Source organism: Gopherus flavomarginatus, chromosome 2, assembly GCF_025201925.1.
Source record: "Gopherus flavomarginatus isolate rGopFla2 chromosome 2, rGopFla2.mat.asm, whole genome shotgun sequence".
NCBI lineage: Eukaryota > Metazoa > Chordata > Testudines > Testudinidae > Gopherus > Gopherus flavomarginatus.
In genome coordinates, this window is record NC_066618.1 from 232,671,357 (window position 1) to 233,171,968 (window position 500,612).

At 42.5% G+C, this 500,612-nt stretch overlaps 3 protein-coding genes across 10 annotated transcripts; 2 read left to right on the forward strand and 1 right to left on the reverse strand.

Moving 5' to 3' along the window:
• Positions 1–42,131: 42,131 nt before the first annotated feature.
• Positions 42,132–219,926, forward strand: FAM110B (family with sequence similarity 110 member B). 6 transcript variants are annotated; one of them, XM_050938911.1, is made up of 3 exons: positions 42,203–42,221; positions 178,870–178,927; positions 216,181–219,926. In XM_050938911.1, the coding sequence occupies exon 3, from the start codon at positions 216,481–216,483 to the stop codon at positions 217,591–217,593; it is 1,113 nt and encodes a 370-aa protein (XP_050794868.1). In that variant the 5' UTR covers positions 42,203–42,221; positions 178,870–178,927; positions 216,181–216,480; the 3' UTR covers positions 217,594–219,926. The 6 variants fall into 6 exon arrangements, with proteins under 6 accessions (XP_050794865.1, XP_050794868.1, XP_050794862.1 ...); XM_050938907.1 differs by lacking the exon at positions 42,203–42,221 and adding an exon at positions 92,980–92,997; XM_050938909.1 differs by lacking the exon at positions 42,203–42,221 and adding an exon at positions 122,206–122,286.
• UBXN2B (UBX domain protein 2B) lies at positions 92,985–417,795 on the forward strand. 3 transcript variants are annotated; one of them, XM_050938899.1, is made up of 11 exons: positions 92,985–92,997; positions 178,870–178,927; positions 330,212–330,307; positions 383,111–383,214; positions 385,388–385,459; positions 387,712–387,877; positions 388,228–388,314; positions 391,835–391,944; positions 398,020–398,157; positions 410,285–410,446; positions 416,083–417,795. In XM_050938899.1, exons 5-11 carry the CDS (start codon positions 385,434–385,436, stop codon positions 416,243–416,245), a joined length of 852 nt encoding a protein of 283 aa, XP_050794856.1. In that variant the 5' UTR covers positions 92,985–92,997; positions 178,870–178,927; positions 330,212–330,307; positions 383,111–383,214; positions 385,388–385,433; the 3' UTR covers positions 416,246–417,795. The 3 variants fall into 3 exon arrangements, with proteins under 3 accessions (XP_050794856.1, XP_050794857.1, XP_050794855.1); XM_050938900.1 differs by lacking the exons at positions 92,985–92,997; positions 178,870–178,927; positions 330,212–330,307 and adding an exon at positions 122,194–122,286; XM_050938898.1 differs by lacking the exons at positions 92,985–92,997; positions 178,870–178,927; positions 330,212–330,307 and adding an exon at positions 379,660–379,870.
• Positions 417,796–455,371: 37,576 nt separating this feature from the next.
• LOC127044276 (cytochrome P450 7A1) lies at positions 455,372–469,092 on the reverse strand. Its single transcript, XM_050938897.1, has 6 exons — positions 469,013–469,092; positions 465,735–465,975; positions 462,075–462,685; positions 460,729–460,859; positions 456,367–456,542; positions 455,372–455,671 (listed from the first exon to the last, which is right to left on the reverse strand). The coding sequence occupies exons 1-6, from the start codon at positions 469,090–469,092 to the stop codon at positions 455,372–455,374; spliced, it is 1,539 nt and encodes a 512-aa protein (XP_050794854.1).
• Positions 469,093–500,612: the final 31,520 nt, after the last annotated feature.

Sequence of the window (500,612 nt, forward strand, 5' to 3'; positions counted from 1 at the left end):
TTGCATATAGGTATTTGTATGAAAAACAAACACTCTTCAAACATTTTTGAACAAAAACTCATTGGTGTGGGTGTGCTCATGAACAGTGAATAAAAAGGGGGTATGAACATGGGCAAAGTGAACAGATGTTCGGAACTTGCACAAATGTTTGCAAATTCTGTTCGGCAGTATTCTTCTATCTCTGATTGAAACATGTTGGTATTTTTCTTGCAGCCGTGGTCTGCAGTTGTGTGGCTTAGTAAAATAAAGACAGATGGCAATGGCTTATCTCTAACACTTCATTAATTGCAGTACAGCCATTACATACTTTTCTAATGAACTCACTATGTCTTTGCCTAGCACAATTTCCTTTTCTCATTCACATGCCACCATTTAGTGAGTAGTGACCTAATAAGAAATCATGACTAATTAATTAAGAATGTCAGGCATACATCATAACACATTAGCAAACTATATTATTGAATACATTGTATTGTTTTTATGACTGGGAGAACTTTTTCAATGAAAAATAGGAAATAGCGCAGCAGCACCCTAACTCCAGATTCCTCATCAGGATTTGCTAATACAAACCCCTGTACGGGTGCCAGGAGATCATGGTACAAGGTCCAAAAGCAGAAGCCAGACATAAATCCTGAATAGAACCAAACTAGATGTTTTCAGCAGAGTTAGGTGGGATATGGTTTTCCCCTCGTGCAAAAGTTTTTGAGATTTTGACATTTTGTCCGGTCCTGAAAGAAAAAGTCAAAACCTTGACATTTTCACCAAACAATAATCTGGAAAAAATAGATTGGTCTAAATATTTTATTGGCATTTTAATCTTTATTTATTTATTTATTTATTTATTTATTTTTAGCCAAAGTCTGCCATTTCAAAACAAAGTCATTATGAATCAGAAAATGAAAATTTTTGTTTAGAAAATGTCCAAATGGGTTGTTAAGCCCCTAGGGCTTTTTGAAAATCCCACTACATCCCGTCTGCGAAGCTCATTGAAATTCAATAGAATTTAGGCTAAGTGCCTAAAGACTAGATTTTTAAATTGTAAATTCCGTCCACAGTTGATGTGATTTTGGTTCCTAAGTGCCTAAATGACTTTTGAAAATGAGATTTAAGCTCCTGAATCAGTTAAATGTTGTAACATTGAGCATAGCAACACTTGAATACCCTTACCAATCTGGGCCTTAGTCACTTTGGAAAATGTAGTTTAAGGTCCTAAGCCACTAAGACTCTCTTGAAATTTTTACCTCAAATCTGAAACTCAAACTTGGAGCTTGTCCTGTAAACACATATGCAAATATGTGTCCTTGTGACAGTTCATGCAGAAGTATTTGTTTACCTAGTCCGGAGCCCATTGAACTCAGCGGAGAGATTCCCAACTGACTTCAATAGACTTTGGATAAGGTCAACTTGAAATCTCTTTGATTTCTTTCCTTCTGTTTATAAAAAATTCAGTCATCTAGTCCTGTAACAGAAACAACAGTCAGTGATTTAGGTGACAAATCACATGCAACTGATAAGGAAAAATGAAAAGTCAAAGTGAATAGTTCTGAGATAACCCATAGGCTGAAATGTGTTAGCATAAAATGTCCATTGAACAATTCTGAATAACAAACACATTTTAAAAAATAAAGTCCATGTGTGGAAGACTTACAGACAAAGAAAAGGGTTACATTCATCTAATGCAAGGACTGCTCAATTCTGAAAGAGAGCAGTTAATATTGGCATTGTTTAAATATTCATTAAAATTATCAGTGTTGACTATTTTTTCTGCTTGAAAAAACCCCAGTATTAATTCATTTTGCCTTGTGAGCATACATCACAGGGATTTTGCAATACAGAAATTCATATTTTAATAGAGTTGGGAGAGCTTGGGAAACATGCCTGGCAAATAGCTCACTTTTTATAGCAAGAGTAATGAAAAAGACTTTTGCATCTAAAGAGAGGTTAATTGCAGTAACTGAAGAAATTAAAACTGTATGCTAAGTGGTGGGGGAAAATAGGATATCAGGGACAAAACAGAAACAAAAAAATAAAAGATTAAATTAGAATAATAAGCAAAAGATAACATAGGATCAGTATTGTAAGATGTTTCTTAATGGTAAGACTTTTTCACAATGTGAAATAATCTCCTAAGGAAAGTCCAGTTGCTTCAGTCAGTTAAAACACTGGACAAAACATTGCAGAACATACTCTCAGGAATGACTGTTCATTGGATTTTTAAGTGGGGGAACATCAAAAAAGAGTAGGGATGGGCATTACCTCTGTTATGGCATTAGTGAGACCAATATTGGAATACTATGACTATTTCTGGTATCCACACTTTCAAAAGGATGTTGAAAAATTGAAAAAGGTTCAGAAAAGAGTGACAAGAAATTATTAAAATCCTGGAAAATATGTCTTTATAGTGAGAGATTTAAGAAGCGCAAGTCAATCTATTTAGTTTACCCAAGAGAAAGTTAAGTGATAACCTGATCATGGTCTGTAAGTACTAATATTGAAAAAAGATAGCTGATTGTAGATGGCTTTTTAATTTTGCAGAAGAAGACATACCATATATACTCGTTAATTAGCCTGTTCGTTTATAAGCTGATCCCTCAAGATGGTTAGGTCAAAATAGCAAAAACTGCATGAATCTTTCATAAGCTGACCCTATATTTCAGGGGTTGGCAAACTTTGGCTCCTGGCCCATTAGGGTAAGCCACTAGTGGGCCTGGACGTTTTGTTTACCGGGATCATTCACAGGCTTGGAGCCCCTCAGCTCCCAGTGGCCACAGTTTGCTGTTGCCAGCCAATGGGAGCTGCAGGAAGTGACGCTGGGAACGGCAAACCGCAGCCACAGGGAGCTGAGGGGCTCCATCCCTGCAGACAGCCCATGTAAACAAAATTACAATGTATTAGATATTCGAGTCAATGATTCCATAGAGTTTAAAATCATCAAATTTTGGTGTAGACCCGTTTATAAGCTGACCCCTGCACTTTGATGCGTCACGTTTTTACCAAAAATATTTGACTTATGAAGGAGTATATACAGTAATTGTTTGGATGCTTCAGCTAGGCAAATTCAGACTAGACATAAGGTGCATATTTTTAACACTGGGGGTAACAACCATTGTAACAACTTACCTAGAGACATAGTAAATTCTCCATCACATAAAGTCTTTAAATCAAGACTGGATATTTTTTTCTAAAAGATCTGATGTATCTGAAAATAAGTTATGAGCTTCATGAAGAACTTGCTGAGAGTGTTTTTTTGGCCTGCATTATATAGGAGGCCATACCAGAGCAGTGGTTCTCAAACTGTGAGTTGGGACCCCAAAGTGGGTTTTAATGGGGTTTTCAAGGCTGGCTTAGACTTGCTAGGGCCCAGGGCCCAAGTTATAGGCCCCCTGCCTGCATCTGAAGCCCTTCGGCTTTGATCCCCCTGCCAAGGCCAGTGGGACTCGGGCTTTGACTCCCCCAGGGCGGCAGAGCTTGGACAGGCTCAGGCTTCAGTCCCCCCCTCCTGGAATTGTTTCATAATTTTTGTTGTTAGAAGGGGGTCGCAGTGCAATGAAATTGAGAACCCCTAGAGGAAAATAATGATCGATTCTGGTCTTAAAATCTATGAATTAATATATGGACTTGTCTTATCTAATATAGACTTTTCATTTTAGCTACATTGCACAGTTTCCAATAGCACTAGCATTTCTTGCAAAACTTAACAAAATCTACTTTACATCATTCCCAAGGAAAAGAGCTTATGGGATTTATGGTGGATTATTAATCATGAAATCCTATTATCAAAGTAATATTCCTCACTTTCCACAATAAATATCTTCCAAAAAAGTCCATGTGACAGAGTGTACCTGAAAAAGAAGTCCTTTTGAGGGAAAAGGTACACAAAGTTTTAGTCCTCTGGGAGCTGCCTAGACAGGCCAGCCAGGAACAGCTGTAGGTGGAACCAATCAGTATTGGTCCTCTGGTAGCTAGAGGGGCTGGGAGCAGGCAAAAGCCAATCAGGGCCTAGCAGGCAAAATAAAAAGGGCTGGCTGCTTCTTCCAGGGGCCAGTACTGAGTGATGTTGGGATGGGGAAAATGGATCTCCCCCATCTTAACCCAAGAAGCTTGGTCTGGTCAGGGCCTAACTTTGACTACACATTTTTGCTTGAGTCAATGAAAGACTATTTTGTTTGTTTATTTTGTGGAATGTAAAGTCCAGGTGGGCCATCCTGAGTTGAATATCAATTTGACTTCTGTAAGACGAGGCAAGCTCATGCCATCAGATGCGACAATCCAATTCAGTCAGAGACAAAACGGGATTTATTTTATTTTATTTTATGTTATGTTATTCTGTTTTTTTATTGATTTTCATACTGAAGGTAACTCTATACAAAGCAAATGGATAGGTACGGGTAGTACTGTTTTACTGTGCTGGAGGAATGGGCAACAGTGGTTCAGATAAAATAAACTTTGACCCAAAATTTTACCCAGCCGATGAACTTGTGTTCATTTTTGAGATTCATAAAATTCAGTGAAGTTATTATTATTATTTTTCATTCTGTATGCCTGATCATGTATTGGTTTCAATAAACAGGAGTCTCACAAGTGTAGAAATGGCATTAGAAAGATCACTTTCACAGTGTTTGCAGATTCACGGGAAGCAGGAAATGCTGGAAGTCTCATGGAAATGCCTGGTCTCTAGAGATTCCTTGCCCGGTACAATTTTCACAAATTTCAGCAAAATTTTGAACATATAGCCAAACCAAACCAGTGGCCCTTTTGAGGTTTGTCTACCACTACTGCGTAGGAAAATGCAGCAGTCATTCTGCAAAAATGTTGAAACTTTTCCAACATTTCAAATTAATGGAAACTGACCCTTTCCTGAAAAAAGTTTTAGTTTAGATAAACTGGCATTTTCCAATGAAAACATATTTAATCAAAATGTTCCTGATGAGCTCCAATTATAATAGCTTTTGAATTATAATAAAATGAACCCATTAGTGGTCACTTCTTCTAGAGAATATTATTCTCCAATACCAGACAGCCCCATATTTTGTATCATGATAAATAAATGAATTAAATCCCATCTATACATGCACATTTGCAACTTCAATTGACTTCAACATCAATATATTTATCTCTGTCTAGGCAGAATTTGGCCTTGTGAATCTCTCTTTAGATTTCTGTACCCTTTTGGAGATTTGTCTAAAAGAGGTAGATTAATAGAAGGACTGAATGCTGAATGTATGAACAAATTAGTTTAGTTTCTATAACAATAAGTTTTTCCTGTGTAACATTTGATTAAGATTGTTGATTCATTCTGATTGTCTCCTTCAAGGTCAAAAAACAGCTCTCTAATGTTTGTCTTAAACTTATATTTCTTATATTCTATTCTCTTCCTGATAACACTAGGTCACATAAGATGATTATTGAATGGAAATTAATGATTTTGATTATGATTATTGATTATGATTAATGGAAAATTTCCTGGTTTCTCATGACTGAATGTCTAGAGACCCTTTTATCACTTCATTGAAAGGAGGTCTGTAGGTCCCGTCATTAATGCCGAAGCATAATACACTTGTATGTCATGTCAATAAAGCATTTGTCAACCAGAAGGTCGGAGGTTTTTACAGCATTAATCTGCTTGATCTGGGAATAGCATTTACACATCATTTTTATTTATTATGCATAATGAGTGGGGTCCCGCAGGGATGGGTTCGGGGTTCGGTTCTGTTCAATATCTTCATCATGATTTAGATAATGGCATAGAGAGTACACTTATAAAGTTTGTGGATGATACCAAGCTGGGAGGGGTTGCAAGTACTTTGGAGGGTAGGATTAAAATTCAAAATGATCTGGACAAACTGGAGAAATGATCTGAAGTAAATAGGATGAATTTCAATAAGGACAAATGCAAAGTACTCCATTAGGAAGGAACAATCAGTTGCACACATACAAAATGGGAAATGACTGCCTAGGAAGGAGTACTGCGGAAAGGGATCTGGGGGTCATAGTGGATCACAAACTAAATATGAGTCAACAGTGTAACACTGTTACAAAAAAAGCAAACATCATTCTGGGATGTTGTAGCGGGGTGGTCCCCTGCTCCTGCCTGGGAGGGCTGCAGTGGTAAAAGCAGCCCTGGAGAGGGCTGTGGCTCTAAAAGCTGGGCTGATTGGGGAAGTGACCGCAGCTGGACCACATCCCAATCAGGCCCAGCTGGCCCCTATAAAAGGCTGTGAGCCAGAGGCCCAGGCAATCTCTCTCTGCATTTGAGGGAGAAGGGCCTGACTGCAGGGAGCTGGAGACAGAATACCTGGGGAAAGGCAGAGGAGCTGGGGAGTTCCAGCCTGGAAAGCTCCAGGCTGTGGCCTAGCATAGGGCTAATAGGTACTGGGGGTTGCAGAGAGCAGCCCACGGGTAGTCAGAGGCAGCCGGTCCAAACCCCTTTGCCTGTGATGAGTGGCTTATACTGCAGTCTGCCCTAGTGAATGGGGGCTAGATGGAGACTGGGCAGTAGCCAAGACTGAGGCAAAGTGGGGACAGCGGGTGGGAGTTCCCCTGGGAGGGGGAGACCCAGAACTGTGGGGTACTGCCAGGGGGTAGCACCCAGTTAAAGGGGCACCAGGGTCCAGGGAGGGATATGGGGGCCAGAGGACAGGCAGATCACTAGCCTGCAGAGGGCACTCTGGAGCTGGAATCAGCTAATTCCTGGAAGTCACCAGCAGGAGGCACTGCAGGGGTGAGTCTGCTCCTCTACAGAGGTATTAGCAGGAGTATTGTAAGTAAGACACAAGAAGTAATTCTTCTGCTCTACTCTGTGCTGATTAGGCCTCAACTGGAGTAGTGTCCAGTTCTGGGCACCCCATTTCAGGAAAGATGTGGACAAATTGGAGAAAGTCCAGAGAAGGGCAACAAAAATGATTAAAGGTCTAGAAAACATGACCTATGAGAGAAGATTGAAAAAATTGGCTTTGTTTAGTCTGGAGAAGAGAAGAGTGTGAGGGGACATGTTAACAGTTTTCAAGTACATAAACGGTTGTTACAAGGAGGAGGGAGAAAAATTGTTCTTCTTAACCTCTGAGGACAGGACAAGAAGCAATGGGCTTCACTTGCAACAAGGGCAGTTTAGGTTGGACTTTAGAAAAAACTTCCTAACTGTCAGAGTGGTTAAGCACTGGAATAAATTGCCTAAGGAGGTTGTGGAATCTCCATCATTGGTGATTTTTAAGAGCAGGTTGGACACCTCTCAGGGATGATCTAGATAATACTTAGTCCTGCCTTGAGTGCAGGGGACTGGACTAGATGCAGGTCCAGCTCCAGGCACCAGCGAAGGAAGCAGGTGCCTGGGGCAGCCAACAGAAAGGGGTGGCACTCCATCCATTGTTGAGGTGGCACGTCCAGGTCAGCAGCGGCACTTTGGTGGCAGCTTGATTGGCCCTCTTCAGTCTTTGGCAGCAATTCAGCAGTGGGCGCTTCACTCCCTGTCTGCCACTTCAGTGGTAGCTCAATCGGGTTTTTCTTTTTCTTTTTTTTTCTTTTTTGCCACTTGGGGTGGCATTCCTTGTACTCTTCTCCTGATGCATATTTAAGGGGCAGGTGCAAGTTAAAATAATGATGAGGCTTGGGAAAATCATCAGTGAAGCTGTAATGCACAGGCCAAGGTCACACTTTTTATATAAAACAAATAACAATAATTCATAATCATTGATTTCTTACTAGAGGGGAGAATCTCAGCCTGAATTTTAACTAGATGGAGCATGAGCTATCTTATAAGTAAATATTTCTTATTCGTTGCTCTTATTGCATTATAGCATTATTATTACAGTATATGAGGAATGCTGATTCTGGAGATGTTGCAAAATTTAATAGACCATGTTTAACCCCTAACTCCTCTGGAAGAATCTACTGAAAAATACATATTTCAGCGTAGCAGCTATGTTAGTCTGTATCCGCAAAAAGAACAGGGGTATTTGTGGCACCTTAGAGACCTAACAAATTTATTTGAGCATAAGCTTTCATGGGCTACAGCCCACTTCATCAGCTGCATAGAATGGAATATATAGTAAGAAATATATATACATACAGAGAACATGAAAAGGTGGAAGTAGCCATACCAACAGTAAGAGGCTAATTAATTAAGAGGAGACAAAAAACTTTTGTAGTGATAATCAAAATGGCCCATTTTAGTCAGTTGACAAGAAGGTGAGAGAATACTTAATGTGGGGAAATAGATTCAATATGTGGAATGACCCAGCCACTCCCCGTCTCTGTTCAAACCCAAGTTAATGGTATCTAGTTTGCATATTAATTCAAGCTCAGCAGTTTCTCGTTTGAGTTGCAAAATTGCTATTGCAAAATTGCCACCTTTAATTCTGTTACTGAGTGACCAGAGAGGACGAAGTGTTCTCCTACTGGTTTTTGAATGTTATGATTCCTGATGTCAGATTTGTGTCAATTTATTCTTTTGTATAGAGACTGTTGAGTTTGGTCAATGTACATGGCAGAGGGGTATTGCTGGCACATGATGTCATATATCACATTGGTAGATATGCAGGTAAGCGAGCCCCTGATGGAGTGGCTAATGTGATTATGTCCTATGATGGTGTCATTTGAATAAATATGTGGACTGAGTTGGCATCAGGCTTTGTTGCAAGGATAGGTTCCTGGGTTAGTGTTTTTGTTGTGTGGTGTGTGGTTGCTGGTGAGTATTTGCTTCAGGTTGGGGGGCAGTCTGTAAGTGAGGACAGGTCTGTTCCCAAGATCTGTGAGAGTGAGGGATCATCTTTCAGGATAGGTTGTAGATCCTTGATGATGTGCTGGAGAGGTTTTAGTTGGAGGCTGAAGGTGACAGCTAGTGGTGGTCTGTTATTTCTTTGTTGGACCTGTCCTGTAGTAGGTGACTTCTGGATATTCTTCTGGCTCTGTCAATCTGTTTTTTCACTTCAGCAGGTGGGTATTGTAGTTTTAAGAATGCTTGATAGAGATCTTGTAGGTGTTTGTCTCTGTCTGAGGGATTGGAGCAAATGTGGTTGTATCTTAGAGCTTGGCTGTAGACAATGGATTGTGTGATGTGTCCTGGATGGAAGCTGGAGGCATATAGGTAAGTATAGCAGTCAGTAGGTTTCCAGTATAGAGTGATGTTTATGTGACTATCACTTATTAGCACAGTAGTGTCCAGGAAATGAACCGCTTGTGTGGATTGGTCTAGGCTGAGGTTGATGGTGGGATGGAAATTGTTGAAATGTTGGAATTCCTCAAGGGCTGCTTTTCCATGGGTCCAGATCACAATGTCATCAATGTAGTGCAAGTAGAGTAGGCGTGTTAGGGGACGAGAGCTAAGGAAGCGTTGTTCTAAGTCAGCCATAAAAGTGTTGGCATACTGTGGGGCCATGCGGGTACACATAGCAGTGCCGCTGACTTGAAGGTATATATTGTCCCCATATTTAAAATAGTTGTGGGTGAGGACAAAGTCACAAAGATCAGCCACCAGGTTTACCATGACATTATCAGGGATACTGTTCCTGATAGCTTGTAGTCCATCTTTGTGTGGAATATTGAGTCTATTTCCCCATGTTAAGTGTCCTCACATTTTCTTGTCAACTGTCTAAAAGGGCCACATTGATTATCACTAAAAATAATTTTTTCTCCTGCTGATAATACCTCATCTTAATTAATTAGCTTCTTACAGTTGGCATGGCTACTTCCACCTTTTCATGTTCTCTGTATGTGTGTGTGTGTATATAATTATATATATTACTATATGTTCCATTCTATGCATCTGATGAAGTGGGCTGTAGCCCACGAAAGCTTATGCTCAAATAAATTTCTTAGTCTCTAAGGTGCCACAAGTACTCCTGTTTTAGAAAAATACAGTAGGTGAGGTAACACCTTCACATCTGGAAGAAGAGCCCTGTGTACCTTGAAAACTTGTCTCTTCCGCCAACAGAAGGTGGTCCAGTAAAAGATATTACCTCACCCACCTTGTCTCTATTATCCTGGGACCAACACAGCTACAACAACACAACAAATATACTAGAAAAATGAAATGCTCAGTTCTTCTGCTTTATTTATTTATTTTGGGCTTCTTCTGTAATGAAGATAATTTAAAAGTTTCCAGTAGGATTAAACAGAGATTAGATTATACCAGTGATCCTGACTGTAACTTCAGTTTCACATACACAACTCAACTGGCTTCAGTGAGGTTTTGCAAATGTAACAGAGGGCAGATTTTGGTCTTGTCCCAGTAATAAAAATTAAATAGAGATTAAACTAGAAAATTTCGCATGTTCTGTTATGTAATCTAATTTTCTGGTCCTTGTTGCTGCTTTATGTATCTTTGTGTGAGCTAAAACCACAGAGCTTTTGCTCAAATGTGCCCACTGAGGCTACCCTCTGTAAATTCTTAAATAGGAATAAAGTCCATTAATTCACACTAAATTACAACAAATTTCCTATGGAATTACATATTATATTAAGATAAATACCAAAAAGACTATCTCTCATTTAAAATGCTTTATTGTAATGGGTATCAGAAGAGATGATAATTCATTGAAACATTGTAAACTTTCATTTTGAGAGATTACGTTTTGAGTTGGATGTTAATGTACATCATCTTTATGAGAGAAACATTTTAGATCAATTTCTGCCCTGCTGAGATACAGGTTTAAGAGTCATCAGAAGAACTTTAATATTTAAATTGATGTCTAGTTCTGTTCTTCTGATATTAGGCCAATATTAAAGCCAACAAGTTACATTATTTTAAATTTTGCGACACAGTGGTGCTAACTAAAGCTCATTCCCCATATATAAACTTAAAAATTAACCTAGAAGGTTCTTTAATAATTAAAATGTGCAGTTTTCAGCCTTCTTGATACAAGTGCCCACACTAATCTCATAACCTCTAAATTGCTTCTTATATTAGTTTTCTTTAGGGACCAAAAACAAACAAGTGGGAATGGTGTATAGAATCTCATACAAGATTGGATGATTACTTGGAATTTGTCCTCGAAGATTCACATGTTTAAACAGAACTGATTTTAGCATTAAGCTTAAACATCTTTCCAGTCAGCTAATCCAGTTTTTAGACTTTCAAATTGTGGCCATTTGTCCTCAATTAACATAATAATTGATGATTTTAAGACTATGATTATCTTCTATTATTTTAAGTATCCAGTTCAACAGAATACATATTAAAAGATAGCAAGACTGACTATCCTCTCATTTAATGCAATATTAGACTATTGTAACTCCACTGGGTATGTTGCACCATAATATTTACTCCAGTTTAGTGTATTTTTAGTACAGTTAAAATGGCATAAAACTGGAATAACATAGTAATGAATCAGAATAAGGTCCATTGACTTTGGGGGATTACTCCAGACTTACACCCGATTAAATTAGATCAGAATCAGGCCTTTTCAATTACTGCATATGACTGTCTCAGGTAATGGCTTCATAGCCTACTCCCTGCTGTTAAGAGCTACCTCAGAAAACCTGAACAAAAGCAGGGAGTCAAAATTAAAGTTATGCTATCCAAAGATAGAGGGTGATTTTTTTGATTTTTTTTATTTTTAAATGAGAGCAGTGTTCTTGGTCCTGCAGGGCTGGCTGAAAAGACTGGAGTGAAGAGTAAGCGAGGAGTTGGTAACCACAGTAACAAGACTAATATAGGCTTCTTTGCTTGAAGATATTAAATCTCTCCAAACTATTAGGAATTTCTCTATAGTGGGAACAGAAGCAGAAATGGCAAAAGGGAGGTCAGGTATGAATGCACTGTGTGTCCAGGGCTGTCAGACGTAGACAGAAAGAGTGAAGATTTTGGAAGGTAATGTGACTGAGTTAGAAAGCTGTAGCAGAAGTCTAGGAAAAGAGGGAAGACCTAGAGAAGAGAATTTGCCTCATCAGCCCCTGGACTGTGGATCTGAAAGAAGATGCTGAGGAAGAAGGGAGTAATTAATGCCCTTATTAATCAAGATATATAAGCATATGAAGTCAATTGGTGACACTCATACATGTAAAGTAAAGCACATGCTTAAGTACCTTGCTGAATCAAAGTCTCAGTTCAGAAAATTAGGGCAGCAGATTTTTAAAGCTTGAATCTGACAGAGAACCACAAGTAGTATGGCCTCATAGAATACCATTTTCTGTCTATAACAGTAACAGCCCCACATCTCTTATCTTTAGGAATTTAAGATACCCAAAGGTGTTTCAAGATACAGTGATGAGCATCATAGCAATGCCTAAAAGTAAAATAAAATTCAGATAAAGAAACACATACTCATGCTTCCCTAAGTGATTTGGACAGAAAATTATCACAACAGACCCAGAGAAAGGTACAGCTCAAGATATTCAAAAATAAGAACCTAAAGTTAGGTTCCTAAATCGATATTTGGGTTTCTGTATAAGTGGTCTGACTTTCAAAAGTACTGAGCAGGGAAAGGGGGCTTAAAGTTAAGCATGTAAACAAGTGTTTTTTTGACCAGACAGGGGCGGCTAGTTTGTATAATTTTTGGTGGTGCCCAGAAGGAATCCAAGCATTCCCCCCCCCAAAAAAAGAGTAAGTGTTTAACAGTTTCCCTATATTTCACAACGTGGGGGGATGAGGGCTCTGGTGTGGGGATGAGGGGTTTGGGGTGTGGGAGGGAGCTCAGGGCTAGGGCAGAGGGTTGAGGTGCAGGGGGTGAGGGCTGCTGGGTGGGGCCAGGGATGAGGAGGTTCAGGGTGCAGGAGGGGGCTCAGGGCTGGGGCAGAGGGTTTGGTGCAGGGGGGTGAGGGCTCTGGCTGGAGGAGCAGGCTCTGGAGTGGGGCAGAGCTGGGCATGAGAAGTTTGGTACAGGCAGGCTGCCCTGGGGCTGAGGCCAAAGAGGAGGACTCCGCAGTCCCCTGCCCCAGGCCTCTCCCTGCCAGCAGCAGTGAGCCCCAGGGAGGGACCCCCTTTACCCACCTGGCAGCACACTCACCTGGCACCATCACTGCATGTGCTCCTAGGGTCCGGGCACCTCTCAGGTCCAGGAAGCCCCCTTGCCTCCTCTGTGGTGGGTGCCTGGGGAGGGGAGGACTGCCATCATGTGTGCGCCTCCTCAGGCAGCGCCAGTGCTGGCACTGCTCCCTTTTGTAGCTGGCAGCAGCTGGCAAGGGATCACAGCGTGGAGTGGTAGGGCATCTGCCCACTGCCCAGGGCACCAGCAGGGACGCTCCAGGGGAGTGCACAGGGGCAGCAGGCAGGGCCAGGGGACTCTCCGGGGAGGTGTGCAGTGCAGCAGGTGGGTCCAGGGGTGAGAGCCGGCCCCAAACATTGGTGGAGCCGGCCACCTGTGCCCTGAATTTGCTGGAGCATGGGCACCATGGGCCATATAACTCCCCACCCCTGGAATCAGAGCCTGCACCTTGAAGGACTGACCCTTTGAGGTTCAAATATTAGATTCTAATATAGCTGTCCTAATGAGAAATTTCATTATTTCAGGATTATTTGTTGAGCAATATTTAAATCCAGTTATGGGCTCCCTGAGAAGTTCTAAGCTTAAACTTAATGGTGCAATGTTCTGGTTGGCACAAGTTTCTTTTCCTTTTCTGTAACACAGAACAGCCTCTGAGAAATTATTGGGTCATAGTCAAAACTGGTTTGTCTGAGAATTCATACACACAATGCCTCTTTATCTGTTCTCTTTAATACTGATCAATAGAAATAATCCCTGGAATTTAAACCTAGGCTTGAAAGCTACAGCTGATGCTTTAGAAAGCGTAAATAAATTGCAATCCCGAGAAATTCAAAGATGAACAAACTGGTGTGTGGAAAACCTATATATATCTACATATATAATATGTAGCAGAAAATGCCTGGAAGAATGAAACTGGATAGATGCAGATACCCCAAAAGTGGAAATTCTTGGAGAGAGAGGATGATTGTGCGGCTAACATCCAAGATTGTGAGTCAGGCTAGTTGTGTTCTTTCATGGCTCTGCCATGAACTTTTTGTGTAACTATGAGCAAGTCACTGAACAACCTTGAGCCTTGGTTTCCCCATCTGTGAAACTGGGAAGGTGATACTTTGTCTAATGAAGTTGTGAGGCTTAATTCATTAATGTCTGAGATCCTTAGATGGAAGGTGTTACAGAAATTATGTTTTGCTCTTCTACGTTTAAGGAAAAGTTTTTCTCCTTTGTAAATCTAAACTGCATTATATATAGATATTTTTATTCTCATTTTCCAGTTGCTGCTCCTATGTTGTTAGATATTTCATGGATATTTTCATTTTTATGATTAAAATTTGATACAAAATGATAAAAAAAAATCTTCTCTCCTTGATTCTCCGCATTCAGTCTTTTTGAATCATCGGTGCACAAAGGGACACTGGTAATTAGATTTTACATTCTTTGCATTATTATTAATGCTATAATAACTTATGTATGTACCTTGAAAAGAACTTCGCTCATTTTTATGACACAAGTACTTATTTATTGTATGCTTTTATATTTATTTATGCACTTATCTTTATTGCTGTGGAAGTATGTATTTCTTAATGTAAGTAAACAAATTATCAACTTAAATGTGATGTTACATGAATGTTTTAGTCTACTCTAAATTAACTGCGCAGGGTATGTTTATTTTCCAGATACGTTGAAATACTTAGGTGTCAATATAAGGAGACTCTACTGGTAAGAAATTTTTATATTGTGTAGAACCTCCATAAAAGCCAGTAGACTAACATCTTAGTTGTGGGGGGAAAGGAGGAGACAAACTCTATTATTTTTGGCATCTTGCAAAATGTAAATTTCTTTAAATGATTTCTTTTATATCCTGAAAGCAAAACAAATTTAATAAACTTGTTTAAAGCCCCAATCCAGCAAAGCAATTAATTATATGCTTTACTTTAACACAAGCAGTCATGTTAATCGTGGGATTACTTGTGCTTGTGGATAAACATGCTTAAATGCTTTGCTGGATCAGGGCCTTAAGAAAGCAGGGGTGGCTCTAGGCATTTTGCCACCCCAAGCATGGCAGGCAGGCTGCCTTCAGCAGCTTGCCTGTGGAGGGTCCGCTGGTCTCACGGCTTTGGGGGACCTCCCGCAGGTGAAGCCGCCGGACCAGCGGACCCTTCGCAGGCAAGCCGCCGAAGGCAGCCTGCCTGCCGCCCTCGCTGCAACCGGCAGAGTGCCCCCAGTGGCTTGCCGCCCCAAGCACGTGCTTAGCATGCTAGTGCCTGGAGCTGCCCCTGTAAGAAAGTTGACTACATTTGCTGCAACAGGGGGAGTTAAAAGCTCAGTGACTGTGCATTGGTTTTGCTGTGGATACTGCAGCGTAGATAATATCATGTATGTAGTTTTAGAGGCATCATATTAAAGCAATAGAGGAGGGGAATAATAATATAGTTTATTAGTTCTGTAGCACACACAGTTGAATAATTAAAATTATGTTTGATTAATAGCCTCCCTTTCCTGGCTCACTTATGCAGATACTAAACATATCAAACAAAACTCAGAGACATGGCTCTGTCCATTTTGCTAATTATTATTCTTAGCTAAATAGCTCCATGTTTATTATCAGGCATCAATCACTGTAGTATCTAGGCTGAAGCATGTATGTAGCATCATAACTTTTCATGGTACATTATAGAGATTAAAAAGAATTTGCAACCTCAATTAGACAGACACAAAGGAAAGACATGGTTTAAAGCAAATAAAAACTATGAGTTGTATTGTATCCAAAGCACACAATACAAATGTAGATAGTTTTAAGCACCAACTGAATTGAGGCAAGAGAGGATGAATAGTTTGATGGAGCATGGAAGGCAGCAGCATAAAACAAGGCAAAAGAAGAAGGTATTGAGATGAAATTTAAAGAAAGGAGTGAGAGTGCTTGTATACATTTGAAGACAAACTGAGAGACAAGGTGGGGAGAGGGTGTGAGGGGAGAGGTGGGAGATTAAAGCTGAGCAGGCCAGTGCTTCCACTAGGTGACCCTAGGTGGTCACCCAGGGCAGCAGGATTTGGGGGGCAGCATTTTGCTACCCTCATTGGAAATTCAGCAGTGGGGGGTCCTTCCGCTCCATGTCTTTGGCGGAAATTCAGCGGCAGGCCCTTCACTAACTCCGGGACCCGCCGCCGAAGTGCCCCGAAGACACGGAGCAGAAGGACACCCGCCGCCGAATGCTCAGAGGAGGAGCACTGCCACCTAGGGCGGCAAAAACCATGGCGCCACTCCTGAAGCTGAGATGCAGCCAGGGGCAGAGCAGTGCAGAGTCTTAAACTGCAGTGTAGACATTCAGGCTCAGGATGCAATCCAAGCTCTCGTCTCTCCCACCTCACAGGGTCTTAGAGCCAAGACTCAAGCCCAAGCCTGAACATCTAAACTGCAATTAAACAGCCCCTTAGCCTCAGCCTGAGTCAGCTTCCATGGGCCAGCCGCTGGTTTTTAACTGCAGTGTAGACGTACCCAGTGAGGTCAGATGTTGTGAAAATAGAAGGATAAAAGTAGAGGGCCAAAAACAGCCCTCTGAAAGGAAGAGGGAGGAAGAAGAGGGTACACCAAGGGAATGCTGAAGAAGCAGTGAACAAGCTTGTACAAAACCTGGAAAGGACAATCTCAGAAGCTGAAGGAAAAGAGGATCTTGATGGGAAGTGAATGATCAGCAGTGTCAATTAACAGGTCAGAGATGAAAGAAGAAAAGGCAAGCTTAAAGTTGTGGAACCCAGTGAGGTTACAGGTCTCCAGAGGTGAAAGTAAGCTGATATGCCCCAGTATGGTGTATTGGCAAGAGCCAGTGCACTGTACCAGGGCGGATCAGCTTCCTCTGGCATCAGTTTAAAAGGCCTGGGGCTCCCAGCAGCGGCTGGAGCCCTGGGCCCTTTAAATTGCTGCCAGAGCCCTGGGAAAGCGGTGGTGGGGCTTGGGCAGTGATTTAAAGGATTTGAGGCTGCAGCAGCTACCACCCTGGGCCCTTTAAATTGTCCCCGGAGCCCTGGGGTAGCAGTGGCAGGGCTCCGGCGGCTATTTAAAGGATCCGGGGCTTCAGCAGCCACTACAGCCCTGGACTTTAAAATAGCTGCCAGAGCCCCGCAGCCCCCTCCCCAAGGCTCCGGCAGCAGGGCTCCAGGGATGATTTAAAGGGTCCAGGGCTCCGATAGGGCCGCTACCACACCGGGCCCTTGAAATCATCCCCAGAGCCTGCCGGAGCCCTGGGGTAGCAGTGGTGGGGCTCCGGTGGTGATTTAAAGGGCCATGGGCTCGGCCATGGCTACAGCCCCAGACCCTTTAGATTGTCATCAGAACATTACTGCCACTACCCCAGAGCTCCCCCAGGGCCCAGGGTGGTAGCGGCTGCTGGAGCCCCAGGCCCTTTAAATCACTGCCCAAGCCCCCGGCTGCTGCTGCTACCCTGGGGCTCTGACAGTGTGGTTCGGGTGCCTATTTAAAGGGCTCAGGGCTCCCACTCCTGCTACTTTCTGGGGCCCTTTAAATCGCCACCTGAGCCCCGCTGCTGGAGCCCTGGGGTAGCAGCAGCGGGTCTCTGGTGGTGATTTAAAAGGCCAGGCGTTCCTGGCTGCCACTAAAGGGCCTGGGGCTCTGCTGCCGTAAAACTCCACCATCGGCTGGGGCCCCCTCCAATGGTGATTTAAAGTGCCCAGGGCTCCCAGCTGCTGCTACTACGGCCCCTGCAGCCCCGGGCCCTTTAAATCCTGATTTAAAGCACCGGGTATTTAAAGGCCATGCCTCTTAAGGACTCCAGAGTACTGGTAAGTCCTTTAAGTTACGTTCACCCCTGCAGGTCTCTTTCCTGAGGTGCTCCCATAATGAGACCATGAGTGGAAATAAAAGACTTTGACTCTGGCCCAGATTCTGAGCAGCTCACTCCTGAGCCCACCAGCTACCCATGACCAAGCCCTGACAAACTGTTCAGACTACCCGCAAACTTCCCCATCTCCAGTCCCTTGACAGATGATGGAAGGGGCAGGTCCAGCTCCAAATGGAGAATCTTGCTTTGCAGGCCCAGTTAGTGCAAGGCACAGCTGAAGTGCTGGCACTGCACAAAGAGCTGGCTTAGTTACAGAGCCATTCCATGCAACTCATGTCTGAAGTACAAACCCTCTGAGAGCAACTGGCGCAGTCACAAAGAGAGGCAGCTGCCTTACGAGTTTGGGCACAGCACATCCCTTCTGATGAGGGCACCACAGTGCTTCTCCAGGAGCAATTTGATTGGGACCACCACAAACAGAGTTTTCCTAAACCAGTATCACCTGCTCTTCCTGCTATGTCCTCAAACTTACCCCATGAATCATGCAAAGGAGAGGGCTGGTGCTTAGCCTGCTCACAGAAGAACAAAACAGTCTGGAACTCTTGAGTTGTGGTGACTTCCTGCAAGAATTCTCACCCCTCTTTGACCCACACCAGGTTCACTCAGCAGAAATTATCCTCTGGAAGCTTAAGTAAAGTCATGGCTCAGCCACATCATATGTTGCCCATTTCCAACAGATGCTGGCAGATGTCAAGCGGAACGAGGCAACTGCAGCAGTTCTGATGGGATCTCAGCAAAGAGGTAAAAGATGAGCTACTTAGTGTAGAGAACCTTGCCCAACTCAACACTTTTATTGACCTCATCCTTTGTATTGACACCTACCTGTGGGGGGAGGAGGAGAGAAAAGGAGGACTAACATCGCCATGCCCACCCACTGTTACTAGGCCTGTGGAACCAAGCCCTGAATCAGTGCAGGTGTACTGGAATCACAAACATCTGATCCCAGAAGAAAAGGTTGTCATCTACTATGGAATGTCTGAACACTCATTTGCCTCCTGTCCATCTAGACCAAAATCAGGAAACAGCACAGGCCCAGTAGTGGGTACTGCTGGGCATCAACAGGTCACCAAGCCCTAAGCTAGTTTCCCCACCTTTGAAAAGAACTCAACCAAAACCCTTCAGGACCTACCCACACTTTCAGATATCACCGCAATTACATGTCCTAGGAGCATCAAGGTTGATTCCCCCTCAGGCAGCCATGATCGACTCCCGACTGCTGACATTTTTATAAATGCAAACATGGCCTAGACCCTAAAAACTCCGCTTCAGCCCAAACCTTCACAAGACTTGGTAGAAACAATCAGTGAGTCACCCCATCACCCAGTTCAGTAATCAGGAAAATATTCTCTTCAAGGCGAGAGTGGAAGACCACCATGAGTTATTACACTTTAATGTGATGCCCGCTCCACACATCCCACTATTACTTGGTATGCTGTGGTGGGTGCAGCATGACCCACAAATCTACTGGAGGAGGAAGAGTGTCAGATTTTCTTCCAATTATTGACAAAAAGTCTGTCTGCAACCCCCATGTGAGACAATCTCTGTTCCTCAGGAAGGGACATTACCACCTGAGGGGACACCCAGGGCAGTAGGCCAGCCAGAAAGAAAGCACCTTGAGCCTAGAACTCTATCTCCCTGAGAAATACCAGGAGTACACTGAAATTTTTGAGGGAAAAAATGCAGACGTACTGCCCCCACACTGGGATTGTCTCACAGATTTGAGATTTGCTCTGGGTGAATGTCCTATATGTCTGAACCCGAACTGGAAGCACTATATCCAAGAAAATCTTGAGAGCTTCATTTGTTAATCTACCTCTCCAGCAGAGACCTCTGTCCTTTTTTTACAGAAAAAGCACAGATCAATGTTCCTTTGCATAGACTGTTGAACCCTAAATCAAGTCACAATCTGCAACTGGCATCTTTGGCCTCTTATTCTGGAATTACTAGTTCCAGAAGTGCAAATGGCCAGGAACTTCACAAAGCTAGACCTTCAGGGAGCTTACAATTTAGCACATATAAGAGCCAGGGAATGGGTACCAAACTGCCTTTTGTACTCAGTAAGGGTCTTTTGAATATCTAATGTCATTCAGCCTCATCAGTGCCTCGGTAACTTTCCAATACTTTGTGAATGATGTGGTCAGCGATGTATTGGATCAAATGACATCATTTATCTCAACGATATCCTAGTATTTTCAGAGAACCAGGAATAACACTGTTGTCACATCAGATAGATTCCCCCAAATGACAGTAGTAATCTTTGATGGGGCAGATCCATGGAATCCCTGTGAATTACAATGCTTCCTGGCCTTTGCCAATTTTTACTGGTGGGTTATCGCTGACTTCTCAGGAAAAATCATTCCACTGACTTTGCTCCTACTTAAGACCATCAGGTTCATCTGGTTACCTGAAGCCCAGCATGCCTTCACCCAGCTCAAATCTGCCTTCATGATGGCTGCCATCCTGATCCTGAACCAATCTGCACATTCATAGAGGAGGCTGACACATCCAACATGACCCTAGGGATGAAACTCTCACAGAAGCTCAGACCCAGCAAAGTCTTGCACCCCTGAGCATTTTACTCTTGCAAGTTTTGCCCCAGTGGAAGGAAACTATGAAATCCTAGATAAGGAGCTACTCACAATTCAAAGTGTGTTTGTTTGAGGAGGGGCACTACCATCTTGAGGGGACTTGGCACCCTGTACAGCTCTTCATAAGACCATAAGAACCTTAAGTATCTCTGCAAAGACCAAGTATTAAACCAAAGGCAGCTACGGTGGCCCTGTTTTTCTCTTGGTCAAGTTCACACCATCTACTGACTTGGTCCCAAAATGGAAGCGCTGACATCTTATTGTGAAAAGGAGAATGCTATTAGGAGGGCAAGAAACCAACCGCCAAGCCACCATTCCTCCTGAAACCCAGTAATTTTCTCAGTGCGGAAGTTCATCAAGGTCTGATCTCTCTTATTCAGTACACCTCAAAGGAGGATCCTGTCACCCAGGAGCCACTTCCTGAGCACTCAAAGACATGGATACACTGCTCCAAACTCAATGGAGTAACATATTTCAATGGGTGCATGTAAGTTCATCCATGGGGAGCCCCCATGTCAAGGTACTACATCTTTGTCATGACACCCAACTGACAGGACATTTTGATCATCAAAAGACTTCTCACACAGCCACCTCTTTTTTTTTTTTTTCCTGGCCCTGCACGAGGGCTGAAATTCAAGCCTATGTAGATTTCTGCAAGCTTTGTGCCCATTCCAAGACACCTCAGACCAAGCCCTTTGGTATCCCTAGAAACAATCGTAGAGCCCTGAGCAGTGATCTCACCAGACTTCCTCGTGGAACTCCTCAACTCTACCGGTCACACTGTCAACTTGACAATCGTGGACTGTCTGACAAAATTAGCTCACTTCTTCCCCTGCATCCACCTATTTCCACTGAGGTTACCAGCCAACTCTTGATAAGACATGTTATTTGTCTTCATATGCTCCCAGGCCGCATTGTCTCAGATTGAAGCTCTCAATTCACCTTGCACTTCTGGCACAAAATTCTGTGACTATTGGACATCTGCACTTCTACCTCCACCGCTTACCACCCCTCAAGCAGATGGACAGACCTAGAGGGTGACCAAGTCCTGGAACAGCACCTCAGATGCCTCACTAACTATCACCAAGATAGCTGTTGCTTGCTGAGTTTTCCTACAATAATGCAGACCATGCCTCAACAGGACAGAGCCCCTTTTTCACAAATTAGGGATTCCACCCCCCCATTTCTGCCTGCCATGTCTACACTCCTAACCTGGTGAGAGAGTTTCATAAGGCTCATCTAGACAATCCTGGCCTTGACCTGAAATGAGGGATTGATGGAAGGAGCCACAGACCTAGAACCAGGGACTGCAGGGTCCGAGGCAAGCACTGCTTCCTCATCTTCACCAGGGGCCCAAGAAGGGTTGCCTCCAAGAATTACTTAAAAAGCTAAGCTCTGAAGGAAGTCCTGCCTTAAGGGGGATGAGCAACAGAATTCCATGATTCCCTGATTGGCTGGTGGTACTCATATAAACCAAGAAGCCAGTTCTGGGAGTTGCCTGAGCAATACAGACCTCCGGTGTGCTTCTGTCTTGGGCCCTGTGCACCCCTCCTTTCTACAACTCTCCTTGATCCCAGACACTTAATTCTCAGCCCCAGTCTGGCTCCTGACACTGATCTTGGTTTACAGTCTTTGGCTTAGGACCATTATTGACTCTGGTGCAAGATCGTGGCCTGGCCTGACCCAACCCTAATCAGAATGGCCCACTTCCAACAGTTGACAAGAAGGTGTGAGTAACAGCAGGGGGAAAATTAGCATGGGGAAATTTTTAAAACTATTTTTAAAAACTTCCCCATGCTAATTTTTCCCCTACTGTTACTCACACCTTGTCAATTGTTGGAAATGGGCTATCCTTATTATCACTAAAGGTTTTTTTCCTCCTGTTAATAGCCCACCTTAATTGATTAGTCTCATTAGAGTTGATATGGCAACACCCATTTTTCACGTTCTCTGTGTATATATAGCTTCCTACTGTATTTTCCACTGTATTAATTCAGTGAAGTGGGTTTTAGCCCATGAAAGCTTATGCTCAAATAAATTTGTTAGTCTCTAAAGTGCCACAAGTACTCCTCGTTCTTTTTGCTGATACAGACTAACACGGCTACCACTCTGAAAATTGCTATTCCTAATCACTGCTCAGAGAAATGGCAGCTGAAACACATATTCATTCTTTCATTCCTGTGTATCATTTAGGTAACACAGTGATCGGCTGTCTGGTTAAGCTGGCAATATGGCCCTTTTGTGCTGCTGGGGAGGTACAAGGAGGAGTAGCAAATCCCAAGGCTTTTCAAAAATAAACCATTAGGGTTGGGCTGGCTTTCTAGTTGCAAAAGGAGGCACTGCTTTGTAGTACTTTGCACCTACCGTGGAAAAGGTGGTAGGGTCTAAATTCATTGTAGAGAATCGAAACCAGCAAATGCAGGAAGCCCTAAGGAAGTCAGCATATTTAGCTCATAGGATAAGAGAAGTCCTTCCTGTTACATTTTACCAGTACCCTCTGAAAGTGGTGATGTCATAAAGAAGCTTTATCTAATCTCTTCTCTGATGGGGGACCTTTAAGAAAGAGGAGAGATACCAAAGAGGAAGCAGAGGGCTAGATTCTCAGTAGTCCAAGAAATCTCAGACATTATCTGGGAGAAAAAGAGGTTTACGTCCACACTGTGATTCTTATTCATTGCTTCTCAGGTCAAAATGTTGGTGCTCTGCACCTTATAGAATCTCTTCTTGGAATTAAGAATAAATGTGTCAATAATTGTTTATGGGCATCCTATAGGCAGAAGGCTTTATTTCTGATTAACTGTATTCCTTACAGGAAACCCAGTGAGCAGAGCTCTAAAGATTGTGTTTTTTGTTTTTTTTTAAAGAAAATAAAAGCTCACCTTATTATATTGGAAGTTACATAAAAGCTATATTATATTAACCATCAGTGTAGTAAAATGTATAATTTTTGGATCACTTAGGTCAAATGAGATGGATTTATTATCAAGCAAAATTTTTAACACTAAACTTAGCCCTATAAATTAAATGAAGATTCCTTTTTGCTGGGTATATTGTATCTCAAGCATTTTCAGATTTAGTAGCTTTTTTTAAATTATATACTTTAACTTAGGTGGAGACAGTTGCCATCAGTCTTCATTAATCAGCTAATTAGTGGCATATACTACATAAAATGCCTAAGATTTAATGTTAAAAATATGGATTATTTAAAGTCAGCAAATCTTCTTATGCAGCCAAATAGTACAAAATACTTTGAAGTTAAAAAACACTCCAAATGACAAGATTACCATATGGCTGGAATGTTGTGGGAATACTCAGAGGGAATTGATTCTTTCATATAAAGCTTTATGGTGCCTAGAAGGATAACTGTTTGTTTATACTATAAACTCTCTTATGAACAGTTTCAATTTCAACCATAGAGTCAGGACAGTGATGCAGAGCAAAGTAGTTCTTTCTTAGAGGGACTGTGACAGAAACATTCTATATTACCAGCAAAAACACACTTGACATTTCATGTGTTCTATGTTTATTACAAAATCGGTGGATAAAGAAATAACTAAAAAAACCCAACGCTTATTTTATCAAAGTAAGACTGTTTTCTTCTCACCAGCTTACCCATAAAATGGAACAACCTAACATTTTGTTCCATTATAAGTATCGAAGGGTGGCTAGTTCCCCAGCAGGAGGCACTTTCCATAACAAAATGTACTTTTCTATTTGCATTATTGTTGTTAACTTGCTTATACTATTACCTGCCTGAATCACTTCTGAACTGAGAAACTTCCCTTATGTTAGTTTTCAAAGCTGCTTTGGAGTCAGATTGGAGTATATGTCTTCCCCATGTTTGTGCTGAGACTTATCAGGATCTGGGCCTTACCTTTCAGTGGAATTTGGGCATACAACTTCCATAGATTCCTTTGAAAATCCCAACTGTAACGTTTTTATCTTGGGTAAGCACACTAGAGAGACATACTATATGGTGTCATCATTTCATCACTGTCTGCCTAGCCATATTCAAACATGGGGAAGACATATGCTCCAATCTGACTCCAAAGCAGCTTTGAAAACTAACATAATGTGATGTGGAAAATATTATGGCTATCTCTGAGTGTTATTGTGAGGAGAAAGAAGAGGGAATACAGGGAGCTCCTTCTTCCTCACCCCACAGAATATCCTTGAAGAAGGCAACCATAATGGAGCTGCTTATGCTCCATAATGTCCTGCCCTGTTGTTCCTAGTGGGGCATGTTTGGATTGGTTAGGGGTGTGGTCAGGGCTCCAATCCATTACGTACTGGCTAGCACTGGAGAAGTTATGAGTGTGATAAATGTATTTTCTGAGGCTGCTTCCCCAAATCCCTCTGCAATGCATTTATTCTCTATCAGTAGAAAATACACCAACCAAAACATCGCTGTCGTTCAGAGTCATAATTTAATGTACACTATTTGAAAAATATATGTATAAGAACCTATTTAAAACTGATTTAAAAACAAACCCAGGTTACCACATTTGGACCCAGATCAGGTTCCACACTTCTCTCAAGTTGAGGGATGTGTAAATCTAGGGTTTGATTTAGCCCTTTGTAGAGTAAGTGCACAGCTGTAACATTCAGATGCAGATCAGGCCTTGAGCAAAGTTTGCATCTGTAGTTTTGGTTTGAGCCCCTCACTAATCAGAACAAATATTTTTGCCAGCCCTCAAGATTTAATTGGGAGTCTCACTATATTTGGTGTTTTCCTGAAAGTGCCAGCTCCTGGAACCAAATAATTACATGAGAATCTCAGCTTTCATTTAGAAAGAAAAGTAGCCCCGATGGCTGCGGAGAAAAGCTTGAAAACAATACTTGAGTATAGCATAAAGGCTCAAAAACCAGAAGACAAATAAAAAGAACCCAAACATTATTATTAAAATTTCATCATTTTAAAATCAATCTCTTAGTTTTGGGGGGGCCTGAGTCATGGTTTTTGATTAAATCCAATGCCATCTATACTGATATGGGTATGACTAACTTTTGTTCACTTCTAATGGGCTGGAAACATGGAAAATATTGAAATAACTTGTGTAGCTGATATTTTCTTGCTTACACAGGATGATATCTGAGGGAGAAAATGCAGCTACCAGCCTTGATGTTCTGGATTGATGGAAATGGATGAAATGTCTATAACACAAGGAATATCAGTGAGGAGAATACACAGGTCCTAAAAAGTACTGTATTTTTATAAATATGTGATGTTAAAGCAAATCCAATATTTCCATATAAAGACTTTGTGAAAAAATGTAAGGAGTCAGAGACATTCAACCACTTTGGTACCGAGGTAAAATTGTTCAATTAAAGAATATGGCTAGGCAGACAGTGATGAAATGATGACACCATATAGTATGTCTCTCTAGTGTGCTTACCCAAGACAAAAACGTTACAGTTGGGATTTTCAAAGGAATCTATGGAAGTTGCATGCCCAAATTCCACTGAAAGGTAAGGCCCAGATCCTGATAAGTCTCAGCACATGCGCAAGCCTTAAATTTCAATGGAAATTGTATTGCCTGATCACTTTGGTTTCCTTTGAAATTCCTAGCCCTTCATCTCTAGTACGCTAAATTATAGGTTGTATGTATGCTTTCTAATTTGATCAGTGTGGAAGCAAGAGATCTAAACTGATACACCAGTTTCATCTGCATCAATGGGAATTTTGCCACTGACTTCAGTTGGGCCAGGATTGCACCCTAACTATCTAAACAGAAGAAGAGAGCACAGGAAAAATGAAATGTATTACTGACAAATAAAAAGAGACAATCAAAACCAAATGAAATATTAAGAAGTTAATATTTAGTCAGTAGTTAAAAATATCAGATAAAGGTATATCCATACTTTACAAGTGTATACCTCATTTCTGTTTGGCTGATAAATATTCTTTGAAAAACTGTTCACAATGACAGTTTTTCTTTCCTATTTTCTGACTTGCTAAGTTGATGTTTGTAATGGATAATTGTAGTTACTGATAACTATTTCTGGAAGAAGACTATGTAACTCAAGACCACTTTTACTCAAAATAAATTAAAAAATAGATATTTCTGGCCAGTTTCCACCATAGCAATATTGGAATGCTACCTCCTTTTCATTTAGGAAAGGGAATTATCAAATTGTCAACAAATCTTCTGGACGTGCTTATTGTGCATTTTAATATTATATGATTTAGGTTTCTCAAAACTCCACAAGAGACTAACCGCAATACACGTGGTAGTCATACTGAGTCTTTCCTGGCTGATGTACTTTAATTTACTTCAGAGAAAGAAAAATGAGTGTTGCTACAAGCCAAACTCCACTATTTTTTAAGAAAGACAAAAGGGAGTACATTATTCTGTGCATCCGCCTCTTGTATTTGTTACTTTTGTTCAAAATGATGGGTGTAGTTTGGCTGGGAGGTGAGGGCATTGCCCTCCCTAAACTTCAAGCCTGGGCAGATGTGGCATTTGCCCCTGAAGGTGTGGCCCTATTGGCCTGACTGTAGCTGCCCCTGCAAATATAGAAGTCTAACTACTCCCATGTTCAAAACCCAACTGGTTTAAGCAGGACTGAGGCGTTCTGTAGGAACACACATTATTCATGCTAATAAACTTTGCAGTTACAGAGCTCACATAAGCGAATCTCTCAAGAGAGACGAGATTTTTATAAATTTTAATAAGATATGCCAATTTTTGTGCTAAAGAACAGCTGTTTCATTTGGGGGCATTTATCATATCCATAAAGATTGGAGTTGCTGAGCCCAGGGGGATAAAATGTAGTGAAAAGTATATTCTGCAATATTAGAAATATGTATTAGAACAACACAGTAAAGATTTATTACTGAATCATGAGGATTAGCAATACAGTTTTGTCATTAATATGGTTTATTCATAAAAGAAATTAACACCTTTTGTGAAACACCAGGAAGGTACAGCATAATATTCTAAATCACATAATAAATAAATCAAAAACATTTCAAAACAATTTTAAATCTTATGTCCAAGAATGCCCAAATAAATGCATCCTTCAAAATTATTTTAGAGATCTAGGAAGAAGCTTATCCTGGTGCAGCCCTGAATTTCATTAATGCTTTTTATAGCTCTCGAAAATCTGCTTACCTTAACATTTAAAAAAAAATAGAACAGAATTCTGTTTATATTTTAATTAATAAAATTACATACACTTGTCCACAATTCAGGAAAGCACTTAAGCATATGCTTAAGTCCATTCCTATAAGCATATACTTAAAGTTTAGCATGTTGTAAGCACCCTTTCTGAACAGGGATGCCTTCCTCAATTGGAGGGTTGTTTAAGGTCTAGAATAAACATTTGTATAAATAGTAAATGTAAGTAAAGTCCTGTGTGCGATGTGATGACAACATGCTAGCAATTACACAATATAACACATTATACAGTATTTTTCGTCTAGCCATGTATTCTATTAGTGCTGTTATACCTACATGAACAACATAGGAACCATTCCTTCGTCCCCCGTGTGCCCAGAATCATTCATATCAGGTATAAAAACACTCCAGAGCCAATGGAATTTTGGGTGAATGAGAAAAGTGGGATCTGTCCCAATTTATGGTAACTTTAATAAAACATGTTCCACTTGGAAAAGTGGGAATCAGACACCTCATTCTTTCTCATGAGCAATTCCATTAACTACATAGAGCAAGAATAAGTAAACATTAATTCTCCTTCATTTCAAGCTTTTCTTCTATAACACATTTTTGGATACTATAAGGTTACCATAAAGCTAAATAGAGTAGTATAAGGCTATCACATCTTTGCACAGCATTTTCTCATTCAAGACACCTTATTAATTATAATCAGGGATCCTAGAAATCAGTTTGCTGCAGAAAAACGTGGAATTTGCATTTTTACAGAGAAACTTTAGTTTTTACATTTTGTGAAAAAATAAAAACATATGCAGTAGAATCCCATTTATCCAAGCCACCATTATCTGGCTCTCCATATTATGTTCAAACAATACCTATATCTATGTGGCTAGAGAAACTAAAGTTCAGTATTTCATTTTAATTGCGGAAAAATGCTGATTTTTATGTTTTTTTATTTTGGAGAATTTTGCGGGTTTTATCATGGAAAACTAGGATCCCTAATTATAATATACTTGCAATCTGAGGATTTTATTGGGAGAATACTGCATAACTACAAATAACTTCTATTCTGATGTGAAATCAAACACTTTTACTGTTATGCTTCTCCTTAATCTATGTGATTTCATAATATAAAAGTGATCATGAACAGTAGATTACTTATTAGTCAATCTTTTATACAATAATAATACTTTATACTTACACTGCACATCACCTTCTATCTAAGGATTCCATCATGATTTACAAACATTACTACAATAAGCCCTGCAGAAGCCCTGTAAATTAAGGGAATATTGATTTTGCTTCTTTTAAATATTGTAAACAGAGGCACAGAGAAGTTAAGGACCAAATTTTCAAACGCAGTCACTAATTTGCGGTGCCTCACTTATTGGGTGCTCGCATGGGTCTAATTTTCAAAGGTGCTTAGCAGCTGTATCACCCATTGACTTGAAGTGAAGCTGTAAGTGGTCAGTACCTCTGAGAACCAACCCTTAGGTGTTCCAAATTGGGGACCCCAAATTAGTGGCCATTTCTGGAAATGTAAGTATTGGAATATTCCCATGGTCTTAGAGCAAGTCTGTGGTGGAATCAGGGATAGAATACAGTTTCCTGACTCTCAGTTCTCCAGTTTAACATTAATCATCCTTTTCTCTATATCAAAGATTTGCCTCTTGGGTAGGCTGCAGATGAACAGAGAAGCCTTTCCATGAGTTACAATAATGGCAAACACGGTGGCTCAAGTATTTCTCATCTTGCTTTGTTGTTCAGTCCACAAACAGTGAAAATATGGTTTAACTAATCTAAAGAAGCTTATCTGATAACTAGTTTTCCTAAAAACTCGTGTTTAAATGTAATACTGTATCACATAAGCTGGTATTGTCTCAGTGCATGAACCTATCCATATGAGAAGTGCCCCATCTCTCTGCCATCTGGTTTTCTAAAGTAAGGATTCCAATTTCTGATGATATTGTAGCGTTTGTAGCCTGCTACGTTGTGTTTGTTCCTGATGATGGAGACATTAATTGACATAGTGAGAAGAACAACATTCTGTAAATACAAATGGCTTCAAAAGCTGCCTACACAGTTGCATATTTTGTTTTTGTCGTCAATAGATGGCTTCTTTAAAGGACTATTGCTAATCTTAGCAACATTGCCCAATGACAGACTTTGCTGCAGGGCTTCTTCAGTGACCCCAAATTAAAATAATTTTCCCTCCCACAGTCCCACACCTCAGAAATCATTGTACCAGGTCCCCTGGTGGTTCAGTCTTTGAAGGAATTCCTGGCAGAAGAGGAGTATGACTCACTTTTCCTCAATTGCTTCTGAGAAGAGGGGAAAGTGTCATTCTTTTTATGTGAACACACTCCTGCTGCTGCATTAGAGTTGAGTGTAATTTAAAGCACACTCTTTGACAGTTGTTGAGTAATAGGGAAGTATCTTTGAAATCAGTGGGACTTTCATAATATGTTAAGTTAAGCACACATACAAGCGTTTGCGGCAGCAGGTCTTTAGTTTGGAGGAGGGCTGTTGATTAATCACAGTTAACTCGTGATTAACTCAAAAAATTAATCGTGATTAATCGCAGTTTTAATTGCCATCTTAAACAACAGAATACCAATTGAACTTTATTACATATTTTTGGATATTTTTCTACATTTTCAGACGTATGGGTTTCAATTACAACACAGAATACAAAGTGTATGGTGCTCACTTTATATTACTTTTATTACAAATAGTTGCACTGTAAAAATGATAAAATAGTATTTTTAATTCACCTCATGCAAGTACTGTAGCACAGTCTCTTTATCATGAAAGTGTAACTTACAAACGTAGATTTTTTTTCTTACATAACTGCACTCGAAAACAAAACAATGTAAAACTTGAGAGCCTATAACCCCACTCAGTCCTACTTCTTGATCAGCCAATCGCTAAAACAAACAAGTTTACTTACTTTTACAGGAGATAAGGCTGCCCAGTTCTTATTTACAGTGTCACCAGAAAGTGAGAACAGGCATTCGCATGGCACGTTTGTAGCCAGCATTGCAAAGTATTTACATGCCAGATATGCTAAACATTTGTATGCCCCTTCATGCTTCGACCACCATTCCAGAGGACATGCCTCCATGCTGATGATGCTCATTTAAAAAAAAAAGTGTTAATTAAATTTGAAACTGAACTTCTTGGGGGCGAATTTATCTCCTGCTCTGTTTTACCTGCATTCTGCCATATATTTCTTGTTATAGCTGTCTAAGAAGATGCCCCAGTACATGTTGTTCATTTTAAGAGCACTTTCATTGCAGATTTGACAGAATGCAAAGAAGGTACCAATGTGAGATTTCTAAAGATAGCTACAGCACTCGACCCAAGGTTTAAGAATCTGAAGTGCCTTCCAAAATCTGAGAAGAACGAGGTGTGGAGCATGCTTTCAGAAGTCTTAAAAGAGCAACACTCTGATACAGAAAGTACAGAACCCAAAATATCAAAAAAGAAAATCAACCTTCTGCTGGTGGCATCTGACTCAGATAACGAAAATGAACATGCGTTGGTCTGCACTGCTTTGGACTGTTATTGAGCAGAACCTGTCATCAGCATGGATGCATGTCCTCTGGAATAGTTGAAGCATGAAGGGAATATGAATCTTTAGCACATCTGGCATGTAAATGTCTTCCAATGCCAGCTACAACAGTGCCATGCGAACCCCGGTTTTCATTTTCAGGTGACACTGTAAAGAAGAAGCAGGCAGCATTATCTCCTACAAATGTAAACAAACTTGTTTCTTTGAGCGATTGACTGAACAGGAAGTAGGACTGAGCAGACTTGTAGGCTCTAAAGTTTTACATTGTTTTATTTTTGAATGCAGTTATTTTTTGTACACAATTCTACATTTGTAAGTTTAACTTTCATGATAAAGAGATTGCATTACAGTACTTGCATTAGGTAAATTGAAAAATACTATTTCTTTTGTTTTTTACAGTGCAAATATTTGTAATAAAAATAAAATGAGCGCTGTACACTTTGTGTTCTGTTACAATTGAAATCAATATATTTGAAAATGTAGAAAACCTCCACAAATATTTAAATAAATTGTATTTTATTATTTTTTAACAGCACAATTAATTGTGCAATTTATCACGATTAATTTTTTTAATTGCTTGACAGCTCAAGTTTGGAGATATTTACAGACTCTTTGAATGCTCCCCGGTTACGTACAGTAATACAGAATAATTATACAAACATATTTGTTTCTCCTTAATTTTTCTCCCCATTTGTCATCATAGTTCTCGCTCATGCTCAATCTCTCTTGCTCTTTCACATAGTCTATCAGTTTGAATCCATTCTTATACTTACATTATTTTCCCCCTCTTTTCACTTTGTTAAATCTCTTTATTATCTTTTTCCTCACTCCTTTCTACTGCTATCATCGCTCCTCCATTTCTGTCATTCTTTCTGATCCTCCTTTCCTGCAAGATAACAGAGATGTGTATTTTTAAATGACATACCCAAATCATAATACAAATATTACTTATGCTTGATGTCCATTATTCATTGCATGTCAGTTCCAATGTATTCCTCCTGAGATAGCCAGTTGATACTCTTCCCCAAAATAATAAACTCTACCACTACATTTCAGAGAAGAATAACAAACCCCCCTCATGTATGAACTGCAAAAGAAGTTCACAGAGAATGTCACTAGGTAAACACGGACAAAGGAACACTGCTGTCACCCACGGAAGGAATAAAATGTTGATAGGTTACACACATTCCTCATGATAAGGCTGAACCATAACACTTATTGGCAGAAGCTGGTAAAATCAGCAGAAACCATACCTCAGCCCTGAGATCCTATCCAAATAATGCTGAGTGTTTAAATACTTCTTATTTGTTCCTACATGAATGGGTACTTGCAGCACTGCTCAGAATAGTGACACTGGAGGAAGTGTTTCTAGAAACAAAGCCTAAGTTCCAATGCAGCAGCATTTCAAGTGCGATACTTTTGAAAGAAATACTGGTAACTACACACAAAAATAAGATCCTTGGTTCCAGTTTAGCTGTGACTTGTGCAGGATCCAACATGGGGAAGTCAAAGTGGGTGTAAGTCACCTTTTCACTTCCCAATTCCCAAGGCTGCCAAGGGGACAGCAGCTTGATCCTTGCTGCAATATAGAGTAGCCTCTGGGCTGTTCTAAATTGTACTGGCTTTTAGCAGCCTTGAGGAGTCATTGCATCAATGTCCAGAGTACTCTGACCATGCCCCTGCCCATCCTGGCATGTCCCTACCCCAGCAAGATTAGGAACGGGAGGTGGAGAAGTACCTATTCTAGCTCTATCCCAGAAGGGGTGCCTCTCACACAAAGGAAATCAACAGCTGCCTAATTAGTGCAACTTTCTTCCTCCTTTTCACCATCAGAGTTGCACAAAGAAGGCAGGATCTGGCCCATGGCACGATCTCTTGTAGATAAATACTCTGAGAAGAGGATATTTATACTATGTATTAGTAACATAATGCATTAATTAAAATAATAAGAGCTAACAAGATCTGTCCATTCCAATAAACATTTTATGATCTTTCACTGCTGTAATCGTGAGGTTCTTATGTCCCATACCTCACCCTTTGCTTAGGGTCTTCACTTGCCATGTCACTTTTAGTTAGGTTGTAAGCATTTCAATATTATTGTTGTGGTTGTCTCTAAAGTGCCGTGCACATTTATAATACTGTACAAATAAGTACCATGTCATAACAAAACTTACTGATATTATTTTAATATATCCTTATTCTGATCTATCAGAGGGTTAATGTAGATGATTTTTTGCATATGTCCACACTGCAGTCTTCACACTCCTGTAAGTGTTCAATCTGGAGTATATATACCATCTTTTTTATGTTCCTCTTCATTTTTTTCCCCTGGAAGATTGTTTCTTTAATCAGTTATTCATTTCGTCCTAAAGTTGACATTCTTTTCTGGCAAGTTTTACAAATATATGCTAAAAAAATTAAACAAATGCATTCTTCTGAATTGGTTATAATAAATCATTCCAGAAAAGCAAATGCTGCTAGCTGGATTAAGGATATATCAATCCAAATGTTTTTTTTTTTTTTAATTCCTGGGAACTGTAAAGAGTTTTTCCACTCTGATTTTGATCTTCAATCTGATATTCTTTGTGGCCAAGATAATAAAAGCTCTTTGATTTCTTTACTCTGGCGTCTACTAATTCAGACACACAGTTCTGGCATCTACCAGTTCACATCTTGTGAAAATCTTTTGTCTTAAGGAATGTATTTTTTCATGATACGTCCTTACTGACCCTATATAAAAAAATACAATGTACAACATATTAAATAAAAACAGACTATATTTAATAACATTAAGAATTTTAATTGAATGCACAATAGAGAGGAAACACAAAACCCTGCTCTTGATTCACACTAAATATTTTAAAGAGTTGAGTTAACAGAAGGCCATATTCTGATTTTACTTACACCAATGTAACTACTGAGTAATTCAACTCGTTTTAATAGAGTTAAATGAAATATGAATCTGGACCAGAAGGTGTCAGTTTTTAATTTCCTACCTCTTGTTCATCGAAGGTAAACTTTCATTAGTTAATCATCATTTTTGTATTCTTCCTTGTGTGAGGTTTTCAGAAGAAAAACAGTCATGTTAGTTTATAAAGCTAGCATTGCAACATTTCCCTAGAGACTTTTCATATTGTCTGGTTCTGTGTAAATCTGTCCTATTATTATTCAGGTTCTGTAGTATTTATTGAAAGTAGATTTTTTAAATCTATATTCCCTACTTTAGGTATTAGAAAAACATTGCAAAAACTATTAATTTTGTGTGAAATTTGCCCCAGTGCAAAAGGCCTATGCGAGGCACCCCTTACTTCTTAACTCCCAAGAAGAAAACATTTTTTACCCGCATAAAGTCTGAATAATTGTGCTTCATGCAGGTGAAATGGGATAATTTTAGGAAAGCAGGAAACATGGATTAAGACTAAAGCACGTCTATGTCCTGTGCCTTTTCGCCTAGCCTATGCAGGGTCAATTTATGTGGGTATAAGAACAACTGTATCCTGTTGCCCCTCCCTGTCCAATCCAACCCTCATCTAGTGCTATCCTGCATGCTGGCCTGTTTGAATCTGGTACAAGACTCCTGCTATGATGATGCAAGGGTAGTATAGCATGGCTTGCAGTTCCATCACAGGACATAAGTGATGTGGAAGGTCTTATATGGCCCCTCTACACTGAGGTAAATTTTCACCTCTACAAATTAGTGCCATCAGGTTATCTTGGTGGTATTGGCTCTACTGTATATGCTATCACTTTGATTTGATCAAGACTCAGCTCTGTGTGTGTAGTAATGAGCCGAGTATTTACAGTGAGAACAAGATTCTCCCTCCTTCTGATGTAGCTGCAAAGGGCTGTATTGTGTTATTGGTTACTAAGTAGAACTCTCTGATGAAATGACACTATTTAGTTACAGATCAGTAAAATGTAATGTTAAAAATCAGTGTAGTGAATGGGTTGTTTATGAGGCTGAATTGAATGGGACTGTGTGTGTGTGTTGGGGGAGAATAAACAGGATTAGACCATACCGGGTATTTTAAAATGTGTTGTTATTGCAATAAATACTGATATAGATGCATTCCTTGTCCTTTAGGAAATCTAAAAATGGAACTTTTAATTTACTTTTTGTATATCTCAGTTCCTGTTGTTTTTGGGTCAAATAAATAAAATGACCCAGAGAATTAGACAAAGGAACCCAAAAGGGCAGCCTAAAATTACAATATTTAGTCTCATAAAGCACCTTATATATTGAAAGCGCTGTGCAGACATTGACTAATTTTGACTACACCTCTGTGAAGTAATATTATTACTTCCATTTTACAGATGGAGAACTTGAGAAAGAAACTGAAGTGATTTGCTCAAGGTCACACAGTACATAAATGGCAAAACTGAGATTAGAATTCAGGATTTCCCATCTAGTCTTAGTCCTTCAGAATACACGACTGCTCAAAAAACAACTGTTACTGCTGTTGTTAGAAAGCATACACATCTATAATTTATTCGTATGATATTGTTGGGAGGTGAAGTTTATATTTTCCATGAATACTTACATGTGGTGTGAAGAGGTTTGAGGGGGACTCAACCTTGTATCTAGTGTGAATGGAATCATATCTGAGAGCCAACAGAAGTAGTGAGCATAACCCACAGAGCTTACAATTGTCATTAACTACACATTTAGGTTCCTATTATCAGCTTGTATATCTGAAGGGCTCACAGCAGTTACAAACTCGACTGGTGGGTCAGGTGGGCTTGGACTCTAGTGGGCAGCCTAAGCCACTGCCAGTGTTACAATGTCCACACTGCTAGTTTTAGTGCACAGCTCAAGCTGAGCTAGTGTGAGACTGTCTAGTCATGCAGGAATCACAGCTCCCAGTTGCAGTATAGACATACCCATTGAGAATTGGAGTCCTGAGGGGATGTTTCCTGAGGAAATATTTATAATTTTTGCCGAAAAATATCAATTTTAAATATATGCTAGGGCATATTTTGATAATTTTGGATAAGTTTATACATGATCAAGCAGGACTAGTCCAAAGCCTAAACATCCAGCAACTCTACCTTAAAGGGAGCTGGAGCCCAGCTATCTATGCCAGGGGTGAGGAACCTACAGCCTGTGGGCCGGATCTGGCCTGTTCCTTTATTTCATCCAGCCTCGGTGCCCCCCTGTGGGGCTGGAGCCACGAGCACTGGCTCACACCACTGCCCCAAGCCTCTGCACCGCCCCCGGGCTGTGTGTGGCATGCAATTGATGTTTTCTGTGGGTCAATAGCCCGTGATAGAAAAAAGGTTCCCCACCCTTTATCTATGCTATACACTGCTACAGATGGCTGCTTCTTCTATTCCTATTCCCTGTCCCAAAGTAGAAAATCTAAGATTCTTGTTCCTGTAAAATATTGATAGGAAAAATCACCTGAGAAACAACCATAATGTTTTATTTTTACATTTTATATCTAAAACCAAGGTTTACATTCTTGGGCCTAGATTGTAATGAAGAAGGCTAGAGATTTAGTCCTAATCTCAAAAATATTTAAGCACATGTAATTTTTCTCATGTGAATAGTCCAAGTTAAAGGGACTAAATATCACAGCACATAATATTAAGTGCATGCACACGTCTTGTAAAGGTTGGCAATGGTTAGCCTCTGCCAGACTGGGGAAAGAGGCACCAATGTGCAAGTTGTTCCATGTAGGCACACCACACCTCCACTGACTTCACTGGGGTTCTGCGTAGACACGGAGGTCCATTCTTTTGGAACAACTTGCAAGATACAGGCCATCAGAAATTTAAAACTCATCAGCACCTGAATGAATACTTAAATTTTCAAAAATCCATAACCAATAACTTAAGCTGATTGGGGAAAAAAGCTGAAAACTTTCAAAAAAAATTTAAAACTTTTTCTGTTTTTTTTTTAATTAAAAATTTTTGATTTTGGAAAATTTTGATTAGTTCTATATGCAGTCAAAAAGATGGGGTAATTTTTTTTAAAATCTCATTTTTTTCAAATCTTGAAATTATGAATTTTGAAATGTCATTGAAATGTAGAAATCCTAAAATTATCGACAAACTTTATCAACAACTCAAAATGTTTGCACCCATCTTTATAAAAATTAAAAGATCTTTATGTAGATTTTTTGTACTAGATACCATCAGGAAATAAAAGAAATTTTGAATTTTTAGACCAACGGCCCGAGCCTGCAAACACTGATTCACATGTACAACTTTATTCATAGAAGTAATCCCATTAGAATCACAGGGACAACAGACTACTCACATATGTAAACAGACACCTGGGTAAGAGTTTGCACAATTAGCATCCAAACTATTTTGGAGATAGAACTTTCCTGTCACAAAATAATACAAAGCTTTTTCAGAAAAATTCACCTTGATCTTTTAACCTGAAATTTCCCACAAAACATCGTCTCTGAATAAAGACTACCCATATGCCATTTCTAAAAAGGAGATTTATTTTAAAGAAGTTGGGGTTGGAATCATCTCAGAGTCAAAACTCAATCTTAAATCAGTCAGTTATAAATTCAGCTTTAGAACTTTAATTCTCATCTCCTACTCATACAAGTCATTGCTACTCATGTGAGTGTGCCCAATTCCAGTCAATGAAATTACTTACCTGGATAAGAACTACTGGACTGACTAAAGTTTGCAGGATCAGTCCCTTAATTATAGTGTCACTACTGGATATGTCCATCTTGTAAGGAAAGTGTGTGTGTAACTAACTTCTGCCCTCTATTGGATAGAATCATTACCCTCTCCTGGGGACAATCAGAAATGTCCAACTGTGCTTTATACATTAACAGCTTACAAATTCTCCTTTAGCTCAAGTTAGAGGGAGGGGTCTGTATTTTGGAGGATAACACCAGTTCTAGCCTCACTGTTAATATAAAGTTAAAAAAGGGCTGTAGTGTGCACCATGATGAGCCACAGATTTGTGGCAGACAGGGCTTGTCATCACAAAACTATTAGGTTGTGTTAGAATATGACCTTGAGGCGGTGTGTTAATTAACCTGATGTTAAACATGATATAATCAGAAACAAGTTGTGTTTAATACTGAGTAAGCTGGTTGTCAGTAAACTGTACTGGAACCATACATTTAGAGGAATAAGTCTCATTGTTCTTATACTCAATTGCATTAATATGGATTTAGGCTATGTGTTTTGCACAGAAGAACTGTGAAAAGACTCTGATTAACAGCATTAGTTGGGTTTTAAACATTTCATATCTCAACCTCTTTTCAAAATATCAAAATACTACAAACCATAGATAAGCTAATCCATTTTGATAATTACTAATTTTTAGGTAAATGTAAACATTTCTGGACATAAGTAAATGAAAAGCCATTTTAAAATGATGAGTGTAAGAAAATGTACCGAGTGTATTTTCTTACACTCATCTTAATTAAATGGCTTTTCACTTACTTATGTACAGATTCTGCAAACACTTATGCATGTGCTTAACTTCATTCATGTACAGCAGTCCCACTCAGATCAGTGGGACTGCTCAGGTGCCTGAGGGCAGGTCTACACTAGAAACTTTTGCCAGTATGGCAATGTTGGTTAAGGGTGTGATTTATTATTTATTTAGCATCTGTATACTGGCAAAAGCCCTAGATAGAGTTATACTGGACAAAGGTACTTTTGCCTGGTATAGTTTGTTTTGCTTGCCAAAGCAGGATAAGCACCTGTTTGCCAGTAGAAGCTGTGTCTACACTAGGGAGGTTTGTCAGGATAGGTATAGCAGCAAACTTTTTCTATTGTCCTATAGACTTTGCCTAGAGTGAAGCATATGCATGTTTACAGGATTAAGGTCTTCCATTATATAATGTGTTTTCAAATACAATATTTGTGAATCAGTTACTGTTTATTTTCAATAAATAACATTTCAAGGTTAAAATATAAATTGCTAGAGTTTTGTTTTGGGGGTTGGTCTTTTACAAATACTTACAAAATAATTTGCTCTCAGACTGAGACCCTGCATGCCAAATGTCAGCTCTGAGGTAAATTTCATGGCCTAAATAAAACTCCCTGAATATACGGTACTTATATTTGAAAGGAAATAAATGAGACTCTAAAGCTGTTGAATCAAAAATGGCTACATTAAAATAAAGAAGGTGAGATATTAAATGTAGTATTCCAGTCTTGTTAGAAGCATAAGGTGGCAATTTAATTAAGCTATCCGTCATGTGAAGTTTGGGAGTAAAAATCTGTCAGTGAATAGTATAAGAAACAATTTGATGAACTGCTCTGTTTCATTATCAAGGACATGACAGCAGAGGCACAATACATGTTACTGAGCATTTAGAAAGATTTTAGCATACTTGGGTAGCATTTTGGAGCTTTGTAGGCCTCTTCATAGAGTGTTTAGTAGAGCTTACTTTCAAGGTCAGATTAAGGCAATCAAGGGCCCTCAGCACACCATGACATGTGGGCTCCCCTGTGGCTTCTCCCCTATAGCTGTGCTTCCTGGGCCTTCGCTCTGTACCCACTTGGAAGGGGATGGCAGGGGAGACCCACCCTTCCTAGAGAGGTAGTGGCTGTGACACTTTCCCCCTCAGAAGCACTGCAGCATCACAGCACTCCTCCCAAAGTCTGGACAGGCAGAAGGATGCCCTTGGTAGTCAGCCCAGCAGTCAGTGTATCTAGTTGGGTGGGTGGGCTGGGTACACTGTACTTTTCTCCCCCTGCCATAAAGTTCTATATAAGGGTGTTGTTGGCAAAGACCCCTAGAACAGTGGGTCTTGGAGTTAATACCCCATTGAGGTACATGGTGCTATTTAATTCTTGTTTCAGGCTCTCTGCTGAGTCAGACTCCTTGAATTTATTACATAAGTGTCACATTTTTATGCTTTTCTTCACAACAGTGAGGACTAGAAACCTCCTCTTTTTTTAAATGACAGCTTAGGCTCTGGTGTAATCAAATAGCTGCAGAAACTGGGTCTCTGGCATGAATTTATAGCCCCTAGGCCTTAATTCAACCCTGCTTACTTTTCAGGAATGACAATATTCATTCCTTGTCACATAAACCCTAAGTAATAGGGAGTTTTGATGTTGGGATATGGAATACATACAAATAACCTGTGAGCAGGTTGTTGATATGCAGCACTGATACTTCGTGGATAATAGTCAAATATATAAGCTGGAATAGTTGCTGTTGCTCCTATATTGGTTTTTGAGGCCACTGAATCCGCTTTCGGGGCTGCTGGTTCTAGACTCTCCCAGCCCTCTTCCTTTGTGCCAACCTATTCAGGTCTGCCTTCCTCCCCCACATGTAGTGTGTAGGAGGTGAAGAGGGCTCTATACAGAGCCATTCTGCTTGGGCTCTTCTCACGCAGATATCTAATGTCTGGCTTAGCTGTCCGAAAAAGCCTGGGTAATACACATCTGGATAAACTTCAATTCTAATGAATGAAATAGGTTGTGATAGCAAAAGGGTAAGAACCTGTGTCAGGGACAGTAAGTCCAACTCAACAAGGGAACTGGGTCAAGGACTCAGATTAGGACTGTGGAAAAGTGTGTATGAGCAGCCATATGGACACCTGGATGTGTAAATGAATAGACAAACGGAAGTAAGTAACTAAATGAGCAAGGAAGTGCATATGTGAATAGTGGAAGTATCAGTACATGTGTGCTGGCACAGACCAGAGGAAGAAGAGTTGTCTAAATGAGCTTTAACTTTTGTGTGTGTATCAGATTTGCATTTGCTACAGTTTTTGTATATTCCAAAGATAACTGCTGTGAATGCAAAAGAAATATTCCTTACCATCTCTGCTACTAAGATTGACAATTATGTAACAGAAAGCTTAGTCTAAATTAGGAGTCACTGGTCAGCTCCTTCAGGACAAAAATAGGCATTGAAGACAATGCTGCTATACTGACTTACAGCAGCTGAGGTTCTAGCCTACTGTGCCAAATGCTGCTCTCAGTCCTACATATAACCAATTGACTCCATTCACTTCAATGAAGTTCTTTTAGATTTTTCACTGGTGCACATCTGATTACAGTAGTTAAAGGATGCCACATAGACCAATTAACAATGATCAGAATAAATGAACATCTTCTGTAAGTGAATATCTCATTTCTTGTACAGAGGGAAAGTGAACATTGCTTTTACAGCTGTACAATTTTGGAAATTCTCCTATGCTGCCTGAAGGATCTCATCTTAATTTAATGGCATTTCATCAAAACCATATAGTTTTATGGTGAAGTAAGTTTTCTGGAGCCCACTTTCAAGGATCTATTGGATGAAATCCTGGCCCACCCCCTACTTTCAAAGATTTTCTGGGGGGAATCCTGGCCCCATTGACGCCAATAACACAACTCCTTTTGTAATGGGGCCAGGATATTATCTATTATTTTTATCACTGTAACTTTTACATAATGCAAATAATGTTAAAATAGATGCAGCCGTTCTCATATCATCGCAGGCTAGCACTGGCAACGGGCTGCTAATCAGCTTCCACTCCAGCATCACAAGAGCGTGCCTAACAGCAGCCCGGGAGTGAATATGTGTGTGTGTTTGTGTGTATATTTGCATGCAGAGTGTGTCTGCCGGTAGAGAAACCTCGCACCAGCCCTGACCCCAGCCTGGGCTGCCCAGCAGGGCTAGTGACCCTTTGCCCGTGTCTGGGTTGCAGAGCCCAGCCTTATCCGCAGGCTCGACTGAGACTCCCAGCCGCTCCAGCCCAGAGCCCGGCTCAGCCCATTGTGTGTGAAGCATCCCCTCCAGTCCCTCCCCATTTCAGCGTGGACCAAACCATTGCACTGGGCCGCCAGACGTGCGGAGGCGCCGTCTCCCGAGCGGTCGCTCACCCTAGGCAAAGGCCGGGAGGCGGGCGCAGCCGAGGGCGGGCGTGCGAGTGAGGCACTGGGAGGCGCGGAGCACGGGCGGGCCCGCAGCTCCGCTCCCCTCCGCGCGTGCAGGCAGTGGGAAGAACCCGGCTGCGCTCTGCCTCCCCCCGCCGCCAGCAGCAACAGCAGCGCCCGGGAGAGTTTCATTCAGTGCCGGGAGGAAGCGCTGCCTGCACGGGAGGCGCCTGGCAGCCGCGCGGCTCGCTGCTCTCCTCCTCCTTTCGGCGGCTGCTTCCCCGCCGGAGGCCGGCTGCCCCCTGCCTGCGCTGCGCGCAACCCCCCCGAGTACAGGCGCCCGCGAGAGGCCGGCAGGGAAGGTAAGGGCGCCGCGCCGTAGGCAGATCTGCGAGCCGGGAGCCGCGGGCAGGCAGCGCCGGGGCTGCACGCGCTTATTGTTGTCCCAAGCAGCTGCAGCTCCCGCTGCCTGCCCCCAGTGTAATAGCTTTGCACGGAGGCTGGGCTTCCCGGAGCTCGTTTCTGGGAGTAGCAGCATATTCTACACGATTCAGAACATCTGTGGGCCCCGGGGTGTTTCTCCGCCCCGCGCCCCATGTGTCCCCCTTTCCTCCTGTGATGTAGGCTCTGGTTCGGGCTCGCTGGGGCTGGAGTTGTGACAGCAGGAGGTGGAAGTTTCCCCAGCAGCTCGGGAAGCGGAACGCTGTTTTTAAAGGGAGGAGGGATTGGGTGGTTTTGTGTGTGTCTCGCTGGAGCCCGCAGCCTCGTAGCTGCAAAGAGAGAGGGGAAAGTTATGATGAAGAGGTTGGACGCACGAGGCTTTCGGAAGGATTTTCCTTGCAGGGTTAGATGTTTGATGCTGGAGGGGTTTGATAGCTGATACTAAACTTAACAGGGCAGAGGCACTCAGCAGGGTCCTGGTGCCTAGTTGGGAGGTTGCTGCTGGAAGTCTCGAACCCGTGAGCGCTGACAGTTTTTCTTCGTGCATTTGATTTTAATGCCACTATTGCCCTTTAAGGAATGTTTCAATATACTCACGTTCCTCAGTGTTTGCAGGATCAGTGCCTAAGCAGCAGTGGTGGGTTGCGGGCGGGGGGGAGTGACAAAGGGAAGTGAAAAGGTTGTGTGTCTCAGTAGTGCACAGTTCACTTCCCAGAATAAGATGCAATAATGTGGGATAGCCCTGCTGTTGGAAAGACCAGCTGCCTCTCTGCATAGACACAAATTGCAGTGCCAAATTTATATTAGTTCTTTTTACTTAAGACCAAGTTATTGTAGTTCTAGTAACAGGACAAGTCCCCCAACTCTTTTTTTTTTAATTTGCTTTCTTCAGCATAAAACTGCTCAGAAATAAAGTGGTTTGGTTGTTCCTAAATTCCTCATTAATGTCCAGGGAAAACACGTGGCCTAGGAGACAGAAACCGAGAGTAGCTGTTTAACCCTTCGGATGTGTTTTTCTGACTCAGAAATAAGTGTGGACTTCCTTCCTTCTCTAATTCTCTTTCTCTGTGATGCAGGGCAAAGTACAAGGCTTCTTCCTGTGGGTCAGGTTTGTGCCCTGTTCAGAATCTGGTACACATCTGTCACAACATTACATGAAATTAGGCCTGTCTTGTGGCTGGTTTTTTAAGGACCCCTGACAGGTTTTATTTCAAGAGAGGATTTGACTCTGAAGGAAACTTTAGGCGAGGGAAGAGAGAAGACTTATCCAAAATAAAATGCACTGGGGTATTTTTCTATATTCCCTTTCCTGCTGTTATTGTGATATAGATTATATTTCTCTTAGAAAATACTTGCTCAGAGCCATTGCTCAGAGTTCAGTGAAGTTAATTTGTTTTACATCGTTGAAAAGGTAGTGATGTGTCATATGACCTAATATGTGATCCCTTGTAGGGTGAGGAGATGATCTGTGAAGGAATGAAGTCTTTCAAAAACCTAGTCTAAGCAAATAGAATGTACAATAAGAAATTATGTTACAGAATCTGAAAAGTATATGCATTTAAGCACTTAACTTTGCAAGTTTTACTTAGCATGAAAATTCATGTAATTTGCATGTTGATCCCTGTTATCTCAGTGTTTAAGATAAAAAATTGATCACACTTATGTTAATTCAGACATACTGAAGCTGATAGCTGCTTTTGCTTCATTATATGCAATTATCCCTTGTACTTAAAATGACCGCGTTAATTTTCTTGCCTAAAAGACTTGACATACCTTTAAAAGATCTGGGAATGTAATTCTTTTTATAACTTAGTTATAGGTTTTAAAAATAGTTTGTATTCCTAACTCTTTCATAGATTTCCTGGGTGACCTTGGGAAAGTAATTTAAGTTTTGAGCCTCAGTTTCCTCATCTGTATAATGTCTATAACCTTACCTTTTCTAACATATTGTTGCTAAATGTTCATTTGTAGAATATGGCTGATAGGCAGGACCAGCACTAGGGGTTTGAGCACCCTAGGCGGACGGCAATTTTGCTGCCGCGCGCGCTGGTCCCGCGGCTCCCCTGGAGCTGCCGCAGTGGTGCCTGCGGAGGGTCCGGTGCTCCATGGCTCCGGTGGAGCTGCCGCAATGGTGCCTGTGGGAGGTCCACTGGAGCTGTGCGAGGAGCCGACCGTCCGCAGGCACGACTGCGGCAGCTCCACCGGAGCCGCGGACCAACGGACCCTCCGCAGGCACCACTGCGGCAGCTCCAGTGGAGCCGCCTGCCGCCCCCTCCGGCAAAACGGTGCCCACCAATTATTCTGGCACCATAGGCGATTGCCTAGCCTGCCTAAATAGTAGCGCCGGCCCTGCTGATAGGGCTGGTGCTATAAAGGTATAAATGTTAATTTGTTACAAAAATGTTATATCACTTCTTGTCCTACATACAAAATCTGTTGCATGTTCTTAGTAGTAGATGATGTAGGTGCACTGCTTTGTGCGTATGTAGACTTAGACTAAGTACCTCGCTTATTTTTAAATGCTCTAAAAAGATCAATTTAATCTATTCCTTAGTGCTAAACATTAGTATGCCCCGTCATGCTTTGACCACATTCCAGAGGTCATGCTTTCATGTGGATGTCAGGTTCTGCTCAATAATGATCCAAAGCAGTGTGGACTGATGCATGTTCATTTTCATCATCTGAATCAGATGCTATCTACAGAAGGTTGATTTTCTTTTTTGGTAGTTCGGATTCTGTAGTTTCCGAATTGGAGTGTTGCTCTTGGAAGACTTCTGACAGTATGTTCCACACCTCACCCCCCTCAGATTTTGGAAGGCATTTCAGATTCTTAAACGTTGGTAGCTGTTTTTAGAAATCTCATATTGGTATCTTCTTTGCATTTTGTCACATCTGCTGTGAAAGTGTTCTTAAAATGATCATGTGCTGGGTCATCATCTGAGACTGCTATAACATGAAATATACGGCAGAATGCAGGTAAAACAGAACAGGAGACATACAATTCTCCTCCAAGGAGTTCAGTCACACACTTAACTGACACATTCTTATTTAAACAAGCGTCATCAGCATGGAAGCACATCCTCTGGAATGGTGGTCAAATCATGAAGGAGCATACAAATGTTTAGACTATCTGGCACATAAATACCTTGGAAAGCCAGCTACAAAAGTGTCTTGTGAATGCCTGTTCTCGCTTTCAGGTGACCTTGTAAATAAGAAGTGGGCAGCATTATCTCCCCTAAGTGTAAACAAGCTTATTTGTCTTAGTTATTGACTGAATAAGAAGTAGGACTGAGTGAACTTGTAGGCTCTGAAGTTTTATATTGTTTTCTTTTAGAGTGCAGTTATCTATATAAAAAAAATCTACGTTTGTAAATTGAACTTTCAAGATAAAGAGATTGCACTACAGTACTTGTATGAGGTGAATTGAAAAATACTATTTCTTTTGTTTATCTTTTTTACAGGGCAAATATTTGTCATAAAAATGAGATGAAGTGAGCATTGTGCACTTCGTATTCTGTGTTGTAATTGAAATCAGTATATTTGAAAATGTAGAAAAAATCCACAAATATTTACAATGAATTTAAATTGGCATTCTATTATTGTTTAACAGTGCAATTAAAGCTGCGATTAATCACAATTAATTTCTTTAATTGAGTTAATTTGTTTTGAGTTAATTGCTTGAATTAACTGTGATTAATTGACAGCCCTATCCTAAATGTATTAAAATATGTTTGTGGAGTAAAGAACTAGTGTGTCATTTGCACTGTTAGACTAACTCTGTGGTGAATTGTTTTTTTCTGAAACTTGCAAAGTATCCGGCAACGTCCTCTGTTGCACAGAGTGATTAAAGCTTCGCTCCAATAAGCACTTAGGCATCTATTCATGGGACTACTGTAACTAAAGTTAAGCATCAGCATTGCATGATTCTGTCTTATCAGTGCAGAAAATGTGATATCTGGAAGGAGTGACAGAGATGTGGCTATGCAGCATTCTTAACAATTACTAACAGCCCTTTCTGAGGCAACAATTTTTGTCATATACCCGTGGTCATGAGAGCTGTGGCTGAGATTTAACTCAGAACAGCAACTCAGCATGGCATGATCCCAGTCAAAAAGGCCGTAAATTACATGGCAATTTGTCACAGATTATTGTTTTGTGTTTCAATGTTAACTTCTTCTTCAGGGTTTAACAGTCTTTGGAGGTAACAGGCAGGTACCACAGGAGGTTTCAGTGGCAACTGAGCTAACTGTGGTGGTGGTAATCATGGGGAAATGAAGGGACAGGCTCTCTAGAGTGGATGTCCTGAGATCCTCCTCTGTAGGGCTTTTACAGAGATGCTTTTATACCATGCACTTAAGCAACCATGCCCCCTGCCTCTTCCATGCAGCTGCTGATCCCTCTCCAGAGGGATCCGGTTTCCTATGTACTCAGCCATGTGGAATATTTGTAACTTTCTCCTCTGGTGGATTTTTTCACAAGAGTTGATAATGTGGTCCATGTTCATATGAAAGACCATACTTTTTCAGTATGACAAAATGATTGTAAGGCCTAGCCTACCTGTAACCTGATAACTTTTAGATGTGTGGGGTTTTGTTTTTGTTTTTATTGTTACCAAAATAGTTATACCACTAAAAATCCCGATGTGGGTATAGTTACACTGGTATAAAGATGACTTCCACTTTCTCTTATGGAATAGCTGCAGTGGATCAGTATAAACTGTGTCCAAACTGGGAAGGTTGTTCTGTTTTAACAATACCAGCATAGTTAAAGTGGTGCACATTTCTAATGTAGACGAACCCTAAGTACACCATAGTTATTTCCAATTCCATATGCAGATAATTCACCATACTTTACTGCCTTGTATCTTTTGATATTACTTTTTTCTTTCTTTCTTCTTTAGTTTTTAAAGTTAGTCTCAACATTTTCAGTGTCTGTCCTTGTGGACTCCTGACATGGTGGGAATGTGAAATCTCAGATTGTTATTGGAAACTTTCAATGTGAGAGCATTCGTAGGAGGAAAAAAAAAAAGTAATGTGACTCTTTTTCTGAAAGTATATTTTGGTATTCCACATTGGGGAGATGACTGAAGTCTCATTTAAAGTAATGAATAAACTGACAAAAAAAACCCAAGACAATTTCCAAGATAAAATAACTGTGTAAACTACAGTTAAGGTTGTAGGTATATATAGATTGCTTAATAATAATAATAATAAAAACCCCTTAAATATATGTTGTAATTTTCTTAAACACAAATTGGAAATTCAGAATTAAGATTACATGTAAATGTCTGAAAGTAAAGAAATGAACACTACAGATAAACCAAACAACTTTAACCCTGCTCCCCTAACACCACTCCTTGAACAACAGAAACAGGAAACAATTCTGTAGTAATGATGGGACACGTAGGCATGCTGGTAATTGAATGAACTCTCCCCCCCATTCATCCCCTCCCTCCCCCTTGTCTATTCTCTTGAAATGGGTTGGGGTTATAAAAAGTAATACTCCTGTCACGTGATGAGGGTGAGTAAGAGTGAGTATTTATTTACACTGATGGCTACTGTGTTGTTTTAGCTTTTCATATGGGGGAAAAGGAGAAATGTAACTAAAAACTAACCACAAATGAACACAGACAACTAAGAAAACACACAAATGGAGAAATATAGGATGGAGGTCAGAATGAATGACTTGCACCCCTTGATACATCAAAGGATTATTCTTCCTCTTTGTGAACATCTACCAACAGCTATTACCTCTTCCTAATCACATGCCACTTCTTATTCTAAGTGTCAGAGGGGTGTCCGTGTTAGTTGCTTTTCTTATTCTAAGAGTTCCTTTTGCAATGGTCTTGTTTGTCTGCGGAGTAGGATCTGCCACCTAGGGCCTGTTTGCTGCTCCCATGTCCCTTTAGGTATGAATAAGAAGCAAGTCATTTTGGAAGGGACCGGGGGAAGACATAGTGCAATGATGGAAGTTATAGGGGAAAGGCATTCATGTTTAGGGTCCTGGGCCGAAGCCTGTAGCAGAGAAAGGACATGCCTTCTCACCCCCTTGAGTGCAACCTAGAGTGGTAGTGTGGAAATCCATGTGACCCAGGATTTGTGAGCCTGGCAGTAAGGGGCCTAAGAAAAAAGATGTTCGTTGTTTTAGGGAGGGCTAAAGAGCTCTTTAGCCGGATGATGGGTGAAGGTTGGTAGTGAAGCCTTAAATTATAACAGGTGTGAATGCTGTAGTCCTAGGAAAACCACTGATGTATTTTAATTCTGTGCTTGGGACCTTTGTTATTCTGGAACGAGCAGACTTTTGCTTTGACTAGAGGGCCAAAGCACTAAAATTCACTCTGACCAAAGAAAGCAAGACCAGACAAACAATGGATGCATCCTGGCACCAGCCTGCTAAGCTGCTGTTACAGACAGACTTTAAGTGCAGCCAAGTGCTTCCTTCTTCTCCAAGAAGGATGACGACAAAATTACATATGGACCATTTAATAAAGCAATTTAGCAGATATATTTGAGTCTAAGGCCCCAGATGTGACCTAGTCAAATGAATTGTGCCTCTGTTTAGGCACCCACCTGGTACACCTTGCAGGGTTGGGCTTTAAGACTGTAAACTCGGCTTTTGAATTTCAAAGATGAATGTTTAAAACAGAAGGAAAATGGATGTCAATAATGTGGACAGATTTTTGGAAGAATCATTAAGAAAGTAAGACATTTTGGGTAATGTTTTATGTATCAGAGCAACATCAGTGCTCTTGAAATTGCTTTATGCCAGTTAAGGTTTTTAATTGATAAAGCATATGTATACTTTTCTTGGGAAGTAATGCCCTTGCAAAGCACCCAGGCATAGTTAATCTAAGATATGACAGTCCAGATTTTTAATGGTCACTTTAAGTGTATGCTTTCTTTCAAGAGGAGCTGTAGCAAACTTAAAATATCTGTGTTCCTTTTAGGAAAGAAGTGTAAAGAGACTGTGATAAGCAGTCAAGAGGATAATTTAAGAATCTCAAGAAAGTTGTAGTGGATGTCTTAGTAGCATTTAGTATTCATTTATTGTGTGTTTTCATTTACTCCCGTCTCTGCTTTATATGAGTATGTTGCTTATTGTTAAAATATTATCATTAAAAATTATGTGACTTTAGCGACTTTCATTTTAGAGTTCTAAAGTGTCAAATATTAATAGACAACACTTGTGTAAGGTAGGTAAGTATTGCTGAAGTATTAAAAATACTAGTTAAACCCAAACTCAAACAATATCTGTTGCAAAGCATAGTATGTAATGTAGATCTCACTCCTCATCCTGTCTTTTATCTACAATATCACTTTATTAATTTGCTTTTATAATTGGAGAGTTTGAAAAACTGCATTTATAACTGTGAGGACATTTTTAAGCTTGCCCTGGTCAGTGAATATATATCCAAAATCTTCTTAATCTCAGTTAAGAGAAAACAAGAGAGTCCTTGATATTGCAGTTTACAAACTAAGACATGGTCTCCACCTAAAATTAAGATCAAATGAACTGTATTGCTCAGGGGTGTGAAAAATTCACATTCCTGAGAGACATAGTTAAACCAAATTGAGCCCTGTGGAAGACAGTGTGAGGTTGACAGAAGAATCATTCCGTTGATCTAGCTACCACCCCCGAGGGGGAGTATTTATAAAAGCAACAGAAAACCCCCTTCCATGTCTACCCTACAGTGTTACAGTGGCAGCTGTGCCACTGTAGAACTTGTAGCATAGATATACTCTAAGGAAGAGTGTGTGTGCATGGTGAGAAGAATAAGGTTGGGATGTATAGTGAGTTTGAGTGCAGATAGAGGAGGAGTGAAGGAGAAGAGAAATAGAAGGAAATGAGAGAGACTGAAGAGAGGGGATAAGAATGAGGTGAAAGATGGAGAATGGGTGAAGGAGGGAAAACAAGAGAGTGAGAAGAAACATCTGAGGGTATGTCTGCGCAGTGATTTTTGGAGCAAGCCTCCCAGCCTAGGTTGACAGACTCGGACTAGTGTGGCTTGAACTAGTGCTTTCAAAATAGCTGTACAGACAGCACTCTGAAGTTGTGGCTTGTGCTGGAGCCTAGGCTTCAGAGTCTGAGCTTCAGCCCAAGCTGCAATTTCAAAGCACTGTCTGTACGGCTATTTTTAGAGCACTAGCTTGGGCCATGCTAGCTCTGGTCCAGTCTGGATGGCGCTCTCCAAAATCCTGTGTAGACTTGCCCTAAGAGGAATGTAAGAGGAGAGAAACATATGAGGATAGTTGATAGAATTAATAGTTAATTTGTGAATGGGACCATAAAGGGGTAGTGCTAACATTAATTAAACTTGTACATAAAAATGGGAGGAACGTTGGTATATATTAAAAAGTTCAAGTTGCATCCTAAGAGCAAGCTTTGAATAGATGTGAGCTGGAGATGGTAAAGGAAGAAGACATTGAATCATTATTTTTGTTGTTAAGTCACAGAGGGATTTTACAGATGCCCATAATGACAACTGTAAAATATTTTTTCCTTGATTTTCCTACTATGCACATATTATTTTCTTTAAAAGGGGAGGAGGAATTGGGGAATCTAAAGAGGGAAAGGAAGGGTTGTTTAATTCCATCTCTTGATGGCACCTAGTTGCGTGGAAACAAAGCAGACAAAAGCCAGGAATCCTTTCAGATATTTTTAAAGACATTTTTTAAATTATTTATTAATATTTTTTATTATAAATCCAACAATGGCTTCCAAAAAGGCAGTTAGGTGACTTTCTATTTTATCATTTAGTGTAAATGGTCCCTTTTCACATTTGTGTATATTCAGTAGCATGTTAAACATCATATACAGAATTTAAAGGTTATTTACTCTACTGGTTGATAAGGGTAGCTGCTGTTGTGGTTCTGAAGAGCCATTAACATGCCTTGGGATAAAAGTCACTGTATTGTTCTTGCCAGCAAGTTAAAGAAGTATGGGCTGGATGAATGGACTATAAGGTGGATAGAAATCTGGCTAGATTGTCGGGCTCAATGGATAGTGATCAATGGCTCCATGTCTAGTTGGCAGAAAGAGCTGTGTGGTGGCTTGTAACTGCTGCTACATGGTTCATATACCTTCAGAGACTGAGGAAACCACAGATGCTGGCCTATTTAGATAATCTGGATTTCTGGTCATATCACAACGTAAGCAGGGAACTGTGCAGCCTGGGAAAACCTTGGTCAGGAGGAAGAGAGATGTGGGTCTCTACCAAAAAGAGGAGGCAGCTGAAGAGCCAGGAGCCTAGAATGGATGACCTGGATGGACCATGGTGGGGGAATACAGATGCGTTTGTCATGAACTGTGGCAACAGTGTAAGGGTTATTGCAGAGGCATTCTTTTTGGACCCTATTATACAGTTGATAGACAGACATTGCACCGCCAATGTTACACTTGATTGATGTCCCCCCCCCCCAGTATGCATAAAAAAGTACAAAATAGAAAAGGCAGACCACAGATGCAGTCATTCATCTTTTTCCTGCGCTGCTTTTCCTGTTAGAATACACTGGGCCAAATTTTCAAAAGTGCACAATACTGAGCAGCCCCCATTGAGACACCTATGGCAAAATTTGCAAATGAGCTTAGTACCAGATGTGCTAAGCTTGTCTGAGATTTAGCCTATTGTGCTTGGAGTCACATAGAAACATTTTGCTTTGACCATGTCGCTAACACTATTCAGCTGGAGCATGCAGAGATCTACGCCTGTCATGTGCAAGCTTTTGAGGATTCTAGCATAGTCCCATCGAGAAGAGGGGTTGTCCAAGGTGAACAGTTTACAGATTGAAGGGAACCAAGTCTCTGTTTTGAATCAGAGTGATTTAAAAAAATAAGCATATAATTGTTTTGGAGTTGTCTCACTTTATAACAGCTGCTTATTTATGGTAGACATGAGATACAAGCATTGAACTACAGCTGAATGATAGTTATACTTTCAACCCATGATATATTGAGCTAATGATAAATTGGTATATTTACAAATGTTATGTAGTCTTATTTATGGAATAATTTTAAGGTTTTGTTTCCTTTTAATATTTGATTGCGTTTGCACCTGAATTAATATTGGGGCCATATGGCTTACCAACTTCCTTTTTGTAAAAAATCATTCTAACACATAGGTTGCCTAATATTATCCCCTAATTATAACTGCTCTGGACCTGAATGCCCTTTTTTTCTGCTTCTAGCAGATGCATAGAACTGCTTGTTTTAAGCTGAATTTCTAGTGATGAGAAACAAAACTTGTTCCTTAGACACTGAGATTAATTTTTGTGGAATACTTCATCCTATTCAGTGCAACGTCCTAGAAACATAATGCTTGAAAATCAGGTCAGCTCTCTTCCTTCGTTGAAAAGGCTGATGAATGCTAGCAAGCACAGTGCAGGTGGTGGTAATACAGTTCTTTGTCCTCGATGAAGTACAGTTTGTTAAAATAATATGCTAAATTGAAAGCAATTGAGTAGCTTTTTGTGATCTATTGTAAACAGTCTCCTTTTCTGGAGTTGCAATGATGGACTTCCGGTGGGTTCATTAAACATTTTCAGAATACATCTGCTTGGTGCATAATACCTTCTTTTGTAGAGAATATATATAGAAGAAGAAAAAATTTCAATAAGCTTTTTACAAAGTATAATCCTAATGATTGGAGTATTAGGATGGGAACTTCCTTTTGTTGTATAGAGCAAATGTATGACCAGGCATTACTTGTTTAAAATTGTTGCGTATATACAAAATGACCTGATTCTTTTATGCCAAGGTTGTAGGCTCTTCTTATCTGGCATAGTCAAGATCTGCACAGTCCCCTCATATCCTGTTATTAGCAAAGATTATAATCTCTAACAGTGATATATAAATTTGTGCATCATTTTAGTTTGTTTATCTTGTTATTGAGCCAGATATAGAACTTTTGTATAAATCACTTAATTCAAAAGGATACCTTGAAAGTAGTAGTAGTAATAAAAACCACAGGTTTTTGGGGAATTGTTAGTAGCAAATTATGCAGTCTACACTTGTGATAAACTAGTCATTAAAGGTTATGTTAGTGAGGATGCAAGAAACTTCATGAGATTCACATTGCAGAATTTCAAATGAAAACTCCCGTGGAATAAACGGTTTTGCTAGAGGAGTTTGAGAGAGTAATGTTCTGCTCAAAACAGCTGCTCCGACACACTCTGTACCACTGGAGACTCCTCAGAAATGCCACTAAGCCACCATCTAGACCCCTGTTTCAGGACACTTTCATGCCTCAGGTCTCTTTGGCAGCTTAAAGTATAGCATAGGGATCAGCAACCTTTGGCATGCGGCCCATCAGGGAAATCTGCTGGTGGGCCGGGATGGTTTGTTTACCTGCAGTGTCTGCAAGTTCGGGCGATCACAGCTCCCAGTGGCCACAGTTCGCCGTTCCAGGCCAATGGGGGCTGCGAGAAGCGGCGGCCAGCACATGCCTCAGCCCATGTCGCTTCCCACATATCAAATATGAACCAACTGAAATGAAGGCATCTGGTTTATTTTGTTGTTTGGTCATACAATATTGGTAGTTGGATAAAAGGAAAACTTACAAAGAAAACCTTCAGTGTAATTGGCTTTAGAAGTCTTTTTTTACCATGTCATGAACAGCAGCTTTATTACTTGTTAAATATTTTTAATCATTTCTTCAATCAGGATTTAAAATGTTCCCTTCTATGCCAGTGATCCTTAAGTAATTAACAATGTAACTTGCTATTAATACTGCATTTTAGTTGGGTAAGGTTGTACAGTAGCTTTACATACTAGATGCCAACATCTAGACACATAGATTCTAATTTGGCCTATAGATGCAAAAGTAGCGTGTTTTGTTTTTATTTGCTTTCCAGTTCATAAAAACTTGCTCTTGTTTCGTAGATTGTAGGTTCATTTATGAATTACAATAGATTTAAGGTCTGTATGTTGGTTAAAGTGGCCAGCAATTTAGACACCACAGTAATTGCACTCAAATGGAAAATAATAGAACTCCCTTCTGATCTGTCTACCTTAGTTAAAGACCTGAGTAAGCCGACGGGCCATACAATTCAAAACGTTGAGACTAGGTCAAATCAACAGAGGGAATGAGCCTCAGAGTTGGAGACCCTTCTCCAGAAAGACTTTGCATCCAGTCCCTACCATTAAAATATAAGGACTATCAACAGAAGACCCTTGCTGATTTCCTGTGGAGATGGCAGACAGGGAGAGAAGCAGCCAAGAACCAGACCATATAGGTCTTTGTATATCTCTTACAACATCTTATATTGTATCCAAAGCAAATTAGAGATCCATCCCTCTCAAAGTAAACAGAGAACCTGCAAAATGAGACACATTCTAGTGTCAGTGAATACTGTAGCAAAAAGCCATTGGCTTTATTTGGCAGGGGCAGCTCCAGGCACCAGCACGCCAAGTGCGTGCCTGGGGTGGCAAGCCATGGGGGGCTCTCTGCTGGTCGCCGCGAGGGCAGCAGGCAGGTTGTCTTCGGCGGCATGCCTGCAGAGGGTCTTCTGGTCCCGTGGCTTCAATGGACATCCCGCAGGTGTGCTGCCGAATCCACGGGACCGGGGACCTCCCGAAGGCAAGCTGCCGAAGGCAGCCTGCCTGCCGTGCTTGGGGCGGCAAAATACCTACATCCGCCCCTGTTATTTGGACTACGAATTGCTATGTGATTTGCGTCTCTGAGCAGCTGTGCTGCAGGCACCCCAAAACCCTTTGATAGCTCCAAGTCCAGTACATTGCGGTAGTGTAGGAGGTGACACAGACATGGATCACTATGGTGAAATCAGAGAAAAGAGTTACAAAAGTAAAGGGGGAAACAGTGTTACCCAGTGTTGCTACCTGAGCTAGTAGGAGTATCTTGGCCTACAAGTAACTCAACATTGCAAACCTCATTGACAGAGGATAGGCATATTCCTCATAAGGGGACGGGAACATCCCATATCAAATTGACTAGATGTTCCACATCCTTCTTCTCCCATTTGGGCTTCAGCCACCTCAATCTCATTCATGTTTTGGTCTGACTCTGGAAAAGCAGAAATGGTGCACTGTCTGTATTCAAGGAAGAAAAAGAGACGTGCAGCTGAGTATCATTAGCTACATTTGGAATGTAAATCTTTAGGGGCAGGACTCATACCTTCTGTTTTTTGGCACAGTGTTAAACACACTGATGGTAATTAATAAAGAAATAATAACACTTCATCCCAAAACAATTCATTCTCCCCCATGATTGGCTTTATATGTGCACTGAACAGGATGGATGACAAAACAGAACTCTGGAGGACTCCACATGAGATTATTTCCCAATAACACGTTGTAAATTCCTTGCAAATCTTTTAAAATACATCAAATGCTTTTAATTTACAGGTAAAGTATATACACCTGGTTGATTTGTCTGGCAATAATTCTCTCTCATAGAAATTTTGACCAGCAGTATAAGATGGCTTGCAAATTGATAGACATATGGAGAAGACAGAAAAGGAGCTCTATGGAGAAACAGAGGGAGATTTTTGTTTTCATATGGAGCACTATCAAAATGTGGGTAGTTGCAAACTACATATTTTCTTCAATATTTCATACTTTAAAAAAATGCTTCTAGATCACTCATTTTGACTCTCTCAGTTGGTCGGTCTTTGCTCAAAGCAGTGAGTGATTCTGAAAAGTTCATATCTGAGTTAGGAATAATAAAACCTGTTTTAGTAACTAGACGAAGCACTCAGTGTCCAAAATCATCTTTTGGTAAAGAAAATAATACCTGTATTCATTCTTCCTTCAGAGAGAATTCTTATATGACACTTTTGTTTGCTCTTACATCCCTAGAAGCAAGTGACACTGTTACACAGCTGGTGAATTGTATTTTGCCTGATAACTTCATACAGGATGAAACACTTTATAATAATACCAACAGTAATTTGGGTAACATGATTAACTACCAGATAATTAGTTTTACCTTTAATTTTTAAATAATATCAGCTGCTGGTAATTGCATCATTAGAAATGGTACATTATCTGCTTTTAAATATATGAATCCAAATAGTGAGATTCTGCATGTATGTGGCTAATAAATGGAGAACTGGTGCAGATTCTTTCTGTGCTTTAAAACTTTTTATTCCAGCAGTCCTCCCCCTCAGCCTCCTCCAAATAAATTAGGGAAAATATTGGCCATCTTAATGGAGTGAAATCGTTCAGACATGAAACTGAAATATTCTTTTTCTCTTAAGAGCCTGTTAGTAATGCTGTTTATTTAATTGTCACTATAGTAAGCCTCATGTTTAGGATCTTCTAATGATCATAAAAAGATTGTTCCCCATTGAAATGTGACACAATGTCAGATTGAGAGTGACTTTTAAAATAAATAACATTTAAGATAATAAAGAAGACCATAATTCTGTATATCCTTGCTCATATGAGTAATTAGTGGTTCACAGTCATGTTGGAAGGGCATAACGAGTGGGCTCCTGCAGGGATCAGTTCTGGGTCTGGTTCTATTCAATATCTTCATCAGTGATGTAGATAATGGCATAGAGAGTGCACTTACAAAGGGTATGGCTACACTTGGAGATGTGTAGCCCTGGGAGTTACAGCTGTGTTCGTACAGCTGTGTAGGGAAAGCGCTGCAGTGTGGCCACACTGACAGCTACCAGTGCTGCAGTGTGGCCACATTTGCAGCGCTGTTGGGAGTGGTGTATTGTGGGCAGCTATCCCAGCGTTCAAGTGGCTGCAACGTGCTTTTCAAAAGAGGGGAGTGGTGGTGGGGTGGAGTGTGACAGGGAGCGTGGGGGAGACAGAGAGAGTGGATTTTTGGAGCTGACACTGTTCTCAGCTCCCTGCCTTGCAAGTTCTAAGGACTGGAAGATACACCGTGCCTACCTTCAATCATTTTAAAAGTTTTGACCTTTCCCCCACCTGTCTCTTATTCACCCCTCTCTTACTAACTAAATGCAAATTATGCACTCCTAAATAGTCTTTAGACCATATAAGCAGCTGCTCAACACTACCCCTCCCCTCTCTCCTCAAGCAAACAACTGTGAACATTCCAAAGCAATTCCCCTGCCTCTGCTCGCTCGCTCGCTGGAGCAAAGAGCAGCTGTGTTTGTTTTTTAGCTAAGTCGCTACGGGGAGATCGGAGTTCAGCCATTCTTCCGGTTTGTTGTGGACAGGAATTCTGGGATACCTCCGAATACCCTGGAGGCCAATAACAGCGCTTTTGGTGGCTACACTTGATGACCAGTGCTGGAATCGCTACACCCCAAGCAAACCAGGTGTACAGCCTGCGCTGCAACTAGGGAGTTGCAGCGGTGGCTGTGCTTTGCAAGTGTGGACACAGAGTGAGTTGCAGCGCTGTAACCCCATCACCAGTGCTGCAACTCTCCAGTGTAGCCATGCCCAAAGTTTGCGGATGATACCAAGCTGGGAGGGGTTGCAAAGGCTTTGGAAGATAGGATTAAAATTCAAAATGATCTGGACAAACTGGAGAAATGGTCTGAAGTAAATAGGATGAAATTCAATAAGGACAAATGCAAAGTACTCCACTTAGGAAGGAACAATCAGTTGCACACATACAAAATGGGAAGTGACTGCCTAGGAAGGAGTACTGTGGAAAGGGATCTGGGGGTCATAGTGGATTACAAGCTAAATATGAGTCAACAGTGTAACACTGTTGCAAAAAAAGCAAATATCATTCTGGGATGTATTAGCCGGAGTATTGTAAGCAAGACACGAGAAGTAATTCTTCTGCTCTACTCCGTGCTGATGAGGCCTCAACTGGATTATTGTGTCCAGTTCTGGGCTCCACATTTCAGGAAAGATGTGGACAAATTGGAGAGAGTCCAGAGAAGAGTAATAAAAATGATTAAAGGTCTACAAAACATGACCTTTGAGCAGGGGCGGCTCTATGTTTTTTGCTGCCCCAAGCACGGAAGTCAGGCGGCCTTCGGTGGCACGCCTGCGGGCAATCCGCTGGTCATGTGGATTTGGCAGCATTTCTGCGGGTGATCTGCAGGTCCTGTGCCTTTTGCATACCCACTGTCAAATTGCTGCTGAAGCTGTGGGACCAGCAGATCACCTGCAGAACTGGCTGCCTGACTGCTGCCCTCACAGCGCGCTGCGCTGGTGCCTGGAGCTGCCCCTGCCTATGAGGGAAGATTGAAAAAATTGGGTTTGTTTAGTCTGGAGAAGAGAAGACTGAGGGGAGAGAGAACATTTTTGAAGTACATAAAAGGTTGTTACAAGGAGGAGGGAGAAAAATTGTTGTTCTTAACCTCTGAGGATAGGACAAGAAACAGTGGGCTTAAATTGCAGCAAGGGTGGTTTAGGTTGGACATTAGGAAAAACTTCCTAACTGTCAGGGTGGTTAAGCACTAGAATAAATTGTCTAGGGAGGTTGTGGAATCTCTATCATTGGGGATTTTTAAGAGCAGGTTGGACAAACACCCGTCAGGGATGAGATAATAGTTAGTCCTGCCTTGAGTGCCGGGGACTGGACTAGATGACCTCTTGAGGTCCCTTCCAGTTCTATAATTCTATGTGAAGCCCAGTATCTAATAAAAGAATTATCAGGTACATATCATACAGATATAGGAAACAAATCCTTCCATTGTGTGAACATTTAGAATGTTGGATTACAGCTGGTTCATTAGAAAACAGCAATACATAATGGAGAAAATATAAAGTGACATTAAACAATTCTAATAATAACATTTGATTTGTATTCTGTGTTGGTGAAAACTGCAGACTTTCACTCCTTTCAGTCTAGCTATATGAGAACTAAGTTGTGGTTTTGTTGTGAGTGGAAGTTTTACTGTTGACTTTAATGGGAGCAGGATTTGGCCAATATTTTATAGGTAAACCTAGTCAAAGAAATAAAAATTAAATTTTATATGCCTTCTTACGAGTGCTGGGAAAAAAAAAGTTAGCAGAATGACTTTTCCGTATTTTAAAATGAGCCTTTATGGAAAAGTCCTATAGAACTGAAGCCAGTAGCATTTGACAGAGGTTACTCAAAATGGGAATTAATAGAGACTGATATACTTCCCATAGACTTTATTTTTTTAAGCATTCCATACCAAGATTATAAGTACCAAATTTTCTGTAGAACTTCTCCGTATGAGCCTTCTTGCTCTGCTCTGAAAACAAAACAAAACAGCTCTAGGCTCTTAGGAGTTGCTGGAGTTCCATCTAACTGGCTAGAGTTCAAGACTGAATCCTGGATCCTCAGGCTATGAGGGATTAAAAATGAAGCAAGTTCCTTGTGTACCTGTTGAATGATCCCACACTTGGCTTGAGATGTGGAGCAGGATTTGCATGAGGGAGGGTTGCTGCTGTAACAGAGAGCTTAAAGGGGATGGATATCTTTAAAGATAAACCTTCCCTTTCCTCCTCCTCGCATAAATTTGAGCAGTACGGTTTTAGAGAACTCTTCTTCCATGCTTTTCCAGCTCCACGCACATAGTATCTGTCTTCCTCTGGTAGTTTTCTTATACAGTGGGACACTGGAGGATCCAAGACTTCAGTCTTGTAGCTACTTAACAAGCTGCATATTCTTTTATCATTTAAAAGTTTACAATTGAACATTTGTTTTGTCTTATAGAGGACAATACCCACCCTTTTAGTATGGTTACCACATCTGTTCTTTTAACTGGTACCTGTACTGCAATAGCAACTTTCATCTAAAGGTAGGAAACTTTCTGTCTGTAGCATGTTGTGTCGTACCAAGCAGTAACAATCAGGGTAGCATAACAAAGTATTCTTTAGAGTAGTGGTTCTCAGACTTTTGTACTGGTAACTCCTTTCACGTAGCAAACCTCTGAGTGCAACCTCCCTTATAAATTAAAAACACTGTTAAATATATTTAACACCATAATAAATGTTGGAGGTGAAGTGAGGTTTGGGGTGGAGGCTAATAGATCGTGGCCCCCCCCATGTAATAACCTTGAGACCGCCCTGAGGGTTCCTGACCCCCAGTTTGAGAACCCCTGCTTTAGAGCAATGCATCCACATACAAGGCTTGAACAATCTACTTACTAAATTTTCCCAGGTATATGTGTGGAGGAGTGGCTTACCCATCAAGTTTTTTAGAATTTCACTTTTAAAAATTATAATCTTAATGGTTACGAAGAAAACCTTCCAGATGTGAACAGATGCCATGCTCCATCTGTACTGCACTCGTCACTGTGCTAACTTTTTAAAGTGTTTGTAAGACACTCAAATACCAATGTCTAAAAGCAACTTGTGTGTCCTATCCTCTCCTATCCCTAAATATGCAGTAAAGAGATTCATTTTCTCCCAGCATCATCCGCTGAAATAACAAGTGAGCGTAACTTAGTGATGGGTCTTACATTTTGTCCTGATGCTGTTGAGATTTGTTGCCATTCTGACACTACGACAGAGTGTTCCATAGTGAAGGGTTTGCCGCAAAGAGTGCTCTGACCCTGCTCTAACATATCTTCCCATCCACTATTGAAATTCCATTGTTTGTGAAGGATTTCAGTTTTCCTGGTATGTTCTGATTGTGAAGAAAGAAGTGGTCCATGAGGTATCTTCATTGGATGCTTTGAAGATCAGTTCAGACTTTAAATTTAATGCAGAGTTCTATGGGAATCCAGTACAGTGTCTACAGCACTGTGGGGTAATGTGATTGTGTCAACTTGAATTGGTTAGCATGCAAACAGGCACATTCTTTAGCAGCTGGAATTTTTTCAAATGTCGTGTTCATTCTCAGGTATGGCAGTTGCAGTAATTGAGCCTGGATGTCATAATGCGTGGATTAGTTTTGTTTGACAAGATGGGGGCACTTTTTTGTGTTCGTGAAGACATATCCTCAATTTCTTTTGCTAAAGATGCTTTTCTCAGACACTCACTCGACAACATTTCACTTTAAGGCAGGTATTCTCTTGATCCCTCTTATGTATTGCAGATATACTATGCCTAAGATCACATGCTGTTTGGTGATCCTTGTGGACACGTGGGATTAGAATAGAATTTCAGTCCTAATCCTGCTGTGGATTAATTTCAGATCCACATTATTCCAAGTTAGATATCTGTAATTTGAAGTTGTATTTTTGATGTATAGTTGTATCCCTAAAATATTTTTGTATTATGTACACTAAATTTGAATCGGATTGTGGCAGAAGACACTATCATTTTATATTGTATTGGTGAAATATATTAAAAGTTATTCCTTGATCTCTCAGCAAACTCAGTATATAATATTGTTAGTAATTTAAACTAACTTTAGTGACTGATTTAGGGTGGGATTTTTCAAAAGCATCTAAATGATTTAGGCACACAGATCTGGTTAACTTTCAGTGAATCTTGTATTCCTCAATAACTTAGGCACTTCTGTAGGATAAAAGATTTAAATATATGTGGCCAGTTGGGCATACAGATATATTCTATATTTTTTAAAAAAATAGTAGTTTTAGCAGGGGCTTGGAGTCCTTTTCAGAATTGTATATGTAAATAATCAACCAATTTCACCTCTTCTTGTTTACTTAATGTTGTTTAGTTTCTCTCTGGACTTGTCTGTGGTACAGAATTTAAGTTTGAACATGGTTGTGACCAGGTCAAGTTGGATGAGACATTGATGGCCAAGTTGTGGTCAGCAGCATAAGCCAGTACAGATATGATGAACACAATTTGTTTGTAACATGTTTTAGTGTATGGAAAAGGTCTCTTTCATACACTGCTCCTTCCGTTTGTGTACTAAGCTCTGTCATATGCAGCCATTTTAAAGAAGGTGTAATAAAGATACGAGTAACATACAAGAAAGTTTAGCCAAAAACTCTGTGCTGGTCTAATTAAGAAGTCTAAAGGAATAGTTTTTAAAATGCCCAGGACTGGTTAATGATTGCATGTTTCTCAGACAACAAATTAACAGAAGCAAAGGATGTGGTATGTTGTCTTAATTTCTGTTGGGGCCTAAAATGTAAAGTGATATGAAATCCCAGATTCACCAATGAGTTCTGTGTTGGTGCTACCATATGCCTGCGCAGTGACTGACTGAAGTCACTGCGGGTCTGTGAAGATACACAAGTCCACTTCTGCAGAACAGCTTATGGGATTGAGGCCTTGGATTTCAAAAGCTTTTGAGACAGGAACTGTATTCATGTATGTTAATACAGCATCTCATATAATGGAGCCTCTGGGCACCATTGTATTGTAAATATTTAATAGTTCATATATGATAGTGCAGCTCACTGATGAGTCTGTTACAGGTCCCACCTCAATTTCAAAAAGAAATTTGAATGCTATTGTAGGAGCTTCAGATTGGAGAGTTACAAGATCCCAGGAAAACAGCTATGGCATAAAAATACCAATTTAATTGGATTGTCTTTCACTGCCAGTGGATTTTGAGGAAGTGTAGTGGACTTCACTTAGGGGCCAGCAGTCTAGTGATCAGGCAATGGCCAAACAGTCTCTCTGAGCCTTAAGGTGGTTCTTATGGGCAATCTGGGGGCCCAATGGCCAACCCAGAGTTCATCGCCTCCTCAGAATCCTCTGGCATCTCTCAGGAGGCCAGGGGAAGAGAGAAGGATAGCCAATCCCTGAGCCCATAGAGAGAGAGGCAAGGGGGCTCAGTCCTTTCTGACTGCCACTCCATCAGCTCCCCTGGCTGCTCCCTACCTTTCATGTTTTCCCATCTGTTTGGGGCATGGCCCCACCACTCCTTTTACCTTAGTGTGGGCCGTAAACCCCATCACACACCTTCCCCCTCAGGCCGAGTGCTGCGGGGCTGGTCAGCGTGGATGAAAGTCCCATGTAAAGAAGTTCATGTTCATTTGGTCACATCCTGCTCAATGCAATACTGCAAAATTGTATAGCTGTAGTGAGAGGTACCAGTGCATAATCCGCAGGTTATGGTCTTTTGTGGCATTCAGCCACCTGAGGGATGCATGATCCATCGTGGGATGGAATGATTGTCCCCATAAGCAAGAGAAGAATGCTGCAATGGCTCATTTTATTGCCAAGGACTCCTTCTTTGTTACTGAGTATGCCACTCCCGGGGGGGAACAATTTCTGGTTGAGGTAAAGGATTGGGTGTTCTTCTCCCTTTACCCCTTGGGGCAACACAGCCCCCAGATCAACATCTGAGGCATCTGTCTGCAGGATGAAGGGTTCGAAAAATTGGGTGGAACAGGACAGTCAGCTAATACACCTCTAGCCCAGTATAACGTGCGCCGATGTAACACAGGTTCACATACAACGTGGTAAAGCCCAGGGTCTAGGAGGCAGGAGCTGTGGAGGGGCAATTTTGGGGGCACTGCGTCCAAGAGTGGCCCAGGAGACTAGCGGAGGCCCAGAAGCAGCCCGCTCCACTACCCTTGCCCCAGCCCCAGCTGTGTCGCTTGGGGAAAGGGATCCCACTCGCACTCACCGGCAGCGGTGGAAGTGGAGTAGCCCGGCCCCAGCCCGCTCTACTCTGCCAGCTCCCAGTCGCAGCGCTCCGCTTCCCACCGCAGGTGAGTGTGGGACCTTTCCCCAACACCTCCCCACCCCCCTAGCGACACGGCTGGGCAAGGAAAGCAGAGCAGGCTGGGGCCATGTCTCTCTGCTTCCCACTGCAGGTGAGCGCGGGAGGAGTTCTTTCCCCAACCTCCCGGCACTCAACAGTGGCGGGAAGTGGAGTGCCATGGCTGGGAGGTGGCGGAGTGGGCTGGGGCCATATTGCTCTGCTTCCTGCTGCTGCCGGTGAGTGCCTGTCAGGGAGTGGGGTGTGTGGATAGGGGTCAGAGCAGTCAGGGGACAGGGAGCAGGAGGGTTGGGTAGGGAGTGGGGTTCTGAGGGTGATTTGGGTTGGGTCTCTGGAGGGGGCAGTCAGGGAACAATGAACGGGGGAGGCCAAAGCAAGTTCGATATAACATGGTCTCACCTATAACACAGTGAGATTTTTTGTCTCCCGTGGACCGCGTTGTATCAGGGCAGAGGTGTAGTTAAATTTCTTGAAGTCTGTGGCACAGTCCCGAGACAACTGGAGCTTCTTGGAGGTTGTGTCTTTCACCAGGTTTGTCAACAGGGCTGCAATCGTGGTGAGATCTGGAATAAATTATCTATAATAGTGTTTCAGTCCTAAGAAGCATTGTACTTGTCTCTTTGTGGTGGGTTCAGGGCATTCTGCTACAGCTTGGACCTTTCCTGCTAAGGGGCACAGATGCCCCCTCTCCAGTGTATACCCTAGGTACCTCATCTCTCTATTAGCTGGGTGGAACTTATCAGGATTAGCTGTAAGTTTAGTTCTTCTGAGGGCCTGCAAGATCACTGTGACATGTTTTAAATGCTCATTCCTGGACTTGCTATAGATGACTATGTCATCTATTTATGCAGTTGTGTTCTAATTGTGAGACCAATGAACCTTGCCCATCAGCCTTTGGAAGGTGACTGCCATGCCTTGTGTACCAAATGGCATCGTCTTAAATTGGTACAGACCAAACAACATGTAGAAAGTCATCTTTTCTCAGGATTCCAAAGTCCTAGGGATCTGTCAGAAGCCCGTGGTTAGGTTGAGGATGGTTATATACCTGGCAGCCCCCAATTTCTCTAACAGTTCATCAACTGTTGGCATCAGGTAGGTGTCAAATTTGGATACCACGCTCACCTGCTGGAAGTCTATGCAGATTCTGGTGGACCCACCCTATTTAGGTACCAACACTATAGGGTTTTGCCATTTTTATGGGACTCTCCAACCATCCCAAAGCCAAATACAGCTTGCAGTTCCTTCTGTACAGTTTCCCATTTGTGCCTCAACAATGATCAAAAGTTCTCTCACCTTTTCCCCTGTTTCTATCTGTATGTAAAGGAACAGTAGATGAGTCTGTCCTGAAACTGTAGAAAAGATCACCGAGAAGGACTAGGCCAGTTTTTGGACCTGATGTTTTTGCTCCATCTGTAGGTCTTCCACCATGACTTTGTTGGAGGTGGGAGCTACAGGAGCCTGGGGCTTTAGTTCCAGTTCTGGAGGAAATGACAATACCAGGAGCCCTTATTGATAAATTCAGGACTTTAGCAGGTTGACATGGTGCATAATTTACTGCCCCAATTCATCTGATTACTTCAGAGGGACCTTGTCATCTAGCAAATACTTTGGATTCCAGGGTAGGAAGCAGGAGTAACATCTAGTGCTCTGATTGGAACCACTGGACATCGGTTCCCTTGTTTTGTGCTTGCTCCTGTTGTGCCTTGGTTAGATTTTTCTCTCAAAAGCTTGTCCAAAGATCTTTAATTTCTCTCTCAGCCTCAGCACATACTGTACCAAGTTTGTGGGCTTGAAACTTTGTTCCTCCCACATCTCCCAAAGGAGGTCTAGTATTCCCCTTGTCTGTCTCCAGCATAGTAATTTGAATGGGGAGAATTCTGTTGATGCCTGAGAGACTTTGATGATGGTGAACAGGAGTGCTAGGAGTAATTGGTCCCAGTGGCGAGGTTCCAAGGCCATGAACTTCCACAGCATATTTTTCTAGGTCTTATTAAATCTCTCTACCAGCCTGTCAGATTGTGGATGATACATGGACTTCAGCAGGCTACACAGTTAACTCATAAGTTCGGACATGAAATTGGTGCCCTGATCTGTGATTATTTCCTGTGGGATGCCCACCTGGGCCAACACTTTCATGAGCTCTGAGGCAAGGGCTGTTGCCCTTGTGGAGTAAAGTGGCACGGTATTGCATGGTATAGTCTAATGGTGACTAGCATGCACTGGAATCCAGCTGCACTCTTGTCCAAGGGGTCTCAAATGGGGACCCTATCGTGGAAAGGGTGTTACAGGGTCTAGGGTACCTTCCCTTGACTTGCCCACTGTCATTATGGGCAGGAAGCACGCAGTACTCTTGTACCTCCTGGTGGATGCCTGGCCAGTAGAAATGAAGTGAAACTCAATCGAGAATTTTTTCATGACTCAGGTGTTCCCAACATGGTATGGTATGTGCAAGGCATAGTATTTCCCTGCAGTGGTGCTTTGGGACAATCAGTTGCATTTTAACATCCTCCTGCTTGGTGGTCCTTCTCTGTTCTATATATTGTCTCTCCCTCTAGCTTGAAGTGAAGCCATTTTTTCAGGAATCAAGTTTCTACCACCTCAGCATTGACCCAGATGAGCTGTATGGAGGCTTGTCCCAACGTTGAGTTATTTCATTGTATTTCAGCAAAATCCATGTTGTCTGAAAATACGTTGGTTACTGCAGGCTCGTGTAATTTCTCCTGTTGTTTGGCCCCCTTAGAGAGAGCCATCCTGCCCCAGTCGAGGCATCATTCATGGTGGACAATGTTCCTTCTCCTGGGTCTTCCTCCTCATCTTTGCCTACTAAGTCTTGCAGCTCTGCCATCTCTCTGTTTCTGGCATCGTTGTCTATCTCTCACTGTCTTCGGATCCCATCAGGTCTGTAGAAAACTTCCAGTCTCACCTGAATATCCCCAGATATGCCAGGTTTGGGGCTACCCCCTGACAGATTTCATCATTGTGTTCCTGCACCCTCTGCTGCATCTTCTTTGTAGGGCAAGGGCATGCATCCCCCATGGATGCATTGCAAAACAGATGGTGCCTGTGGGAACTGTTTCATGTCCCCTCATATTTGTCCTCATCAGCGTCTTGCAGCACCCAAGTCAATCAGTTCTTGTGCCGCCATACCATTGACCTGTACAGCCACTAATATTTTCATTGGCACTCTATTATGGGCCCTGGATTTTGCCAGCCATAGTTGGTTGTGGAGGCAGTCAACTACAGGTAGTCATGGTGGAAGTGTCCTGGCTGCCCCCATGCAGAACAAGCCCCTCTTGCCAAGGGGGTTCCCATTTGAGTCCTGCCACTCCTGCCAGCTTTGGGGAGGGGCTGCTCCCTGGTCTTCCACACTTCTTAATTCCTGGTCCTGGCAGAGGTGCATTCCCACCTGTCATGCTTGATCTGCATCCTATCTTTGCTGGGCCCAGGTAGCCCTGTCCTTTTGTGCCCCCTCTCACTCTCTCCCCCTTCCATTGCCTGGGTTGGTGAGGTGGCACTGGACTGGCCCAAGAGGTCTCCACTATGGGCCTTGTGGGGAGCTGGTAATTCTCTGCCAAGGTTATGGCCTCAGAGACAGTTTCAGGATGGTGATGCATCATCCACTTCCCTCCTCCCCCAAGGGAAAATCTGTATGAACTGTTTTAGGACAATTATTTCAGCTACTTAGGCTCTCAACTTTTTGTGGGTCTGGAGCCATTGCCAGCAATATTCCTTTAGGCATTGGGCTGCCACCTGCTGTCATGCTCCAGGTGTGAGCCTTTTCCCCCTGAAATTGCTGGCAGTATGTCTTTGTGGAAGTATCAAAAGCATTTAGGATGAGTGCCTTACTTCAAGAGTAGTCTTATTCAGCCATCATGTTGAGACCCCCGATACGCGGCCTGGGCGGCTCCTGTCAAGTAGGGCACTAGCAGAGTGGCCCAGCTCTCTTTGGGCCAGCGAGCTGCCTTAGCCACCTTTTCAAAGGTTACTAGGAACACCTTTGGGGCATCCCACAACCCCATATTTGTTAACTTCCGTGGAGGCCTTGGAACCACCTGCTGCCAAATTGCCCAGGGTACCCTGGGGGTGAGACCCTATGGCCATCTGCTGCACCAGTTGGTGCTGTTGGTCTGTTTGCTGAGCTGCTAGTTCCCTGATGAGTTGATGCTGCTTCTGGCAGGCTTGCTGCTGTTGCTGAGCAGCCAGGAGCAACTGGGTCTGATGCTGCCGTTGTTTCTGCTGGTCCATCTCCTTTTTCAACATCTTGCCCAAATCCATCTTTTGCTCACCACTCTTCTTTTTCATGTTGCCCACATTCTCTACCACTTTGTAGCGAGCTTGGGGGCCAGTCAGGCCAAACCGAAACAGTCTCACCGAGCCTGGAGACAGCTCTCCTGGGCCCTCTGGGGACTTGACAGCCAAGCCACAGTTTGTCATCCCCTTGCAGTCTTTCAGGATCTCATAGGAGGCCAAGGGAAGGATAGGAGGGGCACAGGCCCTCCCTCTCCACCAGGTCCCAGCCAGGGGGAGAGGTGGTGGGGATCTCAGTCCCTTCTGGCTGCTACTCCAGATTAAGCTCCCTTAGGCTGCCCCCCTGTTTTCCCTCTTTTTTTTTCCTTCTGTTTGTGGTGTGGCACTAGACTTTTGCTTACTCAGTCCCAGTAGTTCAGAGTTTTAGCTGGGGAGGTGGGAATGGGAGGGAGAGGGATGCTTCCTCTAACAATGCGAAAGTGCTTGCAAATGCTTTTCAGTCCTCATATTGTTTCCTGGAGAGAACTGTTTGGAAGGAACACTTTCAGGGTAACTGTCAAGCCCTGACGTTGAAGAAGCCATGTTGTAGGCAACCACAATAAAGCTGGAGTTTGTTCGTTAACCCTGTGTCAGAGTGAGCTCTTACATAACGGAAGATTTCAGTTGTTCCCCGCCATCACGCCTGCTTAGTCAGGGGAACAGTGGATCCTGGCTGAATAATACTCACAATCTTGGTATTTCCTTTGTAGATTGTTCAACCTCTGCTGCTACAACCTGTCTGCCTTGTTGCATGCCCCTTGCCCCCACTGCTAGTCTGCCAGATCTCTCTTTTAACTAGTCCCTTCTTAAAGAGTATGCCCAGCTCCCAGTACTTGGTCTAACGTTGTTCCACTACGCCTTTTATCTTAGCGTGGGGTCTGTAAACCCCCTCAAAGGCAGGATAACTTCATTTCTGGGATAGTGAATGCAATTCTAGGTGATAAATAAATAGCTTTTTTTCTCTTGCCCTTGAAAAGAAGCCTGGCTGTGAGCCCTGAGCACAGAACAAATTCTTTATATCCTGTGTGACTTAAGTATACAGGCGAGTCTCATTTTACGAAGGGGTTACATTCTGCTGTCAGCGCGTAAAGTGAAAATCACATATAGTCAAAATTGCATTGAGTGTAATGGCGGGCGGAATCGCCTGCACTACAGATACAGTATGTAAATTGTTATTTTTCTCTTTTTTTTTTGTTTTTTGCTAACTGTGCAAAGCTTAATTCGCGCATGTTAAATGTGCGTAAAATGAGACTCGCCTTGTATGTGTCTTTAAAATCTGTTTAACAAAGTACTGCAACAAATTAGGGATTAGTGACATGCTAGTTAGTTTTGTTAGGAGAGATTGGGGGTTGGGAAATGGGAAACTTCACATTTTTTATATTAGGCACGGCCCACTGACACAAAGCTTAGTTGTATTATACATTTCTTTTCAAACAGTTCCTGACCTCATGGGTGTAAGGAAGTTGTGATCCAGCTGTAAGAGTATAAAATTGGCAAAGGAAATAAGCAAGGATTTTGAGCAGATTTGTGTATTGGCAATAAAATAGTCTTCGCTCATCTGGTTTCCTTATACTGTTCAGAAAGCTTTAAAACCATACAGATCTAGTGCTGAAAAGTGTGTTGTTGGTATATACTATACTGAAATACAAAAGTGTTTCTTTTTAAAAACTTGTTAAAAATCTTGGACTGAATATCATATTATTTTATAGTGAGAACCTTTTACATTAGCTGGAATCAACATTGTTCCCACAGGCCTTCTTTAAGTTTCCTTCTCCAACAGTATTGAGGCACCTCAATCCTGATCTTCCATAGTCTTGCTGCTTCTTAAAAAAGAAAAAAACAAAAACAAAGTTGACTAATTGGGGCCAGAGTGCAGTTGGAATATGTGTTTGTAATTATTTTTTATTTGTTTGCACATACGGATAATTGCATGTATATACATGTCTGAGGTTGTATATTTATGTCAGAGGTGATATATTCTTATGGTATGAATTTTTTTAAAAAGGTCCCTGTGACACTGTATCTTAGGGGAACACCCTACACCTCCACATTCATCGTTATAATATGATTGTGTGGTATCCAATGCAAAGTTTGTCATGTTGGGTGTCTTCGAAAGGCTCATGATCCGCTGAGCATTGTTGTTGTAGTAATGTTATGGTTGTAATTTCGTGCATATAATTTTGAGACTGAAAATGTATCAATGGCACAAAACAAGCCTGGGCAAAACTCTCCAGGAACAGAGGGGCAGTTCACACCTCATCAGGGCATGTATAGGACAAATCCAGCCCAGCCTCACAGGAACAAAGGACACTGGCCTAGCCAGCAACAAAGGATCTGTTGGACTCTCGAGTGAGTCACCCCCCTTCCCTTGGTCAGTTTGGGACTACAGTGAGGTAATGCTCACCTGACTCTGAAGAAGGGTCGGGGGCAAAGCCAAGAGGGAAGAAAGAACTTGATAAAAGGGAAAGACATTTGCCATGCTCTTCCTCTCTCGCCAACCTCCTCCATCTGCAGCAGGGATGGGCAAACTTTTTGGCCTGAGGGCTACATTTGGGTTGCAAAATTGTATGGAGGGCCAGGAAAAGAAGGCTGTGCCTCCCCAAACAGCCTGGCCCCCACCCCCATCCACCCCCTCCCTCTTCCTGTCCTCTGACTGCCCCTCTCAGAACCCCTGACCCATTCAACTCCCCCTTCTCCTTGTTCCCTAACTGCCCCTGGGACTCCCCGCCCCTTGTCCAACCCCCTGGCCCCCTTACCATGCCTCTCAGAGCAGCATGTCTGGCAGCTGCGCTGCCTGGCTGGAGCTAGACACACTGCTGCTCTGCTCAGCAGGAGCGCACAGCTCAGCTGCCCAGAGCACTGCCCGTGGGGCTGCAGGGGAAGAAGGACAGCAGGGGAGGAGCTGGGGGCTAGCCTCCTGGGTCGGGAGCTCAAGGACCAGTCAGGGTGGTCCCACGGGCCAAATGTGGCCCGCGGGCAGTAATAAGCTCCCAAGATCCTAAGAACCGGTTTCCTAATGAGTCCTCCGCAGTTCAGCGGCGGGGGGGTCTTCACTCGCTTTGGGTTTTTGGTGGCAGGTCCTTCACCTGGAGTGAGTGAAGGACCCGCTGCCAAAGTGCTGCTGAAGACCTGGTAGGGAACCGTGTGGTGAGTACAAGCCCCACATGCCTGTCTCACCCCCGCCACCCACCCATCCGACCCTAACCCACGTCCTGCCCCCCACTGCCCCCCTGAGAACCTGCAACCCATCAACCCCCTTTGTCCCCTGACCACACCTTCCCAAGACCTCCCCCTAACTGCTCCCCAGAACCCCACCTCCCAACTTACCCTACTCCCTGTTGCCTGACTGTCCCAACCCCACCCACCACCACCCTGACAGAGCCCCAGGACTCCCATGCCTAACGAATCCTCCTGTTCCACGTCCCCTGACCACCCCCTATAACATCCGCTCCCTACACCTTATTCAACCCCTCCTCCCAGCCCTGGCTGGCCCTCTTACCATGCTGCTGTATAAGGATGCTATGCAGCTGCTGAAGCTTGCAGCCCCATCCCCTTACCTAGAGGTGAAAGTAAGCCGGTACGCCCCCATATGGTGTAGTGGCAAGAGCCGGTGCACCGTACCGGGGTGGCCCGGCTTCCCCAGGGGGCACTTTAAAGGGCCTGGGGCTCCCAGCAGGGTCTGGAGCCCCAGGCTCTTTAAATTGCCTCCAGAGCCCCACTGCTGGAGCCCGAGGGTAGCGGCAGCGGGGCTCTGGAGGCTATTTAAAAAGTCCAGGGCTCCTGTCTTTTCTACTGCCCAGCCCTTTAAATGGCTGTCGGAGCCCTGCCACCACAACTCCAGGGCTCCGGTGGCTATTTAAAGGGCTGGGGCGGTAGAAGCAGGGGAGTCTCATGTCCTTTAAATAGATCCCAGGGTCCTGGGGTAGCAGGGGGCTCCAGGGGCTATTTAAAGGGCTGGGGCTCCAGCTGCCCCTGGTGCCCCATCCTTTAAATAGCTGCTGGAGCCCCACTGCTTCCCCAGGGCTCCTGCGCCTATTTAAAGGACCGGGGTGGTAGAAGCAGGGGAGCCCTGGGCTCTTTAAATAGTCCCCAGAGCCCAGGGGTAGCGGGGCACTCCAAGGGCTATTTAAAGGGCTGGGGCTCCAGTTGCCTCTGCCGCCCCACTTCTTTAAATAGCCGCTGGAGCCCCGCCGCTTCCTCCAGGGCTCTGGTGGCTCTGCGTGGGGATGGGAGGAGCAGGGGAGGGGCCAGAAGAGCTTTGGCCTCCCCAGTTGAGAGCTCAGGCGGACCAGACAGGGCGGTCCCGCAGGCCGGATGTGGCCCGCTAACTGGAGTTTGCCCACCCGTCTGCCCCTTTAGGAATTGGTTCTACGCCGGCTTCTGTATTTAGTAACCGGTTCTTGCAAACTGGTTCCAGCTCACCACTGCCTGCGGGCCATAGTTTGCCCACCTCTGATCTGCAGACACCACCACCAAGCAACTGAAGCGCTGATCAAAGGGGAGAGCCTGGCTGAAGGGCAACCAGCCAGCCTGTGGTGAGAAGCATCGAAGTTTGTAAGGGCACTGAAAATGTTAAGATCAGCTTAGAATGCATGTTACTTTTATTTCATTTGACCAAATCTGACTTGTTGTGCTCTTACTTATAGTCACTTAAAATGTATCTTTAGTAGCTAATAAATTTGTTTGTTTATTCTACCTAAAGCAGTGTGTTTGGTTTGAAGCGTGTCAGAGACTCCCTTTAGGATGACAAGCCTGGTACATACAATTTCTTTGTTAAATTGACGAACTTATATAAGCTTGCAGCATCCAGTGAGCATAACTGGACACTGCAAAATGAAGGTTCCTAGCGTTGTGTCTGGGACCGGAGATATTGGCTAGTGTCATTCGGTTGCACAATCCAAGCCGCTTACATGCTAGAGGCTGTGTGTGAACAGACCAGGAGTTGGGGTTCTCACAGCAGAGCAGGGTAAGGCTGGCTCCCACAGTCTAGGATTGGAGTGACCTAGCAGATCCCCGGTCCAGATAACACTTGGGGAATGTTGTCACAGTCTCCTATTTTTTAAATTTCTGTTAGAATATGAAATAAGTTTAAAATATAGAGAAAACAAAGACTTCACCTTTCAACATCACTTTTAGCTTAATCTTTTGTGGTTAATATTTTAAAGTCAGAACTAGTATATATATTGTATTTATATTATATATGCGCACTAATGTAATATATTTTCCATTTGGGGATTAATTCTCTTTGAACCATATAAACACCACCTGTGCTAATTTTACTTCCTGTGTAGTTCTGATCAATTATCTCAGCAGGCTAAAAGAAAGTTAATCAAAATGAGAAGTGCTTTTGAAAAATAAATACATTTTACCTGGAGTTCAAGTTTCTATTTTAATAAAACATTATTATTTGTACTCATGTTCTCATGAAACAAAATTGGGTATTGGAGAACAGGATAAAAGCAGTTTTGTTATTATTTGTGAATATCTGTTTGTGTGTGGTAAGTATCATATGTTGGTATTCAAAAGGCAAGACTGTTACAGGGGGTGAGTGTGTGTGTGGTTGATGGGGGTTTTTAGCTATGAAAAAAACTAGGTCAAGAGGTTATCAGTCTTATTAATAACTTACTAATAACTGTACTTAACAGAAATTATTCTCTGTGATTGCAAAGCCTTCTGACTCAAGAAATATAGTTTTCAACCATAGTTGTAGGGGAGGAGGGAATCACTGCTCTGAAACACTGGCAATGGCTTTTCTATTTACGCAACATTCTGAAAAGTCACCTTCCTCTGATGTAATCTTGATAACCTCCATAAAAATTCATGTATGTACACTTTCCCACTATGCTTCAAGATGTGATAGGAACAATGAGAGTAATTAACCACTGGAACAATTTACCAAGGGTTGTGGTTGAGTCTCCATCATTGGTAATTATTAAATCAAGAGTGGATATTTTTCTAAAAGACATATTCCAACAGGAATCAATTCAGGGAAGTTCTATGGCCTTTGTTTTGCCTGTGGTCAGATTAGATGATTACAGAGGTCTTTTCTGGCTTTATAATCTATGAATCTATAATTTTGGAGGCAGCATGGCATAGCTGACAGAACACTGGACTGGGGCATAAGAGACCTGTGTTCTGTTCCCGGTGACTTTGGGAACAGCATTTCCTTGCTTTATTCTCTGTTTCCCCATCTAAAATGGGGATAATGATTCTGATTTCTTTTATAAAGCACTTTGAGATCTACTGATAGAAAAGTGCTATGTAAGAACGAGATGGTGATATTATGCATAGTGGAATTCATTTTAATTGGAAAGGCTTTTTGAGCCTCAATACGTTTTTAAGTCAATCTTATGATTTTTGTTTACTCTGGGTTGGCAAGGCAATATTTCTAAACCTCTGTGGTCCAGGTTCATTCATCCCACTACATCTTCCAGGATGCCTCACAGACTGTTCTTGTGAGGTATATAAACACAGCAAAAACTCTTTTCTTTGCTGTGTATACATACCCGTAGTGATGGGAACCTAGCCCATAGAGGAGAGTGGGACCATGATATACGTGAACTACAGTTCCCAAGAGCGACTGCATCAGCATTTCAGAATTAAAACACTTTTGATTTATGTGTATGTTTTCCTATTCCAACTCAGAGCATCAGTAGAGAGGCTGCATTATACCCCTGTGGACCTGTCCATGGGCTGGGTTTTATGTGAATTCCATCTGTTACAGTAGCATTGGGTGAGCTATTCATAACAATTTATTTTATGCATTTTGATCTCTTTTCATTTGCAAATTGTTTGTAAGCAGACTAGGTTTTTTTTTTAATATGAATTTGTTCCATAATAATTAGTAGCAAGTGTTCTAGGCAAACAAACTTCAGTTTTTGAATTCCTTGAAACTGTATTTATTGATGGTTTTAATGCTGTGTGAGCAGTTACCATAATCATATGTATTAATTTGTTTCATGGCCATCTGAATGTAATTCTAATAAAGAGAGAGACAGAAAGAGCTTGATATATGATTCTCTCAGATAGAGTGACAGAAGCAGTTGATAAAGTTAGAAAGAGCTAGGCTAGCAAGATTGAGGGTATGGCTACATCTGGAATTTCAAAGCGCTGCCCCAGCAGCGCTGCGGGAGCGCTGCCGCGGCAGCGCTTTGAAGTGTGAGTGTAGTCAGAGCAGCAGCGCTGGGAGAGAGCTCTCCCAGCGCTGCATGTAAACCACATCCCTTACGGGTGTAGCGTGCAGCGCTGGGAGCCGCGCTCCCAGCGCTGCTGCCCTGATTACACTGACGCTTTACAGCGCTGTATCTTGCAGCGCCCAGGGGGGTGTTTTTTCACACCCCAGTTGCAGCGCTGTAAAGTGTGAGTGTAGCCAAGGCCTTAAGTTATTTTTCCTTTCCAGGCAATGCAAATCAGGCCTTGGAGGTAGATCTCTGCTAGAAAAGTTAGCTATTATAGTACTGTGTGGTGGGGTAAGATTTTTGTTGGGAAGACAGATAAGCAGATCCTTTGGACTGTAATTTTCTGACTTCTTGACTGTCTGGAAAGTTTTCAGCATATAAAAGGCATTACTGTATACAAATAATAATTCTTCCATTGATCTCTCAGCCTTGGTTCCTAAATGCACAAAGCCATTTTCCTGATGTCACCAGTAATATTTGCCATTTAGAAATTACAAAACCAGGTGTGTTGAATTTTTGTGGTATACAGATGTCTCCTGATTTGGGGGTAGAAGATATGTAGGGATCAGGGTAAATTAAAGGGGCACCAAATAGTGATAACTGTCACAGAAAGACTTAGAAGTGGTTTGCTACATCTGCTCTGAGTTCCTCTGCCAATATTTGTACTGACTATAAAAGAAGTGCTGTCAAATACACAAAGTAAACTGAAAGAACAGAGAAATATTTTTTTTGGACGTTACTGTAAGAACAATAGATTAAAAATTTCAACACTCTGGTCATTATAAAATTGATAGTGTCCCTTTAAGGTTGTATGTTAGAAATAAGATGCAAATTTTTAGCAGTGAGGATAATTAACTACTGGAACAATATACCATGGACTGTGTTGGATTGTGAATCACTGGAAATTTGTAAATCAAGACTTGAGGTTTTTCTAAAAGTACTCTAGTTCAACAACTATTGGTCTTGAAGCAGGAATTAACTAAAGGAAGTCCTGTGGTCTGTGTTAGGCTCCAGGAGATCAGACTAGATGATCAAAATTGCCCCTTCTGGTCTTAAAATCTATGAATTAATATATATTTCTGTAGTTAACACTGGTTGAGGTTTTTCAAGTGGAAGTTCACATTTGAATTTTCAGGCTTCCTGTTTTTTCTTTCCTTGGCTACTGGTTTTTCTAATTTTACTTGCCCAGTTATGCATGGTAACACCCTCAGTTTACTTTCATATGGATCTTCCGCTGGTGTGTGGGAGGTGGATGGGGGAGCCTTCCCTTCTGCTGTGATAGAAGTTGCCTGTGATACAAATCTGACTTGTAAAATGTTGGTTTTAGGTCACATTTTAAAATATATGATAATCAAATTTGTCACTTTCAGATTTGTTTTTGTAACATGTGGGATTGCAGATCAAATACTTTCATAAGTAAGATGTACAAAAAGCCCTAAACAGAATGTAATAGTCCATATGACTAATGTAATTGGATCTTTTTTGCTAGCATAAATGTTGTAGATATGAAGCAAAACTTCTAAGTAGACCAGTTGACACCTACATAAGACTGAATTTATAACATCACTATGCAATGTAAGTGCTAAAGTACTGTCAACACAAAGAAAGCTTAGGCCAAACAATTCTGCGCATGTGCGCACACATGCATGCACACACTTTTAAAATCGTTAGTCTCCTAAATTAAAAAGTAATCTTCAAATAATCTGCGTTCATATATAAAATGAACAACCTTTTTCTCTTGCCCAAAAGTTATACAACTAAAAATGCAGACACACTTGAATAAATAGTAATATTGCAATAATCTGTCATGCTGTGACAGTTTGAAATAGTTTGCCCACACTTCCAACTGTGGACAAATTTAAATCCATGGAGAACTCTGGAGTTTTCTAATTATAGTAATAATTGAAATTTCTCTTTCCTGTTGCATTCCATTCTTACCTCACAAAAATATATATTTGTATCTATATGGGTAATTCTTTTCTACACTTGGTGGCTTTTTCTGTTAACATAGAGTAATAACCAAGTGGTGCTTCTTTTTTTTCTTTAAATGTGATCTATTTTGTCTGATTCTGGGTGGCTAGTCTGTACGAGAATGAGTTACATCCCATGCAGCCCTGATGACTTGTATAAGGCTATATGAGATGTACAACAGTGAAATTTATCTCATTGCATCTTCACACACCCATATAATGCAAAATTTACTATTTGAACAGATTGAAAAGTGTGGGAGAGGAAAAGATAACTCTGCAGGACAGATGAAGGCAGAAATTTCTTCACCTCCTGCTGCTTTTATGACACTTTTTCATATGTATTTCTTGACATTTAAATACACTTGCTTTTATGTTCCTTACATATGTATGTGCAGAGACACTTTCTTAGAATATTATTTATAATTAAGCATTTTGTCCATTTCTGTATTGGAAGAGGTCACTGTTTAACCCTAAAACAAATTTTGAAGAACTTTTAAACCTGAGTCTTAAGAGTTAGTTTTTAGGTAACTCTTAGGTACAGGTATTTATTACTACATACCTATGTGGTGGCCACGCCAACCTTTTAAGTTTATACAGAAGCAGAAAAGTAAGACATACCAAATGTTACCTTCCTTGAAAGATAGTATTTCTCTGATGATATCCGGGAAGTTGCTATGTTTCATATTTTATTTTGTAGTGCTGTTGATTTATACAAAATATTTAATATATATGTTTCGTCAGCAATCTGAACTAAAAATCACTGAGAACCCCAAATGTTGACTCTTTATTTGGGTAAAACGCACAAATTGTGGTACCTGAGCATCTTCACTTATGATATAGCTATCTCCAAAACAATGTATCTTTCTTTGTGAAGATATTTTTTATAGACTCAACCGGTTGACAAAACATACTTAACTGTGGAATCCTGAATTTAAAGTGGCAGTTGAAACCGTTCCTTAAAATTGCGGTGGTCCATCCCATTTGTAAAACAGATGTTGGCTAGATAATTGCCTCTCAAATACAAATGCAAAGTTAACACATTGATTCTAAACTTTCAGTGTAGGAGAGAATGCATGCTTGATGGAGCAATCAAGTGTGAATGTCAAATGCCAGTGGCTTTGGGCTTGTCAACAGTCTGCCCTGTTCCAACACCAGACTCTGCCTTAGCACCTTTTCTGCTTCCCTTCTGCTGTGACACAGATGTATTAAAGGCTTTTATAATACTATTTATATAATATGCCTAATATTAGTAATTAAATCTGTCCCTGGCATGAATCTCATTGCTGTTTTTATAAGTTTTTCATTAAAGTTGTATGATTGTTGCGTTGGACTGCAGTGCTGTAAAATGTGGATAAGATTTATCAAATGAAAACCAGACACATGGCATGTCACAGAAAAGCAATGTCAGCTAATTACTACTGTTCTGTGCTGTATATAGTGTTGACCAGTATAAATGGAGAAAAATCACAGGTGGTATTTTAATTTATATATTATTAAACTTAGTTTAAAAAGTGTAAGTTTAAGAGTTGTGAATTAATGTGTACATTAATACAGGAACTCTTTAATATCAGTGCTGATCTGATACTTTGAGAACGAAAGTGATGTAAGTCCAAGGTCAGAGAGAGGGATTGTGGCCATTGGCGCCATCATGCCTTTTTGTAACTTGACAGATCACTAATATTAAATGTTTATAATAGAAGCTGTAAGTGGCTTATGTCCTCCAAAGTGAAGTGTGAAATATTCTGATTCCATTTGATGATTTATACTGTTCTCAGCATTAATGGTTGGTTTGGCTGCTTGCCCCTCACAAGTTTGCCAGCTTCCAGTTTCTTTGAGAAATACAATCAGTTACTCAGATGTAGTTGCTATTGGCTACTGAACTACACAAGTATTAAACTGGAATTTTAGGTGGTGGTTCAGCTAGTATTGCAACCAAACTAAGATTTGAAACCCAGGGAAAACAGCTTGTCTTGGTTTCTTATATGCATTTGTGTCTTCTCTGAACTAAGGTGCTTCAACTAACCATTTTTTAAACCAGGGTTTGTTTTAGCATATATAGATGAACGTTCTCCTTGTGGGGTTGGTTCTCTTCTTAGAGTAATGGAGTATGGAATACGTGAATTATTATTGAATACCTCTGATAAAGTAGATCGCCCAGGTATGAATTGATTTGTTTTTTACATCTAATCACTGTATTGGGTTTGGAGGTGGAAATTACCAGTTACCTGCTGACTAGAGGTGGGCCCTCCAGTGAAGTCTAGAGACAAAGACCTGAGAGGATCCCAGCATCTACCCTTTCTCAGAAGCTAAGAGTTGCAGGAACTGAAAATCTCACTAAAGGCTCATTCAAGAATCCTGTTCAGGAGTAAATTTCTTCATATTCACCTATGACTTCACCTAGATGGCTGATCAACACAAAGCCTCTCTTCTGTGTTGCTGGTAGCCTTCTTTCTCTACCTCTGCCCCCATCACCACCCTACTGAAGGAGGAAAGGAAGATGTGACATGCCACAGGGAACTATCAGCTAGAGCTGGGCAAACAATGGATTTTTTAAAATTTGCTGACAATTCCAAAAACAAATCAAACCAAAATTAACTTTGAGTCGAACCAAAAACATTTTTCAAAAATTTTATGTGAATGGAAAATGAAAAAAACCTTGAATTGAAATAAAACCTCTTTGTCACTTATAGTGACCATTCATAGTCATTCATGAATATAATGAATAGCCACTGTGCCAGAGAGAGAAAGAGAATGACCCTTAGCCCAGTAGCTAGAGTGTACTTCCCTGTGGTGTGCAATACCTGTGTTCAAATCTCTCCCCCACATCAGGTGAAGGAAGGAATTGCACCCAGGTCTCTCTCACATCCTAGGTGAGTGCCCTAATTACTGGGCTAAAGCTAAAGGAGCTGCAGCGTCTTTGGCCGTTTTGTGATATAGTCTTCCTTTCAGTTCCTTTTGTCAAAATGCCTGAAAATCAAAGTGATCATTTTCAGGTTGAAATGTTTTGCTTCAGCACTACCAAACCAGTTTGACTTTCTTGGTTCAGTCAAAACTGTTAGGTGAACTTGACGTGAATTTATGAATAATTTCGGTTGACCTGAAATGCATTTTTTTTGCCAAATAAATTGCTCGGAAAAATTATGTCCAGCTCTATTGACAATATTGGTACATTACTAGATTGTCGTTATAACTTTTACAGAGGGGATACTTTATACCGCACATTTAACTTCTTAATATTCAGTCTCTCATGATCATTTACATTTTAAAAAAGTATTTTCCAGTATATAATCTTACTTTTTATTTGCTCTTTGTAATTCTTATCTCTCGGCATCAAAGTAAAGGTTCTTGACTTGTGCACAATCCTGGCTAATTTGCTCTGAGATGTGGCCAGAGTAATCGAGTATGGAATAAGTGAATTATTATTGAATAATAATAGCAGACAACTCTGTCCTCTTTAGCATTTGACATTTTTACCATACTTACCTAGTGATAGCTTGTTAATGTAAAGTTTAAATAAATAAAAGCTGCTAATGCATAAACACAGTCTGGCAAGAACACACTCAAACTACGAAATCTAATGTAGACTCAAGTGCCAGATTTTGGTAATGGTGCTCATGTAACATAGCACTATACTGCATGAGCAAACCTTCTGAAATACCATTATTCATCGTGAATGAAGATATCAGAATCTGGCCCCAAGTGAACATGCATCAAACTGAAGGATTTTATGTGTGTGAAGCATCTGCCCAAGCAAGTAAATGAACTGCAAACCTTTACATTGGAAAGTAGTTGAGCTACAATGTAGTTCCAACTACATTGGAAAGTAGTTGAGTTGAGCTGTCTCTCAAACTGGAGGAGGACCTGCTTTTTCAGACACTGGTAATACCCTTGGCCTTCTCTTTCCGACTTCCAGTCTCTGTCCTTGCAGTTGCAACTTTCTGTAGCTCCCATAAATTCTTCATCACTTATAGCTTGAGACCAAATGTGAGAAGCTACAGTCGAAAAAGAATACTTTTGTCTCAGTAAATGGAAAAATAAGCATTTTGAATGTCATCTGAACTTTTAACTGTAGAATCAATATTACAATGCTGTGTTTGAGATGTGGGACTGTATTCACTATAGCTAACACTGCTGTCCTGAGAGGAGGTCTTTTAAATTGAATTATGTTTATCAAAGTAAGAAAATGATAGTATATATTCAAATACTCGGTATTTTACTAATTGTTTTCTCCCTTACATGCCCACAGACAAGGATAAAAATTTTTTTACATTATATTTGGATATCTTCTGTCTACTGTTTCTTTTTCCTTGGTAAATACAATGTTTAGTGTGTGTTCCTGTGTAGTTTGTGAATGGCTTCTAGATCTTCTCCTTACTACATAAATGGTTATATATTACATATGATTGTCTTACATTCAATATAAGCAGAGCTATTAGGTGTTGCAACAGATTATCAAAGAGGACCCCTGTTAGGATATAGATATCCAGGCCTGTCTGCAAAGGCCTATACTTCAAGAATTTAGGTGTATTCTTATCACTTAGCTAGTTATAGAGGTATAAAAGAAAGAATCAAAAATCACTGTCTGTCTGTATAATGGCTTTCTCTTACTGTGACAGTCTGAGGCCTGGTTCTTCAGCTAAGCAGCCATAAACTGGAAAATGTATGGTCACATCCTCACATTCCAAACTAGTCATATTAAAATAAGGCAGTCTGGGGCTGTTAGGAAAGTGATTCGATCTATCACCTCCAGAGAAAGGGAAGAGCCTAAAACATGTAAAAGGAAATTTAGTTTGATAGTTTTCTGTCTGGTAAGAACTCACTTATCAATAGATGTAGTTGTAAAACCCTTATATCTGTATAGATGTAGTTGTAAAATCCTCACTTCTGTATTGTTTTGTATGTTTATTTGCATGGTCACTGTCTAGTTCTGTGATTGTTTCTGTCTGCTGTATAATTAATTTTGCTGGGTGTAAACTAATTAAGGTGGTGGGATATAATTGGTTAGCTAATCATGTTACAATATGTTAGGATTGGTTAGGTAAATTTTAGTAGAATGATTGATTCAGGTATAGCTAAGAATATTACTATATAAATTAGGGGCAAACAGGAAGTAAGTTGTGATTCGAAAATAAGGAAAAAAGGAACTTGAATTTAAGCTTGCTGGAAGTTCACCCCAATAAACATCGAATTGTTTGCACCTTCGGACTTCAGGTATGGTTGCTCTCTGTTCATGCGAGAAGGACCAGGGAAGTGTAAAAGTGAAAAAATAAGTTCTCTAACAACCCCCAAGTGGTAATGGCTAAGTAGAAGTTAAATAAAACAGAGATAAATGATAATATATTGGAGTGTCCTGTTTGATGCAGAGGTCTGACTACATAATCTGTGAAATTAGTCTTGCCAGCAATAATTCAGACTGCTTTCCTTCATCACGCAACACTGAGTTCCTGCTGGCCCATTGGTTTTATCGTTTGATAGAGCTATAACAGAAGCTAATACAAACAAATTCAGCTGGTTTCCAGGCCCCTCCTGTAGCAATGTGTAAATTCAGTGGAATTAAAAAAAATAAAAAGCATAACCCAATTATTGATAACATATAGCACAGTACAGCAAGTGAAGCAACCTTGTTCCCTTCTGCATGTTGTTTTCTTCCTTTTCCTTAATCTAAGTTCTCTGTAAGTAAACAATCTAAGATGTACATATACACATTCTTAAAAATAGATACAGAACAAGGAGTAATGGCTTCAAGTTGCAGTGGAGAAGGTTTAGGATGGATATTAGGGAAAAATTTTTCACTAGGAGGGTTGTGAAGCACTGGAATGGGTTACCTAGGGAGGTGGTGGAATCTCCATCCTTAGAAGTTTTTAAGGTCAAGCTTGACGAAGCCCTGGCTGGGATGATTTAGTTGGAGATTGGTCCTGCTTTGAGTAAGGGGTTGGACTAGATGATCTCCTGACGTCCCTTCAAACCCTGATATTCTATGATACAGTTCACATATATATGTAGTTGGATATGTAGAAAATGATTGCTACTGAAAAACTAGATTCATGCCAGCAGCAGTTAGTTTTTCAGTGGAAGTGTATTAAAAGAAACATATTCTGCATGTTTTTTGTTAAAATGTAACCTTACAATGGGTCCACTGTGCATTTCTGCTTGAGTAAGGACATGTACAATATTTTGCCCAATGTGCTTTTGTAAATAATTGTATGATCACTGTAAGTACTGTTTTTTTGACACACAGCACAGCAGTGACAGGGACACCCTGACTACAAAATGCTTACTTCCTAGATAACTGATTGGTTAATCTGTAACGGATACAAATGCAGAGCTAAATTCTTTATAAGTAAAACACAGTTTGGGGAGACCAAAAGAGAGAGAGTACTGAAAATGTGGGTGGGGACCTTACAAGCAATAACAGCCCTGAATCTGGAGTCTGGCGTGAAGTTTTTCCATAGAAAAGTCTTCTATAGGAAGTTTAAAACAAACAACCCCCACAGACGAAGTTCAGGCATAGCTGCAGATTTCAGTTAGAATACTTGATCTTTTAAAATCTTGAGTTATTTACTAAGGTAAGCTATATTTCCTTAGTAAATAAATGAAGGAAAACAAAATTAATTAGTTTTGTTTATAGCACTTTCATCGTGTGTGTGTGTGCGCGCGCGTATATGTATATATATATTTCAGATGAAGAAAAAGTGGAATGTTATTAAAGATTCATAATCCCCTTAATTTTCCCAAATTTTAATTTCAGATTCAAACTTTACTTAATAGAGCCATGCCTAATTGAGGGAGATGACACATTTTTTACAATAAGCATGATAAGTAAGACATATAATAGTAATAATGATAATAAATTGTTAGAATTTAGAAGAGATTGTTACCATGCTAATACCCTGAAGAGCAGTTTCACTCTATTTTTCCTGTTGTGATATGTATCCATTCAGAATAGTCACCAGTATATCTGTTTTCATCAGACTTCACTTTCTATGGAGAATTATAATATTATAGTAAACCCTTCATTTCAGTTGCTCATAGTTTTCTCAAACACTTATTTTAGGCTAAAATTTATCATTCCTGGTCTTTATCCAAAGGATTTTTGTTTGTTTGTTTGTTTTTTGCCATTCAGAAGTCATGAAATTCAGAAGTTAAGATTCCCACAACAACAGTAAACTCTGCCACACTAAAGATATATATTAAGCATAATATTGACAACACAGGCAGGTAAAATGCAACATACTGAATTGCTGAATTACATTTGTTGTGGGGAACCTAAGTTTTGCATTTCCTGACTTTTGTGTGTTTAATTTCTGAATCTTCTCATCGGTTTAATGTAGGGTGTGTATTTATGAAATAAATTGCCTAACCACAGATTGGAAGAGAAATTACTGGAATGAGGCAAAATAGCCCCTTAAATTATAAACCCCACCTTCAATGTTTTAAGAATGTCACACCCTTTATATTCACTGTGCCTTCTTAATTCAAAACTTGTGTTTTGGTTTTGCTGATTTGAGACTATAATGCTTTATGGATTTAGAAGAGCAGTTACTCACCTCTCCTGTCTGTAAAAATTTGGAGTACACATTCAGTAGACTGATTCTTTTTGGCATAATGTCCACTGGCAAATAGTACCTTATTTTCAGTTATTTGAAAGTCTGCGACCTCCTACACCTTATCTGCTTTGTTAAGTAACTTCTCTCCCTCCAAGGATAGCAAGGTATCTTAGTTTTCTTCAGTTGCAGAAGGCATTCAAATCTATCTTAGCATTGAGGGTTTGTCACATTTAACTGAATGTAGCTGAAGCCCTCAAGCTATGTAGTTACAGTTAAACAGTAGACTAATATTTCTTTTCTTTCCTTTCCTTCCATTTTCCTCTAGTGATAGTCAGCACAGATAGTATCCTATCCTGCTGCTATTAAGTGTCCAGATCAGCTTATCTCTTTAATAGCTACAATCCCTCAGCCTACACCCGGTGATGTTTGAAAGTTTAGTGAGGTACTTTTGGAATTGTTAGGATAAGGAATTATTTCAGTCATTCATAAATCCTTCAGAATTAGCCTGGGCATGTCTTTTTTTTTTTTTTTTTGGTGACCTTAGAGCTGCATTATCTTCACAAACACCAGCACTTCGATTTCATCCCATACTGGAGAGTGAAAGGAGGGCAGAAAATGTCAAACGAGGAAAACACCACATTTCTATTTGAAATGAATGTCCTGAGACTTCTCAATGACAAGTACTATAGAGGCTATTGGTATTTTCAAAGGGTTATATAGCTAGATGACGGTGGCTGTGCAGATTGTACACTGGGCTCTCCGGGGTGAAATCTAATATCCTATCTTTAAATAAGAACTAAATGTCGTGGTGGTTCCAAGTCATTAAAAGAAAGTGTGTCATTTTGACAGTTACAAATACATATATATTAAGGTTAATTTAGTCATCATAGTTTAACATACGGATCTGTTTCTCCTATACAAGTTGATGACGTCAGCAACAGCTAATACAGAAAAGGAGTTGCAGTGTGTACACTGCTTAGCCTCAGTAGCACCTCTCAGCTCTAACAGGAGAAATATAAGTCCCAGAGCTCTAATTTCAGTAGGCAAGTAAAGAAGGAAGTTATTCGTAAAGCTGGTCCAAAACTTTTGAAATATTGATGGCTTTATTCACAGATATTTTTTTGAAAATTTTTTAGGTAAAATTGTTGCCATTTTTTTTACCACTTTTACTGATTTGATGCCTGCTGTCTATGCTAGAAGTACTCACCAGACAGAACTTTTATGACTCTGGCTGAAGACACAGGTGAAGACACCTGTATATGAACTTCTTGCAGCTGCACAGCCAACGATGTATTAGGTTCAGTAGCTACATTTACAGGAGGCAATCTGTGCCCTTCTTGCCAACCATGGGTGGGCTTGCTGGGTGCTTGAACCAGCCAGTTTCTGCTGTCCTTCTCCAGTCAACCTGAGGGTCTGGAAAGAAGACATGTTTCCTTGCAGCAAATCCCTACAAAGTGGCTCCAGTTTTAAGATGGATGAGTTTTATGCTTTAGTGCATTATTTTAGTGAGATTTTCATTTAAAATGTGTTAATTTTGGTTAACAAAATAAATATTTGTATTGAATTGTAAAAGTGTATTTCTGTAAATCTTATTATTGCTGATGTTTATCTTCTGTTATCACACCAAACAGCAGAACTACAATACCACAGAACCACTATAGTTATAGTGAAATACCTACAGAACTATAATGGATAGCTCAGTGGTTTGAGCATTGGCCTCCTAACCCAGGGTTGTGAGCCCAATCCTTGGGGGAGCCACTTAGGGATCTGGGGCAAAATCAGTAATTGGTTCTGCTAGTGAAGGCAGGGGACGGGACTTGAAGACCCTTCAGTTCTAGGAGATAGGTATAATATAACCCTAAATAATAGCACTTATGTCATGCCTCATATTTATTTCTTATTATTTATAACCACATATAAAAAGGCAGCCATCTGCTATTCTTGGTATCTATGACGTCGTTTGAAATAACACAACAGAAACAAAACCACAACTTCCCAGAAAAACTCAAACTAAACTTGATCTCCAAAAGAACCCAATAAGTCGGACTTTTTCCATCAGTGTCTGACAATATCAACAATCTCCTTTCTCAAGACCCAGTCTCTTTGGCTGAGTTTATTAGCCAGAAGTGGGAGAATCTCAGTAAACAATTCATATCAGACAAATGTCTCTTATTTTGCTGTTTGCAAATTTTCCGAAGTGATTGTTTTTCTCAGATTTATTCACAATACACAGTTACTTCACAAATAATTTCCATAGATAGCTTGAAGTTTGTGAGATCTCAGTATTTGAAATTCAAACTGTTCTGGTTGGGTATACAAGTTTGTATCCTAACTGGATGATCGTAAGTCTTAGAATCAGGTTTCTAGAATTAATACTTATCATTACAAATTCAGAATTCTCCTTCTGAAAATATTCTGAAACACTTGCTTAAATGTAATTATTTTGGCACATGTTTTTGCTTATAAACTTGCTCATACATTTGCAGAAAACAACAAATATTTAAAAAAATGTGAATTCATCAATTTTAATATTGCACAGTATAAGCCCAACTCTAATCACAGTAGCTGATGTTAGAAATAAGGATGCTGTGCTGGCTATGGCTGGAGATGGAACATTGGAAGGGAAACACTGGAGTTCTGAAGTGGCATTGAGCATTCTCTCCCAGGTGTTTCGCTGGTTGGTTCTTTCCCACATCCCCAAGGTCTACCTGATTGCCATATACAGGGACTTTTTTCTCACGTCAGGTTGGCTGTGACCTTAGAGTGTTTTTGCTTTTCTGTGTGGTTTGTAGATTTGCCAGGGTTATCCAAGATTATCTGAGTATATCTTAATTAATCATTTAATTAATAATCATTTAATTAATATCTTAATCATTTCCCTGCCTTTGAGCATTGGTGTGCATTGGTCTTGCCTGTTCTCTGCCCATTGCACGTAATAGTCTAGTGTCTTTGGGCTATAATGCTTTGGTCTAATTTTGGTTGTTGGGTTTAATGTGCAGATATTGAGTGGTGTTGGTGGCCTGTGATGCGCAGGAGGTCAGACTAGATCAAGGATGGGAAAAACTATGGCCTGTGGGCCATATCCGGCCCCCCAGCCAGTTTAATCTGGCCCTCGAGCTTTCACTTGGGAGCAAAGTCGGGGGCTTGTCCTGATCCCATGCTCCAGCCAGGGAGCAGGGTTGGAGACCGCTCTGCACTCGAGATCCAAGGCTCCCGGAAGCAGCAGCATGTCCCCCTTCTGGCTCCTATGTTTAGGGGCAGCCATGGGGCTCCGTGTGCTGCCCCTGCCCCAGCCACCACCCCCACAGCTCCCATTGACCGGGAACTGCAGCTCATGGGAGCTGCAGAGGCGGTGCCTGCAGACAGGACAGTGTACATAACTACCTGGACACACCTTCGCATAGGAGCCGGAGGGGGGATATGCCGTTGCTTCCAGGAGCTGCTTGAGGTAAGTGCTGCCCAGAGCCTGCACCCCTGAATCTCTCCCGTGCCCCAACCCCCTACCCCAGCCCTGATCCTTCCCCCGTACCTCAACTCTGTGCTGCAGCATGGAACCCTCTCCTGTATCCTGAATTCCTAATTTATGGCACCACCCCAGAGCTCGCGCCTCCAGCCAGAACCCTCACCCTCTGCCCCAGCCCTGATCCGCCCTCTGCCCTCCGAACCCCTTGGTCCCAGCCTGGGCACCTTCCTACACCCCAAATCCCTCAGCTCCACCCCTGATCCCGCACCTCCAGCTGGAGCCCTTCCCCCTCCCACACTCTAACCTCCTTCCACACCCTGAACTCCACATTTCTGGCCCCAGCCCAGAGCCAGTGCCCCCAGGCAGAGCTCTGACCCCTCCTGCACCCCAACCTCAATTTCGTGAGCATTCATGTCCCACCATACAATTTCTGTACCGAGATGAGGCCCTCAGACCAAAAAGTTTGTCTACCCTTGGCCTAGGTGATCTGGTGGTCCCTTCTGTTCTTAATCTCTATGATTTAGGAATCTAGCGTTATGATTCAAGATGTAATGTAATGTAGTGTTTCAAGAGAGCTTGAAAATTAGGGTCCCTAAATTTCACTGTTACTTATTAAGATGAATAGGGTAGTTAACTGGGGGTGCTGAGTACAGTGCTTGTGAGGGGCCCAGCACCTTCAGTTCCCACTGAAATTAACAGGAATGAAAGTTGGTGAGCGCTTGGCAGGATTTTGGCTTTAGAGCTAATATTTCAGGCTATTTGTCTGAAAACTGAGAAAGACAGTGCTACACTGATTAACATGCCTAAGAATATCATCATACTCAGAAGAGCTAGAAACATTCTGCATCTGTACTTTAAATGAAAGCAGAAAATATTGGCTATACCAACAGTCTACCAAATATCTTACAACTTCCATGGTGTGTGTTTCTAGTGACCCTTGAGTCCGCCAACTGTAATTCTGGTTTTTGTAATCATGGCACGTGTCCATCATTAACCGATTTCTCATTGTGCTTAGGCAGTTGAAAGATTTTAACCAGATTCAGTCACTGTTGCGTTTGCCCTGTGACCTAGAGGAGAAAGGTTCTGTGCCCATTAACAATCTTCTGAACCAACCAATTTCAGTCTCCCAATTTATATTCATAGCAGTAATTCATTTCTTATGTACTGCATCACATGACATCACTAGGAAAGTAACTCATTGCCTTGTACAAAGAACACTCTGATTCAAGAGTAGGAGGGAGGATGAACAGAGATATACATTTAGAAATACTGACTAATTGCTCCCTTGAATGGAAATGCTGACTGCTGGAGAAAATTTAGACCAGCTTTTCATAAAAGGTTTTGACACACACAGCTTCATACTGAAAAGATGAAAGTGATGGAGTGCACACAAGAAGCATTTTTTAAATTAAGTACTTCATTTTTATGCCAAGTGAGTTAATGGAAAATGTTATGGGTAGACAGAGTCAAAGAAAGTTACTAAATTTTATACGCATTGTGTGTGTATGCGGTGTAATACGTAGCATGTGTATTGTTTGTTTGGTCCCTTTGTGCGTATGCTTTATGTTAGTATTCAATTACCTGACCACATACAACTTCTCAAATACTACACAAACAAAAATACATTAGAAGTACACTATTAATATTACAACTCAAGCACTTAAAAGTTAGGGAGTGCCAGAATGAGGAGCCTAGAGAGGGAGCAACCTTCAGTCAATCTCAGTCTTCACTACTGGGATAAGTCAGCCTAAGTTATGCTACTCCAGCTAGGTGAATAATGTAGCGGGAGTCGACGTAGCTTAGGTCGACTTAGCGCGGTGTCTTCACTGTGCTGCATTGATGGGAGGTGCTCTCCCTCCCACTTACCTTCATCTTCTCAGGGACCTGGAGTACCAGTATCAACTGGAGAGCGCGCTGCTGTCGATTTAGCGAGGCTTCACTAGACCCGCTGAATCAGGGGTGGGCAAACTACTGCCCAGGGGCCGGATCTGTCCGCTCAGGGCTTTGGATCCAGCCCGCGGGATTGCCCCCCGTGGTGCCATGGGGCCCACACTGCTCTCAGAAGTGGCCAGCACCACGTCCCTGTGGCACCCAGGTGGGAGGGCAGAGGACTCTGTGCATTTCCCTTGCCTCTAGGCACTGCCTCCCACAGCTCCCATTGGCCAGGAACAGGAAACCGTGGCCAATGGGTTCTTTAGGGGAGGTACCTGGAGGTGCGGCAAGAGCAGCGCACACGGAGCCCTCTGCCCCCTATGCCCCAGGGGCTGCAGGGCTTCCAGGAGCGGCGTGGGGCCAGGGTCAGGGCAGGGAGCCTGCCCTGGCACTGGTGTGCGCCACTGCCACCCCGGAGCCACTTTAGGTAAGTGGCACCGGGCTGGAGCCCAAACCCAAACCCCTCCTGCACCCCGCCCCCAACCCCCTGCCCGGAGCCTCCTGACGTACCCCACAACCTTCCTGCACCCCAACCCACTGACCTGAGCCCCCTCCCTCAGTCTGCATCCCTCCTGCACCCCTGCCCTGAGCCCCCTCCTGCACTCTGCACGTCTCCTGCACCCCAACCTCCTTCCCTGAGCCCTCTCATGTACCCTGCACCCCTCCTCTGCCCCAATCCCTTGCCCTGAGACCTTTCCTGCACACCGCACCCCCTCCCACACCCTGCACTCCAATCCCCTGCCCCAGCCCTGCATACAATTTCCCCACACAGATGTGGCCCTCGGTCCAAAAAGTTTGCCCACCCCTGTGCTAAATCAACCCCTGCTGCATTGATTGCAGCAGCATCACTCTCCCCGTAGTGAAGACCTCAGTTCTTCCCAAACCCCCAACCCATCCCCCCATCAGCTCCTTGTCCCCAATCTTTGCCCAGCCAGTCCCAATTCTGCCCCACACCTTGCCTACTCATTAGATCTATCTCACCACCTCCTTCCCTTCACCCCACTGGTTCCCAGTCCTCCTGCCCAGCCAGTTCAAGTTTTTCTCTCCTCCCCCGCCAGTAGTCCCAGTCTCCTCCCCTGTTCCCCTCTTCTGCCCAGATTAAGGGAGCATGGGGGCATGATAAGTTTCTTGAAAGGTTTCCAGAATTTTTAACATGGGCAAAATAACTTATATTTCCCTAGTCTTGATCTCCGCAATGGCTGAACTATTTTGGCTGAAATTTTCTAGAAAAGTTCAGACCAAGGCATACATCTGGCGTGGAAATTTTAGCCCAAATAGGTGAAGTTTGGAAAAGGTATAAGTAACTGAAATCAGGGTCTTATAGTGGGAAGTGTTGGGTATCCTTAACGATAGATGGTGCTACCAGCTTTGCCTGTAATAAGGAATTTTTAAAAACCTTTGGTGATAATCTACTCACAGTTGAAGAAAAGTGATCAATTTAACCTCAGAATAGTGTCTCTTCTTCTTAGGATCAAATTCTGAATGAGGTCCATAGGATTAAAGCTTCCACAATAGTAACAATTAGAAGAAATGTACAAGACTGTAATTTCATTAAGACATCAATGGGAATTCAGTGCCAAACTGCTCTTTTTGCCTTTTGTATGTTATGCACTATGAGTCCGTTGTGTCAGGTGGTAATGAAGGTCAAACTAAAATGTAAAGTAGAACTGCCTTTCTTGAGGTTAATTCATGCAACACCACCTTCAAATAACTAACTTTTATATATGTCTTGCTTTATAAAGGTAGCTGTTAATTCCACATTAGCCAGTATGGTTAGTAATCAATCTGCTTCTGCCACTTCCATCAGTTCTGATAGTAGTTTAATGGAGAGTCCTGCATTTCCTCTCCAAACAGAATTCTTGTTATTTCATAATAATCTAGGAGTAGCGTTTGGGACAATATTAGATGGAAAGGCAGTTATGTTCCTCATGAGACTACAGGCCTTAAGGAATTGTGATTCCTGGGGTGAAATTCTGGCCCTTCTGAAGTCAATGGCATAACTCCCATTGACTTCACTGGGGCTAAGATTTCACACCACTGCCCTCTCCGGTTCCCAAAGCATCTGTTAATATAATTTCCAAATGGGGCCAGTGTTTTAATAGGTATATTTATAACTTGAAAGTGTATTTTGTTTGCTAAGGATTAGGACCCTCAACTTTGACTAGCAGGACTAGTATACTGCAACTGATTTGATGGTTTGCCTAAACCAGCGGTTGGCAACCTCTAGCACGCAGCTCGCCAGGGTAAGCACCCTGGCAGGCCGGGTTGGTTTGTTTACCTGCCGTGTCGGCAGGTTCGGCCGACCGCGGCTCCCGCTGGCACATCCCTCTACCTGCGGTGCTTCCAGCCGCCCCTGTTGGCCTGGGATGGTGAACCGTGGCTAGTGGGAGCCGCGGTCCACCAAACCTGCCGACGCGGCAGATAAACAAACTGGCCCGACCCGGCAGGGTGCTTACCCTGGCAAGCCGCGTGCCAGAGGTTGCCAACCCCTGGCCTGAACCATTGACTACCTCCTCTCCCCTCATTTTCTACCCACTCTCCTCCAAAAGAGTATCTGTATATCTTTTGTTGTCTAACATCTGTTCTCTTTTTGTTTCACCCAATGGTAAAATATATCTATTTTCAATTCATATCTAAAAATGTGGTTTCTGAGACCTATATCCATCAAACTAAATATTCTTCACTTTTGCTGTGTTTCTAGGCATTGCAAGGAATCTTCTGGAATTCCTAGGTGAAGAGAGCTGCCTAAAATAGTGATATGAAAAGTCCCTTATTCCATTTAGAAACGTGAGCCTAAGACAAGAAACTCTATGTAGTTCAGAGTGTCATAGCTGAGGCTCGGAAATCTTATATCCAGGTAAGAAATTTATTTTTGACACTCTGTATTTTAATTTTGAGCTGGCAAAAATTCCTTTTAAAGCTGAAAGACACCACCTCAGTTTCATGTTCACAAATCTACCATCCACTGAGGAGTAGCCTGCTTGAGATCTCTGTAACGTGTTGTTTTTAAAGATGCATTGAGCTTTAATTGTAGCATTTGTAACTAGTTTCTCATGTGGCCAGAAAAATATAGGAAAATTATAGTATGTCACTAACAAAAGGGGAAGAGTGAAGTTTCCATGTAGAGAATATCTGTTTACCAGTACAATAATTATTTCTTAGTACCAAATTCATTTTGGCTACTTGCTTGTAAAGGCTAAAGGATGGTAAATAAATAAGAAGTATGAACAGCAGTCCTAGAAGTTGTTCTTGTTTGGGCCCTTCTGTACTACAGCTACAAACCTCTCGGGACTCAACTAAAACACAGTTTTATTGTGTAGCATAGACAGGACTTTCACCATATTTCTGTTCTATGTTAAACGAGAACTTCATGGTGGATGGGTGGAACATACTTACCTGTAGAAGTTGACTGAAAAGCTCTGGCAACACCTGATGTGGGAGATGAAGAAATCATCTGTGCAGAACATCGAGATTAAAGGGCTGCAAACTTCAAATTTTTAAAATGACTATTGTATGATGAAATAACTTTTCTGATGGTGCACCTTTTGAATAGGAAATCACCAACTGTTTTAAAAATTCCTTTTAGAAAAATTGCAAAGATATATTTCTGCTCAGTTGTAGTTTTATTAATATTTATCATTTATATTACAGTAGTGCCCAGAAGATCCTGACCAGGGCTCATTGTGCAGGGACTATATAAACACATTCAAAGACCTAGGGTGAAATCCTGGCTCCATGAAAGTCAGTGGAAAACTTCTATTGACTTCAGTACAGCTGGGAATTCATCCAAGATCCCTGCCCTGAAGACCCTGAAAGGGTCTTTTAGTCATACCTGAGAGCAACACCTTAAACATACTCCTGCCCTCTTTGCCTCACCCTACTTCTTTCCATTTCTCGCTGCCTGTTGCCCATTCAGAGTCAGTTTCAGCCTTGCAGCTGGTTACTGGTAAGCATCGATTTGGCCGGGTTCAGGGAAGAATGTACACCATGAACAAAATACAAAACTGATTCTTATATACAGTACTGTCAAATACAGGGAAAGTGAACAAACTGAAAAAATATTTTACCCTCTAGTATTTCAGTTATGGTTACCTTAGGGCAGTGGTTCCCAAACTGGGGTTCGTGAACCCCTGGGGGGGTCACGAAATGTTGCAGGGGGTTCTCAGGGAAAAATTCCCTAATGGCGGACAGAGCTTCTCTCGGAACCCTAGGCAGCAAAGGACTAGTAGCTAAGCAGATCAAAGCAAGCGTATCTATCACACTGAGGAAATTTAAACTTCAAGACTCTTTATAAGAAATGGAAAGGGAGGTGGATATTTTTTGCTGTTTTTAAAATTAAATAGGCAGCTAGTATTGTTTTTAAAATTATTATGAAGAACAAGTTTAAGCTTTGTTGTAACGTGCGTTGTTTGCCTGGATTGCTCAAGCCCTGAATACTTGTGTAGGAGGAACTCTTTGAGTTGGCTTCTTAAATATCTTCATGCTGTTTCACATCTGATATTCCTTGATGAAACATAGGAGCCTTGTCTTATAACAGGCTTATTCAAAGTGATACAAGAGTGAGAAGAATGTTGCCATTTTCATAACGTAATAAAAATACTGTAATGATAAATAATAATTAATAGTGTGTAATAAGCATGTCATAAAAACAAAATGTATATTTCCAAGATCACTGCTTTTATAATTTATACTCAGGTAAAAGAGAAAATATCTAGAAATATTTATTTTTAGGAGGGGGTTCGTGAGACTTAACATTTTATTGAAAGGGGTTCACAGGTTGTTAAAGTTTGGGAACCACTGCTTTAGGGAATTACTGGTACCTGTGGTAAGGACAAAATTTTGAGATGGAAATGTAACGTTTGAGTGGTGGTATCCCTTTTAAATAGTATTTTAAAAGTCAAATTTTACACTATAAGAATAATGAGCAAGTAAAGGCTTCATAAAAGGTATCAAATAATTCCATAGTGGTTAGTGGATATACTTACAAGAGGTTTTTATGATTCATGTACAAAGTTTAAGGTACCATAAGCTATCAATAATTCAGGGAGTGTGTGGGATTGAAACGTGGTCTTGAACGCTATTACTATTTCCAGCAAATCAATTTGTTCCTTTTTTTGGTGGGAAAAGGGAATGCTATTACTAACTAGAAACACATGGCATGAAACGGTTGCCAAATGTTCCAGTGAAAATCAAGGGCACACTTCATAATTATGAAGATTGTGTTTGCCCTAGTTTATTTTCCCTTCACTGATGCAACTGTAACTGTTGCTGTAAATTGTATGAATAATTGATCAAGGCAACTTCATGTGTTGCCTCAAGTGATATTATGCTTATTGCTTTTCAAAACCATACTTCATTCTTTGTACCACAGCTTTACTCATGTGCTTGTGATTTTTCTGATGTTTTTTTCCCCCCAAAGGCAGTGCTGGCTTTTGTTTCAATTTCCTCCATTATTTAACTGAAAAGTTCAAAAAATCAACAACATATTGAAAAAAATAGAAAAGCGTCCATGGTCCTGGGAACAGTGCAGTATACACATCTGTTTTCACATAAGCATGAATTGCAGGCTTTACAAATATTAAACATGTGGCTCTTGCCACATACTAGCTAAAGTGTTCCGTAACTTGAGACAGTATTTAAAATGAAAACAAAACTGTATAGTTTCTTTACCATACTAATGGAAAACATTTAATTTACCTTCTAAAGCCAACCAAAAGAATGACACAATGCTGTTGAAACAGATTTATGATACCTTTTCTCCCATAGAAATCTCAACACAGGCTGAAGGTGCTGTCATGGGATCTGGCTGACTGGCTGAGCTCCAGCTGTGTTCAAAAGTAAACTTCTGTACCACAAACCAAAACTGATGACTTTGATTTCTTTAGTCATCACTTTGTTTCTGAGATATTATGGGGTGGACTTTTATTCATTGCTTTTCGCTGCTTTGTTTCTACTAAGTATGTACTGAAATTTCAGCCTAGCAAATTTAAGCCTCTTTCTGATTAAAAAAAAAGAAAATATTTATGTGACTTCAGCATTTCATGAATCAGAAGTACTCAAAATATTTAGCCATGGTGGAGGAACTAAGGAAAGCAATCTCTATTTCCACCAATTGCACTTTGATGGAGCTTCACCTTAAAATACATTTATGCAGAGGAAAAATGCCTTTGTTTTTCATCTGAAATACCAAACCTCCAATCAAGAGGAGAGTTAAGGGTCAATATGTCCTCTCTGTTCTGCAGAGGTGGCTTTAGATATGGAGGAATAGGCCTTCCTACCCATCCTTTTTTTTTTCTTTTTTCCCCTCTGCTAAACAAGATAAAATGTGGCAGTGCAATTTTTGCTAAATGCAGTTGGCTCTTACAGTATTTATCCTGCAGAAGTAAATCTAACATACCAGGTTTTCATATTAAACCATATTTTATGTCATTGTTCTGAAGACAGTGTCCTCTTCAGTGGATTTTGTTTTTAATGGTTCAGACTGAACATCTGATTGTGGACTGTTGTAGCAGGTACTTCTCTTTTGTCTCAGCCTCTTCCATAATTGGACACCTTTCCTATTTAAGGAGTGCGGGAAGGGCAGATGTTCCAAGATGAAAACCACCCTTGTGATATGTTTGTATAGCACCCATTACATTGACCTCTGATCCTTCTGCATCCCTGGCTAAAGCCTCTGTTTCACCTTTGTTCCCTACACATACACATGCCCAGTCCATTGCACCTCCAGCCTTTTATGAATGCACAGCAATCAGGAGCGGTGCCAGGGTTTCTGATGCCCTAGGCGGACGGCCATTTTGCCGCCCCCTGGGGCCCCGGTGGACCTACCACAGTAATGCTGGCGGACGGTCCGCTGCTGGAAAGGCTCCAGTGGAGCTGCCGCAGTGATGCCGGCGGGCGGTCCACTGGTCTAAAGGCTCCGGTGGACCTGCCGCAGTGATGCCGGTGGGCGGTCCACTGGAGCCTTTAGACCAGTGCACCGTCTGCTGAAATGACTGCGGCAGCTCCACCGGAGCCTTTCCAGCAGCGGACCGTCCGCCGGCATAACTGCGGTAAGTCCACCGGACCCACGTGCCACCCCCCTCGGCAAAATAGCGCCCCCCCCAAATTCTGGCGCCCTAGGCCATTGCCTAGGTCGCCTAAATGGTAGCGCCGGCCCTGACAGCAATACAAATTGGAGAGAGTCCAGAGGAGAGAAACAAAAATGGTAAAAGGTCTAGAAAACCTGACCTATGAGGAAGAGTTAAAAAAACTGGACATGTTCAGTTCAGTCTTGAGAGAAGAAGACTGAGGGGGAACCTGATAACTATCTTCAAATATGTTAAGTGCTGAAATTAAGAGGATGGTCATCCATTGTTCTCCATGTCCACTTAAGGAAGGACAAGAAGTAATGGGCTTAATCTGCAACATGGGTGATTCAGGTTAGATATTAGAAAAAATGTTTCCAGCTATCAGGATAGTTAAGCTCTGGAATAGGCTTCCAAGAGAGATTGTGGAATCCCCATCATTGGAAGTTTTTAAGAAGAGGTTAGAAAAACATCTGTCAGGGACGGTGTAGGTATACTTTGTCCTGCCTCAGTACAAGAGTCTGGATTAGATGACCTACTGAGGTCCTTTCCAGACCTACCTTTCTATGATTCTGTGATACTAACATTCACCAGAAGGAGTCTAGGACCTAGTGTCTCTTGGACCAAGGCTTATCTCTGACAAGCTGTATTATGTGTTCCAAACTTAGAAATTGACTTTCTAGCAGAGCTACTAGCTCTACTTTCTAGGCTACTTTTGCTACAGGTTTCTTCCTTGTCCTAGCCTCTCAGTGTGACCCACCAATCATAAGGGACATGGAAGGGGTAAGGAGAGGGGGATGTTTATAGAAAGCGTTATCTGGGAAGTAGACTACTGGACAGAGAGAACTTTCCTCAGGCTATTAAATGTGACAAATTGGGTCTGGATGTGTCATATAGGGGGACGGTTGGTGTGCATATTGAGGGTTTGGGGGTGGCATGGAACAAGTTTAGGTGAATTCTGGATGGAGGTTATAGGTATGCAGAAGGGCTGAGTAGTCAGGAAGTGTCTGGACACCTAAAACAGAGAGATGGTCCGAGGGTTGATAAAAGAGACTAAGCCCTCGTCCAGACTAACCCGCGGCATCGGCGGGTTAAAATCGATTGCTCGGGGATCGATATATCGCGTCTAGTCTGGACGCGGTGTATCGATCCCCGAGCGCGCTTACATCGATTCCGGAACTCCATCAATCCGAACGGAGTTCCGGAATCGACACGGAGAGCCGCGGACATCGATGCAGCGCCGTCCAGACTGGTGAGTACCTCGATTTTAGAAATTCGACTTCAGCTACGTTATTCACGTAGCTGAAGTTGCGTATCTAAAATCGATTTTAATTTCTAGTCTGGACGTGGCCTAAGTGTGATGCTAGAGAGCAGCTGTTCCCTGGAGGATAAGAGTGAAGGAGTCTGAGGAAATATAGGGCCTTGGTTCCAGGACAGGTAGCAAAGTGCTATGCTTCAGCACCTCACTGCCTGGGTTATAGGCTGTTTTGACAACAAACCCATTATCTGTCTGTTTATTTTGATACACACAAAAATAATCATCATAAATATAGTTGTATTCAAACACAGAATGAGTATGCTAATTGTTGTATTACTTTTTTTGTTTGAAAACTAGCCTGTGTCAGGTTTGGTGTGGAACTATATGAACTGAAACTCTTAAGTCTTAAAACTAACTGTTCACTTGTCCAGAGGAAATAGAGGAAAACATTAGACGTTTGGGCTGGTATTTCAAAGCGTAATTTTAAAAAAAAATGTTTCTAAGTTATACAGATTTACTTCTTGATAATCCAGTCACTGCTCTAAGAGTAAGATAATGTAAATTTGGTGATAAGCTTCTTTTATACATGTTATCTATTTGAAGTTTTGGGGAGCCTACTGTAATAGTGAGATGATTATGATTAACGTAATAATGAAGATTTACAGCACAACGACTGCCAAGCGAGCAAGACATCACCTAATGGGATTTTAGTCACCACTAAATGGTAACTGCAAATCTCAGTATAAACTTAATGATCTTCTGGGGTGTGTCTATGATACAGATAAATTGCCTTCCCGCTGACAGCATCACCTATTCAGAATGACCGGTCAGGATTTGTAAAGTTCATACAATAACCATGGGTCTTGCCCCTCTGCCTACTCCTTTGCTAATTTTTGCAGGCATTCTGCAAGAATTTTAAATAATTTGCCAAACATTCTATAGTGACTCTAAATGCACAACCTAACAGTATATGAATTGTAAACACAATTTACAACTTTGGATACAAGAATCATTTTTGTCAACCCAATATATTTTGTTCCTTTTTCATAAGGTTGATATAATGCAACCACTTTTGAATTCAGCTATAATTCAGATTCAGTTTCTTAATACCACCTGACATCTGCTTTAATGATATCTTCTGTCAGATAGGTTTTTAGTCTTAGGTTGACAAGACTTTACAAGTGATAGTTGTGTAGTTACTTTTCCCTCTCTCTCCACTGTACATCTGTACTTCACCATGGATAACTAGTATTTCATAATGTGGTCCTGACTCTATTCTGATAGTAGTTTTCACTGGATCTCTGAATATACTTGCTTCGCTTATGTTACTTGCACTGCATTTCCATATAATCTGTGAATTTGAAGATTCTTTATACCAATACTGCAAGCATTTTTCTGTAGAACACAAGACAGGCTGCAGATTGAAGGACTGGTGCTTTGGGATGGGATGCAGAAATAAAGAAATAGAAGTGTTGCTCTGAGGCAAGCCAAATTTGGCAAGATATAATTGACGAGAAGAAAGGCAAGAATTATTATGTAGAGTATAATGTAAAATTAAGTGCTCTGGTTAAGGACTGTTCAGCAGTTCCTCAGCTGCAAGTGAACTGAAAATCAGGCTGGCAAAAAGTATACTCAACGTAAAATGGCTTTCTCTATAAGCTACTATATGTGAGTGTGTCTCACCATCATAGTGCTTGAAATGTAGTTATTCTCATAGATCAAATATGAATAGATTACCATTTTTTGTTGTTGTCATTGTCCTAACTGTACCAAGCATAGCTGTCACTGTTACATTATTTCCTAGCTTTGAAACTTGGGTTTTCACTAATCTAACCTTTAAGATTAATTTTTCCTTGGACTACTATATCTGTTTACAGATATCGGAATGCAGACTTGTTGTTACTCAAGTTGAGTAAAATAAGAATAATATATTCATGCTTCACCTGTAGGTATTAGTGTAGAACTCTCCTGTCTGAGTACTGACCTGTACAATTGGATAGGTGTGCGTTATTATTTTCACTTTTCTGTGAATAATTGATGAGGCTGGGCAAATTGACGTGCCCCAATCTGGTATTGTTGCCTCATTGTATGAGGCACCATACGCACACACGACAAAAAGAAAATCTCTGTCCTGTGTGTCCAAAGCAAGCTAATGGCATTTGATGTACTAGCATGGTATGGCAAATCCTAGATTTGATATAAATAAGGATTTACCTTAAAAATAAATAGAGTTTTTGGTTTAATTGTGATGATTTAAGGCTTGGAATTCCAGAAATCTGTGCTCAGCTAATTTTTATAACTTAATCATTTGCAACAGAAGGCCTCTGCATATGATAGGACTTGCCATGTTGGATCAAACCACTGTCCATCTAGCCCAGTATGCTGTCTGCAACAATGGCTTGTACTGAATGTTTCAGAACCAGGTGAAAGAACCACACAGTAGACTATGTGAAATAATCTGCCCCTCACAGAAGGTTTCATTCTTCTATATTTTTAACGTCCCACTTTTTATTTAATTGTCTGACCCAGTGGTCCCCAACCTTTTCCGGGTGGCGGATGCCGGACGACGAGCCACCGAGGACCATGGCCGGTGGACAAACATCTGCCGAAATACTGCTGAGAAGCAGCAATGCCAAGAGGCATCGCTGCCGAAATGCCGAAGTAGTGTCATCAAGAGGTGTCACCACCAAAATGCCGCTGAAAATCAGCAGCATTTTGGCGGTGGCGCCTCTTGGTGATGCTGTTTTTCGGCGACATTTCAGCGGATGTTTGTCCACCGGCCAGTATGCGGGCGCACATAGATGTCCCGATGAGCACCATTGCGCCTGTGTGCACCGCGTTGGGGACCACTGCTCTGACCTCTTATTTTGTGTTATGTTATAGATAGAACATAAGATCCGTGATGTACCTTCTGTACATCATTCATCATTTTTTGTATTTTTTATCATGTCCCCTCTATTTGCCTTCTTTCTAAGGTAGATAATCCCACTCATTTCAGTCTTTCTCAATGTGAAAGTTTTCCCATGCCTTTAATCATTCTAGCTACCCTTCTCTGAATCCCCTGTAGTTTTAAAAGTATTACTATAATTTGTTTTCCCCTGTAAACTAAAATGTACTTGTTTCAAAAAGACAGCAAAAGCTCATAGACCATCAAAAACAAACTTGCTAAATTTCAAGAGTATGGCTATTTTTTTTAATAATAGGGGACAGCCTTAATTTTCTTAAAACTTGTAATGTTAGCGAGGAAGTTATATTGGCATATATAGGTAGATGTTTAATTTTAAATAAATTTGTTTTGAAAACACAGAGTAGGCAAGTTGTAAAGACCCAATGACTTCTGCTTTTAAAAGAGTCCTTAGTATTGATATTAAAACTTCTTCCCTTGACGGACTCTGTAGAGCAAATAATTACCTATTTATTTTGACTTGGGGATCCAGCGTGCTCCAGAAGATAAGGCACTGAACTGTGAGTGGAAACCATTCCTGCCTCTGCCACAGTCTTGCCGTGTGCCCTTGGACAGATCAGTTAACCTTTCTCCCACAGTTTCACCATCTGTAAAATGTAGATATTTTCTACACAATTCTATAAAGTTACTTTTAGATCTTTAGCTGAAAAGTGCTTTATAAATGCCAAACTTGTGCTATTTATGAGTGGATATGACATAATTTACAGTAATTGTTACTTATAATTTTGGTGTTGCTTACATACAGGATGGATAAAAAAATCAATGATGTTTTTATTTAAATTAAATATAGGTTTGTTTTTTTTAAATTAACTTTGAAATGGATGACCTATATAAAGAGTGAAATGCATTATAATCTAGTCAAATAATTTAAGTTAAATCTATAACTTTAAATTTAAATACTATATATGATTATATATAGCATTTACATAGAGTACATGTTTGCTGCCAAGTTTTAAAGGAAGACATACTAATAAATGGTGGAAGACACTGGCTAAGCATCTGGAGTCATGGTTTGTTGATGTGCTAAACCAGCTTTTTAAAGCAGTAGCCTCTTCTGCAAGTGCAGAGAGACTATTTTTTCTTCATTTCAGTCTATTCAACTGACTAGTTCAGTTCAATGACTAGTTCAAAGTTAAGAAACCAACTGGGAGCTGAAAACAGGAAAGCCTGTTTTCCTTTTCCAATTTGTACATAAAAATTCGTTATGATGAAAGGATGAGCTCTACTAGTTCTAAAATCTTGAAGGACATTGTGACAAAAAAAAAATCAGTTCATTAACTACAGATAGTACTTCTTTTGTTTTACTAATGCAGTTACCTTTCATTGCAAAACTTGTTTCTTATGTATCTGGCACTTTTAAGGTAGTTTTATTTAAAAAAAATGCTATTTTGTGCATTTTAATTGAATTTAAATTTCTATCCAAATAGGCTGACACCAATGCTCAATAAAATATTAATCCTCTAGTAAATCAGAAATGCATTAGTCACAATTTTCTAATATATTAAAAATCTAAAATTTAAAAATCTGAATAAATGTAAATTGAGCTAATAATTGCTTAAATAAATTTGCATGAATATAGCGTGTCCTCCTGATTAGCAAGAAGATGCACCAAATTAAGTATAAAAGCTATATTTAGTTGCAAATAAACATTTTAATTGTTACCAACTAATGAGACTCAACCTTTGTTTAGAAAGTAACTAAAAATATGAATACAAAACACAATTAAAATTGATTATTTAAATCAAGGTTTCTTGCTTGCTGATTTAAATAATTAAGTCAAAATGATTTAAATCACCAATTTTAAAGTCCTGTTTATGTACTGACAGTAAAAATACACAAAAGCAAAATAAAACCACCTAATACAGGGTGAGGAGTTGTTGTAAAATAATTTTGAAGGGAGGAGGATACTGATGGTTGACTTTAATGGATACCAATCAAGAGCAAAAGTGCACAATGAATGGAGTACGATTGCTGAGATAGGACTAAGATTGTGAAGACAGAAGTGGTTAAAATGAAGGGGGGCAGAAAAGACTTGTCCCAAAATGAATATGTGACAGTTCTAGTTTGCCTGTGTCTTTTGCAAAAGATTTCCATTTGTGTTTTATCAAGTAAATTAATTTTTGAACAAAACTTGGATTTATTAACTCTTTCTAAGCATTTTAAACAAAGCACAATTTTGCTAACTTTGGGCTAACATTTTAACTAGTTAGCCAGGTGGGAGATCTTTTTGTTTTCTTAAGTACTGTAGGAAAATTAAGCAAATGTCCCATAAACCTAGCCAGTTGCTTTATACTCTATACTTGCATTTGTAAGTATGCCAGAACACACTCAACGAAAAGACATACCCTTTTTTTTTTTTTTTTTTTTTTTTGTATGAATGCTTTTATTTCCTGCCTTGGACTGGGAAAGAAGAGGAACAGAGAGGTTTTGTTAAATACAGCAAAATCTAATTACAGCTTGATTTAAAGCCACATTTACACAATGGCTGAGGGGTGAGTTCACTTCCACAAAAACAAACTCAGCTGGCTCCCTACTGTGCATCAGAGAACAGTAAGATGTGTTGCCTGGAGAGCAACTGCTTCCCTCTACTGGCACTGAATTTCTTCACATTTCTGTTGCGCTTTTACTACTTGATGCAAAACAAAAACAAAAAAGAATAAAAATCCCCACTCACCCACCCAAACACATGCACATGCACACTTACTTACTTATGTGTCAGTGTGAACAATATGAAATCTCCAGAGTGAAAATTTTCCAAGTGGCTGTGGGTGAGTGGTGGAAGCCATATTCTTAAGTACATGAATGCTGTATGTTTTTTTATTTTTTTTTAATAAAATGCAGTGTTTATATTGTGAGCAGTGAAATCTTAGTATTTCATGCCTGTAAGTGAATAGAAATTTTGTGCATTCTGTCCTTGAATAGCTATTTTTCCCATTAATTCAAAACAAAATTGATAGATATATTCAATTCTCACCTTTTACAAAATTATTTTTAATTAAATGTACAGTCCTCCAAAAGATGCAGGTTAAGATCTAAACTTCCTGCTGGTATAACTTTATTGAAGCCAATGAACTTAAATGCTTATTTTTCCCCCCTGATGCTTTTACCCTTATCTGTTACTATTTTGATATGCTGCTGCCTTTTCATTGCATCCTCTCAGGATAAAGGTCTCCAGCCCAGTAATAGGAACACAGAAGTGTGAACTCCTCTCTTCCAGGACTGTATTCACTGTAGGCATTTTTTGCACTGTGAGCTTGTCTACACTTAAAACACTACATTGGCACAGCTGCACTGCTCTAACACTTCTGTGTAGACAACCTATAGTCATGGGAGAGGTTCTCCTGTCGGCATAGATAATCAACCTCCATGAGAGGTGGTACCGAAGTCAAAGGAAGAATTCTTCCATCAACCTAGCGCTGTCTGTGTGGGGACTGAGGTCAGCTTAACATTGCTGCTTAGGGGGTGTGGATTTTTCACACCCCTGACCGACATAGTTAAGCCGACCTAATTTTTCAGGCTAGACCAGGACTGAGTGTTTACACTGATGTAGCTTCACTGGTGCAAACCCCCTAGTAAACTGTGACATGGCATGCCAGAGTGAACTGTGACTTTTAGGCTGTGTCTACACTGCACATCTTACAATAGCATGGCTGCAGCCCTGATGTTGTAAGGTGCACAGTGTAGCCGTTCTTTATCGCCAGGAGAGCTCTTTGCAGTTGACAAAATAAAACCACCTCCAATGAGAGGCTGTAGCTTCGTCCCCGGGAGCACAGCTCCTGCCAACAAAGCGCTGTCCACACCAGCGGTTTCCATCATTAAAACTTTTGTCAATCAGGGGTGTGTTTTTTCACACCCAAAAGCGACAAAGATTTTAATGTAAAAAGTGTCCGTGTAGACAAAGCCTTAGATTTGATGAAAGAAAACAGGAGGAATATGTAGAGGAGGGAGAGAGTGTGGCCATGGGATTTTCTCCTTAGTCATTCAGTGGCCTGAGAACAGGAGTAGAGGAGTAGGATGGTGTGGGTAAGCCAGGGTGAGTAAAAGGGGTAGAGAATTCAAGGGAGGAAAAACAGAACTTGACAAATGAATCAATGGATGAAAGAACAGGGAGAAGGTGATGCGAGCAACACAGAGAGCAGAGGTGTTGATGGCTTGGAGATCACCTCTGCCCTCCTCCCAGTCCTTCTGTGAAGTGTGTAGTGTTAAAGGAGATGAAGTGGTAGAAGGATCAGAAGATGTGGCTGAAGAAATGCCTATTGAGTACAAAAGTGGTTCTACATTTGAAAGTCAAACAAGGAAGTGAAGATGAGAGTCAGGACATCAATGGTAATATTGAAGTCACAGGGGATTAGGGGGTGGGAAACTGATTGGAGGAAAGAGAAGAGTTGGAGGTCAAGCAGATAAAATCAAGATGAGCCACTACGAGGGAGAAAGGAGTTAAGAATTCAAGTTACTTGAAGGAGGAAAAGGAATGGGAAAGAGGAGTTTGGAAATAACTGGTGCAGAAGAAGAGGAATCATACAACACCAATGTCTTATTTCCTGGAGGCCTCAACATGATGTGTGTCTGAGAAGGAGACACCATTGTGAGGGAAGTGTTGCTGGGGAAGCTAGGTTGGAGAGGGTAGCCAGGTCTTGGTGAGTGCAAGGAGGTAGAGCAAATGAGAGCTGAAGAGGTCAGAAATGGTAGACATGTGGGAGGCATTCCAAAAAGATCAGGAATAGGGGAAGTGGCATGAAAAGAGGTGGGGACAAATGTCGGATCAGCGAGAAGAGGTGGTGACACAGGAGGATGTGACAGGAAGTTCTAACAGGCTTAAGGGAGAGCCAGGATTGAGAGATATGTTGTACACTTGCGAGAGCAAAGGTGAAAAATAATGTAAAGTTGAAAGGAGGGACCCCAAGCTCTTAGGGTTAACATCTTCGTTTAAGCTCCAGCAGTGCACTTATCACTGTTCTTATTTTTTCCCGCTCTTGAAGGATTTGTTGGCCCATTTCGCTATGATATACTGGTCTGCTACAACTGAACACTACTGATGACAAAATGAGTGGCTAGTTCGAGAGGAAGCCTAAAGAGCTCTGTGGTTCATGACAGAATGTGAAGAGTATTGTAAAATTAAACATATCACCTAGAGTTGAAACTGTGAGGGAGGGCCAACATGTCCTGCAATCATACAGAAGGGGAGATGTGCCCAATCTGTTAGTGAGCCTGCATTCCAGATCACACCAGTCCCCTGCTGGAGCCTCCACATCCAATGATTCTTGTGTTCTCAAAGAGATCCTCAGGTGAATGCCACAGGAAAAAGACAAACATTCTCTTTTCCCTCTCTACTTCACATTTTCAGGCTACCTGAAATGATCCTTCAAATCTTGGTGAAAGCCTCAAGTTTTCAAGATGCCACCCTGTTATCTGAGCCAATTGAGTCCCACAGCACTAAAACCTCTGTCCTAGTAAAGCAAAGGAAGTTAGTTTTAAACAGGGGCAAAAGGCAGCTGAGTCTGGTCCATGATCGACCCTCTTCAAACTCAAGAAGAGGAGAAAGCAAAAATTCTCTTCTCTCCCTGAAGTGAATCCCCAGGAACAGGGATAATTGTCAGACTCCCAGTTGAAAAATTCAGTCAACGATCCCTAGGAAAGACTGTTCCTTCAGGAATCATTCAAACCTGTGCTAGGCTGAAAAAGTAGTCCTCTAAACTGAGACTTCATTATTTTTCTAAGAGCTTCATAATATGAGCTGTTTGTCCTCTTACATGTGGATGGAAAACCCCAGACTAGCTGTGTGGGAATTCCTAAGTAAAGGCAGGAGATTGAATAGACCAGCCATGATGTTTTAAAAATCCTTATGGTCCCTGTACTAGACAACACAGTCTCCTGTCTTGCTAAGGAGACTATTATCCCATTGGTAGGGTATTTCTCCCCTTAGGATTCTGCCTGGAAGATGTCACCTTATGTATGAACAGTCTTTTCTCTAGAGGAGACCTGTTCGGGGGAGTGATTTGAGGGAGAGTTTACCAAATAGACTCGTAGACTTAATGGTCAGAAGAGACCATTATGATCTTCTAGTCTGACCACCTGCACAATGCAAGCCACAGAATCTCACCAGCCCACTCCTGTAACAAACCCCTGACCTGTGTCTGAGCTATTGAAGTCCTCAAATTGTGGTTTGAAGACTTCAAGGTGCAGAGAATCCTCCAGTAAGTGACCCGTGCCCTACACTGCAAAGGAAGGCGAAAAACCCCCAGGGCCTCTACCAATCTGCCCCAGAGGACAATTCCTTCCAGACCCCAAATATGACGATCAGCTAAACCCTGAGCTTATGGGCAAGACTCACCAGCCAGGCCAGGAAAGAATTCTTTGTAGTAACTCATATCCCATCCTATTTAGTGTCACATCACAGGCCATTGGGCATATTTATCGTTAATAGTCAAAGATCAATTAATAGCCAAAATTAGGTTATCTCATCATACCATCCCTTCCATAAACTCATCAAGCTTAGTCTTGAAGCCAGATATGTCTTTTGCCTCCACTGATCCCTTTGGAAGGCTATTCCACAACTTCACCCTTCTAATGGTTAGAAACCTTCATCTAATTTAAAGTCTAAACTTCCTGATGGCCAGTTTATATCCATTTGTTCTTGTGTCCATGTTGGTACTGAGCTTAAATAATTCCTCTCCCTCCCTGGTATTCATCCCTCTGATATATTTATAGAGAGCAATTATATCTCCCCTCAGCCGTCTTTTGGTTAGGCTGAACAAGCCAAGCTCTTTGAGTCTCCTTTCAGAAGACAGGTTTTCCATTCCTCGGATCATTCTAGTAGCCCTTCTTTGTACCTGTTCCAGTTTGAATTCATCCTTCTTAAACATGGAAGACCAGAACTGCACACAATATTCCAGATGAGGTCTCCCCAGTGCCTTGTATAACGGTACTAACACCTCTTTATCTCTACTGGAAATACTTCGCCTGATGCATCCCAAGACCGCATTAGCTTTTTGCATGGCCATATCACATTGGTGGCTCATTGTCATCCTGTGATCAACCAATACTCCGAGGTCTTTCTCCTTCTCTGTTACTTCCAAGTGATGCGTCCACAGTTTATAACAAAAATTCTTGTTGTTAATCCCTAAATGCATGACCTTGCACTTTTCTCTATTAAATTTCATCCTATTACTATTACTCCAGTTTACAAGGTCAACCAGATCTTCCTGTAGGATATCCCGGTCCCTCTCTATATTGGCAATACCTCCCAGCTTTGTGTCATCCGCAAATAAAGCTTTTAAGTAAACTAAAAAATCCTGAAGCATTTTTTGTGGTGGATGCATTGAAGTTTTGCAGGAGATCAGTTGCCATTCATGCAGTAGCAAGATGCCAGCTCTAGCTATTCCTTGGATGGGCCATGCACCAAATAATCAAACGCTGGACTTTGTAAAAATTGCCAGAGGACAGCTTTTAATTAAAGTTGTAGAGAAGGATATCCCAAAACATTCAGTGAAGGAGGGACACTTTTGTCAGGTCAAATCCCTTCTAGGCCTCATTTCTGCACATTGTTTCACACATTCAGAACTTCATTAAGTCAGTGCACCTCTTCCTGGATGGAAACAATTTGCAGAATTAGGTCCTTAGATAATATAATCATTTTCTTCCCTTCCAACCAGAAGCAGTGCATGAAGGATTCAGGATAGCATAAGGTAATTAGCAATAAATCACAAGCATTCACAGCCCACTGTGGATTTTCCTACACCAAACTGGTTAGCTACTGACAAGGTTCCATGTGGCAATAGCCAGATGCTTCTTCGTGTGGGGGTGGGGAACTCTAGTGTTGGTAGTCTGGCACTGCAGCCTGTTGTGAGCTTGACAGACTTTCAGCAAAGTGGTATTCCTGAAGTTGTGTGGGTGCTGGGTGGTGTTGGTGACCTGTGATATACAGGAGGTCAGATGATCCAATGGTTCCTCAGACCTTAAACTCTATGATGACCTTGTAAACTGGAGTAATAGTAATAGGATGAAATCTAATAGTGAATAGTGCAAGGTCATGCACTTAGGGATTAATAATAAGAATTTTAGATATACATTGGGGACACATCAGTTGAAAGCAACAGAGGAGGAGAAGGACCTTGGAGTATTGGTTGATCACAGGATGACTATGAACCGCCAATGTGATATGGCCATTAAAAAGGCTAATGTGGTTTTAGGATGCATCAGATGAGGTATTTCCAGCAAAGATAAGGAGGTGTTAGTACTGTTACATAAGGCACTGGTGAGACCTCATCTGGAATACTGTGTGCAGTTCTGGTCTCCCATGTTTAAGAAGGATGAATTCAGACTGGAACAGGTTCAGAGACGGGCTACTAGGATGATCCGAGGAATGGAAAACCTGCCTTATGATAGGAGACTCAAAGAGCTTGGCTTATTTAGGCTAGCCAAAAGAAGGCTGAGGGGGGATATGCTTGCTCTCTATAAATATATCAGAGGGATTAATATTAGGGAGGGAGAGGAATTATTTAAGCTTAGTACCAGTGTAGGCACAAGAACAAATGGGTATAAACTGGACACTAGGAAGTTTAGACTTGAAATTAGATGAAGGTTTCTAACCATTAGAGGAGTGAAGTTCTGTAACAGCCTTCCAAGGGGAGTAGTGGGGGCAAAAGATATATCTGGCTTTAAGACTAAGCTTGATAAGTTTATGGAAGGGATGGTATGATGGGATAGCTTAATTTTGGCAATTGATCTTTGTTTATCAGCAGATAAGTATGCCCAGTGGTTTGTGATAGGATGTTGGATGGGATGGGATCTGAGTTACTGCAGAGAATTCTTTTCTGAATGCTGGCTGATGAGTCTTGCCCACATGCTCAGGGTTTAGCTGATCGCCATATTTGGGGTCGGGAAGGAATTTTCCACCGGGGCAGATTGGCAGAGGCTCTCGAGGTTTTTCGCCTTCCTCTGCAGCGTGGGGCATGGGTCACTTGCTGGTGGATTCTCTGCAGCTTGATGTCTTCAAACCACAATTTGAAGACTTCAGTTACTCGGACATAGGTTAGGTGTTTGTTATAGAAGTGGATGGGTAGGGTTCTGTGGCCTGCTTTGTGCAGGAGTTCAGACTAGATGATCATGTTGGTCCCTTCTGACTCTAAAGTCTATGAGTCTATGCTCTTAAGTTTTTCAGCCTCTGCTGGTCATCTCGGGTCTGCATCGTTATCTTATCCTACCAATCAGTGCTGATCAGGTGGGCCCAAATGTGGCACTCCACTGAGTGCCGCTACTCAAGGAAACTCTCCTCTTCCTTCTCTAAGGGTAGCTGTGTGAAATCATGCGAATTATGATCAGGATCATCTTGGTTGCATTGTTTCCTCCATGCTTCTTGGCAGCTCTTTGAAAATTATTCTGGCTAGTGAGAACACAAATGAGCTATAGAATACAGTAGATAGTGTCATGGGACTTGGACTTTGAGTCCCACAGTTTCACTTGGTTCTAGCAGGCATCCCATAATCTGCTGCAAATGTTACCCAACTACATAAAGCCTAGTAGCGGCATTTGGCACTATGGAATACCCACTCATATTGCAAGCCTTTAAAGCAATACTGTGCTACAATTTGCAGACACCACGTTTTGCAAGTGAAGTAGCTTAAATCAGTATATGATCAGCAATGCGGACTCTCAATTTCAGATTAGTTATATTGGTGCAACTTTTTCATATAGACGAGGGTTAACTCTACTTATTTGCATTCATGATACCAGTGTGTTTTTCTGAATCCTTTTCCTACTAGCAGAGATTGAGATGAAAAAAATTGTTCACTTTTAAAAAATGTCCGTAAATAAATACAAGGAGATAGGACCTTTCCTCCATTACTAAAAACTGTGTAGCAGAGCAGAATTGTGTCTTCCTATCCCCAGGATCCAAGGATGCTAGCTAGACAATATGTCCAGTGTATAAATCATACCACTGCCAGAGAGGCTGTTCCCTTCCATGAGATATTATCAGGAATTTGTTCCTATTACATGTGTGATATCCATACGAATTGGGGAAGTCAAAGTGCAGGATGGAAATTTCAGCCTTGATTGTCTAGGATAGGATAGGATTTGAACCATAGAAAGATGTGACTCTGCAGAGTTGACTAAATAGAAATACTATTTCACTACCTACAGAAGGAGATTATTGCAGCCAACATCAGTCAGTTGGATTCAGTTGCTCATTGAAGGCATAGTTCAGTTTAAGGCTCTTGGAACACAACAATTTTATGCTTGAGTTCCTTCAGAACTCTCGGATTAAAACCGTCTGGTTCTGGTGACTTACTACTCTTTAATTTATCAGTTTGTTCCCAAACGTCCTTTACTGACTCAATCTGGAACAGTTCCTCAGATTTGTCACCTGAAAAGAATGGCTTACATGTGGGGAATCTCCCTCCTCTGCAAGTGAAGACTGATGCCGAGAATTCTTCATTTCCTTCCCTGCAATCGCCATGTCTTCCTTGAGTTGTCTGCCTGTGATGTGATTGAATGGGACACTCTTTTTGGACTTTCTCTTCAGTTTCTACCTGTACTTTATCAACTTGCATCTCTTCATGAGGTATAAAGTAATATTAATAAATCCTCCTCTAAGGGATGTAAAATTAACCAATCCTCCCCTACAGGATGTCTCTATCTGAATCATGTGCTCTCTGCATCTGTCAGCTTTCCCCCAGTGCTAAGTTTAAAAACTCCTCTACAACCTTCTTAATTTTACATGCCAGCAATCTGGTTCCATTCTGGCTTAGCTGGAGCCCATCCTTGCTGTATAGGCTCCTCCTTTCCCAAAAGATTCCCTTGTTCCTAATAAACCCAAATCCCTCTTCTGAACCCCCATAATCTTATCCACACATTTTGATCCTGCAGTTCTGCTTCTCTGACAGGCGCTGGCATGAAACTGGAAGCATTTTAAAGAATGTTACCATGGTGATCCTCTACTTTAATCTCTTACCTAGTAGCCTAATTTTGGCCTCCAGGACCTCTCTCCTGTCTCTCCTTATGTTGTTGGTACCTACAAGTACCACGAGCACCAGCTTCTCTCCAGCACTGCACATAAGTCTATCTAGTAAAAGCAACAAAGAATCCTATGGCACCTTATAGACTAACAGACGTTTCGTCTATAAGGTGCTCCAAAACGTCTGTTAGTCTATAAGGTGCCACAGGATTCTTTGCTGCTTTTATAGATCCAGACTAACACGGCTACCCCTCTGATACTTGAAAGTCTATCTCGGTGTCTCGAGAGAGCCACAGTCTTTTCACCCTGGAGTCAATTCAACCATGTGATTCTTCACAAAACTATCTATTTCTAATAACTGAATCCCCCTATGCTATTATCTGTCGATTCGCAATAACAGGGATTCCTCCTTGAGTGGTATCCTCAGTGTGAGAGGATACCATGTCTTCATCTGGCAGGAGAGTCACAGGTATGGGGTCATTTCCCTCCACTCCAGCTTGATGTTCTCCTTCCCGGAAACTTTCACCCTCCTCAGAAGCACAGAGCCTGTCAGACCACGGGTAGGACTGCTCTACTGTGTCCCGGAAAATCTCATTTGTGTACCTCTCTGTCTCCCTTGGGTCCTCCATGAAGTTACAGAGATTATTTTTGCAGAGAAAAAGATAGCAGAGCTGGCACCAGGGATATCCTATCCTTGCAGTGGAAAAAGTCTCTCTACTGTACATTTTGTTCTAGACTCTCAAAGAGAATTGACTGAGAATGCACAATGGTTACCTGAATGGCTTCTCGCTAGCTTAGAAAGCCAAAGATGGAAACAGCAACTGGAGAAACACTTGTACTTCCTTAAAGATCAAAGATGGTTCCTAGGGACAGTCTGGCATCCGAACTCTTGGGCTTTGTCTCTGTGTGGCTTCCCATTCAAATATCCTATTACTTGTACATTATTCTGATATAGTGGTATCAGTCTTATGACATCTGTGGTCCAAAACAAATAGAATAATATGGAAAGAATTATGGTACAGAAGTGCAGAGAGAGAGAGAGTAGTAAACTTGTACTTACCACATGTACTGATTATCTTATATCATTTAGTTCAACAAAATTCACAGGCCATCTCCTCTTCCTGTTTTATCTTGCCATTAAACCATTACACTTAGTTTGTGACACCCTATTTATTTTCATGGCAAGTGACTGATATCATTAATAGAATTACTACCATGTCAGTCTTTGTTATTGTTTGAAAGTTATATTAATGAGGGCTATTGGCCCATTAGAGAGATTCAGTATAAGCTGTACGTAAAGGGATAGCAACCACAAGGGAGTGAAAAGGATTTGTTCACTTTGGCTTTCATTATGAAAGGTAGCGTATAATGAAAGTGACTCAGAAAATGTTGACTTCCCTTAACAAAACTTTCCTTTTTTTTATTTTGGAAGTCAGACTACAAGGTAATTTGTAGTTTAAAGTATTAGATCACATTTCTCTTGGCAAGGTTGCAATTATGCCATTGCAGGTAGGTCTTCCAAACACAGACAGTAATTTAAATTTCACTGTCTGGACAGACAGTACAAGTTGTCTTTTCACAAAGTCCTCAGTCACGCTCACACAAGAGCCCTTTAAGTTCAGGATTAAAACTTTTTCTAAATAATATCAAAAAGGTTCTATAATAGGAACAGATGTTTCAAAGTGACTGATTAGTATTTTTAAAAAAACACAGGGATCTTTTGGGGGATTCAGAGGTCAGCAGGAGATATGGTATGTGTTCAAGATATGTGCTTGTTAGATGCCTTCCATACTTTATATAATGCAATCGAGCAAAGTGAGAATTGTTATTTGCTTCTATTACTCTGGTGAATCATTGAGTTACACTAGTTATCTAAAATATTGGACATCTCTACTTGCATTTGCCACTGTGCTGCTTCCTTGTCCCTCGCTCTCTTTCCATTCCGTCTCAGGTAGTAGCAACACGCAGTTATGTTAATGTAATAAAACCAGAGGAGTTCTTCTTGGTACCCTGGCAGGCCATTCTAATGGGTTTTCTTTCTTTTGGTGATCAGTTCCTAGGGAATCTGGACTTGAAATCTTCTAACTCCTTTCATGATGTCTTTCACCAAACACTACTGAACCCCCCAACACAGTGGTAAGTAGGCTGAATAAGTACGTTCTGAATTGAAGGTGACTTGGTCGTTTGAAAGAACTAGGTATAAGGGCACCAGTTAGGTTCAAATACTTGAAATAATCTTTCTCTTTGCTGCTGCCTCAAACCAATCTCAGAAACACCCTTCTTCCCACTCCTGTTCACTTTAGCTGCCATCCCAGTGCTCTCCCTTACATCAGCTGTTCACCAGCTCATGTAGTTTGTTGTATTTGCTATCCAGTGGTTACTAAGGGAGGATAATCAGGAATTTGAGTTCAGAAAGGGTCCATCGTGTATTTAAGAAATGTGCATTATGGGAGTGTAAATGTAATGCCAAGGGAAAATTGAATGGGAGCATAAAATGGAAACTAATCATGTAGGTGCCTATTCTAGCTTATTGATAAGATAAGATATTTCCAAACCATGGCCTTGATTACCTTTTGTGTCTCATTGAGGAGCTACACTATACTACAGACTGTAATGGTAATCACAGGTTGAGATATCTGCCTTTTTAACTCATTGGTGAATTGAGCCACAGACTGTGTAAGCATTCAGACAAGAAATCAATACTATTTTTCCATCTGGTTGCCTTGAAGACTACGTAAATTAAATCTACTTATCCGTAAAAAGTACGTTCACACTGCTAGAAATATAGTTAGTAAGTACAAGTTGCCATTTGCACTCTTGTGGGAAAGAGACCTGCCTGGATAATTATTTTTAAAGCAGTTATGGTTAAGATCCCGAGAGATCTAAAACAGTAGTGTACAAATATACATCCAGCAGCAACATTGTGAAGGCAGATCCCAGAAAGTTTTAAAGCCTTACCCCCAGCAAAATTCCAGAACTTCTGTGGTGGGCCAGGAGATTCTACCACTTGCAAGTCCTGCTTTTTGTTCATAGGCTCCTCAGACCCTAAATACCTTTTGTCATTTGTTAGAGCTGTGCAGGCTGCACCAGTTCCTCCCTTTAAAAAAATGAAAAAAGAGAACATGCCTCTCTAAATGTGATAATGTTCCATCTCTACCACCTCCCCCTGCCCCCTATTTCTCTTTTCCTGCCTTGTCTTGAACTATCTCCGTGACTTGGGATTGATGGCCCTTTTTTTGAGAGAATCAATGAGCAAGTTTCATCAAGCACCAAGTTAGGCTTCAGCTGCAACCAAGACTAAAAGGGCCACCATAAAACAGGACAAGACACAAGATACTATAGAAAGCCAAGGCTCAGATCCAGAAAAGGACTTAGGCTGCTTTAGGTGCCTAACTCCAACATTTGGGTACCGCTGGCATCCTCAAAACCCCAGCTCAGCTTCTGCCTAACCCTGCAGGTTCTCAGGTCCCTCAGTACCTACATTTCTGCCATTAAATTGCCCAGTCCTGACAGCTGATGTCTATCCCATGCCTACCCCCACGTGGGATCCTCAAACTAGGCATACCTTCGCTTGTTAAGTGTTGGGGCCCGATCCATTAAGTGTTTTCAGAGCATACTTAAAGCGACGCAAAATGGCCAGGGCAAAGGCCACCCTTATAATCGCTAGCCTAGTAGTTAGGATATGTGAGACAGCCTGGTGGAATTCTCCCCTCTCCTGGATGTGCAGAAGAGATTTGAAGTTGCATATCCCATCTCTTAGGAGAATTTCCTAATTGCTAATGGGCTATGGGGTATTCTGGGGCAGTTGTTTCTTAGTCTGTCCTGTTGAAACTGTTTCACTGTGTCTAAATAATTAAATATGCATTGGGCCAGAGAGAGTGAGAATAACTCTTATTGTGTAGTGGTTAAGGCACTCTCCAAAGATGGGGAGTTGAGAGGTGCACCAACGTTTCTTGCAAGAAATAGCTCTCCAGTAGAGAGTTCATGGTTGTGAATCCTAAGTGGCAATAGACACTTCCATCCAGCCTGGACGTAGGCACCTCAGTACCTGAGGGGGAAGGGTTTAGGCCACACACCTCTCCTCAGCATCTGCTGTTGACTATTCTCTATGTGGATTTAGCCCTCGGTGGTTGCAATGGCATAATGCCCATCTCCTCACCCACCAATTCCTCAACTTTGTTAGTTTTGGGGGAGGGGGGAGGGAAGAAGGCAGAGGGAGGAAGGAAAAGTCCGGCATAGGCCCCAATAAATTTCCCCAAATATTTGGTGGAGATGAAAGACAAATTTTGATCTTAGAGAGACAAGATGGCTACAACTATACTGCATACAGATTTTTATCTTATTTATTCAGACATAGATATGAAGCAAAGATCTAATTATTTAAATTATATATTGGTAACTGTTTAAAAGATAGGAAACAAAGAGTAGGTATAAATGGTCAGTTTTCAGAATGGAGAGAAGTAAATCGTGGTGTCCCCCAGGGGTCTGTACTGAGACCAGTCCTATTCAACATATTCATAAATGATCTGGAAAAAGGGGTAAACAGTGAGGTGGGAAAATGTGCAAATGATACAAAACTACTCAAGATAGTTAAGTCCCAGGCAGACTGTGAAGAGCTGCAAAGCTACAAGAGTTACAAAGGGCTCTCTCAAAACTGGGTGACTGGGCAACAAAATGGCAGATTAAATTCAGTGTTAATAAATGTAAAGTAATGCACAGTGGAAAACATAATCCCAACTATACATATAAAATGATGGAATCTAAATTAGCTGTTACCACTCAAGAAAGAGATCTTGGTTCCATTGTGGATAGTTCTCTGAAAATATCCATTTAATATGCAGCGGCAGTCAAAAAAGTGAACAGAATGTTGGGAATTATTAAGAAAGGGACAGATAATAAGACAGAAAATATCATATTGCCTCTATTTAAATCCATGGTATGCCCACATCTTGAATACTACGTGCAGCTGTGGTTGCCCCATCTCAAAAAAGATATATTGGAATTGGAAGAGGTTCAGAAAAGGGCAACGAAAATGATTAAGGGTATGGAACGGTTTCTGTATGAGAAGAGATTAATAAAACTGGGACTTTTCATCTTGGAAAAGAGATGACTAAGGGAGATATGATTAAGGTCTATAAAATCATGACTGGTGTGGAGAGAGTAAATAAGAAAGTGTTATTTACTCCTTCTCATAACACAAGAACTAGGGGTTACCAAATGAAATTAATAGGCAGCAGCTTTAAAATAAACAAAAGGAAGTATTTCTTCACACAGCACACAGTCAGCTTGTGGAACTCTTTGACAGAGGATGTTGTGAAGGCCAAGACTATAACAGGGTTCAAAAAAGAACTAGATAAGTCATGGAGGTTACATCCATCGATGGCTATTAGCCAGGATGGGCAGGGATGGTGTCCCTAGCCTCTGTTTGGCAGAAGCTAGGAATGGGTGACAGGATGGATCACTGAATGATTACCTGTTCTGTTTATTCCCTCTGGGGCACCTTGCATTGGCCACTGTCCGAAGACAGGATACTGGGCTAGATGGACCTTTGGTCTGACGCAGTATGGCTGTTCTTATGTTCTTATCTATTAAATTATACCTGGAGAAAACAGGGATGCTTCTCAGTACTGGTTGGCTCTCCATCTTCAGTTTCAAATAAGAGGGTTTTTTGTTTTGTTTTTTTTTAAGTCACCTATTTTGTATCTTGTCTGCTTACTACTTGTCCTGCTAGATCAATACATTCAGATGCTAAATCATGAACAGAAGCCATTGCTTCCTGAAGTATTGTACTAATTTACCATGTTGGAAAGTGATGCTTCAGACCACCAAAGAGGGAAATGGGACTTGCATTCATTTAAACACCAACATTTCAGTATAAAAAGGAGGGTCTTGGGGGATGGCAGTTAAGTTGATAAAGTAGCTTATGTCGACCTGACTATGTAAGCGTATATGCTACAGTGTTCCTTCTGTTGCTGTAACTTGCCCCCTGACCTAGTAAATCCACACTGACAAGAGGTGTAAAGCTTAGGTCAACATAGTTCAGGTGACACAGTGTCAGTATAGACATCGTATTACTTGTATCTCCTGTTGGCTGTCAGGGTGTCTGCAATTGACAAGAATGCCAGTTTCACTGCTGCTAGGATCCCTATTTTGAAATTGAGAGGGCAGGGGCAAGGGTGTTTCAGCTGTGAGGCCCAGCAGTGCTGACAGCTGGAGCATTGCTGCCTGATGCTGAGAGCCTAGACTGTGGGCTCCCTGCAGAGCTCCCAGGCAGAGACAGCAGAGCCCAGGGTCTCTGCCCTCCACACTGCTCCTCTTAAATTGGTGCAAGCCCTCCTGATGAAGAGACACACCACCCACAAAAGGAAGGTAGTGTGGACATGAAAAACCGCAGTAATTACTGGAGTGGTTGTAAGTCAACCTAACAAAGGTTTACTTAATTGTGTAGTGTAGACATGACCTTAGTGGGTTACAGATTGTTTAAATGAGGCATGAAACCAGTGTGTCTGCTGAATCCATGATTTTGAATGTCTAGCAAAGTTATGAATTTAAGCTCTCAGCCTCCTCTTTTGAAGATATTGTGCAGGGTTCCCTTGAGGACAAGGACCACAAGGTCAGCTATGGAGTGATCATTTTGTGACAAGTATCAGAGAGGTAGCCGTGTTAGTCTGGATCTGTAAAAGCAGAAAAGAGTCCAGTGGCACTTTATAGTCTAACAGACGTTTTGGAGCATGAGCTTTCGTGAGTGAATACCCACTTCATCGGATGCAAGTGACAAGTGTTCACCCACAAGTGATAGGATGTTTTTGTCTTTTATCATTTTGTACGTGGAAAAAAACCTCCACATTCTGCATACCCCTACTTGTCACTGTGGCGCCCATGTGGGGTATTATCAAACAATTACAAATCATATTTGATGGGGACTACATCCTGAAATAAATCTTTCCTGAACCCCATCTTCTGGCCTTCAAACAACCCCTAACTTCACCAAGCTCATCATCAGAATCAAGCTCTCTACACAGCAGGAGACACCAATTCCAAACAACACCAGAACTGCCATAACAGATGCAAAACCTGCAGATATATCTCCACTGGTGCGATGATCATTGCCCTCCCAACACACCTTTCGCTGTCCATGGGTTCTACACATGCTCATCACAACATGTGGTGCACTTCATACAGAACATCAAATGCCCCAACCATTATGCGAATGAAACCAGACTATCACTGTGCTCTCAAATGAACTCACACAGAAAAATTATCAAAAAAAAAAAAAAAACACCGTATCACCCGGGGCAAACACTTTTCACAAAACGATCACTTCATATCTGACCTCTGGGTCCCCCTCCTCAAGGAAACCATGTGCAATACCTTCAAAAGAACAAGCCTGGGAGCTTAAATTCATAACGTTGAGAGACACTAAAAATCATGGACTCAATAGACACCCTAGTTTTATGTCTTATTACAGCAATCTGTAACTTGCTAACCCTCCTTTGTCCTATGACTATAGAGGTGATAATTGAAAACTTCATCTTGATGTGATGTTAGACAAGTTTGAGAGACTGATTTCCAAAGGTATTGAACACCTGTATCTCCAGTCAGCTTCTGTTGGAATAGTGGATCCTCAGCTATTCTCAAAATCTGGTTCCCTACCTCTTTATAACCCCCTTTCTCATCTTTAATATATAATCTACCTGCCTTAGAACAGAGTTGTGAAATTTCCTAATTTCTACTGTGCTTTGTTTACAGTACCTTAGACACAAAAGTAATAGGGATATTTTTATCTGAGAGGAAGAATATTTTTAATTAACATTTTAAGTACTAAGTTGAGGATATGCATACTTGTTTTTATACCTGATATTTATTCAAGTCATTTTTGTTTCTAGGACATGGTATTGGTTTCCCTTTTTGTTACAACATATTAAATGTTGCTGAACAAAAGTTGAATGAAAGAATGGAATGTTACGCTGCCTGCGTTCAGTTTTAATTCCTAGCCAGATACAGCTTTGAACATATTGTTTCTTTTAGAAATGGAGTCTAATACTTGTACAACATAGCAGGTTTTTATCAACTGTTTTCACTAACAGAGTGAAAAAAGCTATTTTTTAGTTATTTGCATGTTGTCCATAAATTTGGACTTCTTCTGATACTATATGAAAGTTAGCAACTTTTATGAAGTAACAAATTCAGTTTTTGCTACCCAGATAAGAATGATATAACAGAAACATATGAAAACCTTTAATACCATACAGTAGGAGAGTGATTAATACTGTGTGGTGTTAAGAATAAGAAAGTGAAGAGTTAAGGAGAAAAGTGCTGCTATTGGCACATAGCAGCTCACTTTGAGTAATATTGCAGTGAGTTTTAAGTCTGTGTGAGAGGAGTTTATTTATGTATTGTACATATGAATAGATGGGCCTAGGGGAACATTTTTAAACTTGATTGCCTAAGTTTACATACCTATTCTCTCTATTTGGCTATCTATATAAAAGTGCCTTTATCTTTAGTGCTGGACACCTAAAGAATCCACTTTGTTCCATGGGAGATGTGGATACTCAGCTCCTCTGAAGATCAAGCCATTTTAGTTAAATGCCTAACTATAGATTTAGATGCTTAATTTGGACATCCAAGTTTGAAAACTCTGACCACTGTAGACTTCTAATTACATAAAAGAATCATATGGGCTCTTAAAACTTCAGAAAACTACTTTCTTGTTGTGCTGGTCACAGAAATTACCTGACATACACTGTCAAGAGTAGTAAATGTCAGTTAGCCACACCTTTTTCTCGTTATTGTACATCTGATAAGTATGGAACCTGAAATAATGAATTACAGAACTTTTCAGCAATTTTAAAACTCAGTTACGTACATGATAGTCTCTGTATGTTCTGTTTCAGAATCGATAACATTAGTTATTTTATGGCGCTAGGCATACATTTATAACATGCATCTAAGATTTAGTGGATTAAATTCATCATACATGTGTGGAATATATTCATGATGAATATTTTCCAGATTGATTAGTAGTTTGTACAGTAGCAGCAATTTGCATGGCATTCAACTGTAGCCTGACAGAAGATTGATTACAGTTAGGTTTCCAAATGCACAAAGTTCCCCAGTTCGGTAAGGTATATAAGCACATGTGTAATTTAAAGCACATGAGTAATTCCCTTGACATGGTAGGATTACTCATGTACTGAATCACATATGCTTAAGTACCTGGCTGAATTGGGGTCTAAATTGTTATGCTAAACATTGTAAATAAAGCAGGTTGAGTTGTGTAATTTTGCAATATACTGGTAATCACACATACAGAATCAGAAATACAAAATAAACTGCTACATTGTAATAAATGTTTTCCTGCAATATATATAACTAATGGACTACAAGTCTGATTTTGAAAGTGCAGTACTAAATATTGCTCATTTTTTTCAGAGTTCAGAAAGAAACAAGGTTTTAAAGCAGTTCATTGTTTAAGGTGGACTTTTAACTTTAAGCATTTACATTTTCTTAAAAAATCCAAATTTGATTATTGTGGTTAAATGGTTTAATGTGTTGAAATTTAGTTTTGCTCATGTGCTATACTTCAGTAGCACTGTGCTAGCAAACAGCTATAATTAGATTAGCAGCCTGTTAAACAGTGGTGACAGTATCTGAGCCTCAGAGAGCATGTGCTGGATTCTGCATGTGCCTTTCTCTGATTGGCTGCAGACATTGCTGCTTGCCAGTTTGATAGGTTTCCACAGTAATCTTTATGCTGCATTACAGACATAGATACAGAGGTACTGTGTCCATGCAACGGTGGAGGTGCTCAGCTTGTAGCTTTAAAAGAAAGCACACAGATGAAAGGCATTGGTCTTTGTTATAAAACATCAGTACTTAAGGACTGCTAGCTGCAAGCAGAGGTCAGTGAAGGAGTTTCAATTCATGATAATTACTTTCAGGTCTTTATCTTTCCCATAAAACACAGTCATGCATGAAATGAATACTGTTAATCATGTCATCTATTTAATATGGTCTTGCTTCCATTAATATGTGTACTCCCGTGGGATAGCCACCAGATTACAAAACGTCATTACAGAGTGGATTTAGCAGGGAAATAGAATGTATTTTTACAGGAAAATTTGCTTTCATGTGAAACCTTGAGCCTGTGCATGTGAGCAATTTTATTAGTTCCCTTTTGTTATGGTAATAGCAATATTGCATTTATTTGGGTCTCGTTGCAGAACAATTGAATTAGAGTCATGTGGGACTTTCTTTATATGGAGATGAAAGTATTCTAAATAATGAACAGTTAAAAGGATAATTCTGAGAGATGTACTTTAATTATATCAGGCTGATAACTATCCTCGTGTTTTTTGCGAAGAGGTTGAGGAATGTGGAGTAATATGCTATTGTTTTTTCATCAGAGATGCTTGTAGCTTTAGTATTTGAGTGGATTCTTTGTTTTGTTTGTTGAATTCCCTATTAGGCGGCTGGGGGGGACCCCAAACTGGTATATTGCAGCATATTCTTAGCTGCACACACAAATATTGTTCCCAAAGGCCAGTTTTTATCCCAAAGCCTTGTTTGTTGTAGAAATTGCCTTTATCAGTGGAATGAAACAATGTGTATAAGACAATCTTTTCTTCTATGATTCTGAGGCTTCCAGAATATTTTCCATAATTTGAGCACCATTTTATTTAATCTCTTTTAGATTTGTGACCTACATATTAATTAATATGAACTTTTTCTTATAAAAACAATGCCAATATAGAGGATATGTTTCCCAGTTAAAACTATATTTGGAAAACAAGCACTAAGCAATATAGTCATACTTCTTATGAAGGTAGTTGACTACCTTAGCTGACTGTTAAAACTTAAAATTAATGATATTGTCTGTGTCAGTCTGTGGAGCCCACATAAACTTGTGTGTTAAGTCACCATTCATCCAGCTGGCTTTCTGCCACCATGCGTCTGAGGTAAAAGTAGATTGCCTCAGCTAATATCAGAAAGGTATAAGGAACTGTCGCTACTTTAATGTCGCTTTCTACTCCTTCCCGTCATCTCCCAATGAAGTATTGTGCTCGTGCTGTCCAAAATGTTGCAAAATAGTGTTGTAAACTTCTAAAATATTGAATTAAAATGGTGTAACTTTCTAAGTAAAGGCCCATAAAATTCCATCTTGGTCACTCGCTTGCTTAACTTTCTGTGTAAGTGGGTATTTATACAATGTATATGAGTGTTTCATAATGTGGGGTACTTCAAAAGCAAAGATATTTTGTCTGAATTAACTCAAAAATATTTGAACTACTATAAATTTCAAATGCATACTTAGGTTCCGATTTTAGTACAGGACAAAGCATTACCAACAAAAATGGTTATGAAATTATTATTGCTACCACAAAGGAAGCTCAGTTGCTGTCTGCTTGTATTGTCTGCATTTGTCTGTGCTTTATTGCCATAAGGTGGTTTTACTGGTGCAGACTTTGAAAATAACCTTCCTGCATAGCAACAGTTAGGTCTGGACAGTGATGAACGGGGAGAATGTGCAGGCACAATGTTCTTAGTGTATGGTAGTTTTTTCCAATATCCTCAGAATTGCCATCTAACTGTACTTAGATGGTCTGTAAATTAATGCATCTCATGTGCATGCTTTAAAGAAGAGATTTCCTGATATAATAATCTAGAATAATTTTTGACATGAGCCTCTCAAGCCGTGTCTGATGGAGATGCTGGTAGTGGTTAAGGGAAGTTGGTAGGTAGAAATCCCCAACTGAATAATGTATTTAACAAAGCTGGACTATTTTCATTCAAAATGAAGACAACATAATGTTACTTAAAGTGAAAATTAAGTATATGCAGTGAACTAATACTGTATATCTGTAAAATGATAATGACTTCTTACCTGAAAACGTTTCTTATGCTTATCTCAGATAGGTAACTTGGTTCGTATTTTAAAAGTGAGCATATTTTTTCTTGGTAATGTGTAAAACGTTAAAAGAAAATGTATACTGGAATTGCACATTATAGTTATTTATATGATGTTGTTTCACCAATAGTTATTTAGACATATATGTCTCTCCCTCTGTTAGGTATGACTGATTTTTTTTCTGGTGCAGCTAATACAGAAAAGCATGAAACTTGCATTGATTGTAATTTGCAGTAATATTGTTTTATTATCATGAAGAAATACATTGCTTTTTTAGAGGTGAAAGCTTTGTTTTCAGTATGGAATATGTTTTCCATTTGGGCAGGGGCAGCAAACAAATTCAATTTAAGCAGTAATTCACACAGATAAAATTTTAGACTTTATTCATTTCAGCTAAAACAAACTTTTAAAAAAACTTTTAAAATAGAATTTTACTACATTAAATCTAGCATGTGTTTCAGCTGGTTGTCAACAAATAGTAATCTGCAGGGGATTTACTTAAAATTAAAAAGTATTTTAAACTATTCAACGTTAGGAAATATATGCATTACACATGATAATTGTATTGTGACCTATACTAAGATAGCTATTTTACCTCTGAAATGTGGCTTTGTAGCATGCCTCAGTTTTCATCAAGTCTTATATAAACTTCCCTATTAAATCGCACTTTCTTGTGATATGAAAAATGAAAAGCTCCTTATGCCCAGGAACAAAGTAAGAATACAGAAGTGTGATATCCAGCGTAGGGTTTCAGCAATTAGAACATGTCAAATATTCAGTTGCCTAAGAATCATTTATTGTGTATTGTATTTAAAATAGATTTTTGTACAATTGAATGTGGTTTTATCATCTTTGCTGTTATAGTGAGTATTCCATTGTAATCCAGTGGTATCACAAAAGGGCTTTGCATACCAGTATTTTCAGGATCGGTAATGATTGCTGACTTTTGTGTGTGTGTGTGCATATTATTGATTGAGTTTACAAAAATTATATTCAGACTGCATTTGAGTATATACCAGGGGTGGGCAATAATTTTTGCAGGGAGGTCACTCCACGAATTTTGGTAAGTTGTCATGGGCCTCACATTTCTACTATATTAATGGAGGGGGTGCAGGGTCTGGGAGGTAGTTTGGTGCAGGAGGGGGCTCTGGGCAGTGGCAGGGGATTGGGGTGCAGGTGTGGGGTCTAGGAGGGAGTTTGGGTGCAAGAGAGAGCTCCGGGCTGGTGCAGAGTGTTGAGGTGCAGAGAGTGGGTGAGTAGTGTGGGCTCTGGGAGGACGTTTGGTGCAGGAGGGGGCTCCGGGCTGGGATAGAGGGTTGGGGTGCGGGAAGGCGTGCAGGTCTGAGAGTGAGTTTGGGTGCAGGAGGGGGTTCTGATGTGGGACAGGGGTTGGTGTGGGAGGGGGTGCAAAATGCAGGCTGTGGCTGGGAGGAGCTTACCACAGGCAGCTCCTGGCTGGCGGCGCAGCAGGGCTCAGGCAGGTTGCCTGCATGCCGTGGCCCCATGACGCGCTCAGAAGTGGCTATGGCTGGCTGCTGCTGGCAAGTCTCTGTGCGCCCCTTGGGAGTTGGGGCGGGCAGCAGGTCTCCGTGTGCTGACCACACCCGCAAGTACCGCCCCTGCCACTCCCAATGGGATCTGTGAGACCGGTGCTGTGGGCAGAGGCAGTGCGCATAGCTGCCCCCCCCCACTGCCCTCCACCAGGGGCACGCAGAGACGTGCCAGCAGCAGCCGATTGCTTCCAGGAGTGGTGTGAGGCCACAGCAGGCAGGCAGCCTACCTGAGCACTCTGCTGCACTGCAGGACTTTTAGCAGCCCGGAGATTGCAAGGGGGCAGCCAAAGAGCCTGGCGGGCCAGACAGAAATGTTAGACAGGCCGAATCCGGCCCATAGGCCGTATTTTGCCCACCCCTGGTATATACTGGCAGTCAGACTACTGTAACAAATAGTGTTACACTAGCTTAGATCTATTAAGGTATTATGTCTTTCTACTGTTAAATATTTAAGTGAATTTCGCTGTACTTAAAACCATGTCAAATCTAAAGAGGAAAGATTATTCTTAAGGTTAATGCATTTTTGTAGTCTTCTAGCAATAAGAGAGATGATATGAAAACTGTCATTGGGATTTAAGGTATTACTCAAGTGTTTGTCTGTGGGATTTGCACTTGGGTGCCTTGTGATTTGTAAAGATAAGCAAGAGCAAACAAGAATGCCAGAATATAAATTTCTAGAATTGTCCTAAAACAAGTAAAGTTGGATTTTGTGTCCTGAAGCATATTGTCACAGTTCAGGGCAGGTGCATCTGTATCTCCACTCCGTGATCCATGGCTGGCACCCACTTCTAGGCTTCCCTGCTCCTCAGCCATCCAGGGCCGGATTAACCTTTTGTGGGCCCGATGCCAAACATGGGCCCCTGTGGGGAAAATGAGGTATGATGTGGGTAGGTGGGGGATTTTAGGTACCTGGAGCGAGGGGCTGGCCCAGGGCAATGGGGCACGGTGTGGTAGGGGCAGCCACAGTCCACCCAGCGCAGCATGATGGCACTATTTACAAACCAGCAGCCACAGATACACACTGGCCTGCTCAGCCCTGCGCTGCCAGCGTGCCCCTTGGGAGCAGGCCTGCACCCCGCCCTAGCACACCCCCCCACTCCATCCCAAGGCCCCCAGACCTCCTGCTCAATGACCCCTGCATAGACCCCTATGCCCAGTGCTGTCCACCCAGAGATCCCCCACAACTGCACAGCACCCTGAACGCCACCAGCCACGGTGCCCCCACCCACAGAGCCCTGTGCCCAGCACCCCAACAGACTCCACTGCCCAGCTCCCCAACACACACAGACCTCTATCTCCCACTCCCCAGCATCCTCCATCACAGACCCTCCACTGCCCAGTGCCACAAAACGCTGAAACCTCCCCCACTGTTCAGCGCCGCCCCCAAGCCCTCCGGAGACCCACTCCCCTGTGCCCTGCCTCCTGGCCACATTCACTGGCCCTGCTGGGAGGTGACTGTGTCTCCTGGGCTGAGCTGGCTGCGTGGCCAGGAGCCAGTCCTGGATGAGGATACTCCAGCCCCTCGGGAGCTGTGAATCAGCCAGACTAAAGCAGGAGTGAGGCCTGCCCGGGCCAGCCAAGCCCAACACAGCGGAGCCCTGATTATAATCGGGGGCTCTGGGCACTACGGCAATACAACCAATTTAAGATAGTGGTAACGCTACCAAACTGTACCTAAATCTGCTGGGTGTGTGCCATAGGGGATGCAGGGAGGAAGACGGTTCCTATTCCCCTCACTGCCCTACTGTGCAGGGACCAAGCACAGTCACTCTTTCTCAAGGGGTGCAAGAACTCTGAATCTAGCCCCCACAGCATTTGAAAGGGGTTGAAATAAAGATAGAGTCCTGCTAGCTCTGCACTTCTCATCTCCCCCCATGCCAGCAAAACTGGCCCTGTGTGAAGGGCGCGCACACAGCAATCTCAGCAGCTATGTGCTCTAAGACGTGCTGTGTACTTATCTGAGGCATAGTGCCTCAACCTACTCCTACTTGGGATTGGAAACCTCTGCACCATCCCCTGCCATAGGTCTCTAGCTTCTAGGTGCAATTTAGCCCTTAGCCTAACAACTTGTAATCAGACACTTAAACAGAAATATACATAGATTTGGGGGTTCAGACGTTTCTGATATACAAAACAAGTTTGTGTTTTATGGGAAAAGGTCAACTGTGCCCTTTTCTTTCCATTAGGGCAATTATAAATCATTCCTTATCTGGCAGCTGTGAGAGAAATCATTTTCTGGTAGCAGAGACCATAACTGACAGCTGAGTAAGACGTCTTTAGAAATCTTTTTTGTGGCTAACCCCTGCAATGTGTGGGACATGTCTTGTAATAGTAATGTTAATTAACTGGAGATGGGCATGAATATCAGAGTTTGGATCAGTATATGAATGTTTCAGAAGTTCATGAGTATGTAGATCAAAGCCCCTATCTATAATTAATCATTTGAAGACCTGGGTATTTGCCCATTTTTGTCGGTGTGGGAGGAGTAGCGGTATTACAACAATGCAGGAGGCCCCAGTGTTCTACGTACTGTACAACCACATCATGAGTGACAGTACCTGTCCAAAAGAATGTACATTCTAAATGGACAACACAGGTAAGAAATGGATTTTACTTGCACCACTGAGTATAAGCTATTAGGGGCTGGGACCATCTCCTTTGTTCTGTGTTTGAATATTACATAGCACAATGGAGCCCTGGCCTTTAGGCACTACCGTAATAAAAATAATGACAATGACTGAACCCTTGCAAATTTAAAGGAATAAGTAGTTGTGTACTGCTTCTTCTTTGTAATTGTAACAACTTTTTATAAATAGTTATTAAAAATGAAAGTTGCTTTAAGAATCTCAGGCTTTTCTGTTATCTTCTTTACCTACCTGGCCCTTTTTCTTGTTTTTTTCTCTTTTTACTGTAATCATCATGGAGCATGTTTCTTTAAGAAAGTCTTTCCTGCAGAAGTGAGGCTCACAGTACAAACACTCCTTTCTATTTCTAAACACTTACCACCCCCACTCCCTGCAAAAAACAAAAACTCTACACCCAACAGAGTTTTTACCACCAAAAGTGCTAGACATACCATGAAATCCACTGGGGATTTTGCAGTTAATGATTTTGATGTGGGAGGTAGTTTACTAGAGTAATGGGCAGCAGTATAAAACTCCAAGACAGTATCTTATCCTTCACTGTGTTCACTGTCTATTGTTTCCTCTTTTCTTTCTCTTTGGCTCCTACATCATATGTTCAAGCTTTGCCTTTATATTTTTCTGGCTGCCCCACTTTTCCTCTTTTTATGTCTTTCTCTCTTTTCAGTCTATCCCTGTCTCTCCAACCTGAATCCATCCATCTATCCCACTCGTACACACCTTCACATCCTTCTGCCCCTCTGTACAGACCATTTGAAAAAAAAAGGCACCTGGCACATAATAGCCAGGGGCCTATAGTAGGGCTACATCCAGACTACCCGCCGTATCGGCGGGTTAAAATCGATTGCTCGGGGATCGATATATCGCGTCTCATCTAGACGCGATATATCGATCCCCGAGTGCGCTTATATCAATTCCGGAACTCCATCAACCCCAACGGAGTTGCGGAATCGACAGGGAGAGCCGCGAACATCGATCCCGCGCGGTGAGGACGGGTGAGTAATCCGATCTTAGATATTCAACTTCAGCTACGTTATTCACGTAGCTGAAGTTGCGTCTCTAAGATCGATTTCCCCCCGTAGTGTGGACCAGCCCTAAGATGAGAAGATCTCCTATCCAAGAGAATGCCCAAATGAAGAAGGCCTGATTAGCAGAGAGGCCGGTGCTGTTGCCAAGAGTCCCTGGGATTGTGGAGAGGGCTTGGGAAGAAAGATGAGGAGTTCAATTTGAGCCATGTTAAGTTTAAGCTGGTGTGAAACTTCCAGGAGTGAGAGAGACAGGCAGAGATGAGGTTGAAGGGAGAGTGGAGGCAAGTCAGAAGTGGAGATGCAAATTTGTTTTACGAACGTGCATCTCAGAACACGTTATAAGACCACAAAGCCACAATCCGTCTGTTGACACCTGACAACTGATCATTATGTTCTCTTTACTATAAGTACAGCAACATGCTACTGGTAAAGTTAGAACAAATAGTATTGTTTACTGCTGGAAATCTTTTGAGCAATTCATAATTAAAACAGAAATTGGAAGCTTGAAATTCCACATCTGTTCTCATATGATATTTCAAGAATATCTCCACACCTGTCTCTGTAGTTATATTGTGCTCTTCACCGAGTAGCAGAGGCCTCTCACAGGATGATTCTCATTACCTACAATAATAGTTATTAATTACATTAATAGATCCAGAAACCTTCTGTGACATGCGTTTCTACATGGAATTTAGATTTTATTTTAAAATCCATCATAGCACCATATTCTGTATGTTTTGAATGTGTAAAATGCATGTATAGTGCAGCGTTTATTACTCTATTCTGCCTTGTTCACAAGTTCTGATGATGTGTCACTGCTGTTTAGACAAGAATTATTTTGAGAAGATAGTATTTGCAAAAGAATGGGAAGTGTGTTTAAAAGATGAAAGAAAGCATTTTCTCTCTTATGAGTCCTTGCTTAGGCTCCATGCTTAATAAATCAACTTCTGACACATTCACTAAGAAGTTTTGGACTTCATTTTTATATTGATTTTTCAAAATTAAATTGTCAATTGGCCAGTCTTTTTTGTTTCTTTTTTACATTGGCAGGTTAGATATTTTACATTTGGTTAGATCAGGGCCAGCTCTAGGCCCCAGCATGCCAAGCGCGTGCTTGGGGCAGCATGCTGCAGGGGGGTGCTCTGCCGGTTCCCAGGAGGGAGGCAGGCGGCTCCAGTGGACCTCCCGCAGGCGTCCCTGTGGAGGTTCCGCTGGTCCCGCGGCTCTGGTAGAGCATCCGCAGGCAAGCCTGTGGGAGGTCCACCGGAGCCGTGGGACCAGCGAGCGGCTGAGCGCCCCCCCGCGGCTTGCCGCCGTGCTTGGGGCGGCGAAATGGCTAGAGCCCACCCTGGGTTAGATTACTGTTGTCTTTTGAAAATATCTTTTAAGGTGATCTTTAGGTATGGTGAAGATATTTCCAGCTTGTTAAACACCCCAATTAAAGAGAGTTCAGAAACACCTTTATATTTTTATCTAATTGTTGGGTTTTTTTGTTCTTTTGAAAGAGAATAAGTTTCCAAAATAATTCCTTGCTACTCCACCTCCATCTCTCTGATTTACAATGCAAACCCTCTTTGACTTCCAACTTCCATTTGGAGTGATATCCCAGAGTCCATCTGATGTTGCACCAACAGTTGGCTATCTATTTGTGGTAAGAAGAGTCTCATTGTCTCCAATATGCCATAATTTTAAAGTGTAATGCTTAAAATTCATGCACTGTTCATGATTAATATAATGTTAAAAATATAGAATATTGAGTTAAAAGTGGGAATTGACCAGAATGCAAGCTTCCAGCTTCCTGCACTGTTTGTTCAACTGTAGGTTTGATATCACTAGCAGAGTGCATACTGGGGAATAACCCAGAGTAGGAGCTGGCAGTTATCAGAATCCTGCATTCCTGACACCTGAATTATGATAAAAGTGACAAAATGAGCAGAAAATGCTCCTTTCGGTTTATACATCTTTTTATGTTAAAGTCAAATTTTATTTGTAAAGTTAAAATTTTTGGAAAATATTGGGAATCTCTTTTTAGGCCCCAAGCATAACTTTAAACACAGGCATAATGTTTTCAGATTTAATTTAGAGTACTATGTGTACAAAGAAAATACAGTAAGATTAAAATTTTATCAAGAAAGATATTTTGAGGAGCGATTTGAAAGAGGAGAAAAGATGGTGGCTTCACAACATGCGGGGGTGGCATGGGAGACAGCATGAAGGCTGATGCTGAAATGGGAAGCAGACAAGTGGGTAATCATAGCTGATTATTGACAACGAAGGTGGGGGTCACCACTGTAATTAAAAACTAGATTTGATATGTAGAACAGGCATAAATGTCCGAAGATAGGAAGTCAACTCAAGAATTTCTCCCTGAGGGATGTGTTTTGTTTTTATTATCATCATTTATTTGCAACATTTCTATGCCGACAAACTCCCCAGCGTAAACAGTTATAGTGGCATAAAAGTGCTTTTGCCAGTGTAACTTAGCATGATTTCTTTACTTAGAGTAAATACAGGCTATTTTTATGTAGTCATTCTTCAGGGTAGAAAAACGTTAAATTCTAAAGAAATTAGTAGCTTAGCCTCTGAACTCACCAGGGAAAGTTTCCTACTCTGCTCTATTGAGTGAGCAAGCAGATTTTCAAGCCTTTTATATCACAAAGCTGAGGATTGTGTATCCTAATTATGTATTCTGTGCAAAGATATTCCTTTAATCTTTCCAAAAAAAATTAATTTTTACTTTTATGTTCTATTGCTTTCACACATTATATCAGTTTTGAAAGACTGTTATCTCCTGTGCATAGGTTGGAAGCTGTGTTTGCATATGTCTAATTTTACTGGGCTGTGTATGGAGGTGTGCTCTGTATATCTCAAAAAAGGGAAAAACAGATTTGTTAAGAATATTACTCGATGAGACCTATTGGACATTCTGTACCCAGATGGACTTACACTTCTTTTTAAGGTCTTTAAGAAGCTTTCTTTTTAACTACTGTCTGAAATGTCCTAATATTTCTGATCAGTAAAGGTCACCTTCTTAATAGTGATTACACTAGCTAGAGGAGTAGGCCAACTGAGAGTCTTATATCTCAAGGAGCATTTCATGGTGTTCTTTTCAGACAAAGTAGCTCTTATACCAGCTCCAGAATTTCTCCCTGAAGTAAACTCTACCATCCACTCTAATCAGAAAGCATCTCTGCCTTCTTTTCACCTTAAACCAATTCATCCCTTTAAATAAAAACAAACAGCAACAAAAGCACTGCAGTCATATTTCATACACTTGAGCAGTCGTCATCAAATACTACTTTAGTAGGCTATAAACTCTCTAGAAGAGGGTTTTTTGATCATGTGGAAGAACATACACACACACACAGCCCAAAGGTTCAGTGTTTTCAGATGGGTCACATTTCTGTTAGAACTGATGTACATGTCTAAACATATGCCTCCTTTGGACATTGGAATCCTTTCAATCAGATATTTACCAGCTCTTGGACAGAGAAAAATAGTCTCATAATAAAATGAACAGGGCAGTGACTTTGATTCATGAAACACAGCAAAGTAGACATTTCATCTTTCACAGATACAGCCTTAGTTCAGTGTCTTATGGGATACAGTTCCCCATTTAAAGAAAAACACAAAACTCTTCAGATACTTGTGATTTTCACCCAGCCCTCTTGTTTGTTTTATTTCCAACTGGACTGGATACATATCTGTACTGGTTGGATTCATCTGTCAGAATAGAATAGTCTTATTTTTTACCTATAAATTGAGTCTCCTGTAATCTATATTAACTAGTCTGTAGGACCATCCCTCATTCTTTTAATTACCTGCTTTGTAATTCCTTGTTATATGAATGCTTGTGTAACCCTTCTTCGATAATGCATGTGTAAGGCCAAATGAGAAAATTTAAACTAAGGTATATTTGATCACTCCAAATACCAGTTTGTGATGTGAATTCCGGAAACTCCTTTGTTTGGTCCCTTTTTTTATGACAGAGTAATAATAATATATCTCACAAAAGGAATATCCGTAATAATGCTGTTAAGAGTTAAAAAGAATTGGAGTTATATGTCTACTGGGAAAGCTTTGCTGCATACGTCGGTTACGTAAAGGCATGTAACAGCACCAGAAACTTTAGCTAAATTGCCTTCATGTACTGCGATGGACAAGTCTAACCCAATAGTATCTCTAGATGGGTGGATGTATATGCTGTGAGATAAATTAGCAGTAAATGAATAAATTGTCATATTTCACTGAAGAAAGAGAAAAAATGAGGTGAATAGAAAAGAGACAGGGGAATACAGAGAATCAAGGAATGATTAAAGTTTGTTGTTGTATAACACCTTTGGTACTTGTGATGGGGTGCACTCACTCCATACTAGTACTGCAAGGGTTAACTCTGTTCTCTGGGCCGAGGAGGTCACGCCCCCTCAGCCCTGCTGGACATATTCCGGCTGGAGACTAAATATAAAAGGGAGCAGCTTGGCTCATTTAGGGCTGATAGCTGAAGAGGAATGATGCACACTGCAAACTCCAGCCCGAGCGAGCTGCTGAAGCCACAGATGGCAGAAGCCGGAGATGCTGAGACCCAGGCAAACACCCAAGCTCCTGCAGACTCCCAAGGAGTGACAGAGCTGCTGAGAGTTGCACAGGCCAAGGAGCCTGCAGACTCTAGGGATGCCAGGACCACTATACAAGGGACAGGGTAGGAAGTAGCTCAGGGCCGACTAGGCATTATACCTAGTGGTGTGAGTGTGTTTCGGGTGGATTCCCCGCTGACACAGTGGCAAGCATACTTGCCACTGTCAGGGCCCTGAGCTGGGACCTTGTGGAGCAGAGATGGCCCAGTTCCCCCTTCCAGGCCACCAAACCCCTCTTCTCTTCCCACTCTGTCTCCCCTGTTGGTGGCCCACTACCCTGACCAGCTGCCAAGCCAAACAGCCCTACTTAAGAGGGCCATTATACTGACTCTGCCGCTAGACCAAGCAGCCCTGCTGAACAGAACAGCTCTATGGACTCTAAGCGCGAGGCCACACAGCCCTGAGAGAGTGCAGCCATATTGACTTTTACCCCTAGGCCAAGCTATCCCAAACCAAGAGATGGTTGTATAGAGTCAGCCGCAGAGCCATATTCACCCTGGCCCTGACTCAAAAAGGGATGGGGCACACTTGCCCTGCGACAGTACTGAAGATGCTATATACATTCAATGTGTATTTTCAAGTGCTAGTGTGGTGACCATGTGACCAAACAGTAATTTTATGTTATACACAAGGATATTAATAGCAAGATTTCATGCGCTACTTCAAGCATCTGGTTTAATGGACAGAACACAGGATTGCTGTGGAAGCCAGGAATTTGAATGCAAAGCCCACTTCTGTCGCTGACTTGCAGTATGGCCTTGGGCAAGTCACTTTCCCAGTTTCTCCATCTATAAAATAGGGATAATATTAACTAGTTTACAGGGTAGTTGCAGAGAGTAATTAGGTAATGTTTGTCTAATGCTTTGAAGGTGGAGGCCAAAATTCCCCCAAATGGGTGTCTAAAATTAGTTTTTGAAGTTTCTGGCATAAATACCCTAATTTTCAAGTGTTCTGCATTCATCAGGTCCCATTTTAAATCAATGAGAGCTCTTGTAGGCTTAGCACTCTGTAACAGTAGACCCCTAAATTTTAGATAACCGTTTAAATAAAAAATACCTTCACCATAAAACACTGTACATATGCTTGTTAGTGCATGTTGTACAAATTTCATAATGCAGCGTTGCCAAGGACGCAATAGTTATCCTAATATCTTTTCAAAAAGTGCTGTCAGAACCTTAACTCCCACAGATAGTCAGTCAGAAGAGACTTGTCTTTTGTCTCCTCCAAAAGATTGTGTGTCTAGCAGTACAGCACCTCCTTAGCCAAGAATGTGTCTACTTTCTCTTCCGAATGTTCACAATTCAGGTGAACAAGCAGGTTCTAAAATACCTTTTTAATCTTTTCACTGAATCATATCACTAAGTCATCTTGGTGTTTGGGAGCACTCTGCTGTCAGAAGCTGTCTTCTGAATGAAACTTAGTACTTAGAAACTTAGATGTGGGTGTATTTCACAAGTGTGTGTGTGTGAGGGGGAGGATGTTCATCTAAAAAAGAGTTCAAAAGGAGTCACAACCTGTCCCTTGTTGGTGTGCATGCAGTTTACGTACATAATCAGAGTTTGCAGAAGAATGGTAAAGCACAGATATTGTACACAAGACAAATAGATGTCAAGTTTTAAAACCTAGCCCATTACTTGTAAAGTTTAAAGAGTACTTGGAGATCATTTGGGCTTAAAGGCGGTCTATAAATAGAGAGGCTGAGAGTTTCAAACTGTTTAGGAGATTTGGCCACCCAGTTCCCTTTAAAACTGAAAATAGCTTTGAAAACATCAGATAATATGTTCATGTTATGTATTTCTGATAACATGAAGGGGAAAGATTCTCCCATTCTTTCTGTATTTGTACTATATCAAGTTAAAGTTCAGATTAGAGGTGACATTTTATTTTCCTAGTGATCCTGCTACTGACCTAGTCTTTTGGCTACGTGTGGTGATTGAGGCACAATGACTGAACCAAGCCTACCCAGTGGTTCCTCTAAGATTAGAAATGATTTCTCATTCCCACTTAGTGCAGTGTTTGTTTCTCTTCTTCAAGGTTCTGGGGCCTAGGAGAGTGTGAGGTAGATTTTCTTCTTTTTCTTATTTTGGTGACAGAGTGGTGGTGGGAATAGGGTGTGTGAGAGCAAGAAATGGTATATTTTGTCATGTCATAAATTTTAGAGGTTTACGTGGTACTTTATAGATCAAATTATCTAGGATTTTTATCAAGGTTACAAAGTTTACACAACAGTGAAAAATTATTGTATCTCCTTCCTTGGTAATGCAGCTGCCCTTGGGGCAGGAAGGAGCATCAGTTGAGTGTGATATGCAAGGTGAAATGATATTTCGGCCAAAAGCAATACAGTTCTCCCTCCTCATCAGTGTTAGCTTTTGGAACATCAGCTTCACAGGTGATATAAATGTACTTGAACTCTTTCATAACTTGCTCCCACTGTAAATTTGTTACGCTTCTGTACTGCGAGATCAATTTTATTTTCTCATATACATAAATATTGCCTTTGACAAGAGAGGAGAATGTATTCTAAATGTTCCTTTGATAAGTAGTGAAAATCTGCAGTAAAACTTTCATATTTTAAAGCAGGCAATCAAACCAGGGATGGAGACTAAAATAAAAACTTTTCATCAGCTGACTAGTTTCACTCATTGCCAAAGAGGGTGTAATTTTGAAGTGTGCATCTGATGAAATAACAGTCATATTTTTGTACTGGCATAGTGAATCACACACTATGAGAGCAGCAAATTCGTGAAGCATTTCAGCAATTGGCATGCCAGCTATTAAGCTATAAATCCTACAATTCTGAGCAAATAGATATCACAATCTGTTATTCCCTAGAAATTGTGATCTACATATTAGGTCTGTGTAAAAATTATTGCTGCTTGAAATTGGCTGGCGTTTCATGCATTTTAGCATTAAAATATAATGCCCTTGCTGACAGTAATTAAGTTTTGTTGTCTGATTTATTTTCAAGCAACTTAATTTTACAACTCGTATTTTGTTGTTTCACAGAAATGCAGCTACACTGAGGTGTTTATAATCTGAAGCCATTAATTTGCATTAACAAATGTTGGCTCTTTTCCTTGTCACAGTGTGTTGGTGTTTTTTTGGGGGGGTTTTATGATTAAGACGCAACTGTTAACACTCTATTTTGTGGTTATTTTAGTTGATACTCTAAATGACATAATCGTAAAGTAAGGATCCTGTCAGTCAAAACAACCAGCACAGTCATAGTTTATAAAAGCTCAAAACATGTTGTTTAGCTGTAAATATAAAATCCCATCACTTTCTGCAGCATAGCTAGCATAATTCTTAATTTATTTTCCCACATAAATTCTAGAAAGAGATCAGATAGCATCAAAGAATGGAAGAGATTGATGAAACATGTGGCACACCAATTTTTTTTAGGCATAGTTTTGTGTGTTTTTGAAGCCCTCAAACTTAAGGGATTTTTTGTGATAATTTGAAGGCCTGTAATTGGCGGTGGGGAGGATTGGAGTTTTTTTTTTAAAACAAAGCAGGGTTTTAATAGTGAGCAGTAAATAAGGCCTGGGACTACACACTGAATGATGAAGATGAAATAAAATACACATGAGCTGCTCATTAAGTGAGCAGTGTCCATAAGGTGTGCTGAATGAGGCAGAGGTCCTGTGAGGGAGAAAAAAAATAGTATGTGTTGATGTAATTAATGACTGAATCATAATGCATACACACAAGGAGACTAAATTAAAATTACCCTGGCAACCTTAATTCTGGCATTTCTTAACTTTTGAGTGCTTGATTTTGTCCTTAATGTTTTTAACATAGTTTTTTATGTGTAGTTTCCTAGGATTTTGAAAAAGCAAACTGAAAAAAAAATTCTATCATCTGACATCATATTGACACCCATGCAGTTCATCAGCAGGGCTGAAACTTTTAATTCCACTGCATAGACCTCACCACTTGACCTAAGAGTGTAACTGAGAACAGTAGTGGGTTGTCATCCTCTTACTGGACCAGCGCTAGAGTGGAATAAGACTTGCACTCATTGGATGACAGAGGAATCTTGGGTTCTGTTCCAAGCTCTAGAGGGGAGTGTGTTCTAATGAGCACAGACTCTTCTCATTCCCCTCAAGTCTGACCCTTTCAGCCCTGTCATTTCCAACCCATCTCTGTCCCAATCCTGTCTCTTTCCCACCTAGGATCCTTGTCCCAGGCTACGTTTACACTGTGGACTTATGCTGTGCTGTTGTAAGGTCCCCTGTTTAGCCGCTCTATGCTGATGGGAGAGAGCTCTCCCGCTGCCACAATTAAACCACTCCCAACGAGCGGAAGTAGCTATATCTGTGGGAGAGCGTCTCCTGCCAACAAAGCACTGTTCACACCAGCAGTTTTGTCAGTGAAACTTTGTCGGTCGGGGTGTTTTTTTCACACCCCTGACTGACAAAAGTTTTACTGACAAAAGTGCTAGTGTAGACATAATCCCAGTCTCATTTTTCTTGCCTACTCCAATCTCAGTATCTTGCAGTCTCATCCTGGTCTCATTGCCCAGTAAATCCTAGTCTCCCCCTCTAGGCATTGCTGTCTGAGTCCCAGTGCTCCCCGACCAGTCTCTGTCTCTCTTTCCACATCCAGTCCAGTCTCCTGGCCTATGCGAGTTCTCCTCCCTGTACCTCGGCTCCTTGTCAGTAGCCTAAGGGACCATTCAAGGTAGAGTATTCTGTTAACACTCTACAGAGGTATTAATGGGCCACTCTACCTTGAATGGTCCCTTACAATATGTGGTAACTATCTATGCTAAACAGTGTGTCCCACCTTGCATGTCCCTGTGATACTGTGAGTTCCCTTCCCAGACCTGAAGCAGAGATCTGTGTAGCTTGAAAGCTTCTCTCCCTCACCAACAGAAGTTGGTCTAATAAAAGATATTTCCTCACTCATCTGATATTTCTCATACCCTGGGACTGACATGGCCACGGGGACTGTGGGGAGGAGGAATTGCAGCTCCCCACCTGCCCCCCTGCCCAGCTCACCTCCGCCTCCTCCCCTTAGCATGTGTTTCGTGCGGCTGGGAGGGAGGAAGAAGGAGGAGGAATGTGGCACGCTTGGGGGAAGAGATGGGGCTGAGGCAGGGATTTGGGGAAGGGGTCCAGTAGGGGCAAGGAGGGGGCGGAGTTGGGGCAGGGACTTTGGGGAAGGGATTGGAATGGGGGCGGGGCAGAGAAAGGGTGGAGTCGAGGCGGGGGGGGGTGTGAGCACCCACCGGCGCCGGGGAAAGTTAGCACCTATGGCTACAATTACACTTCATATTAAACATGAATAGTTAATAAGAGCCTGAAAATATTCTTATTTATTTATTTAAGCAATTATATATAGTTTTAGTGTACCCTCCTATGTAACAAACAGTTGCACCAAATCTAGTGTAAAGGCTCTATTTAGTTGGAAATCAATGTGTTTTAATGGTTATATCAACCAGTGAAAATGCACCTTTCTTTAGAAAATTACTGAAGTACAAATGGAAAAGAAAATTAAAATCGGTGATTTAAATTTGAGTCATGCCACATGGTGATTTAAATCATGATTAATCCATCTGTTTCAAACTATTCAGTGAAGTAGGTTGCCAGAATTTTTTAACCTTGGCAAAAGAACATTTTGCTCTAGCCTTGTTCTTGATAGCAGAAACATTTTGGTTGAAATTATCCTTAAAATTCCACTTTAAAAGCAGTATAAGCTATATCAGAAGAAAGCATTCTTGTTCCCCAATAAGTGTGTCCACATGAGGAGTTATATTGCTATAATAGTATAATTATATTGATACGGCTCTCCTGTTAAATTCCCCTCTGTAGACAAGCCCTTAGATATGCCTTTCCTCTTGTGTCTTTGGGGTATGTATTTAGGGGATGGGAATTTCCAGGAAGAGCCACTGCCACGTAAAAAACTTCAGTGGACCTTGAAGGGATAGGAAGGAAGGCAATAAGCAAGCCCTAACACATACACTGCAGGAGGAAATTGCACAGTGTCTTTGCCTGCTGCTGCTGTGTGTTTTATATTTTTTCCTGAGAGAATACAAACAAGAGCCAGTCATTTGAGAAAATGATTCAAAATTACTTGGCTAAACCTCTTGACTACATGGGATAGTCTCACCTAATTGAGGAACTAGAATCAATGTCATGTGACTTATTTAACCAATCAAACCCAGCCTATCTCAAAATTTGAAAAGTAAATTTTTGTCATACTATTTTCACTGTAAACATAATAGGCAAAAAATCTGTGAATTTTCATATTTTTTAAATTTTGCATAATACTGCATCCAATCCTGCAAACATTTGAACTAAAAAACAAATATCTTCAAGAGATGAAAAAAAATGATAATGTTAGATGTATCCAACAGCTGTATTATTAACCAGTAAGAAGTCAAACACTTTTAGCTCTTATTGACTCTACAGTAAATCTGTAATTTTTATTCCCCTAAAGCAGAAATCAGGAAAAGTTCATATTTATAATCCTGATTACTTTTCACAAGGTTTTATGAACAGCAAGACTATAGTTAATAGCCCAAGGAGGTTGTCATAGTAGGCTTATGACAAGAACATAGGCAATATTTGTATATGCTGAGGTGATATCTTTTAGGAAGAAATACTTAACCATAAGGCTTCTAGGTTTTCACTGCAAGTAGTCCGTGTCCTTGCATCAATGTCAGTGTAGAAACTTGAAACAACCAAGTAAGCTTTTCTTACTAATGGAATTGCTTCACAGAACTGCATTATACCCATTGGTTGGAGACCCCATGTGGTATGCCTTGTTTTCTAAATATAGTCTATACAGACAACTTTTACCATATTAGTGCACCAGCTACATTTAAATACAGCTTATAGTGTAATGTCCTCTAATTTTTCAGAATGATGCAAAGCTTAATTGGCCTGTTTAATAATTATAAAAAATTGCTGGTGAAGGCCTTACATTTTTGATACCTATGAAGTTTAACTTTATGTTCTCCCTATACAGAATGAATTAGGGTTACAATACATCTGAGTTTTCCCAGACATAGTCTCTCTTTTTGAGCTTCCTTTCTCTGTCTAGGCGGATTTCTCAAATAACAGGAAATATCCAGTGGGTTTGCAGAGCTGACAAGCTGCAGCTCAGAAAGAGCCCCTATTGGTCCGCTTCCCAGTTAGTCCGTTCCCTGCATCTGCAGCTGATTGGTCTAGTCCCCTGCAAGCCACAGCTGCTGGATCCCCCCCCACTAAGGCCCCAGCTCTCAGCCCTGGGGAGGTGGTCCTGCAGGGAGGCACAGATTGATGACTTTTGCTGCATCCTGCGTTTGCACCAGCCACCCTACTACAGTGACGGAGTGACACTGCCCCCCACCTCCAGTGAGTACCCCCGCCATAGGTACCCCTTCCAGTACACTCAACTATACCTGCCCTCCAGCTTCCCCGTTCCACCCACTCCCCAGTTCCTCACGTCCCCATCAGTGTTCTTTTTTTGGGAACTTGAAATATGGTAACCCCAGAATGGATCAAGTACAATAATTTGTTGTCTGAGTATCTCTGATGACCATTTTACATTTTCTGTTTCAATAGATCAGGGGTCGCCAACCTATGACACGCATGCCAAAGACGGCACGCAAGTCGATTTTTAATGGCATACGTTACCTGCAGGAGTCCCGGCAGGCAGCAGTGTGCCATTAAAAATCTGGCCCGGCCTGGCCCGCTCTTCTCCGCCCTCCCAGCTCCCTCCTGTGGGAGCAGGACGCAGAAGCTTGGTCCTCCTGGCTCCCCTGCCTCTTCCTGCAGTGTGCTGTGTTCCTGCCCCTCCTCCTCATCTCTGTCTTTCTCCCTGCTGGCTGATCAGCTGATGGTCCTTGTGAGGGAGGGGGTGGGAGAGGAGTGGACTCAGCATGCAGCAGCAGAGAAGAAGCAGGGACAGGGCCTTGGGGAAGAGAGAGTGGAATAGGGGCATATCCCCTTCAGCCCCCTGCCATGAGCACCCCACACCCCTAGCCCTCTGCCCTGATCCTCCCCACACACACACACACCCATCCCTCTGCCCTGAGCCCCGCACACACCCCCAGGCCTCTGCCCTGAGCCCCTCATACATACTGAGCCCTCTGACCTGATCCCCCCCTCCCCCACAGCTCTATAATAATAATAGGAGATATACCAATCTCCTAGAACTGGAAGGGACCCTGAAAGGTCATTGAGTCAAGCCCCCTGCCTTCACTAGCAGGACCAAGTACTGATTTTTGCCCCAGATCCCTAAGTGGCCCCCTCAAGGATTGAACTCACAACCCTGGGTTTAGCAGGCCAATGCTCAAACCACTGAGATATCCCTACCACCCTAAGCCCTCTGCCCTGAGCCCTGCAGCCCCACACACACCCCAGGCCCGTGCCCTGAGCCCTGCTCCCCGCACATCCTCCAGGCCCCCGCCCTGAGCCCTGTACCCCCCTCACACAAACCAGCCCTCTGCTTGACTCCTTGACCCTAGCCCTGGCACCCCCACACATACCCAGGCCCCCCCCATGCCCTGACACCTACACCCCGTCACATGCCCCCAGCCCTCTGCCCTCACTCTTGCACCTGCCACATCCCCACCCCCACCCTGAGCACTAAACAGGAGCTCCTGCACCACCACCCCCCACACATTCCCACCTGCACCCCTTGCACCAAATGGGAGCTGCCCAGGTAAGTGCTCCACACCCAAACCTCCTGCCTGAACCCTGAGCCCCCTCCCTCATTCTAGCTCCTGGCCAGACCCTACACCCCAACCCCCAGCCTGCTCCTTCACCCCCAGCCCTGTGTTCAATGCACTCCCAGCCTCAGCTCAGTACAGAGAGAGAGGAAGAGAATGGGCCAGAACCAGAGAGAAGGTAGGTATCCACTGTATGTGGGCAGGGCCAGGACCCCAAACCAACAGCGGGCTGAGCAGGTCTGGCAGCCGGGATCCCAGCTGGCAGGAGCCAGCGAGTGGAACCTCTAAGCGGCAGTGGGCTGAGCCGCTCAGCCCCCTGCCGGTCTGGGGTCCCCGCTCAGCTGCTGGCCTAGGTGAACAGAACCCCAGACCAGCAGCAGGCTAAGCAGCTCAGCAATGTAAGATCAACATTTTAATTTAATTTTAAAGGAAGCTTCTTAAACATTTTGAAAACCTTGTTTATTTTACAATACAACAATAGTTTAGTTATGCAATATATAGACTTACAGAGAGAGACCTTCTAAAAAACATTAAAGTGTATTCCCTGCACGTGAAACCTTAAATTAGAGTGAATAAATGAAGACTCGGCACACCGCTTCTGAAAGGTTGCCGACCCCTGCAATAGATTCTTATGCCCCAATCTCGCAGTCTGTTCTGCTACACAAGCTAGTGGTAGGTCAGAGCCTTAGTGTGAAAAGTAATCTAAAATTGAAGTATGATTTGTCCCTTACATTCTGGGGCAGTAACTATCTATTATCTGTACGCAGTGCCCCGCACAATGGGCTGGCCTTTGGGAGCTAATGTTAATGATTAATCATGTATATCAGCTGCGATGGACAGTACAGTGGCTGGAAATGGGTAGACAAGAGAGCATTGAGGAACTTGAAATACAGAGACCATTACCAATTCCCAAGAAGTGCATTTTTCACATGTTCGATCTTTTCCCTTTTGAAAAGTTGGTAATTACTTGACTTTATTTTAGTCAGACTAAATTATATAGCGATACTGAAAAATTAAAACCAAAAAAGCAGCTATTTTTACAAAATGCCTGGTCACTTGCTTGATTACAGTGAATGTGTGAAATGATCTCACTTTGTTAATGCAGTATGTTACTATGGAAACACCCTTACTAGTTTAGAAACCCTTCAGGCTAGTTTCAAGAACATTAACTGTGCACTAGTGTACAAAGAAGACATTAAGATACCCATTGTCTAAGTAACTGTTAAATGTTTACGATAGTGCCAGCAGAAGCATGTCCATAACAAAGGTCTGTTTATAATGTTTTTCTTCCTATTTTAGTGTTGCACCTAGGAAATACATTGTGTTCATAACAACAAGCAGATCTGTGACTGCAAGCAAGTTAGGACTGGTTTCCCTCCATTTTTTTTCTTTTACCCTTCTCCTAATCATTACTTTTTTCCCCCCGGAAGTTAGATTTTTTAATTTAATATTTTTGAAAATCATTGTAAAGATGACTACTTACACCAAATGTGGAAGATTATAATTTCTCATATATGCGTCATGCTCAGAAGTCTAATATACCCATGTCATATTCAGTTTTCCACTCAATCTAAGACTCTAGCATCTTTGTACAACACAAGTACTGCATATCAAATTCTATTATATTCACCTGTATGCTAACAGTTGCTTTGCTGGTATATATAAGATCATAGACTTTCAGAATCTTGCATTTTTTAAAACCAATGGAGTATCTGCCTTGTATGCAGCATATATTCTCTTTACCATTAATTTTTCTAGTGGGTTGAAAAAAAAGCCAGTTTTTGAAGAGTCACACTGAAATGCTATGTAGATCATGTTGGGTAATATGCTGAGATATCCCACAGTTCCTTCCATTGTAATAATTTGATAATTATAAAATAACTCCTGTAGAAATGGGGACAATATGAAATTCACAGTGAATGGTACAGACTGTTTCAACAAGAGATGTCTAGCTATTTTACTTAATCTGTGGAACTCACTGCTACAAATGGATAGGCCTATTTAATATGATGATTCTTACATTAATCTATTTGGGCCTGATCCTACTGTGTGCTTTGTGCCCTTAGTGTTTGCTGAATTCTGTGGGAATTGAGGGTATGTAGCACTCACAGGAGTTGCCCGGAGCCTTGATAGACAGTGCCCTTTGTACATCACTATGCTTGCTCATCAGTTTTTCTTTTGCTAGATCTCCCATAAATATTATGCATTGTTTGTTTCACTTACAGTATAAAATGCCACACTGAGATCAATCTGAATGACTGTCTAATTTAATATGTGCATACATTTTTTTTTGTTAAGGATGAAATTGAAGACTGGTTGTTGGGCTTGTACAGCTAGGTCTATTTACTTGTTTACTTTCTATAAGTAGTTAAACCATTTCAGATTTGTGGACAATATTGTGTTGATTGCCAAAAATATTATCAAACAACAGAAAATGCTGCGAGAACTCAACACAAAAAGCAGCCAAGTCAGACTGAAAATTAACTGCTCCCAAACGAAATGTATGCAGTCTGATACCTTGCCAAAAGCCCAAATAACAATCAAGGGAGACCAGATAGAAGAAGTTGAGCAATATGTGTATTTGGGCCAAGAAATTTAACATGCGCCACAATCAGGAAGGTGAACTCTCGCGAAGAAAGCAAGCAAGCTGGTGCGCATTCAGTTCGATCAAGGATGTCTTCCAAGGAAAAATCAACAAGGCAACATGCACCAGCCTCTTCAACTCAACCGTACTGCCAGCAATGTTGTACAGCAGCAAAACATGGGCGCTGACCAAGAAAGAGGAGCAGCAACAGTCTGTCACAGAAGGGGTGATGGAAAGAAGAATTCTGGGAATTTCTTGGAATTTCAATCATGTCTGAGTCCCCAGTGAAGTGATCAGACAGCAAAATAGAGTGCAGGACATCGTCGTTGAGAGCAGGCACAGTAAAATGCGATGGGCTGGGCATATAACGAGGCTCACTGACGTTCGACTGCAGCTGTCAGTGAATGGTACCAACAGGAACTGAAACAACTTCCAAAGAGATGGGAAGATTTTATTATGAAAAGACATGGTTGCATCTGGAGAAGGAAGGCAAGGATACGAGAAGAATGGAAGATGTGTTGTGATTGGCGCAATCTATACGAGAGCTGAAGGACCGATCGATCAAGGTGACTTTTTATATAACTCTGGGTTAGGACCAATTACTTTAGTGGGACATAGACTGTAGTTAAGTGATTGTAATAGGTGGCAGAAGGATATAGACAAAGCAAAGGGAATCTCAAGAAATTACAGAAAAATAAATTTGATTGAACAAGAATCTTGTTTGCTGAAGTATGCTAGTCAAATTTACCTTATGGTGACTTCATCTGCTACTTGATTTTATAATAATAATGTATTGTTAATGTCTTTTGGTAATATTACTTTTATTTTTTTTTCATTTAATTTTCTGAGTAAGTGGTATTAGAGCGACAGGCCCGGAAACTGACAGCTAATCTTAAATTACTACTTCATCAATTCTGCCTTAAAACAAATAGAGATGCTACATTATTATATCCAGGCCTCTGAGTATTCTTTGGTGTCAAGGAATCCACCCTTTAGCAATGAATTGTTGCTCAGAACCTAAATTTTGATATATATATTTTTTAAATATTAGTCTCTAATCCTTCTGGTGGTTCAGGTTTTCACAGAATGCAACTGAGGCAGTGATGTCATCTTGAGTCTGCAGGCTGCCTGAAGCAAAAGCTTCAAGATATTTGAATTGCCCTATTAATCTCACTGAGGTGTTAACTCTGAAACATAGCAACAGCACTTTAAATGTCAACATTACTTATAGTTTTAGCATAAACATACTGTGAGTGTGAATGTCTCAGTATTCCCTCAGGTGTCAAAAGCCATTGCTATGGGTTTGTCTGCACTACAGAGTCTGGGCCAATATAGCTATGAAGATAAAAGCCCCCTAGTGTGGATGCAGTATAAGCTGGCAGAAGGAGTTCTGCTGATGTAGCTACACTTCTGTCAGTCATTGTAATTGCCAGATGGCAGTGAAATATTTAAATGCCATTTTAAGCCTTTTAACTAAACTTTTCCTATATTGATCCAAAAATAGCTTGTTTTAAAAATAAAGTGTATAAGCAAGAGCGCAGGTATTATTTGTCATATATCAGAGGTCATAATAGTAATATGTTATAAAAGTTTCTAAGGTTTAGAAATACTTACAACAACATTTATTTTCAGTTCAGGCAAAATTATTTCCTCCCTTTTCCCCTTCCACCCTAATGCACTTATAGTACTGTACATTAATTTCTCCACATTGAATCATGCTGTTCATTTTGAAAGACTGAATAATGGAAACTGCAGCAGTACACAGTACAGTGGAGACATGTTTTTATCTTTTTGGCCACTGAAGTGTAGAGCTCTTTTGCCCATTTTGTCACATAGCCCTTTTAAACTCACTCATTATTCCTACCGGACAGGATGACGTCCAAAGGTGACCTCCCAAACAGCCCATTAGAACAGATGATAACTCATGCTATTCCGGTATACATGAATGCCTTTTCATATCCTGGGAAGTCAATACGCTTTATAGTTGCTGGTTGTTTCTGAATATTTATAGAAGAAAGAAAATGTAAAAAGAGCTAAGAAGTTAAGAAATCTCTCTATTTATTTATATTACTGGAGTACATGGAGTCCTATCTTCTAGGCTCTGGCCAAACACAAAGGAAGATGATGTCTCTGATAAGTTTTGCCAACTATCCAGATGCAGATGGTATTTTCAGCAGTCTCATATAGGGAAATAAAAAATAAGCTTCTCAGGTATATATCATTTCTTTTTAGTATGCCTTCCTCTTAGGGTTACCAGTTTGACTGGATGTATTCCTAGAGGTTTCATCACATGACATAAACTTCAATTAAAGTTTAATCTCTAATTCCTGGAGCTTTCAGGCCAGTCCTGGAGGATTGACAACTCTACTCCCTCTGAAGTTATTTTTTGTTATCTCCTTTATGGTAAACAATTATGTTGTTTAATATTCTTATCTGGCTGACATTTGTTGAAATGTTTATATTACTGTATATATTCTATAAACAGGTACAAATTTACCTGAGGTAAGTGACTGGTCTCTTGGGACTGGAAGCAACCTGAATCTTTTGTAAGCTCACTAAGTCCAGTTTGCTTGGGTGGCAAGATAGACTGAAATGCCCAAGAGGACTGTCTTTGACTCCATTGTAAGACTGTTATAGTGCTTTATGAGTTCCCACTTGTTACTGGGTTGGGGAAATCTGATTATAGAACACAGAGTGTCTCTTCCAGCTTCTTGACAGTCTGCTCTGAGGTTGGCACTCACAGTCGTGAGCTACTCCAGGCAGAATGACACTTGGATCAGAATCCCCTAGGGAATATCAAAGTACTACAGGAAATGGTATTGGTTATATACTAGTTGATACTCTTCTTGGATAGTCTGCCTACATAAATTTTCTGAGAAGGAGTTTGTTCTTGCAATACTGAGTTGTAAGATCAAGGCCTAAGTTTGTAAAGCACTTTAGAATCCTTTAGAATGAAAAGAACTATATAAATGAATACAAAGTAGTAACAGAAAGGGTTATATGTGATCATGTTACTCAAGAGTAGTGTTGCCGTGATTCAGTTAATCAGCTGCTAAAAATAAGTAATGAAAACTGTATGCACGATTCAAAGGCAAATAGACAGTACCAGTGGAGTATGTTGGTTATGTTTTTTAGACTCTTGTGTTGTTTTTATAATTTAGTGGTGTTTATGCTATGTTTGGGAGGGCTATTGAGTTAACCACTTCAACTAGTTTTTCATTTAATCTTTTTCATTTTTACTGAAATACTAACTTTTTATTGTATTTAAAGCTATTATTGGTTAGGCATCTATGCATATATAATTATCAATTAAGTTCTATAAGCTAGAATCTATATGCCTTATTCATATTGGTGAGCATTTATTCAGATGATTAGCCCAATTTTGTGTGTGTGTGTGTGTATAGTTACTTTCGTAGCTGAAATATTGTGAAAGATGGTAGCTTGACAATCCTGGGGACAGAAGTGCTTTATTGTACAGCATAGGCACCGTTAGTGCTAACTAACTTTGATATCTTACCTAATTTCTACAACAATAAATAGGTCACCGATGTAAGTAGGAGAACAATAATTTATACTTTGGAGTGTATGATTGTCATTGTTAGGTCACTTCTAGAGCTAGCATGAAAATCACTCCATATACGTAGAGGGAAAAGAATACCAGCTTCCCAAAGCAGGTTCCTGGCTTTTGTTAGGTTGAAGGGGAAGCTGGAAGCTGGACTAAAAGCAAAAGATTTCTTAATTAATATTTTTTGGAAGTGTTCCCTTTTTATTACATAGTTTGTTGTCAAACAAACTGTGCAACCCCAGAGTATCTTCCCACTGTGCTTTTCTGCAGTCATAAATAGATCCTGTGTTTGGTCTCCTGTGCTAAAACACTGCCTCTATGTAACGCCTGCCATAATTTATCACCTCTTCTTTTTTAAGTGTAGGAGTGCAAGTTGCAGGAGCACTTGGCAATGCCAGTCCCCACACACACGCATAGATCACAATACTAGGAGGAAAGTGCAGAACAGAGGACGCAATGGAGATTTTATTTTTAATAGAGAATGTCTGGATGCAGTATACATCAAGGTATCATGTTTTGGTTTTGCTCTTATAGCACACACAAAATACAGAGAGATTTATTTCTTTGGGATTTTTGTTTTGTTTCTCTTCGTTCTGACAACCCCTCAGAGATACTTTTGTTGTCGTATGATAGGAATTTTCCACTTTTTTATATCACAAAATCGGCCATTTTTCTTATGGTTCCCAATTCCAGAATTTTTTTTAGTAATATACCCAAGTGTCCTTTATGTATAATGATGATGGCCAAGTTTGTTTGACTTGCATGCTAGGGTGCTTTCAAAGCCCATCTGGCCATTGAGGATAATTAGGAGAGAGTAAAGCACTGGCCAGTGTGTTGGTGGTTGTTTGTATTTAGAGCTATTCCTTGGTAGGAGAGCTGAGCTGACGGAAGGGTATGTTTGATTTGCAATTTTAAATATTAGGCAGGGCTAAATAGAGGACACTGCTGAAGGAGAGTGAGTGGGAGGGGAAAAGGGATACTGTTTCTACTGTACAGTTTCTTTCTACTTTGAATATCTAACATTTATAAATAACAAATATAATAGCCTCAAAAATATATGTAAAGCAAATTTAAATGTGCCTTTTTACATACAGTCAGTCTTTCCTACTGCACTTCTTCCTGTTGTGCCCATGCATATTTCTCTGTAGAGCATATCTTTCTCAGCAGTGTTTGATTGCTCATCAAGTAGCCATGAAAGTCTTTGCAATATGTGTGCCTGAAGTTGTACTTCACAAGCAGGATCCCTTTTAGCAACTTGTCAGTACCATGCTACTCTTACTTCTGCGCCGCTGCTGGCGGTGATGCTGCATTCGGAGCTGGATGTCCAGCCAGCAGTCGCTGCTCTCCAGCTGCCCAGCTCTGAAGGCAGCGCTGCTGCAGCCAGCAGCACCAAAGTGAGGGTGGCGAACCAGTAAACACTCATGCCATTATTAGGGCACACAGGAAATTGCAGTTCTACCAGAACCAATGTTAGAAAAAGGACGAGCAAGGAAAATTCACAGACATTTATTCCTATTTCAAAAATCTGCCCAGATGGAGATCAGAGGACCAAAAAGGAGGTCATGTCCAGGAAAACCCAGATGTATGGTAACCCTAGGCATGGCACTTCTAGACAGTGTGAGTAAGTGAGTGCTACAATTCTAAATCAAAAGAATATAAATAAAAAAGCTACTTAATTTCATATAATATGTAGCGCATCTTTAATGTATCCTTCTGCCTTATTCCCTAAGCAGGCACTTAAATAATCATTGTTCAGTTTTAATGGACACTGTTTCACCAGGCACAACAAAGGATGGCTTTTGTGCACATTAAAAAAAAATAATAATTCTTGAGGCATCACTACTGGATCTGTACATGGACTTCAATAGAATCATCGAATTCTTTTGACCCAAATCACTGACGTTAGAAATAACAACAACCTGTTGGCTTATCTAGTCCATCCACTTGCCAGTGCAGGAATTATTTTCTTGTAGTTCTTGTCCCTGATGGAGAGGCCCCCGGAAGAGACTGCATACCGAAATAACAACAACCTGTTGGCTTATCTAGTCCATCCACTTGCCAGTGCAGGAATTATTTTCTAGTAGTTCTTGTCCCTGATGGAGAGGCCCCCGGAAGAGACTGCATACCGTCAGACGTCATTAAATGCAGAAAATGTATTCTACTGCAACATCTTCATAAGTTGGTCTGCCTGTGCCGGAAAGAAGAAGTACCACAAGAAATGAGAGATTCCAACATCATCACTCTCTATAAAAACAAGGGTAACAGGAGCGACTGTAACAACTATTGTGGCACTTTCCTTTCTAGTGTTATGGGAACAGCCTTTGCCTGAGTTGTCCTGAACACACTTCAGACCCTTGCAGACAGAATCTATCCTGAATCACAGTGCGGCTTCAGAGCTGAAAGGTCATCAACATGATCTTCTCACTGAGACAACTACAAGAGAAATGCAGATAACAAAAAAAGCTCCTTTGCATAGCCTTCATCAATCTCACAAAGCCTTTGACCTTGTCAGTAGAAGTGGACTATTTGTGCTTCTAAAAAGATTGGATATTCCCCAAGCTCTTAAGCATGATTCAATCTTTCCATGAAAACATATTAGACACAGTCCAATAAGATGACTCAGTGTCTGAGGCTTTCCAGATTCACAGCAGAGTTAAGCCAGGCTGTGTACTTGTCCCAACTCTCTTTGGGATCTTCTTCTCCTGGCTACTGAAACAAGTTTTTGGTTCGTCAACTGAGGGGAGCTGTTTGCACACAAAATCTGATGGAACGCTGTTCAATCTTGCAAGTCTCAGATCTAAAACCAAGACTAGAGAGGCTCTTATGCAACACCTTCCCTTTGCCAATGACACAGCAGTGACAACCCAGACAGAAGCTCATGTCCAGAACTTATGGACAGTTTTTCCAAAGCCTGCCATAAGCCTAAAGAAGACTAACATAATGTGCCAAGGAGTTGAGGAAGCACCCTCCATCAAGATCAACAACTATAAACTTGAAGTGGTGAACAAGTTCACATACCTGGGGTCCACTATCACAGTCAGCCTCTCACTTGAAACACAATTCAGTATCCACATTGGAAAATCTGCTACAATAATATCTAGACTGAACAAGAGGGTCTGGCAAAACAATAAACTGACAGAACACACAAAGATCTGTGTGTATCATGCACGTGATATGAGCACACTTTTGTACGGGAGCAAGACATGGACCTTATACTCTCATCAGGAAAAGAGGCTCAACAGCTTTCATATATGTGCGTTACCTTCGTCAAATCTTTGGAATCTCCAGGAGGGACAGAGTCACCAACACAAGCGGGCCAGCATACCCAGCAGGCAAACACTCCTCAAACAGAGATGCCTCCGCTGGCTTGGGCATGTGTGCTGAATAAATTATGGGAACGTCCCAAGGGACGTCCTCTATGGCAAATTGATATCTGGAAAAAGACCCATAGGACGCCCAAAATTGCATTTCAAGAATGCATGCAAGTGAGACCTTAAAGAAATGGGCATGGTTGTGGACAACTGGGAAGATCACACTCAAGACTGCAGCCTTTGGAAACAAGATCTTAACAAAGGTCTCCGGAATTATGAGAGGAAGCAGTCCAGCTTCAGAGAGGAGAAAAGAGCTCACAGAAGGAAGAGCCCAAAGGATCGAAACACCACCTTTAAATGTGACAGATGAGGCAGCGATTATCTCTCTCAATTGGGTCTCCTCAGCCAGAGCCACCGCTGCCATAAAACCAACTCAGTAAATTCTTTACTCTCTCAGGGGCTAGGGTGCATACCCATGGTCTCTTGAGACTGAAGGACGCCGCCTACTACTACTATCCCTATGATATACTTATGAAAGCCTTTATGCCACTTAACCCCTTTGACCTAATAGTTCTTTCTGTTGCTCTTTTCACTTGCAAGCCTTAACTGTCTTAATGCCTCTGCTCGTTGCTTAGTTATTTTCCATTCAGACTACATGGTTTTATTTTTTTAACCTCAGATGTTTGAGCAGTCCTTCATTAAGCCACTCTGCTGCTGCTTGTTGCATTCTGCTTGTTGCTGTTTTCTCAAAGGAATTGTAGTCTGTTGAGACTTGTCTACACATGGGATTTAAACTTGGTTGAGGTGACGTGCACTAGTTAATGCACAGTATGCAAGCTGCACTAATTGTGTGCACACAGGATGTCTGTGCCTTTTTCAGTTTACATCCTTCTGTACATGTGGCTGCTTGCTGTGTACTAAGCACATGGCATTCTCAGAGGGTATCCCATAGTCATTTGCTTTGCTGTTGAACAGTGTGCATGGTGGGATTTTTCTCATTGTGCATTGTGGTATGCACAGCAGAAGCCAGATAAGTTCCAGTTTTTAAAATCTAATCATTTTGCTGTGTCTGTACCATGCTTTCTTTCTGGATAGGCTATGGCCTTCTAGAATTCTCCAGCCTTACTCTGCGCTAGTAAATATGAATACATCCTCCAGTTGGTTCTTATTCACTGCATTTCTTAGTATTTGCTCAGTATTTCGTTTCGTGAAATCACTGGTAGTTTGATTTTGCTGCATTATGTGAATGCATTGATTACTATTTAAATAGTCGTGCACACTGGTTCCAGGCCTCCCTATTGTCATGTCCTCAGTTAGTACCATTTATTTCTCAGAAATAAAGCCATGACAGTTTCTTTTATAACTGCACTCTGGATTTTGGATCATAGAAGAAACTATGTAACTTAGAAATCTCATTTTAAAAAATGTAAGTTCAGCTGTATTTGTTATTCAGTGGATACGTGGTCATTAGATTTGGTATCCTGCGCTTTTAAGAGTCTTAAGAATTGGTCCAAAAATGTTTTGTTATATCTTCTGCAAATCTCAGTAATCTATACAGATGTCCTGCTGGTGTTTCTCATTTTCTTTTTATTTTTATATTAATCTAAAGAATTCAATAACTACATTCTTCAGTGACCCATTTTTCTTCATTACCTTTGTAAATATTTTTGGCATGTACAAATGCCTCTCACTTATTCTTCACCTTTCACCTCTCAGAAGTAATATGGGTTTACCATATATATACATATATGAACGATGTTACAGTTAGAATCATCCCTTTTCTGCACAGGGAGACGTGAGTGTGCTGAGGGGGATTTTCTGGAGTTAGGTGAAGGGAATAAGCATCAGTATAGAGAGTGACTGGGATTCTGACTTTGTCTTGCCAAATTTTAACCTCAGCATTGCCTGGAAAAAATTCTGTAACGCTTATAATCTTAGCTGTTAGTCTTTTAGTTCCATTTTTTATGGTAAATGGAAGTGGAGAGAAGTACCATTTTAGAGGAACTGGGAGGATAAATGATATATGGAAAAGGTGATTAAAGACTTTTACAGAATTCTATCATTACTGGCTGTAACCCTCTAAACAGTGTAGGGACAGATCTTGTCCTCTGATGCCTGTGTCACCAGTGAAGTAGATGGAATCTATGTGCATATTTGAAGGCAAAATTAGGCCCTTAGCTGCATAAATGCAGTGAGAATGTATTGATTTTATTAAGCTACTTTTTGTTTTTGTGGGAATGTATAACTATGCATATGTTTTTACTTGATTATACCAACACACAATCACTGACAGATAATTCTCAGAAAATCCTGCCATTGATATTTACTTCTGGACATAAAGTGAAAAATATATATAAAATTGTGGTTGATAATTTTATTTTAACTAAAACATAAAGACAAGGTGTTGAGTCTGTTTAGGAGACCATGTCAGAAAATGGACCATCTTGGGTGCTGATTCAAACATTGTAATCAAGGTAATAAAAACAGCAATTGAAGAGAACCTATGCAGAAGGAAGAAAAAAATTAATTTCATAGATGTTCATTGAATTTGCTTTTCATAATTATCCAATTTTATTTAATTCTATTTGACAGAATTGTCTTATGCAGTGATAGTGTAGCCGTGTTGGTTCCAGGACAGTATAAAGACAAGGTGGATGATGTAATATCTTTTATTGGACCAACTTTTATTGATGGAAGACACAATCTTTCGAGCTACACATAGCTCTTCCTCAGGTCTGGGAAAGGTACAGTGTCACAGCTATACAAGGTAGAACAGATAGTTCAACATAACTGGTTTGCACATATTCTAAGGGACCATTCAAGGTGAAGTGGCCCATTAACACTCCTGTAGTTTTAGGACAAAAAGGTGGTGCTAGTAGGTTTACAAATTGTTGTAATAAGCCATAAATCCAGTGTCTTTATTAAGACTATGATTTTTAGGACCTAGCAAAGTTATGAATTTAAGCTCCTCAGATCATCTTTTGAAAGTGTTGTGCAGGTTTCCTTTGAGGATGAGGACTGATAGGTCAGATATAGAGTGATAGCTTGTGAAAAGTGTTCACCCACAGGCGATATGATGTTTTCCTGTGAGTTCATCCAAAAGTGTAGAAATTGTCTAGTTTCACCCACATAGTTGTTGTTGGGGCATTTAGTGCACTGGAGGAGGTACACCATATGTTGTGATAGGCATCTATGAGACCCACGGATCTTGAAAGATGTGTTGTTACGCGGGAGGGGGGTGTTGATCATTGTAGCAGTGGACATGTGTGCAGGTTTTGCATCTGTTTTTCTGGCAGGGTGTCATATCACTTTGAGTTGATATGTTCTGGTCTGTGGAGAGCTTGCTTTTGATGATGAGCTTGGAGAGGTTGTGGGTTTCAGGAAATATTTCTTTCAGGTCATCGTGGAGTGTATGGGTTGTAGCTGTTTGAGGATATTCTGTATGCGTTCCAGTGTGGGATGGTAGGTGACAGCTACATGCGTGCAGTCAGAGACGGTTTTATTTCTGTATTGAAGCAGATACTTTCAGGGTATTTGGATGGCCTGTTTCATGATGTGATCTACTGCTGTGGTGAAGTGTCCTTGTTTGGTGAAGGAGCTTTTCAGTGTGTTAGTGTGTATATCCTGGACTTTCTCCTCAGCGCATATTCTGTGGTATCTGAATACCTGGCTGTAGATAACAGATTTCTTGGTGTGTTTGGGGTGGTTACTGATTCTGTGAAGGTAGGTGTGGTGATCCGTGGGATTCTTGTATATAGTTGTCGGTGGGGTTCCATTGTTGAAGCTGATTGTGGTAACCAGCAAGTTGATGCTACTGTGGGAGTGTTCCACAGAGAGTCTAATGGAGGGGTGGTGGTTGTTGAAGTAGTAATGGAAATCTATGAAGGAGTTTGTCATCTGCCCAGAGGATGAAAATATAATTGATGTATCTCAGGTATATCATTAATTTTGTGGTGCTTTGTCCAGAAATTCTTCTTCATGAAGAGGTTGGCATGTTGGGGAACCATCCTAATACCCATGGCCATTCCCCTGGTTTGGACAAAGTGTGTGTTGTTGAATGTAAAATTGTTATGGATGAGGATGAAGTGGATGTGTTTAGGGTGAATATCTGATGGTTGTCCATTGTCTTGTAAATATTTGAGTCAGGCAGCTTTGTCGTCATTGTTAGGGATGTTGCTGTATTGGGAACTGACATCCATGATGACAAGGATGATGTGCTGAAGGAAGTTGTTAATATTGTTGAGTTTGTGGAGGAAGATGGGTAAGTCCTGGAGGAAGTTGGCCCTTTTGTGGTGAGTGGTTTGAGGATGGTTTCTGAGAGTCCCAATATTTCTTCAGCAAGAGTGCCATGGCCAGATGTGATGGGTCTGCCTGAGTTCGTTTATTTGTGTGACTTGAGAAGCATGTAGAAGGTCCCTTGAGAAGCATGTGGAAGAGGTGTGTTCATGGGGGATGAGTTTTGTAGAGTTTCTCTTGGAGTTGTGTGGGGAACGATTTGATGATTTGAAGAATTTACTTCTTGTAAGTTTTCTAAATTCCTCTACATTTCAAGATATAAAATTTAAATATTTGAATTGTTACAAATTATCATCTTGTGTAGTTGCTGCAGCTTGCTGTTGGCCCTTACCTTCAGCCTTAGCTCACTGCAGATCAAACAATTCTTTTCCAGCTTTTGAGAAAATTATTTCACAAAGCCAGTTGTGTATTTGGAAGTTAGTGCCATTTTAACTGCGGCAGCAACTGTGCCAAATTCTTTCAATTCACAGGAAGCAGCTTTTGTGATAATTGCTCTCCAAGTAAAAGGTTATGGCTAAATATAGCAACAAAACATGTTCCAGTGGGAATGGATTCAGTTTGGTAATTCACCAAAGTGTGAGGCTTTTGTAGTTAGCATTATAGTGGCTCTTCATGATCTGTAGCTAGGGTTGTTTCAGCTTTTGTTATAAACCTGATTTTACAGGGCTTTAAAATTTTACAGGCTGCAGAAATTCACCCTAGGATAGACTTTGTGAAACAAGAAATTGGCTTTTTAAAAAATCTAATATGTTTCATACTTCAGGCACTTTATGCTCTGAAAGACTTTTTCTCTGAAATTTTAAACATATGGAGTTTGCTACAGGGGCTTTTTTTGTAATAATTAGAATTTAGAAATTAAAAATAACAATTTAGAACATAACCAGTTAATAATTTAACCTTCTTGGATTCTTATTGAACAAATCTATAAAATTATCATGACTTCCAAACTTTAAAAATAAAAACAAAACCTGCCTGTGCACAGTAACATTTAAAATATTCAGTGTATGTATATGAGTTATTTACATTGGAAGGAAGGACATAACATTCCACACCAAAACCATTACAGTCATTTCTTCGGGTAGTCTCAGCACAAGCCTCCCCAGGAGCTGCAATCAAGGGACAAAATTAAAATCATTACAAGTTAACTTTCCCATAAATTTATCCCTTTGCATTATGATGTTTATCTCATTTGAGAGGGGTTGGATTGGACAGGAGAAGAGAGAACACATTATCTGATCTTTATTTGGGTTCTTTAAAATAAATCATTGTGTTGTGTCTTTGACATAACCATCTGCTTTGCAGTTTAAGACAGTGTGGATTGATAAATTAAAGTGATTTAAATGAGCATGCAGGAAACCTGAACTGAAATCATTCATTTTAATCTGCATTTGTGGTCTTTTTTTTTTTTTTTAAAGTTACTTAGTATACTTTAGTTAGTAGCATTCTTATTGGTTGGTAACCATTAAAACATGTTAACGTTTCACTAAATATAACCTTTACACTGAATTTGGCACTTCTTTTTGCTAGCTACGGGGATATGCTATATCTATACACATATATTTAAGCAATTAAATAGCTTTATTCACATTTAGTCAGATTCTTAATTTTTACATTTTTGTTATGTTAGAAAATGGTGAATGATGCATTCCTTATTTACTAGATGATAATTAATGTGTTACTTGTAATCTGTGTTATCCTCTATTTAGACAGAAATTTGAATTCAATTAAAATGCACAAAACACCATTTTTAATTTGATAAATTAGTATTATTTAACTGATATCTTAAATATTCTTGATAAAGTTTATCAGGAAATTTATCAAAACATCTTTTGTATTTATTGTAATATTGCAAAACTTGGCCTGAAAGAAGTAAATTAACTGCCTTTCCCTCCCTCCCAGCCCCCAAATTTTACAAACTTGTACACAAACTAATGAACCACTGAATTAAAAAAAAAAAGGTTTTCTAGATTTTTCTAGGTTTTTAACTAATGGTTAAAAAAAAAGACTTCTAAAAGAAATTCCTATGGCAAAGTAGGATCAGTTAGTCTAGGATACATTATATAGTATTCAAAATATATGTAAAACTCATTTTACATTAGTAAATCAGTAAAATTAAGTAATTCTTTTTAAACAATGTATTATCTGTAGCTAGTGAAATGAACTGATTCTAAAATTTTGAAGGACAATTAGTAGATCTCGTCCTCTAACATCTAGTTTTTATTCATAGACTGGAAGAGGAAAATAAGCTTTTCTACTGTTTCAGCTTCCAGTTTCTTAACTTTGCCTGAACTAGTCATTGAACCTGTCAAGGTTTTTTTCCCCACTTTGAACTTTAGAGTACAGATGTGGGGGACCTGCATGGACCCTTCTAAGCTTAATTCCTAGCTTAGATCTGGTAACGCTGCCACCAGCCAGAATATGGTGTCTGTCACACTTTCTGTTCCCCCAAAACCTTACCTGGGGAACCCAAGACTCAAACCCCTTAGGTCTTAAAATAAGGAGAAATTAACCATCCCCCTCCTTTCCCCCCCCCCCAGACTCTCCCCTCCCTAGGTTGACTTGAGAGGCTTACACAGATCCAAACTCCTTGGATCTTAAAACAAAGAGGAATTAACCATCCCCCCTCCTTTCCCCCCACCAATCCCTGGTGAGTTTAGACTCAGTCCCTTGGATTCTAAAACAAGGAAAAATCAATCAGGTTCTTAAAAAGAAAGCTTTTAATTAAAGAAAGAAAAGGTAAAAATTATCTCTGTAAAATCAGGATGGAGGAAAATGCTTTACAGGGTACTCAGATTCATATAGGCTAGAGGGACACCTCCCCCTAGCCTTAGATTCAAAGTTACAGCAAACAGAGGTAAAAATCCTTCCAGCAAAACCACCATTTACAAGTTGAGGAAACAAACATAAGACTAATCCGCCTTGCCTGGCTATTACTTACTATTTTGAAACATGAAAGACTGATTCAGAAAGATTGGGAAAGCCTGGAATGATGTCCCGTGTCTCTCAGTCCTGAGAGCGAATAATGAACAAAACACAAATAACAAACAAAGACTTCCCTCCACCAAGATTTGAAAGTATCTTGTCCCCTATTGGTCCTCTGGTCAGGTGTCAGCCAGGTTCACTGAGCTTCTTAACCCTTTACAGGTAAAAGAGACATTAACCCTCAACTATCTGTTTATGACAGAACCAAACTAGTTAAACAAACTGAAAACAAGAAGATATGCTCTCTGCACCTGCAAAAGAAGCTACGGTTGTCAGAAGTCTGTTTCCATATGTTTAGCCATAGCCAGTTACATCCACCAGTATTAAAAAGTTCAAAGATGGTTCTAATAACAAAGAAATCTAAAAAGGGAGAATGACAATGCTACTCGGGTAGCAGTGAAAAATTGAAGTATAAATCAACAACTCGTGAATGTTAAGATGTGAAGAGACAAGCAAGTTGCAAGAAGAATACAGAATTCTAGACAGGTAAAAAGAGCGCTAGAAGAAACAAAAGGGCGTAGTATATTGATAGAAAATGTCAAGAGACTGAAGATGCTAGCTAAAGAGGTGACCTTACAACTTGTATACAGTAATCAAACAGCTAACAGGAAACGTACAGTAGTGAATGCTTTATTAAAGATGTAAGTGAAAGGACTCTTAGTACAAAAGGAGTAGATGGACAAAACGTTTTCAGGCTGTTTTAAATCAAGCCCAAGTGAACTGCTTGAAATATGGGATGAAGACCTACCACTCTCTTGATATTGATTTAGGAGATATTACAGTGGAAGAAGATAGAAAAGCCATCAGTACGCTCAAAAATGAGAAAGCAGCTGGAGGAGAAGCTTAAAGCAAGTGACAAAGAAACAGTCTTCCAGACTTTCCTTGTGTTTTTTGATAGAATATTGAATGAAGAAAAGAACCTAATCCAGTAGAAGAAAACCCTTATAGTAAAATTGCCAAAGAATTGCAATTGCCCTTACCAACTGCAATAACTTGAAGGGAATCACATTGTAATCAGTGCCTGGGGAAGTCATTTGCAACATCATCCCGGAATGTATTCAGAAACAGACCTTCAATGTAAAGAGAAACAAGCAGATTTTAGAGCACTGAGTTCACGTCCAGATCATCTTGGTGTTCTCAGACATATTATAGGACAAAGTGTGGAGTGGCAAGCATCTCTTGTGATAAATTGTATAGCTTTCCAGAAGGCTTTTGACAGGGTGCACAGAGACCATCTTTGGAATACTATAGAATAACAGCAAAAATTATTAAAATAGGGATCTATATGATAATGACAAATGTGCAGCCAGAAATGGTGACATCAGCCAATAGTTTACAGTGACAACTGGAGTAAGGCAAGGGTGTATTAGGTCCCCACAATTGTTTGCAGTGGTCATGAGGAAAGTAACCACAAAGGGCAACCAAGGAATTTTATGGACAAAGCACAACTGGATTACGTCATTTTTGCTGATGATGTCCTGCTTAGTTCAGCATATCTCTTAATGGAAGAAAAGACCCAGCTTTTGGCAGATACAGAAAAATGTGTTGTTTTTCCATCAACAAGGGGAAGACAAAACATATAACTATCAATGTCCCAAAAGTCACCATTTGAGTGGACAAAGAAACACTAGTAGAAGTAAGCCACTGTACCTGTCTAGGTAGTGAGATATATAGTGATGGCTACACTGTGTGAGATGTAAAGCAACAAATATCAAAACAGCAAACAACTTTCATAAAGTTGAAAAGATTTGGAAAAGTAGCATGAATTACAGTAACACAAAAATCCTAATCTTTAACACCAGCATCATGTCTCGCATCCTTTAATGGAGCAGAATCATGGAAATCTATAATAGATAAGAAGAAGACTAAGTCATTCCAAAGTAATTGCCTGCAGAAGGTCTTCAGAGTGCATTGCAAAGAGTTTCTTGCAACATCAGAAATTCTAAGTAGAGCAAACCAGTCTGAAACATCAAATATGGTAAGAAGATGACTGCTTCTTGGAGAAGCTAGTTCTGGAACCCACAAAAGGAGAGACAATTCTTTATTTAGTCCTAAGTGGAGGTGAATATAGCTGAACCTCTTGGTAATAGTGACCATAATATAATTAAATTTAACATCCCTGTGGTGGGGAAAACATCACAGCATCCCAACACTGTAGCATCTAATTTCAGAAAGGAGGACTACACAAAATTGAGGAAGTTAGTTAAACAGAAATTAAAAGATACAGCACAAAAAGTGAAATCCCTGCAAGCTGCATGGAAACTTTTGAAAGACACCATAATAGGATTCAACTTAAATGTATGCCCCAAATTAAAAAACATAGTAAGAGAACCAAAAAAGTGCCATCGTGACTAAACAACAAAGTAGAAGAAGCAGTGAGAGGCAAAAAGGCATCCTTTAAAAAGTGGAAGTTAAATCCTAGTGAGGAAAACAGAAAGGAACGTAGACTCTGGCAAATGACATTTAAAAATATAATTAGAAGGCCAAAAAAAGAATATGCAGAACAGCTAGCCAAAGACTCAAAAAGTAATAGCAAGGGTTTGGTTTTTTTAAGTGCATCAGAACAGGAAGCCTGCTAAAGAACCAGTGGGGCCACTGGATGATCGAGATGCTAAAGGAGCACTCAAGGATGATAAGGCCATTGCGGAGAAACTAAATGAATTATTTGCATCCGTCTTCATGGCTGAGCATGTACAGTCAACCTGTGGAACTCCTTGTTAGAGGATGTTGTGAAGGCCAAGACTATAACAGGGTTCAAAAAAGAACTAGATAAGTTCATGGAGTATAGATCCATCGATGGCTATTAGCCAGGATGGAGAGGGATGGTGTCCTTAGCCCCTGTTCTCCAGAAGCTGGGAATGGGTGATGGGATGGATCACTTGATGATTACCTGTTCTATTCATTCCCTCTAGGGCTTCTGGCATTGGCCACTGTCGGAAGACAGGATATTGGGATAGATGGATCTTTGGTCTGACCCAGTATGGCTGTTCTTATGTAAGATAATGATGGGTCTACTTAGGACACACTTTAAGGATGCCACCAACGTGTCTTTCCATGGCAAGTGATAATATGGACACCACCTGGAAAGGAAAAAAGAGGATGATTTAAAGAAACATTACACAAAACAGTACAGAAAGAAGCCAAATCAATCATCAGAACCCTGAACATACTAGCACAAAACTGAAATAAATGGCAGAAACTGGTGAATGCAGAAGGATAAAGAAAAATTACTCACACATGGGGTTAGGATTTGCTAGTCATTAGTGCAGTAGCTTATGGTTCTGCAGTCCATAGTGACATGCTCCTGTCAGCACGAAGAAGGCTTGCAACTAATTTGCCTATGATGTGCAAGTAGAGATCTCAGTGGCCAGTTGAGAGAGTTAACAGTGGATCAGCCATTTTTCAGCCATCGTGAGCTAAGCCACGCAGCTTCTGCCACAAACTCTGCGCTCCTGCTTTTGCAGCTCTAGCGAGCTTCCCACCTCTGTGAAAGCTACAGAAGACAACCATTTACCGCCTTTTATCGGCCATCTTGAACCAAACAGCTGTCCTACATTTCACACCGTTTTTCCAGGATTATCTGTGCAGGCGCCGTAGTGCGGCAAGCATGGAGCCCGCTCAGATCTCCGCTGAAGTTTTGACCATTGTAAATACCTCACACATTGTCCAGCAGTATGTGCACTACCTGCAAAACTGGGCGAGGAAGCGATGACAGTGCGATTACTATACTGATGAGGACATGGGCACAGACTTCCTAGAAGCACGGCATGTGGCGCTTGGGAGATCATGGTGGCATTGGCCAGGTTCATGCTGTGGAACACCGATTATGGTCCTGGGAAACAAGCACAGATTGGTGGGACTGCATAATGTTGCAGATATGGGATGTTTCCCAGTGGCTGCGAAACTTTTGTATGGATAGGGCCATTTTCATGGAACTTTGTGACTTACTGTCCCCTACCCTGAAGCACAAAGACACCAAAATGAGAGCAGCCCTGACCGTTGAGAAGCAAGGTGGCCATAGCCCTCTGAAGCTTGCAATGCCAGACAGCTACTAGTCAGTCGGAAATCAGTTTGGAGTGGGCACATCTACTGTGGGGGCTGCTGTGCTGCAAGTAGCCAAGGCAGTCATTGACCAGCTGCTATCAAAGGTAGTGGCTTTGGGAAATGTGCAGACCATTGTGGATGGCTTTAATGCACTGGGGTTCCCTAACTGCAGCGGGGCGATAGAACGCATATCCCTATATTGGCCCTGAAACACCAGGGAGGCCAGTATGTAAACCACAAGAGGTACTTTTCCATGGTGCTGCAAGCACTGGTGGATCACAAGGGACATTTCACCGACATCAGCGTGGGATGGCCGGGAAAGTTGCCTGAGACTCGCATCTTCAGGAACTCTGGTCTGTTTGAACAGCTGCAGGAAGGGGCTTACTTCCCAGACCAGAAAATAACAGTTGGGGATGTTGAAATGCCTGTAGTTATCCTCGGGGAACCAGCCTACCCCTTAATGCCATGGCTCATGAGGCCATACACAGGCACCCTGGACAGTAGTAAGGAGCAGTTCAACTATAGGCTGAGCAAGTGCAGAATGGTGGTAGAATGTGCTTTTGGACATTTGAAAGCATACTGGCACAGTTTACTGACTTGGTTAGATCTCAGCACAACCAATATTCCAATTGTAATTGCTGCTTGTTGTGTGCTCCACAATATCTGTGAGAGTAAGGGGGGGATGTTTATGGCAGGGTGGGAGGTTGAGGCAACTCGGCTGGTGGCCAGTTTCATACAGCCAGACAACAGGACAATTAGAAGAGTGCAGCAGGGCACACTTTGCCTCAGAGAAGCTTTGAAAGCAGTTTCATGACAGGCCAGGGTATGGTGTGACAGTTGTGTTTGTTTCTCTTGAAGTTACCCGCTCCCTATATATATGAAAGGAAATAAAGTCACAGTTGTTTAAAAACCCTTCTTTATTATTTGTTGCACAACACATTGAGAGAAATCAGAAGGTAGACTGGGGGGAGTGGGGTGTTGGGTTAGTGGAGTGGAGGAGGAGAGAAGGACAAGTCAAGAAACCAAATCAAAAGTTTGCATATGCCAACTTTCTGCTGCTTGGGCGATCCTCTGGCGTTGAGTGTGTGGGTCCCCGTAGCCTCCCCCCTCTTGTTCTTGGGCATCTGGGTGAGGAGGCTACGGAACTTGGGGAGGAGGGAGGGCAGTTATATATGGGCTGCAGCGGCAGTCTGTGGTCTTGCTGCCTTTCCTGCATTAGATCCACCATACAGTGAAGCATGTCAGTTTGCTGCCCCATGATCTTGACCATAGCATCCTGCCTGCTCTCATTGCACACGTCCCCCCTTTCTTTGTGTTCCTGTAATGTTTTACAGGACTCCACAATTGTTTGACTCCACGCATTCAGATGGGCCCTATCAGTGCAGGAGAACTGCATGAGCTCAGCGAACATATCGTCCTGAGTTCGTTTTTTCTGCCTTCTAATTTGGACCAGCCTCTGGGACGGAGTAGATAGGGGATGTGTTGAAATATTTGCACCTGCGGGAGGAGAAAAAGGGAGAGTAGTATTTTAAGATACATTTCAGAGAACAAAGGGGACACTCTTTCTCAGTGAAACAGGCAATTCCTAGTACACAGCACATGTTCTTTCTGTACAAGTTAGCATTTTGCCTCTTATACTAAAGTGCCTGCCACCTTAGTATGAGTAAGCCATCACACACAGGCAACAGAATTCAGCTTGCAGGCAGCTTAGGGGCACACGGGGTTCTACTTCTTCCACATTCACTTCAGTGCTTTCAAACTGTTGGGCCTCCTTTCTCATAGCAAGCAATGCCTGGTAGGTTTGCCATATAAAAGGAGGGCTCTCTGGGATGATTGCTTCACACAACACCTTTCCCCTTTCCCTCTCTCCCTCGCCCCCTGCACCCAGGGCTGCCCAGAGGATTCAAGGGGCCTGGGGCAAAGCAATTTTGGGGGCCCTTTGGATAAAAAAAAAGTTACAATATTATAGAACACTATATTCTAGTGTGGGCCACTGCAGAGCCTGGGGCAAATTGCCCCACTTACCCCCCACCACTGGGTGGCCCTGCCCACACCCACCACGTGGCTTCAATGAGGCTCTGAGCAGGGATGAGCTCTTTAAACTAAATGCAAACGGCCCAGCGTGGCTGGGTTCCGCCCCCCACTGTGTGTCTCCGATCAGGCTCTCACTCACCAGAAGTACCTTCTTCAGGGTCATGGTCCAGGAGCCTGCCTTGGGAGTAGGGGGAGGCTTTTGGCTTCCACATTAAGAATAGTTCCTGGCTAGGGGGACAGTGGTGGAGACACGTTTTAGCAGCAAGGGGAGCGAACACACAAAAAAAGGCATCACCCTTTTTTTATGAAGAAAAAAGGGAAAAAAGAAAAATTCCCGCTGAAGTGCCGCCGAAGACCCAAAGCGCCGCCGGGGTGAGTAAAAATTAAAAAGGCATCACATTTCTGCTCAGTGGGAGCAGCTGCTCCTCCTCCTCCGCCCCAGCTATGCTACTGTGGGGGGAAATGGATTCCCCACTTGCCGTTTGTGCACTGTCCTCCTCCTCATCCTCCTCACTCCATGCAACTGCCCCCTTGCAGGTGTCCACAGACAGTGGTGGGGTAGTGGTGGCTTCACCCCCATAATTGCCTGCAGCTCAGTGTAGAAGCGGAACGTATGGGGTTGCAACCCAGAGCACCCGTTTGTCTCCCTGGCTTTTTGGTATGCTTGCTTGAGCTCCTTGATTTTTGTACAACACTGCTCTGTGTCCCTGGAGTAGCTTCTTTCCATCATGGCCCTGGAGACTTTAGCGTACATATTTGCGTTCCTTTTTTTGGAACGTAGTTCTGCCATAACAGATTTGTCTCCCCAACATGCGATGAGATCCAGTACCTCCCATTCGGACCATGCTGGAGCTTGTCTGCAAATCTGGGACTGCGTGATCTCTTGTGATCGCGGACTCTGCATGGTCGCCTGTGATGGTGGACTGTGCTGACGGTCACCTGTGCTGATGGTGATCAAAGAGGAAATGAAATTCAAAAGTTCCCAGGGCTTTTCCTGCCTACCTGGCTAGTGCATCGGAATTGAGAGTGTCGTCCAGAGCGGTCACAAGGGAGCATTCTGGGATAGCTCCTGGAGGCCAGTAACGTCGAATAACGTCCACAATACCTTTAACCCGGGATTGCAGTCTCGATTTAAGCACTACTCCACTTGCTGAGGTGGAGTACAGAAATTGGATTAAAGAGCCCTTTAAATCAAAAAAACTGGTGTGGAGATGTGGACAGAATCATTTTTTTTCGAATTAACTCGTCTTATTCTGAAATAGCTGACTAGGGTAGACCAGGCCTGAGAAAGAAACTGCATATTGCATTATCCTTATTTGTACTGCAGCAATATGTGCCTCTAATGCAGGGTGCCGAAGGTGGCACACAAGCTGATTTTCAGAGGCACTCACACTGCCCGGGCCACCGGTCGGGAGAGGGCTCTGCATTTTCATTCAATTTTAAATGAAGCTTTTTAAACATTTTAAAAACCTTATTTACTTTACATGCAACAGTAGTTTAGTTATATATTATAGACTTATAGAAAGAGACCTAAAAACGTTAAAATGTATTACTGGCACACGAAACCTTAAATTAGAGTGAATAAATGAAGACTCGGCACACCACTTCTGAAAGGTTGCCAACCCCTGCTCTAATGGTACTGGCGTTGCTCAGGTGCACAAGACAACTTTCAAGAGACAAGAAAAGAAAAAAATGTATATGGGATACAAAACAACTGTCTGCATCAGTGGTTCCTAGAAGTATGGTCCATGAAGAGTTGGCTCATGGTGTTGACTGCTCCTCCTTGTTTCCAGCTCCTGAATTGCCTTGACTTCAGCTAAAACTGCACTGAATACTTTCCGTATATTTCACCATGTGAATAATTACTGAAAAGTTCCACAGGGAAGTTATTTGACTGCAGATGAAAGAGGGACCAGTCCCTCACGTTTTTAGATGTTGTGCACACTATGATAATGTTTGGAAGCCTCTGGCATACACCATTCCTCCCAGCTACGCAGGAATACTTCATTTCCTTCTCACAAGTTCCTCCTCGGTTTCAGAAGAGGAAGGGTTCATGCTCACAGCACTATTTATGTCTAAAGATTAAGCCCCATTCAGCTACAATTTATGGAAAAACAAAGCACACGCTTTTATTTTTTCCTTTCTCATCATCAAATCCACAGACTAACGGGAATTTTGAATTCCTTTGCACTTCTCATGCTGTACAGCATTTAATCACTTTAGAAAGCAGTTAATATTAAATGTCACAGTTAGCATGATTTTAACTTTCCTTGTATCAAACCTAGCTTTCAGATCCTGGAACTGTTGCTTACATGTACTTAATGGAACTACACATATTAGTGAATTTTTTTATCCCTAAATATGTTTGAATGTGTGTCAGAATCACAAACTGTGTCTTCGTAATGTTGAGAGTAGAAGCTTGAGTTTTTGAAAGTGTACAGTAAACATGTCATGTTAAAGCAACTGTGCAGTTTTGGTGTGAAACATCTTCACCACAAGTAGTTCAGCAGACTGAGTGTGAAAAGATATATTGAGAGGCTTGTTTTGACTCATTCTGTGAGTACTGAGATGCCATTTATATTTTATACTGGCTAATTTCCACTCCTGACATAACATAGGCTCAGGTAAAGGACACATACACTCAGTTTATGATCACAAGGCTATTTTTTAATGTGCATTGATACAAGGAGTGTGAGTACAGTGCTGCACCTGAGAAAGTGCTGTTACACAGCAGAGCTAAGCATTCCCAGGCAGCAACCTGTGTACTCAGCTGAAATTTGCCTAGTACCTTTTCTTGTGTTTTCGGTGTAACGTGGCTTACCTATTATTTATGACTAGCTGATATGCATTATTAAATATAGACTCTCCAGAAACCATGTGAACTCTTTTTTTATATCATGTGATTCCATATAGATTTTTTGGGGGAGGAGGATGATGGGGGACACTTCTATATGTCAGCATACTGGAACAAGGAGTGGACAAGGGTCACCTGGTGTCATTCTTGCCCTGATTGTGCTTGATAGGTCACGGACAGATTAAAGAAATTGTAAATGGCATACATGTACATATAAGAGATTGCTGTTAATATTTGTTTTCCATAGTTGGATAGTCCCACAATAAAAAAAAAAAAAAAGTTCCCTTTAGATATCTAATGATTGTTCAGGGCTTAAACTAAGGGTCAGGACCCCTCAGGGGGTCACAAGGTTATTACATGGGGGGGTTGCAAGGTGTCAGCCTCCACCCCAAACCCCACTTTGCCTCTAGTATTTATAATAGTGTTAAATATATAAAAAAGAGTTTTTCATTTATAAAGAGGGTCGCACTCAGAGGCTTGCTGTGTGAAAGGGGTCACCAGTAAAACAGTTTGAGAACCACTGGCTTAAACCACAGCAGTTAGGATTGCCTGTGAGTTGTCTAAAAATTGAGTTTTCCCATGGGAAGAGTGCCTTTTATTTTTATTTTTTTAAGGCCATGGATTTGTCAGAGAACATGGACTCACACACAGTTGTGTTGGTGAAATTTTTGTTGGGTGATTCAGTCTGTATATGCTGCTATTATCCCACAATGACATTGTGAATGCGATTGGTACATTTTATTGTCTGAAAAAAATGCTAATAATGGTAGCATTAAAATGGCATTATAGTGTCATAAGGCAAAATTCTGTTCCCATTGCAGTGATTGGTAGTGTTTACACTGTCATGAATGGGAGTCAGAATCTGATGTGTAATGCAGAAAATGGGATGAGGAGGAGTGCCCTTAGGTGTGGCTGCTCTCTTTGTTTTCAGTTATAAGCTAGTATTTGTAGTGACAAGGCAAGATACTTTTCAGAGTAGGAATCCCTGAGCAGAGCCCCAGCAGAGGTGATTTGCAGTTCACATATATGTAAGGAAATATCCAGATGTCAGGTTGAATGGTTTGCACCCAATCCATTGATTGCCACTGAACTGCTCCCTGTAATTTATAAAAGCAATAACTCACATCTTAAAAGTGAGATGTTTTGCATAATTGGAGTTTTGGTAGTACCGTAGTATATTTTTGCATAGAGTGAAAGCAATTTGGCTATGAAAACAGTTTATCAGAACCTAGTGGAGGGATGGGTGAGCCACCTGTGCATCTGATTTATAATGTTATTAACAGCAAATATTTTGGCAATGTGACTATAACAGATATTTTTATCATAATACCTCTGTACACCTTTCATCCTCAGTATCAGCAGCTCTTAAGTAAATTGATATATATACAGAAGCTATAATTGATTTTGCAAAAGACCCAATTACATGATAGGTTTTTTTTTTCCCCTAAGATTTAATAATGGTAGGATACCTTAAAAAAGTTCAGTGATAAACATTTAACTGAGTACAGCAGATATTGAATTAAAACCACTCTTTACGCATTGGCAGTTCCAGGTCAATAGCATACCTTTTTAATAGCTGAGCTGGATATTTGCAGCACAGACAACATTATAAGAAAGGAGATTGTTGAGGAGGAGGGACATTTGTGAACCACACAGATACACATTTGTGCTCTTTAAAATGTAATATTTGTTAGTGTAACTTTTATAGTGTTGGTGATGTGCAATATTTACTTGTTTCTCAAATGGGCACGAGTATCACATTTGTAAAGTTCACTTCAACCTAACCAAATATATACAGAGTAACATCACTGTGATATACAACAGAGTAAACAGCCCTGAACCCAAACCTAGACCTCAGGTTTGGGGTATCTGTAAGATGAATTGTATTTTAGTGAGGGTTAATTCTAATTCTTTGTCAAATGGTTCCCTCTCTTCACCTCCTCCTAGGACCACCTCCTTCAAAAAAAGAAAATCATTGCTTGGAGGTTTCAACATCCCAGGTCTTAAAGTATCTTTAGTATCACATTGCATTTATAAGAATCACAACAAAGTGAATATTTTTAAATGAATATAGTTTTCAGTTGATTGGTACATTAGGAAAGTGATCTTTCATATATAATACTGAGAGAAACGGGATCTGTGGTACAGAGCTGCATGTTTTAGAACACCTGGCCATCTTTACTGTAGTTTGTATGTTTTGAGAAAAGTGCCTTTTGCAGTGTTCATTTTAAAATGAGTACATGTTTGCTAGTTTCAAATAATGGCATCGTTATTTAGTTCCACTGAATGGAAAAGACAGGACTGTGTGACTTAGATATCCTGTGCTGTTAGTTTGCCTGGAATGCCAGCCCATATTTTATTATGAGAAAATGTATTTCTTCTTTTGGATATGCAGCAGAGGGGGCGATACATGGGTGGGGGGACAAGCATGGCCTGAGCATGCTCACGTGGACTGAGCATGCTCAGTAACACTGCTGAAGCTGGCTGCCCTCTCTCCACTCCCCTACTCTGCCCCTCCCTCAATCGGCAGGCACAGGTCATTTCTGATATGTAGTGCAGGAAACCTCACCTGGTGACGGCAGAACTAACCTTAGTTTGGCTAGCTAAAGAATGTTGTATGCAGTCCAATTGCATTAAGTATTATTGCAAATGGGTAACTGAATGTGGCTTGCCAGGAGCTGTAAAGAATAGATCACATAATGGTAATACAGTCTGCTATTTCAGCATATGTGATATGTACCACAGAAACTGGGGAGACTGCACAAGATTCCCTATAATTAAGGCTACGTTTATGTCATGGAGCTCATGGAAGTCACAGCATTTGTGACTTCCAGAGACCTCTGTGACATTCTGTGCTTCAGCCCCAGGGGCTACAGGTTTCTGAAGCTGACAGCCAGTGTAGCCCTGAAAGGGTTTTAGCGACAGGCAGCAGCAGCGATGGGGGCCTCCTGCAAAGTTCCAGCAACAGGTGACAGACTCCTGAGGGAGCCTTCCTCGGGGTTCCAGTGATGAGCAACAGCCTTGCACGAGGGGCGAGGGAGGAAGCCTCAGGCGAGCGACAGGGGGTGTCCCATTTTCTCTTTGGGAATATGGTCACCCTGCAGCTCCCAGCCGCCGTGGTTTGAGGGGGAACCCACAGCTCCCAGACACCACAATAGTGAGGGAATCCATGGAGCTGCAGCAGCAAAAGTCACAGACAGGTCAAATCTTCTGTGAATTTTTGTTTATTGCCCATGACCTGTCCATGACTTTTACTAAAAATAGCCATGACATAATCTTAACCTTAAACTGCCCATTTCCTAATATGTGATTATGAAAAAAACTCCCTTGATTAGGGAATAACTATAGAGTAGGATTTGTCAGACCTGGTTCCTAATCTTGCTCCAGCTCTGCCCATTTTGTATATTTGGCACAGTCACAGTAGTATCATTGCAGTAGTAAAGCAACGAGAAGCTTTGCTCAGCATCATGTGAACAGATGTGCACTCTGCTGAGTCTCCACTGGGAGCTGAACAACTACCTTCATTCTCTGCACCTTCACAACCATCTCAGGAACTTGTAGAATTGAGCCCTATCTGTTGCTTTAATACAGAAATGTTACCATTTGTTTGTATAATCACAGCACCTGAGAGCCCCACTCATAGACCAGGATCCCATCATACTAGGTGCAGTACACACACAGAACAAAAAGACAGTCTCTATCCCAAAGAGATTATGCAACCTTGATAATTTCTCTTAGCTGTAGAGCTACCATGAACTTTTCCTTATCCTTGCTCTGGACCCACCAAGGAGAAATTGTTGGTCCTTCAACATGCACCATACCCAGTGATCATACAATTACACAGTCTATTCATACAGTATACATCAATGGTTCTCAACTAAGAGTGCACATACCCCTGGGGGGCACACCGAGGTCTTCCAGGGGTACATCAACTCATCTAGATATTTGCCTAGTTTTACAACACACTACATAAAAACACTAATGAAGTCAGTACAAACTAAAATTTCATACAGTGGCTTGTTTATACTGCTCTATATCCTATCCACTGAAATGTAAGTACAGTATTTATATTCCAATTGATTTATTTTATAATTATATGGTAAAATGAGAAAGTGAAAAATTTCTTGCTCTCTGTGCTGTGACACTTCTGTATTTTTATGTCTGATTGTGTAAGCAAGTAGTTTTTAAGAGAGGTGTAACTTGGGAGTACGCAAGACAAATCCAACTCCAGAAAGGGTTACAGTAGTCTGGAAAGGTTGAGAGCCGCTGGTATACATTGTCAAAGTCAGTAGTAAACCCTAAATATTAACAGGTAGTATAAGCATAAAACATTCCCATTACATTAAAAACTTTTTGCTTGCACAGTGCTCTAGCAGGATCCTACCCACCTCACTGAATTGGTCTCCTTAAAATATAGGTGTCCTATCATCATCATCATCATGAATGCCTTGTGCATCTAAGTAGGTGAACAGTGCCTCTTACGCACATATGTAACTCTCCTCCTTAATTCTTCCATGTCACTCCATTTTGTGTGTGCTGTGGACTGCCACATTGGGAGGTGAAGCACTGTGAAGCAATGCAGAAGAAACTAAGGGAACCTAGAACACAAGAAAGAAAATATACAGGGGACATATAATGTGTAATAAGAAGGAAAGTCCTTAGTTTTTCAAAGAATAAGAAAAGGAGTGATGGGATGAAAGGTTAACAGAATAGATCACGGGTGATGGATAAATAGAGATTGAGAATTGAGGAGCAAAGTAATTGGTGTGGTGGAGAGGGAACCATGAAGAAAGTAGGCACAAGCAGAGCTTCTGTTTTGAATGTGTACATTCTAGTAGATTTCATTGCATTTCCCTGGCACATGCCCACAGCTGGGTTGACATGAGTAGGGATGATGGAATGCAGAATGCTGAGGATGGAGTGAGTCGAATGGGCACTGTCATTGTTGGGCATGTAAGTGCAGAGCCAAGATTGGTAATTTTTTGTTTCAAATGATGTGCCCGGGTATCATTTTCCTCTCTTCCCCATGTGTTGCACCGTACCAGTATTCTAGTGCCTGCTCCTATTCTCCAACTTCAGACCTTCTTAAATCACTCCTGACAACTCATTCCTGCAGCATCACCTGCAAAAAATTAGAGTGTTTGCAGCTGGAGGGAATGAGGAGGACACAGAATCTCCCTCGAAAAAAAATCACACACAAGTGCCTATTTGAACCAACAAGAGATATGTGCACCTAAAATGAGTAACTCTGTAATCATTATTGTGACATTACAGTTTCTTTATGGAAATATGCTTATAATATGGATATAGCATAACTGAGATGTACTTTATGCAAGAGGGCTCATGTAAGATATCATTGGAAAGGTTATGATTTACTGAATGTGATTATCCAGTTTGTATGCCTGTATCATTTCTGTATCTGAAGTTAGGAATATTGACCCTGTATCTGTATTCCAAATGTGCTACTTTGGGTGATACCTCCAACTAGCCCTTCAGGTACAACAATGAAAGACAATGGACTGTGAAAGAGCTTAGTCTTCCTGTGGACTCTCCAGCCTGCGAGTAATGGCTGCTACAACCCTGCAGAGACATGGGTCTGAGTCACCTGGTACTGGACACCCCCGACCTTGGAATGCCAGTGATTTTCCATACACAAAAGCTACATAAGGCAGGGGTGTGGTGTCATCGTGGTTCTCCTCTGCCTCCCCAGCCAAAGAGACACTGAAAACTACCTGGAAGTAAGAACTGAGCTGGGGAGAGAAGAGTTGAGCCCAGGCTGGAAGGGCATCTAGCTTGTGAGTAATAACACCTGAAGCTTCAAGCTGCAGGCCAGTGCAGCTAACTTTCAAGATTCTCTATAGTTTGTCTCTGACAATATTTAGAGTGAGGAATTAATATTTGTAGCCGGTTTCGTTAGTGAATCAAGCTTAGTTTGTGCGTTTTGTTTTATATGCTTAGTTATCTGCTTTGTTATGTTTGCTATCTCTTTAACCACTTAAAATCTGCCTTTTATCGATAATGTATTTGTTTTGTTTATTGTTAAGCTCAGTTTGTGCAATTTCTAACTGGGTGTGGGGGGCAGGAAAGTGTGTATCTCTCTCTTCACATTAAGGAAGAAGGTGAATTTTTATGAGCTTGCACTGTGCGGATTTTTCTGTACAATGCAAGACAATATACTTTTGTGTTTATCTCCCAAAAGGGGTGTGCATGTGAGTGCTGGGTGAGTCCACTCACACACAGCTGACTTCAGTCTGCATCTGTAGCTAGGTGTGGCCCAACCTGTGTGTGTGTGCTGCAGAGCCTAATTCAACAAAACAGGGAATCCAGGCTGGTGGAGCAGGAGAGGCTCAATGAAACCCCAATACATCAGGTGGCATTTTGGATGGGGGAGGTCCAACCTGTCACAGTTATCTCCTAACACGTCTTTCCTCTCTCCTTCCCTTCCTGCTGTGGGTTTGTATTATATCCTTATCCATCAAGTCCATTATTATGATAGTAGACTCTTCAGAGTTAGGGACCTGCCTTCTGTTTTTTGTTTTGGTTTGGTTCCTTTTAGTGAAGAACTTAGCATATGTATAAAATAATTCTGTCTCAGTAGCGATTAAAATTCAGACCCCGGAACAGAAGACACACACAAATGCTACTAAAAAGTAAGGTTAAAATCTAAGATCAACCTTTGTTCAAGTTTGAAGAAGAGAATTAATCCTTGAATTCCACATCTTATGCTGCTTCCAGATTCTTTGCCCACAGAATTGCCTCTGCAGATAACACATACTCCTCCAGCAAAATCCAAGCTCTGTTTAGCAGGGCAATGCACAGTTGGAGATTGGCTCAATGCCCAGAATCTACTTTTAGTCTTTGCAAAAGCCCTTTTTTCCCCAACAGCCCTGGAGTATAGTTGGGGAAATACCCAAGACTTTCTCTTTGAGAGCAAAATGAATGATTTCCTCAGACGCTTTCAGTATAGTATTTCTGACACTAGCAAATCACATGTTATGAATATTGGCCTAGGAGACTTTTCTGTAGGCAGATTCTTCCCTGGTAATATTTTATTTGTTTTTAAAGAATTTGAGGAACCTGAGGGGATCTACTATAAACAGACCAACTAGCCATTTTGAGGGGTGGAGGGAGACCCTGAGACACCTGATCTCTCTTTTTAGAGATCTCCATTAATTGCAAGCTGATAATTGAGTCAGCGTTCTCCAAAGTAATGCGACTAGTTTCAGAGTAGGTAAGGCAGAGTATGACAGGTTGACATTATTGGCAGTCACCTACGTGCACTTCAGCTGGATGTTTTTGGAGTGGTTGTTTTTTTTTTAAATTTGTTTGTCTAAAGAAATTAGTTCCATCTTTCCCTCAGTGGTGCGTAGTGACATCTAAACAATATTGAGCTTTTTGCAAAGGCTTCTGGTATTCTTAGATAATGCTGCTTTTGGCTTGGGACTTGATTCTCCACTGTCTTACAGTCATTTATAACTTGTCAAATTGAATATTAAATCAGAAAGAGAAGAGTTTCACACCATATAGGAGAGTCCCTTACATGTGTCTCTGTTTCCCTTACTTGTGGTAATAGTCTGCCATCTCCCCAAGCAGATGGGTGAACTGAGGCTTAGCTTTCCAGCCAAAACTTATATTAGAGTCCTTTCCCTCCCGCTGATAGACAAACAAGTCCACAAAACTGCATTAGTTCTTCACCTCTGATCCAAGATTGCCTTCTCTGAGTTCAGCTAGCACTCCTCACCTCTTTGGGCTATGCTTCCTCTTTAGAGGCCCTTCCTAGGCACCTATCTATAGTCTGTTCAGCCCTACTAGAGTCAGACGCTCATTTGCCCTGTTGACACAGGGTTACCCTCCTTGAGTTTAATAGTCACTAAGTCCTCCCTCATCCCTTCTTGGGCTCAATAATTCTCCCCTTTTATGCAGGAATTTCTGTATCCTGGAGGTGGTGATGCAGAGGAAACTCAATCTTTCCTCTACACCAGGGGTCGGCAACCTTTGGCACACGGCCAGTCAGGGAAATCAGCTGGCAGGCACGATGGTTTGTTTACCTGCAGCATATGCAGGTTCGGCCGATCACAGCTCCCACTGGCCACGGTTCGCTGTTCCAGGTCAATGGGGGCTGCGGGAAGCGGCAGCCAGCACATCCCTCAGCCTGCGCCACTTCCTGCAGCCCTCATTGGCCTGGAACGGCAAACCGCGGCCAGTGAGAGCTGCGATCGGCCGAACCTGCAGACACTGCAGGTAGACAAACCGTCCCGGCCCACCAGCGGATTTCCCTGACAGGCCACGTGCCAAAAGTTGCCAATCCCTGCTCTATCCTGTACCAAGCAGCATTTGTCCATTTCACTCAGACCCCTGGACCACTCCAGAGATTCCTATACTACAACTCTGTGCCTTTTCCACAGCTCCCTTCTTGGGCTGAGTGCCTCTGTCTAGGTCTCAGTTCCTACATGACCTCCATGGTCTGCCTTGCAGTCCTTCTTGGGCCAAGCCCCCTTTCCTCGCTCCTAAGTTGGAGATCCATCCTCTAAGTCTGACCTCTCCCTGGAGAACTAGTATAGAGCAGCTCCCACAGCTGCCATCCTCCTTTGTCTTTTCTTCCACTAAAGGCATGCATCTTATCCTGTAGTGTTGCATGCAACTCACTGGTCACGTGATCTAGCCACTTGGCCATTTCCTTATATGAGACTGTTTGAAAGGAAGCATCTTGAAGCTTACCGCTAGATCTGGAACAACTAGAATTCAGGAGCCTTTAAAGGGACAGCAAAATTAAAGTGTTATATAATGGCATGTAAAATAAAAATTGGTTGCAAAGACTAAATGAGAAGAAGGGAGTAAGGACTGATGGAGAGGGTGGTAGACTGAGAATCAGGAGTCCTAGGTTGTATACATCCATTGGTGAAAGCACGAATAGTCAGATTTTCTAAAAAAAATAGCCTCTGATTATGTACACCCAAGTTTGAACCCCTGGCTCTGATTTTCAGAATTGCTGAGCATTTGCATCACCCATGATCTGTTTGAATTGTGGGTGCTCAGTATGACAGATATAGCAATTTCCTGCACTATCCTTAGGAGACCTTGTTGAATTTAAATGTAAGAAAGTTTGGGATCTGTTGTGCTAAATGAATGGTTTATATATTATTGTGCGATAGGATTGTATGTTATCTCTCTAGGGAGGAGATGGGATGTGAACTCTGGGAAGCGCTATGAACTTCAAAGAACTGTACTGAACACTGAGCCAGACAAGAACAGACTTCTGGGACAAACAGGGTCAAGTGGTTTGCCTGGGAAATCTTTGTGGGGAGGTGAATGCAAATTCCCCACCTTCAGTTATGCAAAACCCCAGGCTTTTAAAGCTATGCCCTTGAAGAAGGGCTGTTATCTGCTGCTCCCAGAGTCTCAAGAACAAATGCCCAAGCTGTATAAAGGAAAGACTATTCTATTCATAGGTAGTCCTAGTTCTGAGCTAAGGCTGTTATGGACTTTGTAATGACAGAAAAAACCCTATGTGGTATTTGAAGGACTGACTCTGACCAGAGCCCTAGTTCGAGCTTTATTAGCATGTGTAGGTTCTTTTATTGTTTTAATATGTTTTCTCTGAAATACTTTCACCTTAAGAACAAATGTACTTGCTTAGAAAGAGCTGTGTGGTAACTTGTAACTACTGGCAACTACAGCTGGTGGTAGCCTTGGAAGAGAAACCAAAGTGCAAACACTGGCCTGTTTAGGCAGTGTGGCCTGTTGCACAGTTCCCTGCCTACACTGTGAGCCTGGAAAAGCCCCTGGTCAAGAGGGAGAGAGACATGGGTCTCCATCCAAGAGAGGTAATAGCTGAGAAGCCTAGAGTGACCACAGAGGGGGAATACAGGTGCAGTTGCCCTGAATTGTGAAGCTCTGCATGTCTTAAAATCAGACTGTGTCCACATTTAGGAACCCATAATTAAAAGCCATTTTTATAAAAAATTGGCTTTAAACCTTTCAGTGTCAGAATTTACCCATCTGTAAAAATGTGTGCAATAATACACCCATTGATGATAATAATATGTCTATGCTATAATAAATGTTGGGAGAGTTAACATTTCATATGTGGTCTAAGGTCTTGGATGGAGAATGATATGCTCTGACAAATCAGTTATTATATCTACTATTTATTAGTGGACCCCGCTCCTTGACCGCTTTGTTTTAAAATAATCTGATTTACTTGCACTAGTCAGAGTAAAAACTGAGATGAGACAGACAGAAAGAGAACTTAATCAGAGTTTAAAAAGCATGCAAAACCAAGACTCTTCAGTGTAAGATAACTGGTCTTCAGTTTTAATTGACAGAAATATGAAGGTTCCAGTTACCTTGTTGGGTTGATTGTAATTAACGCTCAGCTTTTCCTCCAGCAGGGAGAGGAATGATGCCATACCATCATGGAAATACCAATTCCAGTTTTCCAGTGAGGTAAGATAGGCAGTAATAGGATGTCACAGCCAAAAATTCCAGTCATTTTAAATTCACATAAACCAACAAATTACATAAGCTGAATGCAGTGTGGTTGGAGCTGTATTGGTCCCGGGATATTAGAGAGACAAGGTGGGTGAGGTAATTGTATTGGACTAACTTCTTTTGGTGAGAGAAACAAGCTTTCGAGCCACACAGAGCTCTTAAGAAGCTTGTCTCTCTCACCAACAGAAGTTGGTCCAGTAAAAAATATAACCTCACCCACCTGGTCTCTCTAAAATCATGCACGTGTCTTGAACAGATTTGGTAGTTACTTTTCTGCTGCCAATATCTGAGTTGGAAATGTTGACTTTGGCAGTATTGGCCGGTATTGGCCTCCGGGCGGTATCCCACAGTGCACCATTATGACCTCTCTGGAAAGCAATCTGAACTCAGATGCATTGGCCAGGTAGACAGGAAAAGCCCCGCGAACTTTTGAATTTCATTTCCTGTTTGCCCAGCGTGGATCTCTGATCAGCATGGGTGGCGATGCAGTCCCAAATCCAACAAGAGCTCCAGCATGGACTGTACGGGAAATACTGGATCTGATCGCTGTATGGGGAGACAAATTTGTTCTATCAGAGCTTCGTTACAGAAGACGAAATGCCAAAGCATTTGAAAAAATCTCCAGGCTACGATAGACAGAGGCCACAGCAGGGACTCAGCACAGTGCTGCGTGACAAACATAACGGAAAGCCAAAGAATCAAATGGACGCTCATGGAGGGAGGGAGGGGGTACTGAGGACTCCAGCTATCCCACAGTCCCTGCAGTCTCCGAAAAGCATTTGCATTCTTGGCTGAGCTCCCAATGCCTGAAGGGTCAAAAACATTTTCCTGGATGTTTCAGGGTGTATGTATTCAATTTACACCCTTCCCCCCCCCCGAAAGAAAAGGGGAAAAAATCATTTCTTGCCTTTTTTCAATGTCATCCTATGTCTACTGCATGCTGCTGGTAGATGGGGTGCTGCAGCACTGAACACCAGCATCCCCTTCCCAGTGGCAGACGGTGCAAAATGACTGGTATCCATCATCAGCAGCAGCCCGTGAGTGCTCCTGGCTGGCTGTGGTGAGGTCGGCCGGGGGCGCCTGGGTAAAAATGGGAATGACTCCCAGTCATTCCCAGCAGACGTACAGAAGGCTTGGTAACCGTCCTAATCGTAGCAGCTGGAGGCTGAGCTCCATCAGCCCTCTCCTTTCATGTCTAAAGAAGATTCTGTACTTCCTGGACTATCATAGCAGCTGGAGGCTGCCTCCCCCTCATTTTAATCTCACTAACAACTCAGTGTTTCTTATTCCTGCATTCTTTATTACTTCATCACACAAATGGGGGAACATTGCCACGGTAGCCCAGGAGGGTTGGGGGAGGAGGGAAGCAACGGGTGGGGTTGTTGCAGGGACACTTCCTAGAATGGCATGCAGCTCATCATTTCTGCGGGATCTCTGGGGCTCTGACCTGGAGCAGCTGTGCTCTCTGGCTCTCTAGTACACTTGCCCCATATTCTAGGCAGGACTGACTCTATTTTTAGACAAAACATAAAGAAGGTAATGACCCAGGGGAGTCATTCCCATTTTTGTCCATGCACCCCCGGCCGACCTCAGCGAGGCCAGCCAGGAGCACCCATGACAGCAGCAGACAGTACAAAAGGATTGATAACCGTCATCGCCAATTTCCAAATGCAAACGGTGCAAAATGACTGATAACCATCGTCTCATTGCCAATTTACAATGGCAGACGATGCAATAGGGATGGTAAACATCTCTGCTACCTTGCAAAGGCAAATGAATGTTGCTGTGTAGCACTGCAGTACCGCATCTGTCAGCAGCATCCAGTACACATATGGTGACAGTGGCAAAGGGCAAAACAAGCTCCATGGTTGCCATGCTATGGCGTCTGCCAGGGCAATCCAGGGAAAAAGGGCACGAAATGATTGTCTGCCGTTGCTTTCACGGAGGAAGGATTGAGTGACGACATTTACCCAGAATCACCTGCGACACTGTTTTTGCACCATCATGCATTGGGATCTCAACCCAGAATTCCAATGGGCGAGGGAGACTGCGGGAACTATGGGATAGCTACGGGATAGCTACCCACAGTGCAATGCTCCGGAAATCGATGCTAGCCTCGATATATGGACACATACTGCCAAATTAATGTGCTTAGTGTGGCCGCGTGCACTCGACTTTATACAATCTGTTTTAAAAACCAGTTTCTGTAAAGTCGGAATAATCCTGTAGTGTAGACATACCCTCACTGCATTCCTAAGTGAAAAGCTGATTGTATCTTTGAATTCTTTCTTTTCATTTACATGTAAGGTGGCTGGGCATCCTTCCATATTAAACTCTCAAGCGTATGTTTGCATATTCTGCTAGAGACTTGTAATCTCCCGGACAGTTCAAATAAAGTTACATGTGTTGGTTTTTCTCTTGTGGAGATATTGCCATCCTAATGCTATTTAGGGTCAAGTTTTCACTAAACATGGGAGAAAACAAAAAGTCAAACAGATTTGAAACAGCCAGCCAAACTATATTTATATATAAATATTTTATCATTGTATAAAGAAGGCAGACTGCAAACAGCATGCTGCATTTCACTGGCAAGAAGCTGCTTTGGAAAATAATTAAAACATATTTTATAATTTCATTCTGTTTTCCTTTCTCCTGGTTTTCTTCAGCAAAGTAAATAGTCCTTTTATTTGTTTCATTGTCTTACTGTGCTCTCATTGGCTTGCTCAATCTAAGCAAGAGTTGGGCCTTGTCAGTACTTGGATTGGAAAACCTCAAGGAAAAGCCAGTTTCTGCAGAAAGTGATACCATCGGTGGTAAAGGGAACTGAATATAAATACACATGAATACTATGAATTTTGAAGTGTTTGGCTATCCAGGTTTAGCTAAATAATCAACTACTGCTCTCTCTCAAGGGGCAGAGAAAACACACTTTTGCTTCTAGACTAAGAACCCCTGTTCCTTTGAGCCTATGGCTAGAGAGAGAACTGACCTTAGGGACCAATTCTTGGAGCCCACATATCCCATTTCTGGTTTGGGGAGAAAGAGCAGCTATTTCCAGCTGCCATGAGACTCACTTCACAGGAAAGAGACATCAACCTCCTTCCTCTGACTTCATGGGGAAGGGAACAAATAAGTTGCCTCATGTACCCCTAGCTCAATAATCACCCTTGGTTGTTCTCAGCACGTAAGAGTGACAAGATTTAGGCGTTCCCCCCAACACACATTTCCCCAGGTCCCAGAATCCCCACGCACTACAGTAATGTTCTAGTGAGAAAGGTGTTTGTAGATGTCTTTGGAGAGTGACTATGGCCAACTTCCCCCCTCCCATGCTCTTCGGAGGCAGATGGCTAACTTACTCCATCAGTCCTTCTGGAAAAAAGGAATCCCTGTCTCTTTCCCCATATCGTATCCACAACAGGGTCTTTTGGATGTCAAACAAGTTGACCACTACCTTCCCATTTTGCAACAGGATTGGGAGACCAAGACCTGGCTCTACTGCTTATTGGCACTTAAAGATTCTGAGGCCAAGACAACGCCACATGCTCTGAGCTGTTGGGTAGTGTCTCCAATAGTCTATTGCAAATTTCAGTGCTGGAGTGTTAAACGAACAGTAACCAACTACAGAGCCATCAGTGAGACAGAAGAGTGTTTTCTGTCCCTCCTAATAATAATTAAAAGTGAAAATCTGAGATGTTAAAACTTCTGGAATGTTAAGAGATGCAGCCTGATCGAGGGGAGAAGTTGGGAGTTCACTCTGGAGATAAGCATGGAGAATGTATTATTGTTAGCTATTATTGTATTATTGTTTTTATTTATTTCTATTTCTGTGATACCTAGAGACTCTAAATTAAATCACAGCACCATTGTGCAAGGCATTGTACAAATATAGAATGACTTTATTGGTGTAGGATCAGGCAAAATATTAAGGCTTATCAGTCTTCTTGGCTCCCAGCCTTGGACTCATTTCTGTGAACTTTCTGGCAGAGTATCACTTCTTTTTCAATAGTTTTTCATCTTTACATTTAAATCCAAACTTGGGCTAATGGCTGATTTGGTAACCTTGGAAAGATTAACTTTGTACAGTCTGAGTTTAAGGCACCATTCTAGTCTTCTGTTTGGTCAGCTACGACATTTGCTTGTCCAACTGAAATGAGTTGTTTGTTGTAACTCAAGAGGTTACTTACTGATGCACCGGGTTCAGTTTAGTGGGTGTCACAGTTTTAAAAGGCTGACATCAGCTCTCTTCATTCTCTCTCAATATGATTGTTATGTTGTCTTGAAATCTTTTTTCATGTATAGGAAGTGAACAACAGTTAGGAAGGCTTAGGCAATTATTTTATGATTCATCCCTGGCCCAAAATTAGAAATACATCCAACTCCTACTCTTAAATCACTTAGTAAGTAGTAGGTATCAGTCTGAGCTTTAAGAAAAGCTCATCTGTCATGTCTTTGACTTGTTAACGTTTGTTGAGCAAGATGCTGTTGTGGGCTTTCTTCTCTAAAAGACAGTTTTGTGGAAACCTGTAAACATACTCCCTGGCCTGGGCCTGTGTTCATATGGTACAAGTCTTATTCCTGAGGGAATTCTGTGCCAAAAAAAAAAATTAAAAATTCTCTATTTTTAATTAATAATTAATTTTTAATTCAGAATATTTTAAAATTTTGCAAAATTCAATAAATAAATGTGGAGACATCATCATGGCAGTGGAGTCAGGGCACCGGCTGCATGGATGTGGGAGATCACTGTGCAGCCCCCCACCTCCTGGGATAGAGACTCAGCAGTGAGGCTGCACCTGACCCTTACACAGAACAAAGGCCTGTCCTGCCCCAGAAACACCCCATGGCCCTGCCCCTCCATGCCAGGTGCACCAGGCATGGGTAGGCAGGTTCAGCCCAGCAGGATCCAAGTGTGGAGGGGCTTGGTGTGGGGGGATCCAGATGTGGAATAAGAGGGTTCTGTGTGGGGACAATCTGGGTGCAAGCAGCTCAGTAGTGGGTCTGGAAGCGTAGAGGCTTGTTGGGGGCTTCTTTGGTGCAGGGAGAATGGGATTCAGCAGGGGGTTCAAATGAAGGTGGTTGGGGCTCTGCAGGGTATATGGGGATGTAGCTTGGCAGGGAAGGTCTGGGTACTGGGGGAGTGGGCCTGGGTGTGGTTGGGGTCCAGTTGCAGTTAGTTGGGGATCAGTGGGTGGGGGATCCAGGTGGCTCATTGGGGTGGTTCAGGTGTGGGTTCAAGGTGCATGCTCGTCTGGGTGGGGGTTCGATTCTCCTGCTTAATGGGGGAGCCCCAGCTGCTGTCGCTGCCACCGAGGGGATGCCACATGCTGGGATCCTGCTCCCCCCCCCATTCCCCTATCCCCCCTTCTCTTCTCCATCCCCTCCACACTGCCCCCAACGCCATCTCCTCCCTTCACTCCCACATGCCCCTTCCCTAACCTATCCCCTTCTTTCACCACTGCCTGGTCCCCGATTTCCCCAGCACCACCCCGCCCCTTTGCTCTGCCCACTGCGGACTCTTACCATTGTACTGAAAACAACCAGCACACACAGAAGGGGAAGTAGACTGTCACTAGGACCCAGGAGATGGCATTCAGCTGTAGAGTCAGGAACCCAAACTGCTACCTTCCCTCACTCTGGCAGCTCTGTGCCTGCAGAAATGGGTGGCTGTTGGGGAAGCATTGCTCCCCTCCCCCTCCCAACGGTGATTTACTGCTGCTCTGGGTGCCCAAAATCAGATGCCCACACTGCTGGGGAGGAAGGTGTGATTGCTCTTGCAGCTTCCCTTTGCTTTCCCGTCACTTTCTGCGGGGAAGCAAAGAAATCTGCAGAGCATGTGATTTCTGAGCCCATGCAGCGATGAAGAATTCCCCAGGTGTAAAGTCTGCCATCACTAAGTATTATAAATTTTGTAAAGCAGAGGAGAGAATAAAGGATGAAAATAAAAGGGGATAAAAATGAGTGTGTCAGTAGTGCTGAAGAGGACACTGTTCAGTGACATAAATCTCCTCCGTACCCTAGACCAAGTAAAATAACAAGATCAGGAGGCTTGCTGACTTGAAGAGAGCAAGTAGTTTTCATAACCAGTGTATGTGGCAGAACTACACCCTCAGTTAGAAATACTGAACTATGAATAGTCCATACAGACTAGCAAATGTTCACAAGCCATACAGTACATCCAATGTGAAAAAAAATAGTAAGATGCACACGCTTGTCTTATTTGTTACATAAATCTCACACATGCAGGAAGACTAAAGCATAGAGCTTTCTGCTCCAGAAACAGGCCCACAGGAGAATCAGAGTAACCAGAGAAAAACTCTTCATTAGTTGTTAGTAGTTTTAAGTCTTGTTTTGTTTTTGCAGCCAGCTCAAAGTGAGTAGAAGCTCAGTGCATCAGCCTACTGGTGATTCACGGTAGCAAGAGTCCCCGGTGGGTGTAGCATCAGTGTCAGTATAGCTGGTTCCTACAGGATCCTTCCTGCCTCCCACAGAGAGAGGAGCTCCAACTGTCTTCACCTGGTGTATAGGCTCTTGGGGACTCCCCTAGGCTGCTGTACCATGCACCTGAGACAAGACAGAGTCAGGGAGACATAACCAGCATGTCACAGATGCTGGCCAGTAATATCTAACTGGCGTAGCACATGAAACATGAGACTTTTCATTTTACAGCTGTAGCTACATGAGTAGTTTGGAATTGAACAGAATTTTGTGTGTGACTTATTTATGTTAATTCAAGTCATCAGTGAAATAAGATTTCATGCTTTTAACTGTACTTATATGTGGCTAATGGTTTTGACTTAAATTTTCTACTTATAAAGGTTTTGGGCTAAATTCTGCACTGATTTTTTGTGCAATCCCATACACAATACAGTGGAGTTGCATAGGTGTAAATCAGTGCACTGTCTCTCTCTCTCTGTCTAATCTAAACTGTGCTTTAGGTATTGTGTTGGTTAAGAAGTTTATCTGGAATATGTCACTTTAAGAGCAATATGCTGGACTGACAAACTGCTGGGAGAGGTTTGTTACCAACACAGTTAATCAAATTTAAATAGTGAACTTAACATATGGCTGTGCTTGAGGCACTTAGTAGATTGTTTCAGATTCAGTCGCTGATTACATTGCCATTACCTCGTTCTCCTCTGCAAAATTTCAATTTGAAAATCTGAACACATCTTCCTCTTAAGTTTTCCCAGGGACTTCTACCCTCCCACCAACCATGGGCCTGTTATTGACTGGCCTGTGCACTGGAGGGGGGAAGGGCTCAAAGATCTTTGCCTAGCTACACACCCAAACAAAAACCAGTGCCCCAAAAGCCACCATTTGCCCCACATGTGCCATACAGAGAATGAAGAGTATTATTTAGGGGTGTTATTGGCTTCTGGTTCTTTTTAAATGCACTTCCTGTGTTGGAGTAGCATTTAAAGCCTTAACGTAAAACTGTGTGTGTGTGTGTGTGTGTGTGTGTGTGTGTGTGTGTGTGTGTGTGTGTGTGTGAGAGAGAGACTATAAATATTGTGCAGCAAAGAGTAATTAAACCAACTTCCTTGATTATTTTTAAATCTTTCATCCCGACAACCACATTGCTAACTCCTTGTTCCTGTGTCAGCTTTGCCTGCTAGCTCCATCTGCAGTGTATGTTTCTTTCACAGTCACTGAACAGAATTATTGGTCTTCTGCTCCATATCATAGACATTAGACACCTGCAATGTGATTAAAGGCTCCATGGAACATGGATTTGCTTCTTTATTTGTATACCTTTCTCAGTCATTGTTATCCTGGGACCCAACCCAAGTTTGGTTAAATCCCTTGTGACGTGACCTTTTCTAGCAATTTCACAGTTTACTTCATATGCTCTAAAGGAACCCTTGAGAAGTGGCACAGTTTATTTTTCGTGGAGCTAGACGATTGCAACAATCCAACGACAAAAAGGCCACAATCTCATTGACAATACGTGTGTTTTCTGTTACGGTGATCTCAGTCTTTCATTTGAGGAGATTCAATAGGATACAGATCTTTGCAGTTATGTGTACCTCTGTTCATTATATAAGAACAGCTTCATCCATTGTAGTTCACATTGACAATCTCATCATAAATCTGTATTCTTTGTAGGTCCCTTTTGCTCTTTGAAGTAGTGATCTAGCACAAGTGTGATATATTTTGAAGAAATATTGCCATATCTTGCCACCAGTTAATTTTGCCTATTAGTTTATTATAAATTATTTAAAAATAGATTTAAATATATGATCTGTTATATATTTATTCCATGTATATATGGCTCAATCTATTTGTCTGTATCAAGGAGGAAACTCCCCTTGATGAGTTACAACAGCTTCTTGTCTAAAACATTCTGACCCTTATAGGTAAGTATGCTTTCCAGTGTGAGCCCTGTGTTAATCAATGCAGTGCTCTTTACTAAGTCTGCAGATAGTTAACTCCACTGTCACTGCTGCTGCTTGTAGACTGGTCAGTCTTTTCATTGTGGATGTTCAGAACTGTGTGGGTAACTGTGAAACTGACAAAACTCAAGCCAGTTTCACATTATTTCTGTGGAAAGCTGTGGCCTGGGGCAGAGGGAGAATCTAAAGCCATTCACACGGGAGTACACAGACATGGAGGATGGGGTAACCAGTGGATTGAGTATTCTGATATGGGTTTCTCTCCATGTCTTTTGTTGAAGCTGTTCCACTTTAATAAATAATTTAATATTCATTGAGACAGAGAGAGAGTGAAAATCACTCTGTAAGTCCAGAGGACAGGTGTCATAAACAGATAGTTAAGGGTTAATATCTCTTTTACCTGTAAAGGGTTACAAGCAGTGAACCTGGAACACCTGACCAGAGGACCAATCAGAAGACAAGATACTTTCAAATCTTGGTGGAGGGAAGTCTTTGTTTTGTGTTGTTTGTTTGTCTGTTGTTCTCTCTGGGTTCTGAGAGTGACCAGAAGTACCTACAGGCTCTCTATTTTTCTGTTCATGTAGTAAGTACAAGTAGAAAGGCGGTTTAGTGTTTTTGATTGTTTTCTTTATTTGCAAATGTGTATTTTGCTGGAAGGATTTTAATTTGTACTTGTGCTGGGGGGAAGGCTTCTCTCTAGTGTCTATAAGCTGAAAGACCCTGTAACATTTACCATCTTGATTACAGAGATAACTTTTACTTTTTTCTTTCTTTTATTAAAAGCTTTTCTTTTTTAAAACCTGATTGATTTTTTCCCCTTGTTGAGGCTCAAGGGAATTGAGTCTGTACTCACCAGGGAATTGGTGGGAGAAAGGGAGAGAGAAGGGAGGGAGGAAGGTGGAATTCTTCTGTTTTAGATTCACGGAGCTTGAATCTGTATTACCTCTTGGGGAGGGGAAAAAAGGAGGGGGGAAGGTGCATTCCTCTTTGTTTTAAGATTCAAGGAGTTTGAATCACAGTGATCTTCCAGGGTAACCCAGGGACGGGAAGCCTGGGAGAGGCAACGGTGGGGGAAAGGATTTACTTTCCTTGTGTAAGATCCAGGGGGTCTGGGTCTTGGGGTCCTCTGGAAAGGTTTTGGGGGGACCAGAGTGTACCAGACACTGCAAGTCCTGGTTGGTGGCAGCACTACAAGATCTAAGCTGGTAATTAAGCTTAGGGGGATTCATGCTGGTACCCCATCTTTTGGACGCTAAGGTTCAGAGGGGGGGTTATACCATGACAACAGGACACTCACCTGAAAGGTAGGAGATCCCTGTTCAGACCCCCTCCTTCTCAGGTAGAGCAGGAAATAGAACTGGAGTGAGTGCCATAATCACTGGGCTAAAGGTTATAAGAGAGGTTCTCCTCTTCTTCCTCCTGGCTGTTTTGTGTGAAGTTAGACACCTACTTAACTCATTCTCGCAAAAAATGGCTTAGACACCTGCTGCCTGACTCCAGAAAAGGGGTTCCCAGGTGTGAATTACAAGCAGAGATAGAGGCCTCCCTGCAGCCTGGACTTAAGTGCCTAGCTTCATGATAGGGGAAGAGCTTAAACACACCTCTTTTTGTCAGCATCTCCCATTGGCTAGTTTAGGCAGCTCTGTGCCTAGTGTGCTAGCTTTTGTGGATTGCATTCTTAGGTGCCTCTGTCGCCCAATGCATTGTTATAGAGAGCCTATATGCCTGACTTGGGTTTTGTGAACCCCAGTGATTTTCTTGGCACCTAAAAGGTGTTGCAAAACCAATGTCCTTTTGTGGATCCTGCCCCAACTGCTTTATTCCTTAAAACTGCAAGTGGTAGGGCTGACTTTCAGGGTCTACTCTTGGGGTGTCTGTGGTGCACAGAAATTTTCTCTCTAACCACTGCATTTAGCCTTCAGACTGGTAGGTATATTTCTCCAGTTGTGGGTGGATGTATGAGGACTTTTCATTCCTTTACCCGACTCATTCCCTTAGTTAACAATTCTGGTGACTGATGTATAAACCAGAATAGAATCTAGCGCACTCTTCCATAGTTGTAATCTATCTGCTGTGCTAACAGAAGTCATAATCAGGGGAGGAAATTGCCAGTGAAATAACCAGTCAAAAATTGAAAATACAGATAGAGAGCCATATCTGCTAAGCAAGGACATTCATCATGTACAGTCACTTTTTTAACCTAGCTACACAATAAGGATGATGATAGTTATTAGTTAGTATTTATTCGCTTTAAGAATGCACATTTAAAACATTTGTATAATAGCAGTATACTACAAATGTACTGATTACTTTTTTCCAAATTGTTGTGTACAAATATATTGATTGAAGGGAAAATTTACCCATAATTTTTAAATACAATATGGTGGCATTCTATATGCCCTATAAAGTCTGAAGATACTTTAAAAAGTCATCAGTAGACATAAAATCCAAAACTTTTCGACTAATTGGATTCACAAGAACTTTTCCAAGTCAGTAATGATCCCTACTGTTGAAGGGGGAAAGGTACTCCTGGAGGTATTCTGCCCCACTGTATGCATAATTAATGAGCCACACATCTTTTTAATTTTTTGTGCAGAAAAAAAGCTGCTGCTGGAAAGTTGCTGCGGTTCCGCATTTTGCTCACCAGAAGGTGCTGTGGCACTAGAACAGAGCAGCCTCCCCAGCAGAAAATACCTTTGTCTGGAAAGTTGCTGTAGTTCTGCCCTTTTCCCACCAGAGGGTGCTGTGGCAATAGAACAGAGCAACGGCTCCCGGCCAGCTAGGGAAGAAAAAAGAGCCTGGCTGCCTTCATAGCCCGGTCAGACCAGGTCAGGAGACAAACAATGTGGGGCTGCTGGGGGAGTCGGGTTCATAAGGGCTAGTGGGGGAAGACAAACTGGGGCAGGGGCTTAGGGAGACCAGATAGCAAGTTGTGAAAAATCGGGATGGGGGTGAGGTGTAATAGATGCCTATATAAGAAAAAGCCCCAAATATTGGGACTACCCTATAAAAATCGGGACATCTTGTCACCCTACAGGGGCTGAATGGGAGTGGAAGCACAGGGCCACATGGTGACAGGGGAGGGGATGCAGGGCCACATGGTGACAGGGGAATGGCTGGGGAGGGGTATAGAGACACATGGGGACAGGGAGGGGGTTCAGGGCCACTTGGGGATGTGGGGAGTGGGTTTCTGAGAGGAGGTGCAAGTAGACATGGGAACAGGGGCAGATGTGCCTGACTGAATGGGAGAAGCCAGGGGTCAGCCAGGGTCTGCATTGCACCCAAATAATCCCTCCCCATCCCCCCAAAAAACCTGTTCCATACATTTCCCATCCATACGTAACAACCCACCAAGTTCACACCCAGGCTTTTCCCCGCAATGACTTCCCTGTCCCTCAGCTCCTCCGTTACCCCTGACTCCCCCAAGCTTTGCACTGCTTGTGAGGAGTGCGAGAAATACGGTTCTGTATTGTAGTTTAAATGAATTATTACTCAGAGTTCTGTATTAATATGCTTAGTAAGGAATCTATTTGTCAAAAAACATTTCCTGAATCTTTTTTGTTGTCTGTATTGTTACAGACATACTTGTTGACAGGTGTTTTGAAATAAATTACCAAAATAATTGAAACTGGTGTGATTATATTGTGTTATTTTGACAAAATCATGCACAGAATTTTTAATATTTTGGCTCAAAATTCCCCCAGGAGCTGGAAAGGTGAAAAAGTGTGAAAAAGGTGAAAAATGCCAAGTGAAATGTACAGTAATTGGCTGGCAGTGAGAGAAATATGTTACAAGACAAATATTATGGTATAAATATCAGTCTAAACTTTAAAGCTGGTCAAAAAGGTGCAAGTTTTTGTTTTTGTTTGTTTGTTACTGAAGTTTGGAATTTCAGTCTTTTTTTCAAAAATCCCTACTACTTATCTCTCAGACTCCCAATAGTCTCCCAATAGTCAGTACAAATATATTATGAAAAGTAAATATATACTTTTGTAACAGTCCTAGAAGAATTTGAAAAGTTCTTCTGATCTCATTTCTTACATTGGGAAACTTTCTAGCATACTACACTTTCTAGCGTACTACATGCTAAACTGCACTGCATCATGTTCACTGAGCTGTAATAGTGTTCACATGGGACATTACTTTATGGCAAGCTGGTGTGCTGTAGAGCCATGCCCTGGCTTTCAGCACAGTAACTTGCTGTGTAAATAAGTTCTAGTCCTTCATCCTGCTCCAGGAGGTAAACTCAGTAGCAAAACTCTCATTAATTTCAGTGAGAGCAGGACTGTGCCCTAGCACTGTGTCAGTGCTATAACGGGGCTACATCAATAAGAGAAAGCCTGTTGTAAAATAGGATTATCGTGCTTGCTCTATGGGTCTGAACTTGAAAAACTTCTTCACTTTGAAATGCCATTGACTGGATTCTGAGTTCCAGATGTGGAAGGCTTATAGCAGGGATCGGCAACCTTTGGCATACAGCCTATCAGGGAAAGCTGCTGGCGGGCCAAGACGATTTGTTTACCTGCAGCATCCGCAGGTTCGGCTGATCACAGCTCCCACTGTCCGCGGTTCAATGTTCTAGGCCAATGGGGGCTATGGGAAGCAAAACGGGCAAAGGGATGTGTTGGCCACCGCTTTCCGCAGCTCCCATTGGCCTGGAATGGCAAACCGCGGCCAGTGGGAGCTGTGATCTGCTGAACCTGTGGATGCTGCAGTAAACCGTCCCAGCCCACCAGTGCCTTTCCCTGACGAGCTTTGTGGCAAAGATTGCTGATCCCTGGCTGATAGGAATCTGCCATATATGATGTACTGTTTTTATCATAAAATATGCTCATGACTACCTTGAATCAACTATATTAACATTCATTAATTCTGAAAAATTTGTTTAAATGTCCTTTCAGTCCTTGGAAAATGTTGCTGAAGTAGATGACTCTGGGGTCAATGACTAGGAAAGCTGAATCAATGTAGTAGTTTTAAAAGGAACTTAGATTTTTTCTCTCATCATCTAGAAATGGCAGAAAGTTATTGGAAACTTGTTTTTTTATATATTTTCTTATGAAAATATTTACATTTGTTGAAATGTGCCGTTGTTTGTGACACAATGGCTTAGTGCGTAGCTTGAATACTTTTGAAAATGTAGCCCTGTTTGTTTTGTTTTGAATGAATGTATAATGCTGCTTAAGCTCAATATTACAGATATGGCGTAGAAGGGTTTAAGACCAAGCTCTGGGGCTTCCCAAATGTCTTACGATAAACAGTCCATAGTTTCTTCAGTGTACAGCCAGGTTGCTTCTATCATTTATCTGCTAAAGTAGTTAGAAATATTTCTTTGTTCCTTGCATGTTTCCCTATTCTTCCGCTGCAGTAGCATGTGATGTCTTATCTCATGTTAATGTTGTGTCCCTGTGTTCTCTTACATCAGGGAATTATTTAACTATGTTGAAAAGTACCCTTGCATTTTTCAATTTCTTACATCATTCTTACAGGTGGCTGCTGTATTTCTGTTTTTTGTCCTTTCTGATCTTTCTTCCTTTCATAAAGACAATTACCCTAGTGGGGTTTGTAATACCAGTACCAGGAAGGAAGCCAGCATTTTGCATTGCATTTTTACGTGTACTCTTTTGTGGTAAGGTATAGGATTCCAACAGGCTTTTTCTGATCTCCTGCCGTATATCTTTGAGAAACCTGTTCTAATGATAAAGGCAATTTTTCTTTGACCTTCAAATGATGTTGGTTGGATTTGTATGTGTTTAATCTGAATGCTTAAGAAAGAAGGTTCCGGTGAGGAAAGTGGAGGTTCATGTCTTGTATCATGCTCACAGAATCCTCTCATGGAATAATCCAGTGGGGTTTTCTTTGTTCGAGTTGTTTGTTTGTTTTGTTTTTGTGCAACGTCTGTACTTTATCTTGTTACTGTCTGTGGTAGAAAAAAGACTTAGAATCAGCTAGCTGTGATAACCTGTGTGTTAAAAAAAAAAAAAAGTGCTATTTCCAAGCAAACCCTTTCAACCTTAAACAACTAGAGTCTTCAGTTATGTATATATTTTACTAGTTATATCCTCAAACACAGAGGAAGCCTTCTATATCTTTGAGTCTAACCACAGCATTTTGATGTTGTTTTTAGGGTTCTGGCAGGTAAAATATATTAAAGTTTAAAATCCTTTGTCCATCATTAAAGCTATTAAAAGACAAAATATAGTATCTTCTCTTTCCAGAAATCAGTGAAAGAAAAAATAAGTGTAACAAAAGAAGAAGCTTACTGTTAGCTAATATAGGGAAAACTGCTGAAACCAGAGTGTATGGAAGGGAGACAGAAGCTGCTTTATATAGCAAAGAATCTAGAATTCTATGGGAATGTACTTCTGTCTTCATAAATAGCTCATGATTAGAGTTTGTGTAATCCAATTTATACATTATACCTGGATTATAAACTGCAATCAGCTATGAGGCACTTTTGATGTTTTTTGTGTGTAAAAGGTGCTATAAAAATAATCAGTGTTAATACATCATATATCACAAAACAATGGAATCTGTAACACGCTTCACTGATATTCAATTTTAATTCATTTAGTAGAACGCATTCCACTTACATCTGTTTCCAGTCACCAAATGCAGCTTTTGAATGTGAAACTATATAACATGTGCACTTCAATTGGCAACTGTTTGTTGTTTATTCCAAGACAAAAAGTTGTTAAGGTTGAGAGTAAATATCAGTAACTTACAGGTAAAAATGAAGTCCAAAGATGTTGTAATCTCTCAAAACCAATCATTAGAAACCCAGGAAATTCAGAATTAAAGATACACATTTTCCATACTTTTCCACTTCATGGTGTCATTTTGTATTGGATTTATTTATATATGTTCAGATAATTCCTTCTATAATCAGTTCTCATACAAAGCACAAGGAGTGCTGTAAGTTTGGGGAAGACGTGTTTCATGCATAAACAAGATGCTAAATCCCAGCTTTAAGTGCAAAATAAAACTCAGACTTAGGTATGGAGTCACAACCAGCGATGGTTAGTAATTAGTATGACAGTAGTGTCTAGAGACCAGACACATTGGTTTGGTTTACACTGCAGAGTTTGATCAATGTAGGGCAGCTTATGTTGACCTAACTATGTCAGTGTCTACACTACAGGCTTGCTCCCGCTTATGTAAGTGCCCTACTACACTGACATAATAACTCCACCTCCACAAGAGATGTAGGGCTTACATTAGTGTAGTAAGGGTGATGTAGTGTCTGTGTAGACACTGCTCACTTACATCAGCTGTTGGCTAAAATTTTTGTGCATTTCACAGCTCTGTGCTGAAGCCGTGAAATGGACAAAAAAGACTAGCAGGCTCCCTGCTGTGAATCCTCTACCTGACTCACAATTCGGGCTGTCACCGTAGGGCGGGTGGGGAGTGCCCCCCAGACTTCCAGCTACTCACTTCCAGCAGGCTGCTGCCTGGGCTTTCCGCTCCCTTCTGAGAGTCCTGCTGCCTGTGGCTCTCCGCTCATAGCCAGGCTGCTGCCTGGGCTCCCAATCCAGCTGTGAGGTACTGGGAGCCTGTGCTCCCAGCTCCCCATGGAGCTCCCAGAGTGCAGCTGCTCTGAGCAGAGATAATAGCAGGGTGAAATTTCAGTTTCACTGCTGATAGGTTCTGTGCTGTGAAATTGAGCCCCCACAGGGCTCACAGCTGGGGCTGTCACCCCAGGGTGGATGGGGGGCTCCAGCTGTGAGCCCTGTGTGGCTGTCGGTGCCCCACAATGTCTTGCTTCAGTCGGTGCAAGTACTCCTGGTGAGGATGTGTTCTACTGGCAGAAGGAGAGTAGTGTGGACACCAACAGCAAATTAAATTGAATTAGTGGTAGCTGTAGATCAACCTAAATTAGTAGTGTAGACAAGCTCACAGTTCCTATCCTAAAGACTTTACACAGAGTCTAAATAGACAAAATGCATGAGTGGGAAGGGAAACAGGCACAGACAGGTGAATTTGCACATCAGGCAGTGCTAGGAGTAGAACCTAGGGTTTCTTAACTCATAGTCCAGTGTCTTATCCCCTACCCCACACTGCATTTCCTGAAAAGATTCTGCCAGCAAGACTTGTACCAGGAATTTGCAAGATTACTTTCTCTAGAATCACCTCTTAAGAACTTGCTAATATTCACCTTTTGAGGAAGGATGATCTTACGCTTAAGGCACTAATCAGGGGCTCAGAAGACTGAATCAGTTTTCTGGTTCTGCTGTAGACTTCCAATGTGACCTAGTCAAGTTATGTAGTCTCTCTGTGCCTCAGTTCCCCATCCAGGGGTGATATGCAGGTAAATACATGAATGATTGTGAGGTGCTCAGATACAGCAGTGCTGGAGGCCATATCAGCAGATAGATAAACTGCTTAGCATTCTTTAATCTAACTCATCTTTCTAACTGATGGATTGCTGAAGATAAGGGGTTGGATGCGCTTTAAGTTTCAAGAGGCTCTGTGGGCAGAGCACTTACATGTATTGGCGTTGCAGCAGATTCCAAATTCTATTGGGAAGGTAAGAGAAGGGAAGAAATGATGTCAAAGGGAAAACTGTATTTACAGTAGCCTCTACAGCAACTCTGTTTTCTCTTGCCCAACTGACAGCTGGCAGTTCCTGGTTGACTTGATTTTCTCCATCTTTTTTTTTTCTTCTTCTAGAATGTATCCGACTCTCATGCCCATTTCCATTTTCCTCTATATCTTGTTTTTATATGTTCTCTTCTTGTCAGCATCTTCTATTTTGTTTCTGTAGCTTCCATTCCTCCTTCCCCCAGTCTCTGTCAATGTCCCCCTTCCCTCTGTTTTTCATCCGCCTATTCCTTTTCCTTTCATTTCTCTCCACTCTTTTGTATTCTTTTCCTGCTCATATGTCCTGTTCCCCAGTATCTCTTTTCTTCCAACTCCTTTTTCCCATTACTATTTTTTCATCCACTTTGCCTCTCCTCTTTTTCCTAGGCTTCCATTTATCCTTCTCTTTTGCCTCCCTCATTTTTGTCTTGTTTGTCTTTCCCCTCCTGTTGCTGACTTCCTTGGGGTGGGAATATCTCAAACTATCTGTTCCTTTCCTCTCACTTTGTTTGAATTAAGTATGCTGGAGCACTCACCACAGCACTGACTTTAGGTAGGCTTAAGAGTAAAAAAAAATAGAATGATTGCAGTGTATAAAGGGTCACGTTGGTCCATTTACTTGAATAGGCCACATTCTGAGGCAGGAGATATCTGAAAAGGCAAGTAATAATTAAAATACATATATAGGCCACAATGTATTTTGGTTTTGTCAAGTAATATGAATCTGTAACTTGTAATGTAGAATTCTGTAGATACATTGATTGTCTTCGAGTTGATTGTGAGTTCTAGAGGGTTATGGAGGTTATCACTGGGCAGGACATGTAGCTAGGATGATGGAAGGCAGACCAGTTAAATGTCTCTTGGAAGGACATTTTTATGATGTCCAACCTCATGACTGACCAAGGAGAAGATAGAGGGATATTATTGAACAAGAGCATTTAATGGGACTCACCATCGGCAGGGAAAATATGCTTTTGACAGAAAGAGGTGAGGATAAGTGCTGAGAGCATCCAAGGACCTCTGTGATCTATAGAGATGGAGGGTAAAGTAAAATAATAAAATATCAAGTATACTCTATGAAAGAGACTGATTTGCTTTGATTAGGTCATGTCGTATCTTGCTTTGTAATAACTGAAATGAAGTGGGAAAAGCTGGCATTTCCTTTCAAATGGGCTTATATTTTCCAGATTCATCCATGTTAAGAACCCTGTGAAACAATTTGTGTTATTGCATGATCCTCATACACAATCACAGTATGAAAGGTAATACTAGGGAATACTTTCTGTTATTCCCACTTGCAAAGCTTCAGGGGGCCATTTGGGGATTTGTCCTGCTTTGAGCAGGGGGTTGGACTAGATGATCTTCTGAGGTCCCTTCCAACCTGAATAATCTATGAATGAATGAATGAATAAAGCAAACAAAGTAAGAGAACTGTCTGCTTCCAGAGCTCAGACACTAGCATAATCTGAAAGCTGTGAAAAGGAGAAAAGTCAGTCTGTTGGTATGTAAACAAGCATCAGCATAAAGTACAATATTTGGAGATAAAGCAGGTACAGTATCAAATTGTTACAATATTACTGAGCCCACGTCCACACTACAGGGTAAAATCGATTTTATTAAAATCGATTTTATAAAGCAGGCTTTATAAAATCGATTTTGCGCGTCCACACTAGGGCTACTTACATCGATGTTGAGCGTCCATGTTCCCTGGCGTCCATCTTTTCCCTGAGCGTTGCACTCTGGGTACCTATCCCACAGTTCCTGCACGGGTCCCTGCCCTTTGGAATTATGGGTTACTAGCCCAGTGCATGATGGGATCAAAGTCCCCGTCCTGGGTGGTTCTGGGTACAGCCCCCCCCCCTTCCTGTAAACGGCACACAGTCAGTTCGCGCTGTTTTTACTGGCTGCAGTGAGGGAAACGCCATTTTGCAGCAAGCATGGATCCAGGTCTGCTCTTGTCCTTGATCGCGAATGCTGTAAATAATTCACGCATTCTCGTTCTATCACTGCTGACCCATGATGCAGAAATGCAAGAGAGAATGCTTGAATGCGGGGACGACAGCGATGACGAACTGGAGAACGAGTTTTCTGACTCCCCGGGCCCCTGCACGTTGGAGCTCCTGACGGTTATGGGTGAGGTTCTACCCGTTCCGCGCCGCTTTTGGGCACGGGAAACAAGCACTGACTGGTGGGACCGCATAGTCCTGCAGGTGTGGGACGATTCGCAGTGGCTGCGGAACTTTCGCATGCGTAAGAGCACTTTCTTTGAACTTTGTGACTCGCTTTCTCCTGTCCTGAAGCGGCATAATACCAGGATGAGACCAGCCCTCACAGTGGAAAAGCGAGTGGCAATAGCCATATGGAAGCTTGCAACGCCAGACAGCTACCGGTCAGTCGGGAATCAATTTGGAGTGGGCAAATCTACTGTGGGGGCTGCTGTGCTGGAAGTATCCAAAGCAATCATTAAGCTGCTGCTTCGAAAGGTTGTGACTCTGGGAAACGTGCAGGCCATTGTGGATGGCTTTGCTGCAATGGGATTCCCTAACTGTGGGGGGGCCATAGATGGAACCCACATACCTATTTTGGCACCGGAACACCAGGGTGCCCAGTACATTAACCGCAAGGGGTACTTTTCGATGGTTCTGCAAGCCCTGGTGGATCACAAGGGACGTTTCACCAACATCCACGTGGGATGGCCAGGAAGGGTTCACGACGCACGTGTCTTCAGGAGCACTACACTGTTTAAACGGCTGCAGCAAGGGACCTACTTCCCTGATCAGAGAATAACAGTTGGAGATGTCCAAATGCCTATAGTTATCCTTGGGGACCCAGCCTACCCCTTGATGCCCTGGCTAATGAAGCCATACACAGGCAGCCTTGACAGTGCTCAGGAGTTGTTTAATTACAGGCTGAGCAAGTGCAGAATGGTGGTAGAATGTGCATTTGGCAGGCTTAAGGCGAGATGGCGAACGCTTCTTACTCGCTCAGATCTTAGCCAAACCAATATCCCCTTTGTCATTGCTGCTTGCTGTGTGCTCCACAATCTCTGTGAGAGCAAGGGGGAGGCCTTTATAGCGGGGTGGGAGACTGAGGTAAACCACCTGGCCGCTGATTATGCGCAGCCGGACACCAGGGCAATTAGAAGATCTCACCAGGATGCTGTGCGCATCAGAGAAGCACTGAAAAGTAGCTTCCTCATGGGCCAGGGTACAGTTTGAATGCTGATTTTCCTTTCAATTGATTGCTGCCCTCCCCGTCTATGCAGTGTTGCTGCTGCAAGATACTTTGCCTGCAGCATTCCTCAATTGCTTGCTTAGGTTACTTGCGAGAGCTGTCCATTGGAAAACATATAATTCTGTATTTCCCAATTATTACCTACCTCCACCATTAGCTGCTTCCGTCTGCTGCTAGGCACAGTACCTGCAACCTTCCTTAACTGCTTTTTTATTGAAAATAAAGTTACTACTATTTGTTACAAGAATTGTGTTCTTTATTTAAAATCAGACCCTTTCATCAATCAAGCATCATGCTTGTTGTTACAATACTGTGCATGAAATTTCATAACTCAGCGTTCTATGGGGGACGGAGCGAGGGAGGTTTGGAGGAAGGGGGAGGGAGGTTTGAAAGAAGAAAGTGCATCAGAGAAGACAGAAAAAGAATTCTCATGGACCAGGTTACGGTATGGCTGCTTTCTTTGTTTTCCCTTTATTACCCATATCCCCAATTGTCAAATCCTGATGCTGATAACTAGCTTCCGTGCAGCTTTCCAAAGCTGCTTGCTTTAGTTCATTACCAAACTACAGTCACACTGCCTTAATAGCATGACCTGAGAGTAAGAATAGGCAAAGGTGCCGTGGGAGAAGTTTGGATCATTAGAGGAGGGAAAAAACAGGACACAAAGGGCTTTTCAATCTAATGAAAGCCTTCTGGTTGGAGTGTCCGCAGCAGTGGAGGGGGCTGGTGCAGAGAGCCTTCCCCCACGCGTTCTTACACGCCTGGTTCTGGAAGGTGTGGGACAGGGTGAGTACTGAGGGAGGTTATACACGGGCTGTAGGGGCATTCTGAAACCACGGAGCTCTTGCAGCATATCGCGGAGGATGTCAGTCTGATCACGAAGAAGATCCAGAGTTGCTGCTCGCCAGCGCTGATCTTCCTGCCACCTGACATCATTTTTGGCGTCCCTCCTGTCTTCGCGTTGGTCCCTCCTGTCTTCGCGTTGACTGGCAGCCTCCCTGTACTTTGCGACCAATTGTTTCCAGTCTCCCTGCTGAGCTCTCTCTGTACGGGTTACTGCCATAATTTCGGTGAACATGTCCTCACGCGTCCTCCTTTTCCTCAGTCTTCTTATGATACCCCCCCCACGTAGATGAGAAGCGAGAGGGAGGCTGGAGAAATGTGCAGCTGTGTGTGGGGGGGTGGGGTTTGGAAAGAGTGATAAAAGAATCATAAGAGACACATTTCACACAACCATGCATACAGTCTTTCTCCTCACTGACCTGTGCCTGTTACCGAACCTGGAACATTTTACTTTACCACAAGGTCACCTTAGGATTCATTTAATACTTATTGCTTGTGGCTGAGGACAGAGAGTTCTGCTCAGACGCAGGTCAGGGGAGCACACAGACCGTGTCCGGAGAAAATGTTAAGTTAATAATGGCTAGTAATCCCTGTAGTAGATTGTCCTGGTAATCAAGCAGGTCTCCTTGCCTGCGGTTTGCTGGGTGGTTAGGGGAACGCGAGAGCAAACCGCGGCAAAGCTACTCTCCTTCCCTGCTTTGCTCTCGCGTTCCCCGAACAAGCAGGTCTCCTTGCCTGCGGTTTGCTGGGTGGTTAGGGGAAGGCGAGAGCAAACCGCGGCAAAGCTACTCTCCTTCCCTGCTTTGCTCTCGCGTTCCCCGAACAAGCAGGTCTCCTTGCCTGCGGTTTGCTGGGTGGTTAGGGGAAGGCGAGAGCAAACCGCGGCAAAGCTACTCTCCTTCCCTGCTTTGCTCTCGCGTTCCCCGAACAAGCAGGATGAATCCGCCCTGTTACAATGGAGACTTTTCTAAAAACCACCTCATGGGTCACTGTTTTAGGAAAGGTTTTTAATCTACTTGGTCAGTGACTCTAAGTACAGGTAGTGATTTGAAGCACCCATTAAAAAAGGCTTACAGTAAACCGAAGCTTTTAGTAAAAAAAATTACACTCACCAGAGGACGGTCCCTCAGCTTCATTTTCTGGAGTACTGCCTTGAGATGGCTGGCAGGGAACCTCAGTAAGGGTGAGGAAAAGATCCTGGCTGTTTGGGGGGATAAAATGCTCTGTGCTCTCTGCTGGAGCCTCCTCCTCTTGGTCCTCATCATACTGATCATCGCCATCAAATAAATCTTCCGTAGTTGCAGGAATCACAACACCCACCTCTGAATCAACAGACAAGGGGGGGTTCGTCGTTGCGCTGTTCCCCAATATTGCGTTAAGCTCGTCGTAGAACCGGCATGTTTTGGGGGCAGAGCCTGACCTGCCCTTTGCTGCTTTGGTCTTCTGATACGCCTGTCTGAGCTCTTTCACTTTCACTCGGCACTGTAACGAGTCCCTGGTATGTCCCCTCTCCCGCATGGCATTAGAAATTTTTTCAAAGGTTTTCTCATTTCGTCTGCTCGAGCGCAGTTCTGAAAGCACTGACTCTTCTCCCCATACAGCTATCAGATCGAGTAACTCCTGTGTGCTCCATGCTGGAGCTCTTTTCCTATTTTCAGGAGACTGCATTCTTCTCTCTGCTGCTGAGAGCTCCACGCTGTGCAAGCAGGAAATGGAATTTCAAACTTCCCGGGGCTTTTCCTGTTTACCTGGCCAGCAGAAGAGTACCTTTACCTGTGTAGAGCGGCCACTAGAGCACTGTGGGATACGTCCCGGAGGCCATTAACTTCGATGGCCGTCCACACTATCATAAAATCGATTTTAAAAAAATCGATTTTGGGGTTACTCCTCTCGTTTTGATGGAGTTCCAAAATCGATTTTAGGGACCCTTAAAATCGATTTTATGCACTCTGTAGTGTGGACGGTTACAGCTTTAAATCAATTTAGAGCTCTTAAAATCGATTTAAAGCTCTAGTCTGGACCTGCCCTGATTTGCAACGTGTGTTCCTGAGGTGTTTGTAACTCTGTGGTTCTACTGTACTCATAGATCAAAAAAGTTATCGCTGGAAGAAAAATTCCATCATAATTCTATCAGTGTCTTTGGGCATAAGGAAAGGTATTTAGTCCTCAGGGTTTGACAGTCTTACTTGCTTTGTTCTAAAGCCAGCTTTCCATTTTAGTATCCAGTCTCTATCCTGGAGGTCATTAATGGGAAAAAATCCTCTGGGTATTGAACTGGAGTTACTTTGGGAGTCAAATCAGATTTAAGGCTTTTTTAATACCGTTTCCTGATGCTGATATTATCAAGTAACTGTGTAGGTATTTGTATGAGGCTTATTGCGACCCCAAAGTCTTCATGTGAATGCTCCATGATGAAGTATTTGTAGTGTAGCCTATTATTATTCTGATGTGGCTACAAACTATTAAAACATACATGAAGTAGTTAATGTGTGATTTGTCATTATACTATAGATGAAGTGCTAGATCCTCTCTTTACTAACAGATGGCCATTAAATTTCAGTGGCAGCAAAACGGAGGCCAATACAATCATTTTTCACAAATCCTGACCAAAATTTTCAACTGTGACTGGTACTTTTAGGTGACCAACATGAAACAACTTAGTGGGTCCTAGTATTCTGAAAATGAGCCCCCTTTAAGTTCTCTCAAGTTGGGCAGCCAGAAAGGGAGGCATATCAAAACACTAATGATCTTAGAAAATTTAGACTCCTAGTTTTATTTCCAGATCCCTATTTTATACTAACTACACTGTTTACTATATGTGTGCACACAGTAGTGTATACTATACTATACACACATGTACATGTTCTAATTCCCACCATCAATATCTGTACCTTCACACATCTACATAAAATCATTTGAGTTTTAAAGACTATACAATCTTAATGCCTCTTTCTGCACACTTTAGCTCAAGCAATAGTGTTTACTTAGCAGAGAACAGGATGAGGCCTTAGACTTAAAAGGTCAAGAGTTAGGTCTAAAGATGCCAATTTAGACTTTTTTAAAAGAAAAGTTTTAGAAAATTTGTTCACAATTAGATTTTTTTATTAACGTAAATCAATATGAAAATTTTATTAATTTAACAGCTGTATAACATCTTGACCCCACTTGCCTCTCCAGCTACTGCCCCATCTGCCTACTGCCTTTCATCTCTAAGCTCACTGAACACACTTTCACAGTTCAGGGCAACTGCACCTCTATTTCCCTTCCGTGGTCTAGCAAGAGCACCCACTCTCAGGCTTCCAGCTCCCAGGCCATCACTTCTGTTGGGCGGAGACCTGCACCTCTCTCCCTCCTGGCTGGGGTATTTCCAGACTGGCGAGCTCCCTGTCTGCACTATGTGACTTCCTCAGCAAAGTCAGACTGCCTAAGCAGGCCTGCTTTTCTTTTCTCCTTAGAGAGGGCAAACAGTGTAATCGCCACAAGTGTTACCACCCAGCTCTTTCTAAGCAAGTACATTTATTCTTAAGGAAACAGCATTATAAAGAAAACATATTGAAAACAATAAAAAGAGCCTGCCTGCATGGTAATCAGCTTACCATAGATCACCCCATCTCCAGCCAGAGTTCTGCCCAATGAACAATCCTTCAAACCCCACTGTGGTTAGAAGTTTATAATCCTTTTTTGCTCAGAACAAGAACACTCATGGATCTGTGAGTTAGTCCTTTATGCTGTTTGGGCCTTTTCATCTTGGGAATAAATAGTTCACAGACAAAGGTTCTCCTCTCCCCTCAGGGCAAAGGTTCAAAAGATCAGGTCTGGGGATGGTCCTTTGCATTACCCTTCCCTGGTCAGAAGGGAGTGGGACAAGGGTCCCTGCCCAGTGACAGGTGATGGCTGGAGACCTGAGACTTGACTGGGAACTCCTGGAGTGGATTACAAAGGGTGCATACAGGTGCAGTTACCCTGACACACACTTTCTACAACTACTATTTGGAACTCCTCTTTTCCAGTTCCATGCTAGACCCTCTCCAATCACCTTCCATTCCTTGCATTCCACTGAAACCGCTCTTGCAGTAGTCTTTGTTGACCTCATCCTCCTTGACCTGTCAGCGCCTTTGACACTGTTGACCATGCTCTTTTTCTTGAAGTCATGTCCTAACTGTGACACCTCCTACCTTTCTAATCACTTCTTCAATGTGTCCTTCAGCGGCTCCTCCTCATCTTTCCTCCAGCTTTATGTAGTGCTTCCACAGGACTGTCGGACGTTCCTTTTTCTCTGTCCCTTTACACCAGTGGTTCTCTATTTATCATTGTGGGCCACATATGCAGCCCACAGTGTGTTACCTGGGCCACAGGGGCCAGGTCGCAAGGCAGTAGCAGCCCAGACCCTGGAACTTGTGGGATCAGGCGGCAGCCCCGGACCTCCGACCCTGCGGCTGGCCCGGATGCCCACTGCACAGGACAACTGCCACAGAGCTTGTGGGGCCAGGTAGCAGCCCCAGACCCTGGAGCTTGCAGGGCTGGGTGGCAGCCCCGGACTCTGCGGGGCCAGCTGGAAGCCCTGGACCCCTGACCACCGACCCTGTGAGGCTGGCCGGCAGTCTTGACCCTGGACTCCTGACTCTGCTTCACTGGGCAGCCCAGACCCCACCGCACTGTGCAGCCGGGAACCTGGACTCTGCCACATGGTCCAGTCTTTAGCATACAACTGAGCTGGGCCGCAGCTGTGTGCTAATTGGGCTGCGGGTTGAGAACCATCGCTCTACACCATATCTCTGAGTAATCTCATCTGCAAACACAAATTCAACTAGTAGCTTTGTGCTGATGACTCAGACCTCTCTGCTTCAGACCTGCCTCCTTCTGTCCAAAATAAAATCTCAACCTGTCTCTGACATCTCTTGTGGATGTCTAGTTGTCAACTCAACATAACTAAACCAGATATCCTAATCTTTCCCCATAAGCCCTCCTTTCCCACCTGCTTTCTCAGTTACTGTGCACAATGCCACCATCCTGCCTATCGCTCAGGCTTGTAATCTGAGTGTCAGCTTTGACTCAGATGTCTCTCCAGGTCCTCACACCCAGGCTGTGTCTAAGTCTTGAAGATTCTTTCTGCACAGCATCTCATGGTACAGTCTTTAATAATAATTATAATTATTATACCTCTTTTTTATAAAACACTTTTCATCAATAGATTTCAGAGCACGTCATGATCTTTAATATATTTGAGAACATAAGAACATAAGAACAGCCATACCGGGTCAAACCAAAGGTCCATCCAGCCCAGTATCCTGTCTACCAACAGTGGCCAATCCCAGGTGCCCCAGAGGGAGTGAACCTAACAGGCAATGATCAAGTGATCTCTCTCCTGCCATCCTTCTCCCTCCTCTGACAAACCGAGGCCAGGGACACCATTCCTTACCCATCCTGGCTAATAGCCATTAATGGACTTAACCACCATGAATTTATCCAGTTCACTTTTAAACGCTGTTATAGTCCTAGCCTTCACAACCTCCTCAGGTAAGGAGTTCCACAGGTTGACTGTGTGCTGCGTGAAGAAGAACTTCCTTTTCTTTGTTTTTATCCTCACAACACCCCTGTGAAGCAAGGAAGTAGTGTTATACCCATTTTATGGATTGAGAACTGAAGTACAGTGGATTAAGTGACTTGCCCAAGGTAATACCAGAAGTTTGTGGCAGAGCAGGGAATTGATCCCCAGGTCTCCCAAGTCCTAGGCTATTACCCCAATTACTGGTGCTATGGTAATACAAATAATAACATAATATATACTGCATGGCTGTGCATGGCATTTTATGTAAGAAATAATAAACCCCCAACAAAAACATTTTTAGGTAGCTGTTTCTTTGCAGTTACTAGCACTGCAAAAATGTTCAAGTGCATGAAAACCTCAAGTAAAAACTAACTAAAAATAGCCTGGTAAACATTGTTTGTGCTAAGAAAAGTGCAAAGGGTAAACGCACAGCATAAATGATGAAAAACATTAGTTAGATTTAACATTTCTTTCCCTATTTATATCAGAGGTTTAATTAATGGGAGAGGTTTTTAAAAAATGTATACAGTTTTGATACTTATAGTGAAGCTTAATTCATCCGGCAAAAGCTGCATGCAATCTCTGAAAGTTTGTTTGTTTGAAAGTACTATACATGTATATACAATTCGTCTACCTATTAAAATATTTATCAGTCGTTGCCATAGAAATAAACTGAGTCTGCAGGTGCATGAGTGAGGAGGAAATGTTTCAAGCCCCTGCAGAGTTTTTAGTGAATCATTCTAATCAAACATATACTGAGATAGAAATCTTCACAAAGAGCTGGAGTTACAAAAAAGTCATATTAGTAAACCTTTTTAGGCCTCTTCCAGAGACTTTTTAAAATGACAGTCTGTATTATTCCTCAGTGAATTCTGTTCTGAGCAGTACAGGGGCACAGAGAAAATAGAATTGATTTCCATTACTGCTTTTACAAATACAGCTCGTAATATTCCTCCAAAAAATGTGGGGACCTATACTTTTCTCATAATGGTTTTGGTCTCTAGGTGGAAGAAAAAGAGGTTTTGTTTCTGGGCTTTCTTGAGTATTTGTGCAGATTTGTATAGAAAGGTATTTATCCAGAAGCAGGTAAAACTAAGGGTAGATTATGGATGTTGAGTTGAAGATATAAAAGTGCAGGGTTCTACAGCAGAAAAGAATATTTCTATTTTTAGGTTTTGCCATCAAAGACATACTCTAGCTCCTGTCAAACAATAAACATATGCTTACATCCTGCCTTTGTGATGAAGAAGGGACTAGGTTGCTCAGCCACTTTTTTGGCATTTGTATGTAAATAGAATTTTTGGATACTACTTCTTTGCTAGAATCCTGTCATTTATAACATGGTTCATATGGCTTCAGAACATGCTGAGCTTCTAGTCTAAACTCCACAGGTTTAATTGCACAGTAGAATAGAATTGATACTAAATGATGGCTGGCTTTTGATAATGGAAAGTTTCAGCTTAGAAGGAAATCCTTTTGGTTAGATTTAAGTTAAGAGTTAACCAAGTCAGTCTTTATTAAACTAAACTAAACTGGACTTTTATTTCTATTGAAGTTTTGCATTCCTTATTCCATAATATTGGATGGAACTTTTTCATATATTGGTATTTAGGTTAGAAAACTGATTTCTTCTACAGACTCAAAAATTGTTTTAAACATTCCATAAGGAGGTTCAGTTTCAAGAACTGATGTGCACGTTTGCACATGCTGTAAAGATAGAACAGAATTGGCATGAGGCTGTCAGGCCATTGGTAAAATCCTGTTAAGAAAATACTATAACAGGAAAGCTCGTTCTCTCTCTTGAATAAGTGCTTATTTTAAGTAACACATTAGGCAGGTAGCAGTAGTAACCAAAATTTCAGCCTTTCCTCTTGAAAGGCGACTGCTATAATTATTCAAGCCTTTGTCACTATTATAGATCAGCGTAATGCAGTCCTCCTGAGGCAACTCTTCAAGACCACTCAGAAACTTCCACCAGTGTAGACTGTTCCTGACTGTTTAGCGCTTCTTACTGCATGAAGCAGATTACATTAGTGCTCCTTATAATTTTTTTTCCAGGTGTAATTGAAAGTCAGCACTTTGATTTGTAGTCTGAGTCATAGCTATCTTAGAAATTGCCTCTCTCCTTATTCTGTATCCTGACAACAGACATCGTCTGAACCCTTCTGTGCACACACAAGTTGCACAGGTTTTAGGGGAATTGCTAATAGCAAATTACACAGTTTACACTTGTGATAAACCAGTCATTAAAGGTTATGTTAGTGAGGATGCAAGAAACTTCATGAGATTCACATTGCAGAATTTCTAACGAAAACTCCCGTGGAATAAACAGTTTTGTTGACGGAGTTTGAGAGAGTAATGTTTTGCTCCAAACAGCTGCTCCGACACACTCTGTACCACTGGGGGCTCCTCAGAAATGCCACTAAGCCACCATCTAGACCCCTGTTTCAGGACACTTTCATGCCTCAGGTCTCTTTGGCAGCTTAAAGTATAGCACAGGGATCGGCAGCCTTTGGCACGCGGCCCATCAGGGAAATCTGATGGCGGGCCAGGACGGTTTGTTTACCTGCAGTGTTGGCAGGTTTGGCCAGTCGCAGCTCCCACTGCCCGCAGTTCACCGTTCCAGGCCAATGGGGCTGAGGGAAGCAGCGGCCAGCACATCTCTCAGCCCATGCAGCTTCCCACATATCAAATATAAACCAACTGAAATGAAGGCATCTGGTTTATTTTGTTGTTTGGTCATACAATATAAGTTGTTGGATAAAGGTAAAACTTATAAAGAAAACCTTCAGTGTAATTGGATTTAGAGGTCTTTTTTTACCATATCATGAACAGCAGCTGTATTACTTGTTAAATATTTTTAATAATTTCTTCAACCAGGATTTAAAATGTTCCCTTCTATGCCAGTGATCCTTAAGTAATTAACAATATAACTTGCTTTTAATACTGTATTTTAGTTGGGTAAGGTTGTACAGTAGCTTTACATACTAGATGCCAACATCTAGACACGTAGATTCTAATTTGGCCTATAGACGCAAAAGTCACGTGTTTTGTTTTTATTTACTTTCCAGTTCATAAAAACTTGCTCCCGTTTCATAGATTATAGGTTCATTTATGAATTACAATAGATTTAAGGTCTATATGTTGGTTAAAGTGGCCAGCAATTTAGACACCACAATAATTGCACTCAAATGGAAAATAATAGAACTCCCTTCTAATCTTCTATCTTAGTTAAAGACCCCAGTAAACAGATGGGCCATACAATTCAAAACATTGAGCCTGGGTCAAATCACCAGGGGGAATGCGCCTCAGAGTTGGAGACCCTTCTCCAGAAAGACTTTGCATCCAGTCCCTACCATTAAAATCTAAGGACTATCAGCAGAAGACCCTTGCTGATTTCCTGTGGAGATGGCAGGCAGAGAGAGAAGCAGCCAAAAACCAGACCATATAGGTCTTTATATATCTCTTACAATATTTTATATTGTATCCAGAAGCAAATTAGAAATCTATTCCTCTCAAAGTAAACAGAGAACCAGCAAAATGAGACACATTCTAGTCCCACTGAATACTGTGGCAAAAAGCCACTGGTTTTATTTGGACAACGAATTGCCATATATGATTTGCGTCTCTGAGCAGTTATGCTGCAGGCACCCCAGATACCTTTGATAGCTCCAAGTTCAGTACGTTGCAGTAGTGTAGCAGATGACAAAGACATGGATCACTATGATGAAATCAGAGAAAGGAGTGTCAAAAGTAAAGGGAGAAGCAGTGTTACCCAATGTTGCTATCTGAGCTAGTAGGAGTATCTTGGCCTAAAAGTAACTCAACATTGCAAACCTCATTGACAGAGGATAGGCATATTCCTCATAAGGGGACAGGAACATCCCATATCAGATTGACTAGATGTTTCCACCAGCCTAATCTCCTTCTTCTCCCATTTGGGCTTCAGACACCTCAATCTTGTTCATGTTTTGGTCTGACTCTGGAAAAGCAGAGATGGTACATTGTTTGTATTCAAGGAAGAAAAAGAGATGTGCAGCTGAGTATCATTTGCTGCATTTGGAATGTAAATCTTTAGGGGCAGGACTCAGACCTTCTGTTTTTTGCACAGTGTTAAACACACTAATGGTAATTAATAAAGAAATAATAACACTTCATCCCAAAACAATTCATTCTCCCCCATGATTGGCTTTATATGTGCACTGAACAGAATGGATGACAAAACAGAACTCTGGAGGACTCTGCATGAGATTATTTCCCAATAACAGGTTGTAAATTCCTTGCAAATATCTTAAAATACATCAGATGCTTTTAATTTACAGGTAAAGTATATACACCTGTGTCATGGTATAATTCCCCACTCTGAACCTTAGCATCCAAAAGATGGGATACCAGCATGAATTCCTCTAAGCTCAATTACCAGCTTAGTACTTGTAGCGCTGCCACCAACCAGGAATTCCAGTGCCTGGTACACTCCAGTCCCCCCCCCCCCCCCGAAACCTTGCCTGGGGACCCCCAAGACCCAGTCCCTCTGGATCTTAACACAAGGAAAGTAAACCTTTTCCCTCACCGTTGCCTCCCCCAGGCTTCCCTCCCTGGGTTACCCTGGAAGATCACTGTGATTCAAACTCCTTGAATCTTAAAACAGAGAGGAAAATTCACATTCCCCCCTCCTTCTCTCTCCCCTTCCAAGACTCTCCCTGAGAGAGAAAGTAATCCTAACACTGAGAGAAATTAACCTTTCTCTCCCCCTTCCGTCCTTTCTCCCCACCAGTTCCCTGGTGGATCCAGACCCAGTCCCCTGGGGTCTCACCAGAATAAAAAAACAATCAGGTTCTTAAACAAGAAAAGCTTTTAAGTAAAGAAGGAAAAACAGTAAAAATTATCTTTGTAAATTTAAGGTGGAATATGTTACAGGGTCTTTCAGCTATAGACGCTGGGAATACCCTCCCAGCCTACGTTTACAAGTACAAATTAAAATCCTTCCAGCCAAATACACATTTGAACTCCTTCCAGCCAAATACACATTTACAAATAAAGAAAACAAACATAAGCCTAACTCGCCTCATCACCTAGTACTTACTATTTTGAATCTATAAGAACCTGTATCAGGGAGATTGGAGAGAAATCTGGTTGCACATCTGGTCACTCAAAACCCAGAGAGAACAACAACCAAATTCTAACAGCATACACAAAAACTTCCCTCCCTCAAGATTTGAAAGTATCCTGTCCCTTGATTGGTCCTCTGGTCAGGTGACAGCCAGGCTCACTGAACTTGTTAACCCTTTACAGTCAAAAGAGACATGAAGTACTCCTGTTCTATTAACCCTTAACTATCTGTTTATGACAACCTGGTTGATTTGTCTGGCAATAATTCTCTCTCATGGAATTCTGACCAGCAGTATAAGATGGCTTGCAAATTGATAGGCATATGGAGAAAACAGAAAAGGAGCTCTATGGAGAAACAAGGTTTGAGATTTTTGTCTTCATATTGAGTTCAATCCTTGAGGGGGCCATTTGGGGATTGGCCCTGCTTTGAGCAGGGGGTTGGACTAGATGATCTCTTGAGGTCCCTTCCAACCCTAATAATCTATGATTCTATGATATGGAACACTATCAAAATGTGGTTAATTGCAAACTACATATTTTCTTCAATATTTCATACTTTTAAAAAATGCTTCTAGATCACTGATTTTGACTCTCAGCTGGTGGGTCTTTGCTCAAAGCAGTGAGTGATTCTGAAATGTTAATATCTGAGTTAGGAATAATAAAACCTGTTTTAGTAACCAGATGACGCACTCAGTGTCCAAAATCGTCTTTTGGTAAAGAAAATAATACCTGTATTCATTCTTCCTTCAGAGACAATTCTTACAGCATGTGACGCTTTTGTTTGCTCTTACATCCCTAGAAGCAAGTGACGCTGTTACACAGCTGGTGAATTGTATTTTGCCTGATAATTTCCTACAAGATAAAACAGTTTATTATAATAACAGTAATTTGGGTAACATGATTAACTACCAGATAATTAGTTTTACCTTTAATTTTTAAAAAACATCAGCCACTGGTAATTGCATCATTAGAAATGGTGCATTAATCTGTTTTTAAAAATATTAATCCAAATAGTGAGGGTCTGCATCTGGATTTAGTGAAAAAATGTATGTGGCTAATAAATGGAGAACTGGTGCAGATTCTTTCTGTACTTTAAAACTTTTTATTCCAGCAGTCCTCCCCCTCACACCCCAAATAAATTAGGGAAAATATTGGCCATCTTAATGGAGTGAAGTCATTCAGATATGAAGCTGAAATATTCTTTTTCTCTTAAGTGCCTATTAGTAATGCTGCTTATTTAATTGTCACTATAATAAGCCTCATTTTAGGATCTTCTAACAACCATAAAAAATTGTTCCCCATTGAAATGTGACACAATGTCAGACTGAGAATGACATTTAAAATAAATAACATTTAAAATAATGAAGAAGACCATAATTCCGTATATCCTTGTTCATATGAGTAATCAGTGGTTCACAGTCATGTTGGAAGGGCATAATGAGTGGGCTCCTGCAGGGATCAGTTTTGGGTCCAGTTCAGTTCAATATCTGTATCAGTGATTTAGATAATGACATAGAGAGTGCATGTATAAAGTTTGTGCACAATACCAAGATGGGAGGGGTTGCAAAGGCTTTGGAAGATAGGATTAAAATTCAAAATGATCTGGACGAACTGGAGAAGTGGTCTGAAGTAAATAGGATGAAATTCAATAAGGACAAATGCAAAGTACTCCATTTTGGAAGGAACAATCAGTTGCACACATACAAAATGGGAAGTGACTGCCTAGGAAGGAGTATTGCGGAAAGGGATCTGGGGGTCATAGTGGATTACAAGCTAAATATGAGTCAACAGTGTCACACTGTTGCAAAAAAAGAAAACATCATTCTAGGAAGTATTAGCAGGAGTATTGTAAGCAAGACATGAGAGTAATTCTTCTGCTCTACTCTGCACTAATTAGGCCTCAACTGGATTATTGTGTCCCGTTCTGGGCACCACATTTCAAGAAAGATGTGGACAAATTGGAGAAAGTCCAGAGAAGAGCAATTGTAGTCAGTTAGTTGTGTTTTGTTACGTTTTTAATGTGAGTGATGTATATATTTGATATAAATGTGTCTAAAGGTTGTGGTAGGTACTTTTTAAAAATTGGAAATAAAATTGACTTGAGCCTTTAAAAATTCAGGCAAGACAAAGCAAATGCTGACAATCTGGGTTGAAAGAGTAAAGGCTGATAATCTTTATTATCTCTTGGTATTGTGCTTTGTCCTGCCTCCCTCCAGCCCACTCCCTTGCAGTGTGAGTTAAGAGCATTTATCCTTGGACATGCATCTGAGGAAGTGGGTATTCACCCACGAAAGCTCATGCTCCAAAACGTCTGTTAGTCTATAAGGTGCCACAGGATTCTTTGCTGCTATCCTTGGATAGAACCACGATCCCATTGAAGTCAATGGCAAAACCCCCATTGACTTTACTGGGGCCAGGATTTCCCCCTTTGCCTTTTACTGATGTGCTGCAACTTTAACATTATTTCAGTGAACACTGTTATTGTCAATAAACCCCACATAAACACAGTTAAAGCTTATACCACTTGTGTGGTATGGAAAGAATACACTCCACAAGGCAAACAGAGCTGTAGGGAAATGAAATGCTCTTTTTATCAATTAATATTGTTAGCTTTTTGCTTAGAATATAGTAGTATGTGTGAGGGAAGGAGAAAGTAAACTTGGATATTGTACAGTAATGTCATATTAATAATAGTACTTGCAACTTTGGTTGGTTTTATATATTTCTTTTACATTCCAGAAAGTCTCTGTGTACTTAAGGTCTTTGTTAGTATAATTTCAGTAAACTATTATATTTTAGTTACCATCTTTCATAACTGCATATGACTGGCAGGCTTAGTTCTCTGGCCTTAAGGTATCTAGTAAACTTTTCTAACCTAAATTATGTTGGTATTTAAGTACAGTACATCAGTAACACAATTTAAACCATCAAGTAAGGCTGGCTCTGTTTCTTCCCTTCATAGAGCTTTTCTATTGACATCAAAGAGCTTTTGTATCAGGCCCTTTGCTCACTTGCACACAGTCATATTATTCTCTTTTTAAATATTTTAATACTAATTTGAAGTCAGCACTGGGTGCGTAGCATGCTTTCCGGTTTTTATTGGGGCTGTTCTGAGCCAGTGACTAGTTAAGTGGTGTGCCAAGATTTTCCAAAATAGTCTTGCTTGTGCTGTTTTGTTTTCTCACAAATACACTGTCTCCGTAGTATTGTGCTGGTCTGCTCCCCAAGTAAGAGAATGCAGCTGGCAGACTGTCTTCTGAGGCAGGATCATAGTGGCCTAATAACAATGGCTGTGGAGGGAGGGAACTGAGGGCTGTGGTCTTGCGTGCTTGAGTACTTTTAAAGCCATTGAATAACAGGCACTCTTTAAGTGCAAAATATTTTCATTCTTTATTAAATTTATGACCAGTGTTCCTGCATCAATTTGTGTGTGCCTGATTTGTGCACACGGATACCCTATGTACATTTTGTATTTGAACAAACATAGAAACTAAGCTCTAAACAGATTATGTGCACGAACATGATTTGTGTATGCATATTAGGTATTTGCATGCATAAGTGCATGCAAGTGTATGCACATAATTGTGCTCGATATCTTTGAAAATCTGTTTCCTAATTACAAAACAGTGGTGGTCATATCTATTTTGGTTCCATGAGGGAAGAGGACTTTTCTTCTTTCTGAAATACTGTCTTGAAATTTAAGAACTCAGACTGCTGAAGAGTAAACAGTGGGATTAATAAAACAACACTGAAAGAGAGACTTAATTAACATTGTATTGCCTTTTCGATTGGACTGAAACTGTATCTGGTTTATCACCAAACCAAATAGATTAGTTTGTATTTGGAGAATACGTCTGACAGTAGGCCTTATGGGGAGAGCTCATCTTTTTCTTATAATCTTATTACAGTATTTGCATGCTTTATTTGCTTGCTTTGACCTTGAATGGTTTAGTCGGATTGTTCAATGTATATATCATTTATCTGCTTGAACAAATACTTGCTCTTTTCCTGAATATTTTAAATAATTGTATCTTTCATTTTAATCTTTTAGCTTTCGCTAGTATTTCAGATGAGTACTAAACACTGAGGATGATGATAATCCAATTTATCAATAATAAGATGGAAATGCACTGAGTGCATGGCCTGTTAAAATACACTAAAGCAGTCAGCGTGGGAGAGGCTTTCACGGGCATTTCTTGGTACTAGTGAAGAAACTCTTTTTATTTCAATAAGAGAAATGGGATATTGAAAAAGGCAGCACGGCTTAATGAGGCAGTAATAAAGCAGATAAGATCCATTAGCCAAATCACTGCTTTGAAAAACAGATACATTGGTAAGTGCCCCTGAGTGCCTTATGTGGGAAAAAATTTTAAACTACTTGGACACAACATTGAGGCTGGGCTTTATGGTCTGGTGTGACCAAAATTAAATGACAGAATATTAAAACAATTCAGATAATGTAAACTTCATTCACAGTTAGCCAGAGTACTCCGTTTAATACTTGAACAATCGTGTCAAAATTTTAAGAAATAGAAGTTATACTCATTCCAGGCTCATAAATAAGTTTTATAAGTTGTCCAAATCTAAGCCATGACACACTGAAGGATCTTTGATACAATTTACTTTTTAGTAAGTAAATTCATCATCAAAGTTTAGAGAGTTAGGTTATAACAGTTTTTGTAATGCAACTCGTATTTTTAGCTAGACTACATTTTAATTATGTATTTGATACTGGATTAATGCCTGCTGGGTGCACTTGGAAATATTACAGCTCTCCGCTTGCTCCTAGCTTTGCAACCATGCTCATCTTCCTCAGCATTTAATGTAAAGAAATATAAAGGAAAATGCATTGATCTTTATAAGTTTTTATTTTTATGGGCAATATATCCTGAAAGTGTACTTATTTTTCAAGATAAAACATATACATAAATTAGCTATGTTAAAACACAGCAGTATCAATGGGGAGATTATCTTTCACCAACCCTACTCTATCAGTACATTTGTAGTTAGATGAGACTGCATAAGCTCCTCAAATTGGCACATTCCACCCATATACATACAACACCACATTCCCTCGCTTCCTCCCCCCAAAAGAAAAGTAGCACAAAGGTAGCCAATAGATAGTGAGAAATGGCATAAGATGTGGAAATGTGAATGCAAACAGTCATATATAAATGTATGGCTGTTTTTCATTGATTTTCAGTTATAATGTTCTTAAACCCAACTTTAGATTGTGATTAATAATGAAAACCTTACTTTAAAAATGCATTATAATATATGCATGGAAATATCCATGAAGAGAGAGTGATTAATCCAGGTTTGCTTACTCTGTCAAAAAGACAGAAGGCCTGGTGGAATATTTCAGATAGGACTGTCAGTTTCCTCTGAACTGCCCACAGCTGTAAGTCAGCCAGTAACTGAAAGAGTGTACAAAATTTCTCTGTTGCTATAGCTGTGATGTCACACGCTGGTACTAACATGTGGTTGGTTATTTTATGTTTCAGATCACTGCCTGTAGTTGAGCACAAAGAAAACGACGAGACTCCCACATCTTTCAGCGAGAAGAAAGGATTCAGCAGAGCAGATTAATACGGACTTGTGTCTGGTGGCCTTTTTGTACAAAGGCTGCCTTTAAAAAAGAAACAGTGTTATTTAATGAGCTGTGAGATGAAGCACTGCTGCTAACACTCCGATTCCAAGATTCATCTGCTATTCATTGTGCTTAATGTACATGTTTCTACACCGTGCATTTAGAAGCTCCCAGAGAAGAATCCAAAACGGCTGCGGGGGAAAGACCACCAAACATGCCTACAGAAACACTACAGACAGGTAGCATGGTGAAACCAGTCAGTCCTGCTGTCACTTTCACGTCTGCCGTTCCTCTTCGCATCTTAAACAAAGGACCGGACTATTTTCGCAGGCAGGCAGAGCCTAATCCAAAAAGACTTAGTGCTGTGGAGAGACTAGAAGCTGATAAGGCAAAATATGTAAAGAGCCAAGAGGTCATCAATGCCAAACAGGAGCCTGTAAAGCCAGCAGTACTTGCAAAGCCACCAGTTTGCCCTGCTGCCAAGCGAGCATTGGGTAGCCCTACCTTGAAAGTGTTCAACAATAATGCAAAGACTGAGAGTGGTGTCCAGAGAGAAAATTTAAAATTAGAGATTTTGAAAAACATCATTAATAGCTCAGAAGGCTCCAGCTCAGGTTCGGGTCACAAATATAATTCACGAAACTGGCCTCCCCACAGATCTGATTCAGCAGAGCTGAACCGGCATTCGTTTGCAGAATCTCTAAAGGTCTACCCCACCCAGGGCCGGAGCAGCCCTCAAGAAAGCAACTCCAACGTGAGCAGAAGGCTCTTAGAACAGTCAGCGGAGACTTTCTTGCACGTTTCCCATAGCTCATCAGACATTAGAAAAGTAACTAGTGGTAAGCCCTTAAAAGCAATACCCTGCAGTAGTTCAGCTCCACCTCTCCCTCCAAAACCCAAAATTACTGCCATCACCACCTTGAAGTCCCCAGATATCGACACAGTAGAATCCAGTTGTGGAGTCAGTCGAAGACCTTCCCTACAACGATCAAAATCAGACTTAAGTGACAGATACTTTCGTGTTGATGCAGATGTTGAACGATTCTTTAACTACTGTGGACTGGATCCTGAAGAGCTTGAAAACCTTGGGATGGAAAATTTTGCAAGGGCTAACTCTGATATTATATCCCTCAACTTTCGCAGTGCAAGCATGATTAGCTCAGACTGTGAACAGTCTCAGGACAGCAACAGTGACCTTAGAAATGAAGACAGTGCCAATGATCGTGTGCCATATGGCATTTCTGCAATTGAAAGAAATGCCAGAATCATCAAGTGGTTGTATAGCATCAAGCAAGCTAGAGAGTCACAGAAAGTGTCCCATGTGTGAAAGGAAATCCCACAATAGAATAAGCAAGAACTGTAACTTTGTCTGTGAATATTCAGTTGTGAAGGGTTGTGAAGTCTACTTGAAGTCTTGTACACTTCTCAAATCTCTTTGTGTTGCTTGTTGTGCAATGTTTTTAAGTTGCATGCCTGTCAACATGTGAACTGACCTGGCTCCCACTTGAACTAACTACAAATCCTGGCTGAGCATACACATTATCTGCCAAAAGTTTAAGACCAGAATCTAATTAGGGCTTCATTATAATCAAATTGTTTACATGAAAAGGTTACATGACTTCTTCAATATTTATATAGTTCCTTGTGTTTTTTTATATCTCACGTTTTTGTGTCTTAAATACAGATATTGTCAACTGACATTACTAGCTTTTAAATTGAAACTGAATCCTTTTAAAAGACAAGGCAAAATTGCCCAAAATCAGAGATTTAGATATACAATAGGCAAAGAAACTTGATCTTCTGTGGAATGGGATTTATTGGCTCATGTAAAAGTGTTTCTAAACTGCAGAGAATAATACATCCTTTGTTAAAATACATGAATCCACATTTATTAAAGAACTGTTTGGGGTATGATGGTTTTAATTTTCTAAGTTCCCTCATTTTTACAGCAAAAGTAGTCTAGCAAAGCTGCTTGACCTTCCATAGCCTAAACGAATCTTGTGTTTGATACAGTGTAAAAATATTAATGGTTTTATGTTACACTGATGGAGAGGTTATTAAGTGTCAAAGAAAGTTGACTGATAGAAATGTTTTCAATGGTGTGTTGGGTTTTTGTTTTCTTTTTGTTCCTTTGTTTCTTTTCTTATTAAATAAAGATTCCTAGTCTTAAACTTTTGACAGGAATGATTAGATCCTATAGCTGATATTGAATGCCTTTATTAGTCAAGCACATCATGACTACAAACTCCATGCTGTCTTTTAAGTTTGTGTAGACCTGTTTGAACAGTTCATGAACAAAAATGGAAACACACAGCCATATCAGTATAAAGCCTCTTATTAAGAAGTAATTACACTCGATAGCTAAACTATATCTGAGAAACTGTGATTATGTTGTCTTGCATACGTTATATCTAAGGCTGTGAAAGTTTGTTACAGCTCTAAGAAAGTGTAGAAACATGACAGTATGTAGCTTTTTTCTCCTTCCTTATGATGGTTAGTGCTGCACGTCAATCTGTTACAATTTTGTTGACAATCTGTGTCTTCCCAATGGTTTAATTAACTGTCATTCCAACTGACAGTTGTGGTGTGTGGTAGCAGAGAAGTTGAAAGTACAGTGGTCTGCTTCATTATTATTGTATTCATGCTCTGAAGTACATTGCAGCACTACCTTATACTTCATCAGCTAATAGGAAACTTTTTTTATTGTGTAAATGCTGTAATACTTTGTATATACTTCAGTTGTTATTAAATCTTTAAAAAGAAGAGTGTTATGCTAATAAATAGCTCCCGGTGCAGGTATTGGTGGTTTTTTTCCTTTGTTTTAGATTTTTTAAATCTCTTTTTTTTTAATAGTGGGTAATTTAATTGTGGTGCTATGGTAAACCTTGGTTAAATAGTAGTTCCAGTAGAAAATTTCTCCCCAAAACCGCTTTGCAGCACATCAGTTCTTTTAACTGTAACTATAGAAACATCTTGCTCCAGAACTAGAAGAGTTTATCCGGACTCCTTGCCTGCTTCTTCCATTCTTACCGCACGCTTATCTGGCAACGTTATTCCCTTGTATTGCATCCATTCCCAACAAACCTCTGATTTCTTTGGAATCCTTCTTCAGTAATGTATATTTATAAATTTCAGTATTAAAAGTGCTTGCAAAGTCAGATTTTATTTTATTTCAAGGAGCCTCTACGCCTTTAGCACTGCTGTTCTCAACTGAACACAGCATTCTTACTTTTAGGGAAGTTTCCATTCTTTTTCAGTGCAGAAGACCTGGCGTGAGGCTGGACTTGGAGTACAAAGAACAGTGGACTCAGCTGTTGGATACATTACTTAACACAAATTGTGTTCATTTTTTATGTTTACAGAGTGATTATTCATGAAAAGAAAATACATATAAAAGGCAACCTACATTTTGTACACATTCTTCTGGGTGGTTTTATGGCGTACACCTATGTTGTTTCCAGCAAAGGTAAAAAAAAGGAATATATATATTTAAAGTACAAGTACATTTATGATATATTTTAAGCATTGTGGATTTGAGCTGGCATTGACATCACTTCAGTTTTTCCAACATATTTTCCTACTGTGAATTCTGCCCAGTTCAGTAACTGTTTTGCCAAAGAAAGTAATTCTTTACGGGATTAAAGCCAAATGTAATGCAGATGTCCAGCTAAGAAATAAAGAACTTAAAATCAAAATAAAAATGTTCTCATGTTGTTGTCTATTAAGTGGTATGTCTCAAGAATGATGATAATTATGCTATCTCTAATCATTGGCAGCCAGAAATAATAACTAGGAAAGCTTTATAACTAGGTGATTAGGTAGGACATATGCTAGTTTCTGCACTTGCTTCCTAGGATTCACTTCGAAGCAATGGGATCCAAGTTTAACTGATTTTCTTTTAATGCCACAGGTTGTTTGGGCTGGTGAGGTATCTATAATGCAACATCTTCTCATACAAACGCTTATGTAGCATCTTTGACAGGGTACCAGGAGTCTGATGCTGCAATCCCTACTTATGCAAGTACCCTCTGCTCACCGTGCTAATCCCATTGAAATCAGTGGGACTGCTGCTGTAAGATTTTCAGAATCAGTTCCTAACTTTCATGTCAACTGTGCTTACAATGGTGGTGAGGTTCCTGTAAGACAAAAGAGATTACAGAGAAGCTTGATTTATTGATAAATGTTAACTTTTTGTGGCTTCTAATCATCTGAGAAAATGAGTGACTTTTTTGTTCCTTGACAGAGTTTCTGCAAAGGGGATTTACATGTGAACAATTCTTACCTTTACCATGTTTGACATTTAGGAATGAGTCAGATCACATATCTAGTTTGTTTTTGTTTTGTTTTTAAACAGGAATAGCCATTTCATCTTCGTACTCAGTTGGCCCACACGATTAGTGAGTGTTAGTTCTTTTATCAGTGCTTTGGGATCCTTCTGAAATGTACTGTATATATACATGTTGGTATTATCATCATGAGAATGCTCTGCTATCATCCTTAAAGTCTAGCAAGCATTTGTGGATTGCCAGTTGCCTCTGAAATGACTTTCTACAAAGCACATTGAAGTCAATTTCCTATTGATTTCAGTGGACTTTGCAGGTATATTTCCAGCAGAGGGAGCTCTAATTTGTCTCAAAAATGGTATCACAGTTTTGTTTTAATGTAATTGACCTGACACAGTGCAAGTAATCTTGAAATCTGGTTGCAGTGCTGTATAAGTACTGGGGGAAATTAACTCTTGTGTACATGGAAGAGGTCAACAGGAAAACTTGCTACTTCATGTTTTAGAACAAAGTAATAGAACAGAAGTTGAGAAATATATGATTCCAGCTACTAAATTACTGGTAAATTATGATCAGTGTGTTTTGATGGGATCTGGCATGATATGGAGTTATGAATTAAATTTTTTCATTAGAGAATATTATGTTAAAAAGGAGATGCACCATCTGATTGATCAAGGGCTTTTGAAGGGTAAACACAGAAGGATAATGTTTTTGGCAGGAATTCAACAGTGAGGAGACATGTTTAGACAATGCAGCCAATCAGTATCGCTGACTTCTCACTTTTCACTGCAATTTCATCCATCTGTGGTGGCTGTATATGTTTGATTCAAGTCACTGCGTTCATTCAATAAGAAACAAAGTGCTTAATGGGGCTCTGGAACATTGAGCTGAATAATCTCTGTTACAGGAAAGGACCAAGCATCTAGACCAGAAACAGACTTTTTGACAACTACTTATTGTAAAGAGAGAACATTTGACTGCATACCATTAGACACACATGTTTAGGAGTAGTAGGTGGCAAATAAGGCCCCTTTATACCATTTTGGCAGTGAGTGTAAATGCACACCCAATTTAAGGCTCCTTCACACTGCCAGAGCTGGGCAAAGGGGCCTTAGTGTAAATGAGAACAAGGGTCCATGTCTTGAAAACTGTTTACAATTCCATAAAAATCCTAAATCCTTATGACCAAGATCCCGATACAGCACCTACTGAAGTCAACAAGCAGCTGTAAGAGAGCTGAATCAAGCACTAGCTTTATGAGAAAGGTCAAAGAATTTGTTCCTCACTCTTAAGAGAAATTATTTGCATTATCTTCAATGCATTATCTTCAATGATGGAATACGTCAACTTCGTGGAGCTCTACCAGGAATGCATTTCTGATGAGACATTTGCCTATCACCACTCTCTACTTATCACCATGGAAATCCTACTCGCTAACAAAATAGCATCTGTTGTAGCAAGAATACATTCACTTTAAAAGCTTCAAATTATGCTGTACTCTATTCTGAAAGAAATAGCGCATCCATAGCCTACTGTCCTGTGAACATGAAAACACGTTACTCAAATATTTCATTTTAAAATATTTAAAATGTTGGATACGTTTTAAAATAGTCTTCCTGTCAGCACTTTGTAGTAGCTGCAAAAGTAGAAGAATATTCTATGCATTTTTCTCTTTTTATGAAAAAATTGGAATTCTGTAACAAGAACTGTATGCATTTAAATGTCATGCTTCTGAAACGTGGCTGGTAGTAATTTTCAGAAATTATGGTCTTGTGATGAGTAAGAGTTCTATTATCTGTGCTATTATCTTCTGCTTTTGACACTGTCAGTCATATCCATCTTCTCGGCATCTTGATGTCTCTGGGTTTTCACAGCGCACGCTTCTCTATGCTCTTCCTCCACCTCTTGGGTCATTCTTTCTTTTAGTGGTTCCCCCATCTCCCACTCTTTGTAGAGCTCCAACCAAGATCCCTTCTTTTTCCCCTTTACACCTTTTTCTTGAGTAACATCATCTACTCATAGTTTCAACTACCATATTTATGTGACTGACTCTCAAATCTGCCTTTCCAGTGACCTGTTTCCTTTGATCCAGGTTCTCATCTCAGCTTCTCTCCAAATCATCTCTTGGATGTTCTGGCAATAAGGCAAAGAAGTCCCTGAAGTTTTTCAGTAACTATATTTTATTTCATATGTCTAAGATATTACAAACCAAGCTGCAGCACTGACTGCTTCCTTATATATTGTCACTGTGATCTGCTCTCGGACCTGGTGACAACTATTCTACATCCTGTTAAACACAGTTTTTCATAGCTCAGGCCTAGCTGCAGTTCCCTCTTGTGGATGAGAAGCTGTCTCTCCTAACATCCCCTTTGTCATGTCTGTTTAAGAAAGCATACCTAACTAACAGAATGTATAAAACATAATGCAACAACTTAATGGAATTTATGCAACCATTGATGTAGTTTGGGAGAGTCAGTGATTCACTCAGTACAAAGTTTTTGTATCTGGATGGTGATTTGATGTCCCTTCATGCTGGAATATCTTTTGATGGTGCCAGGAAAGGCTACTGTGTTTGGCATGTTGGTGGTCTTGGTTTTGCTTCTCCTTTCACATGGTAGGGTGGTACGTTCTACTGGTTCCACCTCTATCGTGTGTATTAGGCAGTGAATTTATTATATTCCACTTACTGTTGTTCAGAGGATCTCTCAGTTCCTCCTCGTCCCACATTGGATTTCCTTTGGCTGTAGGATATTCTATTGGACAGATGAATTTACGGTTCCAGTGATATTTATGTTCATCAACCACAACAATATAGGGGTGAGGAGTATTCTGCTCCATGCACATTGCCTTTTTCCATGTGCAGGATCTGTCTTGAGAAAATAATCACACTATTACTAGTTCTGTAGGTTCTTGAGAAAATAATCACACTATTACTAGTTCTGTAGATTGTATCTCTGGAAGGTTTGTGGCCTGTCTGTCATAATAGGTTTTAGCTTGTTGCACTTCTTCTGTAATTGATCTGGGACTCCTTCCCCTAATTCAAGTTTTAATAGCACATTGGCTGTAGGTACCAATGTGCATGTCTGTCTGGACATTAAATATTTCACAGAGCTTCTGGTCATGCCTTGGGGTATTTCTCCACTATAGGATAGTTTGCCACTTGTTTTCCTTATTCTTAAAGTTTTTCTTTAAGAGTTTTTTTCGATTTTGATGTCAGAGGGGTAGCCGTGTTAGTCTGGATCTGTAAAAGCAGCAAAGAATCCTGTGGCACTTTATAAACTAACAGACGTTTTGGAGCATGCGCTTTCGTGGGTGAATACCCACTTTGTCAGACACGTAGTGGAAATTTCCAGGGGCAGGTATATATATGCAGGCAAGCTGGAGATAATGAGGTTAGTTCAATCAGGAAGGATGAGCCCCTGTTCTAGCAGTTGAGGTGTGAAAACCAAGGGAGGAGAAACTGGTTTTATAGTTGGCAAGCTATTCACAGTCTTTGTTTAATCCTGAGCTGATGGTGTCAAATTTGCAGATGAACTGAAGCTCAGCAGTTTCTCTTTGAAGTCTGGTCCTGAAGATTTTTTGCTGCAGGATGGCCACCTTAAGGTCTGCTATAGTGTGACCAGGGAGGTTAAGATCCTAACCAGATCAGCCATACCATCACCGGTTCATTCACCTGCACGTCCACCAATGTAATATATGCCATCATATGCCAGCAATGCCCCTCTGCTATGTACATCGGCCAAACTGGACAGTCACTACGGAGAAGGATACACGGACACAAATCAGATATTAGGAATGGCAATATACAAAAACCTGTAGGAGAACACTTCAACCTCCCTGGCCACGCTATAGCAGACCTTAAGGTGGCCATCCTGCAGCAAAAAAACTTCAGGACCAGACTTCAAAGAGAAACTGCTGAGCTTCAGTTCATCTGCAAATTAGACACCATCAGCTCAGAATTAAACAAAGACTGTGAATGGCTTGCCAACTACAAAACCAGTTTCTCCTCCCTTGGTTTTCACACCTCAACTGCTAGAACAGGGCCTCATCCTCCCTGATTGAACTAACCTCATTATCTCCAGCTTGCCTGCATATATATACCTGCCCCTGGAAATTTCCACTACATGCGGCTGACGAAGTGGGCATTCACCCACGAAAGCTCATGCTCCAAAACGTCTGTTAGTCTATAAAATGCCACAGGATTCTTTGCTGCTTTCAATTTTGATGACTGATTCAGTTTTGCTCTTGAACTGACTGTTGTAGGGGCAGCTGAGATATGTTTAAATTCCCAATCTTTGGTGAAGTGTGCAAATTCCTTGCTGGTGAACTATGGTCCATTATCTGAGATGACACAATCTAGCATGCCATGCCTTCTACCTATTATTCTTGCTGCAGTGCTGTTCGATAGTTCATCTAATTCCCCAAAGTCAGACTAGTAATTAACTATGATCAGGAAGTCAGTGTTGTTTACAACAAAAAGCTTGATTGCCATCTTACTCCAGGGTCTATCAGGAATGCTGTGTCTCTTCAACGTTTTTCTCCTGTTTTTTTTTCCTGCTGGCTTGCTTGGGATTCTGCCCATGCATTGCAGTTCCTTATCAGGTCTTTAATTTCATTGGTGATACTACACGCCTAGCATTTTGTAGACACACTTCTATCCCAAAATGGCTGTGATGTGTTCAAGATAGGGTCTCCCTTCTTAAGGCTTTAGGTATAAGCATTTGGTTGTCTTTGAATATAATGTTCTCCAGAACACTGAGTTTGTCATGTTAGTTCCAGTACTCATGAGTGGCCTCTGGAACCTCTTCACATATGTACAGCCATCCTGTTAAAATAACAGATGTCTGAATTAGTAATTCTTCATCCTTTAGTGTATGCTTACGAACTGTCTGTAATCCTTACTTGGAAATAGTTGGTTTGATTCATACTTCCTGTTTCTTCTTGTGTTTCTTTTGCTTCAGTTAGGTTACAGATTTTGTAGTCTTGTTCATTTGTATCAGATTCTTGTACCAGAGCTTCTCTGGATAGGAAGTCTGCTATATATATTTTGGTTCCTTTTTTTATAGCATACATCTAGGTGATAAAGCTGCAGTCTTAATTGCATGATGGAGCTGATAGCAGTGGTTTCTTGAAAATGACTTGTTATGATCACTTTAAATATGTATAGCTTTTTGACCTCATGTGGATTGAGCAAATTTTTCACAGGCAAATACTATTGCTAGACACACTTTTTTAATTTGAGCATACCCTCTTTCTGTTGGAGATAAGGACCTTGGTGCACAGGCTACTGGTTATGTTTTTTGCCTGAGGGCTACTCCTTGTCCAGTTTCACTGGCATCACACTGCATAGTGGCAGCTTCTTTCAGATCATAGTATTTTAGCACCGGGTGTGTGGTGACTAAGTTTTTAGTGTGGTTGGTAGCTGTATCATGCTGGGGCAGCCAGATCCATGTTGCATCTGAATCCAGTAATTGTCTAAGGCTCACATACGTCTGAGAGACAAGAGAGGAATTTGGTCAAGTAATTTACAAATCCTAATGGTTGGAGTTTGAAGGTTTGGCATTTGCTGTCTTACTCTCACCTTTCTGGATCTTGGTACAGCCTTGTGAGGCCAGCTGGTGACCTAACAATGGTACCTTGGTGAGTCACTGTCTCACCTTCTGCTTGTTGTGTTTTAGGCAGACCTCCCTAGCCCTTTCTAGGAATTTAGAGAGATTATGATCTAATAATGCCTTTTCCATTGTGTCTCCACACCTGTACACTAAAATGTCATCAGCTATAACACTAATCCCTTTGAGACCTGCTAATACATCTTGCTGGCAGCATTGATATTCTTCTGCAGCTGGTTTGATTCCAAATGGCCAAAGCCATCTTTATCAGTCTGCTAGTGTCCAAAAGGTGGTTAGATACTTCCTTCATCTAATAGTACTTGTCAGTATCCATCTTTTGCATCCATCACTGAAAATATCTTTGCGTTAGCAAGGTCAGATAGGATTTTTCTGTTGTAGGTACCTGGTAATGAGCCCGCAATAGTGCCTTGTTTAAATTGCTTGGGTCTATGCATATGTAAAGTTTTTTCTGGTTGTTCTATGGCTGCCATGTTGCTTATCCATTCTGCAGATTCATTCACATTGTCACTAATGCCATCCTTTTCTATATGTTTTATTGTCTTCAGCATTTTTTCTTTTAATGCTATAGGAACTCGGCGTGGTAGGTGTTGCACTGGCTTGATGTTTTTTTCCTAATTGTAAGTGTATTGTGGAGTCCTTAAAAACCATCATTGTAATTCCTCAGGATTCAAACCACGGAGATGCCACCTGGTTGTATTTGTCCATGTGTATTGGTTTCTTCTGTCTGTGAGTTGATTACTTGAACAGTAGCTGAGAGGTTTAATGTCACACAGTTCATATGTTTGCATGTGCTGGTTGATAGTAGTGGTTTCAGTCTGGAGTTCACTACTCAAAATTTTAGCTGATATATCTTCCCTTGGTGGTGTGCCTGTAATGCTCACTGCCCTAGTGGTGTGAAGATGACGCAATCATAGAGTTTTAATTTGGTATTGTGTGGCTGCAGTTTTACTGCGCCATCTTGCATGATGTTGAGGAAGTCACTATAGCCCATTACATTTATGGATGTTCCACTGTTTGGCATTCTGTTTCTTGCTTATGCCAGTGCTTCAATGTTACTTTGGCAGGTGTTAGTGTGAGCTTAACCAACCATTTTGTTTTCCCAGTGGGTATTGCTCCAGTGTCATATATGTAATGGATGTCATTATCTGAGTTGCTGCTCAGCTCAACGTTGTTCATCTCTACTATACAGTGTGTTGCTTTCCTTTGCTTTCTTTGTACACTTGTGCATAGTGTTTCCTCTTTTCATAATTTCTACAAGTAGTGCTGTAAGCTGGGCATTTAATACAAGACATGAACAGTCACAGTATCCATAGCTTTCATTGTGAGGTGTGCTTGCCTCATCACTGTACTTATGTAATGGGGGGGGGGGGTATTTCCTATGGATAGCCGTATTTCTTTTTTGTATATAATGCATACTCTGTCTCCTGTGTGCTTATCATCTTCATTTGAGTGAGTGGCTGTTCACTCACTTTGCACATTTTATGCCTCCTGCCACTGCTCAGGTAGGGTTTCTGAATATTCTCATCTGAGCTTCTTTGCCAGGTTCCTATGGCTAAAAGGTCTTTAATCAACTCCTCTTTCCAAAGCCAAACTCGCATGAATTTGCCATTTTACGCAGCTTGGCAATGTACTGGTGAGTGGTTTGTGTAGATGCTTGCTCACTCTTGTTGAAGAGGGAATGTTCAAATATTATAACATTTCTTGGAGTTTGAAAATGGTTTTGGCGCAGATCCAAAATTTTGGAGGGATTTCCGCAGACTGCTGGTGGAATATTCAGGTGCTGCTGGAGCATGTGGCTTTCTTTCCCCACTGCTAAGAGCAGTGTGGCAGCCCTCATTCTTCCAGCTTTTTCATTCAGTCCTGTAGCAACTTCATATTTTTCCCATTATGTTCTGAAGAACAGCCAATTGTTGAAGACATCCCCTGCTGTGTCCAAGCATCCAGGACCTGGAATCAAGCTTGCTGCCAGGATTGAGGTTTGTGTTAAATTGTTTGATAATGTAAGTCTGAGCAGCCAGATGTCCTCATAGGCGCACATTTACTTCTGACACCATTGTCTGGTTCTCTGTCGGGCACAGAAAGCTTTTCAGGACCAGACATTTAGTTCATAGATGTAAGACAATACAAACAGGGTTTCGGCACTGACTGCTTCCTTATCTGTTGTCACTGTGATCTGCTCTCAGACTTGGTGCTGACTCTTCTACATCCTGTTAAACAAAATATTGCACAGCTCAGGCCCTTGGAGCTTCTCGCTGCAGCTCCCTTTTGTGGGTGGGAAACTCTCTCTTCTAATGCTGGCACCCATTGTAAACATATACTAAGGCCAAAACTGAACCCTTATTTTTCTTCCCAAGCCCACTCCATCCCACTCATTCACTATCATTGTTGACAACACCACCATTCTCTCTGGTATTCAGACCCATAGGTTTAAAATCATCTTCAGCTCCTACCTCTTCCTTCATGCTCCCATCCCATCCAGTTGTGTCCAAATCTTGCTGCTCTGGAGTCTACAGTTTTTAGGAATCCAGCTTTTCCTTCTGCACACGCACAGTTAGTTTTTTTAAAATGTATCATTTGTCTTACGGCAGTCAAGCAATAGCACTTCCCACTGCAACTTCACAAGGTTTATGTACCGAACTCTTATCCACAGGATATTATTAGAAATATACAGGGGATAGTTGTCATAACCTTAGTCCCAGATTTGGACCTTAGCGTCCAAAATATGGGGGTTAGCATGAAAACCTCCAAGCTTAGTTACCAGCTTGGACCTGGTACTTGCTGCCACCACCCAAAAAATTAGAGTGTTTTGGGGCACTCTGGTCCCCCCGAAACCCTTCCCTGGGGACCCCAAGACCCAAACCCTTGAGTCTCACAACAAAGGGAAATAAATCTTTTCCCTTCCCCCCCTCCAGGTGCTCCTGGAGAGATACACAGACACAAGCTCTGTGAATCTAAACAGAGGGAGTCCCCCCTCTGTAATTCCAATCCTGGAAACCAAAAGCACTTTCCTCTTCACCCAGAGGGAATGCAAAATCAGGCTAGCAAATCCAACACACACAGATCTCCCCCTGATTTCTTCCTCCCACCAATTCCCTGGTGAGTACAGACTCAATTTCCCTGAAATTTCCCAGAAAAGAAAACTCCAACAGGTCTTAAAAGAAAGCTTTATATAAAAAAGAGAGAAAAAATACATACAAATGGTCTCTCTGTATTAAGGTGACAAAATACAGGGTCAATTGCTTAAAAGAATATTGAATAAACAGCCTTATTCAAAAAGAATACAAATCAAAGCACTCCAGCACTTATATTCATGCAAATACCAAAGAAAAGAAACCATATAACTTACTATGTGATCTCTTTGTCCTTACACTTAGAAACAGAAGATTAGAAAGCAGAACTTCTTCTCCAAAGCTCAGAGAAAGCAGGCAGACAGAAAACAAAGACTCAGACACAAACTTCCCTCCACCCAGAGTTGAAAAAATCCGGTTTCCTGATTGGTTCTCTGGTCAGGTGCTTCAGGTGAAAGAGACATTAACCCTTAGCTATATGTTTATGACAATAGTGCAATTATTTCTTCAGTTCAGCTGCATAATAATTGTGAATTCCATTCTGAGTAGTATGAGTAGTAGACAAACTGGGACAGTAACACGCCCTAGAGCAACAGCACCCCATGTGGTAATGTTATTCAGTGAGTTCCATCTTGTCCTCCTTGCTCAACATGTGCATGGGGCTACTAAAAGGGTTAGTGAGGAAGCATTGGTTGTGGTGCCTTCAGCCTGTGAATAACACCCTATGACAGTGTGTATGTCCCCAGTCATTAGCTGACCCAAAAAGGGGCTAAATCCCAGGACAGGGCAATGGCCCCATTACCCCCTTTGTCTCTTCCCCATTTCTGTTTCAGAGGATGCAGATGAGCATCTTTTCCAGTGGCTGATTGAGGTTGGAATAAGGATGAGAGCAGCAAGATGGCTGGAAGCCAAGGCTGGCACAGAATGTGGCTGCCTGCTTGTGAAGCAAGGTATCTGGCCCCCAGCATGACACACCACTGCTGTGGGATCTGAACTGGCTGCCTGTGGCTCTCAGGGATCTGCTGCTTTAGAGTTGTAAAGCCACAAATGGACTGCAACATGCTTTCTTTAGAGACAGTCCATCTCCATGGCCACGTTGCTGCAGCTGAGAACAGTGGAGGTGCTTGAGCTGGAGAAGCTCCCTCTTTAAAAAGTGCCAGAGCTGCTGGCAGGCTGCCCTTTTCTCTGTGAGGGCTTTGGAAAGGGCTCATCCACTGCTGGTCCCAAATAGCTCATTCTGTTGACTTGGGCTTGCTGCATGGCTCATCTTTATACAGAGACTTTGGGGGCAATCTTGAAAGAGGGGGGTTAATTATCAGAGACACATAGGCCTGGATTATCTTTTATCTGTCTTTTTAAAAGCCAAGTTTAAAAAAATGAGCTGATAATTCTCATCCTGGTGTATGATTTGGTTAGTTTCAACAGTGTGGTTAGCACTATACCAAACACAAAGCAGGACCGTCTCTGAACTGAAGAGCTTAAAATGTAAAAGACAAAGCAGAAAGTGGATGAGAAACACAGGCAGATCCAGAGGAGGGAGTAACATACGTTTTCTCTCCCTGCTATATGTGAGCTCAAAGTCTGAGGGTACCAGGATTGAAGTCATTCTTTTAAATTAAGGATCTGCAGGGAGAGAAAGCAATGGGTTTGCAAAGCAGGGCCCCAAACCAGGTGCAAGGGTCCATTCACTTGGCTCCGATTGTAAGACAGAGAGGCCATAGGTGGGACAAGTAACATACAGTAAGTAGTTAAACTATTGTATGGAAGCAGAAGAAAAGCGTGTCCTGTATTACTTCCAAAAGCATTAAGGTTAATGGCGTAACTGATGTCTTTATACTGGTAGGCATATTGTGACGGGATAGAAGACAATCTTAACAGTGGCCACTCCCATCTTAAAAGGAGGAAAAAGAAAAAAATAATCTTGGAACTACCGGAGAATTGGAGGGAGAGGTTATAAGCTGTTTGTACAAATATCTTTAGAAGAGATGTAATTTTAAAAAAATGGCAATGTTTGAAGCTTTACATTTTTTTAAATGTGGCCTGCTTTTCAAACATATTAATCTTTTATGAAGTCAGTCTTGCTATTGTGAGATTACGCAATCTTTTCTGTTCCAAACATTGGAGAGATACAGCGTTTTGAGGGTTTTTTTGTCTTACTTAAGAATTAGAATATAATACTGCTTAGCTGAAGAGAACTTTATTTCACCAAATATGTTGAGGAGGCATCAGGGGGGAGGAGCAGGTGTAGACCAGAAAATTCACATATGCTTCCACATTAATTTTGACCTGCAAATGACTTAGGAAAGTGAGTGCAGTGAATATGTCTAGCTGCATGAAATTTATAGTATTAAGACTCAACAAAAGCTTGATTTCCTTTATCCATGTTATGCATATCTTGAAGCATATCGGCTTACAAGTCTCTGGCACAAAACTAACTCATTCTCCCTGCAAACCCTTCCTGTGAGCTTATGGATTTGAGTCCATCTGTTGATTTTTCCCCCCTTTTGTTTAAAGAATTTATGAATAAAAAGCTGTCATATTTGAATTGCTCAAGGTTTTGTTCCTAGCACTTCCAGCAGCTGGTGCCTCTCAAATGCAATATAATGGCCTAAATGAATGTGGGAGCTGTATTTAAGTGTGCTCGTCGTATACTGAATTTCTTGGCAATTTTAATCCAGGCAAGGAAGTCAAATTACAACATGTTGTTTTTCCTAATTCAATTGCTGGTCATTTTTCCGCCCCCTTTACCTTTCATATGGTGACCTGAAGAAAACCAAACTAACATACCATGCTGGGATTCATAGCCAGCTAGTAACAAATGGTTTAAACTGGGGGCCAGATTCTCAAGTGCTTCCTCAGTTTTTACTCAGCCCTTACACTCAGTGAAGTCAGTGTCAAAATGTAACAGGCAACAGTGTACAGTTGGAGCCTTACCCTGATGCAAAGTGGATATAAGATGCCAGCAATTAGTTTTACTATGTTTAGCCTATTTGTTTGCAGCTATACCAAGTGGGATCTCATGTGTTAGCCAAGTCAAGGAAGGCCTGCTGGCTACATGAATCAGCTACATCCAAAGAAAGGAAGAAGGAGCCTAGGATTTGGGAGATGTGGGTTCAAGACCTTCCCCTGCCACAGACTTCTAGGCCACCCTATGCAACTTAATTAACTTTTCTGTGCCTCAGTTCTGCATCTGTAAGTGGAGGTAATGGCACTATAGTGATGGAGGGTTGTAGGAGTAAGTAGGATGGATACCTATGACAGAAAGCTAAAACATTGCAAGCCACTTAGAACATGGCACTACCGACTGAGAAGAGGCTCCCCTCTGGCAGCACTGAACTCTTGCCCTAGCCTACTGCTCGAGGGTATTTTCCAGCTTGGGTAACTATATGCTGCCTAACTCAATTCATCCTGTAGTTGCAGCGGGGGAAATTGTGCCATGTTACTGGTTGCAAGGCCCTCTGTGGGCTCAGTCAAAGTGCCGTGTCTGGAAAAAGTGACAATAAAACTTAATCAGCTCCTGGAGTCACCCTGGAAACCATCCAGACCCTTAGGACCAAACTGAGAGGTGATGATAGGAAAGGTGGGGTCAGTCAGCCCCACCCACAGGCTATACCTGCTTATTTATGTGTGAGTGTAAGAGAGACTAACCCAAAGCAATTTACATGGCAAGGAGCTGGAGGAGGAAGGTTTATATTTAGAGCAAAGAGGGAACTATGTTACCTTACACCCTCCTGTTTAGCAGATTTTTCCTGTTACTGTCTGGGATCACAGATCTGACCTTCCATCCAGTGGCTTGTTAACAGTCACCAAAACTACAAGCTACAACACTGACACAGGACTTCAGTCCTGGGATATGATTGGTGGAGCTCCAAAAATCCCAGTTGTTTCCCTGCTTCTGTTTAAACCAAGCAAAGGAATCGGAAATTATCTGTGCAGCTGGATTTCACTTTCTCACAATGGCTTCCCCAGCACTACCTATTGCCTGACTCTGATCTCCCGGTAACCTGACCCTGCCTGACACCGGATTCTCTGTCAGTCTGCTGGCCTGTCTCAGACGCTGATCTCCTGGTATCCGACCCAGACTGCCTCTTCGATCCCAACTCACACTCCAACCACTAGGTCAGACTACCCACATCTCGACTGTGACAGTTACATTCATCGATTCCAGCCCAATAATGTGTGAGCTGCGCCACCTTAGCAGATGATGATCTATATGAAGATGTAGGAAACATGCTGGTGAGGACCAGATTCTGTCCAGACCTTGAGTGGATGCACAAAGTGTGGTGTTATTTATTATTTGTATTACCACACCACCTTGGAGCCCTAGTCCTAGAGCAGAACCCCTAGGCACTGTACTAACACAGAACAAAAAATCCCTGCCCCAAAGAGCCTACAATCTAAGTTTGAGACATGAGATGACTGAGGGATATAGACAGACAAATGTAGGAGTACAAGGAAACAATGGTCCGCTTTCCTCCCCAGGGATGACTGTGTTAGAGTGCATATAGTCTATAAAGTGCTGTGATATTTGTCAGGCTGATGGGCACCAGGGCCGGCTTTAGGCCGATTCCCCAGAATCGGGCCTCGTGCCTTAGAGGGCCCTGCCCCTTAGGCACCTTTTTTCATTTTTTAATTTTTTTTTACTCACCCAGCAGCAGTCCAGGTCTTCGGCAGCACTTCAGCGGTGGGGGGTCCTTCACTCACTCTGGGTCTTTGGCAGCATTTTGGCAGCAGGGGGTCTGCAGAAGACCCGAAGCGAGGGAAGGACCTCCCACCGCCGAAGTGCCGCCGAAGACCCGGACCACTGCTGGGTATTCGAATTGAACCCCGCAGTTCCTAAAGCCGGCCCTGATGGGCACTACCTAAACATTTTGTTATGGCATAGCCTTTTATTTTAAGTATACAATGCACGTGCTCTTGTACTCTTTAGAATGTGGCAGCTAATTTAGTCATTTTGGGTAACATTTCTCAAAAAGACTAATTTAATTAGGCTCCGAAGTCTCATTTCTAAAGTATCTAAGTCATTTAAAAGCCTAAGTCCTGAGCTCTGTGTATGTGGCTGATTATCAAACACCTCATGTCCCCTTCTCATAAGGTATCAAAGCAAAGGTGACTGGATCACTTGAGGATCACCTGTTTTGTTCATTCCCTCTGTGCACCTGCTATTGACCACTGTTGGAAGACAGGATACTGGGCTAGATGGACCTTTGGTCTGACCCGGGAAGGCTGTACTTATGTTCTTATGTAGAAGGTGTAGTTTGAAACGCAGAGGGAAAAGACATATTGGCTCATCTAGTCTGTCAATCTTTCTAAGCAACATTTTCCCAAATGCGGGATTCATTTTTTTATGGCTCCACTTTGTAAGTTATTTAGGCATTGCTGAACTCAGTAGTGCAATGCCTAACTGGTTTAGGAGCCTAAGTCATTTTCAAAAGTGCTGTCGGCACTTAGGAGCCTAAATCCCATTGACAGTCAATAGGATTTAGGCTTCCAAGTGCCTACATCACTTCTGAAAATGAGCCTTAGGCTCCTAAACTAGTTAGATGTTGCATTCAGCACAAATCTGGGCCTCAGTGCCGCCTTATTGTTATGAAATGGAATATCTATTTCTAAAATTCAAAACTGAAATGTATTTATAAAAGTCTTAAAATGAAACAGATGTGGGGCCAGAGGCTAACTGGGTATAAAAGATACAGATTTAACATCGTGTGTGTCCGAGGCTGCAAATTAGAGCGCAGCACTTCTCAGTGTTCCTGAATGAATTGGTGCTCAGCGCTTAAGAGGCACATGCACACCCATATTCCTGGAACGTACTGTATGTAATGAAACTTTCGGTAGCTGAAGAGCAGCACCCAGCAACTACAGTACTGCAGACGCCTTAGTGAAGCAAGGGCCTAATGTCTTTGCTGAGGAATGCAGAGACAGACAAGTGTTTGAAGTATTTTTAAAATCAATTAAATCTGCAACTTAAGAGCAGATTAAGGGATAACAAGAAACCAAGCCAATGGGCAAAGCTTAGTGCCACAAGTTCCTCATTACTTCTAAAAATATGTTCACCTATAGCAGTAGTTTCTCCTTCAAAATAAAGAGCTCACTGACTAGCTACAATTGTCCAAAATGTAAGAAAAAAACTCAGTGAATATTTAATGTGAAGATGAAAAATCTCAAACAGCTCCAGAGTCATCAAATTGCCATAAGCAGGTCTCTACTTCTCTTTCCCTTTGCACATCTAAATGGCAACGTGTCCTTGTGCTGCTTCATCTTTCAATTGCGTTGGTTGTATTTACCACAACAAGGATTTTGTGCTGTATTGCACTGAGCTATCTTAATGAAAAATAAATCTGCACGTTGATTTGCCAGATAAGCCAGAGAGGAAACTTGCTGAGTGCAATTTAGCAAGTTACTAGAACTGGATGCAAATAGCATGAGCAGATAAGGAGGGTTTCTTGTCCTGTCACCAAAACCCTAATTAACTGAATCTCTATACATAATGCACATCCTGTTTGCAATATCTAATTCATTACCTGAATGTGTCTCCTACTTTTTATGCCATACCCTGGGAGTTGCCTAAGTCTAATGAAGATTAATTATAATTTGTACTCAGTCATGTGGATGCCTCTTTTCTTAATTGCAGATTTACTGAGGTATGTTAGAAACATTTACTGTATTCACATAGAAGCACAGAACTGGAAGGGACCTCAAGAGGTCATCTAGTCCAGTCCCCGGCACTCATGGCAGGACTAAGTATTATCTACATCATCCCTGACAGGTGTTTATCTAACCTGCTATTAAAAATCTCCAATGATAAGAGATTCCACAACCTCTGTATGCAATTTATTCCAGGGCTTAACCGCCCTGACAGTTAGAAAGTGTTTCCTAATGTCCAACCTAAACTACCCTTGCTGCAGTTTAAGCCCATTGCTTCTTGTCCTATCCTCAGAGGTTAACAGGAACAATATTTCTCCCTCCTCCTCTTAACAACCTTTTATGTACTTGAAAACTGTTATCTCTCCCCTCAGTCTTCTTTTCTTCAGACTAAACAAACCCATTTTTTTCAATCTCCCCCCATTGGTCATGTCTTCTAGACCTTTAATCATTTTTGTTGCTCTTCTCTGGACTTTCTCCAATCTGTCCATGTCTTTCCTGAAATGTGGCACCCAGAACTGGACCGAATACTCCAGTTGAGATCTAATCAGCGCAGAGTAGAGCGGAAGAATTACTTCTCATGTCTTGCTTACAACACTCCTGCTAATATATTTCAAAATAATATTTGCTTTTTTTGCAACAATGTTATGCTGTTTGTAGTTAGATGAGGTCCTGAAACATAAGTCCTTGTATTAGAGGCCTGGTATGAGGCCTAAAGCCTGAACTAAAGTAATGATCAAGACTTTGTTAATATAAAGCAAAGTTAAGCTGTGAGCCAGAGGCAGGCTCTGCACACAGAAGCTGGCAAGGAAAAGGCTTATGTTGCAAAATTACACATACCTAAAAGGTACTGACACTAGAGATATAAACGTGCTAGGATGGTACCAAGAATACTCCGTTACTCGCACAGTCCACACATAACAAGGAACAGACTGACCCATCGTAAATACGGGCAAAAGGGCAATATGATGGCAGAGTTGTTTTGTTCGAACCAACATGTACAGGCTGAGAGGCGGCACCTTACTACTACCTCAATATGTCAGGAGTGATGTGTAATTTGTTTGTACCTGTGCATAAGAATGCACCCCTGAGGAGTTGTCTTGGTCTGGCCTAGGGGGAAGTGGAGAATTCCGCCACTGTCCGAACTGGTCCATGGTCAGGGGGCACATATTCGTAGTATGTCCTGTAGAGTCTGCGGGAAACTATTACTGTGCTTCATTTGGCAATAAACCTGTCTGGGTGCCTTCGTACCTTCTCGGAGTCTGTGGTCATTGGGGGTTCTCTCGGGGTCTGTTGTGCCAGCAAACTGCAGAGCCGGGGCAGCACACAGAGGGGACACATGCACGCAGCCAACTGATATCAACATTGAACAGAGCAGAGCACCACACCGGTAGCATCTAACAACACTGTTGACTCATATTTACCTTGTGATCCATTATGACCCCCAGATCCCTTCCCCAGTACTCCATCCTAGGCAGTCATTTCCCATTTCGTATGTGTGCAACTGATTGTTCCTTCCTAAGTGGAGTACTTTGCATTTTTCCTTATTGAATTTCATTCTATTTACTTTAGATCATTTCTTCAGTTTAAAGAAGATCATTTTGAATTTTAATCCTATCCTCCAAAGCACTTGCAACCCCTCCCAGCTTGGTATTGTCCGCAAACTTTATAAGTGTAGTGTCTATGCCATTTTCATCACTGATGAAGATATTGAACAGAACCAGACCCAGAACTCATCCCTGCGGAACCCCCACTTGATATGCCCTTCCAGCTTGACACTGAACCACTGGGAACAGTTTTCCAACCAGTTATGCACCCACCTTATGCACCTAGCTCCATCTAGGTTGTATTTCTCTAGCTTGTTTATCAGAAGGTCATGTGAGACAATATCAAAAACCTTACTAAAGTCAGGATTTACCACATCTAGTGCTTCCCCCCCATCCTCAAGTCTAGTTACCCTGTCAAAGAAAGCTATTAGGTTCATTTGACACAATTTGTTCTTGACAAATCCATGCTGAAGGGTCCTTATCACCTTATTTCTTCTAGGTGTTCAGGCTTCTGATCTTGAGTGCTTTCTTAAAGAGAGAGTGCACTCACTCATGCAGGCACACACACTCACTCACTCACTCTCTCTCTCACACACACACACACACACTTTCACACACTCTCCCCAACACACACACCAGGGGTCCCTGCATCCAGGTCACTTCCTCATGTGGGCTGTGGTGAGGCATCAGAAGCCGCTGCTGTCCTGCCCTCCCCTTACACAGCCCGCAGGGAAAGTGACCTGGATGCAGGAAGCCATGACATCACTCCTTGCTTCCCTCTCCCAGCCCCCTAGGGCTGCGCGGGGCAGAGGAGCAGAAGTCCAGTGCGTCCAAGTCAGTTTCCCCATGTGGAGGGGGATGCAACGGTTAGGGCGCAAAGGGGGGCACAGTTCAGGGATTAGTGGCACAGGAGGGGGCAGGAGTGGGGGCGGGGGTTTGTAAAGGGGATATGCACAGTGCTGGAGTTAGGGGCATAGGAGGGGCAGGGGTCGGGATGAAGGGGACACAGGAGGAGGCAGGTGCTGGGGTGCTGGAGGAGGGCAGGGGTTGGGGTGAGGAGGCATGCACAGTGCAGGTTTGGGGCACAGGAGGGAGGTGTAGGGGTTGGGGTGAAGGGAGCACAGTGCAAGGATTAGGGGCTCAGGAGAGAAGTGCAGGAGGTAGAAGTGAAGGGGTGCAGGTGTTGGGGTACAGGAGGGGGGCAGAGATTGGGAGTGAAGGGGGTGTAGAGATGAGGGGTGCAGGAGGGGGACCAGGCATTAGGGGTGAGGGGCACACTGCAGGATTTGGGGGGAAGGGAGAGTGGGGAGCCCATGGAGGCCAGGGGCAACAGGAGGAGTGCCACACCCACAGCATCAGGGACACTAAAATGCAAGTTTGCCCAGGATGCTGTTTTCCCTAAGGCCAGCCCTGATCTTACTTACCAAATTCCTGAGTTTGCAAATATAAGGGTTAGGATTTCCTCAGGGAGACCCCTGAGGAAATGCCCATGGTTGTACTTTTCTGTCCTATACAGATATAAATTGACCCTTATCACAAACTGTGTTTAAAGTGTCATAGAAAACTGCAAAAGGAGGGTGGACAAAACCCACGCACAGCGTCCATAATAATTGTTGTTGGTGGTGGTTGTTTAAGCTATAACTTTCCAAACACCCGAGGACAGTCCCTGTTTTGAGGCACTCGCAATCTGAAACCTTACAGACAAGTTGGTTTTTTGTGATCTGCTTCTTCAGCTATTAACGCTATTTTGTGTGTTGTGTGGTTGGACTCCTGAGTCACATGGCATTGTTTTCATTTCCTGATCGGATGATGTCATAAACAGATAGTTAAGGGTTAATAGAACAGGAGTACTTCATGTCTCTTTTGCCTGTAAAGGGTTAACAAGTTCAGTGAGCCTGGCTGTCGCCTGACCAGAGGATCAATCAGGGGCCAGGATACTTTCAAATCTTGAGGGAGGGAGATTTTTGTGTGTGCTGTTAGTTTTTGGTGGTTGTTCTCTCTGGGTTCTGAGAGTGACCAGACATGCAACCAGGTTTCTCTCCAATCTCTCTGATCCAGGCTCTTGTATGTCCAGAATAGTAAGTGCTGGGTAGATAAGGCGAGTTAGGCTTGTGTTTGTTTTCTTTATTTGCAAATGTGTATTTGGCTGGAGGGAGTTCAAATTTGTATTTTACTGAAAGGATTTTAATTTGTACTTGTATACTTAGGCTGGGAGGGTATTCCCAGTGTCTATAGCTGAAAGACCCTGTAACATATTCCATCTTAAATTACAAAGATAATTTTTACTCTTTTTCCTTCTTTAATTAAAAGCTTTTCTTGTTTAAGAACCTGATCGTTTTTTTTTATTCTGGTGAGACTCCAGGGGACTGGGTCTGGATTCACCAGGGAATTGGTGGGGAGAAAGGAGGGAAGGGGGAGAGAAAGGTTAATTTCTCTCAGTGTTAGGATTACTTTCTCTCTCAGGGAGAGTCTGGGAGGGGGAGAGAGAAGGAGGGGGGAAGGTGAATTTTCCTTTCTATTTTAAGATTCAAGGAGTTTGAATCACAGTAATCTTCCAGGGTAACCCAGGGAGGGGAAGCCTGGGGGAGGCAACGGTGAGGGAAAGGGTTTACTTTCCTTGTGTTAAGATCCAGAGGGTCTGGGTCTTGGGGGTCCCCGGGCAAGGTTTTGGGGGGACCAGAGTGTACCAGGCATTGGAATTCCTGGTTGGTGGCAGTGCTACAAGTACTAAGCTGGTAATTAAGCTTAGAGGAATTCATGCTGGTACCCCATCTTTTGGATGCTAAGGTTCAGAGTCTTGAATTATACCATGACAGATGACCAAAACATTTTAAGGAGGAGAATAACAAGAGCAAAGAACAGATAATACACCACCACTTCAAATGTTCAGATGCATAATCATTCAGGCTAAAATTCATAAAACATTCAGGATTCATGAACATATGTTAGCCAGTTGTCCAAATACTTACCAAATATCCACAAATTCATAGTAAACCAAACTAAGTGCTTTCTGCCATAGCTGTTGCCAACTTGCTATTATAACATGAAAAAAGATACCAGACACTTTTTAAGTAACAGTGATCACTTTCCTTAACGTGTTAGCTGAGAACTGTACAGATAGTGTTGATGGCTGCCTGCTGCACTCCAAGTGCTGTACCACTGTGCTTCTGCTAATAAGCTCACTACATAATGATTCCCCCATACAACATGATGAGTAATTTTGGCTCCTATACTAAAGCTCTTACTATCATTAAATCTGTCTTTTCTTTTTTTAATTAGATTCATACTATTTTACTGAAGTTCAACTTTTTTTCCTTAACTGTCAACTTAATTTAGCATCAATTACTCTTATTTAATCCTTATAGAGTCTAGAACAATTAGGCTATGTATCTTGCAGGTTTTCTTATCACTCCTCCTTTAAAGGTGGTAACAGGAGTGTCAGTGTCCCATTTTATTTTTTTTATGTATTTGAGCTGACCACTTGAGACTCCATCGATTCAGCAGATTGGTCTGTATTGCTTACATTTCTGAGTTGGAAGTTGACACAGTTTCTATTTGTTTCATATTTTCATTCCCCTCATGCACAATTCTCTTAGTGCTCATCAAATCCTTTCTGTTTCTTTTAGAAATCTCCTTCTTGTGTCTCAACAAGATCTTGGAAGACTGTGTTGGTTTGGTCAACCACCTTTGCAGGTTTCCATGCACCTTTTTGAAGGATACAAAGTGTCTCTCCATTTTCCAGTGGTGATAAAGGGTTTTCACCTTCATCAACGAAATATTTCTACTTTGCTTATATCAACGTTAGGATCATTTGTATATCTCCTTGTATCGGCTTGGGTTGCAACAACTGTGATGAAGTTGGCAGTTGAGTCCTTAAACATCTTCCCCATGAGAAGCTGAACAAGTGACCCAGCCTCTCCAATAGGTATATTCCAATACTCCAACGGGCTCATACAGGTATCTGTTATCCAAACTGAATTTTTGAAGAATCCTTTTTACAGTTTGAACTGCTCTCCCAGCCATTCCATTCCATTCTGGGAACAGATCTGATGATTTGTAAATAAAGTCTCATTGCTTTGCACAAGTTTTAAAATCTCTGGAGTAAAACTGTGGTCCATTGTCACAAATGAGTTCTTTGGGTATGCCAGACTTTGCAAATATAGGTTTGCAGTTTCTGATGCAGAAGGACTTGTGGGGTTCTGAAGCAAACAGACGTGTTTTGAATAATAATCAACCAGAGTGTAAAAATTTGCACCTTGAAACTGAAACAGGTCCATGCCAAGTTTTGTCAAGGTCTGTTTGGAACATTATGTGGTAGCATTGGTTCTTTTTCCTTTCAGTTTTTGAAGGTTTGACATGTATTGCAAGATTGTACTATCTCGTCAATTTGACTACATATACCTGGCCAATAGACAGCATCTCGAGTTCTCTTTTTACATAGTTCTGCTCCCAGATGACTCTCATTAATAATAGCCAAGATCTCTTTTCCGAGTCTTCCCAGTACTCTGATTCTGTCACTTTAGAGACAATTGTGTAGCAATACAGCCCCTAATCTATTAGAACTTGCATCTACTGGGACAGTAACTGGTTTTTTGACATTAAAGTACATCAGCACAGGTGCCCTTGTGCACAATTATTTCAAATGTTCATATGCCACCTTATCCAGGAAAACTTGACATCTTTTCCCAACAATTATCTTAAAGGAGTTGTTAGTGCTGACATGCGAGGGATACATTTCCCAAGATAAGTAATCATTCCAAGACCTCTTTGTGAGTCCATTTCTTTGTGGTGCAGAGTATGCCTCAAACTTAGTTTCCAAGATCTGTATTTTTTCTTTATCTGTTACATTATCAAATTGAAAAGTATTCTTAAGTCTTTCATCATATGCTTGTCTGGTATTTCCCCACACCAGTATGTCATCTATATAACACTCAATACTTTCCAGACCTTCCGATGTCGCTTGGATTACTCTTTGGTACACTTCAGGAGCTCACAGACTTTAAGGACAGAAGGGACCATTATGATCATTTAGTCTGACCTCCTGCACAATGCAGGCCACAGAATCTCACCCACCCACTCCTGTAACAAACCCCTACCTATGTCTGAGTTATTGAAGTCCTTCAATCATGGTTTAAAGACCTCAAGGTGCAGAGAATCGTCCAGCAAGCTAAACAGATGCCCCAAGAAAGTCTGGTGAACATTGTACCTGCCAAAGAGTGTGTTGAATGTACCGAGACTAGATCTTTTGTCATTCAGCTGTATTTGCCAAAATCTACTACTGGCATCAAAGACAATGAGAATTGCAGCTTTTGCTGACTTGGTTGATTTCTTCTACTGTAGGCAATTGAAAATGTTCCCTTTGTTATCTCGTGGATCTAAATGTATTCTTATTTCATCTCAACCTGGTTTGTCTACAGTTACTGTAGAACTGATCCATTTTGTATGTTCTTGCACTTTTGTTATTAATTGCAACTGTCCCATATAGTACAATTCTTTTTCTACTTTGTCCCTTAATGCAAAGGAACTTTACAAAGTGGATGAATTGTAGGTGGTACTTGCAAGTTCCTCTTTATGCTGTGCTTACCTGGCAAGCTTTGAAATACATACTTTTATTCTTTAAATATATCCCAGTCACCTTCTGGTTCTTCCTTACCATATTGACTCTTTGCACTAACTGGAAACTTGTCACAGCCTGTAAGCCCAGTATGGCTTGAGTCAAATTCCACCACCTGAAATTCCTGCAATGCTTCCTTATCTTGATACTCACAGTCCAAACTTCACTGCATCCTTGCAGTTTTTCCCCTGAGTAGGTTATCAGCTGGATACTTGAGCTGCGAAGTAGTTTAACCCTGAAATTGTTGTATAATTTTACAGACATCACATTGGTCTGTGCCCAAGTATTGATTTTAAAACTCAATTTTGTGATCATTATTGGGCAAATCCACTTCCACATGTACTTGGGAGACTCAGGGGAGGGCCGCAGTGCCCCACAGAGTGCCGCACTGTAACTCCCCCATATGGACGCTGCAGGTGGAACTTGGTGCAAACTTAGGAGCTTTAAGGACTACCTCAGTGAGAACTCAGGACCTTTAAGTTTGTGCCCACAGCATTCACATAAGGGAATTACAGAGCAACACTTTGGTGTTCACTGCTGTTCACACCACCTTAGTCCGAACTGCGGGACAATGTAAACGTACCGTCAGTACTCAATATTCTTCTTCAAGTGATTGCTCATATCAATTCCAGTTAGGTGTATGCGTGCGCCGCATGAATGGAAGTGGAAAACTTTTCCCCTAGCAGCTACCCACCGGGCCGGCTGAGGAGCCCCCTGGAGCGGCACCGATAATGATGTTTTACATAAGACCCTGCCGGCCTGACCCCCGCTTCAGTTTCTTCTTACCAACTACTCCGACAGAGGGGAAGTGGGGCGGGATGGAAGGAATATGAGCAACACATCTTGAAGAACAACAGTTACAGAAAGGTAAGTAACCGTTTTTAATTCTTCGAGTTATTGCTCATATCAGTTCCAGTTAGGTGACTCCCAAGCCTTACCTCGGAGGTGGGGTCGGAGTTAAGGAACTGCAGATTGAAGAATCACTCTGCCAAATGCCACATCATACCGAGAGTGCTGAACGATGACATAATGGGACGTGAAGGTGTGAACCGAGGCCCACATGGGGTCTTAGTTGAACTTTATGAAGAACAGTATAGGGCGGTTCACATGTGAGAGCCCGTAGTTCAGACACCCGACGTGCGGAAGTGATGGCCACTAGGAAGGTGAACTTCCAGGAGAGAGAGAGAAGTGAACACATCTCAAAGAACAACAGTTACAGAAAGGTTAGTAACCGTTTTTACCAAGGAACAGATCTTACAGATGTTCATCTGTGAGGGTAAACACCTGTTTGCACTGGGACTTTTCCTTTCCAGAGTGACAAATTTTGGCAGAATGACCTCACCGCACATTAAGTAGTGGAGGCCATTGTCCGGCTTGCTAGAAAAGATGTGTGCCCCTTTAAAGGCTAGAGAGCCAGGGAGTGACTTTCCGCTGCAGCTGAAAGGCAGCTGCAGGGCAGATTGGGGACCAAAAGAGAGGGGAGACTATATAGGTCCATACTGGTGCAGGAAAGCCCTCTTTTCCATAGACCAAGTGAAGCAGCAAGAACTCTAGCTCAGGAATCTTGTTCTCTCATGGTGCCATATAGTAGCGGACCAGTGAGACCAAGGTGTGACATTATTGATATATTTTGGGACCATATAGATCATTGTTGCAACCAAGGTCCTGTAGTGGCACCAAATCTAATATAGAGGTCAAATAAGGTGTCTAAGAAAGGTTATGGTTTGCTGATTATGATTATGCTATCTGTATGTATATATAATTTTTTATTTGAAATTATAAGTCTTGGCTCTATACTGTCTGTATTTCAAAATTATGCTGTGCTTCTGGGTGACACCCCAGACAAGTTGGTGTCAGCTCTGCTTACCCTGTTTGATGGCCCATTAAGGACCATCGGCTATACAATTGACCCATTGATAGAAGGCAAATAGGCTTTGTAACTCATCAAAGTATGCAGAGACTTGCCTATGTGACTCCAGACTCCATTTTGCTATAATTTTCCACAGTAAGGACAAATGGTACATCCAGACTACTCGCCATATTGGCCGGTAGCGATCGATTTTTCGGGGATAGATATATCGCATCTCATCTAGACGTGATATATTGATCCCCGAACATGCTCCCGTCGACTCCAGAGCTCCACCGGAGCGAGCAGCGGTAGCGGAGTTGACACAGGGATCCGCAGACATTGATCCCGCGCCATGAGGACCCGAGGTAAATTGATCTAAGATACTTTGACTTCAGCTACGCTATTCACATAGCTGAAGTTGCGTATCTTAGATCTATTACCCACCCCCAGCGTAGACCAGCCCAAAGAGTTGTTCTTATACTTGGAAAAGACTATAAAAGGCTGATGTCTCATCTCCGTCTTGTCTTCAATCCCGCTTCTTACCTCTGGAGGGACTTTGCTACAAATGGAATCTCTACACAAAGGACTGAATGACCGATCCCAGCTGGGGATGTACTCCAGAGACTTGATTTGAGCCTGCAGTTTATTCTATCAATGCTACAAGCCTGAACCAAGAACTTTGCCATTATTGCATGTAACTGATTCCATTTAACCAATTCTAGCTCTCATCTATGTCTTTTCCCTTTTATGAATAAACCTTTAGGTTGGCAACAGCATGATTTGTAGGTAAGATCTGATTTGTATATTGACCTGGGTCTGGGGTTTGGTCCTTTGGGATCAACAGAACCTTTTTTCTTTTACTGAGGTATTGGTTTTCATAACCATTTGTCCCCATAATGAGTGGCACTGGTGGTGCTACTGGGAAACTGGAGTGTCTAAGGGAATTGCTTGTGTGACTTGTGGTTAGCCAGTGGGGTGAAACCGAAGTCTTCTCTGTTTGGCTGGTTTGGTTTTCCTTGGTGTGCATAGAAACCCCAGCCTTGGGCTGTAACTGCCCTGGGTTAAGCACTTTGTCCTGAACTGGCACTCTTGGTTTGGACCCAGCGTCGTTACGCAGGGGAAGGGGAGCAGGAATCCCCTCCTTCCAGCCTGCAGTGAAGGAAGCAGGCATCTGGTAACAGAAAGGGGCGTTGAGCTAGTTTTGAGTGTAGCTTGAGCCATAGCAGACCAGTTAGAACAGGAAGTGGCAGGGAGAAGCCCTCCCAGCCTACAGCTGCAGACGCTGGCACTTTGCAGCAGAAGGGGAGGAGGATCAAATCTCAAGCTCATCTCCAATCTGCAGCAGACAGGCAAGAGCAGGTCGGGAAGGTGTCTTCCCCACTCCGGCTGGCCACAGCAAGTGTGCAAGAGCAGATGGGGAGGGACTTTCAAATCCAGCACAGAGTGGATGGAGCAGGGCTGGCAGAGCCATGGGAGACTAGGGGGTAAGATTCTCACCATGTGGGCTAAACTAACGGGTGGAGCCAGGCCAGAGTTGGTGGATCCCAAGGTGGTCTGTCTATCAAATGGATTCCCATCTACTGTGGAGTGATATGGATCCTGGGGAAACCAGCACTCCTAGTGGAGAACTGGCTGCATATGGAGGTGAGGCAGCCAATAGAGAATTGATTCAAGTGGTGTGGGCATAGGGTGACCAGACATCCCAATATTATTGAGACCAGCCTGATATTAGGGACTTCGTCTTATAAAGGCAACCAATTCCCCTTCCCCTGGGGAAAGAAGTACAGATTTTTCCTACTTGCTCTTTGGTCACCCTGCCTGGGCAGTTGCTTCCAAGATTGTTTCCACAGCACTACTGGGCTTACAAGGTGTAGTGGGCTGTCCAGAGCCAGGACATTTGAACAAAAAGATTGCAAGAGAGGATCGCGACACCACTGGCAAGTGTGGGACCAGCACCAGATGGAGGTTGCAAGGGCAGTGTGTGAAGGCGAGCCCTTTCCACCCAATGCTGCAATGAGTGTCTGTAGGGAGGGTCCTTGTTGGGGTTCAGGGACCTTGCCCACTTTTACTTGTGGGTGACTTAAATGGGGCAGGGGAGAGTGGACCTAGCAAGGTAACAAACAGGATGTGGGGGTGGAATTGGGCATCCTAGAAGCTGTATAAGAGATGTCTGGTGTACACACACCTTCTACAGAAGCTAATGGTATTACACCGCTGTTCCAAGATAGCCTTCAGTTGTTGCAGCAGCTGGGAGCATCCATGGGGAGGAGGAGTAATGGAATCCCAACATGGGCTCAAGTTTGGGAAACAGGTGAGCCAGACCTCTGACCAAGGAGTGGGAGCCCATGAGGAGGGTGATTTCTGAGCATATCACTCACTGACAAGCCGAGGTGATGTGTGCATTGCGGGAGGGGAGGGAACGTGGAGTCACGTGTTCCCCCCGAGTTGCTGCCTGGCTTATATTGAGCATGGTCACGTGGACTGAGCATGCTCAGTAATATCTGCTGAAGCTGCTACCCTCACTCTGCCTCTCCACTATCAACAGGTATTGGACATGTCTGAAGGAGCCCGAGTGGTCAGTCATGAGTAGGGTTATGCTGGGGTGGCTGACCTGATGGGAGTTCACCTTCTCAGTACCACTGAAGATAGTATTTTGAGGGGTGAAAATGTAGCCATATTATCATTGTTGCAGAGCGAGGGGCTGACAGACAGGAAGCCGGGGCAGAGAAAGAAGGGCAATGAAATGCCCAAGCGGCCAAGGATGGTGAGAACGTAGGAAAGTTCAGAAACTGACTTCTTTTGTCTTTGTGGGAGTTATTGCAGTGGCCTATCCAGACAGCAGCTCAGCATTTTTCAAACGTATGGAAATTATCAGGCCGGCATGTAATATGCGTGGAGGCCTGACTTGGTTTAACTATGGCGAACCGTTTAACTTGAGGATGAGAGCTTGAGGGGTACAGTGTGAGCTGGAAATGGTGGGTTGGACAAGAGCACCATCTTCAGTTAAGTTGCTGGTATTAAGGGCATGGGCAGCGGGTATCATACACAGGGGTATGCTGTGCTTTCCCAAACAGCCTAGTGAGGCTCTGCCCCCAGGCCAGGCCCCCTCCTGTGGTTCCAGTGCTCTGCTGCTGGGGCGGGCTGGCTGGGGCTGACTGACAGGCCTCCCGCGGGGAGTCAGGGTGGCTGGTGCTGGGGCTGCGCCACCTGGAGCACCAGGGCTGAGGCCTCACCCCCGACCTCCCGGTGCTGGGGCTGCATGCCATGATGGGGGGTGCTCTGGGCTCCTGAGGGGGAAGTGGGGTGAAAGGGGGGACAGAGGGGGAGGAGCGAGGCCTTGAGCACAAGGGGAGCGGTTGGAGGCTAGCTTCTCCCAACAGCCAGGTCACTGGCTGCCCATGAATAAAGGTGTTCCTGACAAGATAGATGGGACATATTTGTGAGATTGGTTTATTGCAAGGTTTAGGATCCCCTTTATGGGGAAAAAAAGTCATATGATGACTAAAAGTTTGAAGTCCTAAGTAGGAATGGGCCATATTGTAAAGAAAAAGATTACACAAGAATTAAATGACTATAGGGTAGTAAGGCCATTCGGTCATTTATCTATACAGAACTTACGGGTTTCTCCCGTAAGGTTTCTGGTGAATATCACTGAATTCATTACTTGTCATGCCCACAGGGTAGCTCAGTTAGTGGCGGAATAGACCTGGACTTGTGTTCTATCTGCTATTCCTCCATCAGTGGGGCTAGGCACATGGTTAGGTCTTGTGGCCCAGGGATGCTGATGGCCTAGTGTGGTATCAAGTCTGCTTTTCTACTGCTACCAGTAAATCCTTCTGACTTCAACCTTTGGAGTTTCTCTCTAGAGGCACAGTTTTATTTTGTTAAAGCTTTTCCCACAGGATGTGCACTATCCTGTTCAGCATTTGAGAAATGTAGTACAATGCTGCGTGGGACAGTGAGGTGGGAAGCTGGTAAGTACTGCACTACTAAGACAATTCTTTGTTTACGGGCAGGGTGGATTTGGATGAATGTGTTAACCTAGTGGACACCCTTCAGGTCCTTGGGGAAAAAATGGTGTGTACCCCTAGCGGAGGAAAAGCCACTACACTGACCTACATGGGGACTGAGCGGGACATCCTGGAGGGTACATTGCAACTCCCTTTGGTAAGCTTAGGAGCTACTGGGCTTGACTAGGAGAAGTGGCATGGGGAAGGGGCAAGAAAGCTATAATCTGGGAGCTGCAATCTATTACTGGGCATCTTGTAGCCCCGGGGCGGGCAGTCTGCACCCGGCTTGCAGCGGTGACCGCAGGCATGGCAAGTTCTCATCATTTTATAAAAGTTATAGAGAGATGAATGAGGATTTGGGGTGTGGGAACAGTTCGGAGCCATTTTAATGAAGTGTCATTATGGCAGGAAAAATGGATACTGGAAGTGGATTTAAAGATCCAGTGGGATTTTGGGGTGATTACCAAGGCAGATTGTGTGCCCAGAAATGGCCCTTTGCCTGGACACAAAAAGGGACATAATATTTCTGGATTTTTTTTTCTCATTTTGGCTGCAATGGTCATTTGGGGAACGGATTTGCTAATAAAAGGGTGTGTTTCTGGTGTGACAGCATGGCAGTGGTATTTGTTATCAATTGCCAGTCCTCCAGATCACACAGGGGTATGAGGTTGGTGAAGGCATTTGTACTACAATGATTAAGCTTTATTATCTGTTTCTCTTTCAAACATGTGCCTAGGGTTGATAATGGCATAGCCAATACATTTTCTCATTTTCAAATGGAGCCAGCAAGGAACCCAAACAGATGCCACTGGCACTATGGTACCTTGGTGTATGATGGCTGTCAGATGGCTCTGCAAACATTGCAGAGCTACAAAAGAAGTTTTAATGACTTTGTGCAGTTTCAGGATCTGGAAGGCCTGTCATCGATACAGCCCATTGCAGAGGAACGTGTGCTGTAGTACATGGTGTCATTAGCACACTGATGACTGGCGTCTTCAACCATCTCCACTCACCTATCAGCACTTATATTTGGTGGAAGTCTGAACGGTTACCCAGATCCTTGCAGTAGTGTTTTAGTTTGAAGGTTTCTAGTGGGGTGGTCTTGAAGCCCCAGCCATAGGGAGGATACACATCATCTCATCACTGTTAGGCATCTGATGCAGATCCTGGAATCCATTCGCCATTGTGGACAGGAGGTGGCCTTGTTCAGGGCAGCATTTCTGGTAGCATTTTGTGGAACTTTTAGGATCAGCGAACTAGTACTTGGGTCCTGTAGGGATTCTTCTGGAAGGGCCTTGGAACTGAGGGATAAATACTGGGAGGGGCAATTGGTTATATTAACATTGAGGAAGTCAAAGACAGATTACGGAGGCTGGGGTTGAATCCATCATTTTACAGGAGGGTGGTGAGCCTGGGATCTGCTTTGTGGAGGCTTCGAGGGCATACATGGCGCTAAGCCCAGGAAAAGATGGGCCTCTTTATTCAAAGCGACGAGAGTCCTCTCACAACATACCACTTTGTTATAGTTTTTAAATGGGGACTGATGAGGTTGAGCTTTCCAGCACATGAATTTGGTTCCCACTCATTCAGGCTCAGAGCAGCAACAGCAATGACCCAGCTGGGTATGGGGGAGAGGGCAATTCAGGCAATTGGGCATTGGCATTCAGATGCATACAGAATGTGAGACCCTACATGGGGAATCTCTGTTAATTTTCTGTTGTGTTTTAATTCCACATGCTGGCAGATGGGCCTGGCAGAGGATGGTGTGGATCTGCACAGTGGCCTGGAGACATGGGCAGGCATTCCAGTTGTCAGGGCCAGCTCCAGCTTTTCTGTCGCCCCAGGAGGGGGAGGGAAAAAAAAGACGAGCAGCGGCACTTCGGCGGCAGCTCAATCACGCTGCTTCTTTGGCTGCAGCTCAAAGAGGAGGAGAAGGAATGAGGAACCCACTGCTGAATTCCTGCCGAAGACCCGGAGGTGCCACCCCAATTCCTATGCTGGTGCCTGGAGCCAGCCCTGCCAGTTTTTTGGAGGTTCGCAGCTGAGCCGGCACAGGAAGGGCATGATATGGGACCAGCTGATGGGCGGGCCCCAGATATAACTCTGGTTCACCTTGGGGAAAATGATTTGGGAATGTGTAAAGGGGTAAAGTTAATGCTAAGAGCTGAGGACTTGGGCAGACCCTGGAACTTTTCCCAGAAGTAAAAATTGCTGAGTCACACTGTAAGGCAGGGTGTGGCAGGGAGCTGTGAAGGCCCCACGGCTCTACAAGACAAGAAGGTAAGTGAATAAGGATGTGGCCAAGTTCATGGGTGTCATGGGATGGAGTCAGTAATTTTGCCTCCAGACATACTATACGGGGCCCCAGAATTATTCAGGGAGGATGGGGTCTACCTGTCAGACTTGGGGGCTGACACATTTTTGACCAATATTAATGGGAGCATTAGGAGATGTCTGATAACTCAGCTAGGTCTGGGGGAAGGAAGCCAAGCTAATTGCTGGTGCCTCCTTGTGGCTGATGTCCAGTGCAGGTACTCCATAGGGAACGAATACAGCGATCAGATAAAATAGATTGGTAAAGGGTTTTAAGGAGGTATTCGTTAAAGAAATGGAAACGGGGGAGGGACGGGGCTCCTATGACTGGTATGGAATGGACCCAAACCCTCCTCCACATTTATAGCTCCCCCTTAACCCTCATTGCAGAGGGTGGGGGAAGTCCCAGCAGCAGGTTGGTACAGGGAAGGCTGACGGAACCCACCTTGCCCGGTACATATTGAAATGATTATGGAGTTATCTGCACTGTATACTTTTATCTACTAGGTATTCCCAGTCATTTAAGAATAAAGTTGTGGCCTAATTAAACCACATCTAGTGTCTCCTTCTTCCAGCATAGACAAACAATGATTTTATTTGCCACATCTTTGGCATTCTTGCCTATATACAGGACAGTTTCTTAGGGCCTGGCACTGGTCACATCTATACCAATCCTCAGTTGTCTCTGACTGCTCTTTTTTTCACTTCTCTGATCTCTGGCTTTATTAGCAGCAGGATGTTCACCAGTCCATGACTACATGTGTGAGTGCGTATAAAGGTAGACTTATATCAGTGGCGTAGCTAGGACTGGAAATCGGGGGGGGGTTACTTTTGGGGGGGCAGAAAATGATGAGGGGGCAGGAGGAATGGGGGTCCCTCCAGCCAGCCTTTACCACTCATCAGCCACCACAAAATGAGGCTGCCTGGGACTCACAGGCTGCAGGAAGCGCCCATGGGCACAGGGGGCCCTGCTGGGGCTCAGGCTCTGCCCGCCCCTCCTGCACCTGGCTCAGTGTCCATCTGCCCAGCTAGCTGCATCCCTCTGTCTTGCTGGCACCATGCGCTGCTGCCCCAGTCTACAGCACCCTGCTCATGCCCAGCCCAGTCATGCCTAGGGACCCGGCCCAGTTCCACTCCAGCCCCAGTGCTAGCCCCGCCCTGACCCACCCCCCACTGCCTGTGCTAACACCCCCTCCCAGCCTGTGGATTTGTGGGGCTCTGGCCCCGCCAATGCTCTGTCTCGGCCTGGATGCTAAGTGAGTGGGTCATGGCCACGCCCCTGTTTTACACTACAATCTGTTGATGTATTTTCCCAGTTCACCCAGCCCTTCCAATTATTTTGCAGTCATTTCATCTGCACAACATATGTACACAGCATGTTCAAGGATTACATTCATTTCCCTCACCAGCCTGAAACTGACACAACACTACACACGATGCAGTCGTCAATGAGTGATTCACACAGTTCTCCAAATCTGCAAAATTGTGCTGCCAGTTTTAAATCAGTCATATATTGCTCCATACTTTCCCCATCTGCCTGACTTCCGGTGAAAAATGTGCTCCTCTCATACGTGACATCTCATGGTGCACAACATGCTTCCAATGTATTCTTTAAGATCTGTATTTTTTCTTTATCTGACGCAAAGTATTAACAGCCTCTCTTGCTTCTTCACTCCCCTTCTGAACAAATAATGCTGTTTGCAGCCATTCATCATTTTTGTCTGCTCCACTCTCAATGCTGCACAGCTCACGTACTTGCTTCCACTTTCTGCTGCCTTTCCTTCAAACACTGACTTTGCAGGAGACTTTATTTGGTCCATTTTCAATTACTTTTCAGGTTCTATTCTCTTACTTTCAGTTGTGTTCTGATGCCAACTTGCTCTCATAACATACAGGGCCAGTGCAAGGATGTTTTGCACCCTAGGCAAAACTTCCACCTTGTGCCCCCCTTCCCTGAGGTGCCCCCGCCACGGCAGCTCCACCCCTCTGCCCTGAGGCGCCACCCTTGCGGCAGCTCCCCACCCTCCACCCTAAGGCACCCCCCACATTCCAGCTCACCCCCGCCTTCTCCTCGAGCACCCTGGCACCAATCAGCTTAGGTGCCACAAGCCTGGGAAGTGGGAGAAGTGAAGCGGCCATGACGTGCTTGGGGAGGAGGTGGGGCAGGGGTGAGCTGGAGGCGGGGCAGGAAGTTCCCCTGCGTGCCGCCCCCCCCCACTTACTGCAGGCTGCCCTCCTCACGTTCCCCTGCCCCAGCTCCCTCTGCCTAAATGCCGGCGGCGACTGGGGCGGCCGAAGATCCAGCCACTACAGTCGCTGCTGAAGAAAATGGCACCCCCTAAATCCTAGTGCTCTAGGCAACCGCCTAGGTCTCCTAAATGGTTTCACTGGCCCTGATAACATAAGAAACGATACTGAAGCCTTTTTTAAGTAACAGTGAGTGCTTTACTCAGCTTGTTGCCTCAGCACTGTACTTCTTTTGCTAAGGCTTGCAACGTAATGATTCCCGCCATACACCCGATGGGTAACTTTGTTCCTCCTCCAAAGTTCATCCCAGCCTTATACTTTTGTTTGTGAAAACAGTCACAAGTCAGGGTTTGAAGCTATTTAACCAGTGCCAGTTTGAACAGTTCAGGGAAGAACTGGCAATCAGGAAATGTACAAAATAGACTTAAACCTGGACCTTCCCTGCCTACTTGTGCTGCTAACAGCTTTTGGGGCTTGAAAACGTGTGCTTTGGAGGGAATGGGGCAGAGTTGGTATATGAACATGTGCAACTTGATCTTTTCACTTTGCTATGGGGAAAGGGACCTGGCAAACAGCCCGCCCACATTGGAAGTGAGCATGCTCACTGAAAGGAGACAATTCTAGCTGGGCAGGCAGAGGCACATTGAGAACAGGGCATTGGCTAGTGGATTTGGCTGTCAAGTGCAGGCTTCTCTTACACTGACCTTGAGGAAAGGAGGCTTTTAGCATCTTTAGTTGCGGGACCATAATTGTTGCTGTTTGAGGTAACTCCAGATTGCCCGGCGGCTGGGGGTAATGTGGAACATTTGGAAGCTTCCCTTCCTTTGAACCAGTCTCAAAGACAGGACCCCTGGGGACAGTGAGGACAGTAGAATCTGCTTTGTTTTGTTTTTCTATCATTTCTGCGAAGTAATGTGGGAAAAGCTGGGTTTCCTTTCATGGTACATTGTATAATATTGTTAAGAAAGACATGATCCATCATTTCCCATTCTAATAAATCAGCAAGGATTAAATCAAGGCGGAATAGAGTTAGTTCAGTTATCAGCTGGTCACAATGGGGTTGTGTATAGCAACCTGCTCCCCACTCTGCAGTTCCTGGTAACAGCTAGAAAGTGGAAATGCCAAACTATGGTGAAAGATACAGCTCCTCCAGTCTCCCCAGCAAGAAGTACTAGAAACATCACAACTGAGCCACTCGTAAAATTTTCAGCCTAGCTGTGCAGGGCGAAGGGACTCAAAAAGTTCAGCCACAGAAGACAAAGGGAATTTTGCCATTGACTTCAATGGGGCTCAAGATTTCACCCCCAAACTCTGGTTGCCTAGCTGAACTGACCTTGAACTGAACCGAACTGTAATCATCTTTTGAGGGTTTCTGCATTTACTAGTCCTTGGATCAGACCATGGGAGAGGAATAGGGCTTTATAGCTATCAACAAGAACGAAATATTTAACAAATCATTCCCCAGTATTGCTGGTCCTTCTTCACGTGGAAGAAAGAGAATATTGCTGTCACTGGGGAAACCTTTCCTTTGCTGTAACAAACTGTTCTGAACAACTGGCCAGTGTGGATGGCAGCACAAATAGTTCTGCTCAGCCTTTCTAAAGGTAACTTAAATATAGGAAGGTTTTGTTGCATTAGATAGCTCTACATTTTCCTAGAGGGCTTATCTCTATTCAGATTCTACAAATATCTCATGTGCATGTACGCACCTACGTACACGCATGGGCACACACACACACAGGGTTTCAAATTGGTCGGCTGCATGAACAGATGTCTAATGGCATAAAAACACAGAATATATTAAAAACATGAAAACTGGGCTTCCTGACCATTCATTTATTGAATACAAAGTGTGCATTCCACTGTTTAAAATTAGGACAGACTATTCAGACTCAGTAAATGGCATGTGAAATCCTGCAGTCTGATTGGCTGATGCAATTATGTAGCCCGATATTATATTAAGTCAAAGAAATAGCTGAATATGAACACAGGACAGGTTTTAAGACCTTGTGCTATTTTTTTTAATTGCGCCAGATCTATTGTTCTGACCTGTGCTAGCTCCTTGTGCAGATGATATAGTGATCTTAGTTCGGCTAGGGCACAGGTTCCCAAACTCTTGGTCATGATCCGATATGGGGTTGCACCATCAGCAAATGGGGATTGCAGGTCCAATGGGCCAGATTCAATCCAGGAGACGATGCTGTTTGCCGCCAAACATGTTTAGATCTGCTCCACAAATGCCGCACTAGGAGGCCACCATTTTAATCTACAATTATATGAACTACCACAAGACTCAGCCTGTTGGCGTGTGTCTGTTTGCAAAACTGCATAAAGGAATGGGATCCAATCACGTGGTGGTTGTCCACACTGAAGCTCATTGGCTCTCAAGAGGAAAAATACTGGGACAATTTTTTGAACTGGGAGGCAAGTGTACCTTTACAATGGACTTCAAAAAGAGTGAATTAATTGATTTTCTATGTGACCAAAGGAAGATGTGTCTTCTTGCCTATATCACAGACATATCTGAGACATTGAATACATTGAATGCAGGTCTGCAAGAAAAGAACACCCGCACCCTTCAGCTGAGTGATCAAAGGAGTCATGAAGAAAATTGTTTTCTGGAAGAATAATCTGTTGCAGACAAGCTATGAATCCTTCCCACAGCATTACAAGTTCCTGTCTGACAATGAAGTTATTTAGCCTCCCACACAGGTGATGGCTGAGCATCTCAGCCGGCTGGAGAAGCAGTTTGCATCCTTTTTCCCAAACGTGGACGTGACAAAGTATGATTGGGTGTGTAACCCCTTTCAGTGTGACTTCTACCACACCGCCGGACTTCAAGAAACTGTTGCAACACACGAGCCCATGTGTCACATTAGAGAGCATTAAATGATATACTTAATGTGTAGATTCCTTGGTCGCTATGTTGCATTGGTGCTGTCTGGGGTCACAGAAAACAGTAAGTCTCAAAATTGGGTCACAAAGACAAAAATTTTGAGAACATCTGGGCTAGGGAGAAGTTGCCTTTTCAGAAAATTCTGATTTTTCAGGAAGCTTTTCCTGACAGATACTAACTTTTTTCCAAGTATCTATTTCCCAACAGTTAATACAAGCTTTAAGATCCTGTGGTGTCCTGAAACATGCAATGCATTGCTGTATATTTAGCTGATAACATTAAAACAAGAAAGCAAGAGAGAAAAGAGGATAATTAATCATTGGAATACTTTAATAAAAGTGATGGCAGATTCTCCTCACTGGCAATTTTAAAATCAAGATTGGATCTTTGTCTAAAAGATCTGTTATAGGAACTACTTTGGGGAAGTTCAATGGCCTGTGTTATACAGGAAGTCAGACTAGTGATGCTGAAAAATTTCACTCTTCAGTGCTGCAAAAAAAATCTGACTGGACACTCCCCCCTGATGCCTAGTGCTGCATACAAGATACATCACTCAATATAAAGTTACAATGTTTCATTCATTGCCTTAGACTGGGAATGCAGAGACAGGGTAGGCCTGTTTAAGATGCCTTGGGCTGTTAACATACCTTCTAGCAGAAAAACTCAGGGGAGGAGGCCACTGGGCCCAGAAATTGTGGAAGTTCATCTCAGTGAATTTCCTTTAAAAAATGTTCCTCGCTGGGAAGAGGCATTGGAGTGGGACAGACAGGGTTGCCACTTTTCTAATGGCTGGTAACCGGACCCCCAAGGCCCCGCCCCTTGCTCTGCCTCTTCCCCTAAGCCTCACCCCTGCTCCACCTCTTCCCTTGATTCCCCACCTACTTTTTCTCTTCCTCCCCAAGGCCTCACCCCTGCTCCACCTCTTCCTCCTCTCCCCTCCATCAAAAAAACTGGACATTAGGACTTGTCAAATGGCACCTAGACACACAAGCCGAAACCTGGACTCTTTGGTTAAAAACTGGATGGGTGGCCACCCTAGGGACAGAAGGCAACGGAAGTGGCCTCCAAACCCCGTGGGTGCCAAGCATCCTCCTGGAAAGTCTCAGCTCTTTAGACAGCGTTGCTGTTCCCCAGACTCCCTTGGGCCTTGCTAAGGAAACACACTGCCATTGGCTTTTCCATCACCTTTGCACAATACCCTGTGTGGCAGATGCCACAAGCAAGTTAATGCTGTTAGTAGCAGATCGACTATAGAAATCCACTGAGCTGCAGGGGAAAATGCTATGTACAGAACTCTGCTACTTAGCCCTGCCCTCATCATGCAGCCTCCTAACGCACTGAGTAGTGGCATGCCCCTCAAGGATGCATTGCCATACAAAAATGCCCGCCCCCGCCACCAACTCCTTCCTTCCATGTTCCCGGTCCAATTTCCAATTGTTTTTTGAGCATTGAGTCATTCCTGACTCATGCATTTTTATGTAACATATTCAGGGTGTTGAACATTACTTGGCCTGAACTGCCTGGTGCTTACAGTGAATGGTGATATGTTAGAAATAATAACTGCCACTGTTTGGGAGACGGGCTTATCTGTGAAATGTTTCTGCCAACTCCCCAGCTCTTGACTGGATTCCTAAGCAGAGAATCGAAGTTTGAACGGTATCATTGTTTTTATTCATTTAAGTCCAGACCATTGATCTTCCTTATTTGGTAATTTTAGTCTTTGAGTTTCCTCTGGTTTCAGTATTTATTTCTTTGAGCAACTTTTGTCATGTACTTTGAAAGACAATCTAATTATTATATGTAAACTCCTATATAGTCTCTCTGCTAATGTATGCAGTAGCTCCATTGAATCAGTATGAACTAGTGACCAGGTTGGAAAAACAGTATAGGAAGTTTTAGAAACAGATGCTTGGGAAGTGCTTTGGAGCCATTCCAGTCTATCTGAGCAATGCAGATGTTACACAGGCTGCATGCATTTGCAGTGTATAGTAAAAAATATGATAAAATATTGATTAGTAAATGAGATATGTAATGGAATCCCAACTGTCCATTTCCCACAAGAAACAACTGTCATTTTCATCCTTGTTTATTTCTCAAAAGCACTTAATTGACTCAACACCTACAAAATTCTGTGTGGAGGGGGAAAAAAAGCCGCTTTCTAGTTAGAGGTGCCCAAAATTAAACTGTTCTTTTGAAATGTTTGTGCATTATTTTTAACAAAGTATTTGCTATTGTATCATGCAAAAGCAGTAGCTCCTTCTTTTCCCTTCAGTAGCTCTTCCCTTGTGAGGTTTCATCTCCCCCCTAACTGAACTGTTAATCCCATTCCTGCTTTGTCTACTGCCCTGCTTCCAAAATTTTTGAAAGCTGAGCGCCCTGTAGGAAAATGAAAGCCATTGTCTCCATGTGCAGGCAAGTGGTCTTAAAGTTCTACCCATGTTGATTTATACATTGTCCATGTCCCCCATCTAATCCTTTGCACTAACCCCAGCAGCATATGCCCCAGCCTTTGGAAAAAGGTAGGGTAGATCTTCATACTTCGACACTTGCTCTCCTTCCTTACATTCTTTGATGAGCAGTGAAATAGTTAACAATGTTGGAATTTAAGGTATTAACATTGGCATCTAAGAATGGAGCAGTTCACAACTAGAGTTGGTCTGAAATTCTGATGGAATGTTTCTCTGTTGGATAATACAGATATGTTAACAGCAAAACAATCTGAACAAATGGGTTGATTTTTGACAAAGGTTTGATGGAAAGCAGGCAGGGTTCCACCAGAAACCTGCCTAGTATCCTGTCAGCTCACCCACCCAGCTCCTCAGCAGGCTGCCGGGTGCGCTGATGGGGAGACAAGAGCCTAGGTGCCCATCTCTAAGCTTGCAACTCCTTGGCAACCCAGTCTCTCAGATTTTCCAGAGACCAGGCCAGCCAGCCAGATTACCCCAAAGGTCCGGTTCCACAGGGCTTTCCCTTTTGTGGAGAATTTTTTAAGTTTTGGTTTTCATTCCAAATCAGAATGAATCCAAATTTTGAACTATCAATATGCTCTGCAATAGGGAATTACCTTTCTCCCCACAGCTCTATTCACACCTCAAAGCTATTGTGAACTTAGGCAGACATCCGATTAGTTACACTTGCTTCATGTTTTGAAAGTTTTCTTCAGAGCCATAACATCCAGAGACTTATGCTTTAAAGAAAAATGGAAACTGAGACTCTGGGGAACAATTGATAAGTCTTTCCATCTCATCCCCTCCAGCTAAGCTTTCACACCACTTTTGGCATCTTTCCACTACGTGCATCCGACGAAAGCTCCTGCTCCTGCTCCAATATGTTTGCTAGTCTATAAGGTGCCACAGAACTCTCTGCCATATTTTTCTTAGTAGCTCAGCCACTTCATTCTTAAATTGCATCAGAATTCCTGGGTAAATATCATTTAGTCCTGATGTCCAGTGGGTAAGAGTCCTTAAGAAAGATTAGGGTTTCTCTGCACTAGGAATATTCAGACCTGTACAGCGGCATAAGGCATAGCAATGGTGGAAACACTAGTGTACAGCTACTCGCTGAAATGGGACCTCAATTATGGGGAGTGGCTGGAGAGGGGCCTTGACCTGGTCTTGGGGCTTTCCCACTCTTTGGCATACCTCACAAGACCGGACATACTTGGCAACGTCCTTGCCCATCCCCTCCCAGTGGAAGGACTTCCCCAACCGGTCTTTGGTTCTGTTCACCCCAGCATGCCCACTGGGATGATCATGGGCTAAGCTTAAGAGCTTCCCCCGGTACTTAGTTGGAACCACCAACTGTTTTTGCGGCTGCCATTTTTCCCGGTGTCCACCAGAAAGAATTTTCTTGTATAAAAGTCCTTGGTCTATAACAAACCGGGATCGATTAGAAGAGCTGAGAGGCGGTGGGGTGCTCCGTGCCGCCGCCCAAGCTTTCTGAAGGCTGTCATCCGCTTCCTGCTTAGTCTGGAACTGTTTCCTTGAGGCTGGGGTCACCAGTTCTTCCTCAGACTGTGGACTTGGGCTTGGTCCCTCTGGAAGCGATGTAGGTGATGGTGTTGTTTCCGTTGCTGGTGTACCGCTCTCCGCTGGTGCACCTGAGGGTATTTCAGGCTCTGGCTGAGCCTTTTGGGTATGGCTGTTTTGTGCTTCTGCCAGTTTTGGCTCGCTGGCGCCCTCTGGCGTTGAGTTTGAAGATGGGGTTGCACTTGCTGGTGCTGGTTGCTGTTCCAGTTCCGGGCCTGGGACTGGAGATGCTGTGGCTGTTTCAGTGGTAGGCATGGAATCCGGGTCCACTACCTCTGTCTGGGTCTTTGGTAACACAGACGGGGCCTCTGTGGACGGCTCAGGAACAGGAATGGGTCTGGAAGCTTGCCTGGTTTGGCTACGTGTAACCATTCCCACTTTCTTGGCCCGCCTCACCTGGTTGGCCAAGTCTTCCCCCAGTAACATGGGGATAGGATAATTGTCATAGACTGCAAAAGTCCACATTCCTGACCAGCCTTTGTACTGGACAGGCAGTTGAGCTGTAGGCAAGTCTACAGCTTGTGACATGAAGGGGTAAATTGTAACTTTGGCCTTTGGGTTGATGAATTTGGGGTCAACGAAGGATTGGTGGATAGCTGACACTTGTGCCCCCGTGTCTCTCCACGCAGTAACCTTCTTTCTGCCCACTCTCAAATTTTCCCTTCGCTCCAAGGGTATTTGAGAGGCATCCGGGCCTGGGGATCTTTGGTGTGATGGTGGTGTAATGAATTGCACTCGCATGGTGTTCTTGGGACACTTGGCCTTGATATGTCCCAGTTCATTACACTTAAAGCATCTTCCATCTGATGGGTCACTGGGCCGAGGTGAGTTACTGGAGACTGGTGAGGTTGAAGGGTAGGGTATCTGTGGCTTTACTTGGGTGGTATGTGGGGTCTTTGGCTGTCCTCGGTTGTAGGGTTTATGGTCTGTGTGCCCCCTGGGGTAATCGTTCCCTTTGACAGTAGCTTTCTTGCTTTCTGCCAGTTTCATCCATTTGGCTCCAATTTCCCCCGCCTCAGCGATATTCTTGGGGTTTCCATCTTGTATGTATCATGTGATGTCTTCAGGAACACCATCCAAGAACTGCTCCATTTGTATGAGGAGGTTCAGTTCTTCCAAGGTTTGAATGTTGTTTCCTGTTAGCCAGGCCTCATAGTTTTTTGCAATGTAGTAGGCGTGTTTGGGAAATGACACCTCTGGTTTCCACTTTTGGGTTCTGAAGCGCCGACGGGCATGATCTGGGGTTATCCCCATCCTGTATCTGGCCTTGGTTAGAAAAAGTTTATAGTCATTCATTTGGTGCTTAGGCATTTCAGCTGCCACCTCTGCTAAAGGTCCACTGAGCTGTGACCTCAATTCTACCATGTACTGGTCTTCGGGAATGCTGTACCCAAGACAGGCTCTTTCAAAGTTTTCCAAGAAGGCCTCGGTGTCATCACCTGCCTTGTAGGTGGGAAATTTCCTGTGCTGTGGAGCAATATTTGGCGCCGGGTTGTTAGGGTTGGCTGGCACAGGCAGCCCAGCTTTTGCCATCTCCAGTTCATGTTTTCTTTGTTTTTCCTTCTCTTCATTCTCTTTTTGTTGTTTTTCCATTTCTTTTTGTTGTTTTTCCATTTCTTTTTGGTGTTTTTCCATGTCTCGGCGGTGGGCCGCCTCCTCTTCTTCTTGCTTCCTTCTGTGGGCCAACTCATCTTCTGCTTGTTTCCTTCGGTAGGCCATCTCTTCTTCTTCTAGTTTTCTTTTGTGGGCTGCCTCTTTGGCTGCCTCTTTGGCTGCCTGTTCTCTTTGGTAGGCTGCCTCTTTGGCTGCCTGTTCTCTTTGGTAGGCTGCCTCTTTGATCTGTTCTTCTCTTTCTTTCATCTCCATCTCTTTTTGTTTTATTTCCAGTTGTCGCCTGTGTTCAGCTTCTTTGATTTGTTCTTCGGCGTCAATTTTTGCCTTAGAAGTCATGGTTCCTGTTTTCTTGTGTTGGGGTGCCCTCCGGTGTTTATCTTCTGAACTGCAGGTTCTCTGTTGCCTCCTGAAGTCTGCCTAGCAACAGTGCCTTTAGCTAATTTTCCTTTTCTCTCTCTAGCTAATGTTCAATGAAGGGAAACCAGAAAAACCACTTTATTTGCATGCCTATAAGTGCTGGTACTTGCCTCCTAATGGGAGGGCTATTGCATGACAAAAGACCCTTAACATGCAAGCCACAAACTGCGAGAGAGAGCAGAAAAAAAATTCTCTCTGGTTCCCTTTTAAAACCAACTGCTTCTCTCTGCTAAAAAGCCCTTAGCAGAGAAAAGAAAAATATAATATTTCTACTGGCTTCTGGATTCTGTCTATCTCCCACCAGCTGCACACCATGTAATAACCTTAGTCCCAGATTTGGACCTTAGCGTCCAAGATATGGGGGTTAGCATGAAAACCTCCAAGCTTAGTTACCAGCTTGGACCTGGTACTTGCTGCCACCACCCAAAAATTAGAGTGTTTTGGGGCACTCTGGTCCCCCTGAAAAACCTTCCCTGGGGACCCAAGACCCAAATCCCTTGAGTCTCACAACAAAGGGAAATAATCCTTTTTCCCTTCCCCCCTCCAGGTGCTCCTGGAGAGATACACAGACACAAGCTCTGTGAACCCAAACAGAGTGAATCTCCCTCTCTGTTCCCAATCCTGGAAACAAAAAGTACTTTCCTATTCCCCCCAGAGGGAATGCAAAAAATCAGGCTAGCAATCCAACACACAGATCTCCCCGATTCCTTCCTCCCACCAATTCCCTGGTGAGTACAGACTCAATTTCCCTGAAGTAAAGAAAAACTCCAACAGGTCTTAAAAAGAAAGCTTTATATAAAAAGAAAGAAAAATAAGTACAAATGTTCTCTCTGTATTAAGATGATACAACACAGGGTCAATTGCTTAAAAGAATATTGAATAAACAGCCTTATTCCAAAAGAATACAAATCAAAGCACTCCAGCACTTATATTCATGCAAATACCAAAGAAAAGAAACCATATAACTTACTATCTGATCTCTTTGTCCTTACACTTGGAAACAGAAGACTAGAAAAAAGAAACTACTTCTCCAAAGCTCAGAGAAAGCAGGCAGGCAGAAAACAAAGACTCAGAGACACAATTCCCTCCACCCAGAGTTGAAAAAATCTGGTTTCCTGATTGGTCCTCTGGTCAGGTGCTTCAGGTGAACGAGACATTAACCCTTAGCTATCTGTTTATGACAACATGTCTCAAACATTTTTATGGCCATATCATTTATCTGTGCTCTCAGGATCAATTAAACTGTTCAGTATGGTACCGCTAAGAGAGTAAGAGCGGCACAATCTGGTGCTATGTATATGCAATTGTCTAGTTAATGATGCTGGAGCCATCTTTTTTAATATTCCGACTTCTAGGTACTTGTTCGTTCAAATTTGAGTTAACAGGGTTTGGGGTGGTTTGACTACATTGCCTGTGTGTCTTTCTTTAAAGAAAATCTGGAGTGACTTCACTTGACCAGAGTAGCTGATAAACCTAGTTCCTCTCCTCTCTTTGCCGAGAGCAGTTGACGAATTCTGATGGCTTTGCCGGGGAACGAGGGATGAATGACACACTAGATACTTTGAATCCACAAAGGTGCACATTTCCCCAGCACAGCTTTTCAGCATGCACCTGTAGACTTCAGAACATTGTTATTTATTGCACATGCTCCGTGTGGACTTAAGAAATCAAGGTTTTGCTCTAGTATCATCCAGAAAACCTAGAATTTTCTAAAATGGAAAAGGGGGTGTTTTTTCACCAAAACCAGACTCCAAACTTGTATTCAAATTTTCCAACAAAGACAAATCAGAAAATCACCTTTTGATCCAGAAAATGCTCAGAAAATGTCAACCCAAAACTTAATGTTTCCCAAGGCTGTGAGCATGTAATAACTTTATCTCTGAAACCGCTTTGCAGCCTAACCTGTCATGGGTGCCACCAAGCATTCACTATAAATATGTATTTACTTATATTTGTCTCAGTGGACCTTTTTTGCATGTAAAATCCTCTCACTGTTTTTGTTACTACATTTACTATGATCTCCATTTGGTAATTCCTCTTTCCGCCCCAGTGTAATTGTCAATCTTTCAAACAAAACTTATTAAAAGCAAATTAAGTTGTTCCAATTCACTGTGCTTTTATTATGACACACATAGATATAAATCACAGTTAACTAAGCTCCTCATTGTTTAGTATGTGTAATCACTAAATATGAACCAGCATACAGTGCTACAGTCACTGCTGAAACGATATAGTCCTACCTATTAATACTCACCCCCTATAAACTAGACTAGAATTATGAAACAGAATTCGAGCCGTAAGAAGAGGTTGAAGAGAAGATTGCATTTAAGCTATTAAACATGGAGACTTAGATGACAGCGAAACACAGAGAGTGAGAATCTCGGGGGGAGAGAGGGAAGTTTCAGAAAGCTGAGCAAGAGCTGGAAAATGGAAAAAGCAAAAAACAATTAATTTCGGTCCCAAAAATTTTATCAGAACTGTTGCAGAGTATAATTTGGCCACACTATAAACAAACAAAAAATTATCATCTAGTTAAAAGTGCAGCTATTTTTTCAAGTCCAAGCCAATGTGTAAGAAGCATACAGTTTGGACAACTTGCTTGCTTTCATACAGAGGCATCTTTGTAATACATTTCTATTGAATTATTTCTAGCATTACATTAAAGCCTTCCATTTTAATGAAGCATATGATTGCATGTACCAATGAACTAATTCCCTGAAATAGACTTCAGTGACACTGCAAATCACATTATATTGCTGCTGCATATGAAGATTGCCCCAAATATTTACAGTCAAATGATGTGTATTCCCACATAGTTCCAAAGATAAATAATACAGATTTTCCATATGCCACCTACATGTGGTTTGACCTATCTGAATTTATTTGCAAGACTTCTACCCTCTGGGTGAAATCATGGCCCCACAAAAGTCAGTGGGAGTTGACATCAGTGCAGACTATTGTGAATATTGTTAATTTGTATATTTTAAAAAAAAAACCTTTCTTGTTCCCCTGTCCCTAACCTCTCACTATTTTCTCTTTCCTTAGTCTCTGAGCTTCCTGGGGCAGGGCTTATCCCTTCTTGCATGTCTGGAAAGCACGTGTTGTACTGTGGGTAATATAAATAAATAAGAAATAATAATAACAACACCACCACCACAATTACTCTTTCTGAGCTATTTTCTATACAACTTCTCAGAAACTCTGTGTTTACATTATCATGTGTTAAAAAAATCACCCTGACCTGAGATTTTGTAAGATGAGAAATTTGCAAGATGTGTAAAATGAGAAATTTAATAATGCAAAAGAACATTTTCATTGCAACTACTACTCGTCTTCCTTGCTCATATGCAGTATTTCATTTTGTGGCAAAATTTTAATCCCTTCTAACATGATGTGGTCAAGTTAGAGTAGCTGTGGGTAAAATAACCTTTGAATTTCTGGAGAACTGTGTGTTTCAAATCTCAAGTACAGTGTTGCAAAAAAACAGCGGCTATTCAGTTGAAGTTATCAGAGTTCAATAAAGCAAATGAAAATTATCTCAAGGGCAAATCCTGCCACTCAGCCAGCATGGCATGCACAGAGAGCAGCAGAAACTGGGCAGTTCTGCCACACACACGGGATAAGATATGTGGTATCTGAACAGAAGGTCACATCAAAGAAGGCCTAGTACAAAACAAACTGGAATGCCATGCATAGTTATCCATACACTGGAACTTCAGCATATTGTTTATAATTAGAGAAATGGTGTCTTTAATTGCATGGTCATACACTAACATAATGAACACACAAGGGGGCTGATCTAAGATACATCTTCATCCTTAATTGTCAAATTTCCTGATTTTTGAATGCTTAAGACCACAGTGTTAATGTTCTATTCGCACAAATTTGTTTTGAATAGCTGAAGTTATTGAAATACCTTTTCAGTAGAAAAAGCTTAACCAGAGCTCTGGCTTTGTGGACATTTGCAGATGAACAGCCAGGGCGGGAGGTCTGTAAATTTTGATTTTCGAAAGACACTGTTTAAAATACAGGTGTTTCCTGCACAGGGCTGCAAGCCAATAATTTCAGAGCCCAAATTCCATCTGTTACACTGACTCCCTCTGTCACCTTGGTCAAGTCACTTAACCTTCCTGCCTTAGTTTTCCCAACTGTAATACTTATTAAGTTGAAACAGTCAGCATGAATTTTAGTTAAGTTTAAAAAAGGAATTAAAAGTAGTTTTGGATACTATTCTTGTTCCCTCCTCTTTAGAAGATGGTAAACATTTTTGGGGGGAAAAAGTGAATTTTTATAGTTATGTTTGATTTACAAAAAGTGTTTGTATGTGTAACCTCTTTGGGGTTTAGAGAGCATGGCCCCTTTTAATCTTTTTTCTAGGAGGAATGGGAAAGTGAGGAAAAAAGGAGGGAAACGCTGGGGGGAGAGGGTGGCTGTGGAGCTTGGAGGGACAGAGAGAGAGGCAGCAGCCTGCAGGCCCTCACAAAGGAAGCAGCAAAAACCTGCCTGAAGCCTGGGAAGGACAGGGCAGCCGATTGGGGACACCCCAGGACAGGAGCCAGGAGGAGCACTGGGCCAGGGAGGAATCACCCGAGGAGGACAGGCCGGAGCTGGACCCAGTATCATGGCTGCCCAGCACTGCATGGGGCTGTGAGTACTGGGGTTTGTGACTCTGCATTGGGAACAAGGAGGGAGGTTGTAGCTAGTTAAGTGGGGAGGTGGTCGCTCTGTGTGGCTTTGAAGACAGCGGCAGAAGAGGGCACCGGAGGGGTTTGCTGGGAAGAGTTCACTGGTGCCGAAGATGACCAGGAGCACCCAAGACTCACCACTGGACTGGAACTTTGCTCAGACCTCCTGAACTCTGTGTGCAGACACATTGCTCAGTGTCTGCCTTTCCAGACTGTGCTACCACTGGGCCCGTGGGGCCTTGGCTTGGATGCAGCCCTGTTTTACTGCTCCCCTTATATTTCCCCTTGTTGTTTTTCTCCTCTCATCCCTCTGTAAATAAATACCTCCCTTTGTTATATCCATTGTACTTTTCCTGTGGGTGTGTGGGTTCACTCTGGGGGGTTTGGAACAGGTGCCCCTGGAGTGGAAGGGATTTCTCCTGTTGCATTCCTGCACATGCCTTCTCTTGGCCAGAGCTGTCTGCAGAGGAGACTCCATCTTGGCCGCGAGGGCACTAAAGTTACATACGTACAGAAGATTCTGATTAGCTGATATCCAGCCCCATCACTGGAGATAGGGCTCTATTTATAATTTTAAAAACACAACTTAAACACGTTATAATGGTCAATAAGTGGCTAAAGCATTGGACTGTGCAACCCAAGTGCCTAGACATCTGGCATAACTACATCCAGTGTCATGTGTTATTGCTTATATATTCTGTCCTTTACATTGATAATTACTCCCATCAGAGCTCACTAGCTTCTCTTGACATAAGTTAGTCTGATGGAGTATAACTATTATCACGGTTCTATTTATTTTTTACTGTAAAAAGGCATTTAAATTGTGCTTATAGTCTGGGGCCTCTGTGGGTAATGGTCAGTAGACCCTTTCTTCTCTAGATCACTGATTGTTGGTCATTGGTTCATCATAGTCAGCAGTAATTGATACTGTTCCCATCACATAGTTCCTATGTTCAGTGTGAAATATGGAAGTTTCAGTCCAGCTGCCTCTTGACTCCCCATTGATTGACTGCTTCCAGGCAGCCTTAGGAGAGATGAGAGGGCTTGAATGAGCATCCAGTATGAACTATCTTCTCACCCTGGAAGTGAGTTCTTGAGGTCAGGACTTAAGCACTTTGGCAGGTGTGGAAAACATGCACTCCTTTGGCTACAAGGCAAATGTCTGTCTAAATTCCTCTCTCACACAGAGTGTAAAGTTTAGAGTTTATTGGGGTATTCTTTCCTCCAATTATTCATAATACCTGATAGACCAAAACTAAAATCTTTAATTTTTCATTTTGGTCCTGTTTACGTTTGGCAAATCTTCATTGTTTATTTCCTGTGTTTTGAAGACCATTTAAAACTGGCCATGCCTGTTTTTTTTCAGCAAAACCAGCTTAAATCTAGAGATAACTTTATCTTGCCAAACCATCTTAGTTCATGCATCAGTATTAATTTTTGTCAGTATTGGACTCAAAATAGTTTTTACTGAATTGCACCAACAGAAGTGCATTGATTTTGTGGGGCCCGCAAATTAAAAAAAAATGTATTGCCACAGCTGTTTTAGAATGTGCAAGTCTCTCCTTTAATGGTGAATTTTAAAAAAAACCCACAAAGCTATTTGTAGAAGATGATTCTAACTATATTACAATAATATTTAAGGTAGATAAAACTATCTGACATCTCTTGTAACTTCTCCATTGAATTATATTACACTAGTGGGCTTCAAAATTTGGGAAAAATCAGAGATGGCTTGCCAGCTATTATAGCTTTGATTACATATGCTTCTCTCTCTAATTTAGAATGTTGTCAGTTTACTTAGACCTTAGATTTTTGCATCAACATATGATATAATGACATACATTTAATCCAAAGAAAAGCATTAGAAAATAGTAGCTTCTGGTTCAATTTAGGCTTGATGCCAGGAGCAAAAATAAAGAAATGAAACTGTCCAGATAACCAGATGATTGTGTCCTTGCTACAGGCAATGGTACTTTAAGCATGGGCATCTCAGTAGTTATACTAGATTCACAGGCTTAAACAGAAACCACTGAAACGGAAACTGCTTTATTGTTCAAAGAGAATAACTATTTTAACAGTTTCTTTCTCATATAGCTCCTCCATTCCCATACTCCCCAGCAGTCTACCTTTTGCTTTGGTATGTTAGTAATTTGAGAAGACGTAGCAACAAGTTCTGATGCCGCATTTAATCCATACCCATTAATTCAAAATAAATCCTCTCTTCTTGCCCTGGGAACCAGATTAAATAAAAGAACTAAATTGATGGTGGAATCTGTTTAAAAGAAATGGTGTCTCCAGAAGCAAGTTTATTTTTAATGTTATTTTAGCAGGTGGGAAGCAGCCTATTTACACAAAGACAGAAAAGTTGAGAGTTAGATTTTTTTAAAAAAAAAATGTCCTTAAATGTTACCAAAATGTCACATTATGTAGAAATGCTTTCAAAGTTGAAAAGAAGATGTGTTCTATCCTGATGTGCCAGTTTCATGTGATTGTGACATTTACATTCTGATGATAACTAAACTTTGATCTTTCTGGAAATTATACAGATAAAAGGCTGATTCCCTATCAGTCCCCCTCTAATCCCACAGGGAACCAAGACTCAGCCTGCAAACCTCCTAAGGGTTACAAAGAGAGCATAGCATGATACTGGGGAAGAGTGATTGTTTATATTTAATGTGTGCACATGCAAATTATGGGAAGTAACCATAGTGAAAATTGTGGTTTGTCTAGAGGGCAGGTACACAGCGGCCAATGTAAGCAAACATCAAATAGACACGCAGGATAGTGGGAGGTAAGAGCAATAGCATTACTGGGGGGACCTGGGGACAAAGAAGGAACTGGCAATAGTATCAATGAAGAAAAGGGAATTGAGATGCTTGCACTCCTGTGAAATGCTTTATAGGTGAGAATAAGATATTTTGGGGTGGGATTCAGTAAACTCAGAGCTGTTCTTACAGTGAATATATTGCAATACTGGGGTGTTTATATACCTTCTCTAGGGGGTGCATGCATGTGTACCAGCCACAAACATCCCCTTTAACACAGACTCTTCTGAGCTCTCACAAGGCACAGAAAATATTTGCATTGCTGGTGAAATATTGACATGCAGATGCTGCTGTGTCTCAAGTTCTCATTGTTCAGTCTGTATCCTCAGAGCCAAGAAAATGCTTTGCCTTAAGCAACTCCTTTCTTTAAAAAGTTCAACCGTTATTCAGTTTTAAGGGCTTATTCTATTTGCTTTGAGCCGCTGAGGAGACGGCAGCACTGAGTGCGAGTGGCTATGAAAGAAAATTGCACCTGGAATTGTACAGCCGCGGTGCTGGGTATTGGCGGACAAATCCTATGAATATATTCCATCTTTGTAAATAGGTTTCATGCAACAAGGAGGCTCTTTGTGGTGTGGCCAGAGCCTAAGGGGGGGATGGCCAAGGTGTCTCTTTGCCTTGGTGAACCTCTGCTATCATAACTGCCCTGTGGGTCATTTGCTGCTAGTGTAATTTAAAGAGGCCTTCAGGTTATTCTAATTTATGCCAGGGACCAGACTGATACCCCTTTAGAGGGGAGAGGTTGCAATTGGCAACTTTGCATACTTCTTCCCTGCAACCTAGGTTTTATTATATGCCCTTCAGACAAAGTCTAGGATCAGGGCCAAAGTAGAAGAGCACTCGGCAACTAAAATGTGAATAATATTGAATAACATTAAAAAAATATAGTCACTTCTTGGCCTGAGATCTTGTAATGAGAGTTAATTTAGCATTTTTTAGTGTCAGAGATATTAAAGAGTGAGAACTCGTTAGGTCCCCTAATCTCTCTCCTTGCAAAGAACAAATGTGCAGTACATTCTCCAATGCTTTTCTCCACTTTGAAATGATTCCTCAAGTCTTGGAGATGACCTTGGGAGATTTTCCCACGTTTAAATAAGATGAAATATCTGATTGATCATATCAAATGGGACAAAAATGTCTATGATATAGGGAGTGTATTTCTCATTAGTAGGAATAACTAATGCAGGAGTTGTACAACTATCCTTATGATGGGGTGTATAAACCCTTCACAGACCAAATTGGCAGTTAACCCATCACTTTTGGCCAAAGAGGCCATGCCTCTTTGTTCCAGCTGCACATGCTTCCTGTGGCGGGAACAGATAAATGGCAACTGTTCAGCTCAATCTGGGCTGGCTGAGGCAGAAGAAGAGCATGCATTGCAGGCTCCTGCCAAAGAACCACTGCCTCTCCAGACTGCCGAGCAGTGGACTCAACTTCGCCGTGGAAGACCAGCTGACTGCAGAGACCATCAGGGATGCCAAGCTGCTGGCAACCAAGGAGATGTCCGAGGCAAGCTTAAGGGTAGGAAGTGACCCAGGGAATATGATGGGAGTCAATACTTTGAACCCTTAATAGGGAGTTTGCTGACTGCATATGGCTCTGGGTCAGAACCCGGTGGAGTAGGCTGGGCCCAGTTTCCCCTGTCCCCATCCTGAACTTGCCACTAGGTGTTGCTGACAGGGATCTTTGATACAGATTGTTTGTTTTCTCCACCCAACCCATGGGGTCAGAGCCCCCAGACTGCCTTTATTTGCCCTGGTCAGGAGGCTGAGGGGCCAGACAGTTTGTTTGCCTTGCTCTGCCCTGGGGGACTGAAGTACCTGATAGTGACTGCTTGACCCAGCAGGGAATCGAGACAATTGTGTGACAGGGTGCAGAAACCCTGCACACCGGGTAAACAAGGGGGACCCCCTACTGGATGAACAGAGCCCCCATGACAATGCTATATTTCCTATATTATAACACTATATATCATAAAGCAATCAGATTTTTAAACATCTAGAACTGCATATGCCCTGTAAGACTGGCTAAAGCTATGGGAGCTGAAGAAAATTCTATTTCCCCTACAAGGAAGTTCTGCAAAAGTGAATATGAATCTTTTGAAGAAATTGTTCTTGGTCAGCTTCATTAATAATATCAACTTAACTACTGGTTTATATTTACTTACCACATATCGCAATTCATATTTCAAATAGGTTTGAAACCTAATAGTCTGCAGAACGTCTAGCAGCTACCCTTTGTGCATGAGACTCCCTCCAATTTCCCAACCTTTTGTAATGGAAGTGTAGGAAAGAGAATTACAAATATGTACACAAAGGGAGAGAGACTAGAACATTGTGTCTATTCATTGGACCTGGATAGCCTACATGACAAGAAAAATTAAACTGGGATTTGGAGACTTTTTATTTTTACCTGGCAGAATGAAGAGCTTTCCTGATTTTACTTTAATTACCATCTTGTTCAGCCTTTTTACTTGTTGCCTAAAAGAATCAATGAGGACTTTTGTCTTCCATTTTCTATTGCCAGACATCTCTTGAGCAAAAATTTCCCCTTCATGTTAGTGCAGAATAAAGCCAAAGACAATAGAACAGACGTGTTTAAGAAACAGACTCTGTTTTTAAAAAGGAAAGAAAATACAGCTGATTCGGATGATATTATTTAAATCCTTTCTTTTCTGTCTTCCACTCCCACCCCTCTATACAAAAATACTTAAACTCTCCTGCCTGCTTCAGCTATGAAAGTTACCACAATCTAGCATCTAGCTCTCAGAATGTGTGCCAGCTGAGCTGAGTACAGATAGGCTCAGTAGATGGGTCTACACAAGCTTTTTCATCTTAAAATACACATCATTGCTTCTCTACTGATACTAGCTCTAATGGCTAGCACAGGCCACTGGCTGGTAGACAATGAGGTGGTTAAAACACCATTGGCACCAGCACCATGTCTCTATTAGCATCCCCACTATTGCAAATAATGGTAGGGATTTTTAAGAAAAGTGTTAGTGTAGAGAAGGCCTTTGTGTCTAGAGACTTTTCTTAAAACAAATGTTTGGCTTGGCATAGAGAACTGGAATGGGGATATGACCCACTCTCACTCTGTGTGTTTGTAAGCCCTCCCAACCCCTCCCCTTGCAAATGCCTTGTCCACATGTAGAGGTTTATGAGTTTGCTAGAGCCAGCAAGTTAATAACCTTGGTCATTCAGTTCAAAGGGAATAGTATCATATTTTTAGATCCAGGTGTCTCTGGTTTAATTTCTGCAGATGATAGGTAATAATTGGAGATATGCCAATCTCCTAGAACTAGATGGGACCTTGAAAGGTCATTGAGTCCAGCCCCCTTCCTTCACTAGCAGGACCAATTTTTGCCCCAGATCCCTAAGTGGCCCCCCTCAAGGATTGAACTCACAACCCTAGGTCTAGCAAGCCAATGCTCAAACCACTGAGCTATCTCTTCCCCTCTAGGGGCATGGAATGTCATGGTCACCAATATAAATCTGGCCTATGTTAGCAGTGAACTAAAGCTGCCATAGGATAGTGTCCTATGTGAAATGAGTTGGTGGTTTCCATTCAGTTCCAGATAGATATGAGTAAAGCCATCACAATTGCCATTAAATAACTATTTTAAGGCAGTTTCAGTAGAAAAATCAAAGACTGAATAAGCTTGTAACTTGAAATACCGCTCTGACATTCCGGGGTGAAATCCAGACCCACAAGGGACTGTCACACCTGCCTTGCAACCTTGGGTGCCTCACAGTGCTTTGCTGTTGTAGCTCCTAACATGGGTTGCTCACAATCAGCCTGCCAGCATGCAAGTCGCATCCCGAGCATCTGTGTATAGAGTCACACTACAGCTTACCAGCACATTCCAGTCACTCTCTGGTTTCCACCAGCCTTGGTTACTATTTGCAGCGTGACCTCAACACACTCCCAGTTCTGAATTCCCCCCCAAAATGTGTGTTCTGCACAGTCCCATCCTCTCCTGGACAGTTCAGGTATTTTAAGTCTTTTGCCCCTCTAAGGGGATTAATATCCAGCAGTTTGCTGCTTTAAATGGAGTTACCCACACAACTCAGTTTAAACACAACACTGAATTAGTTTTGAGTAAAGAATAAAACAAGTTTTTTTAGTTTCAAAGAGAGAAGTTTTATGTGAGTACAAGTATAACACATTAAAGTCAGAAATGGTTCCATGAGAAATAAAGATAAAACGCTTTCTAGTAACCAAAACTTAATAAACTAGACTTGGTTCAAGGTGAAATACTTTAACATATGTTCATAGTAACATTGCTGACCAAAATGTCAGGCCAGGATCTGTTCCCAAAGTCCAAAGCCCATTTCTGTTGTCTCCTTAGGCGAAAGAGAGAGATGGATAGGGAGAGAGACCTTTGGGTGTTTTTGCCCCTCACTTTTATAGTCCAGGCCGCCTTTGAAATGTATTTTCTTGAGGGTTGCCCCTAGATAAAGTTTATTCCCTCTGTGAGGAAGGAGGGTCTTGTGGTAAAGGTTTCATGCTGTTGTTTGCTAAGATGCAGATCTGCTTGATCCTGCCCCCCTTCCTTGCCAAAGAATGTCTACTTGATAAGTTGGTTTCCCATCAACTTTGCTGACACCTGGCTAGAGGCATTGGCTTGTCCTTTGTCTTTGAGAAACTGGTTTACCCAGACTTGTCTGGTCAACACATTTCAGACCTAATTTCATCTTATGTTTATAATTTTACATGTAATCTTGCTACACACGTTTCATCATGTGGTGGTGTTAGTTTTCAAATGATATCTCACAAGGTGTGTACAAAGATGATTACAATAATGTGTAGGGTATGAATACAATGTAACATTCAGTCACAATGTGTTCCATCCAAAATATGGTTGAGGCACATTGATAGGATAGATAATCTATCTACTTATGCCACACATATTACTGTGGTATCTAAACTCCAGGCAGAGTGGGGAAACTTTAATTATCACTGTTAATGCTTCACTTTTTCTGTGGCTAGACAGTGAACTTTATTTACCAAGGCTGTCATTCTGGTACCTGAAGTTTTAAAGTACTTCAGAGAAAGTGCAAAGGTATCCAAAGGTTTGCAGATATTGAGGACGGGATATTTTGTAGAAGGGAGCAACCTGAGCTAGTCAACGCCCAAAAGTTTGTATTTCATGGTGAACATTGTAGATCTCTTGTCTGGTTTTTGTCAGTCAGGTATTTTTGTAAGTTAAGTTTGATGCTGAGGTGATTAGGGAGTGGGGCTTCTCTGAGTAGGAGGTCTTATAAAGGTAGCCAGCCAGTCAGGCAGCAGCATAGACAGCTGCAGTGGCACAGGAGCCAGCAAACAGAGCTGTAAACAGGGGAGTTTGAGTGGGAGTTTACAGGGGGAGTTTGAGGGAAGACTAAGAGAGGCAGGCAGAGGATCAGACAGGCTAGTGAAGGGAGTGTGCGGTGTTCTAGAAGTATTTTGGTGCTTGTTGGGGGTTTGTTTTGCTGTGAGTGGTGGTATTTTGGTTTGGTTTGTGTTTCCCAGATTTACAGGATTTAGATGGGAAGCTTATGACAGACACAGAGGCAGCAGTGGTAGTGACCCAAGCCGTGGAAGACACAATGAAGATGACTGTGGAAGCTGCAGTATGTACATGATCCTGGAGGGGGTACCTGATAAGAGTTTCATCTCCATCAAGCACCACCTGATGGAGCTGGTGGAAAAAAAGATCTGAGGATTGGAGATGCAGGTGGAAACTCTGGTTGACTGTAGAAGGGGGTTTGAGCAAATGATGAAGCAAAGACATGAGGAGTCTGAATGGAAAAGCTCAGACTTGCAGATGGAAGCAGGATCAAAGAACTCTGAGAGGAGACTGCTGGAGGAGGAAAGTGGACAGTGGAAGCATGTGACTGAAAGAACCAGGCAGAGGAAAAGATGGGCTAGTAAAGGAGAAATAGAACTCATGGACAGGTTTGCGGAGTTGAAAAATTAAGAAGGGGCACAGCAGGTGGTCGCTGAAAGTGAGAGGGCACAGAAGAAGAGAAGAGCAGCTGGTCCCATAAGAAGAGGGGAAGAGTCAATGGAGATAACACCACCAAACATGAGCCCCAGGAGGATACGGGATGGGTTGCAGAGGATTGCAAGAGTGAATAGGAATCAAGAGGACTTGCAACCAGAGGGAACAGGGGATAGACTGGAGAATCGTACTGTCACCAGGAAAAGGCAGGTCTACGTGACTGGGGACTCCTTACTGAGAAGAATAGACAGGCCAGTAACCAGAGCTGATCCAGAGAATAGAAGGGTGTGCTGTCTACCGGGTGCTAAGATACGGGATGTGGACCTGAGGCTGAAGAGGATCCTAACAGGAGTGGGAAAGAATCCACTGATTGTCCTTCATGTGGGAACAAATGTTACAGCTAGATTCTCACTGAAATGAATCAAGGGAGACCATGCCAGGCTGGGGAAGACGCTTAAGGAATTCGAGGCTCAGATGATCTTCAGTGAGATTCTGCCTGTTCCTGGAGAAGGGCAACAAAGGAGTGAGAAGATTATGATGCTCAACAGATGGCTCAGGCAGTGGTGCTATAAGGAGGGCTTTGGGATGTATGGCCACTGGGAGGCATTCATGGACAGAGGACTGTTCTCTCGGGATGGACTTCACCTGAATAGGGAGGGGAATAGACTTCTAAAATGGAGGCTGGCACAACTGATTAAGAGAGCTTTAAACTAGGAATTGGGGGGAGATGGTTGGGAGATGTCCAGGTAATCTCCACATCGGATTTTAACATTGAGAGGGAAGAAAACGAAGTAAGAAAGGATACAGCCGTGGGTAGGAGAATGGACAGAAGAAGGAAGGGTACGGTAGATATCATTCTAATAGATGATACTGATGGTAGAATGTCTGGGCCTAATCGTGTAAAGAATGTGAGCGAAGCCAAACAGCAAGAATTAAGATGTTTGTACACCAATGCAAGAAGCCTAGGTAACAAAATGGAGGAACTAGAGTTACTGGTGCAGGAAGTGAAGCCGGATATTATAGGGATAACAGAAACATGATGGAATAGTAGTCGTGACTGGAGTACAGGAATTGAAGGGTATGTGTGGTTTAGGAAAGACAGAAATAAAGGCAAAGGTGGTGGAGTAGCATTGTATATCAATGATGAGGTAAACTATAAAGAAATAAGAAGGGAGGGAATGGATAAGACAGAGTCTATCTGGGCAAAAATCACATTGGAGAAGAAAGCTACTAGAGCCTCCCCTGAGATAGTGCTTGGGGTGTGCTACAGACCGCCAGGATCTGATTTGGATATGGATAGAGACTTCTTTAATGTTTTTAATGAAGTAAACACTAATGGGAATTGTGTGATCATGAGAGACTTTAACTTTCCAGATATAGACTGGAAGACAAGAGCTAGTAATAGTAATAGGGCTCAGATTTTCCTAGATGCAATAGCTGATGGATTCCTTCACCAAGTAGTTGCTGAACCAACAAGAGGGGACACCATTTTAGATTTGGTTTTGGTGAGTAGTGAGGACCTCATAGAAGAAATGGTTGTAGGGGACAATCTTGGTTTGAGCGGTCATGAGCTAATTTAGTTTAAACTAAATGAAATAATAAACAAAAATAGATCTGTGACTAGGGTTTTTGATTTCAAAAGGGCTAACTTAAAAAAATTAAGGAAATTAGTTAGTCAAGTGGATTATACTGAAGAACTTGGGGATCTAAAGGTGGAGGAGGCCCAGAATTACTTCAAGTCAAAGTTGCAGAAACTATCAGAAGCCTGCATCCCAAGAAAGGGGAAAAAATTCATAGGCAGCAGTTGTAGACCAAGCTGGATGAGCAAGCATCTCAGAGAAGTGATTAAGAAAAAGCAGAAAGCCTACAAGGAGTGGAAGATGGAAGTATTCAGCAAGAAAAGCTACCTTACTGAGGTCAGAACATGTAGGGATAAAGTGAGAAAGGCCAAAAGCCATGTAGAGTTGGACCTTGCAAAGGGAATTAAAACCAATAGTAAAAGGTTCTATAGACATATAAATAAGAAGAAAACCAAGAAAGAAGAAGTTTGACCGCTAAACACGGAGGATGGAGCGGACATTAAGGATAATCTAGGCATGGCCCAATATCTAAACAAATACTTTGCCTCAGTCTTTAATAAGGCTAATGAGGAATTTAGGGATAATGGTAGGATGACAAATGGGAATGAGGATATGGAGGTAGATATTACCACACCCGAGGTACAAGCCAAACTCGAACAGCTTAATGGGACTAAATGGGGGGGTCCCAATAATCTTCATCCAAGAATATTAAAGGAACTGGCACATGAAATTGCAAGACCATTAGCAAGAATTTTTAATGAATCTGTAAACTCAGGGTTTGTACTGTATGACTGGAGAATTGCTAACATAGTTCCTATCTCTAAGAAAGGGGGAAAAAGGTGATCCAGGCAACTACACGCCTGCTAGTTTGAAACCTGTGGTTTGCAAGGTCTTGGAAAAAATTTTGAAAGAGAAAGTAGTTAAGAACATTGAGGTCAATGGTAATTGGGACAAATTACAACACGGTTTTACAAAAGGTAGATTATGCCAAACCAACCTGATCTTCTTTGAGAAGGTAACAGATTTTTTAGACAAAGGAAATGCAGTGGATCTAATTTACCTCGATTTCAGTAAGGCATTCGATATGCTTCCACATGGGGAATTATTAGCTAAATGGGAAAAGATGGGGATCAGTATGAAAATTGAAAGGTGGATAAGGAACTGGTTAAAGGGGAGACTACAACGGGTTATACTGGAAGGTGAACTGTCAGGCTGGAGGGAGGTTACTAGTGGAGTTCCTCAAGGATCGGTTTTGGGACCAATCCTATTTAATCTTTTTATCACTGACCTTAGCACAAAAAGTGGGAACGTGCTAATAAAGTTTGCGGATGACACAAAGCTGGGAGGTATTGCTAACACAGAGAAGGACTGGGATATCATACAGGAAGATCTGAATGACCTTGTAAACTGGAGTAATAGTAATAGGATGAAATTTAATAGTGAAAAGTGCAAGGTCATGCATTTAGGGATTAATAACAAGAATTATTGTTATAAGCTTGGGACGCATCAGTTGGAAGTAACAGAGGAGGAGAAGGACCTCGGAGTATTGGTTGATCACAGGATGACTATGAGTTGCCAATGTGATATGGCCGTGAAAAAAGCTAATGCGGTCTTGGGATGTATCAGGCGACGTATTTCCAGTAGAGATAAGGAGGTGTTAGTACCGTTATACAAAGCACTGGCAAGACCTCATCGGGAATACTGTGTGCAGTTCTGGTCGCTCGTGTTTAAGAAGGATGAATTCAAACTGGAACAGCTACAGAGAAGGGCTACTAGGATGACACGAGGAATGGAAAACCTGTCTTATGAAAGGAGACTCAAAGAGCTCAGCTTGTTTAGCCTAACCAAAAGAAGGCTGAGGGGAGATATGATTGCCCTCTATAAATATATCAGAGGCATAAATACCAGGAAGGGAAAGGAATTATTTAAGCTCAGTACCAAGTAGATGATCCAAAAGTTTAGACTTGAAATTATACGAAGGTTTCTAACCGTTAGAGGAGAGAAGTTCTGGAACATCCTTCTCAGTGTAGTAGTGGGGGAAAAGACATATCTAGCTTCAAGACTAAGCTTGATGAGCTTATGGAGGGGATGGTATAATGGGATAGCCTAATTTTGGCAATTAATTGGTCTTTTACTAGTAGCAGTAAATATGCCCAATGACTTGTGATGGGATGTTAGATGGGGTGGGATCTGAGTTACTACAGAGAATTCTTTCCAGGGTATCTGGCTAGTGAGCCTTACCCACATGCTCAGAGTTTAGCTGATTACCATATTTGGGGTCGGGAAGGAATTTTCCTCCAGGGCAGATTGGCAGAGGCCCTGTGGGTTTTTCGCCTTCCTCTGCAGCATGGGGCATGGGTCATTTGCTGGAAGAATCTCTGCATCTTGAAGTCTTTAAACCATGATTTGAGGACTTCAATGGCTCAGACACAGGTTTGATACAGGAGTGAGTGGGTGAGATTCTGTGGCCTGCATTGTGCAGGAGGTCAGACTAGATGATCATAATGGTCCCTTCTGACTTTAAAGTCTATGATTCTATGAAAGCAACTTATATCAAGTTTCTGTGGCATGTATAAAACCCCAGATCTTTAGAATTCTTGATATTTATTGTTAATGTCAACCTAAACCTGGCTGCTCATAGCTGCTCTTTTTCTGCTTTTAATTTTTTTAAGATTTAAAACAAATTGCCTTTAGTGTCTGAGGTCTATGTCTTTCAATACCTTGAAAGCAGAGACAGATTGGTAGGGTACAGTAGATCTTCCTACAGTAGCATTGAGCTCCACAAGAGGGTTATTTCAGTATGTTATAGAATTCCTGGGCATTGCTGTGATAAGACATACCTCTCCTAACACTTCCCGCCTTAGCGCCCTCAAAGTAATGAATGGGATATGCTGGTTTTAGGTTTTTTTAATGTGTCAATATGTTGACAAAGAAGGAAGGTCCTGTGGATAAGACCTTCATCTGAGGCCTTGTCTACACTACAGAGATTTCTCAATGCAAGTTACACCAACAATCAAAAACTGGTATAATTGCATCACTTGTGCTTGTTCACACAATGCTCCTTCTGTCAGCAGAGCGCATCCAAAATTTGTGCTCTAGCATCAACAGTGAGAGCAGTGCACTGTAGGTAGCTATCCCACTGTGCTACTCACCACCTTATGCAGCTAGGAGTTGTGGGAAGGCATAGTGGATTGAAGGAAATCATGGGTGAGGGCTCTTCTTTCTGTCCCAGCATTCCATGGACTTCCAACTGCATTTGGAAGCACTTTTCAGTACCCCCTGTTTACTATCTGCCTGTCATTTCTGTCTGACAGGATGGATCCCACACTGCTGTCCACTGTTGTGGCCACTGTTATGAACACATAGTGGATGGTCATGCAGTATATGATGAGCTCCAAATCTGAACAGAAATCTGAGGTGCCTGATATGTGCCATGGAAAGAAACAACACCAGATTACTTTTGGCATTCATGGAGCAGCTGAACACAGTGGACCATCGCTTTTGGGCTTAGGAAACAAGCATTGAGTGGGGGGATCCCATCGTTATTCAGGTCTGGGATGATAAACAGTGGCTGCAGAACTTTGGATGTGGAAAGCCACCTTACAGGAACTGTGTGCAGAGCTCGCTCCAGCACTGTGGCACAAGGACACCAAAATGAGAACTGCCCTCTCAGTGGAGCAGAGCATGGTGATTGCTGTGTGAAAGCTGATGACTCCAGACTGCTACTGCTTGGTCACATTCAGTTTGGAGTCGGGAAGTTGACTGTTGGGACTGCAGTAACGCAAGTGTGCAGGCCCATTAATCACATCCTGCTACCAGGGCTGGATTTGGGGAGCGCCATTTTCTTCGGCAGTGACCATGGTGGCCGGATCTTCGGCCGCCCTTGTTGCCGCCGGCATTTAGGTGGAGGGAGCTGGGGCAGGGGAGTGCGGGGAAGGCCGCCTGCAGCAAGAAAGCGGGAGCGGGGGGGCACGCAGGGGAACTCCCCGCCCCAGCTCACCCCTGCCCCGCCTTCTCCCTGAGCACGCTGTGGCTGCTTCACTTCTCCCGCCTCCCAGGCTTGCAGTGCCTAAGCTGATTGGCGCCACAAGCCTGGGAGGTGGGAGAAGTGAAGCAGCCTCGGCGTGCTAAGAGAGGAGGGGGGGGCAGAGGTGAGCTGCTTCACTTCTCCCGCCTCCCAGGCTTGCAGCGCCAATCAGCTTAGGTGCCGCAAGCCTGGGAGGCAGGAGAAGTGAAGCAGCGATGGCGTGCTCGGGGTGGAGACGGAGCAGGAGTGAACTTGGGTGCCTCAGGGCGGAGGGGGGAGCTCCTGCAAGGGGGGGTGCCTCAGAGCGGAGGGGGGGAGCTTCAATCGACCGTGACTCTTGGCAATGTGCGTGAAATAATGGCTGGCTTTGTGTCAATGGGATTCCCTATCTGCAGCAGGCCAATAGATGGCACCACACATTCCAATTTTGGCCCCAGACCATCTTGTGATGGTGTACATCCATAGAAAGGGGTACTTCTATATGGTATTGCAGGCTCTGGTGGCTCATCATGGGCATTTCACTCCCATCAACGTGGGGTGCTCTGGGAAGGTGCATGACGCGTGCATCTTCAGGAATGTTGGCCTGTACAGAAAGCTCCAAGCAGGGGCTTTCTTTCCAGACTAGAAGCTTCCAGTGGGGGATGTTGAAATGCCCATAGTGATCCTGGTACACCCAGCATACCCCTTACTTCCGTGGCTCATGACGTCTTACATGGAAAGCCTGGACTGCAGCAAGACGTGCTTCAGCAATAGGCTGAGCAGGTGCAGAATGACTGTAGAATGAACCTTTGGCAAATTAAAAGTGTGCTGGTGCTGGCTTTTCGCAGGTTAGAACTAAATGAGGAAAATATTCCCTACTGCATGCTCCATATGGGAGAGTAGTTCCCCTGGGATGGAGTATGGAAGTGGATTGCCTGGCTGCTGAATTTGAGCAGCCAGATACCAGGGCTATTAGAGGGGTACAACATGGGGCTATTTGTATCAGGGAGGCTTTAAGGCAACATTTTGACAATGAGCACCAGTAATGTGTCTTTCTATACAGCACTCTGCCATGCTTTGTTAACTTGCCGCCTTGCATGAAAATTGTGATGATTCCTGACTGGGATTTGTAGTCAGCAAATGATCAAACAGCAACTATATATTACTACCAGCAGCAACCACACCTGTAGGAGACAAATAAAGATTGGCTATCTTTCAGAGAGTTTGTTTTTATTAAATACCAATTAACAACACACACATAAAAGTCTTGGTGGGAAGAGAGATAAGAGTGCCAGGCAGTGTAAGCTCTCATAGCTATGTGTAAGTCCAGCTATCATTTTGGAAGCTGTCCAAAGGGGTGGAATGAAGGGGGTACCAAGACATTCTGGGAAGTTGCGAGGAATGTGTGGAAGGGGTTAGGGGAGGGCATGGAAAGCAGGGCTGTATGGGTGGGGGCCAGCATGCATGGAGCGTGCTTGGAACATGATTAGGGACTTCAACATCTCTGTTTTCTCCTCCATCACTTTTATCATCTGTTCTTAGCCCTTTACAATGTGCTCTTCACTCTCCTTTCTGTCCCCTACTTGCTCTCCCCTACTCCCCCATTCCTTTCCCTCCTGTGACTAGAGGAGTGTTAACAGGCTGCTTCACCTTGAATAGTCCCTTGAAACATGTTAACTATGTATGCTAAACAACCTGTTCCACCTTGTATTTAGTTGTGACACTCTGAGGGCTTGTCTTTGAATCACAGAATATCAGAGTTGGAAGGGACCTCAGACGCTCATCTAGTCCAACCCCCTGCTCAAAGCAGGACCAATCCTCAGACAGATTTTTGCCCCAGATCTCATAAACAGGGAAGCTGCACCGCTCTAGTGTTTTAGTGAAGATGCTAGTACGTTGTCGGGAGAGCTTCTCCCACCCAAGTAGTTAATCTACCTCCTCAAGAGGCAGAAGTTGTGTCAACAGGAGAAGCTCTCCCGTCAACGTAGCAATGCCTATACAGGAGATCAGGTCGATATAACGATGTCGCTCAGAGATGTGGATTTTTCACACCCCCAAGTAATGTAATTATACCAATATAAGTCTGTAGTGTAGACCTGGTCTGAATTGGTTTCCCAGGCCTGAAGAAGAGGTCTCTCACCAACAGAAGTTGATCCAAGAAAAGATATTACCTCACCCACCTTGTCTACCTGATGCGTTAAAATAGGCCAGTTATGTGCACATTTGTATATAATCTATTTTCAGAATTAAACTATGCTTTAATTGACTACAATGAACTTTGAATCAGTCCTTACACAAAAAGACATGCTACACAATTTCAGGATCAGCAGATCAGAGGCAGGTCAATCAGATAAACTCTGATTATGTGCTAGAATGAACATATAGACTCAGCCTTAAGTATGAGGTAAGGCATAGCTGAGGGGCTGTTCCCCTTAAAAAGAAGGACAATATTATTTTACACTTTTTCAGATTACGGCACAGTTCTCTTGTTTGCTTGCTCTCTGGCTTTCTTTGTCTCTCTTGTGTATTCTATCACATCTCCTTTGTAAATATCTCGTGTTGTAATGAAAGCTGTTGTAATTCTAGTATGTCAATAATCTCCTGATAACTTCCTTCATGTAATGTGTGCACAGGTAAATTGCTTTGATGAATAATATTTCAAAAGTGAGTAATGAGAACACACTGTTGCTTTGCCGTAAGGTGAATGAGAAACTCTTTTGGAAGTGTGCAAATATTGGGAGTCAGACACGTGTTTCAGCAAACGTCCCTTTTTGTAGTGACTACTCACGCCAGTATCCATCAGTGAGGATTCACTAGGGATGGGGTAAACATAAATGTTAAGATGGACAATAGCAATATTTTGTTACATAATATCACACAAAATAATATAGCCACTCTACTGAAATAAAGTGATGCTTTCATGCTGGAAAGGATTAAGCCACTTTCAACACAGACAAAGGGACAAGAAGGTTTGGTGAATCCATCTAATTGCTGCTCCAAAATTTTAATCAGACAGCTCCGTCACTAGCATTACATAGCATGCCTCCATTTACTAAGAAGAAAAACTTCTGGGGTCAGGGGATTTGAAAGAACAGGATTATTTAGAACACAGTTATTTTACCAGCTGCCAGGTGTACTTCATCATATTGGCCTGTCTGAAGATAAAGAGAGAATTTGTAATCTGTTCACATGCAGTACTGGTGTGACAGGAGTAAGTTACATGATTGTTCTTTTGAAAATATGTACAATTCTCCTATCTGAATAGCCATAGGATAGCTCAGCAACCTGTGGAATTCATTGTTGCAGGAATTCCTTGTAATGTTGCCACTTCCTAAAATTTTATTTTGTTATGCTTGAATAGGTATATCCTATCAGTAGCTGCCTAGAAATGTAGGAACTATTCCAGTAAGTTGCTTATGCAGAGAACAAGGTATAATGGTGCCCACAAAGCTTCTGAAAAGATCTGAATTACAACGCCTCTCAAATATCTAATTGGCTATACATTTAGTTAATCAAAACTTGGTAAACAATCTACAGTAGTGACATCTGGCATCCTTCAATAATATCACAATCATTGAAAACACTCTATTTGGATCATGTTTTAACAGGGCACAAATATTTTGACTCATAATAACCCTTGCAGTTATACAGACCAATAAAACCTCATTGTTTAAGCTGTTTATTGCCAGAGTAGGAAAGAATTCCCTAGCTCCCTGTACCGCAATGGCCAGGTGCATTATTTGCAGGGTAGATTTGTCCTTTTCCTCAGGAGCATGAGACAGAAAGCCATTGCCAAAGGCAGGATTCCTGAGCTGGGAAAACAATGGTTTGATGTAGCAGAGCAAATCCTATGTTTAAATTGGGACTCTTCCAAATTCCCATCCTCTGTCTGCCTAGTATCACTGCATGCTCTCCAATGAAGGAAAACATACTGCATCTCTGCCGGTCTGGATGTTGGGAAATCAGTTTCATTGCCAAAAAACTGGAATTGCTAAGATAGAAAGTCATTGTTTGTTCTGATGTTGGAGTCTGGAAGGAGGATAGAAAAAGCTGCATGAATACTGTTTTGTAACTACTATCTTGGGATGCTATAGGAAGGATAATGTGAAAATCGAACAGCTTGGGTGGTTTTTTCCACACTTGACAATAGGTTTATTGAAGGGAGGGAAAAGGGAACAAAAAAAATCTGTGTATCTGATGATGAGGGAAAGTATGTTGATGCCTAATCTTTAAAGAAATTGCACGCAAACAATTCATCTCTATGTTAAAGGCTTTGTCTGTAATGCTGCCAAGGTCATTAAATGCATAAATCCAATGAGCAGAAAGCCCTTGAAAGAAAACTTTACTCCTTTTGCTCAGCACAGCATTCTCAGAGCTTAAATGGTAAGAAGCATTTCTTGCCCTATCTGAATGGAGAACTGCATTTGGAAATAAAGTTTTTAATTATAGCTGGCACTTCCAGGTTTCCCTCAGAGTCATAGCGTATACAGCCCTCATCCTACACAATGCAGTTGAGTCGGATCGGTTTGTCCTTTTTTCCCATCTCAAAGGTGCCAGGGCTTCTTGCTTCTTGAATGCCCTCCAATTCTGCCAATGTCTCTCTGTGACACTGTTCAATGCTCATTGCGAGACTTTTCTATTCAGATCAGTCCATTGTTAGTTTTTCCTCTATTTTTACTTTCTGGAGCAGGGCTAAGGTACGATCCACAGTATCTTCCTCCCTTTACTGGCTAGGAGGCTCAGAAGCCTTTTGTGCAGTCAGCACTCTCCATCCATCACAACACAAGTGTCTTCAAGCAGGAAGTGCAAGATTTTGTCCTCTTTGTAAATACAGTAAATTGCTATAAACGTTAGACATTAAAACAGAATATGGGTAGATGGCAACCGCTTTATGATTCCCAGTACAGGATCTGCCTAGAAATGTAGGAACTATTCCAGTAAGATACTTATGCAGAGAACAAGCCATAATGGTGTCCACAAAGCTTCTGAAAAATTCTGAATTACAACAATGCTTCTCAAAGATCTATCTATACATTTAGTTAAATGGGTGTTTTTAGCTGAAGCTTATAGAGATTCCACTTTTCAGCAAGAGCTTCAGAAATGCCATTCTTCTCACCTTCTGAACTTTCAGTTTGCTACACTGATCTTGAAGGAGGGGTTACTGCTATCTTTTATTGTACTAATCCCTTTTATCAGAACGGAAACTATTGGGTCCAATTCTGAACACACCTCCAATGAAGTAAATTGAGAGCAATTTTTCAGAAGTATATGGAGTTACTTCCCACATAAGTGAGATCAGAATTAGACCTATTGTTAGTAGTATTCACAATGATTTTTACAAAGTTACCCAAAATCCTTAATATTGCCTGTCACACTAGTTTGGCTACATTAAAACGGTTGCCTTTGATTTAACCACTCAGCAGCACATTCTGAGCATGTAAAACAGCTCCACTGAGCAGACCAGCTGAGTCGCTGCTTTTGACTAAAAACCCCATGCAGCAGAAACTGGAGAAATCAATAACACTGTGTAGCTTAGAAAATGTGCTGAAGTGGTCCAAAGTTCTTAAGTAGAACCATCCCAAATAATAATAGCGAAAAAACAAAAAGCAACTCACCTTGTTATTATTTTAAACATCTTTCTAGTTTGCCAGACACATGCAGGTGCAACCTCCATGATGACGGAAATTGATGAAGGAATACAGGAAGCAACTAGAAACAATGATGCCACAAAGGAGAAAGAAATCAGATTTCAGGTGTTACCACAAGGCGGAGGAAATCTGTTTATTGCACTGCACATTCTGTCGTAATGTGCTGAACACACACGTACACATGCTGCCTCAATAGACATTTCATTAATCTACAAAGCCTGCACAGAGATAAATTGTATTGCTTTTTAAATTGCAGTGCCTGGTGTTCTCAGGGAATTTGTAGGACTAGGCAGCAAGATGCATAGTTCCCTCGCAAATCATCTTATGAAGCCTGCTATTTGGGGAGCATAGGCTTCCCTCCATACAGCATGGAGGGGATCTGAAAGGTCTACATCCCGTGAATGACCAAGGGAATACTTCCCCATCATAGAATCTCAGAAGATTAGGGTTGGAAGAGACCTCAGGAGGTCATCCAGTCGAACTCCCTGCCCAAAGCAAGACCAACACCAATTAAATCATCCCAGCCAGGGCTTTGTCAAGGCCTTGAAAACCTCTAAGGATGGAGATTCCACCACCTCCCTAGGTAACCCATTCCAGTGTTTCACCTTCCTCCTAGTGAAATAGTGTTTTCTAATATCCAACCTAGACCTCCCCAACTACAACTTGAGACCATTGCTTCTTGTTCTGTCATCTCCCATCACTGAGAACAGCCAAGCTCCATCCTTCTTGGAACCCTCCTTCAGGTAGTTGAACGCTGCCATCAGATCCCACCCCCCACACTCTTCCATTCTGCAAGCTAAATAACCCCAGCTCTCTCAGCCTTTCTTCATAAGTCATGTGCCCTAGCACCTTAATCATTTTCGTTGCCCTCCGCCGAACTCTCTTCAATTTGTCCACATCCTTTCTGTAGGAGGGGGACCCAAAACTCGATGCAATAATCCAGGAGTGGCCTCTCAGTGCTGAATAGAGGGGAATAATCACTTCCCTCGATCTGCTGGCAATGGTCCTACTAATGCAGCTGTCATAAACAGATAGCTAAGGGTTAACGTCTCTTTCATCTGGAAAAAAGTAATCTGAAACACCTGACCAGAGGACCAATCAGGAAACAAGACTTTTTCAAATCTGGGTGAAGGGAAGTTTGTGTGTGAGTCCTTTGTTCTTGGTCTTCTGCCTGTCCCTCTCGGCTATGGGAAGGATTTTTCTATTTCCTGCTTTCTAATCTTCTGTTTCCAAGTTGTGAGTACAAAGATAGGTTTGTTTTTTTGTATTTACATGTATATAGTTGCTAAAGTGTTTTAAATTGTATTCTTTTTGAATAAGGCTGTTTATTCATATTCCTTTTAAGCAATTGACCCTGTATTTGTCACCTTAATACAGAGAGACCATTTTTATGTATTTTTCTTTCTTTTTACAAAAAGCTTTCTTTTAAGACCTGTTGGAGTTTTCTTTTGGGGGGGGGGGAACTCCAGGAAATTGAGTCTGTACTCACCAGGGAATTGGTGGGAGGAAGGAGTCAGGGGGGAAAATCTCTGTGTGTTAGATTTACTAGTCTGACTTTGCATACCCTCTGGGTGAAGAGGGAAGTGCTTGTGGTTTCCAGGACCGGAAATAGAGAGGGTGAAATCCCTCTGTTTAGATTCATGGAGTTTGCTTCTGTTTATCTCTCCAGGAACCCAGGGAGGGAATACCTGAAAGGGAAAAGGGAAGGGAAATGGTTTATTCCCCTTTGTTGTGAGACTCAAAAAGTTTGGGTCTTGGGGTCCCCAGGAAAGGTTTTTGGGGGGACCAGAGTGCCCCAAAACACTCTAATTTTTTGGGTGGTGGCAGCTTTACCAGGTCCAAGCTGGTAACTAAGCTTGGAGGTTTTCATGCTAACCCCCATATTTTGGACTCTAAGGTTCAAATCTGGGACTAGGTTATAATAGCAGCCCAGTATACCGTTAGCCTTCTTGGCAACAAGGGCACACTGTTGACTCAAATCCATCTTCTCTTCCACTGTAATCCCCAGGTCCTTTTCTGCAGAACTGCTGCTTAGCCAGTCAGTCCCCAGCCTGTAGCAGTGCACGGGATTCTTCCATCCTAAGTGCAGGACTCTGCATTTGTTCTTGTTGAACCTCATCAGATTTCTTTTGGCCCAATCCTCCAATTTGTCTAGATCACTCTGGACCCTATCCCTATGCTTTAGCATATCTACCTATCCCCCCAGCTTAGTGTCATCCGTGAACTTGCTGAGGGTTCAATCCATCCCATCATCCGGATCATTAATGAAGGTGTTCAACAAAACTGGACCCAGGATCAACTCCTGGGGCTTCGCTTGATACCGGCTGCCAATTAGACATTGAGCCGTTGATCACTACCCATTGAGCCCAATGATCTAGCCACCTTATAGTCCATTCATCCGATCCATTCTTCTTTAACTTGCTGGCAAGAATACTTTGGGAGACCATATCAAAAGCTTTACCAAAGTCATGATATATCATGTCCACTGTTTTCTCCATATCTACAGAGCCAGTTATTTCATCATAGAAGGCAATCAGGTTGGTCAGGCATGACTTGCCCCTGGTGAATCCCTGTTGACTGTTCCTGATCATCTTCCTCTCTTCCAAGTGCTTCAAAATGGATTCCTTGAGGACCTGCTCCATGATTTTTCCAGGGACTGAGGTGAGGTTGACTGGTCTGTAGTTCCCTGTATTCTCCTTCTTCCTTTTTTAAAAGATGGGCATGATATTTGCTTTGTTCCAATTGTCCAGGACCTCCCCCAACCACCACGAGCTTTCAAAGGTAATGGCCAATGGCTCTGCAATCGCATCAGCCAACTCCCTCAGCACCGTCGGATGCATTAGATCTGGCCCCATGGACTTGTGCATTTCCAGCTTTTCTAAATAGTCCTTAACCTGTTCTTTCATCATTGAGAGCTGCTCACCTTCTCCTCATACTGTACTGCCCAGTGCAGTAGTCTGGGAGCTGGCCTTGTCTGTGAAGACCGAGGCAAAAAAAGCATTGAGTACTTCAGCTTTTTCCACATCATTTGTCACCAGGTTGCTTCCCCCATTCAGTAAGGGTCCCACACTTTCCTTGACCACCTTCTTGTTGCTAACATACCTGTAGAAACCCTTCTTGTTACCCTTCACATCTCTTGCTAGCTGCAACTCCAAGTGTGCTTTGTCCTTCCTGATTACACGCCTGGATGCTCGAGCAATATTTTTATACTCCCCCCAGTCATCTGTCCAAATTTCCACTTCTTGTAAGCTTCCTTTTTGTGTTTAAGCTTACCAAAGATTTCTCTGTTAAGCCAAGCTGGTTGCCTGCCATAATTGCTATTCTTTCTGCACATCACGATGGTTTGTTCCTCCGCCCTCAATAAGGCTTCTTTAAAATACAATCAGCTGTCCTGGACTCCTTTTCCTCTCATATTAGCCCAGGGAATCCTACCCATCCATTCCCTGAGGGAGTCAAAATCTGCTTTTCTGAGGTCCAGGGTCTGTATTCTGCTGCTCTTCTTTCTTCCTTTTATTGGGATCCTGAACACGACCATCTCACAGTCACTGCTGCCCAGGTTGCCACCCATTTCTACTTTCCCTACCAATTCTTTCCTGTTGATGTAGCAACACTGACTTTGATGGGGTTCTGCCAATTTATACCAGCTGGGGAATGTAGGCCTTTGTGTGTATTAGCAAGTATAGTTACAGAAAAGTTTTAAATTCATTCTAGAGCCCCAACTGTAAGTTATTCCCATCCAGCCAAAAATCAAAGAATACCATGTTTTTCCATTCACAACATAGCTTGATTAGCAAGACTAAAGTCCAGTTCTAGCAATGTTGCTAACTCTTGTGATTGTTTCACAAATCACAATATTTGGGATTTTTCTTAAAGCCCAAGTTTGTGGAGGAATGAAATTAGCCTGAAGCTACTGTTATTTTTCTGCTTTCCCTTAAAAAAAATTGGTTTTAGCTTTCATAGTTGCTAGGAGAAGTCTGAAGCTTGAAAACATGACCTGAGTGCACCCTAAAGACTCAAAAACCAGAGGGCAAGTAAATGAACCCCAATATACTATTTAAAAATAACTCACCATTTTAAGCCAATCTGATCACTTTTGAATTCTTGGGGTTGGCAATACTGTTCACAGCCCCCCTCCAACAGTAAAAGAGCATAGTTATATGATTATTATATATTTATGACATAATTATGATGCATTTTGTAAAGATGGGTCATGTAAGGTGTCATTAGAAAAGTTATGATTTGCTGAATATGATCAGTAGGCAAGAGCAAATGGTCAAAAAACAGGGTGTGGACGAACATGCAGGAACAGGGGTTAGCAGTGATGTCACCCCCCACAGGGAGGAGGCAGGGCTTGGGCAGGGGCAGGCAGGGCTTGGGTGAGGTGTGACACCACCCTCAGTCTCTCACGATGCAGGGCAGGTAGGACTCGGGTGAGCAGGGATGCCAGCTCTGCACAGGGAGGAGGGCTCGAGTGAGCAGCTCAGGCCAACCCCACATGGGGGGTAGGGCTTGGATGAGTGGCTTGGGCCAGTTCCATGTGTGTGTGTGTGTGTGTGTGTGTGTGTGTGTGTGGTGGGGGAAGGCATGAACAAGCACCATGTGGTGTCCCGTTATCCCTTTGGGAAATGTGGTCACCTTACCTTGGACCCATGTATGGTTTTTCCCTTGTGATCTCTCCAATGCGGTTGTGCATTTTCCATCGCAAAAATTTCTGACACATTAAACAATTGGGGGAACCATAAAATCAAGTGAATATCAACAGTGGCCATGAGATATTAGATTGGAGGTCCAATCTTCTGATCAGCCACAGTGTTTCACCTCCTTACTCAGGCTCTTCTGAAGGTACATATGCTTGGGGCTACTTTTGGTCCCTTCATGCTACTGCGCTCTCACAGGTATTTATATGCTTGAGATCGCAGTAATGCAGAATGCCTGCTGCATAGTTTGTCTAATGTACTGCATAGGACAAGCATTTGACATAGTGGGTATTCACCCACGAAAGCTTATGCTCCAATACTTCTGTTAGTCTATAAGGTGCCACAGGACTCTTTGTCGCTTTTTACAGATCCAAACTAATACAGCTACCCCTCTGATAGTTGCATAGGACAAGGACACCAGGCCTTGCCTTTACCACATATTAATTATTATTGATATTACAGTACCATATAAGGATGTTTAGATATTATTGCAAATACCATGGGAACATTCTTTAATTGCATTGGAAAGTTTTTAAAGGAAGCCTCTCTAAATTAGTACACTTTGTCTTTCTATTTGTGTGTATAGTTAGATATCTAAATTGTGTGTGTATATAACATAATATATGATACAATCTATAATAAAAATGTATCTGGACATTACAAACTTAGAAAGTAGCACTATGATTAGATGAGTTGTATTCCAAGCTCAGATGGAATGTGCTACCAAAATAGCCAATTTAAGGCCAGAAAAATTCAACCCTCTGTAGAGCTGTTTTGTATTAACCTGCTAGAATTTAGTCTTGGCGAAATTCAAGAGCAGCTGGTGACAGACTATAATTTCAGTCAAACAGTTAGGGAATGGGATATAGTCTTTCCATGATGTGCAAGCTTAAGTCTCATTAATATAGTTTTTTGGTGGGGGAGGGGGAGACATATTAAACCTGAGTTCAGGTTGAGAGTACATATTAGTAATTTAAGGGTAAAAAAAACCATTACAGGGATATTGTGACTATCCCCAAAACAAGCATTACAAACCCACAAAATTCAGAGTTAATGTTTAAACTTAAAAGAAATCTAAAATGTTAAGACACAGCCATGCACAGTGAAGGCACCCAAAGAACCTTAACTCTTGAGAAGAAAAATAATAATCTTTAAAATTCAATTCAGTCTAACCAGGGGCCACAGCCACTAAGATGGATTAGTCATAATTGAACCAGCCCTCAGGGTTTAGTCATGACCAGCTGACACCTGTCTAAACACAATTTGTGCAGCTAACTGCACAGGCGTGGGCTGCACTATGTCAGCTTACTGTTGTCTTCACAGCCACGTTCAAACACCATCTGTAGTGAAGACTTAAGCAAGCTCTTTGAGGGAGCTTTCCCTGACTTACTCAGAGCAGTCTCTCTCTTGAAAGAAATTCTGTTGTTCATATTCTGTCTGCAGATGTTTCTTAACTGGTTTCAGTTTCAACAACACCCATATGAGACATACAAAAAGAAAAGCAAAATGAAATTTGATAGAATATTGCAGAAAAACCTAAGTGTGAAACCAAAAGATTTCATGAATAAGGCAAGTACAAAGAAACAATTCAGAGAGGAGCTTTAAGTTGATAGGGTTATAACAGTGCACTCCGCTTTCCATATTGCACTTAAATACAGCAGTATTATGATATACTGGCAACATAGTAGGAATAATAACAATATCAAACTTCATGGGTTCAAACCTTTCTAAAGGCAGCTTGCAATATTGAGATGATGTGGTTTATCCATAGAACAGAAAGTCAACTTACTAGTAGACTGAAAGATGTAAAAAATATCAGTAACCGCCCCTGGTGACTGCCTGGGATTATGGCACAGGTGGATGCTGACATCACAAAGTAGAATCAGAAACAGTGTTATCGAAAAGGTAAGTGACTAAACCAAAGATTTTTAAATTTGAAACCAGCACATCTGCCCTTCTCTCTCTTGTGGATAGGAAAGAGCAAAGTTTGTTAGATAAGAGTGGGGAAGGGACTGGACAGGGATGAAAAAATTACCTATTTCTTCATCTTTCATTCTAATTGTGCAGATAGACTCATAGACTCATAGACTCATAGGTCAGAAGGGACCAATCTGATCATCTAGTCTGACCTCTTGCACAAGGCAGGCCACAGAACCCCACCCATCCAATTTTATACAACTCCTATCCCAGGACCGAGTTATTGAAATCCTCAAAAATGGTTTGAAGACCTCAAGCTGCAGAGACACCACCAGCAAGCGACCCGTGCCCCACGCTGCAGGGGAAGGCGAAAAACCTCCAGGGCACCTGCCAATCCGCCCTGGAGGAAAATTCCTTCCCGACCCCAAATATGGCGATCAGCTAAACCCTGAGCATGTGGGCAAGAGTCACCAGCCAGCACCCAAGAAGGAGTTCTCCGCAGCAACTCAGTACCCATCGCATGCAACATCTCCCCGCAGACCACTGAGCAGACCTGTCTGGTGGTAATTCAAGATCAATTGCCCAAATTAACGATCCTATCATAACATCCCCTCCATATACTTATCAAGCTTTGTCTTAAAGCCAGGAAAGTCTTTTGCCCCTACTACTTCCCTCGGAAGGCTATTCCAGAACCTCACTCCCCTAATGGTCAGAAACCTTCGTCTAATTTCAAGTCTTTATTTCAAGATTTATCTGACTTCAACGAGAAAAACAATTTAAAACAGTTCAGTGTTTCAGCTATTTTTGAGTCTTCAACTTAATCACCCTCCTTGTTTATTAAGGCTTGTTTTCTCTCCAGTGGTTTTTCCTCTGATGTACAGTGGTTATAAAAGCTTTTCTTATCTATTTGTGTATAATGATAGCAAATTGTACTATAATATACTCATACCTTCTTTGGGGTTAGAGAGATCCCTCAGTATCTTGAAGGTTCTAGCCCTATTAAAATCTTCCCACCTGGTTTCAGATCACAATCACCACCATTTAATAACACTTCTGTTTCTCCTTGCTTGTTTCCCATGTCCTTAATTTGCATGCAGATATTGTGGTACATTAATACTCATTATTAATCTATTTTATTTTCAGAAGAAAATAATACCTTCCGCCTTACTTCATATGGTCATTTCAGCTGCAGGATTATTTAAGTTAAGCAAAAATACCTTTCTCCCTTTTCTTACCTAGGTAAGACCATCTACCAAGCCCTGCTTAAACACAGATTCTGAATCCAGCCAGAATGTCACCACAGAAACTCTTCTAAAAGTCCACATCCCTTTATCTACCTATCCAGAGTTTGCTACCAATATCTTCCTTCTCCCTTCTTTGCATTGTGTACTGGATCTCTAAGAAGACAGACTGCTTTACCTCATCTTCACCTTCCTTCCGGTGTCCCTGATGTGATTTTTCTGTACAATCTTCTTTCACTCATATCATTTGTTCCCATACAGAAAAAAATTATCATTCTTTAAGAGCCCAGATCTTCTTATTGTAATAATACATTTTACAACCCCAGAGACAACAGCCATCCTATTTAATTGGATATCATGGTTCAGATTCTTCCCCAAACAGGAGCCTTTCTTTTTGGCAGCACCCAGTTAGCTGTCAGCTCATGATCAAAAGTCGGCTGCTGGTTTTGCCTCTATCTTGTCAGGGACAGGGAACCTGTTGGGAATATGAACGTTAAATTGCTCCATGTCAATTTCCTTTTTATTATTCAGATAGCATCTAGTTTTCCTTGATGCCTCCCTCCTCCACATCTTTTATGGCAGTGATCAGCTTGCATTTCATTACTTATATTCATATAGATTTTTTGTGAACTTTAAGTCATAAATAGGATTTTTTCACATGCTCAGCAATCAATTTCCTTGGCTCTCCTGGTAATCATTATTTATAGCAGTTATTTTATTTTATTACAGGATGTCTTCCAACTTAGTTGTAACCTTTAAGCATCAAGACTGCTTCAAGAACTCCCCTCTTTGCTTTCCCCTGCTCTCTGGGGTTGGTTAATGTTTTGGATGTTTTATAATGGTTAATTCAAATTCCCCTTTTGATTGCACTCATTATCTGTAGTCTGTTGCTCGTTGGCTTCTCAGTATTTTGATACAGCTTAAATTTTAGATCAATATCCTTCATCTTTGCATACCTTGAAATGTGAGAATCTTACTAGAGCAATCAATTGAAAACACAAAAACCGTTGTTATGTATGGTGCTAGTGCTATAATTGCTATTTACCACCTTTCGGTTACTATCATGGCCATTCCACGTAGCTTCTCTTCTCACTTGTGTGTGCTTCCTTTTGTTCTGGTGGCATGTCATACCAAAGTACTAATGAACTTACAGCTCAAACAGTGTTGTGTATATTTTTAATAAAAATGCGAAACACAAGAGTTTGCATTCAAAGAACACTTTGAAAAATTAGCTGATTGCACAACTTGCACATAAATTTTCAGATAGCTTTGGGATTAAATCTCTTTCTTATTGCTACAGAACCTCTCTCTCCATTCTGCTGCAATGGCACGTGATGTCTGCTAATGATGATGACACAGCTGAAGTTGTTTCATGTATAAAGACTTTTTGTCCTTTTTCTATGTTCCTAAATATCAGAGGCTTCTTGAGCCAAGACATTATTTCTGCTCAAATAATTCAATAATGGTTTTTAGTTACAAAATGAAATTTGGAACACGAGTAAGTCTACATTATAATCTCATTGGTTTTGATATTTTCAATGCATTGTTTTATAGAACTTCCAAAATATCCGCTTTGAAAAGTGGTTACTGCACTTTCACAGCGTTTAGAATACATGGAAACTTTTCTTACAGATGCCCCAATATATTTTCAAGATTGACTTCATGTGTCAGTGCATTCATGTCCTTTTAATTTGACAGGGAAACTCACCTCCCAAAATCTAGTTTAAAAGATGAAGAGGTGGGGAAGTCAATCAAACTTGTAAAGGGGAAATCTGATTTTGTATTTTTTCAGTTCTTGCTGGTGTCTCTATCCTGTGACCTCTTTGGGCTTTCATAATTACAATTTAGCACTGTCTTAACCTTATGAGTAATGCTACTGAAGTAGATTCATCCTACAGAGCAGTGTTTTTCAAAGTACAGGTCGTGACTCACTACTGGGTTGCAGAATGTCAGGCACTGGGTCGCCTTGCTGATTCAAATTATAACGATTGTTGCCGTGCAGCAGTTCTAAATGACTGTGCAGCAGGGACCTGGAGAGGAGAGAGGTAGTGGGTGGGCGGGAACTGGGGAGGGGAGCAAGTTGAGGCTTGCAGGGCTGCTGTGGGCCTCTCCCCTGGCCCCGGAACTCGCTGCTGCCAGCAGGGAGAGAGGGACCCTTCCCTCCCAAGCTCCATGCAGAGGGAGAGAGAGGCCCTTCCCCTGGAGCTCCATGCTGCCTGCCCACAGGGGAAGAGCAGGGCCCCTTCCCTGTGCTGCCTGCCGGCAGGGAGAGAAAGACACCCCTCCCCTGGAGCTAGCTGCTACCGCCAGAGAGAGGGCTGGACAGAGTCCTCTGGCCCCAGCCCAGGGGCAGCCGGCCTGCACCCCAAACTCCTCATCGCTGGTCCCACCACAGAGCCTGCATCTCAAGCCAAGGCCTTCACCCCACCTACATCCCAACCCTCTGTCCCAGACCTGAGTCCACTCCTGCATCATGAACCCCTCATCCCCACCCTGCAGCCCTCACTCCTGCATCCCAACCCTCTGCCCCAATTCTGAGCCCTCTCCTGCACCCCAAACCCCTCATCTCCAGCTCCACCCTAGAGCCCTCACCCCCAGACAGAGCCCTCACCCTCGCATTCCACCCTCTGCTCTACCCTGGGCCACCTCCCACACTCCTTACCATAGGCTTACGAAGGTTAGTGTCTAGTGTTAGTTATGTAAAGTGGGTTAAGCTGGAATGTATTGCACTATTATGATTTTATGAAAACTCTAATCAAAAGATACAATTATGTTGGGTCATGGGCATCAACAATTTTCTTCAACTGGGTCATGAGGAAAGAAATTTGAAAACTACTTCTATAGGGTGCAAGCCCGATTTGGCCCAATTTATCTCATTCTTCCACCTCTGCTGATTTAGATATAATATTTATCAATTTGCTGATGCTTCTCTTTTCTCTTCCTACCATCTCTCAGATGCTGTCTTTTTCTTCCATCTCTTTCCAGTGTTCTCATATAGTTCTCTCTTCTCACATTCCCTAGGTTTACACATCTGTCTTCTATCATATATTGTCTGTGTGTGGGACACTATCTCGACCACTCCTTTGCCCAAACTTGTTTTTCTTCATATCTTGACAAATGTAAGTCTTCAAGCTCTGGTGTTCAATTTGTCCAGAATGTTCAGCTGTACCTAGAAATGGAAGAGCTGGACCCTTCACCTTAGATATTGCTACTAGTTTCCTGTCCATTTCAGAACCCAGAAAAAAATCTCTCATTTGTGAACCTCAAGCACCTCCATGGGCTCGTCTTCCTCTCCCATCTTCCTGAAACCATCTCTTTGTATTCTCAAACTCATTACTTATGCTCTTCTGGTACCTGAATTCTTTCCATCACCTCGCTGTCTATATTTAAAGAGACCAATATACCCTTTTCCCGTGCTTCCCTCACCATTTGGTACAGTCTTGTATGCATCTACCTGACTCCCCAAGTCATTTCAAGTCCAATGTGAAGACCCATCTCTTCTCACTGGCCTTTGATTGCTAATCCGCTCCCTTCTGTAGCCTATTCAATGAGCCCCCTAGTTTCTCTGTGCTGTTAGCCTCCATATGAAACATGGCCATTTCACTGAGCCCTCTTTGACTAGGTCCAACTATATTTACAGATGCTGCTTTCTGCTATATTGGTAGTTCACATTATGTGTGCCATTTTCCAGAGTCTAAACATGAAAATGAGACCACTGTGGTTCAGACCATATGTGATATATGCCAGTCACATCATTTATTGCTCTACTGGCTAGTGCTCAGATACCAACGTGACGGGCATAGTATAAGAACCTGAATAGAATAGATCATGGAGTCTCCTGTGACAGTTGTGTATAAATGATATTATAGACAAAATAAATTGTATGCTTCTGGTTCTATGATTTGCATAGACCTGAGAACAATGGGGATTACAAAGGACATAGCATCAGACACATCTTTGATTACACTCAACTTTATATTTTGCATTTCCACCTCTATGTTATTTTAACCTAACTTTTGGCACGTTCATTATCATCTTTAGATGGCAGCTATAGGCATAATAGCCATCATGTTCTATTAAAACTATTACTCCCATTTCTTTGCAGGTGAAATATCATAGGATTCAATCATTTTTTCTTTCTGGAATGACCTAGACAAGAATAATTTTTACAATCTAATTTGTTACCACAATTGCACAATCATAAAAAAAACCTCACTACAACAAGAAACATTTAAACTATTGACAGCAGCTCAGAAATGAATCACTAAATTGCAGTGTTGTATTCATTACCTAGCTCAGTAGGTTTATGATATTTTATCGTTTTAAACTCAGTATGGATTGTATCCTTTGAAGGGCAAAGAGATCTTTGTATAATTACTATTTTATTGTTTACTGCATTCATACAAAAATAATTTCATAATGAATAAACTTACAGTTCTCAGAATTTGACATTAAAAAGATGGGTGTTTTCTGGCAAATAAATCATGGTAGAGCTGAAAATCTCAACTGTTTTCTGGCACATTTTTGTGCTGTTGCTGATTTGTGCAACCCAAGCCATTAGACATGTATGTCGTCTTAGTGAGATGTTGACCTGGAGAATATTGAACTGATTTGTCCTGGGGGCAGAGAGCCAGATATATAAGAACATTTATTTGATGCACACTTTTCCAGTATAAAACAGTATTTTCTAGAAAGCTGCTCTTTTAAACCCAAACCTGCATGTGAATGTCATAGTTCATTTGATTATAATGAACAATGCTTTTGATTGTCTTATTAGAGGGAGCTTTGAAGCTACACTCTGGCTTGTAAATGTAAGACCACATTTTGCTGTCAGTTACAAAGCCAATGAAGTTAATTGGGCTGTTCATCTGCCAAAAATTATGTCAGTGGTGCTGCCAAGAATAACTCAAAGTACCCCTATTGATTGGAGGATTGAATGACTTGGAGATTGGTAATGGGCCATACAAAATTTCTTCTTTAGGCGTCTGGTTCAAACAAGCTCAGTCTGCAGCTAACCTAAAGTCATTATTTCCTGAGAGCTGTTCATTGGTATACGAGCAATGAATTGGTAGTCTCAGCCTCATTGCTAGTGGATGAACATATATATGTAGAGAGTGTGTATGGTATCTGTTTTGGCAGTCTCAGCAGAGAAGTCCAGACTAAATGAGTGTAGAGATAGAACACCCCTCTGATCCTCCAGTGATGGGAACTCCAGAAAAGAGAAGCTCCAGCTGCCCATTCTGTACCTGTTAGAATCATAGAATATCAGGGTTGGAGGGGACCTCAGGAGGTCATCTAGTCCAACCCCTGCTCAAGGCAGAAGCAATCCTCAGACAAATTTTTACCCCTGAGCCCTAAATGGCCTCCTCAAGGATTGCACTCACAACCCTGAGTTTAGCAGGCCAATGCTCAAACCACTGAGCTATCCCTCTCCCCCACAAGGGGTAGAACATTTTGCTTGTTATGACAGTCAATTTAGTTAGTTTCAAAATTAATAAATGTACTGGAAAAAATCAATAGATAACATTCTGTGAACACTCCTAAAATATATTGGTTAATGTCTAGAAATCTCAATGAGTAAAAACATCCATCAAGAAAAACTTCGGAGTGTAACAGATTGTCTGCTTTTACAAGCAGCAATATCATCTCAGAACAACGGTGCACCCAGGTTTGAGGGGAAGCAGTGCCATTCAGGTAGAGATCCACTTCCCTTAGAAAGTAAACAACTTGTGATATGTTCTGTTACCGCCAACTGTGATTTGGTCTTTGTTGGCCAAACCAACGTGAACAAGCAAGTATCACACCAGAGATTCAGGGGTTCCAGGACAGTCTGTGCGTGTGCAGAATTATGCAGGCACCTACATGCATCTGAAGTTTGCACGGAGCAACACCTTGTGTGTGAATTTAAAGAAGACTAACTCCCTTGTGTATGCTGGTTAACAGGGATGGAATTTGCACCAGCAAAATAATCATAGCAGTCGTAATCTTATAGCAAATGAGATTATTGGCAGGCAAGTTCACTGAAACAGTTGATTTTATGTGACTACTGCAGAATGCTCATAAAACACCAATTTCAAATTTGTGAATATTCACCCCAGAAACTAATACCATCTTTATCTACAATTTACTTATGTATGTAGCTTTGGCAAGCCCCTTGCTCATTTATTCAGAGGCTTGCTCTTTCATCAAACAAACATCTTCCAGACCAGAAAATTTTCTTGGAGCGTCTGCAAAAAAACAGATTGAGACTGTTTTAAAAACAAAACACCAAATAGGACAACACCTTCTATTTATGAAGTACAAGAATAAGAGGAGAGTGCTCCATGGAAGGAAAACATTCTCACTTTAGTGGATGAAGAATAGAAGAGGAGAAAACAACCAGGGTCGTCCTTAGCCATAGGCAGAATAGGCAGCCGCCTAGGGCACCACTAGGTCTAGGGGCACCGCTCTGCGAGAGCCTGAACAGATGGGAAGCAGTGGAGCGTGTAAGAGCAGGGCTGCTGGGTCCTAGAGAGAGCCGAATGCAGCACAGTCTGAGGGAGGGGATTGGCTGCTGGTGTCTCTGGGAAGGGGTGGGGGAAGGAAATCACCTGTGAGTGTGACTCTCTCCCCTGGTGTGAGGTGAGGCAGGCTCGGCGGCTCTGGCAGTATCCCTTGTTGTCCCCCATAAATCCATTCTTCTCCCTTCTGCCCCACAGAGCACCCCCCCTGTTTCTCCTTCCCCACCACGGATCACCTCTCTCTTCCCTCTCCCCTCCATCAGGGCTGGGTTGGTGAGGTGCTGGGGGGGAGAGGAGACTGGCTGGCTGCCTGCTGAGGAATGACAGTGAAAGTAACTCACTTCTTTGGCAGGCAGCCAGGATTGGAAGGGTTGCACAGGGCTGGGCTGGGGATAGCCAGATAGCATGTGCGAAAAATCAGGACAGGGGGTTGGGGTAGGGTGAGCAGATGTCCCACTTTTATAGGGTCAGTCCCAATTTTTGGGTCTTTTTCTTATATAGGCTCCTATTTCCCCCCACCCCGTCCTGATTTTTCATACTTGCTGTCTGGTCACCCTAGATAGGGATAATTGGTGCCTATATAAGACAAAGCCCCAAATATCAGGACTGGCCCTATAAAATCAAGACATCTGGATCTGGTCACCCTAGCTGGGGAGTGCATCTCTCCCCTGGGCTGGCAGTGATCCATCTCATCCGGGGGGAGCTGCACAGGGCAGGATGAGCTGCTGTGGCTCCATGGGTGCCCCGTCCCTGAGATCAGATGCTGTGCTAACTTCCCATGGTCCGTTGGGCTGGCGGTGGTGCCCATTGGCGTGTGTTCGGACCTGAGGGTTTGCTGCTGCTGTTGCCACTCTGCACCCCAAGAGGTGGATTTTGGGGTCCTGCAGTTTTCCACCTATCTCCTCCTCTACTGTAGCTGTTGGACCAGCAGGCTGGGGGGTGAGCCAAGCATGAAAGCAGTACTGTGTTGCCATTTAAAGTGTCATTTAACAACTTTGTTTGCCAAAAATTCTTGCTAACAATCCTGAATTCAATTTCAATATTTTTTTTAAAAAATCAGTATCTTAGCCAAAAACAGAAAATTAAGTTGTTGACAATTATTTGTGGCAAGTTTGGTATGGGGAAGGGAGTGGGCCAGTTTTCATCACAGAAACAAAAAATGTTGACTGACTTTCCTATAGCCCTGTTACTGCTAAATAGAGCCCTCCAACAACTGTAATATGCTCATCTCCTTACTAGTGTATAGAGCAGGGGTTGGCAACCTACGGCACACGTGCCAAATGTGGCACGTGAGCTGATTTTTGATGGCACGCAGCGGCAGGCTGAGCGGCTCAGCCCGCACTGCTCTGGGGTTCCGGCTGCTGCCCCATTGGCACCCAAGGTCCCGGCCGCCAGCCCCACTCAGCACCCACTGTTGTCTTGGGGACCCCCAAGGTACCCCAGGCTGGCACCAGCTGAGCAGGCCGGTGGCTGAGACCCCAGCTGAGCCACTCAACCCACTGTCGGCCTGGGGTTCCATTTACTCAGCTGGCAGCGGGCTGAGTGGAACTAAATTCAATGAAATAGGAAAACAAGAGTAACTAATGACGAAGTTCAAGAGCCTAGAGCAGTGGTCCCCAACCTTTTTCGTCTGGTGGGCACCAGATGAAGGACCGTGGTGGTGGACAAGCATCCGCCGAAATGATGCCGAATTTCGGCGGCATTTCAGCAGATGCTCGTCCTCCGGCCAGTACGTGGGTGCACTGAGAGGCTCCTGTGGGCGCCGGGGCACCTGCGGGCACCGTGTTGGGGACCCCTGACCTAGAGAGCCTCCTGAAGCATGGTGATTGTTTTGATTTAAATGGACTTGAACTGTACAAAGAATTGAGTTGTTGCCACATGCAAAATCGATGATGGACATTGTACAGTTTATTCATACCAGCAAACTTGTTGATATATATCCTAATGTGTACATTGCCACTCGTATTCTACTGACAATTTCTGTAACAGTAGCATCAGGAGAACGGAGTTTTTCAAAACTAAAGCTCATTAAAAACTATCTCCGCTCTATAATGAGTCAGGAACACTTGACTGGTCTTGCTATTCTTGCAATCGAACAAGACATCACTTTGTCTTTGTCATACGATGACATTATTACTGATTTTGCAGCCAGAAAGCCATAAAGATTGCTTTTAATTAAAAACTAATCCTTGTTTCAATACCTCTTCATATAAATTTCCAATAAAATGTTGACAAATTAAAAAAATATTATTTGCATCATTCTGTCAAATCAGAATTTTTTCTATAGCGCTACTTCTTTAGTGCTAGTCCATCAGCATTACTGTGTGCTTAATTAAGTTAAACTGGTTTTAATAACATCCTTGTGGCAAGTTTTACAGTACTGTAAGATTATGTTTGTGTTGCTAAGAGCAAGACAGGCACAGGGGCACCAGTTTAATAATCTCACCTAGGGCACCCTAAATCCTAAGGACAGCCCTGAAAACAACACAAAATGTTCATGTATAACAATGGCAGTACCTTACATCCCGCCCCCCAGGTAAATCCCAAGTATTTAATACATAAACAGGATTTGCTTATCATAGTCATAGAATGTGCCTGCAATTAGTTGGACAAAAGGAGAAGAGATATGGATTGCTTATGTTATGATTAAATAATACACATTCCTCTGCTGTCTCAGGATATGTGTCTGTGTGAATAAGCTGTAATTATAATCACTGATTCACTGTATTATTTACCTTGATCCTATTTATTTGATACGTTGTTTCATACAATTTCACAGAATCATAGAAGTTAAAAATCGGAAGGCCCCATTAGCTCATCCACTCAGGCTGCCTGTCTCAGCAGGTTTGGTTCCTTATAATACGTTTTCTTATACTTTGTCCAGTCTCGTTTTAAAATGTCCCAATCAATTTAACATAAATAATTACATATAATGTAATTGTTACATCATTCCAGAAGGGACTTTAAGGCTACATCTACACAGCAAAAAAACCCGATGGCAGTGCGTCTCAGAACCTGGCTCAACTGAATCAGGTTTGTGAGCCCCACGCTGCAGGGCTAAAAATAGCACTGTAGACATCCAGGGTTGGGCTGGAGCCTTGGCTCTGACACCTTCCCCCTGGTCACCAGGTTTCACAGCCTGGACTCCAGCCCAAGCCCCAATATCTAGACTGCTATTTTTAGTCACTGCAGTGTGGGGCTCACAAACCTGAGTCAGTTGAGCCAGGCTCTGAGCCTCACTAGCTGTCCGGGGTTCTCTGCTCGGTGTTCCTGTCAGGCTCCCTCCTTTTGACCCTTTGACCGCACTCCTGTCCTTGTTCTTTTATTAGTTGTTCCCCAAATTCAGTTGAGTTTTTGAGGTCCTGTGGATCCTCCCCTTAGGCTGGGGGGGGATCCTTTAGCAGTGGGCGGGCGCCCACTTCCTGGAAACCCAATAGGTACCATGGGCCTTTTCTTGCTCTGTAGACAGACCCTAAGGTCATAAGCTGACGAAATCAAGTGCCTTAACAAGCTTAGAACCCTATTTTTGTGTGGCAAAGAAAGGGGGATTTGAGGCCCTGAAGATGGCATGGGGTACTCTGGAAACACAAAAAGAATGGCTGTTTTTTGGTTTGGTTTTCTTTTAGTTTAAGGATTTAAGATGAAGAGAAGGTGTTCAGACAGTGCAATGGTTTTTGCATATATGTTATTTTGGTTGCACAAAACCAAACCTACAAAAAATCCTCCTCAGTGGAGAGGGTTTGCTTTTCTTAAGATGGGACTCCTTCATTGCTGCCATCCAGCTGCATAGCTCCTGACCCTGGTTCAGTAGAAAAATGCACTTCCAAATTCCCCTTTTCTTAATACAGTTATGTGAGGAGATGCTTTATTGCTGAGTTGCCAAGTTCATTGTAGCTGGTAGCAAAGCCTGTTGCTCGTATCCAGATACATCTTGTAGTTTTAGTCTCTTTGTTGTGTCATATTTTCCTGGGCACAAATTTCTATTTCTCATCAGGCTATTCAGACTATTTATCTGGCCACTCTTTACTGGCTATGTTTTCTTTAGGTTCAACAGCTGAAAACTGTTACATTTTGAAAACCACTGAACCTACACTATGGAATCACCAGGGAAACAGAATGTTTATAGTATATTTGCCTAAATATTTTATAAGACAAACATCAAGAAGTTTTCCTTTTTAGCCAGAGATGTGAATTTGCACAGCATCATTAAAACATAGCCAAATACTCCCATTCATGTCTTACAAGCCTTAGAAGGGAAAGATGGATCATAGGCCCTGAGAAGCTCTGGCTCTGTTGCATTGTTGTTTCCTGGAGAGGACCTTCTAAGATGCAGGGCTCTGGATCAATAGAGGAGATCCATAGTCTTCTGTATGTCAGCCTTCTGCATCTCAGGATGTTCTAGTTTTGTGACATTGCCATAGGGTCTGCCCAGCCATCCCGCACATGGAGAGCCCCGCTGCAGTGTTGAAAAGTGACAAAGGAGAAGTTACTGTTGTTAGTGCAGCAATATCATGATGCTTTAAATATTGAAGGTCTCAAATGACTTGTAGGATGCATACATTTTTCAACAGACCATGCAGACTGGCTGTTACCCTAATTCCTTATCCCTGCCATTACCCCCATTTAGATCCACCTAAGGTTGATCAGAGGTAATTATGTATTTAGAAAAGCTGGACATGCACAAGTCCATGGGTCCAGATCTAATGCATCCAAGGGCGCTGAGGAAGTTGGCTGATGTGATTGTAGAGCCACTAACCGTTATCTTTGAAAACTCGTGGTGATCAGGGGAGGTCCCAGTTGATTGGAAAAAGGCAAATATCGTACCCATCTTTTAAAAAGGTAAGAAGGAGAATCTGGGGGAACTGCAGACTGGTCAGCTTCACCTCAGTTACTGGAAAAATCATGGAACAGGTCCTCAAGGAATCCATTTTGAAGTATTTGGAGGAGAGGAAGATGATCAAGAACAGTCAAGATAGATTCATCCCGGGCAAGTCATACCTGACCAAGCTGATTGCCTTCTATGATGAGATTACTGGTTCTGTGGATATGGGGAAAGTGGTGGACATGATATATCTTGACTTTAGCAAAGCTTTTGATATGGTCTCCCACAGTATTCTTGCCAGCAAGTTAAAAAAGTATGGATTGGATGAATAGACTACAAAATGGATAGAAAGCTGGCTAGGTCGTCAGGCTCAACGGGTAGTGATCAACAGCTCGATGTCTAGTTGGCAGCTGGTATCAAGCGGAGTGCCCCAGGGGTTGATCCTGGGGCCAGTTTTGTTCAACATCTTCATTAATGATCTGGATGATGGGATGGATTGCACCTTCAGCAAGTTTGTGGATGACACTAAGCAGCGAGGAGAAGTAGATATGCTGGAGGGTAAGGATAGGGTCCAGAGTGACCTAGACAACTTGGAGGATTGGGTCAAAAGGCATATTGGGCTGCATTAGTAGGAGCATTGTCAGGAGATCGAGGAAAGTGATTATTCCCCTCTATTCGACACTGGAGAGTACTGTGTCCAGTTTTGGGCCTCCCACTACAGAAAGGATGTGGACAAATTGGAGAGAGTCTAGCAGAGGGCAATGAAAATTATTAGGGGGTTGGGGCACATGACTTATGAGGAGAGGCTGAGGGAACTGGGCTTATTTAGTCTGCAGAAGAGAAGACTATGGGGGGATTTGTTAGCAGCCTTCAGCTACCTGAAGGGGGGTTCCAAAGAGGATGGAGCTCGGCTGTTCTCAGTGGTGGCAGATGACAGAACAGGAAGCAATGGTTTCAAGTTTTCACAAGGCGGGTGGTGAAGCACTGGAATGGGTTACCTAGGAAAGTGGTGGAATCTCTATCCATAGAGGTTTTTAAGGCCTGTCTTGACAAAGCCCTGGCTGGGATGATTTAGTTGGGGTTGGTCCTGCTCTGAGCAGGGGATTGGACTAGATGATCTCCTGAGGTCTCTTCCAAATCTTCTATGATTCAATTTACAGCAGCTGAGGTTCTGGGCCACGTATGTGTGTACAGTGCTTAGCACAATGGGGCCCTGACTTGGGTCTGTAGGTGTTGGCACAATAAGAACAATAATTGTTAAAACAAGAACATTAAGAATTAATAACAGTAGTAAAGCTTAATCACATGATAATTAGAAAGCACAAAAGGGGCACAAGGACGGCTGATACAAATTAATGTAAACATTGAAATAAATATTTACAGAATTGTTTTGCAGTAGTTTCCAGCCCCAGGTGAGGCAAACTGGCAAGAGGCAGTTAGCACTGCCAGATCACTGGCTATGCTGTGTGTGCTCAATGATAGAGGACTGAAATCTCCTTAATTTACAATTTGTGCTCCATTTGGGATTGCAAAATTTGTCACATATAGCTTTGATTGTTTTCGTAAGGAGCTCATTGAGATGTACAGTACAATATAAATTGCTCTTATGTAGAATTTTTCACATAGTGCATCACAACACACCACAACATCCATAAGAAGCCATCCTAAACAAATAATAAAATTCTTAGTTTTTTATATATATATATTCAATCCATTTATTAATCCCATTTCCATTCTTGCATCCTTCCCTTATGCCCTTGCACACTGTAGCTAGGGAGAATTGTTATCTATATTAGCACTTTTAATGAAAGCTATCTTGTCTTTTACTCTAACGTACCTTTTTATGCCTTTTCTCTTGCAATTGTGCCTTCTTTACAATCCATTCGGTAATGTAACTTCTAATTCTGTTCTCTCTCACCATGAAGGATTTTAAGATTCTCTGTTTGAAAAAGGCTATAAAAATAGACTCGATAAATAGTTTGTCTAATGTTCTGGTGTCTCTTTGGTACACTGCTGTACTGAATATGACGCTAATCTGAGAATCTGCAACATAACAAACACGTTAGAGCCAAAAACTGTATTCCTCTAAAATACTGGATTTTCTGGTCCACAGCTCTCTTAGCCACCAATGGCTTGGCCAGATTCATCATGGGCACAGCTGAAGTCCTCTCATTGCAGCATCTGAGGGGCAGTGGGACACAGGTGGATGGGGCCTAATATGATAAATTTCTCAGAACAGAGACATTTTCTTTTACTTGCCTGGAAAACCTCATGAACAATTTTTAGGGGCCTACAAATTCACAGCCCATTTTGGTCCATGTCATGGTCATAAGATTTAAAAAATCGTAAATTTAATGATCTCAGCTATTTAAATCTGAAATTCCTCAATTTTGTAATTGTAGTCATCCTGACCCAAAAAGAAGTTGTTGGGGGGGAATGGGTCACAAGGTTATTGTAGGGGGGTTGCAGTACCGCTACCCTTACTTCTGCGCTGCTGCTGGCAGCGGTGCTGCCTTCAGAGCTGGGCAGCTGGAGAGAGGCGCTGCTGGCTGGAAGCCCAGCTCTGAAGCAGTGCCACCACCGCCACCAGCAGCGCAGAAGTAAGGATGGCATAGTATGGTATTGTCACCCTTGCTACTGCCTGCAGAACTAGGCCCTCGGTTAGCAGCCACCACTCTCTGGTAGCCCAGCTCTGAAGGCAGCAACACAGAAGGGTAGCATGGTATGGTATTGACACCCTTACTTCTGCACTGCTGCTAGTGGGGCACTGCCTTCAGAGTTGGGCACCTGGCCAACAGCTGCCACTCTCCAGCCATCCAGGTATCAAGGCAGCACAGAAGTGAGTGTGGCAATATTGTGACCTCCCTAAGATAACCTTGTGACTCCCGTGCAACTCTCTTTTGGGCCAGGACCTCTAAAGTTGAGAAACGCTGGTTTTCCCCCCAGGAAATCCGTATAGTGTAGAGTAAAAGCACCCAAAAGACCAGATTTCACCACGGTAGACCAGATTTCACAGTCTGTGACACATTTTTTTATGGCCATGAAATTGGTAGGGCCCTAACAATTATGGTGTCATAGAAACAATGTCACAACAGCAATAAAAACAGCTCAGGGCTGGTCCTGAATAGTTGTTACTGACTTGCTGTATAACTTTGGGTAAATCATCTTCTTTTTAAAAATGAGATTATTAATGTGTACATTCATTTGTAAAGCACCTTGAGATGAAATTTGCTACGTAAGTATTATGTAGTTTTAATTTTGAAAGCTTATATAATTATAAATATATACATTTATATTTTATAATATAAAACCCATAATTTTATACCCCTACAGATATAACATCAAAAATGCTTCGCTGCTCAGATACTGCTAAAGAAACATTTATTCCATTTTCCTAATCTTTGTCCATTTGAAAGTGATGTTGATTGACAGACATAGTGAGAATGACATGAAGTAGCACATTGTTTTCAATGTTTAAATCAAATTCTAGTTTCTGTTCTGCCTAGTAGGCATCATTCTGAAACTCAAAGACTCCCATCAACCCTAGTAAAACCTGCAATTCTATTGCAGAAAATTACACATAATTCCACTAAAAAAAATCTTAGGGTGCCTTAAACTATTTAGGGTTTTTTTTTTTATCCTCTTTGAAGCAATTGTTTTCAAGCTTTGTTGTCCTCTTCATTTCCAGTGTTTTCCCCAATGCCACCCTACAATGTTGCCCTTGGAAGTCAGCACAAAGCAACAGAAACACACTGAACATATTGATTACCAAGTAAAATGGTTACCCTAGCAACTAGAACCCTATGAAAGCTCTTAGAACTTCCTTCCCTTCTCATGTGACTTCTTTTCCCTACCTCCCCTCAATGGTTTCAGAAATCACAGATGGCAGATACAAAAGTACCAAATGTATTGCTTTTGAGAAAAGCTGACTTGGGTCTAGATTATAGATTCCACTAGAAATCTGACTACCCACTGCTGATTGGTAATGTGGCACTTTTCTAATTGGCAGTCAAATCGTGTAATGCTTTTAATCCATTCCCCATCCATCAGCTCTTTAAATCTGTATTCAAATATGATTTAAGGAAAAGAATAAAAAAGCCAAAACTGGACTCTGTCAACAATGCCAGTGCAAGTAAGACTAGTGGCTGGAAAAAGTTATTATTTATACCGGAACCCAAAAGTGTTCTCTGTTCTTTACAAAACAAAGATAAGATGTGGCCCCTGTTCTGCAGACTTCACACTCTAATTTTAGCCAGATGTGACAAGTGAGAATAACAAACCAACTAGAGGAAAAAATGAGGACAAGGACAATAGCGATAAGATCATGCAGTTAATCTGGCTTGTTTATATGCACAATCTGATTATTCTGATATATTTACAAGTACACCTCTACCCCTCTATAACACGACCCGATATAACACAAATTCAGATATAATGCAATAAAGCAGCACTCTGGGGGGGCAGAGCTGCACACTCCAGCTGATCAAAACAAGCTCGATATAACACGGTTTCACTTATAAAGTGGTAAGATTTTTTGGCTCCCGAGGACAGCATTATATTGGGATAGAGGTGTATGTGTTTGTGTGTGCTTTAAAATATATATTAAGGCCATTTATAATCAATTAAAGAAAGCTTCTTCCTCCATCTCCTATTTTGATTTAACCCTAAAATAAACAGAGTGCTGCTTATTTAACATTCAAATAAATCTAGTAAACAGACTCAGCTTTTACACTTTCGGCCATTTTGATGTTTCAGAAGGAATTCCCTCCACAAGCATTAGGCAGATACTTGCTGGACTATTCATTTGTAAGCAGGTGCTGTAATTAAACTATGAGAAAGAGGGGAGGGGAAAGATATGATAGTGATTACATTAGGGTTTCTTTTAATAGAACAAGGGAGTCTAAGCTGGGAGTTCAGAAAACAGAGCAGCATTGTTCTAGCTTTGACACATTCTTTTTCTTCTGGCAAATTGTGGTGGTGGTTTTTGTCCCCACTGCACTGGCTTTCCCCAATTCCAAATAAAAATTGTTTTGAAAAGCTGTAATTACAGAGGTTCCTAATAATGTGACTCAACACAGCTGGTCCTGGAACATTTCCAGAACATAATCACCTGTCGTGTGCACTAATTCCTACCATGATTACAGCCCATTATTTCCAATGGGGTCCAATAGCTCGATTGTTAAAAATGTCATCCATTAATGGAGCACGTTTAAACTTGTCTGAGCTCTAGCTTTGAATGTTTCCTATGTCAGTTTGAGTTAAGTGGGTATGGTATTGCTTTGAATGATAGCTTTTTATTTGTCCCAGGCCAGCATTGTCAATAGGAGACTGAAGAAAATGTGATTAAGCTACATGGAACCACAGATTAGCCAGCCCTGAGCAGAAATGACATAAGCAAAACTTTCCAGTAAACATTATCTTAAAAAGAACTGAATAGGCTGCAGAGAATAAAGATATTCAGAATAGTTAATTTTTACAAATAGAGTACTATTATTTCTGTGCTACAAAAGGCAGCATTATACCTCCCTTTCTCTGAAGAGATGTTTGCCTTGTATTTTCCTTTGTGTTCTCAGGATTGTTTGTCAGTTGTGAGGACAAGTGTACACTTTCTAAAAAGATCTGCTAATACCCTTCTAATATGCAGTTTTATTTGATTGGTTTTTTTTTTCACTTGAGGAATGCAAACCCCATATAATGTGGCATCATTGCTTGGCTCATGAACAAGTTGAAATCAAAATAATTGTAACTGTCCCCTAAACAGCTGCCTTTCCCTGAGAAATACCAAGATGATAAGAAAGGGCTGCTAAAATTTGACACTTACCTCCTATGCTTCTTAATAACTCCAGCAAATCGGCAGAGCAGCCCTCTTAAGTATTTTTGACCACCAACTACAGTCCACCCTGATCACACCACCATGCCCAGAATCAACTTGTGGATTTTAATGCAAATTATCCGTTGAGTCTTTGATAGATGCCCCAAAACTAACTGACTGTCTGTCACAAGTGTGTGTGATATTTAGAGCCCCCTCTTCACCCGGACTGCAGTGGCAGAGTCCAGCTGCTTGTGTTGAGGTTTCTGCCTACTTGCTAAGGACAATACCATGGGGTGCAAGAGGTGCTAGTCCTCAGCCAGGAAAGAGCTTTGTGCTTTTCTGGTAAACTTTGCCCAATGGTAGTTGAGGATGGATGTTCAGCCCCACCCAGGCCTTTGGGTATCACTATAAACACTGGGAGTTTGCACTTGTGGAGATTCTGAAGGATGAGGTGGTTGCTGGGTTTGGTTTGCCTCTCTGAAGACTGGGTAGGGATTTTGGCCCTCCAATCCCATAGCTGTTCCAAGAGCTAGGAATGTATTTTCCACATCCCCCAGGATCTCTGTAGAAGGCTGATATCTTCACACACAGAGCCCACCCCCTAGTATCATAGAATCATAGAATATCAGGGTTGGAAGGGACCTCAGGAGGTCAACTAGTCCAACCCTCTGCTCAAAGCAGGACCAATACCCAACTAAATCATCCCAGCCTGACCTTAAAAACCTCTAAGGAAGGAGATTCCATCACCTCCCTAGGTAACCCATTACAGTGCTTCACCACCCTCCTAGTGAAAAATTTTTCCTAATATCCAACCTCCCCCACTGCAACTTGAGACCATTATTCCTTGTTCTGTCATCAGGTACCACTGAGAACAGTCTAGATCCATCCTTCTTGGAACCCCCTTTCAGGTAGTTGAAAGCAGCTATAAAATCCCCCCTCATTCTTCTCTTCTGCAGACTAAACAATCCCAGTTCCCTCAGCCTCTCCTCATAAGTCATGTGCTCCAGCCCCCTAATCATTTTTGTTGCCCTCCGCTGGACTCTTTCCAATTTCTCCACATCCTTCTTGTCGTGTGAGGCCCAAAACTGGACACAGTACTCTAGATGAGTCCTCGCCAATGTTGAATAGAGGAGAATGATCATGTCCCTCGATCTGCGGGCAATACCCGTACTTATACAGCCCAAAATGCCATTAGCTTTCTTGGCAACAAGGGCACATATCCAGCTTCTTGTCCACTGTAACTCCTAGGCCTTTTCTGCAGAACCCCTGCCTAGCCATTCAGTCCCTAGTCTGTAGCAGTGCACGGGATTCTTCCATCCTAAGTGCAGGACTGCACTTATCCTTGTTGAACCTCATCAGATTTCTTTCTGATCCTCTAATTTGTCTAGGTCCCCTCTGTATCCTATCCCTACCCTCCAGCATATCTACCACTCCTCCCAGTTTAGTGTCATCTGCAAACTTGCTGAGGATGCAGTCCATGTCATCCTCCAAATCATTAAAGAAGATATTGAAGAAAACTGGCCCCAGGGCTGACCCTTGGGGCACTCCGCTTGATATCGGCTGCCAACTAAACATGGAGCCATTGACCACTACCCACTGAGCCCAACAATCTAGCCAGCTTTCTATCCACCTTATAGTCCATTCATCCAGCCCATTCTTCAACTTGCCGGCAAGAATACTGTGGGAGAGCGTATCAAAAGCTTTGCTAAAGTCAAGGAATAACATGCCCACTGCTTTCCCCTCATCCACAGAGCCAATTATCTCATCATAGAAGGCAATTAGGTTAGCCAGGTATGACTTGACCTTGGTGAATCCATGCTGACTGTTCCTGATCACTTTCCTCTCCTCTAAGTGCTTCAGAATTGATTCCTTGAGGACCTGCTCTATGATTTTTCCAGGGACTGACGTGAGGCTGACAGGCCTGTAGTTCCCTGGATCCTCCTCCTTCCCTTTTTAAAAAATGGGCACTACATTAGCCTTTTACTAGTCGTCTGGGACCTCCCCCAATCACCATGAGTTTTCAAAGATAATGGCCAATGGCTCTGCAATCACATCCGTCAACTCCTTTAGCACCCTCGGATGCAGCACATCTGGCCCCATGGACTTGTGCTTGTCTAGCTTTTCTAAATAGTTCCAAACTACTTCTTTCTCCATAGAGGGCTGATCACCTCCCCCCATGCTGTGCTGCCCAGTGCAGCAGTCTGGGAGCTGGCCTTGTCTGTGAAGACCGAGGCAAAAAAAGGATTGAGTACTTCAGCTTTTTCCACATCATTTGTCACTGTTGCCTCCCCCATTCAGTAAGGGTCCCACACTTTCCTTGACCTTCTTCTTGTTGCTAACATACCTGTAGAAACCCTTCTTGTTACCCTTCACATCTCTTGCTAGCTGCAACTCCAAGTGTGATTTGGGCTTCCTGATTTCACTCCTGCATGCCTGAGCAATATTTTTATAATCCTCCCTGGTCATTTGTCCAATCTTCCACTTCTTGTAAGCTTCTTTTTTGTGTTTAAGATCAGCAAGGATTTCACTGTTAAGCCAAGCTGGTCGCTTGCCATATTTACTATTCTTTCAACCATCAGGATGGTTTTTTCCTGCAACCTCAATAAGGATTCTTTAAAACACAGCCAGCTCTCCTGGACTCCTTTCCCCCTCATGTTATTCGCCCAGGGGATCCTGCCCATCAGTTCCCTGAGGGAGTCAAAGTCAGCTTTTCTGAAGTCCAGGGTCTGTATTCTGCTGCTCTCCTTTCTTCTTTGGGTCAGGATCCAGAACTTGACCCTTCATGGTCACTGCCTCCCAGGTTCCCATCCACTTTTGCTTCCCCTACTAATTCTTCCCTGTTTGTGAGCAGCAGGTCAAGAAGAGCTCTGCCCCTAGTTGGTTCCTCTAGCACTTGCACCAGGAAATTGTCCCCTACACTTTCCAAAAACTTTCTGGATTGTCTGTGCACCGCTGTATTGCTCTCCCAGCATACATCAGGGTGATTGAAGTCTCCCATGAGAACCAAGGCCTGTGATCTAGTAACTTCTGTTAGTTGCCAAAAGAAAGCCTTGTCCACCTCATCCCCCTGGTCTGGTGGTCTATAGTAGACTCTTGCCACATCAACATCACCCTTGTTGCTCTCACTTCTAAACTTAATCCAGAGACTCTCAGATTTTTCTGCAGTTTCACACCGGAGCTCTGAGCAGACATATTGCTCTCTTACATACAGTGCAAGTCCCCCACTTTTCTGCCCTGCCTGTCCTTCCTGAACAGTTTATATCCATCCATGACAGTACTCCAGTCATGTGAGTTATCCTACCAAGTCTTTTTTCACTCAATTTCACCAGTGTAAGAGGCAGTGAAACAAGTGCGTTGGCTAAGCAATGTTGTGGGTGGTGGTTTTCTTTCAGCCAATTCTTCATAATGTATCAAAATCTCCTTTTTAAGTAGTTCCTGTCCCAGCCAGTAGCATGATTCCCTGAAGTGGTTTGCTGACATTGCCTCCCCCAAACACTGGGGGTCCTGCTATTGAGGTGGGAGTGGAAACTCGTAGGAGCTAATGCTGACATAGCCAGTGTTCATTCATGCTGGCCTTTGCTTATGCCTTGAGTGGAGGACAATTTGCTAGAGGAGCAGCTTTCCCGCAGCCAGGGAGGGGCCCCTGTGAGAGTGGAGGAAGATGAGATGATTTTTTAGACTTCCTTCCAGTCTCTCCTTTTGAGCAGTATTGGTGGTGGTTTGAATATGTTCATCTCCTCTGTGGGGATGAGCTGTCCTTTATTTATTAAGAATATTAAGGGTTTGCCTCTGGGAGGAATAATTATTGCACAACCAAGTCTTTCAAGTCCACAGATGTGAGAAAGTCACTGGGCATGAACGTCAGCAACTTTGAATGATTGCCACTTTGATCACTCAATAGTTCTTTTAAGAGGGGAGGTGAGACAGCTGTTAGCACTGATGGCCACAACTCGTTGTAGATGTTTACATGAGGGGTGGGGCCAGAAAAGTGTGTAAAGGAAAAGGGAGAAAGCTGTCTAATTTGATCAATAAAAACAGATACTGTAATGGAATAGTCAACAGATGTGTCATGTTAGCCGTAGTGTATCAAACAGCCTTAGCCAACAGGGTTTCTCTCTCCAATGTTATTTAATAAAATATATTGACACCTGTTCTCCCACTAGTAATAAAAAAACCAATGCATTGGGTGCATCCCTGAAGCCCTTTTATCCGTTGAGGCTGTACGTTGTGTTAATATGTCCTCGTGTTTCACAGAAAACATTTCCTGGAACTACTATAGTGAAAAGTGCAACAGACTGTTATCAGTACTGTTCTTTTTAAAGGGAGGGGAAACCTGAAATCTTTCTTTGTTTTCTCCTTATTAGTCTCTCAACATTCACTGGATGGTTCACAAGGATCCCTTCCCCTCACTTACAGGTGATCAAAGAAAACAGAAAGGTACTAAGAAAGGTACCATTTGTCTGTTATATTAATTAGTCCTTCTGGAAGCTCCCAGCTGTTATAATCTATGCCCCTTTAGAAGCCCCATTCTCAAACATATTGGGTATGGAAGAATTTTTCATTCAATTTTACCAGTGTAAGAGGCAGTGAAACAAGTGCACTGTCTAAACCAGGGGTCTCCAAACTTTATGAGACCAGGGCCATATTAGATTTTTGAAGGGGCTCTGCAGGCCAAAGCGACTGTGAAAGAAATTAAATATATACAAATATATGCAAAATCGTTAAAAAAACAACACCACTCTACCGTGTCAGTGTTGCATTAAATTCTAAATCAGGTATAAAAGGTAATGGATGCAGGTACTGTAAAATCACACAAAATATTTGTCAATACATTAAAAATCATTTCACATTTTTTATTTCTAAAAACTCACATTTGTATCATACAAATACCGTTTGGTTCTATTAGTGCTGTAGTTAAAATTTAACCATTATGAAATTGTTAATTTCCATCTTCTTTACTCCATTTATTGGAGATGTACTTAAGCATGTGGCTTGCATTTTTACTGTAAGGCAGGGGTCCTTGCCTGCTTAGCTGCAGCAGCAACTCTCCCCTAAGTTGGCTCCCCTTTCTGGGGGGACACTGGCTCCCGGGGGCACTCACCCCTCTGTACAGCTCAGCTGAGCTACTCCCCCTGGAGCTGCTGCCGGCAGCCCCTCCCCCTGCTTGCTCGGTGTGCCTACTCAGCTGCAGCCTGCCTGCTTGCTTCTCCCTGTACCTGCTCGGCTGCAGCAATGATTCTCTTCTACGTTGGCTCCCCTTCTGGGGGGACACTGGCTCCGAGAGGCACTCACCCCTCTGCACAGCTCAGCTGTGCTGCCGCCCCTCCCCTGCCTGCTTGACGTGCCTACTCAGCTGGGCGCTTCTCCCCTGTTGGTTGGAGGCCCAGACAAATGGAAGTCCAAGGCCAGATCCGGCCCGCGGGCTGTAGTTTGGACACCCCTGGTCTGAGCAATGTTGTGGGTGGTGTTTTTGTTTCAGCCAATTCTTCATAATGTACCAAAATCTCCTTTTTAGGCCTGGGTATCTATATCAATGAGAGAATAAACTTATGTGTAGTAGAGTGGGTCAAGATTACTAAATGAACTTAAAGCTCAGACTCAGACAGAATTGCTGTGAAATGCAGACATTGAATTCAGAGAGCCTGGTTTTCTGTTGCTCTGAACCTTGTGTGGTCGTTTACATTAACACGAAATGGATGCAAAATAGGACTGGTAGCACTTTATGCCCACTTTGCACTGGCATGAAGCACAGAGCAATGGAGGATCAGGCAAGTCCTACATTTTAAAATATCATTCAGGCTTTGACACCGAGATTAGTACCTTGGCGTAACAAAACAGGCTAAGGATGAACTGTCAGCTTCAACTTTACATTTCTTAGCTTGGTTTGGTTTCCATATGTTTTTCCACTGAGGAAAGAGGTGAAAGTCCCCCATGTGATTCCTTCACCCGCTTCCTTGAGGCCCTGCATCACAGAAACTTTTCTGTTTGAATGAAGAAATGGGTCTCCCTTTGAAATAATTTCAATCCATTTCAATTTCTCTCACACCAGCAAAATGTCACAGTAGGGGGAGGCGAGTCACCCACTTTCCTCTAGGGCAAAGTACACTTCCTCTCCAGTGCCTCAGGCAAGAAAAGACTTCACCTGAGACCTGTAGGCAAGGGTGTCACCTGACAATATGATGCACTAACCACAAGAGGGCAACTACCCTTTCCTGTGCTTTTTGATTATGATCTTGCATGGAACGTATAATTTTAAGCAACTGTTTCTTCCCCGTGATCATGATCTCTCCACTCAGATAACAGATTATTGACTCTGGAATATAACTGCTGCTTCAGAATAAGTACCGTTTGTCATATCAGCAAAGCTAGCACGTGTGCACTTAAGCCCCAGATCATTAGTCTTGGCCCTTGAGACTAAAGGGCGAGACCATTAATCTTTATGAATATGCTAAGGATAAAGTAAATATTTTTCTTTCCCTGTGAGTTTAGACTTGTGATTTCTTTATTCCAGACTCTGGGAATGCATCTGGTCAATCACAATGAATTTATACCAATGTTTTGGTTTAGTTTAGGAACATTCTTTAAGACGAAGTAATCCAAGGCCCTTACACAATGAAGGCACTCGTGAGTACATTTATGCATTTGAGTAGTCTTCTTGAGTTTACAGTCTGTGCCCCAGTTGCCAGAAGAACTAAAAATCAGTGATGGCTCTTTGGCTTCTGTTTTGAGGACCTAGACAAACACATTGTCAGATTTATTCAGGGTTCAACAGAATCCAGATGCGCACGTGTCCAGTGGCTAAAAATGGTATCTGAGTTAGAGGAAGCTGGCGTCTTTCTGCTACTAGAATCTAGCAGATACATAAAAAACTCCTGAAAACTAGACTTGGAGAGAGGCAGTGGAGTCATGGATATTATCAGAACTGAGGATGAAAGCCTGGCCTCATGGAAGTCAATGGCCCAACTATTTTTGTAAAAAGAGTTTCCCTTGCTGAAAGAACCCTTTATTTACCATGTGACAGCAAAGGAAGTGCAGCAGGCATATCAGAAGGCCAGGAGGCCAATGGTGTATCTGGCATCAAGCCACAGACCTGCTGCTTTTATAAGTATGCATGCCATACATGGCAGAGACCCCCCCCCCCCCTCACCAACCTGCCCACCAACCCCTGGCATGAACAGAAAGGATGAGGAGGAGGAGAATGGGGGACATGTGATTGGGGAATCCAGCTATGCTACGAGCCAGGACCTGTTTGAGATTCCACTGCAGTCCAGTCACTACCAGCAGTAAAGCATGGGTGACCCTGATACAGGGGAAGGAACCTCAGGTAAGTGTGTAAATGATATACTGAAGGTGCCCCCAATTTAACAGGACACAGCTATCGACTTTTCATTAATTTAGTCATATTAGAAGAAGTAGCAATACAACAGACAGAGGAAGCATTGCTATCTGCTTTTCGTTCCCCTGCAGAGGTAAGCGAAATGCAGGGGGAGGGGGGCATGCAGAGCAGTTTGTTTAGGTACACAGAGATGTCCCTTGAATACTCCTGAGATATCTCAATGCACATTTCATGGAGGTACTCTGTAGTCCTCTCCTGAAAGTTTCTATGGATGGCAGCCTTATTTCTTCCTCCTTGGTAGGACAGTTTTCCATGCCAGTCAGTGATAACTTCAGCAGACACCATTGCAGTAAACAGGCTAGCAGCATACGTGCTTGGGCAGCTTCAGGACAGCAGCAGCAGCTGTGCTCTCTCTGCCTCTGTTACCCTCAGGAGTGCTTGAAAAAACAGCAACCTGTTAAAACAATGAGGAGTCTTTGTTGCACCTTAGAGACTAACAAATTTATCTGGGCATAAGCTTTTGTGGCTATAACCCACTTCATCAGATGCATGGAGTGGAAAATACAGGAGCAGGTATAAATACATGAACAGATGTGTGAGGTCAGTCTAACAAGACAATTCAATTAACAGCAGGATACCAAGGGAGGAAAAATAACTTTTGAAGTAGTAATGAGTGTGGCCCATTTCAGACAGTTGACAAGAAGGTGTTTGTAACAGTAGGGGAAAATTAGTATTGGGGAAATTAGGTTTAGGTTTTGTAATGACCCAACCACTCCCAGTCTTTATTTAGGCCGAATAATATAACTGATGCCACAAGGACTCCTCGTTGTTTTTGCTGATACAGACGTAGGCGGCAGGTTATATATGCATGCAGTGCTCAGCTACCAGCAATGTTTAGGGCTGGGGGCCCTGCTCCAGCAATATTTGGAGCTGGATCTCTCCCCGGGCCCTGCCTGGATCGGGTCCCAGCCCCTGTGGGTCTGCCCCCGCCCTGCCACGTCCCTGCCTGGAGCAGGTCCCAGCTCCCGCCTGCCACCCCTCCCCCTGCGTGTCCTCCCCCGAAGCGCTGCGTCCCTGCCTGACAGAAAGCAGCGCAGTGCCTTTCCCCAGCTCCCGGCAGAACTGCTGTCTGCTGCCCCAGGGTCCTAGCGCCCGCCACCCACTAATGGCAAGGCAGGCTGCCCTTACCCTGCACTTCTGCCCTAGCCCTGAGCCTCTCCACCACACCAAACCCCTCAGCCCCACCCAGAGCCCTCATGCCCCCACACCCTGATCCTCTGCCCCAGCCCTGAGCCCTCTCCTGCATCATGAACCCCTCATCCCCCAGCCCCAGCTGGAACTGCCATCCCCCTCGCCCCTAATCCTCCGCCCCAGCCCTGAGCCCCCTCCTGCATCATGAACCCCTGATCCTCAGCCCCAACCAGAGCCCTCATCCCCCTGCACTCTGATCCTCCGCCCCAGCCCTGAGCCCCCTCCTTCATCATGAACCCCTCATCCCCCAGCCCCAGCCGGAGCTGTCATTCCCCCGCACCCTGATCCTCTGCCCCAGCCCTGAGCTCCTTCCTGCACCATGAACCTCTCATCCCCCAGCCCCAGCCAGAGCTGTCATTCCCCGCACCCTGATCCTCTGCCCCAGCCCTGAGCCCCTTCCTGCATCATGAACCCCTCATCCTCCAGCCCCAGCCAGAGCTGTCATCCCCCCGCACCCTGATCCTCTGCCCCAGCCCTGAGCCCCTTCCTGCATCATGAACCTCTCATCCCCCAGCCCCAGCCAGAGCTGTCATTCCCCGCACCCTGATCCTCTGCCCCAGTCCTGAGCCCCTTCCTGCACCATGAAACTCTCATCCCCCAGCCCCAGCCAGAGCTGTCATTCCCCGCACCCTGATCCTCTGCCCCAGTCCTGAGCCCCTTCCTGCACCATGAAACTCTCATCCCCCAGCCCCAGCCAGAGCTGTCATTCCCCGCACCCTGATCCTCTGCCCCAGCCCTGAGCCCCTTCCTGCATCATGAACCCCTCATCCCTCAGCCCCAACCCTCATCCCCCCACACTCTGATCCTCTGCCCCAGCCCTGAGCGCCCCCTGCAGCATGAACCCCTTATCCTCAGCCCCAACCCTCATTCCTCTGCACCCTGATCCTCTGCCCCAGCCCTGAACCCCCTCCTGCATCATGAACCCTGATCTCCCAGCCTCAGCCAGAGCTGTCATCCCCCCCCACACCTAATCCTCTGCCCCAGCCCTGAGCCCCCTTCTGCATCATGAACTCCACAGCCCCAGACAGAGCCCTCATCCCCCCACACCCTGATCCTCTGCCCCAGCCCTGAGCCTCTTCCTGCATCATGAACCCCTCATCCCCCAGCCCCAGCCAGAGCTGTCATCCGCCCCGTACCTAATCCTCTGCCCCAGCCCTGAGCCCCCTCCTGCATCATGAACCCCTCATTCTCCAGCCCCAGCCAGATCCCTCATCCCCCTGCACCCTGATCCTCTGCCCCAGCCCTGAGCCCCCTCCTGCGTCATGGACCCCTCATCCTCAGCTCCAACCCTCATTCCCCTGCACCCTGATTCTCTGCCCCCGCTCTGAGACCCCCCCCAGCATGAACTCCTTATCCTCAGCCCCAGCTCTCATTCCCCTGCACCCTGATCATCTGCCCCAGCTCTGAGCCCCCCTGCAGCATGAACCCCTCATCCTCAGCACCACAACCCTCACCCTTGTACTCCCTCCTATCCCCAAACTCCCTCCCAGAGCATGCACCCCGTCCCAGATCGTGCACCACCTCCCCTTTCCCACACACCCCTTCCCACCCCCCAAACTCCCTCCCAGAGCCTGCACCCAAACTCCGTCCCAAAGCCTGCACCCTTCACCCCCTCCTGCACACCCCCTGCCCCAGCCTGGAGCCTGCACCCAGCACCCAAACTCCATCCCAAAGCCTGCACCCTGCGCCCCTTCTGCACCCTAATCTCCAGCCCAGGACCTGCACCCTAGACCTCCCCCCACCCCAACCCCCTCCCAGAGCCTTAGGCAGGTGGGAGTGGAGTTTGGGGGGACAGAGTTGGGGGGGCGGGTTCTGGGCACCACCAAAATTTCTACAAACTTGTCACCCATGGATACAGACTAACATGGCTACCACTCTGCAACCTGTTAAAGAATTTGTATATCATATATTAGCCACAAACATGTGCAGGATCAGTTTATAGTGACTGATCTGCAAATTAGAAACTTGAGGATTTGTATTCTGAGTAGATGCTCCCCAAAGAAAAATTTGTGCTTAAAACTGATGAAAAGTCATTAATAGAGTGAAAGCACAAACAACTTCCACATTTACACGAAGTATGTTCAGTAAGCAAGATATTCCTGCTCAGATTTTTAAAAACTGTCATTGACTGCATGTATAGAAAAGTCCTGGTATACATTATATATTATATGATACCATATAATAATTTAAAAAGCCCTACAAGTCTAAACTAGAGAGAGACCCAAACAAATATCCTGGATGTTAAAATTCCCAAACTCTGAGGAAGTTTCTGTCCAGATCTGGGCTTTCAGATTTGTGTCCAAATCTAGTTAAAAACTTCCAACCTGCATAAATAACCACCAGTTTAAATGAAAACAGAGTTTGACATTTGCAATAAAGATCTAATCCAAATCACATTGATGTCTATGAAAAAGCTTCTACTGTCTTAAAAGGGAGTTGGATCAGACTCTAATTTAAAAGAAAAGAAGTTACAATAAATATCAGGAGCTAAACTATCTTGTCTATTTCACTTGACCTCAATTAAAAATAAAGATATCCCCCGAAGTGCAGAAGCATAGTTTCCAGGTGTTACATGGGATCAAAACTGAAAATACGCTTCCTTTATTTTTACACAAATAGAATTGTTCAGCTTTAGACCACTTGTGTTTATCTCAGACATCCATGTGGTACAGATAGTGGTTATGTACTGATTGTTAAGACATGTTTAACTTTCCAAAAGATTAAGTTTTGCTTTGAAAAGATCTTTAAAATGTGTTTGAATTAATGTAGTCATCAGCTGTGATTTTAGTGACATTTTCATATCAAGGCCTGATTTTCTTAACAGCCTGAGTATAATTCAATAAGAGCACAGAAATATGCCAGACTACAGAAATAATCTCTTCACTTAAAATGAAAGCACAACTGAATGAAGGGATAAAGTGAAGTGACAGAGCATCCCATCCAATTTACCTACTTTGAGCTCTGCCTCATGCTAAATGGTGGTTTTTCCTTTAATCTTTGAACTGAAAAAGCAAGGCTATTTACTGCCAGCCACAGAACTTCAAATATGCTTTAATCAACTCCAGTGTTCATCTCCATGTGCAGACTCTGCTTGAGTAGGTAACTTTGAATGCCAAAAAGGTCTGGTTTGTAATTCTTGTGGGCCAGACTTGATTTATTCTATCACTTTGGGTGCAGCAAGTCTCCTCAGATATCTCCATACTGCACTGCTCCCGCCAATTCTGGGGGAGTCAGGAACCAACACAGCCCCCGGTATGTTAAACGAGTCTTAGGGCCCCTCTAATATATGTTGACTAGTAATCATAGAATCATAGATATGTAGGGCTGGAAGGGACTTTGAGAAGAAGGATTAAGTACATAGGCCTCCCTTACTGTATGTCTACACTGCATTGTAAATCCGTATCTGTGGGACCCGGGCTTGTGGCATATGCTGTATGGGCATCTACACAGCACTGCAATCCTGGGCTCACAACTTCTGGACCTGAGTCTTACTGCTCCATACTGCACTTTGCAGACCTTCTGACTGGGCTCTGCACCTTGAGCTGCTTCCACAATGAAAAATGACAGGGCTTGGACCTGAGTCTCAGTGGGGCTCAAGCTCTGACCCCCTCTCCCACAACAGGATACATCTACACTGCAATACAAGACTCACAGTCATGACTGGCCCAGGTTGGCCGACTGGCTGCAGGGCTAAAAACTTCAGTGTAGATGTTCAGGCTTAGGCTAGAGCCTGTGTTCTGAAACCCCAGGAATGGGGTAGGTCTCAGAGTCTGAGCTCCAGCCCAAGCCTGAATATCTACACTGTAACTTTTAGCCCTGTGAGCCTGAGTTAATTGACCCAGGCTCTGAGACTTGGTATCATGAGTTTTTTATTGCAGTGTAGATGTACTCATAGGGTCTGAAACCTGGAACCTGAGTGCTTGCTGACCCGTGTCAGTCTGATTTGTGTGTGGATGGAAAGGGGGCATGGGCTCAAACCTGAGTCAGACCCTGGTCTACATATGTAATGTAAACGTAGAGGGTATGTCGACACAGTACAAAACAAACCAGCCTACAGACCTTGGCTTGCACTATGACATTAAAACCAGGCATATAGATGTTCAGGCTTGGGCTGGATCTTGGGCTCTGAAACCCACCCTCCTCCCCAGGCTTCAGAACCCAAGCTCCAGCCACAGCTCCCATGTCTGCAGGGCTATTTATATTGCTGTAGCCCAAACTCCACAAGCCCACATCTGTAGACCTGGGCTTTGAGACTCTAAGGATTAGGTTTTTTGCCATATAGACATATCCTGCGAGGCTGTCATGTGGACAAGGTTTGTCAGAGCACAAAGTGCTTTGGGCACATAAATCACACCTCTGGTGTGTGGCAGGGAGGGATGCGGTTGAGAGGGACAGCCTGGCATAGAGCCAGCATTTGCCAGCTGTGAATTCCCCTAGGAGTGCTGCAAAAGGGACATTGTAGGGACTGAGGTTATGGCCTTTAGACTGTATTTTTTAATCACTATCCCAGGATAGCATACCACAGACCATATGCTTTCTTTTGGGACATTTTATGCAGTAGATAGTCCCCCCGTAATTGTAACCTCCCATGCCAGAATGAAGCTAGGGAAACTCTGAATGGGTTAGGCCTTTGGATGATATCTTATACTTAATATGCTGTTAGCCATGGAAACTACTCAGCTTAATAAATCTATTGCACATATACAGGGATGGAGCTCAGCAGTCTGAGACTACTTGCCTTTGTGCTGTTTGTTTTTAAGGAAGAAAAATATTGAGATCTAGTCATGAGGTCTGAAGTATGTGTTCAAATTAGAGGTGGCGAGGAGCTGTAGAGTTCAGATCTGGAAGTGAAATCAAATTTTCCTCAAGTCTGGTATGTTCAGATTCAGTTTGTGGTTTGACCCTTTACTGAGAGAGGCCTAAGCCACAAAGTTCAACTCCAGACCAGGATTTGGGGGATTTGGTCTCCTTTGAGATCATCTCAAATTCTAATACTTCCCCAGGAAGGACTTCACTCCATTTGAAACAGCTCCCCAAATGGAGCCTCTCCTCCCACATAGAACCATGTGATACATTCACATCGACCCGGAGGCAGGGCCGGCTCTACCTTATCGGCCGCCCCAAGCGGCAAAGCAAAGGGAAAAAAAAAGCGGCCCCAGCAGTGCTGCTGAAGAAGAAAAAAAGAAAAAGCTGCCGCCAAACTGCCACTGAAGAAGGGGAAAAAGAAATTTGGAGTGCCGCCTCAAGAACGGACAGAGTGCCACCCCTTCAGATTTGCCGCCCCAAGGCACCTGCTTCCTGCCTGGAGACTCAACACAGACTGAATGCTGGGTTCAAAGCTAAGTGAATTTGTGAACCTCAGCTCATGTTTGCAAAAGCTTGACAAATGCAGATGGAAAATATTTACACTTTGGAGATGCTGGCAAACTTCCCTCTGCCCCCCAGTAATCTTCTCTTCCCCTCCTGCCTGAAATTCCTAAGGAGAGGTAGAAAGAGGCTCTGTGATTGCAAGAGGTGCAACTGAAGCTTGAGAGTTAAACCTTCGTGAATTTAAACCTCCAAGCAAAGCAGCAGGGAGTGCTTCACTTCCATCTGTGAATCAAACTGCAGGATTTGCATGGCATTAATCCCCAAACTCTTTCCAAACATTCCATACACACCTACCCAGTACTGAAGCAGAGCAGAAATGGGATAAGAGAATATACAGCAAAGAATATGCCAAATGCTTGAATTAAGAGCCAAAGCCATAACTCAACATACTGAAGCATAAATACAATTGTGTGTGTAACCAGGGCCAGGCTTATGGGTGGATGAATGCCCAGGGCACCCGTGGGCAGGGTACACCGTGGTTAAGAGGCAAAGAGGGGGGCTGGCCTAGGGTGTGAGGCTGTGGAAATGAGCTCAGGGCAATGCGGGGGAGGCAGTGGGTCCTGGGAGTGATGGATGGAGAGGCACCAGGAGCCAGGGGTGATCGGAGGATGGGGCCAGGGAAGGCTGTGGTGGTCAAGGGTACCAATATACAAGTTCACCCAGGGTGCCATTTTCCCTAAGGCCAGCCCTGTGTGTAACACTGAGCAGGATGTGTGTGTGAGTGGGGATTGCTGATTAGCTGGATTTAGTTTTTAAGAGTGAGAACATACATCTCCATGGCAGACAAGTTGTGGAGGTAGAAGGGCCTTGAGTCGGATCTCTTTTGCCATAAAAGAGATGGAGGTCTTAGCAGGGCCCCAGGACGGTCCCTTGGCTATTGAACACATTCCCCTACTTTGGGCCAATATAGCCCAAATGTTTCACCTTCAAAGGGCCTTGCAAGATTTATCTTTTATAGATACCTTTGGGGAAAGGAGATACTGAGGGAGGGTGAGGTACTTTCCTTATTTCTCCTTTGCTGTACTGTACTATCAGGTATTGTGGGTGATGGTGCTTTTGCCTTTATGTCTGATTATGCACTGAGGGAAGGATTTACAGAGCACTTGGCAGTGGCCAACTCTGCTCCTATGGAAGTTTGTGTGTCTAGGTTGCTTATAGTTTAAAATAAAGAACATTTTATTGTCTCTTCTTAGAAATCCAATCAAATAAAAATCAAATCAGTATTAGTGCTCTGCTGAACGATGTGAACTTTCAGTGTCAATAGAGCTATAAGGAACGCTTGAAAAAGGCTCCGGGAGAATAATGTAAGGCCATGTCTACATCTAAAATTTTGCAGCGCTGGTTGTTACAGCTGTATTTGTACAGCTGTATAGGGCCAGCGCTGCAGAGTGGCCACACTTACAGCAACCAGCGCTGCAAGTGGTGTTAGATGTGGCCACACTGCAGCGCTGTTGGGCGGCTTCAAGGGGTTTCGGGGAACGCGAGAGCAAACCGGGAAAGGAGACCAGCTTCGCCGCGGTTTGCTCTCGCGTTCCGCGAACCACCCTGCAAACCGCAGGGAAGGAGACCTGCTTGCTCGGGTTCGGGGAACGCGAGAGCAAACCGGGAAAGGAGACCAGCTTCGCCGCGGTTTGCTCTCGCGTTCCGCGAACCACCGTGCAAACCGCAGGGAAGGAGACCTGCTTGTTCGGGGAACGCGAGAGCAAACCGCGGCGAAGCTGGTCTCCTTCCCCGCTTTGCTCTCGCGTTCCCCGAACCCCGAGCAAGCAGGTCTCCTTCCCTGCGGTTTGCACGGTGGTTCGCGGAACGCGAGAGCAAACCGCGGCGAAGCTGGTCTCCTTCCCCGCTTTGCTCTCGCGTTCCCGGAACCACCCTGCAAACCGCAGGGACGGAGACCTGCTTGCTCGGGGTTCGGGGAACGCGAGAGCAAGCCGGGGAAGGAGACCAGCTTGATTACCGGAGGCTTCCTCAGGTATGCTGGGATACCTGCTTATTCCACGGAGGTCAAGAAAAGCGCTGGTAAGTGACTATACTTGATTACCAGCGCTGGATCACCAGCGCTGGATCCTCTACACCCGAGACAAAACGGGAGTACGGCCAGCGCTGCAAACAGGGAGTTGCAGCGCTGGTGGTGCCCTGCAGATGTGTACACCTCCTAAGTTGCAGCGCTGTAACTCCCTCACCAGCGCTGCAACTTTCTGATGTAGACAAGCCCTGACACTTTATCTGTGACATCAAGGACAGGCTGCTCTTCTTGGTGATAAGAATACATGGACTGGCCCTCAGGGAAAAGGAGAAAGATGAGCCAGTGACGTGAAGCCCATGCCCCTCTATTTGTTGCATGGTCAATTTCAGGGCAAAGCAGTTGTGTTTAGGTTGAGTAACAAAAATTGCAGTAGTGTTAACTGTCCTATTCGAAACACAGAGATTTCAGGACATTATGAATCATTATGTGTAAATCAATGGAGGTTCTCTGGGTTCTATGAAAACTAGAGTGCTGGCGAAACCTGTACAAAAATGCTATTATGCCATTTTCCTTCAAACTTTTAGAGTTGCCTCCATTTATTATTATGTTTTAAAAATGACTTTGGTGTTCTCTTAAATTTCAGCCATTTATCATTTTGCATTTTAAAAGAAGTTTTTCTTTCCCCTGTAAATATGCTAAAAATTCCTGCTGATAATGGACACAAGATGTATTTGTCCTATGTGAAATTTTGCCCTGTGGAGGTAGGGATGCATCACATTCACAAGTTCTCTTGAAAAATCAGATTTTGTAACAAAATAACATTTCTGTCTGGAGGATGGGGTAGCAGATATGGCTACTCTGAGCTGTGTCCCATGAAAAGGTTAAGTATTATCTAAGGTAAGTGTGACAGGATATACCCCCTGTTTGATACCCAGGACAAGGTTCTGGACTTGGACATGTGATGGGCTATAATGGTTAAGAAGCAGGAAACACAAGGAGCTGTAGCCCATTAGCTTCACAGAAAACCAGCCAGCAGGAGCTGACTATTAATAGTGACTGGAGAGCCAGAAAGCTTCAGTGAGAAGTACCAGTTTCTTGCAGAATGGATCCTTCACAGCCAGAGGTGAAAGTAACTTAAAGAACTTACCAGTATTCCAGAGTCCTTAGGAGGGAGTGGGGCCTCAACTGGAAGAGGCGGGGACTTTAAATCCCGGGGCATTTTAAATCAGGATTTAAAGGGGCTGGGGCTGGGGCTGTGGTAGCCGCAGCGGAGTCCCGGCCCCTTTAAATTATCATCAAAGGGGGCTCTTGGCTGCCTCCGCTAACCCGGGGCCCCAGGCTCTGGCGGAGCTTTAAAGGGTGCAGGGCTCCACTGCAGTTGCAGCAGCCGGGAGCCCCAGGCCCTTTAAATTGCCACCAAGGGAAGCCAATCCGCCCTGGTACAGTGCACCGGCTCTTGCCAGTACGCCCTAGCGGGGCGTACTGGCTTACTTTCACCTCTGTTCACAGCAAATGTGAGTTTGTCTGTTTAAATCTGAGACAAAGGAATTTATACCTTCTGTTTGCCTTTATCTTGGGAAAAGGGCACTTTAAAGGGGCAAGGGCACAGGGTAATATCTACACCAATGTCTTTCTATTTTCCCTTCATTCTCTACTTGGGATGGTTTTGTGGCTGGGGGAGTTGGGTTCTATGTTTGTCTTGGTTCACTAATTATTCGCTCACATTTCAAAATAAATACATAAAAGGCATCTAATGGGGTACTTGAGGAGAGTCCTCTTGACCAGGGCCGGCTCCAGGCCACAGCGCGTCAAGCACGTGCTTGGGGCGGCATGCCGCGGGGGGGCGCTCTGCTGGTTGCCGGGAGGGCGGCAGGCGGCTCTGGTGGACCTGCCGCAGGCGTCCCTGCGGAGGGTCCGCTGGTCCTGCGGCTCCGGTGGAGCATCCGCAGGCACGCCTGCGGCAGGTCCACCGGAGCTGCGGGACCAGCGGACCCTCTGCAGGGATGCCTGCGGCAGGTCCACTGGAGCCACGGGACCGGTGAGCGCCAGAGCTCCCCCTGTGGCGTGCCGCTGTGCTTGGGGCGGTGAAATTGCTAGACTCAGCCCTGCTCTTGACTTAACTGAGGCTTTGTATGGTTGCAGGGAGTCAGTTCTAGTGGATTGAATTCAGGATCAAGATCTCACACTGAATTTTTGGGTGTGAGGTTGTGGAGGAGCTAATGCTACATTCTGCTTCAGGTAAGTGCTTGCTGACCTATTTCCTCTGGAGGCCTTAATTCATTTTTGTTGCAGATCACAAGAGAAATTAACATACTGGTTTAAAACTAGTCCTCAGCTGGTATTTAAGAACACTAAAGAAAACCTAGAGAACTTTTTTCCCTTGGAAAAAGGAGGTAGGTCAGATTGAGGTGGCATTGGTGGGAGCCGTGTGGGGAACTTGCAGAGTACCTGTTGGCAATAACTAAGCATTTAGTTGACTTTCTGTTCTATGAGGAACTGAATCCACTGAAACACTTTAGAAAAGATAGAGCTGCAATCTAGAATTAAACAGTTTAGGTTTCCAAAAGTGTGAAAACATGACATAAGTGAGAGATGATCTTTATGAAAACAGTGTCCTATTATTATAGCTCTCATGTACTTTATCAACAGAATGTTTATTTCCGCCTTATGCAATAGGACAGAGTAACATTTTCTCTAGGTAATTAAGCTGTTCTTTGGAGATATTTTAAAAATTGGTAATTCCTCTTTGCCTGGTTGTTATCACTGCAATGTCTTAAGTAATAGGAAGGGGTGAGAAAATTATTTTAAGATAGATGCATAACTGTGACTAAATCCACCTGCTGAGAGTGCTAATTAAGTGAACTGGCTAGTACCTTTCCCAAGAAAATAACCTTGTCATCACCTCCACAGCTGCACCAGCTGGTTGGCTCAGTCCCAACATTTTCACATCTGTCCAGATGGCATGAAGGTGGTACAGATAACCACATAACATGTGGAAATTATTTATGAGAACTTCCGTGAAATGAATTTCATAAAACATTCCCAAGATGCCTTTAAGGGTTTTATTAAAACCGTCTGCATGGTAAACTTGCAAAGTATAAACAAAATAGCAGCCACATTTGGCCTTCTAAGAATTCTAAGCTCATGTTTTCTTCTGCAGCATCTTCCCCATCTCTTGCTATCTGATGAACTGCTTTATCTGTCGTAAATATTGAAGCATTGGTTTCTACGTTCTAACGGTTGAACTCTCCTGCCTCTATAAGAAATCATGACATGCCAGAATTTTTCAAGCATTGCTCCTTAGCAGCTCTACAGACTCTACCTGCTTAATGACTGTGGTCTGGGAATTTAATAGCAAATCTTCTAACCATCTGAGCTTGAATAATGGCAATACCAATATCTAGAGTATGTAATGTATAGCACCTTTGAGTTCAAAACACTTTATCAACATAATGGTTGCAAATTGATTTTTGCTTTATTTGTGGATTTTTGCTCTATTTATTTATCCCACAAATAAAGCAAAAATCAGTTTGCAATCACTATGTCCAGTTCTAAATTTCTGTATGTAGCAAAATGAAATGGCAGTTCCTACCTGCAGTAGCCATATAGGAACACAAATATGAATGTAATGAACAAGCAAGGCCAAACTCTCTTATGCTAAAATCAACAGGCACTCAATAAACAGAGCTATAGTGTGTATCCATCTAAAAAACATACATCATCCACTACTGAACTGTATCTGCCATTCCGGCAATACTACACAGGTCAAGAAGTGAAGATAAAACGGAAGCTGTAAAGAGGAAGTAGAGAGAGACTGAATATAATTAGCCAAACTGAACACTAGCTTAAAAAGTCCTATAGAATACTAAGGGCCAGATGTTCAAAGGAATCCCAACCTGGTCTTCATTTGTGTGCACTTCAGCTTTGCATGCACAGTCACTGGCTTGTGCATCTATTTGTGCCTTTTCATTTATCTACACAAATGAAAAAGTACAGTCAAAACACACTGAGGCCCAATCTGTATGCGCAATAGGCCTCGTATTAATCTTTTCATTTGTATGCACAGGGGATAGTGTGAAGAAATGTGCTTGTGTAAGTTGTGGTCACAACGTTGTTTGCGGTCACATAAAAGCCACAATTTTAAAGATCATTGTGGACTCAGGAACTCAGTTTTAGATTTCATCTTGAAACCAGCACCATCAGCAGCACAGTATCTCAACACAATGTGGGGACACTTGTTCAGTACACTAGTACCTACCAAAATCAGCAATGTGATTTCTTGCAGACACCTAGGCTTACCTTGGAGGTGTATAATCAGGGGTGAAAGTAACTTAAGGGACTTACTGGTACTCCGAAGTCTTTAGGAGGGGGTGAGGCCTCAACTGGAAGAGGCTGGGCCTTTAAATTCCCAGTGCTTTAAATCAGGATTTAATGGGCCTGTGGCGGTTGGGGCTGTGATAGCAGCAGCTGGGAGCCCCAGGCACTTTAAATCACCATTGGAGGAGGCCCCGGCCTCTGGTGGAGCTTTAAAGGGCCCGGGGCTCTGCTGCAGTAGCGGCAGCTGGGAACCCCTGGCCCTTTAAATCACCATCAGAGCCCTGCTGCTGCTACACCAGGGCTCCAGCAGTGGGGCTCGGGTGGCGATTTTTAAAGGGCCCCAGAGGGTAGCAGCAGTGGGAGCCCTGAGCCCTTTAAGTCGCCACCCTAGCCATGCTGCCGGAGCCTGGGGGTAGCAGCAGCAGCCGGGGACTTGGGTGGTGATTTAAAGGGCCTGGGGCTCCAGCTGCTGCTACCACCCTGAGCCCTTTAAATTGTCCCTGGAGCCCTGGGGTAGTGACAGCGGTGCTCCAGTAGCAAGTTGAAGGGCCTGGGGCGGTAGTGGTGCTGACTCCCTGGCTATTTAAATCACCACTGGAGCCCCACCGCTGCTACCTCGAGGTTCCAGCAGGCTCTGGGGATGATTTAAAGGGCCCGGGTAGTAGCGGATACCAGAGCCCTGGACCCTTTAAATCATCCCCGGAGCCCTGCTGCTGGAGCCCTGGGGAGGCAGCGTTAGGTCTCTGGCAGCTATTTTAAGGGCTCTGGCTATAGCAGCTGCCGCAGCCCCGGATCCTTTAAACAGCCACCGGAGCCCTGCCGCCACTACCCCAGGGCTCCGGGGACAATTTAAAGGGCTGGGGCAGTAGCTGCCACAGCCCCAGGTCCTTTAAATCACAACCCAAGCCCCACCATTGCTTTCCCAGGGCTCTGGCAGCAGAGCTCTGGCGGCAATTTAAAGGGCCCAGGGCTCCTGCTGCTGCTGGGAGCCCCAGGCCCTTTAAATTGCTGCCAGAGGAAGCTGATCTGCCCTGGTACAGCGCACCGGCTCTTGCCAATACGCCGTACTGGGGCATACTGGCTTACTTTCACCTCTGTGTATAATCCACATACCTACTCAGCCTGATCTTGTTTTTTTTCTTTTCTTGTGATTTTGTGAGATCTCATATCCTCAGAAGGCCTGCTGCAGGCAGCATTGTAACGCTGCTTAATGTAATAAGATTTGCCGATGCTTGTGTACTATCCATTCCCACGGAGACAATTGAAATCACGATGAAAGCCCCAGTAGTTGCTAATAAGAATGTTTTAATTTAAATGACATATAATATTAAGCACACTAGTATGTCTCATTGGAAACATAATAGTTGTGTCCCTCCTTTTTATCTTCTGATTTCTGTCTTTCCTAGTGTGTATCCCAAAGCTTTGCATCAAAGTGAAACTACTTGTTCCTCTTGTGAAAGTGAGCCTTCTGATGCACATCTGATAAAGCCATCAAAATCCCTGTTATTATGTGCTATGATAGCCTGGAGGAATATTTTATTAGAGTATTTTTCTAGTCACGCTGACAAGCTAAGAGATATTATCTGCCTCAGGAGGCTAACTGGAAGTCTTGAGGGATAAAAACAGTCTATTGTTATTACATACATAATCTTGTGATTGAAAATATCACTAGGGATTTGGGAAGCTCCATGGATATATGAAGTGAGGCAGCAGTAAATGCAAATTACTTTGGTTTACCGATACTAATATAATTACTGTATCTAGCTAAACCTAAACTTCAAAATAAACCAGAGTATATTCTAAACACAGTATGATTACATTCTTTCTTACAATGGACATTCCTTTGTTTCCACTTCAGAAAAGAAGTTAAGTCTCAATAATAAGGTGTCTATTTAGACGATAATACAGAAAGTTCTGTACTGATGGGCTGTGGAAAGATCACAAACTTCCCTTTCCATCTTGAGCTAAATGCAGCATGGCCTTAGAGAAGCAGTTACTCATATTCAAGTACTGTAGCAGAAGCCTTCTCTACTTCACTGAATCCAACAGCAGCCAATGAAGCTGCAGTTCATGCTATCCAACATGTTTACTGTTTCACTGGCCTTGACATATCCTGTAAGAACACTGACCTGCCTGAAATATCCTGCATCAGGTTAGCCAGATATCAAACCTGAAAACCCAGCTCCATGTGAAAAAAGAGGAGTTGCTGTTTCATTGTGTTAAACTTTAGATCTATTCCCTGTTAGATTATTAAATGTATATTAATTTTTCCTCCTAAAAAAGAAAAGAAAATCATTAAATTTTGTAGGACCACTGTGGATGATTACTGGTGAAATGTACCTGAATAAGAAACTGTTAAAAAGCATTATTAAAACAGTGGACTGATTCTCCACTCCTTTACTCAAATTTTACAGCGATGTAACTAGCATAAATCTGGTGTAACAAGCCCCAGACATTCATATGACATGTTGAACAATGTGTTGCTTTAAGGAAGTGTCACTTATCTCATAGGTGGTAACACAGTTGTTATGGTAACTGTTCCCCCCCCCCTTCTATTCAATAGCGCAAATGGGTGCACCAAAAATACAACTTATATCAAACCTGCCCCATGGCTGTGACTGTATGGAGACTGAGATTAGAAAGTTTTTTTTAATTTCACTTTTGACTCTGAAAATTGAGATTGTGACAAGATGTATTAATGAAAACTGTGACAAAATAATGGGAAAATATTGTTTTACTCTATGCAGTATATAATTGACTCTCACCTCTCTCATGCATTTATTTAAGTGCCATATTGAGAGTCTTGAAAACAGAAATCTTTTCCACATAACATAGTCAGCATGGGTAATGGCAGTGTAAGCTTCTCTTATGCCATCATCAGTTCTAGGGGAAATATATTTGACATATTTCACTCTCCCTAATATCCAGTTTGTATGGCCTTTCTGTTGAGGTTAACATCAAATGTACAAATGATAGTGATGTTTTTGTGACATGGATTAAGACCTAGTTTGAGACCATCAATTACTTTCCCAAATTTTAGTTCTTGGAACAGGCAATATATTTCATTAGCCCTTTCTGTTACTCCCTTAGGTCAGACTTGATAAGAAACCTGCCATACAGGTGAAAGTCCCCATCTCTAAATAAGATTTATCTGGCCTCCATTACCATAGTAATTGAGCATCTCACAATCTTTATTAGATTCATATTTAGATCCCTGTAGTAGGAAAGTATTATCCCCATTTCACAGATAAGGCACAGGTCAGAGTGACTTGCCCCAGATCACAGAGGGAGTTTTTACTAGCACAGGGAATTGAACTCAGATCTTGTAAGTCCCAGGCTAGCAGCCTAACTCCTAGGCCATCCTTCCTGTATAAAACCTCATAGTCATCCAGGCTGCCTCCATTTCTTTAGATTATTAGAGCAAAGCTTATAGACATAGTAGCTATTTACAATGCTGTTTTCTTTTTAAAAAATGATAGTTTACATAAAGCAATCTACAGTGGACTAAAGAGCCACCGGTTGCAATGTCAAGAAATGTCTGTGGCTTCGTGTTCATGGTAGGAATAATAGAACATAGAAACCAACATCAAACACAAATCAAATGAAAGCTCAGTTAAATGATTGAGCCTTGCACTTTTCCCTGAAACTCTCTGGACTCTCACTCAGCGAAATCACCAAGGGGAGCTAATTCCAAAGGCAAAAGCCATAAAGTGAGAGTACTGTGACTGGTTGTGGAGTGTTCAGGCATGGATACCAACAGCAAAAGCCTCCCAGCACACCATAGATTCATAGATTTAAAGATCAGAAGAGACCACTTTGATCATCTAATGTGATCTCCTGTATAACACAGGCCGTAGAACCGCCCCATAATAATTCCTAGAGCATAGCTTTTAGAAAAGCAGCCAATCTTAATTGCACAACTATAGGGTGATGGACAGCCTCTCAAATAACCAGGTCTCACACACATCATCATTAATACTTAGAATTGTAGCAAGAAGCTATGGCAGAGACTTCAGTAGAAGTTCACTTCAGTAGAAGATGGGAGGCTGCATCCTGCACTAGTTGAAACTTCTAGATGGACTTCAAGGGTAATGCTTTTGTAGGGTACCTTACAGTAGTCTAACAAAGGTGGATGACTTTTTCAAAGTCAGCATTAGAGAGGAATTGTTATGGTTTCCTGCCCACCCATGAATGATGTAAGGTGCCCGATGTGCAGAGCCCAGACTGGGACAGATACCATCAAAAAAAAATGGAGAAGGACACAGAGGAATTGATTGAGAAGGGGGTAGGAGAGTAAGCAGCCAGGAAGTGAAGCCTGTAGTGGGAGATTAAAAGGTGGAGCTCCTGGGAGGAAATTAGAAAAAAGTACAAATGATACAAGTAGAGGGACAAGGTTGGTAGATGGAGAACAATGTGAGGAAGAAGAGCAGGGAATAAGGCATACAAAGGCAGTCAGGATCCAGAGAGGAGTGGATGAGACATGGTGAGTGTCTAGATACAGCAACAGGGACAGACAATGTGCAGAAAGCTAACACTTCTTGTGCAAAACCATTAAAGAAGTCTATGATGAACTGCCACATTTGAATTCCCACAAGAGGATAATTTCCTTAGAAATAGTCTTATCACTACATCAGCCTCCCATACAAAGGAATCCGCAGCATGTGATTGAAATAGCGATAACAATTGCTAACTTTTTAGAATTGCATCATCAGTGTAACTTTTTTAAGACTAATTTATCATCCTTCTGAGAATTTATTTTTATTAACCTCACATGTGCTTTAGCATGAACTACTTTCCTAATCTTGGTACTGGCCGCCTGGGTTCATTCTATTGCCATCAGTAAAATTACATAGTATAGCAAAGGAAAATCCATTTGGCTTATCTCCTGTAATATATTGCACGTGCATGGTTGGTTTGTTTACAATGGGAATATAGTCTTTTTAAAAATTTATCTTTGCACGAAATATATACTTAAAATAACAATACTGAGTGCCTTTAAGGTAAGACCCACTATGTTGGACAACTTTTTAGTTGGGCTATTTATATGCCTAACCATTCTAAGAATGTCCTTGATCAAACATCTACCACCGATTTGTACCAAAGGAAGGAGGACCTTCCAAAAATGTATGTGCAGCTCTGTCCCTGAGTCTTAACTTTACAAAATTATGAAGGTTAGGCCTAGCAATTGCCCAATATTAGTGCCATTTAAATCACTATTTGGGCGAGGCATTGGAGGGTCCCCAGGAAGCTCCTAGCTCCAAACCAGGAATAAGCTCTGTCTGAAAAACCTCCTAGGTTTCTCTCCTGCTAACAGTGAGAAGCATCTGAATGGCTGTTGTTGCGGGGCACAGGATTAAGTGCCCCTCATCCCTCAAATCCTGATGCATTTCTAGCACCAGCAATTCTCCTTCCTACCAGAGATGCTTGGGAACAAGGACAGGAGCAGCTAGCCACAGAGACAGGCAAAAATGGGAGGGAATTCCCTCACCAAATATCTGTCCGTCTGCAACAGGGTTGCTGGGCACTGTCATAACATTTTTCCCAGATTTGGACCTTAGCGTCCAAAATATGAGTTTTAGCATGAAAACCTCCAAGCTTAGTTACCAGCTTGGACCTGGTAAAGCTGCCACCACCCAAAAAATTAGAGTGTTTTGGGGCACTCTGGTCCCCCCAGCAACATTCCCTGGGGACCCCAAGACCCAAATTCCTTGAGTCTTACAACAAAGGGGAATAAACCCTTTCCCCCCACTTCTCCCTTCCAGGTGTTCCCTCCCTGGGTTCCTGGAGAGATACACAGAAGCAAGCTCCGTGAATCTAAACAGAGGGACTCCACCCTCCCTATTTCCAGTCCTGGAAACAGAAGTACCGAGAGGTCTAATCCCCCCCCCCTTCACCCAGAGGGTATGCAAAGTCAGGCTTAGTAAATCTAACACAAAGAGATTTTCCCCCTGACTTCTTCCTCCCAGCAATTCCCTGGTGAGCTGCCGACTCAATTCCCTGGAGTCCCCACTAAAGAAAACTCCAACCGGTCTTAAAAAGAAAGCTTTATATAAAAAGAAAGAAAAGGACGTAAAAATGGTCTCTCTGTATTAAGGTGACAAATACAGGGTCAATTGCTTAAAAGAAATATGAATAAACAGCCTTATCCACAAAGAATACAATTTAATACATTCCAGCAACTACACACATGTAAATACAAAAAACAAACAATATAAACCTACTGTCTTATCTCTTTGTACTTACAACTGGGAAACAGAAGATTAGAAAGGCAGGAGACAGAAAGATCACTCTCAGAGCCGAGAGGGTCAGACCCAAGACAAAGAACAAAGAACTCACACACAAACTTCCCTCCACCCAGATTTGAAAAAGTCTTGTTTCCTGATTGGTCCTCTGGTCAGGTGTTTCAGGTTACTGGTGTTACCCCTTTACAGGTAAAAGAACATTAACCCTTAGCTATCTGTTTATGACAGGCACTCAAACACCACCCAATATTTCAGCTTCCAGGATGGGGGGAGTTGGGGGCAGCGGTGGTCAAAAGGCTACAGATGCTCTTATATTCATCGATTTTTTGTTTGTTCTTTTTTAAGACACTCTTTGATGCTAAATATCATGGAGTGCGTGTCTGTTCTGCTCCCAGATTGCTATAGCAGGACTGTATAGGAGTGCTTACTCAGGTCTACAAACAGTTTCTTCAGCCCTACAATGCAGCACTAAGCTGCTTCTTGCTGCCAGGAGCAATAGCAAAGGCTCCCCCTGGGGCAAAACTTAAGGAAAAAAATAATGGCCAGCTTGGGCAATCACTGATCCTGGCTCTCACTTTTATTCAAATTGTGGGTCAAGAGAAAATGGAAAGGAACACCCCATCTCCCTTTAAGTATCAACTTTATGGAATCCACTTCCTAGAGTTGCCAACCCTCCAGGATTGTCCTGGAGTCTCCAGGAATTAAAGAGTAATCTTTAATGAAAGATTATGTCATTTAATGAAACCTCCAGGAATACATCCAACCAAAACTGGCAACCCTATCACTTCCAGGCACTGCAATATCATCCCCATAATATGTGCGGGAATTGTACAGCATGACAAGTCGACAGTGTAGCAGTTTCATTCGTAGGTTTCAGTAGATTTCTTCTTTGTATCATGATTATGGCTTATAACAGGATTTCCCTGTGTTTGTTGCCACTTAAACCACATGGACAGAATGGACTGCGAACATAGATATTGTACAGGAGTCTGGGACTCCAACTCCTCTGTGCAGCTCAGACTAAGGGTTTGCCTTAGGCCTGAATAAACCCAGGGTGTGGGTCATACTTTGGAGTCGGGATGGGATGGGATGGGGGTCGAGGGTAATAGGAGCCTATCTAAGAAAAAGACCCAAAAATCGGGACTGTCCCTATAAAATTAGGACAGCTTGTCACCCTAGCCTAATCAATAGCTTAACACCCCTGCATAGCTGCATAGAACATGGAGGGAGGAGCACAGGTTACACCAAGGAAGCAACTGAAAGTCAGTCTGCAAGAACGTGGCTAGAAATGCTACATGTGATATCTCTGTAAATACTTTTCTTAATAAAGAACCAGTTTAGTCTGATTTAGTTCAATTCAATGATGGATCAACTTAAGCCAAATTGATTTAAGCCAGGTATAAATTAAGTCAATTCTTAGTGAATGGAGCTAAATCAATAGAAGCCAGGTTTGAACTGATTTGGGAGTATCTATAAATGGATCTTTCAGCAAAAATCTTCAAATTCCTCATTTTTTCACCTTCTGCTGTCAGTTCACGAATTCTGCTTAACTTTCACATTATACTATTGTAATTGTTATTTAAGCATTGAGTGTGCACTCATCAACACTTGTTAAATTTCCCTGTGTATTAACAGGGGAAAGGAGAACAACTTTTTCTTCCTTGTGTGTTTGATAGTAAAATAGATGGCTAGGAAGCAGGAATGTTTTCCTTTGAAGCCAGGAAAGAGAAGAGCATGAAGCTGTGAACCCCGTATGAGACATACAATCAGGCAAGCCAACTGGGTGTCAACCCCTTCATTCCTACCTATGACACCAAAAAGAGAGAAGCAAATTACTGGGGGAGCGGGGAAAGAGAGCCAAAATCATAACCCATCAGATAAGGTAAAGAGTATCTAGATGTACACTGTGAAGAGGGCCCTACGTGTCCAGGTGGGTCCCCCCCGTTGGCCTGTATGGGGTTGGTACACCTTGTCACCCAGTTGTTGAGACTCCCTGTTAAACTGGTGATTGCAGCCAAGTGGGTTCCATTCCCCTGACTGGGTCACATAAACAAACAGTCCATAGCCCCAGGGCAGGCAAAACAAACAAACAGTGTACAGCCCTGCAGCCTTCTGGCTGGGGCAGGCAGTAACCCTTGGGAATCAGTCTCCTGGGCAGGATAAAGCGGAAGTCAGGCTGCAGCCCCTGGGCAGGGAAAAAACAAACAATCCAGAACAGCCTCCTAGCTGGGGAAAACAATAGCACTTGGGATGTGGTAGGGGAACCCGGCCCCACCCTCTCCACCCATCCTATGAAGCCAGAGAACTTCCCATCAGGGTTTCAGGTATCCGCTTTTACTACCTCCCCTGTGTCACTTCCTACCACTAAGCGCATCCTGGGCATCTCCTCAGCTGGCAGCAGCTTGGCTTTCCCATCAGTCTCTGCAGTCAGCGAGTTGTCCACAGTGTAGTCTGGCCCTATTGGCTGTACTGCCTGGAGTGTCACAGGTACTTCTGCAGGAACCTGCAGTACTCGTCCTGCTCCATCTGCCAACTGCCCCAACTGAGCTGGGCTGCCTCCTTTTATCTGGCTCTTCCACCTGGAGCACGCGCAGCAGGGGAAGGGGGGCATAGCCTCCTGAGCCCACAGTGACTGGTCAGCCCCCATTGGCCCCGTGCGGGGTTGGTACACCCTGTCACATGCATGTTCTTTGTACAGCCTCTGACAAGAATTATAGAAATTTTAAAAAATTGTCTTAAATCTAAATGCATGATGACCAAAAATATTGTCCCAACCTCTACTAAAACCAACTAACGCTTTGTCTGCCAACTCTTTACTGTTTTCTCAGAATCAGCATATACACTTCTGCCTCCAGTGCATACACTGCCTCAGATTTGTTTGTTTTTTCCATTAGGTAAAAACTGTTGCACATATTTAGTAGGTAATGACAAGTCTCAAAATACCATGTCAAAATAGTATCCCATGTTTGGCAATAGAGATGTAACATCTTCAGCAGTGAGTTTAACTTCTTCCTGAAGCTGGAAGGATTGATATTTATAATGCCACTAATCAGAGCTGGGTAGAAAATGGTTTGCCTGTCACACACGGAAAAAATGGAGATTTGAGAAATGTTTCCTGTCCCAAACTGGAACAAAAAGTTGAAATTTCAAACATGTTTATAAACATTTCAGATCAGGTTAATGAAAACATTTTAATTCAATAAACATTTTGTTTCAATTTCATTCACTTTTTAAAATTTTTAATGAGTGGACTGTAATTAGCTAAATGAAAAGTTGTTTTGAAAGAAAATAAAAAATGTCAAAAATCGGATGTTTTGACAAATTCTAAACTTTTTTTAAAAAATTGAGTTGAAAAATTAATCAGAACTGACCTTTTCCCACAAAAACTTTCATTTTCAACAAATAGACATATGTGACCAAAAAAACCAAACCAAAACCATCACACTTTTTTGAAAATTTCCCAACCAGCTCTATGTCTAATACCTGATACAATTTCAGGAAATACTCTGCAAAGAGAAATTGTTGGGGATGGGTCTTTCAGGTCTCTATTTTATGATTCACATGTGATTTTTTTTTTTTGGACTGTGAAGATCAGGGCAGTGTCCCCTCTTTTAATCTATAATCCACATTAACTGGTAACTGGAGATTTATCATCCTAAGGGCTTCATAGTTGCTTGGCTTTCTCAGCCTGGATGCCTGGAACTCAAATCTTCCTCTTAGTTTCTGAAAAGAGCTATTTCATATTTCAAAGAATATAGCCCCAATTCTGCTCCAGCCATGACTTCTCTTATCTCTGCCTTATCTCTGCAAGCTGAACATTCCTCTCAATATCCACACAGTACTATGTGGTACAAAAGACTCCTAAAAAAATCACACTTTCCCCCTTCAACACTGTCTCCTCCATTGCCCTCCAGTTGGCCTTCTTTCCACCTCTCTCAGTCACTTTCTGTGTCCCCCATGCTTCTCCAAGCAATCACTCAATTGGCCACTAATTTTCTCCTTTACCTGCTACTCTTCTCAGGGGTTGAAGGATGGGAGCAAGTGGGCAAACTAGATAGGTGCAGCAATACAAGGTGGAAAGAGAACCCTAGAAGCCATGCTTAAAATGGAGGGGAGAATTTCACAAGGGGCTGCAGACCCCAGCAAAATAAGGAAATAAAGACTCAGCATGACACACTTTAAGCACTGTTTTACCAAAGTTGCTGCACCCAAGTTATGATAGTGCTCCCCCCCCCACACACACACACTTTGTTCAGAGTTCTTATAGCACTGCCCAAAAAAAGCAGGAAGCAGCAGAGAGGAGATTAACTGATTGGAGGACCAGACTGGAGCAAAGTAATTAAAACACTTGGACAGAGAGAGAAGTGGACCTCAAGCCAGAGGTGGACAGTTGGAGAAGCCTGGTTGACTCATCAAGGACAGCTAGTTTCTGGAGGTGGTGGGGGAGGTGACAAGAATATAGTTATGCCCATTGGGGATGGGGGAAGGGAGAAGAGCAGATAAAGCTTTAGCAATAAAATCTGCTTCTCAAGGTCTACAGAAACTGAGGGGAAGAAATATTTTCCTCATTACTATAAATAATATCCTAGTCACTACTAAAAGATCTGGGATACAGTCTCGGCGCTATTGAGGTCAATGGCAAAACTCACACTGACTTTACTGGGGCCAGGATTCCACCCCTGGAATCAACATATTGTTATCAGCAGGGGAAAGAAGGTTCTATGTTTAATTTCTGATGTGACTGAGTGGTTTCCAGGGATGCTGCAGCAGGGACTGAGGCTGGGGTAACAAGAAAGGCCACTCTATAATCATTTTATTGCAGTAATTACCATCTGAGCTGACAACTTATATGCCAAGTTTCAGCCCAAGTGATTCTGAACAGCTGAGTTATTAAACCCTGGATAACAGAGTTCATAATGCAAATGCCAACAGATACTTATAGAGAGTAGATTGGTACTAGCGGGTGCCAGAGTGGTGTTAAATCACAAAGAGACTGAGAATGACTCTGCATTTTGCAGCTTGCATTGCAGAAAACAAAGGGAAATAATACTGTAACCCTTCTGCCCCTCTGAGTTGGCAGCAACAAGGGCCGGGTTCAGTATCCAGGGGTTCCGTTTCAGTAACACAATGCATAACCGGCTCGAGCCCTCACCCAGTGACCTGGGACACTCACATACCACACCCCCCTGGGCGCCTCTAGGAGGCAATACTTCCCCTCTCGCAAGCACGGAGTCTGAGTGTAGCAAAATCTTTTTAATAAAGGAAGGAATCAATGCGGCATCCCATTGGAGAAACACCACAAACAGGGTTATAACACAAACCATAAACAAAAACCCACCTCCAAGTACGTTTGGCACTGTCCTTTTTCCCCTTAGGGTTTTAAGTCCAATCACCCCAAAGTCCAACAACCCAAAAGTCTCTGGTCAATGCCACCCCAGAGTTCAAGAGTTATCTGTAGAGGTCCCTCCCCCCAGCCTGGGTAGAAAGGGGCACCTTACGTGGTCCGGGGCCAACTGCCCTGCCTCTCCGTGGGTTCTGCTTCCGCCTTCTCCACGAACTGCTCCGCTTTACCAGCTGCTCCACTCTGCTCCTCCAGCCGTCCTCAGGAACTGCTCCGCTCCACCAGCTGCTCTGCTCCATGAGCCACTCTGCAAACTGCTCAGCTCCACTCGCTCTGTGGGCCGCTCCACTCGTCCCACAGCTACTCCGCTCTGCCAGCCGCTCTGCTGCCACCAGCTGTCCCGTGATCCGCGCCAGCCATCCCCGCAACTGCTCCACTCCGCCAGCTGCTCTGTTCCAAATATCTTCAGGCTCCCTCACTAGTTAGCACAGTACTCAGTGCTCTCAGCTCAGTCATTTCAGCTCTTTCATGATTTCAACTCTTAGTGATCTCAGGTCTTAGTGGGGGAGCCCCAGTGCTAGTGCACCATTAGCCCAAAGTGCGTTCAGCTCAGTAACCTGTATTTAAATTCTTGAGAGAATAAAAAAAATCAACTCTGACATTCCACAGTGGAGAGAGGAGGGGATGCAACTGGTGCTTCTGGCTCCACAAGGCACCTGCACCACCAGGCACAGATACCTGTCCCCAGCCTCTCTCAGTTCACTGGGTTTTGGAACCCATGTCCCTTGTCTAGCAAGTACCACCCAACTGAAGGTGAGTCATTTGTCACCAAGCAGTCCCACCGCTCAGCAGTCTGGGATAGGGTAGGCGTGCCTATGCAAATACACTCTCTGACATTCTTTCCACCAGATGTCAGGGTAGAGCTTATCCTGATTCTGCTTACAATACAAAGCTAAAAAATAGTAACTGATTGATTTGATTGAAAAAAAATGTCCTTTTAAAGGAATATCTGGTGAGATACTGCCAGGCTGATAAGAAAATTCCTCCAGTGTTTATCATATTGGCAGAGAACAAGGCAAGCAGTGATGCAAGGCTTAATTGACCTAAAAACATATATGAGAAAATGAACCAAGGAAAGTCTGGATTAAAGGTCAAGATTGTTTTGCTCTATAGAAACAAGGAGAATAAGTATAAAGTGGACACACTGGCAATTCACTGTGACATAAAAATATGCTTGTTCCAGCATATTGCTACAGTAGTGATAGAGCAAACAAAATGGAGGATGAAATTCAGCCTTCTCTCCTCTAGTGCAATTGCCAAGGAAAAAAATAAACACTAGAGTAAACACTAGCAGCTCTTCCTCACCTGATATAACATACAATTAACTGTCAAAAGCTGGCTATCGGCTTTGTGAGAAGCCCAGTGAAAAATCTGTGAGTTGAGCATGGCTGTGAATGTACTTAAAATACATCTCAGGTGAATCTGCTTGGAGTCTCTCTTGCTGTTATCTGAGTGAGGTGTCTGTGCTTACAAGATCAGACAGCAGCAGTGCAGCATAATCTAGTTTATCTGGGCCAAATTTTGTTCTCAGTAACATTGTAGGCAACCACACTGAAGTGACAGAAATTGTACCATGGTATCTTGTCATTAACCTAGGCCCTGATCTTGCAGACACTTATGTTCAGCTTTACTAATGTGAGTAGTCCCGTTGGGGCTGCATTCACAGGATTCAGAGATTCAAATGCCAGAAAGGACCATTGGGATTATCTATTCAGAAATCTTGGATAACACAGACCATGAAACTTCCCCAGAATAATTCCTGGAGCACATCTTTTAGGGAAAAAAATCCAAAATTGCCCATAATGATGAATCCACCATGACCCTTGGTAAGGATCTGGGCCCTACACTGTAAACTCTTTAGGGCAGGGACTGCCTCTTTAATACATTCATGCACAGCACCAAATACAGTGGAGGCCTGTCCCTTGAACAGGGCTCCTAGAGCCTATTGTATATAAATAATAATTTGGCCCCTTCTGTCAAGCATTTCCCCATTGTAAAATAGAGAGAACATTTACTAATGTATTATTCCTCTGTTACCATACTTCTGCTGATGTGTAACTGGAAAGGATTCTAGGACAGCAGACTAGATAGAGGGCTGCAGGGTGTCCTGAGACTTTGATTTGGCTGATAACATTCACCACAATCATCTTCAAAAAAGACCTGAGAATGTCTTGGGAGTTCCCAATTTGAATTACATAGACATTCCCACTGACCACCACCACCACCCATTTATGTGACTATGCTCTATGAAGAGCCAGGAGGGACTGACAAGTTCTCACTTAATGCTGATGAATGCTAGTCTGTTCCCATACTAAGTATAATCCTGATGCAAGAAACCCTCAACAACCTGATTCTTTTTTTTTTGAGTAAAAAAATCACTGAAGTTAAACAAATTATTCCAATAAAATCTACAGATCTACAGTTAGTGTTAATCAACCTAGCTTTATTGATTTCAACAGAGCTTTGGAGATTTTCACCACCTGAGCCTCTGGGGTGACCTTTTGGCTCTATTGAAGTCAATGGGATTTTTGTCATTGACTTCACTGGGGCCAGGTTCCATAATACTTTATGTGATGGATAAAAACTTTTTCTTTAAAACATAGTGGCTCTCGTGTCCCGTGAAACAACCAAGATAACTGTGGGCATTCTCTGTGGAGTCCCACTACACTGCACCAGCCCAAGTGACTTAAAGACGGGTCGGAAAAACAGCACCTTTACTATCTGCATAAGAATGAAGCTGATTGAGAATCAAGGGTGCAGTGAGTGACAGATATTACAAGTCTATGCAGTAAATTTGGGGACCATTTTGTTACATTTTTAATAGTTCATATATGATTGTGTTCTACTCCATGGAGGTGGGTTACTGCAGCTCCTTCCAGAACTAAAAACAGTGTGGGGATGAGTACTCCTGAGACTGTAAATTACTCCAGAGAAGTTCCACCCCTGCAGTGGTTTGCATATGCTCGTTCAGGCTGAGTTTTCCAGAGACTAGGAAACAAAGAAAGGGTTTTTGGTACAAAAGGATGAGCTTGAATTGACTTTCTGATCTTCCAATCTAAGTCTAATTGACTTCTTTCTGATCCAGCAACAGACCAGGTGGAACCCCCTTGTCCAAGGTGGAGCCCCCAACCCTTGAGGGTTGATTGGAAGGACTTTGATCTATTAGGGCCCCATAATACTGATGAATGACCTCTGGTAAGCTTTTAGCTTGTGTATAGGAACTTCTATTGTTTTCTCTGTAATGCTTTTTACTTATGCATAAAGGTGCTTGCTTAGAAAAAGAGCTGTGTGATAACTTATAACTGCTGGCAATATACTGCTCATAGCCCACAGGCATTGGCCTTGTGCAGACTGACTTTTAGGGATATCACAATGTAAGGCAGGAAGCTGTGCAGCCTTAAAACCCTGGTCCAGAGGGAGAGAGAGACGCAGGTTTCCACCCAAGAAAGGTGATGGCTGGGAGCCAGAAACCTTGAGTAGATGCCCTTGAGAGACTATGGAGGGGGGAGTGTGTGTTTTTAATAAAACTAATCATCTTAACATCTGGAGAAAATAATTTTAACATGCCTATTTATGGAGACAGCTAGGGATGAATGTGTGCATTTTTTTCCGTTCGACTTCTTTCTATAGTGAGATCTACATGACATTTTCCATTCATGTACAGATAAATCTTGATACTATATGCAGAAGAAAAGCAGCTCTGGCAGAACCCTATAGCTTCATATTCAACTTTTAATTACTTTTTACTTGTAATTCACAGTGTGCTTCTGTTGCTCTCAAGAAACAATAGGGGAGCCCTCCAGTGGCTATTTCTACTTTTGTAAATTCCCATGGATTGTACTGAAAGGCTGTGAATCCTGCTGGATAAAGTGTCTGGTACATATTTCAAAGGCTATTCATTCAAATTCTGTTGAGGTGCTACTTTTACTGCAATGCCCATTGCCTTTTTCCATTTATCTAGTTATAGCTTCATTTATTCTTGACACTTTTCTAAAGCAAATGACAAGGGAAAAAACTCATCTAAACTATTTCACAAGTAAATAAAGTCAAGGTACTCTAGAAGAGCAATTCCGCCATATAAACATCTACTGAATCTTTGATAATTTTGTTAAAGGAGAGACATCTGTGTGTGTGCCTACATATAATACTCAGCACTATAACATTTAAACACCTTCTAAATAAAAACTATGGAATTAACAAGACACTTGATCACTTGCTGCTTGTTGCAGGCTCTTACCCCACCTACATCTGTTTGGAGTCCTGGAAGATTTCAGACTAAAGATAAGAATTTGAGTAAGTTATAAGCAATTGAAAGAAGCCCTTCGGACTGGAAAATATCCCTTTGATCTTAACTGTAGATGTTGCTATATGCTTCATCAATAATCTTAGTCTCTCATACACACTCACTGTCCATGCAAACATCTGTATGCATATCCACTCTGAGTGAGATCTCATCTGGAATACCGTGTCCAGTTTTGGTCTCCCATGTTTAAGAAAGATGAGTTCAAACTGGTACAGGTGCAGAGAAGGGCTACTAGGATGATCAGAGGAATGAAGAACCTACCTTATGAGAGGAGACTTAAGGAGCTTGTTTAGACTAACCAAATGAAGGCTGAGGGGAGATATGATGGTTCTCTATAAATACATTAGAGGGAGAAGCACCAGGGAGGGAGAGGAAATATTTAAATTAAGGAGCAATACTGGCATAAGAACAAATGGATATAAACTGGTCATCAGTAAGTTTAGGCTTGAAATTAGATGAATCATCAGAGGAGTGAAGTTCTGGAACAGTCTTCCAAGAGGAATAGTGGGGGGGAAAGACCTAACTTGTTTGAAAAGACTGAACTCGATAAGTTTATGGAAGGGATAGTATGATGAGATTGCCTGCAATGGCATATGGCCATCTGGAACTGCTATTAGTAAATATATCCAATGGCTCGATATGGGACATTGGAGAGGAAGGGCTCTGAGTTACTACAGAGAATTCTTTCCCAGGTGTCCGGCTGGTGGGTCTCATCCACATGCTCAGGGTCTAACTGATCGACATGTTTGGGGTTGGGAAGGAATTTTCCCTTGGGTCAGAATGGCAGAGACCCTCCTCAAGAGGGGGACAGGTCACTTGCTGGTTTCAACTAGTGTGAATGATGGATTCTCTGTAACTTCAAGTCTTTACATCAAGATTTGAGGACTTCAGTAACTCAGCAGGAGTTTATGGGTTTATTACAGGAATGGATGGGTGAGGTTGTATATGGTCTGCAGTGTGTAGGAGGTCAGACTAGATAATCATGATAGTCCCTTCTGGCCTTAAAGTGTATTAGGGCTTGTCTACAAAGCAGTGGTGCTGCTGCAGCTATGACACTGTAGCGCTTAGTGAAGATGCTACCTACTCTGATGGGAGGGCTTCTCCTTTTGGTATAGGTACCCCATCTCCCCAAGAGGCAGTAGCTATGTCAACAAGAGAAGCCATCCTGTTGACATAGAGCTGTCTACACTGGGAGTTTGGTCAGTATAACTGCGTCACTCAGCGGTATGGATTTTCCACACCCCATAGCAACGTAGTTATACTGACATAAGTTTGTAGTGTAGACCAGGATTGAGTCTATGCCGCTCCTTTGAGAGATGGGGCTAAGGTGGTTTTACATCTGTGCTGCTTTAGGGACTGCAGAAGTCCTCAGTTAGGTCAACGTAAGGCAGCTTACATCAGCCTAACTCTACAAGCGTCTACACTAAAATGCAGCTCCCACCAATGTAACTCACCCACTACACTGACTTAATAACTCCACCTTCGCGAGAAGTGTAGCACTTAAGTCGATGTAATTAGGTTGACGCAGTGTCGAGTGTAGACACTGCATTGCTTACATCATCCATTGTTGCCTTTCAGAAGCTGTCCCACAATGCCCCACATTGACAGTTAAATCAGTATAAAAGCATCTGGTGAGGATGTGCACTGCTGACACAAAGAATGTACTGTGAATATGCAAAAATGATTTAATTACTGCAATGGCTGGACGTTGATGTAACTTAGGTCGACTTAATTGTGTAGTGTAGACTTGCCCTTAGACAGCCCTGTCTAAATTACAGCAGCTTCCATGGGCTGTCCTATGGACTGCTCCATGGCCTGGAATCTCCACAGCACTGTATGCTGTAACCTCAACCCCAGCTCACCCCTCCCACTGCCAGCCCTGAATCTGATCTCAGAATGGCCCCCTGCACCACGGCTTGAGAGGGGGCCCTTAGTGAACTGTCTTACAGCTGTATGTTGCTCTGCCTGTAGATAGTGAATGGTTTCACAGCCAGATACAGGGCTTTTAGGACCCTTTCTGCTGCTCTGGCCTCTCAGCTGGCTTAAAGGCGCCAGAACTGGTGTGAAGGTCTCACCCACTAAATCTATAGGCCTAAATTCTCAGTTACACCAAGGCCCCTTTATGCTTTTCTAGCCACATAAAAGGCCCTTAAAATGCAAGATCAGTGTAAAGGGGACTTAGTGTAACTGACCTGAGAACTGGCCTTTAGTATTTGCTGAGAACTCTTGCCTCCATCCAAAGCACATAAGCATGTGCTTAACTTTAAGCATGTGAGCAAACATTCTAAAGTCAATGGGACCGACCATTCATGCTTAAAGGTAAAACCTGGTTTACAGGATCAGAGCCAGAGTGCTCAGCACCTTGCATGATTAAATTCTGGATGAACATCTGTAAGATGAGAAGAGTTTTTCACATAGTCTCTTTTGATTAGGAGGGAATACTAAATGTAAAAGCTTACCCGATACAGCATTGCTGCCACCAGGTTTTCAAAAGCATAAAAGATTGCAGTGTACTGTATTTCATACAAGACCATATGGACTTTAAGGTTCACTGCAGTGTCATTGTGGCTTCTGACAGGATTCTGTTAGCCAGCAAATGGCTCATTTTCTTTCATTACCGGAGACTGGATATTTAGCCACAAAGACAACCACCTTTCTTCATGCCAGTGTAGCTCTCTCTTCCAAAATCTATTTTGAAAATTCTGCATTTCAGCTAAAAAATTCTACAATTCACTCAGACAAAGTTTCAAAATTAAATGCCCAAGATGTGCATGTATCTATGCGAGACCAAACAGGTACAGTAATTGTACATGCAAGATACACAGATGAGTGTGAATTAACCATTTCACACACATACGATTATCTCATCTGTACTTGCAATCCATTTTTTGTGCATGCAATGATCTGTGGGCCTATGTCATGGGGCTTCTTTTTCCACCCTCTGCAGCTCCTCCTGTCCTATTCAGCACTTCCCTTAGAACCCAGCTTCCCCATGGCTGCTTCTCCCCATGGAAGTGAGATTCTTCTTAGTCCTCTGTGACTGCTTCCTTCCTGGATGCTGCTTTTACCAAAGCAGGATCTTCTCACCTCTGACCTGCACAACTTCTTCTGTCCCAAAAGAATCTTCTCTAGGCCCCTCTTTTCTTCAAGCTGTTCCTATCCTCTTTAGGACATTCTCCGTTAGCTCAACTGAAGCTTCCGGAGCAGAGTGATCTGAGCTATTTGACAGCTGTTAGGCATGTTTCCAGACTACATGATATAACCAAATAAATAAATAAAGGCAATCATGCTACCTAGTGGTAGACTTACATTAAATCACAATCAGACTAAGAAAACTAGTATAATAGTGCCAGTTGTACCTTTCTAATTGGCTCCCTCTGCCAAATATGAATATTACTACAGACTATCTCACAAAGCACACACTGGAAAGACTAGTATGCCCCATAGAAGGTTCACAACCCCCGACAGTGCTGCCTCATAGTCAGACAGCAATTGGCAGGCCGTCTCCCAGTTGAAACATAGTTCTGTCTTTCAGCGCCCTGCCCCCAAGAGTTTCTAGTCCTCCCCTTTAGCACAAGGATTTGGGGACTGGTCCCTCAAACAGCCAAAGTCTTTTCCCACTAGCCTCTCAACCAAGGTGAAGGCTTTTTTTGCTGCAATGTCCATTTGGAGTGGGTAGGAGAGCCCAGGCCCACCTTCTCCACCAGGTTCTGGTCCAGGGCCCAGTGGTGGGCAGCTCCAATCAGCACCTTGGGGTGCTAAGCAGCTGCTCCCAGTTCATACTTCAGCCTTCTTTAGCTTCTTGGAGTAAATCACTTCTGGCTAGTCTCTGACCTGCACGCTCACTCACTGGCCTCTCATTTGGAGGTTTGCACAGGCATCAGGTCTCAGGCAGTGAGCTCCTGGGCTGTACTTTCCCCTCACAGCAGCCATCTGCTTCCTTCCCACTGCTCCCATCTGAGTTGTTCTGCTCTCTTTTTTTAAAGCTCTGCCTCCAGCTTGGGCAGGCTTTGCAGGTGTGTCTGGGCCCAGAGCTGTACCTTCACCCCTTGCTCTCCAGTATGGGGTTTGTATGCCCTTACAGAGCCCTGAATTTGGACCTCCTCACAGGTGGATGGAACTCATCCCTACAACTCTATTGATTTCAATGGCATTGCACTCACTTTCAGTGGGGTTGAATGAGGCCCATACTGTAGAATTGTAATTTACAATAAAACAAAATATTTAAGTTTCAAAGACCCAGACCAGCAGTCAGTAGTGGAGAAGAGGAGAATGCCATGTGACAAGAATGTTCTGTGACTCTGTGATGCTTGGAGTTTTATATCATTTCTGCCTGCCAAATAAGTGCTTCTGACAACTTCACTGCTAATGCTGCCCTTTAGTTACAGGGTACAGATATCATCTACATGCACTTTACTTTCATTTCAACAGTTAGGGTTGGATGAACAGTTATCCAAGTGTAATGCTGACACCCCCGGGTGGGTGGTCAGCAGCAGGATCAAACATGGGACCTCTAGAGCTCCATATGTGAGCCTCTACTCCCTGAGCTAAAAGTTTCACCTCTCTCAGTCAAGACTGTAGCAAGCCGGTTAACCTCTGTCTGGTCTAGCCATTGTTAGAAGGGGGCTGAGTGCCACAATGAGCGGGCATGGCTTTACATACTCCCTCTGGCCAGGAATGCATTCTGGATCGTCCCAGTTCAATTCCCCAAATAGGACACCACTTGTAACACTGATGCCCCTGGGTGGGTCATCAGCAGCAGGGACCAGCACCTGGGACTTCTGGATCTTAATACGTAAGCCTCAACTTCCTGAGCTAAAAGACTGAGCTCTCTTAACCTAGGCTGTAGTCTAGCCACCATTAGAGGGGCACAGAGTGCCACCCCAAGTGGGCATGACTTTAGCCAAGCCTAATTTATATGAAGGCAATGCATTCATATAACCCCTATCATCCCAAAGGATGCTAAAGCATGTTACAGTGATATACATGCAGTGGCAGTGAAATACAGCCCTTTCTGGGGTGAAAGATGGCAGGCAATTCATGCCCTGTTGCAGTGATGCAATACTGAGAGTAAGAGAAACTGTGGCCAAGGATACTAGGATGAATCTCTCTTACAGTAAGAGCCAAGAGATCATTAATGTCAATGCAGAGCAGAAAGAATCCTGGTTTTTAAGGTCTGGTTTTCAATATTTACTCTAGGGAGCTCAGTTTGTCTATTTCAGAGAAGGATGAAAAGCCAAGTCAGCCCTAAGCAGAGCAGCAGTTCTAGTGTCTAATGCTAGAAATGCTTCCACGGCAGACATTACATTTATATTATATGCTGAAAATGCTCTTTATCACTAGTATTGCTTTGTAGCACATATACGGCCAAGTCCAAAATGCAGCATCCTGCCTTTATAGCCTGAAAGGGATGATGGAGTAGGCAAAGAATCTTCCATGCAAGACCATGGCCTGGTTGTGGAGATGCTTCATCAAAGCTATGTCACCTTAATGACCACTGTAGCTTCAGCAACTGTTAACATATTATCCCCCATACCTTCCACTCCCAGCAGAAATGCTGGTTTTTATAGAGTAGAAAAGAAAAGACTGAAGCAGAAACATATACTATAGTGTTGGCAGATGGCCAAAAAGCATCTACAGCCTGGAAATATGAAGATACCGTACATGAATAGGGAAAGGGGGAATATTGTGTATCTAAGTTTTCTCATGAGCTAGAGATCAAACAAGGGAATAGAATACAATTTTAGGAGACTAGATGGAAAACTAAGTTACGAGAGCAAAATAGCTAGAGAATACTTTCATCTTTATATAAATGACACCATTAATACTTTTTTTTAATAATTGTTTATCCAGAGCCCTGGAAATCTGTATGATCAATGATGCAGTTCAAAACCCACAAGAGCTGATTTCTGTGTCTAGAGAAGAGCATATTGTGGAGCAGAAAGCAAGTGAACTAAGTCAGGAAAGGTCAGGGGCTATGCTTTCAAAACATCATGCCAGAGAACTCAAAGCTGAAGTCCATCTTCAGGAAAAAGAGACTATCTGCTAAAGATTCCTAGTAAAAGAATGAACAGATATGTTTAGTGACCTCTATTGACAGTGAAAACCACTCTGTAACAGGTTTGACTTGTCACCAGTTTGGCTCCTTTAAATATGACACAAAAGATGAACAACCTGCAGTCAAGCTCTTCCGACTTAGAGACCCTGAGATCAGTGATTGAAAGTGAAATTATCTGACTTGGGAGTCTGCTCCAAACTGATCTGAGTCAGAGCACATAGATTCAGAGGAGGCTGGCAGTGATAACATTTTAGAATGAAGTATAGTCCAATCTCTTCCCTCAGGATTTGTAGGGCTCATACTTCAATGGGAAATCTTGCTTTCTAGGTGGAACTATTCTGTGTTCATATCATGCAATCAGTCTCTAAGAAGTGGCTCAGGAACTGACTCAGGTCAGAGTGCTTTGCATGTTGATCTATCACCTGATAAACGATTAAATAAACTTGTCCGCCAGTGACAGGCACCAATGATATGGGAGATATGAGAATAAGAATATTGTTTAGAAACATTAAGTTATTTTTAAGTTTGTTTCTGCAAAAATAGAAGTAGGGGTCCCATATATATTGTATCTTGTTGACCTCTAGTTTAAATTTGTTCAGTACAGAAGTAAAAAGATTTCTTCCCTTACTTCCACCAAATGCTAGCACTGCAGGCTCCACCAGAGATTGGAAAATCACACTTTGTTCTTCCTGGTTTGCACATCATTACCAGAAATGAAGGTCTACAGGACAAATGTTACACCTGTGCACCTCACTGTTTTCAACATCTTGAACCCTTGACTCATTCACCATATATTGTAGAGTTCATTTGTTGCAAATAGCCAGCACATAAGAAACAGTCACATGAAAAAAAGTCTCATTCAATTACATCATGTAATGGGAGACAGCTAAAAACTGACAAGTTTTTAAAGTGTTTATATACCAATGCTAGAAGTCTAAATAATAAGAACTAGAGTGCTTTGTATTAAATGGGGCTATTGATATAATAGGCATCACAGAAAATTGGTGGAATGAGGATAATCAATTGGACACAGTATTACCAGGGTACAAAATATATCAGAAGGACAGAACAGGTTGTGCTAGTGAGAGAGTGGCACTATATGTGAAAGAAAGTTAAACAGAAATTAAAAGTTACAGCATCAAAAGTAAAATCTATGCAAGCTGCATGGAAACTTTTTAAAGACACCATAATAAACGCTCAACTTAAATGTATACCCCAAATTAAAAAACATAGTAAGAGAACCAAAAAAGAGCCACCATAGCTAAACAACGAAGTAAAAGAAGCAGTGAGAGGCAAAAAGGCATCCTTTAAAAAGTGGAAGTTAAATCCTAGTGAGGAAAATAGAAAGGAGCATAAACTCTGGCAAATGAAGTGCAAAAATATAATTAGGAAGGCCAAAAAAGAATGTGAAGAACAGCTAGCCAAAGACTCAAAAAGTAATAGCAAGATTTTTTTTTAAGTACATCAGAAGCAGGAAGCCTGCTAAGCAACCTGTGGGGCCACTGGAAAATTGAGATGCTAAAGGAGCATTCAAGGGCAATAAGACCATTGCGGAGGAACTAAATGAATTCTTTGCATCAGTCTTCATGGCTGAGGATGTAAGAGAGATAACCAAACCTGAGCCATTCTTTTTAAGTGACAAATCTGAGAAACTGTCCCAGATAGAGGTGTCATTAGAGGAGGTTTTGGAACAAATTGATAAACTAAACAGTAATAAGTCATCAGGATCACATGTCAGAGGGGTAGCTATGTTAGTCTGTATCCACAGGACCAGATGGTATTCACCCAAAAGTTCTGAAGGAACTCAAATGTGAAATTGCAGAACTACTAATTGTAGTCTGTAACTTATCATTTAAATCAGCTTCTGTACCAAATGACTGGAGGATAGCTAATGTGACACCAGTTTTTAAAAAGGGCTCCAGAGGTGACCCCAGCAATAAAAGGCCAGTACACCTGACTTCAGTACTGGGCAAACTGTTTGAAACTATAGTTAAGAACAAAATTGTCAGACACATTCATGAACATAATTTGTTGGGAAATAGTCAACATGGCTTTTGTTAAGGGAAATCATGCCTCACCAATCTACTAGAATTCTTTGAGGGGTCAACAAGCATGTGGACAAGAGGGATCCAGTGTATACAGTGTATTTAGATTTTCAGAAAGCCTTTGACAAGGTCCCTCACCAAAGGCTCTTAAGCAAAGTAAGCAGTCCTGGGATAAGAGAGAAGGTCCTCTCATGGATTGATAACTTGTTAAAAGATAGGAAACAAAGGGTAGGAATAAATGTCAATTTTCAGAATGGAGAGAGGTAATTAGTGGTGTCCCCAGAGGTCTATACTGGGCCCAATCCTATTTTACATATTCATAAATTATCTGGGAAAAGGGGTAAACAGTGAGGTGGCAAAATTTGCAGATGATACAAAACTACTCAGTCTAGTTAAGTCCCAGGAAGACTGCTAAGAGCTACAAAAGAATCTCTCAAAACTGGGTGACTGGACAACAAAATGGCAGATGAAATTCAATGTTGATAAATGCAAAACCTCCATGCTTTCTCTTACTGACATGTATACCTTTTCAGAATCCCAAGGATTTTCACTCTTCCCTCCTGCCTCCTCCATCATTTCCCCCACACGATTATTCACTTTCACTCTTCCACACCTTCTGTATTTTTTGTGTCACACTTTGTATCCTTAGGTAGATCCTCAATAGGGTTAAATTGCCATAGTTCTACTTGAGCTATTAAAATTTGTACTAGCTGAGGATCTGCCCCAGCTTTTCTAGTTAAGGCCATAGATCTTTTGCGAAAGTATCAACACCATTCCTGAAAGGTTCGGAAAGGTGGCTACGGAGAATTGTGAGGTTCTTTTCTGTTTATTTTCTGCAATGTTCTTGGCCCTTGGTATTGACCTAAAAGTTGAAAGTACCCCATAAAACTAATTTGGGGGGAGGGATAGCTCACTGGTTTGAGCATTGGCCTACTAAACCCAGGGTTGTGCGTTCAATCCTCAAGGGGGCCATTTAGGGATCTGGGGCAAAAATCTGTTTGAGAAGTGGTCCTGCTTTGAGTAGGGGTTGGACTAGACAACCTTCTGAGGTCCCCTCCAACCCTGATATTCTATTATTCTAATTCACACTCAGAAACCCCACATAATAGTACATTACAGTATTGCCAGACCACCAGTTTCACTTGTACGTCCATACTGTAGACTCTACTTTATTGATAATAGTATTATTGCACTAGTGAACTAGTACTAGACTAAATGTCAGATTTACTATGCTAAACTAAAAGCATTATCCTTTCCTAAAAAACAGTTAAAGTACTTAGTATCATAACAATGTTTTCCTTTTAAACATAGGCCAACGATGGGTCACTAAGTTCCCTGGTATCAATATCTTTAGCTGTTACTATACACTATATGGTACATTAGGAAGATTCAACATCCAGTAATATTAGGATTCAAGGCTTACTACAAGGGGCACAGTTATTCCCCTGTAGTTAAGACTGTGTGTAGTATACAAAAAAAAGTAAATATGTAAATTAACTATAGGCCCACCCGTACTTGCAGAGTAGTATGTTACTCTTGGAGTATTGTTATTTGTATTATCATAGTACCTAAGGATATGTCTACACAGCCCATGGCAGCAAGCCTCCCAGTTTGGGTCAACAGACTCCTGTTAGCAAGGCTCATGCTGGTGCTGTGTAGACAGCACTTTGAAGTTATGGCTTGGGCTGGAGCTCAGGTTGTGAAGCCCCCCAAGCCCTCAGCTTCAGAGCACAAGCTGCAACATCAAAGAACTACCTAGATAATTATTTTTAGAGCACTAGCATGAGCTCTGCTAGTCCAAATCTGTCTACCTGGACTGGGAGGCTCACTTTCATGGGCTTTTGAGACATGGGAGGCTGAGTTATAGACTAGGATAGCTAGGTGCAGTAAAAATACGGAACAAAAAGACAGTCCGTGCCCTAAGGGGCTTGGTAGTTCCATTGATTGTAAGGTACTACTCAGCTGCAGTAAGGGTGACAGAATCATAACCTATAATAGAAACAATGCATAGATTTTTGATCTAGATCCATTCAGTCATTTTAAGATAAATAGATCCTGGTTGGAAATGCGAAATTTGTCTTGCATGAAATCAGAAGCAATTTAAAACACCACAGAATAACAAGGCAAATTGAAATGAAAAGTCAGCTTGTAATGCTAAATTTCAAGGCTTTACTCTTATCTTTAGGGCCATATTTTCAAATGACAGTTGCATTTCTGGAGACCGTTTAAAAATTAGGCCTTTAGTATCATTTTTACATTGTGTACCAATCCAAAAATCTATCTAAGTAGTTGGACTCTATAATCCAACAATCACAGTAAATCCCTGGTTATATTGTTAAGCAGAATAAGTGTCCTTTGGCAAGGCGATTCTATGTTGCACATGCTAATATGAATCAGAGAGTCCACAGAACAGCTCATGAATATCCCAAATACTATTCTGTACTCTAGTCAGAGATGTGTTTTACTTCACCGTGGTGCTAAAATGCAATTTCATTAACCTTATTTCTTTCTCTTCTCTATGAGGAATAATTTTGTTGTAACCTAGACTCACCGGGATACAATGTCATGGATACTGAGTAGACTAAATAATATTAGCATAATATGCACAGTCTTTGTCTCCAACTGCCATGCATCACAGAAGAATATGTAATGACTGGCATCTGACAGCTTAATTTATTCAGTCTTATTACATTGGTTTGTTAATAAACTTGAATTCTAGATTTCTTTTTACTTTCTCTAGGTCATATGAGGTACATAGCCATGCCTCACAGAGCCACAAAGAGGGATGTGATTTTCTTTCCACTCTTCTCTTAATTTTTAACCTAATTGTCTAACATAAGGTTAACATTAGAGTTCAGTTTAAACAAAACACATACACTCCATTATTTAAGCTTCTGACTGCTACTCAGAGGCAATTTCATTCTGGTTGCTCAAAACAAAGGCCGAAGTCCAACAAGTACATTAATTATAGAGCCTACAGATGAATGTAAAATCCAGCCGAATTATAAATATGATATTTAATTTCAGATTGCTATATGCAAAGTGATATTCTGGTTTATTAGGAATTTAGCTGTTTTGTCTTCCATTTTTCTTACCTGGCTGAAACCTGATCTACTTATACTATGTTAGAATTGCTTGTAATAAACTCATTTGAACTATTTATGAAGGATATCAAGTTTGTTTCTGGATCTGAACTTTTTCAAAGGGCACTAGCCCAGGATTTGGATGACCACCACAGACTTCTTGGGTTACTTTGGGCAAGCTACATAGGGCCAAGGTGCCTAGGCACTTTTCAAAATCCCTCTAGATGCCTATCTACATCTTTAGATGACTAAATATTTTAAAAAATCTGGCCCTTAACCTCTCTGTGGTTCAGTCCCCACCTGTCAAATGGGGTGATAGTCCCTCCAAACTGCCAAGAGTGATGTGAATCTAAATACACTAAAGACTGTGAAGTGCTCAGATGGTACAGTAATGGAGGTCATATAAATACTAAAGATAGATAAACTATCCAAGGGGAAGAATAAGTGTATCACTAGCATAACTGCAAATGGAATTGATGATGATTGTTTCTTAGTCAGAAACAATGACCCAGAAACAACTCCCTCACAATTGCTAGATCAGCAATTTTGGGAAAGCAGTAACAGCAGCAGACTCACATGCCTAATAATTTTGCAATGTCTTAAACCAGGTTAGAAAAGGTCCTTTACAGACACATTCAAATGCACCCTCTACAATAGTGGGAGGCAATCATCTGAGGTCTTACACAAAATTGGGAAGAAAAGGGAAATTCAGGCCAAAGACAATGGGGGCACATTCCCAGTCCAACAAAACAAACCATGGACTCCTTTATATCTATGCAGTGCAGACAGGACCTCAGTTTTTAAGGTTTTGGCTGGACAGCCTCTGAAAAGTAAACAATGTGGGACTTGTTTTATCTGTTTCAAAAAGATATGACATTTGTCTCTGGATCTAATCTTTCCCAAAGGTATTATGTTCAGATTCAGGGTTTTCGTTTGGCTCCAGCTCCATCTCTGTTTCAAAGATTCTTGCTTTTCAGGGAAAAATAATAAGCATAATAACTAAAAAATTTATAATAAATGTATAGAGAACTTTCCATCCTCAAGACTTGGAAAGCACTTTGAAAATGGAGGGCTTGTCTACACAGGACAGTTTTACCAGTTATATCAGTATAATTCTAATACAGTTAAACCAATATAGTTACACCATGTGGACAGGGCTGGCTCTAGGTACCAGCAAACCAAGCACATGCTTGGGGTGGCACATTTTCAAGGGCGGCATTCCGGTCATTTTTTTTTTTTTTTTTGCTTCCAGCGGCAAAAGCCTAGAGCTGGCCATGGGCACCATGCGCAGGGGGCGCCCTGAGACTGCTGCAGTTCATGCCGCAGGGGATCAGTGCTGCACCTTGTGGCTGGGCCGAGCAGGCTCCGAGCGGGAGACACTTGGGTTAGGGGCCATCCCACGGGGCACATGGAGCCGCCTGCAGGTGCCAGTGTGGCTGCCCCCCAGCGCCGCAGCCGGGATTGGGCGAAGCAGCCTGAGCCACCCAGGGACTGCAGCAGGGCAGCCAGAAGCAGCAGCAGCAGCAGCAGCAGCGGGGCCATAGAGGGTGGGGACTGCCATGCGGTGCCCACATCCCACTCTCCGGGGCTCTGCTCCCTCCGGGGCTACCCTGCCCTGGCTGCTCAGCCCCCTGCTGGGGCAGTCCCCCGGCTCTGCCCTCCTGGGTCCCGGTTGGTCCTGGAGGCGGGAGTCCTGGCTGGAGGGACCCTGGGCTGAGGCGCAGCCCGGGAGCCCTGCTGCTTACCCTGACCCTGCCAGTGCTGGACTGGCTGGAGGCAAGGGGGGAGAGGGCAAAATCAGCACTGATGGGAGGGAGCCCAGGGCTGGACAGCAGGGGGTGCAGGTGGGGTTGGGTGGAGATCCCAGGGCTGGGGCAGCAGGAGGGGGAGAGAGCCCAGGGCTGGGGCGGCAGCGGGTGGCGGGGGTGAGAGCCCAGGGCTGGGGAGGGGGGCAGCCAAAACTTTTTTTGCTTGGGGTAGCAAAAAGCCTAGAGCCAGCTGACTCGCTTGTTCCAAAATAAGAGTAGGTGTTTTTGGTTTAATGTAAATCTGTTCCAAAGTGACATTATTTAAACCAAAAAAAGGCACTCTTACACCAGAATAAGAGTGCTCACATGAGGCATTATACCGGTATATTATTTCTCTTTAAATTCACACCTTAATTTATATCAATATAACTCTCCCATGTAGACAAGCCCTTCTAGTGCTATACAATTCTACACAGTGATCTTTTCACCTGCCACTGAAAGGCAGCCCACTAGCAATTCTGCAACACAGTGCAATTTTATATGAAAGCTTAGGGCAGGAGGTGAAAATACCTATGACATTGAAAATTCAGGAGGTGCTTGGTTAGGCAGAATGTGATTTAATACCCCTAGTCCTGAGAAAAGTGCCAAAGAGTCCTACAAATAGGCAGGATCATTATGAATTAATTAATTTAGCAATTACCTGTTGTCTAATTTAGTATGTTCTTTCCCTTTTTCTTTTAGCATAAGATGAAATGAATTAATTAGTTTCCTGACACAAATATATACTAAAATGTAACTGGTTCATGAAGGTGCTGTCCCACTTCCATCATATCAGAAGCAATCACTCTGTTGATCAAATATCTCTTTTTATTTTGTTATTGTTCCCCCATTAGAACCTATATCCTTGGCAAACTCAGCTAAATTACATGATCTACCTTCCAACTCTACTAAACTAATTATGACTTGTCTGTAAGTGGCTATTTACAGCTCAGTGAGCCATTGGCTCAAGGGAACTTTGACAGACACAGGAGTGTATGAAGCCATTCTCAGAGCAGTGTCTTTCTCCATAAGTGAACCCTTCAGCTCCTCACTGCATCTGCATGCCTGGCCCTTGCCTGTGGTTAGCATCTCATAATGTAGAGACTCAGTAGAAAATAAAAAGCAATACTTAGTACTCTAGGAGTGGCTGGAGAACAGATCCCATTAAATAGAATTTTCATGTAGATGCAAAACAGTTCAGGGAAAGCGGGGAAAACAGCAATTGTTGTAAAAGTGCCAGAAGAAACCCACAGCAATCAGCACCTGTTTTCTGAAATCAGGCTAAGCTAACAACTCCATGTAAATTGTAAGAAGCTACTCAGCCACACAAACATGAAATTGGGAGTGCACATCTTGAGTCTTCCACTAATCCTAACGGATAGTCTGCATTCTGTTAATATTGCTTATCTGTACTGTAGGGTCAGTCAGCAACACTTCACTACTGTAACGGTGTATGGCTGGTTGAATGGATTTACAGCCTGATGTAAGAGTGGGATGAACATATATCTCTGTCATAGTCCTTCCTTGGAATGTGAATGCAGAGTTCTCCGACTGGCTAAATTACAAGAGATTAACCTTTGGTTTATCTGACAAGAATATTCATTTCCTAGCAGACAGTCCGAAATTCAGTTCCACAAAACTAGAGGTGGGACACATAACTTGGAGGGCAGTTAGATTTGAAATATGTCAGAACATTTCCTCAGAATGGCAGTAATATTTAACTTGGGTCTGAACTTTGTAGGTGCCAATGGGAAATCTTAAAAAACGCATTAAAACACCATTTCAGTGCAATGACAGAGAAGTAAGGGTCAGGGCCCAGGCACAGCTATACTGGATTCTCTGCCACAATTTCTCCCTCTACCGAGCAATGCAGAGACTCACCTGGTCTGCTTGATGATCATTTCTTCAGGGGTGTTTTTCTGATGTGCCTCACCATAATGGTTTGTGCCAATCACATCTCAGGTAGCAGGTTGTGACAGGTTACACATGTTACGCGACCCCACTGATGGCAGAACCTCACAAAGTCATATTAACAGTAGGAGATTTGCAGTTTATTTTTAAGTATCTAGGCAATACTGTTCTGGCTGTTGAGCAGCAGCCAACACCGGCCTTTTGTCATTGGGATCCTGTCCCACTGATCTTCCTACAGCTGCTGCCATGTTGTTGCAGCACAGAGAGCAGCCAGGGAAGAAGGAACAGGGCTAACACTGCTCAGGGAAATAGGGATGGAGAAGAGATGCCATTGACAAGATCCCTGCAGAAAATCACACTCTAGGGAAGGGATTGGCAACCTTTCAGAAGTGTGTGCCGAGTTTTCATTTATTCACTCTAATTTAAGGTTTTGTGTGCTAGTAATACATTTCAATGTTTTTAGAAGGCCTCTTTCTATAAGTCTATAATATACAACTAAACTATTGTTGTATGTAATGTAAATAAGGGTTTTAAAATGTTTAAGAAGTTTAAATTAAAATGCAGAGCTCCCCGGATCGGTGGCCAGGACCCGGACAGTGTGAGTACTACTGAAAACACTGCTCTACAGCCAAAATGCTTCTGAAATAAATGTAGTCCAACTTTACTAATTCTGGGTCACTGAGAATGAAAATGATGCTTAAAATTGTTGATTGGCTCTAGTTTTCAAGATATGCTATTGGGTCAGTATATACGACCCTTGACTTGGGAATGGCGGAGGATAAGTGAGTTATAAAGGGAAGGGATCTCAATTTAAACCAGAAATGACTAAAATACATCTTTGACTGGATCTATGAATAAATCTATGACTGGGTTTGGACAGTACTTGCTTTTTAGGCAAAACAATGAATGATGCAATCTGAAGCTGGTATTGCATCATACATGATATGAATTGCATCATGTTATTCCTAGAAGTCATGGATGATGCAATCATAACGAAGCTTACATCACTCTGCTGAACAATTGCCCTAGATCAGCTCTAGAAATCATACAGTGTCGTGCTCTCTTATTTGTCAGTGTTTGATTTTGCAAAGGGACACATTTCTGTTTAGCCAAAGTGAGCAGAGATGCCTCGTACTTTTGTGAACAGTGCAGATAACTTCTGCTATGTTTGTAGTGAAGTGACTTTTGCATCACAAAGCGTAGTATAACCACTATGGTTAAGAAAGCCTATCACCTTTCTTTTGGCTGCAAAATTGGAGATCAGGACAAGAGGTGGGCCCCACACATATGCTGCAACACTTGTGCAACAAATCTTCGCCAGTGGTTGAACAGGAAAAGGAAATCTATGCCTTTTGCAGTGCTAATGATTTGGAGAGAGCCAACAGATCATACCAGCAATTGTTACTTCTGCATGGTGCCTCCAGCTGGGAAAGGTGTGTCAAAGAAGAATAAGTGGACTGTGCATTATCCAAAGATTTCATCAGCTATACGCCCAGTACCTCACGGAGAAGGACTGCCGGTTCCTGATGCACCAGAATCATTCTCACTTGAGTCAGACGAGGAAGAGGAAGAGGATGAAACTTCTGGTCCTGAGCCATCAATGTCACAGGACCCACATTTTCTCCCATCCTCCTCCTCTGAACCACACCTCATAACACAAGGTGAACTGAATCACCTTGTCAGGGATTTGGAACTACCCAAGAGTAAGGCAGAGCTGTTGGGCTCCAGACTACAGCAGTGGAATCTGCTGGCAGGCTATCAGGGCAAATGGAGCCCATCAATGCTTGCAGACTATTGCTGGACAGTGACAAGAGATGCTCCATTTAATGAATACAAGAGACAAACCAAGAAGAGCCGAGTAGACACTGAATAGGACTAAACTATGTACATAATAGTTTTTTGCCTTTTGTTTCATAATAAATTTTATTTATATAACCCTTTTGCTGATTTTTAAAGTGTTACATAAACAGGACAGGTGAAATATTATCATGTAAAGCAACCATAAACACATGAAAAGACCTAGGTTTACAATTTATGATTAAAACTCTATCAACGCAATATACATAGACATAAAATGTAAAAACTTCAATATCTTAGAAACAGTAACCAATCAGTTGTTTTAATTGTCATATTTTAATTCAGCACATCAAAATACATAATAAATATCACATTTTATCTCTGAAGCAGACGACTTCTCAAAAATTGTAGACCAGTGAAATCAGCTCACGTGCTGCCTTTGGCACAAGTGCCATAGGTTGCCTACCCCACTTTAGGCCATACAATGAGATAAAAGTTGGATGTGTAACTGAATGGAGAAAGAGCATCTCATGCACTTCCTAGCTCCTTTCCCACTTCTCCCTGCCTCTCACACCACTGCCAAACTTCAACTCAAATCTGTCCTGGGGAAAAATAGGTATAAGAGAGAGAAAAGAAACAGACCAAAAAAGACTCTCAAAGCAAGTGTTTCCAGATCTAAAAGCCACAACTCTTTGAACTCCTCAAAGCAGTATGGTTAATCTCAAGCATGCAAAGCTCATGAGTCACCCCTCTCCAAACTCCCCAAATCATAGGGGGGAGAGATAGCTCAGTGGTTTGAGCATGCGCCTGCTAAACCCAAGGTTGTGAGCTTAATCCTTGAGGGAGGCCATCTGGGGCAAAATCAGTAGTTGGTCCTGCTAGTGAAGGCAGGGGGCTGGACTCTATGAATTTTCAGGGTCCCCACCATATAATAATGGCTTAAAATCATGAAATGTTAATTTAAAATATATTTGGGATTCTTTTTACTTGCCTTCTGAGTTGTTGGTTTTATATTATTATTATTAGGGTACACATGGGCCATGCTTTCAAATATTTTCCACCACTGTAAATAAATAGAGATACCTTATCTCCTAGAACTGGAAGGGACCTTGAAAGATCATCTAATCCAGTCCCCTGCCTTCACTAGCAGGACAAAGTACTGATTTTTTTTTTTGCCCCAGATCCCTAAGTGGCCCCATCAAGGACTGAACTCATAACCCTGGGTTTAGCAAGTCAATGCAACCACTGAGTTATCCCTCCCCCCTATGATTTGGGGAGTTTGGAGAGGGGTGACTCATGAGCTTTGCATGCTGGAGATTTAGGAAAATATTGTTTGATAGAGTCATAAGATTTAGCAACACCATAAAAATAAAGCAGCCTGGGGCACAGAAAACCCTACCTGCAAATTAATCTCAAAAGGGATGAATTCAATATGATGGCTACTTGCAAATCAAGGAAGAAATCAGCTTTGTCTGTGATGTGCTGTCAATATTTCAACAAGGGGTTCCCCCCAAATTATTCTCCCTTTATCTGTGATAAACCCCTTGGTCTGATAAATAGGGGAACAAGACTGGAGAATATGTTCACTTGTTTTCCAAGTTAAACAAAAATGCTTTCCATAACCAAGGAAGGAGGTGAGATGCTTATGTTAAAAGCTGGAAATTTACTTTGCCTTGAAAAAAAATATATGGGGTACATTAAAAATATAGCACAGCCTTCAACTCTTAATTTGAAGTGGAGGACGAGGTACCTTGAGGGGGAATATCCCCCTGGGAATTATTTTATAAAGTGCCTGCCAATTGGTGTAACTGGCAGTTCTCGAGATGAGGTCTTTCTGCGTGTGATATGGTATCCATATAGGATCAGCTCCATGAGAGACAGGTAAATCATCTACACCTGACCTTCAATTTATTGGTAGAATTTTAATGAGACTCCTGGGAATCCCCAAGAGTCCTATGTGGCAAGTAACTGTCCTGTAACCTGAAATAGTGGAGGAAAAAAACACTTTTCTTTTTGTTCTGTGTTCAAACAGCCTCTGGTACAATGGTGCCCTGGTTGCTGACTAGGGCTCCTAGGCACTATGGCAATACAAATAAGAAATGATAATAATATTAAATAGTAAACAATCATGTAGAAAAGGTAATAGTGGGGAACAGAGTTTTAAAATATTCCCTTCAGAGTTATTACTTACTGTTATATGAGTGCCACCTAGTGGTAAATCACATCTCCAATTTTTTCTCTTTTTTAGCAAGATTTTTTCCTTTTGCATTTTATTTGCATTATGAGAAGAATTTAGTGGGAGACAAAACAATGACTGTGGCTTTTGTAATTCTGAACCAGTGGTTCTGGAACAATTTTTACAGTGGGAGTGCTGAAAGCCATTGAATAAAACTGTAAACCCTGTATATGCTGGAAACCACTTTAAATCAGAAGTGCTGCCACACTCCCAGCCCCCTAGTTCCAGCACTCCTGATCTGAACTGTATGGAGATCTCATAAAATAAATAATGTTCAGCACAAATTATTCTATGAATTTGGGAAGAAATGAGTAGGCCAAATTCTGAAGGGCTCCCTCAGGCAAAATTCACATTGAAACGTGAGCAAAGGCTTCAGGGCTTTGTTTTTCATAGATTCCAAGGCCAGAAAGGACCACTATGATCATTTAGCCTAACTTCCAGTATAACAGACCATAGAACTTCCTCAAAATAATTCCTAGAGCAGATCTTTTAGAAAAACATCCAATCTTGATTTAAAAAATTGTCAGTGATGGAGAATCTACCACAACCCTTGGCAAATTGTTCCAAGGCTGATAACTCTCACTGTTAAAGATGTATGCCATATTTCTAGTCTAAATTTGTCTAGCTTCAACTTCCAGCCATTGAATCATGTTATACCTTTCTCTGTTAGACTGAAGAGTAAATAAGAAAATATTTGTTTTCTATGTAGATATGTACAGACTGTAAATAAGCCACCTCTTAACCTTCCCTTTGTTAGGTTGAGCTCCTTGAGTCTATCATTATAAGGCATATTTTCTAATCCTTTAATTATTCTCATAGCTCTTCTCTGTACTCTCTCCAATTTATCAAGATTGTTCCTGAATTGTGGGCACCAGAACTAGACAGTATTCTAGGAGTGGTCGCACCAGTGCCAAATACAGAGGCAAAATAACCTCTCTCTACTCCTATTCGAGATTCCCCTGGTTATGCATCCTATGATTGCATTAGCTTTTTTGGCCACAGTGTCACATTGAGAGCTCATGTTCAGCTGATTCTCCACCAGGACCCCCAAATCTTTTTCAGAGTTAGAGCTTTTACACAACTTTAATTTTTTTTTCCATGTAGTCTAGAGTCAGCATCTCTAAAGTAGCAGTCTAAGCAAAATTAGATTAATGGTGGTTTTACACATTGTGAGTAGTCCCATGGGCTGTGCAGGATGGAGGCCATAATTATTAAGAATATCTATAGAAACATTGCACCCATTCATTTTAGAAAAAGTGAATTTTTTTTATAGATGTGGGACTATTGCTTCATAGATATTGTCAAGTGTGGGTCACATAAGATATATGATGTTACATACTGTATATTAATCCAAATCCTGTTTGCTTTACACCTACTCGATATCAATTAGATTATTCAAGAAAGTAAGACAAGCAGGGGTTTGCCTATCATCATGTAATTTTCCCACTGCTTTCCTTTTATCACATATTTAAAGGAGGATATTCATAGCATGCTATATTAAAAAGAAAATGAACATATACAAATAAACCTGACAGAAAAAATATCAGTGCTTCTAGGAAAAAAAAAGCCTTTTACTCAGATATGATAAAAATGGCATTTTTAGGACTATTTTATCTCTAGGCAGAATGTAATCACCTTAGTGGCTGAGTCTGGCCTGATAAGTTCTGCTTTAAAAACAGTGAAGAGTCAAAGCCCTAGTGCTCGGCAAGCAGTGCTTGCTTAGCACCTGTGCAAAGAGTCTTCGGCATAGTCTGATAAAGATTGTGACTACGCTAGCCTTTTGTTAAATGTTTCCATCATTGCAGCTCCCTTGGTGGTAGCATTGGTAGGAGTGCTGTTGTAAACCGACCGACAGCATCTTAAATGTGCCCTTCCTGCTTTTCTAAGAGCCTGCTGCATCCTTCCTGCAGCCTACTTTCCAAACCTCTTCTGCAGCCTATGGAGCTTAGTCCCTCTCCAACCCTCACCTCACCTCCTAATCCTTCTCCATGCCTGCCTAAATTTCTCTCCGCTGGCAGCTGCCCTCAGGAGGAGATGGGGAGCAGAGCAGAAGCCAGGAATAGCCCAACTAAGATTAAGTTTATGTCCCATGATTTTTGAAAGCATCTACAAAATATGCAAGAATGTAATCATTAAAAAATACCTTTACAATATGTATCAAAAAGAAACATTTTCCTTACTTCTTTTGCAGCAATGGATTGTCTGTGGGATGATTTATCTGTTCTCTGTGCATCTGTGCTCCTTTGGGTATTCTTGAGCCCTTGGTGTGCTTCTACTCAGTCAGATGCATAGATGAGGCAGAGAGGAGTTCAAATGGACTGTGCCTTCATTTCAAAGGCACTTAAATATTCTCCTTGACCCTATCGATTGCTGCTACAACCAGTGAGTGTTAGCAACATTGATACTTCTAGGGGTTTTTTCTGTATTTTTTTTCTGTTCTCTCTTCTTTATCCTCCATTTTGTCAGCTGTTTCTATTTCATGTTAGAAAAGTTTGCAGACACATAAGTCTTGTCAAGTAAAGGTCAACTACATTTCATTTATACATCCCACAGCTGAACTTACATTATTAAATGTATTTTCAATAACATGGGCAAATATGCCCAACACAAAGACTGCTCAGTGATGGAACACTTGCAGAAAACCAAAGAACAGTGCTAGGACTCATGGCCATGGAGCAGGACCCCTCTGTACTAGGCGCTGTACAAACACAAAACAAAAAGACAGTCCCTGCCCCAAAGAGCTTCCAGTCCAAGTCTCTCATTTTATACTTAGATGTAAACACTTTGCTATATGTTTCTACAATGTTAGCAGAACGGGGCTAGGGTGCTACCACAATATACATAATTATAATAATATAATTAATAAGTCAAAGTCCTGGGTTTATGACATCACAGTCCTTTTGTCATGGACAAAAGACTGAGAATGTCAGTGCAAATCCTTATGAAAACACAAACGGCTTTGTAACTGACAAAAGACTATGACCCTGATAATGAATTTGTTGCATGGAAGCAGAACCCTGCTCCCAAATGAAGCCCCACTGAAGTCAATGGGTATGTGTACATTGCAACATAAGCCCATGCTCGAGCCCAGGCTCAAGCCTAACCCCCTTTGCATTAACAGTGCAACTACACTAACCCAGGGCTCAGATCTCTGGGCTGTAGGGTCCGAGCTCCAGTTAAGCTGGATCCACAGTCCAAGTCCTTATTACTTTGCAGTATAGATACAGCCCCGCTTGACTCAGGTCCCAGGAGTATCCCACAATTCCGTGGGTCAACTTCCTTAGTCCTCTTTATCCCTACAATCTGCAATCTATTCTATTGAAAACAGAAGCTACTCCTTCCTTTGCAAACAGCAGCAGCTCAGGTCAACGTTAACACAGTCTCTTCCGATCGCCGATCTGCAAGCACACTCTCAGAGTCTCCTGGGTCTGCAATGGAGAGCGAACTGAACAAGCCTTTTGCAAAGCAAGCTACTCCCTGATAACATCCAGGGCAAACAGTAAAGTTTTTAAACAGAGCACAACGGTCATGCAGCTGCATTTCAGGCAGAGGTGGACGCTTGGTGCTAGGGACTCTGGGATATGGTATTTTGACTCAATTGTCACCATGTCGCAGTGGGTCACAGCCGAGGATGCCAAATTCAGGACAAACGGCTGAGAAACAGGGCAGACTCACCTCAAACTGGTGATTATTCTCTCTTTAGATTATACCAAGCTAGTAACAAAAGTAAATTTCTGTCTCACCACACTGGTTAACAAGACGTTAAAGACCGTCTCCTTAGGCATTTCAGCTCTTCTCTCACCACAAGACACTGGGGGGCTCTATGATGAGTGGTTACTGAAAACCAATTTCATCAAACATAGAATTCTTCTAATCCCAGAAAATCAGCCACAAATCAGGTCAATATATAACTCAGATCTTACCCAATAATCACACTGATGCCAATCCTTTAGTAAGGCTATGTCTACACTGCCAATTGAAGGACAAAACTTTTGTCTTTCAGAGGTGTTAAAAAAAAACAAACCCGGAAAGACAAAAGTTTTGACATAACAAGAGCCAGTGTGAACAGTGCGTTGTTGGCAGTATCGCTCTCCTGCCAACAACGCAAATGCCACTCGTTGGGAGTAGAAGTTTTTTGTTGGCAGGAGAGCTAACAACCAGTGGCTACACTGAGCGACTTTCAGCGTCACGGCTGTGGTGATACAGCCATGTTGCTAAAAGCTGTGTAGTGTAGACATAGTCTAATTAAAAATTAAAGATTTAATAATGAAAGAAAAGAATAAGAGAGTTAATAATGTTTAATAGATTATATACATACAAATAATTGCAAAGGCCTTATATCAAGTTTATAATACTGATGGAATAGACTGCTGAGGTGTCTGCAGGAAGGCTACTGGGCAAGATGAGTTTTGTCTATGTTAGCGTGAAATGTCCTTAATAAGCCATCAACATAGTTGTCTAGCCTTGGTGTAAATCTTATTTTATGGGTGTTGCCCAGGAATACAACACGTATAAGATACAAGTCCATGGCCAATATTCATAACTTTAGATAGAAAGATGATACATGTATATAAACAGGATAATTATATTTATCAAATCATAACTTGGTTAATTTGACTTGGGTCTGTGCACTGCAGTGTGGATTCTAGAGCCCTGGGTTTGAGCACGAGCTAGAAAAGTCTTAACATAGGGTTAAAATACACTGTAGATGCTTAAGCCCATGGTTCTCTAACAGGGGTCCCGGGACAATTTGTATAGTGGGGGCGCTGAGAGACACTGAACCAAACTGTAAACCCTGTATATGATGGAAACCACTTCAAGCCAGGGGGTGCTGCTGCACCCCCATCACCTCTAGTTCCAGCTCCTATGTTTCCTAGAATGGGTCAGCTGACTCAGATGCCACTAACAATGGCCTTACATTGAAGTGTAGACACATCCAACGAGGTTTTTCATAGTTGCAGCGGTCTGCCACCTCATAGTCAGTGGCAGGATTGGGGCTTATATATCAATTTTGAGTACAGGAAATGCCCTTCTAACACAGTTTCCTTGTAATTCTTCTGCTGGGGTGGATGACGCATGTTCCCTCCCATTCTAGCCTCCAAAAAGTGCCAGGGTGTTCGGGCCCCAAAATCAAGGTTTATTCTCTGAGAATGACAAAGGCACAAGGCAGACAGGACCTCCTTACTACCTTCTAGTCTTAAGCTCTATGGCAACATAGCTTCCAAAGAAACGACACTACAAGGGAATTCCCTGCTGGTTGCTGCCTCCAGAGCCTTTCTTAGAGATGTGGGGAAGTAAATTTTGACATGGCCTGCATTACTTTATCCACTAGGAGTCTGAGCCAGAGCCTGAAATTTCTGGAAAGACTCCGGTTGACTCCAAGCCCACATTAGTTGAGAGATCAACCCTAGTCTCCTAATCCCACACTATGAAACCATAACTCCATAGAGCACTCACTGATGGGCTTCTGATGGGTCAGGCAAAGGGATCAGGGGAACTGATGTCATGTAGGTGGTATGCCCTTTTTCACATCTTCCCAGAGGGAATCCTTCCAAGTTATTGTACCCTCTGCTCACAGGAGGGGATGCTACAGTGCATGGAGGGCCTGATCTTACTGTCCCTAGACATGCATTATTATCCCTGAAATTATTAGGAAACTTGGAGACAGCAGAGCTGTAAAAATAAGGAAGGAAAAGTTAAGAATGAAAAAAGTAAATGGATTTGTGTTTGTGACTATAACTGAAAGTTTCTTCAAAGAGTGTCAGATGTATAGAGCACCAAGAGAGTTCACAGGCTTTCCCTCACAAACACTCCAAGGTTCTGATCTTGCATTCCCTTTACATCTTTTGGAATCAACAGAAGTATTGGGTGTGCAGGGAATGCATTATCAGCCCCCAAAAATCATAAGTAGCATGCACGCGTGTGTGTATACACATACATACATAAAATGAAACTAGTAAAAGGAAACCAGAACCAGAACAATTAAAACAATTTTCACAAGAGTGTTTAATAAATCCCAACATGGAAGCTCTTTAAAATGGTTTGTTTCAGAATGACAATCAAACAATTTCAAGCGCTGTCTTTCAATACTTTTTAAAATTACATATTAATTGTATTTTAATAATCTTTCAGTGTCTTATGGCACAAACTTCAGTGGGGATTTTGGAACTAAAGAGTCACATTGTCCCTTACATCCATCATTTGACATAAAAGACTAGAAATGGTGTACATTTCCAGTTGTCAAGTTCCCTTATCAGTTTTCCTCTGTGGGTTTGCGAGAATAGATTTGTGCCCTCCTGCCCTTTTTAGTCCCCTGTGTCTTCCCTTCCTCCTGATGTTCACCCAACTATGCTGTGCTAGGGAGTTTCACTAAGTAGGATGGGAAGCCCTACAAGTTAATGCTGACCTAACCAGTGTTCATTTGTGCCTGGATGTCCCAAGGGATTAGTGTGGGATGATGCCATAGAAAGCAGCCATCCTTTGCTTTTCCTAAAGTTGGCGTGGTTATGGAACTCTGTTAACGTGCATCTATGCTACAGGAATCAGTTATAACTAGATCACGGGACAATCATTCCTAAACTAGATCTGCAGATGGGGTTGTATGTTGTAGTGCATACATCCCTAGAAGTATCACCTCAGCTGGATCTTTGTGATTGGCTTTGAATGTATGCCTTTTCTGTCCCTAATTTAATCTTATTTTAATTTTGGGAGGGGGGTGGCAGGGAAAGGGGGAGGAATAGCTGAGACAATTGAAAAAGCATTTTAGAAATAAAGAAAAATACAATATTACTTTTATTTAAGGAAAGATAGCTGCAAGATAGTAATTAACTATTTTAAATGTACAGCTGTGCAGAAAAGCTTTGGTCCCAGCAATAATATTATGAAAATTAAATGGTATCTTAGGGTAGCCAGATTTGCATTTGCAGATGTTCAGGTTTATATACATTCTCAATGAAAAAAAATTAATGTTAATCTGTATTCAGGTGATATCTTGAAATGCTATTGGCAGCCTTTACCCTAGAGCAGGCAATCAAGAGTGGCAAGCAGGAATAGTGCCAGTGTTTGGGAGAAGATAAAATATGGGACATCTGACTGCAATAAGCTTAATTTCTTCATAAATTCATTTGGATTTTAGAGCAATTACAATTTGGTTTCCCTCTCCTAATTCAGACTATGTCACTCCAAGAAGATGGCATTTTCTTTCAGGCAACAACTGCATGTCACTAATCAGCCCAAGGAAGAGTAAATGAAGTGTGTGAGTACATTTTCATCCTTGGATTACTCAGATAAGGTCCTCAAGTATGTAGCCAATTGATGTTGGCTGATTTCTATTTCTATTTTATTTATTTTTAGCAGTTTAGCTGGTGAGGTGGATATTTTACAGCAGGTGTGCAGCCCATGAATGAATACCAATATTTGTTAGGAACTCAAGTTAAGTTTTCCTTTAATTATTATTATTTGCATTCCTTTATCCTTCCTTCTTTTTCTGCCCCACTTTCTACAGTTTATTTTTTAATTTTATGTATGTAAACTACAAACACTATCATTTTGCTGCTTTATTCCTGTATTGTGCTAAGGTGACATTTCTCAAAGCTTCCTATCCTCAGTGATTGAGACAATCCACCTTGCTATATTCAGCAGTGGCAATTCAACATAGCAAAGCAGTAAGGGGCCAATTGATACATTGTGCCAAAGTGAGAAATTGTCCACTGTACTGGATGATTCATTACAACCAGCAGAAATGCACGCAATATATAGCAATTAGGAGCTATTCTTAGTAGGGTAAACATTACTCACTATACATTACCTACATATACGGCCAAACTGAGGCTTAGCTATGCATATTCAACTCTGATTTCACTGCAACTTGAGACGTAATATGGCCTGCAAAAAATAAGCACGTGGGACATTACCTGGTGCTGAGGGAGGGGATTATGAAATAATCATTGGTTTCTAAATTTCTAGTTGTAACTTTGGTTTCTGACTCATGCTACACACCGTGCTGCCAACTCTGGTAATATTATTGTGAGATCCATAATATGTAGATTTTTTCTTAAGGCCCCAGCTGATAGACTCATATGATTATGTGAGAATCTCAGATTTCATGTTGTTTAAAAGCAAGTTTCTAACCCGCATGGTTGCAGAGAACCCCAAGGCTCAAACACCAGAAGGAGGGCTGGTGCTTCCATTTAGGCAGCCTAGGCAATCGCCTAGGGCGCCAGGATTAGTGGGGGGCAGCATTTTGCCAGCGGGGGGCGGCAGGTGGCTCCGGTGGAGCTGCCGCAGTCATGCCTGCAGAGGGTCCCCTGGTCCCGCGGCTCTGGTGGAGCTGCCGCAGGCATTCCTGTGGACAGTCCGCTGCTCCCGCGGTGCTGGTGGACCTCCCGCAGGCATGGCTGCGGCAGCTCCACCGGAACCGCGGACCAGCGGACCCTCGCCTCGCGGGGCGGCGAAATGGCCGTGGCCTAGGGCGCTAAAAACACTAGCGCCAGTCCTGACCAGAAGGTAAATAAAAGGAAACCAGAAGTATTTTTTTAAAACTGCAGGATTTTTAAGGCACTCTTTTGTATTTTGGGGGCCTGACTCATGGTTTTTGAATGCGTGGGGTTGGCAATACTGTTAACTAATGATGAACATGTCATGTCTCTGTGCCTTTCTGCAATATGTTATAAGGGTTCCCAAAGATTTAAGTTAATAACCCTGCATTAAAAATAGGATTGTTACTGTCATAACCTTAGTCCCAGATTTGGACCTTAGCGTCCAAAATATGGGGGTTAGCATGAAAACCTCCAAGCTTAGTTACCAGCTTGGACCTGGTACCTGCTGCCACCACCCAAAAAATTAGAGTGTTTTGGGGCACTCTGGTCCCCCTGAAAAACCTTCCCTGGGGACCCCAAGACCCAAATCCCTTGAGTCTCAAAAACAGAGGGAAATAATCCTTTTTCCCTTCCCCCCTCCAGGTGCTCCTGGAGAGATACACAGACACAAGCCCTGTGAATCCAAACAGAGTGACTCCCCCTCTCTGTTCCCAATCCTGGAAACAAAAAGTACTTTCCTATTCCCCCAGAGGGAATGCAAAATCAGGCTAGCAAATCCAACACACAGATCTCCCCTGATTTCTTCCTCCCACCAATTCCCTGGTGAGTACAGACTCAATTTCCCTGAAGTAAAGAAAAACTCCAACAGGTCTAAAAAGAAAGCTTTATATAAAAAAAAGAAAGAAAAATACATACAAATGGTCTCTCTGTATTAAGATGATACAATACAGGGTCAATTGCTTAAAAGAATATTGAATAAACAGCCTTATTCAAAAAGAATACAAATCAAAGCACTCCAGCACTTATATTCATGCAAATACCAAAGAAAAGAAACCATATAACTTACTATCTGATCTCTTTGTCCTTACACTTAGAAACAGAAGACTAGAAAGTAGAAACTGCTTCTCCAAAGCTCAGAGAAAGCAGGCAGACAGACAAAAGACTCAGACACAAACTTCCCTCCACCCAGAGTTGAAAAAATCCAGTTTTCTGATTGGTCCTCTGGTCAGGTGCTTCAGGTGAAAGAGACATTAACCCTTAGCTATCTGTTTATGACAGTTACTATTATTAGAAAATCTTAAAAATCAGATTATTACTATAACGGCTTATCTACAGCATCTTTTAGTTTACTGCAAGCTGTAGTGTAAATCTATCCCTGACTAGCCTGCACACTCTCACTGCTGTTTTGATATCAGAGTTTAGGCTATTACTCTAAAGTACAAATAAAGAGATGTTTCTGGCATGTCACACTACATTGTGGCAACAGAGACTCATTGCACAAACGGGGCTAGGATAGGAGTGGACTGAAAGAGCCAGAGACACACATAGATAGGACAGCCAGGCACATACACACAGAGAGGCAGGCAGACAGACAGACACACACACACAGGCAGGCAGATGCAGATACATTCAGGGACATAGGCACTGACTTTTGTGTGCTCTGGGGCTCAAGCACCCATCGAAAAAAAATTATGCGGTGCGCAGCACCTGCAGGGCCGGATTAAACTTTTGTGGGCCCCAGCACCCAAACTGTGACCCCCACCCCCACTTGGCCTCTTCTCCCTATCCCCCGAGGCCATGGTCCCGCTCAGCCTCTTCCATGCTGAGACCCTACCCACCATTTGCACGGGGGAGGAGGGGAGTGGACAGGAGCACCTACTGGCAAAAACAAAAGTCAGCACCTGTGCTCAGGGCAGGCAGGCAGATACACACACATGCAGACACACACACACACACTGTCCCTTACCCGTGTGCAGGTAGCCACAGACACAGGGGCAGACAAACTGGTAGGAGCACACTCACACCCGGGGCAGGTAGATGCAAACAATCACAGGGCCAGGCAGACAGGCACACAGGGCCACACACACACAGGGCAGAGGGGTGTGCATATGTGCACAACCACACACAGACAAGTGGGCACACACGCGGGGTGGACGGGTGGACACATACACACAACGATGGGCAGGCGTGCACACATATATGTGGTAGGGTTGCCAACTTTCTAACTGCACAAAACCTGCCTGCCCTTGCCCAAGGCTCCACCCCTGCTCCGTCCCTGCCCCCACTCACTCCATCCCCCCTGACTCTGTCACTCACTCTCCCCCACCCTCACTCACTTTCACTGGGCTGAGGCATGGGCTGGGGCCAGAAATGAGGGGTTCAGGGTGCGAAAAGGGGCTCTGGGATGAGGCAGGGAGCTGCAGCATGGGAGGGGGTGAAGCCTCCGGCTGGCGGTGTGGGCTCTGGGGTGGGGCTGGAGATTAGGGGTTTGGGATTCAGGATGGGGCTCAGGGCTGGGGCAGGGGGTTGAAGTGCAGAAGGGGATGCAGGGTGCAAGTTCCAGGAGAGAGTTTGGGTGTGGGAGGGGACTCAGGGCTGGGGCAGGGGGTTGGGATGTGAGAGGGAGTGAGGGCTCCAGTTGGGGGTGTGGGCTCTGGTGTGGGGCCAGGGATGAGGGGCTTGGGGTTCAGGAGGGGGCTATGGACTGGGGCAGGGGGTTGGGGTGCAGATTCTTGGAGGGAGTTAGGGTGTGGTAGGATGTTCCAACCTGGGGTTGGGGTGCTGGAGGGGGTTTGGGGTGCCAGCTCCAGCTAGGTGGCACTTACCTCAGGTCACTGCTCGCCTGCCCTGGCTCCACATAGCTCCCAGAAGGCTCCTCTTAGGCAGATGGGCCCGGGGCTCTGTGTGCTGCCTGCGCCAGCAGGTGCCACCTCACATTGGTCAATGAGAGTTGCGGATCCAGGGCAGTGCGCAGAGCTTCACTGATTGCGCCTCTGATTAGGGGTTGCAGGGAAATGCTGGCTGCTTCTGGGAGCCACGCAGAGCCAGGGCAGCAAGGAGCCTGCCTTAGTTCCGCTGTGCCACTGATCATACTTTTAACAGCCCAGTGGTCAGTGGTGATGACCAGAGCTGCCAGAGTCCCTTTTGACCAGGCATTCCAGTCAAAAACGGGACACCTGGCAACCGTAATACATGAGCACACATACCCAAGAGGCAGTCAGGCACACCCATGGGGTGGGCAGGCACGTCCACGGTTGGACAGATCTATACATACACACAGGGATAGGCAGGTGCATACTCCCATGCACACCATTCCCACAAAGGGGCAGATGCATGCAAACACACACAGGGACAGGCAGAAACATACATGGGTGCCTGCTGGCATGCGCACGTGCGCGCGCGCACACACACACACACGTGAGTGCTCATACTTGGGCAGGGGGGCATATGCACAAGGGTGCTGGAACAATCTGTATAGTGGGGCTGCTGAGAACCATTGAACCAAACTTTAAACCAGGGGTAGGCAACCTGCGGCACGCTAGCTCATTTTCAGTGGCACTCACACTGCCCAGGTGCTGGCCACCGGTCCAGGGGGCTCTGCATTTTAATTAAATTTTAAATGAAACTTCTTAAACATTTTAAATACCTTATTTACTTGCTATACAACAATAGTTTGATTATATACTATAGACTTATAGAAAGAGACCTTCTAAAAACGTTAAAATGTATTACTGGCATGCGAAACCTTAAATCAGAATGAATAAATGAAGACTCGGCACATCACCTCTGAAAGGTTGCCGAGCCCTGCTTCACACCCTATATATAATGGAAACCACTCCAAGCCAGGGGGTGCAGCAGGACCCCCGCTTCCAGCACTTTGGCATCTAGATGCATGCCTACAGCAGGCAGCTGGTCAATAACACGCAGCGGCAGGCAGGGACGTGCAAGCACACTGGGGGGAAGAGTTAACGCGCACGCAGACGTGAGCAAGTGCGCCCGCAATCACACAGGGTTCGAGCGCGGGCCGCCCATACCCACATTGGGCGGATCCAGCGAAGGGGGCGAGGCTATGGGGGCTGGTCCAGTCCCGCTCCTCCCGTTGCCATGGCAGCCTGGCTACGGAAGTGCTCTGCGGCGCTTCCCTCCAGCCGCAGGTCCGCGGGGAGCGGCTCCCTCCGTGCTGCTGAAGATGGCGGACGGCGGGGAAGCCGCGGGCCAGCAGGAAGAGGCGGTGGTTGGCGGGGCGCGGCGGGACAAAGGGCCCCGGGCTAATGCCCGGCCACCCTCGGCCCGGGACTTACAGGTGCGGAAGGCCCAGGGCGATACTCGGGAATGATGAACGAGAGCCCGGTGGCGCCTACTTGACAGGTGCCGTCCCGTCCCGGCGGCTGCGGCGCTCCGGGCTGCTGGGCGGGGGAGGCTGGCCTGGGCAAGCCCGGGCTGTGCGGTTAGAGGCGCTGCCCGGCGGGCTGTATTTCCCGGTGGAGCGGGGCACAGGGAGCTGCGCGCTGGTGGGGGGCTGCTGCCTGCCCTTTCCATGCACACCCCGGCACCCTGCCCCTTGGGCCAGCCACCGCGTGAGCCTCCCCACGGGGCTGTGACGTGCCACATGGTGTGGAGTGATCTGCCAGGCATAGGCAGGTGGCTGGCTTTGTGTCACACCCCTTCTCTCACAAGACCCACATTTTTCAGGACTTAATAGCCCTGCCTGATGAGGCTGCCAGCTCTTGTTTGCAAGGCCAGAATAAAGCTGCTTAATGCAAAATCCCTCTTGTGCCGATGAGCCTGGCTTTCAAACACTACAGCAGAGGTTCCCAAACTGAGTTCGTGGCTTGTTCTGGGTAAGCCCCTGGCGGGCAGCGAGACACTTCGTTTACCTGAGTGTCTGCAGGTATGGCTGCTCGCAGCTCTCAGTGGCCGCAGTTTGCCTGGGAACCCCTGTGCTAGAGCAAGAGGCCAGCAGCTTCTGGCACGTGGCTCGCCAGGTATGAACCCTGGCGGGCCAGGCCAGTTTGTTTACCTGCTGCATTGGCAGGTTTGGCTGATTGCAGCTCCCACTGGCCGCAGTTCGCCATCCCAGGTCAATGTGGGTGGCAGGAAGCCTCAGCCAGCACATCCCACACTGCTTTCTGCAGCCCCCATTAGCCTGGGACAGCGAACCGCGGCCAGTGGGAACCGCGATCGGCCAAACCTGCCGACGCGGCTGGTAAACAAACTGGCCTGGCCCGCCAGGATGCTTACCCTGGTGTGTCACATGCCAGAGGTTGCCGACCCCTGCACAAGAGCAATGGAGAGGTGCCTCAGCCTGCAGAGAGTTTGGCTTGCGTTGTTGGCTTCCTGCAAAGAAATGCTATAAAATCTTAGCTGTAACCATTTCTTTATCAACATTAATTTTCCCCACCAACTTTAAAACTATGAAATGCTTCCAAATATTCTTTAAAACCATGTCTATGCTTTCCCATGCTTGCAGCAGCATGTAGGGTATGTGTAGCCAGGGGTCCTGGTGCTGGGTGCGCCAACAACCCTGGCTTGAAGTGGTTTTCTTGGTATACAGCTTTGTTCAATGGCTTTCAGCACCCCCACTATAAAAATTGTTCCAATGCCACTGCGTGTAGCTACATGCCACACACTCACTGGTGTGTAGCTACATGTGGCAGTGAAAGTCTCCAGCAGGGAGCTGCTGGCATGCAAAGATCTTGAGCATGTAAAGAGCTGTGTAGGGTATGTAGGGCCTTCTGCTCTACTCAGCCATTCCCCATTGTCTACACTGCTGTTTTATACCCATGCTAATTGGGCAGGCTGTGTCTACTCTACACAATACCTAAGTGTAGACCTTTAGCTATCTATTACTTAAGCAAAAGAAAGGTGAAACTCTAGGCAGTGTTACTGTTTTTGTTTAATTACACATAAGGCAATACATTGCTGACCAGTCCTGACCATTTTTCCTTTTTACTTACTAATATTAGGTTTGCACATTAATTATTGTTGATAAAGTCTATGAGTCTATTGAGACTAACATTTTTAACTGAAGCATACAGTAGTTACATTCATCTTCAGTTTTCCAGACTGTTGATGATCGGACTTGTAGTTAAGCAGGCTTTTTGAGTAGATGGTCTTTCATGGTGTTAAATTTATCTGAAATAAAAGTTCCCTTTTTAACTAGCACAAATCTGTAGAATGCATATTAAGTTTGAGATACTGGATGTCTTTTAAAAGTTCTATTGCAATCTCACTATGTACAATTTTCTTAATAGCCTCAGTTCTTCAACTAGTTTACTCTCCTGGATAACGAGCATCTCATACAATACTTATTCCAATATTAAATACTGTGATTCTAAAACAGTTTGTCTTGCAAAGGGCTCTCTTTATTCATATGTTTGTTCGTAAGACAAACTATAGTAGAATTGTAGCCCTGCACCACCATGTGGTGAAATGTTAATATCACTCCAGAGAAAAGCAGAATCAAATTTTAGAACTCTGTTTTGAGATAAAAATTTTAATATTTACAAAAACTAAATACAACATCGTTAAAGGCAATAGAAATCAAGCTACCAAAAACGTCCTATTTGGTATCCCTTCGCATACTGTTCTTAAAGCGGAATCTGCCAGAGAAATGGCAGCATCTAGGGCAAGGGTGGGCAACCTATGGCACGGGTGCCGAAGGTGGCACGTGAGCTGATTTTCAGTGGCACTCACACTGCCTGGGTCCTAGCCACCGGTCCGGGGGGCTCTGCATTTTAATTTAATTTTAAATGAAGCTTCTTGAACATTTTAAAAACCTTATTTACTTTACATACAACAATAGTTTAGTTATATATTATAGACTTATAGAAAGAGACCTTCTAAAAACGTTAAAATGTATTACTGGCACGCGAGACCTTAAATGAGAGTGAATAAATGAAGACTCGGCACAGCACTTCTGAAAGATTGCTGACCCCTGATCTAGGGCTATCCTTGGGAAAAGCCTTTCTAATACAGGTTATTACGCTTGGGTGTAAGCCTTTAAGCATTTGCTGAAGTCAGTGTTAAACACATGCTTAAGTGCTTTGCTGAATTGGGATCTTAATATTAGTACATTCTGTTGTGGTTGTAAACATGTTATATAAGAACTGAAAAATATAAATTAAAAGCTATTACTGTTATGTTCTCTAACAACCTTATTGAAAGTAATGTGGCATATTGTTTCACATAAATATAGAATATCTTTGTCTTAACCTTTTACAAGTAATGTGAATGCTTTCTATGTATTCTAAACAGATGCTTCTGTATAAAAATCTTGTCATTCTTTGCTAGTGTAGCCTTATTACATACTTAATGAGGTAATTCAGGCTTGTGTTTAATATGTAAATAAATACGTGTTTATTTCAGAGTACAGGTATCCAGACAAATATTTATGAGTATCTGAATAATGTCACTCGTGTTTCTAAATCAATAAGGAGCCTAGGCTTCTAAAACAATGCATAAAATGTTTATTCTCTTGTTCTTTGTATAGTTTGTATTTCTAATCTTAGAGATTTTCTAAAAAATCTGGTATTGTATGTAGTTGGCTTTGGCTGGGTTATATGAAGATGAAGTAAAAGGCAAGTTATCCCATTCTGACAGACCACCAGCTACAGTGTTCGGTAACCCAAGAGTACCAGTTCAGAGGTAAGAAGTGCTTTGTACATTATGATTAGTAATTTATTTGACATTTGTAATATCTGTTTCAGTTTACTAACCCTGCTTTTGTCACAACATTCAGAAATTTGATCTCGAAGAGGTATTATATTCCAATGCTTGTTTAAAAAGCTATAACAGCACACAAGAGTAAAGTGGGGAACCCTATAATACTGCATCCACTCTGCTTCCTTAGGAAGTGTCTGTAGCATATATTTATTTATCAAGTAGTCTTCATTCTGCAACTGTTCCCAACCACTTTATGTTTCTGTTAGATGCTGGCAAAAGGCTTAAAGTTAAATGCAGAAGTAGTTATGTTGTCACACAGATTTGGACATATGACCTGTGTTCTTTTGGGGGAACAACTGTTAGGAGCAGGAGCAATTCAAATGGAAGACTATGCCTAAGTGCGTCTTTAGGGTCAGGAAACCACACTGCTCATGTCAACATGAGGACTATGATCCATGATCGTTAAGTCCTATCCAAAATTATCCCTGAGCAGCATCTGCAATAGGAGAATTGGCAAATATCCTCTAAGATTCTTCATGGGAACAAAGAACTTGGGTGGACAACCTCTGTGTGGTAGAGGAATTGAATATATTTTTCTCTGTTTTTCTGGCGTTTAGGTGCCTATGGCCAACAAGAGTTTGCTTTAAGTACTTAGGGTTCACATACCAGGTTATATGGAGACTCATTATAGCACTCTCAGATAAACTTTAAAAAAATCTTGCCAAGTTTAAATTAATCAAATACAAAACAACTGAACAGTAAGATGTTTGTTAGTTTGTTTTTTTAAATCCAATCTATATATGGCAAGTGACTGGGACATGATGAACCAAACACAAGGCCCGTGTGTCTTTCTGAAAAGGCCCCATCCATATAGATGTGTCAGTGTGAATCCCATTTTTAAAAAATGGGTATTTACCAGCGAACATCTCCATGACTGATGACAAACCTACAGTCCATTTGTGCATATGGATCTCTGGAAAGATGAAATTCAGCCCAAGGCTGGATACTTGGGGGACAATAATAATTGTTTCTGGTTGAGATCACCAATCTAGGATGGTTAACCATCTACAGATATCACTATTAAAAAGCTGCTTGCTAATACATACCACAAAGTTATTATACTTACTTCCTATTCCATGTAGGGAATAGGTTGGTACTGTATCTTGAATACTTCAGAATGGTATATGTTGGCAAACTCTAGCTCTTTATTGGCAATCATATACCATGACTCAGATGAATCTCTTTTAGAAAGAAAAGATGCCCCCTTAACACATTGTTAAATAATTCCTAATTTGGATAGATTGTAGTCTACATCAATTGTCAAAGTTCCATTAAAATCAGTGGAGCTATGGCTGTTTGCACCAGTGGTGGACCTATCCCATGGATGTGAAGTTAGTGCAGTGGTTCTGATTCCTTATTTCAAAGTATCTTTTAAATTCATTCTAAATGTTTACTGTAAACCTTTGTAATGTTGGCTTTAAGAATATTTTTGAATCCATGTAATAAACAGAAAGAAATAGGGGAAACTACTGCTTGTAAGCTTTTTGGGAGCAGTGTCTGTCTTTTTGGTCTGTGTACAGCACCTATCACAATGGGGTCCGGGTTCATGACTGGGGCTCCTAGCACTTTGGTAATACAAATAAATGATAATAATGCTGGTTGGTCCCATTGCAGGTTCAAGTACTACAAAGCCAGTTTTCAAATATAATTGAAGGTTAAGGGTCAGATTCTTCAACCCTTAATCACATTGAATGTTACCTACTGATGTTAGGGAGACCACTTGTGGAGTAAATTGTCATTCAGCATGCATAAGGGCACTGCTTTGCGGCCCTAAATGAGCTCCCCTCCATTCTTTCCTTGCTACATGGTGAATATTTGGAACTATTTACTGTGGCCAAAAGAACATATGTCGTTACAGTGTGTCAGCAACTTAGAATTATTTTATAAAATACTTAAACAGTTAGTCTGAATGGAGCCCATCAGGTCAGAACTTTTGAGAGACCTTATTTTCACTTTTTTTTTAAGTATATTAAAAAACTAACCATTTTACATAGTCATGAAGTGTGAAGTTCTTGTTACAATGGATATATTATGCAGTGTATATATCAGTAATGATTTTAATAAACCTGAATTTTTTTAAAATATTTGTTGGCAGTCTAAAAATTGACTCTTTCAGAAGCTTGAGAAAACCAGAAAGAAGCATGAGTGATGATAAAGAAAACCAAAGGTACTGTAAAAACAGAGGCTTATTTATCTATAACAATTATGAATAGAATATTAATCTAGATTTTATTTTTTTCATTCATACATTTTTTCTTTCTTCTTTCTTCATAATGGTGTTGATCTTAGTCTTTGCTCTAAGTGCTCACATAAGGGCTGTTGCGTGACTCACTAGAGGGAAATGGTGACATGAGGTATGGAGGATAGCCTTCCCTATTTAAAATAAAATGCTTTGTCCAGTTTTCAAACTATAAACTGAATCTTTAATTATGGAAGCCTACAGTTCAGAATCTCCTTGTTTTTACATGTAATAGAAACCCCGGAGCAGTGGCGCGCTGACCCGCTCAGCCTGCCACCACTGTGGGGTTCCCGCTGCTGGCCGTTGCCAGCTGGGGTCCCACTCAGCACCTGTTGCTGGCCTGGGGGAAGGAACCCCAGGCTGGCAGCGGGCGGAGACCCCGGCTGGCAGGAGCCGGCGACCAAACCCCAGAGCAGCAGCTGGCTGAGCCACTCAGCCTGCCACCGCTCTGGGGTTCCTGCTGCTGGCACCTTGCTAGCCAGGGACCCGCCGCTGGTCCCTCTCAGTGCCCGCTGCTGGCCTGGGTGAAGGAACCCCAGGCTGGCAGCAGGTTAAGACCCTGGCTCACAGGAGCCAGCGGCGAAACCCCAAAGCGGGGGTGGGCAGAGATGCTTAGCCCACTGCCGAAACCCCAGAGCTGGGTGGGCTGACCTGCTCAGCCTGCCGCCGCTCTGAGGTTCCAGCTGCTGGCCCCTTACCAGCCAGGGTCCCCACCGCAGCCCTACTCACCTTGCTTCTGGTTGGAGTTCCAGCGCAGGCCCCCTGCCAGACAGGGCCCAGGCCTCGGGCCCTGCACAGCCCTACCAGCCGCCAGTTCCACTCACCTCAGCTGCTGATCTAGGGTTCCAGCCAGTTAACAACTGATCACTAAGAAGCCTGTGTGCAACTTAAAGTATCCAAATACGTGCCATCAGACACTGGAAAACTCAGCAAGGAAAAGCAAGGGCAAGGATTATGCTAAACTAATAAGATCTGCATTTTAATTTAATTTTTAAATCTTCTGAAACATTTTGAAAACCTTGTTTACTTTACATATAACAATAGTTTGGTTATATATTATAGACTTATAGAGAGACCTTCTAAAAACCGTTAAAATGTATTACTGCACGCGAAGCCTTAAATTAGAATGTATACATGAAGACTCAGCACACCACTGCTGAAAGGTTGCTGACCCCTGGTTTATAGACATCAGTGTTGAGATAGCAGCATCAGTTTTATTCTACTAAGCAGCAGCAGATTGACTTGTTTTATCCTGAATCAACTCACCTTGCCTCCTATACTGAAATAGTATACCCAAAGAGAATAGGAAGCATTCAGCATTTTATTAGCTGTTTAAAATCAAATCAAACAGAACATAAAGATGCTACAGCTTGGCAATATGTCATATCTAGCTATCTAAATTTGGATAGCGTCCATCACCATGGTGTATAAGCATATATTAGCCCCTAGTACTTCTAGTCTCTTAATCTTACTCTCTGACATGTATATAACTTCTGATTACAGATAATAATACACTCTATGAAATGGATCTCATGCAGGGGCTAGAAATTAGTCTATTTTGAAAATAAACTAGATGTTTACTACTGTTTGTTTTATCCAGTGGTTTTCTCTGAAGTTACTGCAGACTCTAAAGTGCCTCAGAATATAAATTAATTGTTGTTAAAAAAGAACTAACATTTTTAAAAATGTGACCATAATTGACTGTTAAGCCTAAGATCTCACTTTGGTGCTATTTTTAGTTGTTGTATGTCAGTTCTACAAAGGCAGTGTTAATTGTGCATCTGATTTTCAAATGCATCTGCATTTCATCAGACCAGCCATAGTCTCATGCACAGAACCTCCTAGTGGAGATTATTCTTTCCAGGAGCTGGTGGAATCCACACAAGATAAGGAATGTAAAGTCACAGCTATGTCAGGACTGTGTTCGCTATAAAATATGATTGTGGCTCCTAACCTCTAGGAACCTCTATACCTTTGTAGGTCCACTGTAGCAATTCTTTTAGTAGTGCTTCTTTGTGTATTGAGAAAACCAGAACCGGGTGGAATGCTTCTGTGATCAAAGTGAAGAGGTTTTGTGCCAGAATTTGGCTACATTTGTTTACTGAGCTTTTTTTATTGAAAAATGGGTGTCCATCAATTACTTCAGAAGGATTGTCACTGATAAACATTATTGTTTAAAGATTTTACTCAGGTGACTCAGAATATAGCGGACTACAGATTGTTGGGCCTTCTAATAATAGGAATCCCAGTAAAATTGTTGGTGAACTTTTCAAAGAGGCAAAAGAACATGGGGCAGTTCCACTGGATGAAGCTGCAAGAGCCTCAGGTGATTTTAGTAAAGCTAAAGTAAGTATAAAAAAGATAGTTTGGTAAACACCAAATGAATTAGTTATTTTTGCCTAAAGGGCTTATTGTCTTGTAAATTATATTACTAATACTTGCAAATATTCAATTTCCAATCCTAACATTTCATAGTACACTGACTGCTTAGCATGGTTATAATTTCTAACTCCCTGATTTGCTAATTAGAAGGCATATCAATTAGAACATTGTGTGTCTGTGTTAACTAAAGAAGCAGACTTGTTCACATTTTAATTTATGTCCTGCACCCCATTAAATATCTTTGTAAATTGTTTCACGTATCTATTCAGGCTGTTTAAATTTTTTAATTAACTTTCTTTTAAATATTTTATCAGTCATTTTCAGGTGGTGGATACAGATTGGGTGACTCATCCCGGACGCGCTCTGAATATGTATATGGAGAAAATCAGAATGGGCAAGATGTAAGTAAAATGTTGAACAGCAGAAAATAGTGTTACATATCCTGCAATGTTTGAAGCCCAAGTTGTCAAGATAATATTTTTATATAACAATAGTTTTGTTTATAATGAATAGCTATAGAGCCATGTAATGTACATTTTAAGAATAATTTCTTAAAGCCAAAGGGTCTACATGGACAAAAATACATAGATTATGAAGTACATAAGCTCTGCTGGTAGAGGAAAGAAGTGTCTGACAAAGAAGACTGACTGGGTCCAGTGTTGTGACAAGAAAGGATTGTATTACTGAGAGTGCTCTGTGGCTCTAATCTGAGTTGCAAAGTACTCCTTTGAAATTAAACGCTTAATTTTGTGAGGAGGTGCCTACCATATTTCAAGGCTCTGTAGGCATTAGTTGTGTTGATTCAGCCCTATTAAGCATCTCACAGCAATTCATAACTTGCTATTTTGTGTGTTGCCTTTATTCCCTGTGAAATAGAAAACTGAGTGTCATTGATAATAAGGTACTGCAATTCTCACTAGCTAGATAAGATCCTTCTAAAGTTGATATTGTGTAGGAAGAAAATAAATATTGTATTTGATTAATTTTAAGTCCAATTTAGGGTGAAGAGAAAACAACCAAAATGGTTCTACTTTATAAAAGTTTCTTTATAAAAGTGGCATCATAGTATGCTTTGTTGTTGTAGCTCAGTGATTTCTGTGTCAATTTATAGTTAGAAAGATGTATCTTTTCCTCTCAGCCTTGCATATTATTTGCCCAGTGAGAGTCAAACAGGATTCTTTCCATATCATGCGTCATCACCAATAATAAATGTTCTGACATCCAAATTGGGCCCTCACCTACACCTGTGAAAGTGCTGGGCTCGTTTGACAAATTGAATAGAATAGAAGAGTTGTTTCCTAATTGCCATTGTTTTCAGCAGACTCAGATAGGTGTGACTGATAGGAGCTTAATAAACAACTTTGTTGATGCACAAGATGGAAAAAACATCAGCAGTAATCGAATCTTAGCTGAGGTTGGTCGGCAGTACTAACAGGAATAAAGAACAGTAAAGCTTACTTTTGCCACCAAAGAGAGCAGACATGACTGAATATACACAGGGAATAGAATTGTGAACTAAGATGATGCCATTTTTATATAGTCACTTTTCAGAGTAAAACTACACTACAATATCATCAGTAAAACTAAATTAAAACTACAGCATCTTTCTCTCTCTGGTGCCCTTCAGGGTCCTGTGCTAGGTCATCTTTGTCCTCTGCGCTCAAGATAGCGTCACATGATTTCAGCTAACACCTCTAACAAATCTAATTCTCTGCCTCTAATTTTAAACATTTTATGTTTGATATATTTATGTGAATGTCCTCCTGCAATTTCAAACTCATTTCCTCCAACCCTGAACTTTTCTCCTAATCTTTCTTCTTTTTCTTTTCTTCTCTAACACCATTGTCAACTCCACAACTCTCCCATATTTTGTAACCTTGGTGTTATCTTTGACTTCTCCTGCTCTTTCTGCACCATAACTAGTGTTAAGTTCTGTCACTTCTTCCTTTCTAAGGGCTTGTCTACATGGAAAATTAGTGTGTGGCAAATCAGTGTGTGAATGAACAGCATACTAGTCTGTTGCACACTAAGTCCCCGTGTGGATCCTGCTACATCATACCAACAGTTCTGTAGTGTGCTTTGACATACTGCTGTTTGAAACAGGTTTTATTAAGCAACAGTAAATCAAAGCACACCACAGGACTTTTAGTGAACAGTACAGGGTCCTCATGGCCTGCTGCTGTGCAGTGGGCTACTGCACTCTGCATTCATACCCTGCATTTCTGAACAAGTCTTGTGTTTGCAAGCGCTAAAAAAACAAAATGCAACTATAGCCAGTGTTAAAACCCTTGTCTATGCATTTGTCATATTCATCTTCCTTCCTGCAACCACTTCCTCTGTGATCTTCGGAATTCTCACCTCTATCTCCCTCCCATCTATTCAAAACACCATTGCTAATGTCTTCTTTATCTGCATCTACTCTGCTTTTATAATTGTCCCTTTCAGCTCTTTTGCTGGATTCTTTTCTTACCGCATCAGGTTTCTCATCCTTGCCTTTAAGGTTCTGCATAATTTTGCCCTGTCCTTATCTCTACTTTTCTTTCTTCCTATGCTCTTGCATGCTCCTTTTCTGCACTATAATCATTCTCCTTTTCCTGCTGTATGCCTCATCATTTATGCTTTTCCCAAGCTTGGGAGAAATCTCTTGCTGCTTCTTGTAAATTCAGACTTCCACATATTTCTTCTGTTAACCCTGAATTGTTCTTACCAACTTTCCCTGGCAGTAAGTCACACTCTCTCACCCAGACATTTTCTTGAATGTTTTCCTCATCTGTTTTAGAATGCAAGCTCTTCTGGGCAGGAATGTCTTCTTTTATGTTTTGTAAAGGATTGCATAATTGTTTTTAGTCTTGTACAAATACTTAAGTAATCTCATCTCCCTACCTGTCATTTCTCATTCAGTATTGAAAGGTTGACTCCTACCTCCAATAAACCCATGATCCTAGCCTCGATCACTCACTTGTCTGAAAATTTAACAAGTACCTTCATGCTTTCTCTCATGCTGTCATTTTCCCTGTAAGCATCCGCAAAACAGACTCATTATCCTATTTCAAATCCCTCTTTAAAAATCTCCTTTGCCTTGAGGCCTACAGAAAATATGACAATGGTTAGGCTGCTGAATATGCTGAGAATACACATCATACGTACCTATCTTGCTGACCAATATGTCTCATTGTTTCCTTGTACTCTCCAGTCAGTTTGTCTGTACCCATCTATTGTTTCTTAGATTGTAAGGTCTTGGGGGCAGGCAGAGTCTGTATTTTTGTTCTGTGTTTGTACAGTGTCTGTCACAGTGGGGTCCTAGTCCATGACTTGGGGCTACTAGGTGTTACAATAAAAATAACAATGATAAAGCTAGTTATGGGAATTAGTAACTGTAACTCTTGCTTTATTCCACAAACGATTAGAATAGTAATAGTAATCTGCAAGTTTATGGGCACTAAGTCAATTTTTAAACAAAAACAGTATTCGCTATTTTGAAAGCTGTTTCATCACCTGTTAAGCCTAGTATACTATCGTTAGCATATATTTTCTGTGTGCCTTGTATTTTATCTGTTAGCTATGTCACTGATAAAAGTCAAGGCTTATTGTGAAGTTCAAGGTTGCCAGTCTGTCTGAGGTCTCAGTACCACTAAGTTTGTAATCTCAACTGTATCAACAGTGCAAATGTTACTAGAAGTCAGTATCACTTTGAGGGAATCTAAAAATGACAGTCCAAAATCTCTCTACAAAAACTAATACAATGTTTTTATTTCTTCTGCCTTCTATCTTATGTTTCTGTGTTTTGCTACAAACTATGTTTTGTTTTAGATTCAGTTCTCTAATGTTTGCCAATATATACAAAGCTAACAAAAAGATCACCAGATAATTGCTTAGGAATTTTTTCATTTAGTTTTTTATTATACTTTCTTTGTTCAATAGGTTCAAATTTTGCTTAAACTGTGGAGGAATGGTTTCAGTTTAGATGATGGAGAGTTGAGAACTTACACAGACCCAACAAATGCTCAGTTTCTTGAGTCTGTTAAAAGAGGGTAAGTTATAATGGTGGTTGTTTTGCAGACTTTATCAGAGCGATCAGGTGGAGAGAGGAAAATAGTAATAAAACAGTGATGAATATTAAAAAAGTGTCTAACCTTTCTGCAGTGTAGAGTAACTGAGTACTGAAGCATTAAATAATCCTTCTACCAGAAACACGATTGATGTTACTGCTGAGATACAGACAGTGTACAGTAAGTCCTCGCTTAACGTAGTTATGTTCCTGAAAAATGCTACTTTAAGCGAAATGATGTTAAGCGAATCCAATTTCCCCATAAGAATTAATGGAAATCAGGGGGAAAATGGGGTGTGAGGGGGTTAGGTTCGGTTCCAGGGAAATTTTTTTTGCCAGACAAAAGACTATATAGATATCTTTCTATATATATCTGTATCTATCAGGGATCGGCAACCTTTGGCATGCAGCCTGCCAGGGTAAGCACTCTGGCAGGCCAGGTTGGTTTGTTTACCTGCCACGTCCACAGGTTCGGCCAATCGCAGCTCCCACTGGCCACGGTTTGCCACTCCAGGCCAATGGGGACTGCGGGAAGCGGTGAGGGATGTGCTGGCTGCCGCTTCCCACCAGCAGGTAAACAAACAGTCCTGGCGTGCCAGGGAGCTTACCCTAGCGAGCCACGTGCCAAAGGTTGCTGATCCCTGATAGATATAGATATCTATATCTATATCTATACACATACAGTATAAGTTTTAAACAAACAATTTAATACTTTACACAGCAATGATGATTGTGAAGCTTGGTTGGGATGGTGAAGTCAGAGGCTAGAAAAGGGTGGGATATTTCCCAGGGAATGCCTTACTGCTAAATGATGAACTAGCACTCTGCTGAGCCCTCTATGGTTAACACATTGTTCTTAACGTAGCCTCACAGTCTCCAAGGCAGCACAAATGGAAGGAGTGGAGACGGCATGGCAGAGAGAGATAGAAACTCACACCATGTGTGTGTTTCTGAGAGAGATGCACATTGCCCCTTAAAGTACACTGACCCCACTCCAAGTACATTGCCTTTTTAAGTAGATCAGCAAGTTGAGACAGCAGCTGCTGCCAGGAAGCTCCCTCTGTCCCCACTTGCTCTGAAGATAAGGTACAGGAGAGTAGGGGGACAGACACCCTGACATGAGCACCCCTTTTCCCCAGCCCGCTCTGCACAGCAAGCAGGAGGCTCCTGGGAGCAGCTCCAAAGCAGAGGGCAGGAGCAGCACAGGGCAGTGTGGGGAGGGACAGCAGAACTGCCCAGCAATTGATAGTCTGCCTGGCGGCTGTCGCACAAAGAACTTAGGGGAGTAGGTAGCTGATGGGGGGCTGCTGGTTCACCCTGGTTTCAAGCCCCTACCAGCTCGCTCCAACAGGCTGCTCTTTCTGCAAGCAGTGGCCGAAGCAGGCGTCTGCCAAACAACGTTATAAGGGACCATTGTGCAACTTTAAACTAGCATGTTCTCTAATTGATTAGCAACGTAACAATGAAACAACATTAACCAGGACGACTTTAAGTGAGGAGTTACTGTATATTGTCATAGGGACCTCTTTGCAATGGATCAAAAGGCATTTATGCCTCCTAGAATTTTATAAGGATTGATGTCGTACGCTTTCTTAATTTCCTCCTATCTTGAAAACTTTTTTTGTGATGGGAGAAGGACTGCAGTATGGGACTGTTCCATAGACTATCTATTTATTATGCTGTAGCTGCACTGGGGACACTTCTGAAGCCTAAATGTTAGTGAGCATTATCTGCATATATACACACCCATTGCCACTCCATGCAAAGTATTTCTGTGTGCAAATATGCTCAGATAATCTACAGAAGGGGTGTGCTTTTAGTTCCTGCTGTGCAGAATACAGGTGCACATCTATGCTTTTTACAATCAGAAGAAAATATCTGAAGTTTTATTATTAAAATGTGATGATCACCATATTTTTATGATGGTTAAATACTATAAAAGCAAATTGTATGTTAATTCAATCTCTTAGGGCTTATATACATAGCACCGGCAAAATGTGCCAGAGAGTGGGATTTATAAAATGCTCTAACTACTCCTTGGAAACCTGCTGATTTGCTCTAAAAGGTGCCTAATTCTCATCGGACTATGATAATGTGAACTACATCTCTACCCCAATACAACTTGGTCCTCGGGAGACAAAAACATCTCACCGTGGTATAGGTGAGACCACGTTATATTGAACTTGCTTTGGCCCTCCCTGCCCCTTGTTCCCTGACTGACCTCTCCAGAGACTCCCATCCCTAATCACCCCCAGGGCCCCACCCCCTACCCAACCCCCCTGTTCCCTGACTGCTCCGACCCCTATCCTTATCCCCTGCCCCCTGACAGGCACTCTCCGGCAGCGGAGGGAATCAGAGCAGCCTGGTCCCAGCCCGCTCCACTCCGCTACCTCTCAGCTGTGGCGCTCCGCTTCTTGCTGTCAGGGAATGTGGGGAAGTTGAGGAAAGAACGCCCCGCTGCACTCACCTGCAGCGGGAAGCCGAGCGATGCGGCCCCAGCCTGCTCCACTTTCCTTGCCCTGGCCCCAGCCATGTCGCTGGAGGTGGGGCAGGAGGGGCGGAGTGGGGAAAGGTCCTGCACTCACCTGTGGCGGGAGGAGGAGCACTGTGGTGGGAGCTGGCAGAGTGCAGCTGGCTGAGGCCAGGCTGCTCCACTTCCTGCCACCAGTGAGTGTGGGGAGATTGGGGAAAGGATGCCCTCCACACTCACCTGCAGTGGGAAGTGGAGTGACATGGCCCCTGCCTGCCCCGCTCTGCAAACTCCCAGCCGCGGTGCTCCGATTCCCACCACAGGTGAGTATGGGGCCATCCTTTCCCCAACCACCCCACACTCACCTGTGGTGGGAAGCGGAGTGCCACGCCTGGGAGGTGGCAGAATGGAGCGGGCTGGAGCCGGGCTGTTCCACTTCTGCTGCTGCCGGTGAGTGTAGGGGGGATCCCTTCCTCCAAACCCCCTCCCCCGAGTGACACGGCTGTGGCTGTGATGAGGAAAGCAGAGTGGGCTGCTCCCGGCCCCCTGCTAATCCTCAGGGCCCCCAAAAGTGCACCCCCCCTTGCAGCTCCTGCCTCCCAGACCTGGGGCGGGAGGGGAGCCCCTGACAGCCTGCAAGACCCTCTGCCACTTATCCAACCCCTCAGCCCCGGGCTGGCCAGGCACTCTTAACAGCTGCTCAGAGCAGCATGTCAGAGCTTTACCGCGTTATATGCGAACCCGCGTTATATTGAGGTAGAGGTGTAATTTCCTTTTAGACCATGCCAGCAGAGTTTACATGGAGCAGTTAGAGTGCAGCATGTTAGAGCACTTTATAAGTCACATACCCTGTGATATGTAGTCAAATGCTAAGATTGGGTCTCCACCTGGCCTGTGACACAAATAACATAATACTTCAATATGATGGCCATCTCCAGCAGTAGGCTCAGAAGTGCCAACTGAGATTCAAAATAATTTACGGCTTATTCACTGCAACAAATGCCTCCTTCTCTTTGAATATTCATATTTATGCTAAGCTGAACAAAACAGGTGTGGTTATTCCTTAACATGAATAATGTTTTAATTAGGGCTGTCAAGCAATTAAAAAATTAATTGTGTGATTTTAATAGCACTGTTAAACAATAATAGAATACCATTTATTTAAATATTTTAGATACACCACTACCTCGATATAATGCCACCCGATATAACATGAATTTGGATATAACACGGTAAAGCAGTGCTCCCGGGGGGGGCGGGGCTGTGCTGTGCACTCCGGTGGATCAAAGCAAGTTCAATATAACATGGTTTCATCTATAACGCGGTAAGAATTTTTGGCTCCCAAAGATAGCGTTATATCGAGGCAGAGGTGAATTTGTACATTTTCAAATATATTGATTGCAATTACAACACAATATAAAGTGTACAGAGCTCACTTTATATTTTTGATTACAAGTATTTGCACTGTAAAAAAACAAAAGAAATAGTATTTCTTAATTCACCTAATACAAGTACTGTAGTACAATCTCTTTATCATAAAAGTTGAACTTACAAAGGTAGGATTATGTACAAAAAAACTGCATTCAAAAATAAAACAATGTAAAATTTTAAAGCCTACAAGTCCTCTCAGTCCTACTTCTTGTTCAGCCAATTGCTAAGACAAACAAGTGTATTTACATTTACAGAAAGTAATGCTGCCCTCTTATTTACGTCACCAGAAAGTGAGAACAGGCATTTGCATGGCTCTTTTGTAGCTAGCATTGCAAAGTATTTATGTGCCAGATTCGCTAAAGATTCATGTGTCCCTTCATGCTTCAACCACCATTGCAGGGGACATGTGTCCATGCTGATGATGGGTTCTGCTCGATAACAATCCAAAGCAGTTTTTATATCTCTTATTGTATATGTATATATTAGATTACATCCCTCTTCCCTCCACCCTTTAGACATTGATTGTTGTCTGAGATTGTAAGATCTTCAGGGTAGAGGTTGTGTCTTTGTATGTATTTGTACAGCACCTAGCACAGTGGGCGATGTTACTAATTGAGGGCCCTGGGTGCTACTGCAATATAATAAATTAGTTGATTATTTCTCAAGGTGTTTTTCCTCACTTGAATTGGATTATGATCCCTGTTAAGGACTGTGATTGTCAGGCAAAAAAAATGTATTGCATTAGAGTGGGGAGGGACCTCCAGCCCACTACTTGATTTAATCCAGCCTTCAGCAAGTCTCCAACCCAAACCTCAGTGCCCTCTCCTCCCACCCCCCGCAGCTCCCGGTTGGAGGGGCGATCAGGGAAGCTCCGCATGCTGCCTCCAGCACCGGCTTCACAGCTCCCATTGGCCGGGAACCGCAGCCAATGGGAGCTGTGGGTGCAGTACCTGCAGGCATGGGCAGCATGCACTGCACAGAGCCCTCATCTGCCCCTCTATGTAGGGGCTGCATATGCCGGCCGCTTCCGGGAGCAGCGCAGGGCTAGGGCAGGCAGGGAGCCTGCCCTAGCCCTGCTGCACAGCCAACCAGGAGCTGCCTCAGGTAAGTGCCACATGGCCAGAACCCACACCCCAAGTCCCCTGCCACACCTTAACTCCCTCCCAGACTCTGCACCACAAACCCCAGGTCTCAGCTCCCTCTCGTATCCAAACTCTCTCTCCCAGATCCTGCACCCCAACGTGTACCCCAGTTTGAAACCCCCCTTCCTGCACCCTAACTCCCTCCCCCAGGTCAAAACCGCCTCCCACACCCTAATTCCCTCTCAGGCCCCCAACTCCCTTCTCCTGCCCTGAGCTCCCTCCTGCACCCCAAACTCCTTATCCCCAGCCCCACTCCAGAGCCTGCATCCCCAGCCGGAACCCTCACTCCCTCCTGCACCCCAACCCCCTGTTCCAGGCTGTACCCTGAACCCCTCATTTCTGGCCCTATCCCGGAGCCTAGGGGAAGCCCAGAGGCGCCCCCTCCTGCTGTGGGGCTGTGTGTGGCCCGCAACTGATTTTTTTTTCTGTAGGTCTGTGGCCCCTCAAAGAAAAAAGGTTCCCCACTCTTGCATTAGAGATTACTTGAGAAAACTTTAAAAATGTTTTGATTAGTGAAGAATTATAATATAATATTATAATTCCAGCAACTATTTTTAGACGTTATTTCTAAATTCTGTTCCTCTTGATAATTTTTTAAATTCTCAAATAAAATATTAAAAATATCTATGTATGGGCAATATTCCATCCTCCTTTTTTTAAAACACAGAATTCCCCAGTAACTTCATCTGCTTGAACATATTTTGCAAAATGTAGCTATAAGATTATACTCTCATTCATTGTATCAGTGCACCCTAGATTTCAACTTGTGACTTAATAATGAACTACATGAATTATATACCCATTAGTCTTTAACTCCACCTTCCATAAGAAGTAGGTGCAATTTTATTCCTCTGCATTTTGATACAGATAGGGCACTAGTTTCCACTCTTTTTTTATTAAAATATTGTTTAGGCTCTTGTAGGATCCATTCTGAAGTGTTTTACTGTACTGTAATTGGGAATTTCTACTGTGTACTTTAAGGAGACAGCTAAAATGATTTATTTTTATATTTAAGAGAGATTCCTTTGGAACTTCAACGGTTGGTGCATGGTGGCCAAGTTAACTTGGATATGGAAGACCACCAAGAACAAGAATATGTAAAGCCTAGATTGAAATTCAAAGCCTTCAGTGGAGAAGGACAAAAGCTTGGAAGGTAAAAATAAATTTAACAAATTAATGTTCTGTCATGCACGTGTGAAATTTGCAATTAAAGAGAAGTGTAGGGCTCAGGATGACTGCAAAAAATACATTTTATTTTTCTATTTTCTATATTTGTTTTCTATGATGCTATTTTAAATAGAGCTTTCAGACACCAATTTTAATTGAGTTATCGCAGACTTCTGGAGAAGGTAACTCAGTGCACTTTGCACTTAACAGCAGTTAATACCAGAAGTGTTTACTGATCAGTCTTGGTCAGAGAATGTAGTGAATGAAAACCAATACTTGATTCACAAGTCAGATATGTCAAAACTTAAGAGTTAGAAGATCCTAGAATTAAGCTTGCCTTTGCAATGTGATTCTGTCCCATTGTATGCCTTATTACAGTCTTCAAGGCTGCAGAGAGTGTTTTGGGGGTCTGAAACTGATGTCCCCATCCAGATAAAAAAAACACTACCATGGAAATGAAAGAGTTTAAGAAGAGGAGAGCGGATGGGAGTGGAGGGGTCAGCGAGGCCCCAGGCCTGTGTGGTTGCTGCCTTCTCCACAGGCAGGGATGCTCTTCTCTGCATGTAGCCTGGTCTTGCCTCTCTCTGAACTCTAACGCTGCCACTAGCGGGAGTGGTTTCCCTGACCTTACTCCTTCCTTTGCCTCTCAGCATGGTAGGGCACCTCAAGCCTGGCATGATGATGCCAGCAATGGTGACTGTGGGTTCTGGGCCTGGCTGAGATGGGCAATTCGCTCCCTGCATTATTGATGGCAGGCATCAAACCTGAGCGGCATTGCAATCCCGTTCACCATGTTGCAACACCTCTTCACTCAAATTTGGCTCGGCCGTCCCTTTGTCATTTTGTGGGCCCTCTCAAACAGGGGCCTTAGGACAAACTACCCCTTCCCCCGGTCCCATCTATGGCAGCCCTCTTTAATTACATGATCACGTACTCATTTTTTTTTTGTTGGGGGGGAGGGGGTTCATGGGAACAGCAGAAGTTGCATCCTTGAAACCAGAGTGATACCCCTGCCAAATTTCAAATTCCTGCTTCCAAGCATGGAGTTGCCATAGCTATGTTCGTTGTTTTTTTTTGGGGGGGAGGGGGTTGTTTGTTTTTTTTACACTGACAAAACAACATATTTTACCCTTATCTTTATTCTCGGATGTGGCTCAACCATTTTTGCTAAAAGTTTACAAAAAATTCAGCTTGATGTGGACACCCAGCATGGAACATTTCAGCCTGAATGCTTAACATTTGGCTAAGTTACAGGCAACTAAAAACAGGATCTTATAATGTATAGGGTGACTATATTTCCCAAAGGGAAAACAGGACACCATCTGGGGCTTGCCTGAGCCCTGCTGCCTCGGGTTGACAGCTGAAGCGTCTCTTCCCTTCTCCCATGTGGGGTTTCCCTAACCTTTCCCTCCAAGGGCAGGGCTGACAGACCTAGCCCCACCACCCAGGACTGGGGCTGAAGTCTGAGCCCCGCTGCCCAGGTCTGACATAGCGAGCCTTCCACTACCACTCCACACCCCGCTTCCTCTTTGCCCCCACCCCCGCGTGGGGCTCACCCAAGCCTTTTCCCCCTCCCCACAGCACAGGGCTGACAACCCTAGCCCCACCACCCAGGGCTGGGGCTGACAGCCCAAGGTCTGATGTCTGATGTCGTCACTTCCCTTCCCCCCGCCACCCCAAAAAAACCCCCAACAAAACAACTTTTCCTCTGCTTTGGCAAAACTGCATTTATCCCATTTGCTTTCTTGACAAATGCACGCTTTTGCCACAAATGTCAGGACATCCTGGACAAGGCTTAAAAAGGGGAATGTCCCAGCCAAAACTGGAACGTTTTGGGGCAACATTAACAAAGAGTGGTGCTACCAGTTCTCCTATTATCATTGGGAAAAAATGTAAGCAGTATGTTAAGATTAGTCAGATTTAAACTTGCTGCTTTATTACTGTTTCTAGAGTATGATGAAGTGGAATTTGACATTCATAGTGGAATGTCATTCTAATCTGCCAGATCAGTTTACCTAGACACTTGATAAATTAATTTATACATAGACTTGTCCTTCTGTTATTAAGGAAATGTAGCTGATTAAAAGTAATGGATTAATTGCCATGCAGATTGAAGCCCTTCTTTTATTGTTTGAATGGGTAGAATGCTGAGAGCCGCAGTATAGGATTCCACGTGCCACCTTGCCAGTATGCCTCAGCCCTGATCTGGAAGGACCATAGTTTGTACATTAAAACAAAAAGAGCGAGGAATACTTGTGGTACCTTAGAGACTAACATATTTATTAGGGCATAATCTTTCATGGGCTAAAATCCACTTCATCAGGTACATGCAGTGGAAAATATAGTAGGAACATAAATATATATATATAGAGAGAGAGAGAACATGGAAAAAATGGGGGTGTCATGCCAACTCTAACGAGACTAATCAATTAAGGTGAGCTATTATAAGCTGGAGAAAAAAAACTTTTGTAGTGATAATCAGGATGGCCCATTTCAAACAGTTGACAAGAAGGTGTGAGTAACAGTAGGGGGAAAATTAGCATGGGGAAAGAGTTTTTAATTTGTGTAATGAACCATCGACGCCTGGTCTTTATTCAGGCCTAATTTAATGGTGTCCAGTTTGCAAATTAATTCCAGTTCTCCAGTTTCTTGTTGGAGTCTGTTTTTGAAGTTTTTTTGTTGACGAATTTGCCACTTTTAGGTCTGTAATTGAGTATCCAGGGAGGCTGAAGTGTTCTCCGACTGGTTTTTGAATGTTATATTTCTTGACGTCTGATTTGTATCCATTTATTCTTTTACGTAGAGACTGTCTGGTTTGGCCAATGTACATGGCAGAGGGGCACTGCTGGCACATGATGGCATATATATCACATTGGTAGATGAGCAGGTGAATGAGCCCCTGATGGCGTGGCTGATGTGATTAGGTCCTATGATGGTGTCCCTTGAATAGATATGTGGACAGAGATGGTAACGGGCTCTGTTGCAAGGATAGGTTCCTGGGTTAGTGTGTTTGTTGTGTGGTTGCTAGTGAGTATTTGCTTTAGGTTGGGGGACTGTCTGTAAGCGAGGACTGGCCCATCTACCAAAATCTGTGAGAGTGAGGGATCGTCCTTCAGGATAGGTTGTAGATCCTTGATGATGCGCTGGAGAGGTTTTAGTTGGGGGCTGTAGGTGACAGCTAGTGGCGTTCTGTTACTTTCTTTGTTGGGCCTGTCTTGTAATAGGTGACTTCTGGGTATTCTTCCTGCTCTGTCAATCTGTTTCTTCACTTCAGCAGGTGGATACCGTAGTTTTAAGAACGCTTGATAGAGATCTTGTAGGTGTTTTTTTGTCTCTGTCTGAAGGATTGGAACAGATGCAGTTGTATCTTAGAGCTTGGCTGTGAACAATGGATCGTGTGATGTGATCTGGATGAAAGCTGGAGGCATGTAGGTAAGTATAGCGGTCAGTAGGTTTCTGGTATGGGGTGGCGTTTTATGTGACCATCGCTTATGAGCACTATAGTGTCCAGGAAGTGGATCTCTTGTGTGGACTGGTCCAGGCTGAGGTTGATGGTGGGATGGAAATTGTTGAAATCATAGTGGAATTTCTCAAGGGCTTCCTTTCCATGGGTCCAGATGATGAAGATGTCATTAATGTAGTGCAAGTAGAGATGGGGCGTTAGGGGACGAGAGCTGAGGAAACATTGTTCTAAGTCAGCCATAAAAATGTTGGCATACTGTGGGGCCATGCGGGTACCCATAGCAGTGCCACTGACTTGGAAGTATACATTGTCCCCAAATGTGAAATAATTGTGGGTGAGGACAAAGTCCTTCTGTCATAAACAGATAGTTAAGGGTTAATAAACAGGAGTACTTCATGTCTCTTTTGCCTGTAAAGGGTTAACAAGTTCGGTGAACCTGGCTGTCACCTGACCAGAGGACCAATCAGGGGACAGGATACTTTCAAATCTTGAGGGAGGGAAGTTTTTGTGTGTGCTGTTAGTTTTTGGTGGTTGTTCTCTCTGGGTTCTGAGAGTGACCAGATGTGCAACCAGGTTTCTCTCCAATCTCTCTGATGCAGTCTCTTATATGTCCAGAATAGTAAGTACTAGGTAGATCAGGCGAGTTAGGCTTATGTTTGTTTTCTTTATTTGCAAATGTGTATTGGGCTGGAAGGAGTTCAAATTTTGCATTTTGCTGAAAGAATTTTAATTTGTACTTGTATACTTAGGCTGGGAGGGTATTCCCAGTGTCTATAGCTGAAAGACCCTGTAACATATTCCATCTTAAATTTACAAAGATAATTTTTACTGTTTTTTCTTTCTTTTTAATTAAAAGCTTTTCTTGTTTAAGAACCTGATTGGTTTTTTTTATTCTGGTGAGAGATCCCAGGGGACGGGGTCTGGATTCACCAGGGAATTGGTGTGGAGAAAGGAGGGAAGGGGAGAGAGAGGTTAATTTCTCTCTGTGTTAGGATTACTTTCTCTCTCAGGGAGAGTCTGGGAGGGGGAGAGAGAAGGAGGAGGAAAGGTGAATTTTCCTCTCTGTTTTAAGATTCAAGGAGTTTCAATCACAGTGATCTTCCAGGGTAACCCAGGGAGGGGAAGCCTGGGAGAGGCAACGGTGAGGGAAAGGGTTTACTTTCCTTGTGTTAAGATCCAAAGGGACTGGGTCTTGGGGGTCCCCGGACAAGGTTTTGGGGGGACCAGAGTGTACCAGGCACTGGAATTCCTGGTTGGTGGCAGCGCTACAAGTACTGAGCTGGTAATTGAGCTTAGAGGAATTCATGCTGGTACCCCATCTTTTGGACGCTAAGGTTCAGAGTGGGAGATTATACCATGACACCTTCACACTTAAGTCTTGATCATTGTTAACTCCTTGCTGTCTCACGTGAGACTGCCAAAAACTTTGCCTCCTTTGTTGGAGATTTTAAGGAACGCACCAGTTCAATAGGAATTTGACGGAGACCACTAATTCATTCAACCTTATAGCTGTTAGTACTTGGTCTGTATTTGATCCAATGATCAGTATAAATAGCAAACAGTATATTCCGTTACAAATTCCCTGAGCCATCCAACCTCCATCCTTCTCTATCACTTTCTGCTTTTAGTCTGATACTTCTCTATCACTTTTCATAGTCTGATACTTGACCAAGTTCCTGATGGGATTTCTGTATGGCAGCAATTAAAGCATCTATTGGCTGAAATGCCAGTGTCAGAAATATTGTGATATAATATATGAACTGGTAACACCTTTGATTATAAGACTCCCAGCTACACTATTGACAGGTCTAGTATCCTTAAACAGAAGAGAGAGTCATTTGAGAATCCCACTTGATTTATTTGATACAAAATGAATATGAACAATAAATTGCATGATTTTAAAACCTTAATTCCAATGAAATCCTGGTGAGATCTTCAAATGCTGCCACAAAATGCTGAAGTACTTAGATGATAATAGTTGTTGAAACATAAGCAATAATGTTAAAGCAGCTGACATCTGCCTTTGAATTGCTTAGTCTGGTATCTGGGGGCAAGAATATGTGGATGATAAAATTCTAAACAGTTACATAGTAGTGCAACTACAAAATATGTTCTAGTGACTGAGCTCCTGAGATGTGACAGTCAGCTTGCACCCTAATCAGACTTGAGATATTATACCTTTTTAGACAAGGCTCTAAAACCTGTTCAAGGTAACTCAGCAAGAATAAGCAGCAATAAATATACTTGTAACATTCTGTCATCAAGCTTTTCTGTAACACAGATTCATAGGCTCCAGAGCAACCTTATAGACCAACTCAATAATGTCTAGCAGTTGAATAGTAAACACCTCAACTGCTTGATGCTCACCATGTGCATTAATTTTGTCAGCCAGGCAGTTCTGATACCTTTTTGGAAATAGCTTAATTCGTTTTTAACTATGTAAAATGGATCTTATTACAGTATGAAATAAATATATAACATATCTAAGATCACATAAGCAGATTTGTTTGATTACAACAAGCAATAGCTACATGTTGTTGTTGATTCAAAACTCCTCATCGATTTCTCACCCTCCAAGTCTTCCTTCTTTGCACTTAACTGACATATTCAAATGAATTTGCTGAAAAACCTTTCATTTGCAGGTAAGATATGTGGGATGTAAGTGTCAAAAGCTGGTTCCATTAATTGCATGGGTTTTTGATTTGGAGCTTTCAGTATAAGCCAGTGGTGGGCAACCTGTGGCCCACGGACTGCATGCGGCCTGTCAGGGTAATCCACTGGCGGGCCGCCAGACAGTTTGTTTGCATTTGCAAGGCCATCTGCAGCACCCAGTGGCCACAGTTCGCCATTCCTGCACCACTTCCCACAGCTCCCATTGGCAAGGGACGGCAAACTGCGGCCACTAGGAGCTGTGGGCGGCCATGCAAATGTAAACAAACTGTCTTGCAGCCCACCAGCGGATTACCCTGACAGGCCACAGGTTGCCCACCACTGGTATAAGCTATAAGCAATGTCTGATTACTGACATGACAAACAGGGGTGGCTCCAGGCCTCAGCACACCAAGCGCGTGCTTGGGGCAGCAAGCCGCTGGGGGTGCTCTGCCAGCGCCGTGAGGACAGCAGGCAGGCTGCCTCCAGCAGTTTGCCTGCAGAGTGTCTGCTGGTCCCATGGCTTCGGCAGACCTCCCACAGGCGTGCCTGCGGAGGGTCCGCTGGTCCCGTGGTTTTTGTGGACCTCCCTCAGGCATGTCGCCAGAGGCAACCTGCCTGCCATGCTTGGGGCGGCAAAATCCCTAGAGCCGCCCCTGATGACAAACTTGAGTAATGTTCTCTCTCACTTTCTCTGTCCCCAGCATCTTTGTGCATTTCATGCCACTCAAATATCTTAAACCAGAATGATTTTTCTTCCATTTTAGAAAATACTTTCATAATTTTCATCAAGACTGTCTTGAGCTCTGTGTGTTACCAGCTGTTGGCACCAGAAAGATTTGTATTCTTCCAAAAATTTCAGATCTGTTTTCCTCCTGCATTGCATCCCAGTACTCCTAGCTTCCGTTACTTGTTAAGGATTATGAGCCAAATTTATCATGTTGTAACCATGTTGACTTAAATGGAGTTCAATTTTGGACTCAGGTTTTATTCAATCTTGATCAGAAAAAATATCTGTAGACAGAAAGGGAAAATTACCCAACGCTTAACACTCTTCATCACTTCCTAATCCCTGCTACTTCATTTAGTACCAAATTATAGCTGGTCCTGTGCTCGAGGAGGAGAGGGAATCTCTTTGCAGTGCACCACTTTCTTCCCAAGGCAGGTAAATCTTTTAAGAGAAATAAATGGACCTGCAGTGTGGTGTTAGAAAAGCTACTTGTACTTTGGTCTCTAAAGACCACAGAACCCACACTAAATAATGTGTTGTTTATATATGGTTCAACACATTTTATTAGGCAGTAATATATAGCAGGAATCTGGGTTGTGCATGCACAGTCCATCTGTCATCTTAGTACTAAAAATGAGTGGAGGAAGAGGTGTGCTACAGGTGATCTAATTAAACCTCCAGGAAATATTCCATTATAAACACCTATTTCTACATTACAGAATTCCTTAAAATGCTGTCAAGTGAAACTTTTGTATATTGTCAATGGGTAAACTAAGTTTGAAAAGAATTGGGTGGGTACTTCTTAAAATTAGACAAGTATAAAATTATTACTTGGGTTAGCTATAGAATCATAGTAATGTAGGACTGGAAGGGACCTGTGCTGAGGCAGAACTAAATATACCAAATGAGTGTTTGTCTAACCTGTTAAAAACGTCCTATGATGGGGATTCCACAAGCTGTGTCGATAACCTATTCCAGTACTGAACTATCCTTATAAATAGCTTTTCATGATATCTAACCTAAATCTCCCTTGCAGCAGATTAAGTCCGTTACTTCTTGTTCTACTTTCAGTGGACCTGGAGAACAATTGATCACCATGCTCTTTGTAACAGCACTTAACATATTTGAAGACTGTTTTTAGGTCCCCCCCCACTCAATCTTCATTTCTCAAGACTAAACATTCCCAGTTTTATTAACCTTACCTCATAGGTCCAGTTTTCTAAACCTTTTATCATTTTTGTTGCTCTCTATTTTGTCCACGTCTCTGCTAAAGTGAGACCCCCGGAACTGGACACAGTGCTCCAGCTAAGACCTCACCTGTGCTGAATAGAGCAGGAGAATTACCTCCTATGTTTTACACATCATTCCAAGGTGTGTTAACCGGAATGTCATATTAGCTTTTTTCACAACTGCATCACATTGGTGACTCATTCAGTTTGTGATCCAGTATAACCCCCAGATCCTTTTCAGCAGTACTAATGGCATGCCAGTTATTCCCCATTCTGTATATGTGCATTTGATTTTTCATTCCTAAGTGTAGTGCTTTGCACTTGTCTTTATTGAATTTCATCTTGGTGATTTTAGACGAATTCTTCAATTTGTCGAGGTCATTTTTAATTCTAATCCTGTCCTTCAAAGTGCAAGCAGCTACTCCCAGCTTGGAGTTACCTGCAAATTTTGCAAGCATACTCTCAAGTCATTAATAAAAATATTGACTAGTACTGGACCCATCGTAAGTCCCTGTAGACCCCACTAGATATGTCCCTCCAGTTTGAGAGTAAACCACTGATAACTACTCCTTCAATACAGTGTTTCAATTAGTTTTGCATCTACCTTATGGTAATTTCATCTAGACTACATTGCCCTTTTTGCTTTTGAGAACGTCACATGGGACAGTGTCAGAAGCCTTACTAAAATCAAGATGTATTACATCTGCTTTTCCCCTGTCCATTTGTCTAGTAACCCTGTCAAGGAAGGAAATTAGGTTGGTTTGGTATGATTTGTTCTTGATAATTGACTATTTCTTATAACCCTATTATCCTCTACATGCTTACAAACTGATTGTTTAATAATTTGTTCCAGTATCTTTTGAGGTATCGAAGTTAGGCTGACTGGTCTGTAATTTCGCAAGTTGTGTTTGTTCCCCTTTTTAAAGATAGGTACTATATTTACCCTTGTTTGGCCTCTGGGACCTCACTGATCCTCCATGAGTTCTCAAACATAATCACTAATGGTTCTGAGCTAGTTCCTAAGGTGAATTTCATCAGGCCCTGCTTACTTGAATATATCTAGCATATCTACATATTTTTTTTAACCTGTTCTTTCTCTATTTTAGCTTGTGTTCCTTCCCCTTGTGGTTAATATTAATCATTCAAAGCAGTGTTTCTCAAACTTGGGACGCCGCTTGTGGTAGGGAAAGCCCCTGGTGGGCCAGGCCAGTTTGTCTACCTGTCCCGTCCGCAGGTTCCGCCTATTGCGGCTCCCACTGGCCGCAGTTCGCTGCTCCAGGCCAACGGAAGCTGCTGGAAGCGGCGGCCAATATGTCCCTCGGCCCGCGCCACTTCCAGCAGCTCCCATTGGCCTAGGACGGCGAACTGCGGCCAGTGGGAGCCGCGATAGGCAGAACCTGCGGACGGGGCAGGTAGACAAACTGGCCCGGCCCGCCAGGGGCTTTCCCTACACAAGCGGTGTCCCAAGTTTGGGAAACACTGGTTTAAAGTATCTTATCACAATTTACCTTTAATGAAGACTGAAGCAAACTATGCATTAAACACCTCAGCCTTCTTGTTGTCATCCATTAGCTCTCCTTTCCTGCTAAGTAGAGGGCATAGTACATATATGTTATGTATGTGGAAGTGTTTTCCATGTGATACATTTCAGAATTATTTTATAAATTTCTTTAACCTGTGTCTTTGCTCCCCTCACTTACCTTCCATCTCCCTGGACTTAATTTTACATTACAAACCCTTACTCAGCTTTAAATAGCTTTTGCTTTTTTTTTAAAATATTAACCTGCCAGCCAAATGATTTCTCCTCCTTTCCTGCAAAATTACACCTACCCAAGCTCTGGAGAGGCAAGATTTAGTCCTAGGCCAGTAACAACTTTTCTTGCCATAAAAATGTCATCTTTTAGCCCTGCAGAGTTAGAAGCAGAAGTTTTATATCATTAGAAAGGGGAAACCATCAGCTTCTAGCATTCTTCCTGCCCTTGAAAATCTATTTTAGGTCACTGTCAAAGATGGTCTGTGGCTTATGATCTTTGGCTTCCTCTGACTCCTTTACACTGTGGACTCATTGTAAATAAAGGAATTTGGCTTTCCAGATGGAGGGATATGAAAGGGCCCTACAAGGCCAAATTCTTAACTTGTGTAAATCTGCATTGTTCTGTTGATTTTTAATAGTGATGCCAGTTGACACAAGCTGAGAATCTGGATCATTATGTTTAAAATCGCATGCACAGTGTATCACCTTGTAATATAAAAGTTTTCTCAACACTGGACGACATGCATGTTTTAGACCTCATCGCTTAACCTCTTCTGAGCAATATGCCCATGCCAAATTCATGCAGCTAAAACCTTTCATACCACACCATCATGTATTCCCTACATATTTTGTGCATGTATGTTTAGATACACACATTATATTGTATACAAGTAGTAGAATACTCCACACTCGAAAAAATGATTTTATGCTGTCCTTATATTATTTTTTTTATGTTCTAATGATGTTAGTTTCCAGTCTTACAAAATTTGCATCTCATCACTCAAGGATGTATAAATAGCTCTTAATGTATGTACTTCCGATTTTGTAGTCCCTAAGGTCTTAACTCCATAAACAATGGGGAAAGGTAATCTAATAGATAGAAAATTCATTAGAGAGTATGTGATTAAAAGGCTAACTTGTTTGTCACACAGTGGTCATTTTCCCAGGTTTTCTTTAACGAAGCATCATTTTTAAACTTTTAAGTATAACCATATTGCTGAATAATGTTTATATAAATTAAATGGGGCATGATTCCTTACTCCAAATGAGTATGCAATGTAAATTAGCCAAACCTAGAATATGAGTCTTGGGAAAGAGGAATCAGTACTAAAAACAAATAAAAATGTAGGTGATATAAAGTACATAAGTATTAAATTATATACAGACTTATATGACCAAGAGGGAAGAAGTAGAAAGCAGATAAATTTGGCATTAGTGCATTCATTAAAGCACAGTGGCTAGGTGTGTGAAAAATAGTCCATGCTGTAAACATTACAGTTTCTGAAAGCTTTTTTTCTTTTTAACGTTATCTACTCCACCCTTCTCTATCATGAGATTATAGCACTCTCAGATTCAGATCCTGACCAGGCAGGATTCAATCTCCAACCCAAAATCAAACCTTAGCTACACCTAACCAGAGCAAAAACACTTCCCTTCAGCATCTTTACAACAGATTTACCAATTCCTATACTAATCAGCATTCTTGTGCTTAAAAGGCCAAATTCAGAGGTGACAAATGATGGTATAAACTAAATATCAGTAAATCAGCATAAATAATATCCTGAGAGGGTGAAAAGACAAAGAGAGGTTGTAGCAGGCACAATCAACGGGGTGTATGAAAGCATAACATAAAGCACTTAGGACCAGCTGCCAATGTATAATTTACATAACCACTTACATTATCTCCAAATATGGCCCATAAGGTACAATGAATAAAATTAAAATCATGCACATGTTGTTTCATGTTCTAGTATTAACATACACAAAAATGTTGTGTTATGATAATCTATCCATAGATTGCATATATAATTATGCAATTGTATTAGCCTTCCCTTTTATAGTAGTGATGTGCGTTAAATTAGGGATGTAAAATGTTTACCGGTTAACCTGTAAGCATTAGTCTTACCGGTTAACCCACCTTAATCGTTAACCCCTGCGCCTGCTCCGGCCCTTTAATCAGTTAACCATTTAAATGAAATATTCTTAAATCGTTTAAACGGTTAACTTTTTAAACAATATTTATATCCCTACATGAAATAGTCCTGTATATAAAAAATCACGTGCAAGAAACCTCATGTATGGAGAAAATGTTCTTGTGTAACTAAATGCACGTATTTAAAATCTTATCCATATATTAATGCAAACAATTTGGCACTCTTTTCAATACTCAAGTCAATTTGTATACAGTGCATGATACTGGTTTCAGATAGAAAAGAAAGATAAATGTTCTAGAATGCATCTTTTTCAGTTGTGCTTTCTTTCAGTAACACCTATACTTCAATCCTTTAGCCTCACACCTGAAATTGTCAGTACACCTTCTTCCCCAGAAGAAGAGGATAAATCCATTCTTAATGCAACTGTTCTGATTGATGACTCCATTGCAACAACTAAAATTCAGATCAGGCTAGCGGATGGAAGCCGTTTGATACAAAGATTCAATCAAACACACAGGTAAACTAATGCCTTAGAGATACAAGTAACTATGCTTCTTTCAGTAAGATTGTTTTGTATCTAGTAGATAGAAAAGGAACTAAAATAGCAGCTGGCATATAAAAAGGCAAGAATGATGGTAAAACAGGGTAAAGTGTATAAGCAGTTTATTAATTATGAATATTTGAGGTAGAGGAACACTCAATGTAGAATAACACTTTTGGAGGTGATCAGATTCAGGCATTTGGTAACTGTTAAATTCATATAATTTTGGGGAAGGATAGGTCAGTGGTTTGAGCATTGGCCTCTTAAACCCAGGGTTGTGAGTTCAATCCTTGAGGGAGTCGCTTAGGGATCTGGGGCAAAATCAGTACTTGGTCCTGCTAGTGATGGCAGGAGGCTGGACGCAATGACCTTTCAGGGTCCCTTCCAGTTCTATGAGATAGGTATATCTCCATATAGTATATTCATCGTCCATACTCATATTCTGGATATTGGTTTGAGAAGCACTTTTGTTTGGCTGGTTGATGTGTGATGTTATGCAATTATTTATCCGTTCTAAGGGTGCATTTGTTCAGAGTTTGGCAAAGTTATACTGTTGTCACAGTTCCCTCTATACGTGTATATGAGAGTTATGGTAGGTAGAGTGAGACAGTTTCGGCTATGGTGCAAAGGGCAGAGGGACTAGCAATGCTAGGGCTCTTTGTTTTAGCAGACATGAATAGTACAACTTCTCTTCTTTCCCAGTGTTTGGTTGAGAGCAAAGTGGCTGAGGCACAGTCCAATTAAAATAATGGTGATGCTGGCAGGTTGGGAATAGAGGAGTGCAGGAAACAGATTCCTGTCCTGTTAAAATTGTTGAGGTTTCAAAAACACTCCCATTCTGCATATGGACAAAACAGTGACATTTTAGGTAGTTGCAAAGAGCCAGAGAGAGATGCACTCCAGAATAGTCAATGCCTGGTACATAGGGCACTGACCTGGGATGTGGGAGGCTATGTTCAGGTCCCTGGTCTGAATCAGGCAGAGCAAGACTCATACCTGGATCTCCCATGTCTAGCTGAGCGCCTTAACCAATGGCTATTCTGGTCATGGTGGTGGAGAGTGTCTGTCTGTCTGTCTCATTTATACCAGAAATTCCATCATCAACCCAGGAAACCTTTCCTGACAAAAGTTTTGTTGAAACTGGTGTGTTCTTGCAAAAAGTTTTGGCAGATCAGCATTTTGTGACAAACCACTGCACTGAATGTTCCTGACCAGCTCAAGCTGGGAAACTGGTAGAACATGTAACCAGGATGTTGCTTTTCCCCATTATTGAGGGAGTTTTTCCCAGTCGTGAAGGAGCTTTGCCATCCAGGAATGGAAGTGGGATTCTGGACCCCAACCTGCTCCTAGGCTGCCAGGTAGCATCAATAGCCAGCAGCATTTGTTTCCATGTATTTTGTTAGGCAATAGTGACCCTTTCTCTCACATAGTTATTGTAGTTATCCAAGCACTGATAATATCAATATAGAGCACACTTCACTGACCAATGTGTGGTAGAGGATCAGTAAGGAACTACACCTACTGCAGAGTGCTGCTGTCTGCTTGCTTAGTTGTTGCTTAAAGAGGACATATTACACTAACTCTTCAAAGATTGCACAGGCTTATTATTTTCTTCTGGGAGAAGTTTTCAGCATTAATTTTTTTCTCGAGCCCTATATTATTTGCATCTTGGCTTGCTTAAAGATGACTACTTTTCTGTGTGTTGACGCTACTTATGATGTCATATTTTGCTGACAGTTTTTAAGATTGCGGCTGGTAGATCGGGTATTCAGCACAAGACTTTGGTTTTGGAACATATTCCTGTCCCCAACCACCATTTTTCTGTCAGAGGTAGTCTGCTGACTTTCAGGGTACATCAGGGGTGTAGACATGGTGGGCCTGTGTGTATTGTAGCTCACTCAGACCCACCAGAATCAGTCTGTCTGAATGCCGAGTTTAAGTCAATTTATTCATGGCCTTTATTTTGGAACCATGCACCATGAAGGTGGGAGCTCAGGTATTGGACACTGCCTGTCCACCGTGATTTGGGGCGCACCCAAATTTTGATGCCTAGCTACACCACAGGGGTACAGTGTAATACTTCTCTTTTCATTCAGATTTGACCCTGGCTGGGAAGTAGGGACAGTGCCGATCACTGGGAATTGAAGTTGATTCAAGAACTGTCATAATTTAGTTTGGCTCTGTCATTCCATGTTGTGTATTGGATTTTATGCATGTACTCAAACTACTGAAGGAGTAAATTACATTGAAAAATAAAACGAGTTTATCTAGTGAACTCCTATGCCACCACCTTCATTCTTCAAGATGTGTCCCTACGGGTGCTCCACTCCAGGTGCTCATATGCCTTTTGAGCCTTTGATTGGAGATTTTCAGTTAGCAGTATCTATTCAGCTCTCGCATGTGCCCTGTGCCGCCTTGTGTCTGACACCAAGGTTATATAGGGGTGCACAGGCAGACTGCCCTTAGCTTTTTCTCAACTACTTTGGCCTGAGATGGAGCCTTAGTGTATCTACCTTGGCCATTCTATTTTTCCTTAGTGTTAAGATACTTAGTTTAGTAGTATAATTAGTTGAGTAGTATAGTTAGGGTGGTATAGTTAGAGCAAACACAGCCAGCATCGAGGAAATGCTTTTGAGAGCACAACTTAGGTGGACTGGACATGTCATCAGAATGTAAGACCACCATCTTCCAAAACAGATCCTGTATGGGGAGCTGAGGCATGGCAAAACAAAGAAGTGTCGTCGGTATAACTTGAAATGCAGTCTGTAGTGGGCTGGGATCAGTCTCAAAGAACTTGAGCAAACAGCTCGGAACAGGACTCACTGTTAGTCTCCTACAAGATTAGCATGCCATGGCTTTGAGCGGGATTGACAAAATCATTTCCAGGCTGCATGTGAAAGACGCCATAGAGCTGCATTGTCAAATATCATGGACACGGACTTCCTGTGCCCTCAGTGCGGCCGACTCTGTGCATCAGGACTTGGACTTCAGATTCATATGCGTATCCATAGATAAGAATTGTAATATCGTCGTCATCAGCAATGGACGACTACTATGGAGAGACTACTAGTAGTAGTAGTTACAATTAGTTTGTATAGATAGTTTGGGGGAATTGTTTTGTTCTCTGTACCCCTTTTTCCTTTGGGAGACTCATTTTCCTGGCAGGGCATGCCTGGCTCACCAGGCTTCAGATGCTGTCTCTCCTGCTGAGAGGCTATTCTTGTAAATGATGGCCCCTCTAAGTGTGGTCATTGCTTGTGGGAGTCCCATATCTCTCAAAAGTGCAACTTCTGCTTGGCCCTCAAGTCTAGGCCAAGGAAGAACAGGGAAACCAAGCAAAGACTGTTCTTGATGGAACACCCCCTGCAACCAGAACTGCGTCAAGAGACACCTCCCACCTCCCAAATACCTGTCCTCAGACAAACCCAGAGCATGCCTTTTACACTGGGGCAAGCTTCCCCCAAGGAAGGGAAGATATTGGAGGCTTCTGGGAAGCCTCCCAAAAAGAGAAGTGTGGACTCTCACTCCAAGGAGCCAGCTCCAGAAAAGACCAAGTCTCCCCGCCAAGTCTATGGTCTCCGAGGGTACTGTTGAGGCCAAAGACTCCTCTCCTTTACTCACAAGGAGCACAAGCATGGGGCACTGTTGAGTTCAGCCCAGCAGTCAGTACCAATGCATCCGACCCAGCCAGCAGTGCCATTACTCCCCTTAACCCAGCCATTGGTACTGATCAGTTTATCCAGCTATCAGAGCCAGTGCATTTGGCATGACCCCCCTCTTCACCTGGAGTGCAATCATCATCAGTACCATTGGCTTTGGCACCCATGGCCTGGGCTACTGCTTCAGTACTGAATCCCTCCTCAGTATCACAGGAATTCCAGTATTCTGAGGACCTTATGGTATCTGATGGACTGGACTCCCTGCTTCTTATGGGTACTGAGTGCGTTTCAGTACCGAGACGCCAGTCTCTGGGCTACTATCCTCTGGCACTGTAGGAATCGCCACCATATTCAATGGGTGCCCTCCACCCCTATGGAATGACATGGAGGAGAAAGAGGGAGACTTTCAATCAGTCTCCTCTGTCTTGGTCAGGGGTTCACCAACCTGCTCCTTCAGGAATTCCTTTTTGACCAATCACGGGGAGGATTGTATTGGTCACCAAGGATGTTGGAACCAAACCTGTATTCCAGCTTCACTTCCTCATCTGTGTCATCAGATCTGATACATCAATAGGTTCTACAGTATCATCTTCAGTTTTGGACTCTGTTTTGAAGCTCCCTCCTCCTTCTGGGGATACTGCCCAGAAGTCACCTGAAGTGGCGCACCAATGGGGGGACACACAGAAGAGGAGGTTACTCAACTTGTGCAGTAACTACAGTCTTTGAGATGTGTCACCCTCTGGGTGCTCCAGCACCTGCCCTCCTTCCCCTCTGCTTCAGACTGTTCCTTAGGGGACAATTGGGTAGAGAAGGAACTGAGGCCAGTTTTCCTGCACACACCTATATGGCCTTGGGGAGGCATAGACGAATGCATAGCTAAACAGACATGGCTAGCTGAAAATCTCTGAGCAAGGACTCAAGAAGCACATGTGCATACGTGAAGTGGGGCACTTATAGAAGGACACAGCTCAAGGTTATTTTACAAGATGAGTAACTTCCTATTGTATGATAAGACAAACCATACATCCATTCTTCTTTTCAGTCCTTGTATTCAGAAAGCAAGAATCCCTAGATTATCACCCTAATCGTTTGAAGAATATGATCAAAATATAGTATAACAGGGTCAAGCCAGATGGCTACAGGAGAGTGGTAGAAGATAGATACATTAGCCCCAGATTAAGCAGGTTTCTTTTCCCTGAGTAAAATAATAGGGACTATTCCAGAACAATCAGGAACCTGCTAGAACCAATTAAGGCAGGCAGGCTAATTAGGACACCTGGAGCCAATTAGGAAGCTACTAGAACCAGTTAAGGCAGGTAGGCTAATCAGGGCACCTGGTTAAAAGAAAGACCTCCCTTCAGTTAGTGAGAGGACGTGCTGCTGGAGGACTGAGGAATACACACAGCATCAGGAAGAAGGTCCTGCAGTGAGAACAAAGAAGGTGCTGGGGAGAGTTCATGGGGAAGTGGCCCAGGGAGTTGCAGCTGTCACACAGCTGTTACAGGAGACATTGTAGACCGCTGCGATCTACAGGGCCCTGGGCTGGAATCTGGACTAGAGGGCGTGCCTAGGATTCCCCCATTCCCCCAACTCTCTATTTGACACAAGAGGAGTTGACCTGGACTCTGAGTCATATCAGAGGGGAAGGTCTCTGGCCTGTCCCTGAACCACTAGGTGAGACCAACGAGACTACAGGGATTGTTCTCCTCCCTTTCCCCCATGCTGAACCTCTGAGGTGAGCAAATCCTCTGGAAAGTGCAGGACCCACCAAGGCAGAGGAGTAACTTTGTCACAATAGGTATACAATCAAAAGTGTGTATGTAAATAGTACATGCTGTATGTGCAATATTCAAATTGTTTGCCTTTACTGGTGTTGGCAGCTGATTCCTGTATTAATTAAATCATTAGTAATTTTTCAATGTTTATATAATACCATTCTATTTATTTCAACAGGATTATGGATATTCGAGACTTTATTATCCAGTCTCATCCTGCATTTGCAGCAGCTGACTTTGTTCTTGTGACTACATTCCCAAATAAAGAGCTAACAGATGAAAGTCTGACACTACAAGAAGCAGATATACTTAACACTGTGATTCTTCAACAACTAAAGTAATCTTGCTCCTGTCAGTGCAATATAGCTTTTGGGGATAGGTATTGTGCCAAACTATCATACAAGGATGCTTCCAGTGGTGCAGAGGGAGGGAATCAAATCAACATCTTCTTTCACTTGTACAGATCAGTTTTGTTTTTGTTCTGTCTTCCACTGATAGCATATTTGAATCCGATTTTAGAGTGATTTGTCACCAAATGTTTTTACAGTTTTAAAACTGAGCTTGTATAAATCGATATGTTCCAAAACTCAGCAAAAACTAATAAGCTACTTGAGAAACATGGCTATCACTTTATTATTCATATATTTTTAGGGCAGAAAAGCAGTTTTTTCAGGGAGTCAGTGTCTTTTTACACACTTGGTAAAAGTCTTGCACTAAGGAAATGATTTATGCTGCAGTGACAAACAGCCTTTTGAACACTTAACTCAGTAGGTTGAGATGTTTATTTCCCTTAGCACATAGATTTTCAAGTATTCTCTTTGTAAGTTGACGTGTACATGCCCTAATATGATTTTAAAGTATTCTGTTTGTAGTGTTTTGTTGGTGCAGTATAATTATTTATGTAATTAACCTATAAATATTTTTCCTGTAATTCTTATAACCTTCACTATGAATGGATCAGTAGCAAAAAACAAATCTCAGCCTTTTCTGAGTATATTTAATATTGTTCTCCTCATATTTAATAATTTTCTCACTCATGCTCCAGTTGTAATTCTCATGTTGCAAAGAATTTTTACTTTGAACAGAAATGGCAGAGAGTAATAGCAACTAACGGACAAACATCAAATTCCACATTTTCAAAAGAAATGGCTTGAGATCACATTCAAACACCCATGTTCAATCGAGACCTATGCAGATACATAATTCCATGCGTAAGCAGTTATTTAGGTGCCCAGATAACATTTGTGTGCACAAACACAAGACTTGTTTATGCAGTCACTTGAATACACAAAAGATGATGTGCAGTTGTGCATGCAGTTTTCTACCTGGACTTCAGCTCTTCATATTTGGTATTTTGGCCAAAAGTATTATATTTTTAAAGTAGTGCAATGGTTATTTAGTTATGCAGTTTTCTTTATTCTCACTGGCAGCTGTGTGATTAAACCATGGCAATTATTTGAAAATACATTCTTTTCAAAGAGTTTAATCCTGCATTCTGCTATGCAGAGAGAATAGTGTCAAATAGAAAATGGGTTCCTGTACTTACACAGCCACAGATATTATGAATCTTCATACTGTGCGTCAAAAGAGGATCAAACCTTAGATGAGGAGAATGGGTTAGCATCCTATGTGCCAGTATGTGTAGAATGTTGTCTTTAATATTATTTCCCAAAAACTTGAAAACTTATTTCACTATACTTAGCTCACCCTTGGTCAGCAGAATTTATTTTAAATTCTTACCTCAAAGTAGGCATTTCCAGCTATAAGTAATTTTCAATCATTGGCAACTATATGAGGTCAAATGTTTTATAAGACAAATATCTGCATGATTTAAACAATCACAACTACATTGTGTGTGCTAATCAATAAAGAAAAGATTTTAAGCTAAAAATGTCCCAGACAACTTTTTCATATTCTGTTGTTCTCTTTTACGTTGTGACAAAGAAGCAGTTGTTTGTGTGTTTTGCATGGTGAGTGTTTGTATTTGGGGTGAGGGAGGAAGGAAATATGTTTTAAAACAATTTTAAATACTAGACCTAAATACTTGGTACATAAAATATAGATTTCCAAGTCAGAGTTCTGATATGGATCTTAACCACTCCAAACTTTGGGCATGTTTGGATTAAAAGAGTAGCTTCACGTCCATCCCTAATAAAATATAAGCAGTGCACAGGTAATAACAACCTAAACCGCTTACTTTGATGCATAAGGAACTGTGGTTACATAAAAGAAATAGGTTTTCATTTTTCAGAGTTTTTCAAAGACATAAGTACATGTTGTCACCCTTTCTTTATTTTAAATAGCCAGTGAACTTCTAATGTAAGAGCTTGATAACATCTGGATAAAAGTCTTTACTTCAAGATTAAAGAGCTCAGAGAAAATACAACATGCATTTGTATTTATTGATATCTTTGGAGGTATTCAGGCAGCAGTTTTTAAATTTTGAGCTAAGCTCCACCCCACGCCCCTTGACCTACAATTTTTGATTGCACTGCCAACCCAGGCAAAAATAGACACAATACCTGGCCCTCCCCCTCAGGTTTTCAGGCTGGGGGAAGGTGCATCCGATGGTCTCTGGTCATGCTAACCATCTATGCAGTCCCCTGCACAGGGCTGGCGCTACCATTTAGGCAGCCTAGGCAATTGCCTAGGGCGCCAGAATAATTGGTGGGCGTCATTTTGCCGGACAGGGCAGCAGGCAGCTCCGGTGGAGCTGCCGCAGTGGTGCCTGCGGAGGGTCTGCTGGTCCGCAGCTCCAGTGGAGCTGCCACAGTCCTGCCTGCGGATGGTTGGCTCCTCGCACGGCTCCGGTGGACCTCCCGCAGGCACGACTGCGGCAGCTCCACCAGAGCCGCGGAGCACCAGACCCTCCGCAGGCACCACTGTGGCAGCTTCACCGGAGCCGCGGGACCAGCGTGCGGGGCGCCGAAATTGCCGTCCACCTAGGGCGCTCAAACCCCTAGCGCCGGTCCTGCCCCTGCACACCACACTTCGATTCTCTTTACCCTGGCTAGCAGTGTGCTTAGCAACGTCTAGTCATAGGTGCCAAGCTGCTAAGGAATGCAACCCCCTTTATTATTAGCCTCATGTACTTTTGCTCTGAAACACATTTGGATTAAGTCCTATGTGAGAAGTGCCATCTACAGAATCTCATTTTCTCAACCTTGCCTGTTATAGCAACCAGGCCCTCTACATACACAAGGGAAAGCCTTGGCTGAAAGAAGCTCTTTTGAGTTATTTTAAAAGGTGGCTGCCCAAAACTTTTTTAAATGTAATTTAAAAAGCATTTTTGGTATTAAACGCTGTTAAATACATTTTGTACTCCAGACTATACAGTGCTGGTTTTCCACCCTGTTACAGCTCACTTGACAGCTGATGCTTAATTTTGTTTTAGTTAATCCAGCAAATCTGGACTTTGATCCCCACTGGTGTGTAAGCAGGGCAAGAGCTTTGCTGATATAGTACTTATTAGATTTCTGTTGTTGCCATTCTAAGCAAACACTGTTCTCAGATCTCAGCCTTAGAGGTGGTGAGGAAGGCTCTGCTTGGTTTTATCCCTTCTTGTAAAACTATGTGGACTACATTAAAAAGATAAGTAGATAGCTGTTCAGATCTGTTTTTATATAGGTCAGGCCACCTTTGACAGGAGACAAATTTGAGAGGCTTTTGAACACAATACAGGTAAGATATTTCACTAGAAGTTTTACTTTCCAAATCTCTCTTCTCCATTCCACACTGACTTTCCAGACATGACAAATACTTTCTGGTGGATATTCAGCTATACCTGACTTTCTGAATAGGCTCGACATTGATGCTATCTCCATAGATGTTGATCCTGCAAACACTTCTGCCCACATAAAAGTTTACACACATGAGTAATCCCATTAAAATGGATGGGACCACTTCCATGCATAAGTCAGGCAAGTTTGCAGGACTGGGAGTTGGGATTGTCAACTATATGGCCCCACCACCGTTGATACCTTTGGGCCTTTCTACAGGTCTTTATGTGTTTGTACAGTACCTAGCACAGTGGCTCTGCTGTTCTGACTGGGACCTTGGAATGATACTAAAATATAATTATTAAACAATACAGTTTGATTAAAAAAAATTTATTTAGTTTCTCCATCTTTAGCTGTTAATGGACAAGCAAAATTAGTCAACAACAATGTATATTATACTCCAAGAGTTGTCTCTATGACACTCTCCAATAAACCTAAATGTTTGTCCATTTGCTTTATTTATTTATTACCCTTTTGAAGTGAATATTTAGCTCAGCCCATAAAAATTCAGAAAATGCCAACCTGGCAAGTTCTGTTGGCCTGAAAGCCTATACAGGCAGCTATTACCCAATCTACTGTGCAAGCAGAGCAGGTAATGATGACCTGGTGTTAGTGATTTCCAAATGACCTTCAGTAGTGGCCAAGACCAATTACAAACAAGTTTCATTTTCCTAGAACTGTGGCATATGAAGTAGAGTTCTTAAAGCCCCATCTGCTGCAAACTCAGATACTCTAACTGAATAATCTCTGAAAAGTACAGTAATTAAACTCTTTAAATGTTGCTGCGATAGAGGTTTAACTATCAGAGAAGTAGATTGCATAAAGATTTCAGTATTAGTAAAATACAGAGTATTTACAGATAAAACTTTTCCCATATAATAATGACATGACATTCAGTAATATTGTTTCTTGTACTGCATTCTTTATGTTGTATTTCTGTTTAAGGCAATCAAAACAGTATGCTGGTTTTGTAATAAAACTCTCAACCAGGCAAAACAAATCTAGATTAGGGTTTTGTTTCTAAACTCCATCAGGATTTGCCAAGGCTTGAGCACGTGTTGTTGAAGTTTGCCTAGTTGTCATAAACGCTGCGGCTGATTTATGGCTTTGGTTCAAAAAAAAAAGTCAAAATTTGGCTGTTTCGGCTGACTTTCCTTTGAGTTCATCTCTGTGACGGAGCATCTGGGTTCTATCAATAATTTATACTTCACAGCAATGGAAAAGTGATGGAGCCTTCAGTAAGAGGCCTGGATAAAGTGAAGACAGGCAGACCAAATGAACTGCACAAGGCTGTACTTGAGTTTGGTGATTAAGCACTTGAAAGACCGCCATTAGCACCATTAAAGTGTCCTCTTATCCTCTGTGGCGCATCACCTAGACAATGCAGCTGTTCACCAACCCTTAAATTGTGTGTCTGTAGCTGGAGAAAACTGGTCTGGGTTAGGAGGGGAGTATCACTCTAGAATCAGCCATGCAAGGCTCTCAGTTTTGACCAGGGTTAGGTCACAGATAAAACCTGCTTTCAGGACCATCTTCTATTTTCTTTTCTTATGAAGCTAAGGCGATGTTTCCTAAACTTGGGACGCTGCTTGTGTAGGGAAAGCCCCTGGCGGGCTGGGCCAGTTTGTTTACCTACCCCATCCGCAGGTTCGGCCGATCGCAGTTCCCACTGGCCACAGTTCTCCACTCCAGGCCAATGGGAGCTATGGGAAGCGCCACGGGCTGAGGGACGTATTGGCTGCCACTTCCAGCAACTCCCATTGACCTGGAGCAGCGAACCACAGCCAGTGGGAGTTGCAATCGGATGGGGCAGGTAAACAAACCGGCCCAGCCCGCCAGGGGCTTTCCCTACACAAGCGGCGTCCCAAGTTTGGGAAACACTGAGCTAAGGGATGCAGTATGTTATATGAATCATTTTTATTTTGATCTGCTTCTCTTTATCTAATAAATCTTGTTTTAAACAAGTGACCATTGTGTGGGTGTTTCACATAATCCATCCCCAGAGAGAGCAAAGTCTTTTAACCACTAGGGGGAGGTAGAGAACGTAAAAATTGTGCCTGGAACCTAACCCACTCTTTTCATTCATTCTTGATCAAAACAGCATGAAAACCAGTGGCCTCTCCCAGTGAAGTGGGTTACAAAAGGCTACAGTGAGTATTAGAGGTAAGGAGGGGGCTTTTACAGACTCAAAAGGGAGACATGAGTTAGCGTAGAAGCAGTTGGCAATCAGGCCTTCCCATAATGGAACAGTGCTGTGACCGCAGCCCCCACACTAATATGAGTGAAGCTTGGGTAGTCAGGGCTAGTGGTTGGAGCAGTGGCAGTAAAAAGCCAGGAATGGCTTCTGTTTAGAGCTGGAATCAGAAACAAAGAGTCTGAGAGGAAGGCAAGAGGTAGGTCCATTGCTATGCTTGGCAGGAAGTCCACCTTGTTGTACAGCCACTTCCTGGAACTCTTCCTGGGCTTAAATAGAGTGCCTGGACCTATGAGAGACCACAAGGGAAGCTGTCAGTCCAGCCTTCTGAGGAAGTACTTCCTGTGGTGTTTATCTCTACAGGGTCTATGTGGTAATGCATGCAACCCTACCTTGTCCAGTGGGTAGCAGTGTGGAAGGGTGAGCCATCCCATAGACCCAGGTTCCAGTCCTCTTCCTGTAGGACCTCACATCACCCTTCTCCCTTTCAGGGGCACCCCTAACTGCTGACCCAGGCTTGTATGAGTGTTTTTTTATGAAAAGGCATCCACAAGGTCAGATGCTTGGATATGGGCAGCTGGTTCCCAGGACCATTCTTCGAGGCCATAACCTCACCAGTCAATGAGATAGAGAAGTGTAGGACTGGAAGGAACCTCAGTAGGTCATCTAGTCCAGTCCCCTGCACTCAAGGCAGAGCTACGTCATAACTTGGCGATTCCTGACAGGTATTTGTCTAACCTGTTCTTAAAAACCTCCAGAGACAGAGATTCCACAATCTCTCTAGGCAATTTGTTCAAGTGCTTAATTACCCTTACTGTTAGGAAGTTTTTCCTAATGTCCAACCTAAAGCTCCCTTGCTGCAATTTAAGCCCATTGCTTCTTGTCATAGCTTCAGAGGTTAAGGAGAACAATTTTTCTCCCTCCTCCTTGTAACGACCTTTCACTCCAGACTAAACAAACCCAGTTTTTTCAATCTTCCTTCAGAGGTCATGTTTTCTAGAACTTTAATAGTTTTTTTTGCTCTCCTCTGGACTTTCTCCAATTTGTCTGCATCTTTCCTGAAATGTTGTGGCCAGAACTGGACACAATACTCCAGCTGAGGCTTTTATCAGGGCAAACACCTAGAAGACAAGATGACAAGTAACAGGCAGCATGAATTAGTCAAAAACAAATCATGTCAAACCTGACAAATTCATGCTGTTACTTATCACCTTATCTTCTAGGTGCTTCCAAAATGGATTGCTTGATTATTTGCTCCATTATCTTTCTGGGTACTGAAGTTAAGATGACTGGTCTGTAATTCCCCGGGTTGTCCTTATTCTCCTTTTTATAGATGGGCATATATTTTCCTCTCTTCCAGTCCTCTGGAATCTCTCCTGTCTTCCATGAGTTTTCAAAGATAATCACTAATGGCTCTGATATCGCCTCAGTCAGCTCCTTGAGTATTCTAGGATGTGTTTCATCCGGCCCTGCTGATTTGAAGACATCTAACTTGTCTAAGTAATTTTTAACTTGTTCTTTCCCTATTTTATGATCAGATCCTACCAAGGGGCATATTTACACCTTACGCACCCCTAAGCACAACCTCCTCAGCTCCCCTCCTGCCTAGAGCTGATCTTTGTGTTTTCCATAAAAAAAATGGAACTTTTAACCCACTTTTAACTTTTAGACACCCCTAGAACACCAGTGCCCCTAGGCACATGCCTACTGTACCAGGAAATCTGGCCCTGATCCTACCTCATTTTCACTGGCATTCACTATGTTTGACACCCATTTGCCACTAACCTATTTGGTGAAAACTGAAACAAAGAAGTCATTTAGTACTTCTGCCATTTCCACATTTTCATAGAATATCAGGGTCGGAAGGGACCTCAGGAGGTCATCTAGTCCAACCCTCTGCTCAAAGCAGGGCCAATCCCCAACTAAATCATCCCAGCCAGGGCTTTGTCAAGCCTGACCTTAAAAACTTCTAAGGAAGGAGATTCCACCACCTCCCTAGGTAACCCATTCCAGTGCTTCACCACCCTCCTAGTAAAAAGGTTTTTTCTAATATCCAACCTAAACCTCCCTACTGCAACTTGAGATCATTACTCCTTGTTCTGTCATCTGGTACCACTGAGAACAGTCTAGATCAGGGGTAGGCAACCTATGGCACGTGTGCCGAAGGCAGCACGCGAGCTGATTTTCAGTGGCACTCACAGTGCCCGGGTCCTGGCCACCAGTCCAGGAGGCTCTGCATTTTAATTTAATTTTAAATGAAGCTTCTTAAACATTTAAAAACCTTAATTACTTTACATACAACAATAGTTTAGTTATATATTATAGACTTACAGAAAGAGACCTTCTAAAAACTTTAATCTATTACTGGCACGCGAAACCTTAAATTAGAGTGAATAAATAAAGACTCAGCACACCACTTCTGAAAGGTTGCCAACCCCTGGTCTAGATCCATCCTCTTTGGAAGCCCCTTTCAGGTAGTTGAAAGCAGCTATCAAATCCTCCTTCATTCTTCTCTTCTGTAGACTAAACAGTCCCAGTTCCCTCAACCTCTCCTCATAAATCATGTGCTCCAGCCCCCTAATCATTTTTGTTGCCCTCCTCTGGACTCTTTCCAATTTCTTCACATCCTTCCTGTAGCATGGGGCCCTACATTGGTGAGACCTCATCTGGAGCACTGTGTCCAATGTTGAACAGAGGGGAATGATCACATCCCTCAATCTGCTGGCAATGCCCCTACTTATACAGCCCAAAATGCCATTAGCCGTCTTGGCAACAAGGGCACACTGTCGACTCACATCCAGCTTCTCGTCCACTATAACCCCTAGGTCCTTTTCTGCACAACTGCTGCCTAGTCATTGGGTCCCTAGTCTGTAGCAGTGCATGGGATTCTTCCATCCTACATGCAGGACTCTGCACTTGTCCTTGTTGAACTTCATCAGATTTCTTTTGGCCCAAGCCTCTAATTTGTCTAGGTCTCTCTGTATGCTATCCCTACCCTCCAGTGTATCTACCACTCCTCCCAGTTCAGTATCATCTGCAAACTTGCTGAGGGTGCAGTCCATGCCATCCTCCAGATCATTAATGACCTCCATTTTCTGTTGTTGTCTTTCCCTCCTCATTGAGTAAAGGGCCTACCAGGACCTTGGTCTTCATCTTGCTTCTAATGTATGTGTAGAATGTTTGCTTGCTACCCTGTATGTCTCTGTGACAGGTTGGGTCACAGAAACTCCATCAGGACTGTCACTGGTTGTGCTGAGATACCACTGAGAAGAAACCCCTTGCCAGAAAAGGCTTCCCTCCACTTTGTCTTTTTGAGCTAGACACACCAGTCTACTCCAGCAGAGACCAAGAGATTGGCCACGCCACCCTGCAGTTCATTAAAACTAAAATTCACTTAGCCCAGGGGCTTCTCAGTTAACAGGGACTTTCCAAGCCCCAATATTCAGTCTTTCTGGGAGCCTAAACCCTGAATACATCCATTTTACTCTTTATAAAGCTTATACAGGGTAAACTCAAATTTTCCATCCTCTATAATACTGATAGAGAGATATGCAAAGCTGTTTGCTCCCCCAGTATTAGTTACTTACTCTGGGGTAATTAATAAACAAAAGTGATTTTATTAAGTATAAAAAGTAGGATTTAAGTGGGTTCAAGTAATAACAGACAGAACAACGTACGTCACCAAGTAAAATAAAGCAAAACATGCAAGGCTAAGACTAATATGTTTAAGAAACTGAATACAGTTAAATCTCACCCTCAGAGATGTTCCAATAAGCTTCTTTCACAGACTAGACTCCTTCCTAGTCTGGGCCCAATCCTTTTCAGACCAACATTGTAGTTTATGGCCTGGATCCAGCAATTACTCACATCGCCATAGTTACAGGTTTTTGTTCCAGTTTCTTTCAGGCATTTCTTTGGGGTGGAAGGGCCATCCCTTGAGCCAGCTGAAGACAAAATGGAGAGGCTTCCAGGGCCTTTTATATTCTCTCTTGTGGGTGGAAACGCCTTTGTTCTTCTATGCAAAATCACAGTAGCAAGATGGAGTTTGTAGCCACCTGGGAAAGTCACATGTCCATGAATGATTCAGCTTTTTAAAGGTAGAGCAGCCACTGCTCACATGCTACCTTGAATGTTCCCAGGAAGACTCCTCATATGTGAATTGGAGTCTCCCCAGGTCCATTGGTCAGTTAAGTGTTTCTTGACTGGGCACTTAATCTGAAGAGTTCCTTCATAATAAACTGGCCAAATGCTTCACTAGTGCTGCTTAGAATCAAACACATTGAGATACAAGTATGTAACCAATATTAATAACTTTAAATATAAAAATGATACATGCATACAAATAGGATGAATATATTTAGTAGATCATAACCTTTGCAAAGATATGTTATATGGCATATCTAGCATAAAACATATTCCAGTTATGTCATATTTCACTCATAAGCATATCTCTATAAAGCATTATGGAGTGCAGCATCACAGTCTCTAAGTAGTTTAATCTCTTTTTGTGCCTAGTTTCCACTTTTTTGTAGGACTCTTTTTTGAGTTTCAGGTCACTGAAGATCTCTTGGTTATGCTAGAGTGGTCCCTTGCCACACTTCCTAGCTTTCTTACACAGTGAGATAGTTTGCTCGTGCCCTTAATAATGTCTCTTTGAAAAACTGCCAGCTCTCTCAAACTGTTTTTCCCCTTAGACTTGCTTCCCATAAAAGCTTACCTACCCACTCCCTGTGTTTGCTGAAGTCTGCCTTCTTGAAATCCATTATCTTTATTCTGCTTGTAGCAAGGAGGCACAGCCTCTCGCCCTGTCAGAAGGGGAGAGACCTGAAATCACCCCCTGGTGGGCAGAACCAGGCTCCCTGCAGTTGCCCCACTGGAAACAGAGGGGTGGGACAGGAAGCGGGACTATAAAAGGCCAGCTTCCCTAGCTTAGAAGCGGGAGAGCTGCCAGAGAAGCAGGATGTCTCTTCCTTGCTGCCAGAGATGGCTGCCCAACCAGAGGAGTTACCTGAACTGTTGGGGCTACCATTGGCTGTTTACCCAGGGGAGACTGAGGATGACCCAGGTACCCCAAGCTGAGGAGGATAGGAAGGAGCCCAGGGAACCAAACAGGGTTTGGCTGTGGAATTATTGTGAACTGGCCAGTGTGTTGTGGGCAGATCCCTGCTGACCTAGTGGTGAACTACGCTGCCACTAATAGGGCCCTGGGCAGGGATGCAGTGGAGTTGGAGGGCCTGCGTCCTGCTACCCTGGACACCCCACCTGTGAAGGGTGGCCACCTCCCCACTAATAGGCCAGGAGGCCTGAATTGATCTGGCACCTGCCCAAGCTAGGGTGCCAGGTGCATTTGCTGCCGCTCCAGTTGGGAGCTAATTCCCCACCCTGAACTGCTGGGCTGTATCGCACCGACTCAACCTGAGATATAAACTATGAATCGCCCCCAGTGAGAGACTGAGGTGGAAGGACTAATTAAGACCTGGGCTGTTTGCCGACCAGGCCTGCTCACTGCCCTGATTGAGAGATTTGGCAGAAAGACTAACTGCTAATGGGATTAATCACCAGGTGGACTCACTGGCTGTGAGCTGCACCCTGCTTGCAAAGCAGTGAGGAGGTGCGGCCTCCCACCTTCTCAGAAGAGGAGAGACACATGCACCTCCTTACATTGCTCTCTTCCCTTCTGCTATTCTTTAGATCACTTTTACCCAAGCTGCCTTCCAATTTCAAATTCTCAATCAGTTCCTCTCTATTTGTGAAAATCAAATCTAGAACAGCTTCTCGCCTTCTGTTAACAGATACAGTATGGCCCAAGGAACTGGTGGTTTTGTTTGTGGGATGGCCTATCTGCTCACAGGTGTTTTGTGGCAAGGCACACCTTTTGGCCTACTGAAAGTGTTGGTCTCTCCCTTCATCAACAGTCTGCATATCACATGTAGGCTGTGTTTGCTTCCTCAAAGAGGCCTTTAACTCTTCTTGGACATGGTAAATCTGTTGAATCCAGTCAGTGCCTGCCAGATTTGGAGAAGTAACAATTGCCGGGTGAAACCCATAATTGGCCAAAGAAAAGAGATTTGGCCAAGTAGAGTTATGATCAGTGTTTTATGTGAATTCTGTGTAGAGCAGGAATGCAGACCAGTTGTTCTGGTGGTAAATGATGAAGCATCGTAGGTATTGTAATATTTGTCTTACCATCCACACACAAATGGCCAGGGTATGCTGAAGAGGTGTAAACGCGGACTCCAAATAGCAGGAAGGCTTCCTGCCAAAAGTGTAAGATGAACTGTGGGCCTCAATCCTAAATAACATGGTCCAGAAGCCCATGAAGGCAGATTACAGGTTTGTCTGGAAGCTGAGCTGTTTCTTCAGAGAATGGTAGGTGGCTGCAGGGGATGAAGTGTGCCATCTTGGTAAGCTGGTCCACAGCAGTCAGGATTACTGTGAGGCCACTGGCTTGAGGAAGTTTGACAATGAATGATGGCCACCCAGGGCCTTGGCAGGGTCTCCAGGGGCAGGAGAAGGCCAAGCTGTTTGTGGTGTTCTCTTGGAGCGAATGCACAATTAACAGTAGTCAGTGTAAGTCTGTATTGTGGCTTGCATTTGAGGCCACCAGAAGAAATGGAAGGCTAGGCAATAGGTTTTAAGATGACCAAAATGCCCCACTGGTGCAGATGCATCACCTCTACCTGGGGAAGTCCCAGTGGGACATATATGCATCCAGTCACATATTATCCTATCCTGCATAGTGTTATCCCTTTCCCCCAGCCCTTAGCTCTTCAGGAGAAATCCTCCTCCTCGAGACCAGACAGTTGAAAGTAATTATATCTTGTTGAATGATGCTATCCAGGAAATTATGAGGCTTGACAATGCAGGGTAGCTCCTGGCTAGGCCTTTTTCTGGGCCTGCGTGATATTCTCCCTTTTGGGATAGTGCCTCGGCCTTACCATTTTGGCCCCCGGGAGATAGGTAGTGATAAAGTTGAAGCGTTAGAAGAATGTAGCCCACCTGAGTTGTCTCTGGTTTAGTGCTTTGGCCTTACGTAGATGTTCAAGGTTTTTGTGGATGTTCCAGCCTTTGTGGTCCGTATAGCCCTGTACTGGACATGGAGTTCCTTCGAGGTAGTGACACCACTCTACAAAAGCATCTTTGATTACGTGGAGTTCTGCATCCAAGACCTCATAATTTTGCTCTGTGGCAGTGAGTTTCCTGAAGTAGTAGGTGCACAGATGCAGAAACTGTTGGGGACCGTGCCTCTGAGAGGGCACTGCCTCGATTGCCATGTTGGATGCATCAGCTTACACATGTGGGTGTACCAGGGCAGTGATGAAGGTGAGTTTGAGTTGTGCAAACACATGCTGGGCTTCAGGGGCCTGATAAATCTTCCATTTTTGTGGAGGAAGGTGGTCATAGCTGCTATTTGCCCAAAGTCTGTGATAAAACACTGATGGAAATTGGTGAAGCCTAAGAAGTGTTGGAGGTCTCAGGTGCACCATAGCATTGCCCAGTTGTGAATGGCCTCCGCCTTTTTCTGATCCATCTCAATACTTTCCGGGGGGGGGGGGCGGCGGGGGGGGGTAGAATAAACCCTAAGAATTCTTTGGAGGTTTGGTCAAAAACGCACTTCTCCAATTTCACGTTCGGGTTGCATTGATGCAGTTTCTTTAGGATGGTTCTAACATGGTGAGTATGCTGCTTCTTCAAGAGATGGGATCATGATCCATGCCTGGAGTGCAGTGTTTTCTTTGCGTGAGCAGGCCACTTGTTTCTGAAGGCCCTTATTCTCAATCAACGGCTCTGCCACCTGAGCCTACAGTGCATGGTTTTCAGCCTGGAGATGGGCAACCCACTCCTGCAGTTCTGTTGCCCTGTGGAGTACCCTGGATAGTGGGAAGGCTGCCGCTTCTATTCCCTCAACTGGGGCCATTTCTGTGGGGGAGGTTAGGTGTGGGTCTATTCAAACTGTCACTATTGGAGCTTGGGAGGTCAGACCTAGTGATCAGAGGGGTAGCAGTGAGAAGCCGGAAACAGACCTGAAGTCAGGAAGCAGGAGTTAGAATCAAGCGTCAGACCCAGAGTCAGGAACCAGCATTAGAGCCGGAGTCAGGAACCAGGAACCAGAGCTGGAGTCAGCACAAGGGGTCAGGAGCGATCCAAGAGGCAGGACCACTGCTACAACTGACAGGGAGTTTGCCCTTTTACACAGACACTTCCTAAAACTCCTCCTGGGCTTAAATAGGATGCCTGGACCAATCAGGGCTGTCAGTCCAGCCTTCCAATGCAGTACTTCCTGTGGTATTTATCTGCACAGGATCTATGTGGTAATAGGTGCAGGTTACCAGGGTTGCCGAGTAGTGGTATGCAGGTATTGGCCATCCTGCACCACACAGATCCAGGTTCCAGTCTTGTCCCCACAGAATCTCACACCCAATGCTTTTCTGCCATTTGAGTTTCCCCAACCATCTGAATCCTTGAGGGGCCTCACTCCTCGATTGTCATTTTGGTTAGGAAGTGTACAAGAAACCTTCAGCCTAAGGGAAGGGATCTCTCTTCCAGTATTGCCAATCTGCACAATTTCATTGCAAATAATGGGATTTTGGCCCTCACTGATGCCAAAATCTCCCACTGATGTAAAATGCTCCAGCTCATTGTATTTCAGCCCTGCCTGGGCAAAACCTCCTCTGATTGGCTGCTCTTGCCTGGCAGGTGGGGAAGGCAGCCAGTCAAGGCTTCTACATGAAACAAGCAGAGCTGTCATCCCCCCTCAGGAACTGAGCAGAGGTGTCAGGGAGAGGGGTGGGGGGAGAAGGAGCAGCCAACACTACTCTCAGAGCAGAAAGAGCCCAGCAATTCAGGGAGCTCTGCCCCTCCCTCCCCTTCTGTGAACAATGGGTCAGACTGTTCTCTTCTCCCCACCCCACCATGACTGGGAAGGAGAAGATGGCGGTGAAGAACCCCTAGTGCTGCAGGAGGAGTGAAGATGCACTGAGGGGCAAAGGACAAGGGTGGGGCTGCGGGTGCAGAATTAACTTCTGTGCTGGGGGATCACTAATGAGATGTGGGGCACAGTATTAATTAATTAACTTTGGGGCAGCCAGCAAGCACGCCTGTAGCAGGGCTGGAATCATGGTAGTCTCTGAATCTGTCACATGCACACACTGGAGCTGGACAGAGGGAGGTCAGAAAGGAAACAATATAATATTTGGGCCCCAATCATAAGGTTTTTTTTCCTCATGATTTTGAGTGCGTGGGGTCTGATTCATGCTTGTTTTAGCCTTTGGGGCTGGCAATACTGCTCCTCTTCTCCCTCACTGTTTTCTGTGGTAGAGTGAAATTGTCAGCCAGGGACTTCCTGGGTGTCTTCAGACTGGTTTAAAATTCTTCCCTACAATGTCTGATGTAATTCCTATGAGCTCAAAAGGGTAGAGTCAGAATGGGGATAGCTTCACCCATCTGTGAGACACTGGCTTTGATGGGGCTCCCAGATAGGGAGAAATTTCTACTCCTATATAGCCCCAGGAAGCTTTTATGGGTCAGAAGCTACGGAGGCAATTTTATCAGCTAGGAGTACCTTATCTTTATAAACAGCAAACAAAAGCAGTAGCCTAATGAAATAATCATTGGCTTTGCTTTTTGATTAGGCCTTAATTTAACTTCTTTTCAGGTAAATTTCAAAGTAAACAAGAAAGATAGAGCCCTGCCTCTGAGCTGTTCCAACTTTTGCATAAAGGGGTTATCCAAGGTGCATCGCACCACTCTTCAACATTTGTTTTACTTGGACAATGGCTGCTGCAGTCATGTAACCTGTGCACCAAAGTGTAAAGTCAACTGAGTGGCCTGTCTTTGTGTGTTCTGATGAATCAAGGGCAGATACAAAATTATTAAGAGAACACTGCTCCCAAAATACCCGAGGGTGTTCCTCTCTGTCATTTTTTAAAGAATATAAATGCTACCTAGGTTTTTCTGCTAAAGGTTAGAAGTGGCATTTGAAAGAGTGGTCAGTACTGGCCTTACTTTTCTACCATTGAAATCAATGGTAAAACTCCCATGTGGAGCTGAGTTAGGCCAACACAGAACATCCATGGAAAATCTTACCCTAAAGCAGCTCCAAAGCAATGGCCTGTAATACGTCCATGGAGAAATGTGATGCAGGATCTACATGTAATTCTATATAAAAAAGGTGTTAAAAGAATGTTAAGGTTGCATAGTTAAACCTTCAGATCAGGATATGTCACGTATCAGAGGGGTAGCCGTGTTAGTTTGGATCTGTAAAAGCAGCAAGGAGTCCTGTGGCACCTTATAGACTAACAGACGTATTGGAGCATGAGCTTTCATGGGCAAATACCCACTTCATCGGGTGCATGTCACAGTTAATCTTAACTCTCCCTTTGTGTGCACACATTATAATATACAGTGACACTTTTTGAAAGCATCTAAGTGACTTAGGAACCAAACTATCATCAAAAGCCCATCAGCCTTAGTCTCCTAAGTGCTTGTCACTTGCAGTGATGCAAGTAGAATTCATTTATTACCAGCATGCTGCACCAGCTAAAGAGGAGGGGGCATGTGACCTCCTCATGTGACCCCACCCCCATCCTGGGGCCACACGCTCTCCCTCATCCCTCCCTATGATCCATCCCATGTTACCTGGGGGCTGGGTGCTCTGTTCTCCTCCTGCTGTGCCAGAGACTTCTGAACCACAGGGCTCTCCGGAACCTCAGTGATGAAAGGAGCAGAACATGGGGCCACCAAGCGGCCCCACACAGGCAGCTCCTACAGCACACTTATACCACCCCCAGCCCTGTCCTCCAGAAGGGCTGCCTACACACCCTAGACGGGAGACACTAGATGCAGCTGTGTGGAAGGGCTGGGGGCAGTACAGCCATGCCAGAGGAGCTGCTTGAGTGGGGCCACCCAGTGGGCCTATGTTCTGCTCCTCCTGTGTCTTTCCGGTATGGCGTACCAGCATACTGGTATGGCATAACGGACCGGACTGTCCTACCTGCACTGCTGCTAACTTGTGAAAATGAATCTTTGGAAAATATGTCCCATAGCCCTAAATTTCAACATCTTATACTATTTCTTAAACAATATCATGTAATATGATAAAAATATTGCATATGTAGTATCTTAAAATATTTATTTTCATGCATGTATAATTATCCTATTTTCATCACTGTACTCATGCCTTCTATCTTTATAGGCTTAGCCTTTGATAAGTTTATTACAATTGTACATAATATGTACAATTCATATGCAAAAAACTATGCGAAAATGAAGTTAAAGCTGGATGTATGTATCAGTAATTTTAAGAGGAGAAAAAATCATGAATCTTTTTGGGAAGAACAATAATAATTACAAAGGAAATTCATAGTTAGGCTTAAATGTAAAAAATCCAAGCATGTCAATGTCTGGAAATGAACAGTTAAAGCACCCAGACAATCTTAACTCTTCCCTGTAATGATGCCATGAGGGTAAAAAAGATTTTAAAAAAACAACCTTAAATTGTTTTAAAATGTCAGGTTAATCTAATTTGGGACTATAAATATTAGCATCCCTTTATCATAATCAGATGGTTATTGCATGTCATCTTATTTTATAGTTACCAGATATTTTGTTTGACACTAAATATTAATAATAATACTTAGCTAAGCTGCTGCTGCTAGCTGTTATTTGACAGCCTTGAAATATAACATTTTCTGGCAATTATTTATTGGAAGACACCTGCACAAATGTTCAGGGCTAATTGAAAGTACAGTTTGTTGTTTAGAAATAGCTGTAGTAGTGGGAGACCTTAACAAATGCTGTTCAAGGCTAAGTGCTCAAGGCTGAATGCTATTACCAAATAACTTTGATCCAGAGTGCTATCGTGTGTGTGTGTGTGTACTCAGTCCGCTATGTTTTATTTAGCGCATGTAGCTATTTTGTTTTCTTGACCTGAAAGATAAAGAGATCAGTTCTAACACATTCTGCTTCATAATTACTAGCACCCTTATTAGTGCTCTTGGAGTACTCAGAGGCCAAGAAATGAATGTGCATGGAGACTAAGGGATAAATCTACAAAGGGACTCAGATGTTGCATGGTCAGCATTGCAATGCCTAGTTTTTAGGCTGCTTGCTACCTAGTGAAATCCACAGCCCCAAGGTAGGCACCCAGGCTCCCTATACAATGCATGGAGAGAGTTGGGCACCTCAGAATGGGTTCCACAAAAGCCAGCACACTGAATGGAGAGCTAGTGAAAAACAGATTGAGGGAAAGGATATGGCCTAAATCCCACCCCTCTCAGAATTGGGCATCTAAATCTGGGCTGGAGCAAGGTGCCTATCACCATTCACAGTGCACAGCTGTGAATCCTCTCCTGGAGTTAGGCGCTTATGCCATTTCTTGCAAGAAGATTGGTGGTATATGCTTAAACCCCCATAAAACAGCTGGAGTGGGGGAGGGAAAGGATGCAGAGGGTATCCCTTTAGTCACCCAGGATGTAGAAACCCCTGGATCAATGCTTACCTCTACCTCATGTGAATAAGGGATTTCCTCACCTCTTAGAGTGCTCTGATCACTAGACTCATTCTCACTCTGTCCCAACACACATTTAATTTAAACACAATGGAGAAACTTCTGCCGGAAAGATCAAGAGACCTACACCAAAATATCCTGTAGTCCAATGTCAAGACACTCACCTGAGAGGTGGGAAACCCAAATTCAAATTCCTCCTTCACGTCTGGCAGAGAGGGGGTTCAGCCAGGTTCTCCCACACCCTGGCTGAGTGCCCTAACTGCTAGGTCAAAGGTTATAAGAGAAGTCACCTCCTCCTCCCTCTTGTCATTAGGTGTGGAGTGCAGTGTGCTTTGGGCATGCCTATCAGATCAGGCCCCACAGACAAGAGAGGCAGGGGAACACCTAGCTTGAGAATCCTGACTGCTCTTAGGTGTGAGGTCGGTGCCAGCCCTCAGACTAGAGGCAGCTGTGCACATGCCCAGTGGCAGAAACTTAGACCCTTGGGTGACTCTAAGAGCAGAAAAGTAGGTGCCCGAGAGACTTTAAGCCCCTGCATGTTAGGCAGCAGCTGATATGGGGTTATAAGGATCTTAGTGGTTGGATCTGGGAGCCTATAGTGGCAGTTAGGTGCCTAAATCCTTTTGTGGATCTGGTCCTAAATTAAATCCTAAAACCACATGAGTGTCCCCCCAAGAAGTCAAGCACCTTGTGGGGAAGTCTGGCGAAGGTGATATTATGCTGTTCCTTCTCCACAGAATCCACACACAGAGCCAGATTTTCAGTTGTTGTGCATTGGCATAGCCATGTTGAAGGAAATAGAGCTATGCTGATGTATATTAGCTAAGGATCTGGCCATTGCATTGCATATACGCTTTTTGTAGAACCCACTGGTAATCTATCTGCCCTTTACTATCTCAGAAAAAAAATCATTCACTGAATGCTTCTGCACAAACATGGAGGAAAGCCTTCCAACTCCGGAGCTGTAGCTTTAAATCTGGATTCGATTATTGCCAGTTAAGAGTTTGATCTCAACCTTTGTTACAAGAGTGCTCTGTGTTTGTATATATGTAAATAGATAATGTGCCAATTCAGGGCACTCAGGAATATGCAGCATTGTTTTTAAGGGGTTTGTAGGAGCAATAAAGGGTATTGCTGTTATGCACTACAAATGGCTTCCTTGGAGCTGCTCTTTACATCACCTCTTAAACAACCTTATTCTTAAATTATTTGTCCTTATTTCAAAGCACTTGTGTGGGAGTGGCAGAGGGGAGAGAGGTTTCTCTAAAGCTGCTGGACGGACTGATAGTTAGTCTCTTTGCACTGTCTAGCCTCAGAGTCTCCAGGGCCCTACTCCTGCATGCTGCGTAGTATAAGACAAACATTCATGCTCACAGCATGTGAGAAGAAACAGAGAATGACATGCTGAGATTGATCTAGCCATAGGCCATGCAGCAGCCATGCAAAAATGTCCACAATACAGATGGCACAAAGAAACTAGAGAGGAAACTGAGGATCGGGCCCTAAGTAGTGTCTCGGTGGTCACTTTAGGCAATCTGTCACCCTGTAGTTCCACGAGAGGCCAGGGACCTATTCCAGACCACCAAGACTATCAGTCCATTGCTACAGAAGGATCAGGGTATGCTCAGCACCTCTGAAAATGTGTACTGAGATTTGGCACTCCGGTTTGAGATTATTGGCCTCAGTTACTTCTGAATTGTCCTGATGTTGAAGCAATGACCATGAATTGAAAGCCTTCTTATCTCACTGTCAAGCTTCTGAGATATGTAGAGTATGTCTGCACTGCAATAAAAGACTTGTGGCACAGCCATGGCTGGCCTGGGTCAGCTGACTCCAGCTCAAGCTACGGTGCTATAAAATTGCAGTGTAGATGTTTTGGCTCAGGCTGCAGCCCAGACTCCCGTGAAGTGGGAAGGTCTCAGAGCCCAGGCTCCAGCCCGAGCCTGAACATCTATAGTGCTATTTTATTGCCCCTCAGCCTGAGCCCCATGAGCCCAAGTCAACTGAGGCGGGCCAGCCACAGGTCTCGTATTGCAGTGTAGACATAGCCTTAGTCTCCTTCCAATCTGCTTTTATACAACATGCTATGGAATTCTGATCACATCTCTACATACCAGGGCTTTCAAAAGGTGATTTAATCAACTGATGCGCTAGCTTTTGAAATTTCTGCAGGCTTTTTCTACCTGCTGCGATTATGTTCAGAAATGAGTATATCTTTGAAAAGAACAAAAGAAATGCTGGAGGATATTTGTTTATCTTAACTGAGAACTACATTATGCCAGTTTTCATTTTAAAAATAACAAAATATGTAGCCTTTGTAGTAAATCAGACTAAGGATGTGCAATCAGACTTGAGCTAACGTTGATTGAGCTAGATCAAAGTTAGCAGGAATAACAATAGCAGGGTGAAGCTGCAGCAGCGCAAGTGGTTGCATGGGCTAACCCCATCCCTCCCAGAACCTGAGGTACATACTCAAGTGTCTATTGATCTAATTAGATCAAAGCTAACTTGGGAATGTCTCTAAGTGCTATATTCACACGTAACAATTTCATACCCTTATATGCACGTCAGACATGTGAACCATGAAGAAACTTATCTGAGTTTGTTTTGTCCCGTAGGGTTGTCAGTCTTGGCAGAAAACAAGCTTGAGTCAACAATGGCCACTGAAGTGTATGTTTACATTGATATTTGTCCACTTAACAAGATGTAACCTTTTCCACATCTTGCACCAAAAGCAAAAGTATTTAAATCTAAAGTTACTTAGGAGTAGTAGATATTTTTGTCAGTTACCATCCTTGCTGAAGCCACCTGAACAGGTGCAATGAAGAGTGTGGCAGACTATTCTGCTCAGGCCAGCGTGCATCCAGACAGAGGCGGTACTAGCAAACTGGGGGCTCTAACCAGGAATATTTTTGCCCCTCCACACACAACACATAATAAAAACTGAATAGGGTCCCCCTTGAGCTGCTTGGGACCTTAAACAGTTGCTTAGTCTATTTAAGCCGGGTCTGAATCCAGAATAACTTCAATTGTAGTTGCTGTAATGTAAATAAGAGCAGAATTTGGCCCTATGTCTAGCCTGCTGGTTGTGTATGTTACCCACTTTACAAATTGGATTGTTCACCTGGTTCACAGAGAGTGTGTATCTTTTTACTCTGCTATAGATACCTTTTTACTCTAAGATCATGGATGCAATTTTCAAATTTTCAAGTGGCCAAGTGACTTAAAAGCCTAAATCTCAAAGTAGATGGAGCTCAGATTTCTTAGTTACATTAAGTATTTCATAAACTTTTACCCAGTGTCTTTTTCCTCATTCCTTCACCTCTGCTACTTGATTATAATGTCAGCATTTTCCTTCAGACACTGTTGTATGAAATAATTTACCAGTAAGAGACTATTATCTTCAGAATGCATATGTGCTAAGTGCACAACTTAAAATCCAAAATAGGCTATAGAGAAACTAAGGGTATGTCTATACTACCCACCAGATCAGTGGGCAGCGATCGATCCAGCGGGGGTCAATTTATCGCATCTAGTCTAGATGCGATAAATTGACCCCTGAATGCTCTCCCCTCGACTCCTGTACTCCACCCACCGCGAGAGGCACAGGCAGAGTTAATGGGGGAATGGCAGTGGTCAACTCACCGCAGTGAAGACACCACGGTAAGTAGATCTAAGTACATCAACTTCAGCTACGTTAGTCACATAGCTGAAGTTGCGTAACTTAGATTTTTTTTTCCCCACCCAGTGTAGACCAGGCCTTAGACATTTGAAAGGCAAGTGAAAGATGTCCTCTGTATGCTGTATCTGACTAACAGAAACTTAATGAATGACACCTCTGTAGAATGGCTCACCTCCATAAGAAAATACACAGCTGGGAATCAGATAAACCCTGAAAAAGGACAGGACAGAAAACTCTTCCTTTACTGTTCCCTTCCCCTTCTCTCCCCCTCCCCTCTTTTTTTAACTGCTGGAATGAAGATAAACAGATTCTATGCCTAACAAAGAGGTCACAGCAGATGAAGTCAAATTGTTTAAAACCTACTGGTATATAGCCAGCAACACAGCTCTGACTGAAATTAAATGGAAGTAGATGGCTAAATATCCTAGACTATATCTCAACTTCATCAACTGTCACTTTCATTAACAATCTGAAGTTGACCCACTGCTCTTAAAAAGAGGAAACACACATTTACATATTGTGACAAAGTTCCTCCTCTACCTTGGTGGGTTCTGTGCTTATTGGCAGATTTGCTCACCACAGTGATCTTCCCCTCTGGTGGAACCCACAGTCTGGGTCAACTCCTCCTGTGTCTGATTAGGAGTTGTGAGGTTTTGGGGGAACCCAGGCCCACCCTCTACTCCGGGTTCCAGCCCAGGGCCCTGTGGATTGCAGCTGTTACAGGAGGCACTATAGACAGCTGCAATGACAGCTACAACTCCTGGGCTACTTCCCCATGGCCTCCTCCAAACACCTTCTTTATCCTCACCACAGGACCTTCCTCCTGCTGTCTGATAATGCTTGATTTTCTGATAATTCCTCAATCCTCCAGCAGCACACCCTCTCAGTCTCAGCTCCTTGTGCCTCTTGCTCCCAGCTCCTCACACGCACTCTTTCTCCTCTGGCTCCTCCCTGCCTGACTGGAGTGAGCTCCTTTTTAAACCCAGGTGCCCTAATTAGCCTGCCTTGATTGGCTGCAGGTGTTCTAATCAAAGTAGCTATCTCCACTGCCTTCTAGAAAGATCTTAATTGGCGCCAGGTGCCTTGATTAACCTGGAGCAACTGCCATTTGGTTACCACGGTCTGAGGGATTTGTTTAGCCTGGGGCTAACATACCTGTTCCTCAGTACTTTACTGTAGCCATCTGGCCTTGCCTCAACACAATATACATAAAAATGAATATTTTTGAATATTTGAAAAAGCTACAGATGAAGATTTGTCTCAATTTGCTAACAAATAGAATCTGTCTGGTTTTTTTGCTGATTTTATAGTCTTTAATTATCCGTGAGAGAGATACTTGTCCACTACAATAATTCAAATACTTTGTTTAAAAAAACCTACTAGTTGGACTACAAGTGAACAAAACTCCCCTGTCAAACTTGCAATGTCATCTGACCATAGAAAAAAGAGTGTTTATTGATTGCTGAAGTATTTGGTTACATTAGCAAGTTGTAGCAGCTACAGACTTTGGACCAGTTTCTGCCCTCGCATCTGTATGACCTCACTTCTCAGAGGCACTGGTGTAACTCAGTCCAGAGTTTTCTCAGCTGCTGGAGTAAACCAAAACACAGATATATCCTCCCTACCCTCTTAGAACAACTCTCCATTTCTTCTTCTTGAAAGTAGCAAACAAGGAGAGAGAATCTCTTCCTCTGTCCTATCGCCAGCAATGCATTGCACAAACTACAGGGTGCTTTTTAAAGTATCTTTATCTGGGCAGGGTAGGGCGGCCAGACAGCAAGTGTGAAAAATTGGGATGGGGGTGGAGGGTAATAGGCAGCTATATAAGAAGGGACCCAAAAATCAGGACTGTCCCTATAAAATCAGGACATCTGGTCACCTTAGGGTAGGGTCATGATTGGAGAGGGAATGCAAAGGTAAAGGGGAGTGAAATGTTTTATTAATGAAAATAATGTGGAATTTAATAGGGTTAAAATTACACAACTCTGAAGTCTAAGGCACACTTTCTCTCCCTCTGCCCCCCAAACCTGTTCTCCTCTATGTCTGAGCTGTGCTCTGATGTAGTGGGCAGCGGAGGCTGCCAGGAACTAGCTGTCCCTCCTTGATCCCTAGCCCTAGCCAAAGCCTTGGAAGCAGGGGCCCTATTCTAACTTCTGCCCTGAGGAATCGGGCATACTGGAGTTCAGCTCTACTACACTTTTCCAAACCCCAGCTTGCTCCCAGCCTGAATCTGACGTGCACACACACCTACGTGCACACACCCACATAGGGGGCAGCAGTGCAAAATGTATTTAGCAGACAACTGAATTCAGCCCTGTAGTTTTTCTTTTTGTAAATTCACTCTAACCTAATAATAATAAAAGTGAAATGAGAAATGTAATTTGGTTTTGAACTATATTTCAGTTTCTTAACAAGCAGTATTGTTAAAAGCATACAGTATGGCTTTATCTTGTATAACTTTCATACCAACTGTATTTCAATATGCTTTATGGAGTCAAATATTATGGGCTTGTATCACCACACTCTGCTTCCAAAAGCAGGAGGGATTTTGTGATTTGGAAAATCCTGGTGGCATGCATGGAACAATGAAGTGTGGCCTCTGCAGTACTGTTCAGCCTTCTGACCCCACTCCAACTGGTGCTCCATGGAAACTGGGACCTCCACAGACTGGAGAGACCTAGAACTGCAGGACCCCAGTTCTCTGTGGCAGCATGCCTCACATCCACTCACAGATTATTCACTTCAGTTAATTCTGTCCAGCACAATGTTAACTTGGGGAGGTCTCCCCTCTGTGATTTGAACCACCCCACCTCCCACAAAATGGCATCAGCTGGTAGGGGAAACCTTCCGAGAACAGATCCATTCTAGCTGTTTTGTCATGGAACTGAGGGAGTGTGAGAGGCAATATAGAGAGACCAGATGGTTGATGTGATAACTTTTATTGGACCAACTTCTGTTGGTGAGAGAGACAAGCTTTTGAGCTTACCCAGAGCTCTTCTCCAAGTCTGTGAAATGTACTCAGAGTGCCACAGCTCAATAAAGATGGAACAGATTGTTTAGCATAAGTAGTTAATACATATTTCAAGGGACCATTCAAGGTGAAGTGGCACCAGACCTTCCTATGGATGGGCCTGATTTGCAGCCTTGCCGCCAAATCCCACACTGGTCTCAGTAGAGGCACCAGTTCAGTGGGGAGAACTCCTGCCACTTCCACTTGGCAGGGGGAGGAGGAGGATAAACCCAGTCCACCTCACATCCAATCAGACGCTTACTGATTTTTTTTTTTTTGCTTGTTTTCTCAATCTCAGTATGAAACTAACATGTTTTGTACATGGAAATTCCTTTTTTCCCTTTGTTTTTCAGAGAAAACATTAGAAATCTACCTATTTGACTTACCATGTCCTGAATGCTGCTATCCTTAGCTGAATTATCATCATAGTGGTTCATAGAGATGGCCTTAATATACCTGTCCTTAACTGAAGTTGTTGTGACAGAAGAGCCTTGTAAAATAAAGGTACCATGGGTTAAGTAAATACACCAGCTGAGGATCTAGTCGAAGTTACTATTGTCTACTGAGAGCTAAGTTTTGCAATGTGTAATTTAGATAAAAACCAAAAATTTGGTGCTCACTTTTTAAAATTCTGATTAACATAATTATATCTAGGGACAAAAATTGTCTCTCTCTGTCTAGGCTCCTCTGCTACACAACAGCATTTCCCATGGGGTGGTAATCTTGTTAAGGATCGACACTGATGCCATTCTTTTAAAATTATTAATTTCTCTTTCAGGGTCTGGATAGCTCAGGAGATGGGTAATAGGTTACAAAGTTTTTCATCAATATATCATCCTTTGAAATCCAGCCCAAATCAGCAGTGAGAGAAAGTTTATTACCCTCTGATGTCTGTTCAGTGATCTATGTTAAGTGCTCTCAAACCTGGTCCTAGTGCACACTGCAGTTTTGGTGTATGCATGTGTATCAGAAAGTGTAGGTACAACATGATTACAGTATGACTGTATATAACCCTTGCTCTGCTCATATACATATTTGCACTTGTTTTAAAGGTGTGATTTTTAATCAATTTTGAGTGTCTAAAGGAATTGAGTTAAATGAAATCAATTTTAAATCAAATTAACAGCATTCACACAGGGTTATGCACTAGTTTAACTAAATTGTTTTTTAACTCTTTTTTTAAAGTTAAACTGGGGCAATTTTAAATCTGGACAAGGCCTAGTTTACTGTCCTAACTGGAATATAAATCCAGATAACGTTCAAATCTAAGTCTGAATTCTGAACCCACAGGTCTAGGTCTTCAGCTAGTTCAACGAAGCCACATTGATTTACACCAGCTGAGGATCTGCTCCATTATTAAATTAAAATATAAATAACTGTGGGAATGTTGTCTTGTGTGTTAAGGAATGTTTATCTTCTAATGGCAACAGCAGCATGTGATTATATTTTAGGCCAGAAGTAGGCTTATCTTCTGCATATATTGTACAATGATACCCCACCTACAGTAGGACATAAACATATTCCTGACAGTGGCTGTCAGCAGTCAGGCCTCTTGATGTTGATTTACCTGCTAATATAGATGGAACAAAATCATTTTCATTACTGTTACGGAAACATGGTTCCAGAGGATACGTCTAAACTGCAATAAAACTCCCACAATTAGCCTGTGTCAGCTGACTCTGGCTGGCAGGGTTTAAACTGTGGGTCTGTAAAATTGCAGTGTAGCCATCCAGGCTCTGGGACCCTCCCCCTGGCAAGTTTCTAGAACCTGAGCTGCACCTAAGTCCAGGCATCTACATTACAATTTTATAGCTCTGCAGCCTGAGCCCTGCAAGCCCAAGTCAGCTGACAAGGTCAGCTGCAGGCAGAGGTGAAAGTAAGCTGGTATGGGCTGGTACGGAGGACCGGTAAGAAAACGAGACTGAGAGAGGAAGAGAGAAGCCTGCTCCCTGCATAAGAATAGTTTAAACTCAGCTGTTCCCTGATGGTTCAGCCCCCGGGCTCAGTTTCTGGCATCCTTGTTAATTTCACTCACAGTAGCTGGGGGGAGGGTGTGTTTGACCACGGCAGGGGCAGTCCTTTTCTGCCCCTGGGATGAGGGGATCTCTCTAATACTAATATACACAATAAATACAAGCATTTGGCTGCACAGCTTAAATCCAGAGCTAATAAAAGCAGGTGGAAGGGGAAAACTCAGTGTCACATTGGTTTCTCGGCTCCTCCCTCCCCCTCCTCCAGCCAGGCTGCAGACAAGACTCTGCATTCCTCCCCTGCCACCCTAGCAGGCTCTCCTCTAGGACCTAGCTTGCAGTAGGGACACTGGCGAGATGCCAGCTGCTGCTGCCTGCAAAAGAACAGTTTAAACTCAGCTGTTTCCTGTGCAATACAGTGCCCAGAGTTAGGAGCCGTTTCTGGAATCCTTGTAATTTCACTCCCAGTTGTTGTTGGGTATGTGTGACCGTGGCAGGGGCAGTTCTTTTCTGCCCCCAGGATGAGGGGATTTCCTAAACACAATCAAAATCAGGAACCATTTCCAAGTTCAAATCTATCCCATTCCCTCCCCAGCAGAGGATCATGGTTGTGATGTCCAAACTGCTTGCAGATCCTCTTTGAAATGTTACTGTTTAAAAAAAACAACTCAAAAAACATGGAGAACATGGTGGAAAGATGTGTCATGATGATTAGGGTTTATTGTGGGCAAAGCAATTTTGCTAAAGCAACTAAAGATTCACAGGGAAAGCAAATAGCCCCCATAGACAAAACCACAAAGGGATTGGAGGGGAAAACTGAATATTCAGGGAAATTATTGTGCCTCCTTTAAAAGAAATAGTAGTTTTCATTCCAATCCAGCCTCTTTATATATTGATTTAAACATCTGAAATGTCCTTAGGACATCAGGTGCAATCTCAGATCTCTTTTTGTTTTGTCCTGCAGAGTGCAGAGGCTGAAATTGACAAAACTTTCTCTAAATCTCTTGTATATTTCATGAAGGCTATTCCAGTTGTCCTTCATTCACCCCTGACTTCCCGTCCCCCGCCCCGGCTCCCTCCCTGGCTGGCTGGCTGTGGTTTTTGCCTTGGTTACTTACTCTTTGGCAGACCCAGCCCAGCGGCACCTGCTGGCTCTCTGCAGGCAGCAGCCCATGGGGCTGATTGCTGGGGTCGCTGCTGATCGGTGACAGGCTGCAGCTGCATTGTTTGTGACACATTCATACATGTACACATACATACAGTCAGAGGTGAAAGTAAGCCAGTCCGGTATGGTATGGTATGGCATACCGGCAAGAGCCAGTACGCCGTGCTGGACCGCATCGACTTCCACGGCTGAGATTTAAAGGGCTCAGAGCTTCCCGCCGCTGCAGGCAGCCCAGAGCCCTTTAAATCCCGACCGCTGCTCTGGTGGCTGGGCTGGGGCGGGGATTTAAAGGGCTCAAATCTCCCTGCGGCTGTGGGCAGCCCAGAGCCCTTTCAATCCCGGCCACGGCTCTGGCGGCCGGGCTGGAGCCAGGATTTAAAGGGCTTCGGGCTTCCCTCAGCAACAGGAGCTCTGGGCCCTTTAAATCTCTGCCCCAGCCCTATAAAGTTCAGGGTTCTCCCTGGCAGCCAGAGCCCCTGGCCCTTTAATTTGCCCCTGAGCCCCGGGGGGCTCCCAGCCACCTCTGCAGCTGGGAGCCCCTGGTTGATTTAAAGGCTCTGGGTGTCCCAGCCACAGCTGGTTCCCCAGGGCCTTTAAATCTTGAGAGGCCATGCCTCCTCCGGATAAGGCCACGCCACCCTCAGGACTCCGGCAGTACCGGAAAATCCTGTACGTTACTTTCACCCCTGGCTGCAAGTGTTTTATTGCAGAGTAGACATAACCACAAAGTCTCAGTCAGGCTCCATAATAGTGAGAAAATGGTTTTGTAATGTCTGTGCTAGCAGCTAAATCATTTTCAGTGCTGATGCAGTGGGATTCATCTTTGCCAATTGTTGGCAACTGGTCAGTTTCCTGGCATGGACAGAACTGGCCTTTTTGTGTGTGTTAAAATTAGGTATCGGCTAAAGGTTACGTATTGCAACAAGAGAGAAGTAAAACAACTTCTCTATGTTACTGATACCCTCTAAGGCAGTGGATCTCAACCTATCCAGACTACTGTACCCCTTTCAGGAGTCTGATTTATCTTGCTTACCCAAATTTCGCCTCTCTTAAAAACTACTTGCTTACAAAATCAGACATAAAAATGCGAAAGTGTCACAGCATGCTATTACTGAAAAATTGCTTACATTCTCATTTTACCATATAATTCTAAAATAAATCAATTGGAATATAAATATTGTACTTGCATTTCAGTGTATAATATATAGAGCAGTATAAACAAGACATTGTCCATATGAAATTTTAGTGTGTACTGACTTTGCTAGTACTTTTTATGTAGCCTCTAGTAAAACTAGGCAAATATCTAGATGAGTTGATGTACCCCCTTGAAGACCACTGTGTATCCCCAGGGGTACACATACCCCTGTTTGAGAATCACCAGTCTAAGCAACACTGATAATCTTTGATTAACGAAAGAGTGAGTTCTAATTGTCCCCACCTTCTGTGTCATCTTTAGAGGGCATCTTGGTATTTGGAATAAGGGTCTTACAGAGAGCAATGCTGGCAAGGTACTGGTTAACTCATAGGTCTCAAAATGTAACTCTAATCAGGGAATCATCACTGAGTGGGTTTGATGCCAGTAGAGTCCCACAGAGATTGGTACTTGGCCTTACACTATTTAACATTTTTATCAATGATCTGGAAGAAAATAAATTCATGACTGATAAAGTTTGCAGATGACCCAAAAACTGGGGGGAGTTGTAAATAACAAAGAGGACAAGTCATTGATTCAGAGCAATCTGGATGACTTGGTACCTAGGCACAAGCAACAATATGCATTTTAATACAGGTAAATGTGTACTTCTGGAACAAAGAATGTAGGCTATACTTACAGGATGGGGACTGCTTCCCTGGGTAGCAGTAACTCTCTGAAAAAGATTATGGGGTTGCAGTGGATAATCAGCTGAACATGAGTTCCTAGTGTGACGCTGAAAGAACTAATGTAATCCTTGGATGCATAAGCAGGGGAATCTTGAGTAGGAGTAGAGAAGTTTTTTGACCTCTGTATTTGGCAATGGTGTGAGAGCTGCTGGAATACTGCGTCCAATTCTGGTGCCACGGTTCAAGAAGGATGTTGATAAATTGGACAGGGTTCAGAAAAGAGCCATGAGAATGATTGAGCTCCTGGAGTCTATCCTTTAATCTATTTAGCTTCACAAAGAGAAGGTTAAGAGGTGACTTGATTGTAGTCTACAAGTATCTATATGGGGAACAAATATTTAATAATGGGCTCTTCAATCTAGCATAGAAAGGTATAACACAATCCAATGGCTAGAAGTTGAAGCTAGACAAATTCAGACTGGAAATAAGGCATAAATTGTTAATGGTGAGAGTAATTAACCACTGGAACAATTTACCAAGGGTTGTGGTGGATCCTCCATCACTAACAATTTTTAAATCAAGGTTATATGTTTTTCCTAAAAGCTATGTTGGAATTATTTGGGGAAAGTTCTATGTTCGGTGTTGTACAGGAGGTCAGACTAGATGATCACAAGGGTCCCTTCTGACCTTTGAATCTATGAAGCTATAAGAAACTTTATTTCCTGGTCCCAGTCACGTGACTTGGTTCAGTCCTCCAAAGCTAAATACCTCTGTCATGTGACAGGTGTGTGTATTTAGTGGTTACTATTACAGGATTCTTATGAAGTGCAAAAGATGAGCAGACATGGAGAAGCCTGGAGAGTTATCAGCAGAAAAAATGCTCTGATCCCAATGGATCATGGCATGAAACATTTGTGAAGTCTTATATTTTGACTGTGATGTAAGTCTTCCTTTCCTCCAATACTGTGACCATAAAGTTTAGATTCAAGGAACCATTCCAGGCAATGGAAATTTTGGTCAACTCAATCTGCCTCCACTCAGATACAGAATGGAGTTTTGCTCATTGTGAAAAGCTTCTATCTACTTCATAGATATGATTCATCAGATTTGGAACAGATTGGCTGGTTCTGTAGTGTCAGTAATATTTCAGAGCAGGGGCAAATATGATGCTTTTCTCACTGAGTTTTGGCCAATTTCACTTGGCAAACTTGAAGTTACAAATTGTAATATGAAGACATGTCCTTCACGGCTAGTTAAAGCTAGATAAAAGAATTTGGTCCTTTACTGGTGGAAACAGTTGACATGTCCGTCCATGAAGGAGGACAACATGCCACCATATCTCAGACAAGGTATTGTTAGGCCCTTGGTTAAAAAAAAATCATTTCTCAATTCTGTTAATCTTGTCAATTTTAGCCACGTCTCCAACCTTCTTTTCTGTGATGTTTATGGAGAAGGCTGTGGTGAAATATCTTTTCCTCATCAAGAAAAATCATATTTCCTGGCTGAGTATGAAGCAGAACTAATAACTATGGCTTCAAACTGATCCTCAGAGTATGTCTACACTACAGCATAAGCCCAGAGTTAGTAGAACTGAAGTAAACAAACCTCAGGTTTGTTAAGATAGGACTCGAATGTCTTCACTCATTTGTAACCCCAGGTTAGTAATTGTTGAATCCTGGATCCCAACCTAGGGATCCAGAGTCTACACTGTATTATGTGGGCTCGAGTCCAACCACCTATATCCCAGACTTCCTAGTAAGCATCCTGGCAAGCCGGGCCTGTTTGTTTACCTGCTGCTTCCACAGGTTCGCTGCTCCAGGCGAATGGGGGCTGCAGGAAGCGGCAGCCAGCAGATCCCTTGAGTTCCCATGCCAAAGGTTATCGATCCCTGGTCTAGTTCTATTAGGCGCTTCTGAAGAATCTCACCTGTGTCTTACTCTATGGTTGCAGAGCACATTTTAAGTGCTACTCTTCTATTAATAAATATTAATTACAATAATGTCTGAAAAGCATTTTGAAGATGAAAAGTGGTCAGTGTTGTTGTTGTTATGACTGAAAAAAGTATAAGAGCATTGTATGTTCATAAGTTATACAGCATGCAATAAAGGGTCCTGATCCTGAAAATAGATCCTTCAGATGTAATTATCTGGTTGTGTGGATCCTTGCACATTTTTGGCTGATGCTTTCCTGCTGTAGATTTAATGCTCAAAAACTGCGTCCTCTTTTTTGTTCTTTTTTCACTTTCCTCGACCCTTTTGGACTCTTGCATGCTTGGTCTTTTTTGTGAAGACTTTTAATTACAACACTTTTGAGTTATTACTATATACAAGCTGGTCACTGTGCATGCTCAATAACTTTTCATCAGCATTTTACAATATGTAAATCCATACTCCTATTATGGGACAGCCACATTACATGAATTGAGAAGAGTTTGCCTTTCAGAAATAGTCTGGAGGCATACGTGATGAAGGGGAACGTACCAATATTTCAATGGCATCAGATCAGTGTGTTATATTATAAATCCTATTTACTGTAATCCCATGGTAGCAAGGAGTCAGCTGAGGCCATTTTGTCAGCCTGGAAGCATAGTGTTATCTATTAGTGTCCTTGCTTTTACAGGTTTAAGTCAAGCATATATAATGAGTGAATTATGGGCTTTTTAAAATTTAGTGAATGTCTCCTTCATCTTCTCCTGAAGGAGCTATTTATAGTCAGAGACTATTAATACAAACTGAATTTTCTACTTCTGCTTTGCATACATAAAACTATGTGTGAACAATACAGACAAAATACAAAGACATTCAAATAGTGATTAAGTTCTAAAGCAATCTATTTGCAAACATTTTATAAAATAGCATCGGGATAATGTTGCTTCTGAACACAGAATAAAAGTATGTGTCGACGAAGGATGGTATAATTATGAAATAAATTCCAGGATATATAATATGTGGATACTGATTAGAAATGTGTTTCAGGACATCGTGACTAAGGTTATAATCCACTTCTTCTTTCATATGGCAATGGTGGAGCACTGAAAGCAATGAATTCAGAAAGTGAGATTGAGTATTTACAAAGTAATTTACAGGAAAGATTGGCTGGGGAAGGTTCTGAAAGGTGTGGTGAGAAAAATTTAGATAGGACTTGAAATCAGGGTAGATCTGGGTTCGCATCAAACCCATGATCGATCAGTCCAGTCCATTAATATTCTCTGATCAGGTGTAGTGCAGTTTGTATAGTCCTACCCAGCTGATCCTGAAAATTTTCTAGCTACTGCACAAGAGCATTATGGGACACTATCTGTTTCTGCCACAGCAGTGTCTCTGGGCGGTTTTGTAGGACCTCAAACCACAACCCATCCCATTTGCCTCTGTTTGATTTCCAGTTCTTCTAGGACAAAAGTTCAATTTTTTGCCAAACTGTGCTGTTACTGCATTGTCAGGCAGATTTTTCTTCTTTCCCTGCCTGGCAGAGTACAGCATTCTCTGTACCACAGGCATTGTCATCTCCTAGCACCCTCTGTGTTCCCTCTGAACTGAGCAGGACAGCCTCTGGCACAGAGAGCCCTGACTGTATCTGCTGGCTAGGAGGTTGGTACAAACAGCACTCAGCCTGACAGCACCAACATTGTCCCCTGGGGAGCGTGGCCCTCAGCTGAAGCCTAAAAGTGGGAGTCTGAGATAGGAAGAGAGAGGGGCTTTAAGAGAAGGAAAACTAAAGGAGTAACAGAGTGAGGAGAAGGAAGGCAAAGAGGAGTATAAATAAAGGAGAAAGAAAACTAGAAGAAGCCTGAGAGAGGTGGAGCGAAATGTGAGGTATATTTGAAGAGAAGGCACTAGGGTGACCAGATGTCTCGATAAAATGGAACTGTCCCAATTTTGAGGAGTTTGTCCCACGTCCCGACCAGAGTCTGGTCGGGACGCCATTTGTCCAGATATTTTGTTTCCTGCTCTTCAGCGGCAATTCGGTGGACAGTCCTTCAGCCATGGATGGTCTTCGGCGGTATTTCAGCGGCAGGTGCTTCTGTCTTTGGCAGCAAGATTTATTACCCGCTGCTGAAATACCACTGAAGACCATCTGCAACTGAAGGACTCTCCACTGAATTGCTGCCAAACTCCCGGAAGGGTGAGTGTAAACAAAAATCAAAACCAAAACAAAAAAAAATCCCCTCCCCCTCCCCCACGGCGGTCCTGATATTTTCCCCTTAACATCTGGTCACCCTAGAAGGCGCAGGGCTGACATTTTACCTTGGAAGACAATCAAGTAGGTAGCAGGGCATTGGTCCTCCTCACAACAGGGCAAGAGATAAGGGAAGTTGGGCTGTGCTGGGGAAGTGCCCTGTTTGTTCAGAGGAGGCTTGTGAGGGCTAGCTGGTCTGATGTGATTGAGAGATGCATCCAGACTTTTAGTAGAGTGAGCTGGTTAACATTTGAACAGCACTTGAAGAGGCAAGTGCTATGGAAATACAAGTCACACCAGCCATGCAACCAGCATTTGCCTAAGGAGAGAGCGTAGAGTTCTCCCTCCTCTGCCTTGCAACCAGCCCCAAGCTCTCTCCTGCAGTACTTTCCCCCTGCACACTCCCTCCCTGTCCCCACAGCCTCTGTACCCAGACCTGTGCTCTTTCCCCTGCATCCAGATCTACACACACTCCCCTGCTGCTGCCCCATACCCAGCCCTGCATTCTACACTCCACATTGCCCCGCACCTAGCTCTGAGCTCTACCCGCTGCACCTAATCCCAAGCTTTTACCCAGAGGGCCAGTCAAGCTAAAGAGCACCATCCCCAGCAGGGGCCAGCAGTTCTGAGAGCCCCAGATCCCATCTCCTTCATTTCCACTTTTCCAGGAGGTACTAAAAGCCCAGATCCAATCCTCCCACCCTCCTGGGAACTGGGAATGCCCCCTGCTCCACTTCTCCCAGGGTGCTGGGGGTGCCTGGTGCTCATGGACACCGGAAAGATTGCAAAAGTGGAAGGGACCAAGCCGTTCCATGGGATTGCAGCTCCACTATTATTTGGTCCAGACACTCCTCTATCATAATGGGGAAGAGGAGGGCACTGGCTGGGCCAAATTTGAGTCAGTGTCATTGCAGCATGATGCACAGAGTCACAGTGCTTCCCATATTTGGCCCAACCTTCCTTCCATCTTGATGGGGGTGTGGCCTGCCCATATTTACAGCTCTGGCCCAGAACCAAGGGGGGATGGGGACGCTTAGTCCCCTGCCACCCCCCTCCCCCACCCGTCATTGTGCCATGAATAACAATATCATTCAACAAAATAGACCTTTTTAAAATAGTGTTGGCCAGAATAGCTAAATCCTTATGAGAACCCTAAAGATTTAGTCTCAGGCTAGAATTTTATTTAACAACCTAATTTTTAAAACAAAGTTCATGGATACAGTGACAAGAGAGAGAACTGCAAAACCACAGCTTCTAAATGTCTTGGGAGTGCTAGCTGCATTTAAGCCCCCTCAACCATTTCAGCCCCAATGCCAACACAGATTCATTCTACATTGGATATGGATTTAATATAATTCCTTTTTCACTCAAGGCCTTCTCTTCCTTCAATGCTGTGTATGTTTATGCGGACTCATTTTTAGAGCAAAGTTATCTAATATACAGTATTGTTACCACTTTGGACCAAAGTGGGGAGCCCAAATTGTGGTGCTGTGAGTTGTTCCAGATAGGAGGAGAGCCTGATGAGAATCGGGTATTTCTTTGATGCAGTTTTGTTTATTTGCAAAGAATTACAAAGCCCTATTTGCCTTAACAAGGAGGAATTGAACAATGGGAGACAGTGTCCTTGCTTACAGGTCCAGGTATTTTTCAGCCAGCATCTCAACCCAAAACTTTTCTCTAGGCTTCTCCCAGGGCCATGTGCTGTGCTCCCAGGCTGTGCCTGCTTGGTTTTCTTTCTGCTTCTCTCTCTCTGTCTTGCTCTTTACCCCCACCCCCACCTACCCTTTATCCAAACAACCCACACATACACATGCACCCACACACCCCTTACTCAAACAACGTAATGGCCAGCAAATGCTCTTAGCCAGCATAGTTCAAATTTCTGAGTGAACTCACCTATGCTTTTTATTGGTGAAGGGGGTTTAAATTGTCTCTCACAGCTATCTTCAAGGACAGTGGTTATGTGTGACCCATGACAACAAGGTTTAGCCCAACCCACAACTGTATAAATAAAAACCACACACACAGAGAAATCACATATTTACAATTATTTTAATTGGAACGATATTTTTTTAAAAAATACAATTCAGATTATTTCCAGCACAAATGTTGGAGGGCGTATGAAAGTTGCAAGGAAGCACTTTTTCATCTAGATTTTTAATAATAGGTAGTAACAGCTATTTTAGCATTTGAATCAGTATCGGATATAGTCTAGTCATGGCCGACTCCAGGCCCCAGAGCACCAAGCGCGTGATTGGGGCGGCATGCCGCGGGGGGTGCTCTGCCAGTTGCAGGGAGGGCAGCAGGCGGCTCCGGTGGACCTCCCGCAGGCATCCCTGTGAAGGGTCCACTGGTCCCACAGCTCTGGTGGAGCATCTACAGGCAGGCCTGCGGGAGGTCCACCGGAGCTGCAGGACAGGCGAGCGGCAGAGCGCCCCCGCGGCGTGCCACCATGCTTGGGGCGGGGAAATGGCTAGAGCCGGCCCTGATTCTAGTTCATGAATAGTACATTTAATGTGTTCTTTACAATGCTTTACTCAAGTGATGTTCATTTTCCTTAGTGTCCAAGCTGCTGATACTACGGTGCCAATTTGCATATGTAGGTTGTCTCTGGTGTATTCTGCTTGTTAAGGCTATCCAAAGCTCACTGAAAGCAATGGGCATCTTTCCGTTGGCTTCAGAGAGCTTTGCATCAGTGCCTAAATGAGGAACATGAGCTTTCTTAAGTGCTAGAGAAGCACTAGCAGGAGGATTTAAGAGCCAATCCTGAGGTATGGGGTGGCTAGATTACTTATAACTGAACTGTTATGTAAAGTGGTACTGTGCAGTATGTACGGGGTGGTTGGTTGCCTCTGTGGCACCACACCCCATCCCCAAACCCTAGGCAGGACTGTTTATTGGGACAGGTTCCTAAAAGGAGGAGAGAGGTAGTAGGACCTGGCAAGCTGGAGAAGAAGTTGAAAGACTGAGGGAAATGGTGCATTACCCTCCCAAGGACAGTACCCAGAGATATTATCCAGAAAAGATAATAGACCCTGGGGCTATGCTACCTTAATGCACACACCCTCTGTACAGTGTGAAACTCCTGTTAGAGGGGCAGGCATGGTCAGGGGAAAGCCCAATAGCTGTCTCCAGTGGAGCTGCACTTCGAGGAAGCAGTGGAAGGGCAAAAGTTACTAGGTCCTCAGAGCTAACACAGGCCTTCGTGCCTCTTGTGAATTCTTTGCAATCAGCAGAGTTTGGGGCTAAAATCAATACCCATTCCACAAGATGCAGATCCTGCACCTGTCTCCCATGGAGTTCTGGGAGAGAATTTGTTCTTATGTTCTCCTTCCCATAGGTATCTCTGTGGAAGGTGGTGATGTAGGGCAACATTAGCAACTGTTTAACACTTCTAAGTTAGTTTTCAAAGTACAAAGTGAACTGAAAGTAGCATGTTAGGCCACAAAGTGCTGCTGAAAAGACAGCTAAATTAAAGGAGATAGGAAAAGGAAGATAGAGGTTGAATGTTCCAGGGAATCTGGAATAAAGTAAAAGTAAAACAAAACTGATTTATTAATAAATATATTTAAAATAGTAGAGGAAGTGTGTTCAGTGTTTCCCCATTATTTTTTGTTTTCATTCTACTAGTTACCACTTTTCATAGTGGAAGAATATGCTGCACACCATATCCCACTGCCTCGACGAACTCCAGAACATTGATTTTTAAAAAGTTCTTTTTTTAAAAAAAAAGAAGAGGAAAGAAGCCATACTGTAAAAGCAGCAAGGCCTGCCAGGCTGTGAATAAGTAGCATACTATTGTACTTCTAATGCACTCTAGGTGGGAGCAGCAATGTATGGTAAATGGATTATACATAAATATGATTGACAAAACTATGAAAATAATCCATATTTTAAGGTTACAACCATATCAGCTACAATAAGAAATTAAAATATATTTATATTGTACATAACAGTTAAGATACTAAGTAAACATGAAGTGATGGTGTCATTTTCTGCTTTTACCAGTTCTCTTTTGAAAATGAAAAGTGAGTAAATAAAATTAGACAAAATATGGGTAATAAATAATTACAAATAGCAGAATCTTTTCTTTTTCTTTGTCCAAGAATACTTAAAATAAAGGCTAGTAAGAAGGGAAGCAGATGGAAAATCTATAGCAGATTTAGGGCTCAATCCCGAATTCCTAGGAATAACTTTTACTAGTTGTAATGGAACATTTGCCTGTATATGGAGTTTAGAAATGGCTGAGAGCTTTTTATGTGATCTCTTCCTGGACAGGGGTTACTCTCATGAGTAAGGGTTGCAAAATAGGACCTTCAATCCCTAAAAACAAGGAGTGGGGAAAACCAATTATAAATTAGATTCTCATTTGTTCTTTTCATTGACAGATGACCACAAAACCACTTATACCCTGAAGAAATTTTCCTAAAAAATCAGTCCAAATTTAATTGGTCTTGTATGATGTTAAATACCCAGTGTTTGGAACACTGAAATGAATAAAATTGTATAGAATAGCAAAACGAATCATGGTTGACCCCAGTGCTTTATGACATTGGACTATTGAAAAATGATGAAACAGCAGACAACTGAAAAAAGCATTTCCATCAGTCAATATGATTCATGCTCATGTAGTTAGAGTTTTTTGTGAAAAGATTTTCACACCAGGAATATAGTACAAGCTGGTGCAGTTTCACTAAAACGTGAAACATTTTGTAGGTTTTCCTAAAAAATTGTGCTAGTTTTTCATGAAAACATAAAGCATTTTCCACAGGCACAAAACAAAAATGTCCTGCCATTATACAACAAATATTATTATAATGAAAAAAATAAGACCTTTCATCTGTGAAAATGGCAAAAAAATTGTTTACAAGCAAATATGGGGAAATAATTTAACTCAGAGGGCAATATTCTTAATCAGTTCACAGGAAGAAGTTGTGTTTGCTGGCAAAAAAGAAAATGTATGCCTGATTCCCCAATACAAAAATCTCAGTTTGCCTATGATAACCCTGGTGAAAGGAAAAACAGCCATTTCTGTAATCCCTACCAGCACTATGTGGTATTCACATTGCATTAGCGTTATAGTGTAATCTGTTTGGGAGTTTTAGATCAATGATAATCTTGATACTGATTTTTTCCCCCCATAGGTAAAATGTTTTATATATTCACAGACATTTTAATCTATACTTGAAATGAATGTCATTAGTTGGCTGTAAAATACCCAGCCCTGCTCTGGATTGGTCTAAAGAAGGACACGGCACATTGCTGTCAAGAAGCTCAATTTCAAAGTATGAAAGTACCAAAGTCAAAAACTGTTTGATTTCATGGACAGCAAATAATCTTCCAGGACATTTTGCTACTCCTGATCCAAATGGCATGTAATAATATCTTAACTTGTGACCATTGCGATAGAAGATAGTTTTTTCTTCTCCATTCTCATTGAGATAGCGGTCATACTTGAATGTCTGTAATGAAAGTTTAATGTCTATTAGAGCCAGATGATGCAGGGCTGGCAGGATGTGCAACTGCACTGACACAATGCCTCCTGGGAAGAGCAGCCAATGCACAGTATGCTCCTTCTCTGTAGCTGGCCATGCCTCCAGTCCTCAAAACCCTTTTGGGAAAGGTTAGCCTTCACAAGGCCCCTTACCCTGATCAGCTCTTGCACTTGGGGTAGCAGAATACCAGCCTCTGTGCAGGGGCAGCAGTGTTGGAAAGCTTTTCACACCTCTGCTTGTCTTTTACTGACCCATACAGAGGACAGCTACAATCTAGCTTTTTGTACATGTGTCCAAATTGGAAGACTTTCCCACTTCTCTCATCACCACTGTATGTCCTTAAAGACTTCCCCTTCTCTTGTCCTCACTTGAATCACCACAACATGGTGGCTTTCTCTGGCTGAGGAAGGCTGAACGGAACTGCCTTTAAACCTATCAACATGACTTTTTTGCTCAGCCAAAGAATTTTCTGCAGAGTGATGGAAGGCCAGTGCTGATTTTGCTGCCTCCACTGCACTCCCCATCCCTGCCTGTTCAGGGAGTTCCCAAGCATAAATCCAGGACCTGTGTAGTAGAGTGAATCACCAAGCAGGGGGGGCACTGAGGCCAGGCAGTTTACATCTCCTGGAACAGAGAGTTTGTACGTTCCTGTAATTACTCACCAAGGGATCAGCATAGATGTCTGGATCAAAGTGCAGCAGCTGAGGATAAAGAGCTACAATGTCATCTTTGCGGATGTTGTAGGAGTCATTATCCAAGTGCAAAGTGAAATCCTCCTTAGCAACTCTGACAGTCATGGATGCACTGGACAACCTCATTGCTTCCTTGATAATACTATCTGTAGAGAGAAAAAGGAAATGATTAATATGAAAAGAATTGATATATCACCTTGAAAGGGGAGGTAATTGCCTGTAATCTTCTATAACATGCAATATTATGGAGAGAAGGAAACTGATAAAATGAATAGAGCTAAGAAAACAGCGTAAGAGGTTGATAAAGAGAAGAATTCCCCTAAGTTTTGTTTGCAACCATCAAATTTCATTTACTGTAGAAACTATATTATAATATGGAAATTATGCCTCTATATATACACATATATATGAATAGCACATTTGCATTTATTTTATTTACTTACACACACACCAGTTCTAGCCATTTGTGTTATTTTATAGCATAAAATTTATAGGTTAAATATCACCAGAGCCTGCAATACCTAACAGACCACTAACTGGTGAAGCACCATTGTTGGACAAAGCACTAGAGAGTATAAAGTAAGGAACACTGTTGCAGTGGCATTCAGAAAGGAGCAGCTCAGCTCATTCTGGGCTGTCTGAGGGAGGAGAGCAATTGAGTGAAGCAGTCTCCTACTGAGAAGTCACCAGAACTTCAAGTTGTTGGAACCAAGCCTCCTAAGCAAGTTGCTGGAAGCCCGTCAATTGCAGGAGCTGAGGGTAACGACTCACTGTCACCATGGGAAGAGGCTCCGGAGATGAACTGGGAAGGATGCTAAGGGGGATCCCAAGACTGAGCTGTGACAGCAGTGGAAGTACTGGGAACAGAAGTAGGAAATGACCCAAGGGGCATGAGTAAGTGTACCAGATCCTAGGCCACATATATGGTCCCTAGGTCAGGCCCCAGTAGCGCAGGGAGGGCCTGGGTTTCCCTACCCCCACTCCTTTGGGACTATAGCCACTAGGCAGAGCAACCCTCAATTCTCACTTTTGGGCAAGACTGCTGTGATCTGTAGCTGCTAGGCAGAGCGGCCATGGACACTTGGCACTAGGCATTACTGCCAGCCTAGGCAGCCCCCAACAAATGGTAATAACATTTCCCTAACTCTATTAGAAGTACCTCACCTAATGCATCCTAGGACTGAATTACCCTTTTTCATGGCTGCATCACACTGGCGGCTCATAGTCATCCTATGATGGACAAATACTCCGTTGCTTCCAACTGATCAGTCTCCATCTTACAGCAAAATCTCTTATTATTCCCAAGTTCATGATCTTGCACTTTGCACTATTACATTTCATCCCATTTCTATTACTCCAGTTTTCAGTGTTGTCCAAATCTTATATGATATCCTGGTCCTCCTCTGCTTTGGTAATACCTCCCAACTTTGGGTCATCTGCAAATTTTATTAGCACACTCCCACTTTTTGTGCCAAGGTAATTACTGAAAGAATAAATAAGACTAGTCAAGACCAAACCTTGAGGAACTCTACTAGTAACCTCAATTCTGCCTGACAGTTCACCATGACCCGTTCTAGTATCCCCTTTAACCAGTTCCTTATCCACCTTTCAGTTCTCATATTAATCCCCATCTTCAATTTTACTAAGAATTTCCCATATGCAATTGTATCAAATACTTTACAGAAATACAGGTAGATTGGATTTCCTTTTCCTAGAAAACTGGTTGTCTTTGCAAAGAAAAAGTTTGGGTTGGTCTGGTATGCTCTGCCTTTTGTAAAACCATGTTGTGTGTTGTCCCAATTTCCATTTATCTCTTTGTCTTTAATTACTCCCTCTTTCAAGATTTGTTCTAAGACCTTGCATACAACTGAGGTCAAACTTAGCAGGCCATAGTTTCTGGGCTCACCCCCTCCTTTCTTAAAAATAGGTACTATACATGTAATTCTCTAGACATAGGGTACAACCTCAGAGTTTATTAATTCATTAAAAATCCTTGCTTTTGGGTTTGCAATTTCATGTGCCAGTTCCTTTTATATTTTTGGATGGAGATTATTCAGCCTCCTTGATTTGATCCCATTAGCCTGTCTGAGTTTGGCTTCCACCTAGATTTGGTAACTTCTGCTTGCATATCCTTGTTTCCATTAGCCAGCGTGCCACTGTCCCAACCTCGTCAATGCCCTTATTAAAAACTGAGGCAAAGTATTCATTTAGGTGTTGGGCCAAACCTAGTTTATCGTTAATCTTCACCCTGTCCTCAGGGTTTAGCAGTCCCACTTTTTTCTTGTTTCCTTTTTTATTTATGTGGCTAAAGAACACTTTACTATTGGTTTTAATTTCCTTTGCAATATCCAGCTCTGCTTGGCTTTTGGAAGTTCTCACTTTATCCCTACACTTCCAGACTTCCAAGAGGTAAGAACATAAGAATAGCCATAATTGTTCAGACTAATGGTCTATCAAGCCCAGTATCCTGTTTTCCGACACTGGCCAGTGCCAGATGCTTCAAAGGGAATGAACAGAACAGGGCAATCGAGTGATCCATCCCCTGTTGTCCAGTCCCAGCATCTGGCAGTCAGAGGGTTAGGGACACCAGATTTGGGGCTGAGACCCTGAGTCTTTTGGCTAAAGGTCCATCAATGGCTAATCTTCCATGAATGTATCTAATTATTTTTTTAATCCAGTTATGTGTTTGGCCTTCATAACATCCACTGGGAATATGAATTCCACACATTGACTGTGCTTTGTGTGAAGAAGTACTTCCTTTTGTTTGTTCTAAACCTGCTGCCTATTTTCATTCAGTGACCCCTGGCAGCTTTTCTTGCAGAGCCATCCCTTCTTCCAGTCCTTGTGGTCTCTCTGTTTTCTCGTAATAACCTGTTTCAGATGCTTGCTCATTCAGTCTGGTCTGCAACTCTTCCCTGTGAGATTTTTTTCTCATTTCTTGAGATGCAGGCTCCAGATAGTTTCTGCAACTTTCTCTTAAAGTAATTCCAAGCCTTCCAAGTTCTTCAGTCCAGTCAACTTGCCTAACTAAGTGTCTCAATATTTTAAAGTTTTCCTTTTTGAAATCAAAGACCCTAGTTTGTAGACCTATTTTTGTTTATCATGCCGACTTCAAGTGTTTAAAAGTCAGTTTGATCCTAAAAAGAAAACTGTCCTGGATCACTCTTCCCAGGGAAACAAAACAAGGAAAGGGGCTGGATAGGGAAAAAACTGACAAGATCCCTTTGTGGCCTCCCTCTAGAATTGTTCTTCGGCAGGATTTTCCTCACCATTGTGGAAAAAGAAACAGTTCCACCGCCTGAAATTGCAGGCCCCTCAATATGCAGCTCCTAGCCCTGCCTTCAGCTCTCCTCCACCCAACTATTCTCCAGGTGTGGGCTCCTACTCCCCTGGACAATTGTGGGGATGGAAGGATACTGCAGCAGAGGTGGCTGACACCTCTTTGCCCTGTGAGGGAGTGGTGAGATCTGTACAGAGGTAACCCTCTGTGCAGTTCATCTTGGGAGGACACTCCACTTTCCTCCCAGGGAAACATTAGAAACTGGAGGCACAAAATACTTGCGACTGGGGAATGATCCTGCACTGAGAGGTGGAATGGAATAAAGACAATGGAGAAAGGTGTGGAGGAAAAAAAAAATCAGAATAGTGTGGCAGTATCTTCCTAAGCCTTAGTGCTCAAGGGACAAGAATGATATTGACAAAAAGAAACAATGCTTTTAAAAAAAAGTTACATTGAACCTCCCTCACCAGTAATTATAGGGCAACAATTTCAATAGCTGTAAGGCCCAGACCCTCACAAGTATTTAGGTTCCTAACTTCCATTGAAATTAACAGGGGCCTAAGTGACTTGGGAGTGAGCTCTTCAGTCACTGGGTGCTTTTGAAAATGTTACATATCTTTTAAAATATGGGTATCATAATAATAATGCTTTTAGCAATGTTAGAAATTCATTGTTTAACATTCCTCAAGCATTAGTTGCAACTCCAAATATGGTAAGAGCCCTCTGTTTGATCTTAGCCCTTTTAAAAGAACAAAATACAACCTTACTTTGACTTACCTATAGATCACTGGTGCTGCATGACATAGTACTTAAGCATTACTCATACATGAAATTACATGGGGAAAAATGGGATTCATTTCAAAATTGTGATAATCTCCACACCACAGACATCAGGACTGCTCAAAAGTTTGGCCTTTGCTAACTAAGGATATAGTGTAGCTTTATTATCCTGCTGTTGGATAGTCATTTAGCATTTCATAGCACGTGTTTTATTGACTATAGATAGAAAAATATCTGGGTGTTCCTGGTACTGTTACATGTGATGACCATACCTAATACTGGCATATTATCCAGTTGTTTTCGATTCAAGGAGATAGATGGCAAATGTAAGTCGATCTTTTCACCAGCATTTCCCAGTGTTTTTTGCACCTCTTCAGTAGCTGCTTTCATTGCTTCTGGGCTCCTAAAATCAATATGCCAGAAACAAAAAATGTTTCTTACTTGTAACTTAAGTAATGTACAAAAGGTTTGCTGTTAAATAGGATATTCATTTTTTCCTTTCTACAGTGTAGTTCATTAATCCATGGATATAACCTGGTAAAACAAAAAAGCTATGTAAGAATCTAGAGTAAAACACATAAGTGTACTTATTATATTGGAAAAATCCTGGTTGTTCAAAACACTGAAAAGGTCTTCAAAGATTTGGTTCAGTATCCAATTTTGAGCAAGACCAAATTAATATGTATAATGCTGTTAAATAATGACATCTCGGTTAAGCAATGCCAAGAATAAGGAATATAGTGATAGCCCCATTGCAGCTAAAAATCTAGAAGAGAGATATAGATCACATCCACACTATCAACTGCCCTGGCTTGTATCCAGTTAGATAATTACATTCTGCCTACCAAAAAAAAAAAAACACACAAAAAAAACCCCACCACCTCCCAGTAGTTTAAATTAAATAATGTACCCTTTACTTTCTGGTCCTCCATATAGATATGGCAGATGTTTGTAATGGATGACACGATTTTAAACAGATATACAGATTGTAATCCAAAGTCCTTGGGCAGGGGAGAGGGGAGGCACAGAACTTCCATGGAAATCAATGGGTGGGCCCAAGGATTTCAGGATCAGAATGTTTGTAAAATTAATAGACCCCTTATGGATTTTTGAATGAAATGTGCTAGCTAAAGCTCAATCATTATCATTAGCAGGTAGGTACAGTGTTTTTCAATTTTAAGTCAATTTATCACAGAAATGTAGGCAGGTGGTGTAAAGTCTCATCTTGAAAAGTATGGCTCTAGAAATTTAGCCTGAGATTTTTTTTTTTTTTAAGACCTGTAGGGGATTTGGATGCAGTGGAGTTACACCAGAGTAAAAACAGGGTAGCAGAGTGAAGAATTAGGACCTATTAGTCAGATTCTCAGATGGTGCAAATTGATATAGCTCCATTAACTTCAACGGTGCTACATCAATATAGGCTCTGCAGAAGTCTATCATTTTTTTTTCTGTAAAGCAGCCAATATATATCTGCAAATCCAACAGATGGGCAGATAAACAAAAGTGTGCAATAAAATTTTGTCTATTCTAGGGAAATGATCTAAAAATGTCCCACTGGACCTAATGTTGGGAGCCCTAGTGTAATCAAGCCTTGGAAACTGCGAACACTGCTATTTACCTTATAAGATAGAACAAGCTCCAGAAAGTAGCAGGTATTGTGTTAGCTTGTGAAGCCCATAGTACAGCCAGGTGGGTTTTTGCTTTTTTCTTATCATCAAAAGTCGATAGAGTGTCATTTAAGAACATACGGAGAGTGATGAGCTCAGAGATGTTGTTCCTTTTCCTGAGGTTCTCATGGAGCAGAGCCTCTGCCAGCTTCTCCCGTGCATTGTGGGCGCTCTTGAACACATGGATAGGCACGCCTGCGACAAGGGCTGGGAAAATTTTATCAAACTCCTTGAAGTTTTCAAGAGCATTTAGAATAAGTGCTCTCTGGGTTTCCTGCTGAGATAGATTCTTGTCTTGGGTTGAATTAAAGTCTGTGCCAAAAAGCGTTAAAAAGCCAGATTCAAACATCACTCGGCAACAGAACGCATAAAGCCCATCTGTTGCCCAGTTGTTGGAATGCAGTTTAGGTGTACTTGATTGCAGCATGACATATTGTAGGTTTTCCATCATAGCTTCAATGAGAGAATTCAGGGCATTACCTTGCAGGGTTCTAATGAAAGTCTGATGCATATTTTCAGTGGTGTTTCCATCACGTGGGTCAATACTGCCATGTCCAAAAGCCTGCCACCAAATAAATTGCATGTAAGATAAATGAGGATAATCACAACCATGGTAAATAATAACTTACAAGGGAAATCATAGCCAATATGTCATCTTCATAATTTAACGCAGGGACATATAATAAGAACTGTCAACTCTGTAAAGTGATAATTGGCCACAAGTCTTTGTAAGTATTAAATAAACACACAAAAATAGTCTATGCTATATGCTTATAAAATAAGTATGATCACTTAGGGTATGTCTTCACTCCAGTAAAACATCCATGACTGGCCTGGATCAGCAAGCCTGAATGTCTACAGTGCAGTTTCATAGCCCCACAGCAAGGCATGCAAGCCTGCCATGGGCGTTTTATTGCAGTGTAGACATATCCTTAGGGATTCAGTTAGTTCCCATTGGGAATCTTTTCATTGACTTCAATAAGAGTTTGATTGGGCCCTTAGTTGACCAGACAGTTTTTGAAAGGGTTAGAGCCTAATTCTCCAAAGTGCTAAGCATCTCCTGGGAGATGCTGAGTGCCCTCAATTTCCATTGTCATTAAAGAGAGTGAACACACTCTGCAGCTTGCAAGATAGGGACCTTACTGGATGAAAGCATGGATAGAAAATGATGTTAAGCTGAAATGAAGCTTGAGAGTACATTTCAGCAACTTAACAGTAAAAAAAGTTACAAGGATATTGTATTTGTCCCCACAACAAGCATTACAAACCCAGGCAACTGAGTTGAAGTTTAATTGAAAATAAAACTAGACACATTAAGGTATGGTAATTCACAATGAAGGCACTCAAGGAACCCGAACTCTGCCGTGTAGTGACACCATGCAATAGTCACATAAGGTATGTGTACACTGCAATTAAAAACCCACAGCTGGCCTATGCCAGCTGACTTGGGCTCATAGGACTGGGGCTAAGGGTCTGTTTAGCAGCAGTGTAAACATTCCGGCTTGGGCTGGAGCCCAGGCTCTAGGACTCTGTGAGGCCAGGGGGAGGTGTCCAAGATCTCGGACTCCAGCTCAAGCCCAAACATCTATACTGCAATTAAACAGCCCCTTAGCCATAGGTGGAATGTGACAAACTCCCTAGCGGGTGGTGGGTTGGAGGGAGGGGGCACCGGTGCCTGAACTGTGGCCCCAACTTCCACTCCATCCTGAGGCTCTTCCCCCTGCTCAGCCTCTTCCCCCTCAAGGCTAGGGTGACCAGATGTCCTGATTTTATAGGGACAATCCCGATATTTGGGGTGTTGTCTTATATAGGTGCCTATTACCTCCACCCTCTGTTCTGATTTTTCACACTTGCTATCTGGTCACCCTGCCCAAGACTTTGCCCCCACTCTGCCTCTTCGCAACTTCGCTCTGCACCTTCCCCTGAGGGCCCTGCACCCGCCACTTGCTCCTCTGGCCCCTGTTCTCTGCCCCCTCCCCAAAGGACCCCCTCCTGAGGATCCTTGCCTGCTGCTTGCTCCTCTCTGCCACGCTCTCGAGGACACCCCACCTATCACTGTTTGTCTCTCTCTGCCTCTACTCCCAAGGGCCCCCCACCCACTACTCGCTCTTCTCCACCCACTCCCCCGAGGCCTCCCGTCCATGGCTTACTCCTCTCTGTCCCCTCCTGCCTTAGGGGCAAGCGACACGGGCAGAGTGAAGCAAGAGGCAGGCAGAGTGAGGGCAGGAAGAGGTGGAACAAGGGTGGGGCCTCAGGGGGAAGAGATGCAGCATGGATGGGGCCATGGGGAAAAAAGGCCAAGTAGGAGTGGGGCCTTGGAGAAGAGCATGGGAAGGGCCACAGTCCAGGCACTGGTGGCGCCCCTACTTCTCAGAAGCTTCCAGCAGCAGAGCTCCAAAGCCGGCCGGCCAGCCTGACTCCAAAGGGAGGTGTGTCGCATCCGTCACTTCTTGCCCCATTTGGGGAGACTTAGTTTCCACGAGCCTCTTACACCTGCCGCCTATGCCCTTAGCCAAAGCCTCACAAGCCCAAGTCAGCTGTCCAACTGCAGTGTAGACATAGCTTGAGTTATGATTAAGGCATTTTAGTGTTTGTGGTCTGAAATAAGGTTAAACTGATTTGTAAAGACACATTCTATTTTTATAGAGGTATATTTGCTTCTCAGGGTGTCACTGCAGAGCAAATAAAGGAATAAAATCAATAGTGAGAAAAAGTCCTCAGTGAAATGAATGTATGGATTAATCTAGAATTTAGATTCTAAGACACAGGCTTCCACACTGCACAGCCAACACTATAACTGTTATTCTGTTGGCAGAAAGGCCAAGGTTTGAATGGGCCTGGAAGAGACTTATAGAGGTGATCTCTCCAACTAGTGACTGAAGAACTAATCTAGGCTAATGGGAAGAAACTTGTACTGATGGGAGTCTATGCCAGACCTGCTCTGTGGATATACTGAGGATTTCAGTTTCCAGGGCTGCTAATTTGGCATCTTTCAGAAGCAGTACATTTGTTTTTAAAATTAGTCAATTCAATATAAATTCACAATAGTGCAAACCATCTTGTGCTGTACTTTTGCTCCAGTATTTTTGTGATATTACATGACTAAATAATGTCATTCTTGGATAGGGTGACCAGATAGCAAGTATGAAAAATCAGGACAGTGAGTGGAGGGATAATGGGAGCCTATATAAGAAAGAGACCTGATGTCTGTGGTGTGGAGAGGATCAATCCATACCGTTGCAGAGATGGCCTTGAGCTGGTATAAAACCAAGACATCTGGTCACTTTATTCTTGGATAACCTAAATCTGTTTTTGCAAAACCCATTGTTGTTTATATTAAGGAATAAAATATCTGACACATTGCCATAGCTGGGATGATTTAGTTGGTGTTGGTCCTGCTTTGAGCAGGGGATTGGACTAGATGATCTCCTGAGGTCTCTTCCAACCCTAATATTCTATGATTTGAGCCAGGAGACAGACTATCTTTCAGACAGGCAGACATACTGAAAAGTCACATATAGTTTAACTAGGTACAGAATGACTTGACCATGTTGATTTTTTCATAGTAAATATTAAAATGTTAAAATACTACAGCCATTTTAAAGCAGTACCTTTGCAGAAGCAGCAAAGTGGAACTTTTTCCAGTCCAAATGCCTTCCTTGGCGCATCACTGAATGGTATGAAAAAGGGTCAGTGAGAAAATGAACATATTTTCCAGCCACTTTGCAAGTGAAAATGTGCCCATATTTCTTTTGTCTTGCTTTGAGAAATTCAAGAGGGTTGGCACCAAATTGCAAAGCGCAGCCCAGATATGGAAGTAGCCCATTTTCCACTGGCGGCTCACCTGGACGCCTACAAGTTACAAACAAATGTTACAAATTAAGGTTATAAATTAAGACCTGTCCTTCAGCTTGGCCAGCTAAATAAGACTGTGATACCAGCCTATTTATAACATTCATTCAGTTTCTATCAGTGTTGATAGGAAATTGCCCTCCTTTTCCTAATAAATCCATTGTGAGGTCTATAATCTATTAGGAAGAATGACCTTAAGCCTACAGAAGCCTTATTAGAATCCAATAATAAAAAAAAATGTACGTAAGCTATATCACGCTAGCTTTTATTTTTTACATTTAGGTAAGTTCTTTTTCACCTTTTTAAATGTAACATTCTATTCATTGCAAGCAGTTAAGTAATTGTGCCTTAAATAAATACTCTGTCCCAGCAGTTAATATTGCCTGGGATATTCTTGTTGTTGGAGCCCATGCCAGTACTTTTCAGGACCTGTGGCAAAGCTGGCTCAGTACAGGAGCTCTACTATCTGAGCTGATTTCTCAGGACAGTCTGCCAGAGCCCTAGTTTGGCAGCTTTCATGGCATGATGAAAGGGACATTTATTTGCTTTATCTTTTGGTTACTCGGTTTTTGTTTGGTTTTGTCATTTTATTTGCTTTTTCCTGACAACCTGTCTGCTGATATTTCTGACTTGTAGGTAACCTGCTGTAGGGCCGTCTTACCAACCCATCCTGAGCTGAGTATGGAGAGCTGGTCTCTCAAAAATGGTTTTTGAAACAAATGAAAATATTCAGGAAAATTTTCACTTTTGGTAGAAACTCTCTCCATTTTTTCAACAAGAAATTGAAACCTGAAAAATGTCTCTGTTTAAAAAAAATAAAATAAAAAACATCTGTGTTAAAAAACAAACAAATTGAGATTCATTTTTTTGGGACACTAAAAGTTTATACTGAAAACCAAAATGGTTGCTGTACATGAGTTTTGAATATGAAAGGTGTTTGGTTTTCAGCTCTTCAGTGGAAACTATACAAAATTTTCATGGGAAAGTTTAAAGACAACCACTTTTTTGAAAATGTGTTGTGAAAAATAATTGTCATTCTCTTCCTTATAACATGCAAGTAGTTCCACTGACTTCAATGGGATTATTCAGGCAAATAGGCAATCCTCATGTGAGTAATGCTTTGCAGAATGAGGTCTAGAATTTCTGGTTTGTAGTTTCTGTAAGTAAGAATCCACACTTGTTCTCATTAAAGTCATTGCCTCAGCTCTCATTGACTTTATCGGGCAATGAGCACCTAGGGCCTGACCCTGTTCCAGCTGAAGTGGTGTAGGGTCAGCCCCTCTACAGCCTGATTCTGGGAGTTGCTGAACACCTGATAGTTGCTTCAGTGTCCTCAATACCCCTTGGGAGTTGAGGATGCATGGTACTTGGCAAGAATCAGCCCCTTAGTTGATCAGGATTGGGCCCTTACTTGCTCTGCAAATTCTAAAATAGATAACATTACCTCAAATGCACACTCAATTAAGACTGTATAAAAAACAAAAAACTTATTACTAACAGTTCTAATGGACAGAAAGAAAGGAGAAATTGAAGATGTATGAACAAGCATCATTTGGACCTCCAGAGACACAAAGACAGGATTATTTTACTTATTTGGTCTGTCTTTGGCTTGCACAATTCTCTCTAGCACATTGAATGCTGAGCCCTTTGAACTCCCCAAAGAAAGAGTATTACAGTATTGTTGTTCGCATATCCCACTTGGATCTGATCCTGCACCATTGAAATCAATGGGAGTTTTCCCCACAGGCCCCATTTCAACAAAGCACTAAAGTACATGCTTAAAATTAAGCATGTGATCAGGTGCTTTGTTGAACTGGGATTCAAACAACTATAGTCCTGTATATGGATACCCACAGTAAGTCACTAATAACTTTTAAATAATACGTGTCAGAGTCATAGAGTTTAAAGTCAGAAGAGACCACCAGACTGTTGTACCAGGGCGGTCTGCGCCTTTAAGCACCTGCAGAGCTAGGGAGCAGCCAGGTGTGGCTTAAGGAGAAGCCCAGCAAGCAGGTGTTGGGAACGAGCTGATCTAGCTAAGCAGCAGCTAATGACTGGATCTGATTCCCTGTTGGATCAGCTCATTCCCAAAAACTGCCTGCTGGGCTTCTCTTTAAGCCACAGCCTACTGCTCCCTAGCTCTGCAGGCCCTTAAAGGGGCAAACCATCCTGCTACAATCACCTCTTAATCTAACCTGTATAGCATAGGCCACAACACCACCCAGCATCTGTACACTAAACCCAACAACCAAGAGTATTACAACTTACAGAAGACCGCTATTCCCCAGATCAAAGATGCTGCTAACATTTCAGGCAATCTGAGTGAAATTTCAGGAGTTTCAACTGGAAAGGAGTAGCTAACAGTTTGGTACACTTTAAAAACAGAGAGTGATACAAAAGACAAGTCAAAGAGCCACTTTTTTATAGTAAATATATTCATGAATTCCTTTTTTTCTGTACAGAGCACATGCCAGTAGGATAAAGGCTTGAGAGTATTTACTCAATACAGTAAACAAGCCAAATGGTAACCAGCATTAAAAGTAAGAGTTCAATATTGCTACAGTCCAGATTGAACTACATTGATACAGAAAATAAAAAAAAGGTATAAGGGATAAAACAGTCATCAGTACATCAGAAGCATAAACATGTAGGATCTGATTTTTCAGAAATAGTGAGCACCTGCAGATCCTATTGATTTCAACAGAAGCTGCACATACTAAGCACTTCTGAAAATCAGACTAAGATTATGATTATTTATAACCTCATTTACAAATGGATTCCTCCTTTCTTTGTATCCCTGTCTTTTGTTAGTCATGAATATGGATTTGCATAGCCTGCTTGGGTTTTTTTTTTTTTTTAATTCATGTGCACAAAAAATGCCATTATAATATAAAGATTTAAAAGAACAAACACCATCACCACTGTTATCCTTCACTTATCAATCTGCCAACGTTCAGACTAGTTTTGTCTTAGCTATATACACACACTATCTTTTTTCAGAAATTAGCATTGGGATATGTTTAAAAAGAAACCTTACCTCCTCCTTATTCCCAGAATAAACCAAAAACAACAGCATAGTATCACCACTATTCCCCAGATCAAAGATGCTGCTAACATTTCAGGCAATTACAGTGAAATTTAAAGTCAAAAAGAGTAGCTTGGTACACTTTAAAGACCAAGTGATGCAAATGATAAATCAAACAGCCACTTTTTATATAGATCAGGGGCACCAATTTACTTAATTGAACTTAAATAACCTAGGCAAGCTATTAATTAACCATTTCTGGACAGAAGCTATTATGTCTTCATTCTGACTGATATCTCCATAAAAAAACTTGAGAGGATTAATCTACACAGTTGCAGAGATGGCCTTGAGCTGGTATCAGTAGAGGTTCCAAAGTAATCAAAAACTGTAATAGTTGATAATTTGAAGGTCTCTCAGGTGTGTTTTCATCCGTCATGTAGATTTATCAACTACAGTTTATAGTTCAAGTTTAGCAATACATGAGAGGACTAGCAAACATACAGACAGTGGTAGCTGGTGCCCCAAGTACTTACCATAGTTCCCTGACTCTTCTGCCAGGGTACCCTACTCACCTAATGCTCTCCCTGCAAATTGACTAAATTTTCAAGGGAGTCAGAGGAAGATATTGGCTGGGAATGAGAGATTAATAGGAAAATGGGAAGAAAAAGACTGTTTTCCCTTTCCAATCATCTGTCACTGTCAAAATGAAAAGCATGGACACAGTTACAGCAGAGGGCAGGGGTAGGAGAAAACAGTAATAGCTCGTTTTGCTGTTTCTGATTAGTCTCAGCCTCCCTCGCCCTCCTCCAGTCTAGCTCTTACCTCCTGATCTGCACACCACCAATTTAGTCAGATCTTGACTGGATCTGGGCACTCTGGTCCATTCTCTCCACTCACCTAAACTCAATTCTGCCATTTCCATCCCCTTTCAGAAACTTTGACCCCATCAGATTCTCCATCTAATCTGACCCATTCCTGCTCAGAAATCTCCTTCAGCCTGACCCCACCATTTTCCAGATCTTCTTTCCCCTTAGCTCAAAACCTAGAACTCATCCTTTTCCTACTCATCTCACATACAGCTCTGAAGCCTCTCCCCCTTTGACCTCACTCTTTCCTCTGGCTCAAAATCCAAGGTCCTGTTCACCTAAATGTCCAGGCTCAGAACCTTTTCCTGTGCTATCTACTTCACTATAGACTCAGAACTTCTGGAGCTCAGAAACATCCTTCCATCCCACCTGACTCAGAAACTGTTCCTCTCTCATCCTTACCATTCTGTACCCACCTACCCCTCACAAACACACTGTTAGAACTTAGGGCTGCTGACTGATTCTTGCTGGCTAACTAGCACATCTTGGATAAAAATAGGTAGGAGTGGCTTTCTGGGCAGAGGTGACTAGGGTCTGGGACAGAGAGGTTCTGGAGGGAATTCCTAAGAACAGCCTAGCTTATTCTGTTGTTATTATTTTGATTCCCAATAAAAGAAGAACCCAGGGAGAAGGGTCAGTCAGAGCACTAATCCAGTATGTGTGCGTGTGTGTGTTGTGATATCAGGGTACTCCCTCTGCTTAGAGAGGGGTAAGATTCAGAGTAGTCACCTACTCTTTGCATTCTTTAGTGACTCAATGGTAGGTTTCAGGGGCCTATTTTCAAGAAATGGAAATTCAGTCTAATCTTAAAGGGAATTCTACTGAAAAAGGGCTACTTGATTATATGACCATGTCATTACACATCTGCTTTTTCTTGTCAATGGTCTGATCTCTGAGTGATACATTACAAAACCAAAAGTAGAGTAGTTTATCACAATGAGGACACTGGATCTCCAATGAGGAAAAAGGAATGGCTGTACTATTGCTGTTATAATACAAATGTAATCAATACAAACTAAGCTTTGATTGTAGTTCAGACTCTTGCCAATAGGAGCTCATATCTTGGCATCCCACCAATATCAGCAATGGCATTTGGACAATTTAGAAGATTCAGATAGTAAGTGATGCCTCATCAGTCATTTGGGACCTCACCTATTTTTTTAAAAAGAAGCTGAAGATCAACAGTCATTTTGTAGGCTCACCTCTGTACTTATTTTTACATGTGCCCTTACAGTAAATGAACATGAAATTGGGTACATGTGAGCACTTTATCCCAGCTTGCTATACGGTGATTGTCATTAAAATGCCAACATTTTCCAGTAGTTCTCAAGCTTTACTGTCTACGACACAACAGTATTTCCCTCTACTTAGAACATGTGTTGAGAAATAGCCCTGGCACTAAAATGTTTATAGCAATTATCCGGTTTTTGTCTTTCTTCTAAACTATGTAAATGGAAATTCCTGCAATGCACTTGCAAGATATAGTTAGATATGTGCTTCTAATGGTTTTGCAAATTTATGCAAATGTATACACATTTACAATCTACTACCATTTTGTTAGAGAGTATCACAGGTGTGGTAGCTGTTTACAGTATAATTATTGGCTGTAGCAGAGGACTTAGCCCACCAGCTTCATATCCTTCCATAAAGTCCTAATTGACTCAGAAACCCTACTAACTCTCCTCCACCTCATGAAAAGCATCCCAACCTTCACATTCCCACCACTCCACACAAAAGTGATGAGTTGGTTAGAACTGTGTAAAACTAGTGTGGATTTTAGGAATTTTTGGGGCGATTCATTGTGTGGTTTTTATATTCATCTAATTTTGTGAACCATGAAATTTTGAGGACCCAGAGACTTTTGTTCCTTTCTAAATATCATGTTGTGCAATTCACTTCTATGTGAAATTTCCCATTCAGGAGATTTGCTCCAGAAGCAGGGTGGAAATGTAAAGTTAGTGGGAGTTTTCCTTTTGTAAGTACTGCAGAATTTGGCCCTTGGGCAAAACTCCCAGAGCAAAGCCAGAGTCAGCAGACTGAAAATCTGATGGATTGAAATCTCCTTATCCCACGTCCCCTTGCTTCAAATTCCAGGCAGGCTGTGGGGCTGCAAATAGCCCTTAACTATGCTATTGTATTTGAGGCAATTTTAAAATTTTCTTTAACAAATAAAAAAATCATTTAAAAAAAAAAGAGTTTTCTCTCTCTGTCTGAAGGCTGTCTTCTTCTGCATGTCAGCTGAAAATTCGATCTCACATCCCTTTGTAACTAAGCTGACAGGCTACTCCTTATATCCTCTTCTGGCCACCACTTTGTATGACTCATGTTCCTTACGCCCACTCTACCAAGCTGGTAATTTCCATTATGGGAAATTTGCACATTGAGCAATAAGATAAAACCATTTCAATTCTGGATGTCACTTTATGCAAAACAATGTCTCTCTTCTTCCCACATACAGGTCTTAGTCTGCAAAAATTTCTGCCTCCTATGAGCTGGAAGGTCATCTAGCAGTAATAGGATTTATTCATATAACAGATATTGACCTATTTTATTTGAAAATAATTGGCTCAAGACAGCATAACATACATCTAGATAGTTCTGTCCCACCTGCTCCTTATTTCCTGATTTGCGTAAGTACAGTACAATGCAATAATGTCATTATGCCTTTTACAAACTGGATTCAGCTACTCCAGAAGAAGGAGCAGCAAGTCTAAGGCTGGGGGAGGGGAGTCAACCTAAAATACGCAACTTCAGCTATGCTAATAGCGTAACTGAAGTCGGCGTATCTTAGGTCGATTTACCTGGCTGTGAGGACGGTGGCGAGTTGACTGCTGCCGCTCCCTCGTTCCGTGGTGGAGTTCTGGAGTCGACGGCAGAGCAATTGGGGATCAATTTTATCTCATCTACACTAGACACAATAAGTCAATCCCCAATAAATCAATCACTACCTGCCAATCCGTTGGGTAGTGTAGATATACCCTGAAAGTAGCAGCCTTTTGATTTCTCCATCTACTATAGTGATTGAACTGTGCAAGGCAGGGAATTATGGAGAAACTTGATGCCAGCCTGTCAGGAATCAGAGCCTGCAGCAGATCCAGTCTGGAAGAAGAGCTGGCAGCTGAGAGTCTTCAGGCAACCTAATAAGCTCAGCTGGCCTATAACAGGCTGCCTCATTGGCTACACCAGCTGATTGGTTGGAAAGAGTCAGGAGACCAACTCTTAAGCCCAGCAGCAGCAGCAGCAGTAGTTCAGTAGCTGCTCAAAGCAGTGTAGCTCCTACTTCTGCCTAGCTTCACTCCAGGTAACTAGGCACAACCACCCATATCCTGGTCAGTGACACCATGAGGAGTTATCCTGATCTGGTGACTCCGGATTCTACAAAGGACAATATCTCTCTGACAGAGATGGTGGAAGCTCTACAGACCTCACAGACTTATGTTGCCACCATGCAAGTGCAAAATGGGGTTATGCAAGTTCAAACCAAACTTCCTTCAGCTCCAAACCCCGCTGCCTGTGAGCTCAAGTGCCCCATACCTGACAAGTTCAATAGCAATTGCCACACTGGGTTTTCTGGGTTCCTAAATCAGTATCTGCTCCTATTTCTACTGTAACCACAGTTGCACCCCACTGAAAAGCCTGAGTGGAAATGATTATCAGCCTGCTTACTGAGGAGGCCCTGGCTTGGGTGTCTCCATTCCTGGAAAACTCAAGCCCCCTTCTGGGACATTCAAGGACATTTTTTGAGTTTTGGCAGTGATCTGCAGTGATCTGAGACATGAGTATATGTCCAAAGCCACACATCAGGTGCTGCCGCACAGAGGCTAAATATGCAGCAGAGTTCCATGCTTGATAATAGATACCAAATGAAATGAGGCTGATTGGCATTATCATTTCCAGTTTGGCCTAAATGATGATATTAAAGATGAACTGGCATGGCTGGAATTCCTGTCCAGCCTGGATCCCTTAGCTGAACTATGCATCAAGATTGACAATTACCTGACTCAATACAGCCAAGAAAAAAGATGGTCCTCTTGGCTCCTGCCAGCCTTTTGGCTCTGCACTCCCATCACTAGTCCCTTCTCTGTCATCTGAACCCATGGAAGTTGATCCTCAATTTTGGCAAATTAGGGGATGGCTCCAGTACCTGGTGGACTGGGAAGGTTATAGTCTGGACAAGCAGTTTTCAAGTATGTAAAAGGTTGTTAAGAGGAGAAGGAGAAGAAACAATGGGCTTAAACTGCAGCAAAGGTGGTTTAGGTTGGACATTAGGAAAAACTTCCTAACTGTCAGGGTGGTTAAGCCCTGGAATAAATTGTCTAGGGAGGTTGTGGAATCTCCATCACTGGAGATTTTTAAGAGCAGGTTAGACAGTCACCTGTCAGGAATGGTCTAGATCAGGGGTCAGCAACCTTTCCAAAGTGGTGTGCCGAGTCTTCATTTATTCACTCTAATTTAAGGTTTTGCGTGCCAGTAATACATTTTAACGTTTTTCGAAGGTCTCTTTCTATAAGTCTATAATATATAACTAAACTATTGTATGTAAAGTAAAGTTTTGAAATGTTTAAAAAGCTTCATTTAAAATTAAATTAAAATGCAGAGCCCCCCCCCCGGATCGGTGGCCAGGACCTGGGCAGTGCGAGTGCCACTGAAAATCAGCTCGCGTGCTGCCTTCGGCACACATGCCATAGGTTGCCTACCCGGGTCTAGATAGTCCTGCCATGAGTGCAGGGGACTGGACTATATGACCTCTTGAGGTCCCTTCCGATTCCATGATTCTTGGAAACTGGTAGAGAACATCCATACCCTAGACCTTTTTGCAAGAGTTCCATCAGAAGTACCCCAAGAAACCAGGTCTAGAGGCGCCCTGGAGCAGGCAGGGGGGAGTACTGTCAGGAAGCATGGCCTGCAGCAGAATCAGTCTCCAGGCAACCTAATGAGTCAGCAGGCCTATAATAGGCTGCCTGATTGGCTACACCACCCGATTGATTGGAAGAGTCAGCAGACCAGCTCTGAAGCCCAGCAACAGTTCAACAGCTGCTCAAAGCATTCAACTGTCACTGTGTCTGCAATAGCTCCTGTGCCTGCTTATTCCCAGTACTGCCCCTGCTTTGCCTCACTCCAGGTGACCCTTGGCTCCAGTTCTTGACTTCGACTCTTACTTGCCTCTGAGTCTAGGCTCTGATTCCTGACTACCAACTTCTGCTCTGGCCAGTAAGCCTGACTCCTGCCCTAGCAACTGGTATGACCATCCACATCGCTGTCAGTGACACAGCCTACCTCAATTGCTGTTACAGGCAGGGGAGTCAAATCCATCCCCCCTTTTTCTTAAGAGAAAGTATTTTGTAACACCACAAATAAAATACCACTATGGCTGATCACAGTGATATGCCTAGCACAATTATTGAGTACTCAGTAATACTAGAGGGTTGCACATGTTGCTTATGTGATCCACACAGTATGCCAGGGGTTCTCAAACTGGGATGCCTCAGGGGGTTGCAAGGTGTTTACACGTGGAACTGACAGCCCCCATTAAATTAAATCAACTCCCCCCCTTTTAATGGGGGGGGTCATCAATACAAAAATTTCAAAAACCATTGCTATACACTCAAGGAAAGAGATTAATATATGAAGCTGCTGCCTGTGATGTGTAAGCAGCAGCAAAAGGCACCAGAGAGATTCCTCTGCCGGCAGTACCCAATAGGCCACTGGGAGCCTTCATCCCACCCCCCACCTCACTTATACAAGTGGAAACCAGGTGTGACATTAAGCCAGAAAGGGTTAAATGACTAGCAGGCTAAATGACTCAAATTCAATTTGTGGAGACATGTTAGAGAAGAAAGTAAATGGTAATTAGGGCCACTTCATGTTAAATAGACTAAAGCTTTGAAATGCAAACCTGTATCGTTAGAGAATTAGAGGTAATAGTAATTGTATGTATTAGCTTATATCTTGTTAGATGATAACCATATAAACAGATGGTTCCTGTCTGTTACTATATCTATTGATTCAGAGATCAAAAGGGAATATTAACATTTAGATGAAACCTGAATGTAATAATTTCATTGTCTGTATTTCTCTTTGAAGTTTGTAGTAAATTGTCTATGAACTGCTTAAAGGATAATTACCATATGCTAATGAATGCAACTAGTTACCTGTGTATACATAGGAAATAGGTGATTCTACTTAAGTCAAAATGCTTCACCCAAGGAACATCTGTTGTCAAGAGGCTGCCAATAACCTGCCAGAGTTCTATAACAAGAACTCTTGGGCCCTGATCCTTTTACCTCAGATGTGCTTAGGCTTCATCAGAGGAAGTTTGAGCTCTTCAGTCCCATCTGGATCACCCTGATATTGGACATTGGATTGTAACCTATGGAGCAACTCTAAAGCTCACTATCTCTACTGTGAAACTGACCTAAGAACTCTATTCATATCTGTATGTATAATGATCTTTTAACCAATATTCTTTTTTTTAAAATAAATTTTAGCTTATTTAATAAGAATTAGCTGTAAGTGCATATTTGGGTAAGTTCTAAGATATTCATTAACCTGGTGGGTAATGTGTCCAGTCCTTTTGGATTGGTAGAACTTTTTATATGAACAAGATTTTCAGTGATTGTCATCATATTTGACTTGGCTGTCGGGGTGGGAGCTCGAGGCTGGGTTGCTTTAAGGGAACTGTGGTTTTTGGCTTCAGGGTAACCAGTAAGGTATTATAGAAGCTGGCTTGTTGAATCTAAGTATTAGAATAACCACCAGTTTGAGGGATTGTCTGCCCCATTCTTTGCAATTTTCTCTGAGTAATCTGTGTGCCCCTGCTCCAGGATTCTGGTCATACCAGGCATTTCTAGCTTTTCCATTTTCACCAAAATTAATGGGGTTCTGCCCTTTGATGCCTAGAACATTCCCTGGAGTTTTGGAATTGATTGGATGCAGTGTTCAAAAGATACTGCCTTACAGGAAGACAAACAGAGAAATGCCATCTAATTGAGTGCAGGGCCATGTTTTATTTGGTCAATAACTTTCTATTTTAAAAAAAGTAGTCATGGTATACCATTAGCATGACTTTGGCCCCAATATTTTTCATAGAGTTTGTCAGTTTAATTGCTCGTGCCTTAGAAATATTGGTTAGAACGAGTGGTGCAGATCTGCAATATATTGATTTATTTGATGACAATTAGTATGGACTAAACTGTACTAGAAAACAGGGTTTCTGTTTTTTAAGCAATTGGATTTCATTCAACCTTTTCTTGGAAAAAAAACAAATATTTTTAGCAGCCTCTCCTGCCACAAGGTCCCAGTCCTGCTCTGCATTGTGCTATCCAGTGAATACCTATCCAGCCCTAAAGACAACATGGAGAGGGATTCCTGGTACTACAATGCACCCCAGACCCAACAGGAAAGCCCACTAGAGGGTATAGAGGGAGTCAGTGCACATACTGTGATTGATAGCATGCACTAGTGAGAGGCTGATACTAGCAGTAATAAGATACAACTAGCAGCACTTCCATCTTGGCTATGAGTCAGAGCCAATGCTGGCAAAATGGCCACAGAGTATATGGGTTAGATCGTGCCTTTAATGTCACAGTTTTGAGGAGGAGGGGATGTGGAGCTATACTGCCCATAACATTCTCCTGGAGCCACTCCTATACATGGGGGATGACGCATACCTTGCAGCAGACATTGATCTGCCGAGAATGCGCCTGCTTTACTCTCTGGGCCAATGCGGAAGAGCAAGCAAGGGCATGAATTTCTTATGGCAGCCTGAGCAAGTAGTCCCTGCTCTCGCCACAGTGCAGGCAAAGGAACTGCTATTGTTTCCTCAAAAGCTACACCAGATGTAGGGGAGCTTCTTCACCTGTGTGCAGCTGCTCAGAAGCCCTTAACAATCCAGCTGTATGTGTAGCTGAGACTACGCTTCTTCGTCTGTCCTCACAACCCCGACCAGTAATGTGGTGATTTCTCTCATAATATTTAGAGAGAGTGTATAAAATGAGTATAATTTATTCCCACTGTTAGTGATAACCTCATAACTCAGGAGCAGAAGAGCATAGCAGGGAAAGGAGTGAGCTATGATAAGTGGCAATAAGCAGTGTACTTAGATGCTGCTTATTATAATTTCTGTTTGTGCAGTGATGGTTGATGACAAATGTCTTTGGTGAAGAGACACTTTGCCTTTTGCTGCTTTTCCCTATATATTTTGTGAGATCTCTGTTAACATCAGCTATCAAAAGAACCAGAGAAAGCAGTACAAAAAGAAAGTTGTAACTCACAGGTCAGCAACAGATTGTATTGTTATGGCATTGCAATCAGAAGATACATATTTCACTGATGTAATTGTAAAACCTATGTTGGAAACTTGAATAATAAAAAATGAAAGTGGGGAAACAAAAGTTTAGAACAGTCACAAGGTATCTGCTTCTAGCTCACATCCTCTTACTTACCTGTAAAGTGACTGATTACATAACATCTCCACCTAGTGGCATTCCATGAAATGGCATTTGAATAATGTCTTCTACAGCAATAACAGAAACAACGAGGAGTCCTTGTGGCACCTTACAGACTAAGGGCTTGGCTACGCTGGAGAGTTGCAGTGCTGGTGGTGGGTTTACAGCGCTGCAACTTACTCACTGTCCACACTTGCAAGGCACATACAGCGCTGCATCTCCCTGGCTGCAGTGCCGGCTGTACTCCTGCTCTGCCTGGGGTATAACGATTGCAGCGCTGGTGATGCAGTGCTGCGCCACCAGTGTGGCCACCAAAAGCGCTGTAATTGGCCTCCAGGGGTATTCAGAGGGATCCCAGAATGCCTGTTCAGCCACTCCCAACAGCGCTGCAAATGCTGCAAACGTGGCCACACTGCAGCGCTGGTAGCTGTCAGCATGGCCACACTGCAGTGCTTTCCCTACACAGCTGTACGAAGACAGCTGTAACTCCCAGGGCTGTACAGCTGCAAGTGTAGCCAAACCCTAACAAATTTATGCCCAAATAAGTTTGTTAGGGTATGGCTACACTTGCAGCTGTGCAGCACTGGGAGTTACAGCTGTCTTCGTACAGCTGCATAGGGAAAGCACTGCAGTGTGGCCACTTGCAGCATTTGCAGTGCTGTTGGGAGTGGCTGAACAGAACTAGACCTAGGGCTTGGCTACACTCGAAACTCCAAAACGCTGCTGCAGGAGTGCTCCCGCCGTAGCGCTTTGAAGTGCAAGTGTGGTCGTGGGTCCAGTGCTGGGAGAGAGCTCTCCCAGGGCTGCAGGTACTCCACCTCCCCGTGGGGATTAGCTTACAGCACTGGGAGCCATGCTCCCAGCGCTGGGGCACTGTTTACACTGGCGCTTTGCAGTGCTGTAACTTGCTGCGCTCAGGGGGTGTTTTTTCACACCGCTGAGCAAGAAAGTTACAGCACTGTAAAGCATCAGTGTAGCCAAGGCCTAGGGCTAGTCTGCTTCTTCCCTATTGCACTTCAGCGTCTGCTGGTTTTTCCCCATTTCAAAGGGAAAACTTATTGTTAGGCAATGGGATTGTGACATCAAAGGTAGTTTGTTGCATCTTCCACTTCCCCATTATTTCCTCTGCCTCCTTCTGGCTCTGTTGGTGCCCCACAACAGATTATTGTTACCTTTTGGATTATGTGTTGGGGTTGTGATATCAGAGGAAAATTGACCAAAAAATAGCTTACTATTCTTTTTCAGTCTTCTCCTTCCTTAGACTGTGGAACAGTCTCAAAGGAAGTGAAGAAGACCCATTTTCAAAGCATCTGAAAGGAGACTGAGTAAAATAGTAGCAAATATGCCCTAGAGAACAATCCTGCTTTGGCCTGGTAAAGTACTAGATTACCTAATAGACAGATTTAAAAATTTTATTAAAGTAAATGCTAAAATTATCTAATGGACAGCTTAAGGAAAGAGTGGCTACACCTCTGGGTATAATGCTTAAATTACCCAAAAGTACAAAGTTTGATTTAAAAGTAATAAAATACATATAGTACATAATCTGCACTATCCCAAATTAAGGTTTAATACATTTAACAATAGTTTAGATATTAGCATCCAAATATTCTGGTACATCACTCATAAAAGGTTATACTAATAGTAGCTTGTGGAAAACAAATATAGCAATGAGTATAGATTGTCCCTCAGTAATTGTGAATTTAGGATAGGTAGTCCCTCAGTCAATACAATCCACCAGAGAAGTATTTTAGCTTCTCTAGCATCTACTTACTGGTTTGCTTATGAACGTTTCCATATAAGAAGTAGAATATTTACCATTTTATACAGCAACATTTTAGTTTCTCTGATGAAAAAATTGTAGTGAACGTGCAGCTGCTATGTAATGATCTAGAAATAATGATGGGTAATCTTATGAATACCGTATGGGACCTGGTTAATCAGGTCAGTCATTATATAGCTATATTGAGTTACTGGACTTTCATGTAGGAATGTGGTGTTTTAGTTTAATAGGGAACTGTTGGCTAGACAAGGAAGAAGACAAAACAATGGTTTTAGATAAACAGCTTCCTAACAAACACTTGAGAGTGATTACAAAACAGCTGACCCTTTAGCAGTGCAAATGCTACTTCCAGGCTGCAGCTCATTTACTGGCACATCGAGCAGTTAAAAAGACTCCCTGGAGAGATGGCAGCGTAGGAGGGGGAAGAGGAGTTGTTAATGAGCTGGTCGCCTAGGGGACAGAAAGTTACAGAAACTGCAGGAATGTCTGAAGCAGTCGGGGGCTTCCCAAACTTCCAGGCAATGGTAATCCTTAGGTAAGATAGGCATGGGTATAAACTGTTCTTCATTGTGCAGTCTTTTGCTCTGAAATGCTTTGGTTCTAAATAAACAACCCTTTGCTTTAAGAAGGCTATCTGATCACTGGATATCAGTGGTCCTAGCTCCAGGAGGGTAGAGAAGTGCAGGTGTTGAACCTAACAAGTCAGGCCTCCTGAAGTAATCACAGTTGGTACAGAGGGGACTGCAGCCCTGGGCCTGGTCTCAGAATGAGCAAATCACGTGATTCTGCCCCAAAAGAGGTGATGGCTTGAGGCCTGAGAGGGGGGAACTCAAAGAGACCAGAGAGGGTCAGAGGTGCAGGTAGCCTGGTATCTGTGACAAAAGTCACCAGGCCTTATGGTAACAGTTGGTATAAGTCTCAGGCTATGTCTACACTATGCAGCTTTTAGTGACAGGGCTGTCACTACAGCCGTGCTGCTAAAAGGCATGCAGTGTAGCTGCTGTTTGTCGGCTCTCACCCCCAAATGAGTGGTGCTGGCATTGTTGGCAGGAGAGCGCTCCTGCCGATAATGCACTGTTCACACCGGCGCTTGTCATGGGCAAAACTTTTGTCTTTTGGGGAGGGGGAGGCTGTTTTTTTTTTTTTTAACACCTCTGAAAGACAAAAGATACTGGAACAAAAGACACAAGTTTTGTCGTTCAATTGCCAGTAGACATAGCCTGACAAAATCAATGTTAATCTTTTCCCTCCACTATTCTCTAGTCTGAGGTTTCAGGCTTTTTCTGGGCATTGTGTGTCAGCTATGTACTCTAGTCTGTGTACTTGACTGATAACCCAATCAGACTAGGCTCTTTTTTTCACCTCTCCTCAGAAGTTGTTTACCTTTTCTATGATGGACTGAAGCAAAAAGTGCATTCTAGGATTCAGTTCTCTTAAAGAAAATAAAATTTCAGGGGGGAATCAAAAAAGCTTTTTTAAAAAAAAAAAGAAATGAAAGATACATAGTAGAAAGAAATATACCTAGCCCCAGACTCCCTAGTTTTTCATAGGCAAGCACAAATTCTTAAAGTTACACAAAAGAAATCAGAAAATATGCTCTTAGTTCTAGATTTCTGTGTTATTCTCATGCTCTGTGTCAAATCCTGTCTGATTCTTACCATGGCAATGTGGCAAAGGTGCAGCTCTCACATCCTCTGAGACCAGGTCACCTGCTTTATTTCAGCCAGTTATACCTAGAAGAATCTTAGAAGTTTAATGTTTTAGTACTCTGCTGCAATTGATTATCACAGTGCAAATATAATTCATGTTCCCCAAGCTGTCCAACCTTAAGAAGTGGTCTTCTTTCTCTCCTGTTCCAAACATAGTCACTGAACATTTCTAATTTAATTTAATATTGTATAGACCACTGTTTCTTGAGAATGAACAAGTTGTTGTCTATGTTCTATCTAGAATTCCCCAGGAATTATAGACTGATCAACCTAAACTCAATACCTGGAAATATACTAGAACAGATTATTAAACAATCACACTGTAAGCACCTAGAAGATAATAGGATAAGTAATAGCCAACATGTATTTGTCAAGAACAAATCATGCCAAACCAACCTAATGGTATTCTTTGACTGGGTTACTAGCTTAGTGGACGGGGGAAAGCAATAGATGTGATATGTCTTGATTTTTAGAAAGGCTTTAGACACAGTAGTCTCATATGATATTCTCTTAGCAAACTAGGGAAATGCAGTCTAGATGAAATTACTATAAAGTAGGTGCACAACTTCTTGAAAACCCATATTCAAAGAGCAGTTATCAATGGTTCTCTGTCAAACTGGGAGGACATATCTAGTGGGATCCTGCAAGGGTCACTCCTGAGTCTGGTACTGTTCAATATTTTCATTAATTATTTGGATAATGGAGTAGAGGTTATGCTTATAATATTTACAGCTGACACGTTTTCTTCATACTGGCTATTCTTTATGACCCTATTATCCTCTCTATGCTTTCAAATTGATTAATAATTTATTCCAATATCTTTCCAGATATTGAAGTTAGGCTGATTGGTCTATAATTTCCCAGGTCCAATTTAGTACCTATCTTTTAAAAAGGGGAACATGTTTGCCCTTCACCAGTCCTCTATACCTCACCCATCCTCTGAGAGTTCTCAAAGATAATTGCTAATGGCTTCAAGATTGCTTCAGCTAGTTCCTTAAGTACCCTAGGATGAATTTCATTAGGCCCTGCTGACTTGAATATATTTAACTTATCTAAATACTGTTTACCTATTCTTTCCCTATTTTGGCTTCTGTTCCTCCCCCCTTGTTAATATTAATTATGTTGAGTATCCGGTCACTATTAACATTTTAGTGAAAATTGAATCAAAATAGACATTGAACTGCCCAGTCTTCTTGATATCATCTGTTAGCTCTTATTCCCTAACAAGTAGAGGATCTACACTTTCCTTCATCTTCCTGTTGCTCCTAATGTATTAAAAGGAAACAAGAAGCAGTTCTTTAATCTCCCTTGCTAGGTGTAAGTCGTTCTGTGCACTAGGCTCTCTGATTTTGTCCTTACATGTTTATGCAATTCTTCTATACTCCTCCTTGGAAACTTTTCCAAGTTTCCACTTCGGATAGGACTCCTTTTTCAAGGACTTGATCTACTAAGGCCCAATAAGACTGACATATGACCTCTGGTAGGTTTTTATTTTTGTTTAATGGTTTTTTTCTGTAATGTGTTTACTTTAAGAATAAATGTGCTTGGTTACAAAAGGCTGGGTAGTCATTTATGACTGCTGGCAGTTACAGAAGAGAGAGAAAACACAGACACTGGCCTATTTAGACAGCCTGGCTTGCTGAGGATATCACAGTGTAAGCAGGGAACTGTGCAGCCTCAAAAACCTGGGAGGGAGGGAGAGAGAGAAATAGACCAACCCAGTTCTCTATCTGAGCCCACGTCCAGACTAACCCGCGGCATCGGCGGGTTAAAATCGATTGCTCAGGGATCGATATATCGTGTCTAGTCTGGACGCGATGTATCGATCCCCGAGCGCACTTACATCGATTCCGGAACTCCATCAACCCGAACGGAGTTCCGGAATCGACACGGAGAGCCGCGGATATCGGTGCCGCGCCGTCTGGATGGGTGAGTACCTCGATTTTAGAAATTCGACTTCAGCTACGTTATTCACGTAGCTGAAGTTGCGTATCTAAAATCGATTTTAATACCCTAGTCTGGACGTGGCCCAAGAGAGGTAATCACTGAGGAGCCTAGAGTCAATGTCCTCAAGTGACCATGGAGAGGGAATATAGGTGCAGATGCCCTGGACTGGGATCACTTGTTCTCCATAATTCCAAGCAATATGAAATACGACTTCTGGACAGATAATTTCCCCTCTGTCAAATAAGCAGATTTTAATAACATTTACCATTGTGATTTTACAGCTTTTGTTTTTGAAATATTTTATTGTGCTTTTTTTTTTTTCCCATTGGCAGCTGGTAGCAAAGGAAGTCTACTCAATTCCTGATCTCTTATATTGGCAAACAATGATGCAAAGGCTCAGGATTCTATTACGTTTCACCTCAAAACAAATTGAAAAGATGGAACGGTCAGTGAAGCAGAAGCAAAGTACAAGTGGGTGAAAGAGAACACAAACAAGAAGGAGCAGCAAATGACACAGAATTGGAGAAGTGGACACAAAATGTAGCATGAAGAGAAGGGTCATGGCTAATATTTATTATGTTAAAAGTGTACTCTTAAAACTTGTGCAATATCATTTGTTTAAAGAGGAGGCCCCAATTAAAACAGCATATTTAAAAAATAACTTTCATTAGTTTCAAGTGAATAACTAAAAGCACTCAGTTGAACAGAGGAAAAAAAGTAGTTTTAAAGAAGTCAAAATTAAAAAAATCACAAAATGGTAGCTATTAATATGAAAAAATTACTGTACAGTGAAGAAGAGTTATATAAAACATCAACAGAAAAAGATCCTAATCTGCTCCAAGCATCTGACAAACATCATATTACTCCAGCAGATGGAGCAGGAATTCAGAAGCAGCCTTTCTTTCAGTTTCTCCACAAATTTAAAAAGCAACAAAAAATGCACAGCTAAATTGTCCTTTGTCCAAACTAAGTACACTGCATTTTGCTGTTGTACAGTTGTGTGTAAACAAATTATTTTGTCCCCATAAACATCAGGATGTTGGTACCAAAATCAGTAATATTTTTTGTCTCTATTTTTTTCTTTTAAGTTGGTAAAGGCTCTAGAACTAGCACTTAGCATGCTTATATCTGGGAATGCACTGAAGGGAGAGACTTCAACCAAAGGAAAAAGAGGAGAGAAGGGAAAAATATACTGAAAGAAGAGGGAAGAGAAGAGAGAAATAAAAACTAGATGTTGGAAGAGAGGTGTATTTTATTCCTAACATCTTCCTACACAAAGTGAGGAGACATGAAAAAAGGGGTAGAAGACAGAAGAACAGAAAGATGGAAAATTTAGATATGTGAAATTATTTTCTTTACAAATTGGTGTTCACAGGGGTGTTCCTGCAGCCACACCATATAAGGCTTCTGACCTCATAAATTAAACAGGTTTAGTTTGGTCAGTAATTAGATGGCAGACTTCCAAGAAAAATCCATGAGCTGCAAAAAGTACTGTTAATAGTGTTCTTCCCTCTGCTCTAAGTTAGTATTGAGACAGTGCTTTGGGAAAGTATGCAGGGGCACTGTGCCGCTGATGGGGGACGGGGGAAGGTACTGAGTTATAAAATGGAGGTTCTGACCACTTAAAGTGACCAATGATCCCATGGCACTTTTCATAAGAATTGCAAAGTCCCAGTGTCCTGGACAAATTCCAGCTCGCTTAATAACATTCTATCTAAACCACTACCGCAGTTTCAGCTGGATAGAATGTAGCATTTGCTACACTTCTACTACCAGCAGAATGCAAAGAAACACTCAATTATTCCATTTTATTTATAGATTTTGAGGGCTACATTATACTCTAAGCTGACCTCCTACCCAGTAGTTACTCCATCAAACCCCTAACTTCTGGTTGCTCTTTTAGAACATGTAATCTTGATTTAGAGATTTCAAGCGACAGAAAATCTACCACATCCCTTTGTACGTTCTTCTAAAGATTAATTACCCTATTAAAATGTGAGCTTTATTTCAATGCTAATCTGTCTAGTTCAGCTTCCAGCCTTCATCATATTAAAACATGAACTCATACAAGGTAGGAGATGGAAAAGACATATTAGCTCATTCAGTTACTATCCCTTCCACTGGAACCCCACCTGTGATTTAGTTACAGAAAAGGCACAATAAGCCCCTCTATGTATAATTGCAGAGCTTCACTCCACCCACTTCCTGACTTTTCTTTCCTGTCTCCTCTCATGGGGAATAAATCAGTCATGTGATGAAAGAGGCTGTTGTCTGTAGGGCTCCTGCCTCATTTGTTACACAAGTTGGAAGGTGTGGTATATTTGAAGTACTGGGGAAAGCCAAGTCTGAGCCTGCCCAAAATTAAAGGCCCTTGTCCACAAGCAAGAGGTATGCACCACTAAATCCAGGCTTCAGTTGATTATGGAGGGCCACAGATGAACGAGCAGGAGCAGGAAGGAGGTCAGAGGTAACAAATAAGGAATCTAGAAGGGAACACCAAGCAAAGAATCTCAGACAGAGCCCACCGCTCTTCAAAGGCAGTTAGGGATTCAGTGGACACTACTTGGAGGAACTCTCCCAGGGGCATGATTGTACGAGGGATCAGAAATAGGCCCTATGATTGCAGAGCACCGCTCCCATCCAGCTGTCTTGGCCAGTGCCAAGAGGAGTTGGGCAAGGAGGTCCCGTGACTTTATAGGACCACACATGGGATGTGCATTCATCAGGTGGGGTAAGGAAAAGTGCAGCCAGAACTTCTGTAAGAGGTTCTGGAGTTGGAAAGTATGTAGTATCTGAAGTACTAGGGACAGGTGCATTTAAGCCCACCCAAAACTAAAGGCCATCCCCCAAAACTAAGGGAGAGGAACCACCAAGGCCAGGCTCTGGTTAATTACAGAGGATAACAAATGTGAAAACAGAAATGGGAGTGAGGTTCAAGGTTGAAAATCAAGAAACCAGATGTGGACACTGAGCAGAGAACCCTGGATAGCCCCCATTGTTCCTCAAAGGTGTGCACGGAATCAGTGGACACTGCCCAGAGGAACTCAGCCTAGAGAATTGATCGAACAAGGGAATGGAAATAAGGCCCGAGTTACAAAGAAACCCCCTGTCTAGCTTCCTCCACCTGGTGTGATAAATAGCCATGCTGGCCAGTGCTAGGAGGAAGTTGAAAAGGCTGTTCTGTGACTTTGTGGGTCCATGGATGGGATGTGCATAAATCAGGTGGTGTGGGATAAAAATGCAGCCGGAACCTCAGTAAAAATCTGGAGGCAGAAGGTGTGTACTGACCAATGAAGTGCTGCAGAATGCTAATTTCTCAGGGGGAAAAAAACAGGCTATAGGCATCTTAAACTGGGTACCTAAAATTCATATACACTTTTTTTTTTTTACTTTAATTTCTGTGTCTCAGTCCCCATTTGTAAAATGGGAATAATAATACTCTCTCATCTCTGCTCTGAAAATAAGTTCATTAATGTTTGTGAAGCACACTGATAAGCACAATAGAAAAGCCCATGAGAAAATTAATAATTCTGCCATCAAAGCCAGGTTGATTAGTGTGCAGGGCTACTTGTTGAACAAGGAGAAAACTGAATAGCTGCTCATTCAGTTAGCACTGTCCCTCCTTGGAATGAACCAGAAGTGAAAAAAAAATAGCACATAATCATGTGATATAAAGACTGTATCATCATGGATATACACAAGAGGGCCAAATTAACATTGCACAGGCAACCTTCATTCTGGCATTTCCTAACGTTTGACTACTTGACTTTGCAACCTTAATTTCTTTTAATGTAGTTTTTTTTTTTTTAAATAATTATATCTGCTACATACATGCTGGATCCCTCTGTACCATATACAAACACACACAAAATGTCTTTGCTCTCTGTAAAGTCCAAGTGATTCTTCACAACCGTTTGCTGTTGGATGGTCAGAGAGCTTTCTCATGTGCAAAGTACAGTCTATTTCCACTTCCAAGAGGAAAATGCCCCCATTATCTGCCATGGATTATTTTATTAGGAATTTTTCAGCTGCTGATGACTAGTTATTTCCCATGGGTAGAGTCTGTTATTCTCCGGATGTTAGCACAATAACTGGGTTTCTTTAAAAAAGTATTTCAACAACAGAAAAATTTCCAAGCTATTGGTTGCAATTTAAGTGAGCAAAAGACTGATGACTTCACCGTGTGTTTGCTCTGCTCTGCTCTCAAACAATAGATCTAATTCTGTAACCCTTACTCAAGCAAAACTCCTCGTAACTTCAATAGCTAAGAAATGAAAGACTCCTCTCCATAAAGAGTTAATCTGAAAAGCAACCAGCTCTACTTGATCTTGCTATTCAAAACCAAAGGAAACAATTTTAAATTAGTTTTAAATATGCTATTTTTAGTTCTAAAAATAGCTCAGTTAAATACACCTTTAAAAATACTACATTTATCTGATTTGTGCACTAGGGTAAAGTATAACTACTCAGGAGTAATGCTTGCAAGTCCTCCCCTTTTGAACTGTTTACATACACTAAAAGCATTTTAACTGCATTTTGTTGCATTTTTTAAAAATAACACTTAAAAGTCTACTTTTAGCTATTTAGATGCCATTCCTGTCATACATAGTTAGAATATTTACTACATTTATCTTGCTTAATATTTTTTTCATCTCAGGTTGCTAAGGTACTTATCCCTATACAAATATTTTCACAGTATGTGAGGCTTGTTAAGTTACAATTGTTAAAGACACTCCCACTTTTTCCTTCTATCTTCTTCTCTTATTCTCCAATTCAGGAGAGGTCATTGCTCAAGGCCAATTCAGCACAGCAGAAACTAGCAGAAGCTAAAATAGTAAAGGCATTAAAAAAAATCTTGAAAATGTTCAACTCCTCTCCCCAAAATTTTGAAAACTTTGAAACAAAACAATTTAAAATTTGTTCACAAACACAGGTTTTTGTTCTCCAGCTAGCTCTATGAATTATGTTGGTTGTGATGAATTTTGGGTTTCCTGTATAATATTTATAAACTCATGTATGACCTAGTTACTGTGAGTAGAGTGACCAGATGCGATGAAGAAAATATCGGGGCGCATGGGGAGTAAAAAAACAACAAAAAAAATACACTGCTGCCGGTGGAGCAAAATATCGGGGCAAATTGCATCCCGACCAAAGATTGGTTGGGACACAGGACAACTACCCAAATATCGAGAGGTCTGGTCACCCTAACTGTGCAGTTTACTGTATGCATATACTTAGTTAATTCAATAGCAGGATTGTCAGGAAATGCTCCCAGGAAAGGGGAGGTGGATCTCAATATACACCTCTCAGCAAACACTTCAGGAATGATACAAGAGCTATCGGCTTGGATGTTCTACCTCTGAGCTTGTAGAGCTCACCAAACTGATGTTGGGCTGTAAGTTCAAGTCCAGGAAACTGTGAAAAAAGAACCACAGCAGGAATTAAAGATGCCCACACTCCCGTAAGGACTTACCTGGTTTTCGGAAACGGACACTCAACCGCTCCCCTCCCTCCTCCCCTCACCATGTAATAACCTTATTCCCAGATTTGGACCTTAGCGTCCAAAATATGGGGGTTAGCATGAAAACCTCCAAGCTTAGTTACCTGCTTGGACCTGGTACCTGCTGCCACCACCCAAAAAATTAGAGTGTTTTGGGGCACTCTGGTCCCTCTGAAAAACCTTCCCTGGGGACCCCAAGACCCAAATCCCTTGAGTCTCACAACAAAGGGAAATAATCCTTTTTCCCTTCCCCCCTCCAGGTGCTCCTGGAGAGATACACAGACACCAGCTCTGTGAATCCAAACAGAGTGAATCTCCCTCTCTGTTCCCAATCCTGGAAACAAAAAGTACTTTCCTATTCCCCCAGAGGGAATGCAACATCAGGCTAGCAATCCAACACACAGATCTCCCCGATTCCTTCCTCCCACCAATTCCCTGGTGAGTACAGACTCAATTTCCCTGAAGTAAAGAAAAACTCCAACAGGTCTTAAAAGAAAGCTTTATATAAAAAGAAAGAAAAATAAGTACACATGTTCTCTCTGTATTAGATGATACAACACAGGGTCAATTGCTTAAAAGAATATTGAATAAACAGCCTTATTCCAAAAGAATACAAATCAAAGCACTCCAGCACTTATATTCATGCAAATACCAAAGAAAAGAAACCATATAACTTACTATCTGATCTCTTTGTCCTTACACTTAGAAACAGAAGACTAGAAAGTAGAACTACTTCTCCAAAGCTCAGAGCAAGCAGGCAGCCAGAAAACAAAGACAAAGACACTCAAATCCCTCCACCCAAAGTTGAAAAAATCCGGTTTCCTGATTGGTCCTCTGGTCAGGTGCTTCAGGTGAAAGAGACATTAACCCTTAGCTATCTGTTTATGACACGCCCCCCAAATTGCAGACAGTGGGGAAGCTCACTGGCGGCGATTTCCTTCTAGAACTTGAAAATAAACAGATTAATACAACACATACACCTTTACATATACTCCTAAGTATATAACTAACAGACTTCTACATTTTAAGAACACTTTTTAACTACTGAATTCTGGGAAACTGTCACGGGAGAGTGCATCAGCTACTTTGTTAGAAGCTCCTGTGATGTGTTGAATTTCAAAATCAAAATCTTGGAGAGCTAAACTCCAACGAAGAAGTTTCTTGTTGTTCCCCTTGGCAGTATGAAGCCACTTTAGTGCAGCATGGTCAGTTTGTAGTTGGAACCGCCGTCCCCAAACATATGGGCGTAGCTTTTCCAGGGCGTACACAATGGCATAGCATTCCTTTTCACTGACTGACCAGTGACTTTCCCTCTCAGACAGTTTCTTGCTGAGAAACACGACAGGATGGAAGTTGTGATCTGTTGCTTCCTGCATGAGCACTGCTCCTATACCACGCTCAGATGCATCTGTGGTTACTAGGAATGGCTTGTCAAAATCCGGGGCCCTGAGCACCGGGTCAGACATGAGCGTCGCCTTAAGCTGGGTAAAGGCCTTTTGACACTCATCAGTCCACTTAACGGCATTTGGCTGGGTCTTTTTGGTCAGGTCGGTCAGTGGGGCAGCGATTTGGCTGTAGTGTGGTACAAATCGCCTGTAGTATCCGGCCAAGCCTAAGAAGGATTGGACCTGCTTCTTGGACCGTGGGACAGGCCACTTTTGGATAGCATCCACCTTGGCCTGTAGGGGGTTTATGGTTCCTCGACCCACCTGGTGCCCCAGGTAAGTCACTCTGTTTTGGCCTATTTGACACTTTTTGGCCTTAACAGTTAGTCCTGCCTGCCTGATGCGCTCAAAGACCTTTTCCAGGTGTAGTAGGTGTTCGGGCCAGGAGTCTGAAAAAATGGCCACATCATCGAGGTAGGCAACTGCAAATTCTCCCAGTCCAGCTAGTAGACCATCTACCAGCCTCTGGAAGGTGGCGGGTGCATTTCGAAGGCCGAAAGGAAGGACATTGAATTCATACACCCCCGCATGGGTGACGAATGCTGACCTCTCCTTGGCAGGTTCATCTAGTGGTACTTGCCAGTACCCCTTGGTTAAGTCTATTGTAGAGATGAACTGGGCACGTCCCAACTTTTCCAATAGCTCATCGGTATGTGGCATTGGATAGTTGTCCGGACGAGTTACAGCATTTAGCTTACGGTAGTCCACGCAAAAGCGTATTTCCCCATCTGGTTTGGGTACCAGAACCACTGGAGATGCCCATGCACTGGTAGATGAGCGGATTATACCCATCTGTAGCATGTTCTGGATCTCCCGTTCTATAGCAGCTTGGGCATGAGGAGACACTCGGTAGGGTGGGGTTCTGATTGGGTGAGCATTACCTGTATCAATGGAGTGGTATGCCCATTCAGTCCGTCCTGGGGTGGCTGAGAACAATGGGGCGAAGCTAGTGCACAGCTCCTTGATTTGCTGCCGCTGCAGACGTTCCAGAGTGGTTGAGAGGTTCACCTCTTCCACGCCACCGTCTTTTTTCCCGTCGTAGTAGACACCGTCAGGCCACTCAGCATCATCTCCCTGGACTGTAAACTGACAAACCTGTAAATCTCTGGAATAGAAAGGCTTGAGAGAATTAACATGGTACACTTAGGCTTTAGTGAGGAATTGGGAAATGCTATGAGGTAGTTTACAGCTCCCAGGCGCTCTTGGACCGTGAATGGCCCTTCCCATGATGCTTCCATCTTATGGGCCTGTTGCGCCTTCAAGACCATAACCTGGTCTCCTACCTTGAAGGACCGATCTCTGGCATGTCTGTCATACCAGGCCTTTTGCTCTTCTTGAGCATCCTTTAGGTTCTCTTTAGCAAGGGCTAAAGAGTGTCGGAGGGTGCTTTGTAGGTTGCTTACAAAGTCCAGAATGTTAGTTCCTGGAGAAGGCGTAAACCCCTCCCATTGCTGCTTCACCAACTGTAATGGCCCCTTAACCTCGTGACCATACACAAGTTCAAATGGTGAAAACCCTAAACTGGGATGTGGTACAGCCCTGTAGGCAAACAGCAACTGCTGCAACATTAGGTCCCAATTATTGGAGAATTCGTTGATGAATTTTCGTATCATGGCCCCCAAAGTTCCATTGAACCTTTCCACCAGGCCATTGGTTTGATGGTGGTACGGGGTGGCAACCAAGTGATTCACCCCATGAGTTTCCCACAGTTTTTCCATGGTCCCTGCCAGGAAATTAGACCCTGAATCTGTAAGGATGTCAGAGGGCCAACCTACCCTGGCAAAGATGTCTGTTAGGGCCAGGCACACAGTGTTAGCCCTGGTGTTGCCTAGAGCGACTGCTTCTGGCCATCGGGTAGCAAAGTCCACTAAAGTCAGTACGTACTGCTTTCCTCTGGGCGTCTTTTTTGGGAAAGGGCCCAGAATATCCACAGCTACTCGCTGAAATGGGACCTCAATTATGGGGAGTGGCTGGAGAGGGGCCTTGACCTGGTCTTGAGGCTTACCCACTCTTTGGCATACCTCACAAGACCGGACATACTTGGCAACGTCCTTGCCCATCCCCTCCCAGTGGAAGGACTTCCCCAACCGGTCCTTGGTTCGGTTCACCCCAGCATGGCCACTGGGATGATCATGGGCTAAGCTTAAGAGCTTCCCCCGGTACTTAGTTGGAACCACCAACTGTTTTTGCGGCTGCCATTCTTCCCGGTGTCCACCAGAAAGAATTTCCTTGTATAAAAGTCCTTGGTCTATAACAAACCGGGATCGATTAGAAGAGCTGAGAGGCGGTGGGGTGCTCCGTGCCGCCGCCCAAGCTTTCTGAAGGCTGTCATCTGCTTCCTGCTCAGCCTGGAACTGTTCCCTTGAGGCTGGGGTCACCAGTTCTTCCTCAGACTGTGGACTTGGGCTTGGTCCCTCTGGAAGCGATGTAGGTGATGGGGTTGTTTCCGTTGCTGGTGAACCGCTCTCCGCTGGTGCACCTGAGGGTATTTCAGGCTCTGGCTGAGCCTTTTGGGTATGGTTGTCTTTTGCTTCTGCCAGTTCTGGCTCGCTGGCGCCCTCTGGCGTTGAGTTTGAAGATGTGGTTGCACTTGCTGGTGCTGGTTGCTGTTCCAGTTCCGGGCCTGGGACTGGAGATGCTGTGGCTGTTTCAGTGGTAGGCATGGAATCCGGGTCCACTACCTCTGTCTGGGTCTCTGGTAACACAGACGGGGCCTCTGTGGACGGCTCAGGAACAGGAATGGGTCTGGAAGCTTGCCTGGTTTGGCTACGTGTAACCATTCCCATTCTCTTGGCCCGCCTCACCTGGTTGGCCAAGTCTTCCCCCAGTAGCATGGGGATAGGATAATTGTCATAGACTGCAAAAGTCCACATTCCTGACCAGCCTTTGTACTGGACAGGCAGTTGAGCTGTAGGCAAGTCTACAGCTTGTGACATGAAGGGGTAAATTGTAACTTTGGCCTTTGGGTTGATGAATTTGGGGTCAACGAAGGATTGGTGGATAGCTGACACTTGTGCCCCCGTGTCTCTCCACGCAGTAACCTTGTTTCCGCCCACTCTCAAATTTTCCCTTCGCTCCAAGGGTATTTGAGAGGCATCCGGGCCTGGGGATCTTTGGTGTGATGGTGGTGTAATGAATTGCACTCGCATGGTGTTCTTGGGACACTTGGCCTTGATATGTCCCAGTTCATTACACTTAAAGCATCTTCCATCTGATGGGTCACTGGGCCGAGGTGAGTTACTGGAGACTGGTGAGGTTGAAGGGTAGGGTATCTGTGGCTTTACTTTGGTGGTATGTGGGGTCTTTGGCTGTCCTCGGTTGTAGGGTTTATGGTCTGTGTGCCCCCTGGGGTAATCGTTCCCCTTGACAGTAGCTTTCTTGCTTTCTGCCAGTTCCATCCATTTGGCTCCAATCTCCCCCGCCTCAGCGATATTCTTGGGGTTTCCATCTTGTATGTACCGCGTGATGTCTTCAGGAACACCATCCAAGAACTGCTCCATTTGTATGAGGAGGTTCAGTTCTTCCAAGGTTTGAATGTTGTTTCCTGTTAGCCAGGCCTCATAGTTTTTTGCAATGTAGTAGGCGTGTTTGGGAAATGACTCCTCTGGTTTCCACTTTTGGTTTCTGAAACGCCGACGGGCATGATCTGGGGTTATCCCCATCCTGTATCTGGCCTTGGTTAGAAAAAGTTTATAGTCATTCATTTGGTGCTTAGGCATTTCAGCTGCCACCTCTGCTAAAGGTCCACTGAGCTGTGACCTCAATTCTACCATGTACTGGTCTTCGGGAATGCTGTACCCAAGACAGGCTCTTTCAAAATTTTCCAAGAAGGCCTCGGTGTCATCACCTGCCTTGTAGGTGGGAAATTTCCTGTGCTGTGGAGCAATATTTGGCGCCGGGTTGTTAGGGTTGGTTGGCACATGCAGCCCAGCTTTTGCCAACTCCAGTTCATGTTTTCTCTGTTTTTCCTTCTCTTCATTTTCTTTTTGTTGTTTTTCCATTTCTCGGCGGTGGGCCGCCTCTCTTTCTCTTTCTCTTATTTCCATCTCTGTTTGTTTTATTTCCAGTTGTCGCCTGTGTTTAGCTTCTCTGACTTGCTCTTGGGCCTCAATTTTTGCCTTAGAAGTCATGATTCCTGTTTTCTTGTGTTGGGGTGCCCTCCGGTGTTTATCTTCTGAACTGCAGGTTCTCTGTTGCCTCCTGAAGTCTGCCTAGCAACAGTGTTTTTTGTCCTTTTCTCTCTCTAGCTAATGTTCAATGAAGGGAAACCAGAAAAACCACTTTATTTGCATGCCTATAAGTGCTGGTCTTGCCTCCTAATGGGAGGGCTATTGCATGACAAAAGACCCTTAACAGGTTCTTAATGGCTTCTCGCTTAACATGCAAGCCACAAACTGCCAGAGAGAGCAGAAAAAAAAAAAAATTCTCTCTGGTTCCCTTTTAAAACCAACTGCTTCTCTCTGCTAAAAAGCCCTTAGCAGAGAAAAGAAAAATATAATATTTCTACTGGCTTCTGGATTCTGTCTATCTCCCACCAGCTGCACACCATATAATAACCTTATTCCCAGATTTGGACCTTAGCGTCCAAAATATGGGGGTTAGCATGAAAACCTCCAAGCTTAGTTACCTGCTTGGACCTGGTACCTGCTGCCACCACCCAAAAAATTAGAGTGTTTTGGGGCACTCTGGTCCCTCTGAAAAACCTTCCCTGGGGACCCCAAGACCCAAATCCCTTGAGTCTCACAACAAAGGGAAATAATCCTTTTTCCCTTCCCCCCTCCAGGTGCTCCTGGAGAGATACACAGACACCAGCTCTGTGAATCCAAACAGAGTGAATCTCCCTCTCTGTTCCCAATCCTGGAAACAAAAAGTACTTTCCTATTCCCCCAGAGGGAATGCAACATCAGGCTAGCAATCCAACACACAGATCTCCCCGATTCCTTCCTCCCACCAATTCCCTGGTGAGTACAGACTCAATTTCCCTGAAGTAAAGAAAAACTCCAACAGGTCTTAAAAGAAAGCTTTATATAAAAAGAAAGAAAAATAAGTACACATGTTCTCTCTGTATTAGATGATACAACACAGGGTCAATTGCTTAAAAGAATATTGAATAAACAGCCTTATTCCAAAAGAATACAAATCAAAGCACTCCAGCACTTATATTCATGCAAATACCAAAGAAAAGAAACCATATAACTTACTATCTGATCTCTTTGTCCTTACACTTAGAAACAGAAGACTAGAAAGTAGAACTACTTCTCCAAAGCTCAGAGCAAGCAGGCAGCCAGAAAACAAAGACAAAGACACTCAAATCCCTCCACCCAAAGTTGAAAAAATCCGGTTTCCTGATTGGTCCTCTGGTCAGGTGCTTCAGGTGAAAGAGACATTAACCCTTAGCTATCTGTTTATGACACCCTCCCCTGCCTGAGATTAGGAGTCCAAGGTAAAACAGGCATGCCGAGGACACTAGGTATGATAGATATGCAAGTAACCCTTGAGTTGTTCCTATGGTTAAATAAACAATACTTTTGTTCTAAGAAGACAGTTCTGGGTTACTATAAACCATGAGTCACAGATTCCTAAAGGGAAGAACCACAGGAACCCAAACCCATTCAGACCTGCTGGGAAGGCACAGTTGATCCACAGGGTATCACAGCCCAGGACTTGGTCTGAAGAAAGGAAAATTGTGTGATGCTACCCTAAAGACAGATAAGGGAACAAGGCCTGCTACCATTAATCGTGCACTTGAACAGATCAGAGATTCAGCTAGCCTTGTAACCGTGAATATACATACATACTACCTATATGGTCCACTGCCTGGAGGGTTTGGCCATTCATTGTGATAGTAGGCTCTATATAAGGCTTTCCTGGTGCAGGCTGGTACATCACTTCTGTCTTCTTGATGTTGATTGTGAGACCTAAATTGTCATAAGCTGAAGAAAAATAATCCATACTCCACTACACGTCGGACTCAAATTTAGCATTCAAGGAATAGCCATCAGCAAACAGAAGATCACGAACAGTCTTTTCCTGTACCTTTTGTCTTCTCCTATAGTCTCTTCAAATTGAAGAGCTTGCCATCAGTCTGGTATCTGATGCCAATCCTGGCGTCAGTCACGAAAGGCATCTGGAAGCATGGCAGAGAAAATCATACCGAAAAGGGTTCACCTACCTCAGCAGTACACAGTCGCATGCAGTTCACATTGATAATGAAACCAATACCAGATTTTCCAAAGCAAGCGTGGCCTTTGGCAGAATATGTGCAAATGTGTGAGAGTGAAGAGACATCAATCAGACAAAACTGAAGGTCTACAAAACCATTGTGTTGCCAACTCTGAGGTATGTATGCAAAACCTGGATGGCGTACAGACGCCATGCTATGAAGCTGAATCACTTTCACTTCCCATGGGCTGTCTGAGGAAACTGATGATGGCAAGACAAGGTTCCAAACACTGAAGTTCTCATATGGGTAGGCATTCCAAACATCCATACTCAGTTGATGAAGTCACAGATGAGATGGGTGGGCCATGTCACCAGAACATCAGATGGGCAACTGCCAAAGATCTTTTATGGCGAGCTAAAGGAGGGAAAGCATTCTCAGGCAGGCCAGAAGACACATTTCAAGGACTCTTCCAAGTTATCCTTGAGGTGTTTAACATTAAATTTATTTGTGTGCACTTACAACTGCAGAACACTGACGAGGGAGGAATCTATAAACCATCTCATGGAAGAAAAGGCAAAAACAGCCTGCGATGTGCTGGGTGTTTGTGAAACATGACGAAAGAAGGAGATGGGAGGTCAGCTGGAGGGATGGAAGTATGATCATTTTAGAAAAAGGAGAAGGCACAAGGACAATTGGAGGAGTCAGATTCATCATAAATAAGGAATGGTCTTCGAAAATTGTCTCATGTCATTTTGAAGTCATCGTGTATCGGGGTGCTTTACCTCTGATTGAATTGAAATAGTACCCTCAAAATCATCCAGATCTATGCTCCCACAAGTGCATGCGAAGAAGATGATGTGGAAGGATTCGATCAGGAACTGGAGGAAACCCTCGTTCAGAGTTCCACATATACAACTGCGATGGGAGATTTTAATGCCAAGGTTGGAAGAGGAAAAGATGGCAAGAAGTTCATAGGAAAGTATGGTATCAGAGAATGAAACGCATGAGGAGAATGACTAGCTATATTGGCAGAGACGAGGAGAATGTTCATTGGTAACACCTGGTTCTGAAAGAAGGCCAACAGAAGATGGACCTGGATCGCACCAAATGCGAAGACAAAAATTGAAATTGATTACTTTCTGATCGATAGATGACGCATCGTGCAGAATATTTTGGTAGTGCCATCATTCAATATTGGTAGTGATCATCGCCTACTGAGAGCCAGACTCATGTTCACTGTGAAGGTGGAGAAAAAGGCGCTGTGTACAGAGAACAGAAGGCACCAACCAGTAGCTTTTGATGAGGTAATCCTGAAGGAAAACATTTCTAGGGAAGATTGGAGCCTCCTGGACGACTGCGATGACAATTATGAGAACTTCAGTAAGACTGAAATGGTATACAAAATCAGCTGAATGTGAAAGACCAAGAAGAGCTAGTGGAAGAATCTCGGAGAATACAAAGACTTTATTGGAGAAGAGGAGGAAAATGAAAAGATATGGTAGCAACAGGCTAGAGTACTCCCTTCTCTGCAAGCTCATGAATGAAGTTGAAGGAAGACTTTTTTTTTGAGAAATTTCAAACCGAAAAGCTCCTGCAGGCTACTGAAGATCGTAAAAGTCTCAAAAAATGCAAATAGGGACTGGTGTTGTACAGGTCATCATTATCGGCTTTGAAGAATAGGGATGGAGAATCAGTAACCGATTGAACAGAGGTGGAGGCAATCTGCAGGGATTTCTATACCCAGTTGTTTGCATCCCATATAGATGTCCCAATGCCATCACTTCAACAAACCGATCAACACATACTCCCGGTTCTCATTAGCGAAGTCCACCATGCAGCCCATCAAATGAAAAAGAGGGGAAGGCTCCAGGTAAGGATGGTCTGACAGCAGAAGTGCTTAAGATGGGAGGTCAGGAACTTTTGAAAGCTCTCACCCAAAGGTTCATCTGCTACCTGGAAATCCAGAAGATGCCGTCCAGTTGGAAAGAGTCCAATACCATCTTGTTGCATAAGAAAGGCGATCAAGAAAATCTAAAGAACTATTGCCCGATCTGCCTGCTCTTGCATATTTATTAATTGTTCACTAAAATAATAACAAATTGACTGACTATCACAAAACCTGGATGAACAACAACCTAGAGAGCCAGACAGCTTTCAGAGGAATTATAGCACGATAGACCACCTCTTCACTCTAAACCCACTACTAGAGCATTCAAGGAATATAAATTCCCTTTGTGCATTGCCTTCTTAGATTATGAGAAGGTGTTCAACAGCACAGAGACTAATGCCATTCTTGATGCTCTTTTAGAACAGGGCATCAGCATGAAATATATCACATTACTAAAGGAAGTGAACTCTGGCTGCAGCACGGACATATCGCTGTTAGATACTCTCCTCCAAATCCCCATTGAGAAAGGTGTGAAACAAGGAGATACAGTTTCACCAAAATTATTCACAGCCTGTCTTGAATTGGTTTTTCGATGAGCAGACTTGAAAGGTGAGATTAATATCAATGGCAAGCAGTTAAACCATCTCAGGTTCGCAGATGATATAGTGCTGATAGCCGAAAATACAGTCCAGCTTGACAGAATGCTTAAAGAACTGAACACGAAAAGTAGTCAAGTCGGATTAAAAATAAATTGGTTGAAAACGAAATACATGAGATCAGATGTTCTCCCAAGAACCCAAATAACTCTTGGAGGAGAGCAGATCTAAGAGGCTGATAAATACGTTTATTGGATCACGAAATCAACATGCGCCACAATCAGAAATGTGAACTGTCGTGCACGAAAAAAGCTGGATGATGTAATTGAATGCGCATCAAGGACATCCTCCAAGGAAAGATCAGTAAAACAGCTCGTGCGAATCTTTTCAACTTGACCGTGCTTCCAGCAATGTTATATGGCAGCAAAACATGGTCACTGACAAAAGACTGAAGAACATCAACTGTTTGTCACACAGAGGGCGATGGAATGAACATTTTTGGGTATTTCGCTCCGCAATCACATCCCCAACGAAATAATTAGGCAGCAGTCTGGAGTGCGAGATGTTGTTGAAAGCAGGCTCAGCAAAATGCAGTGGGCTGGACATGTGGCCTGACTCAGTGACAAGAAATGGACCGCAGCTCTAGCCGAGTGGTATCTGCAAGAACAGAAATGGTCACATGGTCAGCCTCCAAAGAGGTGGGATGATTTCCTAACAAGCTGATATGGACAAGCATGGCGAAAGATGGCCAGAGCAAGAGAAGATTAGAAGACATGTGATCGGCTCAGTTTCAACTGATGAAGGTCTGACAGTCTATGTATCTATCCATACAGTATCCATTTCTAGCCCTGACAGATCATACCTCAAAATTACAACATCCTGGTTTATAGAAGAGAGAGATATTTTAGATTTTATAGGCATCGAACATGTATTCAGAAAACTCTGTTCATTAAAATAACCTGGATTTACAGGTATCACGTTATTAAACTGATCCATGTAACGTACAAGAAAATAGTTAAAGGTGACCTGTAAAGGATTATTTTTAAATTTGGGATTCTGTTCTCTTTATGATGTATAAATAAGGCCTGTTTCAAAAGGTTGTTTATTACTTTTTGAAGTAGTAGGGAATGACAAGTTCTGTCTTCCCTGACTTTTCTGGAGAATCTTCTGAATCTCTTGAGGCATGCTTATAAAATCTCACACCTTATTGAAAGGGCAGAGTGAGGGTTCATGAATCTTTAACAAAGACACATTTTATCTAAAGTATT

Coding starts and splice junctions, on each gene's coding strand:
- LOC127044276 (XM_050938897.1), bottom strand. CDS start 469,092: ATGTTAGCAGCATCTTTGATCTGGGGAATAGTGGTGATACTATGCTGT. Junction 460,860..462,074: donor AGCTTGTTCTATCTTATAAG/GTAAATAGCAGT, acceptor TATTGATTTTAG/GAGCCCAGAAGCAATGAAAG. Junction 456,543..460,728: donor GGATAATATGCCAGTATTAG/GTATGGTCATCA, acceptor TTCTCTCTACAG/ATAGTATTATCAAGGAAGCA.
- FAM110B (XM_050938908.1), top strand. CDS start 216,481: ATGCCTACAGAAACACTACAGACAGGTAGCATGGTGAAACCAGTCAGT.
- UBXN2B (XM_050938898.1), top strand. CDS start 379,757: ATGGCGGACGGCGGGGAAGCCGCGGGCCAGCAGGAAGAGGCGGTGGTT. Junction 379,871..383,110: donor CCTCGGCCCGGGACTTACAG/GTGCGGAAGGCC, acceptor TATTGTATGTAG/TTGGCTTTGGCTGGGTTATA. Junction 398,158..410,284: donor GAAGGACAAAAGCTTGGAAG/GTAAAAATAAAT, acceptor TCAATCCTTTAG/CCTCACACCTGAAATTGTCA.